General features: G+C 40.9%; 4 protein-coding genes and 1 long non-coding RNA gene across 20 annotated transcripts; 1 reads left to right on the top strand and 4 right to left on the bottom strand.

Annotated features, from left to right (window-relative positions):
* Positions 1–510: 510 nt before the first annotated feature.
* LOC118671236 lies at positions 511–9,262 on the bottom strand. Of its 2 annotated transcripts, none has more exons than XR_004972678.1 (4): positions 9,068–9,262; positions 6,113–6,220; positions 4,134–4,341; positions 511–2,497 (listed from the first exon to the last, which is right to left on the bottom strand). It is a non-coding gene; the product is annotated as an uncharacterized LOC118671236 (long non-coding RNA). The 2 variants fall into 2 exon arrangements; XR_004972679.1 differs by having other exon boundaries at positions 6,113–6,214.
* An 8,406-nt stretch (positions 9,263–17,668) lies between these two features.
* Positions 17,669–70,158, bottom strand: ABCA9 (ATP binding cassette subfamily A member 9). 3 transcript variants are annotated; one of them, XM_036339158.1, is made up of 40 exons: positions 69,873–70,158; positions 65,700–65,751; positions 64,166–64,267; positions 62,004–62,211; positions 59,675–59,839; positions 57,963–58,066; positions 56,793–57,019; positions 53,460–53,601; positions 52,984–53,169; positions 51,583–51,730; positions 50,747–50,915; positions 50,157–50,218; positions 49,524–49,634; positions 48,930–49,105; positions 48,612–48,731; positions 48,266–48,404; positions 47,376–47,466; positions 44,426–44,565; positions 43,810–43,929; positions 42,202–42,400; positions 40,554–40,720; positions 39,422–39,555; positions 38,900–39,037; positions 36,573–36,680; positions 34,362–34,535; positions 34,063–34,176; positions 31,358–31,477; positions 30,382–30,450; positions 29,858–29,949; positions 28,557–28,677; positions 27,790–27,910; positions 27,021–27,112; positions 26,049–26,209; positions 24,553–24,628; positions 24,379–24,473; positions 23,584–23,703; positions 23,240–23,380; positions 21,721–21,820; positions 19,154–19,209; positions 17,669–19,024 (listed from the first exon to the last, which is right to left on the bottom strand). In XM_036339158.1, exons 3-40 carry the CDS (start codon positions 64,259–64,261, stop codon positions 18,958–18,960), a joined length of 4,869 nt encoding a protein of 1,622 aa, XP_036195051.1. In that variant the 5' UTR covers positions 64,262–64,267; positions 65,700–65,751; positions 69,873–70,158; the 3' UTR covers positions 17,669–18,957. The 3 variants fall into 3 exon arrangements, with proteins under 3 accessions (XP_036195051.1, XP_036195049.1, XP_036195050.1); XM_036339156.1 differs by having other exon boundaries at positions 19,154–19,257; positions 21,741–21,820; XM_036339157.1 differs by having other exon boundaries at positions 21,741–21,820; positions 69,873–70,154.
* An 11,063-nt stretch (positions 70,159–81,221) lies between these two features.
* On the bottom strand, positions 81,222–141,211 carry LOC118671252 (ATP-binding cassette sub-family A member 6-like). 3 transcript variants are annotated; one of them, XM_036339214.1, is made up of 42 exons: positions 138,358–141,211; positions 136,476–136,620; positions 134,872–135,108; positions 130,559–130,796; positions 129,295–129,395; positions 127,752–127,956; positions 126,639–126,800; positions 124,853–124,956; positions 124,235–124,461; positions 117,542–117,683; positions 116,112–116,297; positions 115,074–115,221; positions 112,835–113,000; positions 111,803–111,861; positions 110,698–110,808; positions 110,123–110,298; positions 109,794–109,913; positions 109,393–109,531; positions 108,488–108,578; positions 107,516–107,655; positions 106,731–106,847; positions 105,255–105,405; positions 104,697–104,863; positions 103,376–103,509; positions 102,170–102,307; positions 99,885–99,992; positions 98,922–99,095; positions 98,579–98,692; positions 94,326–94,445; positions 93,624–93,701; positions 92,045–92,136; positions 91,183–91,306; positions 90,213–90,330; positions 88,741–88,832; positions 88,255–88,424; positions 87,487–87,562; positions 87,315–87,409; positions 85,520–85,639; positions 85,197–85,337; positions 83,539–83,618; positions 81,690–81,745; positions 81,222–81,561 (listed from the first exon to the last, which is right to left on the bottom strand). In XM_036339214.1, the coding sequence occupies exons 5-42, from the start codon at positions 129,388–129,390 to the stop codon at positions 81,460–81,462; spliced, it is 4,839 nt and encodes a 1,612-aa protein (XP_036195107.1). In that variant the 5' UTR covers positions 129,391–129,395; positions 130,559–130,796; positions 134,872–135,108; positions 136,476–136,620; positions 138,358–141,211; the 3' UTR covers positions 81,222–81,459. The 3 variants fall into 3 exon arrangements, with proteins under 3 accessions (XP_036195107.1, XP_036195108.1, XP_036195109.1); XM_036339215.1 differs by lacking the exons at positions 134,872–135,108; positions 136,476–136,620; positions 138,358–141,211 and having other exon boundaries at positions 130,559–130,843; XM_036339216.1 differs by lacking the exons at positions 127,752–127,956; positions 129,295–129,395; positions 130,559–130,796; ... (1 more) ...; positions 136,476–136,620; positions 138,358–141,211 and having other exon boundaries at positions 126,677–126,698.
* On the bottom strand, positions 137,719–198,203 carry ABCA5 (ATP binding cassette subfamily A member 5). 7 transcript variants are annotated; one of them, XM_036339209.1, is made up of 40 exons: positions 198,106–198,203; positions 192,391–192,507; positions 191,243–191,447; positions 188,853–189,014; positions 187,867–187,955; positions 186,187–186,416; positions 184,442–184,583; positions 183,333–183,521; positions 181,775–181,922; positions 179,147–179,315; positions 176,687–176,745; positions 174,277–174,387; positions 172,983–173,158; positions 172,378–172,497; positions 171,212–171,350; positions 169,875–169,965; positions 169,540–169,679; positions 168,538–168,657; positions 167,075–167,276; positions 165,835–166,004; positions 163,234–163,361; positions 162,672–162,809; positions 160,620–160,733; positions 157,408–157,578; positions 155,508–155,621; positions 154,967–155,101; positions 153,445–153,519; positions 152,492–152,583; positions 150,220–150,346; positions 148,481–148,595; positions 148,295–148,386; positions 147,339–147,514; positions 146,915–146,990; positions 146,710–146,804; positions 145,706–145,825; positions 144,440–144,589; positions 143,977–144,056; positions 142,870–142,925; positions 142,051–142,146; positions 137,719–138,424 (listed from the first exon to the last, which is right to left on the bottom strand). In XM_036339209.1, exons 2-40 carry the CDS (start codon positions 192,490–192,492, stop codon positions 138,416–138,418), a joined length of 4,923 nt encoding a protein of 1,640 aa, XP_036195102.1. In that variant the 5' UTR covers positions 192,493–192,507; positions 198,106–198,203; the 3' UTR covers positions 137,719–138,415. The 7 variants fall into 7 exon arrangements, with proteins under 7 accessions (XP_036195102.1, XP_036195099.1, XP_036195103.1 ...); XM_036339206.1 differs by lacking the exon at positions 137,719–138,424 and having other exon boundaries at positions 141,854–142,146; XM_036339210.1 differs by lacking the exon at positions 137,719–138,424 and having other exon boundaries at positions 141,854–142,146; positions 150,256–150,346.
* Positions 198,204–198,308: 105 nt separating this feature from the next.
* Positions 198,309–324,246, top strand: MAP2K6 (mitogen-activated protein kinase kinase 6). 5 transcript variants are annotated; one of them, XM_036341334.1, is made up of 17 exons: positions 198,309–198,534; positions 199,950–200,100; positions 201,686–201,826; positions 208,479–208,576; positions 225,059–225,159; positions 268,882–268,935; positions 295,809–295,875; positions 302,383–302,431; positions 303,221–303,334; positions 304,652–304,771; positions 305,760–305,876; positions 306,540–306,591; positions 308,893–309,020; positions 310,253–310,330; positions 311,440–311,579; positions 316,803–316,848; positions 323,912–324,246. In XM_036341334.1, the coding sequence occupies exons 6-17, from the start codon at positions 268,920–268,922 to the stop codon at positions 323,987–323,989; spliced, it is 1,005 nt and encodes a 334-aa protein (XP_036197227.1). In that variant the 5' UTR covers positions 198,309–198,534; positions 199,950–200,100; positions 201,686–201,826; positions 208,479–208,576; positions 225,059–225,159; positions 268,882–268,919; the 3' UTR covers positions 323,990–324,246. The 5 variants fall into 5 exon arrangements, with proteins under 5 accessions (XP_036197227.1, XP_036197229.1, XP_036197226.1 ...); XM_036341336.1 differs by lacking the exon at positions 268,882–268,935; XM_036341333.1 differs by lacking the exons at positions 198,309–198,534; positions 199,950–200,100; positions 201,686–201,826; ... (1 more) ...; positions 225,059–225,159; positions 268,882–268,935 and adding an exon at positions 231,295–231,601.
* Positions 324,247–518,049: the final 193,803 nt, after the last annotated feature.

Here is a 518,049-nt window from a genome sequence, read left to right as displayed (position 1 = left end):
CTCTTGCACCCAGGACCCAGACTTCTCTCTGGCTGGCTGCAGGCACCGGGGACATGGGCTTCCCTTGGAGCCCCGAATTCGTCCAGAAGGTCATCCGGAAGGATGTCCGGTCTAATTAGCATATTATTCTTTTATTATTATAGATAATTTCTTAGGAGACTAACATCAGGTTTCACATTCAATTGCTTTTATTAAAGTTCTTTATGGAAATAAAATTAAATCAAATATTGATTTGGAGTAAGTCAGGCACAAAGTTGGGTACAGGCATTTCTACTTAAAAATATTTTTTTTATTGATTTCAGAGAGGAATGAAGAGGGAGAAAGAAAAAAAATCAAAGATGAGAGAGAATCATTGATCAGCTGCCTCCTTCATGTCTCACACTGGGGTTTGAACCCACAACCCGGGCATGTGCCCTGACCTGGGAGGCGAACTGTGACCTCCTGCTTCATAGGCTGATGCTCAACCACTGAGCAATGCTGGCTCGTGGGACAGACATTTCCATAATTTTATCCAGAGAGTGTATAATCAGAAGACATACATAAAAATTATTTTCATATGTTGGAATTATTGAACCAGTATTAATTATGTATAATATACCATGCCAATTAAACCGCTCACAGAAGAATTAGCATTACAATAAATCTAAAATTTTATATATGTATATGACAATTAGGTACTGGTTTATATCAGGTGGAAATAACTATGCAACTTCATTTTTCTTGAGCAATCCTCATAGTATGGTTAATATGCTGGAAAAAAAAAGAGTTAAAACAAAAACTATGTGAGTGCTTATGTTGATATAACTAAAATAATCCGTCTTTTTTGCTAATATTGTGTTCGATGCCATACAGATGCTTTAGTAAGACTGAAAAATGAGAAGAAATGGAAGAAAAGTTCTGGATTGGGGTGGGAATGTTAAAGATCAAAGTGGAGGTAGCATGTATTTTGATAGAATTAACATTATTCCCCCTTGGATAATATTTTTCATTAAATATGTTATAATCATGAGTAAGTTTCTTAACCTTTTTTACTCAATTTCTGTATTTGTAAAATAAACTTAATATCAATTATTATTAGTACAGAATAGTAAGCATAGTACAGATAAATATAATACAGAAAAATACTATTAATATTATAGAGTAATATCCTACTTATAGAATAAAGTCTACAACTCTAGCACATAGTAGCATTTCATGAATATTTATTATCATTATTTCAAATGACCTTACTGTAAAATAAAGATAACACATTCATTGTGAAGACAAACTCCATGTAAAGATCTAGCACACAATAGTCATTTAATGAATATTTATTATTGCAATTGCCTGTGACTTTTAATAAAGGTGTTGTTGAGAAGCACATGTTCATGTCATCAGGACCCCTAGGAAGACACTGTGAAACAGGGTAGGAACAAACCCATCTCAGGGTAGACAGGAAGAATAGGCCTCAGTTTGTCAGGCAGAGCAAGTTAAGATCTTGAATCAAAAGCAGATTCAGTGTTTGCAGGCAAGATGCACAATGTAGATATTCAGATTCAAGTGAAACTAATGGTGTGATGTTCCATGCGGCACCATGGGAAAGCTATGGAGGTCTACACCCACCCTCCTGGCCTGTGTGCAGGGAAGCAAGGACAGGAAAGAAAAGTACACATAATCTGGGATGTGCAGTCATGAATACAGACTGCAGAGCGGGTGGACTTCTGGATACTGAGTTCAGATATGGAGTCAGAATCCAAACACAAAATGCATGGTTACTGAGGCCAGAGAGGAATTATGCACAGAGGTTGACAAAAAGAAGAGACATTAATTCTATAACTTCCAGTGACTGGGTGGAGCAAGTCAGGTTGCATCCTATCTAATAAAAGACAAACAGGGTAATTGACCATACCTTCGCTACGTTTCCCATTGGCTAATCAGGGTGATATGCAAATTAAATGCCAAGAAAGATGGCGGTTAATTTGCATTTCTAGGCACAATGATGGGAGGTGAAAGGGGAAGGTCTGAAGAACGATGATCGGAAACACAGGTGGCAGGCAAGAGCCACCAGGGCCGCCTTTGCCCTGCCCCCTGGCCTTGGATCAGAGAACCAGGGTGCCTTTGCCCGTCCCCAGCCAGTGACCATGATCGGAAAGCTGGGCAGCAGGCAAGGCGGCACCCCCGGGACCCAGAAGCCACCTTGCCTGTGACCCGTGATCCTGATCGCGAAGGCTTGGAGGTGGCTCTGGCTGAAACAGGCATGGACAGGGACAGGGGGCTGGCCTGCAGCCACCGCAGCTGAGCACAGGCCCAGAGAGGAGATGGCAGGCCTGCCTCCCGCAGAAGCAGCACAGGTCCCTTCTGCCTCCCACGGAATCTGCACGAGTCCCTCCATGCTCCAGCAGAAGTGGCTTGACTCCCTCCCACCTCCCACGGAATCAGCACGGCTCCCTCCTGCCTCCGGTGGAAGCAGCGCAGCTCCTGGCAGCTCCTGGTGGTGCACTGCGGTTCCTGCCAGCTCCTGTGGAAGCAGTGAGCAGCCTACTGAGCAATATTGCGCAATGGGCAACTAGTTTATAATAATAAACTCTTGGTAGAGAATTATGGTGCCTGAAATAAATACCGAGTCCATCCCAAGTCATGTTTTTCTATTCTTTTTTTAAAAAAATTCGACATTTAGTTCCATAAAAGTCACCCTTTTAAACTGTGCAATTTCATAATTTTCAGTATAGTCACAAAGTTGTGCAAGCAGTAAGCCACTGTCAAATTATAACTCAATTCACATTTATGGGGCAATCTCCATAGACTCCTCTTTGAAGTGTGCGTTTATATTTGTAAAAAAACCCCAAAACAGTTGCTTTAATTACCTGACATCCAGTCCTCATTCTAATAAACACCTTAACATTTATCTATGATACTGCCCTTCTTCCATTCACATATCCTGTGGTTTGGATGTGGTTCACAGGGGGACCTGGAAACCCAACCAATGGACAATGACAATACTTTTCTCTCCCTATCCAACAAGATTAGTTCCTGACGGACCAAGATCCAGACTTATCTAAAGAAGACCATTTGTTTCATGGGTATATTTTCCAAAATTAGAACTGTTGGGAAAGATCTGTTTATGTGTTGGGGCTAACACGGGAGATTCTGAAGACTAACTCTGCGTCTTTTGGGGGGAGCCTACCTGTGAATGAAGGCAGCACACATTGCTTTAGACCTGAGAAGTAGACACATATTTCTTCCTCTGCTATTGACACTCACCTATCCAGCTGTGCTTTGATACTCTTTTTCCTGAAGCTGCACAAAAGATGCCCCTTTTCCTTACCACAAGATGAATTGGAACTCCCTCATTCTCAACTGGAATATTCATGAAAAATATAATACTGTTAACTTTATTTTAAATATGGTGGTGAGACTCAGAGAAGTTGATGACTTGTAAAATATTCTATAGACATAACACAGAACTACTTTCGTCAAATGCTCTCTGACTCTATGTCCAGTTATCTTGCCTCTGCTCTAGGCTGCTTCTCCTCAAATTTCAGGAAATTGTTGCAGACACGATCTTGACAGTAAGAATGCTCATCTTATTTTTCATTGATAAGTACCTCACCACTAAAGGGTGAACTACTAAAACTCAGAATACTCTTCAACAGAATCTTCAAATATAGTTAGATAATCATTTTGGTATTGAAAAGTGAGAATAAAATTCCTATAATCAAATTTAAGAGGAGAAAAGACTGGTTGTTTTTTGGATATAATAATAAGCAAATACTAGAGCAACCGTCTCATTCCAGTAACAAAGCTTCCACAGCTACAAGTCAACAAATCGCTAAACACTCCTCCTTTTCAACATCTACCCATTTGTGTATCCCATGCTTCCCCAAAACCTACACAACATCAGCCGATTTCTTTGTTGAAAGACTGCACACTGCAAGTGGTAATCCCTTGCTTGGCAAGAAATACATTCATAGTTTTGACTTAGATATGGCCTCTTATGCTCTGGAAAGGGAAAATACATTCACATCTCTCATTACCTAGAAATGGTGACAACTGATATAGTTATGAACAAAAATACAAATTAAATGCACACACCTGCAGTCAAATGAACCAACTATTGACATTAGAAATTCCTCTTAGATTACTAGAAAACTCACCATTTATACTGGAGGCCAAGGCAACTTTTTTCATTATCTGTTGGGTTATATTGGTGAGAGGTGTGTATGCAATCATAAGTGTAGTAGATGGTTTAAATGAATCTACCCGTCCCAGGTCCATGGTAGGCAGTGAAGAATAATCAGTGACTTGATGACTAATAGGATATAGGTACAAAAAAAGCAGTAGGAGCAATGAGCTCAACCATTCCTACACAATGCAAGAGAAAAAAATATAAAGAAAATGATGATTTCAAATAAGTCACCCACAATCATTTGGTCATACAGTTTGTCTCGTTCACTTTTCTCATTTCAATATAGCCCACATTCTGAACCATTTACAATATGGACAGTACAAATTTCAGCAGTTTGGGTAATATCAATGAACTATTACTAGGAGTTTATTTGTTTTGTTTGTGTATTTTTTTTTGTTAATCCTCAGCCAAGGACATTTTCCCATTGATTTTTAGGGAGAGTGGAAGAGAGAGGGCAAGACGGAGAGGAACACTGATGTGAGAGAAACACATCATTTGGTTGCCTCCTGCCTGAGCCCTACCAGGGCCCAGGCCGGGGAGGAACCTGCAGCCAAGCTCTGTGCCCTTGACAGGATTGAACCCGGGACACTTTTGTCCTCAGGTGAGCACTCTACCCACTGAGCCAAACCAGCTAGGGCTTACTAGGAATTTAAGTGTTTTGAACCACAGCGCCAATGTAATGCATGCACTGATCATGCAATATGAGAGGCAAAAGTGGCAAGCTATTATAAATTATCAGTTGATAGTACTGTGGTGACCTACTCATGCTGTGCGGGCAGATCTCGTTTTATTGTGCTCTGCTTTACTGCACTTCACAGATGGTGCATTTTTACAAGTTGAAGGCAAGACTCTCCACCAGCAGAAAGATTACCAAGAGCTTTATTGTGATCCTCACTTTATTACGGAGGCCTGCAACTGATCCCGCATACCTCCGAAGAATGCCTGTATTTGATTCTGCTGAAAGCGCATGTTGTAAGAGACAGTTTCAAGGCATTGCACAATTAATGGCTATGTATTGGTTTCATTCCAAGATTCTAGTATTGGAAACTCAACAGTATGTTGGAGACCTGAGAAACACTATCTTGTTAGTTATCAATACTAGTCACTTAAACACTACCAATAAGAAATCACTCTATTCCCTAAAGGCATGATTGTAGAAAAAATTTCACAATAGATACACAGTAAAATCCCTCCTTAGTGAAAAGTGCTACTTAGCTAAGACTATCTGATTTTCTTTTTTTAAATATCAAAGTTTATCCAGAATCTTTGTTATATGGTAAAATTATAAGTTCTAATACTAATTTTCTTCTTGGCACTGATCACATTTCCAAATTATCCACTAATTTTGAAGATAATATTTTTTTTAATAGAAAAGTGCCAATTACTATTTCTGTGGGTTGATTTGTTTACCACATCTTCATAATACCAGTATCCTAACCCAAGGATCTATGAGTGGGAACACTGGTAAAAAGTGTGACCATTGCCCAGCTATTTTGGCTCAGTGGTTCAGCATCGGGCTATGAACCAGGAGTTCACAGGTTTGATTCCTGGTCAGCACATATGCCTGGTTTGCAGGCTTGATCCTCAGTGGGGGGTGCAAAGGAGGCAGCCAATCAATGATTTGCTCTCATCATTGATGTTTCTATCTTTCTCTCTCTTTCCCTTCTACTCTGAAATTAAAAAAATATACATTTTTTTAAAAAAGTGTGACCATTGACTTTTAAAAATTGATTGGGTTCTCTGCTGCTGACCAACTTCAGTGCCTTCAGACCTCAAATGATGAGTTTGTTATCAAAATACCTTGTGAAAGATTTCTTCTATTGTATAAAGGTGTTGTTTTGTTTTGCTTTTTTTTGGGGGGGGGGAAATAAACAGAGTTACCTCCCAATGAATGGATATTTTTCAATCATAAATAGAGAAAGAAGAGAAACAGATATTGAATCATACCAGTAAGGACTCCCTTTTCATTCTCCATTTTTTAAGCAAATTCTTGCATAATAAGGCCCCAGTTTGTTGACACACACTTCTCTCTCTCTTATTCATGTTGTGCTGTTTCTTAAGAAAAGAAAAGGGGAGAAGGTAAAGCATATATGAAGGTCTTAATGGGAAAAAAAAATCCTGCAAACACACAAATGAGCAGCCTGAGAACTCCAGTGTTCTGAATCTGAGTGCCTAGTACCTGAGTGTTCCAAAGTTAGCATTTTATTACTGGACCTGCTCCCCCCTGCCCCCATCTTTCTCACGAATAAGTTCTCGTTTTGGAGGATTTTTCTTTCATTGTGTTTTATACTCATGTTAAACCTGGTTTTTCTTTGCCTCTAGTTTTTCCCACATTCTTACCTTCTGCTAAATTTTATCAACCTTTCATTCTCCTCTCCATGTTTTCCCTCTTATCCTAAAGATATCATGGCTACTCTTTAAAAAAAATGAAAACTTTTAAAACTTAAAAGAATTATTTATTTGCTTTCGTTGTTGTTTATTCAGGATGGTTATTTTGTATTTTAGTTGTAATTCCAGATTTGCCTATAGATTGTATAGGTTCCTATGGGGAGGCTGTCATGCATTTGAGCTTGGGCTCCAGATGAGGTAGAAATTCCACCTGACTGCGCTCAGACAGGCGTTAGCTGGGTGAAAAAGCCAGAACCCTCTGACTTGTGTGAAGGCCAGCTTATTGTGAAAACAGTCCAGGGACTCTGCCCAAAATTGTCTGCAGAGAGCAGCGTTATGCTTCTGTAGATATTGCACCAGGAATACACAGTAGACCACAGCCCTCCTCCAGGTAAAAGTAGCAAGTCACAGTTTTTGCAAATGCAACCTTGAGCACAGGAGAGAGAGGAGAGAGTGTTGGAGTTGTGGTGGTGAGGATTAGGTAGGGGAATTTATACATAGTTTTTGTTGTGTTTTTTTCAGCAAGGACCTGGAATACCTCCCAGAAGGAGGTGCCTCAATGCCTAAAACTGTGCCACATCTTCCCATTGCCTCATAACCAGTATCACACAACATGACCTGCTGAGCCTGCCCTGAACGCCGTGGGATGGGAATGCTCACAAAGCTCACTGCAGGAGAAAACTGTGCACCTGAGCTGATTTCTAGGAAGTAAGGGGATTCTGGGACGATCTCTATTTTTCTGGGAAGCATGCCAGGTGACTCAGAAGACTAGGTCAGGACTTTTGAGCACAGAGCAGCATCTCCCCCCTGAATTTGGCTTTTAAGTCCTGAACCTGGAGCAAGTAGTCTACTCCCTCTATGTGTACACAACATTGGCCAGGGATAGCAAGCAGGCCGTTGTCATGGACTCCTCCATCGTGATAACAAGTGGGTGAGTGTGCCCCTGCCTGAAGCTCTCATTCCATTCGTGGGAGAAGATGCTGCCAGGGCTGTGCTATTTCCTAGATATAAAGCTCGAGAAATGGGTCTGGAAGCTGGTTCCAACATCAGGCTTATTAGCCAAGACAGGCTCAGAGGGCATTGCCAGAGGAAGAACCTACACGTGGATGCTTCATGAGGCTGAGAGGCAAGACTAGGGAGGAGAGGACTGAGTGAAGAGGTTGGAGAGCCCATGGAGAGGCAGGCGGAGGGAAGAAGAGATTCTTGGAAAAAAGCATTTGGTGAGGGTGTCCAGTGAGAGGGGCTCAGGATCCCCATAGATGGTCTAGTGCAGAGAAATCAGAGTAACCACTTAAAAAAACCCTCACTCCCTCTGATGTGAGAGAGCCACATCAACTGGTTGCCTCCCATACTCTCCCCTACCCCAACCCACCCCCCAACTGGGGCTGAGGATTAAATTTGCAACCCAGGTATGAGCTCTTGACTAGGAATTGAACCTGTGACCCTTTGGTCTGCAGGTCAATGCTCTAATCACTGAGCAAAACCATCCAGGGCCAGAATAACCACTTTTAAAGCAACTGTGCAGGGCTGTGCAGGTGGGTAAACTGGCCCAGAGGGTGATCTCCTCTCTGTGAAAATGTCAGTGTGGCTCCAGCCCCTTAGCCTTTCCATTGTAAGTTAGCATCGCCTACTGCATTTTTCCTGAACTTACGTATATGTTCTGGAGTTTATCCAAAGACTAACAACCTTTTTATACAAGCAGTAGGCAGTTTCAAAGGTACCAACTCTGATCCTCCCCCTGTCCTATGGCTGCTGCATTCAGAACAAAATGTTTACACCGCAGGCGTGCGAAAGCTCTGTGTCCTGCAAAGCCTATGAGCGCTGGGATGAGGAAAAGCTGCACATTTCACATTTGGAGCCAGTACGTGGTGTGCACAGAGCAGAAAACCCAGGAAGGCAGCTTTCATTTCTAAAGTCCTTAGAACCCAAGCGTGAGAGGCAGGAACAATAGACATACAGGGTGCGAAAGGCAGGTTCACAGCCTATCGTATGGAAAATGAGACAATAATTAGCAAATAATTATGACACAAGAACAAATGGTGTGCTTTGTGTTCGCACAACTGTCAACCTGCTTTTGCCCACCCCTGTGTTTCTGTAAATGTTTTTCATAAACAGACTCCAAGTCAGAAAAAGAAGTTTATCACAATGCCCCCGCGTTACTGTGCAATGAAAGTAAAGACCTTCAAAGACAATCTAGGTTTACAAATGAATTCTCAGTATTCTTAGTTCTCTGCAATCTCTGAACAGATTTACGATTATTCCTACATTCAGTTTCTGGCTTAAAACCACATAACAGTTGCAAAACGTTTAAAAAAACGTATGTTATAACTCAATGCTTTCATCTTTACAATTTTAACTACCAGATGTCCAAACACATCCAAATAGTCCATTCATTTTCAAAATAGTTTCTCTACAGATAGTTGGCTTTCAATTCCTAAAGACTCATTCATAATTTTGTGATAGAAAAAAAACACACACACCTTCAAACAAAACAGAAAAAGACAATGAACCTACCTTTGAGAAACGTGAAGCACATAATCTAGAAACACATCATACCCAGTGGTCTCCTTTTAAAGAAGGAAGCAAGTCATATTCTTTCCTGAACTCGGCCACATCTATAGATTTTGCTTTAACTGTTTGGCTTCAGTAGAAAGTTCCTGGGGAGACTATTTTCAGAAGCTATGATCTCAGTTCTGTTGGCCTGCCAATAAGCACACTCATGTGACTGCCCTTGGACTATTTCTCTCTCTCTCTCTCTCTGTGTTTTTGTAAAATTGAGTAATTATATTTTATCTTCATTCTCAGTGTTTCAGTTGAGTTAACAGAAGCATGAGAGTTTCAGAATACTCTTATTTTTTACCAAGTAGCAGACCCAAGAAAAAGTTAAAAACTTAAAAAAAAAGTTTTAAAAGTCTATTTCCCAACTGATTATCCTACTTAAAAATCAATACTATCTCAAGGGTAATATTCTTTTCACAAGCTCAAAAAGCAACAATTTTCTGTAACTACGTTAGAACCTGCCTCAGTCTTTGATAGCAATCTCCTTAGATAATTCTAATTGCACAATAACATGCCTTTGTTCCTCTCTCCATTAGCCACAGACTTATCGAAGACATGGGAAACGTCTCATATTTGATCTCTAATCAGGGTCTACTGAAGGCATCTGAATAAAGACAAAAAAGCAGCAAATTACTTAGCTAAATCTGCAGTCACTTTGAGATGGAGTTGGCACCATGGAAACAATTAACTAAAAACCAGATAAACTATTTCAGACTCCCACAGAGATTGACGGGAGTCATCTTTTCTGTAGATAAGACTTTATATTTGATCTTGGCCAGAATGGTTCAGTTGGTTGAGCATCATCTTGTGCACCAAAATGTTACTGGTTCCATTCCTGGTCAGGCACATACCTAGATTTCAGGATCAATCCCTGCTAGGGGCCTATATGGGAGGAAACTGATCAATGTCTCTCTCTCTCTCTCTCTCTCTCTCTCTCTCTCTCTCTCTCTCTCTCTCTCTCTCTCTCTCCCCCTCCCTCCCTCCCTCCCTCCCTCCCTCCCTCTCTCATCAATACATGTATCCTTGGGTGAGGATTAAAAAAAAAAGGCAGCTGGGTCTTATAGTTGAATCAGAGGACCAAAAGTCAATAGTCTCCTTTTTTCTTTTTCTTTTCGGTGTATTCAGGCACTACTCTTTGTAGTCCCCAGGTGATTGTTTAACTCCAAAGCATTTCCTTGTGTTTTATTATTTTAAAAAATATATATTTTTTTGATTTCAGAGAGGAAGGCAGTAAGAGAGAGGGTTAGAAACATCAATGATGAGAGAGAATCAATGATCGGCTGCCTCTTGTATGTCCCATACTGGGGATCGAGCCCGCAACCCACGAATGGGCCCTGTCTGGGAATGGAATCATGACCTCCTCGTTCATAGGTTGACACTCAACCACTGAGCCACAACAGCCTGGCCATTTCCTTATGTTTTAAAGGGAGCTTGTTAGGTGGTATTGCACAGCAACTGTCCAACAACTGTAAGGCGAAAGACTAGCAGTTTGGGAAAGAAAATAAGAGTGCACCATATTCAATGGGAAGTTGAGCCCATGCCTAACTTGCCAAATAGAAAATTCATTGAGCTCAGTGAAGATGAACTTAATCTTGCACAGTGAGGGTTGGCTCTTGGAGTTGGTGCTTTGAGTGAGGGTGTGGGTGGATGAAGCCCTTTGGTTTAGTTGCAGAGGATTTCTTCCAACCTAAGCAGATTGTGGAAATAGGAAGGTCTCCACCCATGCTGCAAATTATCTGTCTATCCAGTCATTTTCTCCAGAACATTTTGTTTTAAATGTGAGTTATTTGGTCACTGACTTACAGGGTAAGATTTATCTAGATGCCCAGCTGGTGTGGTTAAGTGTCGACTCATCAAAAAGGATAGGACACACGCCTAGACTATGGGCTCAATGCCCAGTAGGGGGCATGAAGGTGGCAGCCAATCAATTATTCTCATTGATGTTTCTAGCCCTCCTTCCCTCCTCCTTCTTCTCTCTGAAATCAATATTCTCGGTGTAATATTATACTGGCATATATACTCTGTATCACATTATAAAGAGCAACCTGATAGAGGAAATCCAATATGCATAAGCTTTCCTCTATTTTGGCCAAGATGATGGTGGCTCACATCAAAATTTTTAAGCACTGTCTTCAAACCATGAGAAAAGAAACAGTTTCATCAGAGGGAAGCTCCTCTTTACACAAAACTCTCGACTGCCCAATTGATAATCTCACCTGGGAAATCAGGATTTTCACTCCTCTATTTCACATTTTCATTCAGTTCCAAGTATCTTCTAATCTCCCTTGAGACTTACTCTTTGGGCCATGAATTATTTAGCAATGTGTTGTTTCCTTTCCAAGTCTCTGTAGATTTTCCTGTTATCTTTGGGTTATTGATTTCTAGTTCAAATCTATTATAGTCAGGAAATTTATTTTTTATGTCAAATTGATTAGGACTTGCCTTACAATCCAAGATGTCATCTGGCTGGGTGAATATTCCAAATGCAAGGAGGTATATTCTGCTATTGAGTGCAGTCTTATATAAATGTCATAAAATCTAGTTAGTTGCTAAGTTTTTCTGTTTGTTTTTTTGTTGTTGTTGGTTTTTCTGTCTACTGGTTCTATTGATTACTGGAAGAAGAGTAGTGAAGATTTTACCAATAATTAGAGACTTTGTTTTTCTTTTCAGATCTAACAGATTCTGCCTCATGTAATTGGAAATTGTGGTATTGGGTGCATACACGTTTAGGATGGTTGTGTCTTCTTGGCCTTTTTATCATTATGTAATGCCCATCTTTATCCCTGGTAACTTTCTATGCTCCAAAGGCTACTTCGTCTGATATGAATGTCATTCCCACTATCTTTGACCAGCTGACCAGATGACTTCTCTATCATTTCAATATTCTTTACTCTAATGAAATTTTTTGGGGGCACATTAACCAGAACATGCTATGATTCATGTGCATTGAGTCTTTGTTTTCTCTTGCATAAATGATCCTATATAATAAAAAGCTAATATGCAAATTGACCAAACGGGGGAACGACGGTCGCTATGACGCACACTGACCACCAGGGGGGCAGATGCTCAATGCAGGAGCTGCTCCTTGGTGGTCAGTGTGCTCCCACAAGGTGAGGCTCACTTGGCCAGAAAATGGGCTCACGGCTGGTGAGGGCAGTGGTGGTTACGGGAGCCCCTCCCACCTCTGCATTAGTTCTAAGGATGTCCGACTGATGACTTAGGCCTGCTCCTTGGGAAGCAGGCCTAAGCCATCCATCAGATATCCCCCAAGGGCTCCCTGACTGCAAGAGGGTGCAGGTTGGGCTGAGTGACTCCCCTCCCCCAGATTGCATGAATTTCATGCACTGGGCCTCTAGTTTACACATAATTGAGCCACTGAGTTCATAGTACTGTGACCTTTTGCAAATATTCAAAGACCTATGAACTTCAAACAGAAGCTGGCTGGGTGCTTCTGATTTGGGGTAGATGTAGCAGACTATGTCAGATCAACGTTTCTACCACAACAATTGTAAGAAAGCCAGGTATATTCCTAGTCAAGGCACATGCCTAGGTCGCGGGATCGATGTAGGGGTCATGTAGGAGGAAGCCAATTGGTGCTTCTTTCTCTCCTCATCAAGAAAGTCTCTTTCCCTTCCTCTCTCTATAAAATCAATAAAAAATATATATATTTTAAAATATATTGTAACATGTGTCTGTCTGAGGAGAATAATTTGTGAAAAACTGCTTTGCCATCTGTTCACTCCGGCCCAATTTCCCATACGTAAATTGCCCTGTAATATGTCCTGTTATAGTGTATGGAGTTGCCTACCTACCTTCAGTCTGAACTTACCTTCTCATTATGGTGGCCATTACCCCTTTACCCCACCCTCACACATGTCTGCATTATGGTTGAACTGTTTCCCTGCTTTGAAAAGTCTCATTCAGACTGCTTTCTGGAGGGAGGTTGTGGCTGCAATTCTCTTGGCTGGAGAACACCGAATCCAAAATTAGCTTCAAACTCTGATTAGATTGCCTGAGTCAAGAAGTCAATCCAAAGGTCCAGAAAACCCGAGTGGAGAAAATGCTTTTCACTGACTAAGCTCTTTACTTTCTTCCTATTTAAATAGTGAGATTCCACCCCCCTTCCCCCCCCCCGCCCCCCCCCCCCCGCCACAACCCACTTTCTTCTTTTTTTTTGTAAAGGTAGTGTTTTATATTTTGAAATCAGCCCCTTTTGTCTGAGGCACAAGAACATTTACAAATATCAGATTCCCTCTATAAGACACTTCTTTATGTTACGATACAGCCAGCCAACCAAGTACAGCTAGAGGTCAATAAAAAAGCATTTGTCCAAGAGCGACCTACACTGACCTGCTGACTCAGGCGATCTAATCAGGAGTTGGACTTTTTAAAAAGCAAATTCTGGATTCTTCTCTGCTTCCCATATCACATTCTTGCTATTTTTTTTTAATCCCAGGAAACAATACCAAGTTCTACTTGCTCAAGATAAAATACAAACAGTCCTCGGGTTATGTTGGACTCGACATACATTGTTTTGTGGTTACATCGTCATCTCCCATTTATCCTATCTAATAATAGACAAACATGGTAATTGACCATACCTCCGCTACGCTTCCCATTGGCTAATCAGCAGAATATGCAAATTAACTGCCAAAAAAGATGGCGGCCGGCAGCCACGCAGCTGAAGCAAACATGAGGCTTGCTTGCTCCAGTGATGGAGGAAGCCAAGGTTCCCTGCCTGCTGTGGCCCAGCTTTGAGCTCCAGAAGCAACAATGTTTCAATTATAGAAGCTAAACAAATCCCAGATACCTGTTTTCAGCCGGCCACGGCCTCAGAGCTGAGAGCGCCAGTGATGGCAGCGGAGTTTCAATTATAGAAGCTAAACAAACCCAGATACCTGCTTTCAGCCAGCCGCAGCCTCAGAGCTGGAGCGAGCAGGACAGCAACAATGTTTCAATTATAGAAGCCAAACAAACCCCAGATACCTGCTTTCAGCCAGCTGCGGCCTTAGAGCTGGAGCCGGCCCTCAGAGCTGGATCCGGCTCTCAGCTTCAGTGACAGCTATAGAAGTTAAATAAATCCCAGAATTTAAAAAAAGAAAAGAAAAAAAGGAGAGGCTGGGAGCTTCAGTCGCCCACCGGCCTGAAAACGGCCCTCAGCCCCTCATCCAGACGGCCAGGCAACCCAGTGGGGACCCCCACCCTGAAGGGGGTATGATCAGCTGCAAACAGCCATCAGCCTGTCATCCAGGCTGGCCAGGCACCCAAGCGGGACCCCCACCCTTATCCGGATCACCCTGCATGGCAAACCAGCCAGCCCCCACCAGTGCACCAGGCCTCTATCCTATATAGTAAAAGGGTAATATGCAAACTGACCCTAACAGTAGAAAGACTGGGAATGACTGGTCACTATGACACACACTGACCACCAGGGTGCAGACGGTAATGCAGGAGCTGCCCTCTGGTAGTCAGTGCGTTGTCACAGAGGGGGAGCTCTGCTCAGCCACAAGCCAGGCTGATGGCTGCCAGCACAGCAGTGGTGGTGGGACCTCTCCTGCCTCCTCAGCAGCACTAAGGATGTCTGACTACAGCTGAGGTCTGCTCCCCACTGGCAAGTGGACATCCCCCGAGGGCTGCCGGGCTGCCAGAAGGATGTCTGATTGCCATCTTAGGCCCAATCCCCTTGGGAGCAGGCCTAAGCCAGCAAGTGGTCACCCCCGAGGGGTCCCAGAATGAGAGAGGGCACAGGCCGGGCTGAGGGGCCCCTCCTCCCGAGTGCACAAATTTTTGTGCACTGGGCCTCTAGTTTATATATTAAAAAAAATTCCATCATTTTGATGTATGTACATATGTGCTTTATGTTTTTTATTATTTATTTACCACAAGTAAAGGTCAGGCATTGTTATCTTTCTTTTAAATTTGTTTTACTGTTTCACTTCATCACTGCTGTGTATGTGCTCCAAGTGAGTATGTAGGTGCTTACCTAGGTGGATTCCGACTTACGGCAAAAATCGCATTATGCTGTACCATAGGAACTGATCTTCGATATAACCCGAGGACCTACTGTATAGGAAATCTCCTTGACCAGCCTCTCCTCCCTCCCCCAACATTCTTCTGACACATCATTCTAGTGCAAGGGGGATGATTTGAACAATGTCGGAGACATTTTTGGTTGTCACACTCAAGGGCAGGTTGCAACTGGCATCTAAAGCAGGAATGCCACTTAAAATTCTACAGTACATAGGACGGCTTCTCTTTCTTCCTCCCGCCCCCAACAAGAAATTATCCAGGGCAATGTCAATAGTGCCACTGTTGAGAAATTCACATCTAGTATAAGAATAAAGAAGCCCACTGTTATTGAAATTAATTATTCATAATCGCTGTAATGTTTTCATTCATCTGGCCCTTTGAATAAATGACTCTTACCTTCTAATTCAAACACTACAAGCATTCACTCAATATATATTTTGCATATCCAAATTAAGCTATCCTTTCCTGTTTTTTTGTTTTGTTTTGTTTTTTTACACTATGAGACAGGGACAGTGGTTCTCAACCTTCTGGCCCTTTAAATACAGTTCCTCATGTTGTGACCCAACCATAAAATTATTTTCGTTGCTACTTCATAACTGTAATGTTGCTACTGTTATGAATTGTAATGTAAATATCTGATATGCAGGATGGTCTTAGGCAACCCCTGTGAAACAGTTGTTCGACTGCCAAAGTGGTCGCGACCCACAGGTGGAGAACCATTGGGGTAGACTCATCCAAAAGCATCCTGGGTGTCTTGGCTTGGATCGTGCCTAAAGAGCAATTTTGAAGAGACATTAAAATATTTCCAAAACTTATAATGAAAGTTCCATTTCAAGAGGGCAGTTTTGAAGCAGTTTTAAAAGAGCATAGACTCATAGATGCATTGAACTGACTGATGGCTGCCAGAGGGGAGGAGAGGTAGGGGACTGGGTGAGAAAGGTGCAGGGAGTAAGTAGTACAAACTGGTAGTTACAGAATAGTCACGGGGATGTAAAGTACAGCACAGGGAATACAGTCAGTAATATTATAATAATGATATATTGTGCTAGGTGGGTACTGGAAATATCAGGGGGAACACTTTGTAAAGTATACGATGGCCTAACCACTATGCGGTACACCTGAAACTAATACAAAATAATATTGAATGTCAACAGTAATTGAAAAACTAAAATTTAAAAAAAGATAGCAGTTTTAACCCAAGATTTTAACTCTCTTGCTTTGAAATTGCCATGGATATAACTCAACAAGGACCAAAACAAGGACAACATTGATATGAACAGTGACAGCAGGAGGCTACTACTGTCTATCTAAACATCTTGAGGGCAGTCTGGTGGAGATAAACTGAGATGGACGGGAATATCCATTGGTTACAGTCAGCACAGATAAGCAAGTGGGAAGGGGCACCCTTGCAGAGTCCTGATCTAGGCAAGGGTCAGGGACAGGCAGCTTGGGATAGTTCAAATGTCCTTGGCAATTGCATCAGTGCCCTGTTCAGGTTTTAATCCCACCCCTTTCTTGGCATGATCTACTCTATTAGTCATTGCAATGTTAGCTGCCTGTTGTAACAACCCCACAGTCTCAATAATGTCAGTAGTTCAACGAGTGCCTTGCAGTGGTTCAGTTGTTGGTTTTGTTTTAGAGAGAGAGAGAGAGAGAGAGAGAGAGAGAGAGAGAGAGAGAGAGAGAGTGTGTGTGTGTGTGTGTGTGTGTGTGTGTGTGTGTGTATTTCATGTCTCTGTCCTATGCAGGCCAGCTGGCTCTCCTAGGCTGCTCACCTCCACATGGTGACTCAGGGAACTGAGTACTTTCCATTGTGGTCTCTGCATCTCAGAGTCCCTTATTTCCTGACCCATATATGAGAAAGAGAAACTTTATAAACTATCTAGCAGGAAAGTTAGGTAATGGCCCCAGAGTGGCATACATCATTTCTGCCCATATTCTGTATTCCGGGGCTAGACAAGATGGTCCCAGAGTAGCTGTAAGGGAGCCTGGACAATGAAGTCTTCCCATCTGTTTAGAGGGAGAATGGGATTGGTGAGCATCGGCTGGTCTCTTTCTAAACGACATAGAAAATTAAGTGGGGCTGTCTTTACCCCCAGATTTTCAGTAAAGAAGCTGCACCAGAGGAGAAACAGTGCCCCAGCTGATTTCAATATGATTCAACAAACGAGGCAACTGTATTTTATCTCCAAGTGATCTCGGTACCATTCAAACAACATAATCCATTTCTGTGACTCTCTTGAAAATGAACTGCAATTACCTTTCTTCATGGGCACAAAAAATCCTTCAGCATCAAGGTTTTACATTTCTGTTGTTCACAACTGGGTCATCTGAATTTACCATCGTAATTGGCTATGTTTAAGCTGAAAAGTAGTGTTTATCTTCAAATCCTTGTATCATTCTAGTTCAGTGATGGAAAACCTTTTGAGCTCAGCGTATCAGCATTTTGAAAACCCCTAACTTAACTCTGGTGCCGTGTCACATAAAGAAATTTTTTGATATTCTCAACCATAGTAAAACAAAGACTTATATTTTTGATATTTATTATACATATTCAAATGCCATTTAACAAAGAAAAATCAACCAAAAAAATGAGTTCGCGTGTCACCTTTGACACGTGTGTCATAGGCTCGCCATCACTGTTCTAGTTGATACCATAACAATTAGAAGCTGATTATACAGTGTCTATTGTGTTCTTCAGATTCTCTTCCTGAAAGGTAACCAAAACTTCAAGTTGAAGGAATGTTCTTTATACCTTCATTGCAACCTCAATCATATGTTTAACAACTGCTTGGTGATATCTTAAAGTAGGTGTCATCAGAAGACTCCTGGGTTTGAATTCTGGGTCCTGAGACCTATGACTTTGGGAAGGTCAACTTCTCTAAATATGACTTTATTTTATATATCTAAATCAGACTTTAATTGCTGCATAACAAATTACCATAAATTCAGTGACTTATGCAACAATGAAAGTAGCAAGAACAACAACAATAAAAACTCATCTAAGTATGAGTGTACAAGTATATTGTGTTGATTTTAAGGTGTTTATAGAATTACCAGTTGAATAAATCACAACATGTACAGACATGGGAAATTAAGATCTTTCAAGTTCTAGTGCTTTGCATCAGGGTGGATGGACCCTAGCATCATAAGCCAACATAAAATCAGGAATATGTTTCAAAATTTTATGTAAATGTATGTATTTTTTCATCAACCTGATTACTCAGTGTCTTACTGCAATTATTTATCTTAATGGGTTTCAAATTTCCTTAATAGTTACAATAGGCAAAACACAGACTCTAAAATCTAAAATTCTAAAAATTCCAGGAAAGGAAAATCAGTGAATTAAGTAAAAAAAGAGAATAAAAGTGAATTACAAAAAGCAAAGACTGTACTGCCATGTAGTCAACTGACTCCCTTTCCCCTATAATCAGCATCATCTTAATTCGTGTTGTAATAAAAAAGATTTAAAAAATCCCATATTTTAAAGTTTAGAGAAAAAAATTAAGCAATCCCTGCACCATTCTCATAAACATAAACAATAATGTAATAAATGTATTCTTTGCGTTTGCTATTGCATGAAATAAGGAATTTGGCTGCTAGTCCAGAGGCTGCATGGCCTGGCTTCTTTCGTCCCACCGTAAGTGATATTACTGAGAAAAAAATCATAACATTCATTTCCAAAGGACCTTGTCTGTGTCTGAGAAAAGGTATCATTATGCTATAAAATGTTAACTTAAGAAGAGTCACAGGCCTAAAGGGCAATACAGAGTATTTGGGGCTTTAGGGCTCTTCCTGCTGGAGGAGCTTCCACCTCACAGAGAGATCAACTTCCTCATCAAAGTCCTCCAGCTCCTGCTCCTTGGAGAGCTCCAGGAAGACCTGCCATGGAGGAAAAGACAGAGAGAGGGTGTCACACTGCCTCCTGGAGCTCTGAGTGCATGCAAAGGGTATGCACACATTGCACCTTATATTCCATGGGGGATACAGAAATCTCTAAGGCGGACCCACCTGCTCCAGGGTGGACTGTGACAGGCTATACTCCTCCAGGTCGAAGCTCTGTTTAACTGCACAAGATGGATGGATGGGCATTAGGAAGTCATGTATTTTGGATCCTGAAAATTGTACCAAAGTCATGCAAAAAAGTACCAAGAGGCCAAGAGGAGGAGGCATCACTCACCCCCAGAATGCTGTGGTCAGAGGCTAAAGATTGGAGGGGAGAGGGTCTCATCAAAGAACCCACAAAAGCACCCCACAAGAGAAAGGGAGTCAGGCCCTGCTGTCATAGGACAGCACTAATGATCAAATCAAGCTTTGCTACCGTGTTATCTCTTCTCCCCTCCCCTTATACTTGACCTAGAGAGACCTAAACCATTAGCCTATGAGTAGAGGTGAAGAGGGTAAGAAGAGAGACAAAACTGACCATCCTACCTCCCTACCTTCAAGCCTTCCAATCTGAAGGAAGAAGGGGGCATGGGAGGCTCTAGTTTCACTGGAATTTGCATTAGCCCAAAGCGATCTGATTGTATGCAAGAATGACTCTATGTAGCAAGGCAAAGAAATAATAATGGGGCATGCCTTTTGCTTCCAAGCTACTTGGAATTTCAATACATGCATTGCTGCTGAGAATGTAACTATGGCTAACTTAACATTTGGAGAGAAAAACACTAGCTTAGGACATTTCGATTATCTTGTACTTTGTCTAATCTTCACATAACAGGATAGGAAACATAAAAAGTTGTTTTTACCCCCTAAATCAGGACTTCCATTTCAGCAAACTAAGCTCATCAGAAGGCATTTGAGGAGGGAGGGGGCATTTTTGAAAGCAGAAACACAGGAAGGCCCTTAAGAAAAAGCTCCATTGTATTCCAGGGAGGCAGCTTTCTTGGAACATCTCTCTCCCTGCTTCTAATTAATTACAAAATCCTTCCTGTTGATCAGACCCCATTGTGGGAATCCTTCCTACCGGAATGCTGCAAAATTGGTCAAAAGGCCAAAATGGTCAGTGCGGTAAATGGACCCATAGACCACAGAGTGAAGGGAAGGGCAGAATCAGAAGGTGGAAAGAAGCCCTGTCTGGGGCCATCCTAAGCTTAACTCCAGGGGAAGGATCTTTTCAAGAACTAGGATGCCTGAGGGAGGGTTCCAATGACTGATGACAGGCAAAAATAAAAAATAAAAAAAAATAGACATGCCTTGTTACAGTTAAGTCCCTCTTGTACTGGGGAAATGGAGCCAACTGTGGTCGAGGGTAGTTGGGGCAACGGGGCAAGTTGATTAATGAATACCTTGGTAATGGGGCAGTGTTGATTAATGTACCCCAGGTAACTTTGTGTGTGTTTAGGCAACTGTTGTATGGTTTTTGTGAATAAAAGGCTGGCCCAGAACCAGGGTCAGCGTTGTCGTGGGAGAACACGCCTACGTAGATCCTCACTTGCTGCTTAAGACCTAATTGGAGTTGGTGGTCGTACTCTCGTGAACATTGGCCCATAACAGCCTGAAGGGAGGTGTTCATCTTTGAATGTGTCTGTTTCCCAGAGTCTTTTTAAAAATATATATTTTTATCCATGAATGAGTGAGATCATGTGGTATTTTTCCTTCATTGACTGGCTTATTTCACTTAGCATAATGCTCTCCAGTTCCATCCATGACGTTGCAAATGGTAAGAGTTCCTTCCTTTTTAGAGCAGCATAGTATTCCATCGTGTAGATGTACCACAGTTTTCTAATCCATTCATCTACTGATGGGCACTTAGGCTGTTTCCAGATCTTAGCTATGGTGAATTGTGCTGCTATGAACATAGGGGTGCATATATCTTTTCTGATTGGTGTTTCTGGTTTCTTGGGATATATTCCTAGAAGTGGGATCACAGGGTCAAATGGGAGACCATTATAAACTTTTGAACAATAATAGATACAGAGGCAGAGCTGCCTCAAACAGATTGTCAAACTGCAGCAGGAAGGCCGGGGAGGGTTGCGGGGCAGGAGGTAGGGGGGTAAGAGATCAACTAAAGGAATTGTATGCATGCATAGAAGCATAACCAGTGGACATATGAAATTGCCAATGTTGACCAATTTGAACACAAAAGTATATGTTTATGTTTCAAGTTACTATAATATTATCAGTATTCCTGTAGCTACGAAGTGTACATTTCTGTTGATAGTACTCCATCTAAAACAATCCCTCCCTAGTTTTCTAAAATGCAGTTGTTGTTGCATCATTTTTTCACCCAACTTTACATCTGTGAGATTTATCCTTGTGGTTGCATGCAGTAGGGTTATTTGATTTACATAGCTATACATTTTTCCATTGTATAAAAATCTATGTTTTATCCATTAAAAAAAAAATATATATATATATATATATATTTTTATTGATTTCAGATAGAAAGGGAGCGGGGAGAGAGAGGCAGAAACATCAATGAGAGAGAATCATCGCTTGCCTCTTGCAAGCCCCCTACTCGGGATCAAGCCCACAACCTGGGTATGTGCTCCTGACTGGAATCAAACCTGGGACCCTTCAGTCCTACGCTCTATCCACTGAGCCAAACTGGTTAGGGCTGTTTCCCAGAGTCTTACCTCTAAATGGTTGCTCTTACCGATCTCTAATTTGAAGAAAGCCTGCGATAAAGGTCTCACATCCTCAACAGGCAACTTATAGACCATCAGGGAGGAGTACCTGGAAGGAAAAGAGTGAGGCTGAACTCTGGGCTGTAAGAGTACAACCCCTGATTTGTGAATATCCAAAAAGGAGCAACAGTCTGACAGGTGTGAAGTGGTATCTCACTGTGGCTTTAATGTGCATTTAACTAACGAACCAACCAACCAAAGAAAACTGAAATAGACTCATAGATACAGAGAACATCTTGCCAGTTGCCAGGTTTGGGGGGGTGGGAGGCTGGGTGGAAAAGATGAAAGGATTAAGAACTACAAATGGGCAGTTACAAATAGTTCCGGGGATGTAAAGTACAGCATAGGAAAGATAATCAAGGATATTGTAATAACTATGTACAGTGCCAGGTGGATACTGGAAATATCAGGGGGATCACTTAATAAAGTATATGACTGTCTAACCACTATGCTGTAGACCTGAAACCCATGCAAAATAATACTGAATGTAAACGGTAATTGAAAAAAATAAAATCATGACATAGGTAAAAAGTAAATGAAAAGGAGCAACAATGGCACCAATAGTTTGTTTGCATGGACATGTCTGTATAGCGCTGGAAACAGCCACAGTGTGAATGCTCTCCGAACAACAAGAAGTCAATGTATTAAGGCAAAACCATTTCAAGGCTCTTAAGAAGAGGCCCCTTTTACTCTAGGCAGGAATGGGAGACAAAGGGCAGGAAATGGACCATGGCTACCCCTCTGGAAGGGAAGAAGCAGATTACTTATCATTCTTCTTCTCTCCAAGTGAGAATCCTATTTAACTAAAAAGGACTAGGCTCACCTCCTGGCCCCACCACAAGTTATTTGGCATTCTCTAACCTATCAGTGCCTCCAGGGCCACTCAATACTTGATAATGTTACTGATAATAAAAACACTAAGAGACACCATTCAGGGAGGTGGACTGCTGCCTGGCACTGGGTGTTATACAGCTGATCTCCTTGAATGGGTGTGGCTTCACCCTCTAGAACAGTGTTTCTCAACCTGTGGGTCGCGACCCCTTTGGCGGTCAAACGACCCTTTCACAGGGGTCGCCTAAGACCATCCTGCATATCAGATATTTACATGACGATTCATAACAGTAGCAAAATTACAGTTAGGAAGTAGCAACGAAAATAATTTTATGGTTGGGTCACAACATGAGGAACTCTATTTAAAGGTCCAGAAGGTTGAGAATCACTGCTCTAAAAGGAAAACTGTAATGAACTAGGTATGTGTACCTATTAGTACCTGGCACCTTCCCTTACAGAATCAGTTTCCAAATGAGCACTTTGTTCTCTTGTGTGGTAGGTAGCCCTTGGGTTCGGGACTGTCTCTAGTAATTTTTCACAATGACCATAAAGTTAAAAAAAAAAAAAAGAAAAAAAGAATGAGAAGATAGAAAATAAAACCGAGACCAAGGTGAAACAGACCACCGCCTGGATTTACCTTTCCTGCCGAGCAGCCTGGGGGAAAAGCCTCAGGATTTCGCTGTGCAGGGGCTCCGTGTGGGCGAGGGTCTTCACCTTCATCTCCAGCAGGTAATCCTTGCCAAATCTGCTCTTCAGGTGCTGGATGGAACCGATACATCTGGAGGGAAGAGGAGGAAGAGGAGGAAGTCAATCAAGAAAAGAGAGAGAGAAATCTACTGCTGGTGATTTTTGGCTTCTGGCGGCCAGGGCAGGGCCAGGGAGAGCCGGAGCAGCCAGTTCTCCTGCTCCTCACAGTGATGCCCTGTGCAGGGAAATGTCCTTTGTGCAGGGCGTGACTAGGGACCTCGTGTGGGCACTCACCTCAGCCTCCCGGACACCATGATGGCCACACGGTCACACACGGCCTCCGCCTCCGCCATGTAATGAGTGGTCAGGAGGGCACCCTTCTCTGTGTTTCCAAAGGTGGCCCGGATTGCCTGCCTAAAGTTAGTGCAAGGGAAATGTTCACTAGGGGGAATGCCAAGGTAATATGAAAAGAAAAAATTAAAGAAGTTTCCATGGGCACAACGAAATAATCAGGGAATTCAGATCAGACAAATACAGGATTTTTTTTTTCAGGGGTAACAGACATGGAAATAACCAAACTACTGGTAGAGTGAATAATTAGTGCATGGCTTGGGCTGAATAATGTAGAGAATGACATTGGGTAAAAGGTTTATAAAAATGCTAAATTTCAAGTATTTTTATGCAAGGGCAGTAGGAAAAAAGATAGAGAAAGAGGGAACTTATTTAACAACATGATAATAATGACATATACCCCAAAGGGCAAAATGACAGATTTCAAAATATATCCTAAAATAATTAAATAGTTATTTTGTTCCAATAGATGTCACAGATGTATTCGGAGATATCGCAGAAAAACTTAATGTAGACTGATCTCAATATAAAATTAGGCCATGCACACCCACATGATCTAAGATAAGAATGAAATTCTTGAGTACTAATTTGTTAGAATATCTTTTTTTCCTCCATAAAAATTGGCTGCAGTGGGCTTTCAGATTTCCCTCCATACTATTGGTTTTCCTGATAATATTGATGTCTTTCATTTGCTAAGTAAAACACTTTCACTTTGGGTTGCTCATAACATCCTCTCACCACATCTGCTGCTGCCCCGCGGGGTCCATGCCCGTGGACGGCTCGTCCAACAGCACCACCGATGGGTTTCCCAGGATGCTCAGCGCGAAGCACAGCTGGAAGGAGAGGAACGGCACATCGGGCTCGGATCTGGGATCAGTGCGCCTGGAGGAGTAACCCCAGCCCCAACCCTACCTTTCTCTTGATTCCCTCTGACAAGGCCTTCACGGGGCGCTTCTGCTCCTCCTGCAGCTTGAGCGCCTCCACCAACCTGAAGGAAACAGTGAGTCAACCCACATTACCAGCGCACAACCAGAAGGCACATGGGGGACAGGGCAAATCAGAAGTCTACAGTGCAGAATGTTTAAAGGCACTATTCAGAGTGGTCATAACATTGAAACTATATTTGATTGTCTAACCATTAAACTGTATACTGAAACTAATCCTATATAATAAAAGGCTAATACGCAAATCAACCGAATGGCAGAAAGACCGGTCGCTATGATGCACACTGATGACCAGGGGTCAGATGCTCAATGCAGGAGCTGCCCTTGGTGGTCAGTGCATTCCCACAAGGGGAACACCACTCAGCCAGAAGCTGGGCTCATGGCTGGCGAGTATGGCGGTGGTGGTGGGAGCCTCTCCTGCCTCCACAGCAGCACTAAGGATGTCCAACTGCTATCAGTCTGACATCCCCAAAGAGATCCCTTTTAAAATATATATATATATTTTATTGATTTTTTACAGAGAAGAAGGGAGAGGGATCGAGATTTAGAAACATCGATGAGAGAGAAACATCGATCAGCTGCCTCCTGCACACCTCCTACTGGGGATGTGCCCGTAACCAAGGTACATGCCCTTGACCGGAATCGAACCTGGGATCTTTCAGTCCGCAGGCCTATGCTCTTATTTCCTGAGCCAAACTGGTTAGGGCCCAAGGGCTCCCTTTTATTATATAGGGCTCTCAAGGCCTGGCTGAGTGACCCCCCTGAATGCACAAATTTCATGCACCGGATCTCTAGTCTATAATAATAAAAGCATATTATGCTAATTAGACTGGACGACGTTCCTGATGAAGCCGGGGCTGCAAGGAAAGCTGATGCAGATAGCCGGGGGAAGGCAGGCCTACTCTTGCACAAATTTTGTGCATTAGGCCTCGAGTATAAAGTAATATTGAAGGTCAACTGTAATGGAAAAATAAAATTTTAAAAAATTCAAATTATCTTGGATACTTTATGAACCTTCCATTGTTTTTATTTTAATTTATTGATTTTACAGAAAAAGGACGGGAGAGGGAGGGAGGGAGGGAGAGAGATAGGAACATATACAGGTTGCCTCCTGCATGCAGGGGATTGAACCCCCAACCTGGATATGTGCCCTGATGGGACTGGACCCATAACCCTTCAGTGAATGAGACTATGCTCCAACCAATTTAGCCACACCAGCCAGGGCCCTTTCATGGTTTTTAAATTCACATTTTCAATGACTTATTTTTGTATTAAGAATAATTAATAGACTTTTCCTCTCCAGGCTTAAAATGAGAGAACAAAACTCTGAATTGGGGTCTAGGTGAACAAGTCTTCTTCCATACCAGTAAGTATGGAGTCATCAGTTAGAATGGTACTTCCTCAGTTTTTTGTGAATCTATGACATCGCTCTAGTAGAGGACAGGTGTGTCTTCCCCCAGGTACCGTGTGATGGCGACTGCGGCATCCACTTTCCTCAGCCCTTTCACAGCTGCAAACACGTCCAGGTGCTCCCTCACTGTCAGGTTGGGCCACAGCGCATTCTCCTGAGGGCAGTACCCCAGGAACTTGAGGGCGTCTCCTCCGCTGTTCCTTTTCAAAATCACCTACACAAAAAGTTCATTCTTACCTTCTGGCCAAAATTGTGGTGTATGTGTGTGTGTGTGTGTGTGTGTGTGTGTGTGTGTGTGAGCGTACTGCACTGATGTCCCCCTCTTACACACACGGCTGCCAAGAGTACACAAGTCCGTAAGTAACCTCTTAGCTCTGGGGAAAAGATGACAGAAACTCTATACATCAAAAGGCAGATATTCCACATTGTTCTATCCCTCCTAGAATGGTTTAGGCTTTATTACTAAGCCCATCACCATGGTTGAATTCAAGTTTGCTTATTCGTTTGTCCATTGTTTGACTTTGGAACTCTGTCCGTCATTTCACCCAACTTAGGCTGGACGTAAAGCCAAGTGCCATTAATACACTATTCTAGTATTTGCTATGGAATTTAGACAGTTACTCAATTTCCCTCTAACATATGATCTCTGTTTTCTGAGTAAATACTGGATCTTGGCAATTCAATTTAACAAGTTCTCAGGATACATCAATCCACAAAACAAAGATCTCTGACCTCCAGTAAAGCGAATGTTTAGCTTTCCTTTCCAAAATCTCTCCTTTTAATGTCTCTACTTTTTCATTCAATAAAAGGCATACTGTAGATAACATGCAGCTCTTTTCAACACCTAACTACTTTTTGGAATCAAGGAGAGAAATTTGTATTAATTTATCCTCTTTATTCAATGCATGAGTCACATTGATTAATAGGAAAAGATGGCCTGTGCTTTTAAAGATTGTCATCAATACGTATCTTAACTGTCTCATTGAGGCAGCGTTCATGAGCACACCTCTGTGTGTGTCACTGACCTCTCCTGCGGTTGGTGTTGAGTCTCCAGTTATCATCTTAATAGTTGTACTTTTACCAGCTCCATTGTGTCCTAACAGACCTATAACTTCACCTGAAAAAAAAAGTGTGCTCAGAATTATAACCGCAAACAATTATAAAAATAAAAGCACATACGATTTGAGGGCTCTCGCTGTGTGTCAAGCTTTATGTCAAATGTGCTATGTACATTATTTCACTTATTCCTCAGCCACACACAAACTCGAGTGTCCTTATGTCCCTTTATTTTATGGGCAAGGAAACTAAGGTATAAAGAGGATCAATATCTTTCCCAAGGTCATGCAGCCAATAAGAGGCTGAGATGGAAGTGAAACAAATTTTGATTCCAGTGCCTGCTGCATTTCACCGACACTTTCCTGAAACGTGCCATTTGTTAGGTATGAAGAATGAACTACCGCAGCCCAGTGATTTCCCTTCTGTGCTGTATTCCCTGCTGCGTAATTAATGTTATTAAGAAAGCTATCCCATCCTTCTTAACATAAACACTGCCTCCTTTTTGGTGGCTGTTCTCTTTTGTTTGTTTTAGCAGAGCAGACATTAATGTCTTCTATGCAAAGAACAAATGGCTGTAACAGGCCGTGAAGCAGACTGGGTCAGAGTTCTACTGCTGATGAGCTGGCTGCCTTTCATGTTTATCAGTGATCATCCCAGATTTGGAAGGCATTATTCCCTTCAAAAGACGTCATCTTCAGAGGTCAAGATCACCCTGCTAGCAGAACTACTGCTGCCAACCTTTTTTAACACAGAAAGAGACATTTCTTGTAGCAACTTTCTTCTTTTTCTTCTTGTCAAAGCAGTTTTTCTTTTTGCCTACATATTCCTTCCGGAGACAACTGGCAATGATGACTGGTTTCTGCAAAGACGAGGGAATAACAACATTATCACCTTGAGATGAGTGAGTGCCCCATACTCCCTCCTTCTGGCCAAATCTTTCCCAATGTAAAATAGTGAATCCAAACAGTTCTCCTCAAAACTGCCATTTTAAAGTAAATTCTCCCAATCTGCAAAAGGACATTTGCACTGTATCATCTGACTCATGCTTGCCCTTCCTCAAAAAATAGGAACAGAGGCTTTCATCAAACCAATAACACTATTAAAAGACATACACTCATAGGCACACACACACACACACACACACACAAATGCACACATACACACATACACCTCAGGTGAACGCTCTCCTCTGAATTGCTTTGCTCACAAATCTTTTTTAGGTTTTGTAATAGTCAGCCTTACCCACCAAAACTATGACTGAAAGAGTAACTTGTGTGTGTTCTTGGATCTCTGCTGGCTTTGAATATTTACTGAAATCAAGTAATGAACTCTGGGCAAGGATGAAAGAACCTCAGTGTGTGTGTGTGTGTGTGTGTGTGTGTGTGTGTGTGTGTGTGTGTGTGTGTGTGTGTGTGTGTCCCCAACCCCCAAATTCAGATTAGCTAGTTGCCCACTTTATCTGACAGACAGTGGTATATGATGAAGACTATTGCTAGTAGTTCCACCTCATCAGAGTCCGGGATCTTCACAGCATTCGCTGTTCTCATTCTTTCCATCTGAACGTCTTCATCCTCCCCTTCCGGTTCCTCTGGGTTTGGAAAAAACTTACTGCTTCTTGGTGAAATTCTAAAATCAGAGCAGGTTTCCAGTTGAACAACTTGTAACAGAAATAATGAACTTTGTGCAAACTGCTATAAATTATTTGCATAGACTGAGTAACTGAGCACCCCACAATCTCCATGCTTCTGCTCTGTGCCCTCTGCCTTGCAGACAGCCTACTTTCCAGCAGTGATTCAAATGACACTGCTTTTACATCATCCTTGCTTTCGGTCTAAGTTTCAGTCTCCTTGTTGGCTGTGACTTCTTTTATAAATAATAGAACAGTACTCACACTCTGACAGGGTTGATAAAGGAATCTAGGGACTGTAATTTTGACACAGATATTTTGGAATTCTGAAGGCTTAGTGAGAAGAATGGATCAAAACATTTGCAATCAGAGATGTGTCCCTGAGATCCCACGATATGCAATCACCAGTTTCTGAGCACTTTCATGTCTTGGGTACATGTGACAGGATCACTCTTTCCTGGCTACTACCAATCTAACCCTTTCCTTCCTCATCCCCACTGATTCCTGCTGATTCCTGTCTCTTTCCATCATGCCATCCCAAATTGCTGCTGTCAGTAGTTTTCCTAAACCATGATTGTCATCTTGTCACTCTCCTGCTCTACCGCCTACTTTAGACTTGAGCTTGATTCATACTTTCTGAGTTAGGCAAGGTTTTCAAAACACACCGGTCTGTTTCTGATTGCATAATTTGTAAAAACCTTCCCTATGGTTCCCTATTCCAAGACACTCCAATATGTATCTAGCTTAATTTTAATTTCCTATTAACCTCCTGCACAAGGTTTCACGTTCATTCCAGCAGCCTTCGTGAACCTATAGGGTGGTAGCATTTATTCCAATTTTTGTCCTTTTGTTCAGACTCCTCTTCCTTCCTAGATTAGCTACATTTACCCAATTGCTTGTCTATATTTAACCATTATTTTTAAGTGCTACCACTTGTATATGACTTTCTTCTAGAATGTTAGTAAAATTATGGTCTGCCTTATTTTTTTCAGTGTCTTATGTGTGCTAGTGTAGCATCTCCTGCTAGATTATAAGCTCATTAACATACCAAGAATTATAATGGTGTATACTACACAGTCCCTTAAAAACAACCCTGTACAGTACTTTTTACTCAATTAAGTTAAGCCTATTAAAATGTCTTTAACAAGGAATATTAAAATAAAACACGAATCTCTCAACCTGAATATAGGATCCTTTCTCATCAATTTCTTCCTAAAGTTCATTTCCAGACACCGTAGAATGAAAAGGAAAATGAAAGATTGAAGGTAAGGCTATGAGGGGGGAAAAGACAATCAAAATTAGCATCACCATGAAAACAACAATTTCAATATTAGAAGTGACTTAAGTAGTTTGATAATATATAAAGGTAGATTTGATAACATTTTCACTGTATTTGATATTCTACGAAACTCTCAGGGTTGGCTTCATTGCTCTCCAGAGAGAGCAGGACATAAATAGAAGGAGTACACTGATACTGACTCTGTTCATGCCAGTGAGAGTTTGGGCTTCATACTCAGTCTCATACAATCATTATAACATTAGTCATCCAGAATTTGAAGCCTCTGGTGGGGTGTATGTGTGTGTGTGTTCAAATGTGTAAAGTGCCAAATTTTTAAGCACCAAAATTAAATTTTTAATTTAGTGCAAAGCATACAAATGCATCCCCCTCATGCAAGAACAGTTAAATGGAAATGTCTTCTTACTATCAGCAATGCCAGATATAGCAGATACTCCTCTGAAGTTCCTAAATATTCCACCAAGTCAGGAGAACCCTGTAAAGTGAGAAAAGGGTGTATTTAGATGAACCTCATCTGTGCATGAATCTCATCTCACTTAAGACAATTCAATGCCCATTACACGACCTTGCCAGCCTTCTACGTAATTCTTGCTCATGTATCGGGTAAAAGTCAATTTCTGACTGTGCAGTGTGTCCTCCCCGCTTCTCATGTTACTCAGTGACCTATTACCCTGTGCTTGTGCTGTAGGCTCCAATGCTTTTATATTGAACACTGTGAGTTGGCAGGATTCGCCCTGCTAGGAGAAACTGATGTACATCCTTATATATGGTTCCTCTATGTCATTAAGTAGAGTTTCTGAGAATAGATCCTGGCAAACAACAGTCCCTTCTCAATCTTTAAATTTTGGAGTTCAAGGTCAAGTCCATGAGCTGTATTTTCCTTATACTTACTCTGTAGGTTATATCATCTAGTTCCATGGCCTTAAATATCACTTACATGCTGAGGAATCTCAAGTGGTTAGCTTTAAGTCCCCCAAATCCTCAAAACCCTGATACTGAATATCAGACTCATATATCTAACTGGCTACTTGGTATTTCCCATTGCATGTCTATGAGGAGCCTTAAACCTACTATGTCCAAAATAACAGAAGAAAGGCATCTCATTGGCCTCTCAGTTGGGATATTTGTTCCTAGGAGTGAGGGTTATCATGAGAACTATGAAGTTCTACTACAGTGGAGTTGCCTTTGACCTTCATAAACCAAGGCAGGCTTTCCTACTGAATGAGAACATGATTCTCGCCTATGGTAAGTAAATTGGCTTTCAGAAGACAGAGACCTCAAACCTTGTACAACTGAAAAATCTACCTACATTTTTACAATATTCAAGGCTGCCTTCAATGGCCACACATTTCATGACCAAGGGACAAGAGTGAGATTCTTACCTCCGAGAAAATTAATAGAGAGCCAATCAGTGTGAAAGGCGGGATCAATATGGTGCAGATTAACAGCCCTAGAAATCCATAATTAGTCATTTCAATAGAAACTATCGAGAAGATGGTGACCTGAAATAGAAACACAGCATAGTTTCACTGAAGTGCAACAATCTGAACGTTTTGATGTTTTGCAAGAGAGTGGAGCTTCATCTTGTAAATGTTCTTATTTTCAATTTCCATCTCACTTCCCAAGCCAGTACTGCCACCTTACTTCTTTTCTTCTGCAACACAGAGAATTTTGTATTGGATTGTCACAATTCTGTACTGGATGGAGTATGAGGTTTTTAAGACACAGCAGGGCCTCTCAAATTCAATGTGCATACAAACCAGGAGGAGGTCTTATTAAATTTAGATTCTGACAAAGGATCCATTTATTACACATTACTCCACATCCTGCATTTTTCCATTGCCCAGTAGGTCAGAGATACCCCTTTTAGTTTTTGGCATACCAGCTATCATTATATATAGCTGCTTAGTATTTCTTTGAGTGGATGTGCAAGAATGCGATAATTTTGCTTTTAGAAATGATGTTCCAATTTCTCTGTTCCTATAAATGCTGGTCAACATAAATTTTTGTATATTTACATTTTTAATCTTTAAGGAGAGATTCTGAGAAGTATGCGCACTTAAATTTTCAGTAGTTACTAACAGGTTATTTTTTGAAAAGATGGTGACAGTCTATTCTCCTATACACCATGAGTTAGTGTACACATCACACCATCTCACCGAGACAGGACATTATATGAATGGTTGTAGGTGTCTTCATTTTACTGCTGATATTAGGTGAATAACTATATAATTTACCATGTAATATGATACTGGATTTTGGTAATTTGTGTTTCTTATATTTATCTTTTTATTTTGCTCAGTTTTTTAAAAAAAAAAATGAATTGTATGGGCCCTAGCTGGTTTGGCTCAGTGGATAGAGCATTGGGCTGCAGACTGAAGGGTCCCTGGTTCAATCCAGTCAGGGGTACATGCCCGGGTTTCAGGCTCAATCCCCAGTAGGAGGCATGCAGGAGGCAGCCAATCAATGGTTTTCTCTCATCATTTATGTTTCTCTGTTTCTTTCTCCCTTCCTCTCTGAAATCAATACAAAATATATATTTTTAAAAAGGAGTTGTACAGTATTTTCTTAACTCAGGCAGTTTTCCTCTTTTAGTTTGACAGCTGTTAATACTGAGCCATCAGCTTATTCTGAATTAAATCACACCTATTTATTATTACTATTTTTTAAATTTATTTCTGGGGTTGCTTGGCCATCTTTTTATTTAGAGAGTTATCCTTGATTTTTCTGATTAAATTTCTCAGGGATTTTCTTTCTTACTATATCTTTCACAGGATTGTTATTAAAGTTATGCTCACTTTACAAAAGGAACTATTGAATTTGAGGATTTTTCTATATAAATAAGCCCTAACCATGATTCTCAAAGGTATGTAATATTCACATATGTTTTACAGAGTTCAGTGATCCCTACCCGTGCTTTTATAGTAATTTTTATTTTGTTGAATTCTTTATTTTGGCTCATTTCTTGGTTGAATGAATTTCATCTTTAAATGGCTCATCTTTATTCCTAGCATTATGGAGATATAATTGACAAATAACATTTTGTAAGTTTAAGATGTACAATGTGATCATTTGATAGATTTATATATTGTGAACAGATTACCAAAATCATGTTCGTTAACACATCCTTCACCACACATAATTACCATTTTGTCATTGTTGTTGTTACAGTGGGAATATTTAAAGTCTACTTTCTTAGCCCCTTTCAAATATATAATATTGTGAACTATAATCATTATACTGTACATCAGATCCCCAGAACTTATTCATCTTATAACTGGAAGTTTGTATTCTTTGACAAACATTTCCCCCGCCCTCAGCCCCTGGTAACCAGCATTTTACTCTGTTTCTATGAGTTTCTACATGATTCCACTTTTATTAAGTTCAGAAAGCGGATAAAGGAATCTATGGTGTACTTCTCCACATGTAGGTTACACTGTTCAATACATTTTATTTTAAAAGGATCACATTGGCTATTATATGGAGAATAATTTACAGGAGGCAAGAGTAGAAAGCGGGAGACCATTTACAGGTCTGTTGCAGTACTCCAGTAGAGAGATGCTGAAAGCTTAGACAATGGCAGTGGCAGTGACACTGAGACACACCAAACAGACTTCAGAAATGTTGAGTTTTAAGGTCATATAAATGGATTGAATATGAGGAGATACAGAGAGGAATCAAAGATAAGTCTAGATTTCTGGTATGAGCAATTATCTGGGTACTGTAGTAAAGTCAGATATTAAAAGACAAAGAAGAACAGGGTTGAGGAAAGGATTATATTTTAGAAATGTGATTCTTGAGGTGTTTTTAAATATTCAAGTGAAATTGTAAGTGAGTTATTGAAGGTAGAAGTGTCTAGCTCCAGGGACAGGCTACACCTAGAGACATGTTTGAGGTCCTAGTTTATAACTGGTGCACACCCTCACATACAGTATATTTTATATGTGTCTATGATTATCTTATTTAGAATTTTCTAAAGAGCAACATTAATTTACCAATCTGTTTAGTATAAAGATTAAAATATACATTCTTAAAATTATATAAACTGGTTTAAAAACAAAACAATGTGCACTGTATGCTTACTTACAATTAAGGAGAAAAATGACCAAAGGCCACTATTTTTCCTCCCATTGCGAAAAATGAATGAAATCACATATGTCAAGAAAATAAGAGATGTGACATATCCAATACTACACAAGATCTGAAAAGAGAAGATTAAGGTTGAATAAGGTAAACGCTATCTAGGAAAGTATTCCTACTTAAACCCCAACTTTCCAAACTATGCACTAGCAGAAGTAAGGTGAAGTTCTTTGGTTTAAGATAAATAATGTTACTACATCCATTAAAAATAATCTAATGAACCATTTCCTAATTTTTGCCACTTACCTGAATTAACAAATTCTGGATTATAATTATCATTTCATCTGGGTTAAAAATGTAATCCATTATTTGCATCACAAGAAGGATCAAGAAGTACAGTGGGACGTCCACCAACGCCTGCCCAAACCAGTAAGCGGAAGGGTGGAGGCCTGAGATCCGGAGCTGGGAGTGAGCTTTTTTCTGATTAAAAAAACAAAGTCATCAAAGGTACTGATAGTTCAGGCTGAGAAATTACAACTATGTAGTCACAAACATTCTATGTTCCTTCTATATGTTATGCTGACTTAGTGAATGGGTTTTACGTGCCACACCCCTGCTTCTGGGGTATTAATAATGCTGTAAAGTACACGATGACTTCATTATTTAAAGGGAAAATGCACCCACATATCTAGCTTACATTCCGTCACAGAATGACTAGGGGTTGCTTCAACGAGAAGATACCTGTTCCTTTCTTTCCAAAGCTACTCCTCCCTTTGACATCATGAAGACTTGCTGATTGTACAAATAATCAAAAGATGTAGGTTTACAATTTCCTATAAGATAGATAAATTGTATGCTGGATGCCAATAGTGCATTTATAATTGGCATTTTATTTGGGGTCTAAGAAATGATCATCTCCCTAGTCGACTTCATTAAAAATGGCTTCTTTAGGTTGGCCTAAGAAGTCTTCCGTTAAAATGTTACACTCCCTGTCTTGAAGCAAACCATACTTTTCATTAATGTAAGTGAAAACCAGTAGTGGATTTTGATATCGTGGACCACATTATAAGCTGTATTTTGTTGCAATGATGGTTTTAACATAAGGTCCTAAAATATAATGTGGCCTGTTCTAACAGTAAAGCACAAAAGCATTTAAAATTTTAAATCTGAAATTGAGTCTATAAAAAAAGATGAACTAAGGGGAAAGTTTGAAAGCAGATAAGTATTCTGGAAAGGAGAGTATGGCTGGAAGGAAGCAGGAAAGAGAATGACAGCGAGGACACATTAGAGGGCTGACATGCCCTATTTATTCATTTGTTCATGTGCCTGCCTTTGCGTTGGTCAAAGAGCTCTTGTAGAGTTTAAGTTGTGTGTGTGTGTGTGGTGGGGGGAGGGGGGGGATAAAAAGGCAATAAGCAAATAAGTACAATAGCTACATAATTAAAAATGTTATTAAAATTAAAAATGGAAAACAAGTAAAATTAAAAGTGTTAAGGAGGTTCAGGGTCATAGGAGAGGCTTTACAAAGGAGATGAATTGTAATACGGCATTAGGATAGGGAGGGAAGGGTCCTTTGTGAAGGGTTAGGGTCTAAGCCAGTGATGGTGAACCTTTTGAGCTCGGGGTGTCAGCATTTTGAAAAACCCTAACTTAACTCTGGTGCCATGTCAAATATAGAAATTTTTTGATATTTGCAACCATAGTAAAACAAAGACTTATAGTTTTGATATTTATTTTATATATTTAAATGCCATTATCAAAGAAAAATCAACCAAAAAATGAGTTCGCGTGTCACCTCTGACACGCGTGTCATAGGTTCACCATCACTGGTCTAAGCAATGAGTAGGAGTATCCATGTGCCATATCTGGAGCATTGCAAGCTAGGAGATTAGGAGGAGAGAAGGCAGGGCAGTGAGTAGAGCTAAGGTTTTGGGGACCCTGGAAAGAAGCCAGTAGAGCTGGACATGACTATCAAGATGAGAGTGGCATCAGATCAAAGTGGAGACACCCGGGACCACCCAGGCTTTTGAGGCTACTCAAGTATTTCATTCTTTTTCCTTGGTTTGATAAGGAACCACTGAGAAGATTTAGGCAGGTAATTAACAAGGTCAGGGTTGTGTTTTTAAGATAGTGCTCTGTTACACTGTGTGGAAAATGGAATAGGAGACAATAAATGAGGCCCCATCGAGAGCAGCTAGGGGGGCTGTTGTGCTCATCCAGGAAGAGGGGATGTCTGTGGGTAAGCGCCTACGAATAAAACTAAGTGGTAGAGCAGATAAAACTCCCACTTCCTGTTAGAAGATGATATCGCCTAAGCTGCCCTTCCTGAGATCTCTTATTGGTTTAAGAAAAATAGCATTTTCTTTATAGTTGCCAACCTTTAATGAAAATGTGGGCTGTTCATTGTTTCAGGTACATAAATTAGGTGTAACCACCTACATATAAACTTATGGTCAGAGATGGGAAAGGGTTCCCTGGGCATTAAGAACATGTAAACACTTTGTCAACCCTTCTTACTTTATAGTCACCGATGCTGCTCATGGCAATGAACGGAGTAAAACAGGCCGCCCCAGGTATCCAGAGGAAGGGATTGCTCATGGACACATACTCCTCAGACATGGACTCCTGAAATCATGCAGAACACAAGAGTTGATGGCAATTGGGTATAAGGTTCATTTTTACTTTCTTAACTAAGTCACTCAAATAAATCAACCAATCTGACTACCAAAGATACCTCCCAAGGTTCTCTTTGCAACTTCTTTCCACATTAACTTTCAATCACAAGTTGCAACAACATGGGGGCTTTGAACATGCCTCCTGCTTTACTTAGGAGGAAGCAAATGCCACCAGGTCGCAAGAATTGGCCAAGGTCCCACAGTTAATAACATGCAAGGTAAGCATAAAACGTCTGCTCTCTAACTTTATGAGGGTAACATTTAAGCTGATGTCTTTATGGGCAATAGAACTGTGGACTGCCAACACTACTCTCAGAAAGTGGTGCCAAATCAGTTCAGTCTAACACTTATGAAGAATCATTCCTCTGGCTCAACTTAATGCATAAGTAGCAAATTCAAACGCCTTTGGGGACCTGGTAGATATAAATGCATGAGTAGGGGATGTTAGGAAATAAAAGTGATGGGGCTTGGAGAAAAATGATCAGCACACATTCCACGTAAGGACATTAAGTCTTAAAAACGTCAAAATCCTGTACAGGTCAAAGAGGGCCTTGGGTTTTGCTAGAAGCTTTGATCTGATCTATGATCGGTTGCCTTGCTACATTGCAAGCCATGTGTATCATGAGGTCTGATATCATGAGTTTTGAGATCATCTTACTTCTCTCTTCTCTTAGCCCAGCGGTTCTCAACCTGTGGGTCGCGACCCCTTTGGCAGTCGAATGACCCTTTCACAGGGGTCGCCTAAGACCATCCTGCAGATCAGATATTTACATTATGATTCATAACAGTAGCAACATTACAGTTATGAAGTAGCAATGAAAATAATTTTATGGTTGGGTCACAACATGAGGAACTGTATTTAAAAGGCCAGAAGGTTGAGAACCACTGTCTTAGCCCCTCCTAAAACTTCGTGGCAAATTATATTGTAGCCCTATCCAGTTTGGCTCAGTGGATAGAGCGTCGGCCTGCAGACTGAAGGGTCCCAGGTTCGATTCCAGTTAAGGGCACATGCCTGGGTTGCGGGCTTGATCCCTAGTGGGGGGCATGCAGGAGACAGCCATTCAATGATTCTCTCTCATCATTGATGTTTCTATCTCTATCTCTCTCCCTCTTCCTTCCTCTCTGAAATCAATAAAAATATATTTAAAAAATTATATTTTAAACAAGAACGGCTTCTAGTTCTAACTAAGCCTGTTCTCCAATCTACTCAAAACTGAACACTCTTTAATGGAAACAATGCATTCCCAAGGAAAGTAATATTAACAGCAGTAACGATAACAAATGTATTTTATTGAGCACCTATGGCTTCCTGCATCATGTTTTATAACTCATGTTTATACTAACTTGGCCAACTGAACTGGGTGTTCACATTGCCTCATTTACTTCTAAAGAAACCCCAGTGATGAATTTCTTACCTGTATTTTTTGTGTGTGTGGATTGGCAAACCAAGGCTTGCAGAAGCCAAGTTGTTAAGGAGGCCCCAGTGTCTGGCCTTGATGACTCTGGCTGTTTCAACCAGGTCCCACTACTTAGGACCAGAGATGGTGACAGATCGAAGACCAAAAGTCATTCCTTTTTCTGAATTAATTGTATTTTCTGCTGTTCCACTGACCCTAAGTCATCCAATTAAGTTTACAATGTTATACGATTATTTTAAATATCATGTGTGTGTGTGTGTGTATATCTATCTATCTATATATATATATATATATGTATATATATATGTGTGTGTATATATATATATATATATATATATATATCTATATATATATATATATATATATATATATATATATATATATATGAATGTAAGTAAGTTGTAAGTATATAAAACATGACCCTGGCCAGTATGGCTCAGTGGTTGAGTGTAAACCTATGAACCAGGAGGTTACGGTTCAATTCCCGATCAGAGCATATACCTGGGCTTGATCCCCAGTGGGGGGTGTGCAGGAGGCAGCCGGTCAGTGATTCTCTCTCATCATTGATGTTTCTATCTCTCTCTCCCTCTCCCTTCCTCTCTGAGATCAATAAAAATATATTTTAAAACAAACAAACATGAACTTATTCAATAATAAGTTCATAAAAATCAACACGATGCTATTTCAGCATTTCAGGTATTTTTTTTAAAAAACTTCTTATAGTTCAGGATAAGGGATGTAATATACTTACTTCAAGATACGTGCTTCTGTCTGTTTGGATGTGTTCTGAAGAATTAAAAACTCCAAGTAGCCCATTGCTAATGATGTCCATGAGGACAGGGAAGCAATTCAGCCTTTTGGTATTGCATGCTATTGAAAATCTCTGGTGCTGAAATAAAACAAATGTGCATTCTGAGTCCTCAGAGAGCCCATGCGAAATGTAATGCAAGAATCTGATAGAAATTCAAAGTATTGACAACACAATAAGGCTAAAGCACTGAATACGATGAATACCACCATCACTAATATTTGATTAAGTCCCAAAATACTGCAAGAAATACAGTATTGTGGTCTTTACTGGCCACTGCATCAGCCACAATATGTTATATGCAGGCTGTGGGCAACTAATTGTAGCCCACCTTCTCCTCTACAAATGAGAACTACCCCATCTGCTCATGTCAAATTGGTCTTTTATGTCGGTCAATATGTATTTCTCAGATTGTACGTTCATACTCCATCTTTGGTGAGATGCAGCAATCAGAGCCCAACATACTTTGTCATCACCTAACACCGTGATAGCACCGTTGTATGATGGCTCGTTGGCACCATGTCGAATTCCAAACGCATCCACTTCCAAAGCTATGTTCTGCTGCCTCAGTGAATGTATAAAGTTTTCAATGCTCGACCCTACCAAGAAGGTAAAATTCAAAAGAAGCGAAAATGTAGTAAAACAAGTCAAATAGTGTATTTTTTTAAAAACCTTATTAATGTCACTCAAAGCATACCATAATGATGATTTCCTTAAAAAGGCAGAATTGATGGTGTGATACTAAAACCCATTCTGATACCAGGGATATGACAAGGTAACTTTACCTAGAGGCTAGGTATTTTACTTGTAATGTTGTTAATGTACAAATATGCATAACTCACAGACAACAGTGAAGAAAGAGGGGCTTGGGGTGGGGCGGAGGTGGGCAAAGGAGGGGGAGATGGAGACATCTGTAATAGTGCCAACAATAAAAATCAATTGAAAAAATACTGTTTAAAATTATCATTATCATCCTTGAAGATATTAATCTTCTATTTTCTTAGAAATTTGGGATATATTTTCTTTCCAGAGCCTTAGAATGCATAGTACTTCAAAAATGTTATGGAAAGATCTAGAAGATCAGTCAATGGTCAAGTAAGCTTGCAAAATGTGTTTCTAAAACCAACTCTTCCACCCTCTATTTGCCATTTTTAAATTAATTTTCTGTTTGGCATCATGTCCAAATAGTCCATTTCTAAATAGTCCAGCTGGTGTTTCTCAGTGTTTAGAGCATCAGCCCATGCACCAAAGGGCCTCGGGTTCGATTCCCACTCAAGGGCATGTACCTCGGTTTCAGATTTGATGCCTAGCCCCGGTCAGGGCATGTGCAGGAGGCAACCGACGGATGAGTCTCTCTCACATTGACATTTCTCTCTCTCACACATCGATATTTCTCTTTCTCTCTCTTTCCCCCACCACCCCTCCCTTCCACTCTTTCTAAAAAAGTTATGGAAAAATATCCTTGGGTGAGGATTAAAAAATAATAATAAAATAAAATAAAACATACAGAGTGTGATTTTTCTTCATGGTTTATGCTGTCTGGGGAATCTCTGAACAAGCACAACATTGAAAGGTTGAATTTGAGCTCCATGTTCACCTGTTTTATTGATGACCAGTAAGTGTGTCAGAGGAGCTTGAGGCGGTTGTCCCGGTGAGAGGAAGTACATATTGGGAGACAGTCCCCAAGAATAACTCTTCCGATATATCTCATAAAATAGATATTCCAAAAGCTGAGGGAAAAGGCTAATGCACAAAAGCAGTAATCTGCATAAAGGAAAAGGTAAGAGAAAATCATGTAGAGCAACTTTGGTAGGTTTTTACATGTGGGCAGAGAATGGATGTTTTAATAGAAATTGCAAACACTAACCACATATATGAATCATGCTTTTCTTCCCCGTTTCTTTTTTCCTAAAATAAGATGGTTCCTATGAACCTCTCCTTGGTATTTCTATCTCTCCAAGTGCTGCCCTCTACCCCCTTCAGACATGTCATTCAAGCCTAGGAAATATGCTGATTACCACTCTTAAATATCCCTCGCTAATCCCCACTTTTTTGCTCTGATTCAGTCTCGCACTTCTTCTTTTTTGGGGGAACCACTGCAAGCTGGCATATCGCCAACACCCTGACTTGCTACACTCTGAAACTTTCCCTTTCCTCTCCCCAATTTCTGCAAGTTCCAACATTTTCTCATCCACTCGGGTTCCGAAGTTCAATTATGATATACTCATTTCTCTCCCATACTTTCCTTTTCCAAATGTTTGAAAATTTCTCTTATCATCATTAGTACTTGCCTTGCACCTTTTTCTCTCTTCTACTTTTCAAGTTTGGACCTTAATTATCTCTCTTCTGACCTCTTTCAACATTGTCCTAAATGGCTCTTTTCCTTGTGCCCACTGTCTACTGTTTCCAAACCATTTGCACTGTTTCCCGGCTAAGTTTCTTGGCATTCTGTTCTAATGATATCAATTGCCTGTTCAAACTAAAAACTAAAACTTCAAAAATTCTTTATTAGTCACAAAGTCCAAACTCTCTAGCTCTATGTAATATATTATCAACATTGTTTTTACTTTTTGCACACTCTGTGTCGCAAAGAACTCAAATTAATAACAGTTCTGCAGGCTTCCCATGCATCTCCGCGCTCAGAACTGCTCTCTGTCTGAATTTCCGTCCTGCTTTCCCTCCTTAGCTAAATGTTCCATTTTCCTACATCAAATTCAAATTCTCCCTCATGTAAAATTCTTTTTCCAGTGCCCTATTTGGACGCTATGGTTGACAATATTGTCTGATTTTGGACTATGCTTTCTTACTGTGCTTCTAATCACCCTCGAGAGCCAATGGAATGAATGAGTGCCCTGGGTGGAGAGCAGGGCTCATGCCAGGAGGTCTCACTCAGTGAGAAACCGGAAGCTGGAGAGGACTGTAGAGGCTCCAGACAGTGACGTGAAGCCTTGGCTAAGATGCGGCCCCGCACAGAGGCGAGTGCTAACATTCATGCTTCTGGTAAACTACGTCAACCTTTTGATAAGAGCAGATTCTGTGTGAAACTAAGAGAAAAGCCCCACACTTTATCTGTTTTAATTACACACCCACCTAAGCAACTAAAAATTGGCTTCGACTTCTATGTTTAAAAGACCATATACAATTGCTGAAATTCATTTTATCCATGATGGGTTGTTGTTTTTTTCCTCTCTTGAATTTATTTTGAATGTGCCGACCATGCACACCTGAAACCCTCGGGTACTCACATGGTCATCAGAGTTTTTTTTTCATTCTTTAACTTCAGGAAGCGAACTTTCGCTATTGCACAGGTCTGCTGCCTCCAGAGAGCCATGCCGCTGGCTGTTTCCTCTGTCTCATTAAAGGAAGACAAAACTTGTTCCAGCTCAACAAGGCCTCCTGTGTCTTTTGTCCTATCACTTTGTAACTGTGTCCAAATTCCAATATCTAGAAAATATAAAATCAGTAATTTATAAAGTGCCATTTCAGATGTGCCTAAATTTCGATTTCCCTAAGATTATCTACTCACTACATGGTGTCAGAGTAGAGAGCCTTGGACAAAGATACAATTAATCTAACTCATGGTTTTACTTGAGCACCTATTACAGAATGGGAATGAAGAAGAAAGAAGAAAAGAAAGAAAGAAAGAAAGAAAGAAAGAAAGAAAGAAAGAAAGAAGAAAGAAAGAAAGGAAGAAGGAAAGAAAGGAAGGAAGAGGAGGAGGAAACGGAAGGAAGGACGACGGAAGCGGGAAGTATACGGATAGAGATAGCTCGTGGCTCTCGCGCACGTCGGCGCGTCACGCGCAATACACGGCCTACCCTCTACCTCACCTCCCACCTCCACCCTCCCAGTTCTATCCGACAATGTTTTTTATCCCCGCACACTTTCTCTTCTTCCCCCACTTCTGTGTCTATAGCTTTAAAGGACTTAATTTATTCTAGAGAAATCAATGAAAAGAAACTTATATTTAGCCAAGAAGAAGAATCTATTCATTGCAACAGATAAACTATCTTAGTATTTCTGACACAGCTAGAAAATTTAATATAGATAGAACCCTTTCCTTTCCCCTCTGGGAATATTAAATTGGTGGAGGCAAGATTTTTTAATATAGCCATGGTTGAAAATAAAAGTTATGTCTTTTAGAAGAAGAGCCTAGAGAAATTGATCAGCTCTAGACTTTCAGAAAGCTAGATGAACATTAAAAGGTAAGTGTAATCAACCACGACGAAAATATATCAAGTGTATAACTTAAAAAAGGATAAAACATAAAACCCCACTTGATCAATAAGGAAAAAAACAGAAAATGAAAGTGAAAAAGTGCAATAAAGAGTTGACACAGATAGTAAACCAGAAACAAAGAACTACCTTAGAATCATTAGAGAAAAAAGGCAGAACACTTTCCAAGGATGACAATTAGACTGACAGAAAAAATTTCAACAGTAACAATGGAACCTTGAAGACACTGGAATGATGTCATCAAAATACTATAAGAAAAGCAACTGTCAATCTACAACTCTAATTTCTTATCTTGGTAGCTCTTATACAATATTATGTTATGTATATAATAATAAATATAATAATAATAAATATTGTCTGCTCCATGAGGATTTAGTCTTATGCACTGCTGTATTCCACATGCTTTAAAAAATGCATGGTACAAAAATAGGATATTCAAAGTGGGAGGCCAGCATTGAGAGAAGGGGGTAGGAAACAGAAATACATTTCTATCTGTTCTACATTTTCCCAAGACAAGACTAAATCATTAGACTCCAAAAGCATATCATTTCAACATTCAAAGTATATTTTCAAGATAAAATACTGCACAGAAATATAAAATTTAATTTTTTTTTTACCTGACTCATCAATAGCTGATTTTCCTTCTAGCTTCAAGAACACCTCATTCAAAGTTGTCATGGAAACACCGTAATTCTCAATGCCTTGATGAGACCATCTATCAAGATCCCTATAAAGGTCTAAAGGTAGACACAAAAATTCATCAAAAGAATATGATTTGTAATGAATGAGATTGATAATAACATTTTAAAAAATAGAAAATTCATGTGATAGAATGCATTAATCAGAAGCAGTTATGATATAGAATTTCCCTTATTTATAAAATAGTCTAGACAGCATACACATTTCCATGTCTTCTTGAGTATAAAATGTTAAAGTTATTTTTTTTATTCTTAGAAAACTACGTATGTGAGGGATTTTGAAATAAGTTATATTTTATTTAATGTTTTAAAATATTTAATTGTTAGATTATGAAGAGTGTTATAGATAGATTGACTGTGTCAACCCAAAATTTATATGTGGAAATCCCCATTATTTAAGAAATATTTTCTAGAAAATCGAGATTTATGCTTTCATGTTAGGCTTAATTGTTAGGCAATACAATAACAAATGCAAAAGAGCTAAGGTTATTGTAACATCAATATAAACCACTCTGTGGTCTCTGCATTCTGTTACCTGGGAATTTGTTTGTCCTTTCCAAAGGCAAAATATATACAAGCTTTTCTTCACTTTGTGCTGTTAATTTGGCATCAGGGATGTGCTGTTTAACAAGCGATGTTATATTGTCTGGATCACACATTTCATTCAAATGCAAACTAACATTTAAAAAGAGTAAATTTAAATTATTTTTCTCGAACACTATCTCTACAAACAATTGTAGTATGTGCTCGTCCTTTCATTAATGAGACAAAACATGTATAACCTAATGAACGAAGTGAGACATAAAAACACCAATATAGTCCAAACTGTATAATCTGTACCACATGGCAGGGGGACCAGTGTAAGGGATGTTAGAGAAAGAGAACGTGACTCAAGGATTAGTATTTGGAGAAAAGAGATATTCTGCTAGACCGTGGCTGGGGTGAGGTGTAAGGGAACGCCTAATTTTGTTTCCACCTGCTCAATAACTCAACTTTGAATTCTCCCTTTGCAGTAAAGTATGAGTCCTTCAAAAACTAGCACTTGAACATGGGAAAAACAAACATAGGGGTACTGTGTATAGTCATTAAGAACATGGTTTGATTGTTCTACTGATCCTTGTTCCAGAATGCAGGTTTAATGTCTCTGAGCATCAGTTTTCTCATCTGTGAGACTGAACAATACTAAGCTTTCCAAGGATCTCAAAATACAGAACAAAATAAAATATGTATGAGATAGCACAGGGCTTTGCACTAAGGAAACCCTCAATATGTTAGCTGATGTGATCTTTTTTTCTTTTTTGATCCAAAATGTATTCAAGTTGAAGCTGGTCTGTCTTGTTATGAGAACAGACAAAGTTCTTCATGAAATCATTGGATTTGAGCAACCCCATTATTAGTCACATGCACTGAATTACACTGAGGCTATAGAATGACAAGGGTATCACAATTGACTTTGATGACATGAACCTAAAAAAATCCATTTTAGAAAAAGCTATTTTGTGCTTACAAGGCCCTGTGCTAAGCACTAAGATACCAAATAAGAATACAGCCCTTGCTGGTTTGGCTCAGTGGATAGAGCATTGGCCTGAAGACTAAAGGGTCCCGGGTTTGATTTTGGTCAAGGGCACATGCCCGGGTTACGGGCTCAATCCCCAGTAGAGGGTGTGAAGGAAGCAGCCGATCAATGCTTCTCTCTCATTGATGTTTCTATCTCTCTCTCCCTCTCCCTTCTTTTCTGAAATCAATAAAAATATATATTTTTTAGAAAGAATACAAAACCTTCTCTAAAGGATCCCGTAACAAAATATAATCCTATATAATAAAAGGGTAATATGCAAATTGGCCCTAACAGCAGAACGACTGGGAATGACTGGTCACTATGACACACACTGACCACCAGGGGGCAGATGCTCAATGCAGGAGCTGTCCCCTGGTGGTCAGTGCACTCCCACAGCCACAGACCAGGCTGATGGCTGCCAGGACAGCAGTGGTGGCAGGAGCCTCTCCCGCCTCCTCAGCAGCACTAAGGATGTCCGACTGCAGCTTAGGTCTGCTCCCTGCTGGTAAGTGGACATCCCCAGAGGTCTGCCAGGCTGACAGAGGGATGTCTGACTGCCAGCTTGGGCCCAATCCCTCAGGGAATGGGCCTAAGCCAGCAGATGGACATCCTCTGAGGGGTCCCAGACTGCAAGAGGGCATAGGCCGGGCTGAGGGACCCCCCCCTGAGTGCACAAATTTTTGTGCACCGGGCCTCTAGTATAAATATAAATATATAATGATATAATATAAATATAATGTAAAGCATATTATAAAATAAGTGAGGGAGAAGGAAGTTGAGTCAATTCAATTAAGTGCTTTGCACATTGTCAATTACTCATTTGTTCAATATCTTTAGTCTTAAATGCAAAGCAGGTATTATTGCTGCTGCTCCATAAATAAAGTTACTGAGAATCAAGTAAATTAATGAAGTTGCCTAAGACAACAATTCAAAGTAATGCTTTCAGGGTTCCTGAGGAGTGGGTGCTTTTCAAGGAGAAAACACTCAGAAAAGACTTTCAAGAATGGATACGATTGGAACGTGGTTTGAAGGGGTTGGAGGATGACATGTTAAACAGATGTCCTATCTCAAGCAGAGACAAAAACAATGCTATGGAACACCCCAGAGAACCGTGGGCAGTTCCTTTTAGTTGGAAGGTACGGATTCAATCAGGTAGTACCAAGCAATCATGATGGAATGGTAGGCTAGATCAGGTCAAGCACCTGAGTAAATATGGGGGGATTCATTTAACCACTGGAGATAAAGTGACTTGAATTATTTTTAAGAAATATTAATATTTTAGTGGGAGTAGAGGGGTGATTCATATTACACCTGTAATCTTGGTCCAAGATTATAAATGAGTTGGGCAGATCATTAAAACTCTCTGACATGTCAAAGGAGAATAATAATACCATCTTAAAGTTATCTGGAGGTTTAAATATGATTATATGAGCATTCCAAATGTCAATATCTTAGCAAGTACCGAAGACATAGCCAATACTTATTAAGTGACAGACATTACTTAATAATGATAATAACTATGATCTGGAAGAGAAGGAAACAGGAGAGAATGAAGGAGAAAATGAATTCATGGGGAACCGAGAGGAGGCTATTGAAACTGTCACAATAAACCCAAATAAGCAATGAAATATGATAAGAGAAGGGACTGGAATATCAATACGTTTCTTCTAGCAAACAAAGTGTTGTGAAAATATTTTCCAAAAATTTTATTTAAACGTCGCCTAATCATTCTTATAGTCTTCATGTCTGCAACCCCTCATATCCTTCACTCTAGCTAAGAAAAAGAGCCCCGGGGTGTAGTTCTAACACATATCTCTTGAAATAAACACACCAGTTGTGTAGTCTACTTGCACATGCTCAATGTTGATATCCCCTGCCCTCAGCTTTTCCAACATGTTCTAACCTGTCTCCAACGGTGAGGTCGTACCTTAAATGGTAGCCGATGCCCCATTTCTTCTTCAGGAATAGAGACGAGCCTGCACACTTCAGCTTCCCATTAGATATAAACACCTTTCGGTCTAAGTATTAAAAGAAAAAAAATAAAATAAAATAACTTGCATTAAGGTATTGTATTTTCACTATTAATATAAAAGAACAAATTCATTAATAAGCAACGTATTTTAGAAGCATGACCCACTAAAACAGATGCATTCGAATCCTGATCATATGCAAACCACTTTCTTTATCATACAGTAACTAAAATGACATGTTAGTTTATTCTCTAGTACTAGTATATTTAGAAAAAATTATGCATTGAAAGGATCTGTTTCAAGCCAACTGACATTCATATTGAATAACGTCAATATGAACGTCAGTTGTTATTAATCTTTTTTGTTGTTAATCTTCACCTGAGAATATTTTTTTCCATTGCTTTTCAGGGAGAGGAAGGAAGGGAGGGAGAGGGTATGGAGAGAGAGAGAGAATCATCGTTGTGAGAGAGACACATTGGCTGGTTGTCTCCTGCATGCACCCCAACCAAGGGGATGAGGAGAGAACCCATAGCCCTGTTATGTTCCCTTAACCAGGAATCAAACCTGCAACTCTTTGGTGCACAGGCCGGCACTCTAACCACTGAGCCCACTGGCCAGGGCAAAGCATAATATATCTTTGAGAATAGCTATATATTTTACAACCAATGCAATAGGTTCAGAGTACTTCCATGGCACAATGTACTCAGGGATGTAGGTGCTCAAATGGGTGAAAGATTCTCATGGCGGTCACACCCATGGCAACTAACTGTGCTGGAATGAATCTATACATATTCCACACGTGTCTCTGATTTCTCACTAAGGTACATGCAAGAAACCTAAGAGTCACCAGCCAGGATGTCAGCCTCATCCATGAACTGGGTGCTGAAGAGGATGACTCTGTTTGATTTCCTCTCTTTAAGAAGGTTCCACACACGGTGCCTTGAGAGAGGATCTGATCCAGCAGTTGGTTCGTCCAGAAGCAAAATCTGCACAGCACAAAGGCACATAAAATCATTTCCCCTCCCAGGCAAAATTTCATTAAAAAAGCAACTTGTATTTGGAGACATAGCTCAGTACTTAATTTTCCATTGTAACTGCTCTCTTGCTTTTAGTGTTTACAAATTAAGTCTGACCGAATACAATTGTTTCTCAACCCTCAGTCTGATTTTATCGGTAATTTTAGTTTGATTTACCTGAGGATCTCCTAAAATGGCAATTCCAAAAGTTAGTTTCCTTTTTTGTCCTCCGCTTAAATTTTGAGCAAGAATGTCTTGAATATTTTCCATTTCCAAGTCCTGTAACACTTGTTGTACCTAAACCAAAGAAAGGTTATTTGGTCCAAAACCCAGACTGGTTATTTAAAAAAAAACAGTATCATTTGTCTGTTCATTATAAGGGGCCTTTTTGCCCTTTAGAGGGTGAACTGGGTAGAAGTAACACAAGTGCGGTTAGAATTTCCTAGGTAAACAATTTCATCCTCATGGCTGCATGGCATTTAACATGGAATCTACCTCTTGTTCCACTTCCTGTGGCTGGATCCCTTTTATTTTGGCAAAGAGCCTGAGGTTTTCCCTCACTGTCAGGAAGCCGAATTGCACATTGGATTGCGGGCAGACTCCAGTGAGCATGCTGACAGTCTCCAAGTCAGCCGTTTCTGAAAGTGAGTGGTTGTAGATGGTGACCGAACCTAAAAGTTAAAGGTAGACAGTTAACATCAGGGTAATGTTGCATGCTTGCTTTATGTAAGATATTTTTAAATGAAAAAACAATGCGTGTCAATCACTAGAGTCCTTTAAAGATATTGGGCCTACCTATAGGGAATACACTATTGACTAATTAAAAATGTAATGTTCATAAGACATCTGACCCAGCTGGGTGCCAATTCATAAGCATAAAGCTACTTACCAGGAAATATTTAAACCAAAAAGATTTTCCTCAATAAAGAGAACATGAATCTATACAAGAATAACTTGAAGAAACTTCTAAAACTTTTAAATACCTGCATGTGACTAGTAGTTAATGAAACTACTATTGAAATTAACTAATAAAAATGCACAGTTAATTCATTTGCCCATGTTCTTGTCATTAGATAATTGTCTTCTCACCTGATGTTGGGTCCGACAATCCACTGAGTATGTTTAACAGGGTCGTTTTCCCAGCTCCACTGTGACCAAGGATCGCAGTGATCTGGCCTTCATATATGTCAAATACCAGACCTGGCAGTATATATAAAAAAAAATTATACTCAGAGCCTACATAGTAACTTTACATTCTCTGAAATTTTTGTAAGTTCTTATAATATGGGTATATTTGGCTAGCAATAGTCAGAATCATCCCAAAATTCCTTTCTTTAAAATGGTATCTGCTATGATATACATTTTATAGGTGTAATATTACCATAATATATTATTCTATGATTAACAATTTTGGGGATCAAAGCAGTTTTGTCTTTAAAGATGGGCTGATTACAATGAAGATAGCTTTCAGATTAGAGAATGCGGTGAGCTGAAAATACACTAGCATGATCCTATCATGCATCTCTCAAACCTATAGGATATCAGGGTTGCATCTGACTTTCTGAAATTGTTCCGTGGTTTTTCCTTCGGAAGGAAACATACTGGGTTCGAACAAAGGAGCATCATGATAGCTGGACTATCTGTTCTTCGTCTGCCAAAACAGTATCACAGTTGAGACACAGTCTTGAAACCACCCCACCTGTTACATATGATATTTATTACCTTTCAAAGCTTCTATTTTTTCATGCTTCCCTTTTTTATATTCCTTTTTAAGATTTTTTATTCTGGAAAAAAAAGATGAAAATGTTTTGAAGAAATGGTGGAGGTGGACAGATGATTGAGACATCCACTCACTGGAGGGTCTCTTTCCTCTTTCTGCCTCACCTGCCTCTTCCTTCTCATCGTATTAACCAGGAAGCAAAGAGGAAAGAGGCAGAATGAATCGCAGAGAAAAGGGGGTGAAAACAACCAGGGAGATGGTGACCGTGTCTGTCACAAAGACAGCAGGCAGAGAAAGAGAGCCAAGCATGAACAATGGAAAAGAGATCATGAAGAAAGTGGAAATATGAATACTGTTTATTCATGGATGGCTGTTGCTAAACCACAGATATTAGTAAATGTAAATTCTGACAATATAAGAAAACAAAATGTTATCTAGAAAGAGGGTAGCCCTTCCTGAGGGCAGCAGCCTGGACATCAGTGGGTACAAGAAGGACACCGAAGAAAACCTTTGTCATATCTGGGTTTTGCCTGATAGATCTCTGGTCTCTGACGGGTGTTTCATTTGCATCTCCAGGTAGTTCTTTCATTACCTGATGGCTTCTTTCCCATGGAATTCTGGAGACACTGGTTCAAAAGAGTCATTAGATGAAGAATCTGAATCTATTTCATTCTCAAGGGCCACGTGGTCAGCTCTTTGGTGTTGAAACCAAAAAGAGGGTTTCAGGAAAAACCAGGGGGAATGTCGACGTCCATGTTCAGCTACATGAATGGGAGGCAATTAAATATTGGGTCAGGCACCACTTTAAGGATTGCAGTCACCATAGCAGTAGCATTCTTCATCTAGTTCCGACATGTGCACTAATAATATAATTATCCTTCATCGCTTACCAGTGTCTGTGTCTTAAAAAAATGTTTTTTTATTGATTTCAGGGAGGAAGGGAGAGGGAGAGATGGAAACATCAATGATGAGAGAGAATCATTGATCAGCTGTCTCCTGTACACCGTCTACTGGGGATTGAGCCTGAAACCCTGGCATGTGCCCTGACCGGGAACCAAACCTATGGCCTCCACATTCATAGGTTGACACTCAACCACTGAGCCACACTGGCCGGGCGCAAGTATCTCTTTTTTTAAAGAAACAATCTAAAGTGTCATGGCAGAACAAGATCTTAGGAAGTTATTCTATAAACACAGTGCAGAATACCATTAGGCTTATTTTTAAAGTTTTGAAAAAAAATGCTTACCAATTTATAGTCAACACACCATAGATATTATTTAACCCACTATATCCTAAATATTATCATTTCAGTCTGTAATCAATATTAATATTATTAATGATATACTTTTTATTCTTGTACAAAGTGTAGACCATTAAAGAAATGCAATGAATAAAATTGTGTTGAGTCACAATCATGAATCTACTTACTGGGCAAAACTTTGTCAAAATATAATGTTAATGCCAAATAGAGAAAAGTATCAAAAACCAACATGAAACAAGTAGCTATTATTAGGTTTGGGTTGCTTGAAGAGTCCAAATGGGTGTTAGCATTCACATCATAGTCCAAATGTATAAGCTAAAAAACAAAAACAAAAAACATAGACTATTGAAAGGATAAACGGAGCATCAAGAATTATTATTGTCTTACTAGAGGCCCAGTGCATGGATTCGTGCACCAGTGGGGTCCCTCGGTCTGTCCTGTGCCCTCTTGCAATCCAGGACCTCTTGGACGATGTCAGAGAGCTGGTTTTGGCCCGATCCCCGCAGGCCAGGCCAAGGGACCCCACTGGTGCATGAATCCATGCACCAGGCCTCTAGTATGCATATAAGATCTTTGGTTAATCTCCTCCCGCCCTCCCCTTTGCCCTTTTCCCTCTGAGATTCATCAGTCTGTTCCATGTTTCCATGCCTGTGGTTTCTGCTCTTGTGTTGAACATCTGCCCTCTGGTGGTCAGTGCGCATCATAGTACCGGCAAGTTGGCCAGTCACTTGGGCTTTTATGTATATAGATAGATTATAGACATTGGGATTGAACATAATTCCTGTCTTCGTAGAGCTCTAAACTAAGGGAAGAGATAACAATGAACCATCTAACTACAAAGCAATTTGGGAAGTTAATGGAAATAGGTATAAAAAGCTCAGAGACCCACCGGCAGAGCAGGCAAGTCCTCCAGGCAGAAGTAAAAACTCAAGGAAGGTGATATTTGAGCTGGGTTGCCTATAGGATTGCATCCAGTTTAGGACGGGGAAAAGGAGAGAGCCTTCTGGACAGGGGGCAGGATTTGAAAGTGAAACCATGCAGGAGTGCAAATACTTCAGTGGTAGGACAGAAAAAAACAGAATAATTACTTAGTATATAGCAAGATAGAATGAGTTTATATGTAACATCACCCTTCATTTGGCATTTATAGTTATGCTGTCATAACTAGAATTAATTTTCTGAGAGGAGGCTCAGTTTCGTTTAAATTGGCCCATCAAAAGGTAAAAATGTATTTCCATGGAATTCCTGGTTTTCAAATACTGGCCATGATATTAAGGGTCATGTTTCTTGAGCATTAAATTAGATACCTCTTCAGTGGGACAGCCCATTAAAAGTAAAAGCAGAACCGCATCAGTAATGGAGTATTAGCCGGCACTTAGGGACTTAAGAGAAAACGAACTGTGCTGAGAGAGAAAAATAAAAGCATACACCTCCTTTCTATACCTTCTGTGTGTATCTTTCCCAAGGTAGATGGGAATTTTAATGTTTAGCACCTGAAGCATGAATTATTCAGAGGAAATCTTTTTTAAATATTTTGTAGAAAATGAAGTAGTTACATCAGCTCTTACCTGGGACATCCCGACAGTGAAGGCAAAAGGGCTAAGAAGACACAAGGCCCATTCCAAAAAGGCAGGGAGATGCCTATACAACGCAGTGAAACCCAGGCTCCCCCAAACGACCGTGAGCAGAAAGACGACAAAGCTGGTAAGGAATGGTTTCTTTATCAGGACGCTCATCATGAAAGCTAAAGTTATCTGAGAGAAGAGAAACACTGTAGGTAGTATCTACTTCTCTGAGAATCATCAGTGGCATGCTAAAGGGCAGGATTTCATAGTATGATATTTTGTCCATTCCCTCCCCACCCCTAGATATTGTCTCATGTAAATACTCAAATACTGCAAACAGAAAAGAACAGGTGTGATCAGAATTAGTGATAAATAATGGGTAGGTTTCCCTGAGAAAAAGAAGAGAAAGAAGAGAGAGGGAGGGAGGGAGGGATGGAGGGAGGGAGGGAGAGAGAATTTGATTAAATTCATCAACTCACCAAAGACAAGCCATAGAGGAGAATGAGCATGAAGACCACCACAAAGCTAGTGAGGACGACAACACGGGTAGATTTTACAACAAGAGCCATCAGAATTGCCATAATAAAGATGAAGCCAGCGTACATCACACTCCAGGAGAGCCTTGCAGAGAAACGAAACGTCAGTTCAGAGTGCTGCTACTCCATCACTGGACTCATTCATGAGTTCAGCAAATGATTTGTGAAGCTCATCATATAGCAAGAGTAAAGGGAATACAACAGCTAATACATCAGAAAATTTCTCTGCCCCTAAAGTTCATATTCTACAGGAGACGGTAGGCAATAAACAAGTAAACAAATAATAGAGGCAGCCAATTGCAAAATAAAGAAACTGAGTGATAAAAGGTGAGAGTAATTGGGAAAGGTTTCAGGGAAAACATTTATGAGGATTTGTCAGTTCGAGACTTCTTCTTTCAGTAAAGTAATTGTATAAATATCATGGGCCAAAAGTAGATGAAGCAGCAGCAAACTTTGTCTCTGAAGAGCCAGATAGTAAATATTTTAGACTTTTTAGACCCTGTGGTCTCTCTTGCAACTACTCAACCCTGCCTTCAGAGCACAAGAGCAGTCGTTGAAAAATGTGCAGCCCTAACCAGTTTGGTTTAGTGGATAGAGCGTCGGCCTGCCGGACCAAAAGGTCCCAAGTTCGATTCCGGTCAAGGGCACATGCCTGGGTTGCGGGCTCAGTCCAATGTGCAGGAGGCAGCCAATCAATGATTCCCTCTCATCACTGATGTTTGTATCTCTCTCTTTCTCTCCTTTCTTCTCTGAAATCAATAAAAATATATTTTTAAAAATGTGCAAACAGTGAGTGTGGCTGGGTTCCAATAACAATTCATTTGTTAACACTGAAATTTGAATTTTATATGAGTCTTTGTGTGCCATAACATATTGTCTTTTAATTTTTCCAAACATTTAAAAATGTAAAAGTATTCCTAGTTTGCAGATTGTAAAATAAAAGGGGGGGTGTCATATTTTGCCAACCCCTGATATAGATGATTAGGTAAAGATTAGATATAGACACAGATATGAACACAGGTATACAAATAGACATGGGAATACAGATGGATATGAAGATATGTCATTTCTTGCTATCAATACCAAAGAAGCAGGAAGTAATTTCTTTATGGGGAAAGAGAGTCAACTTTCTAATCATGCCAATCTAGGTTCCAGCTTTCTCTGTTCCACTGTAAATCTATGATCCTGAAAGGTACTCAATCTCTTTAAATTTCCTTATTCTCTGCTGAAAAATAATAAGGAAAGATGAAATATTGTATGTTATGGGTTTAATATGACAATGGGTCCATAACTGGTCCACAATGAACACTTAGTTTTCTTTTGTTCAAAGTAGAAAAGTCATTGTGTTTTGGGAAGTCTTGCCTAACTGTGATGATTCCTTTGCACAACATACTTCTATTCATCTTAAATTGTTCATCTCTCTGCATTCTATAAACCTCTCCTTAATTTCATTCATATGCCAAACACACAGAATGGCACAGCCTTTTCTTATGGGAGGAACGTTCCTATTTTTGTTAACCCTTCAACATCAGATATATTTGCTCTCTCTCTCATCATCATCATCATCATCATCATCATCATCACCATCATTGGTTGCTTTTCTCTAATGCTCTGTAGGTTTCCATGACTTCTTAAAAAATATATTGACCAAAATTCCCTCCAGGATTGAGTTACACAATTTTAATACAAATAGAGACACCAGAAGAAACTCCCATTGTAGACCAAACCAAGCCAGCAATGCATTTTCTCCACTTTTTGCATTGTTTATTAAATATTTCTGGAGGAAAAATAAATTTGGTATAAATTGGCAGCATTAAAAATATGTGGTCTTCCTATTCAACAGTATCTAACGTTTATTTAAACACTACATGGTATATATCTACAACTATTCTATATATTCTACAATTCTTGTTTAACATTGAGAATAATATCACAGTACATAAAAGGTACATTCAAACCACTGCTTTCTGATTCAGGAACTTATGCTTTTACTACTCTTTGTCTCAAAAGCATTGTTTGGCTAAACTCATTTAAAAATTGTGGCTAATTGGTTCCTTAACTTACATCTCTCAGTATGTACTACTTCCCAATACTGAGTTCTATCTAATATTCTGTGTTTAATTTTTCTTAATTCCACTGTAAATACATTTCCTGTTTAATCTTTATGGCCAATAAGAAATAGATACCATCATCAATGTTTAACAGAAGAGAAAACCAAGATTTGAAGAGATTAAGTAACTTGGTCAAGGTAGCAATGCTCAGATGGAGATGACCCATGGCTTCCCACCTCCCAAGCCTGTGTTCTCACCACTGTGTATACCTCCACCAAAGAAGCTTTGTGCTTAAAGAACATAACTCGTGTGTGTGTGTGTGTGTGTGTCTGTATGTTATTTCCTTCAGTGTCATAAAAGTAAGAATTCATTCAATGTGGAATCAAAAGCAATCATCCAAACATATATTTCATCAAATATTAGAAACCTCACATGTGTGTGCGTGTGTACATATACATATGTATACATACAAACATACTAGTGGCCCTGCGCATGAATCTGTGTGCGAGTAGCTTGCTGCCGCTTGCCTCAGCTGGCCGCCCCTCCCACTGCTGCTTGTAGCTCTCTGCCGCACAGAGCTCGCTGCCCCACCCTCCTGTAGCTCGCTGCCCCACCCTCCTGTCCATAGGTCGTTACATGATGGCATCCTGACCAATTTGCATAGTACCATATTATAAGTATATACACACATACCAGTATGTGTGTATACCAGGGGTGGGCAAACTTTTTGACTCGAGGGCCACAATGGGTTCTTAAACTGGACCGGAGGGCCGGAAAAAAAGCATGGATGGAGTGTTTGTGTGAACTAATATAAATTCGAAGTAAACATCATTACATAAAAGGGTACGGTCTTTTTTTTTTTTTTTAGTTTTATTCATTTCAAACGGGCCAGATCCGGCCCACGGGCCATAGTTTGCCCACGGCTGGTGTATACACACACACACACACACACACACTCATCCATCCCATATATGGTAACTAGTGATCAAGAGTCATCGTTTGTATTGGTTAGTGATTTGGGTTTCAGCAAGCTATAGAATTAGACTTTCTTTAATTCAGTGAAGTATCATTTACCAAGCCTATAAGTCCATCTACTTCACTTATTTATCGTACACTACCTTATGGAAGCCATCAAGTTTAAATATGATACTTTATAGGCCTAGGGAGTCCAAATAACTCACTCTGCTTATGTATGCTATGTGACAGACTGTAGCCATGTAATTACCAGAATGCTAACTCTCGAAGTCCCATCATGGTCATCAATGACTTAATGTATTGTCTTTCTTTGGCAACATTGACTGATACATAGTAGATGAATGTAGAAAAAGAAATAATGCAGAAGAAAATGAAAATATCAGTCCCAACCCCTGCTTGGGCAAGAAAGGGTAATATCTTCATATTTAAACCAGTGACTGACATGAGCTCTTCCATCACCGAGTGATTTGTTGTGATCTAAAGAAAGATACCAATGAACACATTGTTATATGAAGCTGATTATAACCTCATGCATTTCCTCTCAATGATAAAGAAATTATGTGCATTCCACTTTTAAATGCATATGCTTATCACGATCTGTCCCCCGGTAGGTCTTGCCACCCTCCAGTTTTTGTCTCGATTCCTTAGAACATCTTTCTACCATCTTCACTAGACAAAATTCAACTCAATCTCAAAGTCTCAACTGAAATGTCATTTCAATTAGTAGGTCCTCTCTGATATTTTAGAATATCTTATTTCATTGTTTGCCTACTTCACCATTTATAATCTCATGACAGAATCTAAACTCTTATTATGAACCATATATCCATTTCTCTCCCCCTACTATTCAGTATCCCTGGAGAAAAGTAACTGTGTCCTACTTATTTCCTGATCCTCAGTGCTTAGTGTAATGGTTTATATACAGTCTTGCACCACAAAAATACCTGTTGGTTAATGAAAGACTGTATATACAACAGTGGTCCCATTGTCTAGTGCAGTGATGGCGAACCTATGACACACGTGTCAAAGGTGACACGCGAACTCATTTTTTTGGTTGATTTTTCTTTGTTAAATTGCACTTAAAGATATAAAATAAATATCAAAAATATAAATTTTTGTTTTACTATGGTTGCAAATATCAAAAAATTTCTATATGTGACACAGGACCAGAGTTAAGTTAGGGTTTTTCAAAATGCTGACACGCTGAGCTCAAAAGGTTCGCCATCACTGGTCTAGTGACACAGCTATCCTAACATCATAGTGCACAGTGGCCCATGACTGCACAGTACTTGTCCAGTATACTGTGCCCAATAAGTGAAGTCAATAAATCAATTAAATGATAAGATAGGATAATCCATAAGATAACCATCCAACAAGATTTAACGTACAATGCCATTTATTTCTTTAACTTAATACTTACTTCTATGATAGCGGCATTAATGGCAGCTTGAAAAGCTATAAAGCCTTTTTTCCAGAACAGTGAACCTTCACAGGTGACTTTTTCATTTGTTGTTTGACAATGAGCTTTAGGAAAAGAAGAACACAACATAAACAGTTATGATGGGATGGGGCAATCTTGGTGATAGAAAAATGAAGACTTTAAATATTCCAAAATGCACTCCAAGTTCACAATAATATAGCATATGGTAGGGCTTTTTGCAAGTAAGGTTTGCAGGGTACACCCAGAGAATATGCTTTGTTCATGTGAACATCAGTTCTCAACAATTTTTCACTCAATCTTATAATTCTCTCCATTACCTAAGAATATTTTGTTGAGCTTTGTTGAGCCAAGGCTATTCTGTGGCTTGTGCCAAAGAAGCACTAAATTTTTTAAAAGTTTGGTAATCATTGAGCAATAGCCTTTTCTTGCAATTATATTTAGGACTAACACAGGAATGCAGTCATGTGCCATATTACTATATTGGGTAAACAATGGAACACATATAATGAAGTTGAAAAATTCTTATAATCTAGGACCTGACTACTTAGTCAGGGCACTGACCTCTTTTCCCTTAGATCAGTGGTTCTCAACCTGTGGGTCGCGACCCCTTTGGGGGTCGAACAACCCTTTCACAGGGGTCACCTAAGACCATTGGAAAACACATATATAATTACATATTGTTTTTGTGATTAATCACTATGCTTTAGTTATGTTCAATTTGTAACAATGAAATTGGAGATCACCACAACATGAGGAACTGTATTAAAGGGTCACGGCATTAGGAAGGTTGAGAACCACTGCCTTAGATTGTCAAATGAAGAAAATGATAATGCCAACACAACAACAGCTGCCCGTGTGAGTGAATCCAAATTATACCTATTTTTTGTCAGTTCAGCAAAAAAAAACAACGTATTTTTTGGCGTGCTTCAGAATTTTAGTAGTTTATGTCTACCATAAGATGAAAAGGCTTAAAATCGCTGGCCTAGAGACATCGTAGCCATTATGACATTATGCTTTTCTCAAGTGTTTGTGGTGATGCTGTTGTCAATCGACCTACTGCAACTATGTACAGCCCATAATACTTGATAATGACAATAAAGTACTATGTTACTACTTTATGTTTTTACTAACTATATGTTTTATTATTCTCTTAGAGTGTACTCTTTCTACTTAGATTAAAAAAAAGTTGGCTGTAAAGCAGTATGCCAGGCTATGCCAACAGCAGCTCATAGAATAGCTCATGTTTACCGCATCTCTGGATTGCATCATTTTCTCTTGTGCTTAGTTTAATCTCATGTTGTTTTGCACAGTAACATGCTGTACAGGTTAGAAGTCATAGTCTATACCATATACAAACAGCCTAGGCATGTAATAGGCTATACCAGTTAGGTGTGTGTGAGTGCCCTCTGTGATGTTTACATGACAATGAAATCATCTCATGATGCAATTCTCAGAAAGTATCCCTCTCGTTAAGCAGCGCATAATTGAAACAGCAAATATAATTTCTTAATAAGACAATATACTTAAGAACACATGATTTTTTAAAAAAACAGGAATGAATCTCATTATGTTCAGAAATTAAAAGTCTGGATATGTTGTAATACTTCTGCTCTCACATATGCTTCCTTTTGACTAATGACAACAGCAAAAAAAAAAAAAAAAAAAAAGTATTTTTCTAATGGGAAAGTTACCTGAATGGTCTCTGTATTCCTTTATCTTGGGGATTCTACCTCCCCAGATAAACTTTAAATGATATGAGAAGTTATCCTTAAAGATGACTTTCACTGCATCTATAAAATAGTTTAAATTCAATGCATTCATGCTTTCCTCATTAGGCCACCCCGTGATTGTCCTTCCTGCAGGTGAAAGAGGGGAAAAGGTAAGGAAGATCTCTACGTGGTCCAAAGACAGAACACCACACACAATCATGGTGAAGGTCTTACTTACATTCTCGTCATCTCCTCACTAACTGAGAGAGTCACACGCGGTGTGTGTAGTGGGGGGCGGGGGGCGGGGTTCCAATGCTCTAGATAAACTCAGAAGTGCTATGTGGCAATCGCTTCTATCACAGACTGTGCCTTTACAAATGAAATACAGCGTGTCCCCCAAAAGGTATACACAATTTATAGCTGATAGCTCCATTGATGGTTTTTCTTTTCAGATTTAACTGATTGGAATTATAATCATTCCAATACATTTGGGGGGACACCCTGTATTTGACCAATACTTTAAAGCATGATGAATTTGGAATAGCAATACCAATGTATACATTTAAACTGATGTGCATATAGACCTGTCTAAAGTTGAAATATATATTACAATTATAAATATATTCTATAATTATACTATACGGGGCCAGGCAAAAGTAGGTTTACAGTTGTGAGTACACGAAACACAGTTTATTCTTGTATTATTGATTATTAATGATTGTATTATTTTCCATACAAACAACTGTAAACCTATTTCCATCCCACCCTGTATACCTCCATTTGACAATGGTGTCAATATGGCTACACTTCAAAGACAGCATAAAATTGTTCAATTTGGGGAGTGTTTTCCCAAGAGACTTTGTTTATTCTAAAATATGTAATGTAAATGAGTGCCTTTTATGGACCAAACCCAGGCCATTTAACCCACTGTCTGGAATCTGTTGAATGCAAACGCCTGTTATAATTCAACATGATCCACTGTCCTCTGTGCTTCCTGCCATCTGGCAGCTGGACCAGATATTTAATTAGACCCAGGTCCAATCCTTTGGGCCAGGCTACAGGTGGTAGTGTATTCTTTCATTAGTGTCATAATTGCTGAGTGTCTTGCTTTTTGTGATATGAGCAGCCATTGACACTCAGTGTCCAGATCCACTAGAAATTTCAAAATGATGATGTTCTATTTCCATCATTTGTTTTTCATTTACTAGAACATGTTTATAAAACAGTACTTTCCAGCATCTGTTTGATTAGCCAATAGTACAGTTCAATAGGATAAATGCTGGCATTTCCCCTTTATTTACAAATGTTCCTAACAACTGATTTCCTATCATCTTCCAAGGGCAAACATTTTTTTTCTTTTTACATCACGATGAAAGCATGCATTTAAATATACATTGGATGAGTTTCAAATTATTGCGCTATTCTTGTTGAAGCTTAACATATGCCAGCTTTGACCCAGAAGGGGGTCTCTTGAAGTTGACTGCTGAGTTTTTCTGACATAATCTATTTGCTCTCAAAGGTTTCCTAACTTTCTGGAAGGTCAAGAGTCCTCCCCCTATAACTTTCTTGTCCCAGATCTCTGCATCTCCTTTCTTCCCGTACCAAGACTCCTATGTTTCAAGGACTCAGGGGTGAGAGAATTAGACTATTCCATAATTACTTATTTGGTATATCCCACATGACTGACATATATAACAGCCTCAGAATAACATTCTAAAACTACAGCACCAACCTAATTACTAAAAATGGTTTTAATCATTCTCAAATTGGCCCTCTCTTTGCAGTGGTTACTGGCTCTTTCTTAAGGGGTTCTTATTCTCTTCTCGGGGCCCATTAGATACCCTACAGCAAGCCTTGTGGCTATTAGGGCTTCTTCCCCCTTCACTTATATCTGGAGGTCCAAGGAAACACCTTTTCACCTATTTTGTTGTGAACACTGTCCATGCTTTCTGAGTTTTTCTGTCTAATTTCTCTCTCAATTTTTATGCATTTCAAGAGATTAAAAAACCATGCTGTCACCATTGATCAACCTTTATGGAATCTTCTCACAAACATACATTTGAATAACCCTGGACTACCTCATTTTAATATGGACTATACAAAGGAAAACCCACTTAACATAACATTTCCTAATATAGGAGAGTAGTAAATACAGTAAGAAAATCTCCTTGATATCAGAAAGGAATATGCATTAATGTCGTGAATTAAATCTAGAAACTTAAACATTTAACACAGTTTATCAAAAGAATTTTAAAATGAATTTGTGTATTTTGCCAACAAGAAATTTACCGTGAATTTCTGGAGCACGTACCTTTCATAAATGGGGCTGATGCTACTTTGCTCATGATCTCCTGGGTAGTTTTGGATTCGGGTGCAAATGCAATAACGTAATTCGAATCATTAAAATGATCTACACGCCCCAGATATATTGCAGGCACTTGAGGAAAGTTATCAGTGTAATGTATAGTGGAAGAAAACAGGTATGCAAATAACACCAGGAGAAATGAGAAAAACCATTCCTGCACAGCAACAAGAGAAGATGGAGCAAATCAATAGCTGTTCAACCACAGATAGATCATTCCCGAACAAATTTAAACACTTAAATTTTTATGTAGCTCAGATTCCATTTTTCCTCTCTCCCAGTCTTGAACTCTCCCAAATTTCTTATCCTCTAATCTGCCCGTTTTGAAATGTGCACTTCATCTTTCAAGATGGAGTTGTAGCATCCATCCTATAAAATAAAAGCCTAATGTGCTAAGTGTCCGGTCGTCCCTTCAACCAATCAAAGCGTAATATGCTAATGATATGCTAAGGCCGCTCAACCGCTCCCTTTGATGTGCACTGACCACCAGGGGACTAGTTGCTATGACGTGCACTGACCACTAGGGGGTAGACCCTCCAACTGGTAGGTTAGCTTGCTGCTAGGATCTGGCTGATCAGGACTGAGCTAGATGGGCTGGACATGCTCTGGAGCCCTCCTGCAGCCCCTCCCCGGCTGGCCAACCTCCGCGTCCCTCCCTGGCCCCAATCATGCACTGGTGGGGTCCCTTGGCCTGGCCTGCATCCTTTCAGAATCCGGGACCCCCCCAGGAAATGTTGAAGAGCCAGTTTCAGCCTGACCCCAAAGGCCAGGCCGAGGGACCCCACCGGTGCATGAATTTGTACACCGGGCCTCTGGTTCCAATTATAATTGAGAATCTAAGTTTATCATACTTCAATGCAAGTTTTAAAGGCTAGATTGCTTCATGAATGGCCTAATGATTTATAGTCATGTGGAAACCTGAGTGACAATGATAAAGAAATATTAGGTGGCATGAAAAAGAGAACCAGTGATCAACAAGAGCAAGGTCATACTTTTATCTTCTGCTACCTGTATGTGCAAAAAATAGTTCCAACATATTGCTCATAAAGACAGATCTTAAAAGTCTTTGTCATTCTGTTGCATCTGGAATTGGAGATGCAACAGAATGCATGTGAAGTCCTGTGTTAAGAACACACTTTAATATTTAGTTTTAATTCTAAACACATGTCCCTTAAAAGATAATATTCACCATATGTTCTTATTTCAGCTATGTGTGTTGGCCTATATCTACCCTAATCTATCTAGTCAGGTAGATAAATTACCAGATACAGTGCTTATATGAATAATTAAAATGATGATAGCAAAACATCTATCTAGAGTAGCATCTAACTTTTATATTCATATGATCCTTTACTCCATGCAGGAATTTTATAGACCTTATTCTTGCTAACTGAAGTATTCAATACATATTGGTTGAAAGAACACACACAATGTCCATAAGATCAAATATTAATATATCATCCTTTGATCAATGGATATTTTATGATTTTTAATGTATTTAATATATTTTTCTAAATTTACTGAATTTTCTACACAAAGTATATCTAATCATTCTTATGATTAGAAAAAAATAAATACTATCCTAATAGAAGCAAAAGTTCAAAATGCACTTTCTTTCCCTCTTAGTTGTATATATACCCATTATTTGTTTCCAATTGACATCATCCGTATCCATAATACAACTGTTTGGAAGTGCTACACTTCGTCTTTTGGATGCTTTTTTAAAACTTCATCCTGATTTCTGGATTAATTCTGGATTAAATGTTGCCTGTTTCTTTGACTTTAACCCTGAACTTGTGTACCTATGCCTTCATGAGTTTCAAATGAGTTTAGATGCTAAGAATTGTTATCTCTGCAGTGTAAAGATGTGGTGTTATTTTTCATGGAGTTTCTAAATATGAATTACTTTTCAAATGCCTTAAGACATATAATATTTTTTAAAGGAATCTTATTTGAAATAATAGCAAAGTCCAGAATTTAAAAAAAAAAGTCTGTTAGAAATAGAATCTATCTGAAACATTAAATAATGAAGACACAGTATTTGTGCTGCCTGATCAAATACTTTTTCCTTTTCTCCATATGAAGACAAACACATAGACCCTGAACCATACCAAGAAGGTTTCTCTCTTCATCCTCCATTTTTTAAGAAAATTCTTGCAGAGAAGGGCCCATGTTTGCTGACCCACGCTGATGTGCCTCTTGCTCATTCTGACCTGTTTATTTAAAAATTAGGACGTAAATGTAAAGGTGTGAAATAGGGAACATTGTGCAATAAAGCTGAAGAGAAATATCATAACATCTGTTTCCAAGTGCTTGCATAGCAAAGAAGGGAGCTGAAAAGCTCTAAGACAGACAAAGGGATGTTCATGTGCAGTGTTGAAAGAAATCACAATTTTCAAAATGATTAGACATAATTTGTATTGACTCCTCATGGACTGACAAAAATTAGAGAGTTTCATAGAGTCAAGTTTTCTCCCCACAACCTTGCACTGTTCAGCTTTCTAATGGGGACACAGGAACTTTAAGTACTGCTGGTGGGAGTATAGACTCACACAGCCTTTTGAGTGATTCATTCCCAATTTGTTACTACTGCCATCAGACAATTCAGCTGCGGGGTACAAGTGCCCAGGAAATTTTCACAGGAGCCCTCAAGGGGACCTCTACGAAGATGCTCTTCATAATGGGCACTATGGTGGCATGGTGTTGTGAAACAAATTTTAATCAATATAGTCCATAAAGCATGTAGGGTTCAGAAGCAATGGGTTGGTATCTGCATAGTAACATAAAGAGATCTTTAAAAAAACATAGTGCCATTTTTTTAAAAGTAAGACAATGTTGAGAGTTATATCACAACCTCATTTATATTAATTAGCACTTCATGCCATATATATTTTCTAGGAATATCCAGGAACTAAAGGATGGTTATCAAGTACAATGAAAAGGTTACCTCTGGCAGTGGGAAGTGGAAATGGAGTTTGGGTATAAAGTGGGAGCTGTAAATTTAAGGAAATAAATAACCAAAACAAGATAAGGGTTTTGTTTGAACCAATCGTGCTGTGTGCCATGAAATCAAAAGTATAATTAATTAGTTCTTTATCCACCTTTTATAAGTAAAGTTCAAAAAAGTTCCATGCCAACCATTAAATGAGAAAACAACAGCAACAAAATCCAAAAGCAAGTAGATAAAAAATTCTCGTGAAATTTCAGAGAATTTCAGATTGTTCATTAAGGCTGGAAAAAAGAGAGATTGGAAGTAGTTTGAACATAGGATACTGGAAAGAAAATAATATCTAACTTCTAATGATGGTTTATATGTTCCAGGCAGTTCTAAGCATTTATAAGAATTAATTAGTGTAATCCTCACAGTAAACCTTTGGGATAGACCTTATTATTCTCCCCATTTTACAGATGAAGAAGATAAGGCACAGAGAGGCAAAGTGACTCTCCCCACTCAGCTTAAAGGTGACACAACCAGGGCTTGTGCCCAGAGGGTCAAGTTCTGGAGCCCTCACGCTGAACCAACTGCCATGCTGTGGTAGAAATTCATCTGGGGAGTGTGTGGATCAGGGGCCACTTCCATGCAAGATCAGAGATTCTACCAGCATCCCAACTGGCGGTGAGGAGCTCTAGGAGGGATCCACTCACGCGTTTATCCACAGACTTCAGTTTGCACAGTTGTTATCGGAAGCCCCAAATGCTGGAACATAAAGAAAGGCCGATTACCCCCAAAGGCAAAGAAAATATATACTATTTACAAAGAAAACTGTATTATAATAAACAGAAGAAAAATTTAAAATCTTCCATTTAATGACCATAATGAAATTCAAGAAGAAAGTTAAAAAGGAGCTAAAGCAAATATCATACTAAATATTTCCCCTAAAGTAATTAAGACCATAACATCTTTCATGATACAAAGAATTTGCAATCCTTCCAATTTTTCAAAAAAAATTCAAACATATTTGAAAATAATGAGATTAAAAATATCTAAAATGAGGGAAAAAACAATAAAAAGTAAAGTATTAGGTGAAGTGATATCCAAAAGAAAAAAAAAAGAAAATACAATTGCAAAAAGTATGTATTATAAAAAATACATTGTAAAAAATAAAATGGAAATAATTTTTCAAGGTAGTGGGAAGACATGCATATTTTCCTAAAGGCTCTTTTAAGTACCAAATATAATGACAAGGAAATATAAAAAAAATAAATGTTTGAAATTAAAGGATAAAAGAAAGAGTCTATAAAGAATCAAGTTGACAGAATAGGAATGGGGTAGTTCAGGAGGAAGTAAACAGTTTGTAATGAAATAAAAATCAGCCTAATATCTGTGAGGTGGAATTGAAAAAGCAATTTGCTCTATTTCCCTAAGAGATACCTACCAAAATAGACAAAACTAAAGAAGAATGCTGAAGAAAATCTATTTGCAATAAAACTAGATTATGATTTAACGCCATACCATGCTTTGATTCTTACAAAGTAGACGGTCTAGTAGAAAAGAGCACCCCAAATAACCATCAGGTCTGTGATGCATATAAATCTCAGCCTTGCATATTCAGCCACGCATATGAATGGAGAGGTGGGAGGCAGCAATAAGGATGGGGGTGAACTGACAGGGGATACACGGATCAGATGAATTTGCGCTAGGAGGTTCTTGAACTGGAAATGCATCCTAGGCAATATAGGCATAATTATTTGCAGGCATCTATGTTATTCTGCTGTTGTCAGTAGAAAACAATTACCCAATCCCTTCTTTTTATGGGTTCAACCTTGGCCTTGGGGCTAATCCACATAAGTGCCTAGACTTGCAGGAAGAGATAACTAGCCTTCAGGCTTACCACAGATCCACCATTGGGCCTGATTGTCCATTTCCAATACGGGGGCCAAGTCCACAGCAACTCTTTATAGAGCTGTTTGCAGAGAGCATTCTAATTCTAGTCTAGAACCTATATAACCACAAAAATTCAGGACCTATCTGTCTAATGGCCATTCACTGATCACTTCAAACCTAATGAAGGCAGCAGAATTCAGATATGACACTCTACCTGGTCAGCAGCGGTGGAATGTCATTATTTATATGGTCATCTTAGTGCAGCCTAAGAACCAGTAGTATATTTCCCAGAATGAGCTACATAGATGCCTTGCAGAGAGCATATCTCATTATTTTCCCATAAAGCAGAATAACAAAAAGACTCTGAGATGTGTAGAGTGTGAACAGCCATGAATTATCTTAGTTGATAAAGAAAACATAAGACCTAATCTTAATTAACAAACCCAACATGTTAAGAGGGGGAATTGGCCCAGGAAATGTTACAAGGACTGTGCTTGGAGCACAAGGCTATTTAGCCAATGAAACATGCGTTTTCAAGGTAGTGGCAGCCTCCTTTGGTGCCGTATTTAACGAGGATGGCAATCCCAGGGTCGCTATTTTCTCTTCCCCTCATTTTACAAATGAGCTTGCTCTTGGCTATTAGGTTCAAGGACTAAAATCCTGATCTTGCCCATGCTGCCCCCTGCTGGTATTCAGGAGGCAATTCAAATGGGGGCAGGTGAATGCCAGAGATAGAGCCTAATTATGCTATATTGCTGGGAAGAATGTTCTATTGCTGTCTAAGTCTGAAAGGCAAGGACTGATGGAAGAGAACTTTAAAGGCTAGACTGCTTCACGCTGATTTGCCTCTTGCTCATTCTGACCTGTTTGTTTAAAAATTAGGAAGTAAATGTAAAGGTGTGAAATAGGGAACACTGTGCAATCAATCTAAAAAGAACTATAACCGCTGTTTCCAAGTGCTTGCGTAGCAAAGAAGGGAACTGAAAAGCTCAAAGACAGACAAAAGGGATGTTCATGTGCAGTGTTGAAAGAAATCACAATTTTCAAAATGATTAGACATAATTTGTATTGACTCCTCATGGACTGACAAAAACTAGAGTTTCACAAAGTCAAGTTTTGTCCCCACAAGCTTGCATGGAATAATGGTCCTGTTCTAGTCCTGGAATTTGTGCCATGGCAAAGGAGAATTAAGGTGTGGAGTAAGATGGGAGTAGGTCTGCTAAGCCACTGACTTGAAATCAGGGAACTAATCATGGATTATCGGGGCGGGCCCAATGTCATCACAAGGGTCCTTAACCGCAGACGAAGGATGCAATCCACTGCTGGCTTTGAAGACGGAGGAAAAAGGGCATGAGCCAGGCAATGGGGCAGCCGCTAAGTTTTAAGCAAGAAAACAGATCCTTCCCTATGTCTTCCAGCAAGGAACGCAGCCCTGCCAACACCTCACTGTAGTCCAGTGTGACTCACTGCACGCATCTTACCTCCCCAACTCTGAGATGATACATCTGTCTTGTTTGACTCCGTTAGGTATGTGGTCATTTGAAAAAGAAAACGGATACAGGAGCATGAAAGGAGGATGGGGCACAAGACGGGAAGAAATCCTGACAGTCTAAGGCCAGCGCCGTGGGACCTTGAGAGCATTATGCTGAGTGAAATAAGTCAGACAGAAAACGCTAAGAACCGTATGATTTCACTCATATGTGGGATATAAAACTGAAACTTATGCACACAAACAGCAGTGTGGTGGTTGCCAGGGGGAGAGGGGTGGGCGGAGAAAGGGGTCCTAATATGAGGTGAAAGAAGATTTGCCTTTCGGTGGTGGGCACAGGGTGCTCTATACAGATTTTGTAACTTAGAAATCCACACATGGAACCTATATGTTCATGTTGACCAACATCACTCCAATAAAATTTAATAATAATAATTTAAAAAAAGAGCATGGGGACAGAAGTAGTTGCTGGAGGTTCCTTCTACGAAGTGTTGTTTGTGGAACACAGGAGGGCATGCGTTTATGTTTAACAACTGTCTGGGAATGAACAGGATTCGGAAGCCACGGGGATGAGCTCCTGATATTACTGCACCGGAGCAGCAGCGACAGCCGAGAGGACCCACCTGACACCAACAGCAGCAGTTCAGATCGGGACATCACTGTCGTGGTAAACCACGGTATCAAAGGGTTAAATATATTGCCGATTCTTTCTTCCTGTGATTAGTGCATGTGCTGACAATTATTTATGAATAGACGAATAATGGACATGATCTAAGTGTCATCATTTGGCTCTTTGTCTCTCACTGTTAACACTATTTCCCCCCCACACACACACGCCCCCCATCCCACCCCCCGCCAGCACCTCCTGATGTAAATGCCAGGAAAAAAAAATACAACTCTCCATATAGTAGCACAAAACATCTAACTAGCTTAAATTGCTCCAAAAATCATGTGATCTAGAAAGAATAACTTGGCTATAAAAACCCAGTCACTTCCTGCCAGAATTCCTCGTATTTAGAACATCAATGCATTGCACAATACATCAGATCAAAATTCTTATGTATTTAGCATGATCCACAAAGGTCCATAAAAACATTGCCCTGAGTTTTCTTGATGAAAATATTCTCAAGCCAGTTAACACAATTCAAAACTCTGAAAATCATGTAGTCCCCCCTGCCCTGCCTCCACCTTCACCCCCACTCCACCCCCCCATGCTTACAAATCCTCTGGCAGTAACACTGAAAACAAACAAAAAAGGAATTAAGTCTAATAACGTAGGAAGTAACTCCTACTTGCAAAGAGGGAGCAGAAAGTTACATTTCTTTCCATTTCTCCAATAGCCTATTAGCTAATATATGTCATTTGGTCCAAATATGCTTTAGTTACGGGGTAAAAATGAGAAAAGGGGGGAAAAAAAGTCTTAGTTCTTCAACAGATTATTTAGCCTTACAATAGAAACTACTCAGATGATTTGACAAATCAAAAGGAGTCATTAATAACTTACTGCACTTAATAGTTTCCATCCAAATGTTTGGCATTTCCCGTTGGAAGTCGTAGGTGATATTTCCATAGGCAACACCACAGGGTTAGAGGTTCACTTACTCGGAGGAAATCTGGAATGATCATCCAGACACGGTTCGTCCACGGGGACTTGGCAGTTCCTGGAGAAGCGCTCACATTCCTTCTGAGTCACTGGTACATCATGCTTTTAATTTCATGTTTATTGTGAAGAGTTCGTTTTAGACTGATTTCCGAAAAGGATTGTGGTCTTAATTCAGCGGGGCTACTGCCAAAAGCTCTCTGCTCACATCACGGGGGCGACTCCTTCACCGTTTTCCATTGCTTTGTCTCCCGGCCAGTTCCTCAGCAGGGAGTGTGGAGTTGCAGATGGCTGGCTGGACAGAACAAAACATTAGGTACTGTCAAACCCAAAAGGTTTTAGTCTTTCTCCATTAGCTTTTTCATACAAGGCCTTAATGGGATTTCCACTCCCTTTCCCCGCAGAGCCTCCAATCTTTTAAAGAAACATTAGAGGCAGTGCAGAGCAGAGCAGAAAGAAGTAGGGGCAGGGGGTGGGGGAGATTTTAAAAAATAGCTAGAAATATACCAATCAAGTCAGAAAGTAGCTCCAAACCTTCCACTGAAATTGGGTTCTTCAAACCTGGACCGAGAAATATGGCAATGAAGCAAAGTGATTTTTTTTTTTTCAGGGTAACAAAATGAACTCATTCATGCATGAGACTGTCAAGCATTAAAACACATTTCTGATTGTTTCTGTATGTCCGCTGTCTTCTGTAGAAAATACAAAATGATCACGTTTAATAACATCGCCCGCATTTTGTACACGGAGAATATAGTTTTGTTGCACTGCATGCCCGCTAACGGCAGCATCTTTCTCCAAGTGCAAAATAGGATGGACTTAGAGCCATGTCATAAAACTAAGATAAGAACTGCACTCCATATGCTGGCTACTTCTGCAACAAGTCCCAGAAAACAAACTACTTCCTCTATCAGCAACTATAGATTTTTAGTATGTCCTAGTTTCCATATTGTTTACCAAACATTTTTAACAGGTAGGAGCTGCCATTCTGCCTTTTTTCTTTCTTTCTTTTTTAGCATCTCATGTAACTTGAAGACAACGCTGTTCCAAAGCTTCTTGGAATTCATAAAGTTTGTCTTTAGCTGAAGACAAAAAGCAAGGACCGCTACCTTTCTGCTTGCAGGCAGTAAGTCTGAGTTCTGGGCTGCAATTACTTCCTAAGCACACAGTTGAAGGCGAAGCAAAGTGCTAGGCATGCAATTCTCAGGGCAACAGACTCCTCTGTGCCCCCTCGTCCACGCAAACCACAGGGAAGTCTTCCTTACCTATTGCCCTTCGATATGTAGCCAATTATGTTTACCCTTCGGTTAACTCCACGAGTTCAGAAATTGCTCAGTAAGCCGAGGAGAAGCAGGTTGAACTCATTCATTCATGAGACAGTGAGACATTAAAAAAAAACAACACTCGCCATTTCTGATGGTTTCTGTATGTCTGCCGTCTTCTGTAGAAAATACAAAATGATCACGTTTAATAACATCGCCCACATTTTGTGCTCGGAGAACATACTTCAGGAAACTGTTTTCAGTAACTTTTTTCCCCCTCGAACTTTGAATGTAGGATGTGTGTTCTGGACCTGGCTGGCTTCTAGACTCTATTCTTCTCCTTCAGTGTGGTGTCCTCATTCTTCACATGCAACCTCTGCAGAACGGAGGCATAACAAGCCCACCCTCATTAACCTTCTTTGTCAATGTTGTCTTGATCAAGTCATATGTCTTCACTCTTCTAAATAATCTTCAGTATTAGCTTGCCAACTTAAAAAGAGAGTTTTGTTCGGTCGGTGTGGCTCAGTGGTTGAGCGTTGACCTATGAACCAGGAGGTCACAGTTCAATTCCCGGTCAGGGCACCTGCGGGGTTGCAGGCTCGATCCCCAGTGGTGGGGGGCGTGTAGGAGGCAGCCCACCAATAATTCTCTCTCATCATTGATGTTTCTGTCTCTCTCTCCCTATACCTTCTTCTCCAAAATCAATAAAATTTAAAAAGTAAAAAGGAAAGAAGAATCTTACTGGGATTTCAAAAGTGGAATGGCAATTTATACCCTAATGCCGTGGTCGGCAAACTGCGGCTCACGAGCCACATGCGGCTCTTTGGCCCCTTGAGTGTGGCTCTTCCTAAGCCTCAGGAGTACCCTAGTGAAGTTAATAACAATGTACCTACCTATATAGTTTAAGTTTAAAACATTTGGCTCTCAAAAGAAATTTCAATCATTGTACTGTAGATATTTGGCTCTGTTGACTAATGAGTTTGCCGACCACTGCTGTATTACTTAGCAATCACACATGGCATTTTCTATGTGCAAAACACACTTAAATATTAACACATGTAATCAAGATAATAATCTCACGTGGCAGGCACTATTATAATCACCCCCACTTTACAGGTAAGAAAAGTGAGGCCTACAGAGTTGAAATTACTTGCCTGAATTCACAAAACCGGTGAGTAACTGGTTAGAACCGTCTGTGAGATCAAGTAAATGCTATGCTGCCTCACTTTTTACAATTCCCCTTGCCTTTTGCTTATGTTTTGTAGCAATATTCTCCAGTGCTGGAAGCCATATAGATTTCATGTGATGGGCTTTGCATTGGGCTAAAATATTTGGCTGGGATTGAGAGTAACTGTTAGTGTGGGACCTGGTGCAGCCCTCAACACTGTGTGTGCAAATGAAGAAATACCTGATCTGCAACGAGAGAAGAATGAATTGGCCCAGCAGCCTATTTAACCAGATAGAGAGACCGGTGAGATTTATTCCTAGGTGGCTTTTAAAATGTGTTTATTATTATTATTATTATTATTATTATTATTATTATTATTATTTTAGAGAGGAGAGGGAGGGAGGGAAGGAGAGAGAGAGAGAGGGAGAGAGAGAGAAACATCAATGATGAGAGAGAATCATTGATCAACTGCCTCCTGCACACCCACACTGGGGATCAAGCCTGCAACCTGGGCATGTGCCCTGAATAGGAATCAAATCGTGACTTTCTGGTTCAGAGGCTGAAGCTCAACCACTGAGCCACAACGGCTGGGCCCTAGGTTTTTTGTTTGTTTGTTTTTTAAGCAATTGCAAATGGGATTGTTTTCTTAGTTTCCCTTTATACTAGTTCATTGATATATAAAAATGCAACTGATTTCTGGATATTTATTTTGTATCCTGATACTTTACTGAATTCATTGATCAGTTCTAGTAGTTTTTTGGTGGATTCTTTAGGGTTCTCTATATACAGTATCATATCATCTTGCAAATAATGGCAGTTTTACTTCTTCCTTTCCAGTTTGGATGTCTTTTATTTCTTCTTCTGGTCTGATTGCTGTAGCTAAATTTCCAGAACTATGTCGAATAAGAGTGGTGCAAGCAGACATCCCTGTCTTGCTCCCCATCTTAAGGGGAAAGCTTGTAGTTTTTGTCCACTGAGTATGATGTTGGCTGTGGGTTTGTCATATATGGCCTTATTATGTTGAAGTATGCTCCTTCTATTGGAAGCAGCCTGTTTATACAATGGAATACGACTGGGCCGTAAAAAAGAAAGAAATTGTACCCTTTGCAACAGCATGAATAGACCTGGAGAACATTGTGCTAAGTGAAATAAGCTAGTCAGAGAAAAACAAGTAACATATGATTTCACTAATATGTGGAATCTAATGAGCAAAATGAACTAACAAATAAAAGAGAAAAAGACTTATAGATACAGAGAACAGACTGACAGCTGTCAGAGGGGAAGTGGGTTGGGGGACTGGGTACAAAAGGTGAAGGGATTAAGCAACCGTCACCCCAAACTCATAGATACAGAAAACAGTGTGGTGATTACCAGAGGGAAGGGGCAAGGGGAAGGGAGAAGAGGGTAAGGGAAGATAAATGGTGATGGAAGGAGACTTGACTTGGGATGGTGAACACATGATACAATATACAGATGATGTATTATAGAATTGTACACTTGAAACTATAAAAATTCATTAACCAATGCCACCCCAGTAAGTTCAATTAAAAAAATAAAAAGAGTTCAGTGCCCCTGACTAAATAGTCAGACATTGCATGCTTTAAAAATCACTGCTTTAAAGGACACCTCCATGAAGAGGAAACCCAAAACAAACCAAAACAAAACAACCCAAGTCATCTGAAGGAATATTTGCTGGTATGTATTTTCTATTTATATGCTTACATGAGCTGCTGGCTGCAATTAATTTTTCTTAATATAAGGATACTCCCAAGCAGTCATTATCATTGTTAGTTAACACTTGAAAGTTTAATATGGCTAACTTATTTTGCATAATACCTATGACAATATACACAAAACATAGAAAATAAAATAAAATAAATGTCTCCAAATGTAGCCTCGGTTTTTCTATAAGTAAAATGTGGCCCCTCCACCCCTTCCAATAAGGCATGATCACTGTAAATAGTACCCCACAGAAGACAAGAAAAATAGGTTTCTTAAACAACAATATAAATTATTTTTTTTCCCTCTTAAAAAATACCCGGTAAAATTATATTCTCAGTTTTGCAGTAAACTAAGCAATGGATCACATCTGTTACTTAAGTTAAAATAAACAGGCAATATGAGAGAGAGAGAGAGAGAGAGAGAGAGAGAGAGAGAGAGAGAGAGAGAGAAAGTCTCTGCTCATTTCCCAGGGCCTTTTCTGTTCTTGCCTTTCATCCTTCCTCAGATCCATCTGCACCTCCTGGGTTTTGGCAGATACTTTCCAAAAATTTCTCTTTGTTTCTTTTTTTTTTTTTAATATATTTTATTGATTTTTTACAGAGAGAAAGGGAGAGAGATAGAGAGTTAGAAACATCGATGAGAGAGAAACATCGATCACCGGGGATGTGCCCGCAACCCAGGTACATGCCCTTGACCGGAATCGAACCTGGGACCCTTCAGTCCCCAGGCCGACGCTCTATCCACTGAACCAAACCGGCTTCGGCTCTTTGTTTCTTAAAAACATAGTAAACAGATTCTACTTGGTCCTATTTGTGCTTCTTTTGGAGGGGGGAGCCTGGACAGATCCTTTGTATGATACTCATTTTTATTTGCACGTCTCAGATATATTTTTGGCCTGCTTCCATTATCTGTTAGTAGGAAACAGTATACTTTTCTTTTTCTTTTCACCTAGCCTGCAAATCTTTAACTTCCCATGAGGGAAGAGGGTAGGTCCCTAGGATAACCCATCCATTTCATCCAGTCATCTGATTTCATAATTTCTAAGTTAAGCTTTCCTGTGGTTTTCCAGTTCTCCATTTCTACTTGGACCATGTTTTTTCTGTTCCTTCTTTTAAGGTTCCCCTAGCCCTGTTCTTCTCCTCTCATCTGGAGAGTCAGAGTGAGGGCTTTCTGTTATTTCATTCTACCAGTGATCATCCTTGAATGTTGATAAACACACTTGGACATACATTACCTGGACAATGTAAAAAACAATCAGCCTATTTTTCAACCTATCTTCCCCCAAGACCTGCTATACGTATATGTGCCCTCATCATACCCCTTCCAGGTTAAGCCCGTTAGCATATTTGACCTTGAAACCTTAGGTCTGCTTTCTGCTGGCTCTGCAATGTCAGGCAAGTAACCTATGTCAAAAGCCTCAGTTTCCTCAGTTTCTCCAACAGGGTCATTTAGGATTTTAAATGTAGGATTTGGGGATAGGGTAGGGACTAAAGAAAAAAAAAAAACACATGCTAAGTATTTATCACAGTACCTAATGTTGAGTGAGCACTCAGTAAATCCTAGTGATCAGACCTCCAGAGCCTTGCCGAGCCTGGAAATTATAGGTGTTTTAATTACTAATCTGATTGATAAAAAAAATCCTACCTCCTTGATCACCTAACATGCATTTTTTAAATTACTTGTGATGTCAAGCATATTTTAATATAACTTTTGGCCATTTGTAAATTATTTGAGAAACAGATAATTCCAGAACCTTAAAAAAGGAACAGAAAAAACATGGTCCAAGTAGAAATAAAGAACTGGGATTATCTGTCCAATTTTTCCAGTTCTGTTACTTTGTCATTCTGGATTTTTGGTTTCCGTTTTTGATTTTGACCCTGACTGAAATGTCTCAAATCATTCACCTTAAAAATAATATGTTACCACCCGGCCAGTGTTGCTCAGTGGTAGAGCATTAACCTATAAATCAGGAGGTCAGGGTTCGATTCTTGGTCAGGGCACATGCCCGGGTTGCAGGCTCGATCCCCATTAGGGGATGTACAGAAGGCAGCCCGTCAAAGATTCTCTCTCATCATTGATGTTTCTATCTTTCTCTCTCTCTCCCTTCCTTTCTGAAATCAATACAAATATATTAAAAATAATAATGTTACCATATGATTTCACTTATATGTGGAATCTGATGAACGAAATAGGCTGATGAACAAGATAGGTCCAGAGCCATAGATACATGGAACAGATTGATAGATCTCAGAGGGGTGGGGGATGTGAGGGACTGGAAGAGATTAGTCAAAGAACATATATGCATATATGTATAGCCCATGGTTACAGACAATAATGTGGTGAAAGCTGGGGGAGTAGGTGGCTGGTGGAGGGGGTAACAGGGATGATGGGAGACATCTGTAACTGTCAACAATAAAAGAAATAATTACATGTTACTGTCGCCTCACATCTAGTTTTGCTGAGAATGCTTACATATCATTGAACCCCATTAATTTCAACTACTGTCTTTCTCCCATTAGGCTATTTCAGGATGTTCTCTTTAACCACAAATGTATGAAATATAGTGACAATATGCTCAGGTGTAGCTTGTTTTTGTCTTTTCCCCTTTGTCCTGCATGGCACTTTGTGGTCACTTGTAAACCAAGAACTTGTGTCTTAATTTATTTTCTAAGTTCTGGGAAATTTTCAGCTAATACTTTGGTCAAATGTTACCTTCACTTTTTTTCTTGTTTTTAGTCTTTCTATTCTTTTTCCCTGGAAGTTAATTAGGTATTTACCATCTATAGTCCTTGTGTTATCTTTTGCCTATGTACCATCTTAAAACTGGAAAGCCGTCCATGTTCACACCATATGGAAACAATCTTTCTAACATGTAATGTTGATGATGTCTCTCTCATAGCTACCGCCACAGTTTTCTGGTTTCTCTGCAGAAAAATACAAGACTTTTGACCATCTGATCCCTGCTTCTCTCTCCAGACGTCCCTTGCCTGAGCCTTTCCTCCAACTCCAGCTGCACTTAGACATATATATATTTTTATTATTAAATATATTTTTATTGATTTCAGAGGGGAAGGGAGAAATAGAAACATCAATGATGAGAGAGACTCATTGATTGGCTGCCTCCTGCACACCCCACACTAGGGATTGTGCCCTGACTGGGAATTGAACCGTGACTTCCTGGTTCATAGGTCACCAGCTCAATCCCTGAGCCACGCCAGCCGGGCATGATCACTCATTTTAAATGAATGCACCTCTCATTTACCTCTATTTGCTCTCCTGGAATGAACCCCTCCTCTCCACTGGCCTTCTCATGACTCTATCTGCCTAACTTGTACTTGTCCTGCAGGTCTTGGCTATGACCTCGTCTCCCCAATGAGCCTTCCAGGCCTGCCTTCCTCGTGGGTTGTATGCCTTCCAGGGTCTCCTGTAGCACAACCAAGGTCACTGCCGTTGTAGTATGTACCTCACCCCATTTTAACTAATGATCATCTCTCCTCCACTATTGACTGGAAACTGCTGAGGGGCCGCTACAGAATCTTCATTGTTATAGCGTCACAGAGTCTGGGACATAAAAGTTGCGCAATTCCTATATTTTGATTTTTAAATGTTGAATGTGAGACAGGGAAGCAAAATAAACCAAAAACAAAACAACAGAAAAAAACATAAACAAAACAAAACAAAAAAACAAAAGAAAACCCCCACCATCATTTACTGTTTTTGGAAGCCTGGTTTTGAAAGAAAGGTCTTGGTTGGGTAGTAGCCAAAAGAGTTGTTCTGATCAATGGTAGATTTTTTTTTAAAAAATGTATTTTTTAGAAGAAAAAGGAAAAGGGAAATAGCAACAACAACAACAGAAGAAAAAAAAAACCCAAGAGAAATTAAGTAACAGATGGAACATTACTTTTTCTTTGGCAGGGGCGGGGGGGGGGGGGGATTGGTGGTAAGAAGGGAGTGGATCAGAACCAATACATATGAGAGGTCAGCCTGAAAAAGGAGAAGGAGAGGTTCTTCGTCAGAAGAAAAAAGGGAGGTGAAAGGGAGAACTGAGAGAATTTTTAAATATGACAAAGTGAAGATTTCACCCCTGAGTATTATGCTCAGTGAAATGTCAGAGGAAGACAAATACCATATGATTTCACTTTTATGTGGAATCTAAAGAACAAAATAAGCGAACAAAACTTAAACACTTATAGACACAGAGAGCAGACTGATGGCTGCCAGAGAGGAGGGGGCTTGGGGGACTGGGTGAACGAGGTGAAGGGATTGAGAAGTACAGATTGGTATGCGAGAGTCCACGGCCAGCGTGGCTTTCACGGGTTCAAAGACTTGTAGGGAGGGCTAACGCGCAAATGATACACACAAGATGGAATATTAATTTTTATAATTACCGGGGGAATCAGAGGACAGCCTAACCATGACGGTCAAGCTCTCTCCGTTGCTCCGTTCCCAGCTGTTTTTATTAGCTAGAATACACAACTGCCTTTAGGAATGCAAACAGACATTCAATGGTAATGTTTAGCAAACAGTAAGATTGTCAGGTCTTGGGGGAGTTTGCTTTAGGCCATTGAGTCAGCAGCAGGTAATAAAATGTAGATATTCACCTTGTGAATATCAAAAGGAGTCCTGGTCAGCCTTCTGCCAGACTTCTCACATTTATATCAATTACTGTTGATCTTGGTCTGCAGCATTGGTAGTTACAAAAAACACAGGGCTGTCAAGTACAGCACAGGCAATACAGTCAATAATATTATAATAACTGTGTGTGGTGTCAGGTGGATACTGGAAATATCAAGGGGAACACTTTGTAAAGTATAGGATTGTCTAACCACCGCGTTGCACACTTGAAACCAATACAAAATGATATTGGATGTAATTGGAAAAAAGAATAGCAGAGCTTTCCATAAATATAAAGATTTATGGGAAGTTAACATCTATGCTACACCAAGAGTGGCTTTCCCACTATCATAAAATAAACCAATTAATAATTATACTTTTAAAAAATGCATTTCACCCCTGAGAGTTGAGACATTTTTCTGTGAAGTAGGAAGCCAGTTCCAAGAACAGACCAACAGATGTGCCTGGCAACTGAGGACAGTGTTCGGAGTCCTGAGATAGCCCGTCAGGGGAAAGTCTGCCTTGGACACATGAGGACTCTCAACTCCTGCTGACAGCCCTACCTAGGAAGGCAGTTCTGCTTAAAACAAAAGGAAAATTTGTGACATTCTCCTCTGAACGAATGGCTCACAGTAACATCAACTTTATAACAAAAATGACATTGAAGAAAACGGTGTTAATGGAGGACCATGAAAAGCAGGGGACTGGTGATGCAGCCCACAGTGGTCAGCCTTGTCTAGATGGCGATAAAGAAAAGAGAGAACAGAACCAGCACAGGATCTGTCTATGGCAGAGTTAAAGGTGTATCACTCTCTTTTTTCTTTTTCTTCTTTTGTTTTACTCTGACCTCCTCTTTTTGTATCTATTCATCTGCTCTTAGGATATAATCCTAATAAAAACCCAAGTTAATTAATAGCTTCAAAAACCACCATATTATGATAGTTTTAGCAAACTATGCCCAGTTAAATAGTTTAAAACAGTCATAATATGTCTGGCATTGGTTATTTAGTACCTTGTAAACATATTTCTATAACAGTTAATAAAGTTATAACTTATAAAGCATACTAGCAAAGATTTCATTATATTGTTATGTAAAATGGTTGTTATGTGTTGTGATGTTATATATTTGAGCAAGACAGGAGAATTTATTGCTTGAATTTTAAAAATAATTTACTTAAATTCAATTCTCACTATAATTTACTTTCATTTAAGGCTCCTAAATAAACTATAGATCATTTATAATATATTTGGAAATATAAGGCTCCAATATAATTATGATATATGTAAAATATACAGATAAAGTATTTCTCTTAATAGCTTATAAAATGTATAAGAAAAACATTAAAGCACAAAAAAATGAACAAAGAATACAAATAATTAACACAAAATAAAATGCAAACATGTGAAGCTTCAACCTCACTATAAGTTAAAAAGTAAATTAAAACAGTTTCCATGTTATGTCAGCAAATATGCATATATTCCTAATTAGGAAACTATATGTACTATAATGATTTCAAGTATATATAGATGAAAGAAGAAAAGAGCTGAGTGTTTTGTTTTGTTTTGGTATGGAGAAATTGTAGTGATTTTCTTATTCAATTTCTATACTTTACCCCATTATACAAATTTTCTTCAGTGGACATAATTTTTTGAAAGTTATATAACATACTAGAGGCCTGATGCACAAAATTCGTGCAAGAGTAGGCCTTCCTTCCCCTGACTGTCAGCACCACTTCCCTCTGGCACCCAGAACCTAGGCTTCCCTCCGGCTGCCACAGGCACCTGGGACCCGGGCTGCCCTCATAGCCCTGGCTTTGTCTGAAAGGTCGTCCAGAAAGATGTCCGGTCTAATTAGCATATTATGCTTTTATTATTATAGATTACCAAAAAAAGCAGCAAGAATACTGCTTGGTGTTCAAAAATTTATCTGGTAATATTCAAAATAAAATTGTTGTTGCTTAAGGGTGAAAATAGAATATGTAAAGCCGACACAAATTTTTTTTTAATTGGGAGTACAACAAATGTGTGTGTGTGTGTGTGTGTGTGTGTGTGATGTACATACACTTATATAGGATAAAAATCATTTAAAAATAACAGTAAATACAGAAAAAACTGCTGATGAGGTGAAGAGGGAAATCAGCACTCACAGAATCATAACACACTCAACAATTTCAAAATCTGAACAAATGCTGCGGTGCTTCCCATTGTTTTCAAAAGGTTTGTTTGAACTGCTTCCAATGCAGGTGCTTGTTCCTTTGTGAGCTAAGGGGCTCCTAACCCTGTGGATTTCAAACAATTTCTGAAAAGGTTTCAGAGGAAGGTTCTTGGGTCGTCCGTGGGTATTAAAGCAAACTCAGAACCCGGATGTATCATCACCTGGTGTGCAGCAATCACGGCGCCTCTAGCTGTGGATTACATTCCTCACATAGTTCAGCAAGATAATTTTTTAGTGAATGTCATATTTCAAAAAAGTCACGCTTCAAAAAATTCAAGTTTATAGTTTTATTTATTCAAAACCCAGTGCCTGGTTCTTCAGATAACTTCATTAACACCTTCTATTGTCCCTAAATTTGAGGGGGAGAATAATTTTACAATGTATTCATTTATTAACTAAATATACAAAATGTACCTAATATCGATGTTGACAATTTTTAAAAATTATATAAAACGCAAATTATTACATATAACATAAGCTTATAGGACATCGGCAAGGAATGACTGGGTTTCATGGGTCGTCTGAATGAGAGAGGAGTTTCCATCTCATGGTTGTATCAACCTCTTCGTCAAAATTTCCCACCGTCTGCTCCTTAGAAAGCTCTACCAATACCTAAATAAGAAACAAACAAGGAGAAAAAAGAATTATTGAGTCATTGACTGTCTTACAGACAGGAACAATGTGTGTTACTGTCACGTGCAATTTACAAAGACCACGCAAAATGGTCAAAGTTGGCTCACCTTTTCCAACGTGCACTGCGAGAGGCTGTATTCCTCCAGGTTAAAATTATGTTTCACTGGGGGGGGAAAAGACTAGTAGTAGATGCTTATAATTTATTACCAATAATTTTTTTTAAATCATATGAAATAAAAATGCAAACCATTCATATAAATGGACTACAGAGCTGAACAAACAAATGCTTGGTGAGATAAAGAAATAATGAAAAGTCAGAATATAAATACACATGGAATAAATCTTGATATTAGAATTTTCTCATATTACACATTGGTCGCACACTGGTGTTTTATTACTTAGTTGATGTGTCCTGGGAGATACCTAGGCTCCTGGAGGGACTTCATAACTGACTGACAGACTCTTACACGAGGGGAAGATTTCAATTCCATTCCATTCCCTTTAAGAGAACCCACTGCTTCGGTGGAACTGCGTGCTTCAGCCAGTTCATATGCTGCACCAGCTCTCCGCTGGGCATCCCCACCAGGAAATCTGCCTGAGAGTGGTCACCAATTTATATATTCATGTGTTCACAGTTCGCCATTTATACATTGAGAACCTTCCATGAGTGGGAGCCACCCTTAGGTGGCAGGGAAAGAGCTGTAAAGGAAATAGGTAAAACAAAAACCCCTGCCTTTGTGTAGTATGCATTCTAGCGGGAGGAATATGGGCATTAGGTAAATAAGCAATATATAATAAACATATTAATTTACATTAGTATAATAAAGTAAATGGTAGCTACTATCGAGAAAAAATAAATCAAGTGCAAGAATAGGAAGTGGAGGGCACTCTTCTTATAGATAGCTAGGAAGGGCCACAATAACAAGATCATAACTGAGCAGGAACCTGAAAGAAGTGAGGAAGCAGCTTGGAAACTTAGGAAGTAGAATTCCAGAAAGAAGGATTAGCAAGTGCACAACCCCAAGGCAGGAAGTCAGGGTGTCTAGAGTGGGAGGAGCAAACCAGAGGTTTATATTATGTCAAGCACTGTTCTAGGCACTGTTCTAGGCTCTTCGTAAATGAGCTCATTTAATCCTCCCAACAACCCTGCCATGTGGCACTGATGCTATCCCCCATTTTAGAGATGAGCCATCCAGATGCACGGGGATTAAGCACCTTTGTCCAGTGTCTCCTAGCTCGTAAGCAGCAGTGCTGGGATGGGAACCCGGAGAGCCTGGTGCTAGAGATGGAGCTCTTTGCTACAATGCTGTGCTCGGAAATTCCACCATGATGGTTTGTTTTGGAGAACAACCCAGTGAAAAGTGGAAAAATGATGACAAAGACAGAAAAGGGGCGATTTCAAGTGGCGAGAGGAGTCATGCACAATGCAGGGCACAGCCTTAGCTGGAGACACAGGCTGTTCATGCATCTTTAAGGCAGAACACACAGCACAGACACAGGGAAGTTTCCTGCTGCCTTCATTTTATGAGTGAAATATAAAGCAAGGAATCAACTGTGGGAGAAGAGCAGGAAGGAGACAGATATGCAAGGGGAGGGGGAATGAAGTAAGAATTCAGGACACTTGGTATGAATGGATTGTGTACATGTAAGCAAAGCAGACTGGACTAAAGGGCTTTCTGAGTTTAATGTTATGAATTCACATTAAAACCAACCAAGCACAATTGTGTGTTTTCTGCAGTTTCCATCTGCACTGGAAATTAACCTCTTTCCAGAGGCTTGGGTGAACCAAAACTGGGGTTAAATCCTGACCATTATGTACCATTAGGATTCTTAAGATCATACGTATCCTACAGGATCTATTTTTTAAAATGTATTACACAATTCTCTCCTATTAAATTACTATCCAAGCCTGAATTAATTCTTCAAAAGTTTTCTTGTAAAAACGGTCACTCTTACCTGCCTCTAATTTGTAAAAGGCCTGAGATAGAGGGTGAACATCTGCCACGGGCAGTTTATAGGCCAAGAAGGTGGAATACCTGGAAGTAGGAAAATGTCATATTTCACCTTGAGTTTCAAGGAGAAAAAAGACCATCAAAATAAATATTATCAGCAATTTCCTTTTTGAAATAAAAACAATGCAAATCAGATCTGGCTAGCTGGCTCAGTAAGTTAGAGTGTCATCCTGTGCACCAAAAGGTTTCGGGTTCAATTCCCAGTCAGTTCACATTATCTAGGCTGGGGGTTCAATCCCTGGTTGTGGCACTTCCAGAAGGTAACCAATGGATGTTTCTCTCTCTCCCCCTCTCCCTTTTTCTCTCTAAAAATCAATAAACATATCCTTAGGTAAAGATTAAAAAAGTAATAATGCAAATTAATGTAGTTCACATATGAAGTAAATAATCTAATTTACCAATGGACATTTCTTAAAATGACTTTGGTAGTTGGCTGTAGGAGATAATTCTCCTAGAAAGAATCCAGCATAATTATACTTACTCTCAGTTCACACAAACCTTTTTCTTTTTGAACATAGCTATTCTGAATCCCTTTGGTAAATTCAAATTAGGCTGGAATTAATCTCACTCAATAGTCCATCCTCGTCACCAGAAAGCTGAGATAGATAGGAGTTTGGGAAAGAGGGACATAATAGTGGGTGGGGTTCAAAAGGTTTTAACTAAAAAACATCCCTGACCTCTGAGGAAAGAAGAGCCAGGACTGATGTTTGGCATCTTGCTTCCACATGCTACTTCTGGCTGTGTGACCTCATGCCCCATTCTCAGCTCCTTCCTGAACAGAAGTCTGGTGCTCCCAGGTAGCTCCAAAGCTGCCCAGACTTCTAGGACTGACCTCCTTCATCCCAGACGCTGCCCTTCCAGCCTTACCCTTCGTGATCTTTCCATCTACATCAGAACTTCTTCTCAGGTTTGTGACACCAAAGGTCTAGGAATAGGACTATGACATGCCCTGCCATAGACCTCAGATAGTGCCATTTATACTGTGCTAAAATGGAAATAGCAGTTATGTTCTGCTTCTCTGGGGTGATTATCTCTCCAAAAAATTTCAAATTCAGTTCCTGCTCCATCTCCTTGCCCCCCTCCCCACCAATAACACACATACACACACACACACACACACACACACACCTATTCTCCATTTTGTGTCATGAAAACTTCATCAATGGACAACTCTTTGATTATCTCAGTTGCTATTTGTTCCCTATGAAGGGAAGTTACCCTAAACAGTTACATCTTTTAAATTATAAATATTAACATCTTTTGAATATTTACAGGGAGGCCCAAGGAGGATGCCATGGGCCTGACTGTGGCCCTGTGTGGGTTTTAATAATCAGAAATCCCCCCAATTTTTCCAAGTCTTTTGCCAGAGCTGGGATCAGCCATGGATGGCAGCAGAGACCCATGAAGGCTGTCCCCAAGCTTCCCTGGGGGATACAGCTACCTGGGCAGCTCCCAAATCTCATAATCGGTAAGACTCAACAAGTCCATTTTTGAGGCCCCAACGTTCATTATGAAGTCACCCTGACGTTCTCTCAGAGCAGAAGAGGAACCATCGAATGGGTAAAGACAACATGTTTCTCCATAATCAGAAGCTCCATTCACCTTTCCTGCAGGGCAGCCTGTGGGAAAAGCTTCAGAATCTCAGTGTGGACCAAAGTCACTTGAGAAGCTTCCTGTACTTTTAGTTCTAGAATGTAATCCTTGCCAAGTTTGCTTTTCAGGTGTTGGATGGAGCCAATGCATCTATGGACAAGAAGGAAAACATGTTGGAATGAATATTGGCTCTGAAATTTTTTACATTATTTCAAATATAAGGGAAAGGGCATCACGGAGCTGAAAAGAAGAATTCCATCTGGTGATTGTCTCCTTTTCATAGGGAATCTCATTTTGGGGGGGTCAAGTGAAGGCTATGGAAAGACACCCACCTTAGCCTTCCAGACACCATGATGGCGATGCGGTCACAAAGAGTCTCGGCCTCCACCAGGTTTTGGGTGGTCAGGAGGGCCGCCTTCTCTGTGTTTTTAATGGTTGACTGAATCATGTGCCTGAAGTAAACCATTAAAATCAACACCATTAAAAAAAGAGCATGAGATGGGGGGGGGGGGGGGAGGGGTTGGGGGCGGAATGAGATAAAGGGGAAATTTTATAGGCAAAATACAGTTTATGAATCATATTTAGATCCTAATTTAGAGAAATGTGACTACTCATTAGGTTTTTATAGCATAAAGAAGGTTTTAAAATATTTTTATTAAATTATTTATTACCATTTAGGAGTGATTCTGGTTAAGTTAAAGAAAAATTCCAGCCTAGCTGGCATGGCTCAGTGGTTGAGCGTTGACTTATGAACCAGGAGGTCACAGTTCAATTCCCAGTCAGGGAACATGTCTGAGTTGTGGGCTCGATCCCCAGTAGGGGGAATGCAGAAGGCAACTGATCAATGATTCTCTCTCATCATTGATGTCTCTCTCTCTCCCTCTCTCCCTTCCTCTCTATAATCAATAAAACTATATTAAGAAGAAAACTTCTGTATCTTCTGTAGAAGCTAACTGAAATATTTATCAATAAAGGACCTGCTGCCTAATATTTGCTTCAAAATAACTGGGGAGTGGGGAAATGAAGTGGGTGGAGGTATAGATGGAGAAATATTGACCTTGTGTGGATAACTGTTGAAACTGGGTGGTGGGGAAAATGTGTTCACAAATGATTCTCTTTACGTTTGTATAACATGTCCGTAATAAAGTTCTTTTTAGAGATTGGACATTCACAAATATGAAACTGAATTGGAAAATTTTTTTAAATATATATTTTATTGATTTTTTACAGAGAGGAAGGGAGATGGATAGAGAGTTAGAAACATCAATGAGAAAGAAACATCGATCAGCTGCCTCCTGCACACTCACCACTGGGGATGTGCCTGCAGCCAAGGTACATGCCTTTGACCGGAATCGAACCTGGGACCCTTGAGTCCACAGGCCGACACTCTATCCAGTGAGCCAAACCGGTTAGGGATGAATTGGAAAATTTTATTAGTCCAAATCGAAAGTCTCAGATAGGAAACTAAAAAGAATTTAAAAACTAAGAAAAGTTATATAAACAAACTTGACAGATTAGGTAACAGGGTGGGGGGAGGAAATGGGGAAATTATGTCACTAACTTAATAGTTTCTAAGGAAATCGTTATAGACATCTCAATAAGTAAAAGACAAAATCAAAATACACTCCAAATTGCAATACCTAAAACTCCAACCAAGTCCTTAAGGGTGCTTTTGTTTTTGCTGTTCTTAAAAAATGTGAATACCACATGAATACGCTACATTAGCGAATCTAGAAGGGTTGGGCAGAGGGGTAAGAGATCAACCAAATGACTTATATGCATGCATATAAGCATAACCAATGGACACAGACACTAGGCGGGTGAGGGCATATGCTGGGAGAGGCGGTGGGGAAGGCGGGGGGGGGGGAGTTAATAGGGGAAAAAGGACACATATGCTCTACTATGTGTAATACTTTAAACAAAAATAAAAAATAAAAAATAAAAAAATGTGAATACCACATGAATATGCTGCATTAGCAAATCTATTTGTTCAATATTTGTTTTCCTAATAATATGGAGTATCTTCACTGAACTGGGAACCCGTGGATTTGCTTTTCTACGACCAGTTTAAGAATGCAACGTATACATGAGGTTTCTACTGCTGGCTCTGAGGGGGACAGTTCTCACCACATCTGCTGCTGTCCTGTAGGATCCACGCCTGTAGATGGTTCATCCAGGATCAGGATGGGCGAATTTCCCAAGATGCTCAGCATGAAACACAACTGAAATGCAGAGAAACACCTCTATCTGCTGCCAGCACCACATCCGCCCTCAGGATAACAGCACACACCACACATACCTTTCTGGTGGCCCCTGGCGTTAATTTCTGCACCGGGACATTCAGCTCTTGGTGCAGTTTGAAGGCATCAACCAATCTGATGGGAAACAGGAAGAGAATGGGGAAAAGGTCATCACACGGAAGAGGAACAGCCTTCGGGGGAAGCTGGGTGCTATTATTCTCAACACTCTAACTCTAGTGACCAAGGGAAAGGAGAGTTTATTTCAGAATGGGAAAATTTTTTCATTTCGTAAACAGGTTTTAAGAGTAGCTAGAATTCTGTTAGGAACGGAAATGGATGATCATTCATTCACTTGTCAAAAACAGCCTTTGTTGCCTGGCTGGTATGGCTCAGTGGTTGAGTGTCGGCCTATGAACCAGGAGGTCATGGTTCCATTCCTGGTCAGGGCACATGCTGGGGGTTGTGGGCTCGATCCCTAGCGTGGGGCGTGCAGGAGGCAGCTGATGGATGATTCTCTCTCATCATTGATGTTTCTATCTCCCTCTCCCTCTCCCTTCCTCTCTCTCTAAATAAATAAAAAAGTATCTTGAAAAAAAAAGAAAGTACTGGTGCTGCCAATTCAGCATCAGAGTACAGAGGAAAAGAGAACTTTAAAAAAACAAAAACAGAAAAAATAAAAACACAGCCCTTGTCTGACATCCCTGCTCTACCACCGACACCCTCTGAGAAGGGGAGATGTCTTTTCTACTCTCCACTCTTCATTAGTGGATTCATCATCAATGGACAGCCTCCCTGCCTCCTGACACAAGGGGATCGCATGACTGTACCGTGTGATGGCGACTGCGGCGTCCGCTTTCCTCAGCCCTTTCACTGCAGCGAACAGGTCCAGGTGCACCCTCACCGTCAGGTTGGGCCACAGCGCGTTCTCCTGAGGGCAGTACCCCAGGAACTTGACCGAGCCATCTCCCCAAATTGAATTCCATCCTTTCAGTTCCACCTATGAAAGTAAACTGGTTTTAGAAATACATGCAGCCTTTTCTCCAATCACATAATCACTCAAGAAACTGACATGTAGCTAATAAATGTCTACATTTTTTTGAGCATCAAAGAAATATTTCTAGAAATAACTTTCTAGATTTATGATTAAAAACATTTTTTTGAGCATCAAAGAAATATTTCTAGAAATCACTTTCTGGATTTATGATTAAAAACTTTTTTAATGACTCAAAGCATAGTCATATAAAGCTACGGTCTATATTTATTGTGAGATTTTTATTCTTGGAATGGATACTGTTTCTTCATTTTTTTACTACCTCTCCAGCCGTTGGCTTTGTGACCCCAGATATCATTCTCAGAGATGAACTTTTACCAGCACCACTGGGCCCCAGCAATCCCAGTACTTCACCTGAAAGAGAATCATTGATTATTGGAAGTGAAATAATCAGAACATAAATCAGAAATAATCAGAAAATAAACATAAAACTGTTTCTCCAATAACCTTCTTTAATAACCCCTCAGTGGCATTTTGAAATTTATAACATATATGTAATTCATGTCACCAAAACACGCTCTTCAACTCCTATGATTATGTAATGTATTCATGAAAAGCTTATGAATTTGATGTCAATACCACTGTTCTTTTTTTAAAAACCTTTTTAGCGAAAAATGTGCCCAGATTGTTTCCTAGAACAGGTGGCTGATGTGCTGAGTAGATGGGTTAGTGGTTCCTAAACTTGGGAATTCAGGGACATTTTCTTCACCCCTGTGAAATTCCACCGCCTGTGTTCAAGCCATCTTTCATTGGAACTGATACAAAAGGCTCTTAATCTGTCCACAACAAATTTATGAGCAAACAATTGTGTGTAGGGTTTTTTGTTTGTTTTTGTTTTTCAAAACACAAATAATTGTGACAAACGCTGGCTGCAAACCCTCCCGTAGTATTCCAATAACTTGATGTAAGACCCGAATTCTGTGCCAGATCTCACAAAGCTTCACCTCATCTGGCCCCACCCGCCTCTTTGATTTCACCCCTTCCATCCGCAGATGCAGCCACTGGCCTCTTTGTGTGTGTCTCCACCACGCCATGGCATCCCCACGCCTGAGCCCCTGCCCTCGCTGTTTCCTCTGCCCGGGGTGCCCTTCTCTCCTCGTCCTTACACAGCTGCCACCTTCTCATCACCCAGGTTGTGGCTTAAATGTGGCTGTTCAAGGAAGGTCCTTCCAAACCCTAAGTGAAGGCCACACATATCATTCCACATATTTGCATGTTCCACACAGAACTTGTCTATGTGACCTTTGACATTTTTCTTAATAGGTTATTTTTTCGAAATATGTTCAAAACATGTTTTGAAAAACAAAGAAAGTACCGGTGCTGCCAATTCAGCAACAGAGTACAGAGAAAAAGAGGGCTTTTAAAAAACAAAATGGGGAAGAAAAAAAAAACCCAGCCCTTAGGATATATAATGCATGAGGACAGGATCTTGCCAATTTCCTTCATAATTATATTTTCAGAGCCTGAAACAGTCCCTGGAACACTGAAAAAATAGATCATGTCCCCCAAAATGTATACACACACTTTGAATAATTATGAAGGCAGTGCTTATTAAAATAAATTCCATTTAAAAATTGAGCCATCCGCTGTTACAGTGTTTATACATTTTTGGGGGATGCCTTATATATGTTAAATGAAAGAATGCTTCAGCAGGTAAAGTGGTGTCTACAACACAGATGTTCACAGGGTATTTCTAAAAATGATGGTGAATAAAAAAAAGGGGTTCTTCCAAACCTTTTTTAACACAGAAGGAGATATTTCTTGTGACTACCTTCTTCTTCTTCTTTGAAAAGCAATTTTTCTTCGGGCCGGCATATTCTTTGTGTAGACAGCTAGCAGTGATGACGGGTTGCTGGAATAGATGACCATGTGATTTTCCTCTGAACCTTCAGAGACTCTATGCTCCCATGTTCTCTCTAATGGAGCCCTTCGCGCCTTATGCCATTAACCAAATCAGATGCTGAGTTGAGGGTGGTCCTACTGCTTGTTTCAAATGCAACATGCAGCCCGACTGGCGTGGCTCAGTGGTTAAGCATCGACCTATGAACCAGGAGGTCACGGCTTGATTCCAGTCAGGGCACATGCCCAGGTTGTGGGCTCCATCCCCACTGGGGCAGATGCAGGAGGCAGCCAGTCAATGATTCTCTCTCATCACTGATGTTTCTATCTCTCCCTCCCTCTCCCTTCCTCTCTGACTGACATCAATACAAACATTAAAAAAAACAAAACACAAAACCCAAACAAATGCAACATGCACTCATTAACGTTTCGTGCTTCTGAATGGGCTGAGAAAAGCAGCATCATTTCATGGAAGCTGGCTCATTGCCTTCCCAGAACAGAAGTGTCTAACCTCATGGGAATATCATGGCATCTAGGTCAAAGAAATGAATGACGCTTAAAATTTCAATCTCTCTGTAGGATTCTAAAACAAATGTCACTCAGGTAAATTCCTCAACTCGTGAAGTTTTTGGTTCTGAAACTGATCAGAGTCCATTTTTATCAAAAGAAGAATAGAGCCACTTGCTTTGTACGTTTCTTGGAGCGTCCAGGACACCCCCAAGAAGTGGGAGTGCTGAGAACGGTTAAGAATCATGAAAATGCACCCAACGCTCAACTTTCAAAGTGAAAACCGGCACATCAACCTCTACTGTGGATAGGTTTTGGATCGTGCCATTAGCATGCCCTCCGTCCCGGGGCTTTCTACCTCCTCTATGCTGGAAGTGAGTGTCAGGGCCGTTGCTGTTCTCGTTCTTTCTGCCTGAACATCTTCGTCTTCATCGACAGGTTCCTCTGGATTTGGCCGGGCCTCTCTTGTTTGGGGGGAAATTCTGTGGACAAAGGGAAATGTATATGCCCTGTGATTTTTCCATTTGTCCAAGATGGATCGTGAATCAGCCCCCGGTGATATGACCACTGCCCCTTTCTTTCAATAAACTGGTGATGACCATGGCCCTGTGCATCCTGCCTCTGCTTTTGCCAAAAATCCCCATCCTGGTAACCAGAAACCCTTTGTCCGTGTGGCTCCCATTCTTTCAGTTAGCATCGTTGACCCTTTCTAATTTGTTGACAAGGACCCGTGCCTCTTTAAAAATCATATCATCTACATTTTCTCTGTTTACTCTGAGCCCATCTAATCAGCCCAACATATGCCTTAGCATCTCTTATTGTTCACCCTTTCTGGAGTTCCCTCCCTACCCTCAAACCACTCCTCCGCCCCCGCCGCCACACACACACATTTGTAAAGCACGTGGAACTATGTTGCTCAATCAGTTCCATCCCATCTCCTCTGTTCAAGGATGTGTACCCATCTTGGACAGCAGAATGGCATATTTGAGGACTCATTAAATTTTGGAGGGACTGGAAGCGCCCTCAGCTGGTTAGTGCCAGAACTCTGCCTGGGAGCCCGGTTTCCTGGCAGTAAGCCAGCAATCTGCTGATCCTGGTGAAAATCAGCATGCTGTCTACATTGCAAAGATAAACCTGTAGCAACAGGACAACAAACAGTGCAGCCACTATTTAGGAATATTAAAATACGACATCAAGCATGAAAGGAAGCTTTCCTCCACCTGAAAACAGGATCCTTTTGCATTACTGTCTGCCCATACTTCATTTCCATGCATCTTAGAGCAAAAGCGAACAGCAAAGCCTGAACGTAAGGCTAGGAGCAAAAACAAACAAACAAAAACAGTTATATTTAGGTATTTTGTTCACAAATATGGTTTAAACATTTGAATTAAGTGAGTGACCTTTGGTCTTCAGGTAAAAGAGATGTGAATCATCTTACACGCTGGGAAGAAATCCAGCTACACAATGACAAACCAGCGTAGTGGAACCTGACTCTTCTTCTCACAACCCACACCCAGTCTGACAGCAAATGCTACCTGTTTTACCTTCAAAATTATCCAGAACCCAACTAACTACTTCTCACCCATGTCTGTGCTACCCCCACCCAGGGCCAGGTCCTTATCATTTCTCCTTCTCCTTTCTCCTTCCCCTTCCCCTTCTTCTTATTTTTTAAAAGGAACCCTGGAGGTGTGGCTCAGTTGGATGTAGTGTCAGTCATCCCATACACCAGAAGGTGGCGGGTTTGATTCCAGGTCAGGGCATATACCCAGGTTTTGGCTTCCATCCTTGGTCAGGGCATGTGCCAGAGGCATCGACTGCTGTGTCTCTCTCACATGGATGTTTCTCTCTCTCTCTCAAATCAATTAAAAAAAATATTACAATACCTTTCTACCTGGTCTCCCTCCTCTCCCCTTGCTCCAAACATCTATTCTCAACACAGCCACTAGAGCTACTCTTTTGAAACATGTCCTTTGCTTAAAACCTTCCAGTGACTCCTCAGTTACTCAAACAAAGTCAAAGTCCTTATGGTGACCGAGAACACTGTGTAACCTCTTCAATCCACCTGCACGTGTCGCTATGGCTTCTGTGACCTTCTCTCATACCACTCTCCTCTCAGGACACTCTGCCCCAACCACATTGGCCTCCTGCCTGAACCTCAAACAAGCCAGGTGACCCTTGCCCCTCTACTGGAATGCTCTTCCCCGAGTTATCTCTACAGCTTGCTCCCTGCTTTCCTCAGATGATTATCTGTCAGCCAGGCCTTTCCTGACCACCTATCTGACATGGTATATATTATCTATTTTGTTTATTACCTGTCTCCTTTCACCAACAAATAAACTCCATCAGGGCAGGGACTTACGTCTACATTTGCTTCTATGCCTAGAAAACTACTGGTGCATTATATTCAAAGACAGTGCCTTTCTTCGGTCTAAATACATCAACATAATCATTATTTCCCTTTCTTTTTTATTAAACTTTTGCTTTTTTATCTCTAATTCAAAGGACTTCAGTTATATTCCATCTGTATTTTTAACAAGCTCTCTCAAATTTGGAGGGGGCAGTATACAGGATAAATAAACATGAAAAATTAATTTTGTATTAAATTCGGGATGTATACTATCCATTCATGCATATAAAAATAACTCTAGGGCTTAGAATCATGTTGGAATGTAATTACTTATTCTGAGACTATAATTGAAAACATCTTTGAAGTTGGCACACTTTAGGCAAGATTAAGTAGTTGTTATAGTAAACAATAACTATAAAAAAATAAGTGTTGAGTTGGAAAAACCTTCTTACTATTAGGCATATTAGAAAATCAGTTCCACTCAGGTCATAAAATAGGTCTTCATTTTGTCTTTGGTGCTCGTAGATTCTCTGTAAAACAAAAACAAACACACCCACACAAAATGCTAAATGAAAATTCATCAGCTTTACAGTTTCCATTTAAGTAATAAGGAATTTCACATATTGAATGTTTTTCTTAAGCTTGAGTTCCCTATATGCATGGACTGTGTTATCTTGTCCATCAGATGTCCCCAATGACTAGCACAGTGCCTGACACAGAATAGTGTTTAATATACATTTTGAATGAATGAGTGATATCACCCATGAGTGTATTCCTCACAATGGATAATGAATACCCATTGAATGAGGCAACGTTTTTCAATCTGGAGTTTGTTTTGAATAAGTGTATGTTTTGCAAAGTGCGTATGGCAAAGCTTTTTTAACAGCTTTATTGAGGTTACATTTTCATGCCCTAAAATCCGTCCACTTTAAGTGTGCAATTTAAGGATTTTTAGTAAATGTACTTAGTTGTGAGAGCAATGCCACAATTTAAGAACATTTCCATCATATACATTTGCTGTCACTCCCCATTGCCACAACCTACCCTCTAGCCTCAGAAAACTGGTAGTCTACTTTCATCTTTATAGATTTGGGCAAAGCATTTTAATAGGTGGCATATTCAAAATTAGTGACACAGTCGATAATATAACTTACATCTATCATAAAAAGAAGAAATCCATTCAAGGCGAATGAGGGAACAAACACCATGCTCCAAAGCGAGGCAGATAACAGGGAGTCACTTATTATAACCAAGTCTAACAAGCTGGATGAGGTCTACAAGGCAAGTTGAAATATATTACATGTCAGACATACTCAGTCCACTGATATTTGAGAAAACATTTAAGATGTAGATATTCTTATCCTACATATCAGAATTTTCCTATATGCAGACACAACCCTTTCAGAAGGAAGAGGGAAAGGATATGCTTTTATTAATGAGAATATATATATGACCTTATGAAAAATCCATATTGCCTCTCACTTAGACTGAAATTTTCAAATTGTCATATACCTTCTCCATTAATTCACCATTCCAAGTAAATGATGATTTGGAGATTGTGCATTCTGATTGCAAAATACTCATTTTTCTTTTAGATTACTGGTAAATGTTGGGGTGGAGATTAAAAATAATATTTTGTTTTTGTTTTAAGGATCAGTTTATCAGCCAATAAGTATGTTTTAAACACTTTATTAAACCTTTGCTGGGTCTTATTAATGTATTCATTATAATAAAACTGGTGAGAATCATAACTGCTCAATTCATTGTATATTACACAAATGACCAGGCCTTAAGAACTAAGCATATACTATTTGCTTTAATCCTCACAATGACTCTACCATGTATTCTTCTTATCCTTCCCCTTTTATATATGGGAAATCTAGGGTCCAGAGACATTAGATAACATCCTTAAGATGACACATTTAGTGAGGGATGAAGCTGGAATTCAAAACTCTGGGTGGGTGTAATGATTGCTAAGTCTTTATGTCAGAAAATTTTACTGACATAGGTTGCATATTCAAAATTATAACAAGACATTGTTATATAAAAGGGAATGTTATCTTTGCTACTAAGTAAATTTAAAGTTTTGGGGAAATGTGTAATCTACCTTATCAAAAACAATTGGGGAAAAAACCCAAAAACTTAAAATCAAGTATTCAGTAAGAAGGGCACAATAAGCATTTTGGATAGCCAACCCAAAAGACTTCTCTCATTTTATAACAGCCGTGATCTCCTTGCAAAGGTATTGCACAACTGTCCATGTTTACAGATTTCTTTTAGTTTCCATGACATCACACTTCTCTATTTTTTCTCCTAGCTCCTTATTTTTGATAACTATGAGTTCTTTAGTCCACTTAGCTGACTCTGCTTATTCTATGAGGACTCGAAGTTTCTGCTTTTGTGACCTGTTCTTTCCTTCCTTTCTCACCCACTGGAACAAGAGAAGATGCCAAAATGCATCAAAGGAAATGGCCCAGTGTGCTAAGATGTGCGACTCCACCTCCACCATTGGGCTGAAATATGGGTGACAGGGTGCTTCCTCCTCCTTCGACAAGGGCCTAAGGCACCCATGCAGTGCCACACCCTTGGGGGTACAGGAGTGCATTGGATTCTAGAAACTAACTGTTGACTGTGGCTTCACTCAGTGATGGGGAGACATTGCCTATACCGTCCTTCCAAGTAAATCCAAGGTCACTAAAGGACAACTGTACTGCCCATCAGCATTCCTGTAATAAAAAATTATCTCAGTCCTAAGACTGGCATGGTTTAAACTTATATTCACTGTGTGATGAAAGATCAATTATCACAGTAATTAGCCTCAATACCGATTTTGAATGATATTCTAAGTTCTTTGTAGCAGCCATAAAGTTACTGTAAACTGCATGAGGTTTCTGTGAAGATGTGTTTTAGCTTACTAAAATCAAGATGTTGATCAACACAAACTTGACATCAGTATTGTCCACCATGTTACTAGCTCATATTTTTTTGACTTGAAGAATGACGTAAGGTCTGAGATCTCAGGTTTCTTCATGAGTCTATCACTATTTTTTGTGTGACCTTAAACAAGTTGCTTAATTATTTTCATTCTAAAAATATAAGGGGAATTAAATTAGATAGTCTTGAATTTTTTCAAACCTGACATCTCAATATTCCATGTAGCTTTTAACATGTAGCTTCTTTTAAACGGTATAAAAATAAAATAGATAAGTGCACTAAAATAGATAAATATGAAAAAGAAGAAAAAATCAGAAATGATGTAATTTTTTTACATTTTGAACAAAAATCCTTGTTTTAAAAAGTTGACTTTGTCTCTGCAATACTGCCTTATTTTAATACATAATAATTCAAAATTAGCAAAGGAAAAAATGGTATTCAATCATATATAGATATAATTCTATTTGAAAAATAGTGTTTCAGAGTCTCGTGTTCAACTCTTTGCTGTGGTCCTTTATTTGCTATAGTCTGTCCCCATCACAGTGAGAACATCTTAATCCACAAACATTTGTCTACAAACCTAACGGAAAAGGTGTTCTGCATTATCATGACTTTCCCTAGAAACAACGTCAGATTTCTTCATTTGCACATTTAGGCACTTGCAGCTGGGGAATTATGCAAGAGGAACTCATTACATGAGAATGCAGAACCTATTTTGCCTTCTACCAGGTATTGAAAGTACTTTGCCTCGTTAGACTTTGCCCCCGATTATATATATCAAATATTAGGCAAAATGGTCTCTACTCTATACGCCAAGAAATGAAAGCTATTGTTCTGGAAGATGACGGTGTTTCAAGTTCTGAAAGAATGCCTTTTCTAAGAAAATTCCATCCACATTTTTGTCCAACCCAAAACGTCACTATGGGGCCTGCATCTGTGAGAAGAGGTCCCATTGAAGGCTGAAGGATAAGGGGTGGAGGTATGGTTCGCCTGTTGATGCAAGTGCTCCTCTACCTGAGATATTGTCAAATCTATACAAACCAGGATGAATTGTGAGTATAAGGTAAACCAGGGGCTGATTTTTCACTTGACACAAAGCAAAAAATACATTCATATAGACTTGTATTAGTCCCAGTCTGGAATGGCTTCTATTTAAGGAGAACCAACACAAGAATGGGGAAGACAAAGAAAAAGGAACAATGACTGGAGGTTGCCAATTGCTTAGGACTGAAGGACAATAAGTGTAGAGTGTCTATGCGGGAACTCACTAGGAGATTTTGAGCCTCAGTTAGGCTGGCAGTAACAAACATGTCAACAGTCATATTGGCCAATAACCCTGACATTGCTGGGACATCAGCTCTGAAAAAGACTTTCATTCAGAGTTGAAATGACTAGAAAACACAAAGTATGGACACAGATTCTTCATTAACCTTTGCTGGACATATACAAGAGTGCTGACGGAAAAGAAATCAACTATTAGACTCTCTTCTGCTAACATCTGTGCTGCCTACACAACACCTGGGTTTACATTGGACAAAGGCAGTGAATCTGTTGACTGAACAAAACGCCCCCATGCAAAGTATGAAAGCAAAGACGTTTGGTGCATCAGATCCTCATGACTGCCTCAAAGCCAGTCTTCTGAGTGAGGTATCTCTATACATCTTTCTGTAACTTCTGAGCTTGTATTGATTTGTCCTGATGGTGGTAAGAGGGGTAGTAACAGATATTATCTACTGCATACAGAGAAATACAATTAGAGAAGCCAAATCAGAAAACGGTCCTCTGAGAAGGGATAAGTCAACAGCTACCTACTGACCAGATAGCCCAAGGCTAATTTCGCACAGAAGCCAGTGGGCAATGTGAGATGTATTTTCTTAGCAGATCGCCTCTGGTTGGGTTCAGGACTTCAACTTCAAGATTTGGGGGTGAGTATATCAGCTAAACCTAAACCTAAAGAGCTGGGATTAGACACACTGGGTGTTCAGCATCTTGGTAAACATTTCCATCCAAGTTTTCCATCCAAGTTTGGAATCATTCATTCCTATTTACTAATAAATGCTCTGCTGTAGGTATAAAAACATCTTTGATCTCTGAAATTTCTAGCATCTGAGGTTAAAAGACAACTTCTTAAACACTGTAGAAATGAATTGGACTGTCAAATTTTATCAAGCCAATTTTTGTTCTAGTATTGCCAGGAAGCCCTGTATTTTGAAGGATTTATAAACTCAATAGTGGCATCTGCGCTTCAGGTTTTCTGTAAGTTACTCTGTAAACTCTAGTCAAAGAGCTGTAGATGAATTCTTCAGAAATACTGTTGAATCAGCAACATGTTACATTCTCTCTCCTTTCTGTGGTATAATTTTAAGGTGTTCATTTCCCATTGCTCAGGGCAAAAGTGACTATGTTCCCTGTTACATTCAAAGTTGAAAAAGGAACTTTATCTCTCTATTGATATGTTTGTACGTATACTTACAATAAAGAAACAAAATGACCAAACGCCACTATTTTTTCTTCTCTTGCGAAAAATGAATGATATCACATATGTGAAAAAGATGACAGAAGCTGCATAACCAAATATAATCACAACCTAAAAGGTAATATAAATAATATCAAAGTCAAAAAATAAAATATGAATTGAGGGAACATTTAAATTATAAGTATTTTAAAATATTTTATTGAACATACACTTCAAATGCTTTTTGTTTCCATTAGGGGCAAAATAAAAATGGAAATGTCTTGATTACATAAAATAGCAAATGTTAAAATGTATCATGAATTTACCTTATAAGACAATCTCTATGTAATGCATCACTCACCGAAGCAAACACAAGTCGAGTTGTGAAAAAACGGTCTGCTACGTTTGTCAAGCAGAAAATTAAAAACGATGAAGAAAGAAAGCAAGCAAAGAGGCTAATATCCACCAGGGCCTGCCCACACCAGTAGGCCGAAGGGCAGAGGCCTGAAGTCCATAGCTGGGACTTAATTCTCTTCTGATGGAAAAACACAGGACATACATAGATACAATTAAAGTCCAAATCCAGAACAAATGCATTGGAAGATATGTCAAATACAATCTAACCAAATACTGTCAAATCTTCTGATAATTTTAATTATGCAATACTGTTCAATGGAATTTAGTGAATTCCATTAAAGTGACCATTTTTGACAGTGAATACTAGTATTATTTCATTATGTAGGTTTGATTCACAACACCCCCTTAACTTATGCATAATAAATAGAAAAGCAGACTTCATCATGATCCAGGAATGAATTTCCTTCAAAAGAAATATCATTTTTGTGACCTGCAGGCCAATAAATTCTCCATTATTCAAATAGACTGGCTCAGAAGGGTGAAGAATGACTCACCTAAATTTCATTGAACTATTGGACTTAAATAATGGACATAACCAAATACAAATATAACAAAAAAAATTGTATTCCCCACAGTAGAAAAGGGGCTCAAGTCTTAAATCTGATCTTTAATGTCAATATCAATGACTTCTATAGTCAAAAGTTTTATAATATACCCCTTTGTAGGATTAGATTAACTTGAATCCCTGTAAAATGACTGTACTTTTCCTTTAATTTTAAAATAAAAAGTATTTTGTGCTTTTAGAAGTAAATTTCTGACTTGATAGAAATAATGCTTAACTACATTATCTAAAATTAAACATATGCTTAAATGTTTTCTTCACAGGACTACATTGTGAACACACAGCATTTAAAAAAAAATTATTAAAGTTCCTGAAGTCTCTTTTCTTTTCCCCCCTTTTTCTTACTTTGTAATCGCTGACACTGCTCATGGCGATGTAAGGAGAAATGCTGCAAACAACGGAAAATAGGAAAAAGGAGCCTTCTGGCAGACCAGTCCAGATAAAGAACACATTCTGCAAACATAAAAGGCACTTTAAGCTAGTAAATATTTAAAAACATGAAACAAATACTAATAACCATAAAGAATACGCTGTTCAAAATATTTTGAAAAAACAAATTAAAAGTGTACATCTAGATCAGTGATGGCGAACCTCTGACACGTGAACTCATTTTTTTGGTTGATTTTTCTTTGTTAAATTGCATTTAAATATATAAAATAAATATCAAAAATATAAGTCTTTGTTTTACTATGGTTGCAAATATCAAAAAATTTCTATATGTGACACGGCACCAGAGTTAAGTTAGGGTTTTTCAAAATGCTGACACGCCGAGCTCAAAAGGTTCGCCATCACTGATCTAGATCATCAACATCTATGCATGGTGGCAGGGAGATGATTTTTGATAATTTAACATGAGGTTTTAATTCCTAAAAAAAAAAAGGCGGGGGGAATAAAAAATAACTCAGGGCCCACCCACATCAGAGTATATATGAAAATGAATCAAAAGCAGGATCTCAGAGATATATCTGCTCACACATTCCATAGGAGCACTATGCAGAATACCCAAGAAGCAGCCCAAATGTCCATGGACAGACAAACGGGTAAACCAAATGTAGTACATACACACAATGGAATCTTATTCAGTTTTAAAAAGGAAAAAAATCCTGGCACATGCTAGGATGAACTTTGGAAGTTATCCTGGCACATGGATGAACTTTGAGGAAATTATCCTGGACGAAAGCCAGTTACAAAAAGACAAACACTATACAACTGTCCTTATATTATGTCTCAAAAGTAGTCAAATTTTGTAAAAACAGAAAGTAAAAAGGTCATTGCCAGGGTCCGGGGAAGGGAGGAATGAAGAGTTCTTATTAAATGGGCATAGCACTTTAGTTCTACAAGATGACAAAGTTCTGGAGACCTGTTTCCCACAATGTGAATATACTTAACACTATTGAACTATACACTTAAAAATAGTTAAGGTGGTAAATTTCATGTTACGTTTGGTGTTTTTGTTTTTTTTAACAAAATAATAAAAAAAAAAGATTCAAGAATTAGGGTCCTAGAGAAACAGGTGGTTCAGGCCTGAGCAGCAGCAGGTCTTCCTCAGTAAACCCAGCGATGGATCCGTGCAAACTACTGCAGCTGGCGATATGTTGTAAAGCACAGCCCCGAAAGGACAACTCGATACCACCGAGCCCATCTTCAAGGAGATACACTTTAAATCCCCATGGCCCAGCCGGCGTGGCTCAGTGGTTGAGCGTCAACCTATGAACCAGGAGGTCGCGGCGGTTCGATTCCCGGTCAGGGCACATGCCCAGATTGCAGGCTCGATCCCCAGTGTGGGGTGACCAGGAGATAATCGATGCATGATTCTCTCTCATCATTGATGTTTCTCTCTCTCTCTCCCTCTCCCTTCCTCTCTGAAATCAATAAAAATATATATTTAAAGAAAAACAGAGCAAAATTAATCATGCCATGATTACACGGGTGGAACGAGCAGAAAAGCCAAGGATGATGACGTGAGAAGCCACTGTCACACCTGGGGGGAGGGATAAAGGGAGGGAGGGATGTGACTGAAGGCCAAGGGTAAGGACCCTTCTGCTGACCCGGCCTAAAGCACTGCTGCCAGCTGGCAGGCCACAGTATAGGCAGCGGACTAAGAGTCATGAGAACACAGTCTGTGTGTACCAGACCCCCTCACTCCCATGCAGAACCACTGTGGGTGGGTGACGGAATTCATGAGAATGCATCTAGCCCAAGAACTGGCAAATTTTCCTTCAAAGCAGTCAACGACTACCCATTTAGTCAATGAAGAGTTCACCAACAAATTATATTAGAAATATAAGATTCTAAAACAAGTGCTCCTGATTTCTAAGTCAGTGTGTGTGCGCACACACACACGTCTCATTCTTCTCCAATATACTCATGCAATCAACTACAAATCTTTTTAGAAGACTTTCTGGGAGACTGTGACATACTATTGAACAGTATTCCACCATGAGAATTCTTCGAGCATAATGAAAGGGGAAAATCATATTCTGTTAGATACAATCTGTTTAAAATATAAGGCCAAAGTTAACTTTTTAGGGTTAAGAATCAATTATAAATATGTAAAAGCTATAGAAGGAACTCACACAAGGGACTTGTCAAACTGCTAATTGTTCGGAATGAGTAAACCCAATACTTACTAGAGGAAATGCGCCTCTTAGAGTTTGAATCTGTTGTGTATGGTTAAACATTCCAAGCAGCGCATTGCTGATGATATTCATAAGAACAGGAAAACATTGCAACCTCTTGGTATTGCATACAACTGAGAATCTATAATCCTTCAAATAAAATAAAACAAGGTTAATGCTGAATAATTAATGAACAATAAAAAAGGTTTTGTATAGAAAATCCTAACAGTGCCATTTTCTAGCTGTGTGACTATCTTCACATTAACTGACTTCTCTGAGCGACAGCATCCTCATCTGTGAAAGGGTAAATACAATAAATGGGCTGTCATACGGTTTAAATGGGACAATGTATATTATATTAGGCCCTCGCACAGTCAGCAATATGAATTTGTAGCAGTGTTACTAATTTTAGAACATTTTGTCCTCATTTTGTGGATAAGGACATTTCAGCTGATGGGATTTAAATGTGGCCCCGATGAGGAAACACAGCCCGTTGGCAGTGAGCAAACGAAGGAACTCTATTTTTGTGGACAGGAAATAAGCATGAAGTTCAAGTACTCATGGCTACACAGCCAGTGGAGCATTTTCACACTTCCTAGGACAATGTTTATGTTCTCCAGGTTGATGAAAATGTTCGCACATTCATCAATGTTCTTTAAATATTACCAAGGATTCATGTAATAAATATGTTGGATGAGTAACAAATAAAGCAACTACCAGGCAATGCAGCGTCCCACACTGAGACGACATTTTGCATGGTGGACTTAGGTAGAACTGAATTCAATGCTATCTCTTCAAAGGTCTTTGTTTTCTCTCCTTGTGGCAAGAAATAAAGAGGGAGCTTCACATAATTTGGCTCCGTTTTTCATTGGAATGCAAGGAAGACTGAGTTTCCTTATGATTAGAATGCATGTTCAGTAGGATCATGGAAGGATCTCTATGGTAGAATTTAATGTATTTTCTAGCCAGAACTTTTAAGTTTGAATAGTGCAATTATATTCAGCTACTTTGAAGTGTTAAAAAAATCATCTAATGCAAAAGTTAAGATAGAAAATGTTTTATGAACACTCCTTTAAACTTCACAGATTATTTAATAATGACCCAAACGTTTTTGAGTCCAGTTGCTGGGTTGACGTCCCACAGTGTTAAGACAGTTAAAAATGTAGCACTTTATTGTTTTTCATGAAAGCATAACCAAGAAGCAAGAGGCAAACACACCTTTTGTTTCCCAGCAACTATGATAGCTCCGTTGTAGGACAGATCATCAGGGCTATTTCTATTTACAAAGTCATCGATTTCCAACAGTATATTTTGATGCTTCAGTGACTGTATAAAATCTTCAATGTTGGATTCTAGTATTACATCAACAACAGAAGGCCATATAAAGCAAGAACATATATGTCAATTTAAAAAAATAAGCCACATACACAATTTATATTATGCATAAAGGCATGTCTCTTTGGGCATCACAATAATAATACTGGCCTATAAAAGAGGGCCCATTCTACCATCTTATATTCATCAAATCTTACTTTGTGATGAGTTAGCTTTATGATCTTATTTCATGCAAGTTAACGTGTGACCATTAAGACAATGTAATTCTATTTTATGACTCTTGGTTAAAAAAATACAATTTAACTCAACAATCTGTGGAACTGCAATAATTGTATGAGGAGTACTTCAAATTGGCTAGCCTAAAATTCCTAACAATAGCACTCCCCTTGCTCCCTTATTCTCCAAATAACAGAAAAGTAAATGCATTTAGCTGAATGTATGAATGTATTTTAAAACATAAATGTATTTTGCGTATTTACATATGTATTACATGCATATATATTACATAGATATATTTTTTGTTAGGAAGTGGGAAATGAAAAGAGTGCCACTATCAGGATACAGTTGTCAATAGGCTACTAACGAAGAAAACAGATAAGAGCTGAGAAAAACCCACAGCCTAGCGCACACAGGAGCCAACAACTGTAAAGGCTGCTGTAACAAAGAGGTCTCAAAAATGAGTGGCTCAATCAATACAGAAGTTTCTCCTTCACATAATAGCTCAGGGTCATCAGACAGATACGCCGGTCTTCTCTACCAGGTTATGTAGTGACCCAGGATGCTTCTTCCTTGTCCCCCCTTTCCGCAGCACCTCGAAACTCAGAACAAATGTACACAGTTCCTCAAATTTTCTTTCTTTATTTTAATATGTTTTTATTGATTTCAGAGAGGATGGGAGAGGGAAAGAGAGAGAGAGAGAGAGAGAGAAACATCAATGATGAGAGAGAATCATTGATCGGCTGCCTCCTGCACACCCCCTACTGGGGATTGAGCCCGAAACTGAGGCATGTACCCTGATTGGGAATCGAATCAGCTACTTCCTGGTTCATTGGCTGACACTCAACCACTGAGGCACTCAGCTGGGCTAGAAATTGTTTTCTATTCATAAAGTCTATATACACAAATTCTTCTCTTACGATTTGCTTTTCCTCCCTCTACATAAAAATAAATTATTTCTAGATTTAAATTGTGTTTTTCTGTTCACCTGTGTTATTGATGATCAATAAGCTGGTCAGAGGGTCTTGAGGAAGTTGCCCAGGAGAGAGGAAATACAATCCAGGTTTAAATTCCCAATCACTCTTTTGACTTAATACAGCATGAAATATCAGTTCCACAACCAATGGGATCAGTGCAATTCCAAATACCAACAGCCTACCAATAAAGAAAAGTCACCATATAAATCTGTAGCAATTTCATTTATTCCATCAGACATTTCACAAATATTTGTAGAATATCAACTTTTATGCTAGCCATAAGGATGAGTGCTAAAATTCTGTAAGTCATACCTTACATTGCCCCCCAGTACAAAAGGCGTTTCTATATAAACACCGGGTGTTCAAACTATGAAGACTAAACAGATCTGTGTATAAGGCTAATCAAATGCTCACATACGGCTATTCCCACCGGCAGTAAACTCAAAGGCTGCATTTATCTATCCTCTGGCAGGACTGGTGGGCATTTCATTCTAGCTTTAAATTTTATTCTGATTTAACCCTTTCTTGAAACTCACTATCCAAGAAAACCACAACACGCTGATACTCACAGGGTCCAAAGCGTTCTCTTTCCACATTTTAACTTTAAGAAACGGAGCCGTGCCACTGCACAGATCTGCATTCTCCAGAGTTCCAAGTCACTCACAGGGAAAGGAGGGCGAGCCGGCTGCATCTGAGGCAGGCTTTCTGTGTCTCTCATCTCTGCTTGTTCAAAACAAACACACAGGCATGCATGCTCGTACACACACACACGCACACACACACACACACACACATGCACACACACGTACTAATTATTAATGACATGCTTGGGTCATCACAGTTTTCTCTCTCTTTTTTTTTTAATATATATTTTATTGATTTTTTACAGAGAGGAAGGGAGAGAGATAGAGAGCTAGAAACATCGATGAGAGAGAAACATCGATCAGCTGCCTCCTGCACATCTCCCACTGGGGATGTGCCCGCAACCCAGGTACATGCCCTTGACCGGAATCGAACCTGGGACCCCTCAGACCGCAGGCCGATGCTCCATCCACTGAGCCAAACCGGTTTCGACAAGTTTTCTCTTTTTAGAGAGAAAATTTTCTAGGATATTTGTGGTTATAAAACAAACAATATAAGCACCAGGTTATGTTTATCCTGGCGACATTTAATAAACCCACTGATAAAATACTCTGAATGCATATCAAAAGAAGACTTCAGTCAGGGGTGATCTCATCATACAGTCTTTAAAAAGGCACAGAAAATCCTATATGTAACACTATTGTAAGACATTTCAAGAAATCTTCTCCAGAGAAGTAGCCAAGGTACATTGATGCCTAAATGTCTACTATTATGCTATCAATCATTTAGAAGTCCAAGTGAAAAACCACTAACCCTGAAACCACAAGACTGGCACCTGATTTCCAAATATATTAATTTCAAGTGGTATAATTTGGGGCAAATCACTGACCTGCTCTTAGGTCTGATTTTCTCAGGTGTAAAATGGTGCCAACGCCACTTGTTTGAATGGTTCTTGTAAGGAAAGCAATGCCATTCAGCCACACATTGATCAAAGTGTCTGGCATAAACCCTCCATAAATGACAGCCCTTACTATGATCACCCATTAAAGGACACAAGAGCTGATCCTAGGCCTTTCTTCCATTGAGACCTTAGTGGAATTTTGTCTATGAACAACTAAGAGCAATTTTTATAGGATATATCTGCTTAGAGTTCATGACCTCGACTGAGGGCCTTTCACATCCTCAAACTATCCAAGAAGTGAGTAACAGAGGATAAAGAAAACTGCCCCAAAAAGAGACAAATACTAGTAGTTTCTAAAGAAAAATTTGGTGTATTCCAAGAGGAGTCTGTGTTCAGTCCTAGTAAGATGTTAGGAAACAAGGCCTGCTCTTCCCAAGCAGCAGAGTCAGATTTGGAACTAGTCCCTTTCTTTAGCGTTAATCAGGTATAAGCATTATAAATACTAAATTGCTATATAATCATTAGGAAATTGATTTTATATGAATTATACAAATGAATGTACCTTGATCGACAGTTGATATTTCTTCCACTTTCTTGAAGACTTCATTCAGGGTTGACACAGCAATGTCATAACTCATCACACCCTGGACAGAACCCTTATCAAGATCACTGAAAAGGTCTAAGGCAACAGATAGGAGTAGATACATTTGAAATAGCATGTGGATAACTAAATCTAGTGAATTAACATATTTAAAAGATGATGCAGAATACTGCTCATAAAGTTTACATCTTTGCAATATCCCAATAAGGAAAACCAAAATTTCACTGGAATGCTCTTCCCGTCTGAAATGAATATGTCAGACTTCTCCTTTTATCCTCACACTGTCTGCACTCTATCTTCTGTTCTCAGCCCATGAACTTCCTGCAGATATTTTTTAGGAAATATCTCCTCTACACCACAAATCAACGTGTAATTCTACCCATATTCTGGGTCTTTCTTCTGTACAGGTAGAAGACTTGTAGCTGCTCCCACCAAATGCTACCTTTCGACTTGTGCTCTTTGGACATCTCAAGGACTTCTCAAAATAAATCTGCTTTCTCTCTCTCTCTTTCTCTCCCTCCTTCTCTCCTTCCCTTCCTCCCTCCTCCTTTCTTTCTCCTCTCTTCCCTACTGGTTCTTCTAAGCATCCGTTACCAAATAAATTGCACTAAAATCCTCATCTCAAATGATGCCTCTTAGGAAACCCAACCTAAAATGAAATCCAAGTCCATTAAACAATAAAGTTGTAATAATAATGTAAGTCCTTATTCCCAAATTTCATTCTATTGAAATCATATTTAAGTTACCTGGAAATTTATCTGTCCTTTCCACAGGCAAAGTATACACAAGCTTGTCTTTGCTTTCTGTCTTTAATTTAGCATCCGGGACATGATGATTAATGAAAGTTGTTATTCTTTCTGGGTCACATATTTCATTTCTGTACAAACTAGTGTTTGAAAGAAAAGACAATTCATTTGTGTTTCCTCCAGTGCTATCACAAAACAAGAGCTTCCTACTGAATAGCTAACCTTTGAGTACTTTACTTGGCTTTTAGGGAACAAACAAAATGAGTAAATAATAATAATAATAATAATAATAATAATAATAATGCCATTGATTAGAAAAATCTTCTGATCTGTACAGAGGTGTCTAATCTCAGAGCTAAATTTTACAAACAAATGCATGATGGATTTGAAAGCTGATGTATATCAAGTAGGAAGACAAACAGAGGGAGGTGAGGGCATTAGACAGAAGAGACTTCTTAGGAAAAATCATTATTAGACCAAACCGTGTAGCTACCAGAAATTAGTGCCTAACAGAAAAACCTGGCCAACAAGCCACAGTTTGTGTTTTCAATGCTTTCTGCCTGGAAACACTTTCTCGGTAGACATAGTCCTCTTTACTCACTGCCACCAGACTGACTCTCATTTTTGATACCAGCTTCTGATATTATTTGATTTTGTGTCCTATGAAAGAAGGAAACGATGTCACAGGATTGTATGGATCAGCTGGGGAAACTGGAAGGTGGAAAGTGGTCCATGAAGCAGCCCTGCTATGATCTATCAGCCTGGGCAGATAATTTTGCAATTTTGATTATCATAATGGATGCAGGGGAAATATTTGGGAAACAATGATCAATACAGGTTGGCAGAGCTAAACTAAGCACAAGGCCAAATCTCTCTCATAATTGTCTACCTTTCTGATATACCAATATTAAAATATCTGTGTGTGTGTGTGTGTGTGTGTGTGTACACGTAATTTATCTGCAAATTCTTTACCTTAAGTGATATCCAAGACCCCATTTTCTCTTCAGAAAGCCAGAAGAGCCTGCACACTTCAATCTCCCATTGGACATGATCACTTTTCTATCTGAGTAAAAAGAAGCAAGAGAAAAAGGATGATAGGAGTCATTTCTTCTCTCCCCAGAAAACACAGATGAGGAGCCAATGCCCAGATTTCCAAAAGAGAAGTGTCCTATGGGGCATTGCTATATCAACTATCCATTTAAAATGTTGAAATACCCCTTAAAATGGATGCATTTTAAATGAGCTTATGAGTTCCAGTTCATTTTAGTATTCTCCAAAATGTAAAAAAGAAAAAACGGAAATTACATGCGTGCGTTTTCTTTTCTTTTTAATCCTCCCTGGAGGATATTTTTCCCCTGATTTTTAGAGAGAGTGGAAGAGAGAGGGAAAGTCAGAGAGAAATATCGATGTGAGAGAAACACATTGATTGGATGCCTCCTGCAGGAGCCCCAATCAGGGCCCGGACTGGGGAGGAGTCTGCAACTAAGGTACATGCCCTTGACCAGAATCGAACTGGGACCGTTTGGTCTGCAGGCCGACACTCTATCCACTGAGCCAAACAGGCTAGGGCTACATGGGTAATTTTCTATGGGATGCTAAAGAAATCAGTGGATATTTTCAGCCAAATATATATATTACAGAATATTTAGATTTTCAAATTAATTGAAAGCTGATCTGGGAAAAAAATCACAATTTTTTATTAGAGGTCAAAATCTAGCAATCATATAGTCAGCGAGGAATTCTACAGTGGGAGTAGGCTCCTATCATCCCCCAGATTGGTAAGTAACATAGGCATACCAAGGCAATGAGAGCAGGGCTCTGGGAATAAGTATTGCCCAAATTGTTTATTGTGATACTGAGATCAAATCGACACTCACCAGCCAGGATGTCAGCCTCATCCATGAAACTGGTGCTCAAGAGGATCACGTGGTCTGCTTTGCGCTCCTTGAGGAAGCTCCACACTTGCTGCCTTGAAAAGGGATCCAATCCAGCAGTTGGTTCATCCAACAGCAAAACCTACCGAAGAAGATGACATATAAAATATGTCTCTCTCTCATGTTACCGATTTCCTGATGATAGCATGAGTAACCAAAACAAACAGACAAACAAAAACCTATCCAGCCGTTTATGTCCAATAGACTCATATTCACAGTTAAACACAGCACATTCTCTCCTGGTACATTACAATGAAAGCACTGCTACTTTCAGAGGTAAAAGAAGAGCTTGGCTTTTCATTGATATTCCATCTGCATTCCTCCCCATGCATAGTGGCTCTTACTTTTGGATCTCCTAAAATGGCAATTCCAAAGGTCAGCTTTCTTTTCTGTGCTTCACTTAAATGTTGAGCAGGGTTATCCTGAATGTTTTGTATGTCCAACTCCAATAGAATTCTTTGTACCTATAGAAAAAAATATACGAAGCTTAAAAGGCAAGATGACTCATATTGTGCATTTTAACTGTTCACTATAGCAGATTTTTTAAAAATAGAACCTCAATGCCTAAATGCTATTCCCAACAGGACAGGTAAATCACTGAGGGGAATTCTGTGGTCATGATTTAACTTTATAAATGGTACGCAGTTTAATTAGTCCAAGCATGCCCATCTACCTCTTGATCCACTGCCTGTGGCTGAATCCCTTTAATTTTAGCAAACAGCCTGAGGTTTTCCTTCACAGTAAGTATGTCAAAGTGAACATTGAATTGAGGACAAACACCAGTTATCTTTCTGATTTCCTCCAAGTCTTGCATTTCAGAAAGATTTTTATTGTAGATGGTAACTGATCCTAAAAATAGAAGTGAGAAATAATTTAACATTGGCAAGATAATACATTTTATTGCTGCTTTGGGGATCTTATTCATGAAAATCTTTGCATATATACACAAACATGTAAAACAACGACTTCAAAATTTATTAACAACTACTAATTATTCTTAACCTAAATGTGTGCTCAGAGTAGTGTCTATTTCCCCTGGGATATAATGTATCAATGGAATAAAGATAATAATTTTTATAAAAATTGGGGAAATATATTTAAAATCATGAATTTCTGGTTAATAACTTTAGATAAACAAACATTATTTTCTCTTAAGGAGTCAAACATAAACCCTGAAATGAGAAAGGCTACCTATGACCCCACTCTATTATCAGACATCTTGCCTTTGAGGAACTTCTTTGTGCTCACCTTCTGTTGGAACAGAAAGCCCATTAAGGATGTTTAGCAATGAAGATTTGCCAGCTCCACTGTTACCCAGAATTGCTGTGATTTGACCTTCATATATGTCAAAGAGCAAACCTGTTTTTGAAATAAAATATTAACAGCTAAGAGAGCATTAGACAAGCCTGGTTCTAAAGACAGAATAAGAGACATATGCATTTACATATTCATATATACACATGCATGTACAGTGGAAGTAAGTATAGTGTTAATAGTTGGAATTAGAGTTAATTTTCTCTTCAAACAAGAGGAAATCCTTGCAGAAGTTGAAGATGTTTAGACTTAAAAAGCTCACAGTTGTTGATGAGTGCAAAAGTATTACATAATGTGCTCTGGGAACTGAAATAATAAATTTAAAAATACCTCAGTATATCCTTGGCCAAAATTAAGAGAAATCACAAATCTATGGTGTTTGATGAGAAAAACCTGGAGTAAGAATACACTTGCTGATACAAGTACATTAAATTCTCAAATAAAGCTCTAATCTCAAAGAAATAAGTAAGACTGAGTTAAGGGGTGCTGCATTTGCTAGAAAATAAACACAAAGGACAGAGAACTCTCCATTTTCGGTAAGATCTATGGTTTACTTAAATATTTGTTACAGAAAACTATATTTGTTAGGATATTTAGTATAAGATACGTTGGCTCATTCAAAACTATAAACTATGTCATAGGATATTGGCTTTTGAAATTTCATTCATGGTCAATGGTTTTACTCATCTTGATTTAATCTCACTAGCACATGCAAACTGTGTGATTTTCTGCTAGTATAAAAAATTGATCAATTTTAAGTCTAAATATTCCTTCCTCATAGTGCAAATAAAAGAAAATATTCCTATTGCAAATTCATCTTAAAAAAAAAAGTGAACTTGTATTTTTCATTATATGATCCCATTTTTGTAGATCAACAGATCCATGAACCATCCAGAAGGATTTTACATCCAGTTCTTAATTATAGCTAATTTCCACATGGTGGAGTTACACTGTACACTTTTTTTTCTTTCTCTTTCTGTTTTATCAATCTTTTCTAATTTTTCACATTGACTTTACCCAATTAAGTGCTTTTCTTTACCTTTCAATGCTTCTACTTTTCCAGACTTTTCTTTATATTCTTTCTTAATATTTCTGATTCTGAAATGACAAAAGAGGTGCTTATTTAGATAACACAAAAATAAAAATGATACATACCATGAGCAACCCTAGATGGATGCAGTCAACCATCTAGGTATGAAAAAAAGGATGGTATTCCCAGTCTACTTGGGAAGACAAAGACTTGTTTTTGATCATTTCCCCATGAAATAGAACAAGTTTCTTTAGAAAGCTGTGATTAAATTATTAGTGTTATGCTTAGAAAAGTAGAACACTCTGTAATCATCCTCACTTTCTTCCTTTAGTCTTAGAACATTGGGTGTTTCCTCCCCCCTCCACCCCTCCTCGTTTAGATTAGTGCATGTATCTGCATTCTGTAACCATCCTTTCCCAAACCCTGTCACCTGAATTTTCCTGAGAGCTCCTATTTGGCCATGAAATCTGCTTTAGATATGATTGAATTTCTCTCTCCCCTAATCATAAAACAATTCTCAAAATAAAAGTGTAACTTGACATGTCCACTTCCTCACTTTTCACTTCCTCCTCAATCAATTGTACTCTGGATTCTGAACCCACTACTCTAGTGAACCACTTCACATGGAAATTATCAGTGGCCTCCTAATCACCAAATGCAACAAGTACTTTTCCATTCTTACTTGCTGGGTATGGGTCACCATTCATGACTTCCTCTTTGTTAAAAGTGCCTACTTTCAAGGTCACATTCCATTTTATTGGTTTTCTCTATGTATATTATTGTTCATCTCACTCTAGACTCTGTTGATGTGTTATCTCATTGGTTTTCATGGTTTGAACACCAACCTTATGTTGACTCAGTCCTTGGCCCTGAGATTTAGGCTCACATAGTCAAGGTTTGCTGGGTTTCTTCATGCAGATATCACACACACACACACACACACACACCTCTAAATCAGTGGTTGTCAAACTTAATTGCACCATGGAATTCCAAAGGGAACAGCCTTGTACCCATACATTAGTATACTAGTAAGTTAACTACCTGATGGCCTCCTTTCCTTGAAATTCTGGAGCCATTGGTTCAAAATCATCATCAGAGGTATGCTCCAGATCTGTTTCCTTCTCAATGATATTATCAGTCCTTTGGTGTTGGAAACAAGATGACGAGTTCAGGAAAAATAATGGAGAATAACGGCGCTCATTTCCATCTAATTAATTAAGAAGCAATAAAAATATCGGATCAGTAACATTAAAACTGAGAGAAGAATCCTTGTTCAGAATAGTGCAAAATACCTTAGACTTTTAAGCATCATAGAGAAATTCTGTTCTAGCTTCCTGTTACTGAGCATATTATCAAGAAAACTTGATAATTAAGAAATGAAAATTCAAAGGAAGTAACATTATCACAAAAGTTAAAAGAGAACATTCAACAAAGCATAAATCATATTTGAATAAAATATGGTCTAAAACGTATTCAGAACAATGAATAAAACCAAATATTTGGAGGGAAAGCCTTAATATGGCATAAAATTAATTGCAAACATATATGTGAACTTAATGAAGCATTTGATCACAGCAATATGATTGAACATAATACTGAAATCTGCATGGTACATAAATTAAAGTACATAGAGTAATTATATTTGTTCGGGATGAATATATGGTCATTTTCTAGATTAAAAGAAAAAAACCCAAAGTAGTATTTGTTACTAAGGGCCTTCAAGATATAAACCAGAAGTGATAAAAAGATAGGTATACATTGAAACAACCTTAACTACAAAGTGGAAGGAGTATAAAAAATAAGAAGATATTGCCCTAACCGGTTTGGCTCAGTGGATAGAGTGTCAGCCTGCGGGTACCAGGGTCCCAGGTTTGATTCCAGTCAAGGGCATGTACCTTGGTTGCGGGCACATCCTCAATGGAGGGTGTGCAGGAGACAGCTGATCGATGTTTCTCTCTCATCGATGTTTCTAACTCTCTATCCCTCTCCCTTCTTCTCTGTAAAAAATCAATAAAATATATTTAAAAAAAATAAGAAGATAAATAAATAAGAAGACTATGCAAGGAGAAAAGCATTCTGATTCTAGTGTATGTGAAGGAATTCTAGGCATATGTGAACAACTTTTGGTTGTTGCAAGATAAAGAAAACCTAACTGGGCAATATGCTTCTGTAAGCATGAACAATACAGGAAGACTTTTCAGAAAGACTCTGAAAATGTCCTAATGTTCATTTTGTGATTTCCTTAAGGGGCAGATATCTCCCTTCTGAAATGCTCTCCCACATGTGGAGTGAGTGAGAAAGACACTGATTAGTTCACAACCAAGGTCTAGTTTTATTGAGTTTACAATCTGTCCCACATTCTTGTAAGAAAAACAATTTTTATCAGAAAGTACTTCCACTGTATTATGGCCCTATACTGTGTAAGTCCAAACCATCTGAAGAACTAAGTTATTTCAGCTAGTTCTAAACAGATCCTAAATATCATTATTTGAAAACACTTTCAGGGATCCTTGAAAAAAATAATATTATTTAATACAATATAGTTATAATATGTATTAAAATGATCATCATTGTCTATTAATAATGTGTACTAGTGGCCCGGTGCATGAAATTTGTGCACGGGGGGTGGGTGTTGTCCCTCAGCCCGGCCTGCACCCTCTCCAATCTGGGACCCCTGGGGGGATGTCCAACTGCCAGTAAACCGGTAGTCGGACATCCCTTGCAATCCGGAACTGCTGGCTCCTAACCACTCACCTGCCTGCCTGCCTGATTGCCCCTAACCACTCTGCATGCTGGCCTTCTCGCCCCCAACTGCCCCCCCTTGATAGCCTGATTGCCCCCAACTCCCCCCCGCCACCAGATCACCCCCTCAACTGACCCCCCCCCCCCGCCGGCCTGCTTGCCCCCAACTGCCCCCTCCTGCCAGCCTATTTGCCCCTAACTGCCCTCCCGTCTTGGCCTGATCGCCCCTAACCGCCTCTGCCTCAGCCCCACCACCATGGCTTTGTCGGGAAAGATGTCTGGAAGGTCTCCCGGTCTAATTAGCATATTACCCTTTTATTAGTATAGATTATATTAAAGTCAGAAGAATGATTGTTTTTACATAAATATTTTTTCAGATCATTAAAACCATAAAGTAGACATAAAGAACTCATTCAGCCTGTGATGGGAAATAATTGTTATTCATCATTTCTTAAAACATATTTATATGCCCTTAACAAAAAAATCTTTAATGTGATCAACATTTGTAGAGATAAGAGAAAAATCCACTATTACTTACAGGGTAAGACTTTGTCAAAGTATAATGCCAATACCAAGTACCAAAAAGCATCAAAAGCCAACATGAAAAAAGTTGCTATCATTATATATGAGTCTCCCGATGGGTCAGGAAAAGTTACACCATTCATGTTATAATCCATGTGGATAATCTAAGAATCAAACAAAAATAATAAATACTTAAATTAAATAAATAAAAATAATGCAGTGCAGTAGCAAGAATTATCACTTTATTGGGTAGCTCTTTGAAGAAGCCCATTAATGAAGTTATTAGGAAACTACTCCTATTTTATAGCAAAGGAACATTAGAAAATACTAATTTTAAAAAATACAGTGGATATTCATGCAGAAACATTAATATTACCTCTACCTAGAGATACAGAAAAGTTATTTTGAAAAATATTTTACATCTAAATATAAAAGCAGAATCATTCAAGCTTCCAGAATAAAAAGTTAAAAGAATATCTTTATAATCTTGGGGTAGGCAATGATTTTTTTAAACAGGTATATACTCTATATAAAAGAAAAACTTGACAAACTGATTTTATCAGAATTAAGACCTGCTGTTCATCAAACAAAGGCACCACTATGAGAGTAAAAATGTCAGCAACAAATAATTGCAAAATTTCACATATTCAGCATATCTAAGGAATTCCTACAGAACATCAGGAATAGAAAATGTAGCAGAAAAATGGTGAAAAGGTTTGAATCATCGATTTATAAAAATTGAGGAAAGCCCAGGTCCAGGGTGCCAGAGGGAAGCTCGTGCTGGCAGCCGGGGAAAGGGAGGCCTATTCTTGCACGAATTTTGTGCATCGGGCCTCTAGTGTAGAAATAAGACAAGAAAAGACTTCAAAATGAAAATACATCTGAGATGTGAGCTGACCATTTTTTCCTACAATGTAATAACATTTTCAAATTTAGCTTTAGAGAGAACTGTTTAGAACAAAAGCTCTTCATCTGAAAGTGTTGACTATAAAGAGTCATGAAGTATCAAATTCTTCTGAAACTTTAATAATAAACCAATTAACTATCCTCTCACCTGGGCCATTCCAGCAGTGAAGGCAAAAGGGCTAAAAATACTCAAAATCCACTCCAAAGATGAAGGAAGTTGTCTATGCAATGCAGAGAGTCCCACACTGCCCCAGAAGAGAGTGAGGAGAAGCACAACAAAATTGGTGAGGGAAGTTTTCTTGAGCAGCACACTCATCAGGAATGTTAAAGCTATCTGAAAGAGAGAAAAGACAGGTAGCTATTATATAGAATCAGCTCATTGAGAAACATTGATAGCACAATTTACTAAGGGTCATAACATCTTTATGAGTGAGTCAATGATGAAAATATTAAAGTATAATTATGCTCAGTCCTTCTTTCTTAATCCTTTTATAAAAAGGATCCCTTTTTGTCCTATTCAAATGTTGGGCTTTTGTTGCTGAGGATAGGGTGGGGAGAATTGGGAAGAACTGCTTAGGGAAAGGGTGGAAATGCAGACTTGGAAAGGTGGGAAGAAACTAAAAGTATCAGAGTGTCAACATACCTTCTGCAGGAAACACTCTGAAAGGTGGGAGAAAATGGAGGCTGTTGTTCAAAGAAGGGAGAGGAGATTGACATGAGATATCATGGCAAGGTGGGGTATTAGAGCAGCGGTTCTCAACCTGTGGGTTGCGACCCCTTTGGCGGTCGAACGACCCTTTCACAGGGGTCGCCTAAGACCATTCTGCATATCAGATATTTACATGACGATTCATAACAGTAGCAACATTACAGTTATGAAGTAGCAACGAAAATAATTTTATGGTTGGGTCACAACATGAGGTACTGTATTTAAAGGGCCAGAAGGTTCAGAACCACTGCATTAGAGGGAGAAGAGTTGCATAAAGCTACCACGTGATTAGGAAGTTTGGAGAAAAAAGATGGGTTCACTCCTCAAGTGCATCCTTGTTAATCGTCTACAAAAATCTTAGATAATTTAGTCAAAATTTTTTCTTTCTTTTCTTTTCTTGTTATTCCTCACCTGTGGATATTTTTTTCCTGTTGATCTATTTTTAGAGAGAGTGGAGGGAGGGGGAATGACACAGAGAAAGAAACATCAATGTGAGGGAGACACATCGATTGGTTGCCTCCCACATGCAGCCTGACCAGAGCCAGGGATTGAGCCTGCAACCAAGGCATGTGCCCTTGATCAGAATCCAATCGAGACCCTTCAGTCTGTGGGCCTATGCTCTAACCGCTGCACCAAACCACCTAGGACTATTTTTTTCTTTTTGATGCATTTCATTAATTCAGATCTTTATGTAAAAGTGAGGTCCAACTTTATTTAGGTTACATCATTTTCTCACAGTCAGAGGGACTTTCTCAAACACATGTACACACAAAATGCACATGAAAGAAATGACTGCTGAGACAATTCTTGCTACATATAGACAGCTAAGACCTAAAGCAGAGAAAGTGGTCATCATGGCATGAACTTACCAAGGATAAGCCATATAAGAAAAACAGTATAAATATGACCATGAAGCCCGTCATGACTATAATTTTCCTGGATGTTATGATCATTGCAATGAATATGGAAATAATGAAGATGAAGCCAGCATAGATTAAACCCCAGGAGAACCTAAAGACAAAAAGTTATTGCAATTATTTTAATTTTAGTATGAAATACTGGAAACATAAAGTATCTAGAGAATAATGGCATGATTGCCCCTGTGCCTGCCACCTAGATTATTAACTAAAATATCACTAATAATACACTGGCATGGCTGTATCTACTGGGTAGGTGTTAGCTCTATATTCACGTACTGTATAAATAGTATGAACATTGCATAAATAGTATCATCTTGTATGGATTCCTCCACAACTTGCCTTTACCAATCAACATATACAATAGTATACACTGCTGTATAATCTTTCATTAATGACTATATCCCAAAGTTCTCCTGCCCATAATTATTTTGGGTGTTTCTTTTCTTTTTTTCTAATGCAATGTTTCTGGGAGCATTCTTCTACTTGATTTTTTTGGAGGGGAAATGCAAAAACATTTCTCTTAGGTAAAATTGCTGAATTAAAGGGGATAAGCATTTTGTATCTTCAGCTTAATTATATATTACCAACATGTTATAACTGCAGAATTGGAAGGAAACTTGACATTTGTCAATCAATTCAGTAACCATGGAAGGAAGCACTGGGGGCAGATGATAATTTGACCATTCTTGAGATCTTGGCCAGTAGCAAATTCCATAACCCCACTAAGCCCATTCCACTCTTGCCATGCCTATTCATAATTTATTTATATAAACTAATATAAATTACGGTATGCCTACAGCGGTTCTCAACCTGCGGATCACGACCCCTTTGGCAGTTGAACGACCCTTTCACAGGGGTCGCCTAAGACCATCCTGCATATCAGATATTTACATTACAATTCATAACAGTAGCAACATTACAGTTATGAAGTAGCAACGAAAATAATTTTATGGTTGGGTCACAACATGAGGAACTGTATTTAAAGGGCCAGAAGGTTGAGAACCACTGCCTTAAGAGTTCACACTGTTTGCTTTAGATATGCTAGTGATCACATTATTATGAGGTGGTTATTAAGAAATAGTATTCAGCCTTTGACCTAACAAGCATATAGGGTGTTTTAGTCCAAACTTCTCTTTTTACAGCTGAGTAAACACAGTCCCTATTATTAGTTAATAGGCCTATTCAAGGTCAACAGAGTAAAACAGTTTAACAAAGCTAAGATGAAGCCAAGAGACTTTGCTCAGTCCAGAGCTCTTTCCTCTACATAAAATTGCCTAAGTAAGAAAGAATCCAAAGAGCTGCAAATAACAGCAAAAATATTAAAATTGGAAACTTGCATCAATATGTTCCAGTAGACTATGTTTACTGCTTCTCTGACTTTTTTTGAGAAGTTCAAGATTTATTTACTTTTTAATTGAAATTATTGGAGTAACATCTATAATAATAAAAGCATAATATGCAAATTGACCAAATGACTAAACAGCAGAACAACCATCCAGACGACCTTCCAGATGACCACGCTATGGCACCCATTGGTGCCAGGCCAGCCAAGGCAGGTGCAATGCCATTGGTTGGGGGCCCGGCTATCGCCCCATGATCGCCCTGCAGAGGGCAGCCCAGGCCACCGGCCACTAGGGTGATCGATCAATCTGGGGGGCTCCATGATCGCCCCACAGAGGGAGGCCCAGGCCACGGACTGGCAGTGCTGCGGCTGATGGGCGGGGTCTCCCTCTGTGGGGACGATCCATTGCAGAGCCCTGACTGGATGGGCAGGGCTTACCTCTTTGGGGCAATCAACGGCAGAGCCCCGCGATCGATTGTCCCAAAGAGGGAGACCCAGGCTAACTGGCTGGGTGGGGCCTCCCTCTGCGGGGGCAATCCATCCCAAAGCCCCAACTGGTTGGGGCCCACCTCTTTTGAATGATAGATCGCGGGGCTCCAGGACTGTGAGAGGGTACAGGCCAGGCTGAGGGACCCCTTTCCCCTGCCGAGTGCATGAATTTCGTGCACCACGCCTCTAGTTGATTAATAAAATTATATAGGTTTCAAGGTATATAATTCTATAACACATCATCTGTATATTGTACTGTGTTTTTTCACCTCTCCCACCCTCTCCCTCTGGTAATAACCATACTGTTATCTGTGTCTGAGTTACTTGTTGTTTTTTTATCTTTATCCCTTCACCTTTTTCATCGAGCCCCCTCAACCTTCCCTTCTGACAGCTGTCAGTCTGTCCTCTATGAGTCTATTTCTATTTTGTTTGTTAGTTTATTTGGTTCATTAGATTCCACATAGCAGAGCAATCATATGGTACTTGTCTTTCTTTGACTGGCTTATTTCACTTAGCATAATACTCTCCAGGTCCATCCATGCTAGCACAAAGGGTAAGAGTTCCTTCTTTTTCAGTCGAGTAGTATTCCATTGTGTAGATGTACCACAACTTTTTATCCACTCATCTACTGATGGGAACATGGGCTGCTTCCAAATCTTGGCTATTATAAATAGTGAACAGAGGGGTACATATATTCTTTTGAATCTTTGTTTCGCGTTTCTTCAGATATATTCCCAGATGTAGAACTGCTAGATGATAAGGCAGTTCCAGTTTTAATTTTTGAGGGAACTCCATACTGCTTTTCACAGTGGCTGTACCAATCTATACTCTAATCAACAGTGCATGAGGGAAGAAAACTAACGAGAAAATAAACAAATGGGACTATCAAAATAAAAAGCTTCTGCACAACAAAAGAAACCACCAACAAAATAACAAGAAAGCCCACTGCATGGGAGAACACATTTGCCAATGATATTTCTGATAAGTGTTTAATCTCCAAAATTTACAGGGAACTCATACAACTTAACAAAAGGAAGATAATCCAATCAAAAAATGGGCAAAGGATCTAAATAGACACGTTTCAAAAGAGGACATACAGAAGGCCAAGAGACATATGAAAACATTCTCAAAGTCACTAATCATCCAAGAGATGCAAATCAAAACGACAATGAGGTACCATCTCACACCTGTCAGAATGGCTATCATCAACAAATCAACAAACAACAACTGCTGGTGAGGATGCGGAGAAAAAGGAACCCTCTTGCACTGCTGGTGGGAATGCAGACTGGTGCAACCACTGCAGAAAACAGAATGGAGTTTCCTCGAAAAATTAAAAATGGAAGTCCCATTTGACCCAGTAATCCCACTTCTAGGAATGTATCCCAAGAAATCAGAAACACCAATAAGAAAGAAATATGCACCCCTATATTCATTGCAGCACAATTTACAATAGCTTAAGATTTGGAAACAGCCTAAGTGCCCATCAGCAGATGAGTGAATTAAAAACGGTGGTATATCTACACATGGAATACTACGCTGCTGTAAAAAAGGCACTCTTACCATTTGCAACAGCATGGATGGACCTGGAGAGCATTATACTAAGCGAAATAAGCCAGTCGGAGAAAGAGATAAATATCACATGACCTCACTTATTTGTGGAATATAATGAACAACATAAACTGATGAACAAAAATAGAGCCAGAAAAAAAAATATATTCTAGAATAGAGGTAATCCTATGATTTGCAGATTTTTAATATTTCCTACAACTTTTGTGGTATTATACTATTTTAGTACAGTTTTGGTAATATTGTAATATTTAAAATCTTTTTTTCTTGAAATATTAATGTTAATTGGATGTAACATTATATTTAGTTTTTCTTGAAATATTAATGTTTATTGCATGTGAATGGCTAATTATTTTGTATCTACAATCTGGTAATAGATTTGTATGTTGTATAAAATTAAATAAAAATAAAAAATAATAAAATCTCTAAAAAAAAGAGACAACAGTGCATGAGGGTTCCCATTTCTCTACATCCTCACCAACACTTGTTGTTTGTTGATTTATTGATGACAGCCATTCTGACAGGTATGAGAAGATATCTCATTGTGGTTTTAATCTGCATTTTTCTGATGATCAGTGATGTTGAGCATATTTTCATATGTCTATTGGCCATCTGTATATCCTATTTGGATCCTTTGCCCATTTATTAATTGGACTGTTTGTCTTATTTTTTTTGTTTGTTTTTTGGTGTTGAGTTGTATAAGTTCTTTATTTCTTTATAAATTTTGGACTTTAACCCTTTACCAGATGTATCTTTGGTGAATATGTTCTCCCATTCAGTGGGCTGTCCTTTCATTTAGTTGTTGGTTTCTTTTGATGTGAAAAAGCTTTTAAGTTCCATGTAGTTGCATTTGTTTATTTTTTCTTTTGTTTCCCTTGGCCAATGAGGTATGTCAGAAAAAATGTTGCTATGAGACTTTTTAAATGTCATGCCTTTACAATGATTCAGCCCGACTGGAAACATCAGCATTTTTTAAAAAGCATAATATGTTCTGCAGAATCCACTTCCTGAGAACATAAGGAACTACAATAGGTAGGAATTGAAAAACCACAGGGTAGGGGAATTACAAGTACAGGAAACTCAAACATTATCTAGAACAAGGAACTCATTGCAGAGTTGGGGGTAGGGGGTGAGAGAGATGTTATTAAAGTCAATAAAAACTTCACCATGAAAACAAAACAACTCAGACATCACATTTAACTCATATGTGGAATCTAAAGAACAAAACAAACTGATGGACAAAATAGATCCAGAGACATAGAAACATGGAACAGATTACCCATCTCAGAGGAAAGGCAGGGGTGGGTGAGTGAGTGGAAAGAGATTAACCAAAAAATTTGTATACATATATGCATAACCCTGGACACAGACAATAGTATGGTGAAGGCCTGGGGCGGGGGGTAGGTGTGGGATAGAAGGGGTCAATGAGGAGAATAAGGAAGCATCTGTAATACTTTCAACAATAAAGATAATTTTTTAAAAAAAAGAATAAATACTGATTGCATTTCACATTCATTACATAAGTTTTTTAAAGCTGTCATAAAATTTATTTGCAACAGACATCCTATACTTAATGAAAAGTTTCAGAATCTATTGCCTCCTTAGTTTTAAGTTACATGCATACTGGGAATCCTTTTAAGAAACATTTATCCTGAGAATGAATCCACATCTAAATATCCAATGCCTTTCTGATGCTCATCTAGAGTTGACTTGGTCCTACCTATTTCAGGTGACTGCAGAGGTGCTGTTCCACAAGACATGCCCTGGACTGAAAGAGTGTCTTTTCATACAGAGCTCCTGTCTTTTCCCTCCTCACAGACTCCATCTATTCCTTTGTATTTCCCAAAGTTCCACTACAAAATATTCTTCTCCTCTTTCCTTTTTATTGAAAGACCCAGTTTTCTCTTTTTCTATTTCACATGTCATATTACATATCAGAGTCAAAACTCTGTTAATAAAACACAATGCATAGGAAATGTAAAATTTCCTAGACCATACTTTTATTTCAGAGGACATGTGGCTTGCAAAAGATTGTTCAATAAATAGTTCCTTATCTACCCCATATAGTTTCACATTCCTAAGCAGTATCTTCTGGACACGAGGATTATACAGAGACATGTCTCCCAGGTTTCAATACTGAAAAACATCAGGGGTCTTTGGGGGTAAAATTAATTGACCCTTTTTCTTTTCCTAGAGACTATGGACTTTATAACTGATTGCACTGCAGAATTCTCTGCTTGGACTCTCAGCAGTTAGAGCTTGTATGATTTGAATTTTCATCTATCAAATCTTACCTATTATTTTGATAGGTCTTTGCTTCTATTCCTCAATTATTTGTTTTTATTTTATTATTTATTATTATTATTATTATTTTTAATCCTTACCCAAGGAAATGTTTATTGATTTCAGAGAGAGAGGAAGGGGGAGAGAAAGGGAGAAACATCAATCAGTTGCCTCCCATATGCGCCCCGACAGGGTATCGAACTGCAACCCAGGTGTGTGTCCTGACCAGGAAATGAACCTGCCACCTACCTTTTGGTGTACAGGACAATGCTCCAACCAACCAAAGCCACCCAGCCAGGGCTGTTCTTATTTTAATACAAACACGAACACAGAGATACATACACACTTGTATTTCAAAATTTCATAATCACTTTAAACTATTCATGGCATAGGGCAAGATATAAATATATCAATATATGAAGAAAATGCTCTTATTAAGCCCTGCTATGTGCCAGCCTATGGGCTGTGTGTGTTGGGAACATTCTATAGGCTATCTCCTTTAATCCCAACATATGATATTTAGTTGCTCAAAAAAATATTCCTGATGGCCCAACCTCTGAACACAAGCTAGCCTTTATTAGGTCATACTTTCTTCAACACAAGGAACTGTAAAGAAATCAAATGACAATGGTGGGCAGACCTAGCCAGAGAGTTGCAATAAGGGAACCTGGGTTGTAGTCCCAGCTCTGGCAATCATTGGCCAGTGGGCACTGGGCTACTCTTACTCTCTTTGATGAGTATAACAGTGTTAGCTTAACATACTCTGGCACAGAAGAAGTGCTCAGCCAATTAGAATAACTGTTTTGCATGGCAAAATTTAACAAAGACTAAATAAAAAAGTCAGAACAGAAGGAAAATGGCCAAAGTATCCAGTTTAGATCGTGATGTCTTGAAATAGTAACCCTTTCTCACTGCTTCTTCATGTCTCTTAATCAACTGTGCTGTTTGAATCTGTCACTCACCAGAATGCTGAATCTTGTAGACCCATCATTTTCATCAAATCCTTACTCTTTTTTCTCTCTTTGGTAACACCGAATGATGCAAAATATATAAACGAGGAGAAGTAAAGCAAGCACTGGAAAAGAAACATCTCATTCTGAAGGAGGTCTTTAGCGATAAAAGGTAATGTCTTCATATTTATAGCAGTGACTGACATCAGCTCTCCCATCACAGAGTGATCTGTCAGGATCTTAAAAAAAAAAAAACAGTTTAAAGAAACAAAATCACTTTTTAAAGTCAAGAATCGAGAAATCAATAAGCTATGGGGATTGTACCAATGTCAATTTCCTGGTTTTAATACTGTCCCACGGTAACGTAAGACATTACCAGTTGGAGAAACTGAGCAAAGGGCACGCAGGCCTCCCTGGACACTGTTTTTGCAACGTCCACTCGTTCCATAACTACTGGAGATTTTAAAGTAAAAAAACAAAAGCAATGTGGTTCTTGGCCTAAATCCCATTTCACCCTACATATCCCTGCTTCCTTATACAACCGTGCGGAAACCTGAGTGTATATCACCTTTCATCAACATTTTGATGCTTCTGGCATTAATTTGCATTATTTATTAGAACTTTTCTTACTTCTATAATAGCAGCATTAATCGCAGCTTGTAAAGTCACAAATCCTGAATGCAAGTATTTGGTCAGTAAACATGATGGCTCATTTCCTGAATTCCAGCAATGAGCTGTAAAGCACAAAGAAGGGCAGAATCATTATTACGGGATGAAGGCACTTTGAGAACAAGAAACAAGAATCTAAGAGAAAACAATCTAGAAGGGGCTCCACCAGTCAGAACCTTCTATCACATAGAAAAATAAAAATAAAAGAAGCAAATTAAAGTTCTCAATGAGGCAAGTTTATTCATGGAGACCATAGCTTGCATAAGGAGCTGAGAAAAAAAAGATGAAAGCTTCAACCATACTGGACCCCTTGCTGTGCCTGGAAACACCGAATGCACTCCAGGGCTAGAACTTCTTTTGTGCTCAAACACTCTCACTCTAGAAATTCATGATGCACTCCTTCCCTCCATCCTGCCCTCTTCTCAAAAGTAAACTCATTATAGACATCTTTCCTGGCCACCATAAATAAGAATATCTAAAATAGCTCTTTCAGGCTCTATCTTCTATGCCTGCTTTATCTTACTCTATTGCTTTATCGCCGCCTGACTGTAATGATCCGTGCTAGCAGACTTATCTAAGTATGTTTTCTTCACTTCAATCTTCAAGGCCAAGAAAAATGCGAAACACACAGTAGACCATCAGTGAAGGGTTGGAAAAAACCTAATTCTATTAGTCACTTCAATTCTGCTTCTTTTTTTAAATTTTATTTTAAAATATTTTTATTAATTTTTTTTACAGAGAGGAAGGGAGAGCGATAGAGAGTTAGACACATCGATGAGAAAGAAACATCGATCAGCTGCCTCCTGCACATCCCCTATTGGAGATGTGCCCGCAACCAAGGTACATGCTCTTGACCGGAATCGAACCTGGGACCCTTCAGTCCGCAGGCCGACGCTCTATCCATGGAGCCAAACCAGTCAGGGCCAATTCTGCTTAAGGGGTCCTCAAATATCTTCCTCTTTCTAAGCTGCCTCCACTCTGTCTAAGCCACCATCAGCTCACTGGTACGTTTTATTGCATTCTCCCTGACTCCTCTGCAATCATCCTCAAGGCTATATCCACACTGTTACCTTAGACTCGGAAGTCTAATCATGCTTCTGCCCCGATTACTGTACCTGGATGGCTCTCCATTGCCCTGGGATTAAAGGACCCTACAGGATCTAGACTTTGAGTAATTTCAGCCTCATTCTCCCATCACATTCCTTCTTGTCTTCTCTATTCAGTTATACTGCTCTTCTTCTGTATATATTAGCTGATGTCCTTTACCTCTGGGCCTTCACACTTGCCCTTTTTCTATCTAAAAAAAACAATGCCCTAGCACTGTATATGTGCTATTCCTTCTGATGTTTGTTAAAAGATCATTTCCCCACGTATGACTTCTCTAATCGCAAGCATATTAGAAACCCTTGGTCCAAGTCCCTTCAAGGACTTTCCCTTGCACTTACTATTAATGTATCTCAGTATGTCTGTTCTGCTAGATTGGGACCAATCACTCTTGGTCACCCTCTGCATCCTTGCAGTATCCACCTGAGAGCTCACTATATACAGATGTTGGGTGACTCTATAATCTTTCGTGCATCATCCTACAGTGGGATAATATGATCGACCTTGGGAGAAGGTTAGCAATAACGTGTGCTTTTGAATGTTCTCATACGCCATTGAAAGCATCTGTGTGGACCATGCCAACCTGTTCCTTATGCAAAAAAACATGAAAAACATCATAATGATATTTTATAGGGAAAATCACCTGAGATATGTTCTTCCTTCAAAAATGGAATGCCATACCTATGAAAAAATTTTAACTTATAAGAGAAAGTATCACTAAAGATGATTCCCACTGCACTTGGGAAATGGTGCTCAAGTAGCTCGTCCATAGATTTTTGATCTGGTGCCCCAATGACTGCTGTTTCTGTGAATTACAAAGCAAAAGCAGGTAAGACTGTTAGAATTTTACTAAAACAGACTGTGATATCCAATTGTATCATCCTATATTTTCCATTAGAATTAAAATAAAATCTTTTTCCATTTACATAAAACTTATGCCAAGAGGCAAGAGGGGATTTTTTTATTTTACTGTTTTAGATTCTAGAATCAGGAGACATGCATGAGAAATAATGGTAAGTCTTAGGGCAAGTTTTAGGTACATAAAAGATTATACCAGGATAAGTATGCATAAGGAAGGATAATTGGTATGCATAAGAAATCAGAGTTACTTAAGCAAATACATCTCTCCTATGATCTTTGCTTTACTTAGGAACCAAGAGCACAAAGCGACTATATATCAAACAGCTAGGAGTTTTACCTGTTAAAAATTAAGGGTTAAAAATCAGGTATCCAGCTCACCCATGAGTGAAATACACATTGTGCTTATCTCAGTTATATAGCAACCTCATTTAGAATGAAGGCCTTAAAAGATGCTTACCAAAAAAACACCTGATACAGATTATCTTTAGACCATCCATCCTTACTTATCATAGTTTTAAAATTATTGTTTAATAACTATGGCCTAACTTATTTTAGATGATTATTTTTCCTAAGTTACATAAATCTTAATCATTGTATTCCTGCTTAACACCCACATACTCTTCCTAGACACTATTCTGTAAATCTGGAATGACAAATGTATTGCTTTAGTTAAATTTCATTAGAAATGAGGCCTCCCTAAACTGGACCCCCATCAAGCTGAAAAAGGGTTTAATAGGCTAATTGTTGTTAAAGAAGAAACTAACCAAATTTATATACTATTTTAATACCTAAATAATTAGCTTAATGGGTCACTGTAACTTCAAATTTAACATATACACATCTTTCCCAAAATTTAAAACAATATCAGTAATTCCTTTGTCTTGAGTATACTTACCTTTCAAAAAGGGAGCAGATACTGTTTTATTCATTATCTGCTTGGTTATACTGGAGACCGGTGTATACACAGCAAACATGAAAGAGTTATTATATTTGTCTACCCTTCCCAGGTTCTGAGAAGGCTTCCCAGGAAACTGGATATTTTCTTTTGTAAGCGACAATAAGCCCATATATAGTCCTAAAAGTACTGGAAATCCCCATTCCTGTAACACAGAGGGGGAAAAAAACAAATTTATGTTATATGCCCTTAAAGAGCTCAATTGACACCAAACAACTAAAGACAAATTCCAATGTTGCCGCAGCACTGGCTTCTTTTGCTCTCCGTCAGAACAAAAGGAACCCAATGAAAGACATACTGATCAATGTGCAGATGATGTTTTGTTGAGTTGTACACTTGAAACCTGTATGGTGTTGTGAATCAATGTCACCCCAATAAATTCAATTAAAAAAAAAGAAAGACACATACTGAGAAAGTTGCCACAGATATCATTCTCCACGAATACAACTACACCTTTTCTCTAAATCATGAACCAATGGGGAGCATAAGATAAAAGGATGATGATCTCTGTATGTGTGGGCATCTGATTCTAAACTCTACGGGACACAGATTATCCCAGGTAAGTTTTATGGTGGCAAAGAGCAATATCCTTGTCAGTTGTCAAGGAAATCAAAGAAAATGAAAAGGAACTGAGTGGTAGAGACTGCCTAGTGTTTCACATTATCAGTAATCTCTTCCCGCTTGGCACAATGCTAGACTATATTTCTAGCCTCTCAAAATCAGGTGGGACCAAGTGAGTCAGTTACAGCCCATGGAATGTGGGCAGCAGTGATACAGGCCACTTCCAGGCCTGGGTCATGGAACACAATCTAGGTCCTTCTATTCCTGATCTTCTGACTGGATGTGCCCAATCCAGGGAAGGTCTCCAAGGCCCAAGGAGAGGTCAGAGTCCCTAGATGAAGAAGCCTGGGTTCCTAAATGACTGTATAGAGAAGATCCCTTCACCCACCCAACCCACTTCACTTTCCTGCCAACCTTATTTAGGCTGTAAAAAGAGTGAAGCCGCTGCGGTTTGGGGCTGCTACCTGTAGACAGCCCACCTACCTAATTCAAACTGACAATCAATGATGTTCCTTGGTCATAATTCTTAGAAATAGTCTCTATGTAGATGATTCATGGCCTTGAAAATAAATCCCTAAAATTAAAATTCTTTCATTTCTGCCAGGCACTACTTTTATTCTTTCTTGACTCTAAATGTATTACATGCAAATTATAGTAGCTTTAATAGTTGCTGCAATTTATCATATAATTAAATTTTCACTTGACCTCATTTTTTAAAAAAAAAAAAATGAGTAAATACTTTGTCTTTACAATTTTACATTATTTTTCTGGAGTGCTGTGAGTCTCGCAATTCAACAAATACAACGAGAGGCAACTTCAAAATCAATACATCCAGTCTGTTACTTAAAATATAAAATGAGAATCGTTAAGCAACGAAATACAATAATGTTGACTGTAGAAAAAAGAAAACTTTCATACGTACCAGTAAGCTCTCTCTTTTCATCCTCCACTTCGTAAGAAAATTTTTGCACAGAAGTGCTTGAGTTTGTTGATACACATTTTTCTTTTTCCTGTTCATTTAGCCTATTCATTTAAATGAACAAGAAGAAAGTAAACATTGTGGAGCATAAACTAGAAAAAAGGTGTAATAAGAAAAACCTTGATCATATGGGGGTGAGGAATATTTCCTACCTTTAAGAACTGAAAAAAAATGGATTTAAAATATTTGAATAACTCATGATTATAAAATTATACATCAAATATACGCACTGTACGTTATTTGGTGGGGAAGTAAAATGATTATCGTCACAACTTTACAATAATGAAGTATTACAATGGAAAAGACATCATCAGATACCAGAACCTGTCAGATACTTCACATTTTTGACCTTTCATAATGGAAATTCAACTATATGAATAGCATATCTGAATTGTATCTTATATGACTAATAATTGTTTATTCTTTGCATTTAAATAGAAACTCCAGTATTTACATCAAATTAACATCAAACTTCTGATTAAATTCATCTGAATAATTATGTCCATGAGATGCAACCCCAATGAAATATTTTCTTGTGGCTTTTACCTTCCAGACTGACTTGAACAACTTTTTATCAAAAGAGGCCATAGGATAATAATCTAGACTCAAACTACTTGACACTTGATTTTAATACACAGGAAGAATGAAACAATTTATCTCAATTTTCTGAATTCTGACGTCGCTGAATAACTGAGGAAACAAACTACAAAGTATGTTTTAGAAAAAAGAAAGAAAAAAATCACATGGGAAAGTAATTTTGCCCAAATGTTTGCAAGTAAACCAAGAGATAATTTTTTTCAGTTTTTGAAATCTCAAAATTTTAGATTTGCATATTAAAATATTCAGACAATTCTCTCTCCACTAGCATAGAAGCAAATTTTTACTATTTTCCTTTATTCTGCTCTTGTGTCTATATAATAAACTTGGTTGGTAAAAAATAGAAAAATTTTATCACAAATCACATAAGTATTTAGAAAAACATCTGAAAAATAGATTTTATTTTTTTATTTTTTCTTTATTGATTAAATTACATATGTGTCCTTATCCCCCCATTGTATCCCAACCCCCCCACTCATGCCCTCACCCCTCTGGTGTCTGTGTCCATTGGTTAGGCTTATATGCAAGTATACAAGTCCTTTGGTTGATCTCTCCCCCCCGTGTCCACCTACATATTTGACATAACACCACAAAACAGAGCTCTACTTACTGAAAAATCAGAAGTACTCTTGAAAACACTCTCAAAGCACTGTTCTCTTTTTGTCTGAGGCAATGATTAAAAATTTTTGATGGTCACTTCTTCATTTATTCCTTAAATGGGTACCCACTCCCAACGGTTCTTAACTCGGGCTGGTTTCTGGAAAGGGGTGTAGTCAGACTAAGTTGCACATGATGAACTTGTTTTCTTTTCTTCCTTACGCCAATTATTCTGCACGGAAATGACCGTTCTGTGGTTGGTTGAGAATAAAAAAACCCTGTTTTTGTGCACTTGGCCTTTCAACTCCAGGGCTCTGGGGTACAATGGTAAACAAATGCAGCGAGTCCTTCAGACTTGATGAATAAAGATGGGGGGTGGGGGAGAACCATGACTGAGTAAAATCAGTAACTAAGCAAAGTAAATTTGTATAAGGACTCTTTAGCTATTTTTTTTTTCACTCCTAATGCCTAAACACAACTGCCAATGATATATTTGACTATTTTAGATGAAATATGCACAATGTGCTGGAGTCGAATTTCTTTTTTTGCCTAAGAAAGCTAAGCAATCCATAGTTTGCCATGGAGAAACACCTAAGTTAGACAAATGAGTAATAAACGAAGTCCTTTTCCCGCCTCAGTTCATACTGAATGCCGAATTTCATAAGGCAATAGAACATAATAAAAAAGTGGATTTCTAGGGACTAAAAAACATAGAAGAATTAAAAAAAAAAAAGATTTGGGTCAATTTTTATGCATGACAACCAGGCAAAAAACTTGAAATTTGTTCAACTGTTACTGCATAGTTTATCTCTCCCTGTAAAGAGTTGCAAACTTTTCTTGACCCAGCAAAGTAAATGACAAAACAGGAAACCAAAGTCCATGAATTGGGAAATCTCAAATATTGGACATGGCTCCTGATCCACAGATGTTAATAATCATAAAACTGAGAGATGTTCTGGAGAACAGGTGGATCATTTTAGTTCTACTTTTACAAATAATCAACAGTGAAATATTACATGTCATTTATATTTAAACTTGGAAAAAAACAAAGGTAATAAAAATGTTCTAAAGTCTCATAGATGGGGGCAGAGGAGCAGGTCATAGATACTATTAAAACTTTATATCAGTAATAGGTCAAGGGTCCAAACAAAAATTCTAAGTTTGTTTTAAATCACCTGAAATATATTTCAAGTTTTTATTCATTTTGTTATTGTTTTAGACCCTATGTACTCTATTTTAAAAATCATTTTCCCACCCTGCCTTTCTCATAAATGTATTAAAATTCACAACTACAATGTCAATAATTATTCAGATTACTAGTAAGTATTTTGCTAGTTTCAATTTTTATCATTGATTTTTTTGTGTATTCTTTGTGTTCCTCTTTCTTGACTTAGTTACTGTAATTTATTTTTATTTGGGGGCCCTTTTCCATGACTTCCCCATAAATTTGACCTAATTTGTTAAAGAAGTGTCCAACCTCCAGCTAGAAGCACATGGAAATGGTGGGTAAAATATACCCAAAATAGATGTTCAGATATATAACCAAAACCTAAAAGAAGAAAAAGATAAAGAGAAGAAAATAAGAATCAACAAAAGAAACGAGAAATAAAAAAACACACACACACATTCTCGGGTGTAAAAGGGGGGAAGGGAAATTAAAGCTGGAACTGTGAGCATGTTAGAAAGCCAGCAGTCCGAAGAGGTGTTTTCACACCCTTGGGACCTGAACGTGGTGCCTGGCAGGTTCTGAAGCTGGCCTCCTGTCTCCACATGAATCCAGAAGCTTCACAAGACTGTTCAGCGTTAGAAATAGAGACTAGAAAGACTTCACCTCCTACTCCAATGGAAAGTAAGGATGTATTATTTGCCAATCTCTAGATTAAAGAGAGAGTATCCTCCATAGCAAATGAAAACCCAAGCATATGTAGCACATGTCAGATACAGGACACAGAAGCAGGAGCTGAATTTATTCTCCCTGCATAGCAGCATGCTTAAGAACATATCATAGCAGTTAGTGCAGGGTTCAAATTCTGGCTATGCCATAGCTGTGTGTCCCTGTATCGTCTATTTAACTTTTCTTCCTCAGTTTTTCATCCAAACAGCCCAGCCAACATGCCTCAGTGGTTGAACTAGACCTATGAACTAGGTACAGGGGTGGGCAAACTTTTTGACTTGAGGGCCTTAAGCTGGACAGAAGGAGCTGCAGCCGTGTTTCCCTACGTTGCCATGTTAACACCGCTGCTGGTGAAGGAGCGGAGGGGAGAGCAAGAGAATCCTCCGCTCTTTCGGCTCCGCGGGCCGGAGGATAGAACAGCCGAACGGGCCGGATCCGGCCCGCGGGCCGTAGTTTGCCCACGGCTGATACTAGGAGGTCACGGTTCAATTCTTAATCAGGGCATATGTCTGGATTGCGGGCTCGATCCCCGTGTGGAGTGTGCAGGAGGCAGCCGATCAATGATTCTCTCTCATCATTGATGTTTTTTTCTCTCTCTTCTTCTCCCGTCCTCTCTCTGAAGTCAATAAAAATGTATTTTAGCTAGGGGACTGTCTAGGGCGGGGGGATAAAATGGACACATATGTAATACCCTTTGTAATACTTTAAGCAATAAATTAAAAAAAAAAAAGAATAAAAAATAAATAAATAAGTAAGTAAAAAAAAATGTATTTTAAAAAACTGAGATAATTGTATATATGTATGGTTATTTGGAGGATTAAGTTCATTAATATAAGTTAATAGAACATTGCCTGGAAAATTGTAAAAGCTCAAAAAATAAAACACATCACAGCCACATTACTTGTTGCCAAAATGCCTCTCTCTCCTCCTTTTCCTCTTATTACCACTATTATCCCGAAACTCCACAGAGAAGACAAAAATCTATAAAGATACGTCAAGAATACAAGGCACACAGATATAGCAGCTAAGCTCATAATCAAAAGTTAACATGAAAGATAATCAGCAGACAAAAACAATGGGACTATTAGCAACCTCAAAAATTAAATAATAATAAATATTATGCCAAAGACTATAAAATATATAAAGTATTAAAGAAGAAAAACAGGAGACAATGAAAAGAAAAACTAATAGGAAAATAACCCATTAGAATTTATACGAATTTAACAAAGGATTAAAAAATTAAGCTTAAAAACTTAGTAGATAAGTTTTATAGAAGATTAGACACAACTGAAAAGAATATTAATAAACCATAAATATATCTGAAGAAATCATAAAATTTAGTGCAAAGCAAGAATAAAATGGAAAAATATTTGAGATGTTAAAGGATATGAAAGATAGAATGAGGTTGTCTAGAATATGTCTAGTAGGTATTTTTAAATGAGGAAAATAAAGAATAAGTAAAAAGAATGCTCAAGGATAAAATGTATGAAAATTTTCCAGAACTGAATTTTAATTCTAACGGGTCTGGGTATCACTGACCTTATCTATCTTTTTTACCTTTTTCACCCATTTGCCATTTTAACAATTTTAAGTGTACAAGTCAGTGACATTAATGACATTCACAATATTACACAACCATCATCACTATCTAGTTCCAAAACTTCATTACAGGAAACTTTGTAAGCATTAAGCAATCACTTCCCCATTTACCCCTTCTTCTTCTTCTTCTTCCTCCTGGCAACCACTCAACCACTTTCCATCTCCATGAATTTGCCAATTCTAGATATTTCATATGAGTGCTCATATTAATACAATATGCATGCCTAGTTTATTTCAAGAAAACTTTAGGTTATATTTCACCAGTTTAAAAAAAATCAAATGGATTGAGACATTGAAAATTCTGGGCAATGAGAATGGCCACTCATTTTACTTGCAACCATTAGTATGTTTTACCTAATTTGTTAGCTCTTTCATGGCACGTGCTTCTGTATTCATCCCAACAGGGTTTTGCACTGTTCTGCCTCAAACACTGCATGTTGCAAAGATTTATCAGTAAGCAACTGCTTGTGCCCTCTGCCTCCACCAACCTACCATCTCACTGCTGCTTCTGACTTGGCTTTCAGGTTGGCTTCTCTGCCAGTTGCTCTATCTTCTTTATCCATTCATTTCCCGAAGGATGCTTAAGCTGTTTTCACTCCTTGGCTATCATGAGTAATGCTGCAATGAACATGGGCATGCAGGTATCTTTTCACTATCCTGCTTTCATTTTCTTTGGCGATATACCCTGTAATGGAACTGCTGGAACATATGGTAGTTCTGTTTTTAATTTTCTGAGGACTCTCCTTACTCTTTTCCACTATGTACCAATTTGCATCATCCCCTCCAACAGTACACAGGAGTTCTCTTGTCTCCACAGCCTCAACAACACTTACCATCTTTTATCCACTTGACAATATAGGCTGACTTTTTCCATCTGGATTCCCGAACCCCATGAAATTAGTATAATTTCTATTCCCAGCCACTCGAGTATGGCTCTGACTTTTCTTTCTCAAGTCCCGTGTCCGGGATAGCTACTCCAGGTAGCGGGTACTGTGCATCACATCCCCAACTTCAGACAGCTTCTCTGATCCCCGTCTCAGTCTTTGGGATTTATATCCAGGTTCGATATCCTGCGGGGCCACAACACAAGCCGGAGCTTATTGCTCCGGTGGTGTTAAAGTGGTTTTGTTCTATTTTATCCAGAATTTCATGTGTTTGCAATGGGAGGAGGATCTGTGTTCAAAGGCATGAACTATGTGGGTGGAACTCTACGTATGGGTTTTATGGGATAAGACAAGCTGGGGCTAACCAGCTTCACACCTGCTTCATGGGAAAACAGCCCTCCTGAGGGATGAGAGCCCAGGCTGTTCCTAATGGAAGGCTGACCATAATTTGTACTATGGAAACAAGACCATAGCACATTTCATCCTATGTGTTGCTGACTGTACAAAGCTCAGCTCAGTCCAGCCAGCATGGCCGGGAGGTCACGGTTCGATTACCCATCAGGGCACTTGCCTGGGTTGCAGGCTCAATCCCCAGTGTGGGGCAAGCAGGAGGTAGCTAATCCAATGATTCTCTCTCATCACTGATGTTTCTCTCTCTCCCCCTCACCCTGCCTGTCTGAAATCAATTTTTTAAAAAAGCTCAGTTCATGCCCTGACCAGTTTGGCTCAGTGGCTAGAGCGTCGGCCTGTGGACTGAAGAGTCCCAGGTTCGACTCAGGCCAAGGGCATGTACCTTGATTGCGGGCACATGCCCAGTGGGGGGTGTGCAGGAGGCAGCTGATCCATGTTTCTCTCTCATGAATGTCTCTAACTCTCTATCCCTCTCCCTTCCTCTCTGTAAAAAATCAATAAAATATATATATATATATATATATATATATATATATATAATTTTTTTTTTTTTTTTTTTTTTAAATCTCAGTTCAAACAGAGACAAAACCAATCAAAAGCTTTGGCTCTCTGGAAACTGAACTGGGAAATACAGTGGATTCCACAATGTGCACCAGGAGGCAATGAAGCAGGAGGGACAATGTAGGCCATGGGGGAAGTTCAAGCCAGAAGTGAACAAAAGCTCTGAGTAAGGAAAAGCAGCAGGTTGAGAAAAGCCGTACTAAGCAGTGGATGCTAGAGCCAGTTGATTGGAGGGAGAAGTGAGTACTGATAAGCACAGCAGAAAAAGAACAGGTAATTTCAGGAAACTTAAATGTCTCATTCTTTGAATTAAGATCAAGAACAACACAATATATTATGCAATATATTTTGTTTGTTAATATCATGGTTTTATGAGAACTACTCATTCCATCATGCATACTTTAGGGACTTATCAGATACAGCAAAGACAGCTGCTTTAGAAAAACAAGGACTAAATGAATATAAATTTATACATCAACTATGCCTACATTGTACTTAATGTTCCATGGGGAACCAGGGGATATTCTATGAGTTGGGATAAGACTTTTTCTCTGATAATAAAGTCGGCTGAAGTTACTTACAAGACTGCTCTTGGGCAACTGCAAACAGATCTCTATACCCGCCAGCATCTTTATACAGAGGTCTCCACTGCGTGGTCAGGACACCATCCAGATGGTCTCACAACACATGGCTCTCTCAAGGCTGTGTCCTTGAAAATGGCTCTCACTGTGGGAACAATGGGCAGAATGTGCATTCCAAGGATAGGGACCAAGACAGGAGCCTCCAATTGTTTGTCCAGCACGGAGTCAACCAGCAGTCACATCTTCTTGATGACCTCCTCCAACCATATCCCATTTTTGCATTTATATCTTAAGAGAATTTGCTTTTGTATCATGTTACATTTCCCCTCCCCTAATATGACAAAACTGTTTATTTGGGTCACTTTTATGACATAATCACCTGTCAGCAGATGAAAATGCTCGGAAAATTGCCAGACTGCAGCTGCCAGCTTACTCTTTAAAGGAAGATCTGGGTTTTACGCTATATTAGTACTTAGTTACGTCACAGATAGCCCTTAATCCAGTGGTTCTCAACCTTGGCTGCACATTAGAATCACCTGGGAAATCTTTTTAAAATCCTGATTTCTGGGCCTCATCCTCCGGAAATTCTGTTTCTTTGTTATGGGGTGGGGCCACAACATTAGTAACAAAGAAACAGAATTTCCAGAGGATGAGGCCCAGAAATCAGGATTTTAAACAGATTCCCAGGTGATTCTAATGTGCAGTCAAGGTTGAGAACCACTGCCTTAATCAATTCCAATCATTAACTGAACAACCTAACCAGCACTCATTTCTTATCTCAAGTTATCAAAGCGTAAACTTTTGTGACCCAAGATGGCTCTTTTACTGGTAAATGTGTAACCTTAGGAAAGGCGTATATGTAAAAATAAAAAAAATAAAAATCACTTCCAATTACTGTATTGATACTTTTTGGACATTCTGTATTAATGCAAGTGTGGTAGTAGGCCTTCTTCTAACATGTAATTTTCTGTATGTTGTCTATTTTGAAGATGCTTGAAATTATTAAAGAATTGATTTGTTTAATTTAAAAGGTTTGGCTGGTTTGGCTCAGTGGATAGAGTGTTGGCCTGTGGACTGAAGGGTCCTGAGTCTGATTCCAGGCAAGGGCACGTACCTCGGTTGCAGGCCCCTCTCTCCTCCCCGGACCGGGCCCAGGTCGAGGCTTGTACAGGAGGCAACCAATCAATGTGTTTCTCTCACTTCGATATTTCCGTCTTTTCCCCTCTCTTCCACTCTCTCTAAAAATCAATGGAAAGAATCCTCGGGTGAGGATTTGAAAAAATAAATAAAATCAGAGGTGATTAATTAGATTTGCAGGAGGTGCTTAGATGCTTGGGAAGAAGCGGTTCATTAGATTTATAATCTTTTTTAAAATTTTATTTTTCAATTGCAGTTGACATACATTATATTAGTTTCAGGTGTACAACACAGTGATTAGACATCTACACACCTCACAAAGTAATCAGCCCGGTAAGTCTAGTACCCACCTGATACCAATACTATACATAGTTATGGCCTAAGTGTTTGAGAGAATCAAATTTATTCCAAAATTCTAAGAAAGTTGATAAGTATGTAAGTAGTATTAAATATTTGGAAATAATTTAATATGTTAAATATAATAAACACATTGACTCTGTACTTGAAAACAAAATTACTAACAATTATAGGTCCAGGTTTTTTCTTCATTTTTAATATGTGCCACTCATTTTCATTTCTCAATACTAAATAACAAAGAATTCATTTCATACAAAATAAAGGTTGTCTTAAATTTTCAGTTTTTAAAGCTTACTACTAATAATATAATCAATTTTTTTCATAAAGGGCATCATTGATAATTACTTACATACAACATGTTACGAATAAAAAATAAGTAAACTTTTACCTTATAAGAATAGCTGATATAAAAATTGTCCACCCAAGAATAAATTCTTTCATTTATGTTATATGTTCTTTCAGAAAAGAAAATAAAAAATCAATGTTAGCAATATTAAAAATACATTAAGGATAAGCATCTCTATTTTTTAAATAATTAATGCCTATTTACGCATTACATAAAAATACAGTATGGTATTTCATCAAATTCAGAGTACAATCAAAATGAAATATTGTGTGACCAACAGAACAATAAAAACAATGACCAATTACCCTAGGTAGAATTAATTGTGCTCCCATAAAAGTGTCAGTACCACTAGCAAAGTAGTTGTCATGTTATATCAAAGTTAGTTATATAAGGATCTATCTTCCACCTATTAGATTATAAAATCTTACAGGGCCAAAACTGATAGTTGTTCCTACCCAAAGAACCCATCGCTTGAAACACAGTTACTAATAAATTGTTGCATTAAATAATTCTGAAAATATTTTAATGATAAAAATCAAACTATTGGCTTAAGATAGCTTGCGTCAATGTAAAGGAAAAAATGCTGTTAAAGAAAACCTACAGCCTTTTACTAAGAACAAACTAGGGAAAAAAATTAAGATTTTTTAAAATGTGAAGTGTAAAGTACACTTACTCATGTTTTTAATTGTTACCAACGGCTTGATTCCTAAGTGCTAAAGACAGAGGGTTGCCTTATTAGTCAGTAACCAGTCACTGAGTGAAGTCCAGCCTTACTCTACTTTTAAAATTAACCATGGACAGAAAATATAAACTAGGTGATGAGTTTTTTCCCAACTTTGCCCATATGCATTTATATGTACTTATATTGTTATAAAAAACATTTTGAGATCCGTAATTTAAGGTATTTTTAAAGAAAGTAACATCTATAATAATAAAAGCATAATATGCTAATTAGACTGGACAAAGCTACTGCGGCGGGGGCCAAGCCCCTTGCATGTATTTCGTGCATCACGCTACTAGCATTCAATAAGATGAACAGTAAGCTGTAAATAAACATACATTCATATTTTAGTTTCTGTCTTCTTTTCTTCCCACCCTACTTACCCTTGTTTTCCTAAGGATTAGTTAAATTATACTTCTGAATAGGAAAAATTGTATTACTGTGAAAAAGGGAATAGAACATTCCTACAAATAATTTAATTCATGACCAAAATATTTGCTCTATGTAAAAACTAAAAAAATTAATTCAAGTACCTTTTAAAAAAATGCCTATAGGCACAAAATAATAGTAAAGAAACCGAACATAGTAGAAAAGAACATAATTGGCATAATCTCAACTTTCACTTTGCAGGGAAAAATTTTCCTTTCCATTGATCACACTTCACAGATGTTAAAGTGAAGGTGACCAAGTCAATATACAAAAGCAGGTGGTGTTCTGTATTAGTCATGCTCTGCTTTAAAATAACACATCTCTCTGGGTATGAAAACTACCTTTTCAGTCACTGTCCTAGTAAACCATAAATAGTTTTCTTCTTTACACTGTGAGTGTAACTGTTCAAGATAATGCATAGCTACAAATACCCATCCCAGAGACAAGTCCCTGGGTATTTATATGGATATTGGACGCTAAAAGATAGCTCTTTAAATTTATGACACCACTTAGCAATGGCTTGTTTAGTAAATGCAATGTACTATTTATTAATTTATCTACAAAGGTAACGATTTTCTTTCAAATGTGTCTGGAATTGTATTCATCATGCAGTACTTAAGTTTGGTACTAAAGTCCTAAAAGTAAGATTCTCAGATGAAGAATCCAAAAGCCTGGTGTCATGAAGCAAATGACTGTCACTTAATAATAAAAGATTAAAAACAAGTGCCAAATAAACCTTACAAGGAGAAATAAGTTAGCTGTGGGTCGTAAAACCCAGGCATAAACCGTGAGACGGCTCGGATTAGTTAGAAGACCTCTGAGATAGCTGGTAGAGTGGGCACCGTTAAGAATGTAGGCAGCAGTTACCAAAGCAGTGAAGGGAAGTATCAGTCTTGTACCTAGAGTCTAAAATCACAGATGTCTCATTACACAGTAGAGCTAAAAGTTCATTAAATTTTGTCTATTTTAAGTAGTTAATAATTTCATTAAAGGGTTTGGCTATTTAAAGTAATTCCAATTCTTCTGTTTTTGTCATTATCACACTTCCAATATATTAGCTTTGGCAAAGTTAATACTTTCATTCATCTGGCTGAAATATAACATCAACTCGTATTACTTGTACTATATTTTACCAATAGTCCATATATGGGTTCTACAAGGACGTATAGTTGACCCTTGAACAACACGGGTTTGAACTGCGCGGGTCCACTTATACGCAGATTTTTTTTTTTTTTCAATAAATACGCATGGTACTGTGAATGCATTTTCTCTTCCTTATGATGACTTTCTTAACATTTTCTTCTCTCTAGCTTAATTTATGGTAAGAATACAATATATGATATACAAAATATGTATTAAATGGCTGTTAACATTAACGAGAAGACTTTCAGTTAACAGCAGGCTCTTAGTTAAGTTTCTGAGGAATTAAAAGTTATACATAAATTTTCAACTGCGTGGGGGTGGGGGATGGGAGGATGTCGGCACTGCTAACCCCCACGTTGTTCAAGAGTCAACTATTTTCTGAGATTACATTAACCATGACCTTACTCCAACTCTGACAGACTGCAATTCTGGCTTCTTTGTATGTATGAATTTTACTATAAGCAAAAGAAATGTAACTTCAAATACCTAAGTTAGCTATGTCTACAATCACCTAACACAGTGGTTCTCAACCTTCCTAATGCTGCGACCCTTTAATACAGTTTCTCATGTTGTGGTGACCCCCAACCATAAAATTATCTTCATTGCTACTTCATAACTGTAATTTTGCTACTGTTAGGAATCGTAATGTAAATATCTGATATGCAGGATGTATTTTCATTGTTAAAAATTGAACATAATTAAAGCATAGTGATTAATCACAAAAACAATACGTAATTATATATGTGTTTTCCGATGGTCTTAGGCGACCCTTATGAAAGGGTCGTTCAACTCCCAAAGGGGTCGCGACCAACAGGTTGAGAACCGCTGACCTAACAGAACAAGGTCTCATTTAACTTACTATGATTGATGAGTGCCACCTAGTGGGTGTCACTTCTCACAAACTTCTATCTGCAATGAGATTGTTTAACTTTTCAGGATGCCAAATTTCACTCAATGTTTCTTTTAGAAATTAAAAAGGAGAAGCAAGAAACTTTTGATTTATGTTTCTTTTCTATGTATTTTTATGTATTAGTTTCTGATTTCGTTTGGGACATTACATATTTATGTAACAGGATTAAATAAACTGAAAAATAAAGATACTTGTTCAAAATAAAATTATCCTACCACTACTTTAAATCATACATTTAGAAGCACTCTTTTTGAAAGGTAAAAAAAAAAGTCAATATTCAATTTTACATACAGACTATAGTTCAATATACTTCAGATATAAACATGCAGTTTCAATAAATTACACATAAGTTTTATTTGAAGAAAAGAAAAACATACAACCACAACATTTCAATTAAGAAACTTAGGAAAATTCCAAGTGCTTTCATGGTTCTTCAGTTACCATTCAAATAACATACTTTCTTTTTAAACCAAAGTTAAAATAAAGCATAAATTCAGTAAGCAGATTGAGCAATACAAATTCAAAATACTACTCTGTCTTCCTGGGTTCTTTCCCACCACAGTGTGCTGTTTAAAGTTCCACAACTATTATCTTCTTCCTCTTGTTCCTTAGTGAGTTCAACAAAAACCTAGACGAAAGTAAATAAATAAATACAGTATGCTGTATCTCTATTACCTCAAAGACTTCTTAACTAAATCAGAAACAGTATAAGGCTATATATAGTTGCATTAACAACTCAAGTATCAAAAGATTTATTACTATTAATATGTTTAAACAGAATAATCTCCATTTATCACATACAAAGATAAATATTTTGGAGGATTAATGAATTAGTTATTTTTTAATTTATTTATGTAGCACTGTCATACAAATAATTTATCAATATTTAAGCCAGTGGTTCTCAACCTTCTGGCCCTTTAAATACAATTCCTCATGTTGTGACCCAACCATAAAATTATTTTCGTTGCTACTTCATAACTGTCATGTTGCTACTGTTATGAATCGTCATGTAAATATCTGATATGCAGGATGGTCTTAGGCGACTCCTGTGAAAGGGTCGTTCGACCGCCAAAGGGGTCGCGACACACAGGTTGAGAACCGCTGATTTAAGCAATGTAATTTGATATGCTAATGTAAAATAACCATCATCATGACCCACTTACTTTACAAAAAACTCAGCTATTCAAAATAAGCAGATGGAGCACTTAGTTATTTAAAATCATACAAAGTTCAGGAATATTGTATAAAATTTGTCTCTGGTTCATAAACTCCCTCCAATGTAACTCTAAATAATTAGATATTAGACACTTTCTTCTATAAAATAATTTTTTTAAGTTTAACTTTAAAGTACCTGTTCCAATGTTGCTTGAGAAAAGCTATATTCTTCAATGGCAAAAGTGTGTTTAGCTATTAAAATATGAAAACAATATTTTACTTATTAGTATTTTAAAGAATAAAAATGGCAGTAAGTACTAAGTGGCTATCTTTTTTAAAAAAACATAATCTCTGTAATTAATTCATTTAAATTTGAAGCTACCAGAACATGTTATTTTCTTTATCTTGCTTCATTTCTCTTCTCCAGCCAAAAAATTCCTCATGGGCTAAGCACAATATGTTTAATATTACTTGCCTCTTTTTGCCTTTTCCAAGCATCTCCTTTGTACTTTATCTTCTTCCTCTTTATTCCTCTTTTCATTTATTTTTATCTCTATGCTCTATTTCCAATTCTCATTGCCTTCTTGAACTAGATTCATACATCCATATACTTTTTAAAAATACTTATTTCAGCTCTTTTTGCATCTAACACCACATTTTCAGGTTTTCTATTCATTCTTTTAATTATTCCTAAGTAGTTCAGGTGATCTCTTTAATCATAAAGAAATCACCAGGAAATACAGGCTGTTTCATAGTTATAAATACCATAAAATAACCTGCATCTGAATACTTGCCCCATCCAGGAGCTTACTACTGCCCTCTACTGCCACCAGCGTATCTCTGTCCATTTATTTTAAAAAGGTTAAGATTCAATTAAGCTTCTGTAAAGCTTTTAGGAATGCCCACCCTCCTGCACCATGAATTTTCCTCTCCTCTCTCCTGATGCAACTGAAGTCTTGCTACCATTTATACTTCTATGGCCCAATATGAAGAAGGGATTCAAGAAACTCAAAGCTCCCACTTCTAGATTGACTTGTGAGGGCTAATTAAGCTGAACTTTATCATAGACGCAATGTGAAAAACTGTAGTTATATCTATCAAAATAGGAAAAGGTTCATCCTGCAATATTGGTGATCTACCAAATCCCAACAGTATTAGTACTTACCAATATCTTATATTAAATTAATAAAAAGCTACCTGCCTATTTACCATGGTTTTTATAATAAACTGAGTCCCAACTTCTAAATTTTTAAAATAAAATTCTTTTATAATTTGAAAGCTATGTTCTTCAGATATTACTTACCTTCTTCCAGCTTAGAAAAAGACTGTGAAAGGGACTGAACATCTTCCTTAGGAATTTTAAAAGCCAAAATTGAAGAAAAACTGAAAACATAGATAAGATAAAATATAGGAAAATTTTAAAATTATTATTACTGTGTTCTGAAGCTAAAGTTCAAAATATTTGAAGTTCAAAAGTAAATGCCAATAACTTATTCTGACATTTATTTAGATAAAAATTGTTTGAAATCTTGAAATTTTCCATGCAAATGAAATAACTCTCATTACTACTAAATAACAACTTTAAAAGTTTAAGTAGTATCATATATTGAAAGATCTAACACTAAATTAGATATCAAACTCCAATCATTCGACTACATTAAACCCAATATTATTCCAATACAGATTTTTTTCCCTAATCCTTAACACAGCAACACATTTTTATGATTACTCCACAAAAAATATAATTCAATGTTTAAAATCTTTACCTTTCCTGACGGCTTGCATTTGGGAAAATATACTGGATTTCTCTTTGAAGTCGGTCTATTTCTAAGTTTTCTATCCAATCCTTTAATTTAATTTCCAAAAAGTAACCTTTTCCAAATTTACTCTTTAGATGCTGGACTGTTCCAATACATCTGCAGTAATGAAAGGTCAGATATAAAATAGCTTGACAGTTTAAAAAAAAATGGTTTCTCAGCCAAAAAATGATTTAAATAAAATTTTTATGAGGGAATACTTTTAAATTTATAGAAAAGTAGCAAATATTCAGAGCCTTCAAGCACCCCTCCCCCAGTTTCAGTGTCCCTAATATTATCGTCTTACATCACCATGGCGCATACGCCAAAGTCAGGAAACCAGAATTGGCGTACTACTATTAACGTTACTTGACTTTATATTGCACTCGTTTTTCCACTAACGTCCTTTTTGGTTCCAGGATCTATCCAGGATACCACATTGCACACGGCTGTCAGGGCTCCTTAGTCTCCACTGGTCTGTGACAGTGTCTTACTCCTCCCTTCTTTTTCGTGACTTCTGGGAGTTTTGAGAAGAACTGGTCAGGTGTTTTAGTGGAACGTCCCTCAATTTGGAGTAGTCTGATATTTTTCTCACACTTAGACTGGGGCTACAGGTGTTTGGAGAAAATATCACAGAGCTTAAGTACTTTGCTTATCCCCTCATATCAGGCAGTCCATGACATCCACGTGACACTGTCTGGTTAAAGCAGCGGTACTTCCCAGGTTTCTCCGCTGTGACGTTACCACCTTCCCCTTCCGTACATTGGAAGAAACTGCCTAAATCTCCCACACTTGGGAGACGGGGGATTAAGCTCCCCCTCCTAGAGGGGGTAGTATCTACAGATTTATGTGAAATCTTTCTGTAAGGAAGATTTGCCTCTTCTCCCACATTTATTTATTTATTCAATCATTTATTTACATGAGTATAAATTCATGTACATTTATTTTATACTTTAGGTTATAATCCAATACACTGCCTAATAATTTTTGAAATAACAGACATTACACCTGAAAATAACATTCCAGATTGTTGAATAATTAAGCCAATTCCAAATGCAAAGCAGCTAGCCTTATTTTGGGGAAAAATTACATATTTCCCAGTAATTCTATACAAAGCCAACTGATTCAAAAAATCAAACAAGAAAAATTTTTTTGACATTTTTACATGATGACATTTTTACATGATGACATTTAAAATCCACCCCATATCCTCCAAATGGCTGTTCGGATATGTACCTTAACTGCCCAGCTATCATGATAGCCACTCGGTCACAGACAGCCTCTGCCTCTTCCATGTAATGAGTGGTCAGAATAGCAGCCCGCTTCTTGTTTTTAAATGCAGTTCGAATTGCTCGCCTACAAAACAGAAAATAAAAAAGGAGGAAAGTATCTGAATGTTAATGAAAAATTCCCCGTGTTTTAAAAAAATCCAATTATTTGATTAGAGTAATTAAAACATCAAATTTCACTTTCTGGAGTTATTATATTTTGCCCAACTATGATTTTTCTATTCCAATTTATTTTTCCCTTATTTTTAAAAGCCTGTAGAAAAGAAATTTCATGATTTCAAATGTTTCTATGCTTTAAAAAATGAATTATGATCTCATTCATATGTGTACTCTAATGGACAAAATGAATGAATGAACAAAATAGAGACAGACTCATAGAGTAGGCTGACAGCTGTGGCGGGGGTGCTGGTAAGGGCTGGGATTGAGGGATTGAGCAAAAAAGAAAAAGAGAGAGAGATGCCGAAACCGGTTTGGCTCAGTGGATAGAGCGTCGGCCTGCAGACTGAAAGGTCCCAGGTTCGATTCCGGTCAAGGGCATGTACCTTGGTTGCGGGCACATCCCCAGTGGGGAGTGTGCAGGAGGCAGCTGGTCGATGTTTCTCTCTCATAGATGTTTCTAACTCTCTATCTCTCTCCTTTCCTCTGTGTAAAAACTCAATAAAATATATATTAAAAAAAAAAAAAAGAAAAAGAGAGAAAGAACTCATGGACACAGACAGCACTGTGATGACTGCTGGGAGGAGGGGAGTGGGAGTAGGAGGAAGCCAATCAATGATGTTTTTCTCTCACTGATGTATCTATCTTTCTATCCCTCTCCCTTACTCTCTCTCTAAAAATCAATAAAAACATTAAAAAAAATAAAACCATTAGTTATAATAAAATAAACTAATCTTTTATTCTAACGTAGGATACAGTACAATGTGTCTCGAGTGCCTTTACAGTTATACTCACCACATATGCTGTTTGGCCTTAGGATCCATACCTGTGGATGGTTCATCTAGCAAAGTAATTTGAGGGTTCCCCAGCATACTTAGAGCAAAACACAACTGGATGGAAAGAAAATGGGGGGGACTTCAAAGCAAGAAATTTATCATCACAGTATCAGGCACTAAACTATCAATAAAACATACACATATTTGTTGTTTGAAAAAAGTACCTTTCGCTTGATTCCTGCAGGTAGTTTCTTTATAGTTTTCTGAAGATGTTCTTTCAAATCAAGGGCATTTGTTATTCTGCAAAACAGATAATGTACTGTTTGTGATCACTGACATTCTTTTTTCTAGAAAACTCAACTTCCTAAAATTACACCTCCAATTTACATCATTTTAAACAAATTAACATTTTGATTGAAAGATTCACTTTAAATTAAGCTTCATGATAATTATAGGTAATTCATTCTGTAATTAGAAGTAGAAAAATTGCCTTTTCATTTCCATAGCTATATAATTTGGTAAAGAATACATGAAAAAGTCATGACCATTTTCTATGAAAATTATGATATATGGAAATGCCTGTTATAAAATTTTTAAAATGTGAAATGTAAACTTTTTTCCAGGTAACAAAAAGATTCTAAATTTTACCGATTTGTGACTTCCTTTATGTCACTCGGACTCATTCCTTTCACAGCTCCATAAATTTCAAAATGTTCTTGCAGTGTAATATCTGGCCACAATGGGTTTATCTGAGGACAGTATCCCATACACTTAACGGAATCATCCTCTTCGGCTGGATCTAAAGAGTGATCTCCTAAAAATACCTACAGATATACAAACCAATTTAAATCACTATTTTTGCCTAATTTACATTATGAAAGAAGTGGCAAATGAATTAATTCAAATTCCTTCCTAGAGGTGGGGTAAGATTTTTTACTCCATTCGATGAAGAAAGGGCATAGATAGCTAAATCAGAGTTCAGTGACATGGCCAGCCCCGATTTTAACTAGAATGATTGGGGGTCTCAAAGGAAGGAGATATTTGAGCTAGGGAGGTAAAGCAATTTTGGTCACTGGGATTTCTATGGGGTAAGGAATGACTAACATAAAAATAACTAAGGCAAAAAAACACAAAGAAAAGAGTGTGTCTGGCATTTTCCAGGAAAGCAATGAGCCAGTGTGGCTGGTATGAAGTAAGCAAGGGGGAGAGAAGATAGGATCAGAGCAGTTTTGCGAAGTTTCCACAAAGTGGTGAATGATGTGCTTATAATCAAAGACTAATTGATGGCAGCATCAGAACTAGCTCCCGTATCTCCTTAAGGGAATACTATTGTTTTCCATTAAGTTGGTGGGCTAATCACCCATGCATGTAATAATTATAAAAGCAGAAATAATATAAATGTACATGTGCCTGCATGTATGTCACGAAAATTTTACTATGTATATTATTTTCATAGGTAACCAAAAAGATCACAATTTTATACTAAAATTTTAAGATTAAAAATGTAATATTTAAGCATTAATATACTAACTTGTCATTAAAAAAATTTATTTTAATGCAATACAAATCATAGTCAACATATACCACACCCTTGTATATCATACCTGGCCTGAAGTTGGTTCAATATCACCAACCAGAATATTGATAACTGTGCTTTTGCCTGCACCATTTGGGCCCAACAGTCCCAAGATCTCTCCTAAAGGAATTGAAAGAAAAATCATCAAATCAAATTTAAAACGGAAACTACTCTTTTGAAAATGTTACTGAGGGAAAAAATAATAAATACTAGCCTTTTTTCACACAGAATGAGATGTGTTTAGTTGCCACTTTCTTGACTCTTCTTGTAAGAAAATCTTTCTTGTTATCATATTCTTTATGCAAATTGCTAACCATAATGGCTGGTTTCTAACAAAGGAAACAAGATTTTTAAAAGAGAGTTATAACTCAGAAACCTATCCTGACATAACACAGGCTGCACACACCTCATGTCCATATCATAAGAACTATATTTGAAAATAAAGAGTATTGTATAAATAAATATCCATTTGTTACTGAAATTATGACATTCAAAACTAAGTGCATGATGGCACAGTGGCAGCCAGAGCAGACGGGGGATGGCCGCGCGTCCCCAGCAGCGAGCGAGGAAGCCCAAGAGCCTGGAAAGTTTTTTGAGCCATGAGGGATACAGTACTTAGGTCAATATTGTTTCACCATGCTTCAATACATCAGATGTGCTCAGTGCAACTGAGTCTTGGTGAACAGACACGGGGACCCGCAGAAAGCAGTATAAAGAAGGCCCAACACACGGTTATTCATAAAGCTTTGACTGAATCTATGCTTCCCAATCCAATTCAGAAACCATCCAAAAGTAATAATAATGGCCCAGGTAATAGAAATCCAACTGCAGAATTTAATTGGCCTCCTATGGAAAGGGGAGAGCTTGTCAACTATAGGCCATTAGATCCCAAGCCTTTCTCAAATTACAGAACTAGTTGCAACTTTGGGGCATGCACAATCAGAGGACTTCTCAAACTCGTATGTTTATACACATTATAAATCTTCTAAAAATGTGTGTAAGGTATAGCATTGCCCATACTTTTTTGGTCATAGAGCCTATGCTAATGAATCACGTGTGGACACAGAACAAAAGTTAGGAAATGCTGTCTTACATGATTTGCTCAAGATCTTAACAACTAGTTAAAAGATGGTTACTTTCATTCAGGTTGGCCAGGAATATCAGAGACACCCAGTGAAGAGTCTTTGAGACAAATAAGCCATGGGATGATGACTGCACTTAAGAATATTTTGGAAAATAGAAAGTCAGGATTTTTAGGAGATGCATCTTTGAACTGCCAGTGGAACTGCAATTACATCTGAAGTTACTCTGATTGACTACATCAATTTAAAAAGTAGTATTTCAAATGACACAGTAGTATTCTTATTGTTTTTAGTTGGCTCAATTAATCAAATAGTGATTTAAAAAAACACGTGTCTGCAATGCTACTCTCTTAGAAGAGAATAGCTTTCATTGGAAAAAAAGAGGGGAATCTATTTTCTGTAGTCGTATAGGCTTAGAAAATGCTGAATCAAGGGAAGATTGAAAGTTTTCTTACTGTAGAATTTCTCAGAGCTTTCACTTTTTGACTTTTGTGAATATTTTACCATTTGATTTTTTGTACTACTCTTATATATTTCAAAATGTTTTAAATTGTAAACATCATGCCATCTTCGTATTTCAGCACCCAATCTGCCCTCACCAGTTTCATGTATATTTTTTCAGTATATTCTCGGCGATATATGTGTTCATTTACTTTAAGAAAGAATCATTCTGTAACAATAATCTGAATCTTTTTTTTTTAATATACCTTAAGACCATTCAAAAAAAGTAAGTGGATAAAAATATTTTTTTCATAGACTTCTTTTTCAGATTGATTCATATAGAAAGAAAATATTTTCCAGATTATTTTCCTATGCATGGGGAACTGATCATTGCATATTTAAGATGACTTAACAATAAAGACTAAATTACCTCTTCACAACACTGGCAACTCATCAACTCTCTGACCTTTAGTCTTTCAGCTTTGACATCTTCATCTTCACCCTCATTGTTTGGTGGTTCTGGAAACTTCCTATTTTTGGGCTTTGTTGAAAGGGTCCTAAATATATCAAGGTAGTAGATTTTCAAATAATTAAAATAGTAAGAAATTCATGTACTACATAGAGAAAAGAATGAAAAAATATACCAATATGAGATCTGTGGTTATCTCTGAAAGATGGAATTAAAGAGCTGTTTTTTCATTCACTGGTACTTAGGTGATGTTTTCTAAATTCATTCACTTATCAATATTATTTATGACCAGTATGCGTTGGGCACTACTTCACACAAAGATAAAAACGACCACAAAGAAAACTTCACTCAAACGATTTACAGTCTGGGTGTAAATAAGCTTGCCCTGACATCCAAACCCACAGAAATGCCACAAAGGTAGGCAGAGGAAAGAGTGCTTCCAAAGAAAATCTGACTTTTAGTTGTTAGTACTAAGGTAAAAAGGAAAATAGGATTCAACATGTTGAAAACGATGGAAAAACAGAAAAGAATGAGAAAGAAGTCAATCACATTAAAGGCTGCAGATTAAATAACCTGAGCCTACTTGCCAAGATGAAGAGGGAGTCATTAGTTATCTTATAGAAAATAGTACCGATAGAGGGAAGAAACACATGAATCACCAGGGAAATGCAAATGAAAACCATAAGGAAACACCACTTCAGACCCACTAGAATGGCTAAAATAAAAAAAGATAAACAGTAAAAAATACTGGCCAGGATGTGAAGGCAACAGAGCTCTCAGGCATCCCTGAGGGCAATGTACAGTGGTCTCCCCTTTCAGGCAGTTTTGCTTTCTGCAGTTTCGTGCACCTATGGTCAACTACATTCCAAAATCATCAAATGGAAAATTCCAGATATAAATATGCATAAGTTTTAAATTTCATGCTGTTCTGAGTAGCGTGATGAAATCTCACACCATCCCAATCTGTCTCACTGGAGATGTGAGTCATCCCTTTGCTATCAAATCGACTATTTCAGTATCACGGTGCTTATGTTCAAGTAAATCTTATTTTACTTAATAATGTGCCCCAAAGCACAAGAGTAGCAATGCTGGCAATTCAGATAGGCCAAAGAGAAGTCCAAAAGTGCTTCCTTTAAGTGAAAAGGGCGGGCGCCCGGATAGCTCAGTCGGTAGAGCATGATACTCTTAAGTGAAAAGGTATGTATGTATAGGAAAAAAAGCACAGGACACACATTGGGCTTGGCACTATCCATGATTTCAGGCCTCCACTGGGGGGTCTTGGGAGTGGATTCCCCACAGATAAGGGGAGACTAATGTAAGATGGTGCAACCACTTTAGAAAACAACAGTTGTAAGTTCTTCAAAAGGTTAAACATACATTAACCATGTGACTCATCAATTCCTTTCCTAGGTATCCACTCAAGAGAAATGAAGATATGTCCATACAAATACCTGAGCACAAATGTTCATAGTGGCATTATCCATGATAGCCAAAAAGTGGAAACAACTCAAATGCCCATCAACTGATAAACAGAGAAAGTGTGGTCTAATCATAAAATGTATTATTACTTAGCCTAACAAAAGGAATGAAGTACTGCTACATGCTATAACATGGATGCACCTTCAAAACAGTATGCTAAGAAAAGGGAACCAGACAAAAAAAGACTATGTATTGTATAATTGCATTTATACGAATGTTCAAAGTTGGCAAGTCTATTATTTGGAGACAGAAAGTAGATTAGGCCCTGGCCGGTATGGCTAAGTTGGTTGGACATCGTCCCATTGCACCAGGAGGTTGCTCGTTAGATTCCCAGTCAAGGGCACATGCCTGGGAAAAATAAAAAGGAAACAAAAGGAAAACAGGGCCTCCATTCAAAACAATTTACAGTCTGGGTGTAAATGAGATTTCCCTGAGTATATGTAGAGGGCTAATGTTCGAACCCACAGAAACACCACAAAAGTAGCAGGAGGCAGCTGATGGGTGTTACACTCTCACATCAATGTTTCTCTCTCTCTTTCTCTTTCTCTCTCTCTCTCTCTCTCTCTCTCTCTCTCTCTCTCTCTCTCTCTCCCTTTTCCTCCCCTCCCCCTCTCTAAAAATCAGTAAGTAACTACTAATGGGTACAGGGCTTCTTTTGGAGTAATAAAAATGACCTAAAATAAGATTATGGTGTAGTTGCACAACTCTGTAAATATGCTGAAAAACATTAAAACTTTAAAAAAATTTAACTGACCTGAAAAAGGGATCCTTTCTTATTGATCTGCCTCCATATTTTTTCTCATAGTACCGTAAGAGGAAAATCCATAGTACACACTGCAGGTAAGGCTATAAGAAGAACACAGAACAACAGCTCATGACTGAATCTCTTTTTTTTCTATCAACAGAATAAAGACCACATACATAAGTTTCCTTACCAACACCAAAAAAGTTAACCACAATTTTTTTGCACGTCTTATCAGCTAAAAATAGATTTGATTATAAGCCAAGGAAGATTTTTAGTAAGAAAATCCTTCACATATTTTTCTATCTCTATACATTTTATTTCTATCTCAGTAAAGTTTATTGGTTGTCAGCTTCATAAAATACAAAGAAAAAAGGAAGCTTTGTTTGTGACTGTAAGGAAGCCAGAATCATAATTAAACAGAATTAACATGAAAAGCCAAGGATGTTAAAATAGATACAGTCAGTGAATAAAAGGTAGGACCTTCAAATTCACATTAGCTAGTATTAACACGCTTGACTTTTTATGCAAGAGGATATAAACTAAGAGTTAAAATCATACAACCAAACTATTCATTCTTTTTTTTTTTAATCCTTAACCAAGGATATGTTTTTATTGATTTTTAGAAAGAGGAAGAGAGGAAGAGAGCAAAAGACAGGGATCAGTTTTGTTCCACTCACACCCAACCGGAGATCAAACACACAACCTAGGTATGTGCCCTGACTGGTAATAGAACCCGAAAGCTTTTGGTGTATGGGACCATGCACCACCCAACTGAGCTACCTGGCCTTGGCCCAACCCAATGATTATTTTCTTTTTTTATTCACAACTTAAAAAAAAATCTTTATTGTTGAAAATATTACAGATGTTCCCGTCCCCCCCAACTGACCCTTTCTAGCCCACACCTGCCCCCTCGCATTCTCAAGGTAGCATGCTAACAAAGAAACATTTTTGTCATTTCTTACCGATATAACCGCCACCAAAAGCCTATCCCATGGGTCATAGGTTTCCTCATTTTTTCGAATATTCTTCCAAGAAATCTAAGACAGAAATTATTGAAAACGTATATGCTGCTGTGATGTTGGGACATGACATTTGATCTTTGACCCTGGTACCTAGCACACAGCTTCTAAAACCCTTAGAATTTCCTGAGTGTTAGAGGTGACAAGAGTATCTTTTGTTATTTAAAAAAAGCCCATTTCCATCTAGGCCAGGTGACTGTTGGAGGATGACCAATCAAGTGATTAGAAGGCTGGAACTTTCTGTCCCATCCATCCACTAACCCCTCGGGATGGGAAAGGAGTCTGGAGATTAAGTCATACGCCATCAGTAATGGAACTTCCATAAAAAACGTAAACAGGGGTTCGAAGAGCTTTCGGGTTGATGGGTGCATCCAAGTGCTAAGAAGTGGCACACTCCAAACTCCACAGGGACAAAAGTTCCTGCACCTTGGCATCCTTCTGGACCTCACCCTGTGTATCTCTTGACCTGGCTGTTCATTTGTATATCTGTTATGCTGAACTGGTACTAGGAAATCGTGTTTCCCTGAGTTCTGTAAGCCATAATAGCAAATTATTGAGCCTGAGAAAGGGTCATAGAACCATGGGGTTTGTAGCCAATTCAGACAGAAGGATTAGTAACAGGGGACCCACAACTTGTAATTGGCATCTGAAGTAGGGGAAGGGGGACAGTCTTAAGTGTTGAACCCTTAAACTGTGTAGTCTGTGCTAACTGCAGGTAGTTAAGTATTGCTTTATGTGAGGAAAATTCCCACACATTTGGTTTCACAAGTGTTGTCATAGTTTTATTTTAGCTGCAATGTGTAGAAATATTTGGATTAAAGTGTGTGTGGGGGGGAGTATTTTGCTCAGCAAACATGTATTCTGTATAAATAAGTTGGCTACTATTAATAGCTATGATTTGTACTTAGATTAAATTTTCCCCATCCCAAAATGTGGGGAGATATAAAGGGGTGGGGGGGGGGTAAAGAGATTAGTGAGTAGAATGAATCAGCAGTCATCCTACATCAATAATTCATCAAATTCTTTTTAATCACATGGAATTTTTTCCCCCAACTATCTGGGCTTAATAAAACTAACCTGTGGTGTTCTTTTTCTTTGAAAAAAATCTCCACTTTATGTTCTCTTATCCCTTTATAGGACAATACATTATTAAATCCTTGAAAAACTCCCCAAATACTAACTGAAGTCAGATCATACTTATAATTTATGTACATATGCCATTTGGAGCATCACAGAACATGTATTGGACATAGCCATTCTCCTTTGAAACTTTAAGTTTAAAAACATGCTTAAAAGATTCCATAGTGATTTTTAAACTGCTTCATTAATAACATTTAAATCAAGTAGTAGCAGCTAACATGATGTGTTTTTGTTTTTGTTTTACTATTTTCAATACAAGAACTAAGACCTTAAAGATTAGGTACGAGTTATGCTTTTTAAACATTAAAACACCTAACAGACCTACCTTTATGAAACAAATCAGACAACCTAGAAGCGGATAGACTGGAATGACTATGCAAAAGGTGTAATGGAGAACAGCTGTAACTGTGTGTCCAATAAAGAAACTGATTTCGGTGATGGCAATGCAAGCCAACGCTGTCTAAAAGAAAAAAAAAAAAGAAAAGAAAGCAAATGAAAAGTATTTAGAAATTTTATACCCAACATTAACTATATTTTCAATCTTCTAGTAAAACATGGAGCCACAGATGATACTTAGCCAGGAAGCGCAGGTACACTGGTACCAGCTGCTTTTAGCTGGCTTCCTTGCCATGCAGTTGTTAAATGCTTTCAGTATCACCCATCCCTTCAAGGGGTAGATGATGCAGAAGACAAGCATATAGTCAGTAAGATGCTGCCAGCTATCTATCTAACCCTGTACTTACAATAGATACAGTAACATTTTAATGCTGAAAGAGCTCATGACTCTCTTTTCTCTGGTATAAAACATGAGTTTCAAATAAGCTGCTATGAAAAGTTGAAATGAAATAATATAAAGTGTAACTTACCACAGAATAGATAAAGGACCAAACTTCTTTTGTATTTAAAATTTTCTTAAAAGTGAAAGAAGTAATATAGGTAAACAGAATAACTGATGGAACATAACCAATAAGACAAAAAACCTGTAAAACAAAAATACAAAATTTTATATAAAAATGTGAATAACTAGAAATACATAAATATAAATTACCAGTAATACTAAAATATTATGGAATAATTATTCTTCAAATTTTCTTGCTCTACAAATCATTCCACAAACTAAGTGTGGTTACTTGAGGAGTTACCATGCACATTGCTCCTACATCAAGAAACTCAGGCTTTTAACTAATTAACACAATCCTGAATAATTAATTTAAACTGAAAGTTTTCTTTGCCAAGAAAAATACTCTTATTTAAAAAAAACCCCACAGGTTAGCTGGTTAAAATTTTTCCTCAATGAGCTATTTTAATATATAGCTATCATTTTAATATATAGCACTTAGTGCATTTTATACATTTTTAAGGAAAATATAAGGCATAAATTGAATTACAACTTTTTCTCAACTATTAGCTACCATTTTAAGATACAGAACTTAATGCATTTTGTAATTTTTAAGGAAAACATTTATTAATTTATAAGGCAGAAATTAACATGTAAGATCAGTATGATCTCTGGCAAAACAGGGTTTACTTTCAGCAACTCCGACCTCACCTGGCGTTTTCCTAGTATAAATCATTCATATAAAGAGGTTTAGTAAGTCATGTACATGTGAACATGAATACGAACCATACTTTTCCTTAGGATTTTAAACCACATTTTAAATTATGAAATAAAAGAGCTTCCTTGTGAAATTATTTTCAGTCATAGAGACAAGGAAGACATTTTAAGGAAGGACTGTTTGAGTATTTCTAATTACACATAAGTAGGTAGTCTACATAAAAGACTACTTCAACGTCAAGGAATTATTTTATAATGGTAGTAAGTCATTGCTTTTAAAACTTATTTATAGCAATAGAAATCGCATTGATTACAGGTATCATCCTATATAATAAAAGCCTAATATGCAAACTGTCCCCTCAACTGGGAGTTCACCGGCTCACTATGATGTGCACTGACCACCAGGAGGCAGCACAAAACATGGCAGGCATCGACAATGCAGCACTGGCAACAGGTGGCACTGGAGGTGCTGCCAGCCCTGTGGGGCCCTCATGAGTGGGACTGTGGCAGGATGGTGGAGGTCAGCAGGTGGCGCCAGGCCAAGGCGGGTGCGAGCAGGGGCCTGAATGCCCCAGTGATTGCCCCGCAGATGGTGACCAGTGGTGGTGGTGGGGGGTGTGGCTGCTGCCCAGCTCCCAGGTGCTGAGGAAGCTGGGAGGGGCCCAACGACTCAGGTGGGGGGGGGGTGCAGGGGCCCAGGGGCTACCCAGGGCCCAGAGGTCAGCTGGAACCTGCCCTTCCACGCCAGACACTTGCGCTTCGATTGCCAGCCAGGCCGAGGGACCGCACCCGTGCAATAATTTCATGCACTGTGCCTCTCTCTCTATATATAAAAGCTAATATGCAAAGTGTCCCCTTAGGAGTTCGGCCAGGAGACCGGGAGTTCAATTGCTCACTATGACGTGCGCTGACCACCAGGAGGCGGTGCGGAATGAAGGAAGGACCCGGCCAGTAGCCGGCAGCCAGAGAAGGAAGGTCTCAGCTGGCAGCTAGATGGCCCCAATCAGCCCTGATTGTCAGCCAGGCCTAGGGATCCTACCCATGCACGAATTTCATGCACTGGGCCTCTAGTATACAATGATTAAATAGGAACTGGTTCTACTGTCTATAAAAATATTAATATCCAGCTGATTATCATGTTTGGAAAGACTTCATTTTTTAAAGTAGTGTTTTATTTACAAATAGAATGAGTACAAATAATGTTAACTTACCACAGAAAGAAACTTTACAGGATAAAAATATAATCCATAATGAAATGCAAATAAACTTCCAAGCATCAAAATAAGAAGAATAAAAAAAAAGGGGATATCAACAATAGCTTGCCCAACCCAATATGCAGATGGCAAAAGACCTGAAAGTTTAAGTTGAGTATAAGCTTTGATCTAAAAAAAAGAAAGGAAGAAATTGATTATAATTTTAAACATTTTGCAAACAAACAAAAATTTCTAGCAAATTATTGCAGAACTCTTAATTTTACATCAACAAAACAATAAAAGTTTATATTATAGGTTTGTAGGTAATAAAAGCCCTCCTTACAAATAATATAAATTCCCTTAGGATATTAATTTAGATCATTATTTCTGAGATATAACAATACTTCAATAAAATCTTCAGAATCGGGTTACAGCAGTGCTTCTAGGAAACACAAAACTAAAATAAAACAAAGGTTGTTGGGGTTATAGCTGTATAATAGTGATTCTATATCACAGTAGTCAAAACATGGTTGCTTGTGAAAATACATGGAAAGGTGTGTTTTAAACAAGAAAAGGGACTCTCACTTTAAAAAACTGACCTTTTATGAAAACATTAATAAACTGCCAAGTACCCTGTGGGTTTACATAGGGCTTTCAGCTTAATTGTGAAATTGCACAGATAATGCATTAAAAGCTTTTTATATACTCTTCTGTAGCACCTACAACTAAAAAGCATTTTCATGAGCACTAAGAGTAACTTAAATGATGATAGTTTTTCTAACTCTCTAATGCTCTCATTACTTAATTTGAATTTTAAAAATCTTTTACAAATCCAAATTCCCAACAATTTTATTCAGTTGATTCTGTCATCTACATAAACATCACTCCTAATAAAAGTATTATATGAAAGAAGTAGCCAGAGAGTAAAGTGAGGGAAGCATGTAATATAGAGTTAGGACGAAGAGGAGCCCGGCCAGCGTGGCTCGGTGGTTGAGCGTAGACCAAGAGATCATGGTTCAATTCCCAGTCAGAGAACATGCTCAGTCCCCACTAGGGGGCGTGCAGGAGGCAGCCAATCAATGATTCTATCTCATCATTGATGTTTCTATCTCTCTCTTCCAGTCTGAAATCAATTAAAAACAAAAAAAAAGAGGAGAAATGATCTTTCTAAAAAGGACTTTTGTGTTCAATAAATTATAACAACTATACATTCCAATATAAGTGTAAAAACATAAACCAAGTCAAATATAATTATTTTAGATAATCCAACTGGATACTGTTGTTATTCATACATTGCTGGTGGGAATGTCAAACAGTATATCCACTCTGGAAAACAGTTTGACAATTTTTAATAAAACTAAACTTTCAATCACTATACAACAGAGCACTGTACTGTTGGGCTTTTTTACTCTTGGACATTTATCACAGATATACGAAAACATATGTTCACACAAAAACCTGTACACAAATATTCACAGCAGTTTAATTCATAATAGTAAAAAACTGGAACAATCCAGATCCACATCATAAAATACTGCCAAGCAATAAAAAGAATGAAATATTAATGTGTGCAATTTGAATGAACCTCCAGGGAATTATGTTGAGTGAGAAAAACCAATGCCTAAAGAAAATATGCTGTGATTCCATTTAATCATTCTGGAAACATCAAAATTATAGAAATGGAGAACAAATTAGTGGTTGCCAGAGGTCAGAGAGGGGGTAGGGTTGGCATGTGGGCTTGAAAAAGCCACAGAAGGGATCTTTGTGATGACAGAACTGTTCTGTCTCTTGATGTCAATATCCTGGCTTTCTATTGTACTATAGTTTTGCAAGATGTTTTTATTGGGGTTAAGTGGATAAGGGAACGTAGATCTCACTGTATTATATTTTACAACCAATATAAATCCATAATTACCTCAAAATAAAAATCTGAATTAAAAACCATTTAAGTGGAAACAAAAAAGAAAAATGCAATTGTCTAGTAAGTTTTATCTTTGAGTAGTAGAGATTATGGATAGTTTTTATTTCCTTTATACTTTCCTATATTTTCTAAATTAGTATAATGAATATGTGTAACAGAAAAATTGAGTATATTTTTTAAATGTCTCCTGAGACACGTGTATTAGTTTTAGATGAGGCTTAACCTCATTATTAGTCACACTGTGTAAATTACTTTAGATAACGAACTGAACTGAACTAAGAACTGAACTAAGAACCCAGAGAATGAGAATTTTGATTAGAGGAGTAAGAAAAAGACAGTCTCAGCAGAGTGGACAAGTAGAAGGCTCTGACTGTAAAAGCTCAAAAACTGTATAAGATCACCTGCATCTATCTGCTGGATAGAGGAGGTTAAAAAGAGAAAGGAACAGAAAATGTGAAAGAAAACTAAAAATCCTCTGTACACAGCAATTTTTTCTAGGCCCTGGTAATGACAATAATTTTCAAGCTTTTTCTTTTTTTCACTTACCATCAAATTAAATGCCTTATACAACCAACACATTCCATTAAAGGTTAAAGGGGAGTGCACCAATTAAGAACATAAGGATCACAGTCAGCTCCCACATCCACTACTGAACCCAGATGAGTCAACCTGCACACATTCTATGAACGAGGTACCTCCTTCCTCCGTTTCCTGACCTATAAAGTGGGTCACATAAAACCTCACAAGGTTGTAAGAATTAAAGGATGCAACTTTTAAAGAAGATGGCAAGGATTTGAGTAATATAGCTATTACTACAAGATAGGGTAAATGTAGGTTTACAGTTGATTGTATAGAAAATACAAAATTAAGAATACAAGAATAAACTGTGTTTCATGTACTCACAACTGTAAACCTCCTTTGCCCCACCCTGTATTACTGTAATTATAATAAATGTATTTATACTCCATCTTCTTACTCCTGAAATAAGTATACATAAGTCTTGTACTCATGCAAAATGTGTCTGGTTTTTTTTAAAATATATTTTTTATTGATTTTAGAGAGGAAGGGAGAGGGAGAGAGAGAGAAACATCAATGATGATAGAGAATCATTGATTGGCTGCCTCCTGCACACTGGGGATCAAGCCTGCAACCTAGGCATGTGCCCTGACTGGGAATCAAACCATGACCTCCTGGTTCACAGGTCGACACTCAACCACTGAACCACGCTGGCTGGGCCAAAAGAGGTTATTTTTTAATGTGATTTCTTATTAGCAAACTATACTTGTAATTTTTTTCACTGAGTCATTACCTTATGATTCTCTGCATTTTCCATGGCAAAGTAAGGTGGCATTGCAGTAACAATGATTCCAAGTAAAGTTGCTTGAAAATACAGCTCAATTTTAAAAACAATGTCTGTAATTTCCTGAAAAACAACCGTAGAATAAGAAATGGAACTGAGAATCATTTGATACATTTTAGTATTTTCTAAAAGATTATCAAAATCTCTGAAGAAACACATTAGGATAACCATCCTAGGCATAGTCTATATCCGCGGTTGCCAGCCTCTCGGACCTCACAGACCACCGGCGGTCTGCAGACCACCAGTTGGCGACCACTGGTCTATACAAAAGAACAGATGGCCAAGTTAACAGGCAGTGAGCTACCAACTTTGCCACTTATTAAAAAGCTACCAGATCCGGAGCAAATCACTGTACTTCCATTCTCTTATCTACAACACAAAATAATAATACGGCATATAAATTAAGCTTCACCATTTAATTAAAAATAAAATTGAAAAGCAGTTAGCATACCCACCAATGGCCTTACGCAATCAACATGACCATCTCAGAATGATGTTGGAAGCCTTCATTAGGCTGCCTGGACTGTAAGCCAGCTGGGATCTTCACTCCCTACATTTCTCCAATGGGAAAAAAGTTGTACCCAAGCTCAACTTCCTAGGTAACCAGGAACTTTTGTCCCAAGCAGGGGGGACTATATTCCCACATAGAGGTCCCAAAGGACCCTCATTGCTCCAAGCAATGATGGAGTACGCCACACATTTCTTTAACATCTCCTTCCCTCTGTCATTATTATTACTGCCCCTGAGTTAACTCAGATGCTCCATCACCTCTCATCTAAGCTACTTAGTAAAAGAATCTCTGATTTGATTTTTTTTTTTTTTTACTTTCTTCCCTCCACAATTCTCCAAACAGAAATCCCTCTCTACCCTGGTGCCAGTGAAATTTTTTTTTTTAATCCTCACCTGAGGATATTTTTCCATTGAATTTTTAGAGAGTGGAAGAGAAGGGCAGAGTCAGAGAGAGAGAAACATCTATGTGAGAGAGACACATAGATCAGTTGCCTCCCATACGAGTCCTGACCAAGGCTGGTATCAAGCCTGCAACTGAGGTATGTGCCCTTGACCGGAATCGAACCCAGGACCCTTCGGTTCATGGGCCAACTCTCTATCCACTGAGCCAGACCAGGTAGAGCACCAGTGAACTTTTTAAAATGCAAATTTAATGTTACTTTGTCCCCATACCTATGTATAACTATAACAAGAGGAGTACTAAATTAATCTTCCATGTGATTTCCATTTAAATATGGCAAAGAATTATAGCCAACTAAAAGAAGTTTGGGGTGTATATTATATAATCATAAAGAAAGAAAGCAGATTGGGGGCAAACTGGGGCTGGAGGTAGGGGAAAGAGGGAGTGATGAACTAATAGGCACAAGGGGTTCTTGGGGGAGTGATGAAATATAAAACTGATTTGTGGTGATAGTTACATAACCCTATGAATATAATGAAAACCATTGAGTTGTACATTTTAAATGGGTGAATTGGAAGGTATATGATGTACATCTCAATAAAGCTGTTAAAAAACAGTGAATGGAACATGCTATTACAGAAAGATATTAGTCCATTTATTTTTCCACATATAAAAAAACGAAACATAGGGACTATGAGAAAATGTTGAGTATTTTTCTGGAGACAAGTTCATTTTCATATTTCTAACCAATAGTCCCACCTACAAGAATTGCTGGGTGACTTCTCAAGGTTCTTTCAATATACCTCAGTAACCAGGTTTTAGCTGAACAATATTCATTTTAAGATTATCTTAACTTGTCTATGATTAATATAAAAAATACTTAAACTTTACAAAAATGTCCGCACCATCATAGAACACCTTGATCCTAAAGTAAACTAATACTAGGGACTCCTAACCCCAGATGTAAACCATCTCCAACTCAAGTTTTACGAGGACTAGGAGATGTCACAAGATGAACTTCTTCACATTTTATTATTGTACACACACACACACACACACACTCTCTCACTCACAGTTTTTAATTTGCTTACTTGAAAGAATGGGGTATTCCAGACCTGGATGCTTTCAGTCACATTTAACTGATAAAGGTAGTAGTTACTAATGATATTCATCAATACAGGCAAAGCATAAACCATAGTACTGTTGAAAACAACTGTAAATACATAGTCCTACAAGTAGGAAAAGAGAGACTTATTACATACCATATGTAAATATATGTAAATATAAATGGATATATTGTTGCTATATACCAAGCTTTTCTCATCCCCAAAGCTAATTCTCATTAACTGTACTAAAAGCTACTCAGCAAATCATAGAAATTATACTCAATGACAAAGACAACCTGGTTTGGAATCTACAGATATTTTGAAATTTTAAACAAAAATGTAACATAAAATTAAATTCCTTTAAGCTTTATTTATTGGTCACCCATCAGGGCACAAAATATATTCTAAATAAACACAGCTACTATTTCCAAAAGCAAATTCTAATTTCAGCCTAATGAGGCCAAATTGGTAAATGATTAATTTTAGAGGAAATATCTTAGCCTTTCATAACAGTCCAATGGGTATTCCTCCTATATGTTACCCTTACCTTTTCCGAATGCATCACATTTAAAGCTGCACTGTGGGGAGCAGCAGACACATAGTCACTGTCATTAAACATCGTCACCATGATGTTCTGGTTTGTGAAAAAGGTAATAAGATCACTGATATCTGAGTCTGATGTTAGGGGAAAAGCAAATAGTAAAGAATCAGTTCAAATGACAACAGATATAGGCTTTTAATAACCCTGGAACGAGCCCCCCTCTTCCTTAAAAAGTATTTTATCTTCATTGGCTAAGACATGACTAAGAACACTGGCTCTGGACCAGTCAGCCTGAGCACAGAACCTGAAGGTGACTGAGCAACTTTTAGCTGCTGCTACTGCTAAGACTATTACTCACACTGAAATTCTATCGTTCCTGAAATTTGGTTAGTGACAAGAAAATCCACCTGGCAATTTTATGTATCAAGATAACCTGTGGGCTTAGAAAGATAAGAAATCATGGTGTGAATTTCAGGAACATTGCTCCTTAGAGGATTCCTGTGTGCCCCAAACAGACAAGTTTTATAAATGCTGACTGCCTTAACTACCTTAAAGCAAGAAAACACATAATCAGGTCTCCAGCTACAGTCTTTAAATTGTCTGGAGCCAAGGGAAAAACTAAAACCTAAGTTTAAAATTCATACCAACATGCCTGATAATGAAAATATTCCATTATCACAATAGCCAGGACTCAAGGAGGACAAATGTGACTTGGATAACAATCGAAACCAATCAAGGAAAACACTATCAGTAACTAAGCAGTATAGCAGGGTGGATCAGGCTCAGCACCAAACCTGAGTGTCAGAGAATAGTGATCTTGCTGAGACTACATTTATTCCTATCTTGTGCTCTAATTGTTCTCTCATCCCCAGCTTGCCAGGGCGGCTCTGTACTCCTGAGGAGAGAGCTGCTAGCATATTATAACTGAAGGAACTGTATCATCTGTGATACAAAAAGCTTTGCAAGGAGGGTAAGATACCAACCAATATTTACACACAGAGAAGCCAGTGAATCCTTAAGGAAACATGGCTTTATTTAGGACCAAAAGCAAGGCCTAGGAAAGTATGGGATACATGTGTAAACAACTCCAGAAATACCGAAATATTAACAGAAGGAACAAAACTTTGGAGATACTAGAATTTCTGCCGAACAGTTGAGAGTGAACTGAAATCAGAAAGATTTTGAGATACATGTACAACTCCCAAATATACAAAAAATGTCACAACATCAGAGTATAAGGCTCCATGCAGTACTATAATTTAGCAACATGAAATGTATATTAAGGCCCAAGAATCCTAATAAAAGAAAAAATTGCAAAACATAACACTTTCTATTCAAAAGTAGTTTTCTATCACTACATGCATTTTTCTTCCGAAAGAATAAAAGTTGCATAATAAACTGAAAACCAGATTTTAATAGTGATGATTTTAAGAGTAATTTATAATCATCTCCAACTACGATTATTATTTTAAACCTGGGCAAAGTTCTTCAGTGAATAGTGAATCAACAGGAAATGTACTAGTCCTGGCCCAGGTGGCTCGGTCGGGTGTCATCCAAGACACTGAAAACTTACCATCTGATTCCTGGTCAGGACACATGCCCAGGTTTGGGGCTCAAAGGTGTGCAGGAGGCAGCTGACTGATGTTATGCTCTCGCATTAATGTTTTTCTCTCTCATCCTCTCTCTCTCTCCCCTCCTTCCTCTCTCTGTAAAAATCAATAAACGATTCTTAAAAAAAAAAAAAAGGGAAAGGTATTAGAATATAACTGAAGTGCTGGGAGATGTTAAACCTCAAAGAGTTTATAAGTATAGAAAGGGTTGTATGAAATGAAAATTTCTAACATATTTCAGCAAGATAAGCAAGTGAAGAGGCTATGGTTTGCTGTAAGTTTGCCAGTTAGTTAATCTCAACTTTCTCTTCAAGACCCTGGGGACCACAAACTATCTTTGTACATAGATGTTGCAGAAATAACTGATCATATATGAATTAATGTTTGTTGGAAAGCAGAATCCTACATCAGTATTTTTTATTCTGCCCGTTGTTCAGGCCATATGTTTTTTAAAAAATTCTTTCATATTTGACAATTATGTGATAAGAATGTTCAATAGCAAATCCAAAAATATGCATTACAAATGTAATGTATTTGATTATAAATATTTACATCTAAGGTCCTTTTTTCTTAATTTGAATGTTTCAGATAACCCTTAAAAATTTAAACATTTCTATTTGGTAGATAACTTCATAAACATTATATGCAGTAACTCTAAAGAGGGTTTTTCAAATTCTGAAGTTTATTTTGCTCATCATAAATTATGAGATGAAACATGCTGCTCTGAGAATAATGTTTCTATTATTAAAAAGAAACTTTTGTGATTATAAGCTATATAAGTTAGAATGTTTTTAAAAACTGTCACCTATACTTTAACCAAAATTTCTTACCTGCAACATATTGCTCAGCATTAATAAGGAGTTTTAATTTGGATTTGTGCAGACAGAACATGCCTTTACCTTTCATACATTTCTAAAATCCACATCTCTGACCTATATTTACCCCTCACCCCCGTGCCCCAACCAACACACATTCACAGACCTTCACACACTCTCACCAGTAGAATTTTGAAGAAGCAGACTTGTTTTATATTTATGAGGTTTATCTCCAGGTTTTAGGAAATACAAGTCTGGAACAAGTTTGATCGGAACCACAGCACTTTTAAAAGAGCGATGCACCAAAAACATAAAAATCTGGACTGCAAAAAAGATTAAAAGCAGAAGCAACCTGAAAGGAAAAAAAATAATACAGTTCAAGGTATATTAATATGTAAAACTATTTTTTAAAATCTTCCTTCACATGTTAGTTAAAAGGTACTCATTTAAAAAAAGAAAGAAAAGGAAAAACTTGAAAGGTAATAGAATTTCTATTTCAGGACAATATGGACAGAAAGTCAGCAGTCAATGACAAAATTAAAAGCTATAAAAGTGCATTTTAGGTCACACCACTTATATAGGGTATGTAAACCTGTTGTTACAACTTTAAAGAACCAGAAGTTATGTCACATTTACACCTCTATTCTCTTGAAGGAACTAATACCTGTCCTACCTCTATTCTAACTACTTACTGTCCTTATATTTTAGAAAATGTACGATACAAAAATATTTTACATACAAGAAAGATGATGAAAATACAAGTGAAATTTTGAATGCCTCAGATCTTTGAAACGTCATCCTAACCACATTAACTCCCATCGTTCCTCTACAGGCAAAGCAAGATGGACTGGAGTCCGTGATCAGGATCATCACTTGCAGCTGATCTGCTACATAATTTTATTACCCATTCAAAATGCCCTTCTACCTGGAAGGCAGACATCCTTCTATCTTATCCTGCGAAATAGCTCTAGATTATGTGTAACAAGTATCACAAGTGAGTAGAGAGAGCTTGGATTATCATGCTTTTAACATTTTTCATTGTCAGACACCCTATTATAAAAAAAATCTATTTACTATAAATATTAGTAATAGATGCAAAAACAATTGTGAAAAATATGAATGCAGAGTAAAATTTAAATGCAATGACAGTAATTCAAAAATTACACAACTTGAATATATTATGTCACTTCCTCACTTTATAAATGAGACCAAAAAATGCTATTTTTTAAAAAAGGGTAACGCTCTAATGGTATTCGATAAAATTACTGTAAGCATATTTTTTCTGACACGAGAAATTAGTTTTAATCTTCCAAAACTACGGAGATTATTTAGATATGTCTATATTTTAAAAATTAAGATGGTAATAAATCCAATTTGTACTGTTCAAAACAACGCATCAGGCAGAAGAGTGATTATACTTACACTGATCTCACTGATTTACTTTCACGTTTCAAGGTTTGGAAATGGAACTTGGCTACTGTATACACCTGCTGCTTCCACAGGCTCATGGTGCTCACGAGGGAAGCCTTGGTTTCAGAAAGCATGAGTAAGCTCTGCTCCATTTCATCAAAAGATTTTGAATCCATTTCTTCCTCAAGTGACTGCTGAGTAAATACACTATAATCTATTTGCCAAAACGAAAGGATAGAACATGATGATCTATTCCTTAAAATAACGAAAATCTTTCTGAAGCAGGTAAATGTTAAAGCAGCACACATTTGGCAGTGATGTAGGTCAAATGGAACTCTCATATTCTTTGGCAATATTATTAAAACTGAACAGATGCATAGCTTACAGCCCCAGAAATTCTATTAGGTATAAACCCAACAGAGATATGTACATATGTTCACTGAAACACATGTAAAAGAATATTCTTAACTATCACCCTATCCAGAACTGCCATAAAGTGGGAAGAACCCAAAGGCTATCAAAAGTGATAAATAAGTTGTGAAATATTCCTGTAATAAAATAGGATAAAACAATGAAAGTAAACAAACTACTGTCCAAATACAGTAGTATGAATCTTACAATCCTAATATTAAGTAAAAGAAGCCAAACACAAGAGAGACATGCTATGAGTGATTTCATTAGAGCAATGATTTTCAACCAGTATGCCACAAGAATTTTCTAAAACGTGCAAAACCTGCCCGACTGGTGTCGCTCAGTGGTTGAGCATTGAGCCATGAACCAAGAAGTCCCAGGTCTGATTCCCAGTCAGGACGCATGCCAATGTTGCAGGCTTGATCCCCAGTAGGGGGCATGCAGGAGGCAGCCGATCAATGATTCTCTCACTGATGTTTCTATCTCGCTATCCCTTTCCCTCTCTCTCTAAAAAATCAATAAAAACATATTTTAAAAAATAAAACATGTAATACATGATGACTGTCAAATAAAAAAAAATGACAACACCAATACAACAATAGCCATCCAGAATGAATGAATCAAAATTATACCTATTATTTTGTCAGATTGGTAAAAAATATACTTTTCGGTATGCCACAGTAATTAATTTGTGTGCCATGAGATGAAAAAGGTTGAAAATCAATGTATTAGATCAAGAATAGACAAAACTAATCAATGAATACAGAAATCAAGGTGTTATTTTTATAACTGACTTAATTTCAAACAGATAAAAAATAATAAAAAGAGATGAAAAGTGGCTTCCATATGAGAGCCACAAAGATGACTTTTGGACTTATGCTACATTGTAAAAATAAGTAAACATTTAAAATTTGAAGAGTGGCATGGAGTAACGCATAAACTAGTATTTACATACAACCTGGCTGTCCGGGCATCCTACTATTTCGACAGTTTAGATGAATGACTTTGTAAGATGAACAAGTCTAATCCCTCTCCCTAAAATGTATTGTTACTTTTGTTTTTACCTGCTTGGTCTATTTCTGCTTCAACTTCTAGATTTAAGAATACATCTTCCAAAGTCGTCATGGAAACACCATAAGAAATAACACCCAAACTTGAATGAGTGTCTAGAGCAGAAAATAAACCTGAAAGATATAAAAGAATGTTGTATAGTTAAGCATACTGTCATGAATTATTCTGAAATATTGTTTTAAAATAGGATGTGTCTAAATTTACTCTGCTGGAACAGTGGTCCCCAATTTAACATTCTTATAAATTACTAAGAGCCCCAAGGAATGTTTATGGAAATATATGTGTTAGATATTTATCGTATTATAAATGAAAAGAAATATTTTACAGGACAGAATGACAGGCAGGGTACATTAAGTTGGCATAGGTAATTCAATCCAGTTAGTTAATGATTCTGTTTTATTTCTTGAAAGAACCCAATTAAACTAACAATAAATTTCTATCTGATTATGAGATAAATGCTATGAGAAATCTGCATAACACATGTACAGTAGTAATATCCTTTTGGTTCTTAAGAGGTCCCTAAACAGATATAAGAGACTGAGTTTCAGTTCCACATTACAAAGTGAAAAACTAATAAAATAACTCAATGGTTTAACATATAATAATGTATTTTATCATGAAATCAAGAAAAAGGGAAAAGAACTTGAGGACATACACAATTATATATGTGGTATGTATATATATGTAAGTGTATACACACACACACACACACACACACACACACAAATCTTATTCTGAAGCCTACAAATAGAGCAATTTCTTTATTTCTTGACAACAAAGCAAACACAATTATTTACCGAAGTTAACATACTACAGTTTCTTGCATGCTGTTTGTAAAAGAGAGAAACATGTGAGCTAGTAGCATTTCTGATTTTCTAAAACAAAATAAAGTAGAAACAGATTATTAACTCTGGGCACCTGGGAGCATGTAAATATCACACAGAAAAATTAAGAGTAAACTAACAAACCCCCAAGGAACTGCAAGTAGGTAATACCTGAAAATCTGTCCATGTCCTTGAAAGGCAAGCTATACACAAGCTGTTGGTCATTCTGCTGTAATAAAGTAGCTCCAGGTACATGTTGTTTAACCAGAGAAGAGAGAGATTCTGTGGCACAGTATCTGTCTATGTACATGCTAGAGAAAACAAACAAAAAAAAAACCGTAATTTTTTTATGATTACTTAGGCAATAACCAAAAAGTAAACTCTGAATGCTTTAAAGTGAGTGCCAAAAAAGTAAAACTGTCCAAAGCACATTAGGGCAAGCCCTAAGTATAACAATAGATCAAGAATATAATAAAGAATAGAGCCAATAAAGAACGGATAGATACCTCAGACGGTAGCCAATCCCCCATTTACTTTTGAGAAACATTGAGGAACCAACACATTTCAACATTCCTTGTGATATTACAGCTTTCCTATCTGCAAACAGAGATTTGCATTTCAATTTTTAAGTTAGTAACAGCATGAATAACTGGCATTCATATTGTATGGATTACTATGTGAGAACCAATGTATTAGTCAATTAAATTATCACAACCACCTTATGAGGAAGGCACTAGATTATCACCACCTGCTTTTTAGACGAGACCACTGAGGCAATGAGAAACTATACAATTTGCCCACATTTCACATATTAAATGACAAAGCCGGGAATTGAACCCAACCAGTCTAATTCTTGAGTCTATTTTCATAATACTGCTCCACGTATTGCAGACTCTTCCTAAGACTTACTATGCAAGCACTTTCATGATTTCCTTAATCAATAAAGAAAAATAATTTTTGTAAAAAGCAACAGAAACAAAATGTTAGTTGTTTTAGCAAAGATGCTACTGAAAAAAAGGAATGACATGCCAAATTCATTAGATTATATTATAAGCAGAAAGAGGTTGCTCTAGAATTTCAAATTCTTGGACTTGGTCAGTTATTAAAAATGTGTTGAATTTTTTCATACATGCGCTTGTGTTGAGAAGTGTGCAGAAACCATTTAATATAGCAGGCCTGGAACTATTATTCTTAGAACAGCCTGCTTACAATGTTGGGGCCCTTTAAACTGGAGTCTGGAAACACGGATTTTAGGAGTGTCCCCACCATCCCCAGAACAGATAAGGGTGCTCTCCGTACCTAAACTTCACAAACAACGTAGATTATACTGCACATCTGCTTTTGTCCTGGGAATCTGTAACTTGGGCACATGCTAGGCAGAGGGTGCCGATGTGACCAGTGCCCAATGAATACCTTGGGCACCAAGTCTCTAATGAGCTTTCCTAGAAGACAATTCACACGTGTTGCTAACAATTCACTGCTGGATAAATTGGGCACATTCTGTGTGACGCCGCCGTGCGAGGATTCTCGGAAGCTTGTGTCTGGTTTCCTCCAGACTTTGCCCCAGGTGCCTTTTCCTGTTGCTTACTTTGCTTTATATCTGTCAGTTTCATGGAATATATGCATGAGTGTTGAGTCCTACGAGTTCTCCCGGCAAATGATTAAACCTTGAGTAGTCTGAGGGCCTCTCCAATACAAAAATACGTAACTTTTAAAAGATGTTTACACCTTTCTGGAGAGCACCAGCTTCCTTATTTATTCCTTAAAATTTGACTCCTCTAAGTCCAATCTCCCAATTGGCCCCATGACCTTATCCTTTAAAAATAAAAGTAAAAAACCTCACCAGCAAGAATGTCAGCTTCATCCATGAAATGAGTACTAAACACTGTAACTCGATTAGATTTTCTATATTTTAGAAGATTCCAAACAATATGCCGAGAGCAGGGGTCCATTCCAGCTGTTGGTTCATCTAGCAAGAGTATCTGTGTGAAACGACAAGGGGAAGGCAGGGAATCCTCATGAAAACTAAATATACAAAACTTATGTGAACATAAAGGCTTCCCCATTTCAAATTATCTCCAATCGGAACTCTATTAGTTCTGAGTTTTTCGCTCACATGTGAGCATAGATTTTAAAGTTACTGGTCTGGCACATGAATATTTTCCTTGGTTTAATTATAAAATACTAATGTCTATAATGTAAGATATAAGTGTAATAAGAATCAGATAAATTTAAAACAAAACATTAAGTAGATTGTTTTTATCTGAACAATCAAATGCTGTAAATATAACAGTTGCTTGTTAGAGAAGCAATTTGTTTTAAGCATATTTTCAATTTCAAGAAACATGGTGGTGAGGGTTGGGAGAAAGATAAATGAACATAAAAGCCAGAACCCAGAGCCGTCCCTGGCTGCAGCAGCAAGGGCAAAAGTGACAGGATGGTAGGGACCCCTGGATCTCCTAGCTGCAGGCATGTACCTAGCAGTTTTCTAGCACTTTGCAAAGGATTTTATCAGCTAATTCTGTGTTTATAAGGACAGAGAACAGCACAAAAGAGACACATACAAAATTACATCAGCAGGACAGTGAAAAACGAAACAATTCTTTTCATACTATTCTAAGAATTTTATTATGAGCTATCACAGATATACAGTAAATTCTAGAGAATAATAGAACAATACTGTTATAGCCACCAGTGAAATTTAACAAATATTCCTGGCCATATTCTCCTCAGATCTTTTTTTTAAAAAATAAATAAAAACTTCATGGCTATAACTAAAGACCGCCCATTCCATTCCTCTTCCTAGTGGTGACCACTATCATAAAGATGTTATGTATCTTTCTGACTTCAATTTTAAAGCCTTACTACTGTAATTACATTTATAATAACATACAGTATTTTATGCATGTTTAAACTTCATAATGTGTGTGTATATACATCGTTCTACAACCTATATTTTTATTTAGCATAACTTAAATTTATGGCACCAGTGACACAATATTTGTTTACCTTTGGATTGCCAAGAACAGCAATTCCTAAAGACAGTTTTCTTTTTTGACCACCACTTAACTTTTTAGCTTGATTATCTTTGATAGCCTGCATATCTAAATCCAGTAAAACCTTCTGCACCTGTAAAAGCAAAACGTGAACAGTTATTTTTAAAAGTACACCATTTACATAATTTTCGCTATTAGTTTTTAAGTGTTCCAATTTTAATATCAACCTTTAAAATGTTATTTTAGTGCAGAATTTAATTTTGCCATATATTCATATGTACTTTTGAAATAACAGATAAAAAGGTTCCTGAAGGAAAGGTCTGTTTGACTTTCGTGTGATTTCCTGAGTAGTGGGGAAGGGGATCAGGGCAAAGGCTGTGTGTGTAGGGGGAGATGATGTGAAAGGAAAGGAAGAAAAGAAATACCTATATTGGAGACTAGCATCCTCCAGATGAAACAAGGACAGTTTTACACATGCTCAAAATTCGAATTCTCTGTAATGATCTTGTTTACTGAATCAAAATAGGTTTTTTACTGAGATTTTCAAGCATATTTTTATTACAAAAGGCTGCTAATTTACAGGGAATAAAAGTAATGAATTCAATATGAATAACATACTTCTTGTATTATATTATTAGCTGGTATTCCTTTGACCGAAGCCAAAATGGATAAGTTTTCTTCTACTGTCAAAACATCAAAGTGTATATCTAACTGTGGGCAGATGCCAATCATTTTTCTTGCTTCAAACATTTCATCTATTTCTGAGACACTGTGTCCATATATAGATGCAAACCCTAAAACCAAAATATATACATTCATATTAAATATATTAAGTATTAAAAGTACATATGCTTTACTATATACACTAATAATTCAGTTAATTGTATATTAGACATATAAGGTAAGAATTAACATGAATTTGGAAAATACAATGCACCCTCATTTCCATTCTGTCAGTGATTTACTTCAACTTATCGTTCAATCTCCTTTTCCCTCATTTCCAGGACATATTACATAGTGTAAAGCACAAGGAACCAGAAGCTTCATTGGTGTATTATTCACACTGATATTTCAGTAACAATCTTCCTTCATTTCCAGGCATTACACAACAGTGGAAAGAAGAAAGAGATAAAAACATTCCCCTAACTAGCAGAAATCAATCTGAATTCCAGTTTCTTCTTACATAAACTGAATACAAATATTTCCCACTTACGAATTATTAAATCAATGTGATAATGTAGATTCATAACAAAAATTACACACTTATATAAATTTAAGATATTAATACAAAGTGACACAATTATAAATAAGCTTAAACATTAAACTATGATTTAAAAGATTCAGATTCAATATATGGAAATTTGGCCCTTTCTTAAAGTAAAATATTATACCACCACTCTTTGCTTACTGTGGAAATATGGAACTGCCATATTGAATTCTGATCTACAGGGCAATCACATATAACAATTATATGTTTGAGGTATTGTTCTTAAAATTCTATTGTAGGAAATGGTATTGACATTTATTATTCTTTCCTTTTGAACTATTGTCACATACTTAGAAATCTGTATCTATTTTCTCAACCTGAAATATGTAATATTTACATTGTATGTCTCATTTAATAGCCACGTAATTAGTTATTTATCCTTCCTTGAAAATGAAAAATACACTATCTGATAAAATAGGTACAAAATTAGAACCTTTTTACTTTATGAATCGCTTTTAATTTCCTATCAAAAACAAACGTGTATAATAAAAAAAAGATAAAACACCTTTATAGACACAAAAGTTGGTTCCAAATCATTGATAAAAATCGATCGTACATATTTCAAGGATAATTATGTTGTGACATCTTAGTTAACAATACTAATAAAACAAGTAAGATTTTTTTTTTATGTCAGAAAATTCTCACCATCAGAAGGTGGACATAGGCCACAAAGGATATTCATCAATGTACTCTTTCCTGTTCCACTGTGTCCAAGTAATGCAGTAATCTGACCCTCATATATGTCAAATGACAAATCTAGTTCAGGGGAAAGTGGAGAAGATTCAAATATAATTTTTATTTCTATTGAGCTACACAAGATAATTCATACTAGTTAAACAAGTCAATAAATTTAAGACAGATTTAAAGTTACTAGCATATATATGTGCATCGTGTTTAATATTATACCATAATAATAATTGTTATAGTCAATGATATGAACAATAAGCAATAAAAATAAACTTTTATTTTTTGTTCCCCTGATTTAGAGGGTGCATAAAATATTGGGAGAGATCTGTATACTCACTTTGGGGAATTTCCAAAGGAATTAAAATAGATTAAAAGAAAAAAAGGTTTCTTCCCTAGAGTATTCATAGGTATGTCAAATATATTGGCAAAAAAAAAACATCCTAGAAATTGGTTAATAGCATGGGAATAGTAAACACTTGACAGGTTTAATTTAAATAAGAGAAAAATGGAACAAAGAAATGTCACTGGATGGATGTGTCAATCATTTAAGGAGGACAGGAAGCAGGGACCTGAAAACCCAGCTTCAAATAGAGGGGTGGGCAAAAGTGGGTATACAGTTGTGAGTACATGAATCCCAGAGTTTATTCTTGTATTTTTATTTATTAAGCATTGCATTATTTATTCATATTAAACTGTAATCCTACTTTTGCCCACCACTGTAAGTATAGCCCTTCATTTAATGAAGGTGATCTGGGATTTAGTATCCCGAGAGCTGTAGGCCAGAAGTAAAAAATGAATCATCTCTCGAGGATTACATTATCCAGACTCCAAATTATCCCTGCAATTATTCATATACAGTATACAGCACTCAACCAGTAATAATCAGGCAAGAGAAAGCAAGGTAAGACCAAAAACCAACATAAAAGATAAACAATAAAAATAGACCTAGAGGAGTATATACTGGCACCATATGAGAAGATTTAAAATCATTATGCTATCATATTCACAAAAGAATGTTGGCAAAGAACTAAAAACTACATAAAAGAACCAAGTGGAAAGATAAAAACTGTAAAAGGTAAGTGAAAAAGATTTCAATAGCTTTCAAACTATAGGGAAAATCAGTGAACGACAAAAGTCAGAAGAAAATACCTAGACTAGAGCACAGAGATAAAAGTGTAAAAAACTTGGAAAAGAGAATAAAAGACAAACAGAATAAAGTGGAAAAGTCATAGCAAGTAATAGGAGAGAAAAATAGGACAAAAGATTGAAAAAGAAATGGCTGAGAATTCTCTAAAACAGAAGACATCAAGCCACAGATTCAAGATGCACTGTACGACCGACGCAGAATAATGGTAAAAACAAAAACATCGCCGACATTGAGTATAGTAAAATTGCTGAAAACCAAAAATAAACAGAAAGATCTTAAATCAATAACACTAGTTAGTAGGTAAGTGCAAATTAAACCTTGTTAACATATCAGTGTACTCTACCACAATAGCTAAACCACTGACAATACCAAAGGTTGGTGAGGAACTGTCATACATTCTGGTCATAGCAAACAAGGGTACCAACTTTAGAAAAATGCTCCAGTTCTTACTAAAGTTAAACATATGATCTAGCAATTCTACTCATGACCTAGATATTCTACTCAAGTATCGTCGTGCACCACTTTAGGACGGCCATATGTGCTGAAAAATGCATTATTAGGCGATTTCATCCTTGTGTGAACATCATAGAGCGTACTTACACAAAGAGCTATACGCTTACACCACTGGCAGCGCAGTAGATTGTTTACACCAGCATCACCACAACACAAGTACGGCTTTGCGCCACAATGTCACAACAGCTACCATGTCACTAGGTGACAGGAATTTTTCATCTCCATTTATAATCTGATGGGACCACCTTCATATATGTGATCCCTCCTGCCCACTCCAAGCAGCTCAATCGGTCTCTGTTAGTATGTGTATCAAGTATATATATTCTGTTGGTTCTGAAGAACCTCGACTGACCCACTGCTATACAACTACAATTCTCAGGATAGCCCCTCACAAAAAAAAGAATTATATGCACAAAATATCAGTAGTGGCGAGGCTGAGAAACCTGGTGTTAACCCAAAAGAAAAAAAGAAAAAAGCAACTAATCTGTATACTCATGCACAAAAATAAAAGGATAGTTTAATATTTTTCATCTTAACAGTTATTACTTTTTTCTTTTACTACTTTGATGATAGTTGTATTATGAATATTAATCACATAAATAAATGTAAGTATCCCTAAAGGAAAAAGAGAAAATTGTGATAAAGAAGCTTAAATTTCCCACAAATTGTTTTTCCACTTGTAGTTTAATACTAAGGAAAGCTACTTACTTCTCAAAGCCTCCACACTGTCACCTTTCTTTCTGTAGGTCTTCTGAATACCATTGATTCTGAAAAAACACCATTTTATATTTTAAGTATTTAAAGCAATTTATAAATGTGCATTTCGTTTTCTAACCAAATCTGTCATATTTTGTAGAGATAATAAAGTACATCCCTACTAAAATAATCAAAGAGAGCTAATAATAATTATAAAAGCATTTGTAAAAAAAACTACAAGACAAAAATATAGTATCCCTCTCCATTTTAGATTTCATTCATTTTTCATAAGCCAACTTCTAAAACAAAGTGAAGCATTTAACTCAAGCAATTTAGAAATTTCTTTTCATCTTTGATACTTTTCTGTTTGCAACTAATCAAATACTTGATTTTAGGCAGATTAAAAAACAAATGCTATTTATTTCACATCAGTACACATTTCAAACTGTCAATAAATGTGAAGTGATTCTCTCATTCCACTTTAAATGTTTTACATATTTTACAGAATTAATGGTTTTATTAACCAGTTTGCATTTTACCCTTGAAAAGGCAGACCACTGGCCCATCAATTATATCCTAAGTATTTCCCTCTCCCCAGATTGTATACATTTTTCTTAAACTTAAAGAACAAATTACACTTCACTTTTTCTTTCATTTTTATTTCTGCTCTTTTTCTCATTATTTTTTAATTTGGTTTTGACTGACCTAGCAAGAGGTAGTGATTAATTTCTTTGGTTCTTAGAAATTAAACAGATATTCTAATTATATCACAATACCTAAGGGTCTATGAAATTAACAGAGGACAATTTTATATGTTGTACTAGAGGCCCAGTGCACAAAAATTTGTGCACTCGGGGGTTTCCTCAGCCCAGCCTGTGCCCTCTCGCAGTCTGGGACCTCTCGGGGGATGTCCACCTGCTGTCTTAGGCCTGCTCCCTGGGGGAATGGGCCTAAGCTGGCAGTCAGACATCCCTATGGCAGTCCAGAAGCCCTCAGGGGATGTCCACTTGCCAGCGGGGAGCAGGCCTAAGCTGCAGTCGGACATCCTTAGCACTGCTGAGGAGGCGGGAGGGGCTCCCGCCACTACTGCTGTGCTGGCAGCCATCAGCCTGGCTTGTGGCTGAGCAGAGCTCCCCCGTCAGAGTGTACTGACCACCAGGAAACAGGTCATGCATTGAGCATCTGAACCCTGGTGCTCAGTGTGTGTCATAGTGACCATGACCAGTCATTCCCAGTCGTTCTGCTGTTAGGGTCAATTTGCATATTACCCTTTTATTATATAGGATAGAAACCTGGTGCATGGGTGGGGGCTGGCTGGTTTGCCCTGAAGGGTGTCCTGGATCAGGGTGGAGGTCCCACTGGGGTGCCTGGCCAGCCTGGGTGAGGGGTTGAGGGCCGTTTTCAGGCTGGCCAAGCCCCCCAGTGGGGACCCTCACCCCATGGGGGTGTGGCCAGCCTAGTTGAGGGGCTGAGGGCTGTTTGCAGGCTGGCCACACCTCTTTTCGGGTGGGGTCCCTCCTGGGGTGCCTGGCCAGCCTGGGTGAGGGGTTGAGGGCTGTTTTCAGGCTGGCCACACCCCCTTCAGGGTGAGGGTCCCCACTGGGGTGCCTGGCAAGCCTCGGTGAGGGGCTGACGGCTGTTTGCAGGCTGGCCAAGCCCCCCAGCAGGGACCCTCACCCCATGGAGGTGTGTCCAGCCTGGATTCGGGGCTAAGGGATGTTTTCAGGTTGCCCACAGCACCTTCAGGGTGGGAAAGTCCCGCTGGGGTGCCTGGCCAGCCTGAGGGGCTGATGGCCGTTTTCAGGCTGGCCACGCCCCCCAGCGACCCAAGCTCCCTGCCTCTCCTTTTTTTTTCTTTTTCTTTTTTTCTGGATTTATTTATCTTCTATAATTGAAACTTTGTAGCCTTGAGCGGAGTCCAGGGCAGGCTGGAAGCTTGGCTTCCTCCATCGCCAGGGGCAACCCAAGCCTCCTGCACACTCCAGCTTTGTGGCCGCCACCATCCTAGTTTGGTTAATTTGCATACTCACTCCTGATTGGCTGGTGGGCATGGCTTGTGGGCATGGCTTGGGCATAGCAGAGGGATGGTTAATTTGTATTTTTCTCTTTTATTATATAGGATAACTTAGATAACATATCCTGAATCAAATTATAAAGTTAATATTTATTGTTTTAATCCAATACCAAGAAAGTTTAAAATAGCTTAACTGTGTAAACACCCAGTTTTATTACTTTAAAATCTCTTCCTTAAAACAAAAATTTCAAACCTAGCAGCAACCTTATTCTAAATGGTTGCAAAGAAGGTAAGAACTTAAAAGACAAGTAGCTCTTAACACTGTTTTAAAAATCATGAAATGTGTACCAAATCTCCTAAGATCAATTACTTACACACCTTATTTAAAATATAGGATTTAAATGTGGCATGTTCCATCAGCAATTCTTGTACCTAAATTGCCAAAAATTAAATCATACCTTATGGCTTCTTTTCCTATAAATTCTGAAGAGACGGGCTCAACAATTTCACTAAAACTAATATTCCCATTAACATTGCCCTCTGATAATTCTTTATAATTTCTTTTGTTCTTTGACCAATACGATGGCTTCAGAAAATATAAAGATGATCTCCGTAAGCCAAATTCCCCTAAAAAATAAAAAAACTAAATTATCATAACAAGTTCTTTATGAAAACCAGTTTTATAATCATAAAGGTAATATGTGAAATATATAACAACCTAGATCTTGTTTAGATATAAAGTACTAAGTCAATACTGAGATATAAAATATTATCTCAGTCAATAAATAGTTCAGAGTTGCTGAGAGTGCATGGGAATGTAAAGGTGAGTAAAGCACATTTTTTGCCCTAAATTTATGAGTACACATATACCAAGTGGCTAAAACACAATGCAGAATGTGAGGCATGTCATCCATAATGCTATTAAGAGTCTAGAAGAGGAAACATTTATATCTGGCTAGGGGAAATATTCTGAAAGCTTGAAGTATCATCTTAGAGAGTCTATGAAAATAGGAAGTTTTTAGAAAAGTTAATATAGTTCATAGAGAAGACTTTTTAGAATTAGGAGACTAATACATCAACAGGACAAACACAGGAGACTTATATATGGTAGACAGTGATAGTTGCCCACATAGCATGTACCCATTTTCCCCACCAAAACTGACACTTGAAAAAGAATATCGATGGGGGTGGGGGGTAGGGGTAATGTGGGGATAAGGACACATATGTAATAACTTAATCAATAAAGAAATTTAAAAAAAAAGAATATTCACTCCTAGACGGCCACATGTTTCAAAGAAATCTGACCCTAATTACACAGAAGATTCTAATCGATCTAATCAGTTCTTCACATGCTCTAGTGATTGGTACTGCCCCAGCCATAAGCATGTAACCAATCAGACAGAAGCAAAGGGCTTAGATGGGAGAAAGTTTCGCCCTCCCTCATCCATTGGCCATGAAACAAAAAAGCATAAAACCCCGAGCTCATAAGGAGAGCAATCTGCCAGACTAGAGACAAAGCTGGCAAAAGCATGAAGACAATGGGTCCCTGATGACATGGTTGAGCAAGTCACACAACTTGAAAGCCATCCTATCTCTGGACTTCCTTTGAAGTAAAACAACTGATTTCCTTCTTGTTTAAGCCAATAAGAAATGATTTTGTAGCTAAAAACAATCCAATACACTGGATATATGTTCAAATAGGACTGTACTAATGAATATTAAGTATAATACGGACAGGGATGGTGATAAGGAGAGATTAAATATATAAAAGTATTGTGGAGGACATTAACATATGAGTTTCTATTTAACTAGATATGCCTATTTAATCAGGATATGCCCACTAAGGATTTTGAGTGGATGATTAACCTGATTAAAGGAAATAGTGAAGTTCTTTGACTTAAGGTAAGGAATTATATGAGAGTCTAGACTAGTGCTACCCAATACAACTTTCAGCAATGATGGAAATGTCTTATATCTATGCTAGACGATATTGTCATTAACAGCCATATGTGGCTACTAAGCACTTGTAATGTGCCTTGTGCTATGAGGAAATGAATTGTTAATTTATTTAATTCTACTTAATTTAAAATTTAAAAGCCACGTGTTTAGCGGTTACCATATAAAACAGTGCAGGTCTAGAACACAGACAAAAGTAATGAAGAACTCAAGGGGAAAAGCATAAGGGATACTGGGTATTTCAATAAATATTTTGAATCTATAGGAATTTGCTGTAGATCAGTGATTTGCGCCTCATGGCACACATAAACTAACTACTAGAATTCTGTGGCACACCAAAAAATGTTATATCTTTAAGCTGGTCAGACAAAAAAAACACAAGGTATAGTTTTGATTCATTCACACCAGACAGCTATTTTGTTTTGTTGTTGTTGTACTGGCTGTTGTTTTATTTGACAATCTAAGGGAAAAGAAGTCGGTGCCCTGACTAAATAGGGAACACACCCGTTCTTGAAAATCGCTCCTACAGATGCAAGATAAAAGATGAGAGGAAAGGTAGGAGATACAAGATTGCTTCACAGTTTTAGACCTTAGAGGGTAAAATAATGAAACACTTTAGCCAAAGAAGACTGAGATAGGGAAGTACCAAGTTAAGAAGTTCAGTTAGGGACTTAAGGCTTTTAAAACAAACTGCTCTTGCCCTAGCCAGTTTGGCTCAGTGGATAGAGCACTGGCCTGTGGACTCAAGGGTCCCAGGTTTGGTTCTGGTCTACAGCACATGCCCAGGTTGTGGGCTTGGTCCCCAGTGGGGGACGTGCAGGAAGAAACCAATTAATGATTCTCTCTCATCATTGATGTTTCTCTCTCTCTCTCCCTCTTCCTTCCTTCTTTCTCTGAAATAAAAATATATAGTATATTTTAAAAAAACAACTGCTCTCTTTTTACACAATCTTCTTATGTTCACTAGTGGTTAAGACACAGGTATAAGGTATACTTATTTAAATTAAATTAAAAGCTTTAACAATGAATATAAGTTGCGTGCTTTGGCTAAAAAAGAAAGAAAATTAAGTTGATCCTATGTGGACAAAACTAAAAATCTTTAAAGTTAAATCCAAAAACTATGTGCATACCTGGAATGACTTGATCAAGATAAACAGCCAAGAGGATATAGAATATACTATTAAGTATTAGCATGATAATAGTAATAATTAGAGGATATGGACCTTCAATCAAATTATAAAATAAAGCACCTTCATTAATATCTTCCAAATGCATGACCTGAAGAACAGAAACACCAACTTTATTATACAAAAATGATAAAAATAAGCAAAAGCTACCACTACTTAGAGTTACTCCTTATATCCCGAGTGACAGTAATCAAACTGGGCTGTTTAACAGATTAAAATCTACCAAATTAGTAACATAAATTTATAAGGAAAACAGTAAGAACTTTATCTTAAGTTTATCACAGCAATCCCTTTCAATCATGTTTTAAATGTGGTGCTTCTTAAACTAGTATAAATCCACTCCTGGGGTATTGAATTCTAATACTATTATTATCAAATTAAATAAAAATAAAGTATGATGTTAATACTAACTAATGCAAACAAAAGACTTACGGTCCACATAGAAGGCAAACAAATTAAAATTATTTCATTAGAGAATAAAATTAATGTCAACATCTTTTCAATACTGAAAAGGGACAAGGTGTTAGAATTAATTAACCTAATTATTAACAGAATTGTTAAGTTATTGATGGTAGCAATATGTGACAGAGCAGAGAGGACTGTATTAGAGGTTGAGGCCTCATTTAGCTTGTAGACCTGTCAGTAAGTGAATAAACTGTAACTATACCAACTTTCTGAATTTCAGCCTTATCTGTGAAAAGAAGATGAATTAAATGACACTAAAGGTCCCTTCCACTCACCTTCCTAAGTGAAGGGGACTCGATGGATTTCCAAAATGTGTTAACAACAGCTCTTAGGTCTTAAGTTGTTAAAATTTCTTTAACTCAATATTTTGAAACAATCTATTTTAAGTCTCTATCCAGCAAACATGAATAATGTCTTATACTAAGTAATTCATTTTTCCTCTGACATTAACCAAATGTATGTTGTTACATAAAAGTTTCTTTTAAGAATTTTTCCCTTAGGACCTACTAGCCCCTGTAAAGACTAATAAAAAATCAAATTTATAAATCTAAATATTATTTAGGTGAATGATAATCCCATGAATCCTGGACCAATAATATCCACCAGGTCTACTTATTTTATTGCTACAGTCATGACATATTTGTTCTGCTCCACACACAATTTCCTCCAGACACACATCTGAGATTATTTTACAACAGGCAGCAAGGTAACCAGGCCATAAGCAATCTAAATTACCTGACACCTAAACTAATCTCTTCTAACAAACTGAGTTATTGCAATGAACTAGACTGCTGAGATATACTAACACAGAAAGTGGAGAATTTACAAACAGATAATATAAATGAGCAAATTAAAAAAGGAGAAAATATAAATGAAACCAAAATAAAATGTACTTCAGTATTCAAATATTCCTTTCTCAGGTTTAAATTTATTTTTTTTTCATACCACAGGTAGTATTCATGGTAATATAACAAGCTGCATGAAGCTGAAGAGAAAAGACAACATTTAGTGAAAGCAACATAAATATGTCACGTACCTGTGCAATACCAATCAAAAAAGTACACTGACAGAAGGGACTTAAAAGCCACACCAATGATTTGGGAAAACTTTCCATGAGGACTATCAAAAGGCCAACAAATCCAAAAGCCACAGTGACTAAAAATTCAACTATTCCCACATGTTTTGACTTTTTAAACAGAGGTGTCAGCATTAAAGCAAAAAATACCTATAAAATATAAATATTAAGTTTAATGCACACTGTTCACATACATTGGTATTAAAACAAATACAATTAATTTCTAAATGCTACAGTAAGATATTTTATTTTCATACAAATAGTGATATACATTTAAAAATTTAAACTGAAAAATTTAAAAACTGCATAGTATCTATCTAGTAGGCAAACATGATCACCTCTAGTCTACAGGAGCCATAAACAGCTATGTTTCTGGAGTTAGATGTATACATATATGAACAAATCAATAAATCAATAAGCTTTTAAGTACAGATCCCATCATTAAAGTTTTATGTATCGATATGAAACAAAACTAGTTAAAAACTGGGCAATTATATAGAAAAGTATACGAGTTATATGTAAATTATTATGTTAAAGAGAAGAGGTGATAGTGAAATATTTAATAACTGGCACAGCATGGGTATATAAACCAACCAAGATGGAAACTGGAACCACTTAAAACAAAGGCTGGTCATTAACAGCCAGCATTCAGCCAATATACTTAATGGGTACCAACACTTCCAAAGAGCTGTATTTACAAAGACATTATCTTAAGACAACATCATCCTGTAACATAAGCTAACTTTCAAGATTTCATGAAAACAAAGGAATAAAAAGTCCAGTACTATACAATCTTAAATGCACATGTTATATGAAGAGTAGAAGATAGGTTCAGAGGGTTTGTATGTGAAATACATCATATAAAAACAAGTTAAATTGAAAATTTGAGACTATTTTGTACCTTTCCTAGAATGAGGTATAATGATGCCATATGTGTCATTTATCAATAACCTCATAACAATATGTCTTTCTTGGGAAATTGACTATAAATAAGCCAAAGAATAAGACTTTACTACATTAAACAAATATTTTGGCAGTTCCTTATACCTATTTCAAGTTGAAATACTTACAGATGACAACCCATACAGGAAAAAGAGTAGAAATATCACAACGCAGCTACTTTGAGGGAATAATGCAGAAGTTGTTGCAATAACTGCCATTAGAATGGACATAAGAAAAATCAAACTTGCATACAGAAGAACCCAGGAGAGCCTAAAATGAGAATACAAATACATTATGGTTAAATGCATGGGGTTTTAAAAATTCAAAACAAATCACTTTAAACAAAATTTCATCTTTATTTCAGCCATTATATTCTTAAAATTAAATCAATCTATTAATTTCTGTATATATTCATATATTGAAAATGAATACTCTTGTATGTAATTAAAAATACAGTACTGGTTAAGTTATACTCTGATATAGATATTAAATGATGATTATCTTTGCAAGAGTAAAAAAATGAGTTATTATCAATCATGATTAATTTAAATTTAATATTTCAAAACTTCAATCATACACATTACTTCTGATTTTCTTAAAATACAAGAGTTTAATGACTAACAATTTTCTTTATTGCATGTGCTACAAATAAAACCCCTGATAACTTATGGTATTTTAAACAATAAAGACTACATCACTCATCAACAACATACGTAATAAGTACATATTTACACATCAGATCAAGAAAATCAGTAACAGATTCACTATAATTGTTCGAAATTTCTCCTCAAATCAGAGCTCAATGGAATTTCTATAGCAGTTTCATTTTATCTTTACTTTTCAAGTTAATAGATGATGATTTAATATATGCTATCATAAAATCACTGAAATAGAGCTAAAGGATACCTAAATTTCCAAAATGCAACTCATCATTTTACAGAGGTAAAACTGAAGCACTGAAAGACCATTTTGCCTAAATTCTTCCAGCTACTGCTTCCTCACAAAATACTTGAATAACCCAATGCATCTTAAAAACCAATCACTACGAAAATGACAGGAGGTTAAAAAAAAAAAAAAAAAAAAAAAAAAAGAGCAAAGAAAACAGGTTATACACAATGATCCCATCAGGTAAAGTGTTATAATTAATTGTTGCATTGAGTTAAATGGAATAAAATTTTGTAAATTGGCCTATAATACCAACTCACATGCTTACTAACTTTTTCCAAAATGTATTAACTTTTCTCCTAATATGGGGTCAAAATAAATTTTCTCACAACTCAATAGGAAAATTAAAGAAAATAGACCTAGAATTACTAATAAAAATGCATGATTCTATAAAATTATCAGTTTTAAAATGCTCACTTGTAAAAACTTTTTCATTTGTTTCTCTATCAATTATTTAAATTTCATCTTAATTCACACAAATAACCTTTTTTCAGGAAAAAAGGTTATAAACTGCATGCACAAAGTTTAATCATTTTAACTAAATTTTTAATAGCATGTACATCTATGATATTGGGAGAGGACCATACAAAGCAATTAATTTCTAACTCTCCAAGAGCTCATATATGCTATACACAGAAAAAATACACTAAAATACATGGAGCACACTTTATCAATTCAAACAAAATGTGAAATAAGATTTAAACACGTAATATTAACATGCTTTCCAAATCCCACTTTTCTTACGTTAAAACAAGCCAATCAATTGCTGAAGCTTGTTGAATAGTCTCACATTTCAAGAAAAGGACAATCACTGTGAGAAAACAGGAGCAGTACCTCTCCTACCAAGTTAGGTGAATAACAAAATTGAAATTCTGAAGATTTGTATAATTAATTATTAATCACACTGAATAAACTCTTAATAACATACCAAAAGGCAGTGTCATGAAGTCCCATTATCTTTAAAAACTCTTTTAGCTTTTTCTCTTTTTCTGCCACGATATGAATTGCCAAAAAGTATCCAAAGGGTGAAAATGCTATTACTAAGTATATTAAAATTACTCCTCGGGGAAAGGTATCTATTTCTACAACAGCAGTTTCTCCCATAATAACAGCTTTAGTTGATTCCAGCTCCTTCCATACAGAAACATTGGTCTTCAACTATAATTGGAAAATGTAAATACATTCGGTTAATTTTCTTCTGAAAGTAACCCCTAAAAAACTGTGATAAGTATACCAAAAAAAAATTAGTCAATACCTAGTAAATACAGTCCTCAAGAAGCTACACACCTGAAATAAAATGACTGACCCCAAAACCATGATAGAGTAGAATACTGCTTTTATATATCTTGGAAGCAGACCATAAAGTTTAAAGTCTGAAGTTGGGAAGTATACATATCTTGATAAAATAATTTGTCAAAGAAAATAAAATTTCACAGCTACCATCTTAAGCAATTATGTACATATATTAACAAACATATTCATTTATAAAATTGAAGAATTAAGGAATGATTACTAGTATCATGAATGAATATCATTAAAAGGGTCCTTTTAAATAGTATTTTTTAAAAATAGAATGTCCTATTGTTTTATAATATGTGTGTACAGCATGTATAGGTAGAATAATGTAACTATGCCCTATGATACCTCTACCAACATTCAATGGAATGTATAAAATGTGATCTGCTTGGCCTATTCTTCCAGTGTGGTCTGGACTGTCTGTACCTTAAACTTCTCTATGATTGGTTTGTGTAATATTACGTATCTATAATACATATACCATGTGTGAGAGTTTATAAGACAAGCCGACATATATTATCTCATTTGGTTCTTTTAACAACCCTGTCAGGTAAAGCATTATTATAGTCATTTTACTATATAGCAGTCTAACAACAGAGATAGGTCTTCTGTTAAAGGCCTCTTGTTCATTTTTATAAAAATGTGAAACATGGATCAGGTCTAAGCGTGTCTTTGAAATATAATTGTAACACTGTATATGCAATCCTAGTGGCAGTATAGTACTAAAACTATACTGCCAAAAAGCAATAGGCTGAACTAGCTTTCCCTCTAAATTAACCGAGTTTTGGAAAATCACTTAATCTCCCTGTGCTTTAGTTTCATATATAAAATGGACATAATAACAGCAGCACCAATCACAAAGGGTGGGTAAAGATTAAAACGGTTAATATTAGCACATAACTTAGAATCATGTTTGGCAAATACATTATAAATGTTTGTTAAATTAAAAAATAAAATCTACTACTATGATTAAGATAAAGATACTTTCTTTAAAATAAGTTATTTTTATTCAAGGAGAAAAGTCTGCAAATACAGATCTTTCACAAATATTACCTATGGTCAACATAGATACAATAATACAGATATATAGAACGCTGAATCATATATTTAGAAATTATCCATTAAATGTAGGTTTCAAAAATATTAAAACAGAAAATAAGACTTTTTCCTTATCTTTTTCCCTTAAAGAAGTTATAATAAGTTATGTATTTTATTCATTTGACAGCAGTCAAAACAAATACTGCTGTAAATACCTAGGGTGTAATTGTTAAAATGAGGTTTGGCTTTCTTTTTCTTTCTTTATCATATTTACCTGAATAATAGCAGCATCTATGGATGCTTGTAAAACTGTGAACCCTGAGGACCAGTACTGAGCAGCCTCACATGACTTTGAACAGCCAGCTATGAGGGAAAAAATGTGAGACATAAGATTTTGCATGACTTGCAAATGCCTTCTTTTAAAGATAACATATGGAGGTTTACCAAAGTAATATGATTACTCATTTTCTACAGGACCAAAGAAAATAAGCAATTACCCTTCGAAGACTAAAAATATCACATTCCTGATTTATTTGAAATTTTTGAATAAGTTAACGTGTTATGATACTGAATGGTAAATGAAAATAAATAGAAATTGTAAACCTAATTATTTAAAATAAGTCACTTTTCTGTTTTTAGGTAAGTTACTCTAAAATGACTTATCAGCTTCAAAGAACTTCCAGGTACAAGGACAAGCCCAGGTTAAGCCAATAGAAAAAAATATTCTCTATGGGCTTTTTGGAATTAGTCACAAATTCAATACTTAGCATAGTGACTTCAATATTGATCAACAAATGTCTCTGGTTAATAATATTTCTTCAGACGTTTAAACATTAAAGGCTGTTTTCCATGTTTCAAACATAAACTAATGAAGTTCACTGGTGGAAAACCTTGAGTTTTAAAGATATGTAATATACTATTTGTGAAAACAATTACATGGAGAAAAAAATACAGATTTAGAAAGTCATATAATTCAAGATACATTTTTGTGTTACTGTAATCGATGTTATATAAATGTATTAGAATGAAAATGGGTGTTAGATTAATTGTATTTATATTATATATGCAGATGTAGATAGGTGGTTATTTACGTATACTTACATATATTCATGCTACACTTGACAGTTTTCTCATCTGAACAAATTAAGTATTGTTGAAAATGCCAATGTTGGACCCCACAAAAATTTTGCATATGAACGACGAGCAGCAAAACACATACATTTAACTAGTTTTCAATTTTTTTAGGGGGAAACTACTTACCTCTTGAATTCATATAAACAGAAGTTACTGGAATCATATCAGGAAAAAAACGGAGTTCGTAGGACATGAAGTCTTTGAAAAACACGCCTACAAAGCTGTCGGTCTTAAAAAGACTGGATGCTAGCAATTCCTTTTCATTTGCATATTCTTCAGTAATTATGACTATAAAATACAATATAGTTAAGTCACAATTTAAAATAGTTTACCTAATACAATAGACCAAATTTACCATTATATTTGATGAATGTACTATTTTATAAGCACTTGTTTTATGTTCTAGCTTCTTAGAAAATGAATAGAGCTCTTCTAAAAAAAATACTAAAAAATAACAAAATAGTACAATTTTAAGCACACGATTTAGCTGTCATTTAATTATATAAATTATGTACAATACATGTTATTGGTATGATAAGAGTATACACTTTACATGTGATACTTGCAGGTCACTTATCTATCTCCAAGTAAAACTATACAAATAAGTCCTTGATAAATGAGTGGGTATTTTCTTTTCAAATATCTTCTTATGGAAGAAAATTCCATAATCCTTCCCAGACACTAAAGTATATATTTTAGTAACTATGATGCAACTCTTCTTTGAATAAAAATTGGCACTTAAAACCAATATAGCCTGTTCCTCTCTTAGAAGCTATGTGGAGGAAATACTGTAGTCATCATTCAGATCCTTTCACATCAGATAATCCTAATTTTAAAATATTTTCTTGAGGCTGTATTTACAAGCAACTAGTTTTTAGTACAGAAGCTCCAGAACATGTGGTGAAGTGGAAAGAACACAGGATTAGTCTTTAACTTTATTACTTATTAGCTGAGTGAGCACAGGCAAACAACTCCCCAAACTTTAATATCTTCATCCACAATACCTACCTGATCACACCGGGTTCTTAAGATCAAATGCAGTCACAAATATGAAAATGCCTTGTAAATTTAAAGTATTACCTTCAATGTTAATTATTGGTGATTTTCCAGACCTTTTAAGGCAGACCTGCCACTCCAGGACTGATACGAATAAAAAGGGTGTTAGGTTAACGTCCTCTTAGTCATATTACCATGTATGCAGGTATATCCCATTTTCAGATAGCTGTTGTTAAAAAGACAGAACTTGCCCTAACCGGTTTGGCTCAGTGGATAGAGTGTCGGCCTGCGGACTGAAGGGTCCCAGGTTCAAATCCAGTCAAGGGCATGTACCTTGGTCGTGGGCACATCTCCAGTAAGGGGTGTGCAGGAGGCAATTGATCGATGTTTCTCTCTCATCAATGTTTCTAACTCTCTAACCCTCTCCCTTCCTCTCTGTAAAAAAAATCAATAAAATATATATATTTTTTAGAAAAAGACAGAACTTTAAAAAAAATCTATATGTTTCCACTATTTTGGCATCTAAACTAATATACATTGACTTGAATTCCTTTGGTGTATATGTTTGCTCCTGCTTAGACTTATCAATAAATTTTGTTCTTAACATTTCTGATCAGTTTTTTGAGCTGGCATGCTAAATTATTATGATTATTCATGTTACTTGTGCTTAATATAAGCCAACAAACATGCTATATACCAATAAGATAGGTGTTCGATAAAAATATTAAATAGCAATAAGCCAGAAAGAAGTCAATGGGGGAAGTTACTTGACTTTGATTGTATAAACAAATATCTTCTATTCAATGATGCACTAGCCAATAATGTCATAACATATACTAAAAGTTAATTACAACTACCCTATTATAAAACATGTTAATGTTATTATAAGACATGCCAATCTGTTATTTTCTATAATTCAGTATTTCATTAAATCAGTCACCACAGTATGGACATTTCTGTCACTTTCTCCAAGTCCTGCTTTAGGTTCTCTCTCAGCCACTTTACTCTTAGTGCCTCATTGATTTCTATTCCATTTCTTTGTGAGAAGTACAAACTGAGGAAAACAGATTTAGGCACTTAGCCACAGTCACAGTCTCCAAAACTAAGTACTTCTCCAGTTTACACCACACACCTCCATAAATAACTATGGCAATCGGGAAAGATTACTGCTTTATCATCTTTATCACATATTCCCAACCTCTTAATTATGACATGAGACAGACTCGAAATGTTCCTTCAAATCTTTTATCCCATAGAAACATACTTATTTTGTAAGGGCCTAAGAATTAAATATAAACTCTTAAAACATATAATATATGCCTCCTGTTACCAAAAATATAAAGTTCCACAAGAAAAATAAGACAGAAGAGTTAAATGATTTTAATATTTTTCTAAAACTATACTTTGGTGAAAGGGTATGTCTCTAAGTGTTAAGAATGCTATTTACTCAATAAAGCAAGCAGAAAAATACTGACGAGGCTTTCTGTAACAGATAGAATACAGATAAAAGCTCACAATACCATCAGAAAGGTGATCAGTAGAAACCTTTTGCATGATGTTTCTTGTAATATTAGTCGCTGGAGTATATCCAAGAATTAGGTTAAAGAGAATAGATTTGTCCATAGAATTAAGTTCCATATCAGGCACTTCTTCATATTTCTTATTTGGATGCATCATGCTAATTAATATTAACCAAAATAAAAAAAACAGTGGAAAAAGAATTTCCTATAATAAAGGAAAAAAAAATGATTATGAAGTATATCATAAATGGCAACAAAATTCATCAAAGTTTCTATGCAAATAATATAATTAATACCAAGAAAAAACATGAGAAATTTGGCTCTCAAGTACAAAAAGTAAAAGTTCTATCCTAACCCAACAGTAGTATTAATTTTCCTTTACATTTTTGCCATATTTTAAAAAACAAGTCATGTAATAAATTAAGACATAAAAATTAATATGTATTTCAACAAATGTACTCATATATAATTTTATTTAAAATAACTTACCAAACAGTCTATTTAATTCTACATTAAAACTCATGCTTTAATTATACCTCAATTTCTAAAATTACACTCAGTTAAATTCAACAGTCTGCTATAATAGAGATAAACTATCTATTATTTCATCTTGCTATTTAATTGTTCTGCTGATTTCAGGAGAAGATGAACAATATATTTCATCCTTTAAAATTATTATTAACTGGTTAGCCAGAGTTCTTATTTTCTTTTAGCCTTTAAAGCAGTGTATGCTTTAAAACATTACTGTAAACAAATATATGACATAATTTTGATAATGTTAGGCAATTCAACCCAGAGTCAAAAGATGGGAGGTTATGGGGAATAAACTATGAAATAATGTTCAACAAAGTTGTCTGTGGAATTTATTTTTCATTTCATGAAACTTGGGAAATGCATTCCTAAAAATTCAAAATTAAGCACTGATATCAGACATTAACTAAATTTAGGAATTATTAGAATTTTTAACATTTAGAAAATAAGTAATTTAGATACTTTCCTATGGCTTTTTTACTTCACAAGCAAATTATTAAAGGAACCTAAAAATATAAAATTATAATAAAAATGTATTCAGCAAAATAAACATCTCTTAAAGATGCAATGCAGAATAAACTGCAAGAAGGCATAAGAAAGAAAAACATTTAACTTACCTGAACACTACTTTTTTTAGTCCTGCATTTAATTAGGTAATTCTTCAGTAGCAGTGTCCTGGTCTGTCTCCAAACCCCCACCTCTCTAATTGCAGTAGCCATGTTTTCTGAATCAGTCTATTAAAGGGGGGAGATTTAAAAACAAACAAAAAAATTTTAAAAACTGGAACCACACAGTTAAGAACACGCCATTTTTAATGGCAAAACAAACGAATGTCTCAGTCTCATGTTGCATGGAGTTAAGCATACTCCAAGCTCTCTCTCCTGCCTGGACAGAATGCATGGAATAGCAACTTGAAGACCCTAGACAGCCGTGGGCAAACTACGGCCCTCGGGCCAGATCCGGCCCATTTGAAATGAATAAAACTATTGAAAAAAAAGACCGTAACCTTTTATGTAATGATGTTTACTTTGAATTTATATTAGTTCACACAAACACTCCATCCATGCTTTTGTTCCGGCCCTCCGGTCCAATTTAAGAACCCACTGTGGCCCTCGAGTCAAAAAGTCTGCCCACCCCTACCCTAGGAAGTAATTAGTGGCGTGTGAAACAAGAGGGAGCCAGAATTATAACTACCACCCAACCCACAGTGAGCTTGCCACTTTTTCCCTGGAATGCACTGGAAGCAGGCACCAGGGCACCCATCTTATTTTGTTTTCTACTTTTTCTTATGTCCCCGTCCCCCAGTAATCCCAAGATAGTGGTGGCAGGCTGCAATAACGAGAGTTTATGCAGCCAAAACTCTGAAGCAGGGGAACCTTTCTCCCCTTGGGGTGGAGTTATGGTTCCAAAGGAGTGGGGCCAAATCCTACTGCTTTCTTCTCCATTTGCCACACGGGACCCTGGATGTCGTGAATGTGGTTGCAAAAGTGTGTAGCCCTGTGATACAGATAAACCATAGCTGTCCGGCTGGAGGATGAAAAAGAGGAAAGTCAGCAGGGAGAGCAAATCAAAAGGAGCTCAGGAAAGAAACACAGTAAAGGTGTTTATTAACTCCCGGACTAACCCTTACCAAACTGGGCATACAGGGATCTTACCCTATTCTGTGTACCAAAGACTTGAGGAACTGAACAGATAGATGTCAGACCACGGCCCAGACCCAGTGGTACACACAGGACATATCCAAACTGCATTGCAAAGGCTTTTAAAAACCAAACTGAAACTAGAACCACAGCTCAAACAGTGTGGGGAGAAACCTGCAGCCTGAACCTAACCAGGCTGACAGCAGGCTAAACGAAAATAACACTCTCCATAGGATTAAGACACAACTCAAAGTCTCATACAACCCAAAATTGCTTGGCAAGTGAAGCATGTGGAAAACTCTTTTAAGAAAAGAAAATCGGCAGAAGCCAGTGCCAAGATTTCGAAATTATCTGGCAAAAAATGGAAAGCCGCTATTAAATAAAGTGCTTCAGCAAGTGGTGGTGTTGAAAAGAATAAAAGGGAAAGGCAGTGAGGAATGCCTGGCCTGCCCCACATTTAACATTGGCTGTGAGAGCAGAATCATGCAGACAATATCCAGGAGTTCGCTCTCTAGTAATACAGTTCACACAAGCACATGGCAGAACTGGAAATGATGGAGAGGACTATACAACATTCAAGAGCAGCTTTCTGAGTAAACAACATATATCAGGCTTTCTCTTCTGCAACATGTATTACAGGATGATCCTTGAAAGCACAAGTTAACAACTAAAACACAATAAAACTTTTCATGGCATATTTTTAACATATCATACTTTCTCCAAAACTTATAAAGCTTGATATAGTTCTGACTCAAAGTCTTACCAATGCAGTATTTTTAAAACTTTTAACAAACCCACTTCTTAACTGCTAAAAAACAATGACAAAGATACAGAAATAAAGGTACAAAACTTTTTAAAAAATTAAGTTACTTTCTATTGACTCACAGCATACCTGGGGAATGCTGTGTTACATTTGTTGTTACAATGCTGGGTTACATTTGTTGTAGTACAGCTTTAAATAATAGATAGGTTTTAAACACCTAATATTGATCAACTATTTAACTTTCCTAGATGAATACTTTCCTAGGTTAAATAATTCATACTAAATCTAATAAATTGCAAGAAAACTGAAAGCCACTAACGCCCTTTCTCCTTTTCTAATATATTAATAATTGACTTAAAAGATTAGAAGTTTATATAATCTGAAACTCAATCTCAAAAATCCATTTATTTACTAAAGAAATATTGATTACTGCATTAGCATGCCATGAAACATATTTCACCTTTCTCAAAACAATACAAAATGTACATGACCTTTAGAAATAACTATTAGGGGAAAATCATGTGGAATGCATTAGTTTTATTTCTGAGAGAAATGAATTCAGATTATATCCTATAAAATAAAGAAACTGAATCATCCTGATGTTCGTAACCTTCTGGTAACAGATGAGGTCAATCACCTTAGCAAGCTTGAAAGATTCTCAGAAAGGCTCTCAACTGAAAATGTTCCTATCTCCCACAGCTGACTGTCAGAGGTTACTTCTGGTCCACCCCAGCAAAGCTGATTATCACTCCTTTGTTCCAAGTCTGTAACCAATAAATAAACTGTAACTGCAGTTACCATACTGGGTCATCATTATTTATTTTTTTTTACACGTTTTAGTCTTAATCTTGAACTTGACCATGAGATCCTTGACAAAAAAAAAAAAAAAAAAAAAAAGACCGCCTAATCTATCTTTGTTTCTCTACCATCAATGGTAATATTATAACCAATATCACCTTCCTGCAAATTACTTTAGGAGGCTGAGAGTCTGTAGAGATCAATGGTCTGCAAATTACAATGGAGGAGGTGGTGGCTAAATCCAGCCTGTTTTGTATAGCCCGAGTTCAGAGGGTTTTTCCCCCATTTTTAATGATTGGGGGGTTGGGGGGTCAAAGAATAATACCTTGTGACATGTAAAAATTACATGACATTCAAATAAAGTGTTAGTGGAACACAGCCACGCTCACTCGATTCGGTATTGTCTATGACTGCTTTGTGCTACAACAGCAGGGTTAGGTAATGGAAACACAGGCCAGATGGTCTGCAAAGCCTAAAAACCTGGCTCTTTACAGAAAAAGTCTACTGACCCCTGATATGGATGAAAGGAATAAGAAAAAGTGGCACATTCATTTCACACTAAACATAATGACGAAAAATAAGTTAGACACTATCACTGACTTTACAGATAGATAAAATGTAATATAATGTGACAAGTGCAACTGGGGGAAAGAGCTTGGAAAAGACTGGAATGGAAATTCCAGGCAGAGAAAAAAAAAAAAAGAATGGAAAAGCTAGACTCCCAAAAAAGCTTAACTTGCATAAAGAGCAAGGACGCCTGCAATATGGCAGAGGCACGGACAAAGTGAATTAGGGCAAAGGACTGCAGGTGCATGCTCCATACCACACTGTGCAGACGGGCGATGGAAGTACGTTGTGGAATTCCTAGCGTGCAAAATCCAATTAAGACGCTCTATTTTGTGTACCCACACAGAGCATCCCATATTTCCTCTACCGGGCTTTTCATACCTCAGCCTGACTGGTTAATTGCCTGGCAATCATCTATTTCACTAATCCATTCACTCTCCCAAAGCCCCAAACCTTCAAAAAGCTTGCACCCCCACCTCCCTCCCCATCACCCTTGGATGACGAGCTGATTTCTCCTTCACTGAGAATACCGAAGCTACTGGAAATTTCCAAAATGCCCCACCATCCCTCCTACCCACCCATCAACAGCTAATGTGCCTAATGTAATGTTATACATTTCAACAAAGTGCTACTAGTATTTCAGCCTAAACTGAAGACTGTGTTCATTAGAACTCTGAGCCACAAAAGCGTAAGTGCACGGAACCTGGCATTAACTATACAGGGTGGGGCAGAAGTCGGTTTACAGCTGTGAGCACACAAAACAGAGTTTATTCCTGCAGCATTATTTATGATTACTGCATTATTTTTCCATACGGACAACTGTAAGCCTACTTTTGCCCACTCTGTACTTTTACCATTTATGTTTTTGGAAGAAGAGGTTAAGCACATACTTGGCAGATAACTGGAAAGAAATCCTGCCCACACCGGCTTTTCAACTAATGAAATAAAAGCACTACAGAAAAAAAAAAAAAATCAAGCCTTTTAACTTAACAGGAGATAAATTATAAATGCTCTCTTCTCTACTATTTGAACATTTGCTGAAGGCAGTGTAATAACACAGCAAGATACTGTTGAAATGATTTAACCTAAAGTTTATGACAGCATTTCTTGCTGAATGGGAAAAATAACGACGCAATCAATGGTACAGTGATAATAAGCTATCCAACACCTTTCCTTAATGGCTCCTAAAAGCTTGTGCTTAAAACTACTTGAACCCAATTAATTCACACACGAATGCAGATTGCCACGTTTAGAAGAGTGTTACAGAATTCTTTTATAAGATCATCTTCCCAATTAAACTCAAGGGCAGAGAGGCTACATTTTACGCATCTTGGTGCTCTTGGCACATCGTAGAGTATCTGGAAAATAAGGCATTCAAACAAACATGGAACGGACCGATAAATTTGCTTTTATCCTGAGTGTAGGGTTTCCCTATACTCAACCCCTTTTAAAAAGGCAAATACACTTAAAAACAGCACGTATTCAAGGATTCATGCCTTGTTAGTTCGATTTTACCCAAATACCCCAAGGAAGGGCCCTAATTGCCCTACTATTCTCTTGTATGGCGTCTCCCCTAAACACATGGCATATCGCTCTTTGGGTCCAGACACAAAATACAAAGCGTCAGCATTTAGTGTCTGGCATCCCTGGACTGAATCGCAGCTGTACCTCTTTTATTATTATTATTATTATTATTATTATTATTATTATTATTATTTTCTGGTTGAGACCTTCGTAAGTGACTTAACCTCTCTGAGACCCATTTTCCACACCAGCACCGCTAGAATAACGCCTCCAGCCCCACAGGGTTGCCCTCAGGATTAAATGAGACGAACACTAGACCCGACCGTCTCCATCCGAGACTTATTTACACGCACAGCTAAGCCTCGGAGCTCAGGGCGATCCCTCCCCGGGCCGCGTCCTCGCCCCCAACGGGGAGCCCCATGCCTCCAGCCGGCTTAACTCGAACCCAGGCCGGAATCCCTTCACGGCCGGAGCTCTTCTTTGCGGGTTAGGAAGCAGGGGGTCTCTTCCCCCCAAATCGTGTCACGAGCTGTGCGCATACCCCCCACCCACCTCCCTGCCCCACGCGCGGCGAGGATGAGCGAGCGCGCCCCCAGGAATAAGGAGTCAGCTTAGCTGATGCTGCGGCTGAGCGGGGGCGCGCGGGGACGGGGGTGATGGACACCATGTCCCGTCTCCCACGACGCCCCGAGGAAGGAAACGACCCCGTCCAACCCGACGCACCCTGGCGGCCGCCCCCTAGTCCGTCCGGCCGGCCTCGGGTCCGGGGTGCCGGGCGGGGCCCCCTCAGCACCCCAAGCATCCGCACACTCACGCCCCGCGAGGAGCAAACCGCGCTTCCTGCGCGCCGGGGAGCGGCCTCCCTCCAGCACCCGCCGCCTCCACCTCTGCCCCGACCCGCCCGCATCCAGCTCCGCTCCCCAGGCGGCCCCTCAACGGCCGCCTCCCGCCGCCCGGCTCGACCCTCTCCTCCCCACGCGGCGGGCGGTCTCCCCGGGTCGGGGAGCCTCCAACGCCGCCGCCCTCGGCGCCGTCCTCACTTCAGGGCCGGGACCGGGTCCGCAGCGCAGTCAGGCCGGGACGCACTCCGTGTGTGCAGACCGCGCGCCGCGAAGTGCGTGAAGGCGCGTCCCCCCACCCCCGCGCGCGTCCCCGCCGCTGCGTGGCGCGCTCCCGGGCGCAGGCGGGGTGGGCGGAGCGTCCGCGAGGGGGCGCGCGCCGGGGGGCGGGGCGAGCGCGGCGCCCGGAGACCAGGATCCCGCGCGCCCGCCCGGCGGCGGAGCCCTGGGAGCCCCGCGTCGCGAGACTGTGCGGTGGGGCCCTCCCCGCGCTGGCCCGGGAGGCGCGGGCGAAACCGGCGGCGTGAAGTCAGGAGCGCGGGTGCGCGTCCCCGCCCAGGTGACCGTCGCCGCCCAGGCGACCTTGCCCGGCGGCCCTCCCCGCGCCGGCCTCCCGCGTCACAGCTAGTTGTAAGCATCCGTCCTTTTTATCTGAATTCCCGCGGCGTCGGGCGGTCCTCTCCCTGGGCTGCAGGTCCCTTCCCTGCTCCTCCGCAGTCCCCTCTTGCCGCAGCGATGGGGTGCAGTGACCTCGTGGTCCTCAATGCTTCCCCGGGCTCCCCACTCCCCCCCCCCCCCCGTCAGACACCGCCCCCTGGGACATCTGGACGTGGGGGACGCTAGGAGTTTCTGCAGTGTCCTCCTGAGAGTCTGGGAAAGGGCAGATTCTGAATCTTTAAACAATGGCCTGAGGCAGGTGGTATTTTTTTTAAAAAATATGTTTTGTATTGATGTCAGAGAGAGAGGGAGAGAGAGAGAGAAACATCAATGATGAGAGAGAATCATTGATGGGCTGCCTCCTGCACGCCCCCTACTGGGGATCCAGTCCGCAACATGGGCATGTGCCCTCCATGTGCCCTGAATCCAATGGTGATCTCCTGGTTCATAGGTCAAGGCTCAACCGCTGAGCTGCACCAGCTGGGCACCGAGGGTATCTTTGAGAGACAGTTTCTTTTGCTGAAAATACAAACCGGTGTTTATAAAGGGGCCTACGTGGTAGTAAAAAAAAAATGACCATAAAGAAAAGCTCACAACACTAGCATCACAAATTCTTTTCTCCAACTTTCTGTTTGGTCACGTTTCTTTCTTTTTGTATAAATATAAATGTGTAGAATTTTTTTAAAATACTTTTTGATTGATTTTAGAGAGAGAAACATCGACGAGAGAGAGACGTTGATGGGCTTCCTCATGCATGTCCCCCACTGGAGATCCAGCCACAACTGGGCATGTGCCCTGACAGGGTTGAACTCTTAGTTTATGGGTCGACCCATGCTTAACCACTGAGCAACACCAGCTGAGCTGTATGGTCACGTTTCTTTGCACAGTTCTTTGGGGAGTTTAACTTAATTTAAAGAAAAAAAATTTAATTCTGTCAATCCTATGCATTTTTAAAAAACATGTCTTCGTTTTTCTGCTCAACTTTAAGCCAGATCTCCCCAACAGTCGCAATGCTAAGCTCTAACACAAAATTAAAAAAACACACACAAAGGAATTGAAAGGTTCGGAATGGGCCGGGGTCGCGCACCTATGACATGAGGTCATAATGTATCAAAAGAGATTTTATTCCTGGCACCTGGATGCAGGTGGGCTGAGACCGAGAAAGGCATCAGCCAAGAGAGCAGGGAGAGATAGATTTTTATTAGTTTTTGCTGGCTGTAAGCCGCTCTGCTGACATAAGGGTCCGGTCCGTCCTTGGTTCCTCCCAGCGTCAGGTGGTTAGTGGTTATCCGGGCTATGCAGTGCTCAAGGCTGCAAGCATTCTGCAAGATATTTGCTAAGCACAATAAGTTTTTCTCTGCCCTGTCTTATTCTCCTTAACCCTTCAGGAATCAAGTTTTATTTATTCTACTGAATATGGATTAAATAGGAAATTCAAAAAGGTTTAGCAGAATCCATAACGACTAAAAATCAGGCACTGGGAGTTGGGGAAGGAAGTGGACTATCCTAGAAACTGCATCCAAATACAGAAGGAGGCAGGTAACAGAAATTATTTATGATATATTTTTCTCTTGAAATAGTTAAAACAATTTGGTTACAAATTCAGAAGAATGCTTTTTTTTTTTTTACACTTTCTTTATTTATATTTTTCAACCACCATTTACATTCAATACCATTCCGCACCAGTTTCAGATGCCCAGCAAAGTGGCGGGAAAGCAATGCACTCTACAGGGTGGTCCCCTCGCTGCCCCAAGCACCTACCTGGCCCCATATTCCATTACCTCCACACTATTGACTATCCAAAGAGAATGCACTCTTAATGGCCTTGAACCTGAGGGCAAATACGTATAGATCAAAGATAAACTCTCCCTTCACCTCTGAAATCAATAAAAATACATTTTTAAAAAAACAACAACCTATGCAAAAATATGCAAATACTGTTGTCATTATTATTCCCACTAAATACCCATTTGCCTAACAAAATCTACCTTAAAAAAGAAAGGGAAAATACTAAATTCTTCGTCTGGAATGAGCAACAAAATTATCATGATAATGTGGTTATGGGAATTACATAACAGAGGATACTGAGAAAGACCTTTTAATAAACAGACTGCACAGAGTAATGTATTGTCCATGACATACTTTCCTCTCTCTGCGTGGGATGTTATCAGATTGCGTGTACCCTGTAAACAATTTAGCCACATAATCTTAACCTGTATTTCCATAGTTACCATCTGCAGGGAAGATGTTACTTTCTGAGCATCCGTAGCTAGGAAATAGCAAACAAACCGCTCTGCTTGGTTGTCATGGTGGCAACCTAAATCCCCAGACCTCATTAGTAGATTCTTAGACAAATAAGTCACAGGGGAATGCATAGATCATAGAAGTCATACATTGAGATGTAACAAGTTGCCTAAATGGTGAACCAAAATTTTGGCAGTAATCATATAAAGAAAGAGAATCAGGCTTGCTAACCAAAACACCAACCTACACCATAACCTCCTGCTGGTGAACAATAGATTCTATTCTTGCTAGCAAATAAAACCTTATTTAATGGATTTCTTACGTGATTTTTTTTTTTTTTTTAGCCATAATTAAGAACAAAATTTCTAGATTGTTAGGGCAATTTTTCCTGATGTCTTATCAGTACATTATTTTGCATCAGTACATTATCAGTACATTGAAAATTCCATATACCAATTTTAAAAATCTATTATTATTAACTGCTATTATTATTTGTTTCTAAACATTTGCCCTTTCCACAGGCTAACAATAAAGTGCCAAGAGAGTGATGCGGTTTCTCAATTCAGGGTTTAAATTAGGTATAATTTCAAATTGGTACCTTTTTCTAGAACAGGGCAAGACAAAGAAACACAGCCTTGACTGAGAAAGTAGAGAAAGAATTGCACATCTTTAACCATAGAATTCCAAACTCCCATCTCAGATGTGGCTGAGAGTGTTATTAAATTTCCTAAGGAAATGTGTAATTAATAATTTGTGGAGGGTTGGAGAAGGGAATGACTTCTGAAGGCACTTTTAGTTTTAGCTTTTATTACTACTAATAATGTTTTTATTACATTTAAGAGAATTTCAAGTATTCTTTTCTTTGTGTTTCTCTAAACAGAAAAAGTATTCAAGAGATTAATATTTGAAGAATATCTTGCCAAATTTGATGTTTAAAAACTCAGTCAACCAACATGAGTATATTGAGTGCCTAGTATTCTTGCTCAGCAAGAACCCCAACTTTGCAGCGGAAAAAAAAAAGGTAAATAAATCAAGTTACTCTGAGAGACCAAAAAAGAAATGATTAAGAGTATCAAATGGAAGATAATATTTGTTTCACTGTTAAACTATGTGGTGCAAACTAGAAAGGAATGTAGAGAAATCATTGAGGGCTAGAATTACCTGGTTGGTACCTTTCAGAGGAAACGATGGGGAAATTGATTTAACCATATGGAGACTATACGAGGAGGGAAATAAGCCTGCATAGGATTTTATAAACACAAAATTACCAGTTGCTCTAAGGCAGTGGTTCTCAACCTTGGCTGCACATTAGAATCACCTGGGAATCTTTTTAAAATCCTGATTTCTGGGCCTCATCCTCCAGAAATTCTGTTTCTTTGTTATGTGGTAGGGCCACAACATTAGTAACAAAGAAACAGAATTTCCGGAGGATGAGGCCCAGAAATCAGGATTTTAAACAGATTCCCAGGTGATTCTAATGTGCAGCCAAGGTTGAGAAGCACTGGTCTCAGATATAATGAAAAAGCTAAAAAGGAAGCTAGACTATTTGTGTGTTCTTTCCCTACTCAGAAAGGAAAATGGACTTTAAAGTAGTAAAGGTGAAACAGCATAGAAAGAGAATTGAAACTCGAGATAGGCGAGGAGACAGTAAGCAAACACCTATCTGTTTCAAGGAAGTTCATGAGTTCCAGGCACAAATTACATCCCACAGGTGCTTACAGGTAACCTAAGACCCATTGCTAAGTTCAGAGAAACTGTAAAATATGAAAAAGATGAAAGATCACCTGCTTTTAAAAATTGTGTAAAAGGTAGACACTAAAAACTTTAAAACGGAAAAGTAAAATTCCAGAGTACATAATTAACTATATTTTACAAACAGTTAGTTTTAAGAAAGTTTGGTGGTCACTAAGGACCAAACTACCTAAAGATAAGTATATTATCTTCTTTTTTAAAAATTTTATCTTTGAATAAAAATGGGAATTGTGTAGTCATGATGTAAATTAATTTCAGCAAAACATGTACGCCAGCCTTTCATGATATTTGTGGATGAGAGTCTAAAATAAGAGCTCAATATAGTTTTAATTAGATAAACTCAAAGTTACGATAATCCCAGCCAAATTTTTGTTTATCATTTTTCATAAATTATATAGGTGAGGTCATAATTTGATCATTCTGGTCAAATCAGAGGTTGGAAAAAAAGCCTATATATTGCCCTAACTGGTTTGGCTCAGTGGATAAAGCGTCAGCCTGCGGACTGAAGGGTCCCAGGTTCGATTCCGGTCAAGGGCATGTACCTTGGTTGCGGGCACATCCCCATTAGGGAGTGTGCAGGAGGCAGCTGATCCATGTTTCTTTCTCATCGATGTTTCTAACTCTATCCTTCTCCCTTCATCTCTGTAAAAAAACAATAAAATTTTTTTTAAAAGCCTGTATAGCAGAGAAAATATGACAGAGAACTGAACCTGGAAACAAAATTATATGAATATTTGAAACTCTAAGCTAAAATGTAAAGCAACATTTAATAGAAACATGTGAAAATCCCTCCATTTGTTCAAATTGAAAAATAAAACTGCAGTAGTACAAAATAGGAGGGATTCTGGTTTAACCATGTAAAAAACATCCAGAGGCTTTAGTGTCTGCCAAGATCAATGTGAGTTAGTAATATATATAAGTAGCTTGTAGTGATACCTCTAACACTCGCATTTGAAAAACTGTGCCCATAAGCCCCTGCCCCTTCCTTTCATCTGGGGGATCCCTTTGCCAATATTCCCCACAGACTTCGCAATTCCTCTACAATAGGCAGAATAATGACCCTGGTCCACCCAAAGATGTCCGCAACCTGGCCCCTGGACCTGTGGCTGTTACCTTACATGGAAAAAGAGGATTACGTGCCCAGCCGCAGTGGCTCAGTGGTTGAGCGCTGACCTATGAACCAGGAGCGTTGACTTATGAACCAGTATCATTCCAGGTCAGGGCACATGCCCCATGCGGGCTCCATCCCCAGTAGGCGGTGTGCAGAAGGCAGCTGATCAGTGATTCTCTCTCATCATTGATGTTTCTATCTCCCTCTCCCTCCCTCCCTGAAATCAATAACCAGTGTAATTACAAGGGCCCTTAAAAGTAGCAGAGGGAATTAGAAAAGAGAGAGTAATGTTATGTGAGAACTCAACCCACCATTGCTGGCTATAAAGGTGGAGGACGGAATTCAGGTGGTCTCTAGATGCTGGAAAAAGCGAGGAAACATTCTTCTCATATTATTATTTATTGATTATTGTATTATTTTCATACCAGAGGAAGTCACATCTCTATTAAAATCTGAAGGTTAGTAGGAGTTAGGTAAAGAGGAAGAAGAGAGGATTCTGGTAGAACACTGTTACCTTCAGGATTTCAGCCTCTTCCTCACTTACATCTCTCAATGGTCTCTAAAAACGTCCATAAATGTTGCTTGAAGGTTCCTTCCAAAGTACAATTTGATGTTGAGTTCCTGATGTGACATTTTCAAATGTTTCATATTTAAGAAGCCCTTTGTCTATAATCCATTTTTATCTGATCCCACATTTTCTTAAGCCAATGATCAAATAATCTTGTTTTAGACTACAACATTATTTTCCAATCCAGTTACAACTCGGCCCATTTTGATTAGCTAATCATGATAAACAGCAAGTGAAAAATAAACAAGTAAGTGTTTTCTATAAAGATGTCATTCCTGTGGTGGCCCTCTTCTACCACTAGATGGCACTTGTATGCCTAGAGACAAAAATGCGGATTTTATTTACATTTCTGTAAACTAGTGAAACGGCAGATTAGAGCAGTGGTTCTCAACCTTCTGGCCCTTTAAATACAGTTCCTCATGTTGTGACTCAACCATAACATTATTTTCGTTGCTACTTCCTAACTGTCATGTTGCTACCGTTATGAATCGTAATATAAATATCTCATATGCAGGATGGTCTTAGGCGACCCCTGTGAAAGGGTCGTTTGACCGCCAAAGGGGTGGGTCGCGACCCACAGGTTGAGAACCACTGGATTAGAGGCTCAGGACATTGAGAAGAAGGAACTCCCCAAACATAGAATTTATATGATCCTGGCTCTTAAATGTAACCTTAAAAAAAAAATAACCCACCATCTTTCTTTCCTTTTGGACATACAAGACAGTAAGGAATTTAAAATTAAATTACCTTTACATACCTGCCCCGGTTGGGGGCTCGATCCCCAGTAGGGGGCATGCAGGAGGCAACCAATCAATGATTCTCTCTCACCATTGATGTTTCTGTCTCTCCCTCTCCCTCTCCCTTCCTCCCTGAAATCAATAAAAAGACATATTTTTTAAAAAAACAAAACAAAAATAACGCCTGTAGCCTGGAGGACTTCGTGTAGGATCCAGGGCAATAAAGTGGTTTTCAAAATGTAGATTCACATCACAATTCCAACACATAATGGCTTGTTTGATCTTGGGGAAGTAAGTGAACATCTCTCAGCCTCAGTTTCCTCATCTGTTAAATGGAAATAATGATGGTAACTATTTCATAGGGTTGTTATGAGAATGTAATGACATAGTGCAAGGGACACGTGTCGCATACAGCCTGGCATGGAGTAGTCCCGCAGTCTGGTATTATTTTTCTTTTAGATCAGGGCTTGATAACTCCTCATCGGCCTAAGACAGTGGTTGGCAAACTGCGGCTCTCGAGCCACATGCGGCTCTTTGGTCCCTTGAGTGCGGCTCTTTGGTCCCTTGAGTGTGGCTCTTCCACAAAATACTGACTTCTGCGCATGGGCCACGAAGTTTCAATCGCACTGTACATGCGTGCCCGCATGTGGTATTTTGCAGAAGAGCCACACTCAAGGGGCCAAAGAGCCGCATGTGGCTCCCGAGCCGCAGTTTGCCCACCACTGGTAAGACACATGTTGGTTTGAGCAGTCTTAACGCCCTGAGTTACTATTTTGTGGCATGTTTGTATAGTATTAGAGAAAGTTTCCTTTTTCTGGGGGGAATCCCAGTCCACTTAATGCGCTAGGTAGCTCCTCGCTGAGGGGTAGTGATGGGGAATTGCCGTAGCTTTCCTTGGCTGCCCTTCGGTCAGAGGGTTACCTGTCAACAGAAAGAGGAGAAATACCACCTGATTTTCTATAGGAACCAAAACGTTCTTTGAGTGAGACACAGGTCTTTTCTAAAAGTCTCCATTGAAGCGCTGTGCATATTATTTTCCAGCACGAATGCAATTGTATTAGGTCCTAATACAAGGAAACCTCATTTTTTTCTTAAGTCTATTAAAAAAACTGGCATTTTCCACACTACAATGGGCACAGAAGATAAATGAAAGAGGAACCTCATTTCATGCCAAGTAAATTATGCACACCTAATTACATATTTTTCTGTCAATTGAGAGCGCATTAGACATTTGAGGAATTAGAATGGCTACACCTGCACTGTGCAGTGGAACAAAGCAAGCGGCGCTGAAATGACCTTTTTTTTTTTTTAGAACCACCAAAGTTCTGTTTTTCTGAAACAGGACATTTTTCTATATGAAGAACTGGCATTTTTATTCCATACCCTACCCACTCACCACTCTGCTCAAATTATCATTCCAGTTTCTCAACTTAGTGGTTTGTTGGCCTTTTTTTTTTTTCTCTATTTATGGCAATCGAAAACCAACAGAGATGCTATAAAAATAACCTTACGATGCAAACTCAAACCCCATAAGAACAATTTTCTGGGGCAAAGGGCATTTCTGTCTGGATTTTCTATCAAACACACGGTCAGAGGACCTTTTGAACTACCCATGGTTTGACCTTGGAGTGTCCTCTTCTGTCCCCTGGTCAGCACAGGTGAATTCCATTCTCTCTTTTCTTTCTTTGATGATCAACTCTGCAAGCACCTCTTCCAGCCTTAAGAGGACAGAACTGCCCTTGAAATGCCAAAATGGGGAAAACAGCTCGAGAATGTTGTGAGGCAAGACAGACTGACGTGAAAGATATTTTCATTTCCACTCGCTTGGTGCCAACTCCGGGCAAAGTTAGGAAAAGAGTGCGTGGTGTGCTGTAAAGTAATACTGAATGGAACAGGGCGAGTTAAGAACAGAATAAGAATGGAAAAGTGAGTCCGACGTAAAGCCACACACTGTGAATTTGTCCTCAAGGTAATTGTCAGGGGCGACGATGGGCAACTTTCTGTTACTACTTAATAGTAAATTAATTTATGCTCTAAGCATTTGCATTCTCTACCGAGGACAGTATAATGTTCTTAGTATAAAAGTGGGATTTAGTTCTTAATTCCATTCTATCTCTTAAGTCACTGATTTCCCTTGCGAGCTGAAGGAGAGAAAATTCTTGTACATGAACACACCAATTTAGGGTGCACGTCGGGGAAGAGAGTGCTCTGCTATTAAGGCTTTATATATATATTTTTTAAATATATTTTATTGATTTTTTACAGAGAGGAAGGGAGAGAGATAGAGAGTTAGAAACATCGATGAGCGAGAAACATCGATCAGCTGCCTCCTGCACATCTCCCACCGGGGATGTGCCCGCAACCCGGGTACATGCCCTTGACCGGAACTGAACCTGGGACCCTTCAGTCTGCAAGCCGACGCTCTATCCACTGAGCCAAACCGATTTCGGCAAGGCTTTATATTTTTAATGTATAATTTATTGATTTCAGAAAGGAAAGGAGAGGGGGAGAGAGAGAGAGAAACATCAATGATGAGAGAGAATCATGGATCGGCTGCCTCCTGCACTCCCCCTGCCCACGTATGTGCCCTGACCAGGAATCAAACCATGACCTCCTGGTTCATAGGTTGACACTCAACCACTGAGCTACGCCAGTGGGGCTAGTAAGGCTTTATTCTAAAGCATGATAAAGTTATGGAGGGAGAATATACTTTCTTTCTATAGCAATTTTTCTGTATTACTGTTTTCTAACAAAATGACTTTTTATTTTTTTTTTTGCAAAATAGGTGAGGGCTTTAAGTAAAAAAAAGAACCTATATCATAGGTCTTTGAGCTTGGATCCTGTGAATAAATGGCCTTAAACCCACCTCAAGTTCTTAGTTCTTAGCTTTTCCTTTCTACAAATATAAAAATAGAGACAATAAAATGATGGAAATTTTTTAAAGTTTTTCTTATGTGTTTGTTTGTTTTGGGATTCCTGAGTAGGCATTTTTATCTCTATGACATATTACTGTCACTGGGGATTTCAAAATATAGTGGTACATCCATGAAGCAACACCCTGGAAGCTAAGTCCAATTTGATGAAATGAAACTTTAAAAGAATGAGCTTTAAAAAAACTGTAAGAGAATAGGTGATAGAAAGAGATGATAGATAGATAGATAGCCCTATCTTAAAATATAAAGGTTAAAAGTTTTTGGTTGTCATTTATCATCAAAATTGGAGCCACCTAAATCCCAAACCTCAAAGCTGTCTTTGATTCTTGTGTCTATAATTTTCCAGCTCACATTTCCCTATCCAGCCTTGGACTGATATTCAGGTGAATGAATTAATGGATAATTATTACATACTTTTGGTTTTTACTTTTATTATGGAGATGCTTTAGCTTTGGGTAGTCATTTTTTGTCCTTTTAAGAATATGTAAGAGATGCATGTCTTAGTCTGTTCAGACCGCTGTACAAACATCTGTAGACTCAGTGGTTTAAACAACAAACTTTCTTTCTCACAGTTCTGGAGGCAGGAAAGCCAAGATGAAGGCCCTGTCAGGTTCGGTGTCCAGGCTCCTAGGTGGCTGCTTTCTCGCTGTGTCCTCACATGGTTGAAAGGGTGAGTGACGTCGCTGGGGTCTCTTTTATGAGGGCACTAATCCCATTCATGAGAGCTCCACCCTCATGACCTAATCGCCTTCAGAAGGCCCCCACCTCTTGTCACCAACACTTTGGGGGGTAGGATTTCAGTGTATGAATTGGGGGAAACACAATTGTTAGTCCATAACAATATAGTTGCAGAAAGCTGTGTTATGTGTATTCATGAGTGATGCCAGGCTGCTAAAAGAACTTGTGTACAATATTGATTCCCGGTCAGGGCACATGCCTGGGTTGCAGGCTCAATTCCCAGTGTGGAGCGTGCAGGGAACAGCTGATCAATGATTCTCTCCCCTCATTGATGTTTCTCTCTCTCTCTCCCTCTCCCTTAGTCTCTGAAATCAATAAAAATATGTATTTTAAAAAGCTATAAACCAGAGGTTGAAACTATACCAAGAGTAGTAGTAATGGAGAAACACAACTGTGCTTTCATTTTTCAAGGAAAAATAGTAGTTTTGTTCTAAAGCAACACTCTTTAGGCTGTTTGGTCTCTGGGACACTTTATACTTTTAGGATTTTTATACAAATCAACAGCTCTGAGGTTTGGGATTTAGGTGGCTCCAATTTTGATGATAAATATTAACTTCTGTGCATGGGCCACGAAGTTTCAATCGCACTGTACATGCGTGCCCGCACGTGGTATTTTGTGGAAGAGCCACACTCAAGGGGCCAAAGAGCCGCATGTGGCTCGCGAGCTGCCATTTGCCGACCACTGGCTTAGACCAAGCTGATGTGAAGGTGGTGACAAAAGCTAATTTGGGGGTGAATGTTGAAGGTAGAGCCTATAGATTTATTCAGGAATTGGATATGGATTAGTAAGCAAAAAGAGTGGGCAAAGCCATCTACATGGTTGTTGGCTTAAGCAAATGGTGGAACTGAGATGCCATTGATGACATGGGGAATACCACAGAAGCAGTTGGTGAGGGAGGGACTACAAATAATTTAATATTGGATATTAATTATTAATAAAGAGGCAATGACATTAATACAAATTTAGTCTCAATAGTACCCTCTTGTGGATATTCTGAGAACAGCACCCTAGTAACGGAGGAGTAGCCCAGGGCCCTCCTGTGGACATTCTGAGAACGGAACCCTAGTAAGGGAGGCGTAGCAATAGTGTATTTTTCCCCTCCTAGTCTATCTCACCACCTTGCAGTGCAGAGAAGTGAAGGATATTTTGTTGGGGTATGTATTTCTATGTTACTCCGCTGAACAGAGAAACCTGAGCTGGCTATGGATAAAGATATCGTTTGAATAAATAGGAAGGAATTCTCCTTATGAGCTTGTTACCCACTGGAGCAGGTTTCCTAGGAACAAGACTGACCTTCATCAAGATATATTAAGTAGATTGTACAGAAGATTAAGTGAAAAGAATTGAAGAGGCAGGAGAACTGTCCTCAAAGACTTTTTCTCCCTTGATGTCATGATAAGCAAAACAAACAACAACAAATAACATAAATCCAACCAACGTTCATTAAATACTCCCCATGTGCGAGATACTGTTTTAGCCAGAAAATAATCTCTGCCCTCAGGAAGCTCCCCTTGGGAGGGAGCAGGGAGCAGAGCAGGAGGGGCAGTCCGTGAGTAAAATGAAGAAATAAACGATTGGGTAGATTCGAAAGTGATAGATGCTATGGAGAAAAATGAAAACGTCAAGAAGCCGAAGGACATTGCCCTGACCGGTTTGGCTCAGTGGATAGAGCGTCGGCCTGCAGACTGAAGGGTTCCAGGTTGGATTCCGGTCAAGGGCATGTGCCTTGGTTGCGGGCACATCCCCAATAGGGGGTGTGCAGGAGGCAGCTGATCGATGTTTGTCTCTCATCGATGTTTCTAGCTCTCTATTTCTCTCCCCTCCTCTCTGTAAAAAATCAATAAAACATATATTAAAAAAAAAAAAAGAAGAAGCTGAAGGACAGAGGGCTGCAGGTCTAATGAGCGTGGACAGAGAAGGTCGCTTTGAGGGGATATTTGAACAAAGACGTAAAGGCAGAGGAGGAGCGAGCCCTCGGGAAATGGAGTGGGGTGGGGAGGGGAGGATGTTCCAGGTAGAAGACCCTGAGGCGGGAGACACCTGGAGGCCGGACAGACCAGCTGGCCTCTGCAGCAGGAGGAGGAACAAGGCCAAGAGGTAATGGGACTGAAGATGAGGACTGATCCTCCGGGGTCCAGTGAGCCAGAGTCACGCCCGTCGTGTTGACTCTGCGAGAGATCGGGAGCCGCTGGAGAATTTTAAGTGCTATGACCTGTCTTACATGTTAAAAGGATCACTAGGAAAAACAACAACACACACACACACACACAGCAACATTAATCAACCGAAAGGGCCCACAAGAAATAGAAGAGTCTACGGAGGAAACCCAAGAAGTACTTGGTTCTAAACTGCTCCTAGGTCTTCCCCCTCCCCTCCCCACCCCACGGCCCTCCCTCCAAAAAGCCATAGTGAAAAAGTCCTCTCCAAATCCGGAAAGTAACACGCCGAGTTGGCTCATTGACTTTTTTTTTTTTCTTCCTCTCTTTGAATTGATGATTAGAAAAACAGTTTATTTTGGGGTTTTCACCCAATTCCAATGTGTGTGTGTCGGGGGGCGTTTCCCCCACTCCACTAAGCAGTACTCAAGACAACAACTGCTGCTTTAGAATTCATCTCCATTCCGACACTGTCTGCCCAGAGGCAGCCTCAGATTCCACAGGCTCAGCCCCACAGACCGCCCTCCCTTCAGGCGCCAATCCCAAGTCCAGGCTGTTTGGGATCTGTGCTTCTGATCAGCTGGCTGCAGATTGGAAGTTCCCAGGAACCCTGTTTGGACTTTACTCATATTCATTACTGGAAGAGAGCAAAGGAGAGGCCAGACATGATAAGCACGGTCGTCTGGGCAGCTTCTCCGGAAGCATTCATGCTCCCCAGGGAACCATCGGTCCATTCCCTGCAAATCCCTGGGCAGAGGGATGGAACAAAGGGGGAGGTGGGCACATGTGCAGGGAAGTCAGGGTGACATGGGAAGGTGCTTGCCTATCAGTCTAGCCTGGGAAACCATGGATTGGCTACAAGGGTGGACCCCAATGTGAGCCTGGGAAATCCTGGAAAGTTAAGATCCCCAAAGAGTTCGCTTTCCTCTTCTTCTTGCTCTTGCCTTTAAAAAATATTATACACACACACACACACACACACACACACGCACACACGTATATTCAGAGAGGAAGAGAAAAAGATAGAAACATCAATGATGAGAGAGGATCATTGATTGGCTGCCTCCTGCACACCTGGAACCTGCAACCTGGACAGTGCCCTTGACCAGAATCGAACTCAGGACCCTTCATTCCGCAAGCCGATGTTCTATCCACTGAGCCAAACCAGCTATGGCCATTGCTTTTGCCTTCTTGTTCCCCCTTTCTCTCTTGCTCCGTGACATGCACTCACCTGTCATATGGCCTTAAGCAACCGCATAGCTCAGGGCCACGAGGACCCCACACGCAATGGACTGCAACTGGGAACCCACACTAAGTCTGTTTATTGCTGGACTGGACTGGACTTTAACATGGAGCGGAAATTCTGGGCCGTGGCCTTCATTCTCGCGCTGCTGAAGACAAGATTGGACTTCTGCCATGGCAACATGAACAGAGATTGGACCTTTGAGGGGACCCCCTTCATTATACATCAACAACAAAGCTTTCCATGAAACCCCACCCTCCTGAGGGGCACATGGGACATTTTACTAGGTGGCACTCCAAGACTTCACTTCTGACTTCTGACCGGAGTTCCCACGACCCTCTCCTTGGGTTTGACTAATTTGCTAGCGCAGCTCAGGGAACTCAGGAAATCTATTTACTCACTGCATTACCAGTTTACTGCCATGGATCTTAAAGGCTGCCAGTCAACGGCCAGATGAGGCGACACAGTGGGCATGAATAAAGAAGCTCTGCCCTCCATGCTCCGTGGCATGGAGAAATGCAGAATCCCAGGCCCAACGACAAGCCTACCGACTCCGCATTTTTAACAAGTCCCCGGGAAATGTCGACGATGTTAAAGTTTGAGAACGAGCCATCCACACAGCTCTCGCTAAAAGAAAGTGTTGTCAGGAATAGCCTATTTCAGCGAGTATGTCATTTTCTTTAAAAGGACATCTTTTCAATCACGAAATGACTTAGGGAAATAGCACCCAGGAGCGCTTCTGAAGGCTCGGTCACACAATTCAGATGTTCAAAGAATTCAGGAACAGAGAATCAAGAAGTGAAAGCACGGTGTTAACTCGGAATCTGTTTGAACAGAGAGCAAAACAACCATGAGCATTATAGTTAAAGAACTGAATGTGCTCACCGCGACCTGGATGCGGCAATAATGATACAACTCAGGACAGGGAAGATGGGAGGAAGAGGATCCCTGTGCTTGCCAGCAGCGGTAGATAAATGCTTTCCAAGTCTGAAGCGTGTAATGTTTTCAGAAAGCATCATGACTCCAAAGGCTCTGTGTTTTTAACATTTACATCTGCGCTTTGTTTTTATTAACCGTAGAGACATATTTTAGGAAATGAGTTTTCCTGTGATAAAGAGACATGTGAAGTTCAACAACTCCCTCAATTTCACTTCCTTTTCTTTTTCGTACAGTAAATTCAAGAACACTTAGTATTTTAATTACAATAGCGTTGATAGATACCATTTTTCACACCATTATTTTTCTCTTTCTAGCTACCCATCCACCATCAATATTTTATCTGTCCATATACAAAAATCAAATAAAAAGTAAATAAGTCATAGAAATCATGTTTAATTAAGGGATTCAGTCACTGGTCACAAAAAATTAATTGCTTTGTATTTCCACTGAAAATTAAATCCATCGTACCCAGGGGGATTTTCTGGGTCTTGTCAGCTGCTTTTTGGAATCCTCCTTCAGGACTTGCTGATACTGTTGTTGCAACTGTTCTCTTTTCACAAAGGCACATTATGCGAGTCATCACCAAGCCTGCTGTACAACTGCCCAAGCTAATCACCAGGCCTCAAACATTATTCTCTGCCTCTTCTCTGATCTCAATGAGTTTAAGGTGTAATAATTACAAAGTGAATAAATAGCCTCTCTGACCAATCATGATTCATGACACATAGTTGACCATCAAACTCTCTAAAATTTTGATACAAATGACGACCCTTCATTCAGACACAAATGCCCCCAAATGAAATCACCCAGAGATATTTTGCAGAGGTAGATGTGCCTAGCCGTTAAGAATGAGCTTGAGCCCCAACTGGTTTGGCTCAGTGGGTAGAGTGTTGGCCTGCGGACTAAATGGCCCCAGGTTCGATTCTGGTCAAGGGCAAATGCCTGGGTTGTGAGCATGATCCCCAGTAGGGGGCGTGCAGGAGGCAGCCATCAGTGATTCTCATTGACGTTTCCATCTCTCTCTCCCTCTCCCTTCCTCTGAAATCAATAAAAATATATTTTTAAAAAAAGAAAAAAATGAGCTTGAACTTTGGAACACACTGGGTTCTGGTCTGGAGTCCTCTTCTTGCTGCCTGGGATCAGGTCAGAAAGGCTAACGAGAGGCTACTTGGACTGAGGAGGGCAGTGGTTAGGCTACTTTTAGGCCATGTGGTGACCTTGGCCTTTTCTCTGAGTGGAATGGAAACCACTGAAGGACTGTGAGCAGAGGAATGGCATGATCCAACTTGCTAACCAAACAGGATGACTTGGCTCAGCGGTGCTCAGAACAGCATGAGGAGGGGCACATGTCTTCGGAGAAAGAAAAGAGGTGGCTCAGACCAGTGTGGTATCTAGGAATGCGGAGAGAAAGGCTGGATCCTGCACATCATTTGAAGTTGGTTTTCTTCCCCTGGGTTTGCTGAAGGTTGACCAGGGGTACGAGAGAATGAGAGGAATTAAGAACGTCTCCACAGTTTTGGCAAGAGCAACTGGAAACACGGGGTTGCTACTTCTTGATATACGTTGAGTGATCATTTCATTCTCTGTCCAAACGATGCCACTTTTGTGAAAGGGAATGCCACAGGCCTGAGAACACGTGTGTAAACGGGGACTGCCTGGGAACCTGCTCATCCTGGAGCCTGGTTACCAGGGGCGGTTCACCACCGCGGGGACATGTGGCCGCGTCTGAAGACACTTGTGGTGTCACATCTAGGTGGCTGCTACCAGCACCCACTGGGCAGAGGTGACAGATGAAAAGGACAGCGTCCTATGACAGAGAATTACCTGGTCCAAAATGTCAGCAGCACCAAGATTGGGAAACCCTGCCCTAGAGATAGGGAAGAGAACAAACAAGAAGGCTACGTTTGCTGACATGAATTGAGATGAAGAGCCTCTTCAATGGTTCTCAACCTTCCTAATGCTGCGACCCTTTAATACAGTTCCTCATGTTGTGGTGACCCCCAACCATAAAATTATTTTCGTTACTACTTCATAACTGTAATTTTGCTACTGTTATGAATCGTCATGTAAATATCTGATATGCAGGATGTATTTTCAGGGGTTGCGACCCACAGAGTCTACGGCAATTGAAGAGATAAATGATGAGGATGCTTGTCTGTGATTTCTATCCAACCTACTTCTAAAAAAAGACACAAGGCCATTTACCTGGAAAAGGTAGATACCGTGAACACAGCAGACTAGTAAGAAATTATACAACTGAAAGGATCTACCGAACTAGTTAGCCTTCGTAGTATGACCAGGGTTTTATTGGGACCCTCAGCTACTCCTCAGCTGTCCTTTCCTTTACCAAAGGCTCATGGAGCTGTGGCCTCTCAGATTTCCAAAATATATATAAATATATATATATACTAGAGGCCTGGTGCACAAAAATTTGTGCACTCAGGGGGGTCCCTCAGCCCGGCACGTGCCCTCTTGTAGTCTGGGACCCCTTGGGGGATGACCACATGCTGGCTTAGGCCCGCTCCCTGGGGGATTGGGCCTGAGCTGGCAGACATCCCTCTGGCAGCCCAGGAGCCCTCAGGGGATGTCCACTTGCCAGCAGGGAGCAGGCCTAAGCTGTAGTCGGACATCCTTAGCGCTGCTGAGGCGGGAGAGGCTCCCACCACCACTGCTGTACTGGCAGCCACCAGCCTGGCTTGTGGCTGAGCAGAGCTCCCCCTGTGGGAGCACACTGACCACCAGGGGGTAGCTCCTGCATTGAAGGTCTGCCCCCTGGTGGTCAGTGTGTGTCATAGTGACCAGTCATTCCCAGTTGTTCTGCTGTTAGGGTCAATTTGCATATTACCCTTTTATTATATAGGATTATATAATAAAATATATTATATATATATTCATATAATATATATATGAATATATATATAATATATATTCATATAATATATTATATGAATATATATATAATATATATTTCATATAATATATATATGAAAAGGAAGTTGAAATACAACGTGAAGAAAGATGATCACCATGATCGCAACCCACATAAATCCAGTGAGCAGAAATGGATCCTACAAGCAAAGCTCTTCCTATTCACAACCGACAGGTAAATCTCTTGGGAAGAATAAGGTTATCAAGTGAGATGCCCGCATTTGTGCTTCTCCCTCCTGCATCTTCTCTCCTAAGCAGAACGAATGAACAAATAAATGAAACCACCATGAGAATGAGTAGCAGAACTCAAGAGGAGAGCTGCCTGATCTCCATAGCCATCCATGCTCCTCTTCATCTGTTGAGACCCCCTGGGCAGTTAGAACTAAAATCGCATACTAGCTGACCTAAAAACGGTATTTAGTCCCAGTGTAGGTTCTTGCAGTTTTGTGCTCCCCTTCTCCCTGCCCCTCCTTCCCAAGTTTAGCCACTAAATGAGGCAACTCCAATAGTTGGAGATATCCGAATGAGCCTGTTGGTTTTTGTTTTTGTTTTTTTTGGTTGTTGAAAAATTTAATATATTTTTATTCATTTCAGAGAGGAAGGGAGAAGGAGGGAGATAGAGAAACATCAATGATGACAGAGAATCATAGATCGGCTGCCTCTTGCACACCCCCGCCCTGGGGATCAAGCCTGCAACCTGGACATATGCCCTGACTGCCAATCGAACTGGGAACTTCCTGGTTCATAGGTTGACGCTGAGCCACGGAGCCATGCCGGCCAGGCAAGCCTGTTGGTTTTTGAGCAGCTGGAATCTGAGAGTAACATCCCACCTATTAAGCGAATAAAGCATATGTAAACTTTCAAACCAGCCCCAATTTTCTGCATTCAGGTCTGACAAGGGTTTATAAACTCAAACCCTTGCTTGTCTCAATTCTCCTCTGGGATCTGCTACTGGAGTCCCAAGCTTTAGCAAAATGGGCAAAAGTGCCCAACTACAGGAAGGTGCCCCCCAAGTTTTTTCTTGGGTGGGAATTACCCTGAGGCTTAGTTCTGCACGATCCCCCTCCTTCTCCTTGTTTATACGCAGGCACACACGAGTATTGACAGCTATTCCATAACATGAAACCGGGCAAGGGTAGAGTGTGTACACATTCAGAACTCTGCCCTCCGTGCGGAATGGGACGGAAACAAGTTCCAGCAGGACTGTGCCCCCAAAGATGAGGGGATTTAGGGGGAGCGTGTGGAGAGAGAAATCTCTGTGTTCTGTGCCTTCAGGTTCGGTTTTATGAAAAGGGAGGATTGCTGTAGAGTCTCCGTGCTTCTTGCCGTCCACAGGTTCCCGCATGGGTTATTTTTCAGGGCGCTGCGAACGCTTAAATACGAACACTGTTTCGTGTCTGTGGTGAGGGAAATAGTTCTCTCCCAAGGCACCACTGGTACAATTAAAGATCAGATGAAACCATGTAAACATTCAGGACCAGGCAAGCAAAGATACAGGGCTCCTTGTGAACTCCGGGGTCTTCTACGTCGCTATTGTGTGCTCAAATGCACGCCCCGGTCTTGGGCAGTCACGGGAGAGGGTCCAGATGTGAGGCGTTTCTACTCTCAGCTCTACACATCTCCCCAGAGTAAAACAAAACAAGCCAAGGGGCTATGCGGTGCCCAAAGAGTACTATAGTGTCCTTCCTCGATCCTCTCCTCACTTTTATTTAAAGACAACATGTGGCCGGGCCGGGCCGGCTCAGTGGTTGAGCATTGACCTATGAACCAGAAGGTCATGGGTCCCTTCCCCGTCAGGGCACATGCCCAGGTTGTGGGCTCAATCCCCAGTGGGGGGGTGTGAGGAGGCAGCTGATCAATGATTCTCTCTCATCATTGATGTTTCTATCTCTCTCTCCCTCTCCCTTCCTCTCTGAAATCCATAAAAATGTATTTAAAGACAACACGTGGTTCATTTCATTCACGAAGAGATTCATGTCCGCATCCTGAAGCCGAGAGCTAGGATCATTAACAGATCAATTGGATACCTGTTTTCCCACGAGTTAAAGATACTTTCCATTCAGAAGCCCAAATCCTTTCAGCCCTCCACCTGCTACAACACTCCTGGTTAGTGACTACTTGCTGAAAGTGTGTTAAGAAATGTCTACATCCACTTTCTTTCTTTCTTTTTTTAAAATATATTTTATTGATTTTTTACAGAGAGGAAGGGAGATAGAGAGTTAGAAACATCGATGAGAGAGAAACATCGATCAGCTGCCCCCTGCACATCTCCCACTGGGGATGTGCCCGCAACCCAGGTACATGCCCTTGACCGGAATCGAACCAGGGACCCTTCAGTCCGCAGGCCGACGCTCTATCCACTGAGCCAAACCGGTTTTGGCTACATCCACTTTCTGAATACACACAGTGGGCAGACTTCCTGTGACTCCTCATGGAGACTGTAAGTCAAGCTCACTTCATTCTCTAAATGTGACATGGAAATATGTATTTTTTTTATATATTTGTTAAATTCAGGAGCACTCATAACCTTGAGGGAAATTGGTCTTTGTTCTTGGAATATTACAAGCACATTGCATAAATTGTCTGTTCCAGTGAATACAGAAATAGAACAAAGCGTGTGCACATATAGCAGCTTGAAAAATGATTTCCTATTACTTGTTGTTCCGCTTCTAAAGCATTATACAGAATTGATTGAAGAGATAACTGGAGTATCATCTTCCACAGCTCAGCTCTTCATCTTCCTCGTGGCGTATTTTTAAAAGGCTGTTTTTAAGACACGAGGCTCAATTCATTTTTTTTTTTTTTTTGGAAAGCATACTGAATAGATATTTGCTCAGCTCTTATTTCAGGAACATTTTTTCAAAGGATTCTCAGTCACTGTGAACATGCAATCTTAAAAATACTTCATTTACCTCCACTTCCTATCTGTTCGAAATGAGCATTAATCATAAACTCCTAAAGTAATTCATTCAGATGAATTATAGTTACAAGTTTAATGTACAGGGTGGGCAAAAGTAGGTTTACATTTGTTCATATGGAACATAAGACAACAATTAATAAATAGCAACACAATAAGAACTCTGTGTTTTGCACACTCACAACTGTAAGCCTACTTTTGCCCTGCCCTGTATACATTTTTAGCTAACTCAAAATATAGCTGTGGAATCCATAATAACTGAAGAAAATAGGAACATCATGGACGGAAGCAATAGATTAACTATGCTACCTACGGGCTGACTTATGGAATACTTATTCAAGTTTCAATATAATGCTATCCGTTTGAAATTCAGAAGATTCTTACAGGATGGTTTTCAGGTCTGGACTTCTCTTTTATATATATATATATATTATTGATTTTTTTACAGAGAAGAAGGGAGAGGGATAGAGAGTTAGAAACATCGATGAGAGAGATCAATCAGCTGCCTCCTGCACGCCCCCTACTGGGGATGTGCCCGCAACCAAGGTACATGCCCTTGACCGGAATCGAACCTGGGACCCTTCAGTCCGCAGGCCGACGCTCTATCCACTGAGCCAAACCGGTTTGGCCTGGACTTCTCTTAACGTTGATAAAGGAAGACTACTTATTTTCTGTTTAAACTATTACATAGGTCCTCCCCCGCCCCCCCCCCCATTAACCTCTTCCAGCCCGTTCCTATACCCCGCCCCCCTCCTCCCCGAGGCGCTCACCACCCCATTGATTTTGTCCATGGGTTATGTATATATGCATACAAGTTCATTGGTTGATCTCTTCCCACCCACCCTCCCCTCTGAAGTTTAACAGTCTGTTCATGCCTCTATTTTTGATCATCAGCTTATTTGGTTCATTAGATTCCACATATGAGTGAGATCATGTGATACTTATCTTTCTCTGGCTGGCTTATTTCACCTGGCATAATACTCTCCAGGTCCATCCATGCTGCTGGAATATTTATTTTCTATGTAAGTTCTTTAACTCACTATGATGGGAAGTAAAATATTTTAGATAAAAACTATCTAGTTTTTTTTTTTTTTCTGGTTCTTGCGGGTCATTTTGCATAGAAATTAAGCAATTTTTAAAAAACATAGAATTAAGCAATAAATCTTGCTAAAAGTGTCTCTCTTTTTAAAATACTAATAAAATATCTCCAATACATGCTGAAAGCCCCTTACTGTTTAGTTATTAGATTAACTAAGCTGCTGGAAAACATATTTTGGTGATTTAAAAAATATACCTAAAATAACTTTTAAAATTGAGCTACTTAATGAGTTAAATAATAAAATGGCAGCAACAACTATAATGGTTACAAGACAAAAGTTAATACAAAGTCAATGAATGTAAGAAATATATAGATAAAATGGAGGATTTAGAATATTAAGGTACTAATGCATTCCAATGACTAGAAAGAACCAAAATAATGTCCTCAATATATTTCTTTAATAAGATCATATAACAACTGATCTTTGAAGTCTGACAACTCTTTTCACCTCTCATTAACTACCACTATACTCCCTGCTGTTTGCTGTGTTAATCTATGACATTATCCAGCCAAAGGCCTATATACTTCATGCCTGAGCTATTCAGCTGCCCTTTAAATCCATTCCACGCCATGGAATGGAACTGTTTTCTCCAGATGGCCTCCACTTCCTATAAATAAGCATTCAACAGTGTTGTGACTTGCTACAAAAAGAAAATATTTCTTCTCTCTTTCCCTCCCATTAAACTAAGCATTCCTGTTCCTGTTTCATTAAGACGATGGTAACATTCTTCTAATTTCAAAGCTTTTTTATCTCTCCCGTCTAGGTAGGTCACATGCAGTTACATCCCAGTGTTCTTCTATTTCAAATACAGTGTTTTCATTCTCAAGGAGCCAATCCCTGGACACCTAATAGAAATAATAATACCCTACGGCCTCACTAGCTAACGGCCATTGACATCGAAGGCACTCTTCTTAGAGCTTTAGGTGTATCAATTCACTTATCTTCTCAACTACCCCAGGAGGTCAGTACTATTTTCATCACCTTTACACAGATAGGAAACTGAGGCACAGGGAAGTGACCTATTTCGCCCAAGTCATAGAACTAGCAATTAGAAGTGCCGGGAGTCCAAACCGGGAATCAAAAAAAATCCGAATCAAGTTGACTCCTCCAATGATGATAAAAAACAAAGTAGGAATTTATAGATACAGGAATAAATAGAAGGATGTATTTCACATTTGAGGTGCCTTTTTACTCACATCTTGTGTTATAATGATTTTTTTTATCCTAGCTTGGTAGATGGCCAGATATCATAATCGTACGCTGCTTTCATTTTTTATTCTATCCATAAAGTCACATACTTATATTGTGGATGGACTTCAGTTTCTCTAATTTAAACTGAGATGCACTTTGGCTTGGCACCTCATTAAGCTGGAATAAGAACTAATATTGTGAAGTCCGTAAATCCTTTAAAGATTTTATTTTTACATAGCATATTTTATTTTAAAAAATCTTTATTGTTGAAAGTATTGCCAAAACCGGTTTGGCTCAGTGGATAGAGCGTCGGCCTGCGGACTGAAAGGTCCCAGGTTCGATTCCGGTCAAGGGCATGTACCTGGGTTGCGGGCACATCCCCAGTGGGAGATGTGCAGGAGGCAGCTGATCGATGTTTCTCTCTCATCGATGTTTCTAACTTTCTATCTCTCTCCCTTCCTCTCTGTGAAAAATCAATAAAATATATATATATAAAAAAAGAAAGTATTATATAGGTCCTCCTTTTCGCCCCATTAGCCTCTTCCAGCCGGCTCCTGTTCCACACCCACCCCCAGGCCCTCACCACCCCATTGTGTCCACGGTTTGACATAGCATATTTTAAATAAATACTATTAGAAGCTTCATCTACCCCAAATTAATGAGTCATTAAAAGTTAAGAGCCAAGAATTATGTTTTCTCACAAAGCACTATCTGGTTTTTTAAAAAATACATTCAAATGTCTATCAAAATTCTGTAGAATAAGCTTCCTAAATCATGGATCTCATGGAAAGAAGTTTAAGAAAATTATACACACAATTCCCTACATTTTTCTTTGAAATTTCCACAAGCATTCCAAAATGTAGTCACAGTGCCAGATGGTGTTATCATACGCCCGTTTCTTTATATACCTAGCACCCAATTTGGCAATGTACCCCCAAACTGTTTAATAAATGCATTTTGATATCTATTTGGATTTGTAAACACCAGAAACAAAAGGGTAAACAAGGCCCCGAGAAAGGAAATCTTTCCTTGTCTTTGAGGTTATCTTCATCTCCCATCTAAATGCCAGTCAGGTAAGGCTGCTGGAAAGGGGCTCTGAAATAGCCGAAGAATTCCAGAGGCAGCAGCATGCAGGCTAGCACACTCTGCTGTTATACTCCTTATAATATGGCAGACAGAACCATGAACAGGCCTGGAGCATGAAGGTCATGCTGCTGCACCATAAAAAGGTCAACCTTGCCCAACTGGTATGGCTCAGAGATTGAGCATCAACCCAGGAGCCAAGAGATCCCCAGTTCGATTCCCAGTCAGGGCACATGGCCAGGTTGCAGGCTCAATCCCCAGTAGGAGGCGTGCAGGGGGCAGCTAATCAATGATCCTCTCTCATCATTAATGTTTCTTTCTCTCTCTCCCACTCCCTCTCTCTCTCTCTCTAAAAAAAAAAAAAAAAAAGAGGTCACCTTAATCTTAATCTCTTTATGGTAGGAAGCACAATTGATAAAATACCACCAAATGTTCATTATATTCTCAAATAGCTACTTTCTAGTAGAATACAATAGCCTAATACATATAAAATACTATTTGGTTACACAATATATTAATTTAGAACATGTTAGAATCCGTTGTTTTTATGAGTTTGGCCCACAAATAAAATTACTAGTCTACCCACTTCAAAAGAGAATAAATATGGAAAATCAGTAGTATTTGCTACTTATCTGCCATATGCTGTTAATTATAAAAATTCCCTTTGGACACTCATCCTAATGTAACAATTAAGAAAAAGTTAATTTATCAGGTTATCTCTAGTTATTTCTATACCACGGTAGTTCAGTTTCCTAATTTTCTGTGGATTTTTGAACATTTCCTACAACCTGCATGTATCACTTATCTCAAATATTTCCCAGAATATTTTATAGTTGTTGTGTTTTTTTAAGTCTAGCAGGTCAGTATGACCTGAATTATTCAGGTCTGTGACTGAAGCCTAGAGCCATCTATTAATACCGATGTAAACAGATCAAGGAGCCTTGAAAGGCACAACACTTTGTCCTATATCATTGTTTCTAACTCATCCTCAGATAACACAGCATTTACTGAATTGTCACAGTGTGTTGGCTCAAGTACAGAGTGTAATGGAGACACACAGATTTATTTTGGACTTTATAAGTCCTGAATTGAGCTTTTCCTATTCATAACTAATATAAAATGAAGCAAAATGTTACCAGGTTACTCTTTGCCTGGAAAAGGCATAATTTTAGGGCATTTATTGAGAGCCGCCTAGCTTAAGACTAGCTTGGATAGCCTAAGACTAGCTTGGATAGCCTAAGACTAGGTTGGAAAGCCTAAGACTAGGTTGGAAAGCCTAAGACTAGGTTGGAAAGCCTAAGACTAGCTTGGATAGCCTAAGACTAGCTTGGATAGCCTAAGACTAGGCTGGATAGCCCAAGACTAGGTTGGGTAGCCCAAGACTAGGTTGGATAGCCTAAGACTAGGCTGGAAAGCCTAAGACTAGGTTGGGTAGCCTAAGACTAGATTGGATAGCCTAAGACTAGGTTGGAAAGCCTAAGACTAGGCTGGATAGCCTAAGACTAGGTTGGGTAGCCTAAGACTAGATTGGATAGCCCAAGACTAGGTTGGGTAGCCCAAGACTAGGTTGGATAGCCTAAGACTAGGTTGGATAGCCTAAGACTAGGCTGGAAAGCCTAAGACTAGGTTGGGTAGCCCAAGACTAGGTTGGGTAGCCTAAGACTAGGCCTAAGACTAAGTTGAATAGGTTAAAATAAGGAGCTAGGACTCAGAAGACAAGTCTTTACATCTGCAGTGAAATCAGGTTTAAATCACATGTTTTTCCATCCTGTCCAAGTAAAGTAACAACATGGGCTGATGATAATAAACTGGGATGTTGGGACAACCCATTTCACAGTGTCACTGTAAGGATACAATGATACGGTGTATGAGGAAAGAGCTTGCAAACTTTAAATATTACAGAGATGTTATTAACATTGCCTACAAGACTTTCAGCTTCTCAGGCCAGGGAGTATAATCTGTCCATTTTCTTAAAACTATACCATACCTGTCACAACTATAGGTCTTATGAAAAGCCTCTTACTTTTTATAATGGGTCATAATAAACTGGGGTGCTTCCCTCTTCTCTTTTCTTTTGGTCCTTGGAATAAAACGATTTGTGATATGTGTGTTTTATAGCAGACATTGCCTGTATGGGATATTTTGATTTTTTTCTCAATCCTTCTCTAGTTCACAGACCTAGTATTTAAACATACTAGGACTTGAATATCCTGAGAGATATGTAGGAAAAATAAAATAGATGGAAAGTTAGATATACTCAAGGAAAACTGAAAGTTAATTTTTTCTTATGTTTCGAGGTCCATGATTCTTACAATAAATGCTTAATTTAATGAATCTATGAAGAAATATTTATAACAGGCTTGCTATGCACCCCCTGATGTGCTATATAGGGTCTCCGTCATGTTCAAGAGTATTCTGAAGGATTTTATGGTATATTTGTGGAGTGAAGACTTTTGTAATAGAAACAGTTCAAGTACAGGGTATTTGGAAAATAACAATCCCTTTGGAAATGCATTAATCAGTAACTGGGATTTATAGGAACATGTAGACAAGATCCATTTGTAAATCAAGGTCCGGACACTTATCCTGTAAAGGGCAAGGCAGTAAATATTTTAGGCTTTGTGAGCTAGACAGTCTCTGACACATTATTCAATTCTGATGTAGTTCAAAAGCAGCCATAGACAGTGAATACGTGAATGGATGCAGCTGTGTTCCAATAAAACTTTATTCACAAAAAGAGCAGGCATGATGAATTTGGAGCATGAGCCATTATTTGACCACTCCCATTATGAAGAAATTCTCCCAGCTCTTTCTATAATTGAATAAATGTTCAATATGCACCTTTTATGTCTCCAGGGCATGCATCAATCACCCTTGACCTTTGTAATACGTCACCTTTGACAACGGAAATGGCGGCCACGACCAGATTCTTCATTCCTTTAAGGCTGAAAATGAAGGTACAGTACAAACGTGAGGTTCTGGAGATGTTCTCTCTGGAAGAAGTGACAAAGTGAGATAGCTGGGAATCTGGGTGCCAAGGTGCCATTCTTCTTGAATCACCCTATATAATGCAGACCAACAATTAATTCAATGTGGAGTGAGGAATGTTACAAAGGAGTTCCAAATTGTAACTTGAACCTCACATATAGAACACAACTATTTACCTGGCTTTCTGTAGAGCTGACTTCTTCAAGACTTTCAAAAGCCAAATAGGGCAGGATCAGAGAAGAAAATGATTGAGTGTTATATGAGAGAAAGGAATATGTGTACATATATACACGTGTGTATGTGTATGGGTATACATATATATGAAAAAGAGGTCGATCGATTTGGTTAGGATGGAAGGAGAAGGAACAGTATACGCATATTGATTCAAAGTGCTTCACTACCTGCCAGTGCTCTAACACACCACACAGATGATATACTAACACCCTTACAGGGTTCATTCGAGGCTGGAATAATTTCTATTCTTACCTTCCTAGAATCTACATCTTTTTTCAGTCAGCTCATGCTAATATATCTGGCCGAGACTCAATGTGGTTTTGGGGCAAGGTTGAAGCAGCCACACACTGGAGCTCTACATAGCTCCTTGACTGCTAAAAAACACCGAATTTTCATATTACACTTTTTTTTCTTTTAATTCAATGAGAATGTAACCCATTGAGGGCTCTGAATGGTTGGTTGGCATTTCCATTAGATAATCGGACACTATTAATTTGAAAGGTTGTTGGTAGTAAAAAAAATCTAGAATCTTAATAGGGGTCTTAATAAAATATTAGGCAAATATTTTTTTAGAAAGTTATATATCATAAGTAAGTAAAAATTATTCTTCCTAGCAAGTTTCTTTACGCTGCCATTTTTAAACTTTTAACAAAGAATTCTAAGATACACTAATCAAGGTGTTTTAGATTAATTTATTCAGTATGTAATAAATCCACCAGATCAAGAAGTACTGATTAAACACATATTATGTGTATGACATATGCTGGGCCTGGGGCTATGTGATAAAGACGAAACTATCTCTTCCCAAGCTTAGACTCCAGGGACAAATCCAGACAAGCAAGCAGGTCTGCCCACAGGAGTAGGTTAGAAATATGCAAGGAACAAGAGATTGAGGGGAAGAGGTTAGATTTGTACTCAAGTAACATTACTGAAAGGTAATATTAGATATATGGCTCATAATAGCTAACAAATGCCATCAGAATTTAAAGGGGAGGATGCTATTTTATAAAAGAGCTGGATGTGATCAAGGATAAGATCATGGAAGAGATAGAATTTAGAAAAATGAAGACTTAGATGACACTGGCCAGTATGACTCAGTTTGTTGAGCATTGTCCTGTGCACCCAAAGGTCACCAGTTCAATTCCAGGTCAGGGTACATACCCGGGTTGTAGCTTCAGTCTGTGGGGAAGGAGCCGATCAATGGTTCTCTCTCTCTCCCTTTCCCTTCCTCTCTCTCCAAAAAACCCAATAAAAACAATTAAATAAATAAAAAATGAATACTTTGGTGGGGACCAGAGAAAGGTGAAGACATAGCATAGCATCAGTTAACATAGAGAAGCGGTGACATGCAAATTCATGTCTCAAATGAGATAAGTAATCCTGTTTTGGCCAGATTGCTTAAACAAAGGAAACTCAAGAGTAGATGAGTGAGAGAGATATGGCTAAAGAAGGTATAGTTGCGTCATATTGGGGAGGGTACTGGAAGCTAAGCTGAATCTATTTTGGGATTTTTCAAAATTCCTGCCAACAATTGTAATTCATTGTGATATATTTTAATCAGCAAAATAAAATCTGTACTTAAAGATTACCGTACAACTGCAACTCATCGTCTGTTCCCTTAAACCAATCCCCCACATGTTTCTCCCCAGTATACTTCGTTATTATAACACACCTATTTACACCATCATTTTTCGAGAAAAGTAGATATTCAGACTTGAACTCTTAGCGTTACCGTCCGTGCTTCCTTTCCGATGGTCCTGACATCTAGAAGACACTGTTGGAAAACATAAACATCATGTGCATATGAGTACTGCTACTTGGGAGGCAATATTGCATACTGTAATATGAATATTTCTTGTTTCAGCTCTGTGATGGCCATTGGTTGTTTTGCCAGTGCCAGGGATCAGGAACCCTTCTAATTCCCAAACAGAAAGCTGTTTAGCCAATGTAAAAAACAGAATGTGTGATCACTGCTCTTTTCCTCTCTTGAAATCACTGGTGGCTTTAATCGGACAAGTGAGCGACGCTTCGAGCTGTGGAATGCTAGAACTGGAAGGGGCCTGTGTCTGACCCCCCTGTATTTTCGTGGAGCAAAAGGAGGCTCAGAAAGGGGAAGTGACCTGCCTTAGGAGACACAGATAACTTTTTCTACACCCAGGACTAGAACACACATCTCCTAGATTCTAGTGTTTTTCTTACATCAAAAGTTACATCTTACCCAATCTCATTAGCTTTAAATGATCTTAAAATGTAGAGCACCAGTGGCTCCCAATGGATCACTCTGCAGCAGGGCTTCTCAAGTGCAGCACTACTGACATTGGACCAGACCGTTCTTTGTTGTGGGGGCTTCCTGTGCGTTGTAGCGTGTTTGCCGGCATCGCTGAACTCTACCTACTAGATATCAGCATCCTCACCCCCCGGCCCCCCTTGGTTATGACAACCAAACATGTCTCTAGACCAGCCGTGGGCAAACTACGGCCCGCGGGCCGGCTCCGGCCCGTTTGAAATGAATAAAACTAAAAAAAAAAAGACCGTACCCTTTTATGTAATGATGTTTACTTTGAATTTATATTAGTTCACACAAACACTCCATCCATGCTTTTGTTCCGGCCCTCCGGTCCAGTTAAGAACCCATTGTGGCCCTCGAGTCAAAAAGTTTGCCCACCCCTGCGACAGTGCTGAATGAACCCTGGGCCAGGAGGAGGGGGACGATGTAGGAGGGGGAAATGTTATCACTGTTTTTGACACCCTAAACCCACCACTTTCCCCACCCCACATATACCTCTAGAATAATTCTTTCATAGCCAGTCTGACTGAACCTAAGGTTCTCTTTCCAAAAATCTAATCCCTGTAACCTGACAGCACAAGGTCTTCCACCGGTGTTCTAGTTTCTCTTGCAGTTGGAATCTAGTTTACTCCCATCACTGGAATCTAGTTTTTCTAGATTAGCCATGGTCATAGGTCCTGTCCTTATCTACTCCATTCATTATTTCAGCACCTACTATATGCTAGATACAGGGCACTGGGCACAGACGTCTCTCTCTGGTCTTCAGTAGCCCCGTCCAATCTTCTGGGGGAGACAAATACGTACATGAACGCCTGTCAACCTTAAGATGAGTGTTATGAGAGAGGTATGTGCAGGGTACTACACAATTAGGGACTATATTTCATTCACAGTGAAGGTGGTCACAGGAAGTGGCCGAAAGGAAAGTGCCAGCTAAGCCAGTCGTAGCTTCAAGGACAAATCAGAATGCACTAGGTAGAGAAAGGAAAAGGCTTGCGGCAGAGGGAGTAGTGTATTGAAAAGCAAGGAGGAAGAAAACCTGGCTTCTGGCTATAGCATCAACATCGGGTGAGGAATGAAGCTGGAGCAGAAAAGCAGGGGCCAGGTCTTGAGGAGCCAATTAAACCAGGCCAAGGAGTCTGCAGTTGATCTTGAAGGTAACTAGAAGCCGGGAGAGTGCATCGACCTGGCAATTTAGAAAGACCTGAGGTGCAGAAAATGACCAATATGGGGGCTTCAAAGCAGGAGCTCAGGCCCCCCTCAAGATAAACATCTGATGTACTGTCTAGTAAAAGAACAATCGCGCCAGATTTCACCCTTGTGCATCTCAACGTGGGAGGGATTCTTGTCCCAGGAGCATGGCCACAAACGGGCAAGTTCCACAGAGGGACACCCCCTTCCTCCACTGGGCAAAGGGACCCTTTAATCACCAAGGCAAGAAGAAAAACCCTTTCCTCTGGCATCTAAGACTTCACAGAGAGGCTGATTTCCCGATGGAAATTCAAAACACCATACTTTTCCCAGAAAGAAAAAAACAGACGAAGCTTCCTATTTTTAAAGATATGGTTTGGCTAATTTACGGGTCAAAGGAATTTTGCACGCCTGCGTATTTGTGCACTGGCTGTTGAACAGCTCGTCGTGTCTATGGGAATATGAATTTCAGGTTGGCTTTCAGAACACAATCCATTTGCCAGCCGTGAACTGTGCATGCCTTCGCAGGGAATGTCTGAGCAGAAATGACGGTAATAAAATGCACTGGACAAGCTGTGATGAGAGCTCTTCCATAAAGAAGGGAGTCCAGGGCCATCGAAGAGCAATGCTGCTGACTGACCCCACATAAGATGCAAATGGAAGCGAACGCTAGGCTGTCCAGGCCCTGCCGGGGCTAAGCGGGTCTGCATGCTCTCTAGGGCCTGCCACCTAGCAGGTGAACCCTCAGCGCTCGGAAAAGTGAGGTGGGTACACGGCAGTGGCTCTCCAGGCCCACATACCTGCTGGTTCGATGAGGCGCAAGAAAGCAAGGACGAGACAGGCAGCATGGACTTGCCCAGGACGGTGAAGTAAGCTAGTAAGTCCCTCTCTCTTAGGCGCAGAAGCCAGTAGGAACACAAGGTGACTTCACTTCATAATCAGGTCAGTAGAGGGGACCAACTTAAGTAAGTGAATGTGAGGCCCATGGCCTGCTGTGATTTAAGAGCTATTTGTAGCTGAAACATGGTGGCCTTCTTCCTTCTGACTCATCCATTACTCAGAAGGCCCTAGCTTCCTAGAATTCTTCACGAAATTCCAATCGTGAGGGCCTCATTTTGCGTTTTCACTACTGACCTGATCTATCTCTTGCCTCTCCCGGTGGCAGCAGGCAACTTTTCCTTCTTAAAGCTGTGCTGTGATGAAGCTACGGTCTCTTTTCCAAAACCTTCTCACCACCTCTCAGACACCTGCAGAATAAAGTCCAAACCTCTAGCCCGCCTTTACAGGATAGCTCTGCAGAGAGTCCTCACCTGTAAATTCCACCCACCCCCACCACCTTTGTAGACTAGTCAATATGGTATCCTTAGTGTTTCCTAAGTAGACGGCCTTCATTCCTCCACTGCGCTTGGCTCATACCCCAGAGGCCTGAAACTCTCAATTCTTCCCTCTCTACCTTCAAAGCACATTTCCTAGTCTGGTCCTACTAGGTGCAGTAGAAGTCTGAGCTGATTTCAACCCCCTCACCCCTCTCCACTCCTTGCATGGAATTATTCTACGCACCCCAGTCCTCCATGAGCAATAGTGACAAGTGGAGGAATGACCCAAGGCCCTAGAAAGGTGCCTGGCACATTTTAGGAGCTCAACAAATGTCTGTTAATTTCGTTGAAGAAATTCAACAGATCAAATATTTGACACTGTGAATTTAAGATTATGACCCATTCTTGCTTTGACCAGGACTCCTCCTCCACCCCCTACCCCCCAGGTGAGAAAAAGCATCTAAATATTTTAACTTTGATCAAGTTAGCTTTGATATATAAAAAGCAGAACTTCCTCTTTAACCACAGAAATATGAACTCCCACTCCACCCACCCCCTACTATTGAATTCAAGTTACTTGAAAATCACCGACCTGGATCATTTCTTACTAAAACCTTGCATCTTCCCTGCAGTTGCAAAGGTAACCTTACCTCTAGCCAGCCAAGTCACCAACAGATTCTCCATGCGAGAAAAATGTTTTTGAAAATGGAGGTGTGAGTATAAAACACCCACAGGCAGGAATAGAACTACAGGTGCTGCCTGCAGACGCAAGACACCCAAACGGACCTTCTGAGCGAGCCAAAAGCTTTTAGCCAACATAATGTTCTTCAACTGTTGTTTCAGGGGCTTTTTGATAGCAAAAGTCCCCCTCCCCCTGGTCCTAACTTTTTTTGCCCACCCCTTACTGCCCAGTGAGTGTCTGACTTATCTGAGCGCAATCTTTGTCGCACGCAGTCATCTCGCTCAGACACCGGAGCAACCACGTTTCCTTAAATCAGAGCCCGGTGGACTCTGCCCGTGAACTACATTACCCAGCGGACCCCGCGCCCTTCGCAGGAAGGACGTCTGCGCACAAGATACTCAGTTCCAAGTTTGGAGCTTTTAGCTGCCAGCCCTGGCCCATCATGTAGCTGCAGCACAGCCTTCCCTAACGTTGCAACTGGGGGAAAAATCACTTTCCAGTCTGTTTTGCAAGGTGTGCATTTCTATCTTGATTCTCTGAAAGTCCATCTGCTGCATCGGTCAAGAGAAACTCCACTTGCATGAAGATTGCACGCCTGCAGCTTGCATCTTTGTTGCAAAACTAGCTACAGAAGAGAAGCAAGGCAAAGTCTTTTGTGCTCCCCTCCCCCATCAAAGGAAAGGGGAAAATGTCTCAGTCGAAAGGTAAGAGCCTATTTGCATCAATTGCAAAAATGCAAAGGGTTGTGCATGCATTTATGAATGCACGGATGCAATTTTCGCCTAGCGATTGCATGTTTAAGTTTGAGGTTTTCCACAGCTCAGTTGCATTTCCTGTTTAGTATGTGTCTTTTTTTTTTTCTTTTTGCAGACACAGAGAGTTCCTGTAAGGCAGGGCTTGCAGTTCAGCTGTGCATTGACGTTATTTGCATTCTTCTGCTAGGATTACTGAGCTCTTTTTGCCTTTTGCACAGTCAGGAGAGATAGAGCAGGTTGGTAGCGTCTAAATGTGCAATGCTTTATATAATTACAAAATTCTTTTGGTATGCACGCATATTATAAGTAATTTTCTGTGCAACAGAAATACAAACTTTTTAAAAGTCTGTGGGTGAAGATGAAAGGTAAAACTTGAGTTAAACTAGTAGGAAATTAATGTAATCTTATATTCCTTTGGGAATGAGCCGTCGCTGTGCCAGTATTTAGCTATATTTCCAGTGATATGCTTTGAACATTAAGCAACTTTTGATTTTTAAAGGAAGTAAAGGTGAAGTGTGCATAATAGCATATTACAAAAAAAAAAAAAAAGCGACAAGGAGTCTTTCTCTCGGAGATTTTGCACTTTACACTAATTGCTTATTGACTCACAATATTTAGAAGCAGTAACGAGGACATTGATGTTTTATGTCTTCCCATTTGGGAGGTACGTTGCATCTCGGTAGGGAAAATATTGGGAGAAAACTGTACTTTGAAACATTACACCAGCGTGGAGGGACTGTCCTGTTTCATTAACAACCATAATGAAATATTTTAAGTGTAATTGCATATATTTAGGCACTTATAATAGGTCAGAAGTTCCGGGTTATGGTGTTTTGTTTTATTCAATGTTTTTTGTTTGTTTGTTTGTTTTTGTTTTACACAGTTATATTTTGGAGGCTTAATGTCATGCTGGGGAGGGGATTAAAAATATAAAATTCCTGCCATGGCATCAGAGAGCTGAGGAGGTTCTGTCAGGTGCTCTATCACCCTAAGTCACTTGTTTCAGAACAAATCCCTAACCTTAGAGAGAATGTATGCCAAAGAGAATGTATGATTGAAGAGGTGAGTTAAACAACAGGGGAGTTAGGCTACCTGAGGGCACGATGTAAGTAAGTATGCAGTGTAAGTACTAGGGTAAGAGCTGGTGAAATTAACGTGTTTCATAAGCTTTCTGCCACTTTTTTTTTTTTTTTTGGTAGTAGTTGCGCCACTTTTTAATTCTGCTGGATGGGAATCGTACATGTTAGCCCAAGAAGAAAGTGATATGTGTTCTCAAAAGTTCGAGGTAGGGCTCTGTTTTTCTTTGAGATTAGGAGAGCATGAAAATCAAAAAACCTGGGAGCTAAAGTCCCTAGGAATTGGCCTTTGAGGTGCAGAGATTCCTTAATAACAGGGGAAACCTACAATCTCCTAATTGATCAGAGAGGTAACAGCTTAGAAGGGATGTTCCATGCTTTGATGTATTAAAGAGATGGCATCTAGTTGGTTTGTATTTGGTATCGATTCACTCATTCATTCAATTCAGTTTAATAGTTTAGCATATATATAAATATATTATGACATATATGTGTATATATGTATGTATTAATAAACATAATATAATAAATATAATATAATATATATCCCCACACACTGCACAGGATTTGAGTGCATACAAAAGTATTTAAAATGTAGTCGTTTGCATGAGGAAACTTACCAAGTGGTTAGTGAAAGAAAGCATGTATTGCTGAAAGACAGCAAGTCATTATAATACAAGATAATCGCATAGCTAGTGAAGAGAAATGGCCAAAGTTGGAGTTTAAAGATCTCTCTGGGAGATAGTCAGGAAGATTTCAGGAGGAAAGTGGTGTTAGTCACAATCTTATCTTTGGACCTCAGGGTCTAAACTAAATCAGGTTTCTATTTGCATTTTTTGGGGCCCACTCCTACGGTAGAGCAAGTTTTTGAGTTGGGAAGCTAAAAGAGATACTACCCTGGTATGCTTCCATTATGGATATGCCCATAATAAATCAGGTAGCTTTCTTAATTGGGTTCCATTTGGAAGGTGCATCTGGTGTGAACTTGGGGTTCCTGTCCCAAAGGAAAGTCATTGATAAAAATAAGTAGGTGATCATTTCAGAAATGACGAAGGAGCCCTGGCCTGGATTTTAAATGTGGAATTGGCCTCATTCAGCTATGGTATTCTCAAATGGCCAAGGCATTTTTTTTCCAATACCAAACTTCTTTGTAATACTAGAACCAAATGAAATGGGAGGAAAAGTGAAAGGTGGATACAACCTCTTAGCACATGAAGAACTTAACAACATGTTGAATTCAGGGGCCTTTCCGAACGTTCTAGGATCACTATAATTCGGTTTTACAGACCTCTAATTTAAGGCACAGCACAGGCAAAAGAATTACAGGCTCCCTGGGAGCTGGAAGGACTGGGTTGCTTCTTTCCAGCCTTCCCAACAGTGAGATTCCGAGAAAGAATTTCTTAAAAAGAAATGTTGTTTTCCACTGTTGTAACTTTAGGTGGTATGCTTTGCAGCTTGTTTATATTAGCTGTCTGGGGTTGAGTTGACATTTTTCAAATATTAGAAGTGGTAGCCTGCCTTTTGAGGAAATCTGAAGTGTAAGTTAACAGGAAGGGTACCCAGAAAGCACAGGAACTCCTTCACTTTACAGGAAGACAGGCTACAGGAAAAATGTGTCATCTACATTACCCGGGAGAGCAAAACTATTGTTATCGGCCATAATGATCGGAGGGAGGGAGGGAAACAGCAGGGGAGCGAGGTCAGGCATTTCCTAGGTCACCTGAAAATATACAAAAAGTTTGCCCCCATTAAAATGCACTCTTCCTCACCTCTTCCTCCATTCACCTTTTTAAAAATATTAGCTTATCTTCGTTTAATATAGTATATATTAGAGAGTCGCCTTTTAAAATCATTTTAAAATAAAAAATCACCTTTAAAAAATATAATAATAGGTCAATCATGACATGAGAAATGCCTGCAAGGCATAATCCAGAAGCATGTGGGACAGAGATAGGCAGGGACTTAACCCCTCCATGGGCTCTTTGCTTTTGTAATTCATTCCACCCTGGGAAATGAGATGTGCTAATTTCTCATTCCCTGCAAATTCCTTTGTTGGGTTATACCAGCCGGACTCGTCATGCTTAGCCTGTAATCTGAGCCAGTATGTTTTAGACGCTCGTCTGTCTCAGGACACAGAATCAGAATAGGTACCTTGGGTTTCCGGAGCTTGTTTTGTATTGGTGTGGCCTTCAGCACTTGACAGCAAGAGGCAAGTCAGAGGTAGGGGCCTGCAGGGGGTCTCTGGTGGTAAATTTAATGCTGGAGGAAATGGTTAAGATTCTCACCCCTTTGTTTTTCTCAGATTAGTATTATTGTAACCACTTTTCAGTGTTCTAAAATCTGAAAGATCTATAAGGACTATTTTTAAAAGGTAAAAAATATGTAAATCATACTTGTTCATTATAGAAATATTCAAAAATATAGAAAAGGAAAATAAGAATCACCAGTTACCATTTTAGCATATGTCCTTCTGGATTTTTTTTCCTATATGTATATGAATGAATCCAAAATATGTATAAAATTAATTTATATTTAGTAACCTTTTGTTTTACTTCCCAATATACTCTGAAATATTTCCAAGTTAATCTGTTTCACCATTCATAATATCTAATTCTGTTGTATCTATTTAAATAGAACTTTAGTGTTTATTAACTTATTAAAAATTGAGGTATAATTAACATACAAAATTATATTAGATTGAAGGTGTACAACATGATTCAATATCTATCTGTATAAAAGCCTAAGCGACCGTTCGACCGTTCGACTGGTAGCTATAATGCTCAGTGACCACCAGGGGGCAAACGCTCAATGCACAGGCATGGAAACATGGAACAGACTGATGAATCTCAGAGGAAAGGGGTAAGGGGAGAGAGCGGGAAGAGATTAACCAAAGATCTTATATGCATACTAGCGGCCCGGTGCACAGATTCGTGCACTGGTGGGGTCCCTCGGCCTGGCCTGTGGGGATCAGGCTGAAACCAGCAGTACAACATCCCCCGAGGGGTCCCGGATTGCGAGAGGGTGCAGGCTAGGCCGAGGGACCCCACCGGTGCACGAATCTGTGCACTGGGCCTCTGGTTTGTATATATTATGAAATGATCACAAGTGTAGTTAATATCCATTACCATATATTACTTGGAGATTCTATGTGTAATGAGAACTTTTAAGATTTACTTTCTTTGCAACTTTCAGATATGCAATACAGTATTATTAACTGTAGTCACCATGCTGTACATTACATTCCCATGACTTATTTATGTTATAACTGGAAGTTTGTATCTTTTGACCACTTAACATCCATTTTGCCCACCCCCACCAATGTGTTCTGTGTATCTATGAGCTCAGCTTTTGCTTTTTGTTTTTTGGATTTCACATATAAGTGAGATCATATGGTATTTGTCTTTGTCTAATTTATTTCACTTAGCACAATACTCTCAAGTTCTATACATGTTGTTGCAAGTGGCAATATTTTATTCTCTTTTATGGTTGTCTATATATATATGAATATATATGCACATCAATATATATGTGTGTGTATATATATATCAGTCACAGTTTTTTATCCATTCATCTGTTGAAGGACACTTTAGTTGTTTCCATATCTTGGTTATTGTAAATAATGCTGCAAAGAACACGGGAGAACTATTAACTTCCAGTATTATGAGTATTACCATGATGATGATCCCTGTCTATGTTTTTGTGCATTCTATGGCTTTAGACTAAATTGCCATGGCTATCCAACTCTTCTCCACTCTCCATTTTCATCTCCATCTTTTAAATAGCTTTTTAAGTTATTGTAAAATGATATATACTCGCTGAAAATAAATTCAAACCAAAGAGAAATTCATTATAAGGAAATAAGAATCCTCATTCACACAGCCCAGAGCTAATTAATACCAGTTAACGTTTTGGTGACTATCTCCTTGCATTTGCACATGCATACATATATACTTATGCATGCTATTTTGCACACTATATATGACATTTTGCAACTTGCTTTATACTCTACCATATATCTTAGACATCTTTTCATATTTACACACACATAGTTACCACATTCTTTTTAACAGTTGCCTTTTTAATTTGTAAAAATGTAGCCATTTAATCAATCCTCAATTAGACTTTCACATAGTTTCAGTTTTTTTTAACAGCTGTAAACAAACTTGCAAGGAATACCTTGAATATACATCTTTGCACATTTGCCCTATTATGTCTTTAGAATGACTTCCTAGAAGTGGAAGTGCTAGGTCAAAGGGCTTGCATGGATATATGGCCAAATTGCCCTCCAGAGAGCTAATAACACATTCTTATTTCCACCAATAATGCTTGGAAGTGTCCATTTTGTTCTTTTAAACATCATGGTGAATATTGCCAAATACAGTAAATTATTCTCCAGAAAGGTTATGCCTACTTTCCTGCATCCTAGGTAGAATAATTTTAAGAAATCTCTACTACCCTGGCCAGGTGACTTAGTTGATTGGAGCATCATCCCATACACCAAAAGGTTGTGGGTTTGATCCCAGGTCAGGGCACATATGGAAGGCTAGCAATGGATGTTCTCTCTCACATTGAGGTTTCTCTCTCTCTCTCTCTCTCTCTCTCTCTCTCTCTCTCTCTCTTTCTCTCTCTTTCTCTCCTACTCTCTTCTTCCCTTCCCTTCCCTTCCCTTCCCTTCCCTTCCCTTCCCTTCCCTTCCCTTCTCTCTAAAATCTATAAGCATACCTTCAGGTGAGGATTGAAAATAATAATAATAAAAAAATAAAAACATATCCTCAGGTGAGGACTCTACCAAGTCAATAAGAGGTATTAATATTTTACTCTCATTTGCATTTCTTAGTAATAAAGAAGTTGAATTTCCCCCCTTTTTTTGACATTTGTGTTTCATATATTTGACATTTTTTTCCTCAGAGAATGTATCTTTAAAATTTTAAATTGGGGATCAGATCATTTTAAAAGTTAAGTCAGAACATTCCAAAATTGCAAAGTTTAAGTAATCATGGGTTGAAAAATGGGTTCTATGCATTTAAACAATTTGATTTCCTGGTGAGTTCTGATTTTCATTTTAACCAAAATGTCTTATGTAAACATCACATACTTTATAAACTCATTTTGTTATACTGTCTATAGCTATCGAGACCCATATGCAAATACTAAGAAAAATGTAATGATCTGATAAACATTCCAGTGTGGGAAATGACTTACTTCTGGACAGTCTGCATTTTTCAGTTATCTCCACAGGCAAAAGCAGTTTTTCCTTAGTTTCATAAATAATTCTTACCTAGCACATGGTCATGGTATATGCATTGTTGCAGAATAATTCCCCCCCCCCTTTTTCTTTCAGCTTCATGTGGAATGTCTAATCATAAAGGGTTTACTTTAGTTTATTCGATTTGTTAGAAGAATTAAGGCTAGGCTCAACTTCCATGATCTCACCAGTTAAGTCAGTCTCACTTACCATATGCTTAGCCTGGCCTTCCTTAGTGAAGGCGCCTACTTATGCCTCCTGATGTAAGAATCTTGAGCTATGAAAGACATTTTCTAGTCCAACCATATCTTTTAAGAAATGAGAAAACTGACGCCTTGGAGGTAAATGCTCTGCCCAAGGTAGAACTTCTGTCTCTTGATCCTCTGTCTCAGAATTCTTTTCTCTAAAACCACACACAAACACGAGTCATCCACATTTGCAAAACATTTTTTTCTTCTTCATAATCTTTAGTATATTTCACATTTTTTGGTTTTGTTTGCTTTTGTGGGGAGCAGCTTAGCAAGGGGGCTGATGGTAAAATCAGTGGGGGTTCTTTTTCTGCGCCCAAGAAATGGTGATATATGAATCATGGCGGTGGGGTTTCTTACCAGTTCTCTGCCAAAGGGTATTTTGCAAATGCTTTCGTTGTAATTCCCATGGCCTACACATGATAGCCGAAGGTTTAAACCACTGTAATTGTTGTTTGCTTTTTCCCAACAATCTCTGAAAACCCCTGCTGGGTAGCTAACATTTATTCTGGTACATTTTTGCCTCTTCACCCCTTTGAGTACTGTGCTTCTATATAATAGGTGCACGCCTCGCCGGCATGGCTCAGTGGTTGAGGGTCGACCTATGAACCAGAAGGTCATGGTGCGATTCCCGGTCAGGGTACATGTTAAGGTTGGGGCTTGATCCCCAGTGAGGGATGTGCAGGAGGCAGCCAGTCAGTAATTCTCTCTCATCATTGATGTTTCTATCGCTTCCTCTCCCTTCCTCTCTGAAATCAACAAAAATAAGTTTTTTGAAAATAGGTGCTCAATAAATGTCTGTCAATGAAAGTATTTTTTATGAGTAGGGAATCTCTCTTTTCCCCCCCACCTTTCATGAAAGGTTTGAGGCAACTAAATTATAATGTGCTTCCTTGTTTGCCTTCATATTCGCATTATATCTTTGCTTGATTATTTGGAGACGGCAAGAGTAGCAGAAACAGCAACTTACGAGGGCTGAAGAAGTGTGCGCCCTTTAAACAGACTTAAAGGTTGCAGGATCCTTGGCTAACTAACTTTCCCTTTAAAAATATACAGAACTAAAATGATTTGTCCAAAGAACCTAATGGGATAGGGTCGAAGTGAATCTCTCCATCCTGTGCTGGTCTCTGGGGCTGGTTTGCAAGTTGCCTCTGAAGGGTTGTCAGAGGTCATCTGGAAGTTTTTAATAGCTGGCTGCACCATGACAAAACAAGGGACTTCCCAGGGATAACCCCCAAGGAAGACGATCCTCCACTTCCTCCTTGACCACTGCCACTGCCGCCCCCAAAACCCTGGGTTTTGTTGCCCTCTCTGTCTCCTTAGATGGTCTCTTTTCCTGAGCTGCTCCGTACAGCTTGGTATGCAGCCCTTGAAACCCCTTCTTTCTACAGGAGGTTCAGGTTGTAACCCACACATGGGAAGTCTATCACAGATCTCGTAACTTAGTCAACTGTGCCGAGTTGAAGCATTAAATGGGCACTTGCTGAAACCCTCATCATCTGTTTTATTTTCTATTCTATGCATCCCTCCTTAAGTTGGGTTAGGATCAGCCCTTTTTTAAAAGACTATTATCTGTAGATCTAGATGCTAATCACAACCCACACCCCCACACATAATGCTATCATCATCATCATCATCATCATCATCACCATCACCATCGTCATTACTTATTTTATGAGTCACTTTCCATGTATTATGCTTTTGAACTTCACATGAATCCCATGGGGACAGATACAGTTATCATTAATTTACAAATGAAGAAACTGAGGCTCAGGTGAGGGAACTAACTTGCCTATGGCCAGGTAACCGCAGCAGAGGCAGGCTACAAAGCCAGGCAAATCTGACCACGGGGCCCACGCTCATAGCCGGGGTTTGGGGTTCTGCAAACTACCACCCGTGGGCCAAATCCAGCCCCACCTGTTTTAAAAATATCAAAAGAATAATATTTCGCCCTAACTGCTTTGGCTCAGCGGATAGAGTGTCGGCCTGCGGACTCAAGGGTCCCAGGTTCGATTCCGGTCATGGGCATGTACCTTGGTTGTGGGCACATACCCAGAAGGGAGTGTGCAGGAGGCAGCTGATCGATGTTTCTCTCTCATCGATGTTTCTGACTCTCTCTATCCCTATCCCTCTCTGTAAAAAGTCAATAAAATATATATTTTTTAAAAATTATTTAAAAAAAGAATAATATTTCATGACACATGGAAATTCTATAAAATTCAAAGTCAGTGTCTACAAATAAAGTTTTATTGGAACACAGCTATGCCCATCCATGCATTTGTATGTTGTTCGTGGCTGCCTTTCGCCCACCCTTGTGGTGTTGAGTCGTTGTGTTGGAGACTGTCCCACAAAACCAAAATATTTATGGTCTGGCCCTTTTCAAAAATAAAGTTTGATGGCCTTGTCCTTTATGACTGTACTTAGTCAGCGTCTGGAGTCTTTTCATGATGGGGCCTCCATATTACATTCCTCGTTGGCTTTAATTGGAAGTTGTTAACCTGGATTATTACTCGCTAGCTGCTCAGCCTGCGACCTTGGGGACCCACCCATAGGAAATGTCTGAGAGATGCTTCTGCTTAGGATTTGTGCAGGCCGTTGGTCATTTTCACTGAGCCGAGTGACTGGTCTCCTGTAGCCCATCCTAGGGTCCTTTCCCCTCAGCTGCATGCTTCCTGCTTGCTATATATATATATATATATATATATATATATATATATATATATATTTTTTTTTTTTCTTTTGTCCCCCTCCCATGAGAAACTGTTCATTCATTCTTTTCTTTGTCCCTTCATTCTCCCCTTCTGGAGCCCATATTTTGTTAAAAAAGCAAATAAACTAAAAGAAACTCTCCTATGACCCCCGTTGTTTGGTTTTGTTGGTGACGATCATGATCCAGATCAGAGGTTCCATCCCTTCTTTTGTGTGGCATCAAGATGGAAACCTCCCTCCATGGTAAGACGGCCTCCAACTCACCCAGACAGGTTTCTGTCTCCTGCAAAGGTTAGAGCTATTTTTCTCATATTACAGCTCCTCCCCCCTACACACACACACACACACACACACACACACACACACACACACATACACAAACACATACACAGAGCCCTGAGTGGACCATATTTTTTGGGGGGATGAGTATCCTTTTGCTTACAGAGTCCCTTCATTGTGGGTATTGTGTGCATTTCGGAAGGAAGGTCCTGGTAAAGGTTGTGGAGATGAAGGGAGGAAGGGTGTGTGTGGGAGCTACGTGAAGACAGAGGAGCTTCAGTGGGATGAGCCTGGATGTGTTCACTGTATCCAGAATGAGCTCAGTTGGAATCACATACAAGGAAGTGCTCATTGGAACCATCCCCAATGGCAACACCATTCCGGATTCTTTCTGTATTCCCGACACTGTCCTTAGAGATGCACGGGAACGACCTCCTTCTTCCCTCTCTAGGGCTTGGCAAGAGCGAGAGGTCATGTCGCATTTTGTAGATGAGCAACCTGAGGCCAGAGAGGTTAAGGAATTTGCCTTTGATGTCCAGGCTGATAGTGGCAGAGCGGAGGCTTTAATCAAGGTCTGTCTGACCCAGAACCTGAGCTCCTGCTGCTCCACCTGATAGACTGATCATTCCGCAATAAACTGATGAGCCTGTTCCCCCAAAGGCACGGTTGAAGATACAACACATGAATGGATCCCATGGGAATCTGGGCATCCCAGGGACAGGGATGCTAATTGAGAGGGGCTGACCTGTGTCCCTCTTCCCTTTGACATGTTCCTTTAAGTCTCTGTTGATCATAGAAAACTGAGTCTGCCTCCCTCTGACTGTTAAGGTTGAATTTCAAGAATAATTGCCCACTGGATGAAGGAAACTGGTTTCAATTGGTTTATAGATAGGTACTGGTCTGTACACACTGGACCACAGGACGTTCATGTTAAATATCAGCAATGAATATTGATTCCATTTGCTGTCTTACAGGCTGTAACTAAGGAGCATATAACAAACTTAGTGTTTCCCTACGCATCTAAGTTTGTTTTTTAAAAAAATCTTTATTGTTGAGATTATTACAGATGTTCCTCTTTTTCCCTCCAATTGCCCCGCTGGTTCCTGCCCCACCCCAGGTCTTTGCCACCCTATTGTCTGTGCCCATAGGTAATGCTTATATGCATATAAATCTTCGTTTAATCTCTTCCCGCCCCCCACCCCCCTTCTCTCTGAGAATTGTCAGTCTGTTCCATTTCCTTGCTTCTGATTCTATTTTATTCACCAGTTTATCCTGTTCATTATATTTCTTATTCATTTATTTTGCTTTTTAGATTCAATTGTTGAAAGGCATGTATTTGTTGCCATTTTGTTCTTCATATTTTTTATCCTTTTTCTTTTTCTTCTTCTTCCTCTTCTTAAAGAATACCTTTCAACATATCATATAATACTGGTTAGGTGGTGATGAACTCCTTTAGCTTTTTCTTATCTGTGAACCTCTTTATCAGACCTTCAATTCTAAATGATAGCTTTGCTGGGTAGAGTAATCTTGGTTGTTGGTCCTTGCTGTTCATCACTTTGAATATTTCTTGTCACTCCCTTCTGGCCTGCATAGTTTCTGTTGAGAAATCAGCTGACAGTCGTACGGGCATTCCCTGGTAGGTAATTAACTGCTTTTCTCTTGCTGCTTTTAAGATTCTCTCTTTGTCTTTAGCCCTTGGCATTTTAATTATGATGTGTCTTCATGTGGGCCTCTTTGGGTTCCTCTTGTTTGGGGCTCTCTGTGCTTCCTGGATTTGTAGGTCTATTTCTTTCACCAGGTAGGGAAGTTTTCTGTCATTATTTCTTCAAATAGGTTTTCAATATCTTGCTCTCTCTCTTCTTCTGGCACCCCCATAATGTGAATGTTGGTACTCTTGAACTTGTCCTAGGGACTCCTGACACTATCTTCATAATTTTGGATTCTTTTTTCTTTTTGCTCTTCTGGTTGGGTATTTTATGATTCCTGAAATTTCAAATCGTTGATTTGATTCTCAGAATCCTCTACTGTTGAATCCCTGTATATTATTCTTTATTTCACTCAGTGTATGCTTAGTTTCTGACTCGTCCTTTTCCATTTTTTTTGGAAGTTTCTAGAAGTTTCTTGAGTAACATTATAATTGTGATTTTGAACTCTATATCCAGTAGTTTTCTTTCTTTCATTTCTTTCACTTGTGACATGTTTATTTGTCTCCGCATTTTGGCTGCTTCCCTGTGTTGGTTTCTGTGTATTGGGTAGAGCTGCTATGTCTCCTTGAGTTGGTAGAGTGGCCTTGTGTAGTATGTGTTCCATAGGGCTCAATGGCTTAGCCTCCCCAGTCACCTGAAACTGGGAGCTCTAAGTGTACCCCTTTATGGGCTGTGAGCACAGTCTTGTTGTAGTTGAGACTTGATTTCTGTTGGTGTCACTGGGAGGAATTGACCTCCAGGCCAATTGGCTGTAAGGACCAGTTGCGACTGCAGTGGGAGAGCTACTGTGCAGGAGACACCCCTGTGGAGCAGGACTTGCTTCAGTGGGGCTTTGGTGCTCACTGAGTCTGCCCCTTGAGTGTGTTGCTTATGTATGCATAAGTGTTGTAATCTGGTATGGTCTGACATTGACCACTGGGTACCCTGGCTCTTGAGTCTCCAGGGAGGTGCAAAGTCAGCCACTGCCTGGGGCCACCCAGCAGGAGCTACAGAAAGATCTGCAGATTTCTCTCTCAGGTATGGAAGTGCCCAGGTGAGGCCTAGCTATGAAGCAAGGCAGGCTGGTGCTGGTGCTGGGTCTTGGGTCTTTTATTGATAGGTTTGGAGCTCCCTGACCCAGCTGAAATTTGTTTGAGATATTTTAGTCTGAGCAAGGACAGGCCATTCATATGCAAAAGCTGCTGCAAGCAGCTTGGGTGGAGTTGTAAATTGGATGAGGTAGGGTCTTAGGGGATCACCAGGGTGGAGCAAACAGAAATGGCTGCCAGTCAGCCCTGCAACTGGGGAGATCCCAGGATAGGAACAATGATCCCTGTGAGCACCTCTGTCTGGGAGAAATCTGCCCCAAGTTCCTGCCCTGATGCCAGACAATCCAGTTCCTCCTCATATGTGTCTGTGTTCCCCAAGGCATCGCCCTGATGCTGGAGCTCAGAGGAAGCAGGACCTTGTAAGTTCAGTTCATGGTGCCGGCCTGTTAAGAGGAACAGCTGGATCTCTAGCAGCCTCTGTGACACTGAGCCCCAATCTGCACTGGTTTTTACAGCTCATAGTTCTTATTGCCCATAGGGACTTCTTTTCCCAGCTCTGGGACTCTGGCCTGGGGGTCTGGTGTGGGGCTGGGACCCCTTGCTCCTCCGAGCGGCCTCTGCAGAGATGACCTCCATCCCCTTTTTGTGCCGGACCAGCCCATTCCGTGCCTCTGCACCTCCTACCAGTTTCATGTGCTTTCTTCTTTACTTGTCTAGTTGTAGGACCTCCATTCAGCCAGCTTTTCAGTGGTTGTGGATGATGGTTGTTCTGTATTTTAGTTATCATTTTGATGTGGTTGTGGGAGGTGGCGAGTACAGGCGTTTACTATGCCACTATCTTCAAATCTCTCTAAATTTAATTGTTTTAAAGCAATAGTAAGAACATGGTCAATGTGGCACCACACCTAACCAGAGGAATACTGACTTCAGCCCTTTTTGGCTTAGAGATTTATCTTCTTCCTGGTTATTTCTCTGTAATTGTAACAAGTGCAGTTTCCTTGAAATTGTGAATGAACCTATGTCTCCTCTGTTTTGCTCGTGTGCTGGATGGAGTAGAAGGAACAAGAATTACCTTTGTTGTGTTAGAGGAGGGTTTGGGGGTGGATTTTCTTTTAAAGGAATGGATTCTCTCGTGGCTGTCTCACCAACCAAAGCAGAACAGCCACACCTGTCCTTGAGTTGTTTCCCATGATCCAGATGGAAGCCATGGGAACGAATGGTTGGGATGCTGAGTGACTACGTACTGATTACCTTTCTCTCTTCTCCCTCCGCCAATCCCACATGGGAAGGATGGGTTAGATAGAAGGGCAAGGCTAGAATCGGAAGAACTAGCGGGAATAGAAGGGTAAGAAGTGTAGGAATCATTTTGCATTGAATGGTCAGAAACAGCCTATGTTTGAAAACTATAAGCATATTCTTCCCACTTTACTTACTCTTTCCTGCACCCTAAAATCCTTGGCCATTTGGAAAAAAAAATCCCAAAGACTCTGAATATACCTAAAGTGAGAGCTGAGATAAGGGATTTGTTCAGATCTATTCAACAGATAAATTTCCAATCTATATTTAAGACATTGTGAAAAGGGGAACTAGACAGATAAATGCATTCCACTCTCCTCTTCTGTGTAACTAGCTATGAGCCTTGAAAAATCTACATCACCCCTAACTTTATTTTATTTTTATTTTTTTAAAATATATTTTATTGATTCTTCACAGAGAGGAAGGGAGAGGGATAGAGAGTTAGAAACATTGATGAGAGAGAGATATCAATCAGCTGCCTCCTGCACACTCCCTACTGGGTATGTGCCCGCAACGAAGGTACATGCTCTTGACCGGAATCGAACCTGGGACCCTTGAGTCCGCAGACCAACACGCTATCCACTGAGCCAAACCGGCTAGGGCACCCCCAACTTTGGCTTCCTTACCTGCTAATGGAGAGACTGACCCTTATTTACTAGATTGTTATGAAACCTGAGTAGGTCACATATGTAATATGCTTTAGCCAGTGCTTGGCATTCATTTATTCAATAATTATTTATTGATTGCACCTTGTTTGAGGCATTGTGCTATAGTAAGCTCACTATAAACATAGATTTGCTTCATTCTTCTTTTTCTATAGTCCTTGAGGAGCTTATAGTTTAGTAGGAGGTAAAAAAAAAAAAAAGCATAGAAATGTGCAGAATACAAGCTAGAATTCCTGGCTATGCTTAGAGGAGGTGCTATGAGTTGGGAGGTCCTATGGATGAGGGGGAGATCAGGAAAGTTTTTACGATGAGCATGGAAAGTATCAACATGACATTTAGAATTGATGAGGAAATTGTGCCCCAGATCCAACGTATGGTGTCTAAGGGCACCGATAGAATATTAATATAGGCAGAGCAATTCTTTAGAAGATAACAGAGGGAAGATGCCCTAGCAAATTATCTGGAGCTTAAACCACCTTCCTTGTGTTTTTTAAGAACTTCCTTTTTCATACCAAGCTCTATACCGTTGTTATTGCTTCTAATCAAAATAGGTCAATGCATGGAATATATCATGTCATGTACTTTTAGGTGTTTTTGGATTGTGGAAACTCCAGGAAATCTAGTGGTTAATAGTTAAACAAGAATATCATCATATCAACTGGGTTTATAGGCACGCTGTAATTATGTAAGCAAGCTGTTGGTTCAGTAATCAATGCCCAGCTAAGTTGGGGAATATTTCCCAGAGCTTGGCCGTAGCTGTAATTTTCATGTCTCCTAACCTGCCAACCTGCCTTTTCCATTTCTTCATGCTTTTCCCCTTTTCTAGAATTATCTGAAGTCAGTTAAGAAGGAGGAGAACTGTTTAATGGACTTCTGAGTTCTCATTGTACTGTAGAGCTCCAGATGGCTCTTTGTTTTAGCAAACTTACTTTCTCAGGTGTGATATTGGATACTGGCAAAGGAGTTTATACGTGTGTGTGTGTGTGTGTGTGTATTTTTTCAGAAAAAATTCATCGAAGAGATAAATATATTTAATCCAATGGATAGACTGAACTAATTTTTCTTTCATTGTCTTAGTTTCTAATGTACAGTGATCTCAGCTCTGGAGCTTACAAAATAGGTTGTTTCTCGGGGAAGCTTTTACTTAGTCACTTTTCTGCTTGGTGACTTTGTTCGATTCAGGGTCAGCAGAGTGGGTAAGGCAGGTGGGCTGAATCACCCAGGCAGAGTCCAGCAAGTCACAGGGCAGCTTTTGCTTCACCTTGCTTTCCAGGTCAAGAGAGCACATGATCCAGCCAGGTGGAGAGGGCCTGCCAGCTATACCATTTCATTCGAGTGGCTGGCCAAGTCTTCTCGCTTGAGACTTTGTTCCTGAATGAGCTTCTATTTTTATAGGCTAAGTAGGGGAGGGGGAGGGGGAGATACAGATTTAATACTGGAATTGATTTAAAAATGAGATTGAGAAATTTTGACTCATTAGGGTTAGAAAGACTTTTTCCAGATTTCTTTTTTTTTTTTCAGGTGTGACCTATCTAAGAACAAGAGAGTCAGTGGCTGGAGTGGGTGGGTGGGTGGGTGGGTGGAGGTTGCAGAGGGCCATGCATTTCTTGGTTGAATTGAACAAACATTGTTAACAAAATTAAATACATAATCTGCACCTAACACTGTGCTAGGTGGATGCAAGGATCAATAGACTTCTGTCTCTGCCCTCAAGAAGCACACAGTCTGGTGGGAGGTGTTGGTTTGCTAGGGCTGCCATGACAAACCACCACAGAGCGGGTGGCTTACACCACAGAAGCGTATTGTCTCACAGTTCCGGAGACTAGACGTCTGAGATCCATATGGTATGGCGGTTGGTTCCTTCTGAGGGCTGTGAGGGAAAATCTGCTCCATGATTTTAGTGGTTGGCTGACAATCTTCAGCATGCCTTACCCTGAGGACGTACCGTCGATTTCTCTGCCTTCATGTTCCTGTGGCATTTTCCCTGCATGTGTTCCTGTGTCCAATTCCCCCTCTCTAGGGGACACCAGGTGTGGTGCCTTAAGGGCTGACCCTCTTCTAGTATGACCTCATCTTAGCTAATGATATATGCAGCAGCCCTATTTCCAAGTAAGGTCACATTCGAAGGTACTGGGAGCTAAGACTTCAACGTAGGATCTGGGGGCACACTTTGTAAAATATATGATTGCCTAACGACTATACTATACATTTAAGACTAATGCAAAATAATATTGAATATAAATTTTAATTGAAAAAAAAAAGACTTCAACATAGGAATTTGGGATGGGAGGAGGGCACATACTAGGGAAAGACAAACATGTCAGCAAACTAATGAAACTGATGCTGCTCTATGTGATGTGCATGTAGGTTTTGGTACAAGACACAGGTGGGATACTAAAGAAGGTGAAGGGTATAACTTAACAGGGAAGACCAGGAAAGCCTGTCGGTAGACGGGGGATATTAACTTGATATAATGGAACTTCAGTGTGGTTCTCATAATAAGAATAAGCAAGTAAACCCAGAGACTTGCCATCTGGTCCTTGAACAGACTACCTGTTCTTTCTTCTGATTTTCTATCGCAATGACAGACTGGATGCTTCTAAATGGGGGGTGTGAAATTAGCGCATGAATACACACACACACACACACAGTCACTGTATTGATTCCCAAAACTTAATAGTGTTTAGTGGTAACGACACATGCCAATCACTCAATTGGCACAAGCAGTTTCCATGTATGCAGAGGTGGCACCTGGAGTTTGGGGGAAGGAGACACCCTTCTCTTTGTAACAGATGGTGTGAGTCCTCATGGAACAAAGCTTAAAGAGGGAATGAGAGCAAGAACCAAGGATCTGTAGCCAGGGGAAGCTTATTTTTAGAAGAGGCCTGTAAGCCTTAAAGAAATACTCCCTGAGCATTACCAAGTTCTCACAATATTGATTATTAACCAAAGGTCTTTTCAACTGTGTGTATACTTAGAGTTCGAAGGCAGCCGTATTTTTTCCTCACGTGGTCTGAGAAGGTTTACTTTAAAATGATGTATAAAAATACCAGGATCAGCTTCCGTGAGAGGGGACAGGAAGGGATGAAATTGTCAGGACCTGTTGTGTGAGGTGGTTGGGGGGTAAGGCCAGTGGGAAGGAGCTTTCCCAACTTAGAACAGACGTCCATCATTTGTGAGATTGCCCTGCCAGGGTATTGCCAGTGGCATGTTGCACATGTAGGGGCCAGGTGGGCACCCCAGAACATGCTGTGGGAAGGTAAGGGATTCTTCGGGGCTCAGCAGCTGGTCCTGGCGATCCAAACAGCAAGAAGAGAACAGGTGCACAGCAGACGTGAGGCAGAAAGTCAACTCTAGATGAGTCAGCATGCAGGGGAAAGAAAGGAAGTATAATCGGGGCAGTCAGTGGGAAAGCAAGGATCAGAGAGCGATCGGGTCCCAGATCCCAGCGTGCAGAATCCAGGCGTGAATATATGTGTGTGTGTGTTTTATTCCACCTGAGCCCCGCATAGAAGAAACTAGTATCCACCTCACCTATTTCTTTCAGCTGCAGGAGCAATCTTTGTTCCTCTGGCTGTTGTGTGGTGATGCATCATAGAAAGCCTGGGGAGGTTGGGTGTAGAAGGATTCGCAGAAAAGCAGCAACAGAAACTAGTTTGGGGCTTGTTTACAACAAGCCCAGACTTATCTCCACACTGAGAACCTGCCCACAGCTCTCTGAGTGGGACCAACAGAGTTGGAGGAAAACAGGAAACAGTGATCCAGCTGGGGTGTCAGCCGCTGCGTTTAAGGCTGAAACCAGCCACTGGTTTTTCTGTCTCTCAGGTTAGTAGGTGAAGACGCAGCCCGGGCCCCTCCACATCCAATTCCAAGGCCAACCTGTGAAGAAGAAATTGTTCTGAAAGCATCTGGGGGATTTAGACTCAGTCTTTGCGAAGGCAGCATCGAGACCCTGTAACAATTTTCGTTCCCTTCTATTTATTTATTTATTTTATTTTTTAAAATATATTTTTATTGATTTCAGAGAGGAAGGGAGAGGGAAAGAGAGATAGAAACATCAATGATGAGAGAGAATCATTGATCGGCTGCCTCCTGCACACCCCACACTGGGGATGGAGCCTGCAACCCAGGCATGGGCCCTGACCTGGAATCAAAGTGCAACCTCCTGGGTCATAGGTCGACGCTCAACCACTGAGCAACATAGGCTGGGCGTCGTTCCCTCCAATTTAGCATTTCCATGTATGAGATGCTATGCTAAGCAAGTGATCTTTTTTGAGTGCCTACTATGTGTAGGGCTTTGTGATAAGCACTTTACTTATTAGCTCTAACCTTCACAAAAACCTGCAAGGTAGGTAAAATCATCCCCATTTTACAAGGGAGGAAATTGGGACTCAGGATAGTAACTTGCCCAGGATCATACAGGTGGTGGTTTGCAGAGCTGGGATTGGAATCTAGTTCATTTAAATTCCAGAGTTCATGTTTTTCACTATGTAACTGCCATGTCAAAATAGTGAAAAAATAAAAACACCCTATTGCATAATAATAAGGGAATTGCTTCAGTGACAGATACCTACCTGATGCAATGGGATATGAAGAGAGGGCCATCTCTACTATAAAAACCCCTTGGCTGTGATGCCGTCATGCCATCACGACCAAAGACTGGTCACCAGGAAGCTGCGTGTGCCCCGAGGCATGCTCGGGTGGGCGGGGCTGCGTGTGCCGGGAGGCGCGTGCAGGTGGGTGGGGACTTGACTCTGGGTCCCGTGTCCCGCCCGGCGCATGGGAGTCAGTCTGGGACCCGCCAGCGTGGCGAGTCTGGGTCTCGTGCGATATCACGCGCTGGGCCTCTAGTAATATTAATGAAAAAGATGCTTATGGCCCAGGAAGAAAGGAGGCATAGACTGTATAGCTATATAAAAAATATATGCATACGTCTTTGTGTGTATTTTGTTTTACCTCAGTTCACAGTCATTTTAAAAAATATTTTATTGATTTCAGAGAGGGAGAGAGAGATAGAAACACCAATGATGAGAGAGAATCATTGACCGCTGCCTCCACACCCCCTACTGGGGATCTAGCCCGCAACCCGGACATGTGCCCTGACTGGGAATTGATCTGTGACCTCCTGGTTCATACGTAGGTCAATGCTTAACCACTGAGCAACCCTGTCCAGGCCACAGTCTTTATTAGGGAGAATTTCATTGAATCCAATTGCAGCTGAACTTTCATTTTCTGACTCCCTCTTTTACCCCCTGTCCCTTCACATGGGCCCCTTATTCCGCTTTTCTGAATCTTTTCTGTTTCCCCCCGCAGATCGGGCTTTTGCTAGCTCATCAATATGCACATGGTTTGAAAGAGCTACTAGCCCTGCATCATCCATATGACTTTGTAGGTTTAGCACCCACCACTCTTTCTCTGGTCTGAGATCCAATTCTCTGTCTCCCAAATTCTCTGATCCTGAGTGGCTGCTGGATTGACTCGTCTGGTGTGTCCATGAGGGGTAATAAGCCCGTGGCTCACTGCCCACTTAGAGCTGCTGTAGAAACAGGCTATCCGAGTCAGGGGGCACAATTGCAACAGAGAGGTAGGTTGACATAATAAAGCAGGCGGGAAGGAACTACATGAGAAATGAAAACAAATATGGCTGCTTAGACTTAAACGTGAATGAACCTTTCCCAGTGTCGTGGTGTTTTGTATCATTTTAAATTTGCATACTGTTAATAATACAGAGCTTGGTTATTATAGAAGGCAAATCATCTCCTCAGGTTCTCTCATTTTCTCTGTGAGTGGAAGAGACCCAGACCGTATATACATTATCGTGTTCTGTTACTCATTGCCTTTATAAGGAGGCCACTTGAGCAGTAAAAGAAGCAATAAGAGAAGAACACAGAAAAGGAGCACTGGTGCTCTCTAATGGCTAAGGGATAAATACTAGAATAGTTTTTTGATGCTGGGACAGTTGCCCAAGTGTACAACGAGTCTGGGCCATAGATAGCTGGCAAGATGTAAAAAGTTTAGAACCCTGAAATGTTACAGCTAGCAGGGACCCTGAAAATCATCTAGGCTGAACACCTCATGGTATAGATGAAGCAATTACCATCAAGCGATTACGTAACAAAGCCAAGGTGATAGTGAACTAGGTCTGGAAGGCAAGTCTCTTGACACCCACATCTGGGCTGCCATTAGCATCCCAGGGGCATCTTGATGTTAAGCTAACCTTTGACTCTCTGGGGAGCTCTCATATTCCTCCTATCAAGACAGAAACTAACTCCTGAGGCATAAAGATAAAAAATAAACCAGGGCACCAGGCACAGTAGGAATCAGGACCTTTGTTTACTCCATCTGTCATCAGATGATTGAATGGGTCTTCTGCATCATGCAGGCAGCCACTCATCATTTACTCATTCCCTGTACATTGATTAGAATCTTCTCAGTGTGGTTCACAGGGAGGCACCAGGGAGTGTGCAGAGAGACCATCTCTACTTGCCAGAAGCTCACATCTCATGGGGACAGATGTGTGTATCAATATTTATGATTTAGTGACAGCTCAAAGGAAAAATGATAAATTGCTTGGATCTTGGAAAACAAATAGGAGAGTCAGAGGTTGGAGGTGGGATATCAAAAGCAGACCCAAGCGCTGGCCTGTGGAGCGCTGTGAAATGGCATGAGCGTCCAGAAAATCCCAGAAGTGCTTGGAATGTCGGGGTCATCGAATAGAGCAGTGAGAGATAAGGTAGGAAAAACAGGCCAAGGAGTGGAAGGCCTAAATAACTCTTCCAGGAGCATTTGTTGCCTGACTCAAATCCACAGTGTGAAATAGTACCGAGAGAGGGTTTCTTCCAGCAGCTATATTTAATACGATTTTGCATTTTGGACTCAACCATGCATCCATGTCCCTTAGCAACAGGTTTTGTTAATAGTCTGAGCTCGGTATGGCATGGAGAGCCAAGTTGGCATTGAAGAGCTTTCCTTTGGCAAGTCTACGACGAGCTTTCTTGATCAGGTAGGGGGAAAAAAGAGCTATCAACCATTATAGGGAAGAGAGTTTGCATGGGTCGATTAGTAGTGGACGTAGTTTTCTTTAACTTACCATTTGATGACTCAACTCATAATGACATTTCATTGGCCTTGCACCAATGTGCACTTGCCTCTGTTCTACAGGGCGCACTCTGAGGTCTGATGATACGGTTTTCACTCCTATGGGGCTGTCTCCTACCCTGCTTTTCTTGTTTTTTTTTTTGTTTGTTTGTTTTTTAAGCTAACTTGACATTCCTGCCTGCCAAGACCCAGGGAGCTTGTCTGCTCACCCCGTTTGCTTCCTTCATGAGGTCACGTTTGAGTGCCTGCCATTCTGGAGGTTCAACAGAACAGAAACCTCAGCCTGCGTGTGGGAGGGCCAGAGAGTGTCCCTGTCTGGCCCTCTGGAAGTCCATCGTGATCTGCGGAAGAGGAGACTGCTCCGTGGTTCTAGGGTCTTGCAGAAATGCAGGAGGGAGCACCTGGGTGATGATGAAGTGCAAAACCAAACCCAAGGTGTTTTCTTCCAAATGATAAAGCAGTTAATATTATTTTTCAACTTTCTTTTTTTTTAAAAAAAAAATATTTTTTATTGATTTCAGAGAAGAAGGGAAATGGAGAGAGATATAGAAACTTCAGTGATGAGAGAGAGTCATTGATCGGCTGCCTCCTGTCTACCCCGCACTCGGAATCGAGCCCACAACCCGAGCATGTGCCCTGACAGGGAATGGAGCATCGACTTCCTGGTTCATAAGTCTGTCTATGCTGAACCACTGAGCTACGCCAGCCGGGCTGTTTTAAATTTTATTTTTATGACGAATAATATCCCAAGTTTGTATATTCACAACCTTGCATTAGGCATAGTTCCTACTAGCAAACTTAGCAACAAATCGAGAAGAAAGATTAACATGTTCTCTGTCTTTTGAAATAGATTTGTGACTTCATCTACTTCATCTGACCTCCTTGGGCCTCAATTTCTTCTTCTTGTAACTGGATGATCACTGCATTCTCTGGTTTTAAAGAAATGCCTATTTTGATTGGGAAGATATGTTAAGGCTAAAACATGTGGAGAAAACAGAGGTGTCTGTGGTGCAAATAAAGAAGCATAACATTAAGAAGCTTGAATGCCTGCAGATGAAGTATTTCTAGCATTTCACCTTTCCTCAACCCCAGTTGGGCTCAAGAAAATCATCCATGCTTTCATTGTTCTTGGTAGATGTTTGGAAGACATCAACTACTTCAACTGTACTTGCATAGTATCCTGAATTTACATTTAACTGGACTCTTGTTTATTTTCCAGAATGCATTTATCCATTTTCACTCTGCTGAGAATAAAAGGTCAATAACGGAGTTTGAGGGAGAACTTTGTTCTTTGTAGAAAAGTTGTAAAATGCAAGGATATATGCAAGAAGGTCCTGAAGTCTACAAGGAAAGGACAGGAGTCAGTTTTATGCATTGGTTAGATTTGATGGTCCTAAAAGTTAAAAAAAACAACAACAACAAACCCTAAAATGCATTCTAGTCAGCCCTGGCTGATGTAGCTGAGTTGGTTGGGCATCGTCCCATGCACCAAAAGGTTGCAGGTTTGATTCCCAGTCATGGCTTGATCCCCCGTGGAGGGCATGCAGGAGGCAGCCCTTCGATGTTTCTCTCTCTCTCCCTCTCCCTTCCTCTTTTCCTAAAAATCAATACATAATCTTTTGAAAAAACAGTAAAAACATAAAATATATCCCGATTACTTGGAATTGATTTAAAAGGAGAAATGAAATGCCCTACCAGCTGTATTAGATGGTTAGACTTCAAATCATGGTTTCAGAAGTGAGCAGCTGTCACGCTTCTCCATCCTCTGGAGAGACTGAGCTTTGGAAAGATAACAGGTTTGCTGGTTAACGATCTCCTCTAAATTCCATCCTTTCCCCCTGGAGCTTTTGCCACCCTGGCTTCACAGCCCTTTGGTTCTCTCCGTCCAGACAGCATTTGCCTCCTTTTTCTCATTGTTGGATATGCTAGTTCTCAGGCGCTCTCAGCATGAGAGTTAATGAAGAAATACTGTCTTTTTTCTTTCTTTAGTTTTATAAAAATGATTCTACAGTAAATATTCTGCATGTGTTTTTATAAAAAATGACTAGATAGGGGCTTTTGCTCTGGTTAATTATACTTTTCTATCTTGTTTACTCTTGTGTCCTCAGAGCCAGGTTCAGTGCCTGGCACATAGTAGGTGCTCAACAAGTACTGTTTGAAGAAATTATTTATTAACAGTATACAAGGTAGCCTCAGGCCAAATTGTAAAGTGGACCAAGTTAGCCTTTGGTCCATTCAGCCCCCCTTTTTAAGCTTTTTCTCTCACTTCTCAAATGAGGACAGATATATATCTATCTATCTAGAGGCCCGGAGCACGAAATTTGTGCATGGGTGGGGGGGTGTCCCTTAACCCAGCCTGCACCTTCTCCAATCTGGGACCCCTCAAGGGATGTCCAGCTGCCCATTTAGGCCTGATCCCAATGGGCAATCGACATCCCTCTCACAATCCAGGACTGCTGGCTCCCAACTGCTCACCTGCCTGAATGCCCTAATCGCTTCTGCCTGCCAGCCTGATCACCCCTAACCACTCCCCTGCCAGCCTGATCGATGCCTAGCTGCTCCCCTGCCAGCCCAATTGCCCCTAACTGCCCTCCCCTGCTGGCCTGGTCACCCCCTACTATCTTCCCCTGCTGGCCTGGTCATTCCTAACTTCCCTCTCTTGCCAGCCTGGTCACCCCTAACTGCCCTTCCCTGCCAGTCTGGTCACCCCTAACTGCCCTTCCCTGCGACCTGGTTGCCCCTAACTGTCCTCCCCTTCAGGCCTGGTTGTTCCCAACTGCCCTCCCCTGCTGGCCTGGTCACCCCTAACTATCCTCCCCTTCAGGCCTGGTCGCCCCTAACTGTCCTCCCCTGCTGGCCCAGTCACCCCTAATTTCCCTCCCTTGCCAGCCTAGTCACCCCTAACTGCCCTTCCCTGCAGGCCTGGTCGCTCCCAGCTGCCCTCCCCTGCTGGCCTGGTCGTCCCCAACTGCCCTCCTCTGTCAGCCCGGTCACCCCTAACTGCCCTCCCCTACAGGCCTGATCACTCACAACTGCTCTCCCCTGCAGGCCATCTTGTGTCCACATGGGGCAGCCATCTTTGACCACATGGGGGCAGCCATCTTGTGTTGGAATGACGGTCAATTTGCATATTACCTCTTTATTATATAGGAGATAGATAGATAGATTGATTGATTGATTTCAGAGAGGAAGGGAGAGAGAGAGAGATAGAAACATCAATGATGAGAATCATTGATTGGCTACCTCTTGCACACCCCCTCTGGGGATCAAGCCTGCAACTTGGGCATGTGCCCTATTCAGGAATCGAACCAGGACCTCCTGGTTCATAGGTTGATACTCAACCACTGAGTCACGCCGGTCGGGCTCAAATGAGAACTTCTTATCACACCTGCAGAATCCTCATGCATCTCCTGTATTTTTTTATTGGGGTGAATAAAAATATAGAGTTTATGATTTAAATCATTTTCAAGCATCCACTTCTGTGGTTTTCAGTACATTCATGAGGTTGTGCAACCATCACCACTCTAGTTTCAGAGCATTTTTATCACTCCAGATGGAAAGCAGTCACTCCCCATCCCCCACCCTCCCAGCCCCTGACAACCACAAATCTGCTTTCTGTCTCTGGATTTGCCTGCCCTAGACATTTCCTCTGAGGGGAAGCCTGCAGTGTGTGGCCATTTGTGTCCGGCCCTGCTTCTTTCACTGAGCATCCGTGTTGTAGCAGGTGTCAGTACTTCCTTCCTATGTTATGGCTGAATAGCATTCCACTCTGTGGATAGATCCCACTTCCCCCCTCTTTGTAGTTTCTGTCAAAATCTAGCACCTAAACAACAGATTAAAAAGTCATTAAGAAATTACATATAAATGTAGCGATAGAACTTAAATTAAAAATTCATCCAGGGGAATTTGCGCTGTTACGTAGGAAACAGCCTAAAAGTAAAGTAACACATTTCTAATGATGAACGCTCGGGGATGGAGAAACTTTTCCAAGGGGGTAGAGGACTTTTTTTTAGTGCCACTGAATTAACATATTCATGAATATCTGACTTCTTGTAAAGCCAAGTCTACCAATGGCTGTGGGACTGGGAAAGGCACCGAATGAGTATATGGGCACAAGGGCTAGTCTTCAGTTCACCGTGCTGCCTGCATTTGCCTGGGCCTAGTGTTTTGTTTAGTGTTTTGTTTGTTGTTTTGGTTTGATTTTGGAACCACACCCTCCGCTACACTCACTTACATGTTATTCCTAATAGATAGCCTGGCACCAGATAGACACAACGGAATTGTAGCTCTTGGTTTTCTAACTATTATTACAAAACAGTATTTTTCTATCCTGTTGCTCAGTCCCAAGCTCCAGAATTACACTGCTTGGTTTTCTAGGGTGTTTTGTTCTCTTTCCACCCAACCCGTCCAATTTCTACTCAGCATATTTTTACCCCTAACATGCATTCTCTTCTCTAGTCACCCTCTCATCTTTCTCCCTTTCACAAGTCTTACCCCTCCCATACTTGGTGCCTATTCTTAGATTGACCATTCATCCCTTCTTCCTTTCCAGTCCTGCCTGTGTGTCAGGGACCAGCTCAAGGGGTAGCATCTCCTGGGACCGATCCCTCCTGTCCTGATCTCTTCCTTTATGAACTTCCTTTGAACTTGGGAGTCACAGAGCCCTAGACTGGCAAAGAAAGGCACCGTGTCCTTCTTCCCCCTTGGCTAGGCTAAGTGTCTTTAGTAAGGTTATTCATCTTGTTTGTCCAACACTGCCTTCTCTATATCATGCAAACATTCTCCAAATCCTATACGCTTTTCTTGTGCTATTCACCATTCAGTGGACAAGGGTCTGAGTGCTTCGTATTCTATGATAGGCTCTGAATTAAGAAACAGAGATAGTAAGTACCGGCTTTATGCACTTGCACTTGAGAGTGAGTGCTGCTTTAACCTAATCCCCGCCCTGGTCAGGACCTTCACTTGTCCTGTGTGCTCACGACTGGGGAGGGGGGAGGGAGGGATGACTAACACTCTAAAAAGAGGGTGCTCTAATGGCTACAGTCGAGGTTCCAATGACGCAGAGGCAGTAGTGATTCATTTAGGGGGCATTAGGAAGGCTTCACAATGGAAATGACATTGGAGCTGGGTTTTGAAGGATGAATAAAAGTTTACCATCCAAGGGAACACATTTCAGTCCGAGTGAAGAATATAGGAAAAGCAAAGGAGGCGTGGACATGCATGTCCTGTGTGGTATGTAAGCTTTTGGTACAACTGGGATGTATATGGGATGCATTGTTCATAGGGCATTGGAGGAGAGGAGGGGATGGTGTAACCCAAATTCAAATGTTCTTTTTGACTAAAACGTCCTTGCTCCACTCTTAGTACCTATTCTATTTCTATGAAAAGTCTGAATAGACTTGGCCCGAAAACATTGTTCAGTAATCTAACCTTAAACTAGATCACTAAAGTCTAATTTGTCTCTCTGTGCCATGGAAGTACAATTTGGTTACTTTCTGGTGTGTTTTCCTTTTCTGTCCCGTCCGCGCTTGCTGTGCGATGTGCATTGTGAATGGAAAGGTTGAATAGGGTCATGAGGTTTAGTGGCTCCTCATTTGGAAGTTTCTGGATGGAGCAGGGCGCCACGCTGATCTTGGTTGTCTTCCTAGCCTTGAGAATGATTTCTAAATCAACGAGAATTTGTTGTCCAAAGGTATAGAGATTGATTCATGCTCATCTTGGGATTGAAGGAATCCATGGAAAGGATTTGGGGTCGCTCCTAAGAGCTGCCAGAGGGACGGAGAACTAGAATCAGAGAAAACAGAGCTGGAACAAAGCCTCAAAATACACGCAAAAAGGGGGCGCGTGCAGAGGCCACTGCTACCACCAGTGGGCACAGGTAGGCAGCCTGCAGCTTGTACCACCATTGCGAGGCATGAGGTGTGGTCGCCATGGGAACTGCTGCCAGTAAAGCTCCCCCTAATTGGATGGAGCTGCCCCTACCATTGTCAGGTGCCGAAATGGCTCCTGCACTGTCCCTGCCTGTGTACATCCCGGGGGACTGATCTCGGGTCTGCAGTGCTTGCCCTGGGCCTGTTCCTCCAGTGCAAAGGGTGCTGGGAACGTGAGTCTTCAGGACTTTGCTTCTATAATGGGTGGCTGACGCTGCCTCACGAGGTGAGGGACTCTCCAAACATAGGGAAGGGACAGAGGCCAAATGCGTGACAGATGTCCGCTGCCACCTGTAAGCTGGCCATCAGGTGCATGCCACCAGCTTTCTTTAGCTGGAGACTTATGGGAAATCCGAGGTGCATTTGCCCTGAGAAAAGATTTTCCCAACTCTCCGAGATAGAGGAAGGAAACTCGACTCGGGGAAGTTAAGCAGCAGAGAGAAAACTCTCGAGTCTTAGATTACTTACTGACCTCAAAAGCAAAAGGGCTGGCTCAGCCTTAGCTAGGTCTGTCAGGAGCGAATTCTAGTCCACGTAACAAATCTGAAATTTTAAGTGGGGATGAAGTGCCTGGATCTGTGAACACTTTTCAGTAACCGTAGATCAAATCATAGGTCAAAGTTTGTTTTATCCTCACCAGGGACTCAAGGCAGTAGAACAATTATTCTTATTTTGCAGAAGGGAAGATTATTGCACATGTAAATGAAGTAGCTTGTTGGGGGGCGGGGGGGGGGGGCGCGGTTCTAGAACTACTGAGGCCAGGACTTGGGTCTCCCATTTCCCTTTCAGTATTTTCACTTATTCCACGGGCATTTCCCTATAAGAATTCCCTTTTCTTTGGGTAGCAAATGAATTGTCTGTAAATGCCCGAGTACCATAAGGAGTATTAAAACAACGCTCGATTTGACGCATAACGATTGGGTTGGTAGGACATACACAGTTGCTTTATTATTCATGGGTGGTCATTTGGATGAGGGATATGTTGCATTTCTATACTCTGGCTTAAAAAAAGTCAACCCCGTGAAGGTATCTCTTCCTTATTTTGAGATATTTATACTACTATGAAGTTCAGTTTCAGATGGATCAGTCTCCACTTTAGTTCAAGTGTATTTCAAGTCATTAAAATACATATGTCACATTGCACAAGAAAGCAAATAGGTGGACACACACCTAAAGAGTTAAGAGTTTAAGCAAGAAAAAGAAATGTTTATTTTTTACCCTGCAACAAAGGTATTTTGGGTATACAGCATGTTGTCTTACCAGCTGCTGCCTCCTTTAGTGCTATGTTAGCTTTCATTGCTTTAGTCACTGAAGTTTAGTGTCTTGTGATGATTAATGGAAACTGGGCTGTTTCCATTAATATCAAGTTTATATAATCGAGCCAGTAATTGACAGTTGACTGTTAAGCTACAGGACTCTGCATTTTCCGGGGGAGTAAGAACAGAATAAAGGGTGCAATCTAGATTTACATTAGCCAACAAGTGTTTTGAGTGCCGCACGGGAAGCCTAAACTATACTAAGTGCTTGGAGATTGAATTGCTGGATGCAGGATCGTGTTCCATGGGCTAAACCAGTAGTCGCAGGACAGGCTGAGCCAAACGACTCTCTGTGCCTCAGTTTCTCCACCAGTGTTTAATCTGCTAGGTGCCAGCTCTCCCGTGTGTGTGAGCTCATTGCTTCACCACTCACCTACCAGGTAGGTGTTGTTTTCTGCCTTCTGCAGGTGAGGAAACCCAAGCTCAGGGAGGTTGAGTCATTTTATTTGAGGTCATGGAACTTGTTAATAGCAGGGTGGGGAATGCAAACTCAGATCAGGGGCTCTCCAGAGCCACTCACCCTGATTGCCTCCCACCCTCTGCCTTCAGGGCACTTTCACTTCTCCCCTCCAACACCAGCCAGCCTCCACCTCCTCCAGCACCATTTGTACAAGGGCTGTGTTTTGAGTTTATTGGGGAATGGGTGCTTGAAAGCACAATGGCTAGACTTTGCAATGATTTTGTAAAAGGATGCTGAATTATGTAATTCTGTGAAGAAGTTCATTGAATTGGATACTTTCAGCAGGTTTGAGGACATGCGCAATTTATATAACTATATATTTTATTGTAATCTTTGTTTCCTACCTACAAAGTAGCCGTAGGTAAAGGTGGGTTTGGGAAATGGAATTTGATTGCTGGGAGGCAGTTTAGCAAACTGGGATAAGAAGAGGTAAGAGATGAGGAGAGGAGGAATTAGAGCAGTGATTTCATGTGGGGTCATGGGGGCATTCGGAAGGGTGAGCATTGATGGACCAGAGAGGATTCAGGTAAGAAAGTCATCAGGGGGGTGAGCAGCAGGCAAGGGGCAGGGATCCCTAGCGGGGAGTCGGGCTGGGGAGACTTGCTGAGGAAGAGATGGGGCTGTGTGGAGGGAAGTGCAGACCTGCCAGACTATTGAGGGCAGTTGGCAGACAGGGTCCTTTCAATCTGAAATTGAGAGATTGCATCTGGAAGGCTGCAGAAAGAGGATAATGCCATGCTTGGGGTGAGGATGAAGGGAGATCGGTCAGTTGGCCTAGGATTGAAACAGGGAGACAAAGCCACCTAAATATCATTGCAGCAGGTCTCTCATTTGTCTTGCTCCTTCTAAGGTATCTGCCCGGGATTGAAATCAAGCAATGGCTCAGTTATTTAGCTCTGCAGGGAAATATTCTCAGGCCATTTTTTTTTTTTTAAACTAAGTTAGCTTAATCCTCTAAGCACTGAGGCCTAATTGAACCCTGTCTTTCTCAAGATTCTCAAAGGTGCTTTCTCGTCACTTCATGGGAATCTTAACTTTTTATTTAAGAAACACGACCATGTTGGTCTGCATGCACGGAGAGCTCACCAGAGGTTGCTAAGGTGCTGGGCCTCACTGTCCCAGCTGTGCTGGGCACCTCTCGGGCCTCCCAGGGCTGTCCCTCTACTTCATAGGCTCAATGTCACCGTTCTGGCCACACTCCCAGTTGCAGCCACCACCAGCCAAGGCCCTTTCCGTTCTCCATTGCGTTTTCCTTTGGCTTGTCCCCCCGGGCACATCTCCCCTCTTGACCCCAGTGGCTTCCTTCTTCAGCCATCCCCGGGTAACCAGAGGCTCCTGCATTCTGGTCAGCGAGCGGACTGTCTGCAAGGCCCGGATGTCCTGTTGGTTCCCTGCCTCACCTTGGCTCTTTGCAGCATTGCTCAGAGCATTTGTTTGCATGGCTGGCTGCAGAGGTGCTTTCTCTCCTTTCTTCCGTCCTGGGGTTCAGGGCTTTTCCACATGGCGACTTTGCTAGAAGAAAGGCTCCCCTGACAGCTGAGGTGCTGGTAGCTGTCGCAGGTGATCAGTCATGCGTGCTGTGCTAAGGCCCAGGGCAAAGGTCGCCACTCCCAGCTCGCAGGCTTTGAAAGGGACATCGCCAGTCTTTTGATGACAGTGGCGAAAGTTACAAAGGAGCCGGTTTTTCTCCTCCTCTTGGTTTGATTAAGAGCATGGATTGTGGAGCCAGGCTGCCTGGGTTCAAATCCTGGCTCTTCCCCTAATTAGCCTTGGGCGAGTTACTTAACATCTTGGTTTCTTAATCTGTAAAAGAGGGATAATACTAGTACCCAGGTCATAGGCGCTGATGTGAAGATTCTGTTATATAATATAGTTTATTTATATATATAAAACATTATGTCAAATATAAAAGGACGTTACATGATATATTGCATTTATATCATATTGCATTATATTTATATTTTATTATTATAATACATGACATATATGCTATTATATATAATAACATTACATATAAGATATAGTCTATAAAGTATAGATATATAGTTAATATATGTAAGCCCTTTAGCAGAGAGTGGTATAAAGCAAGCAGGTGGTATATAAGAGTTTAGTATTATTTTTGGTTTGTGGAGATTTTTTTTTTGAGGGCGGAGTACATTTTTATTTTTGACTTATAATCAAGGCTGATTATTATTATTCCTCAGACTCTCCTGGGTGGTTGGTTGTCATTTCTGTCCTTATTTTAAAGATACAGCAGCTTGCAGGGAGTAGGCACTGAGTGAGTATGTGTGGCTTGATTTAAATCTGAAGCACAGTAAGCACTTGGTTCACTGAGAGTCTGAGGCAGTGGAAACATCTGGAAGGTTGATCTCCAGGTTGCTGGCCAGGAGATAAAGCAGTCGGTCCACCTGCCCATCTCCTTGGGACCGCAGAGGGCGCTCTTGTTTCCAGTGCTCCTCTGCTTTGGCTCTGTTTCAAGGCTTGGGTTTGGGAGAAAGATTCAGAGGCCAGGCCCTGGCCCAGCCTTTGCCCATGCCTTGCCTCTCTGCAACATTCTGCAGTTGGGAAGCAGGGGATCAAACTGCTATCATATTTGAGGTAATAAGAGTATTTTTCCTTGAAGTATTTTTCTTTTTAAGAGCTGTATTTCATGATAAAGTTGAGCTGTGTAGTGAGGCCAGTTTGTTTGTTTTTTTAATTCAAAAAACACATTTTGTGAGCATATTCCATGCCAGAAAAATCTAAATAGGATCCTACCCTCAATGTAGTTCTAGTCTAGAAGCACAGTTTTGTAGACACACACACACACACACACACACACACACACACACACACACACACTAAAATGTAATAGCAGCACTATGCTAGGAAAGTATTTTGGGTACTTGTAGACACAAAAGCAAGAGGGTTCCATTGAACCTGTGTGTGAAATGGGATGGGCAGGGGTGCATCTTGAAAATGTTGAGGGAAGAGATTTTATTGGAGCTGAATCCAAAGTGTTGAATAGGTTTGCATGAGTCAGACAGGGAAAGGAAGCGTATTCGAGACAGAAAACAACATGAATAAGAGCGCAGAACCTCCAGGCATCCTGGTGGTCGGAGAATTACAAGAATCTGCCACGGCCGAGAAGTATGCATGAGGGAGAACAATGAGCATTAACAGTAGCGGGTGGCCAGGGGTTATCAGCGGTCTGCTGGAGCTGGCTCGTGTCTGGCTCGTGAGAGAGAGCCATTTATTAACTAGCCAGTAGTTTTGCAAGCGGGTTGTTTAACTGTTGGTGGCTTGAAATTGACAGTGGTGGAAATATTTACACCATGGGATCAGCAAATGCTACATATCAGGCTCCCCTCCCCTCCCAGAGTTGCTTTTCCAGCACTCAACTGATTGTCATGCCGTTGTATGCCACTCGGTCATTACTCTTTAGGGTCCTTCTGTGTAGGCCGGATGGAACCAGTGCAGGCTGGCTGGCAGGGGAACAGTATGATGAGATTTGTAACTTAGGAAGGCAACTCTGTGTCTTTGCTCTTGTCCCTGAGGAAACAGGCCAAGCAAGGCAGATATTGGGGAGTGTTTTGAGGGATAGCATTTGAGGGAAAGCAAAGGAAACAGGATTAGACAGAAGGAAGAGTTGAATGACAAAGGCTGGTCCCATAGGGATGCTTTGGAGCTGGAACGGTTCCGCCCAGAGGCACAGGGGCCAGCCAGGCCCTGATACACCTGCAGTCACTGGATGAAGGTGGCCCCTGTGGTGGGTACATAACCACAGTGAAGTGGCTCTCTTCCACTGGAGAAGGCTCAGCAAATAGGGGAGGGAGTGCCTCAGGACTGAGGCCATTCTGGGTGCTGCACCCCATCATCCACATCACTCTGCTGCAGTTCAGAGGACATATGAGCTCCGAGGGCGGTGGGAGGTGGGAGGCTGGGAGAATGGCTGGGAGAGGATTCTAGAAGTCCACGTTAAAGATGATGAAGGCCTACAGTAAAGCAGCAGCCATGGGGATGGAGGAGGTAGGGATGGGGAAGTGGAAGGTAGGGTCCATGGCACGGGTTCTTCTAAGGCAGCGGTTCTTAACTCGGGGCAGGGGCTGCTTCCAGTGTCAGGAAACATTTTTGGTTGTCATAACTGGGGCATGTGGGGGTGTCTGTGTATGTGCTCCTGGCCTCTCATTGGTAGATGTCAGAGGTGCTGCCAAGCATCCTATAATGCACAGGACACGCCCCCCCCAATAAAATAATATCAAGCCCCAAATGTCAGTAGTGCCAGAGTTGATATGATATTAGGAGTAAAGGAAGTGTAAGAAGCCTTCTTTCTCTGTCCCTGCCCTGGGAATCTTGGAATTGAGTCCATGATCGATCGAGTACCAGCTGGTTAAAGTGGAGACAGTACTTTACTGATGGACAGAGAAGAGAAGAACTTTTATAAGCAAATAAATATCACAGTTATTGATTGGTTTATAATAATTGATTTCCTGTTATTTTTAGAAGTGTTAAATACGTAGTGGGAGGAACCTTTCTTAGTCCTTTCTCTTAGATCTCTGTAAATCCAAATTGGTGGCTTTCCTCTTGGGTGTAGCTCTTTAATTACATTTTCTTCTATTTGCCATTGACCTTGGGCCAGTGGTTCTCAGCCTGAATGTAAATTAGAATTACCTGGGGGAACTTTTAGACATCCCGATGCGCCTGCTGCATTTGGAGCTATTAATGAGGACTCTAGGGATAGGACCACACATCATTATATTTTAAAGGTCCCTGGGGACTCCAGGGTGTAGCCAAGGTTAGGAACCACTACCTTGGATTTAAAGGACCAAAAAAAAAAAAAAAATGTCCTCAACACTAGCTTTGGATGCTAAAATAAAGAGGGAAATTTACTAACCTGTGCAGGTAACTATTTAGGGCCCGAAGGTTATAACTATTGTATTTGTATTATTATATTATAATAACATAATATAAAATGCTTCAGATTTTAAGGGCTGTATTCAGACAAGTTTATTTCCCAGCAACACTATAGAAATTGTTTGCTGTGGTTTGGTAGAAGCAATAAAAGAAATATCAGGAAGCTATTGTGACTGGGCTGATGTCTGTATTTCTGGCCAGAAGGGCTTTTTTCATCAATGAGTCCAGTGACAGCCTTTGAGCATGATGACAGCTTCCATGTTCCAGTGATTAAATCATTACCCACAGAAGCCAGCCTTAACAGAGTAAATGATCAGGACAGATGTTCTGCCTCATCCTAGAACAGCGGTTCTCAACCTGTGGGTCACGACCCCTTTGGGGGTCGAACGACCCTTTCACAGGGGTCGCCTAAGACCATTGGAAAACACATATATAATTACATATTGTTTTTGTGATTAACCGCTATGCTTTAATTATGTTCAATTTGTAACAATGAAAATACATCCTGCAGATCAGATGTTTACATTACAATTCATAACAGTAGCAACATTACAGTTAGGAAGTAGCAACGGAAATAATTTTATGGTTGGGGGTCACCACAACATGAGGAACTGTATTAAAGGGTCGCGGCATTAGGAAGGTTGAGAACCACTGGACTAGAGGGAGTAACCTTCGAACATTGTCAGGGGCATCTACATATTTGATGACATTACTTGAAGAGAACCTAATTAGCAAAACTAAAGGTGATATTTTTTTGTTTGTTTCATGTAGGGAGATAGAGGGCCATGCAAAAGATAAATTCAAGGAACTTTTTAAAAAATATATTTTTATTTATTACAGAGAGGAAGGGAAGGGGAGAGAGATAGAAACATCAATGATGAGAGAGAATCATTGATCATCTGCCTCCTGCTGCCCCACACTGGGGATCGAGCCTGCTACCTGGGCATATGCCCTGACCAGGAACTGAACAGTGACTTCCTGGTTCATAGGTCGATGCCCAACCACTGAGCAACCCTAGCTAGGCTCAAGGCACTTTTATAAAGATACGTTGAACTATTTTGAAACTGTAGATATAGGGATACTAGTGTTTTGTGGGTAGGGACATTTTTTAAGGGATCCAATAGCATTTGGTTCACCAACAGTGTTTTTGTCATCTTACAAATGAAAGATTCTAACCTTGTGGTGCTGGGGTTGCTCAAGCATTTCATGTCCAAGGCTGAATTTGGAAGATTTAGTGCTTTCTTTCCGAAGCAAGAGTTAAGAGAATCATGACTTCCTAGGGCCATGTGGGAGGTGGCCTACAATGTTGTGAAGAGTTTCCAGCCAGGAGCAAAGGCACAGCTTCTCAGCTTCCATCGTGCTAGACATGCGAGAGTTGCTTTGTTTATTGCACGGTGATGGAAAGTCAATAGGATTTTGTCCACTCTAAGTAACTGAAGACCCAACAAAAGTAGTTGCAACAACAGGGGTATTTTTACCCTCTCTGCGGAGATACCTGGAGATGCATCACTGTTCCAGGGCTGGTTAATTCAATAATTCAGCCATGCCCTGGCTTCACCTGGTATCTGATTTGCTTTCTGGTTCCCTTGACTGTTTCTTCCTGGTCACATGACAACAGCAAGAGGAAGACAAAGAAGGGGGCATTTCTTCCCCTGGGTCTTATATTTTAATCAGGAAGGAAAAGCTTCCAGGAGCTCCCCCGCCTCAGGTTTCAAGCCTGGAGCCCAAAGCTACATAACTTGTTCACCCTTAAACTCTTAAAGGGGTTACTGTGGTTGGCATACACTATGGGTTAGCAAACTTCTTTAAAAATCTGATGGTGAATGTAGGGCGCGGCTATAGGGTTAAGCCTCGGACTGACCTGTTGGCAAAGCCACTTGCCTCTGGATCTCTCTCTGTGGCCTCAGCCAGGCACAGGAAGATGCACCTAGACCCAGCTTATTCTCTTTGTCATTTCTTCATCCATTCCCCGCCCTCACTCAGGCTTGTGAACCCTTGGCTGAGCTGGCTCGGCACAGGTGAATATTTTGGGCTTTGTGGGCCACATGTGTTCTCTGGGCCATGTCCTTCTTTTTCTTTCCTGAACCCTGTGAAAATGTAGAAACCACTATTACATCTAGGGGGGTGTGCCAGGCATTAGCTGATCAACAACGTTTCATTTCCTAAGGTTGGTGTAGGGGTCCACCATTGCCACCCATTTTCTGAACATCACTGCGATTTTGTTAGCATATTGAGTGGGCAGCCAACTGTGTTTGCCTTAATATCTAATTTGTAACATTGTTGTAATGATTATTAAATGTGATAACTAAATTAAGCATTAGACTTCTGATTAGATTGCAATAAAACACTAATTTTCATGAGATTTTAGTTGGTTCAGCATTCCTCTGTTGTGGGGAAGTGTGGCCTCAAAGTTCCTTCTCTTGTCCATTTATACAAATTTAAAGTAATTTTGGCAATGGATAATTTGATGAAGAAAAATTGGGTTATAAATTCCGAGGACTTTAGTTGTTCTTTCATTGAAGTGGGGTTACTATTCTCACTGTTAGGTTAGACTGGGTTAACACCCCTAACCCCCAAATCTCATTTGATGTCCCAAATGAATCAGCAGGGAAACCTACCCCACTCAGTGACTCAGTGACCCAACCTGATAGAGCAGCGGTTCTCAACCTGTGGGTCGCGACCCTTTTGGGGGATCGAACGACCCTTTCACAGGGGTCGCCTAAGACCATTGGAAAACACATATATAATTACATATTGTTTTTGTGATTAATCACTATGCTTTAATTATGTTCAATTTGTAACAATGAAATTGGGGGTCACCACAACATGAGGCGCTGTATTGAAGGGTCGCGGCGTTAGGAAGGTTGAGAACCACTGTGATAGAGGCTCTGCCATTGTGTGGTTGCACCATTAGGCGCACATGGCCTGCTCAGTCTGTGTGACAAAGACAGATTGGGGAACAGCACTGAACTTCTCACTGCCTCAGGCTGTAGGTGACATATTTCACTGGCCAGAGGGATCACATGGGTTACTCTAAGAGCAAGGAGGGCTGGGAAATATGGGAGAACAAATGGAACATTTAGTATTACTATCCCTTCCACAATCCCAGTGCTCTATTCATATTCTTCAGAAGGAGAGAATTGATGACATTACACCCATTATAACACCAGTAGCTCCCAGTCCTTTGCCTTCTATCTTAGCTTAACTCTTGTGGGTATTTTTTTTACATTATTAGATTACATTCTTCTCCTTTCCCCTGCCTTTTCCTTTTCTTATACAGAATTGTGTCAATAGAAGTCAGAATGAATGAAGTAGAAAATGATAGAAGTGAAAGGTATGTCATCATTGGATTTCTAAAGTATGAAAATTCAATAGGATTGATCATTGCAAAGTCAAAAGCACCTTCTTTTGCCCTTGGGATACTCCTCTAACTCAGTGAGTTTCAACGGGGAGAGCTGCTACTCCCTAGAGTATATCAGGCAATGTCTAAGGACATATTTTGGTTGACACAAGGGGGTGGGGTTGCTACCAGCATCTAGTGGGGAGAGGTCAATATATTACTAAATATCAGATATGTTACTAAATATTGTGCAATGCACATGACAGCCACCAACCACAGGAAATTACCAAGCCCCAGAGGAATCGTATGCACATTATAAAGTTTGAGAATTACTGCTCTTGGCTGGTCTCATATTGTGGTCCCGTTACTACCTATAACACTTTTACACTGGAATACCAGGGCTCCTTCTAAAAAAGTTATAATTAACTGCCTTCCTTCCTTTTCCCCTCCCTCTCTTCCTCCCTACTTTTTCCCCGCTTCTTTTTCAACATAGGACCTGCTCTAGACCTATTACTGAATCAGAATCCCAGGTGGTAGGACCACAGTCTATTAAACAAATACCCCAGGACATTTATATGACCCTGAAGTTTGAGAACCACATCCCAGGACAAATCTTAACTCTACAGTTATCTCTATTTTCCTCCAAAACTTTGGACTTAGGTGGCCCAACCTCACAAGTAGTGTCAACTCTGTTGAGTTTTTGTGTTAATAGCGCTGTCATTCTGCTGCTGCCCCCAGATTCCCACCTGGCTTTCACCCCATTATTGGAATACTTGCATTTAAAAAATGCGCAGTATCACCCAGATTCAGAAAAAAAAAAGAGGTTTTGTTTACATCTGTTGCCTTTCTAGAATGTTCCCACTTCTGTGCGTGTGTTGCTCCCTTCAATTCCAAGTGTGTTGCCGCTGAGTCTGTCCTGTGTTTTCCCGGTGCCCACTCATCTCTGGTGTCTGCAGTCTGGCTTCTCTCCCCACTTTGCTACCCGATCTCTTCTTGCTAAAGTCACCAGGGCCTTTTGTATTTTTGTTTTCAGTGACCTTTTTGAGTATGTTAAAGCAAACCTCTTAGAGGTTGGCAACCTTATAAAAAATCATGGATCACGGATCTGACTTTTTTGCTGGTGCGCGCAGTTGAGCATGACTCTCAGCCTCCAAGCCAGGGAGAAATTGGATCTTACCCTCCCTTTGCTTGCCAACCCCCAGGGTAGGAAAGTAGTCAGTCACTGAAGACTTTTATGCTTAAAAACATGTTTTACAAATTCAGGTTTACTGCAATTTTTTTAAAAGCATGAAGCTAGTTTTAGTTTCTAATTCACTTAATTACCAAATTTCTTCAGATAAATAATTGCCCCTATGATTCTTGTGATGTGTATTGCGCTGTGGTTGATTCTGACTAGGCTCTTGCCTTGTTTCATAGAATGCACCCCTATTCAGTGTAGCTAAGCCAGGCATTATCTTCCCTTTGGACCCACAAACGAAATCTTTAAAATCCAGTGGAAGGGAAAGTACTCTAATGGAAAGGAAATAGAGTAGGAGTAAGAGTGCACCAAATGCAGGGCATTCTTCCCCCCAAAGCCTCCCTCTCTCCCTCCCTTCCTTCCTTCCTTCCTTCCTTCCTTCCTTCCTCCCTTCCTTCCATCTCCCATTCCTTCTACCTTTCTTTCCCTTCCTTCTTTCTTTCTCTTTTTCACACGCTCAGCAAACACATTCCAGACGGTACAGTAGGCTCTGGGGAGAGAACAATGAAACAGACTCAGCCCCTTGCCTTTGAGACGCTAAGGGTTTAGCACAGGACAGTGTTGTCATCAACTAAAACAATTTGCTAAACATGCAGGGAAGGTGAGGGTCCAGTGGGCCGGGAGGGAGCGATGAAGACGGGGTGAGTGGAAAGCAGGTCGAGACTCAACCTTGAAGGGTGAGCAGGTATCCCGCTGCAGCAGTGTTTCAGCCATGGCTGTCCCCTGGGTCCAGGGAGGGAAGTGTGAGATTTCCTGGGGCATCTGTGGGGTCCTGAGGGGGTGGGGACAGAGGAGGCTGGGGAAGGAGGGGGCACAAGTCTGGATGTTAATGTAGAAAGGAGCAGGGCTGTGCATCAGTGACAGCTCAGAGGCCCGTGGCTTGGAGAAATATGGGGCCCTGAAAGATGGGGGGGTCAGTAGGAAGACCAGTGCAAAGTCTAGCTGAGACTTGACAGATGGGGGTTTGGTGTTGAAAAGTTGTCTGGGGTCATAGAAACCTTGATAGTCACACAGGTGAGAGGCGCAGGGAGAGAAGAGGCCAAAGACAGATTCTTAGGTCTGGGCAACTTTTTTTTTTTTTAATTAACATATTTTTATTGATTTCAGAGGCAAAAGAAGAGGGAGAGAGAGAGAGAGAAAAACATCAACGATGAGAGGGAATCATTGATCGGCAGCCTCCTACATGCCCTACACTGGGGATTGAACCCACAATACCGACATGCACCCCGGCCGGGAATTGAACTGTGACCTCCTGGTTCACAGGTTGATGCTCAACCACTGAACCATGCCAGCCGGGGCAAGGTCTGGGCGACTTTTGATGGGGGAGGGTAAAGGAAGAGTTGCCTTGAAAACCTGTGTGGTGCAGATTTAAAATGCTCACTGCTCTTTCCAGTTGGCTGTGAGAAAGTGCTTTTTATGGTGAAAAACTCATGTCCCCTTATTCCTTCACCTCCAGGAGTAACTCAGAGCAAATTGCTTCCCTTTCCATGCGACAGCTCTGGAAATGGTTGGGAGACAGCTCTCCGATTTCCCTTGATCATTTCCTCTCTGGGTCACACTCTCCCTGCAGTCACGTGTGTCCCTTCCCCCCTCCCAGGGACTGTATGGGACATGGCTTCTAACCCTCTTACCTGTACTGCTGGCCCGGCCAGCAGCAGGTGTTTGCCATGAAATGGGAAGCATAAGGGGAATGCCTTCCTCCTTCCGCAGACATTTCTTTCTTCCGATTTTTATAGCCGCCTCTGCGTGAGCTGTTGGGCCAGTGCGCCTGAGGGGTGGAAGAGGCAGCTTGGGGACCCGCCGAATAGCCTGGCTTTGTCTAGAGGCATGTTTTTCTGACTGTTGACGGTACCCGACAGGGTGGTTTTTGTTCTGGGGAGAGCTGGTTGGAGAGAGCAGGCCGCTGAGAAAGCTGTGGGGCTCCACTTCCCTCTGGGGCTGCCTCCCAGGCCCGCCCAGGGAGCTGCCATTTAGCATCCCCCGGGCACCCTTTGCCCAGCGGAGGTCATCTGAGGCCTCTGCCTCCTCTGCCCAAGTCTCACACTGATAGCGAGGGGAAGAGAAACTGTCACCGGCTTCTCCAGCTTCGTAGTAGCCAGGAAGGAGCCCCGCTGAGCGTGATTTCGTTTTCATCATCAGTGCCATTACAAAAACAGAAAACCCAACAACAGCTGTGTACCACTTTTCATAACTTTCCCTCCACGGTTGGCAGTCAGGTTGCTTTCTTTTGCAGAAAACACGATGTCAGTTCTCGTCAGAATTTATGTGTAAAAACTTGAAAGGAGACAGTTTGGAAAGGAAGGCGAAATTAGTGAGGTTTTCAGTTTGCATTTGGAATGAATCACACATTTGGGATTGTAATGTGCAAACAGAACGCTGGATTTTCCTCCTCGGGCCTTCCTGCTCTCTGTCCCACCCCTGGGCACGTAGGAGCCTTTCCCTGCAGGCTCTGACTGGAGCAAGGGGAACCCAGGCAAGAGAGAAGTGGAGAGCCTCCTGCCCGTCATCAGCAGGGAGCAGGTTAGCATCTCCTGTAACCCGGGTCTGGACTCTGGTCAGCTGATTGGTGTGGCAAGTACATTCCAGCAGGGGGAAAAATGCTTGGCTGGTCTCTGTGGCTTCCAGAACATGCCGTCCTTCCATAAAATGACCCGAGAACACAGAGTGCTATTGAGGGCAGCTGGGTTTCTATGGAGCCCTCTACTTCTCTCCCCCGAGGTCAAGACCAAGGTGGCCCCTGACAGTGAATTCTAGACCAGTGGTCTAAAAAGAAGTTTAGGTTCCAGGCCCAGTCCTGCCCATTATTACTCTGATGGCCTTGGGTAAAGTTCTTGCCTGTGTAAAGTTTGTAACCACCCTGAGCTACAGCTTCGCCTTCCTTCCGTCTGTATGCCATGGGTGTCCCCCCGCCCCACGCCTTTGCTCATAGAAACAGGTTATACTTGGTGCGTGGATTTAAAGGTTTATTCACAGGACTCGTGGGGCCCGCAGCAGTCTCGGTTTCTTCCTCTGTAAAGGGTAACATGACTTCCACAAACTGAAGGCCTTATTCCCGCTTCGAAGATGTATGATTCGCTTACGTTATCAATTAAATGGGCGTTTGGTGGGCAGGTATAGGAAACTCCCTGTTGCAATATTGTGTATTTATAAAAATATATTCAGAATTTTAAATAATTAGAATAACAAGGGAACTTTTGATACAGAATTTGTCTGTTGAGGTCTATTCTGCCATAGAATCTGTTAATGGTAATACTAACAAAGCAGAAAAGTGCATCCCAATATTTACACGGATCACGGTTAGAGTCAGTGATGACTCATGCCCTGGCCAGCTGGCTGGATCCCATTCTGTCCTTCTGGTCAGTGTTATACTTGAAGCTGGGTATTCCTCAGCCGGTTATATCTTTCTGAATACTAGGCAGGGATAAGGAGGTCTCCATAAAGCAAAGAAGATGGGAGTAAGGAAAGGAAGAGTTACCATATATGATGATTTCTCGGAGAAATCCTGAGCTGGTCTTGTGTCTAATGCTTAAGAATATCTGATTGCTCTGCTCTGCAGGCACCATAGCCATTTGGTGCTCAGAGGCTGACGTGGGTTAGGAAGTAGGCCATCTGCAGTCAGGAAGGTTTGAGGTGATCAAGGGGGAAGAGGTGGGAGGAAATGCCATTGTGGTGAGTTTCCTTTCATTGTGTATTGATCAATTCTTCTAGAGGAAGGCTCTGGACCGAGTCCCTTTCCATTTTCGCCGCTGCTAGGTTGACTATTAAACAGTGGTTTTAGACTTGGGTGGTTTTTGATGCGACAACTGGGAACATGCTGGAAATACTCTACTATAAAAATGCTAATATGGGCAAATCTGTAAATCATGATTGCCTGTCTAACCCTATTTCTTTCTACCTGGACAGTCCCTTGACTCCACTCCACCCAACACAAATGCACCCCTTCCTGTCCCCCTATCTGCTTCTCTCTTGTTCTAGTTCTCCGTTGGAACCTGCCATTCCTCCTAGGGTATAGCTCAGTTTTCCTCTCCTCCATCTTTCCTATTACTGATCAAGCCCAGGCTCCTCGCTTCTTTCATTTGGAACTCTGCAGCCATCTCTCAGTCCGTGTTCCTGCCTCCAGTCTTGTTCCCCCATCTCGATCCACTCTTTCTGCCATCAGAACGATTAAAGAAGTAAGTAATTCAGCAACCATTTCTGAGTCAGGCACGCTCTTCTCAGGGCTGAGTGTAAGACAGCAAAGTAATCACTGTTTCTGCCCTCACTTATGTTCTAGTGCTGAAGACCAACAAAGCCAGGCACACAGGCAAGTATCTAAGGTGTTTATAAATGGTATCAAGAAGAAAGAAATAAAGATTCAGGATGGAGGATAAAAGGGTGAGAAGGAACTAGAATGGAAAGAGGTGGAGACACAAATGTTCCAGGCAGAAAAGACAGTCTGTGCAGACTCTGAGATGTGTAAAAGCTGGGTGGGCTCCAAGAACTGAAAACTAGGAATGACGAGTGCACAGAGCCATCAAAGAGAGAGATTCATGGTGGGATCAAAGAAGTGGGCAGGATCCCATCACACAGGGCCTTGTAGGCTACAGCAAGGAGTGCATTTTACTCCAGGCTCCGTGGGAAGCCCCTAAGGAATTTTAAACACAAGAGCAGTTTTCTCGAATTTACATTTCACCATGACTCTTACTTTGTGGTGTGTGGGTCAGAGGAAGATGAAAGGGAAGGTGTGGAGAGCAAGTAGGAGGTTGTTGTGGAAGTCCAGGAAAGAGATGGTGATGGTGTAGAGGCTGCGCTGTAGACTAAGGCGTCAGCAAGAGAGAAGGAGAAAGTTGGGCCGATTTAAAATAATCTGGGAGATAAAATCAATGTGAACTATTGGGTCAGACATGGGGAAAAAAACGACAGGAGGAAGTTAAGAATGGCTGTTTTGAACAACTGGATGGAGGGGTTCATCTCTTGAGATTTTGACCCTCAATCCTCCTCTTCCACTTGTAAGGACTCATATGATTAGATTGGGCTCACCCAAACAATCCAAGCAACCTCCTCATCTCAGCAGGCTCCAGCATCCCACGCGTCAGTGCTGCATCTGTGTCACCCTGTCGGCTGTGACGTCCTTCAGAGAAAAGATTATGGCTTAGTCATCTTTGTGCCACCCGTACTTAACACAGTGCAAAGCCCGTAGAAAGCATAAAAATGTTTAAATTGTCCCGTATGAGTTTTCAGTTGTTTCTCTAGATGCTGTAGTACCTAGCAAATCTCCCCCATTCCCCTCCAGGGCATGTCCTTCTGTTCTCTGATCAGCCATTAGTCTGAGACAACCCTGCTTTGATCTCTTGATGCATTTCAGAGGTCTCGGGCTGTTCTACGTGGATTGATTCCAGGTTCTGTAAAGCTGAGTGACTTAGCATATTGTCCTTCGACTTGTCCTTTTTAAGGAGGCAGACATATTTCACACATGCCACTAAAAAGCATGCTAGCTGTGCAAGTGGTCACTTAACAATTATGAATAAATATACATTTTCATAACCAGTACTTGTAGTGCTTTGAATGGAATATTTTATACCTGAAAAAGAAGTTGACAAAAATATGGTTGATGCCTGCAGAATATATTCACCATAAAGTGCTAAGGGTTGAAAGCATTTTAAAAATTGTACACACAGGCCCTGACCAGTGTGGCTCAGTTGATTGGGTGTCATCCAGGTTGCTAGTTCAATTCCCGGTCAGGGCATATGCCCGGGGTTGCTGGTTCGATCACCAGTAGGGGGTGTATAGGAGGCAGTGATTGATGTTGCACTCTCACGTAGGTCTTTCTCTCTATTCCTCTCCCTTCCTCTCTCTTTAAAAATCAATAGAAGTACTTTTTAAAATTCTAAAAAAATGTACATTTAGTGTGGTCTTAATTTTATGAGACTTTTCTGTATCTATGTAAATGTGTACAAAAATGATGGCAAAGTAGTGCACCAAAATATTAACAAATGGATTTGCCTGGTGGTGGGAATTTGGCTAACTTCAGTTTTCTTTTTTATACTTTTTCTGTTTTCTAAATTTTATAATAACATTTATAATAAACATTTTCTACTTTTGAATTCAGGAAATCTGTAATATTTGTTTTTGAAAGTAATTTATTATTACTGGCAAAAATTATTATTAATATTGGAAAAAATGTGAGAGCCACACCCAAAGGCACATGCTTTTTCATGCCCCTTCTCCTCCCCACCCAGCATAATGGCTGCAGTAGAAGCCTTTGCATTCCTAAAGCATCAGGAGTAAAAAAGTTTTTAAATTTAATTTTAATTTTGGCCAGTGATGAAGACAGTAAGAAACCAGAAGTTCTTTCTTTTTTTCCCCTTCTTTTTTAAATATGTTTTTTAGGTTTCAGAGAAAAAGGAGGGAGAGGGAGAGAGATAGAAACATCAATGATGAGAGAGAGTCTTTGGTTGCCTCCTGCATGCCCCACACTGGGGATCAAGCCCAAAACCCAGGCATTGTGCCCTGACCAGGAATCAAACTGTGACCTCCTGGCTTATGGGTCAACGCTCAACCATTGAACGACACTGGCCAGGCTGAATTGGGGTCCTTGATTTGAAATGCTTTTTTTTAGCCAAGAGAATGGAGGTTAATGCACATAAATGATTATTGACCTGGGAGAGGATTTGGAGGTGACTTAAAATGAGAAAATGTCATCAGAGTTCAAGAGATTTTTTTTAAGGGGTGCCCGATCCAATCGGTTGACGCCCCAAACTCAGGCAGATGTTCCAGAGGTTTCCAAGGAAGGCTTCTGTCTACCCTGGAACGTGAGATGGCAGCAGGACTTTCTGAATGCAGCTTAATTCCCAAGACCAAAATAGTCCAGTGAGTCACTTGGATATATTCTGAATCAAAGACTTAAAAACCCAGCCATGCAGAACCTCCTAATGCCTTAGCTCAGAGTAAACGTCAGCTCATTTGGATTTCAAGGCTGCCGAGAGAGCTGCTGCTCAAGGCAGCCGGGGTACTGTTAGAGCAAAGAGAGATGATTCTACAGGCAAGGACTACATGCTATGGTGTGCGATGGTACGCTACAGCCTTTTAATGATTTTTTCATACTCCTGTGCTGCTTAGCCCAGTGTAAGGCACATACAACGTGTGGGGTGAATGACAGACCAGAGCAGAGTCTTATGAAGCACTGGCCGAGGAGGGTGCCAGCCATCTGGTTTGCTGGGACTGCCCCTCTTCACAGCTCTCGTCTTGGTTTAATTATGAAGTGTCCTCTTTCAAAAGCGGCCCATTTGGGATGATCGCTTTATAGAGTCACCCTGTGACCGAGGTGGCTAAGAGCAATGTAGATTCCCGTGATGTCATCTCTGTCTGCACAGCAGTTGTCTGCCTGGCAAAAATGTAAGAGCCACACTCAAGGGCACATGCTTTTAAATGCCCCCCTCCCCCTTCCTACCTGGCATAATGCCTGCAGTACAGCGCCTTTGTACTCAGCCTTTGCAGGTAGATAAATGGCACTGCGGAAGGAGCCCTAGCAGATTAAAGCCCTGGACGCGTTTGTTGATCTCTTTCTGTGGCCACAGCTGTCCCACATGGTGGCAAGATTTCTGGGACTCTGCACTCTGCATTTGGGGCCAATGGGATACGATCCTGAGAACACACTGAAACTGACAAGCTGCCTTGACATTTGCTCTCTGGCTCCTAAGCCATGGATTTTCTTCTTCTTTATGACAGTTTGCACGTCTGTTCCCTTTATTGCTCCGGGGACGCCCGCGCCGTCCCCTTGCCCTTCAGAAGAATGAGTTGAAAGGCAGCATGTCTAATTCGCAGAGGATTTAGTGCCCTTAATTGCCCCAGAAGCCCCAACGGTCAGTCTCTAGGAACAGGCTGAAGAGGGACTCAAATTGAGACAAACGTTTGTGTCTCGACAAAGGCCAGGCGGTGTGGTTTTCTGACTCCTGCCCTGGGAGCACAAGTGTAATAAATGAGATTGGAGAGATGCTCACATTTTCTGAAATGGGGTTTAAGTTCCTAGAAACCTCCCATGCTCTATAAATTAAGATCAGGGACTGAGCTAGTTCAGAATGAAGAGACTGGCTCTGAACTTTTCCTGGGTCCCTGAGCCCTCTGAGAAATGATGAGGACTGTGGATCCTGTTCCCAGGAGAGTGTGCATGTGCACACACAAAGAAACCTTTGCATGTAATATCAGAGGAGTTGTGTTGCCCAGTCGACTCTGTGGATTGTAGATTCATGTAGCAGACATAGCTGGTTGACTCCATGATGTGCATGCTCCATGCTCCCCTACCTTCTCTCTATTATAAACCATATTCTCTGCCCTGGGCAGGTACTGCAGTTGGTTAGAGTGTTGTCCTGATACACCAAGGCTATGGGTTCGATCCCTGGTCAGAGCACATATAAGAATCAACCAATGAATGCATAAATAAGTGGAGGAAATCGATGTTTCTCTCTCTCTCTCTCTCTCTCTCTCTCTCTCTCTCTCTCTCTCTCTCTCTCTTTCTCTCCCTGTTCCTCTTTCTATCTCAAATCAATAAATAAAAATTTTAAAAATAGACATTATTTAAGGAAAAAAAGAGAAGCCCTATTCTCCTTGTGTATCTCACCCTTCTCCATGTTATTGTGCACTTGAGCGGAGGCCCTGACCCCAGCCCTGGGGATGGAGGTGGTGGCAGAGTGACTGGGCGAAGCCAATGGCGATGGTCCTGTGCCAGAGGTAGGTTCTGGCATAAGTATGTGATCCTTTGTTGGCCAATAAGACAGGAGGGTCATTCTGCATGGGGAGCTTTGGGTAAAATTTAATCCCTCTTAAAATGAGAGACAGACAGTAGTATGGAGTAAACAATCTTGTATGATAGGACCTAGCAAACGAGAGAAGGCAAAAAGAACCCTGTGGGATGGCTTGGTATTGGCCATATGTGGATGTGTATATGTACGTTCATGTGCGGATGCATACATATGTGTATTTTTATGTATGAGTGCTTACATATTTATATGTATGTATATATCTGTGCACATTCATGTATTTCCTACCTCTCATTGGCGAAAGGGCCAAGAAAAAGTGATACCCCAGTACCAACGAACACACCTTGTACCCAGATCTTGACACCTTTGACCACTGAGAGGAAACACGTTTCCTGCAGAAATGTCAGGGTTGGGGCATGAATCAGGGTGATACTGGAAGAGAAGGAACGCTAGTGCCCTAACTGATCCTTTCTTTCACGGTCGAACTGGTGGTTTTTTAACAATTAAGTTTGTGATCAAATTAGTGGCTTCCTTGGTCGTAACCACTCACCTCCTTTGAATTAACCAGCCCCTTGGTTTGCAGCCGTGTTCTGTGAGATACCATGCGGGTAGGTTAGGCATTCTCCTCTCCTTGCATAGTATGCTTGCAAAAGCCTCCCAGGCAGAGAAGGCAAACCCATACTTGGAGTAGGGAAGCGTGAATTGCAGGCTCCTCCTCCCCTCTGGTGGATGTGGTGTGCTATAATCACCTTCCACCACAGGGCTGGCAGACACCCTTGCAGGTGCTATAGGACTTAGCATCTATCCTGCTACTGATGGGTTGGGCATTCAGCAGTGGCAATGGCTAGGTCGTTGGTAAGAGTGGTACGAGGGAGCCCATCCTGCTGGACCCAGGCACAGCCTCCATTCCTGCCACCTGAGCTATTCCGTACACTGGAGTGGCTGAGAAGAGGAGGCTGACTGCCATCCACGGGTGGGTGATGCATTCCTCTAAGGATGCCTCAAGCACCGTTGCATCTGCTGCTTCACTGGCTTGGGGGCAGAGCACATTGTACCACAGCCTGCACTGTCCTCATCTGTTTGGCCCACATTTCTGCTGCCTACTGAATGAAAATAGAGGATTCTGTGCCAAAGTCTTGTTTGTCACTGTGATCTCAGTAAGGAGGGGGACAAGGTGGATGATATGGGCAAGGTAGAACAGCCTTATCCTCTTAAGCCCCGAGGATGAAGACTCTGAGGGTTTTGCACTGAGACACATGTTGAATATGTGGGTCTCCCTTTTTCTCCCTAGGTTAGTGCTTCCGCTTGCGCTTGCACACATGTTCAGTTCACTGAAACATAACGTGATCGGGCAAATAAATACTCAGAAGGAAGGATGGTGTCGCCAGGGATCACAGTCTCTGCCAGGAAATCTAGAACAGGTTGCATTCTGCAAAAGGAAGAGGCGCTACAATAGCCACAGCCATTGATTTGATATAAAAAAAGGGCTTAGCCCTAGTCCATGGCCTACTTACTCAAGGCCGTGTTAAATATGACAGAATTTCACTACCACCATTGAATTTAGACTATTTCTTGGAGGCTTATGTAACATATCTTTTGACTTATTGTGAGACTATTTGGGGAGCTGAGCCTGGGAGATGTGCTTTTATTTCCTATAATGTTTCTTTACTGCATGATTAGTTTGGCTATTTGCTTTTCTCCAGTACAGAAAGATTTGGAGAGTTAGCCTGATATTCCTGGGTGGAAAGTCTTCTTATTTGTATATACAACTTAAGGAAAAGTATAGCTTTTTAAAAATAGTTAAAAAAAAAATACTTTGCAGCCTGGTCAGTGTTGCTCAGTGGTTGAGCGTCAGCCCATGAACCAGGAGATCACGGTTTGATTTCAGGTCTGGGCGTCCCCTGTAGGGGGCGTGCAGGAGGCAGCCGATTAATGATTCTCTCATCATTGATGTTTCTCTCTCTCTCTCTCTCTCTCCCTCTCCTTCCTCTCTGAAATCAATAAAAAAATCTATTTAAAAAAATAGTTTGCAGCCATGTACGGGGCCTATATTCTTGAGAGGAAAGCGTTCTGCAGAACTTAGCCTCGTTTCCTAGAACTTTGCATCTCTCCCCTCAGCCCCATCGTGTTCTTTCACCCTCTCTCCATAGCACGTGCCACACCATGGCAGCTCCTCTGGTTGCTTGTGGCTACTCTGGGCCCCTCCTCTTTGCCAGAGGACATTCTGTTCTTCCCAACAGCCCCAACCTGTTTGCAGCTTGGCACACAGGTCTCTGCACAGTCTTACCCCCGGGGACAGTACTAGTTTCAGACTTTCAAAGACCGAAGCTTCTGGCCCAACAGCTTTCAAACACTGAGACAATTGGGAGAGGGAGTAATGCACTGAAGTTAAGAGAACATAGTCTTGGCATAAAAGGAGGAGGATATCTTGGCATCTATCACTTATAAGCCCTGCATATTTTAGAGAAATTCCATTTCATTTTTTCTTTCTTTGGGGGGGGGGGGGTGGGCGGGGGAGAGGGAGGGATGGACCTGAAATAAGAGGCCATAGTGCAAGTCAGGAATATGGAGATCGGGAGCGAGATTAGGTAAGGGAACAACTTTTCTGAAGAAAATATACCTTTCCAAAGCAGCTCAACAGACGAAATGCTTGCTGGGAAAGTAAAATCATCTGAAAATAGCTCGAGTTATGTAGTAATAGAAAAAAAAAATAAAAACTAGCGTGTCTTCTTGATTTAAAAGAAAAATAAATGTAGTGTTAGGATGGAAAGTTGTATATCTAGCGTGGGCTTTGGGATGCAGACCTGGATGGAAAATACAGACTGTTGGAACTTGAGAAAACATGTTAGTTTCTGCATTCATATAGTGAGAATAATATTTCATTTTTCACTTAATCGCTTTTCTTTTTAATTGTGGTAAAATATATATAACACAGACTTTACCACCTTAACCATTTTTATGTGTACCATTCAGTGGCATTAACCACATTCACATCATTGTGCTACCATCACCACCATCCATCTTCAGGACATCTTACAAAACTGAATCTCTGGGCCCATTAGATGACGACTCCCATTTCTCTCCCTTTCTCTCCGCCCCCAGTTACTGTTCTCCTTCCTGTCTCTATGAATTCAACTACTCTAGGGACCTCATGTAAGTGGAAAACAGTATTTGTTTTTTTTTGTGACTGGATTATTTCACTTAGCATAACGTCTTCAAGGTTCATTCATATTGTAGCATGTGTCAGCATTTCCTTCCCTTTTAAGGCTAAATAATATTCCATTGTGTGTATATGTCACATTTTATTTATCCATTTATCTGTCAATGGACATTTGGTTTGCTTCTACCTTTTGGCCATTGTGAATAAAGCTACTGTGAACATGGATGTGCAAATATCTCTTTGAGATCCGGGTATTAGTTCGTTAGGGCTGCCATAACAAAGTACTCTAGGCTAAGTGGTTGAAACAACAGCACATTATTTTCTCACAATTCTGGATACTAGAAGTCTGAAATTAAGGTCTTGGTTTCTTCTGAAGACACTCTCCTTGGTGTGTAGATGACTGTCTTCTTATATCTCCATGTGGTCTTTCCTTGAATAGGTAATGTACTGACATGGCTCAAATTGAAGATTTCCAAATTTTCTCTTCTTATAAGGACAATGGTCATGTTGGATTTGAACTGACCATAATGACTATATTTTAATTTAATTACCTTTTTCAAGACCTATCTCCAAAAACATTTTGGGGTACTAGGGGCTTAGGACTTCATCATATGAAACCTGTGGGGATACCATTCAGCCCAAAATACCCTGCTTTCAATTGTTTTGGGTACATACCCAGAGGTAGAATGGCTGGATCACATGGTAATTGTATTTCTAAATCTTTGAGGAAATAGTTTATTTTTATAGAGTGGTTATGAGATTCAAATGCATGTGAAGAACTTAGCGAATGGTTGGTTAGCCCCAGAAAATGTTGACTCTAATTATTTGCATAGACTATAAACTGTCTGATCCCCAAATTTTCAGGCAAAGAAATTAAGTCCAGAAAAGTTAAGCAACTTATGCCTTCAAGTTTCTAGTGAGCAGCAGACTTGGAAAAAGAAGCTCGGTTCTGACAACACCAGGGCTCTTTTATTACCACGAACCACTTCTTCATATGAACTGTTCTGTTATTTGCTATTAACTATTCGCTGGCTTTTGTGGCATTTGATTCTGTTCTTCTGTTTTTAAACTTAGTTTTCTGAATAGGTAACATATTTGTGTGTCTGTACAATGAAATATTGTTTGGCGTTAGAAAGGAAGACGTACTGATGCATGCTACAACATGGGCAGACCTTGAAACCATTGTGCTAAGTGAAAGGAGCCAGCCATGAAAGCCCACATATTATCTGATTCCATTTATATGAAATGTCAAAAAATAGGCAGATCTCTACAGACAGAATGTAGGACCAGAGAGAAGGATAGTATTGGTGGAAAATGGAGACTAAATGCTAAGGGGTATGATTTTTTGTGTGTGGGTAGTAAAAATGTTATAAAATTGCTTGTGGTGATGGTTGCACAACTCTGCGAATGCACGAGAAACCATCGGATTGTATGGTTCAAATTGGATGAATTGTATGTTATGTGAATTATATCTCAATAAAGCTGTTACAATAAAAATTAGAGGGCAAAGGTAATGTCATGGATCTATTGTAGACCTTGGGGTTTACAGCCCTGGAGATTAAGAATTCAAACTCTTCAGTGGCCAACTTTCTACTATTTCTCAAAGAGTGGAACGTATCACATACTCCGTGTGATCTTTGGGACTCATGGGTAGTTTCTGAGCTGGTCACCACTTCTGACTCATTTGTTTCCACGTTTGACGATGAGCAGCTTTGGAATGGAGGAGGTTCTTAAAAGGAATAAGGACGTTTTAGATCCCACCTACCTTCCAGCCTTCCATAGTAGGGTGTCTATTAGAATTTCTCTCTCACGTTCTTTATAGACCATCAGCCAGTTCCTCAGGAGCTTAGGCACGGCAGGAGTACTGAGTAGAATTGCATTTGACGCTGCAGGCGCTCCTTTGCTGACCTATTCTGCCTGTTTCTAATGTGTCTTGGCTTCATGTTTCCTCGGGTCCCAGGGGAAATCTTGGCAGAACACCCTGTTATATGTCAATACGAGTGCCTCTCTCAGCTTTTCTTCACATTGAGTTTTCTCCGTGTTGTCACCCTTGAAGCTCTTCTTCTTTCTTCTTGTCTTAAAGAGAGACCCTTCTCTCCTTTCTGTGAGTCTCACTTCTCTCCACTGAGCAGTAAATCTCACGAGGCCCACTGGGACCTTGCCCTGTCACTTCTGTTCACGCCTTTCATCTCTTTGCCCCTATCTCCCACTTGCTTCTTTTCTCTTCTAGACTGTTGCTCAAATTCCCCATTGTTTTTTAGAAAGCAGTAACAAACGTGCAAAAAACAAACAAACAAACACAAAAAACAACCAAACACCAAAAATTTCCATGGATCTTTATTGCCTCTTCAATATACTATGTGCTCTATGTTTTTTTCACAGTTACCTTTTGGGAAAAGTCTGTGCATTTTCCTAATTTCATCAATGTGTATTTTTTGAGGAAGAGGCCCAGGTAAGGAAGTTAAGAGCCCTGCGCTAAAATTAAGTCTAGAACATATCCTATCTAGATAAATTCTGGATGTGAAAGTGAGATGAAGTTGCAACAAGAAGCGAGCAAAGTATGGAAAAACGTTTTCCCAGGCATCATGATAGAGGCCCACGATGTGGTCACAAGCGGACTCGCGTGCCGGTGGGTGACGCGGCTAGATGCAGTGAGAGTGCTATTTGGTGTAAAGCCTCGTTTTATTTATTGTTTAGGCGTTGGAGGATGGAGCCGTTTCCTGGAGAGAAAATAGTGTCCTTAGTAAGAGATATGGGTTCTTTCTTCACAGAAGAAGCCCCCAAGATGGTTGTTGAGATGCATTTGGTTTTGTGCATTTATTTTACTTGGAGTGTTACGGTTTCTGGTGGCTAGCCAGCTTTAAGAGTCTGGGGGACCTTGAGTGTTTAGTCTAGTCTGGGGCTGGTTAATCCTCTGGTCGGAAGGGAGAGGCATCAGGTAAAGATTACCATCAGCATGAGGTGAGCAAGGAATCCATTAGTGGCCTGAGAGCCCCTTTCTTTGATATGGAGGGGGCGGCCCTCACCACACATAAGCACAAGTGTCACTGAGACACAGTGTTTTGCAAACAGGAGCCACAGTCACAACTTTCAGTCGCTTGACCATTAACCTCCTGCTAAAGTAATTTCTGTCAGGTAGGGCCTAGGCTTATCAATTTCATCAGAACCCGCACCCCCCGTAGAGCAGGGGTATTAGTTTATAAACACACCCCAGCCCCAGAGCCCTCTCCTCTCACAGTAGAAAGCTTTGTGATGTTGTCAGTAAAGCTGGGGCCAGAGCACCATTTAATGAGGAAAGTAGCTGGTTTACTGACGGAATGTTTCCATCTTAGCATCCGGGGGACTGAAGTCCAGAAATGTTAAAATATCTTGGGCAATGTTCGTGGCAGTATAGCTTTACGATGGAGTCTGGCTCTCCCGCAAGACCCAGCTCATGTCACCATAGTAGTTCCCGGGAAACCGCTTTCTAACCTGCATCTGTTATCTACGGAAGCCTGGACATCGGCGTAGAAAGCCTGTTTAGGGGATTTAATCCAGGACTTTTTTTCTTGGCTCCCAGCTATACTATTGCCGACACAGTTCAGCAATCATCTTTCTACAAGCCAGTGCAAATAGCCTTGTGATGAAGAGTAATTGCAACTGTAGGGCTAAATATAATTATCCTATATGGGAAGGCTGCCTGCTCACCTCTGGACCAGCTCTGGACAAGGTCCTTGACGTGGAGGAAGAAATAAATATTCACCCCATGCAGTTGTAGTGACCATTACATTCAGGATTTATGTCACAAGCTGAGCACTGCGCCTTGCATATAATAAATTCTCAATAAACATTGGTTGCTTTTATTATTCTCATGAGCAGCTACTTGTTAATAACAAAGCAGCTGCCAAAAATAGCAGTGTAGCTGACTTGGCAACTTTCCTTTACCTAGCACACATTTACCCAGTGGCGCTGCATATGCTGCTGGGTTCCTTTAATTCTGCTAGGCCCTTAGCAGTATTCCCACTTTAAGGATGAGGCTTAGATTAATAGCTTCCCAAGGTTTTACAGTGAACGAGTGCTATGGTTTGGTTCCCTTCCCACTAGGCCTCTTTTTTGTTCTCCAGCTTAACCGTATGTGATGCTGATGGAGACTTTTAAGTCACCCAGTTGAATATACAGATGCGTGAGCACCTCCCTCAGCTCTTTGTGCTACGTTCCAATGAGAAAGACTTGTGAGAATTGCCATCAATAATATGCAATTAAAATCCATTTAATAAAAATCTGCAACTTAAAATCTTATAACATCAATATATCCAGGGGTCATTGTATATATGAACTCCCTGTATTTCTGGTTAGCCCTTAAAACCAGTTTGGGGAAATTATAAGTCACTGTGTATGAGACATCATGGAACATATTGAAATTCATTCCTTTCCCTCACATTTCTGATCACAGAGGTAGGTGGGACCTTCTCCTGGTGCAGTGGGGAATTTATGTACTTTTTGTGTCCTCAGTCTTGGAGAGTAACCAATTGACATGTTTCAAGGTGACTGCCTGGAACAAATTCTAGACTCATTACCTAAGACCGGAGAATTCCACTTCCTTCGAGGCCCTGCGTTACGGCGCCACCTGAAGCAATGCTTTGTAATCAAGGGGACGGTGGTTGATTTAGGAGTAAAAATGAAGGGCCTACATCTCTCAATTCCCCCTTCAGGGTTCCATGAGGACCTGAAATCATTTTGAAATATGAGTCAACTTACATAAAGAAAGCTGGAACATCAGTTGTTTGCTTTTGTAAATGAGGGTTTTTTTCTCTTCGGAAAATCTAACACTTAAATGGAGTGGTTTTCTCAAAGTGATTCCTGCGTCTCGGTTTCCTAATGGCCCATCATGAACCTCAAACTGGCAGTGCCACGCTTGGGAATTGCACTAAGCCAGGGGGGTGTATGTGGCAGAACAAAAGACAGAGGCCCCTCCATCTTTTGCCAGGCTGCGGTTTGCAAAACACACTCTCATACATGCCCAGCCTCCGTGGAGAGGAAGGGGATGCGATATCGCAGAAACAACCGTGATGCAGAGGATTAGCCTCCGTTTCTTTGGCCGAGGGTGTGGGCTTCAAGGGGAAGAATCCTGCCGATTTAGTTGTTGTTGTTAATCCTCACCCAAGGATATTTTTCCATTGACTTTTAGAGAGTGGAAGAGAGAGGGAGAGACAGAGAGAAACATTGATGTGAGAGAAACACATCGATTGTTTGCCTTCTGCACAACCCCTGACCAGGGGCCAGGCCTGGGCGGAGCCTGCAACCAAGGTACATGCTTGGTTGAACCCAGGACCCTTTGGTCCCTAAGGCTGATGCTCTATCCACTGAGCCAAACCAGCTAGGGCCCAACTTTTTTAATATTGCTTTGGCCCTGGTTCCTTTACCTTCTTGACATAAAGAATATTAGAATGTGCTGCAGGCCTGGAGAAAGAACTACATTTCTTCCTTATGATTTTTCCTCTGAGGTGGCATCAAGTTAGAAAGAATTGGAAGGAGCTCGGCCGGTGTGGTTCAGTGGTTGAATGTCAACCTATGAACCAGGAAGTCATGATTCGATTCCCAGTCAGGACACATGCCCGGGTTGTGGGCTCAATCCCCAGTAGGGGGCGTGCAGGAGGCAGCTGATCAATGATTCTCTCTCATCATTGATGTTTCTATCTCTCTCTCCCTCTTTCTCTCTGAAATCAATATCATATATATATTTTTTTTTTTAAAGAAAGAAAGAATAGGAAGGAGGCCAGCACCTTCCCCTCCTTTGTTCCAGCGAAGGGCATCCACTGAGGACCATCTGCCAATATGCAATATGCATTCCTCTTAGTTTGCAGTTAATTTCTCAACTATCCCTCTTTTGTAACTTTTAAAAGAAAGTTTTCTGTGATTCAGTCTCTATTTAAGAAAATATTTATATTTTAGAAAATTTCAAACATGCTCAACAGTAGATAATTTAATGAACTGCCACGAGTCCATTGACTAGCGCTGTCAATGAGCACCTCATGGTCAGTCTGATTTTATCATATCTCCCTATGCCCACCATATTATTTTGAAACAAATTCTAGAATTATGTTATTTCACTTGGAGGCACTTCAGTATTTATCTCTAAAATACGAATGCTGTTTTTTTTTTAAACCTAACCAAAACTCCGTGTGCATTTGCAACGACCAAACGCATCACTACATTTTGTGTGTGTGTAGCCCGTTGCCATATTTTGTTTTTTTTAAAGTGGAACTTTTTAACACTCTCATGACTCCATTTCCTTTTGATAAAAACTCATGAATGAAGCAGCATATAAATGAGGAAGGAGATGCGCACAGACAGCGGGGATTTCCCATCTAACCGCTGCCTGCCTCCTACCTTCGCTCTGGGCTCAGACCACAACTCAAGGCCATTGGCTGTGATTTGCTTTTAGGTTCTTCAAGAGCACATAGCCCCAAATTGTTAACATGACAGGACAAACTTTAGCTCTACCGGGTCTGAAAAAAGAGCTTCAATCACAGGGAGCTTTGGAAACCCCTGGAGTGCTTTCAGTCTTTGCAAGGTCCCGGAGGAGGGAGCTGTGAGTGCTGCTCTCCACAGGCTGGCTCATGCTTCTTTGACACACCCAGAGCTTCTTCCTGTCCCTCACGATTCTTCTTCCTTCGCATCTCATTGTCCCCAAATGTCCTGACCTTGGCTGCCCTTGCTCCCATGCTCTTCTTGCTTCCCTGCCTGTCTCATGAATTTTCTACTTCTCTGTTTGTTACTCCCACGTCTACACATTCCACTCCCCCATCTCTCTGAGGCTGCTTGAAATCCGCCATGCCCCTCTAGCATCTTACACTCAACACACTTGAATTGCAGGCGTTTATCTGCCTTCTCCCACCACCACCCTAAATGGTCTGACTTTCCTTTTTCATTTAATTTTCTCTAGGTGGGGAAAAGCCAGGTTATTACTACTATTAATTACTACTAACTACTGCTTCACCACCACCTACTAGTATTACTACTACTAACTACTATGACTATTATTAACTACTACTACTGCCACTAGGTGTCTGATCTTCTAGACCTTATCCAGTAAATTACCAGAGCCCATAGATTTTGCCTCTGAAAAGTTTAAGCAGCTTTTTTATGAGCCTGATTGCTGTGGTCGCTGCTTCTTAATTCTTGAGTCTAATGCTAACTGTGTGTATGGGCCAAGCATGGCGTAGGGCTTTGAAGAGCCTGTATTCTGGTGGAAGAGATGGGGGAACAGATAGGTGCAGACCTTGTAGGGAGAAGACACTCAAGATATGCCAAGTGAAATGTGGCCACACAGACGAGGGGTGTTTAGTGTGTGTGTGTGTATGTGTGTGTGTGAGTGTGTGTGTGTATGTGTGTGAGTGTGTATGTGTGTGTGTGAGTGTGTGTGTGAGTGTGTGTATGTGTGTGAGTGTGTGTGTGTGTGTGTGTGTGTGTGTGTGTGTGTGTGTGTGTGTAAGACTTCCTGAGGAGAACAGGCTTGAGCTGAGTGTTGAAGTTGACCAGTGGAGACAGGTGATAAGAATATTCCAGGGATATGTCTTAAGAATCCCGAAACACTAATCAAGAAGAATGTATGCACCCCTAAGTTCGTAGCAGCATTATTTACAATAGCTAAGATCTGGAAACAACCCAAGTGCCCATCAGTAGATGAGTGGATAAAAAAGCTGTGGTACATTTATACCATGGAATACTATGCAGCAGTAAAAACGAAGGAAATCTTACCCTTTGAGACAGCATGGAGGGACCTGGAGAGGATCATGCTAAGCGGAATAAGCCGGTCAAGGGAAGACAAATATTACATGATCTCACTTACATGTGGAATCTAATGGACAAAATCAACTGAGGGAAAGAATAGGTCCAGAGACATGGATGCATAGGAGAGACTGACAGATCTCAGAGAGGGGGGCTGGGAAGAAATTAACCAAAGAACATATATGCATATATACATAACCCATGGACACAGACAATAGTGTGAGGAAGCCTGGGGTGGGGCAGGGGCTGGGTGGAGGGAGGCGACAGAAGGGAATATGGGGGATATATACTGTCAACAATAAAAAAAGAACATTCCAGGGAAGATATGAACAAAGACCTGGAAACTTAAAACACCAAGGTGTGTGTGTGTGGGACTGTGTGTGTGTGTGTGTGTGTGTGTGTGTGTGTAAAACATAGTTTCAAAACATCCTGCAGATACAAGATAAATCTCATTACCATATTTTTTGGAAACATGGAGGACATGGCATGACACTCCTCTACTGAAAAACATAGCTGACGTCTCTTCTTCAGTCTGAAACTGAAAAATTATTAGTTACAACCTTTCAGTTCCTGGGCAAAATGGCTGTCACAATGGAATTTATATGGGGAAGTTAGACAGTAAACCAATAAGTAATAAATAAATGCAAAAATAAATACATGCAAAAATAAGTTGAGACTGCGAGAAAAGGTTATGAGGCATGTAAATGGAAGATGGTCTTGGAGATCTCTTATAGACACAGTGGACATTTTATTTTATTTCTTAAATATATTTTTATCGATTCCAGAGAGGAAGGGAGAGGGAGAGAGAGATAGAACCATCAATGATGAGAGAATCATTGATCGGCTGCCTCCTGTACGTCCCCTACTGGGGACGTTCCCTGACCAGGAATCGAACCATGACCTCCTGGTTCATAGGTCCACGCTCAACCAGTGAGCCATGTCGGCTGGGCAACACAGTGGACATTTTAAACTAAAATGCTGGAGATCTGGGAAAGTGACACCCAGTTCACACTGTGCTAGATGTCGGTCAGCGAGGACAGTGATTTTCGGAAGGTCTGGGAAGGTCCCGTGGGGTGTACGGTGGGTGAGGTGAGTTCGGCAGGTTGAGTTCCTGTCTACCAGGGGATTGCAGCCCTGTAGGCGCTGGGAACACCAAGCTAAAGTCCAGACTCAGCTGCCCCCTTGAAATCAAAATGACTGCACATTGTAGCTTTGCACTTCCCTTCTCGAACTTTTATGTAATCCCCAGGACACCTGGCAGACTGGTTGGAGTCTCTCCGGGGTGGACGAGATCCAGCATTTGGGGGACGGGAGCGAGGGTGCCCACTTTCATGTCACCTTCGCAGAGCCAGTGTTCCCCCTGCACCCCCTCCATCTGCCCTGCTTCCTCCGTTGCTTTGCATCCGATCATGGCAATTTAACAACACAGAATGACACTTCTCTGCCGGTTTCCCTGCCAGCTCCCCTTGGGACGTAAGCCTAGATGCAAGGATTAAGGAGAGGGCAGCCAAGGCCTCCAGGTTGCCAGTTACTTGGCCGGCAACCCCATTCACATGGGGAAACAGGTTTTTTTAAAAAAATGACTTTGGCCCTGGGAGCAATGCTATCCTTTTGTAAAGCTGTGTCAGTAATCATAAACCCTCATCATTATGCCCACCTTCCCCCACCCCCCCACCGTCAGCCAAGATGACAAATATTTGGGTGTCAGCATTTCCTCACGATGCCACCTTTTGTTGACCCTGTGGGATTCTGTCCCTGTTTGGGTTGGCACGGGAGCTCGATCCCCTGTTTTATGTAATAAGGCACATGAGAGAAGCCCTTTATGCTCTGCCTCTCCGAGTGGGCACTGACAAGAGGTCTTGTGTACCCCATCATTTTCGGGACGGGCAACGCGAGCTAACATTTCTGTGGCCTGGTAAATGTTTTCTAACCATGGGCAAGGTTTGGTGTATTTTTTTTCCTCCCAGTGCCATTTTGTTCCAGGCCAAGATCACAGTGACCCAGCTTTGGTCTAAGATGAATTTTGCAAATATATGGGTGTGTGTGTGTGTGTGTGTGTGTGTGTGTGTAGTGTAGGGGGGGGTGGGGAGGGAGCGGCACGACTACAATGTTTTTAGAGAAAACAGGCCTGGGTGTGACACGGGCTGATGTCACGCCGTCCTGCCTATGCTAGGTCAGGCCCGGGAGGCTCGCCCTTTGCAGATTGCACCAATAAAAGGGCAAAGCTTGTTGAGACCTCCAGAAATTCACGGAATTCTCTCTTTCTGAGAAGGCTTGCTGCTAGCATGTAACATAAATAGGGCCAATGTTCATCTGCCTATGTTTGGATGTACTTTTTTTGTCATTTTTGCTTTAGCATATCAAGGGAAAAGGCTGTTTAATATCCTCGGCCACTTTGCTTTATTATTCATATTACTCCCTTGTTAACTTTTTGTCCCACTGTATCCAACGTGAGCGTCTGGGGTTGGCAGCCTGGCCAGCGGGAATAGACTGCTTTGAAATCAACACAACTCGACATGGACCACATACTGTTTTTCTCCCTTTTAAGAAAGGAGAGGGGCATTTATATAGAAAGGCCACAGAAGGCTGCCCTGTGCAGAATTACTTTTATAGTTTGGTTCCTCCGGGTCTGGGTCATGATTAACGTCACGCCTTGCTGTCCAGATGGGCCCACTTCCCTTCCCTCTTTCTGAAGTTGCAGTTTCCCGGGAACAATAAACTCCCGGTGGTTTGCTGCGATCAGATCTGCACTCGAGGAGGGTGGAGCCTGCTCACTGCTGCTTCCTTCTGCTGCCCTGTGGTCTTGGGAGCTACGCAAAGCATGGCTTCTGTGGGGTCTCCGCCGCCAGCCCTCCGTGCAGCCTTCAAAACCTCACCAGAGTCACTCGCGCTGGCTTCTCACGGGGCTGTGTTTACAGTGGCAAGCACGTAAGTGAAGTATGGAATGTGGGGTGTGTGTGTGTGTGTGTGTGTGTGTGTGTGAGAATTTTGTGCCATTTGGTCCACTTTTTAAAAGGAAGGCAGAGTATTTTCCAGCCTTGTAATCCAGCTAGGTTTTGTGTCTCCTGGAACTACTTTCTATTTTTTGGCGTCAGAAGAGAACCAGGGCCCTTTCTCACACCCCCAAGACTTTGTTGTTATCTCGGTCCTTTATTCTATTAGTCTCCGAGCCACAAGGTATCTCTCTCTTTCTCTCGTTGACTATTTTGTTGTAGAGATGTGTTGAGTGTGTGGAGTTAGAGTGTAACGATCGATTGCTACTAACGAATGGCTAATAATTCATTGCTATGGTGCAGTAATTCATTTGCTCTGTTAAAGTTTGGCAAAGAGGTTTTCTCCGTAAAGAGCTATTTCTTGTGTTGTGTATCTTGTAAGAGCTGAGTTAGAAGAAGGAGAGAGAAATGTAGGAATTGAGGAATAACATCTGCTTTGGGTTTGCTGAAATGATACCTGGAGGGTTTTTATCACAGTTCGAATAGTTTTTATGCTTGTTTAGGTTTATCTTCAGAATGTCAAGGGAAGTATGAGTGTAGCTATTGGGATTGCCTGTATCACCTGTCACCTATACTGGCATATGTACCTAGCTATCTGAATTTGTTATTCATTGGGTACTGGACTATCTCATTTAACATAGTGTTCCCCTCCTGTTTGATGGAGGCCCATAGATGGGAATTAGGCCATTTATCTAGTATTTGAATTCTCACAATCAGGCCCCACCCTTAGTATTCTTGGTGGGTACAGCGGTGGGGTATTGTCAGCAACTGGCTAACTTAATAACGTGCTAAATGGCCCTGAGCTCCAGGTGTAAGAAAGTCAGTGGTGAGTGTTGAATCTGATAAAGCATGGATAAGCCGACATGAGGAGGGAACCTGTTATAATGAAGGTGGTCCTAAAAGGCTTTTCCCCCTGGCTTTGTACAACCTGGCAGAATTGAACTAGATTTTGGATTTTGAATGCACGGGAAGTAAAAAAAAAAAAAAAAAAAAAAAAAGGCTCAATTACAAAGTGCATTGGGCTTTGATAATATGGTCAGTTTTGTTCATCACTGTCTTACATGACTTACTCGTTAATATGACTGTACAGATTCTTTCTCTGAATGATTACAATTAATAGCTACTTAAGGTATCTCAGTGCCCTTTCATAGGTATCCCATTTGATTCTCATATTAGTCTAATAAGTAGGTCTTGATGCTACTTCCTCATTTTACAATTGAGAAGATGGAAAGGCAGAGGAAAAGTGACTCTGAGGTCACCGACTGAGTAGAAAGGTGTTTGTTTTTTTAACTCAAAATTTCATACTTCAGCCCAGCCAGTGTGTCGCAGTGGTTGAGCGTCGACCTACAAACCAGGAGGTCATTGGTTCAATTCCTGGTCAGGGCACATGCTCGGGTTGCAGCTTAGTTCCCAGTGTGGGGTGTGCAGGAGGCAGCCAATCAATGATTCTCTCTCATCATTGATGTTTCTGTCTCTCTCTCCCTCTTCCTTTCTCTCTGAAATCAATAAAAATATATATATTTTTAAAAATCCCATACTTTCACCACCCCCTCTCTCTGGTCATCTCTAAACTTCCTCCATTGTGAAACAGTGGAAAGAGCTCTGACCTGGGGGCCCAGAAACCTGGATTCCGATTCTGACTGGGTCATAGCTGGCTCTGTGATGGTGAGCAGTCCCTGGAGTCTTTGGAAGTCATTGTCCAGCCAGCAGGTACAAGGCTTGATTTCTAAGGTTCTGCATCTGCAGAATCCCTCCCAGGACCTTGTCCAGGGCCCGAGTCAGCTCCGCATGCTCACTGGCAGCCTGCAGGAGATGGTGAGAAGGAGAGTGGCAGCCTGGGCGTTCTATCCAGCTCTGCTTTGGCACCAGGAGACTCCTAGGATCTCTGTGATGAGGAAAATCCCTGGCCCTTCCACAGCGATTTTCTCTGATCTGTTTCCTGAGCTGGCGCTTCTCAGTCTGTTCTTTTTACTCATCTACAAAATAATTTCAGCTCGGCCTTCTTATGGTTTCAGCCCAGCGATGAACACATCGGTTACGCACCCATCTGGCTCCCGGAGAAGTGATAACCTCCTTGCATGAGCCCATCTGTTATCTTAATCCTTTTTGGAACAGGGCAAATGTAAATAAATATTATTCTATTTCTCTCTCAGGTGTTTCAGCTTCTGGCAGGCGGTTGAGAATGGGCAGGGCAGACGGTGGGAAAGTATTTTTTTATTTTACCTCCATGGTTTTCTATCCTTTCTTCACAGGGGATTTAGAAAATTGTGGGACACTGTGATAAGGGTGACTACGTTTCACTGACATAACACACACACACACACACACACACACACACACACCCCTATAACCAACACTGTCTACCATTACCATTATTCTGTATAAGAGAGAAGTTGGAATGACAAATTCCCATCAGGGAGAAAGGCGAGGTTGTCCTACCTAAACAGAGTTGGCGTTCCTTCCTTTTTTAAAAAAAAAATATATATATATATATATATATATATATATATATATATATATATATATATATATATTGATTTCAGAGAAGAGGGGAGAGGGAAAGATAGAAACATCAATGATGAGAGAGAAGAATAGATCAGCTGCCTCCTGCACACCCCACACTGTGGACTGAGCCCAGAACCCAGGCATATCCCCTGACCAGGATTCAAACTGTGACCTCCTGGCTCATAGGTCAACACTCAACCACTGAGCATGCCGGCCAGGCCAAGAGTTGGCATTCTTCAAATGACATCTTCACCCGGGACTGGGGAAAACCTCGTCCATGACTGCAACTCTGCTCAGCCAGTGTGTGGGCACTTGTCACTCACAGACTTCTGGGCAGGGAGTGGAGCCCTGAATGGGGAGATGAGAGATACAGTCCCAGGTCAGCCCTCTCCTGCTGCTGCCGTCCCTGTCCCTGTGCTAGTGCTGTGATACGGACCCTAACGTTCTCCTCATGTCTTTCCCTGCAGGCAAGAAGCGAAACCCTGGCCTCAAAATTCCCAAAGAAGCATTTGAACAGCCCCAGACCAGTTCCACGTAAGTTGGCAAGATCATCGTCTTATCCAAACACTCACACTTCAGATTTCTAGGCTAGGGGGGGTTCACGTTTGCACTGGCAGACAATAACTTGACCTTAGGAATAGCGGTGAAAAGGAAGAGTCCTTCAGAGGGAAAGCTGGGTGCTCGCCGTTCTGAGACTTGAACTAATCACACTAGGCCGGTCAGTCTGTGGTGAACGGGTAGCTTTGAACTCAGTGTTTCACATGACTGGTTGGCTGGACATTGAATGCCACGGATGCACTTGGCAGACGGGGTCCTATGTTAGTCCAGCAAGGACTCTGGGTGTGGACTGTTTGGCCTTTTCCATATAGATTTGAGCAAACAAGTAAATCCTTGTGAGAGCCACGACTATAAAACTCGGGGTGAGACGGAAAATGGTCTTTGACGAGAACTCAGATTCCCGACACCTAGATCCTATCCCACATAAACAGAAGGCAAAATGAGGTAAAGGAACACTTTTTAAAAAATTTTTTTATTAGTTGAGGCTTTGGCCCAAGTCCTCAAGTGAGCTCAAGTCCTGGGGAAGCAGGACACCTGCTCCCTGAGGTTTAGGTTGAGCTTTATTATTTTTTTGGCCATTGCATTTTCAAACGCTCTAGCACCATTTGTTGAAAAGGCTACCCTCCTCCATTTATTTGCTTTTGCTTCTTTGTCAAATACTACTTGAGCATACCTAATGGATCTATTTCTGGATTCCTTATTCTGTTGCATTGATCTGTGTGTCTGTCCCTCTGGGAATATCATACTGACTTGGTGACTGCGGCTATATAGTACGATTTAGCGTTAGGGAGAGCGGTTCCTTCCATGTGGTTCTTTTTCAAAATTATTTTGGCTATTCAAGGCCTTTCTTGTTTCATATAAGTTTTAGAATAAGCTTATTGATGTCTTCAAATAAACTTGCTGAGGTTTTGATTGGAATTGTGTTTAACCTATAGATTACAATTTAGGGAGAATTGTCATCTTTTACTAACATTGAGTCTTCCGATCCATGAACACGGTAGATTTCTCCAAGTAGTTAGATTAACTTTGATTTTCTTCATCAGTATTTTATAGTTTTCATCATAACATTAGGTTTTAGCCTAAGTATTTTTTTTGCGGGGGGGGGGGGGGGATTATAAATGGCTTTCTATTTTTTATTTTCGTTTCTACTTCATTATCAGTGTCTGAAAGTGCAATTGATTTTTGTGTTGATCTTGTCCTGTGACCTTACTAAACTCACTTATTAGTTTTAAGAGATTTTGGTAGATTTCTTTCGTTTTATGTGTAGCTAGCATGCCTTCGGCAAAAAAAAAAAAAAAAGATACTTTTATTTCTTCCATTGTAAATTGTATTTTTAAACCTTTCTTTTCTTACCTTATTTCAGTGGCTAGAATGTCCTGTACTATGCTAAGTAAGATTAGTGAGAGCAGGCCATCTTGCTTTGTTCCTCATCTTAGAGGAAAAGCATTTCATCTTTTACCATTAAGCATATTAGGTGTTTATAGATGCTTTTCATGAGGTTGAAGTGTTCTGGGAGTTGTTGTTTTTTATCATGAGTATATGTTGAGTTTTGTTGAAATTTTTTTTGCTCAAATCAGTTGCTACAACCACAGATTCTTCTTTGTCCTGTTGATACGGATTAAATTGATAGATTTTAAAAATTTTGCACTAGCCTTGCATACCCAAAATAATTCCCACTTGTGGTATATTATTTTTCTGTTTTGTTTTGTTTTGTTAATTCTCACCTGGGATATTTTTCCACTGATTTTTAGAGAGAGTGGAAGGGAGAGGGAGAGACAGAGAGAAATATCGATGGGAGAGAGACACATCAATTGGTTGCTTCCTGTATGCACCCCAACCAGGGCCAGGGAACCTGCAACCAAGGTACATGTCCTTGACCGAAATTGAACCCTTCAGTTCAAGGGCTGACGCTCTATCCACTGAGCCAAACCGATTAGGGTCTTACTTTTTTATATATTGTTGAATTTGATGTGCTAAAATTTTGTTGAGGATTTTTGTCTAAGTTCATGAGAGATGTTGGTCTGTAGTGGAGTTGTTGTTTTGAATGTGTGCTATTATTTTCTGGTCTTGATATTAAAGTAATACTGGCCTCATAAAATGAGTTGGTGAGAGTTCCTTTTTTTGGTAGGCACTATATGAAATAGGTGTTAAATTCCTTTAAAATATTTTGTAGATAAAGTTGACATATAATACTATCTTAGTTCCAGGTATACAACATAATATTTCAATATATGCAATTCTTTTTTAAAAAATGTTTTCTAAAATTCTTCAGTGAGTCAAAATGGGCTTGTGTATTTTTTTCTCTAGAGCTTTTTAACTACAAATTCACTTTCTTTAGTAGTTACAGGACTAGTCAGTTGATGATTTTCAGCACGGATAAGTTTTGGTTATTTGTGGTTTTCAAGGAATTGGTCCATTTCTTCTAAGTTGTTGAATTTATGAGAGTAAAGTTATTCATAGTATTTCCTGAATATCTTTTAATGTTTTTTCCCCTGATAGTAGTAATTTGTGTCTGTCTTGTCTCTTTTCTGTGTCAGTCTTGCTGGAGTTTTATTAATTTTATTGATTTTTTTTTAAAAAACAACTTTATTTATTTTCCTGTTTTCATTTTTATTGATTTCTGCTCTTTATTTTTCCTTTGGGGTATATTCTTTCATCAGTCTCTCAACTGTCTTATATTACTTCCCTTTAAAATTTTTAAACTTCACCTTCTAATTTGCATTAATTTTCTATAGTTCATAAAAATTTGAAAACCACCATAAATCCTTCCTTCATACAAACAAATGAATAAAAACCCATGCAAAGATAAAAATAGTTTCTGTGTTGTGTTTCCCCCAAGGGGTAGAATAAACCTTGAAAATACTTTCCTATTTCACTGTGTAAAGCATTATTGTAGAATATACCACTTTTGCTCATGGAAAGCCTTATTATTATAATTGTTATTTTAATACTGAGGCTTAAAGTTTTACTCCTAAAGAAGTGGCTTCCACACTTTGAATTTTCCTTGGCAATTATCTGAGGTTGGCTTGGTGACTCTTAGCATTTATACCCTGCCTCTTTCTGCTGTGCTACACAGAAATAAATAGCGCGGGACAGAGCTCCATTCTCTTCAGTTCCATGTGTGTGGTCCCTCTGCTTGAGCCTTTTCTTTCAGTAACTGATGCCAATGTGTCTTTGACTTAGGTTTCCAAGCTGTCCCCTCACTTGATTGGCAGCAACTAATTCTACGTCGGTTCGGTGCCAGTCAGCGCCCTTTCACTTAGCCCTCACAAGAAACTCTCCCGTTATAAGTCAGAAAACAGACCTGTAAAAGGGTCAGGTGTCTTGCTCAAAAGCAGTTGAGCATAGCTTTGTGGGTAAGACTTCAGGCTCTGGGGCTAGAATGCCAAGGTTTGTAGTTGGGATCTAAACTGCACAAGTTGAATACCTTAGACAAGTTACTTAACCCTTCTAAGACTTAGTTTCCCCTTCTGGAAAAAACAGGAATAAACAACGATGTGGTTGCTGTGAAGATGAGATATCATAATCCATATTATGTATCCTAGAGCCTGTCCCCATTGTCATTTCTCAGTGAAGGTAGCACCACAAGTTGCTGTGATTATTATCACAGCACTATTATCACATGGGAGAACTGGATGCAAATTCAGGGCTCTCTGGCTCTCAGGTATGTCCTGTTAGCCACAGATTAGACGGGTAGAGACTGTGGCCAGACAGTCTCCAGCTATGAATGAGGGAAGTTGAGAAGATTTCATGGTACAGCTCTGGGTTCTAATCTCGCCATCTCTTAGAAAGGCCTTAAATTACTTCCTCTGTTTCAATGTCAGTTCTCTAATGTTGGATAGAAGAAGAAGACTTGTAACAATAACCAGTGAGCTGATTGCTCATGCAGTTTTTATAAATAAATAATCCTCATACACCAAAGCTGGTTATTCATATAAAATACTAACACTGGGTGCCCTTTGGAATACCTTCCAGGGAAGGAATGGTGTCACAGGCTTGGTTCTTTCCCCAGCGGACGAAAATATTGAAAAAGTGACAGAAAACATCCACCCACAGTATAAACCTCCTACCCAGAGACTCCGCGCCCCAGGCAAACTTACGTGCCCAGCCTTGGACAGGATACAGTGTCAGCTAACCCAATCCCATCTGTCAGTCTTGGCCCCGTCCTTTGATGCTTTTGGCAAACCTGCTGAGCCCTGCGGCCTGGGGCATGGGCGGATTGATCATTTTCATTAGGGGAAGCCAGAGTGTTGAGAGCAGGCTCCGTGGGCTCAGTCAGACTTGGATTAGAATTCTGGGTTCACCACATGGGAGCAGGTTAGCTAAACTCATTTGGAACTGGGAATAATGGTACTCATAGGAAAGGGTGTATGTGTGAGAGTGTGTGGGGGGGAGGGAGGGGAGAGGGGAGAGAGAGGGGGGGTTAAGTAATTCATGAGTTGCAGGTAAAGCACCTAACCCAGTATTCAGCATATATCCTTTCCTCCTCAGGTCGAGACCTAGAGTCAGGTGATGCTAGTTTTATTTGCAGCTCTGTTGAGGACTGTGGCTTCAGCAGTTTCTCTGCACTTCATTTTCCTCAGCCTGAAAAATGGCACAAAAGCCTCCTCATCAGGAGAGCTATGATGCAGTTAGTATAAAGCTGCAGTCAGCAACATTTTTTGCAAAAGGCCAGAGAGCAAATATTTTAGGCTCTCTGGGCCACAGTGACCTCTGTCGGTTATTCTTCGTTGTTTGTATTTTTATAACCTTTAACTTGTAAAAGTCGCTCTTAGCTGGGCCACAGGCTGTGCTTTGCAGAGCCCTGGTGTGAATCCCGGACAAGCAGACCTGGAAGAGGGCTCACCCAGTACCCTCACTGGATAACAAGAAAGCGGAGGCAGCCCTTTCTGTTGCTTTTAAAAGGAAGAATACTGAACAATTGCAAAGGTTTTCTTTATTATTTATACTAGTCACACGTTTCAAGTAATATTTGTCTTTATATCAAAGTTCCACTTCTTTTAGGATGCACAAATAGTGACAGCTGAAGAAAAATAGCTTTGGAAAGCTTAAGAATGAGAACTCAGATTTTTACTAATTTAATTCCCCTGGACACGTGTTTCTCAAGAAACATTCCCTGTTCAGACACACAACATATATAAAAACATCACTGGGAGTGTCTGCATGTGCATGTGTGTGTGTGTGCATGTGTGTTTTCCGTGCTCTCCCTCCCTCCCTCCCAGGCCCTGGTTTTCAGTTTGTCTAGGAAAACTTATTTTAGGTATTCTGTGCATTTCAAAGGGATTTTGAGGTGAGAGAAGGCTTACCAAGAAAGCCCAAGACTCATGTTTATATCTGTGTTTATATTCCTATGTTTCCCTCATTGTTTCCTTTCTTTAGTTGCAGCAGAAGGGGTAGAATTATAATCCATTAGGGTTGGGAAAAGTTATCATTGGCAAAGTTCTCTCTTCCTTTCCTCTGTCCTGCCTTCCATCCCGCCTGGTGTTTTTCTAGAGACAGCACTGGCATGGACGCCCCTCAGTTGCTCTATTATTTGGCCATATTAACAGTATGTTTCCTGGCACATACGATTTGTGTCGTGATGTTTTCGGTGCATTTATTTCAGGGAAATGCTTTTCTGAGCTCCTCGTTAGGAGCAGAGCCAAAGCCAAACATCTTTCTCTTAAGTGGCTTGATATCAGTCCAGGCAGCAGTGAAGTAGTAGAAATAAACACACGGCCGTGCTCTGTCTTACGGAGACATGAATTCAGCAGGCCTCAGGCTGCTGGGCTGAGCCTTGGATGGTATGTGCACTCTGTAGAGAAGAACTGTCACGACTGAATTAGGCAGCCTGATAGAAGAGAAGGTCTCCTGACCTGGAAATCAGGGGGCCTGGGTTTGTTGTGACCTTGGACAAGTCATTTCACCTCTCCAAACCTTTTCTCCCCCATTTATAAAGGCAGGGACCAGATAGATTTTGAATTCTTATGGTCTGTGAATTTTGTGAGTTAACCATTTTTGCCATTATTGTTGTTGGTTTGTTTTTTTTTAAACAGTTGTGGAAAAAGTAGGGGGGGGTCACTGGGCACAGTAAATATAGGATGAAAACAAAGTTTGAGGCGACCTGGAATAATGTAATTATATAACTATACTCATGTGGCTCCTATTTGTTGGATATTTACTGTATGTTAGGCATTCTGCTAAGCACTTTACTGGGTACTCTTACTCTCTTTGAGGTAAGTATTTGATACTCCTACTCTATGAGGTAGGTATACCAATATCCTCACCTTAAAGAAGAAATGGAAGCTCCAAGAGATTAAATGATTTAAACCCAGATGTATTTTATTCCAAATCCCACACTGTGAACATGTGTATGCTGCTTTATGTTACTCATAGACTTCCTCCTGATTTCTAAGGAAAAATCTTTCCAATCGCATTTGATTTGGAAAGGATATTTTTGACTAAACGCTCATGTTTTCCCCCTCCCCACCTTGTTTTCCTTAGGCCGCCTCGAGATTTAGACTCCAAAGCTTGCATTTCTATCGGAAACCAGGTGAGAAAAGTCGTGTCTCATTGAAAAATATTTTCTGTAATATTTTGTCATGGGATAGATCAGAAAGTTTGAATTTAAAAAGAAGTAGTATGTGGAACTCTTGATAAAAAACTTCAAGATAAGGTAAATATATAGTTATTTAAACAAATGTATATTTAAATATATTTTTATTGATTTCAGAGAGGAAGGGAGGAGAGAGAGCGATAGAAACATCAATGACGAGAGAGAATCATTGATGCCTTCTGCACACCCCACACTGGGGATTGAGCCCACAACCCAGGCATGTGCCCTAACTGGAATCGTACCGCGACCTCCTGGTTCATAGGTCGCCGCTCAACCACTGAGCCATGCTGGCTGGGCTTGATATTTTTGAATGTCGAGTTGAAATCAGGCTGTTGTGGTCTTGATGGAAGGCAGTTGAAGAGAGTAGATGATTCTCTGTGGGGAGGGAGTATTTCTCAAAGTCCAAGCACAGACCTAGTTGCCATCAGTCAGCACATACACATGTATTTAAGGAGGCATGGCTGACAAACCCTAGTGTAGACAGCTTAAACGGAGCAATTTGGAAGCTAAATTAGAGTTGGATCTCTATATCACCTGTGACAGGCAAGTGACATGCTTTGGGAGTCTAAACATCTTCCAGTGCTTCTTACTTTCAGTGGCTGCTTGAAAAAGCTTCTGGACCAGCAATAACCCTTAGAATGTTGGGAGAAACCAGAGAGAGGACAGGGTAGTCTACTGTTAAGTTTATTTTTCTCTGTCTTATTGCATTCTTTTTCTCTCCTGCAGAACTTTGAGGTGAAGGCAGATGACCTGGAGCCTATCATGGAGCTGGGCCGAGGTGCGTACGGAGTGGTGGAGAAGATGAGACATGTGCCCAGCGGGCAGATCATGGCAGTGAAGGTAGAGTTGACGTTCCCCAAACATTTTCTGTCTGCGGTGTGTACATTTGTCCATCCCCAGTGCAAATCAGCTTTCTTCATAGAAGCAAAACAATCTTTAAAGGGTGGAGCAGAAAATAGTACTTGCAGGGAACAGATTGCCCTCCAAATGTGTAGAAAATACTTCCTTAATATCACCTATTACCAGCTCTAAATTAAGATTACCTTGATTGTCTTGTAGGTGTCTTTTTGTTTTGTTTTTTTTTGTCCCACTGTTGGTTCTTCTAAATAGAATCCAAACAAATGTTCACATATTGCATTTGGTTGTTATGTCTCAAAAGTCTCTTTTACTCTACATGCTATTTCTTTTAAAGAAGTGTCCCTAAAAAACCAGGAAACCAGAACTGAGGGAGGAAAATTGTCTCCACTTGTGGAAGAAAGGGAGGGTAAAATACATCTTGAGTGAATTTGCATAGTTTCTGCCCTATAAAAAGAAATGTATAATCATTGCATATTTCTTGAGTGGATGCTGGGAGGACCTTGGCAAATCACCATCTCTAGATGAACTAATAGATTTGGGCCATCGTGAGGAGTGTGGGTGGTCAGATGACTTGGATCCCTTTGTTTTTGGAGAATGGAGATACCTTTTCCTTACCTTGTAGATTTTTCAGTTTGTTCTCCTGCAGACTCTTTGCTAAGTAGGCAGAAAATGTGAATGCCTCGTGAAGTATTGTTCCTGCGATTTAGTGAAGTAATCGTATTTCTGTAAGGCCCTGTTTGCTGATGTGCGAGGTTTCTCTTCTCCCACAAGCACCGGGATGTGAACGAAGGATTTCTCCGTTTCTGTTTGGTCCCTTCTATTTCCCACAGCTGTATCAGTTCTCTTACAGCTGCTGCTGAGTCCAACGATTCTTACTTGTTTCCAAAGTGGGGCTTTTGGCCTTTATTGAAGGACTCCGATTCAGCCAGAGTAATTCCTACTGTGGCCTCTTTGCACTGAACAGACATAATACGATAAACCAGACTGTTTTTGTAATTTGGAAATACATTTCCAAACATCTGAACATTTTCCAAAATATATTATCAGTTGTTTGGGGGTGGTTTTTTTTTTTTGGTGTTTTTTTTTGAACCAGGGGTTATTTGGGAAATCAAATGAATAACAATCTTCCTTATTTTTCTTTTGTTACAAATAACCAATCACTTAGGGTGGCTGTTCAAAGGGTTGTTGCTAGAAGTTGTGCCGTGGCTTTGTGTACTATTTTCAGGAAGGGACTCTTTTAAGGTCCCTGCTTCACCCTCAGAGCAGTAACCCTGCATTTTACCATGCATTCCCACTCAGCGGATCCGGGCCACCGTGAACAGCCAGGAGCAGAAAAGGCTACTGATGGACCTGGATGTCTCCATGAGGACAGTGGACTGTCCCTTTACGGTCACCTTTTACGGCGCGCTCTTCCGGGAGGTAAGTGACCCTTCAGTTCAAAGTTGAGGGGGACAGTCACTCACGAAGAAGTGCCTCTGACCACATAAATGCCGTGCACCATCGTGGTCCTCTTTCTGGGTGGACAGGTCTCCTAGAGTCTTGGGCTTTGCATCCATAGCACAATGCCCCGGTGCAAAGATGGCGGAGATGATGGTATTTTCAGATGTGTGGAGCCCTGTTCAAGGCGCTGTGGCTCTTTCTCCTCTCTGTTTTGCTTTGTCTTTTGGCAGAACTGTCTATTTCAATTGTCGATCGATTTGGATAGAGCCCTTAAAATATGAAATATTCTGCCCTGGCCGGGTGGCTCAGTTGATTAGAGTGTCATCCGATATGTCAAGGTTGCGGGTTTGATCCCTGGTCAGGAAACATATAAGAATCAACCAATGAATACATAAATAAATGGAACAACAAATCTCTCTCTCTCTCTCTCAAATAAATCAATAAATTAAATAAATGTTAAAAAATGTCTGAAATGTTCTGGTCCTTTGGCTCCTTGCTACGTTTTATGTAGCCTGCTTTTGTACCATATAGACTTATATTTCTCTCTTTGCTCTACCTCTGTGTTTACAATGCTTCAACCTCACTGTTCAAACCAGCCCTTTGATTGGCTATGGCCAATGCTCCACACGGGAGGTCAGCCATGGAACAGGCTTCTAGACCTAACTCCTAGGGGCAGTCCCAGTAAAGGCTTGGCTTTGGGGCATTCTGCTGCTTGTCTCTCTGAGTATTTTGATGCTAGTTTTCACTAAGGCGTAGGTGATCACATGCCAGTTCTGCTTGGGTGTCTGCTAGCTTGCTCTTTGGAGATCATCTTGCTTGTTTAATGAATTCCTGAGATTTTGAAGAGAAACTGTCCATTTCCTTTGAAAACTCAGGCAAGAAGTAGTTCTTCCTGACAGGTGTGCACTGTTCTCTCTTTTTCCCATTTCCATCCTCTCTAACCATCTCTGAACCCATTGTTCTCTAGGGTGATGTTTGGATCTGCATGGAGCTCATGGATACGTCGCTAGATAAATTCTACAAACAAGTGATTGATAAAGGCCAAACCATTCCAGAGGACATCTTAGGGAAAATAGCAGTTTCTGTGAGTACACAATGGATCCTACAAAGAGAGCGTGAGACGTCTAGGTCTCCTGTGTCTGTGTGTCCCCAGTATGAGGACATGCTACCGTAGAGCCATCCAGTACATGTTGAATGCAAGAGTGTACCTGAGGATGGAGAGATGAATGCTTTTCTCTCTGAGCACTGCAGCAAATCTGACCTCTGGCTCAGTGTGGTAAACTCTCAGTTCAAGTGCCTCTCAGTTGTGCCTTCATCTGCTATGACTGCATTCCTGGTGTCTATATTCTGACATCATTTAATTTTTATTTGTAGATTATTACACATTTTCATAGGACTCATAAGCATAGAAGGAAGCAGAAAAAAAATGAAATGGAAGGAAGGTGTTTGCCCTTAAAAGCTATTGAGGTTAAGGAGGGTGGCGAGAAAAAAAAAATGCTGGAGACCAAATGAAAACCAAGATACAGGAGTGAGACATACACTCTGCTATAGGATAGAGTCCTCTCTCGTTGGTAGAGTCTAGTAGTTCGTGTAACTTCCTGTGCATTTTTCTGAAAAGGGCCACCACTCTCTGAGAAAATACTTCACCTCGTGACCTTAAGGCAGGGATAATCAACCTGGATATGCTTATCATTCGATTTCTTTCCAGGGATGGGGGACATCAATCTATCCTGTGTTTCTCTTGCAGATTGTTAAAGCATTAGAGCATTTGCACAGTAAGCTCTCTGTCATCCATCGAGGTAAGCATCCTGGGGCTGCCCTGGCTGTTCCTCTCCTAGAGTTTGGGTCTTTGACTTGAGTTCTCCGCCACAATGGATGGGAGTGGGATTGAGTCAGGCAAGAGCATTGCAGGGTTTTCCCTTGGGACTGGATCGCAAACCCTACAAGTGGCTGTTCTTTATCTTATCCAAGGGCATCAGAAGGCATGGGCTGTACATTACACCTTAGTCAAATATAAAATACCTGTTACCAAGCAGAGCTGTGGGATCACCCGATGGACAGTTCCAGAGAATAGGGTAAAAATTTATTCAGCCTGGCCGTCACCTGGGAGCTTGTTAGAAAGTAGAACCGTGGGTCACAAGACCAACTGACTACGTTTTAACCAGATGTAATTTCTGTGCACATTCAGGAGTGAAAAGGTGTGGTCTAAAGCATAGCCTTTTCAGACTCCAGGAGGCAGGATAAAATGAGAACAGTGGTAGATGTGTCTCTTCTTTCTTTCCCTCCTTCCCCTTTTCCTTCCTGTTATCTCTTTATCCATCCACCCACCCATATATCCATTCTTCCATCTTTCCTCAATCCACATATCTACCCACTTCTCTCTAATACTCATTTCACCAGCAGTATGCAGCACTATATTTTTACAGCCCTGTAATAGACCCCCTGAGAGGTATCTGAGAAGAAAATCTATTCTTATTAATGTTCTACATAGGAATTCTTGATAGGGAAATAAGCAGATATACAACAAACCCATGAAAGCACATGAGAAATATGCAAGTACCAAGTAGGGAATTAGTATAGGTAGAATATAAAACAAGGACATGATTTGTTCAACCAGGTTTTTGGAAAAATTAATGGAAAGTATTGATAGCTAATAAGGTATTGAATTTGGTAATTTTTATGTTCTCTGAGACAGAAAATAATGTGAAATGCCTCCAAAGGATGCCTATTGCCATTGTTATTCTTAAAAACTGGAAAAATCAGAAGGAGGAAGAGGAGGAGAAGAAGTGGGACAGAGTCCAGATAGGAAGAAAAATGTGGCTTACCAACAAATGTGAACCCAATTGATAACGGTTTATTTTAAAATGATGAAATATTTCATCATATGAGAGAATGTATATACAATTAAACAATAAGGAAATGAAATGCATGCCTGCCATTCCATTCAAGGGGGAATTATAAAGCACAATTGTAAAAGTTTTTAGAATAACTTTTTTTTTCTGATTACATGGACTTTGTGAATAGTGTCCCAGGGGAACAATGCACTATAATTTTTAATTCCATTATCCAGAGATAACAGCGGTTCATCTACTTGGGCAGGTGCCATATCTTTCCCAACTTAAGGATTTAGCAATACTCCTCCATTCACATGTATATTCTGTGACCTGCCTCGTGGACTCAGGAATATCTGAGTTCATGATGAGTTCCACTCCATGACCTCTGACACACTTCTTAAAGGTGCTTCAACCAACACTGGTTGGGTTTATTGTATTTGGTATATTGTTACGTCACAGTGTGCCCTTCATTCCATGGGCTATTATTCCTGCGCTAATTGTGCAGTAGATCATTCGAAACTGGGCTTTTAAAAATTTTGTCATTGTCATAAGAACACTTCACGTGAGATCTCCCGTCATAAGAGAGTTTTAAGTGTACTGTATAGTGTTGCTCATTACAACGGTGTCCAGCTGGTCTCTAGGATTTATTCAGATCGAATAATTCAGACTATGCCCATGGAATTGGGCGCTTGATTCAGTAATAATTTGTCAAATTCTTACTATATGATGGGTGTTGGGGAGAATAAAGAGGATAAAATAGAAGAAACAATTCCTTTTAAAAATACATATATTTTTATTAATTTCAGAGAGGAAGGGAGAGAAAGAGAGATAGAAACATCAGTGATGAGAATCATTGATTGGCTGCCTCCTGCATGTGCCCTGACTGGGAATCGAACTGTGACCTCCTGGTTTATAGGTCAATGCTCAACCATTGAGCCATGCTGTCTAGGCTTTCCTTCCCTCCCCTTCCCTCCCCTCCCCTTCCCTTCCCTTCCCTTCCTTCCTTTCCTTCTTTTTTTTTTGATGAAACAGTTCTTATCCATTGGTGGCTTCACACAGTCCTACAAGAAAGACAACCCATGAAATAGAAATCAAGTTGAAAGTAATAAGAAGTATGCCCGTGAGTCGGGTGGCATTTACTCTTGTGTTGGCCATGGGGAAAGGAAGCTGAGGAGAAATGGAGATTTCAGGCCCTCTGGTGGTAGATAGGGGCGATGCATCCTCAGAGCAGGCTGGGATGACGCCTCTCCTTGTTCTTGCTTTCAGACGTCAAGCCTTCCAACGTGCTCATCAATGCTCTGGGCCAAGTGAAGATGTGCGACTTTGGCATCAGTGGCTACCTTGTGGACTCGGTGGCTAAAACTATCGATGCTGGATGCAAACCGTACATGGCTGTAAGTCCAGGGCTGGGGGTGGCGTCAGAATGCGAACCGCGCCAGGAAATAGGAATTGGATGGCTATAGGAGGGGAAATGGAAATGTAACTAAGACCCAAGAAATATTCTGCATCTTCTTTTTTTTCTTAAACATTTCCTGTCTGAAATCCTCAGTCACTTGCTTCATCTATATATATATATATATATATATATATATATATATATATATATATATATAAATCAAGCAAAAGGTATATTGTTTGAAACAAAAACAAACAAATAAAAAGATATATTGTTTGAAAAACGTAAATAATGCATGCAGCCCACACATTTTCCCACCCTGAGTCACAAGGGCGTGTCTCCTTGTTTGTTAAAAACAAAACAGTAAAAAGAATTTAAATGACCTAAGTGAATCATTCAGGTTAGTCTGGGAGAAACTCAAAGCTGTGAGGATTCACTGCCCTCAGCAGAGACCTGGGGGTCCCCTTTAACTTATAGGACTCCTACTGTGTTCAATGTTGAAATGGACTTTGTGTTTGGAATTTAAAAACCTCTTGTCCCTGTTTAACTACAAGTGGGTCAGTTTAACACCAGACAGTAGCCCAGGGACTCTTACTAATTTTTTTTTCACTGAGTTCTGGACTGTTAGACTGTTGGTGTTTTCTGTGAGGTTTTTTTTTTTTTTTTTTTTAGGTTTTTCCTTTCTTTTTTTAAAACAATATATATTTTATTTATTTCAGAGAGGAAGGGAGAGGGAGAGAGAGAGAGAGAAACATCAGTGATGAGAGAGAATCAGTGATGGGCTGCTTCCTGCACGCCCCCCACTGGGGATCGAGCCCGCAACCCAGGCAAGTGCCCTGATCGGGAATCGAACTATGACCTTCTGGTTCATCGCTCCAAGCTCAGTCACTGTGCCACACCGGCTGGGCTGGACTGTTGGTGTTTTTAACAAGGAACAGTCTAGACTGGCAAAGCAGCTTGATATCCCGTTTCTTCTGAAGGAAAATGAAAACCAGTTTTGAATTGTGAGGGGGACTGTAATTTATTCTTGTCTCCAAGAAGAAGACTAATGTAGAATGAGGGCAGGAGCTGTGGCGGCATTGATATTTATTGTCGCTGGTGAGCCTGCTTGGCCTGGGAGGCAGCGTTGACAGCTTCAGACAACTCACTTGGCAACGGGTGCTGCCCTCACCCCCAGAGACTTGACTGAGCTAAGAATGCCACCTCTGTCTTTTTCTGTCTCCTCTCCAGCCGGAAAGGATAAACCCGGAGCTCAACCAGAAGGGCTACAGTGTGAAGTCTGACATTTGGAGCCTGGGCATCACCATGGTAACGCATGATAACCGTCGTGGGCGATGAGGTTCTGGGCAGACGTCCTCTGTGCCGGTCTCGGGCATCCTTTGTGCCTGAGATGGCAGGGGGTTCTGAGCGGCAGTGGCTTGCAGTAGGTGCAGGAGAAATGCAGAGCTGGGATTGGGCCGACCCTGTTGTGCTCTCTATTCCACCTCTCAGGAGCCGTCTGCCCTTGCGTAGGTGATGGACTGTCGAACTGTTCTCATCGGTAAAACGAGAGGGTCCGACGACAGCTCCCGGTAGTTTTCTTAAAATTAAATTATTCTCACCAAGGGTCAGGGAAGCTTAAGCCACTCAAAAAAGTGACAGTGCGTGTGGACCCTGTAAGAACCGTGTCATCCAGGACGTGTGCATCTCCGAATCTGGCTACGATAGACGTCTTGGCTGCCGAGGTCAGGTGCAGGGAAAAGACATGATAAAATAGTGTGGTTTCGGAGGCTCAGCCCTGAAGTTCTCCGATCAGTGCCTGGTGACTGACTTTAGTGATGCTCACTGTACGGCCAGGGCCTGAGTTCTCCACGGCGCTCCTGGCTCCTTCCCAGGCGCAGCAGCTGTTTAATCCGAGAGTTACTTCACGTCCCTGCCCAGCAAACATGTGATCTATGACAGCAAAGCGGCCTTTATTCAAGTCCAAAAAAAGATCAGTCCTTGGGTCCTCCGTTGTTTTTGTTTCGTTCCCGGGAGGGACCTGCAGGTGGCAGCAGATGTACACAGCTCTAAAAGTCTTAGGGCCCAGAATCACTTTTTGGACTGAAAGGTGGAAAACTCGGTTGCTTTAAATCGCGAAGTGTAAGACTGCGGCCTGTCACTTTAAAGGGCCACCGTGGGTTAGGGGGAGGACCCGGTTTTAAACAGGCTTAGGAAGATTATATTTGACCATCCTTAGCACTAGGAAATCTGCGGGGGCGGGGGGAGGGGGCGGGGGGGGGAATTTGCTAGAGAACTTATGATTAGTTTCTTTTCTCCTAAAATTGTACTGGAACTTCCCCATGGTTTCTCCCCCCTGGTTCTCCTGGGGGAAGACACAGCGGATTCCGTAGGGGACCCCGATTTCAGCGTCATCTCCTTTTCTCCTCTCCCCCCAGATTGAGTTGGCCATCCTTCGGTTTCCCTACGATTCATGGGGAACTCCTTTCCAGCAGCTCAAACAGGTGGTGGAGGAGCCGTCACCACAGCTGCCCGCAGACAAGTTCTCCGAAGAGTTTGTCGACTTTACCTCGCAGTGGTAAGAAAACCCGTCTCCCAGGTGCCCGGGCGCAGGAAGAGCAGGCGTTCTGAGAAGTTCCTCCATCGGGTCTAGTCCATCACGCATGCATTCATTCCAGCGCATTTGTGGAGTGAGCCCTCGGAGCTGGAGCAACAGAGATGCCTCCATCCAGCCCCTGTCCTCACTGAGCTCAGGCTGTGGCAGGCCCAGGGGTGGAGATATTTCTAGAGTATTTGGGGAGCTCAGAGAAAAGGCGTTGGGGTGGCGTTTCTGGAGGAGGTAAATCCTGAGCTGACACCACATGACGGGATGTCCAAGTGAAAGGCAAGGAGGGGAGGGAAGGGTATTCCAAGCAGGAGAAACCTCGTGCCTCATGGCATAAAAGGGAAAAACTCTGTTATGAGAGGGCTAAGCAATTGGATGTTGATTAGGACATAAAGAGAAAGATGGTGGGACCCATTGGAGATTCAGGGGTGGGCAGGAGGTCAGATGCAAAGGATTACCTTGGATGAGAAGGCAGTGGCTAGTTTCAGAGTGTTACTCAGGTACCTGGAAGTCTTGAAAACACTTTCAGTGTTTGGTAGGCTGTCTCCTACAGAATACTTGCTAACTGGCTCTACATGCCTCGGTGGTATGACAGACAGCATTAGGGGTCTGAGAAGGGAATGCAAAGATGGTTGGAGTGGAACGATGAAAGGAGCCATACGGATGCTGTAAACTTTGCATCAACATTGCCAGCGGAATGGAGGAAAGTAGGAGAGGGAGCGGTTTTCTCCAGAAAAATCTCATGGTTTCTGTTTGCATAGGGACCATGGTGCCTAATGTACTTGGATGCTAATGACCTTTGTGAGGGATGCTGGGAAGGGATGCAAAAGGAAAGCACAGAATGGAGCCAAGTGAGCTTATCTGGGCATCCTGCAGAAGCAGGGAAGAATTGGGGGGCGGGGGACATCAGAGAAGGGGCCTTGGAGAGGATCAGTGCTGGCCACTTGCTGCTGAGGAAGGGGCTGGGAAAGGTACAGCGTCTTCATGCCCCTTGGCCTCCATGTTCTTTGGAGGAAGCGTTCTGAATACAGCTTTTATTGGGAAACATCCTGAGACAAACCAACTGCCTGTCGCTGGTGAAATTGAGGCCTCTTGGACTTTTGGTTAGCTCTAGCCCCATGCCACCCTTGAGGTCTGAGGGTAGCCTGCCGTTGTCTGTCTGTGTTTTGGCAGAATGATTTTACGAATGACTCAGATCTTTGCGGAAGCATTTTAATTTTTTTGTATGTATTAGCACACAAATGCCTACCTCCCCTCATGGCAGTCTAATTGTTTCACTTGTGTTAGCACTGAGAGTTCTAAGTTTGATCTGGAGCCGGGTGGAAAGAGTGAGAAAATTATCATAACCTAAGGGCACCTCTTCTTTTCCACGATGGAGAGAAGGACACAACCTCTGAGGGCAGCTCCCTTTTATGGTGGGTTCTCCATTTTCCTACATAGAAAACTGTGTTTTTGAGACACACCTTCATGAAAGGACCCTTTTTGGAGTGATCGCCATGGATTTTTTAATATTTTTTATGACCTAGGCCTTGATTCTTCAACACATCTCAAAAAGCCCCAACTCTTTATTGTAAGTGAGGACGGGGACTCCAGATTTGGAAAGTGAAGGATTTAATATCCAATTTCGAGATGGATATATCTATGCTTTTGGCGCCAACATCTGGACTAACCGTTGACCTAGAAGAAAAGGGGTATATTGCTCACAGCCTAGTTCTCCATCAGAGGATTCATGAGCTCTCGTGAGAGGCGTCCTCCCTAAGCATTCGATGACATCATAGTGGTGCTCCGTTCCATACAGCTTCATCCAGGGGATCCACTTGGAAGCCACTGTCCTCGGATTGAATATGTGGGTGTCAGTTCGTGTGGTGTGTGGGGCAGAGTAGGAAGCACTCGCAGGCGAGTTAGCTCTAGAGCCCAGAGATCCAGCTGCTTGATTTCTTTTGCAATAACATCAGAGAAACATAATCTTGAGGGAAGGTGTGGAGGAAAGAAAACGTTATAGCATTTATTCCTCGTGAACTTGAAGGAAAAAACCACAATAAACGTCCAACCCTTCCTTGGTGTACTTACTTTGAAATAGGGACTACTGAATGGGGTTGTCTTCTCCTTCCCCGCACCTGCCCCCCCCATGGGGCTTTCCTATCACAGGGGTTTTAAAGGGTTCCTGGTGTGAGTCATGCCGACCATGGATGCCTCGTTGGGGGTTTCATCCCAGAGAAGTCTGATTGAGAAGCCATGCGGTCTAGCCCAGCAGAAGGCTAAACAAATGGGTCTCTCCAGGCAACGGGATCCTCACAGGCTCACATTGTTCACCACAGCCCCTTCCTATAGTCTCCAGGCTTGGGGACTGATGGAGGTCACTGGAGAGACCCCCCCCCCCCCCCCCCAGAACGCCAGAGCAGCGTGCCTTCGGTTCTGCTCTCCCTTCAGGCCAGTGGAAGAGGCTCTGCCCAGCTGACCCGCCTGGGGGCACGTTGTCGTGTGTTGGAGGCCCACCCGGACATTGACACTGTCTGACTCAGAGGAACTAGTATAAAACAGAGACAAGCAAATATAGTTCCCAACTTGTTCAGGAAGGACAGTAAAAGAGGCACTGGCTATGTATTTAGCTGATGACATATGTATGGCTTGGAAGGCAGTGTGTGTGTTTATTTTGTGGATGTACTGCTTAGCCTTCTTGGAAACGATGGAGGGGGTGGGGGTGCGGGGGGGGGAGGAGTGCGGGCGGGGGGGGGGGGCAGGGCAGATTCAAGCAGACAGAAATCCTCCGGTCAGCACAAACTCGAGCCTAGCGATCCTCAAGAGAGCATGAAGCTGCCTTTCAGTGTTGGCCACGGTCAGGAGTGTGTGCTGTGGCATTTGGACGAGGAATTAGGGCTGTGAGCTAATTGCACGCTTGAAAATGACAAGCCACTTGAAAATTCAAATGTCTTGACTCAGATCCAAAAGAAATCAGTGTCGCTTTGAGCTCCGCCGTTGTTATTTTATACCGAATTCCAAGCACTTCCTATTGAACACGGAAGCGCCTTTCCCCCTAACCTGACGCTGAGGATTGTGCGATTCCGAGGACATGTTTTGACGTGTTCTCAATTTGGAAGGTAGAGTGGGTTCTGTCGGCTACATTAATGCAATAAACAGCCCTGGTTTGCTGTGTACATACTTTCTGTCAACGCTGCCGTGGTGCTCACGGTAAATTTTGAGCTTCCTGATTAGTGGCTGTAAGTTGAGACCTAGCCTGCTGACGGGCAATCTCTGAGATTTCAGGAGTCCTTAACCCATTACGACGGATCCACTTGGGAGAGTTGCCCACATTTTCTTTATACAGATTAAAAGAAAAATACTGGAGAAATTTTCTTACACTCTTCCTGACTTAAAATTACCTCTCCCTAAAAAACGGAAATTTTAAGTTCTTCTACCCGAAAAGAAAAGAGATGGTAAGTTCATTACCAAATGGATCTCTGCCGTTGTGGAATCTCAGGAGACAGGGACACGCAGAGGCGTGAGTGGGGGTGACAAGGCCTCATTCATCCCATCCAGGCACAACTTCCCATGTCAGCCCACCTCCGCCGTTGATAATTCCTCTTTCTAATCCCCTCTTACCTGTATCCTCCGTTGAGATGAAACTTTCTCTCATAGGTGGTCTGGTCACTGGGGTCGCTAGGTCCTAGATCAGCCCTCAGTTCCAGACTGAAACTTCTCTCCTCACATCTACCTGTACCCTGTCCCAGGTTCCCTGGCTTCTACCCACAGCATGGCCCGGAATAAACTGGTAGGCTGCTTTAAGTTGTCTCGGTTCAAAAGCTTCCTCTTTTCCTTCATTTCGTTTTGTTTTAAGCCACAGTTTCTCAAAGCGTCTCAACTACTCCGCTCTCCTATGGCCCTGTACCTGCTCCCATCCCCTCCTCATTGTTGGGCTCCGTGTCTGGAGCAGCGCTCACCCTGGGTCTCATGTGCTCAGAGTGATCCATGAACACAGGTCCCAGCCGCCTCCAGCACCAGGCCACGTTCCTCTCCATCCGTGTACGATTTTGTGGCCAAATGGGCAAGGGCAGTGTGTAGGTTGCCTGGCAAATCAGTTTTTGAAATCATCCTTTTCTCCATTCTGTAACCTGGGATTCCAACTCCAAATAAACCACTTATTTTATTTTATTTTTTCCCATTGTAAGGCTGGGGATGGATTCAGGGGTAGGTCTCTTCAGATGGCAGTTTTATCCAATGTTATTAAAATGTCTGTGTCTGTATCAGCTAAGTGATAGGAGCGCATGACCACAAAGTATTGTAAGAAGAGAAATTGCTAAGTCACTAGCCGTGACTTTCTCTTTCAGGGCATGCAAAGAGGTTGGAAACAAGCACCGTTACCTTAGACCAGCGGTTCTCAACCTGTGGGTCGCGACCCCTTTGGGGGTCGAATGACCCTTTCACAGGGGTCGCCTAAGACCATCGGAAAACACATATATAATTACATATTGTTTTTGTGATGAATCACTATGTTTTAATTATGTTCAATTTGTAACAATGCAAATACATCCTGCAGATCAGATATTTACATTACGATTCATAACAGTAGCAACATTACAGTTATGAAGTAGCAACGAAAATAATTTTATGGTTGGGGGTCACCACAACATGAGGACCTGTATTAAAGGGTCACGGCATTAGGAAAGTTGAGAACCACTGCCTTAGACATTTTATTGGGAGTATTGCTTCTGTCTTGGGCAGGGTTGGCTAAGAATGTATAAAAGCAAATTATATGTTCAGGGGTTTGGGAGCAAGGAGAACAAGGTATTGAAGACAGGGAAGAGATAACAGATGTAATATAAGGAACACCTGCCAAGTTCTTTGCCAGTGGGGGTGGAGTACAAATTGTTTTGAAAGAAAGTAGATGTGTATGTTGAAATAGAATGGCTTTAGATCAGAAAAGCTAGTTTATACATCATTGGTAAAGTACCAAAGGAAAGTAAACACACAGATGCACACGCACTCACACACCTGTTCTTTCCCGTAAGGTACACACGGAGTGATTTAAGATATAACTTGTAAATATAATAGAAGAGGAAAGTCAAGATAGGAGATCTTTGGTTTCAGTATGTTTTTAAAGTGGGTTGTGTTTAGTGTTCTACAAGTTCTGAAATCCTAGGCTAGTGAAAATGCAGATGATATCTAGATTTTAATGTGATTAATTTTTTTTCCTTTAAGCTTGAAGAAGAATTCCAAAGAACGGCCAACATATCCAGAGCTTATGGTGAGTACTGTTAGCGTCATAAACATGTCCAAACTAACAGTGAGTAGCAATAAAGTACCTGATACCTAAATCACAATCGAACAACCATAGAGGAAGAGCTGACTGACTCATTGAGATATTGATAACTGGAATAAAACTGAAGGGAAAAAAAAACCATTGAGCCCTTCATTTGTCCTAAATCCTCCTGTAGTATAACATGGGCCATGTTAACAGCTTTAGCAAACTTTCCATGCTGATAAACAATAGCATCTAGGCCAAATATGTCTATAAAATTTATATTTTCAAATATTAAAGACAGGAAGAGTCATATATCCTATATAATAAAAGGGTAATATTGACCCTAATGGTGGAATGACCGGTCACTATGACGTGCACTCACCACCAGGAGGTAGACGCTTAATGCAGGAGCTGTCCCCTGGTGGTCAGTGTGCTCCCACCGGGGGAGCACCACTCAGCCAGAAGCCGAGCTCATGGGTGGTGAGCACAGTGGCAGTGGTGGGAGCCTCTCCTGCCTCCTCTGCAGTACTAAGGATGTCTGACTATGGCTTAGGGCAGTGGGCCTAAGCCACAATTGGATATCCCCCAAGGGGTCCAGGGCTGCTAGAGGGATGTCTGACTGCCAGCTTAGGCCCAATCCCCCAGGGAGTGGGCCTAAGCCAGCAGGTGGACATCCCCCAAGGGGTCCCAGACTGTGAGAGGGAACAGGCCAGGCTGAGGGACTCCTCTCCAAGATTGCACAAATTTTCATGCACCAGGCCTCTAGTTACTATATAAAATGAAGGAAAGCATGATTTAAAGGATTTTAATATTGAAAGACATGTCAATGCTATGTGACTGATTGATTTTTGATAAAATATTTAGGACTATTTGGAGGAATTTCTTTTTGATGGGTGTTTAGGGAGGAAAGAATCCCTTCATTTTTTTTCCTTCTGCTTTTTACTGTGTGGAGAAAAGACAGAGACATAATCATCTGAATTATACGACTTCAGCATTCACAGTTTACCATCTGCATGACCTGTGGAAATAAGACTTCCAAGTTGTTGTTTTAAAATAGCTTCTCTTAAGTTGTGGTACCTTCTTTTATAAGCTAATTACAAAGGATTCTTTAACATAGATGGCAGGCAACTAGACAGACTTGGCAGTCCGTATCTAAGTGTATGTTGAGTGTGGGAGGAACACTTTTTTTTTTGAAAAATTATAAAATTTAGACTATTTACTAATGTCTCTTAAACACTCCCCACCCCAGATTTGTTACAATTATCAAGGTTTTAATTGTAGCAGGGGATGGAAGAGTTCTGTTCATGCAATCTGCAGAAGAGAGGAGAGAAAACATTGACACCTTTCTTACTAGACCACAGGTACCCAGCAGGCATACAATGCTTGCTTGCTCCGATCCCATCCCACTCTCAAGCAGTGCTCAGCATCAAGACCGATCAGGGCAGGTGTAGAGGGGCAGGTTACTGATTCCTCTGAGCAAGAGGTATGGTGAGGTGACTCCAACTTGGAAAAAGGAGCTTGTTGGACATTTGTATATCTTCTTTGGAAAAATGTCTATTCAGGTCCTTTGCCTGTTTTTAAGTCAAACTTTTTTTTTTTTCTATTTAGTTTTACATGTTCTTTATCTATTGTGGATAGGATAATAATCCCTTATCAGACACATGGTTTGCAAATATTTTCTCCTGTTCTATAGATTGCCCTTTCATTTTGTTGATGGTTTCTTTGGCTACGCAGAAGCATTTTAGTTTGATGTGATCCCACTTGTGGATTTTTGCCAACAAGTACATGAAAAGGTTCTCACTATTACTAGTCATGAGAGAACTACAAAAAAACCCCAACATGAGATATCATCTCACACTGTTAGAATGGCTTTTATAAAAAAGACAAGAGATAAGTGTTAGCGGGGATGTGGAGAAAAGAGAACCCTTGTGCACTGTTGGTGAGAATGTAAATTGGTACAGCCACTATGGGAAGCAGTATGGAGGTTCCTCAAAAAAATTAAAATTAGAACTATCATATCATTTAGCAATTCTACTTCTGGGTGTATATTTGAAGGGAATAGAATCACTGTCACAATGAGGTATCTGCACCCCCATATTTATTGCAGCATTATTTATAACAAGAGGCCTGGTGCACAGATTTGTGCACCAGTGGGGTCCCTTGGCCTGGCCTGTGGGGATAGGGCCAAAACCGGCAGTCTAACATCCCTCAAGGGGTCCCAGAGTGCGAAAGGGTATTCTACAAAGTTGCTGTCACTCAGCAGCTCCTGCATTGAGCGTCTGTCCCCGGTAGTCAATGTGCGTCATAGCTACCAGTTGGATGGTCGAACTGTTGGCCGGTTGACCAGTTGCTTAGGCTTTTGTATATAGACTAGAGGCCCAGTGCACAGATTTTTGCACCAGGGGGGTCCCTTGGCCAGGCCTGCACCCTCTCGCAATCTGGGACCCATCAGGGGATATCGGAGAGCCAGTTTCAGTCCGATTCCCACAGGCCAGGCCGAGGGACCCCCTGGTGCATAAATCCATACACTGGGCCTCTAGTATGCATATAAGATCTTTGAATAATCTCTTCCTACCCTCTCCTCTCCCCACTTCCCTCTGAGATTCATCAGTCTGTTCCATGTTTCCATGCCTGTGCATTGAGCGTCTGCCCCCTGGTGGTCATTGTGCATACTGGCCAGTCGGCCGGTCAGACGGTCGTTTAGGCTTTTATATATATATATATATATAGATAGTCGAGGCATGGAAATAGTCTAAGTGTCTGTTGATGGATAAATAAAGAAATTGTGATACTCCGCACACACACACACACACACACACACACACACACACACACTAGAATATTAATTCAGTCAAAAAAAAAGTAAATTGTGGCACAGCGGTATGGCTCAGTGGTTGAGTATCAACCTGTGACTCAGGAGGTCACAGTACGATTCCTGGCCAGGGCACATGCCTGGGTTCCAGGTTCAATCCCCATTTGGGAGCAGGTAGCTGATCAATGATTCTCATCATTGATGCCTCTATCGCTCTCTCCCTCTCCCTTTCTGAAATTGGTAAAAACATATTTTTTTAAAAGAAGGAAATTCTGCTCTTTGCAACACCATGGATGAAGCTTGAGGATATTATGCTAAGTGAAATAAGTCAGACAGAAAAATAAATACTGTATGACCTCACTTATTTGAGGATCCTGAGGAAGAAAGAAAGAGAGAGAGAGAGAGAGAGAGAGAGAGAGAGAGAGAGAGAGAGAGAGAGAGGAGAGAAAAAGAAAGAAAGAAAGAAAGAAAGAAAGAAAGAAAGAAAGAAGGAAATCCTAACTCCTGAGTAGATGGCCCTTGTAGAAAAGGCAGCCCCTGCGACTCAGCATTCTCCCAGCTTTATTCAACTAAGACCCCCAATTGAGAGGGAAAAGATGAGTAATCCTTGAGAAAATCTTAGCATACTACATGTTCAGGTTGACTATTTGCCCTGATCAGGTTTTTAATAGCCAGCTGGCAGCCATTTCTGCCCTGGGTTCCCCTTTTTGGTTTGCTTATGCAACCCCCAGAGCAATAGAAATGAATTTCACATAAAGTGCAGCAGACATGAGTGGTCCCTGTGGGGTCCTATGGAGCCAGGACTCCTATTGGAAGCTTGCCTTGTTTGTCAGTATTTTCATGTAAAAGAAGAACATTTCCTATATGTTTCTGGCTATTTAAAATGCAAAACTTTTTTCTTCTTCTTCTAAGAGACCTCTTATCAGAGGTTTCAGTGGAAAATACTAAAGAAAAAACTGCTGATTTCTAACTTAACATCCATCGGCCGCCCGGTGTTGAATCCTACCTTCCCTGTGTATTCTAACGCTGTAGTCTTCTGTGGTCTGCATATTAATGTTGTCAGGTTGTGTGGGCAGCCCTTTGCTTGTATGGCGCTAGCCTCTGTGGACTGGAACTGGACTTGCCTTTTAAGGCCATAAGGGCTCTTTGCTTTTCTGTGGAATTGAGGTTTTTAAGTGGAAAATCTGAGTCCAAGCTCTTTGACTTCAGTGGTGGGAAAGCACTTGCCGAGGGGCCATTGTTTAGGTGGTAGGAGTTGGTGAAGAGGTAGAAAAAAACAGAAATCCCTTTTTCAGGTGAAGGACACTATAATTAAGGCCCCAACCCAGACATGTACCTCTTATAGAAATCTCAAGTGTTTTTCTTTCTAACTTGGATTGAGTGGGTGTATTTGCTTTCCTATCATCTTGTTTGCTTGTTCTCTCAGACTCCCATTGGGGGACATGACTCAGTAGGATTTGTTCTTCTACACCAGGGGCCAGCCAGCTTTTTCTGTAAAGGGTTAGATAGTAAGTGTTTTTGGCTTTGTGGGACTGCTCACTTCTGTTGTTTGAGTGTGAGAGTAGCCATATTCAGTATGTAAACAAATGGCCGTGGCCGTGTGCCAATAAAACTTTATTTGGAAAACAGGCAGTGGGCTAGATTTGGACCCTGGACCACCGGTGGTCGACCCCTGTCCCAGATGATAACCACCAGAAATGATAACCAGGCAACGTAAGTGATTGCCTAGTGAGGTGATTATGTTCTCTACATCCCCTGGGATGTTCTAGATTGAATGGCAGCGTTAAGGATGACTGACCCCATAGAAAACCATCATCCCGAGGGGTGAGGTGTTGTTCGTAGGCTATGGAGACCATTGGTGGCTGTATTGCCCCAATGCTCCTGGCATCATGTTCCTGGAACTCCATGTTTTCTCCAGGTGCAGCCACTGGTGAATTCTTTCCTTCCTGTACCTGGCTCCTTTTTTGGGAAACCCAGCCTGGCAATGATTTCATGGGGCCTAATTTGCTCATCCCCTGGTCACTGTCCTTGCTATTTTTAGTGCACTGCTTATAGAAGGACCCGGGTTCCCCCCATAACCTTTTATAGCCTCCAAACCCACACACACAGGCGAGTCACACTTTCCATCCTGCCAAGCCTGCCTGCCTCCCCTCACTCTGCCCTCTGGCTGTCACTGCATTTCCCCAGCCCGAGAATAAACTGGAAGATGTCTGAGAATTTTTTTTTTTTATAAAGCGATGTCAGGTCAGATTATTGAATTCATTCACAGACTTGGGCTCCATCCACTGAACTAAAAGCCACCAACAGAACCAGAGGCAAGATGGGCTGGCTGGCCTGGGAAGCAGTCACTGAGATGATCTGAGGTTTCGCATGTCCTGTTTTGATAGTAAAAGACTTTGAAGTATATGAAAAGATCGCCAAATGTCAAGGGGATGTGGGGAAGCTAATGAGCATGGTGGTGAAGCGTGTGGTAAGTGCTGTGTGAGTGGTTAGGAATCAGAAGTAACACTGTATTTACTTACCCAGAGAGCTCAGCACCAAGGATCCGACATCAAGAGCTTCAGTTCATCTCGTGGGTTTGAGGCTCCGAGCCAACGCCCAACCTCTCTCTTGAGATGGGCCAAAGCAGAACGCCTTTCCCATTTTCTGGGTCCTGATACTGAGCAGTGACCACCTACCTTCTTCGGGGCTTTATATATATATACTTTCATATATATATATTTATATATATATTTTTTGTTCCTCTCCCATTTGCATTGTTTCCTCAAACTTCCATGGGTGGGCATTCAGTTCCCCACAGGGCTGACTCATCCAGCCCCCTCCTGTCCGGTTTACAACAAATATAATTAGAAACCCTACAGCTGGGCAACATGAAGGTTGTAAACTAAAATCCCAAGTCAGGGGAAACAGAGTGAGTCACATATATACTCGTCTGCATGCAAAAGCGCTCATAGTTAGCCGCTCCTCCAGTCGCTGGAAAGAATACCAGCAGACAACCAGGAAGGTGGCCGTGTTGTGTGGCGGGGGCAGTGGGGAGCAGGACCCGGCTCAGGTCCTACCTGAAGGGACTGCCCTTTTTGATTTGGTTGGTTGGCTGTATTTCCCCTGTGAGAACTGTGGATGGATCATGAGCTGATGTATCTCCTAATTAGAGGTGGAAGCTACCAGTGTACAGCCAGGCAGTTGCTGTCACAACATGGAGTTATTTAGGGAAGATGGTTCTGGTGCAGAGAAAATGGCTTTGTTTCCTCCAAACTTGTTTTGAAATGCATGGCCTCTCGTGTCAGACCATGTCTATTTCCCGAGCAAAGTGCTGGGCTTGATGTTCTTATAAAGTTGATTTCATGTGACCTGCGTGAATAGAGACCATTTCTTTGGCTTTTCCACCTTGGATCTGCGAGTTGCGTTTTCCCCTCCCATAGCTAGAGTTTGGCAGTCCACACTGTTTTCCAGAAGGATCAACTCTTCCTCAAGAAAGACAGACGTAAGTCTAACTCAAGGCTGTAGATGTGGCTTAGAAAGTGCCTTCCAGTCCAAACCAGCTCTCCAGGGTCAAGGACAGGCAGTGTCTTGCCCGTTTACTGTCCTGCAAAATTGGTTTTTCATTCTACCACCTATTTCCTGAGAAGTGACTGTGCATAAACCTGTGAAACTTGTAATTATTTTACTGCTATATCCGTATAACAGTTCTTTGTATAAATCAGAGTTTGAACTGTCTTTGCTGATCCTTGTATTTTACCATAAATAGGATCTATGTAGCCTAATTATATAATATGTTTAAGCAATAGGTCCTCTGTAGTGGGAGCATATCAAAATGGGAGAGTGGCAGCTAAGAGGAAATATCTTTAAAAATGTTTACATCGCCCTAACCGGTTTGGCTCAGTGGATAGAGCGTTGGCCTGCGGACTGAAGGGTCCCAGGTTCGATTCCGGTCAAGGGCATATACCTTGGTTGCGGGCACATCCCCAGCAGGGAGTGTGGAGGAGGCAGCTGATTGACGTTTCTCTCCCATCAATGTTTCTAACTCTCTATCCCTCTCCCTTCCTCTCTGTAAAAAATCAATAAAATATATTTAAAAAAATAAAAATGTTTGCATCACTAGATGTGAACTTGATTTGTGATGAAGTAGGAAGAGTACAGTTTAGCCCTGATAGGGGTATTAATTTGTTTACCAAACAGATCTGTTAATTAACTCATCGCGTACCTTGTCAGTGACAAATTTTAATATCATGTATTTTTTCTTTTCTTTCCCAGCAACATCCGTTTTTCACTCTACATGAATCCAAAGCAACAGATGTGGCATCTTTTGTAAAATTGATTATTGGAGACTAAAACGATGGACTCAATCGGTTGACCCTCCCGTGGATTGGTGGGTTTACGGGGTGAAGCAAGGTCACTAAAGCGCCAACAGAAACTCATCCTTGAGATAATTTAACCCTGCCTCTCAGAAGGCTTTTTTCTCCCAATTTTCTTTTCCTCCCCCCTCCAAAAGGGGCCTTGGAATCTATAGTATAGATTGAACTGTCTAGATGGATGAAATATGATAAAAGCTTAGGACTTAAAAAGGTGATTAAATATTTAATGATGTGTCATATGAGTCCTTAAGCTTCGCAGACTTTTCTTGTTCTTTACAAAATGAGTGCATTGGCCCTGGTCAAAAAGGTGCTACAGTAGTGATGAAATTGTAAGTAGACCTGTAGTCTGTCCCACTTATTATTTTAATATTTATGTTTAAGCGCTTGGTTGGAAAGATTCCATTTTATGCAAGGAGGAAGACACGGAAGACAAGGCTGGGTCGTCAATATTTATAGGGCTTTTATGTTTTAAGTTCAACTGTGTCTGTGGTCCAGAAGAAATTATTTAATATGCATCTTTAAGAGTATTATAAAAGTATCAACAAGCAGCTCTTCTTGTGAAATATCTGTGTTTTCAGCTGTTGTGGCTCCCGCATGTTCTCAGATTTCTGCTCAGTCCTGGGTCCTAACCACATCTTCCAGGTGGAGTGGCAAGGTATGCTGGTCAGACTCTTTTCCCGACTTTGGAAAACATCAAGTCACTTTTCTCACAGCTCAAAGAGTCACAAACTGGGTTCTTTTGACATTTGTGGTGTAGTCTTAATGGATTGTGATTCGTGATGTGATTTTTCTACCACCCCTGTGTGTGTGTGTGTGTGTGTGTGTGTGTGTGTGTGTGTGTGTATTTGATAAGTCCCACTACAGCCAAGTGGCTTCTGTGAATATCTGTACCTAGTAAGGAGGACATTCGTCAGTCACGAGGGCAAATACACTTCAAACCACACAGAGAATTGGTTCCTTCTGCGTTGCTCCTCCTACAACGGACAGACCCCCCAGGATTGCCTTGTAGCTCACGTATTCACCTTTTTTGATTTTGTTTTATTCAGTGAAGAAGCCTTACTATCCATGGAAGGGCTGCAGTAGAAGAAAATGAAAGGCAGTTAGGTGTCCTTTGATCAGATGCAGAGATAATGGGGAGGGGCGGAGTAATTCCTAGGAATGGACTGGCAGGTTTCCACGACTTGAGGCGTATCTTTCTTCAGGAGCATGCAGGCGCTTGCTCCACGGGACGAGGCTAGCTCCGCCGTGCACTCCTAGCTAGCCAAGTAAGCAGCGGACAAGAACTCTTCCTCGCAGCCAAGCACACCAGTGCGTTCTCTGATTTGGGGCTTAGGTTCCTCGAAGATCAAGGAGTGAAGTGATCCCCAGGGAAAAGGCAACCGGGAGACATTGCTTTGGGACTTTGGGCTCAGACAAGTCTGCTCTTGCAATACGAGGCAGAAGGTTTTGATGAAAAGAGGAAGAGGAGGACACACTCTTGTTTCTTTCTTTGCCTCAAGCTCACAAATATGGAGAGAAGACTGCTCCCTCAAATCCTCCCCTTCTTCCCTTTTCAGACTTTGAAGTGCAATCGTGTATTTTTCTCTGTTTGCGTTTTCTCTTTGCTCTTGACCTCTGGCTCCTAGCAGTTGCCCAGAGTGGGTATGGCTTGCAATCACACATGTCTTTGCTTTCAGTTTCAAGAGATACCTGTTTGAGTCGGCATCTGTTTCATCTGCTCTGAAGCTACCCTTGTCTGCATCTTTTTCTACCGGAAAAGGCGTATGATCCTAGTGATCATGGCTGTTCCATTCCGGACCCACTGTCCTCAATCTGCAGGTTCCTCTCTGAGTCAGAGAGAAAGAAACAATCACAACTGTATTTTTTGCTTTGATTTATCCATCTTATACAAAAAGAAAGTAGTAGATACAAATCTGAGGTCCTTCCGTCCAGCTTTGTGAAATATGTAAAGAAAACATCTCTCTGGTCTGGTCAGGTCACTCCTACCTGTTGTTCAGTGTAGTTTCTACTTGGAAATATTCTTAACTGAGAGTGTTTCTCATGTGCACACCTCTCTAGCCAGTGAGCCCTGGGCCTGGACTTGCACAACAGTCATACTGGCGTAGAGAAGGAGTTAGTTACCATACTGGGGTACAGAAGGAGTTCGTCGATGATCCTCAACCCCAGTGCACATTGGAATTGCTGGGGGCTTGGAAATACCGTCATTGTCAGGGTCCCAGGGATTTGGGTTTCATCTGTCCAGGGTGGGGCCTGGGAGTTGGTGTTTTTTTCAAGCCACTCATGTGATTCTGGTGTGCGCCAGGGTTGAGAACACTGGTCTAGTACCTTCTAAAGAGTTAACATTTCTCTTGGACATTTGCAAAGAGTAAAGAGAGACTGTGGAGAGGAACGGGAGCCCCCACTTCTTTCCCTGTCCTCATCAGTGGGGACACCTTTGCCACTGTCAGAGAAGGCGTGTTCCTGGAAGACTGATGGAAAAATTGGGAAGTCTTTTCCCCAGAGAAATGATGTACTACGTGGTGATTAAGTATCTTATGTACCAAAGTAGAATGGCTTCCTAGCCTTACAAGTCCAAATTGTAGAATGTGCTTTTTTTTTTTTAGAACTGTCTTATAAGTTATAAACAACTAATTTTAAAATATAAAGATGCATAAACTATATTTAAGCTGATATAAGTTGGGAGCCTCTGGATATATATATATATATATATATATATATATATATACACATACAGGTATATGTATATCATGCCTAAAATTACATACACACTTTAACAGCTTATAGCTCAATTGACGTTTCTTTCTTTTCAGATTTAACCCATTGGGATTAATAATTATTCAAAAGTGTGTATACTGTATGTGTGTCCCAGACACTATATATATATATATATATATATATATATAGAGAGAGAGAGAGAGAGAGAGAGAGAGAGAGAGAGATGCACCATCTGAATATTAGCTTTGTCTATATCAGTGTAGTAGAAAGTCAGTGTATCTCTATAAAAGAATCATGCTGTTTTTTTCTGGGTATCCTATAATTGTCCATATTATAAATTGGCTTTATGTTTATAAAAATATACTGTTGATTTCCATGTTTGCCAAAAAAGTGATGGGCATGACTTTAAGACAGTGCCTTCTGTGTGTATGCATCAATGGGTACTGCCCTTCGGAGTAGCCACTATGAAAGACTGTATATTTATATAAATACTGCTGCCAGAATACATTTGCCATTTCTCTTTCAGAAAAGTCTTCAGAATTCATTTCCTCTCCCATCCGTGTAACATGCGGAATCATATTATAATTGCTCCTTAGTAGTTTGTTTGACAAAAATCCTTATGAGGTATTTTCTTGTTTGCTTTATCTGCCTTTCAGTATCAGACTTAGCTCCCAGCTTTGTGCTTTGCAATTTCTAGAATTCAAATCTTCCCTCAGAGCTGAAGTTTTACTATGACTTGAGTTTTTTTAAATGACCATGCATGGGCTCTGAAGATAATTTCAAATGTCTATTTCCCCCCAAAAAGTGTGCATTTGTTTTTAAGTAATTTCAGCCTTCCTGGAATAAGTGTAGAGTCTTCCAAATTGATGACTTTGAAGGAAAAAGAACTCACCTAATGCATATGTTTGATGATAAAGTATGAGTTGGATTGTCCCTGATTTCAGACATGGCCCTCATCTCTCGGCCATGATTGACAGCCCTGATATGGAGGAACAGTCCATTGTTCTAATGACCATTGGGTCCCACTGATAAAGTCAGAAAGAGTTGATTAAATAGCAGCTTCTAACTTCCTGAAATGGAAAATGGGCATGTGGATATAGCTCAAAATTGTGTGTATCTGACTGTGCTTATCTATCCTCCAGGCCTCACACACATACACAAAAAGTGTATGCTGGGGATTCCCAGACTTTCTCTTCACGGTGCCATTGGTTGTCTCAGTAAATGTTTTCATGGTGCCCTAGGCCAAAAGAAATACTTAATAATCCCACTTCTTAGGTCACTAGGTCCAAACAATGTAATAGTGGTGGTTTGTACCATGTCCTGCAGATGTTGCTCTGTTTCTTTCATACATTTACAGTACCTGATGGTGCCCTCGTGAGTTCGCTGCCCTGCCTCATTGTGTCTCAGCACACAGTGTGGGATCATCAGTATACGTTATCCTAAGGTTTGCATTGTCCAAGGTGGTGGCCCTCAAAATGGAATTCTTGGCCACTCGATCTTCTGTGTCACTTCATTCTGTGTATTTTGCCATCATTCTTATTGTTTTTGCTTGCATCTGGCTGACTAGCTTTTTAATTGAGGTCCTCCCCTCCTTTGCTGTTCATCGCTCCTGCCACACCGTAGGTCATAGTATAGAAAATGAAATAGTTATTACCCAGCATTTGAGGAGCTGGCACTGAGACTGGGGGGGGGGGGGGGCTGGCTTCCCCAAATGCAGTGGACTTCGTATCTTTGGAACATAATCACAAAGGAGGCAAGGAGGGGCTGACCTTTTCATAGTTGAACACCAAAAATGCTTTTGGTGACCAAGGAGCTTCATCAGCTCTGCTCAGAAACGACTCTGCTTCTTCCAGACGTGTCTCACAAAACACGTTCTCTTTCGCATGACAGTGCCATGGATGCCCGTTTCCTCTCTCCTACCCAAATGCATTGTGGGTGATATAGCTCCCTCTGACCTTGAAGGTGGAGTTCATATATTCATAAAATTTCTTCGAATTGGTGGTCAGATCTAGTAACATGAATTAAACCTCTGTTGTGCTGGGGATTTTGCCCTCTTAGTGTCTAGCTATGTAATTAAAGGGAGATTGCTGGCTTCAAGGAGTCTTCCATTTTTGTTGAATTAGAATGCACAGTTTTTAGTTGGACCCCTGAACATTTATAGACTAAGATGAAAAAATGCCAGAGTTAATCTAGAAAGAGGAAACCTGATAGAAGAAAAGATACTTTATTCTGGCAGATCCGCATTCCTCTCATTTAGGTGTGTGTGTGTGTGTGTGTGTGTGTGTGTGTGTGTGTGTGTGTGTGTTAGAACTGGTAAACGTGCTGGTAGCTAGAGGCACTTTTAAATTGGGGTACTCTGGATTCCTCTGGGAATCTGGTAATTGCTAGTACCTTTTCCCCAGGAAAATGCACATTGTACATGGAACACGTAGTTTTGTGAACATTTTTTTGTTGAGGGGAGGGAGGGGGGTACAGTGTAAAGACCCCATAAGGTCAATAACCTCTGCTCTGCAGAACATGGACTTGACATTCTAGACCAGGAATTAGCAAATGTTTTCTGGAAAGGGCAGTCAATAAATATTTTTAGCTTTGTATTTCATACAGTCTCTGTTGCAGCTGGTAGGAAGGACATATTCACAGTATGTCCGTGAATGACCTCAGGGTTGTGTTCCAATAAAACTTTGTTTAGAGAGTCAGATGATGGGTTAGGTTTGGCCCCTAGGTCAGGTACACCTGTCCTAGGCCATCAAATGCAAAACTCTAATTAATTAACTCTGTGTATAGAGTTCTTCCATTTAGTGAGGATTTAGCTCAGTTGCTGTTGAGGCAGTTTAGGAAGACAGATTAGATGTATGACGATGAATTCAGAAAGATGGACTGTTCAGTCCCTTGAAAATTGCCGCTTGATTTCCTTGGGTAAGTATTCCTTGCTGTGGAAGCCAAGGGAACAATTTCCTTCAGACTGAATTGAGTCCTACTGTTGTTGTTTTTTCCCCTTCTTTTTCGTTTCTTTCTTTTTTTTCAATAACCAACATAACCTACTTCAACTTGGAAATGAAAGGCACACTTCTTGTAGACATTAACTGCACTCTTTCTCTTAGCTTCTCTTTTTGCTTCTGTTGTGATTGATGTGCAAGGAGAATCATGAACCTGGACGCTAATCCTTTGGTTTTCCTTTTTACTGAGTGGTATTACGATTTGAGACTTTGAGAGGCCACACTTACCTCAGAAGCAGAAGGCAGATAAAATTCTTTAAATCTGCCAAGTCATCCACCTCATCTATTTGGCCCTCTTTTAAGGAAGTCAGAAAGAATGGTTTGCGGTCAAAATACTTGTTGTCAGTGGACTTGGAGCTCCAAGCTCTCACTGTGACAGGGGACCTTGGCCTACCCCTTGAGTACCATCACTGGACTTGACATGATGGGGCTATTTTGCCTTAATCCTCTTTTAAATAATCAGTAACTTTCTATTTTAAGGGGTCTAAGCAAAATGCCCTTTCCCGGTATGATTATGTTGGGTTGCCAGGCCTGGCTGAATTTCTGAGCCCTACAGCCTCTAGTGAAAGCTCTGTCTTCCCTATGGGACAACTGTCTAATTGGCTCTGATTTCTGTCTGTACAATTCTGTCAGGGCACCTTCCTGTCTGTACAGAATGCCTTACAGATAACTCCACCTGCCAGTCATCCACGCTGTCTCTGTTTTCTTCCAGACCAGTACAACACTTCTTACTTAGAGCTTTCATCTCTTTATTCTTCAGAAACATTTGTTTTCCCCTGCCGCATCTTCAGGCAAACATACATCACGCTTAGCATGACACTCAGAAACTCCTTCAGAAGGCACATGTAAGTATTCAATCCAGCAGTTTACCTAAAAGAAAGAATGTTCTCTCTTCACCTGGGGAAACAAAACTGAATTCCAGAGCCTTCAAAATGAAATTCTTCTCTGGGGAAGCACCTTGCCACCAGGTACATCACTCCCCCCCTGCTCCTGGTGTCTACAGAGAGGGTGGGTCAGTTTTCTGGGGTTTAGAGAGTCACTGTGTACAGCTCTGCAAATATCATTGACCTTTGCAGGTTTTCTGATGGAGTCATTTGGAATCAAGACTTAAATTGGGGTTTAGTTTTTCAGTTCCTGACCCAAACTCCTTTTACAAGCAAAATTTCTCTAAAGCCTCTTTTCTATCTGCAGTGAACAAGGGCCTGCGTAGAGACACGAAGCAAGGTGAGGGACTTTGAGGTAGGGATGTGTTTTTGAAAAGAAACCAATATCTCCTTGTAACACAAGCATATGTTAATGTATTTTAAAAACATCCAGACTACTTCCTTGGGGCTGTCAGATCGATATTACTTGTCTTGTCACTTGAACTAGGACATCAAAACTCTTTATTCTTGGGCAGTGGCAGTTAGATTTTGGGAGATTTGCATTGTATTGCTTTATTATAGTTGTCAGTGTGGACAGGTATGAACAGTAGGCAGTTAATCTTGCCATGGCTGGGTTTTCCCCAGGCTATGCTTTTGCATTTCTGGGATTCAGGGCCTTTTTTCAAGGAATGAGGCTGATGCTCTTACGACTTGGAGACTGAGTTCAGGGAAAGCAGGGGAAAGTTCAGGCACTTCCTTGTGTCCTGCTGTATGAAACAGAACTTCCTGAGTAGCCCCTCGTGTCTGTGGCTTCTGCCAGGCCATCAACTGTCTCCTCTGTTTTCCTGGATTGCATGTACTTGTTATTCCTCTGCCCATCACATATGACCTGGGCTGACTTAACACATGGGGAAAGGAACTATGTTCATCTATCAAAACTCAGAACCAACACTTCTGAATGGACTGCCCACATGGATTCTGCTGTCCCCAAATCTTGAAAGTTGTAAAAAATATCTAAGGAAACTTTTAGCCAAATCCACATTCAAAATATTAGACCTTATAATAAAACTTGCCTTGGGCCTTTGAAGGAAGAGCAGCTGGGTTGGGTAATTTTCCTCTTAAGTCATATTCTACTGTGGCCAGAAATGAGTGGTTAACATCATTTTGGGCACTACAAGTGTTTGTATTGGAGTCTGCAAGCAATTTCAACAAACAAGTGAGGCCACTGCCTTTGGGATTGTCATTGGACTTTGGGGTTTGAAGCTGAACTGTGAAGTGAAATCATGGTTTGGGGCTGGAAGAGAAGATAAATGCAGAGAATAGTGCTAAGCTAGGGAACCCATGAACGAGCAAGCTGATGAAAGAAGTTGGAAGACAGGTCTATGTCCCTTACCTTAGTTTCCATATTACTATAGAGATTTTCTCCTTTGGGAAGAACCCATCAGGAAGCCAAACCTTTATTATTTCCTCTAAAAATAACGAACTTTAAGGAGATTCAGAGAGTGGCATTGATTTGGATATCAGAAAACATTCTCATTGTTTCCCTGATGTTGTTGATTCTACAGAGTCACCATTTTAAAATACGGCACTCAGAGAAAAGGTAACGGATTAGAAGGGTGAGGCCACACTTGGAGAGTATACAACCCATCCATCAGCTACCTTCTGGCTAAAGAAAAACAACTGAGCCGCTCACTCTTTACTTCTGGTGACTTTAAGAAGAATGGTGGACACCAAAGGTGATCTGATGAGCATGCTTTTCCCACAGTGCAGAGAGATGTGACTGTGCATAGAGGCACACTACCCGTCTTCGCTAGAAGAGCTAGAAGGCCAAATCTAAAGCAACACTCAGAGCTAGTTTGAATTTTCAAAGCAGTGAGTTGTGTGGAAAAGCCATCGTTTTATTTTCTTTTGATCTCAAACTTGTGTGTCCGCATGCATGTTCAATACTCGGGGAGTTAAGACTCAAGAGCACAGAACTGGTTTCCAGGCTTTATCAGTGGCACCCTGAGGAGAAGGGTGTCTTGTCGTGAAGGAAAGGGGAAGAGAGTGTGATGAAGGTCACCTTTGCCCATCTGAGCTCTCCATCAACCTCCATTCAGATTATTTATTCGGCTACCAATATTTTCCCCTTTAACTGGAAGTCTCTGTGGCTATTCAAGGCTTGGGAACTTTGGATGAAGTGACAACTTGAAGACCCTAAAGAGCCGAAGAATCTGGGAAATGTTGTAGCTAACGATGCCTATGAGTCCTTGGGTTTTGCTAAGAGAGTTTGGAGGCAGGAGGAAGGGCGAGAAGAGAGGGTCATTTATTTTAAGTTTTAAGCCTGCATCATTTGAAAGAAAATGCAAAGATCAATATGTGATGGCCATGCATATTGATCCTTAAATTGGTTTTTTTTCTAAAGTGATTGAGAACAACCTGATTTCAGGGACAAGGTTGCATGACGGCTGGGCTCTCCATGGATGGTGGAATTTCTAAATGTCTGTGTTTTCAGAGCAGGAGTTGTGATTTTTGTTCATTGATGTGTAGGAAAATGTAAAAGCTCATTGGACAATTTTGGCACACAGAAGTGGAAGATCTGAGACTCAAGCTAACAGATTACTGTTGCTGGGTTGTACAAAGGTTACAGGCAATGGGAATCCAGTACAGCCTTTGGAAGCTGAAAACCATGATCATGTTTATCTGTCGTGAACTGAACATGAGGGAATGCTTAGATGTCAATGGAATCATATAGGGTGCCTTCTACACACACACAAAGAGTCTATGGTGAATTCTGATCCTGGTACGTTTGTTACTAAACCAACTTTAACAGCTAGAATTAACAGCAGCCATCTCAGGACACTGTTTATGTCAAAAAGACATTTGGCGTCCTAGCCAGATTGGCTCACTAGATAGAGCATTGGCCTGCAGACCAGAGGGTCCCAGGTTCGATTCCAGTCAAGGGCACGTACCTTGGTTGCAAGCTCCTCCCTGGCCTGGGCCTGGGCCCTGGACAGGGCATGTGCAGGAGGCAACCAATCGATGTTTCTCTCACATCGATATTTCTCTCTGTCTTTCCCTCTCTCTTCCACTCTTTCTAAAATCCATGAAAAAATATCCTCAGGTGCGGATTTAAAAAAAGACATTTGGCAAAAATTTGTAGAATTCTCAGCCAATCTCTGTGTAAAAGTCACCCAAGGAGGTTTGATTAAAAAATTTCAGACAATTTACCTGTCATATTACTCCTGTGTTTGTCTTCAATTTATTTTTTGAGTGATTTTCTATATGAACTGAAATGATGAAATGACACTTTACAAAAATAACAGGTATTTTTAGAAGAGAAATGTTTTCTTTATGTAATTAACTTCCAAATTGGAACATATTCCCCAATCATCTCATTGGGTCATTTAAAAGCTGAAAGGGGTATTAGGGATGTAGTTCAAAATTTTGATTTAAATACAGGGACGTTTTTCTACATATTTTGTGAAAATCTCAATGAGATAGATCTAATTTCTATATGAAATTGAACTTTACAAGAATTTTAGGAAAATAGGTGGGTTTCCCTAGCTTCCTTTGTGTTTTGATTTTTATCTCTGATAATGTTGCTTCCACTTATTAATCTGATCTTTGTAAGGGAAAAAAGCCACTTTTTCCCTTACATTGTGTGGATTTTGTGATGGACCTTTCTTGTATTTGTATACATGACTGATTGTTTTCTTCTGTTGCACTGCAAATCTGTTTTGACGTCATGTTCATTGTAAAGACAGCTGTTGGACAAGGGAAAACATGCCTGGTGTTTAAATCCCCTGATGCTAGAATGAAGTAATTCCATATGCTAGTTAGGAGGCTCTGCTATCTTTTCCTGGTACCTGAAATATTCTGGAAGGAGACTGGAGGGCTGTGCACCCCTGCCCTTTGAAACCCAGTTCTGACACTGTGTCTCAGGAGAGTTTGAAATAGAAGAATGGCTACCATGTTGTGGATTCCGTCTTCAACGGGCATCCCTTGTCTTTCCTGCCATGTATAGCATGCTGCTAGCTGTCCCTGGTGGAAACCATCTCTTGTTCATGGATTGTGATGTCTTTCTTTTATGAATGAGGTGGGCTGAACTGTAGAGGATGGAATTCATTCAAAGTTCATCAAATAAAGATGTCTGAAGGATGTGGGTGGGATGTGTCCATGCCTTTGAGGTGAACATTCAATTTCTGTTGTAGCCCCAGGAACTTTTACTCGTGAGCTGTAGAAGCAAAGAAGGAATCAGGGGAATATACTTAATCCTGTTTTTCCCATGTGGAAATGTGTGTGTGGGGGATGGGGTGGGTGGGGGGGCTCTCTTAAGGTGAAAATGTTCCTTGTCATTGTATGGGAAAAGGAAAATTATGATTATCAGTTGATAACTTCAGTCAAGCTGCAGGGTTATATTTAAATATATATATATATTTTTGTGGGCGAGCATGCCTTTGTGGTCTCTGCTTTATTGGTTCTGGCAGCTCCCATGCATTTTCCTTTAAGCCTAGCTTTCCCATTGTCCAGGTTGTGTGCATTTTTGTCATTTTTTCCTTTTGAACTACTGCTTATTATCATTGTTGATGTTATCTCAAAATCCCCAAACCAACGAAATCGCTGATGCATAAGACTTAGGGTAGATGCAAGTATTTGTAGTGATGTAGGTTAAGTTTTTATGGGGTTACCTGAAATGTATTGCATTGAGAGATAATGTGGCTTTAAAGAAATCATGTTTGTTTTTAACATTTCGAGCGGCCACCTGTCCTGGGTCCTTATTCATGAAAAAGTCATCTGTTCATAAGCAAGGAATTAACAGTAAATAAATGAGGAATGGTAATCACTGCCAAAGGTGGGGATCATTTTGCCTTTTACAGGTCATTCCAGAGTAAAATGTCCAATCAGAGTATCTCGTAAAAATCATCACTTTATAATCTCCCTCCTCTTTCCTGATCTAAGAGCGTAGTAAAGGAAGAGAAGGGTTCCGAAGTGCCACAAAATAGTTCTTCGAATCCGTATTTTTGACCAAGGAAATGGCTGGGGTGTGGAACTAAGTGGTCGTTCCACGGTTCCTGTGGTGACCACTCTGACTCCCTCTTACCGCCTCAGACAGAAAATGAAATTGAGCGGTTAAGTCAAACCTAAACTCCTCTGTTCCCGAGGAGCTTGCACTTAGATTTCCCGTCTCAGGATATTCTTCCATTTCATGCCGCTGCTGAGGAGGAAGGGACAAGCTTCAGATACGGTAACTGGCCTCCGGCTGTGTGCACGTGTGTCTGTACAGCTTCATACCACATGTGTCGTGTTTAGTGTTGTGTCAACCTATGAACTAACTCAAACAACAATTTGAAGATTGAGAAGACAGTGACAATGGCAAAAGACACCCAACCACCTCTCTCTGTCAAAATGCTGGCTCTCCCTCTCAGCAGGATAAATAACAGGTGTTCAGGAAAAAGGTGTCATTGACAGAAATGGTGTGTTGATCTCATGATAAAATGTACAACCAATAAAAGACATCTTTAAAAAAGCGCAATGAGTCTGTATATTGATTGAATTGTTCATGGGAATCTTTTGTTCCAGAAATACTGCTCTTAGATATAAAAGTCCCATAGGTCAAAGCTTGGCTTGAACTGTTCTTTTTCTTTCCCCATCTCTATTACTGCCCTTCCAAAACATAATGGAACAAAACAACGGAATTGCAGTCATGAAGACTCATGAGAAAGCCATTTCATTGGCAGTGAACTAAAGAGTAATAGTCTTATAGTCAGTATTCCTAGTTTAGAAGTGAAGGCCAATATTTCTTTATCAAAATCAGATGGCTTGTGGTGGGGACAGTCCACATGGCTTAACAAAAAGATTAAGACCAAGACCTTTTGGCCTTCATGTGTTCCTGAGCCTGAACTATTAGGCCAACTGGTCATTCAGTGTTTTTCTTGATCCTATGCATAATATGTGCAATATTAGGAAATTTGCTTTATGTAATCAAGCAGTGGTATGAAGCGGATGTTCTGGGAAAGAAACTCTTAGTACAAGAAAATATGGTTGGGTCTTCCAAGTTCTTTGATTTCTCCTATAAATGGAGTGACTAGACCTATTTGACTTGTGTCTACATTGATCAGAAGAATTGCTAGACTTATTGCTGATGGTTTCAGTGGATCACTAGTTATACCCAGAGGCACACGTTCAACTCTCTCTTGCTTATTGCTTAAACCAGTTGATGTTGCTAAATCAGAAATTGATCCCTATAGAAGCCCCTAGTATTTCACTCCAGATAGATGTCATTTCAGGGGTTGGAATGTAGAGTGGAAGGCACCCCCTGCTTCTGCATACATTACTCAAGTGACTTTCCAACGACAATGGTCTCTGTAGTATTGATTTTGAAGTCCACTCCTGCATTGTATTAAGATGCTGCAACCCTTCATTTTTCTTAAGTGTGAGGCCTCTCTTGCCATTAGGCAATTTGTTTTGTCTCTATTAGGGGAATGAAGTATGTAAACAAGATTCTCAGACCTCATATGTGAAGGTTATTTTATCCACTTTTCCACAGCCATTTCTTATTTTCCACAGGAAGGGAATCCAAAGCCATTCCTTACTTTCATATTTAATGCATCAAATATTTTAAATGCTTTGTTTTGCTGGGTATAATGCCTTCTTTCTTTGTACACCCTCCAAATGATTCCCGCTTACTCAAGATTATTGTAGGAAGCTAAAGAGAGACCATTGGACTAATAAAAGCTTTCTGTGGTTGTTTCTTGGTGTTCTGGTCATTTCCCATAGCATAGCAACCCCCCAATCCTAATAGCTTAAAACACCAAGTTTATGACTGTCTCCCAGTGCTGGGAGTTGACTGGGCTCGGCTGGGGGATCCGTGCTTGTCGTCGGTCATGCCGTCGTGGTCAGCTCATCGGAACAAGACTCACCGAGAGCTTCTTCACTCCCATGTCTGGGGTCTGGGCTGCGGTGGCTGGACTGGGGTGAATGTGGAGACTAATAAGGCATTTCTCTCTTCATGTGGCCTCTCCCTGTGGTCAGCTTGGGCTCCTCACAGCCTGACCGGCTCAGAGTAGTCGGAATTCTTCCATGGCTGTAGGATTTTCCCAGAATTAGTGATACAAATGTCCCAGGCAGAAGCTGTAAGGAAATGACACAGTGTAATTTCCACTGTGAATGCTGGGGCATGTGTTTCATGGTGGGGAGGGGGCATCTTTGAAGACTAGCTACCATGCTTGGTCAGTGCTGTGTGGTTAAAAACACTTGTCATTTTAAAAATGGACCTTGTTCCTTCTTCCCTAAATCAGTAGACAAGAGACACTAGACAAAATGTATTAAGATGAATGATGAAATTAGTTTCCATTTATTTCTCATGCACAGTGTTGTCAAGGAAAGCGCTTTGGTCAAAATGATGTAGAGGGTGCCTTGGCCATCTCTGCTGAAAGTCTTAAGCCGGAGCTGGAATTAAAATGACATGGGAGAGAATTAAGAATTGGCTCTAATGACACAGAATTCCTGTTATAACTTCTCCACAACCCCAGATGGCCATGGTTCAGAAGTGCTTGCCTACTAGGCCTTTTCTCCTTAAGTGGAAATAGCATTATTATTATTACTAGAGGCCTATTGCATGAATCTTCATGCAACAGGCCTTCCTTCCCTTGGCAGCCGGCACCAATTTTCCTCCAGCACCCAGGATCCAGGCCTTTGGTCCGGCCACAGCAGTGAGGCTTGGTTTCTCGGCTCCAGCTGCAGTGGAGAAGCCAAGCTTCTTCAGTCTTCAGTCCTCTTCAGTCTTCAGTCATCTTCAGTCTTCGCTCAGCGCCTGCATATGCAAATTAACCACCATTTTTTTGTTGGGTTGATTTGCATACCCATCCTGATTGGCTGGTGGGCGTAACAGAGTGACATCAATTTGCATGTTTCTCTTTTATTAGTGTAGATTATTATTATTTAAATACTACATTTTGAGAAAACACAGAATACATTCAGGCAAATAGACATTATCCACAATTCTGAGTTAATTTTTCATGTGTTCTTTAAAATATATTCTTCTTTACTTTTTACACACCACACACACACACACACACACACACACACCACAACCTTAATGGGATTATGTTGTTGTTACCTGCCTTGCTTTCCAAATTATATCATGGACTTCTTACATCAATTAATGTAGATGATGTCATTTTTAATGGCTGCCTAATATTCCAATGTGTGCATTTATGTATATTGAACTGCTCCCATCAGTGGAAAATTTGATTATTTGCTTTTGATTGCTCTGATAAGCAGCCTTATGCCTACATTTTTATGCATTAATCTTATTGTCTCAGAGAAGTTTTAAAGAGCTGACCATCCTCACACATTTTCCCCAGGCCTGAACATCAACAACAGTTTCAACAGTTGACCCCAGCTCTCTCCTTTCATTGTTGTGGTGCCCACCACTCTCCAGGCCAGAGAGATCTCTTAACCTAAGAGATCAGGCTTGTCTGGCAATAAACCCAAATTAGGAATTTGCAGTGCTAGGACCTGCCCACACAATGGTGTCCCGATGATCATAAATATATATTTCTTGCGTAAATAAGAGATGTCTTTCAGGAATAGCCACAGAGGAAGATATTGTTGGGAGCAAGCACATGAAGGAAAAGTACAGGGCATAGGAACAGGGAAACAGAATCTGCCCCTGAGAAGCAAAAGGTCACTTTTAGTCCTTTTAACTTCTTGCAGTTAGTGTGATGATTATGTGATGCCAATCGTAGGCAAGACCAGAATTTCCAGTTGGTCTGGGACCAGCAGATCATCCACAAAAATCTGCTCTACCCTCCCCATAAGTCAAATACTCATATTGGGTAGAAGGACAAAGATTACATGGAAAAGTAAGAATTACAGGCCTGGGAAAGCAGGCAAGGTATAATGGTTACAGGTTATAGGCAATGTGGGCTGGGGGTTGGTCATAGAGGGTGGGTGCCTCCTGGTACCTCTGGACGCCTCTGGAATCAGATTGTTTTGGCAACAAGGTTGTTAACACCAGATTGCCCAAGGAAGTCATTTTGACTGCTTTTTAATTTCAATTAGAAAAACAATTATGTATATAAGGACACAATGTCTTAGAATTTTGTGACTTTTTGTACAACATATAAATGCGTTTATTAATAATTGTAGTTACCTCCCCCTCCTTCATTTCCGGTATATATATATGTGTTATACCTATATTGCCCAAAAGCAGTCATTTTGACTGCTTGGGGGGGGGGAATTATGACTCTTATTATTGAATTGAGTAAATTTCTTATATGACCAGTTCGGCTCTGTATTGAAATAATAATTTTCATTTTTTTTCAATTACCATCACATGATAACATACAAGTACATGATAAATTGTCGATACTTGATAAGTTGCAGTTGCTCAATAAGCTAAACTAGTACTTGTTATTCGAATCTTTATGCAGTGATACTTGTTCTAATAAGTTGTTTATTTTATTTCTTTTGCGCCCTAAATTCATGAAAGAAATGTCGAATAGAAGTGAGTTATTGGAAAAGCTAAGGAACATAAGTGAAGAGTGCTCCGATATTCTTTCACAATGCAGTCATTTTGACTGCTTTTGGGCAATATAGGTATATACTAAACTTCAGTCTTTCTAGTGTTAATCTAGGCAGTTCTCAGAAAAGGAGGATGGACTGCATTCGATGTTAGCTCCCATGTCCCAAGGTGTACAACTCTCAGCCAGGTTAGAATGTGCTTTCTCTAAAAAGAACAGAACAATCATGGCTAATAGAGCATGATTCATATTTCTTATAATTATAGCTAGTCCCCAATATTCTATTTATGCTCCTACCAGAATTAGCAAAAAGAAAAGGAAAGAGGAAAGCAAAGATAAAGAAAACATTTTTTGAGGACTTACTATGTTTTAGACATTCCAACAGGTGCTTTCATATATCACCTGATCTAATCTTTAAAATAATTTCCTAGATAAATATTATTACCTCATTTATATAGATGAAGAAACCAAGACCTGTGAAAAATTAACTAAAGGAAACTGAAACCAGAATAAATTCAAGTTCCTTTTGACTGTTAAGCTCATTCATTTTCCACGCTCTCGTAATTCATCCTTTGGAAGTCATAAAGATTAATCTTCTTGCATTTAAATGAGCAATCATTGCTCAGTGAAGTGAATTTAAGCCCTAGAGATGTGCATTTTCCATTCAAAGCCTGAGTCTCCAAAGGGAACTCAGTGTTTTGCCTCCAGACCATGTGCATGGTGTTTTAAGTGTGGAACCTGCGGTGCGGGAATCAGAGGAGACAATCTAAGAAGTCTTTGATGTCCATCAAACAGAATCTACTGATTGAGATATCACTTGGGATAATTGCTCTATCCTGAGTCAGGCATATCCTTTAAGATACAGAATAGTGTAGCTTCTGAGAGAGAAGATTGTCAATGTAGAGAAGTACACTCCTTTCTAATTAACCTCTGGATTCCTGGACCAGATATAACTAGCTTTGCACCCCAGGATTTCAGTCATCCCCTATCTTACTCTCTTTGATTTGGTTCCCTATGTCCGGTTGTACTTCTCCCAAGCTCCACTCCTAGCTTCTAACCAGACTTTCTGTTTCGTTTTCATTTATCTAAGGTCATTACTCTGTCTTTTACACCCTCCCATCATCCATTACTTCTAGGCTTCTTATCTGGATTTAACTCTTGCTCCATTTTTACCTTATGCCCTGTTGTGTTTTCTGGCCTGGGCCATGCTGCCCCCGCCCCAAATACTTTCAAACCAAGGTTAAGGAGCCTATGTGATTCCTTTTTTTCTGCATTCATTCTGAAACTCTGGGGACTTTTAAAGATGGAACAGTGTGGGCAACATGACTGGGCTGGAAGATAGTGAATTAACTATTATCTTGCAAGCTCTTATCCCTTTCCTTCCACTATTCTGAGGTAATTCTCAAATGGGCCCTCAATGTTGCCAGTATCTCCACATGTTTCCTTAATACATACATTTACTTTTCCACTATCATAGATGGCTATTTTATACCTTCATTTGTCTCCTCCAACCACAAGTACCTCCTTCTTCCTTTCGGATCTCAATGGCTGGCCCTTCTTTCTTCATAGAAAATAGAAGAAACAAGATGAGAAAATTCCACATGCTCCCAGCATTATCCCTGGATACCCACTCGTAAATATGCCTTTCTCCAATCACTCCCAATGACATATCAACTATCTTATCTAAAGTCAATCGCTTCATTTAGAACACCGGATCCCACCTTTCTTGCCAGTTTAGATACGTTAATTCAACTACTGTCTTCTCTTTATGGTATCATCATTTCCCACCTTTTACCCGATCTTTCCCAACATCATATCGATATAATATCTCTAACCTGTGCCTCTCTTGCTGCTGTCCCATTTCCCAACCCCCTTTGCAGCAAGACATTTTTTTAAAAAATGTCTTTGTTTGCTATCTCTATGCCTCTCTTCTAATCTTTCCCTGAACCTGTGCCAATCAGGTTTTTAATTCACTGAAACAGCTTTTGTCAAGGTCTCCAGTGACCAGTTCATTGCCAAGTATAATGGAATGGTCAATTCTCTGTTCTCATCAAATATTGAAAAGAGTTGAACATTTCCTCATTCTTACTTTCTTTACTTGGCTTCTTTCTCTCTCTCCACACCCTCTCAGTACTCTCCTTCCTTATTAGCTATTTTCTCACAATCTCCTTTGCTGGCTCCTTTTTCTCTTTTCTAACTCTAAATTGGAAGGCTCCATGACGCAGTACTCAGACATCTCTCATCACTCCCTAGGTGATCTCAGCCAGACTCCTGGCTTTCAACGTGTTGTAAGTTTCAAACGTATACCTCTAACCCAGTTGTCTCTGCTGAACTCCAGACTCATTTACTGAACTGTCTACTTGACAAGTCCACTTGAATGCCTAATAGACATCTCAAGTGTAATAGGTCCAATCCAAATAGTAATTTCCTATATTCCTGCCCCAACCTGCTCCTCTTGCAGGCCACCCCATCTCAGTAAATGACAATTTAATTATTCCATTGCTCAGGGGAAAAAAAATACCATTCCCTTTCTCTTCTACTAGGTTCAATGTATTAACTAATCCCATTTGATCTATGTCCAAAGTATATCTGGAATCCCCCTACTTCTCATCAACTCTACCATGATCACTACTATCCAAGCCATTATAACCTTGTTCGCACGAAACTATTAGCTAGCCTTTCTACTTCTGTGCTTGTTTCAGTAGTCAGTCTGTTTACTACACAGCAGCTAGACTGACCTTTGGAAAATATGTAAGCTCAGGTCCTATTGCGCTTCTGACCAATACCATCCAATGAGTTCCCAACACACTCAGTTAACAACCAATGTCCTTGTTGTGGCTACAAAGCCTCCTTCCTCTTCCCAGCCTTTTAAGCTTGTCTCTTTTAACTTTCCCCTCATTGTTTATTCTGCTTCAAGCGCATCATGTTTGTTGCTGTTCAGAGAAAGAGCAGCTTCGGGAGTTTTGCAATTAGAGTTCCTCTCAAATGGAATGCTCTTCCCCTGAGAGTCTGATGGGTCCCTTTGTCACTTTTTTCAGGTTGCTACACTCATGTGTCTTCCATCAGAAAAGCCTCACTGACCCTGTTTTAAGAAGCATCACACCTCACAAGTATCCCTATCACTCCCCTATTCATTATGTCATTCTATTTTTGCATTTTTTTTGTTTGTTTTATTATTAGCTACCTCCTCTCCCTAGACTCTAAACTCCATGAGGGCAAGAAGCTTGCCCTGTTCTTTAATATGTCTCTGGTGTCTAGAAGCCTGTCCGGATGAACATGGGAGAACTCGTCCATGTCATATGCAGCCTGACATTCAGTGAATGAATGTCTCTTGTGGTCAGAGGAAGTTATGGAAAATGCAAAGTTAATATCTTTTGCACGTGAACAGAGAGCTCATTCGGAGCTAAATGATACCACACGTTGACTAGGTGTGTGTTGGGTGGCAGGCAGGGAGAGGTTGGGAAACACTCCATTGAAACTCTCCATTTCCCCTCCTGCTCATCTGTGAGAGACTTTTTGGCATTGTCTAATGGAAACTTCAGAGCAGATGGAAATATTTTGAGATGTATCATACACATGGGCCTGTAACATGAATTTCCATTTTCCACACAGGGGTGAACACAGGGAAGTTCTGCATTAGCCTTTGGATCGTAGCAACATTTCATAAAAATGATATTTTATGCTGCGGCTTCAAGGTGGCTTAGAAACGAGTCTGACTTGCAAACAATGAACAGCACAGAAGCAGGGTCTCAGTTCTCCCCACTTTATTATGAAGGTCAACGGTCAGCTTTCTGTCAGGCAGTGACAGTCCTAATCTATGATAACAGTTCAGCACATTTAAAAAGTTTATTTTTTTCCTCCCAAGAATTAGGTCTTCTGATTGCATAGTGCATTCTTTAGAAAAATGGGTTTGTATTGGTATGCCAGCAGCATTGCCAACAATCATCTCTATGTAGTAAAATCTAGACACAGTACTTTCATGGACCTATGCATAGGGAAATAAGACCTAATGGAATTTAAATATACTGACGAATCGCATTTCCCAGCTTTGTAGGTACACGGCTCAAACTCCCCAACAGTAACTGAAACTTGTTCTTCCTCAGCCTGGGTGGGCTTGCGTGTTTCCCATCAGTGTGAGGGGTCTCGTTGGTGCTGAACGGACAGCTCTGGATATGGTCAGATCAAGCTGTCATGGGGCCCACGGGTGGTTTCAAAGGGGCTGTAAACTTCGCAAAATTGCATGTGTATGAATATGTGCACGTTTCTGAGAGGAGCCATAGCAGTGAAACTTTGCAACCAAAAAAAAAAAAGAGAAAGACACAATGTGTTCCTTAATTCCTATCAAAAGAAATGCTATTTTCATAGAGAGTACAATATTTATCATAAATTTTACTAATGTGACCAGTCTCATATCCAGACCATGTAACTAAATGACTTCTACAAATTAACACCCAAATATACACATCAACTTTTCCACAGAGGAAAACAAGGTCTCCTTGTGCACTATATAGATGGTTTATATTAAATATTAAAGGTCTGGTGCATGGGATTCATACACTGGTGGGGGGTGTGGCCTGTGGGGATTAGCCCACTGTGGTAGCACACTGAACACCAGGGGACAGCTCCTGCATTGAGCATCTGCCCCCTGATGATCAGTATGCATCGTAGCAACTGGTCGACCAGTTGTTCTGGTTGTTCCCCAGTTGGTCGCTGGGCTTTTATTATATAGGATACCTTATCATATTTTTGCAGGTCCAAAGGCAATTTATCCCAAAACTTTAATGTAATTGGAATTAGAAGAGAGTGAACTCTGACAAAAGAGAGATCAACCAAACAGCAAAAATAAATTTTTTTTCAGTGTTTGATTATTGACATTTCACAGGGCAGCACGTCCTTGGATAACTTACTTTCATTACCATGTTGATGAGATGCTATCAGAACTTAACTTCTGTTTATATCAATTAGCCTGTGGTAACATTGGTTTCATTACACATGGTTTCCATGGAAGTTGCAGGACCTAATTGTCAACATTAAGTGGGTGTTTGATGTGCACAACTTTAGCTCTTAAAATGTTTGCTTTTATTATGTTTGGTGTTTCTGAAAAAAACAAACACCTATTAATGTTATGGTATGTTTTGGTCATGGTATGACTATGAATAAGCATTAAGAAGTTGTGAAGAGATTGGTAAATGTTTAAATTATTTTAAATTAGTAAAGACAGAATTTCTCTTACAATTTCCAGGAATATTTTGATCAGTTCACAGACTTAGTAGTATTTTATAGTTCCATTTTTTTCTTTCTCTATCAATCTCTCAGCAATGGTTTAAAAAATTATATTTTTATTGATTTCAGAGAGGAAAGGAGAAGAAGAGAGAGAGAGAGAATCATTGATTGGCTGCCTCCTGCACGTCCCCACACTGGGAATGGACCCCACAGCCTGGGCATGTGCCCTGACTGAGAATCGAGCTGTGACCTCCTGGCTCATAGGTTGATGCTCAACTACTAGCCATGCTGGCCAGGTTCTGCAAAGCTTGAGCATTCTAGAGTTCCACAGCACTGATGGACAAGCTATTTTAAAATCACTCATAGTTTCTTTCTGGTGCTGCCTTCCATCTGTCGACTTAAAATATTGAAATTGTTTAACATTTTTGTAAAAAAGCAGATAACACTGCATGATGTGCATGATAAATCTGCATTTCTCCTCCTGTCTCTTTAAATATGAGTTCCTATTTCTGTCCATAATATGGTGAATGATCATGCCCCAATACTAAATTCTGGACAAAAAGAAATAACTTTATGAAAGTCTCAATCTAAACATCCCCTTTAAATGCAGTTGAGAATTTGATCATCACTGTATCAGTCATAGTTCAATTCAAATTCAGTGTGATAGTGTATATACATTTTTTTTTTTTTTTTTTACATAGAACATAATGGTACAAAGAATACATACTTAGTCCTCTGAAGGGAGGAGTTTTATTTGGACAATCTTAATCCAGGTCATGTATCACTCAAAAGCTAGAAATTTAAGATGGCCACGAGGGGGCAGCAAAATACACTGAATTTCCTTAATCGGTGAAGCTGGGGCTCCAGTGCTACGGTGAAGGCAAATTGAAGTACCTGGAATTTGAGCCATCCAAAAACCTGCTCCCCTCAGGCCTAGGCATTTCTGGTAAGGTAAGTGACACAATACTTCCTCGGCTCACTGAACAGATGAGACACCAGCTTTCTAAGTATTTCTTATGAAGGGCGCACAGAGGGCTGACCCCTGGCAGGTCTCTTACTTCCCGGGGGAGCAGGGTGGGAATTCCTTTCCCCTCTTTCCCTCTTAAGATTCCCCTGGACTTACGGGAAGACTAACAATGGGGGAAAGAGTCAATAAGGCTCCATTTTTAAAAACAGGGAAACAGGCTCTCGTATGAATCACTAATCACCAGGCACCTTTCAGCAGGGAGCCGTACAAAATGCAGGCGAGTTCAGGGTACCAGGAAAGCCTGGATTCTGCTGTCAGAATTCCCGAGCGTTGTTAACCCTGGGCAGATTTCTTAACCTCTAGGTGTCTTGGTTTGTTCGCTTGTAAAATGAGGATAATGCCAGAACGTGTTTCAAAGATCCAGTTAAAAAAGCAAAAAAAAAAAAAAAAAAAAAAAAAAAAAAAAAAAAAAAAAGCATGCCGTCCCCTTAGGCATATGGTAAGAATTCAATTAAGTTTGCAGTTATAAAATTATTATAATAGATGCGTGGCATGTGGGAGTGCTCGGCCATTATTTCTTGATAGCTAACAAGAATATACATGATCTCATTTAATTCTCACACTAGTGTGAGAGCTAGGTTTTATCTCCCTTCGTTTTTATAGATGAGAAAGTTCAGGCTCAAGCATACAGGAAATGGAAGAGCGGGAACTTGAACCCGCGACTCTCTGATCCCAAGGCCCTGTACTTTCCGCCACACTTGGGTAGGTAGACTACCCTCATTTCCCGCCTGCACTTGGTAACTCCTACAGTCACCTGGGGTCACTTGACAGTTCTTGAAAATGACTCCGCAGTTCGGCTAGGCCAGCACAGGACAATCCTAGGGCGTCGTCCAGGCACCGATTGGCCCCCGAGAGAGGGTGTGGGGAGGGGGCGAGGGGAGGGCTTTCTTGCAATCATGGAGGAAGGAATTGCTGTGCAGGTGCCTGAAACCCAGAGCAGCCTCATCGAGGAAGTCAGTGGAAGGCAACAGTCCTTAAACTGTGATCACGTGCGTTCGTGCATCCACCTCCCACCGTATCCAGGGAAACCCCTGTCCGTGGGAACAAGCTGAAATGGGTTGACTCACCTACGGTGGAAAGATACATAGCAGTGGATGCCCGGGATCAGAATATGTTCCTGAGGGCTTTGGGATCAGAACATGTTCCTGGGGGCTTTAGGTCTTTGTACGCGAAGTAACAGGGGCAGTCATAGAATCTGCTCCACCCGCTCCCTCTCTCTTCTCGGGAAAGGAGGCAAGACGCCTCTACCAAGGTTTTCACTGGAGATGCCACACGGAGGGTGCATTTTAAATTTAAAACACATACACACACACACACACACACACACACACACACACGCATCCTCAGGTTCAAGCAGCTCCATAACCCACCAGTTCTTCATTGTTGACCGGAAGTTGCTTCCCGTAAGAGAGGCGTACAGCACAAAGCTACGAACAAAAAGGCCCCTAACCTATAAACATTGTAATCTTTTAGAGAAAAGTATGGACACGATACGACGTATTTCCTTTAGTAACTATTTATGTTGGAAAACAAAAATGATGTGACGAAAACCCGGGGATTTCCCAAAGGACTACAAGCGGCCCTGAGAGCCGGACTTCACGGGATTACGTACACGTGCACCTGCTGGAGGAAGTCTCGCGAGGCCTGAGCGCTGGGCGTGATCTCGCGCTAAATCCGGGCAACTGGAGGCTCCTCCCCCCTTGTGCTCCTGGAAGTATATCTTCCGGCCGCATAACCCGCCTCCCGTCCCTCCCATCCCCGCACTGTCCCCTCCCTGCCCCCCCTGTTATCCCCCCAAGCGGGAGCTGTGCAGCCTTGAGGGCGCAGGGTGGTGTGGAGGCCCGTGGTTTCGACAGACTTTTCAGAGTCGGGCGGGCAGGTGCGGATGTCTACTCGGCTGTGGTGCCCAAGAGAAGCCTCGTAAGTTCCCTCGCTGCTGCTGCTGCTGCTGCTGCTGCTTTTTGGCGGGGGTGGGGGAGGGGGGTGTTAATCTTCACCAGTGGATGTTTTTTACTTGGCTTTTAGAGTGGGAGGGAGGGAGGGAGGGAGGAGAGAGACAGACATGGATGGGAGAGACGCATGCTTGGTGCCTCCTGCAGGGCCTGGAGCGAACCCAGGTGCGTGCCCTTGACCCGCATGGCAGCCGGGGCCTTGCGGTGGACCAGCCGGTGCTCTGAACGCTGAGAAACACCAGCCAGGGCCGTTCCCTCGCGTCCGAGAACCCGCCACCCACCAGTTGCGGGCCCTCATTTCCCCGGGGAGCCCCCCCCCCCCCCCCCCCCCCCCGAATTGGAACCGACCGCGTCACCAATGTAAGAGCGCCCAGGGTGCACTTGGCCACCGTGGCCTGATATCGGGCAGAACAGTTTAGGGCCAAATGGAGAACGCCTTTCACCTAGTTTCCCCTTGTGATCGTTCCGTCTTGGTGCATAAAAGTGCAGCTGATTTTTGGGCATTCATTTTGTCTCCTGCTACTTGACCGAGTTCATTGACCAGTTCTAGAAGTTCTTTGGTGGAATCTTTTAGGGTTCTCTATATCAGGGGTGGGCAACCTTTTTGTGAGTGCGTGCCAAAACCAGCAAAATCTCTGACTGGTAATTCTTCTGCGTGCCAACCCTAATTTTTTGAGAACATGTTACACCTACTTGATATCTCTTAAGGTGTACGTATGTGAAGAACCTTGAAGAAATAAAATTCATTCGAGCAACAAAAACAGTATATGATGATGAAAAGTACATTTAGTTTTTAATGTCTACATGTACACTGATAGTCCGACAGAAAACTTTATGACTCCGTTTGATATTATCAGTGGGACTTTTGCTGCTGCATCACTGATGACAGAGATTTTACATCAGGTTTATATTTTGTGACCTTCAGAGATATGCACGAGCTACTGCTTTCATCCGTCAGGCTACTCCTATTACGAGACTTAACAAAATTCATCACTGAGAACAAAGATTCGCAAGCGTATGTGGATGAAACCAAAACACTGGTCAGATCTAGGAAGGCAGGGAGAGTTAAGGCAGAGGCATAGAAATTGCTCTTCCCCTCTCTCGTCAACCCATGTCTATGGTCTTTAAGATAACTTGTTATGTAAAATTATTTATTTATCTAAGATGCACCTACACTGAATTTATCTGAAAAATAAAAAAGTCGATATTAAGAAAAAAAATTGTAAATGGAAGATTTTAAGAGAGGGTTTCGCGTGCCAGCAAAAGTTACTGGCGTGCTATGTTTGGCACGCGTGCCAGGGGTTGCCCACCCCTGCTCTATACAGTCTCACGCCATCTGCAAATGATGACACTTACTCTTTGCCATCAATTTTAGGCACCCTGTAGAATGCCACGTCCCTTCTCACGTTGGGCCTTGACTTTTAAGCAGGCAGGGATACACTTTCTAAATTTGTATGAAGGAGATTTTTAGGTCCGTCTTCGACATGGGAACATGTTCTTGCTGAAGGAGTAAGTCAGAATGGACAGCGTGAATGTACTGAAGCCCGCGTGTGTCCGTGCAGCTCTTTCCCCAAACTTCCAGAGTTGCTTCCCGTGGTCTGTCCCCACCACGGACGGGCCTTCACAGGTGGAACTTCTGTAGAAAGGGAACCAAAAAGGTCATTCCTGAGATTCTTTGTCTTTTTCTTTCCTTTCCTTTCTGCCTCCTCCTCCTCCTTCTTTAAGAAATGACATAATTTAAGATGCTGCCACAGGTGATTTGAAACATATATTTACCTTCCTATTTTGGAAAATGACCTAAAAGGAAAAAATGATGTAAAGGAAGAAAAGGACAGGTTAGAATAGTTCATTCTTGTCTTTGTGAGAATGACTTTTTTTGAGTAGAAAGATTGGTCTCTGGTAGTGTAATATGGTGGTTGCTGGGGGCCCCCTGATTGTGGTCAGGGTGGCGTTTGGAAAATGGAATGATGATTTAATTGTGCCTGTGTGATAGGGTGTGTGGTGTGAACAGAATTCCCCCCATGGTCCCAGGGGAGCAGCAGGGTGAGGATCCCCTCCTAATGGTATGAGGAAGTACAAGGATGGAACCCGAGAGATGTGGGGTGACCCCCAGTTGGCCTGGAGCGTCAGTTGTGTTCACAGTGGCCCATTCCACACCCTGCATCTTTGCCCAAGCTGTAGATCTCAGCTGTGTTATTCTGATCCTCCAACCTGACATTTTCCTCTCCAGATGCAGGTGAGAACTGCCTCATCAGGTCAGCAAGGAAACAGGCCACATAGAATAATCTGGAAATCTGTATGGAAGAAATCCCTTTTGACTATGACATTACACGTATCTTAATAGCCTGGCCTGTAAATTAGCCAGCAAACAAAAAATAAACAAGAACCAGAAACAAAGGAAAAAATTAGTAGTATCAATAACCAAACCAGACCAAAACTGTTCTCTGCTTCTCTGGGTTGCTAACTTTTAACATAATTTTTTAAATGTCTTATAAAAATGAGACATTTCCCTGTAGAAAATGCAGATAAGCCAGAAGAAGAAAATGAAAATCACATACAATCCCAGCATTCAGGGACAACATATATTGTTAACATTTTGGGGTACAGACTTTCAACTTGCATGTGTGTGTGAGTCTTTTCTCCTATACCGGGGGTGGGCAAACTTTTTGACTCAAGGGCCACAATGGGTTCTTAAACTGGACGGGAGGGCCAGAACAAAAGCATGAATGGAGTGTTTGTGTGAACTAATATAAATTCAAAGTAAACATCATTACATAAAAGGGTACGGTCTTTTTTTTCAATAGTTTTATTCATTTCAAATGGGCCTGATCCGGCCCGCGGGCCGTAGTTTGCCCACAGCTGTCCTATACTCATTCAGTACACCCAACATATACATTTTCATAGCATATAAAATTTATAAAATATATAAATTTATAAAATTCAAAGCATTTTTGCTTTTCTTCTTCTTAATAAGCATACCCATCCTTTAATAACTGCAAATTTTAAGATTGTATGAATATTCTGTAGTTAATGTAACTGGCCATTATTGGGTCTGTAAGATGTTTTCCAATTTTTCCTTCTTATTTTATAAAAGTTGTCCTTGTAGCCAGTTCTTTGTGACATTGTAAGAGCTTTCTTGGGATAAATTCCTGGAAGTAGGATTTCTATGTTAAAGGGTGAGAACATGTTAAATAGCATTTAAGTATTTAGCATTTGTTAATGAACGAACGCCAAGCGATGTTTTAAAAAGGTTTTACCAACATATTTCCTCCTCAGCAGTGTATGAGACTGCCCAGGTTCTCACAATTCCTGAGTGTAATCATTAAAAAATATTTAAAAGTGAAAATTTTAAAGGAGAATAACTGGACAGTTTAATGTCATTGCTTTGAATATTCAGCCTTTATTGTAGAACCCAGGGCTTTTTCTGGGATCCGCAGGTGACCAAAGGACTCAGAGTCATAGTCAAGGCAAAAGCCTCCAGGGGTCCTACCGATGGTATTGTATGTTCATTTGTAAGAAAGGTCACGTCTTTCTTGCTTTATTCAAAGGAGCGGAAGCTGGCTGGCTTCCAGGTGGGATATCCTGATTGGAAGTCACCTCTGACACTGCGCTTTGCTCCTTCCTTGCCATGTTTTTGGTGCAGGTTCCTTAAAGAAGAGCGTGATGTCTACACATGCCGCTTTGCACACACACATGGTGTGACGGACACATGACCCACTTAGTCATCCTGTTTCGCTTTGAGGCCCAAGGGGCAGGGCGGGGAGGGGGAGAGGAAACAGGCTGAGAAAATCGAAGGCTCTTCCTGGGGAGTCCAAACAGTAGTGTTTGGCCCACGAACAGCTGTTACACAAATTATTTGTATGAATAACAATGAGTAATAATTTAAAAAATTTTGTGCATGCTTGCCAACACTCCATTAGTGCTATACAGTATGCTTAGGTCAAAGTCCTTGTTAGACCTTCCGTAATAGCCTTGAAAATAATGCCTTACGTTTGATAAGCTCCTATATGGCGAGTTGTCAGATCTGACAGTAATTCATGCTATTGGCTGTCTTTGAATAGTACGTCTTCGATTTCAGACCTTCTGTAGAATCCTTTCTATAGATTCCTTTTATAATTTAAATGCTTACTTATAAAACAACAACAATGATGAGCTCAACTCTTTTAGCTTATTTCTTCACTGCGTGCAGTCAAATAGGAAATGTGGTCAATGGTCATGACACATTTAAACAAATGAAAAGATGTAAAAGTCAAACTGTGGCAAGGAAGGCTTTCACTCGGTGCCTGGTCCTCTGGGAATCACCATGAAAACGTCCTGTGGGTCTCGGGTTAGAAAAATCCCCAACCATTGCTCATGCCTGGCTGGCAGTGTAAAGCTTGGTGTCCTGGCTCGGCTCCAGTGCAAAGGGGAATTTCAAGAGCTGGTTCACATATTTGTAATTTTCCAGTTGGAGACACACACTTCCTCTCCTGGCCGCTTGTGCTCTCTGGGAGCAGCCAGCAAATTGGTTGTGAGGAAGGCAAAGGCTCCTTGCTTGCCTTGAAACCGTAAAGTGCTGTGGGATGTTTTTGGATGAAGCGTTCAGGGAGATCATTAATTTTGTAACCCTGCTGTGGTCATTAATGCACTTCTAGACTTACAGTGTTTTATTAGTGTGGTTTACATTATTAGTTTATTTGGAGAATCATTATGAATTATTGATGGTGCCTTTCCACTAGGGGGAAGCCCGGTAAACTGGAGGAAATGAAAAGCCGTCGATGTTGTTCTTTTTAATCCTGGTTTATGAGCAGCTCTGCTCCAAGTGCTTGGGCGATCTACAGAAATAGTTGTCAATCCCAGAAGAGAGGAGCTGGTGCAGAGGGCTAGCAGAGCACGTTTCAGGGAGCAGAAAGGGCAGGAGGGTCTTTGAGCAGCAAAATAGGAGCATGAACAACAGAATGACTAGAATGGAGGATTTTCAGAAACGTTGGGAGACATAGTGGGTTAAAAAGATGAAAGCAAGAGCCATTTGACTTTGCAGGTTACTAGTAGCTTTTATTTTTTAAATGTATCTTTATTGTTGAAAGCATTACAGATGTCCCCATTTTTCCCCCCATTAACCTCTCCACCAGGCTCCTGCCCCCTCCCTAGGCCTTCACACTATTATCTGTCCGTGGGTTATGCATATATGCATATAAATTCTTTGGTTAATCCCTCCCCTCCCCTCCCCTCTCTCCTGAAATTTGTCAGTCTGTTGCAGGGGTGGGCAAACTTTTTGACTGGAGGGCCACAATGGGTTCTTAAACTGGACCGGAGGGCCGGAACAAAAGCATGGATGGAGTGTTTGTGTGAACTAATGTAAATTCAGAGTAAACATCATTACATGAAAGGGCACGGTCTTTTTTTTCAATAGTTTTATTCATTTCAGACGGGCCGTAGTTTGCCCACGGCTGCTCTGTTGCATGCTTCAATGTCTCTGGTAGTAGCTATTAAAAAGCCAGAGCTAAGTGCAAGGAGAAATATCCCAAGAAGATGGACACACATGCTATGGCCCATCACAGGTGCTTGGCTGGTGTCATCCTGAGGGGTTACTCTGTTCACAATGAAGGGTGGCTGTTGGGGTAAGGGGAAGGGAGCACAAGGCATTTCCATAAACATCAGGACTTTCTCATCCCAAATAAACCAAAGCCCTTGCTCATGGGCTGCCCTCAATCCCAGCGTTCTTGCCTGGTCAGCTCATCTTCCCACAGGGGCTTCGTGCTCTTGTGATCTTGGCCCTCTGTCAATGTGACCTACTGCACAGATGAACTAAGACTTGCTTGCACCTTGTCAAGTGTCTTTTGAAGCTCTTTCCATGTCAGTGTATATAGAACCACTTTCTGTTTTAAACTGCCCACTTGCATTTCTTGATATATTCACTCCACACAGCAGGTCCTTGAATAACGTCATTTCTTTTAAAGTCGTTTCGTTATCATGTTGATGAGAAAAAAGCATCGATTCTTAGTCACTGCCTGGAGTTTTCTCCAGGGACTCGGTTTCCTCCCACGCCCCAAAGACATGCACGTTAGGGGAACTGGCCTGTCTGCACCGTCCCAGGCTGAGTGGGTGTGGGTGTGAGTGGGCCCTTTGATGGGAGTGACGGGGCTCGGGTGGCCCCAGTCGCCTGCCACCCTGAACTGGAATGAGTGGGTTGGAAAATAATGATATTATTTGTTTTTATTAATCTTTCTTAAATGTACATATATCTCCCATTTTATTTCAGTGTTTGCCATTAGAAGCGTTTGGGGTCTTTAAGTTGGGTGATGTTTTTGTGGCCAGAAATATGCCATAGAAAGTAAACCCTTGTTTCTATCAATTAGCCTATGGAAAATTGGTTTTGTCTACGTCATTTCGCTTAAATTCACAATTTCCAACAACCTCCTGATGATGTGAAGTGAGGACTAATTGTCTATACAAGCCTCCTACAAACAGGTACTGCTTTCTGAGGCTGCCTGTCTGATCAGGACAGGGTTGTAGATTTCAGGTGTCTTACCAGTGATTTTTTTGCCCAGGAGAGGAGAGGAGATATTCCAGGGATGTCTGAGATTGGTTGGCTGGCCAGCAGAGTTAAGACTGTCAGACACATGTGCATTTGGATGTGCATTGCGCAAATAGACGCCCCGTATTCCTTTGTCGTGAGAGGCCAGCGTCTCCATTAGAGCACTGAAGGACACGTGACCAGTCGGGCGGTATATTTATACCAATAGGACAGTTAGATGACATGACCATTTTTCCTGTTTTATCTATGCGAGTGGGTTAAATAAAATTTTAACCTATACTTTAGAACTTAGTGAGAACCTCTTAAACCAGCCGTGGGCAAACTACGGCCCGCGGGCCGGATCCGGCCCGTTCGGCTGTTCTATCCGGCCCGTGGAGCCGAAAGAGCGGAGGGTTCTCTTGCTCTCCCCTCCGCTCCTTCACCAGCAGCAGTGTTAACATGGCAACGTCGGGGAAACACGGCCGCAGCTCCTTCTTCTGAGTCCAGTTTAAGAACCCATTGTGGCCCTCGAGTCAAAAAGTTTGCCCACCCCTGTCTTAAACCCACCCTTTCATTATTTTAAGTTGTTAATAAATTAATAGAAACAGCTATGCAAACTTAATATTTCAGCATTAATATATGGCAAAGCTTAGAACACATTCTTTTTTTAAAAAAATATTTTTTTTATTGATTTCAGAGAGGAAAAGAGAGGGAGAGAGAGATAGAAACATCAATGATGAGAGAGAATCACTGATTGGCTGCCTCCTGCATGCCCCCACACTGGGGATCAAGCCCACAATCCAGGCATGTGCCCTGACTAGAAATCAAACCATGACCTCCTGGTTCATAGGTCAACACTCAACCGCTGAGCCATGACAGCTGGGCAGAACACATTCTTTATGGCCAAAGGTATTTGTATTAATTTCTGATTTTAATCACTATGTTGCTTTCTTATCCTGTGGCTGAGACTTGGCTAACAATCTAGTTATAATCCATGTGTATCGTTCAAGTGGCCATAAAAGGGGTTTATTTTACTCCTAAAAATCATTAAAAGAACAAATCCTGTTATGGAGAATAACAATTTGACCACAACATCTGTGACAAATAGAGAACTGACTAAAATTGACCTAGTTGAAAAATATGTATTTTGTTCATGAGTTTTTACTGTGCATATTTTGTTTACCAGAAAGGGAATATTATCTAACACTGACCAGAAAATATTACAGGTAGTGTTACTATAGAGCAGTGGTTCTCAACCTTCTGGCCCTTTCAATACAGTTCCTCATGTGGTGACCCAACCATAAAATTATTTCCGTTGCTACTTCATAACTGTCATGTTGCCACTGTTATGAATCGTCATGTAAATATCTGATATGCAGGATGGTCTTAGGCGACCCCTGTGAAAAGGTTGTTCGACCGCCAAAGGGGTCGCGACCCACAGGTTGAGAACCGCTACTATAGCGTGACCCAGGCAGGGGGTATATTGCATTTAAGGTTCTAGCCTTTTATATTATAAAAGAAATATTAGGTGTTTTAAAAAATAATGAAAACTAAGCTTTGCCCTGATGACTCTGGTTGCTGGCTGCCATTTGAAACGTATGTGAGTTCAGTGTGGGGCAGCCAAGAGCACAGGTACAGAGAAGGCCCGCCCCTCGGAGACCTCTGAAGGCACAGTGTGTCGTGTCTGACCTGCTGCGCTTGGGGATTTCAGCTTCGGTCTGGAAGGGTCCTGACTGCAGTGAATAGTTGGCTTTGAATTTTGACATAACAGGGATAACTTGGAGTTTTTGGGGGGTTTTGATGATGATACATGATGACTTTTTCTTATCTGGCAAAGAAGGTGTGGTTTTTTTTTTAATATATTGTATTGATTTTTCAGAGAGGAAGGGAGAGGGATAGAGAGCTAGAAACATTGATCAGTCGCCTCCTGCAACGCCCCCCGCTGGGGATGTGTCCGCAACTAAGGTACATGCCCCTGACCAGAATTGAACCTGGGACCCTTCAGTCAGCAGGCTGACGCTCTATCCACTAAGCCAAACCGGCCAGGGCAGAAGGTGTGTTTTTAAAGTGCTGTTATGTAGTGGGGTGAATCTTTCTGGAAGTATCCCATTTTGATCGTACTCCTGTTTTGACTGTTGCTTGAAATCAGAACGTCTTAGGGAATTCTTGTGCTGCTCCGAAAATAGGCAGGACCTTGGCTTCTCCCTGGCAAAGAGGTATGGCATTTCCAGTTACCCAGCTTAGGAAGCAGCGTGCTCTTCCTCCCCTGGGAGCCGCTCTGCCCTGGGGAAAGGAATCGGCCCCTTCCAAGGACTTCGTGATTCCTTGTGCCAGTTTGAGCCCGGGGCACCTGAACAGGCTCAATTTATTTCTGTTCAACAGGAGAAAAAACAAACAACTCTCTCTCATCTGTCAAGTAGTCTAAACAAATGTGTGTGGAGTATTTACCGTGCACTCTCAATCGTGCCACGTGCTTTTCGGGAATAGGAAAATAGATTAACGGAACTTTCTGAATCACCTCCCCTCTCAGCATCCTCCGCTCCAGGCAGGATCTCCCTCTTATCTCCACCTAAAAGTCCCAAGCCAGACAACACTGGGAATCGCATCCTGCTTCGCTGAAACATCTGACACATCAAGAAGCAGAACAAAGGCTGGCACAGCTGGAGCAGCTGGGGCTCTGGCCTTGGGGCTGCTTGGACTAGCTTCCTTGCCCTCCTTCTTGCCTGTGCCCTGGACCTCTTGCTGGCCAGCATTGTGTTTTGTTCCTGAGTTTACTACTGGTTTCTCCAGACTGTGCGCTGTCTGTGCATCTGCTTCTGCATATTCCAGAACCGACCCCCAGCTCCACTGTCTGTTAGATTCAACTCCCGAGTCTGCCCTGTGTTGACCTGACTTTTCTGAGCAGGGTACATATAAATAGTCATTTCAGCAGCAGAAGCATGAGGGTGGATTGAAGGTGGGAGGCAAGGGTGATGGAGCAATTGGAAACTCATTCGTCTCTGGGAGTCTGGGAAAATGGTGATATTGCTAACAGAGCGGGAAGGAAGGAGGAGAAGTGGGTATGGGGGAAGTGGGTATGATCAGTGCCATTTTGTAGGTGGAGGCATGCTTTGTGGTTTCATTGGGCCATCCTGGAGGTATCAGCTCACAGCTGGAACAGTCTGGTGAAATAGTGATGCTCAGGCCCCTCCCTGTGGAATCCGGTTGGTCACGAAATCCATGGAGGCTAGATTTTTTTCTCCTATTTGTATTCAGTATTACCTTTTGCATTATGCTCCTAACACTTCCCACCAGCTTTCCCATTTGGAGGGCTGTCAATGAATGGTGCGGCTAGAGAAGTCATGATCCTGGCCTGTGTGTGTGATTATTACAACTCAGTCTACCAGGACACATACAATCCTTTAACTTCTCTGACCTCCTAACTTGTAAAATATGGTTAATAATATCCAGCATATCCATCTCCCAGGATGGGTGTGTGCCCAAATGAGAATGTTGCTAAAATCAAGAGTGCTACATGAATAAAGCAAATCCATCCTCATCCTTATCAGTCCCAAACGGATGTCTTCAGTGTGATTTTTAAACCGGTTCCCCCACTGCTTCCTATAAAATAGGAAGTCACCAAATGGGAGCTCCTTTCTTTGCTATTAGTCCGTGGGCCCTAGATTAGTCTCTTCTGAAGTGACAATTAGAACACAAAGAGAAAGAAAGCCCAACTGCATAAACACATCTATTTCTGTTTTAAGCTCAGAGTGCATCACCCAAACCGCAAAACCCCAAATCAAATTTAGCTCCTTCCGATCCTGGGCCCAACCCTTGGGCTCTCCCAGAGGTGAACGCTGGGAAAGTGTCTGCTCCCAGCCCAGGCCTGTGCAAACGGCTTTTTCCTCTTCCCTCCCGCCGCCCCTCCAGCGCACCTGTTTGCCAAGCCCCTTCCTTTCTGGTCCAGGCATTTCGATTCTGTCAGGACCACCTGTTAAGGATGACGCAGATTTGGCCCTACGCACATCCTCGCCTTGTTGCTGTCTTTAGGGTCCCAAAGTGTGTTGATTCACCCCACAGGACGTTATTTTTAGTCTTTATCTCTTGGTGGGTTTGTTTTCTTTCCGCCACCTTCTGACCTGAGAGCTGGAAATAAAGTCTGTCTTCCTTAAGGACGAGAAAGTTGTCAGCCATTTCCTTCCTGCTCACATGAAAGGCCTGCCCACAGAGCCCTCCCCCCACAGGACACGGAAAATGTCAATGCCCTGGGGCCTGAAAACACCCCCACTTGGGGAGCGCATCACATCTCCTCCTTGTACACTGGCAGAGCGGGTGTGTGCTCTAGGCAGCTGGCCTTTGAAAGGGCCCTGAAGATGCTCAAGGGGAATAAAAGCAAACTGTATTTTCCTCTCCTTTTGATCCTGGTTACTGAACTCGGACCGCTGGGTGAATTTGAGTAGCCTGTCTACTTCTGTTTTATGAAGTAACGAGAAGAAAGTCACAGGGCAAAGAGAGAAATGACTGCTTTTGGAATGAAACCAGGCGCAACGTTGCTTCCTTGGACTGGAGACTAGGTTTATGGAATAAATACAGGAAGGTGCCTTATAAATTGTAAAGTACGAGGTGTATTAAAGGGCTTGAAAATTACAGCTTTTTATCCTGATTTTAAAGTGAATGTATGTGTATAGATAATTCAAATAGAATAGAAAGATACAAATGAAAGCAGAAATGTCGGAGCGTCCAGCATTGTTTTTGATACTAGGATCCATTATAGCACTACTATGATCTGAACAATTGCCTTTTTCTGTTTTTTTAAAAATATATTTTATTGATGTCAGAGAGGAAGGGGGAGGGAGAGAGAGAGATAGAAACATCAATGATGAGAGGGAATCACAACCAAGGTACATGCCCTTGACCGGAATTGAACCTGGGACCCTTCAGTCCGCAGGCCAAGCTCTATCCACTGATCCAAACCGGTTAAGGCTGAACAATTGCTTTTTGATGAACTTTATTTGGGGGGACTGTGATTAATATTACTGCAATTAATTTCCTTGTACCTTTATTTTAGTGAACTTTTCTATTATCCTGTAGATTACATTCTAAATGTGAAATTATAGACTCACAGGTACACACATTTAAAGTTTTGATACACATTTTCAGGCCATCTCCCCAGAAGACTGTACCCACTTACAGTTTCTCAGAAACTATACAAAAATTCCCATTTCCTCAACTCACATGAACAGAGTTTTATTTGTCTTTTTAATCTTTGTTACTCCGACCATCTTTGTTATTGGGTAGCTTGAATATCTTTACATGTATTTATTAGTTACTGATATGTTGTCTTTAAGGAATTGATTTTTAAATCTTGTATCTTTTCCCCCACGAGGTTATCTTTTACTAATTGATTCATAAGACTTATTTTTATCGGGTATTAATTTTTCTCTTACATATGCGAATATCCTAGTTTGTTATTTGCATTTCAACCTTATGATTTTTTTTTGTCACCATACACATTTTTTCTTCTTTTTCAAATTAGTTTTAGCTATCAGTCTTTTATGATTTCAGCTTGTTTGTTTTCCATCGGATGGCTTTTTCTAGCACTGAATGGAAAGCTTGCTTCCAGGCAGGTTTTGGAGCTGCACTGAAGAAGTTTAATCCTCCTGTCTGTCTCCTATTAGCTGAGGCACAGAGAGGTTAAGTCACTTGCCCAAATTTGTGAATGGGAATGGTAATACCTATTTCAGGGTGTCGTTCAGTGAGACAATATGGGCTTAGGAGCCCAAGGCTCAGCAGTGGGCCTGCCAAGAAGGAGGGAAAGGCTGTTTCCTTTCTCGCTTTCATCTCCGAAATGAGCTGGACACTGAGTTGGTTTGGTTCCTCTAAAGAGTAGAATGACTGGGCAAAGGTCTCTTCCACAGGTCTTGCTTCCAACGAATAAATGCCCCACGTGAGATGTGGCTATCAGGATGTCATATGGGTGCCAAGGAATTGCCAGTTTGTTTTCTGCTTTATCATCATTTTTTTTCCTAAAAAATAAATAGGTCATTCCATCCTGTGTCTTCATCCTATATTATAAAAGGCTGTTTCAAATCAACTGAATGGCTGAATGACCGGTCACTATGAGCTGTCTCCTGGTGGTCAGTGCGCTCCCACAGGGGGAGCACTGCTCAGCCAGAAGCCGGGCTCATGGCTGGCCTAAGCTGGCAGTCGGACATCCCCTGAGGGCTCCTGGACTACGAGAGGGCGCAGGCCGGGCTGAGGGAACACCCCCCCCCTCCCCCAGTGCACGAATTTCGTGCACCGGGCCTCTAGTGAAATTATAAACTTTGAAATAATAATCTTATGACAAAATAAAACTCTCCTCATCAATTTAAAACTAAAATAATTGAGTATATTATGTGAAAGTTTCAGGCTAAACAGAGGGAAAGGAAGAATTGCTAGAATCTAAGAAGATTCTAGGGAAAAGGGGTTTCCTTGGAATTCCCTGTAGAAGAAACCTCTGAGAATTTTCTATTGGGTTACCACTTCCAGGGTTACGTTATGCTAATGACAACTAGGCTCAGTCATCCTTACAACAAATAGACAAGCCGATGCCTCTGCCACAGCAGCCATATTCATTAGCAGCCCAGAGGTTTGGTTGCATATTATACAGATGGAATAAAACATCAAAAGTTAGCCCAGTAACAGGTTTATTTCATTTCACCACCTAGTATCTGTCTACCTTTATGTTTTCAGTCTCCCTGAAAATAATAAAGTTAGAACTTTTCATTTCTTTACAAAGAGAGTGAGTTTCTAAAGAGGTTCATTTTCTCTGCCAAGTATACATTTTGAACACTCTTCAGTTATGTCTGCGAGCACAACTTGAAGGAAGGGATGAAGCTGATTAACAAGGTGGCCCAAGATCTAGGGGCCCACCTTTGCTTTGCTTATCTGAATATCTAAATTGACATGGTAACTTCTGCTTGAATTATACAGGGTTACGGAGTCATTTCTAAGTCATTGTGTGCGTGTAGGGATAGTCTATTTTAGGGCTCTATTCATATCCACAATTAAACAAGCTAAGGTATAAAATACTAATTTTTGCAATATAACTTTGGTTCCCAATTTTTAAATAACCTCTCTTCTCCTCATATAATAGAATTTAAATTTCACAAGCTATTTTGAAACTATCATGTAGGTAGGATTAAAGATAAATTCAGGCCCTAGCCTGTTCGGCTCAGTGGATAGAGCATTGGCCTGTGGACTGAACGGTACTGAGTTCAGTTCTGGTCAAGGGCACATGCCTAGGTTTTAGGCTTGATCCCCAGTACAGGGTGTGTAGGAGGCAGCCAGTCAATGATTCTCTCTTATCATTGATATTTCTATCTCCCTTCCTCTCTGAAATCAATAAAAAAATATATTAAAAAAAGATAAATTCAGTATCTACTGTTAATAGGTAATCCAGAGACAGTATGGACATGGTTTTAAAAGACTAGAGAACAAGTGGTCATCATAATAAAACAAATTAATTATTAATAAAATAATCAGATATTACTTGAGTGCCTAGCATTGGTTGGTTGATTCATTCAACCATTGCTCAATATTTATTTAGTACCTACTATGTATTAGACATGATTCTGGATACTGAGAACAGAGAGCTAAGCAGACAAGGTCCCTGCATACATGGAGCCCAGAGCTGAGAGGGAAGACAGCTAACACACAGGAGACTGCAGAGACAAAGTGATTTTAGATAGTGACAGGTGTATAAATAAAACAAAAGGGGTGAGGTCAGAGATTGTGACTGGGGTAAGGAAAGTAGTGGAGGAACTGCACTACAGGTTGGACCAGGAAGATCTCTGAAGACGTGACACTTGTGGTGGGATCTTCGTGATGGAGGATGTGAAGAGGGGGGAAGAGTTTTCTAAGCAGAGGGAATAACTAGTGCAAATGCCCTAAGACAGGAATAAGCCTTGGTGGTTCTACGTGTAATTGTTAATTTTATGTGTCAATTTGGCTAGGTCAGGGTACCCAGATATTTGGTCTACCGTCATCTCCCCCAGAGATGTAATTTTTATACCACAGTGCATTTGAATTTCAAGGCAAAGCTTGTTGCATTTCTTTGGCTTCAGAGTGACATTAACCCTAGTAAGGGTTTTCCTTTCAGTTAATCTGTTTTTTGGGGGGGTTTGATTTTTGAGTAATGCTTTTCAGTAATTTTTGCATCTTTGAGTAAGCAGTCTCAGGATTTTCCTCTTACGGTTTCCATTATCTGTTGTGGGCAATGTTTGTTTGGAAATCACTCTATAATTCTAGTGTTTACCTGCATTCAACAGTCACCACAGCACCATGGAGTGGTACCGAGCAAGGGCTTTCAAACAAAGGGCAGAAAATGGTCACGTCTTCGTGTCCTCGGTGGTGGCTTTCTGATGCCGTGTCCCCTTTAAAATAGACTTTTCATTTCATTTATTTTTGAGTTCTGATACTTTTCTGGGTGACCTCGGCGTGTCTGAACAGCATGGGCCAAGAAACTGTTTTTTTCCGGCTTGCAGACGTCAGATTGCTTCCTTTCACACCTTGGAATGTCAGAAATTTACGGACTTCTTTCTCTCGGAGATGTTTTTCTCTTGCAGTGTTATTATGGTGACAGTGGTATTCTGTTTACTTGTTGCTGAGTAGTTTTCCAAACTCAGTTACAATAGAAATAAAAAGCCACCCCCATTCCTTCCACCACCCATCGCATCAACAAGACCAACAAAATCAACTCTTGCAATTATTTCTGTCACAAAGAAATTTTACATGGGCCTTCTCAAAGCTAGAGATTTAACACCAAAGTGTGTTGTGACATTTGTAAGGTTTGCCTTAGGATAAGAACAAGGAAGTAAATTCTCTAAAAATTTGGTATAGTCAGTGTATCATGGAGTAAACTTGCTGTGTTCCATGATTTATTATCTATTTCATTCCACTTTCCATTAAATTCCATTATCTATTAAATAGCAATCTGTTTTTAAAAAATATGTTGTCGATTTCAGAGAGAGGAAGGGAGAGGAAGAAAGAGATAGAAACATCGGTGATGAGGATCAATGATTGGCTGCCTCCTGCACTCCCCCTACTGGGGATCAACCCCACAAAATGGGCATGTGTCCAGACCGGGAATAGAACCGTGACCTCCTGGTTTATGGGTCAATGCTCAACCACTGAGCCGGGCTAAATAGCAATCTTGATAGAAGGTTCTGGGTTTTTACTAAACAAAAGCCGCAGAGTTTTGGTGGCAGAGGTATCGAGTGCTCTGGGTATACCAGTGTTCCCTGCCTCCGTTTCCCAGCCTCACTTGTATTTAGGATGGAGCAAATGGGATGTGTGCTGTGAGCAGAAGTGAGCTATGCTACTTCCATGCCTGGCCATAAATGCTCTTTCACGACTGTTCAATTCTCTCCTCCTGTGCTATAGAAGCCCTGGGAGCTGAGACAGTGGCGCCATCCGATGGAAGTTATGTAGCGAGGGATTTCCTGGAGAGAGTTCTGCATTGCACTTCTGAGCAAGAATGAACCTTGGCCGTGCTTTGGCTTTCCTCGCCACCTCACCCTGGCGTAAGTTAACCTATTAGACATTTTTCAGATGTGTTCAATATCAGAATGATTATTCAGATTTTTATCCTGGTTCCAAACATCGTCTTGGAAACTATCCTATATGTAAAGATTTTATTTCCACAATCTTGTAATTCTTATCCCAGTAATTTAGACATATATGTATCTGGAAAAGCTTTGACTGCAGTGTTTGGTTGCTCTTTGCCAAGAATTCCCATGAGTTTGAAATGATCAGACAACCCCAACAATGACAGGAGAAGGAGAAAATGTAGAAGCAATTTCCCATCAGAGTTACGCATTTGTGCACCATACAGGGTAGGAGGAATGTTTATGAATATTATGCTGGGGAAGCTCTAAAAGTGTGGTCTGTGAGAGAGTGATAATGACTTTAGTTCCACTGGTCTTTGGAAGTGAGTCCTGAAGGAAGTGTTGTCCCAGGTGTTATTCTGTGTCTCACTCCTTACCTCCAGCCACATGCCTTCCCTCCGTAGGTACATGGCATTCACAATCCATTTCTTTTCTCAACTTCTGAAAAATTCCTCCAGTGAACACTCCATCAATCAACTAGTGAATTACTCATTCATTTGCTTATCAGACATTAACTGAACACCTTTGGTGTGCCTGGTCGTAGTGCCAGTGGCGGGTTACATTGCAAGCAATTATTCTGTTCCACGGATAAACTGTTTAGTTGGAAATTATTTCAAACTTAGAGAAAATTTGCTAAAATAGTGCCAAGCATTCCCATATATCCTTCTTGACGTTCCCCAAATATTAAAAATTTACCACATTTATCACTCTTCTTTTTCTGAAATTTTTTTGAATAAGTTGCAAGCAAACATGTCTGTCTTCTGAAATGCTTCAATATATGTTTCCTAAAAGTAAGGATTTTTTTTCATACTTCAGTGAAATCATCAAAATTTGGGGTTTATTACCATTATGTAGTCCTGTAGTTGGCAAGTGTGGCACACCATTTATGCTTGTAAATAAAGTTTTATTGGAACACAGCCACACTCATTTGTTTATGGATTGTCTAAGGTTGCTGTCTCCCTAAGATGATAGAATTAAACAATTGTGTCAGAGACCATATGGCCTGTAGAGCCAGAGATACTATCTGACCTTCTTGGGCAGAGGAGGAAGTATTTTGTGGGGAGATACTTTGAGTCATTTAAGGCCTGGGATATCATTTGGTCTGGCCCTGTCAAGGCATTAGGAGTGAGTTAATTTAATGTTTGACCAAATATAGCAGGCTAATTTTTAAGTTGATAATTTTGTATGGCCCACGAATAAAGAATCCCTGTTCTAGGGAAAAACATTTTGACCCTTGACCTAAGTGAGAGATTTTACCAAATTTATCCACAATGTCTTTTATTGTAAAGCAACAATAAAACCCAGTTTTTCTAGTGTAGTAGCCCATCCATGGCCACATGATATATTAAGTTGTTATGTGTCTATTCTCCTTCATTATGAAATAGCTATTCAGTCTTCCTTTATTGTTCCTGACTTTCACATTTTTGATGAATACAGGTCATTTATTTTATAGACCATACCTTAGGTTTGCCTAAAGTTTCCTGATTAGATTCATGGTGTGTCTTCTTGGCACAAATTCTCCTGATGTGATGTCAAGTCTTAGTGCAATGTAACAGGGGACCCTTGTTGTCCATTTTTCCCATTACTAGTGATATTAATTTTGATCCTTTGGTTAAGGTGGTATCTTTCAGATCTTCTCCATTATAAAATTACTGTTCCCTTTGTTTAATAAGTATTTTGTGAGAAGCTACTTTGCGTCATTTAAGTATCCTTTTTTTTTCTTAGCAAACTTTTACCCAGTGGTTTTAGCATCAACTGATAATTCATCTCTGTAACAATTATTATTATGGTGGTTGCCAAGGTGAATTTTAAAATTCTATTATTCCTCTACATTAGTTTGTTTGAATTTTATTAAATCTATATGTATTTATCTATCTGTCTATTCATCCATCCATCCACTCGTCTGTCTGTGAGTATGGACTCTTGAATTTTAAATTTTATTTTGTGGCCTATAATCTGTTACTAGCATTATTTATTTTGATGCTCAAAATGTTTCAGGACTTTTATTTTAAACAACTAGAGGCCCGGTGCACAAAAATTTGTACACTCGCGGGGGGGGGGGGGGGGACGGGGGGGGCGGGGTCCCTCAGCCCGGCCTGTGCCCTCTCGCAGTCTGGGACCCCTCGGGAGATAACGACCTGCTGGCTTAGGCCTGCTGCCGGGTGGCAGAGGGCAGGCCCAGTCCCTAGGTGCAGCCTCTGGTTGGGCTCAGAGCAGGGCCGATTGGGGAGTTGGGGCGCCGCCCTGTCATGCACAGAGCAGGGCAGATTGGGAGGTTGTGATACCACCCTCAGTCACGCTCAGGGTAGGGCCAATTGGGGGGTTGGGGCACCGCTCCCTGTCACACTCAAGGCAGGGTCGATGGGGAGGTTGCGGCGCCACCCCCTGTCATGGACAGAGCAGGGCCAATCAGGGGGTTGGGGCGCTGCCCCCATCACACACAGAGCAGGGCCCATCAGGGGGTTGGGGCACCGCCCTCTATCACCCACAGAGCAGGGCCGATCAGGGGGTTGGGGCGCCGCCACTCTCACACTCAGGGCAGGGCCGATGGGGAGGTTATGGCTCTACCCCATCACACACAGAGCAGGGCCAGTGGGGGGTGGGGAGGTTGGTCAGCTCCCCCCTATCAGGCACAGAGCAGGGCTGCTCAGGGTGTTGGGGCCCCGCCCCCTGTCACACACAGAGCGGCAGGGTGATCAGGGGGTTTGGGCGCTGCCCCCTGTCACGCTGATCCCGGTGCCGGGAGGCATATTACCTTTTTACTATATAGGGTAGAGGCCTGGTGCATGGGTGGGGCCGGCTGGTTTGCCCTGAAGGGTGTCCTGGATCAGGGTGGGGGTCCCCACTGGGGTGCCTGGCCAGTCTGGGTGAGGGGCTGAGGGCTGTTTTCAGGCTGGGAGTGACTGAAGTTCCCAACTGCTCCTTTTTTTCTTTTTTTCTTTTTTATTCTGGGCCAGCTTTACCTTGAGGCTTGGCTCCAGCTCTTAGGCCTCTGTGGCTGAAAGTAGGTTTCTGGCCTTTGCTTACAATGTTGCGAATCTGCTGGCTGAAGTCCGGCGGTATTTGTTACAATGTTTCTTAAACTGCCCGCTCAGAGGCCTGCAGCTGCAGGCGGGGAACGTTGGTTTCCTCCAACGATCCTCCGTCACTGAGGCAAGCAAGCCTCATGTTAGTTTCAAGGTGCCTGGCTGCCGGCCGCCATCTTGGCTGACAGTTAATTTGCATATCTTGCTGATTAGCCAATGAAAAGGGTAGCGGTCGTACGCCAATTACCATGTTTCTCTTTTATTAGGGTAGATGAGTCATTAGGGAATAACTTGAAATACAAGTGGGCAAGCATAGAGCCTGGAAATATTTGGTACTCAGTGAATATTTGTTGAATGCAGTTCCTAATTCACAGGAATAAATCCCTAAGTGTGCAGTGTTTGACATTGCATTAGGCTTGGGGAAGACTTAGTTTGGAGTAGTACTTCAGTACCCTTCAAATATTACAGTCAACTTGAATAGAAAGCATGATAATTATTTTCTTTTTTAAGAATAGTGAAGCTCAGTTATTTTTTTAAATTTAATTTTATCACTTTTGAGATTCTAAAAAATCCTTATAGGAAACATGTTTTTCCCTAGACACATTCTAGTTTTAACTCAGTGGGAAAAGTTCTGAATTCTCTCATGGTCTGGAAACTACTTAGTTTATCTTAGTCCTGGAAAGTGATCATCCCCAGGGATTCCGGAAAGGTCTTTACGTGAATCTTGAAAAACACATTACAAGTAAAAACAGTTCTGTGTATTTTCAGATCTCTATTTTCTGAAATCTATAAAAACTAACCACAAGAATCATTCTAGGAAGCCATATCCCCGGATACACTACCACGCCTCTTCTGCCTCATTTTCTTACCTAATTTGCCAACAAGGGAAAAATTACTGAACACATTCTGAATTTTGCTATTATGGTTACCATTGGTGATTTGCCCTTAAAGTTAGTGAGTGGGTTGGGGTGCCATGGGCCTGGGTGGAAATGATAGGACTGTCGCTGAGGCTGTCTGTGCCTGGAAGGAAGCCATGAGTAGTGAGGAGGAAATGGCTGAGACCAGCTTGGAGGAAGTGTAATGGGTGATATTTTCCCTCTTCCCAAGTCAGGTCTTTGCTTTTACCGTCATTAACTGGATAACTCAGAGGATGCATCCTGACTAATTCCTTTCCTTAAACAAGTGGCTTATACCGGCGTGATGCTTATTTCTTGGCAGTCCTTGAAGTGTCTGACTGGGCTTTGGTGGGACTCCCAGATGGTCAGTTTGTGCACCTCTGTGAGCCTCTGTCTAGCTGCTACCCTCCCCTGTCTGGGAGGTAGTGCGGGCAGAGGTTGATCTTCCCTCTGGTTCTAAGGCACCGAAGAGCAGAACCAGTAAGCTTAGGTGCCTAATTAAATGACCTTGCTTTCCGATGCACTCATGTATTGCCATTGGGAGTAAAAGTGGTCCATTGTGTCTCAGTTTTGGAGATTAACGATCTGAGGAGGTAACAGTACTTCTTTCCTGGAAGGAGGGCCCTGCAAGTGACTTACTCTGTTTGGATAGCTAAATCCAAGTTATTATTGGGAGTGACATGACAGTTAAATGGGCAGAGCAACCTAGAAGACATTATATGGACTGTCAGGCACCCATTGTGTTTCCCAGGAGGGTTAGGCATTGTACTTTACCTGGTGTCTGTCTCAACTGCCCACCCCCTGCCATCCTTTTGTTTTAGTTTTTCTCCTTCTGAACTCTCCTTCAGCAAGCACTCCATCTCCGGCATGTGTCTGGTGGCACATCATCTAAATGGCCAGTCCACATTGTGAGGAGCCTTGGAGACCGCAGCCCCGGAGGGAGATAACCTTTGACAGGCTCTCTGCTATTCTTCAGCTGCCGGAGTCACGCAGGGGCGGCAGGAAGCTGCTGCAGCAGCCGGGCTCTGCAGAGAAGACGATAACAGCAGGAGAAGCACCTGGTCGCAGCAGCACTTCGTCCAGGAAGAAAACAGGATCTCAAATATAAACAACATCCTCACCACACAAGTGAGCGCACAGCTCACACCCGACTTGGACTCCATTCTTTCAAGGATCTCCTGAGAACCTTAATTGAAACAGGAAGGTGGTCATGAGATGAAGCAAAGTTTCACGATTTCCGGTGGACATCATAAAGAGGTTTATTGTTGCTCTTTGACTTCTGCGCACAGGAGTGTGAGCCGCTATGCCATAGCTGCAATGTTGAGCTTGTTTTTAGCTGAATAAAAGTTTCAGTACCTCAAGACTGACACTGTTTTAAGGAAATGATACTAATTGGAACAAAACTAAAAGAAGAAAGAGTCTTGATTGTCTTATCTTTCCTGACGTAGCAGCTGTTATCTCTCCTAAACACTATATTGGCAGCACACGAGGGCATTTGTGAAGTGTTCACCATTTAAGCAGGTGCAGGGGCCTTCAAATGTATCATCTCCCTGAGTCCCCAGAGAAGCTTACGCACAGAGGGGTGAGGTAGCTCTCCCCACGTCTCACAGCTAGTGAGTGGTGGACCAGGACCGGAACCCAGGCCAGCTGGCTCAGAGTTAGCTCACCTGTGCTTCCACTCTTCCCCTATCTGTACTGTCCTTATTTTTCAATAGGCATTGTATTACGTTCATACTCTTTTGTAAAGACCCTGCAATTGGTCTATGAAAATCCATGATCACTATGTTAATTTTGTTTATTAACGCCATCAATCTCTCTTTAGTTGTACATTCAAAATGCCCATGAAATTTCATCCCCAAAGCTATTTTCTTATGGCAGAGCCACAGTCCTGATGGCATTCAGCCAGCACTCTTACATGTTGTGTCTCGCCCGAGATCTTTTTTATGTAAATGGTCAGGAAAAATAATGCCTCTACCTTTGAACTTCTCTATACACTCCTTGTTTACTGCAAGGGCAAGAAACCAGGAAAAAGAGGAGTTGAGAAGGTAAATGTCAACATAAAATGCACCTGTCCTGGCTCTGAATAGGCATGACTATCATTGTTTTATAAGAACCTCCACAGTGGACATTCCTCTTGGCTCCTCTTCTTCAGAGCAGAGCCCTCCTGACAGCTTCAGAGGTTGCCTCACCTGCATTGCTACCAGCGTGTCTGAGAAGATGTGAAGTAGCAAGAGGTTAGGGCTTTCAGAAGTAGGTCTATCCTGGGAATGCATCCACCTGCCTGGGCTAATTAGGAAAGCTTCAGTTTCAGCAAATAGCTCATTTCACTAAAAATAAATTGGAGTAAATAGCTCAAGGTTGTTCGGACCCACGGTAAGCCCCATGTTGTCATAGTTATCTTTACATTATTAATTTATTCATTCAGGCAGCAAATATTTATTGAGCACAGAGCATGTACTAGAATTGTTCCATGGCTGGATGCAATAGTGAGCAAACACTGTGATTAATAGGTCTCTGTGTTATAAATACTCAGTGGTAGATTGAAATAGCAAATGATGCAAAATGACAATAATAAAAATATAATTGCTTTGTTAAATTTCAACAGGCATTAGCAGTGGGCCAGGTACTTTCCATCTATTAACTTCTTCATCCTTCTCAGAAAACCTTGTGTAGGCTTTAATGTACAAAAATGATTAATTCTGTGATTCAACCAATTGCAATTATTATTCCCATTTTAAAGATGAAGAAAAAATCGAAGCATAAGGAAATCAACAGGTTTCCTGGACATTACCCAGATAAAAATGGAGCTGGGATTCAAACCCAGGGCCCCTGACTCCAAGGACACACTGTCAATTACAGTGTTGTACTGAAAAGCAGAACTTAAAACCAGACGTGACCAGGAGATTGTTTTAAAAGACGATTGTCAGCTGTTGGTGTAATCACTGTGGATGTTAATACAATATGGTTAGCTCCCATTGGCTTAATTTTATTTTCATCTTTAGATGACAGTAGCATTTGGTCCTTATAATTATTTCCAGGTGCCAAGATCAGGCCTGGAAGAAGAGCTTCCTTTCATGGGGTTAACCCCAGTGAATCATGTATCCTTCTTCCCATGATCAGGAGTTATTTTAAGAACCCACCTTCCAGGGAATGCCATGGGAATTGACACAGACAGCCAGTCATATTTTGCAAGGTTTCATCAACTCACCAACTCTGACCTTCCCTAGGGCACATCACTAAATCAAGTCCATTTACCCAAGGGTCCTTGTGATGTTTTTACGTGGGTGGGATGTGACCGATTCTCGCAAAGAGTTAAGAAGCCTCAGCTTCCTGCAGGAAATCTGTGACTGAATCCAGGACCTAGAGCGGAAACATTAAGTGTATCGTGGGAGAAAAGGAAAGCAAAGTGCTAAAGTTGTTACTCTGAACAGAGGATATAGGCGCATCCTGCAGAAAACTTCCTGTTTAGCCAGGAGTCTAGAAAACAAGATGAAAAACACTCAATTCAATGACCGTTGTGTGCATAGTATATTTCTAAACTTTCATTACCTTGGGCATGACTTACTCACAAGAGCCTGTATTTCCCAAGGTGGAAAGTTAGTAATTGAACCACATCCATCCCCCGCATCTTCCTTGTTTTGGTGGCCACACCAAACCCGTGTGTCATTTGTGTAGGCTACTCAGGAGCCTACAGTACATCCTTGGCTGGTCTTTCCCCTGAAATGAACTTCCGTTAGCTTGTATTAAACACTCTGCAGATGGATTCAGAGAATGCATTTAATGTATTTTTGTTTCCAACTATCCCGCCTCCTCCAGGGGCAGGCTATGGGGTCCGCTGGTTGAGCAAAGAGCAAGAGACACTGATGGTCAAATGAAGTGGAATGGCTCTTTATGCTCTTCATTTCCAAACACTTTCAGATGGAAGAATAAGACCAAATTCAAGAAGAAAAATTGGGGCTTCTAAATTCCTCTAAAGTTTAAGCGCTTAAAAAAATGTTAGAGATTTGGCCAAACACATCCCAAATGGTGTTATGTTATGTATTGTATTATATTATGTGTTATATGTTATGTCATATAGGAAGTTATTATGAATAAAGACCTTAGTTGCTTTTCTAATTTATCTGATTAGATTCTCTGTGTGAAATGAACTAGAAATGGTTCAAGTGGGAAAGAATGGAGAGCTAATGTCTTTGAACTTATGTTAGCTATCTAGCTTTGCAAATGCTTCTATGTGATTAATGACTGTGTATGGGCTATTTAGTTATTCTCCCTCTAAGATGTTCTTCATCTTCCCTTCTATTTCCTCTCCACCCTCCAAATTAGGATGGCCTCATAATCATCCTCATTCTCTTTCTTTCTCATTGTATTTCTTTTCTGAAATTTTCCGATTATAAAACACTAGCAACAAATAAGTATTTAAGGATAGGGAAGCATTTGCCATATAAATTGGTAAAGATGAAAAATGCATTCAATTAGTGGTATGTCTAACATCCTGCTTTCTATTCTTTCAAACAGCATAGATTAGAACATAACATCAGTTTTTGGAGACAGCACTCTGATTGTACCATTTTTGTAAGTTAATATTTAGCTGCTTCCTGAGATCCTTTTCTATATAGTTTTATATATTTTGTTAGCTCTTAAGAATGCTGTGGTGATCCTATATAATAAAGTGCAGTATGCAAATTGTCCCCTCATCTGGGAGTTTGATGAGGGCACAGGGCCAGCCGGGGGAAGGAAGGGAGGCCCCAGCCGGCAGCGGACAGCCGCTAGGGACCCTACCAGGGCATGAATTTCTTGCACTGGGCCTCTAGTTTATAATAATAGTAGTAATAATAATAATATCCCCCATTGTTGAGTTCTTACATATACCATGCACAGGGTTAAGTATTTGAAATAAGTGTGCTGTTATCCTGGTCAAGTTCAGTGTCACTTTCATGTAGCTAACCACTCCATTGCTGGTTGTTAATTTTGATGACCTCATCACCATGACCTCTGTGCCACTTCCTGTAGCTATACTTTGGGCCATGTTATTGAATGTTGTTTCATCTTAGAAAATCAGAGTCCCCTCTCTCTGACGCTAATCACTTAACCTCTGGTGCTGACCCCTACATGAATGCTTGCAATGCTTGTTTTTTGGTTTCATTGTGACCTCTAGTCCTCTGAAGGTCTCTAATTTCTCTCTGTGAGCTCTCTCTGCTCTTTATTTTCCTTCCTATCTAGCATAGATTCCACACTCCATTCCTCAGTACCCTAGATATGTTTGCTCTGGTTGTTTAGGACCCAACCATATACTTTTTTCCCCAATGTGTTTTTTATTTATTTCAGCAAGAGGAAGGAGAGAGAGAGAGAGAGGTATCAATGATGAGGGAGAATCATTGATTGGCTGCCTGCTGCATGCCCCACACTAGGGATCCAGCCCACAACCCCGGGCATGTGCCCTGACCAGGATTCCAATCTGTGACCTCCTGGTTCATAGGTCAACGCTCAACCACTGGACCACGCTGGCTGGGCTGGAGTTTCTTTATTAGTGGTCTTTTATAAAAGATACCTTGGGCATTCTTGCTGACTGCTATTTGAACTATTTATCTGAATAGTTGTGCTAGGAAAAAGAAATTTGAAAATATAATTCAAAACCTAAAAATGTTTATAGCATTATGGATTAGATGGTTATTTTTCTTCCTCCTACTTTTCTATATTACCTAAAATGTTCTCAGTCATTACTAGTCAGACATAAAAATCATTTTAAAAAGTTACAAATTTCATAAATCCTGCAAAGCTACAGGATATACCCCCGAAGCTTAACTGTGAGGTTTCCTATACATGAGTACACTTACCCGTTCAACAACCAAGATATTTCTTTTGAGGGTTTTAGTTATTTCAACTATAGTGCCTAATAGTAATAAGGTTAACCTTATTGAATTGACTGAAGTTGATAAAAGTTGTCATAATCATGCTTTGCCTTTCTTTTTTCCATCTGAAAGTCTCCCTCTGCATTTCCTCCTTTTCGCCGCTAGTGACTTCCTGTTTTCTCATGTATAACCTCTATATCAGAAGAGGAAAACTGTTTATCATTTGTTACAAGGTGACTATGTGCAAAGAACCACACTAAGTATATGACAGTATCCCCTTTGTTCTTTTTAACAGTCTTATCAAGTAGACATTATTATCCGAGTTTTATGGAAAAGGATGCTGAATCATAGAGGTTATGTTCTGTGGCCAAGGTCCTAATACCAGTGGAGAGAGCAGGGTTAGAGTTCAGGTGGAGTAAGTCTCCAAGTACAGCCACGAACAGTTCCTCCCATCTGTGTCTCTGCTTGTATTCCTTAGATCAAGAGGTGGGATCTGTTTCTCTACACCTTCAATGGGGGATGGACCTTGATTGTTGCTAGACCCCAGTTGTATTTTCTTTGTAATTCAGGTTTCTATTCTTGTTCAAAGACTGTGGGAGGGAGTACTCACAAGACTTAGAATGATAGATTACCTGCCAAGGTAGCATACAAGAATTTGGACAGGTTTTAGTTGCTTTCTCATTGGAAGGGAAAGAGCTTTTGGGCTTGCAGGAACTCTTTTGTCTTCTTGAGTTGTGACACCTGGGAACTGTAGTACATTCAGGTGTTTCCTTAAAAGAATCTAAGTCTACAGGAGGCAGCAGGGAGTCTGTTCCATTAAAGTCTTTCTGTGAGTATTAAACTTTCCAGTTTCTTCATCATCATTGTCATTATTATCACCTTCATCTTCATCATAATCAACATCAATACCATCTGGAAAATCCCTAATTGAACGAATGATTGACAATCATTATCCTGGCCTCCAAAACAAAACAAAAAGAAATACCTTCCAATAAAGAATTATATTTAAAAAAAAGAAAGAAATGTCTTCCACAAAATCCAAGTGGGCTATTTGCCTGCTAGTTCTGTTTCTCTCTATGTTGATTTCATTAATATTTTCAAAACACCAACGGACTCTGAAGTGTTTCAAATCATGAACCCAAACAGTTGGTCTCAACAGTGCAGACCCAGACTAGTCCTGAATTGTGACCCTCTGTTTCTCACGTAATAGTTCGCTACTACTCAGGCGGAAGAGTAGAATGCCTCGGATGAGATCTTTATTAACTTTTAAGAAGGTAAGAATCAAGCTCCATGCAAAGTTGACATCAGAGAGAGTTCACTCGGAGATGGGGCAGATTACCTCATGCTGTTTTCTCTAGACTTTCTAACTTTCCTCATGTTTAATGACCAATTGTTCACTGATTCTAAGGAAGCCAGTCCCTAGATGTGAGCGGAGCAAAGACTCTCTCCTTAGAAATGCTCCCTAGTTCAGAACACAGAAGCTGAAATTCAGAAGCCAGGCTCTGTGCACATTACCTTAGTACTGGGCACACAAAGATTGGTCAAGGAAAGCAGACAGTGCATAGAGACTGACCAAGCAATGCACTGAGAAGCTGCGTAAGTCCTACTTACAGTTCCACAGACTCAGAGAACGTTTTCCCACCTGACAATATTCAGAGCAGTTGGGCTGCTCCGACTGCCTTCTCCGCCTCCATCATTCAGAACCTGTGAGATGGATACCAAGTCCTCCTCTAGCTCATTCTCAGAGACTCTCATTTAACAACCTGGGACGCTGTTGATGAGGAACTGTAGAGCTAGGTGGCGCTGGCCGCCACAGGCTGCACAGGATCACTTGTACATGTCAGAGCATGCCCTGTGTCTGGGATCCTTTCTTCAGGAGTCTGCTACCAGAGGCCCTGAGCCGACTGGAAACAGAGAAATGTAGGAACTTTCTTGCTCTGCACTCAGACTGTGTCATATGACTCACTCCCGCACAGTACTTAACAAGGAAAACACAGAATGCACCATTTGTGTTTATTTTCTAAGTGGACTCCTCCTGGTCATTTGCGCTTCTAATATTCTGTTTGGTCTTTTTGGTTTTGCAATCACCACTGACTGGGAGGGAGTTCCACAGGAAAACCAGAGCTTCCAAAATAGCAACCGGAAGAGGACTTGGTTCATTCCCTTTTCCATTAATGCCTATTTTCCACCAACCACATAACCTGTGAATTTGGAATATTTTCCCAATAGCACTGGCTTTTATCAGTTACAGTGCCTGTCAGGAAATAAAATTGCTGTGGTGGAGAGACCGAAATTATAGCTGAGAACACAGGAATGTCGAAGCGGCCTTCGGAGTCCAGCAGTGGGGTGGGTTAGGGAGGCAGGCCCAACAATACTAGAACTGTGTGAATTTCTAGTCACACCTTCCGGCCAAATCATCTTCTATAGTGACTCAGCCTAAGCACATTAATCCTATAGAGATTTAATACAGAGATATTCAGCCTACAGCTCTGATAAAATTTTCTGCCTTGTGAATGCGTATGGAAAGTGTTTTATAGATAGAAGTATCAAATCCTGTTTAGATATACATTTAATAATTTCTATTTATTGAAAATAATCCAACTTTTATTTATTGAAAATAAAGGAAAAAGTCCTCAAGAATATGCTTTTACCCTGGCCGGTTTGCTCAGTGATTAGAGTGTTTGCCTCCAGACCAAAGAGTTGTGTGTTTGATTCCCAGTCAAAGGCCTGTACCTGGGTTGCAGGTTTGATCCCTGACCCAGTTGGGGCTTGTGCAGGAGGCAACCACATCGATGCTTCTCTCTCTCTCTCTCTCTCTCTCTCCCCCCCCCCTCCTTCTCTCTCCCTCTCCCTCTCTTCCTCTCTCCCTCTCTTCCTCCCTTTCACTCTCTCTAGATATCAATGGGAAAAAATATCCCCGGGTGAGGATTAACAAAAGAAAAAAAAAAGAATATGCTTTTTGTCAGTATTCCCAACTATTCTGAAAGATACAGCACATAGTGTATATACCAGCTGTGGGCAAACTATGGCCCGTGGGCCAGATCTGGCCCGTTTGAAATGAATAAAACTATTGAAAAAAAAGACCGTACCCTTTTATGTAATGATGTTTACTTTGAATTTATATTAGTTCACACAAACACTCCATCCATGCTTTTGTTCCGGCCTCCGGTCCAGTTTAAGAACCCATTGTGGCCCTCGAGTCAAAAAGTTTGCCCACCCCTGGCATATACATTCATAATCACAAGATAAAGCAGAGCATGCTGTTGGTTTTTTTTGCATGTTGGTAAATGTGTTTATGTTACATGGCTGGGAGATGTTGCTCCTAAGTAACCGGTGGAAACAGGCTTCCAGGCTGGCAGAGGGGGTCACAGACCTCTTTCCATTGGTCTCAGAGCTGCTGGAGTCTTGGTTGCAGCGCAAGTAGCTCTGGCCCAGATTAATATTTCTACTCCCAGCAAAGAGCCTGTTGAAGATAATTTCTTTCCCCTTTCCCCCTCTTCCGCCTTTCCCCTCCCCACCTCGCCCAAATGGCGCTCCAGCCTCGTAGGCATGGTAGTGATGGGGACTTCATGGAAGAAAAAGGGGTTGAGAATTCCAACTTTACTCTTGCCACAGAAATACATTTCAGCCTCATCTCAATAGAAATGGCCACGTTACACTCACAGAGGAGAAAGCGGGTTAAAAAATGGTGGACGACCCATTCGTCTTGTTCATCCATGTGTTTCCGGCACCTGGCGCAGTACTTGGCATAGTACATGCTCCTCAGCGACAGTTACTTTTCTGTGTCTGTTTCCACATTCCAAAGACAGGAGGATCTCCGTCACCTGGGACTGAGTATGAGATAGTTCTGAGCACCAAGTATATGCAGAATTGTGTTAGAAACTACGGGGGTTGCAAAGACCCGTGTTCCCTCAGAGGTTACCTATAAGTACATAACTACATAGTTGGGGGGAGATGTTATAACACATTGCCGGCCAACCATCTGCCTCTGAATCTAGCCGTGCTTCCATTTCTAATCTGGGTAAGCTAGCCAAATGGCCACAAGAGAAACCGCAAAGCCAATCTGGATTCTTGGCTAACTGTACACCAACACCCATTAGCTTTCTATGGGCAGGATTTGGCCGATCGAAGTCATCTGTTGCCAGTGCTCAAAGGAAGTTAGGGATCGAATAAACCTAGCTCTGTGTTCCTAGGATAGTGTCCATGAACCCTTGAAGTCTGTCACAACGGCACACTTGGCAAGTTTGGGGCACTGTTATGCTGTCTATAGAATTACTTTTAGTGATTTGGTTAAAATGCGTCAGATATTTAAGCAAGTTCTTGTATTGTGTTTCAAGGGCATTTTTCCCTCCCCATTCCAATGTTATAAATTTTGCTCTATGACAGAGCTCATGTCTACGTTAGCTTCCTTTTAGATCTTCCTTGTTTCCTGCTGGGCATAAATGCATTCATAATTAAATTATGGAGTGACAAGAATTTGTCAGCCTCAGTAGTATGGACATTTTGGGCAAGTTTGTTCTTTATTTGTGGAGGCTATCCTATATCTTGTGGGATGTTTAGTGGCATCCCTGGCCTTTGCCACTAGGTGCCACTAGAACACCCCCTCCCTGCAAAAAATTTCTCCTGATCTTGCCAAATATCTTATACTAACATTATTTTTCTGCCTAAAACCATAATACCATTATTTCAGAGCCACAACTTGGCAAATGGATTTTTCTGCCACATTTAACCAAAAACCCATGTGAGAAAAATGCTCATGGGGAGGGAAAAAACCAAACCAAACCAATGCTGATCCTCGCAAAGTATTCCTTGACCAAGAAAATGCCTTGGGCGACCTACCACCGCCCCTGCTCACTCTGTCCCCCTCTCATGCACAGTTATTTTTAACAATTTGAGGTGTGCAACAGAGACCAGCTGCAGAACTTCTGGAGAGTTCTCTGGGCGGAGGGTTACCTGAGTGAGCATGCCACAGGTGGATGTGGGTGACCAAACGTGCAGGGGCATCTTCCTGATGGGAATTCCATTCTGTTGAATCTACTTGGTCCTGAGGTTGCTTGTTATTGGATTGCTAGGTGGAGAGAAACTACTGTAAATGATTTTTAAATCTGTTGTTTATTGCTGTGAGTAGGGAGTGGTGTAGACAGGAAGAAAGCAGCATTATAGAGTGAAAAGAGGAAGGCGAAGGCAATGTTTATAGTTAGATAGGGAAGTGCAGTTGGCAAAGCAGGAGTAAAGCCATGTCAACTGTTCTCTGAGTAGTTTAAAACTTTCAGGAATAAACATTTAGGAATTTTATAGGTGGTTTCCCAGGATTCTTTTCTGCCTTCCCAAAAGGAGATCCTGGGACTGTTTTTTAGAGTACCATAGTATGTCCTTCTCTCTCTTTAAAATAAAACTTCAGTTAAGAAAGTAGAGAGGAGCCCTGACCAGTTTGGCTCAGTGGATAGAGTGTCAGCCTGCGGACTCAAGGGTCCTAGGTTCGATTCAGGTCAAGGGCATGTACCTTGGTTGCGGGCACGTCCCCAGTGGGGAGTGTGCAGGAGGCAGCTGATCGATGTTTCTCTCTCATCGATATTTCTGACTCTCTATCCCTCTCCCTTCCTCTCTGTAAAAAATCAATAAAATATATTTTAAAAAAAAAGAAAGTAGAGAGGAGCCCGGCTGACATGGCTCATTGGTTGAGCGTTGACCTATAAACCAGGAGGTCATGGTTCGATTCCTGGTCAGGGCACATGCCTGGGTTGTGGGCTCAATCCCTAGTGTGGGGTGTGAAGGAGGCAGCCGATCTGTGATTCTCTCTCATCATTGATGTTTCCTTCTCTCTCTCCCTCTCCCTTCCTCTCTGAAATCCATAAAAATATATTAAAAAAATAGATCAGTTTTTGTTGTTGATGTTATTATTTTGTTTTTGTTTTGTACTGGCTTTTCTGACCAAAGTGAATGGAAATGACTTTGAAAGATTAGGGGTTGGTATGTGTCTTTTAGTCTGTGCTGGTCTATTTCCTCATAGTCATCATTGTGAGCCTGGGACACTGAGGGACTCAGAGATGGATAAGGGAAGGAAACTCAAGGAAGAAAGATGAGGGTTGGAGCAGAGTCTTTGTTGACCAGTTGTCAGTTGGTATGATCTCATCTGTCACACATAAGCAACCTGTGTTTATTTCCTACTTATAGATGTGTAAACCAAGGTGAGAGGAGTTAAATGTGTTGAGGGGGAGAAAACTAGGAAGTGGCAGAGTGGACATTCAGATCTATTGTGGGATTCTAAAGCCCACTGTTTTCCTGTGACATCCTGAGGGCCCTGGACAGGGTGAAGTGTCTGTCATACCCGCCTCTTGTGATGAGAGTGGGGAGGTGGGCATCCTCTTTGCTGTGATAGGAGATGTCAAGTCCATGCATTATGATTACACGTTGGGGAGCAGCAGAGAAGTTTGTGTGTATTGATTACAGTCTGGCGGCAGAGCAAAATATTTGACTGCCAAAGACTCATTAAAGTATGTGTCTGTTTTTGCTACTTAAACACATAATGACTAGCAAAGAAAAGGCTGATTAAAGTATATAGTTCCATAAAATCTTTCCAGATATGTTATTTTCTATTTAAAGAGACCATTTAAAAGTTTATTTGTGGTTTTCCAGAATTTTCTTCCAGAAACATATCTGAACCTCACAGTGGCTCTAGAATATGCTATGGAGACTTTACTGAAGTGAATTGAAGTGAGGAATTCCGTAGCCGAAACCGGTTTGGCTCAGTGGATAGAGCATCGGCCTGTGGACTGAAAGGTCCCGGGTTCGATTCCGGTCAAGGGCATGTACCTGGGTTGCGGGCACATCCCCAGTGGGAGATGTGCAGGAGGCAGCTGATCGATGTTTCTCTCTCATCGATGTTTCTAACTCTCTATCTCTCTCCCTTCCTCTCTGTAAAAAATCAATAAAATATATATTTTAAAAAAAAAAAAAAAAAAAAAAAAAAAAAAAAAAAAAAAGAAGAACGGAGGTAGCAGAAATCTTAACACATTGCGTACCGCATAGAAATCTCTAAGACATACGCCAGGGACCGCACGTTTTTGGGCAAACTGCACGTTATTTAAATCATCATAATGCACTTTAGGTGTTGTTTTTCAATAATTATAACATTTTTATTTACAAAAACAATTAAACAATTAAAAATTAAAGTTCCTAGTACTTTTTTAACGTATGGTACTGCGTAAAACATTTTCCACTATGAAGAGGGACCAAACAAAATTTACATAAGTATCTAGATTCGCTCCTTTTTCCATGGGCGTGAAAAACGAGAACCCTCGTGAGCGGTCCTTAACAGATGGCGCGCGAAACCCGAGAAACTCCTGAGCCGTACGGAATGTGTTCACATGAAGAGTGTTTGGATGAAAGGACTCAGATACAGACAGGCAGGCCTGGCGGGGTTAAAACCTTCATTCGTCACCTTGCACTTGAATCCTTGTCTCATGATATGCTTCTGGGGAATCCCAGCGAAGACAGAGCACAGGCTATGCAGAGCACAAACAAGTTGGTAGTATGTGCTTGGGTAGAGTAGGGAAGTTTTAGAGCCTTCCTTCAGTTACTGTCACTCGCTAAGAGAAGATCCTGAGCTATGGGCGGATGTGGGCTCCTAACATAACTCATTTTCTTGATGGGTAGAATGGGTGGGGGACACATTAACAGTGACTTACTTCAGAGGACCACTAGACAATTAAGTAGCAGCTTCAACTCACCATGACATATTAAAACCTTTTGCTTTTATTTTCTATGGACAAAACAGCTTTGGGCACATCCATTTTAATTTCTGTATACTTTTCCCTTGGTTAGTTAGATCAGAGAGAGGCTTAAAGGCAAAGGGTGGGCATGGTCCTAAAATCAGATACTCTTGCAAAATTTTGAGCAGTAAATAAATATGACCTCTAAGAATTTCACAGGCAATTTGTCACTTACTCATTGTTACTATTATGATTTCCATCTTACAGTTGCAAAAGCTGAGACTTAGAATAATATCTAAAACATAGTAAGCACACAATAAATCTTAGCCATTATTTTTACTAAAAATGTTGATTCTGTGATTTAAATATCATTTCAATCAAATAATGGGACAGAGACAAAAGGCTTGCATTTGCAGCAGAAGTGGAAGGAATAACTAATATGCTAGTTAAAAGACTCAGGTTTCAAATATCTCAACATTTTTAATTTAGGCAAAAAATTACAGCACAAGTATAGGATGTGGGAGCCCTGGCTAGACAGTAGTTGACCACAAATTTTATATGAGCCAGCAGTGTGATGTGGTTACTCTAATGCAATGTTCAGCATCATTCTAAGAAGGCATCTGATCAGAAGATGGGTGTAATCCTCCTCGGTCAGATCAAATGTGTTCACTGGAAGGACCCACATTTAATAAGTGCTCTTGCTGAAGTGGGAAGCGACCCGAGGACTTTCAGAATGGTCAAGTGTTCTGGAAGCCCTGCTGTGTGAGGAACACTTGAGGGCACTAGTGTTTACACATACCGGTCTGGGAGGTAGAGTGTAATCATGAACTTTGGAATCAGACCTGAAATGAAACAGCTCCTCTATTCTGTACTTTGTGACCTTGGGCATGATACTCTCTGCATCCAATTCCCCCCCCCCTTTTTTTTTAAAATTGGGACACTTACATTTCTGTTTACATATTCAAACAGAGTATTTGGCATATACCAGATGTGCAGTAAATAGTGGTTTTCATTCTTTCAGATATTTGGAGGGTTGTCATATAAGTAATGAGCACCCCCCGCACCCCCCAAGATAGAACTAGGGCCAATCAGTAGTAGTTACAGGGGAGTAAATTTCAGTTTGATATTGGGAGTAGCTTAGTAATAATTCAGTTGTCTTATAAAATTCAGATGCCTCAAAAACCTGGCCTCTGTCTAGAACGCCATACTTGTTTAGCCAGCTCTCTGTATGGTGGACATCTCAAACATTATGTGCTTAAAGCAAAATTCTTGGTTTACCTACATTGCCTGCAAGCCTGCTCTACCCTTAGTTTTGCACGTATCAGTAAATTGTTCCACCACCTGCTCGGTTCCAATCAGATATCTTGGATTTCTTCTTTCTCTTACCCCCCTATCCCTATCTCAAATCACAGTCAATCTAACTAGCTTTGTTAACTGTATTCCCTAATCCATTTACCTCTTTCTATCTCCAGGATTATGACCACAAACCAAGCTATCTAATCAAAATCTCTTCTCTGGTTTACCACAATAGTCTCATATTTTATTCCCTTCTTCTACTTCTCCTGTTTTGAATTCTATTCTTTACATATGAGCAGTATTTTAAACTCTACTGTTCAGTAGCTTCCCTCTGCACTTAGAATAGAACCCACAATCCTTATCACAGTTGGCAAAGCCCAACATAGGATGGTCTTTGCCTATCCTTCCAGCTTTGTCTACCAGCACCCTGAACCTAGCCCACCAATTTCCTGTCACATTACTTATTTTTCCTCTTACCTTTGCTAGGACAACTGATTTCTACCTTAGGCCCTTCATCTCAGCTATTTCTTCTGCTATGAACACTTTTCCCCCTCAACTCCAGTATTATCTCCTACCAGAGGCCATCCTTGGCCACCCTCCCTGTAGTAGTTTTCCAGTTACTCTCACATGATTCTATTTTAGCATGTTGAATTGCACTTGTCACTGTCTGATGATCTTCCTGTTCATTACTTTATTCTCCGTACATATAGGTGTGTTAAATATGTATTTAATATACAGATGCTTTTTTTGGTGATTGTATAGGAACAGATATTACAGAAAAGAGTCTTGCCCTGAGTCAACAATCCAACTAGATGACTATTGAAATCTCTGCTAGTTCCACAGATTCTATGCTCTTATCGGCAATTTTCATCTTCAGGAACTCAAAAGTTGTTTTAATGGTCAAGAAATCCTGCTTTGTTTGCATATTTAAAGAGAGAATAAAAAAAGAGAAAGAATGGAAGGAGAGAAGAAAAATGCCTCTAGGACAAGTGTAAATTTGGAAATGAGTGCACCAACACAAGATCAGTTAAATATAAAATGTGTTTAGTTGATAGACCTGAAATAAATATCACATAGGCTCCTCAGCACTAATAGCTATGGATATCCGTCCACACATAACCTTCTACCATGTGCAGTTTTATCACTGTGTCTGTCGCAGATGTTGGAATTTGTACTTTTCTATGAAAATCAAAATGCAGATTCATTCTCTTCCGTGGACTTCATCTATTCCTTGTTTCAACTATATAAATATTATTTGCATGTCATGGGTTTCTGACCTTTACTGGTGGAGACCAAATCGATTACCCATGAGCTGCTCAATTTGCAATCATTTAAAATTCCAGACTTTCTCTGGCTCAGAAAAAGAACAATGGAAACTTGTCACAGAGCTTTCTCTTGTTCTGTTTTTATCCCTTCATTTTTTTCCACTTTCCCTTTTTATCCCCAGCAGTTTTCTCCTTTTCCTTTCTGCATGTCCCATGAGCCTCTTAGGGAAACTCAAATTCTTCCATGAACCCATTAAATCCACTGGGTTGGTAGACCTTGACTCTGCTGATACAGGTGTTCTGGATTTGAAGGTGGGACCCAGGCGACCCAGGGACACTTCTGCCATGTGAGCTGCATGTGGTTTATCTACCAAGTAGCAGCATCTCTCACTCTCACTATCCCAGCACCGCTCTGAGGACAACCTGATCTGTCTTTAATCTACGCCGACCACAGAGCAAATGTTTTAAATAAAATCTCTGCATGAGTGAGTCACTATGCTTCTGGCTTCTATATGACATACCGAAGAGTGATGGTTTACTTTGCCTGAATAACAAAATTAATATAAGAGAAACATTTTTGTTATGTGGTATCTTAAAAAAATACAAGAAGAAGAAAGAAGAGACATATGGGCCTGAGCAGTAAAAGTTGGATGAAAAAGTTCCACTTGACACAAGGAAAATAAGGGAAAAAAATGTAGTAAATTTTCTTGGCAGAGAAGGGTAAAAAAAAAAAAATCAACAGGAAGATGTAGAAAAAATACTTTCACTAAACAGCTGCAGTGACGCCAATACTGCCACTTATGTAAGGTCACAGTCTCTAAGAAGATCCATTTATATTAGCATTTTAAAACGATGTTTTATATTTAATTCGTTTCAGTTCATAGGGTGCTTGTAAGTTGGTGGAGTCTTCATGACAGTAGAGGACCATGTTGATGTTTTTGTCTCTCCTTGGAGAGCTGGTTTATAGATAAATGCAGGAAAAGTGGTTTCCTCCCCTGGCGTGGATGGAGGAGATGTGTATGGCGCTTGGAAGTTTCTGTGCTGTTGCATCTGACCCAAAATGTCAGATTCCTGTAATATCAACTCAGTTTTCATGGTTCTAAAGCCCCAACTCAGTGTTTTACAGCCAATGAAAGAGATATGTCCTGAAGACAGGCAAGATGCTCTGGGTGCCTCTAAGACCACTTAAGAGTGTGGATTAGCTTGTATAACAGATTTTTCCATGAATTGATTCTGATTCCAGAATGAAAGGGACTTTCTTTTGGTCCAAATCATTCTTTTACCAATAAAGACAACCGATAAAAATGGAAATACTCCTGCCTAGCTCAGCAAATGTTGTGAGGAAAGAGAATTCCATGATGAAATGGCAGACCGATGGAAGGTCAAAGAAAGCTATAAAGCTTCATATTTGAGAGAGGACAGGCTTAGTGTGGGCCCGTCTCTGTAGCCATAAATTGGGTTATTCTTCCAGTTATTATTTTTGTTGCAGACAAGTTATTTTTCCTCTTTGAGACTCATTTTCCATCTCAACGTGAGGCTACTCACACCTACCCTATTCTGTACAGTGGGAATTATTGACATCATGTATGCAGCGTGCTACCATGTTTCTGGTATGTGCAATTAATGATTCAATAAATCTCAACCTATATAATAAAGAGCTAATATGCAAATGTTCATTATGCCATCATGCTGTAAGGGCTCAGACACTCAACACTGGGGAGAGAGGAATGGGGGCCAGCCAGGCACAAATGAGCTCACAAGAGAGGAATGGGGACCAGCCAGGCTGCAGCCCGGGAAAGGGACATGCCAACTGCTCTGCCGTCCTGGGCACCAGCAGCTGCACCTGGGCCTGCAGCCTAGGAGAGGGACAAGCCGCATATCCCACGGTGCTGGGTGCCAGTGGCTGCACCTGTGCCTGCGGTCCAGGAGAGGGACAAGCCACCGACTCCGCGGTCCTGGGTGCCAGCACCTGTGCCTGTGACACAGGAGAGGGACAAGCCGCCTGCCCCGTGATCCTTGGTGCCAGTGCCTGCCGCTGTGGCCCAGGCGAAGCTGCCCACCCATGGACCCCTGCAGCTGCAGCCAGCCCAGATGAAGCCAGCCCAGGTCCCAGGTGCCTGTGACCAGTTGGAGGAGGGAATCCTGGGTCCTGGGTGAAGGGCGGGGCAGAGCCAGTTAGGGGTGATCAGGCCAGCAGGGGAGCAGTTAGGGGCAATCAAGCAGGCAGGCAGAGGGGTTAGGGGCGATCAGGCAGACAGGCAGGTAAGCGGTTAGGAACCAGAGGTCCCGGATTGAGAGAGGGTGCAGGGTGGGCTGAGGGGACCGCCCCCCTGCCCAGCATGAATTTCGTGCACTGGGCCTCTAGTATTTATTATAGAATACTTGCTGAGAACATCTTTTAAAGGCCCCTTCTCTTCTGCCTGGCATGATTTCCACAGGCAGCTTTTCCTTCTTCAACTCAGAAGCCAAGAGTGGATGCTCCATAAGTAGCAGCTGTATGCTTTGTTCCTGAAGTAGATGCAATTATTCTACAAACACAGTGGAAAAATTAAATTATTTTTACAAAATTTGATGAAATTTTACTCTGTTTCTAACTCACTGGCTTAGCAGAAAATTGAATGTCAATAAAAATTGGGGCTCCTGTGGTTTGAATGATCTTCACTGGCATTAGGTAGTATAGGTCATTCAGGGGCTAACCCTGGCATGGGCTTGTGGTTGAGGGTAGGGGGTGGGAGGTCTGAAGCTTTTTGTCCCCTTGGGCATTGGTATCATTGCTAAGATCAGGACCTGTTTTTTGTGTGTGGGATTTTTGGAGTCCAGCCTCCCTAGGTTGATCCATTTTGCCCACTGAAGTCTGGCCACTTTTCAGGAAACTGAACAGAAACAGGTTTAGGGTCTCTGTTATTCATAGGACTCTTAAGTTCTCTGTGTCAGACCTGAATTTGGGGAACCACACTTCTCCCTTTTTCTCTTCTATATCTCACCTTCTCTAGTGCTTCCTTATTTCTCTCACTCCACATGAGGATCACCTACTATAATCTACTCAAAGAATTCAGGATTTTGAAAACGTAAGCCAGAAAGCAAAGCCATCTCAGGCAACTTCAGATTTTGCCCTGTGATACAAACTCCATCACACAAGGGAACACTTCAATTTCATTATTTTCTCATAGGGAGAAATCATGTTTTCATCACCATAGATTAGCTTCCATGTGCCCATTTTGAGCATGATCAAAAGGGGTGTTTGACAGCATTGTTTTCAATTGGCATTTTACAAATTTAAAGTGGTTAGAAACATTCCTTACTTAGGAGGAGGAGTGGGTGGTTGGAAAAGAGAACTCAGCCTTGAATTATTTTTTGAAAGACACTACTTGTTTTAGAATAGGTTTGGATTTAGAGAAGAATTGTCAAGGTGGTCCAGAGGATTCCCACATACCCCACGCCCAGCTTCCCCTATTATTAACATGGCGCATTTGCTCCATTCGATCCCTAATTTTTGAATTAAACAATTGACGTGCGATTACTAACTGAAGTCCACATATTATTTAGATATTTTGACCTGTTGTCGTTTTCAGGATCCCATGCAGGACACCACCTTACATTTAGTTGTCCTGTCTCCTTGGGCTCCTCTTGGCTCTGATAGTTTTTTAGCATTTTCTTGTTTTTGATGATGATATTGGCAGTTTTGAGTACTGGGCAGATACATTGTATCATCTGCTATATTGCATTTTTTTTCTGATACTTTTTCAATGTTAGATTGAGATTATAGACATGGCGAGGAAGACCATAGAAGTAGAGGGCCATTCTCATCGCATCACATTGAAGGCACACGCTGTCAGCATGACTAACCTTGATTACCCGGCCGAGATGGTACTTGTCACGTTTCTACACCATTTCTTTACCCTCACTTTCCAATCTGTACTCAATGGAAGGAAGTCACTGTGTGCGGTTCAATCTTACGGGGTAGAGAGATTTGCTCCATCTCCTTGATGAGGAAATACGTACATAAAATATTTAGAATTCTTCTCTATGGGAGATCTGTTATCCCATATTTAAGTAATATATATTTAAGTAATATATATTCATTCAATATTTATTTAATAACTTCTTTATAACAGTACTAGAGGCCTGGTGCATGAAATTCATGCACTCGGGAGGGGTCCCGCAGCCCAGATTGTGAGAGGGTGCAGGCCAGGCTGAGGGACCCTACTGGTGCACAATCAGGGCTGCAGAGGTACGTGGGAGGTTAGTCAGCCAGGGAGGGACCGTGGGAGGGCTCCAGGGCATGTCTGGCCCATCTTGCTCAGTCCCGATTAGCCAGACCCCAGCAGCAAGCTAACCTACCTGTTGGAGTGTCTGCCCCCTGGTGGTTAGTGCACGTCATAGCGACTGGCTGGCCAATTGACTGCCCCCTAGTGGTCAGTACACATCATAGCGAGCGGTTGAGTAGCCTTAGCATATCATTAGCATATTATACTTTGATTGGTTCAATGGATGACTAGATGACCAGACACTTAGCATATTAGGCTTTTATTATATAGGATGGACTCCTGGTTATTTTACATGTTGGGTTATAACCCAATACTATGTTATTTATTTTGCCCAAATATTCTAGCTTTTACATTTAGCAAATTTCCTGTGCTTTTTACTCAGTGCCACCCCATCCCTTTCTCTTATGAAAACTGATATGAAAAATTAAGATTGAATAATTCTCCTTTCTGTAAACACACATAATGTCAGGTGATTTTTAGGACTGGAGAAAGCAAGTAAACAAGTGTAACCAAGTTTAGAATGCACCCATGAACTTCTGAATCTGGAGTTGTGAACTCAACACTACCCTCCCAAGTTTCTCAAGTTAGTTTACATTTGGCAGAGGGCCACTTCCTGCTTTTACAGGAGAGAAAACTCTACCAAGATCTGAAATATCAAATGGCTCTAAAAAGCAAAAGTTGGTTCATAGAAGTTAAAAGATTAGATATAGATGAATTTGATTTCCTTCAAAATACATGCAAATTGTGAAATCTATAATAATAAAAAAAGCATAATAAGCTAATTAGACTGGACATCATTCTGGACGTCCTTCCAGACGACCTTTCGAATGAAGCCTGGGCTGTGAGGGAAGTCTGGGTCCCGGGTGCCAGAGGGAAGCCGGTGCCAGCAGCCTGGGGAAGGAAGGCCTACGTTTGCACAAATTTCGTGCATCGGGCCTCCAGTTAAGGTATAAGAAGACTCAAGGCATAGCCTCAGTTTAGGTTGTTCCCCCTTTTCCTGTCTTAAAACTTTTGAAAAATAGTTCGAGATATTTAAGCATTACCAAAATCATTCTGGGAGTATCTTCTAGTAAGTTCAATATTGTCCTCTGAAACTTAAATTTGATACCCATAATGTTCAGAATATTTAATAAAATTATGGAGTAGGGTCATCATATTTTAGCTCTAGAGATAGGTTGATTAAGTCAAATAATTACCTTATATACTTTATGTGTGACCCTGTATATCAAGTTCTGTATACAGGTTCTTCTGGCTTTTGGTTCTGTTCAAGATGGAACAATGCATCCTTTTCTCTTATGGCCCTGATTTGCACAACAGGGGAATGGAAGGTAAAAACTCCAGTAGTGACCCCACTTATTTACCCACAGAAACTAAAAAAAGGTACCCCAGTGGTCTTATTAGTGGGGGACCCTGGCGTTGTTCTTTCTTCCTTTTCTATCTTGTCTGGCCTGAGGGTGGGCTCTGTCACAGAGGAGCAGGGTTCTCTCAGTGCTGGCAGCTAGCATGCAGGCAGAAGCCCCTGTTTCCATGAGTGTGTGAGAGTGTGGGGCCCAGAGAGAAGATGGCTGTAGAAGAGGAACCCCAATTTTGTGTCTGAACTTACACTCATTCCAGCTTTACCTCTTAAAGGCACATTTGTGAGACCCAAAGAAACATAGCACAGGCTTTGAGACCTGGGCTAGGATTTAAATGATACTCAGAAATCAATGACACACACTATGTCAGTGGTCGGCAAACTCATTAGTCAACAGAGCCAAATAACAGTACGACGATTGAAATTTCTTTTGAGAGCCAAATTTTTTAAACTTAAACTATATAGGTAGGTACGTTGTTATTAACTTAATTAGGGTACTCCTAAGGCTTAGGAAGAGCCACACTCAAGGGGCCAAAGAGCCACATGTGGCTTGCGAGCCGCAGTTTGCTGACCACTGCATTATGTCAACAGAACGAAGAAGAAGAAAAATGTGTGATCTTTTTTATAACATTCAAAACCTGTTCATGATAAAAACCCTCATGAATTAGGGATAGAATGATGCTTCCTTAACCTGATAGGGAGCATCTACAAAAGGCCTATAGCTTCCATTATGCTTAACGGTGATAGATTGCTTTCCCCGCAAGATTAAGAACTAGGCAAGGATGTCCACCCTCAGAACTTCTATTCCACAGCACACTGGGCGTCCTAGCCATGCAAATATACAGGCACAAGGAATGACAGGCATGGAGATGGAAAGGAAGAAATGCATGTGTAAATAACCTAACGACCTATGTAGAAAACTCCAAAAAGATACTGAAAGTGATAAATGATTTTAGGAAGTTTACAGAATATGAAGCAAATATACAAAAATCCATTGTATTTCAGTATGGTAGCATTGAAAAATTATACATTTCAAAACAGTATCATTTACAGTGGTACAAAACATGAAATAGGTATTTCAGTTGCACATGATAATTTCTCACTTTAATTTGTTAATTTATTTTTTCAGAGACTATCAGCATGTAACCACCAAGCTTATTAATGCATGGTTGAATGGGGCTGACGGAAATGTTTGGACAGGAATTTTAGCCAAACCTGTAGATTAAGTTAGAGCTGAAAATGTGAACATGGGAGTGAATTTCGTTATTTTTTATAGAGGCAATCCTGTCCTTTCGAAGGTGGAACTGAAAGTATCCCGCTGCTATTGCCCCAACATTGAATCCATGACCTTAGGTGGAGATTTTCAGACTGTCTTCCATGGAGCCACAGGTTTTGTAGAACTGCCTCAGGGTCAGGGTCAAGAGTAGGTCTGTTTTTGTGTGTACCTATATGCGTGCAAATGTGAGTGAATGGAGGTGTGTGCACGTGAGTGAAGTGTATTAACGGGGGTATTAATTTGAATGTATACAAATGTGAGTGAATGGAGGTGTGTGCATGTGAGTGAAGTGTATTAATGGGGGTATTAATTTGAATGTATACAAATGTGAGTGCATGGAGGTGTGTGCATGAGTGTGTTATGTAAATGTGAGTGAGCATGATTGTGTTGTATAAAGGTGAGTGAATGGTTTCTGAGCATTCAAATGAGTGTGTGTGTGAGTGTGTGGTGAGGAATGGGAAGGCTGTCGAGGGAGGTTCTGTCTGCATTTCTGTTTTCCCCACCATCTCAGTCATAGCAGCTTTGTTTTATTTGTGTATTATTAGAATTCTATATAAATTTTTTTCTTTAAAACACAGAGTTTCATGGTTAAAATAATTGTGAAATCCACTGATCAATTGGAGAAAAGACTAACGAAATATGCAGGGATCCTGGGGACAGGCAGCAGGTAGACAGCGCAGCTCTGCTCCCGGAGTTGGCATTGGCTCAGGCAAGAAGAATTTTTCCATTACCTAGCGAGGGTAATTTGGGCTTTGAGGACAGGAACCTTAAGTACTGAGGAATTAAAGGACTGGTAGGGAGTTCAGTTGTTGATAGGAAAATTACAGGGAACTAGTTGGTAACGTCATTGAGGCAAGAACACATTTTGTGTTAAATTGGGCTGTAAAGGTCTGAACCATAACCATCAGAAATATGATCTGGTAAACCATGGCTTGGGAAGAGCTTTGGGCCCAAGGTCTGGGCTGGGGCCAAATCTGGCAGTGGCCTAATGTCCCCACGCAATGCCCTTCAGGGAGTGGGTCTTGCATCGTTTTATTAGCATCACCTGGGAAGTCTGTTTAGCAAGCAGGTCCTGTGCTCCTCCACCAATTCACTGAATCAAGACCTTGGGCTGGGATTCAGAACCTGCTGTTTCTAACAAAAGCTCATCCTGGGGAATCTGATACCCTCTGAAGTGTCAGAACAACTCAACAAGTTCCCCAAGTTAACTGTTGCTAAGAATCCCACTGGTGCTGGTTAAGCTTTCAGCTCTTCAGGCTCAGCCCCTGAAGATAGCTGCTGGAGAGGAAGCTGGGCTGTTTCTTCACTGGGCTCTTCTTATCATAGATAATAGCCCTGGGGACAGTGAAGGAAGAATCATGTTTGCAGAATTCCTAGTTTTTATTGAAGAACCATTGTAACGTTACAGATAACTTGAAAAGAATATTTTAAAAACTATTTTCAGATAATTTCTCCCTCACTAGGAACAGTCTCATGAGATTGAGAGAGAAATACTGTATGACACAAAGTGTTGGTTTTGGTGTAAAAATCAAGGGGCCTGTTTGTCATTATTTTCATAAATATGACATGTGATTTGCAAAGTAAATCAGTTGACATCAAATGCCATTACTTTTCATGCCTCTTCAGAGAACCATTTATTAACCTCAAGGGATGCTTCATTTAGATGAAACTCCTCGGGGTTAACATTTTTGTGTGCATTTCTCTTGGAAACTTACTGTATAAAAGTACAAATAAATTATTTCTCAAAGGAGAGGGTCTGTGCTCCTCCATCTCACAGGTGAGTCAGTGGGACAAAAAAAAAAAAAAAAAGCTTCACCTGCTGAAGCACCTCCACCAGGACTTAGCCACGTGGAGACTCTAACCACATGGAGACTCTGCTTTGGTCAACCTGGACTTGAGAATAAGATTCTGCATAGTGGCTGGGGCAGGATGCTGGTGGCATTGCCCCGGCAACAGGAGCCCAGTGTCCCTGCCCTGGCTGTGCGGTGGGAGGGGTGGGGCCTCAGGCCAGAGGCCGGGGCGAGGGACACTGGCGTCGTTGCAGGGTGGGCTGAGGGAACCCCCCCCCCCGCGTGCATGAATTTCGTGCACCGGACCTCTAATATATATATCGTAATAATTACCACAGTAATGTTAGTGAGTACATCCATCACTTCATACTATTACCATTTTTTAAAAGCAGTGAGAACTTTTAATACCTACACTCTTAGCAACTTTCAAGTATGCAATAAAGTGTTGTTAACTGTAGTCACCATGCTGTAAATTACATCCAAGAGCTTATTCATCTTATACCTGGAAGTTTGTGCCCTTTGACTAATGCCACACATTTCCCTTACCCCCCATCCCTGGCAACCAGTAATCTACTCTCTGGTTCTATGAGTTTAGATTTTTAGATTCCACATATAAGTGAGAGAAAACAGTATTTGACTTTCTCTGTTTGACTTATTTTACTTAGCATAATACCCTTGAACTTCATCCATGTTACTGCAAATAGCAGGATTTTCTTATTTTTCATGGCTGAATAATATTGCATTCTGGGGTGTGTGTGCATGTGTGTGTGTGTGTGTGTGTGATTTTCTTTATTCATCCATTGATGGCAACGGAGGTTGTTTCCAGATAATGCTGCAAGGAACATGTTTTGATTACTGTAGCTGTGTAATCCAATTTGAAATCAGGGATGAAGAGGACCATACTTTTCTAATACAATCAACAAAATTCAATAAGTCCCTTAAAACGCCTAGGATTTCTTTCAAAATAATAAGGAGAGGCAAATCAGTTGGTGGATTTGACTTGAGCTTGTTTCCTCATGATCCCTACTCTATCATACTGCAGTTGTCCATAAGCTTTCTAAAGAAGGTGTCATCATGCAACTGGTGTTTCACCGTGTTTCTTCCAGTGACAGTGGGAAAAGTTTTATTTCTCTTCTGCAGAACGTAAGTGCTCACCTTTGTGTCCGTGGCTGCAAAAATTAGATGAGTTTTTAATCTCAGCAGAACATTAGTTTTCCCATAGAAATTATAAATTTAAGTTATGCACCGTGAAAGGGAGTACAGAAGCTGAGAAAAGTTTATGAGAACAAAGCCTATAGTCAAGTTTCCTATTATTTAGTATTTTAAAGTGCACATTAATTGAAGACTCTTGGTCTTTTCTAATGAAATTTGGAATAAAGGGATTGGAGAGTAGAAGCAGACTGAAATGGGATGTCCCACTGCAGTTTCTTTAGTAAATAGAAAAACTTTTATAACTTCATTCACAATTTTCATTTGAGTATTGTTCAGAGAAAAAGCTCTCCCATACCCTCCTTCCCATTCTGTTACTTCATCTTCTTAGTCCTTTGGCAGAAAGGAAAACTGAGAAGTCTGGACATAGAAATTCCAGGTTAGTAATGGGGAGCCATGCCTTTGACTATGACTGGAGGCTTTCATAGGTTTACATGGAGTTCCTGCAAAGTGTTTCTGTGGCCATTACCAATCTCACTGCCTCAAGGTTCAAATGGGCCTGTTTTCAAATACTGAAAGTGGGGAAATTTCCATGGAAGTAACTCTGAGAGGTCTACAATTACTGACAGTGCCAGTGGCCTAGCAGTGCCCGGCAGGAAGAGGTGTTCCTGATGAGTAAGGCATCGGGCTGCTCAAGGCATCCAGGTTGGCCTGGATAGATAGTAACAGATAAGATATGGTCAGAAGTGCTGATACTACTGCCTTGGAAGTTTTGGAAACAAATTTTGCATCCAGAGGAAAAACAAACAGGCCAATAAACAAAGAGTAAAACAAAAAAACAAGAAGCAAGCAGCTCCTTCATACACAAAATTAAAGGAAAATGAGTCACAGATGAACATTTGCATCGCTTATTTTACTCTCACTTTGCAGACATGGCCCTGATCACAGGCTAGGCCTAGGGACCCAACTCGTGCGTGATTTTGGCCGCTGGGTCTCTAGTTCTGTAATAAATGAGCTCACAAAGATGGCATAGCAGCGAAGCAAATGCTGGCAATTTGGGTAGAATTTGAGGTTTCGAGTAAAATTTCAAATTAGTAAATAAAAAATAGAATAAAGTTAAAAGTTGTTGCCTAGAACACATGACCTGGGTCCCAGTTCTCACACTTGTGATTTCAAGGTGACCTTCTGTGACTGAGGGGCAAGGTTCCGAAGGCACGGTTTTTTTATAAAACATTATCAAAGTCCAAGCAGAGGCTCATCCTAAGAGATGGGTTCTTTTAGAAGAGCGAGCTTTTTTCTTTGTTTTGTAGTTTCCGAGTCTATGAAACCAAGGTGGGGAATCTGGGCCCCTGTCCGCCCACCGCCTTCACCCCATCTCAATTCACTGTTTCTCTAGGACTGTTTCCACAGGGAGGTAAACGCTAGGGCAGAGGGGCTGCTTCAAAGCAAATGAGGCCCTTAATTTATCATAAAAAAGAAGACTGGTTGTTAAGGTTTTATTGGATTACAATAAAGGCCCCTAGTGCTGGGAGTCTGTGGTTTAATTCCCGGCATCGCTGGGGGAGCTTGAAATCATAACCACAGATTATAGCAATGAGCTTCCAAATTTCCATCTCCCAAGCAAAGATGCTGCTTTCCTGCAGCTAATGTGGAATTACATGCTCTGCGATTTCAGGATGTGTATTGGAAAAATCTTCTGTTTGGATATCACTTCAGGAGGGCCGCCATTCTCTCATCACCTCTGCGGTTACAGCTTCAATGTTCTTTAAAAAGGGAAGAAAAAAGGACAAAGCAAAACAAAAGATGATTGTTGTGACTCCCTCTGTCCAGTGCTCTTATGCACTTTGAAGGTTTTCATTAATTTTTTGCTTCCCCTGAGTTCAGTGAAAGTTCTTATAAGGTCACCCCAGGTTGTAGCAGAGGCTTATGCTATTCTCCTAGGTCCCCCTGTCCTGCAGGCCTCCTCTTATGAAGTTGTATTGTATCAGCTAAACAGACTCTAAAATCCACTATCTTGGATGCAAATTGGACATACATATATGTATATATACATTTAGTATTATTTGCATATTGTTTACGTTTTTAATTTGGGGGGGCACCAACAGACCATGTTGGACCATGTTGGAATGAAAGAATAAGTCGAAGATATAAGCAGGTACATTTTATCTTTCTTCTTGTGTATGGGACTGGTAAAGAAAAAGGATGCCCACTTGAGTTCCTTTCTTTCTCAGATTTTTGGTGCACATGCATGTGTTTAATGAAATGGAAACAAAATCTGTAACATGTATGTATCATTAATCACACTGCTTGAAACCCCGGATCATACTTGTCTCCCATGTCAAGGCTCAGAGCTATCCCCAAATTATAGGAAGCTGTGGTCTACTTTCTTCCTTTTTAAAAATCATTTTTATTCTTCAGTTACAGTGGACATCCTATAATATGTCCGTTTCAGGTGTACACAGCTGGGTAGACAAGCTGCGATCTGCAGAGTCGGTGTCTGGAGGGAGGGGGTTGCCTTTCATCTGGTCTATCAACAGTGAGGTCTTCTTCCTCCACCTCCTGATAGGAGCAGATCATCAGGGCTTTTCTCTGTACTGGCTGGGACGCTCTTCCCTAGAATGTGTAATTCGTAGAGGACTAGACTTAAGCCATGAAGAAGCATGTTACCTCATAGAAGTGGGAATCCAGACATGGGATCCTGGGAGTCCTTTTAGGGGTGGCTCAATAACGTTATCCAGGACTTCGGCTGATTTAGTTTTTTGTTCCCAAATATACATTCTTTCTCTGTAAATGGGATTAAGCATCCCTGCTCATGTTCACATGACGTTCCAGTCCCCTATGGGAAGAGTAGGCTCCACTCCCTCCACCTCTTCCTTGCCCCTCCCCCCCCTACTGATTTTGGGCTTGGCCCACAAAAAGCTCTGGCCAGTGGCGAGAGAGCAACAGGACACGTCTCCAGTCTCCACAGAAACTTGAATGGAGTGGGTTGGCTCCTCTTTCTCTGCCTTCAGCTGGGAGAACAGCAGGTTTCAACAGCAGCCGCTCCTTAGCTGGGTCTGGAACCAGAAGACATTTGGGGTTGACCAGGGTCCAGGATCCCACAGCCCTCATATGACAAAGGGAAATAAATTTGTGTGGCCGGAAGGCACTAACACATTAGAGTTGTTTTTTGGCACAGGAAAAAATTACTAGAAGGGGACATCTGTAATACTTTCAACAATAAATATTTTTTAAAAAAGAAGCCTACCCATTCTTAGACAGGATAGCTGAGTTTAGAGGGATAAGAGATTGAAGTAATTTGGATGAAAGCATCTTCAAGAAAGGCACTAAGCTTTAGACTGGAAACCCTTCGAAGGAACGAATCACAGAGCTACGCTATAACAGTATGAAGACATTCTTATCATTGACAGGTGAGCTGTGTGACTTCTTTTAGGTACAAGTTTCCCGGAAATAACAGCATAGTCTGCCCTCTGTTCCTGCAGAGCAGGGCGTTAATCTTCACATGGCTCCTTACTCGAGCGTGCGTGCGCAATGAATGGCACCACCAGTGACATCTACTGGTGTGCTTTCTGCTAGTTGCAGTTTCCTTTGACCACAGCCTCTCTTTGCTCTCATTGACTGTTAGTGATGTCAAAGCAAAAAGCCTGTGCTAAGGGACAATTGGACAATAACTCAGAGAGTGTGCTGGTTCTTTTTACTTGCAGCGAACTCAGTCATTGTAACGGGAGTATCAGGATTCCCCAAGGAAAAAAACTCAAATCACTTTATGAGCACTCATGTTTTCATGGAGTACTTGGGAAGTAATACTGAAGACAGCAGCGTGATTCCACAAGGACAAGCCCTGACTGCAGTTTTTTATAAAATGAAGGTCAAGCCTTTTTTCCCCTCAAAAATTTTAAGTACTAGCTCCCAATGGCACTGTTACTTGCCATAGCCTTGGACTTTGAATTTTATGATAATTTTTATGGGAGGAAGGACTGCATTTAATAAAACTTGACTAAAACAACATTTTTCTTCAGCATCCAAATAACAATGAATCTCAGGACATTTGCAGAAAAGATATGTGCTGGGTTTCTGGTTAACATGGCATAAGGAAAGTGAGAAAGACCCAGGAATTTTTTTTAAAGAGAGAGAGAGTGGAAGGGAGAGAGAGTGAGAGAGAAACATCTATGTGAGAGAGACACATTGGTTGCCTCCTGTAGGAGCCCCAGGGGGAATGAACCTGCAATGCAGGTCCATGCCCTTGACTGGGGGGGTGGGGTTGGGAATCAAACCCAAGACCCTTCAGGGAGAGGCCCATGCTATACCACTGAGCCACACGGGCCAGGGTGCAGGGCCCTTGTATCTTTTCTCCCTTAATTTGGACTTTGCCTTGCTCTTTGAGAATGGGAACTGGATGCCAACTGATTTGGGTCTGGTTTTCCAAGTGACACTGGAGGATGAGATTGCTGTGGTTATTTATTTTTCACAGTTGGAAAGAGAGCTCCCTAAGTTTCCCATTGCACGTGGAGTCATGGACTTCTCATAAATGGAGTCTTGAATTCCTGACTGTCTTGTGTGAGGAGGATGGGGGAAACCATGGGTGGAGACCTTTCTCTTCTAGTACAATTACCCTAAAAAGATCAAGTCTGTTAGTCATTGAGTATTTACAGTTAATTAATTGGATCATCAAATTGCTTTTATCTTTACAAATGGCAGGGATCAGGACACTTATTAATTCTTAATTCAACAAAGATTGTGTTGAATTATGTGGCCTGAAGCATTTTACTAGGATTTAGGCATTTGCTGGGGGTGGGGAAGGGACATGAATAAGTTAGGAAAAATCTGGGAGAATGGAGGACTTAGGGTGGGTACTTTGGACAGCTACAAGACAGCAGAAAGACTGGGATATTTAGAGTTTGGCATGGTGTGGTCTGAGGGTGTGTGTGCGTGCAGAGGTGCTGGAAGGAGGGCACTTCCCTGTCATTTGGTATCTAGAGAACAGATGCTAACCATCCTACAGTTACAGGGCACAGGCCCCTACAAAGAACTGCTGTGCCCTAAACACAAACGTGCTTTTGTGGAGAAACTGGTTGAAGAAACGCTGAACCAGGAAACCCAGACTCCCCATTCTTGGCAGTTTTGCTCTGAGTCCTGGTGGCAGCAGCAGAGAGTCATGGTCTAATTTATGTACTGCTCCGGACTGTGGTATTTTCCTAGCTCGTTGTTGTTGCCTGCACTTGAGTCCAGAAATCAGTGAGTCAATGGAGAGGTGAGTCAAAGCAAAAGTCTACAGCAAGAGCAGGCGGGTAATTTGTCTAAAGCATCATAAATTACACCCAGCGCAGCAGATCTTCATATTGTAAAACTAAAAAATAAAAATCCCTTGTGTGTTTGCAAGCAAGACATCAAGAACCTAGTAATCTTCTATCCTATTTTCTTTTCTCTGCTGACTAGTTGCATACTGATTCCTTTTAGGCATCATTGGAAAAGGGTGCTTTAACTTTTGTCAGAATGGTAGCAATGCTTTAAGTATCTAAGTAGACTGATAAGTCATTGGTACGCTACGGATTAGGAACTTTCCCAGTGGAATCAAGACAGTAAAATGTACCTAAGTGATAATGTGCCTATGAAAAGCATCTCTAGTGCCTATAGTTAATGAGGTGGTTTGAATTACTCATTTCAAAAACAGGAACAGGTTGGGACCAGAGCAGCCAACATGTGTTTTCAATTCTGGGCAGACACACCTCTGCTGAGCCCCGCTGTTGCATGGCTGGCCTTTGCTCGGCTTTGTTAGCCTCAACACTCCTGAATGATTTGTGTTGGGCTATTAAGCATGAAAGGAAAGCACTGTGATCTTTTTTTCAGGGAAAGAATAGATAGACTGTCCCTGTGTAAATACTAGAAGGGCATTATGACTTTTAAAAGTTGGCTCAGGCTACTTCCATGTAACAACGCCTGGGAGGCCCCTTTGAGTGGTATCAATCATGGGTAATGATGTACTAATTTCTTGAAAATACAGTGTGGAAAACCAGTGTCTGTTTGCAGATGTCAGGTCTGATATACAGGAAACCAGCATTGCTACTCTTTGAGAAGGATCTGTGTATGCAAGCGGAAAAGAATTTCTTATAGCCCTCCATGAAGACAAACAGATAATCTGACAGCCCGGGAAACAAGCAAGACCAGGGCATAAGACAGTCTTGGCAAGTGATATTAAGAATCAGTCCTTGGTAGAAGAAGCTGATGCCCAAAATACTCCATGCAGTCTCTTCATTTTTGGTTCAGATTGCTGAAGAAATAGATTACAATGGGGTTGGTAAAGGAATAAAAACAACATAGCTCCCTCCAGTACACCCCCAAAGATCGATCAAACAAATATGCATTGCTAAACAGGAGGGACCCTTTTGATGGCTTGAACCTATGTTTAGTTCTTATCCTTAATCTGCTAGGAAGGTCAAAGGCAAATGAAGAACTGTCTTTCGATGACACAGAAGGTAATGGTTTTCCATCAACCTGCACTGCATATCTATGTATTGGCCTCGATTCCTCTTTCTAACAGCAGAGTCTCAACTGGCAAGTATTATCTTTTTCACATAAACACCGCCTTTTATGCATTGTAAATGAATAAATAGGTGGTGTTTCTTGTGTGAAAAAGACAAAGCTGTGGTACATGTGTCCAATAGACTATTACTCGGCCATAAAAAGAAGGAAGTCTTACCATTTGCACAGCATGTGTGGACCTAGAGAGGGTATTATGCTAAGTGAAATCAATCAGACAGAGGAAGATAAATACCACATGATTTCATTGATATGTGGTATTTAAAGAACAAAATAAATAAATAAAATTGAAACAGACTCACAAACACACAGAATTGGTTGGTGGTTGTTAGGTGGGATGGGGTGAGGGGACTGGGTGAAAGATGGAGGGAGACTGGGGAGGGTGAAACAAGTGAAGGGATTAACAAGTACAAATTGGTATCTACAGAATAGTGATGGGGATGTAAAGTATGGCGCAGGGAATATAGTCAATAATATTGTATTACTATGTAAGGCATCTGATGGGTACTCAACTTACCGGGATGATCACTTAGTTATATATTGTCCAATCACTGAGTTATCCACCTGAAACTAATAAAATATTGTATGTCAACTATAATTGAAGAATTAAAAAAAAACACATATTTATACCAACACCCATTCTTTCACAACATTCAAGTTACCAAATAGGTGGGTATTATTTGAAGGTGAATTCCTCTATCTCTTAGAGCAGGGAAGTGAATGTAGGGTCTGTGTCTACACTGACTTAGAGTCTTCCCAGCCACAAGTCAACGGAATAGGCTATAAAGGTGTGAAAGGCCCCTCCCAGGGTTGCCTTGGGCCTGAAGAGCTCCTACAGCCGCCAGCAGCTCAGGCCTTTCCAAGACCATGAGGAAGCTGATCCACCTGAGCTTTCTGTTTCTGGGGAATTAATGAAATGGCTAGGTTATAATGCTCTTTCAAGAGAATTACAGTACGAACGCCTTTGATAGATGTCCAATGATTCTGGACTGCACGAAGTTTATGAGTTTCTCAGGAAATTAAGTGTGACCCTTATTTTGCCAAGGTTAATTGCCCTTGCAATTCTGGCACTGCAAAGCCTACGTCCCGCAGGAATTTGATTGAACTTTGTAGATGCAGAGCTCTTGCACAAATTGTGAGTTTGTGTTAAGTGATTAGAGTGACAGAAAGATTAGGGAGAAAAAGAATTGGAAACGTGATATGTGACTTAACAGATTTAAGTTTAGATTTGGAAGAGAGATGCCAACCACAGGCTCTGGCTCATATTCAATTTAAAGGGGATTATATCCCATTCCTTCTAACCACTAAGGGTTTACTTTCTATGGCAATAATGGTGAAGATGAAAGTAAAAGACAGCGGCAGAAGGAAGGTCAAGTTGGTGTGACTGGCCTGGGTTGATGAGTGGAGTGGCCAGGGTGGGTTTGCACAGACCAAACCTTGCCTTCTCAATACCTCTCTTAGTTCATCAGCCTCACTGTTTGTGATGACAAGAATTCCCAAGAGGAGGCTCTGTGCTCCACAGAAGTTTGTATCTGGGGGCTGGAGTTAAGGCCCACAAAAATAGTTGGAGGTGGAGGAGATGATACCATTAACTGGCAAATACTTTTTTCTGGAGCTCAAATTGAGAAGATCAACGGACTCCCCTTGATTCCAGCAGCTATCCTGGAAGATCACAGTATTTTACACTGGTGTCCCTCTCTTAAGGAAACACAGCACAGTAGATCAACTAAGTAAATATTATTAGGTCATTGTTCACTTTTGTTGACTCTTAGCACTGAGGTGCCGTGACCTTTGCCGCAGAGTTCAGGATCTGAAGAAGGGGCTGATGCACATATGAAAATGCTACACAAGAAGTATGAATTTAGAAGGCATTGGGGGCCAGGTGGAGCCTCTTTCTTGAAGAGACACATGGACTTCTGGCCTGGTCTGCTATTTTATTTACTTGAATACACATTTTCCCTTTAGCAATGTATACAGGCAGATAAAAGGTAAAGTTTGGTAAACAGTAAAAGGATGATCAGGAATTGCCTTGAGCCACCACTCTCTCAACAATTGGGTGCTTAGCGTCAGCCCTGCTAACGCCCAAGGTCCATCAGCCTTCTGAGTTCCTTGGTGTACTGACAGTATTGGCAAGCGGTGGCTTCCCGCACTGAGGTGAATCAGGTGATTCAGCTCCAGGTTGGGTGAAAAAGGGCAACTAATGAAAAATCATCAGAAGGCCATTACCATGAAGGTATTCACTGATTCCTGCTGTAACTCTGTCAGTTTCATTAGTTCTCTGTGAAAGGCAGTCGCAGCTTGGAACGGGTTTGGTAAGAGAGCTCTTGTTGATGCTGTGTCTTAAGTGCAATCATTCAAAGATGTATTTTCAGGATCGGAATCAAAGGAACATTCCTCTGCAATCTGCACAAACCTGCTTGGCACGTGCTCTTGTTTATGGAAAATCCGAATGTATATTTGTGTTCTTTTGAAAGGGGTAGGAGTTGGAAGGGAGGTCACTCAGGAGATTAAGACTAGCTTTCCACTCGGCAAGCTGAATTCTTGAAGCCTGATCTGATTTCATAAAGTAAGCAGAAGTTTGTTCTTGGTCTGGACTCTGACTGCCATGTAGACAAAAGAAGGGAATCCACTCCATTCAGGGCCGTAGCAGATTCTACCTGGAGGATGCCCTGGGATGGAGGAAGTAATGAGGCCACAATGAAGAAAATCTTTCCTGCTTTAGATGCATTATCTCATTTATTTCTCACAAACAGCTCCAAGAGGTAGCAATCACTGTGAAAACTACAAAGGTGAAATAAGCTCAGAGAGCAATTTGCCTAACGCCACACAGCTAAGAAATGGTAGAGTCAAAATAAATATATGCTATGCAAAATACATTTTGGAAAATGTCATACATATATTACAATTTACTTTCCTGAACCCATCACCCAAGTTGCACAAATTATCATAGCCAACCTGTTCACCCTTACTCTGGCCCCACCCCCCAATTGGGTTATTTTGGAACAAATCCCAGATACCGTATTTCAGTATGTATTTCCAAAAGCTAAACATGTACTAAAGATACAATCACAACACTTTATACCTAAGTTAAAATAATTCCTTAGCACCATCAAATGTCTAGTAAGTATCTGGATTTTTCTGATTGTGGGGCTAGGACTTTAACACACAAAGTGTGAGGTGTAGGTGTGTGATAAGGTTCATGGAGATAGTTGGTCCACTTTGAAAAACTTGAGCTGCAACATCCTTGTGTCATAATTTCTTCAGATGGAAATCTTTTCAAGACCAGCTATGGCTCCCTAGGATCTTTCACAAGCAAGCAGTCATTCTGCATTTAACTTAATTTATATATAGATATAAAAAGTAAGGAGAGCCTGGCCGGCATAGCTCAGGGGTTAAGTGTCGACCTGTGAACCAGGTGGTCATGGTTTGATTCCCAGTCAGGGCACTCCTGAGTTGTGGGTTTGATCCCCAGTGTGGGGCCACAGAAGACAGCTGATCAATGATTCTCTCTCATCATTGATGTTTCTATCTCTCTCCCTCTCCCTTCCTCTCTGAAATCAATAAAAAATATTTTTTAAAGTAAGGGGAATGAGGGGGAGGTCTAGTTCAATCCCTCACCTCAGTCCCCCCAGCATATCTTGGTATTTTGGGAAGGGGAGGATAGTAATATAGATAGGAAAACAGAGAAGGGCTGGCCCATCTTTTCCCCTCAGAAATAAAGCAGCTATTTTTTATTCTGAGCCAGGAAGTAATATTTTTCATGATCACTTTGTTCTCATCAACATGAAGCTAAGTAATAATTATATAAAGGAATAAAATGAGGTTTTGTTGTCATTTCTAGAAAAGGATTTTAGCTGAAGCATTAGGTCAGTAGCCTCTGATTTCTGAACTTAGGTAGAAATCCTGTTTTGCTCTTTGATCCTCCTTTCGTGCATTCCTGGAATTCGTGCACTGTGCCCTGGTGTTTCTGGGAGCAAGGGCTGAGGTCGGGACACGACTTTTCAATTAATGCAGATCATGGTCTCCAGTTCTCTGGGATGTTAGTATGTGACCTGGCTGGAGGCCTTCAAATTACTGAGGGCAGTGGTCAAGGAAATGCATGTGTGCTCTCGAATATTTGAAACATGTGACAAGCACGTGCAACTGGAGCTGCGGCTGGCCATGCTTAGCTTTCTCACCTACATGCTTTCTCCACTGACAACGTGTGTGTTGCTCCGTTAGACTGAGTTTGCCCGGTCGGGTCAGGAATGCAGCTGTGCTTTTAGCTTTCAGGCGGGGGAGGAAAAGTCACGGAGTGGGCCAGCTATACAATCTACAGGGCCCGGAGCAAAATAAAAATGCACGGTTCCATGATTAACATTATTAAAGCTTTCAGGGCAGTAATAGCAGAGCCCCTTTAAGCAAGGGAGCTGAGCATCCTCTGGAGCAAGGAGAGTGAAGTTGGAAATAAGCAGGTTAATCTTTCTGGTGCTTTTAAGAAGGAGAAAAGTGAGCTGAGATCTGACTGGGTGAGGCAACAGTAGTGAGAAAATGCCTCAAGTCTCCTGACACAATTTCAGCAAAATTGGTCTGCATGCTCCCTAACCTATGGAAGTGAGAGAGAGAAAGATCAGGGGTTACCTTGCAGCAAATTAAAGCCTAGGTAAAGGGTGAGTTCAAATGCAGAAGCAAAGTGGAAAGCCTTGCGGGAGAGGACCTGTCCCACGGGAATGAAAAGTCCTTTCTTTTCGCCCACTTCTCTCTCCTGCTGCGATCCCCTTTACAAGGTCCTCTTAGAGAGAAAAATGTTCACAGTCCAACAACAAAAGACCCAAAGCAGGTTCTCACAGTCTGCGAGCTGATCTTGGCCTTTGCAGGGACTTGTATTTCATAGAAAAAACATGTAGGCCCTTCCTCCCGATTTTGCATCTGGAAAGGGAGGCCCCCCCTGTCCAAGTGTTGAGTGACATCTTCGAGCTCATTTCGTTCCAGTGAAAGTGGAAAATATCAACTAAGGTTTCAAAGGAAAGGAAATGTATTTTCTCATCAAATTTGGCATTATCTATTTAGCAGGCGGGTCTTTAATCTTTGGTGCGGTATTTTTCCATTGTATAATTCTGAGTTTGCCTTAAATCTGTCTCGCTCTTTTAACTTCGGCCTTCGAAAACACGAATGTGGTTTGCACAACTTATCTCCCTTTCTCATTTGTTTCCTTGATACTTTTGATTATCACTCACCAGGGTTTTTTAGAGAAGCTTACGATTTTGCCTCTGCAAATGTTGAAGGTAACACAGATAAAGAGCCTTTTTAGTGTGAATTCATTAATGACTTAGATAAAAAGAACTTTCCACTCCAGCATCCCCAGAGGACTAAATGATTCGGGGCCTGTTGATATGAACACATAAATGAGGAAGTGCAATAATAGACTTTTAAAAAATCCCATTAAATTTTTAAATGAGAAGGAAAGCCAGTCACTTCTGTTGCAGTATTTGAGGACTTGAGTGAATTTTCTGGAAACCCTCCTTCCCCTGAGAACAGGAAAATAGAAATATGAGGTTGATCTCTAGGAGCTGAGCTTTAAATTACGTACATTATTATGCAGGTCACTGCAGAGCCTTGTAAAGACCAGTTAAGGGGAAGGAAAGACTCCTTGGCTTAGAAGTCTGAACTGTAACCTGGTGAAATGTATTAAAAGCACATGTCAGTGGGATATGCGAGCAATGCAAACAGAAAACTCACCAGAGGTGCATGTTGGCAGTGTCCCTTTAAATGCTACCCAGTGGGGGTAGGGTGGGGGATGAAGCCTTAGTAGATGGACTTCAAGCACCCTTGACACACTGGTAAGTCTAATCCTGTGATTGAGGTGGCTTTGTTGTATTTTCTGAGACTGATTTCACAAACCAATGGGACTACTTATTAACTGTCCTGGTCAGTATTCTCTGCTCAGCCTGATGAATGTGCTTGGCTAACTTTGTTGGTCAGCTTTGATTCACAAGTAGATCATTCCGTTTCTGAGATGATTTCTGTTTTCAGTGTAAATTCAACTGAAATTTTGGTCTTATACATAAGATGGGTGGTTAGGTGTAGTGAGTCAGCCCTCAGAGGACCATGCCGGGGTGCTGGCATCAGGCATTCATGGGTGACCTGCATCTCTCTGAGTGTCCTTGACCTGTCTTGGGGCCCTGAGCATTCTGGGAACAGTTTGGTGTTTAGCAATGCCCTCTTCTCCCTCTTAGTCCTTGTTTCTATATATTTTGTTTACTCCTGAGCCCCAATTTAGATCTCATCATACAGCAGGGCTCCAAGGCTGCAATCAAGAATGACACAATCAGGCCCCAGGCTTTTCCTGTTGGATGCAATTTAATCACGGTTCATGGAAATTTGTCTAGAAAAGGCCATCCACCCATCATGACTTTGACCTCATTCTCTTAATAAATGTTACCTTTCTCTATACCTCCTCGATGCTGCCTTTGCTTATCTTGGGTGGGTACCTCCTGGTCGGTCACATTCTCAGATATGCTTTAGCTTCACAAATCGGGTTTTCATGCATGTCTCTTGCTCATATCTTCTGACAGCTTATCTCAATTCCATATCTATATTTTCAGCTTTCTTGCACCTCTCAACAGTGACTCCTTCTGATGGTCATGTACACTCCTTCCTTGGTTCCTCTTCCTTGGTCCACCTCCCCCCACCACTCGTCCAGTCTCTCCAAGGTTTAAAAATCGCCTTTCAGAGCTGGATGAAGCTTCCTCAGTCATATCATCCCTTATTCTGTGGAGTCTAACCAAAGAACAGCAAGGAGAATTTGGAGAAACCAATGAAACATGATAAAACAACCTATTAAAGCCGGACAAGGGAATATTCAGTGTCGAATGGCTGTTGGGCAGATCTGGGCAAGGCCATGAGGGCTTGCAGATGGCAGAGACTTTTGGAAGGAATGGAAGGAGCATGAAGGTGTCATGGCTCCAGGGAGGGAAAGTGTTCAGTGGGAATCCCCCTGTGGCAAATTCCTGGGCACCGAGGTGGGCTGACCTGCATCTGGAGCAGGTGGAGATGAGCCACCAGGGGATTGAGCGTGAGCCGCTCTAGGCAGGAAGCCTCACCCACACACCTGTTTTCCATCCTCAGCAGGTGGTGACTCTGTGGTCACATTACCTCTGCTTTGGAAAATATAGGTTGATTTGCAGCATATTTTCTTGGCATTAGGTAGGGGGCCTGGGAGTTCATTTTAATTCATAGGAATTCTCTGGGGTTACAAGGATAACAGTGAGTATTTCTAGTCTTATGAAATTTCATATTTTCTAAAAACTTGAAAACAGAATGTCAGACTTTGATTTAAAATAAAAATCTTTAAAAAATTCATCCACATTCTATACTCTACTACCCCCACCTCTGCTGCCATTTACACATTTTCCCATGGCTGTAGTTGAATTAAATCTTGCCGTGATTAGCTTTCTGTCAATCAGAATCCCATGGCAATAATATCTATGCATTTTGTTAAAACAGCAAACATTTTTATAAATGACACACATTTAAAGGAAAAAGTCACCTTTAAGGTAAAGCACATTGACAAATGTTTCTTTAAGTGAAGCTAATTGCATGGAATATTTTATGACCTTTCCATGGAAAATGTTACAGAACATCTCTAGAGGATTTCAGGGGAACTTTTATGGCGGTTTCCTGCTCCATCAGCATTTTACAGAATCCTGTGGAAAGCAGGGGTGCTTGCTGCTGCATCTGGTAATTCCTGGGCATCATTTCCTGTTGGGTAACGGAGGAGCCTGGAGCGCACACACATTTGTGCAGAGGGTCTTAACATGGTGTTGAGAGCTACTGTGACCACAAGTAATCAGGGGTTCTAGGATCGGCTTGAATGAGGTGCTGTTGGGTTAGGTGCTTCTAGAAGGGATAACCTCTCCAAGTGTCCACTGAATGTAGCCCACTGAAGTGCTGTTCACTTTGTCCCCGCAGCCCTCAAATGAAAGACCTTTAAAAAAAAAATCTCACATCTAGTAGAAACTAGATATTTTAACCCTGGTATTTTATTGAGAGACTAGAGGCCCGGTGCACAACATTTGTGCACTGGAGGTGGGGGGTGCCTCAGCCCAGCCTGCACCCTCTCACAGTCCGGGACCCCTTGGGGATGTCTGACTGCTGGCTTAGGCCTGCTCCCCACAGAGTGGGCCTAAGCCAGCAGTCGGACATCCCCCAAGGGATCCTTAGCGCTGCTGTGGAGACAGGAGAGGCTCCCGCCACCACCACTGTGCTCACCAGCTGTGAGCCCGGTTTCTGGCTGAGTGGCACTCCCCCTATGGGAGTGCACTGACCACCAGGGGGCAGCTCCTGCATTGAGTGTCTGCCTCCTGGTGGTCAGTGCACATCATAGTGACCGGTCTTCTGCTGTTTGGTCAATTTGCATATTAGCCTTTTATTTTATAGGATTTTAAATGTCACTATGTGACCAAAAAATTGGTACCTATTATATTGAAGACCTACTACATGTAAGGAATGCAAACCAAGTATATGTGCAAAATGTACTGCCCATAAACTAATAATCTGTAGTCAGTCATGGCTTTGTTCACATTTGCTCACTGTGGTCACCACTCAGTGTTACAGGCACACTGTGAAGCCACTGTGCTTCACATCACTCCCATTTCTCTGCGAAACAAATGTTAAGACAGTTATCAAGGCTCCCGCATTATCATCTCAGGATGATTGAAAACAACCCTTTGAAGTATTAAATTGATTGCACATGATTATATCTTAACTAGACAGTGATTCTATGTTACCCTATTCACACATGATGTAAACTCTTTAATCTGACTTTGTAATAGAGAGTAATTGGCAGCATCAAGGGAGGACACCTGACATGAAATCAATACTAGGGTATCTGTGTTGTTGGCAGAGAATCTGTGCAGTGGAGTTAGGAGATTTGAGTTGGAGGTCCTCTTGGCTGTTGGGTGTTGGATGAAGCTCTGACATTAATTGCACCGTGACATCACTAAAGCTCAGGTTTTTCTGATTCTTGACCTACTGTCTGCACACTTTACCACTCTGTCTTCTCTTGGAGGGGTCTTATAATTGGAGACCTTGATAATACCACTTGTCACTAAATCAGAAAATGTGATTTTCTCAACACTTCCCTACCTACAATGATACTGAACATGAGTGGAATGGAGATTATTATCTCAATTTTTACAGAAGAGAAAGAACGTTTGAATGACCTGCTGTAGTGCACAGGTCTCCTTGTTGAAAAAGGGTGGGTAACAGAACCCAGGGATGCAAAGTCCTAAGTTTCAGATATTGTCCAGTGACTGGAACATGTTGACTCTCTGGAGGAAATTTTAAACCTTGTTAATTTCTTAGGTGCCGGGAGCCGGTCCATCTTTGCTGTTTCAAGGGACCTGGCATATATGGCATACTGTTCTTAAAATGTTTGCTACCCTTCTTGGCACTATGTGTTTTAACCAAGGTCTCCTCTCTGAGAAAGGCTGTTTCCCCAGGTAGGGATTTTTCCCTGAAGTCAGGGAGGGGATAAAACTCCTTAACTAAGTGCCAGGCGGGTAGTTAATCACTTTAACTATAAACAATCACGCTTAAGCTACCTAATCTTTACTCCCTGGAATGGAGATAAGAAACGCCTTAACCTTTGTAATAGAGATTGATAGGATTGAATCAACTGGTATAAATCCAGATGTAATAAGACAGCAAGACACAGAACTAAGAAGACAGAACCTACACAGACAGAAGAACTTCGCTGGAGAGAACATGGCAAAAGATCCTGGACTGAACCTGACTACAGAAATTGGCAAGAGAACCTGACTAGAACCTGGTGACAGAACCTGGCTGGAGAACCTGGAGAACCTAGCAAGAGAACATGGACACAGAACCTGGCAAGAGGTCCTAACCAGAACCTCTATGGAGATCCTGACCAGAACCTGGCTAGAGATCCTGGCTAGGCTGCTGATCAACTGAACGCTGTCCCCATGTCATTCCTTCTTCGCCGACTCCGTCCACACCTTTGGGGACCCCTGGACCTGCTGGGGTCGGACCCCGGCACTTAGGATAAGGAAACACCAATGAGCTCAGATCTTAGTCTCCTTAAGTTTTTTACATCATTCCACATGGCCCCTGCCTTCCCCAGTTGCTCCTATGTTGTTTTCCTTGTTCACATGGTGGTGTGTCTCCATGATGCCAAAATAACTAATCAGTTCAAGATATTATTTGAAAAAGTAAAACCAGTAGTGTTTAGTGTCATGGAGACAAAACAACCAGTTGATTTGACTTTTATCCATTTTCAATCAGCGGTTTTAGAACCATGAAGAAATAGCCTGTCTTTTCTCATTTTATGAGGTGTTTTTCCTCCTCCCCTCCTTCCCTCATATTCTCCCTCCCTCCCTCCCTCTCTCCCTCCCTCCACTTTTTAAAAAAACACAATTTACTTATTTTCCATCCCAGGTAACAAATGGTTATTATGGAAATTTGAAATATAAAACGTAGAGAGAATACAAAAGTTAATATAACTATAGTCATATGGAATACTCAAGCATTTTTCCAACATGTTTAAAACAAGTACTATGGCTTTCTCTTTCCTATGATTAGCTTGCTGAATTTCCTCTACATGTTGGGAGTTTCCTCTTTGTTTCTAGTTTATTTATTATATACCGCCCGATATCTGACCTCAGAGACGTCTGATGAATTTTCTGCAAGGTCTTTAAAAAATTCTCTTTGATCTAGCACTAGTTAGCCTTGAATAGTGGTGTTATCCTATTTTTACTCAGACATTTTACTAATTTTTATTAATTTTACTATTTTTACTCACTAAATATAATCTGAATTGGGAAAACTGAGTCTTAGATTTTGAGACCCAGCCGTGTGTGGGAGTAAATTGAGTAATTTTGCTATGTGATGTCATATCATGTCATTGATTCATCCAGAAAGTATTTGTTAACTACCTCCTGTGTTCCAGACACTGTTCTAGGTAATGGGGGTGTGGTTATTGATAGGGAGCCCACCAGTCACTGAGGAAGATATGCATCAAGCACCTCATTACCTGGGAGGACAGGTAGGAGGGGGAAAGGAGGAGAAGTGTGCATACTGGGCTGAAAGCCAGATGTAAAGGCTGACACTCTTAGGCAGGGATTTGTGCCTGAATCCCATGGATCTGAACATCTTACATCCTCAACTACACACACTTCTCCAGCTGTCTGGGTGTCCTTACACTGTGAATTCAGAGATCCTCCTCCTGCTGGTGTGGTTAGGAAAGAAGCAGAGAGAAGATTAACTTTAAGAGTTCCCTGACACAGAAAGAGGAAGTATTCAGTTTGATGTATACACATGTATAAACACATATATACACTCCCTACCTCCATCGCTTCCTCCCTGTCTCTCTCCCTTACTCATCTTTTTCCTTGGGGTTTGACAGATACAGGTACAGGTATTGCTCTGCAGGCTTCCAGTGTCATTGACCTCAGTTCACATAAAGTGAGCATGGAATTTCTCTCCAGCTAAAGGTTTATATGACTAATTTCTTGATAGTTTTGGAGGCCAAGCATTGGTGGGGAGCAGCTGTGTGGCAAGATCCTTGACAGGAGGAACAGAATTTGTAGCAGTTCTAGGTCGTTCCAGCTGGAATGGACACCTGGAGGTAGAATCACACAGCTTCACACTAAGGAATTCAGGAGCGGATGTTGTAGGAGGTCCTCAGCTGGTTTCATGCTGGGCCTAGGCCTAGGGGAACAACCTGGGGTAGGAGTTAACATGGATACATACTCACTTTTGACATATTTAAGAAATTACTGATAATTTTTTGGAAAACACTGTCACAACAGAAAAATACTGAAGTCCATGTTGGAAGAGCTGGGTTCTAGTCCTGGCTCTGTCAGTAACCACGTGACTGTAGGCACAGCATTTAGGCTGTCTCGGCCTCTGCTTCTCCATGAAACATGAGGTTATGAATAGATGACCCATGGCATGCCTTCACACTCTGATTCTGTGACTCGAGAAGAATCCAAAACAAATTCACAAAGGAGAGGATTTCATCAAGATGACTCCCCTGAACTCTCCTTTAGGACTTGATGGTGGTCACGAGGCAGAACCCTTGAGACATGTAAGGGACAATGCCATGTCATAAAAAGAGCTCTGGAATTGGAGTCAGTGGACTCCGCTTAGCAAGCCTGGGCCCCTGTGAGGATTATTCTTAAATTCTTTGAGTCTCAGTCTACTCATCTGTAAAATAGGGCAGAAACACTTACCCTCACAGGTCCCTCGTGAAGATCACATGTGATGATACATGTGCAAATCCACGGCACAGCACCCGACACACAGCACAGGATCAGTCGGCCAGTCTCCTCCCCTCGCATCCTCCTGAACATAACTGGCTTTGCTTACTAGTATGATGAAATCAGAGGTGCCCCTTATAGTCCAGTAGTCCATAGCCCTCTACAGATGGTGGGCTGCCCCCAATCATTATCTGCTCTGGAATGCTGCTTTTGATGGAAACTGGACATTTTGTTAGATTGAATTTTTGTCCTGGGCAGCTCTGCTGTTGGGAAATTCTGCTGGGACCACTGGTAGTATCATCCTCTGGGTTAGCAATTACGATAACTTCCCAACTTTCTACTAAATTCAGCCATTGGAATATGCCACAGCAGCATCCCCATCCATCCCAGGGCCTCGTAGTAGCTTCCCGGGCTGTGAGTCTCTGTGCTCCTGAAAATGCACTCTCTTATGGGAAGGATGCCAATAGCAGTCAGCTGACTTTTTGCCTGGCTAACCATATATATGTATATTATTTTTTAAAAAATAATTTTTAAAAAAGTATGAGAAAAGGAGCAGAAGAAAGGAGAGGGAATGTAAAGTAAAAGAAATGCAAGCAGGGAGGAAGGAGAGATGTCAACATCCTTTTCCAGGGGACTATAGAATCCCTTTCTCTGACTTAGTAGAATCAGGATATAATTAACAGGGGCCTCTCCCAAGCCACAGACTTTCGGAAGCACAGAATATTATATTTCTGTACTAGCCCAATAGTTTGGGAGTGGTTCTAAGTGCTGATTCTCTAACACAAGTCCATAGATTCTGTACTGGGATCACCTGCGAGCATTCTGTTACATACCGATTTCTGGACTTCAGACCCAGATGGACTGACTCAGAAGCCTGAGATGGGGCCGGGGAGTCTGCATGTTAAAAGGAGCACCCCAAATGATTCTGACTTGATGCTAAAGTCACTATTTCAGGAATCTAACAAGATGGTATATCATCTTTTCTCAGTTAGAGCCAAAGGCTAATAAAAACATCCTTTTTATGTTATTTCAGTTCTTCGGCAGGGGGTGCGGAGATGGGTAGGTGACCCGGTCACCTGGACGAACATTGTAGATATATGGATATACATCTATGAGACGCTCAAGATCATGGGAATGGCTATATCATATCACTGTGCTGTATGTGACTTAGCAATAGTGGGATCATAGGTGGCAACCTTCAGATTTGAGATTCCCTCTCTTCTCAGACTCCTCATTGTGGGAAGGAAAAAGCAAACACAGCTGTCTTTCTTCCCCTCCCTGCCATCCCTTGTATGAGAACTTCCCTGGCAGCACCTCCTGCAGACCAAGCGAGGATGCTGGTGTAGCCAGGGAAGTTAGGGTGCCAAGCCCCTGGAACACCGGAGGTGGGGACGGTGGGGACTACCACACACTTTCTGGTATGGATGTTCTTTTCCTGAATCTCATACACCAACTGACTTCACCCTTGCCATCTCTCTAGGCCTGCCTTGATGTACCACAGTCTCTCAAAAAGTTCAAATCCAACACAGTGTGTTTATAGAGAAGTTTTCAACTGTAGCTTCACAAAGCTGTTCACCTGTTTTCCTGCATCTGTGAGCCCGAGTGACCTCTAGCAACTCCCTTTGCATATATTTGACACCCAATGCAAATGCCCTTTGGATTAATGGCACACTCCACCGTGACTGTTATTTTCCATTGGCTGCATCGCACTCTATGTGCACAAAAGACAGAACCACAGCCAACCCACAGCTGCTTATAGGGCGTGTACTGTCATTTTGGTCAAATTCCTGGACTGTCATCCACCATCTATCACAAGTGTCTTTCTTCAAAGGGAGAATAGGAAAATAAACTTTGACTTTTGCAGGCAAAAAGAGCAAAGAATTGGTTCAGTGATATGAATTTTATTAATTATGCAACTTTTTTGGAGAAGAGGTAGAAGTCTGCTCTGTGTTTGGAAACACCAAAGAATTTAACAATTTACCTCCTGATTTAAGCAAAACACTGCCATAGGCTAATATATACCCCTTAGTCCGCCTCCTGTACACCCCCTACTGGGGATTGAGCTGGCAACCCAGGCCAGGGCTCTCTCACAAATATAGCCTTGTTTCAAACAAGTATTTTGGGCAGCTAGATAAAGTACATACAAAAAAAAAAATAGTGATAAAGGGGGCATTAGTGACTGCTTTTTTAGGGTTTACGCCTAGGAAAATAAGGTTTTGGGTAAACATTACAAACAATTATTCTAATTGAAGTTGAACTCACCATACTGGGAACATTTTACCACTTGGCATTTTTTTTTTAAATAAAAAACATTCTTTGAGTGCTAATTTAATTTTTGGTACCTGGGAAGAATAAATGTCAGAAATGTTGGGTTTATATGTATAGTGTATTTACTATTTTTATTTTAGTTGCAAAGCTTAGATAATATGAATATTATTATTTATACTATTTCTCCCATCCATATAGAAGAATTCTGATCTTTAATAGTAATTCAGCTTCAACTTTATTTCAAAAGAAAAGAAAGAGAAACAGGGAGAAGGCAGGTATGATGTGTTCAAGATACTGGTCATAGGTTCCTGGCTACACCCCCTTAAAAAAGAAAAAGTCTACCTTTTGCTACAATCCTGATGACTGCTGGGAATGCAGACCTGTTAGCAGCAGGTGCTCATCTGCCACAGGGATTGTTTGATTCCAGCTGGGCTAGTCTGATGCCCCTGAGAACTAGGAATTGACACCCAAATATCAGTTAGGTTGCCTATGAGGAACAATATTGGAGCTAGAGTCAGTGCCACGGCCAGGTGCCAATCACACTACAGGAGTATGTGAAAACTAAAATCGTTGCAGAGGAGGCTGTCTGTAGCAGGGAACCAAGCATGCACTTGTTATATATTGCCTCATAACAGACTAGCATAAACATAGAGCCTTAAAATAATGCACATTTAGTAGCTCACATTTTCTATGGGTCAGGAATCTGGGCATGGCTTACCTGGGTCCTTTGACTCAGGGCCCCTTACAAGGCTGCATTCGAAGTATCAGTTGGCAGTGAGGTCTCATCGAAGACGCTTCTGGGAAGGATCCACTCCCAAGCTTACTTACATAGTTATTGGCAAGATTCATTTGCTAGCTTGCTATTGCCTCTGGGCCTCAGTTTCTTGCCAAGTGAGTTTATTTCTTTTTAATTTTTATTCATTGATTTTTGGAGAGAGAGAGAGAGAAAGAGAAGAGAAGAGAAGAGAGAGAGAGAGAGAGAGAGAGAGAGAGAGAGAGAGAGAGAGGGAGAGAGAGAGAGAGAGAGAAAGAGAGAGAGAGATTGATTTGTTGTTCCACTTATTTATGCATACATTGATTGATTCTTGTATGTGCCCTGACCGGGGATTGAACCCACAACCTTGGAGTATCGGGATGAAGCTCTGGCCAGCTGAGCTACGTGGCCAGGGCCGAGAGTCTTTTCTCTTTTCACAGACATGATTAACAGTAACTGCTAAATTAGGTTGCATCTACAACGTATGTATAATTTAAAATTATGGAGCAGACAAAACCTTTATTCTTAAATCACTGAGGCTCAATGTTGACGGACCCATGAAGCAGGTTGCTTGCTGGAATAGCCAATATATATAGCAGGTGAATTTCAAATCCATGTGCAGAAAAATTTCCTTAAAAGCTAGTGGGTATATCGGGAGGCAGAGGTATTATTTTAACTCTGCCTCCTCTCACACCCCCATGCTCCTTCCCAGGCAGTACAAAGCCCCTGATTGAGTGATTGGATCTGTACTTTGAAAAGAAAGAGACTCAGATGGCCTTTCTTTTTTCCTTCTCCTTCTCCCCCTTTTCCTCACCATTCTAATGAAACTTGCAGACATGGCCAGGAAACCGAGTTATTTATAGGAGGGGGAGGAATGTGCGCGCTAATTGTGCTTAGTCTATTCCTAAGTGCGTAATCTGTTTGCTATTAAATTTTACAATCTTTCAGCAATATACAGATTTTTTTTTAAAGGGGAGAACTTCATAAATCTGACAAAGAAAAACCAAAGTAAATTATTCTAAAGGTTCAAACCTTCTAATCAAAGTCAGGTTTAAAATAAAAATTTATTTGTAGGATTAACCTCTCTCATGGCCCTGATCTCTCCCTCCCCCCAAGTTTATTTTTTTTCTTCTAGATTTGGAAGGTTTGATATGACTGCTCATGGCTGATACAGGTTTTCGGTGGTGAGTTATCAGGCATGCGTGTGCCCGTCTGCACAAGGAAAACTGGGTCAAATGGGAAATTACTACATTCAGTGTCTGAAGAAGGCACTAGGCCCTTAAACTGTAAACCCAGTCTTTTGACAATTTAATAATGAGGGTAACTGAAATTTTTTGGTCCATCATAAAGTCATTTGGGTAGAAAATTGTCATGGGAAATATTCCCAGGCTTCCCTCCCCCCCTTTATAGCCTCCACTGAATCCCCGGGAACCTGCTTATTGGAAATTAAATACTTATTAAAGGAACTAGAAAAATCATAATCATTCTTAGGTGAATTTTCCATAATGGGAATTATTTCCTGTTTGAAATTTGTTTGAGTATGACTGTCAAGACCTCAGGGAGTAGAAAATTACTCAAATCACTTTAAGAAAAAATCAGTTTATTAAAAGACTGTAGCCTCTTAAACCCATAACTGGCAAACCACCAGGAAACCTGGAGGCTGGAGGGGGCCATGTGGAGTCTCCAACACACAGCACTTTCCCTCTTTCTGTTTCTGCCTCCTCTGCCCCCTCCTGCTTCTGGATGTGATTGACCGGAACTCTTCATTATTTTCTTCTGCCTTATAGCTTCTGCTTGCTCATGCTATTTTACTTCAGGCTTGTGTAGCGTTAGTGTATTGTGATCTGCCTCACCCCTCTTACCGTGCTGTCATGTGACAAGTTCCTTCTCCTTAGTTTCGTCTGCTCAGTTGGCTTAGTCATCCAGTATTTTTAGTTAAAATTCTTGAGAGGGAATCTGATGAGTTTACTTTGATTTTTTAAAAATGTCATTCCATTCCATGCTGTAGGTTGCAGGTCAGGTGGTGATGTGGCTGTTTTTGAGTCGGTTGCCAACTGCTTTCAACCATCTATGGCTTTGGGTTGGAGGGAGCAGCCAGGTGGTCCACACAGGCCCCCGCTGCAGTTGGAGCTGTAGACATGTTTTGAAGGTTCACTTGCTCTTCTCCAAGGAAGGTAGTAAGTACAAGTCAGAATTACAACCATGATGTGAGTCTGATCATTTGCTATTTCTGAGTCTCAGGGTGGTTTTTTTTGCAAATGAGATAATATTTACTTGTCAGGGCATTTTTGGTTATCTGTTGCTGAGTAACAAACAACCCCAAAATTTGGTGGATTAAAACAATAACAAATTCAGTAAATTATTTTTTTTCCCTCATGATTTATGGATTGACTGGAAAATTCTGTCTCATGGGGTGTCACTGTGGGATGTCTGGAAGTTCAAAATGTCTTCACTTACATTCTTGGCAATTTGTGCTGGCTGCTCCCTGGTAGCTCGGCTGGGACCAGGGTCCTAGATTTTCCTTCACATGGGCCTCTCTGTCTGACTGCTCCAATGTGCAAATCTGTGTCAAGTCTCCACTGCATTATTCCTGCTAATGTCCTATTGGTCAAAGCTGGGCACATGGCCAAGCTCAGCCTCAGTGTGGGTGGAGGCTCACAAAGATGTGAATACTGAGTGGCATGGTTCACTGGGATCCCTGAAATCATATTCTGTAATGCAGGTTTTGTAAACCAAATGAGGCAACAGATGGATAATGGTTTTTAATGCACATAATTGACACTCAGTAACCACCTTAATATTTTCATTGAAGTGTTGACAGTTTTCGACATATAGCATAACTATATTGTATTGTATGTTTCTGTGTTTAAAACATGAATGTGTTCAAAATAAGCATCAATATTATATCACACATTTGGTAAATTTGGAATTTTGGTAACAGCAGGAATTTCTTCCTTCTTACAAGACATTTCAAGTTTCTCAAAAATTTCATCTAGACTTCTCTCATTCTTAAGAGACATTGCTTCTTATCTCCAGAGACCTCACAGTAACTAAGAAAACTACTGCAAAATACTGTTTGAGCACAGGTATTCAGCGCTCCCAGAATGAGGTAAGCTAGTTAGGGGAAGCATCTCAAAGAGGGAGCCTTGAGCACTTCTTAGGTGAACAGGAATAATCATTATATCAGCCCTGGACTCTGAACTCTTCCGATTTCACAAAAGAGGAAACGGAAGCTTAGAAAGGAGAAGCAATCTGCCCCAGATCACTGTCAGTGAACAAACCAGAATTTGAGTCATTATCTTCTGATACATTTACCCATCGACAAACATTTATTATATATTAGGTTCTGTATATATGAGAAAGAACAAAAGAAACATGTTCCTGACTTTGTGGAGATTACAGTTTAACCTGGGATAAAGGCAGCAAATAAGGAAATGAGTTAACTAACAAGTAATCCAAAATTGTGATAAACTCTATAAACAATCCCCAACAGAGTAGAGTGATTGAGAATATTATTGGAAAGAGAGAGGTTGGTCAAGAAAAGCTTCTCTGATGGGGTAAAATTTAAGTTGCATCCCAATGGGGGAATGAGAATGAGGTAGCTGTGTGAAGAACAAGAGAGAACATTCCAGACAGAGGGATTGTACTTGTCAAGGTCCTGAGCCTGGACATCAAAGAGGAAATCAAAACTAAAACCCTTGAGGCTGAGCATTACAAATGAAGAGATGATTGACACATGATGAACTTGGAGAGGTTGGAAGGCCCAGATTCTGCAGGGCCTTTTAGGTCATGAAAAGGAATTTGGATTTTATTTTAGGGACAGTGAAAACCAACTGAAGTATTTAAGCAAGGGAGTGATACAATCCAATTTATATTTTAAAAGGCTTACTCAACAAACATTGATTGAAAGTCTATTTTCCAGGGACTCTGCCAAGTGATAATTGGCAGAAAATTAACACATGGACCTGGAGGGACACAGATAGCATAATGGATGGGAGTGTGTCTGGGGAGACAGACACATCCATTATTGGTCACAAGAGGGTGGTGAATTACATAACAGACTATTTTGTTGTGTTGCTCACAAAATCTTCCATGAACCTATCCATGGCTGTACTGAAGTGATAGACCTAGGGAGCTAACACTATAGAACCCATTTCCTAGCCACAGCTGAATCATCCAGGTAGGACACCTGACCCGAGGAGAGCTGGCCCACCCGAGACCAGGAATACACTAGTTCCCCACTTAAGTATATAAGCCGCACAGAGAGGGTAATCACTGATAGTGAGCACTGGCCTTGAAGGTGATGCAACCACAAGGCTACCATTTATGTTGGACACTGCAATCAGAAGAACCAGAAAGGCAGAGAGGAGCAGAGGGTGAGGGATAGTTAACTAACGATGCTTGAAAGACACACTGAAGAGTATAAGTTCCTAGGGGCTTCCCAGTTCCAGCCTTAGTAACTCCAGGATCATTTGTTCTTTTGTCTGTGAAGTTGTCTACTGGATTCTTATGGATATTTGTGCCTCTCCTTGCCTTCCATACTTGGGTTGGATCTTCAAAGATTTGTATGCTTTTCATAATCTGGAAGCAGAAGAAAGAGGTTATAGGCAGAAATAATAGTTTCTTCAAAGGCATTAAATCATAATCATTCTGACTGAGCTATTGTAGAAGGTGCTCTTGGTAAACACTGTATGCAACCTGGGTATAACCTCCAGTCTTGATGATGGAAGCAAAAGAGAACTTGAGAGGATGTTTGGAACTAAATTTCCATTTACAGGTCGAATAGTTGGTGGTGATGGAAAAAGTGTATTTTACCCTACTTCTGTGAATTCCCCTAACCATATAAAAATCCCATGCACAGTTGTCATTATCTACCATACCACCTGGAATTTATTCCTGTACCACCAGTCCACAGCCACTAGTAAACATGGGCTTATTGCAAATTGAGGTCCAAGTTGTGTACTTAAAAGGTAAGAACCTAAGCATGCAGTGGCATTTACAATAAGAAGCGTAAGTTCTATTACACCATGAACAATAAACCGACTTCTAGTTGGCCAGTTGCCATGCCTTTCCAGTAGCCAACTGGCAACCAGCTCACCCCCATCCCTCTTGGAATTTACAGATGTGTGCTGGACAGTGTGGGAAAGGGTGTTTTACAGCAGCAATTAGTTTATTCCTGGGGTAAACAGTAGAACTCAAGGATAATTGCAGCAAGAAATTTGTTTCCTACTGCAGTGTGAATAACCTGTGGGCAGCCAATTGGCTGGTTGCCCTACAAATCCCAAAAAGGACGATTGGCAACTGTTTTGCATTTGTGCCTTGTAGGGATTTACAGATGCACAGTGGGGAGGGCAGAAAGATGGGGGGCTGCCTTTTTCCATATGTTTGCAAAGCCAAGGATGGTTTTCTAGGAGGGGTTAAACCAGAAGGAGCAATTCTGGTCAGTGGAAGGGGAGAGCTTGTTTCTCTTTAAGATTCAGCTTGTGTGCCAGTTGGCACCTCCTAGATTCTGCTATAGGGCCAACCCAACACGCAGGCAGGAGAGTCACTTAATCCTACTGACTTTGTTGTTTGCTGCCTGTGACTGTACTGAGCTTGCTGGAGCCTGAAGCAACATGCGACTCAGACTGCGAGCAGCCAGGGGCCCATCTGCCCTGGCCTTGGGTGAACTGACTGTACCACCCTCTCTGCTTTGCTTGCCAGCCAAGTTGGCTATTGCCCCACATTTCTTTTTCAGGTGTGGCATCGCAGAAGCTATCATTATTGTTGTTCTGTTTGCATTTTATGAGAACACAGACGCAAGAGTTTCCAGCCCTGTATTACTCCCTCCAGTGCAGGCTATCATTTGATTGTCAACTCAGGCAGCAACAGTATCACATATTTGGATGGCCTTTCCTTTTATCATTATTGTGTCACTAGAGGCCTGTTGCAGGAAGATTCCTGCAAGAATAGGGCTTCCTGCTGCCGGAGTGAAGCAGAGAAGGGAGCGAAACCCACCTCTGCCTCCATGCTTCCCTCCCGCCTCCGCAGCCCCGCTTGCTTCTCTGCAGCTTTGCTCCCTTCTGCAGTGCTTGACTTCCTTCTACGTTGTCTTCAGTCTTCGTCCGCGTCCATGTATGCAAATTAACCACCATCTCTGTTGGGTTAATTTGCATACTCATCTGATTAGCTGGTGGGCGTAGTGGAGTGACGCCAATTTGCATGTTTCTCTTTTATTAGTGTAGATTATGTTTTCATATTTACATATGATTCTGAAGGAAGGAGTTCTTTCTGCTGTCGAGATGGGCAAAATTACTAGGAAAATCCACAAGAGAGCTAAAGTTAGAGATCTTGGTCCTTGTTGGTAGGGATCATTTAATCTTTCCATGTGATGGGGAGATGTGCAAACTCTTCCTTGAATAATTGGGAATAATTTCTCCCACTAACTCTGAGCCCCACAAAAGTAGCCATTGTGCCTTTTGCATCTCTTGCCTCCTAACTGATTTCCGTGTCTCTTCTTCTAGCCCACAATCTGTTCTGCATACATGGCAACTCTAACATCAAGATTAAAGTAATTTAATAATAGCCTACTCTTTTGGAGATAAAGCTCAACATTCTTGCATGGTCTTGATTTGGCTTCAGTCTCATCTCTTAGGCCCCTCAAATCAGTTCTTTGTGATCCAGTCATGCTGGGCTTTTCCTGTGATCCTCAAATGCATCCTGATTCCTCTTCTCACAGGACCATTGCACACTCTACATACACTTCCCAGAATGCTCTTCCCACTGGACTCTGTAGTAGTTAACTGCTTCTCATCTTTCAAATCCCAGCTCACACATCCTCTCTTCCCTGAATCTCCAGACACTGGCACGCTACCCCGTTATTCCCTCACAGAGCATCTGTAAATCTCCATCACCCTCATCACAATCTGTATTTCCACATGAATTTGTGATTGCTTGGCTGATGTCTACCTTGCCCCCTCAATGAGAACCAGGACTGCTAGTGTCAGGCACCTTTTTGCCCCTGGTGGATGATTGAATGGAAGTGGTGAACTCTATGGGTAGAGATAGCATGAATACTGTCAAGAGGGAGGTGCCAAATTTAAAGTTAAGAAGTAAGAGGAAAGGGAACTGAGCCATACAGTCCAGAAGGGCCTTTGAAGGACACCAGCCAAGGTCAGCAACAATTTTAGTGTGCAGGAACTAATGGACAAGAGGTGAATTTCAGGCCAGCAAACCTCTGGACTTCATTTTCAAGTCACGCATTGATTGTTGGTTTTGAAGAGGCAGCATTATAGAGGTAGGATCACTGATCTCCAAACAAAGGCATTTTCTCTTTGTCAGGGCTTGCCCTGTCCTAAGTGTGGGTAGACCAGGATTGGTAGCTCAGGTGGCCAACGCCGGTGCCAGAGCTGTGGATGGTTGGGCATAGAAATTCCTCTGGGGCAGCCCTAAGGGTCTTGCAGCAGAATTCGATTGTGTATGTGCACAGAAAAAAACAAGAGAAGAAGATTAACTCATAGGGCAACAACCACAGCACAAAAATGTCAGAGAAAAAGGAAGGAGTGAAGAGGAAATTGTTGGCAGAGATGTGGCAAATTCAAGAGAACAGAGCTCACAATTTGCCAGGGAAGATGGAGAGATGTAAGAGCAAGGGTGTGGTGAAGGAGGCCAAGAACATAGAAATTGCCTGGAGATTTATTCAGGATGAGGTTGTTGATCATATTGGAAAGAGCAGTGCTATTCGAGTGTTGGGGGATGGAAACCAGAGATCAGGCTATTGAGGAGGGGGTTCCGAGAAAGTAGGAAGTCATGGAGGTACACTCGGGTTGAAAAATATTTAAATCTTTCAACTAAGAAAGTTGCCGAAGGCAAAGACCCTTGCCTGCCATGGAGCTGTTGGACAAATTGTTCCATTCTTCTCATCGCTGTTCTCAGAAAGCCCAGGGCAATCGCATTCCCGCCAGATGTGTGGAGGGTCAGGCCTGAGATGGACATCTTGGGAGGTGATGTTGAGGGATTAGGGTGTTGTGTGCTAACACTCTTGGCAGCGCCAGTGGGCAGGAGTCCATCCTCAGGGATGGTCCTCCTTGGCCTGACACGCTCTTCTTCTTGTTAGGTCCTTATTTCCAGGAGGACTAAATCTACCACAGAGTATTAAAACTGGTGTTTGGAATATGATCTAATTAATTCATGTTGCTTTATCTGAATTCAATAGCAGCAGAAGTCTTGGCTTTTAACTTTTGTTATCGCAGGCTGTGCAGCAGTACCGGGGCAGCATACTGAGATTTAGGAGGGATGAGTTTGCTTCTGGACACAGCCAAAGGCCTGGTGGGGATGGTAGGAATCAGCATGAGTTAGGTTGACTAGCAGAAGCTGGGCCATTGATGCATTCAGTCCGGGTATGGTTACAGGTGGAACAGGTACATACAGCACATCTGAAAAGCAGGTTCACTTTGTGGAGGAGAGAAAACTCTGCTTAAGATGCAGATAGGATTGAAACCTGGCTATTGGTAAAGTTGTAGGGCTAGAGGGAATTTCAAGTGTGATATGATTTTATGCCATCGGAGTAAGGACTTGCATATCATCCTGCAGATGGTCTACTGTCTCCAGCAACTGGTAAAGGGCGGCATTTTTGTTCCAGGCTGCAAATGGCCTGGGCACAATCTTCAGATTCCCAGGCAACCTATCCCTGATGATTCCCAACCTTTACATGCAATTTCAGAAAATTTCAAGCTTCTTAAAGTAACACAGCACAAGAATTCAAGGCACAACTTCTTGGCAGTAGGATAAGAATGCTGGGCTACATGTTAAGTAAAGACCTTTCCCAACCTCATGTCCTATGAGTCTGCAAATCTGAGCAAGTGTCAGACTCTGAGGAGGAGTCTGCAGTTAAGATCAGAACAGCAGGAGTCTACATGATGTCTCCCCAGAGTGTAAGGATTTCTGATTTAAATATTTCATCTGCTCTTTTACAAAGTCCTTCCACTGAGTGGCCCAAACAATGAGACAATGTTGATCCAAGGATGTGTGGCTGAAACTTTTATGAAAAGTATCTGGGTCTGCATATGGACCACAAGCACCTAATTAACCTCTATTCCTCTCCTGTCCAAGACAAGTAGCTATTTAAATGTAAATTAATTAAAATTAAACTAAAACTCTGATTTAGTTGCCCCAGTCACATTTCAAGTGCTCAGTAACCACATGTGGTTAGTGGCTGTCATTAGATAGGGCAGATATAGAACATTTTCATCATCACAGAAAATTCAACTGGACAACACTGCTCTGGTCTTTTCAGATGTTCATGTTTTAGAGGTGGACTTGTAATTCAACCCGGACCTGTTAGAAAAAGCTTCACAGAGGAAATGACAACTGAGATGACTCTTGATGGATCCTTCACAACGAGCCAGTAGATGACATGGGTGAACTGGGCAGAAGGAAGAAGCTGGGAAAGTCATTCCAGACTGAGGAAACAAAATAGCTTCATGAAATCTTAGTAAAGGTTTTTTAGCTTGGAGGGGTAAGTTGTGCGAGGGAGCCTGATGGAGGTCGTGATTGAGTAGGTGAACTGGTGAGATATAAAGGGCTCTTGCTTATTATTACAGGGACTTTGGATTTCTATCCTGGGCATGAAGGGGAACTATGGACAGATTCTCTGTAGGGATCCATTGGGAATGACTTTGTCAAATTTGGATTTTACAAAGATTCCTCTTGCTAATGTGTGAGGATGAGGATGAAAGAAGATATTTTGGGAGAGAATAGAGGAGGTAGACTATAAAAGCGATTGCATTTTAAGGGAAACATTGAGCTCCTGAACCTAAAGCATTGGCACTGAACCTAAACAGGAGGGGAGTGATAATAACAGTGTTTAGGAATTGCTGGCTGTTAGTTAAGGAGGATGAGGAGGAATGAGAAATCTATGCTGACTCCTAAAATTCTGTTTTATATGACTATGTGGAAGATGAATCTGCTGCTGGATCAATAGCCAAGATCCTAAAATAGAAAGATGGGTTTGGGAAAGAATGATGAATGATGCATTCTTTCTTAGACAAGTTGAACTTAGATATGTTGGGGCTACTAGTTGGAGATGTCCAGTAGACAGAAACACAGGACCTAGAGTTTGAGTGAGAGGACCAGTTCAGTGTTGTAAATTTAGAGTCATACATGTTGATGTTGGTTGAAAGATGCTCTCCCTGAGAGAGTATGTGGATTGAGAAGATTGTCAGGTATGGAACCTTGAGGCACACCAACATGGGGAATAAGCAGAGAATGGTGACCCAGCTATTGGGAAGAGACCTCCAGCAAAGTGGTAGTGAAACATGTATGAATGGTGTTACATAATTCATAGAAATAGAGAATTTATGGAGGAAGGAAGTGGTCAGCAGTGATAGATGCCAAGGGTAAATTTAGTAAGGAGGATTTCATTTGATATACTTAAAAGTTCATTGTTTCAGAGACTGAGGTCAAATGCAGGTGGAGGGACTTTGGCTCAGGTCTTTAAGTAGATCCTTTAACCAGGAATATTGAAAGTGTCCCTAAACCCACTGTAAATAGAACACCAATTTTCTTATTCCGTTTTTCCTCAAGCATCAATATACCATGTCCATACTATAAATCTTTAGGCTTTAGTCTTTTAATATACAGTATATATTCCTAAGTATTTTCCACTTCTATGGATTCTATCTTCTTAAATAGATTTGATATTTCTCAAGGGTTGTAGCCATGCATTTTAGCTTTAAAAAATATTTAGTAAAAGGATTTCACATAGTAGGAGCTCTAGTAAGAAGATTTGAGACTTTGTTGTTTTAAAAATATCTAAGAAATTCCTGAAAAGATCTCCATTGACAATTTTTGGGTCATACCATGGGTAATCAATGTAGGAACATTTGTTCCAAACATCTACATCCTCAGTGACATAGAAAGAGGGATTGTAGAGAGTTTGAAAGCATATATTTCTCAAGCCACGCATCTGACAAATATGAAGGTTTGGACCTTTGGCCATTTCAGATTGGAATGATGATAAGATGAGTAATCTGAGTTTGTCATCCAGATGATAACCAAATACTGTCAGAACATGCTTGTATAATATTATAGTCATTAGAGATAACAAAAACATTGCAATTTACTGAGTAGCTGTTATATTAACTATTGTTTGTTTAAGATGTATGGGAGGCCAGGCACTGTGCTAAACTCTACAATGCTTTGTAGCATTAAATTTTTAGGTGCTATTAGCTCCATCATATAGGAAGGAAGCAAGGACATAAAGGGTAAAAGCATCCTGGCTGTATTCACATGTTCAGTTGAGGGAAAACCCAAGCTGCCTGACCCTAAAGCACCTGTGTGTGTGACCCCCTAACCTCTAAATGATGTCATTTATTCTTCAAGACCTCCTGGAAGTTGAGCATCATCAACACCACTTTGCAGATGGTGAGCCAAGACTCTGTTGAGTTAAATAAATTGTCCAGGATTACAGAGCCCATAAATTGTTGAGTTGGCTTTTCAATTTAGGTTGTTGATTCAAAGCCCTTTCTCTTTCCACTGTGTTTTCCTTGTTTCTGGTGTTTCATCTTCACCAACTGTCATGGACATTACTGATAGCGAGGAAAATGAGAGAATCCAAGGCTGGCCAGGCCCCAGGGGATGAGCTCATCCCTCTCCCTAGTGCCTGGCAAGACTGGAGCACTCCCTGCTTGGTATCAGCTGAAGAATATTTTTTTTAAAGAAAAAACATTGATGTCACTGCAACAGTATTCCATGTTCATTGAAGAAAAGCTGGGAAATAGAGAAAAGATGAAAAATAGCCAAAATTTTCATTGCTAATACTCTTTGTAAAACGGAAATATATACTTATTTATTTGTAGCTTTTCTTATGTAAAATTACATTTCCCATTTCTTTAAATATTTTTTGATGATATGATTTTGTCTATATTTTAAATAGTACTCTAATAACATTGAGTACCAGTAGATGACAATACCATAGTTTACTGAAATAAATTTGTTTGTCATTGAGGTTAACATTTTTGGTTAATGTCTGTGGTGATTTTTTTATGACCAACTCCAATAAACTGAATTTCTAGTCATAAGGAATAATATTTTAAGTCCTTTGCTATCTAGTGATATATATTGACATATAGTGATATATGCATATATATTGCCTTTCAGAAAATTGGTGCCAGTTGGTACTCCTACCAATATAATATGGGTGTATCTATTTTCTGTACTCTTGCCAATTTAATGGATGAAAAATTGTATCTCTTCATTACTGTAAATGAAATTTTTGCTTACAATTATGGCAGCTGAGCCATGCTCTCCTCCCCTAAATTTTCCATGTCCTAATACCTGTGTTCTAATCACCCCTCAACCTGTGACTATGGTGCCTTATACGGTAAAAGAGACTTTGCAGATGTGATTCCATTAAGGGTTTGGGACTCACATTGATGTCCCTCCCTCCTTCCCTCCCTCCTCCTTCCTCTCTCAAAGCATGTCCTCGGGTAAGGATATTACAACAGGATTATTGTAATGATTAAATGAGATAAAGCATGTGAAGAATTATCATTATATCTCATACCCAGTAAGTAAGCAATACATATTAGATATTTATCTTATCATCATCATCTTCCCTTTTATGGTTTCTTTTGCTAAATACTTGAGGGTAGGAAATTGTGCATTTTATGTTTGATTCATTCAGTGTCTTCCAGTTTTATTAGTTAATACTTGCTGTTTTTCAGTCTCTTCCATTTATTCCCACCACTCATTAGAGCCATTTTCCCCTGGCTCAGGCATTGAAGGAGAGCAGCAGGTTACTGTCATCTTTACTGTGATCTGTGGTGAATGTGACAGCTTGTCATGATGGCCATCTGGGAAGACTGGCTACTGATGGATGCCTTGCTCTTTTCTTGGTGAAGTGCATGATGGAGGATGAAGGAGTTAGAACTTGGACTTTCCCCATCACCCTCTCAGCTGAGTCTGCAGAAGATCAGCTGCATTTTGATCTGAGTAATGGCAGGTGATGAAACCACCAATACATTCCAGGCTTATCTAACAGCTGGCTCAAAGGTGATATGTAGATAAAAATGAGCTGTAAGCCAAGCCTTTTGCAAAATAAAACTTTCTAGAAGTTGAACATCTGTTAAAAGAAAGCAGAATTCTAGGCAGTATGTATTTAGGAGCAATTTGTATAACCTGCCAGTGCTTTTTGTTATCATGATTTTTCAGATAAAATTTGCTTTTGGAGATGGTGGGGGTAGGTAGACATCAGCAGTAATGTCTTTTAAAAACACTCCAAGTACATTGGGTTTTCTTCTTCACTTTGATTTTGGATCAACATCTTTGGCAGGATTTGGAACCTGCATTTTTTTTTTTGAAGGAAAGAACTTTAGTGCAAAGTGTTTTTACTCTCTTTATCAGCAGAATTCTGAGGTCATCATTTCAGAAAATGGTGACTTGGTTGATAATGTGGCAGAGCATTTTGTTCAGAAATCTAACTATGTCTCATTTGCCCTGTGATCTTAAGGATGCTGCTTATCTTCTGTCAGTATTTTTTAAAAATATATTTTTATTGATTTCAGAGAGGAAGACAGAGAAATATCAATGATGAGAGAGAATCATTGATCTGCTGTCTCCTGCACGCCCCCCATTGGGGATCGAGCTGAAGACTGGGCATGTGCCTTGACTGGGAATCAAACCATGACCTCCTGGTTCATAGGTTGATGCTCAGCCACTTGAGCCACGGCTGTCAGTGTTTTCATAAACAAACCAACCAACCAACCAACCAACCAACCAACCAACCAACCAGAGTATGATAAGTGGGTTCTGTATACCTGCTGTGCCTTTAATTTGAAGCGACAACAGCTATTGTGACAATACTTTCACTTCACCTCAAGTTGTCTGTTTAGGAATATCTGTTGAATATCCCAAGTTGTGAATAAAGGAGAGAAAATAAGGCAGGATGACTGTTCATCATGACAACAGTAGGCATGCTCTTTGTGTAACACATGAGAGCAGCTCTGGGCATTTATATGCTCTGATTCATCTGCACCATCTTCTCTCTTCACATGCTTTAGGATGCACTTGCTAATCCATCTGCTGGAATCCTGTATCATTCCATCTGAATGACTTCCATTGGCTCAGAACCCCAGTTGCCACCTTTCTCCTTCCCCCTGTCCTCTGATAGACATACCAAGCCTCCAGCACCTCCCAAGGCATCTCCCTTTCTCCCAGAAGTGCTGCCCTCTCAGCAGAGCCATGTCTGTCCCCACATGCTTTCAATTCCTCTTCCTTTTAGAGCTCCAGTTCAGAACGCTGGTTCCTCACCTGTCATAGCTGTTCTCTGTACTTTCCTGCTCAGAGTGGGTCCCGCCCTGTCTGTGGGTAATGCTACCTGGTTGCTTCTCCCACTTTCCTGCTTGTCGCAGATTCTTTAGCTGATCTTGGCTCTGCTGCAGGCTTTGGATTTTCTACGTCTGGTTGCAATGGATGTTTACCTTCTCACGTGAAAATCGGAGTCCATCATATTTCTGTCTTCTAGTTTTGCAATAGGCACGGACTGTGGCATATTGTATTTCTTCTGCTTGTTGATCTGCATGGTGTTGGGTGGATGTATGGATAGATTTAGATCAGCGTATCCGCTGTTACTCTGGGGCATGGTTTTCCTGATGAAAAGAAAAGAAAAGAAAACAGAATCTTTCTATTGTTATCATTAAAGGAGAATTCCTCGCCATGCCCTTTTTGCAAGGCTTACAAAAAATCTTACAGATATCCTTATCTGGACTATATTCAAATGTTTAGCCCCACAGTCTGGCTGATAGATCTGATATGCCTTGTTCATACAGTTACTTAGAAATAGAAAAACAAGTAAGTTCTCAAGATATGGGGATTTTCATTTCCCCCAACCCCTAAACATCTTTTGTTAAATCACTTCTGGTTCTTTAAAAAATGTTCTGAAAGTTGTGGTTCCAAGATCCTATAATTAATAACACTCTTAGACCCAGGCAAAAGGGCTCTTCTGGGCTCTATACCTTAGAGGCCATGCATCCGTCTCTCTGTCTCTCTCTCTGTCTCTCTCTCTCTCTCTCTCTCTCTCTCTCTCTCTCTCTCTCTCTGTCTCTCTCTCTCTCTCTCTGATCTAACACTTGATGCTAGCACACTGTTAGCAATAGCCCTAAACATTTACTCTTATGACCAATATTGTTTAAGCCCCAGAGAAAAACTCCTCCATATTTCTTACCAAATGTCCTCAAAATAAAAGAAACTGCATCCAGATGCTATGAAGGTTTGTGGCTTGACCCTTGCTGACCACAGAGAAAGCCACTGCTTTGGAGTGTAGGGAATATGGGGGCCACAGCAGGGCTTAATTCAGAGGAAAGACAAATTAACGTGTGATGAAGTAGATATACTGTTTTGTCAGAACACAGTAGATTCTTGCATAAACAAAGGGCCCGGTGCTCATTTTCTTGCTTCATGTTCTCATTTGCAATTCCAGAGGGACTTATAAATTCTGGCCGAATCCACAGGCTGAGAAGTGTTTCCCAATATTAAGTAATCCGTGTTACTCTTAAATATGTATACATGTCAATAGCATGCATGATGTGTGATGCTGATTCTTTACAATGCCAACTGGTTAGATACTAAATACTAGAATTGCAAATGATTTTATTTTTACTAAAAATTTAATAAATTTTAATCTTTTTTATATTTTAATAGATAATCTTGAATCCTTAGAGGAAAAATAACTCTTTTGAGAACAATTCATTTTTTGTTTTACTTATAATTTTTTTAAATGAAGATGCATCTGAATTTGTATATTTTGAATGCAATTAAAAGTTGTGTTTTAATCCTTTAGAGACTACTCTCAGTATATCATAAATTATGTGAAAATCAGTATTGTTACAATATAATAAATTTGCTGAAATAAAAAGCTAGAAAAATAATAGGATAACTTTATATAATGTTATTAATTATATATTTTTTCTATTTGGTACTCTTCCAAATATTGCCAAACTTACCCAGGAATAATGAGAATTAAACTCAGTCCTCCCTCTTACATACTTGGTCAGTTTTTGGTTTTATGGTAACTGTTACTTTGTATATTTCTTATTTTGTCATTATGAAGGTTTATTTTTCAAAGTTGGGGTTAGGATATTAAAATCAAGCTTTTATTCATAGTATTGCTCCAGGCCCTGCAAATATTTGGGGACAGGTCTGCCTATAACCTTTCATGGTAACTTATTGTAAAGATTTTTCATTTTGTTATCCAAAAAAATTTTCTTGTGTCAAACAGAAGTCTTTCCTATCTTAACTTAAGCCATTTCTTATATTTAAGGACACACACACACACACACACACACACACACTCTCTCTCTCTCTCTTATATACATGTGGTGAAAATTACATTTTATAAAATGTATCTTACTAACAATGTACCCTGAAAAGGCAAATTTGAGAATTATGTTGGTGTTCTTACATTTTTGTGATTAATTTCTCAGGTCTTAGCTCCCTACCACATACATAGGTGTTTCTCTGTTTTTGAGAGGTCAATGTAGACTCCTTCCTGTTATGAGAATATCACTGAAAACTGTATAGTATGTGGGGAGGGCACTTTAAAGAAATACATTGGAAATACATTTTACAGGGTAAGAGCTCATTTCTTTGTAGCTTATCTAAATTCAAATTTTATTTGGCTCATGTACTGCTAAGCGACTGTTCGGGGTGCGTGTCAGCTTAGCTGGCTTGCAGGTTACTGGCTCTGTCCCCTGAGGACTCCATCCTGCTGGCTGGAGACTTAGCTGCCCATCCATAAAATATAGAGCTACTGATTCCAATCCACTACCTGTCTCACAGACATGCTGAATGTTTTAATGAAAAGTACTTTCTCTTGGGGAAGAAAAATTAAAGGATTCTCTCTATAAACAGATAATTGTTACCAAAATGTTCTTTTCATTAGTTCCTTGGATGCCCTTATGAAGGTCCCAGTCCATCTAAGGATGGGGATTTATAGATAGCATTTGTAAGAGCACATCAAGCACACTCAAACATTAAACAAACACAGATGCGCAAATGAGATTATGAAGTTGCCCAACAGTGGTACAGCCTGTACCTGGGAATTGATGGGAGGGACTGATTTTTCATTCCTCGATAATTATTCTCACTCCCTACCATACGTTTGAGACCTAAACTGCATGAGCTGGCCAGCACTGAAATGGCAATCCTTTTATAAAACCCTTGACAGTCCTCCAAGGTCAGAGCAAAATTCGGAACAGATTGTCTAAAATGGGGTGTACACTGTCCCTTAGAGTTTTTAGAGATTATTAATTTTTGACATTCAATACTATTTTATATTAGTTTCAGGTTTGCGGCACAGTGGTCAGTTATACAATTTATGAAGTGATGTTTCTAGTACTCATCTAGCACCATGCATAGTTATTACATTATTGACTATGCTGTACTCTACATTCCTGTGACTATTTTGTACCTACCAATTTGTCCTTCTTAATCCCTTCACCTCAGCCCCTCTTGGAACTGACAATCCTCAATTGGTTCTCTGTATCTGTGAGTCTGTTTTGTTTGTTTGTTTTGTTCTTTAGATGCCACATATAGGTGAAATATTATGGTATTTGTCTTTCTCTGTCTGACTTATTTCATTTCACTTAACATGATACCTTCTAGGTCCATCCTAATGGCAAAATTTCATTATTTTCGTGGCAGAGTGATATTCCATTGTATATGTGTACCACAACTTTTCTAGTTACTTGTCCATTGACGGGAACTTGGGTTGCTTCCATATTTTGGTTACTGTAAATGACACTTCAGTGAACAGAGGGGTGTATATATCTTTTCAGATTAGTGTGAATATATATCTAGAAGTGGAATTGCTGTGTCATAAGGCAGTTCTATTTTTAATTTTTTGAAGAAAGCCCATACTGTTTTCCACAATGGCTGCATTAATTTGCAATCCACCAATAGTGCACGAGGGTTCCCTTTTATCTCCATCCTCCAACACTTGTTGCTTGTTGCTTTGTTGGTGGCAGCCATTCTGACAGCTGTGAGGTGATTCCCATTGCTCTGGTGATTAGGGATGCTGAGCATCTTTGTGTATCTATTGGCCATTTGTATGTCCTCTTTGGAGAAATGTCTATTGAAGTCCTCTGTCCATTTTTAAATTGGATTGTATGTGGGGATTTTTGGTGTTGAGTTGTATGAATTTTTTATAAAAGTTTGGATATTTGAACAACAACAACAAAAAGCAACCCAAGGTAAGAAAGGAAATAATAAAGAGCAGAAGTAAATGAAATAGTCTAAAAATATATAAAAGATCAATAAAGCCAAGAACTGCTTCTTTGAAAAGATAAATAAGATTGACCAATCTTTTACCAGTCTCATCAAGCAAAAAAAAGAGAGAGGACCCAAATAAATAAAATCAGAAATGAAAGGAAATATAACTGACATTAAAGAAATACAAAGGATTATAAGAAAGTATTATGAACAATTACCTGCTAACAAATTGAACAATCTGGAAGAAGTGGATAAATTCCTAGAAATATATAGTCTTTCAAAACTGAATCAGAAAGAATCAGAAAAATTGAATACACAGATTATAACTAATGAAATTGAAGCAGAAAAAAAAAACCAAACAAAACCCAGCAAACAAAAGTCCTGAAGCAGATGGTTTCACAGGTGAATTTTACCAAACATTCAAAGAACTAACATATTTTTCTCAAACTATTCCAAAAAATTCTATGTTTCTATGTATAAGGTAGCTCTGCTGTGTCTCCCATTTTTGTTATGGCTTATATAGTAAGTGTCCAGTGGGGACCAGTGGCGCAGTCTCCTTGATCACCTGAGCCAGATGCTCCAGGAGTGCCCTTTGGGTAGGTTGTGCTTTCCTGTTGTAGTTGAACCTTGATTGCTAGTGGCCTATCAGCTGGGGTGGGTGGTGGGGTGGACCCTCAGGCTGACTGCTGTGAGGATTGGCCAGGACCACAAGCTGCTATCTGGATGCTGACCCCATGGAGTGGGATTTGCCCCAACGGGGTCTGGTGCCCCTTTTTAGGTGTGCTGCTTGTGGAGCTAATCGGATGGTGCTCTGTCCTCTGAAGCCAGCCACCAGGTGTGTTGGGTCTAGTGCCTCTTGGGTGGGGCTCTGCTGTAGGCCACTGTCAGATACTGCCTGTAAGCAGCCTGGGGCTACCTGTTAGGAGCCACAAAGCGACACATAGTTGGCAGCTCCCTTTACTGGTCCTGTATGCATGTGGGAGAGGCCACACTGCCAACTGAGGCTGGCTGCCACCAGTACTGGGCCTGCTGCCACCTGCTAGCTGCTTGGCTGCCCGTAAGGCTCAGCCACTGAAAGAGCCTCAGACAGTAGGCGAGGTTGGTGAGGCAGGGTCTCAGGGAGGCACCAGGGTGGGGCAAGTGGTGTTTACCAGGTTAATGCAGATTCACATTTGGTGCCAGTGATGAGCCTGAGGCCACTCAGCAAAGGTTTCAGGGTGCACCGAGGCCAGCTGCCACCAGCTGGGGCCTGCAGACATTGCCCTGGGTGGGTCTCAGGGAGTTCTCCTGGTGGAGCTAGTTGGCTGTGTGAGGGTAGAGCTCAACACAGGCACAATGGGGGCAGTTTCTGTAGCCCTCACCCTGAAGCCACACAACTCAGTTTCTCCCTATATGTCTCTGGCACCCACTGAACGTGACTGCCGGGGTCCAACCCCAGCGGGTCCAGGGGTCCCCAAAGGTGTGGACGGAGTCGGCGAAGAAGGAAGGACTCGGAGACAGCGTTCAGTTGATCAGCAGCCTAGCCAGGATCTCTAGCCAGGATCTCCAGCCAAGTTCTGGTCTGGATCTCCAGCGAAGTTCTGCTTCAGGATCTCCAGCCAGGTTCTGTGGCCATGTTCCCTCACTAGGTTCTCCAGCCAGGTTCTGTCCAGGTTCTCCAGCCAGGTTCAGTCACCAGGTTCTAGTCAGGTTCTCTTGCCAATTTCTGTAGTCAGGTTCAGTCCAGGATCTTTTGCCATGTTCTCTCCAGCGAAGTTCTTCTGTCTGTAGGTTCTGTGTAGGTTCTGTCTTCTTAGTTCTGTGTTCTAAGCTCTGTATTCTAAGTTCTGACTCTAAGTTCTACGTTCTAAGTTCTGCGTTCTAAGTTCTGCGTCTTGCTGTCTTGTTGCATCTGTATTTATACCAGTTGATTCAATCCCTTCAATCTCTATTACAAAGGTTAGGGCGTTTCTTATCTTCATTCCAGGGAGTAAAGATTATGTAGCTTAAACATGATTGTTTGTAGTTAAAGTGATTAACTACCCGCCTGGCACTTAGTTAAGGAGTTTCATCCCCTCCCTGACTTCAGGGAAAAATTCCTACCCGGGGAAACAACCTTTCTAGGGGAGGCATCCCCTCCCTGACTTCAGGGAAAAATTCCTACCTGGGGAAACAACCTTTCTTGGAGAGGTGACCTTGGTTAAAACACACAGCGCTAAGGGGAGCAAACATATTAAGAACAGTATGCTATATACGCCAGGTCCCTTGAAACATATGCTGTGCAGATGTTTCTTTCCTGCAGCGACTGTGTCAAGCAGCAAGGATGGACCGGCTTCCGGCACGTGACCAAATCTGGAGAGTGTTTTTTTTTTTTTTAATATATTTTATTGATTTTTTACAGAGAGGAAGGGAGAAGGATAGAGAGTTAGAAACATCAATGAGAGAGAAACATCGATCAGCTGCCTCCTGCACACACCCTACTGGAGATGTACCCGCAACCAAGGTACATGCCCTTGATGGAATCGAACTTGGGATCCTTCAGTCCACAGGCTGACACTCTGTCCACTGAGCCAAACCGGTTAGGGCAAATCTGGAGAGTTTTTAAAGAAAGACGTCAATGCAAGCCCAGGCTGGCTGCTGGAAGAGCCTTGGGTGAGGCATGAGTTGGGTGGGGCTTGGTGTCAGGACGTTGTCAGGGAGGAGCAAGTGAAGTTCACTGGACTAAGGCAGATTCAGATTTGGCTGCATTGGCGGAGGGGGTGAGGGGGGAAGGGGAAGGGCTCAACATGGGGAAGGTGGCACCCATCACTATTCAGGAGGTGGGCTCAACACAGGGACAATAGCAGCTGTTCCTACAGTTCCCGCCCTAAAGCCACCCAACTCAGTGTCTCCCTGCATGTCTCTGGTACCCCTTGACCCACTCACTGTCCTCCGCTGGAGCCCAGGATGAGAGCCTGTGAACAAGAGTTTGTGTGTGGGCTCTTTTAAAATATATATTTTCAATTTATTTCAGAGAGGAAGGGAAAGGGAGAGAGAAATAGAAACATCAATGATGAGAGAGAATTGTGGACCAGGTCAGCTGCCTCCTGCATGCCTGTATGTGGGCTCTTTAAGGGGATGCCTAGGTTTCCAGGAGCCTTCTGTCTCACCAGGATGGACAGAATCCCTGCTGATTTTCACAGCCAGATGTCATGTGGGCTTTTCTTCCTGTCACTGGTGTTCTGGGCTAAGGAGCTCAGCTTGGGACAGAGACCCCTGTCTCCTCGAGGGAGACATCCATAGCTAAGATATCTCTCCAACTCTCAACCACCACACATGGGCGTGGGCCAGCCTGGTGCCTGTTTCGAGCCTTTGCCTCTCTTACCAGTCTCACCGTGGCTTCTTTATATTGTTAGATATAGGACTTCTGGTCACCTAGTCTGCAGGTGGCTATCAGGTTGATCTGTAATTAGTAGTAATTTTGTTATGCTCATGGAAGGAGGTGAGTACAGCATTCACTTACTCTTCTGGCTTGTCTGAAACTGAGTTTTGAGAGATTGAAGAGCTCATTTAGATTGGTGCAGATGCCAAGCATTAATCCTGAAGGATACAGAACTAGTTACCTGTGAGCCAAATGTGTAGGCTTTGCAATTCCTGTAGATTTCAGGCATTGCTATCGCAACAGTTGAGCTTTTGGAGCACCTGAGAGCTGCCTAGGCTTTTGTTTAGGCACTCCCTGTACTGCAGCCCTGCAATGCAGACCCGAGGGCATGGACCAGAGGTCTTGACTTTGGGGATTTTATTACTTCCTCCCTCACTGAGACCATGAATGACACAAATGAGAGGAGATTCTGATGAAGATAATAAAACATTGATTTGGATATCCACACCAGTGGCCTCCTCTACCCCAATTTACTAAACTGTTGCTCAATCCTCTACTTGACTCTCACTCACACTGGCCATCTTCTGTTACCATTTGGCAGGTTTCTGCCCTAAATGTTCCTGTCTTGCACAATGAAAATGGTACCCATAAGGTCTCAATCAAATTGTCATGTGAATTAGTTTACATTTCATGAGGAAGATAAAAATAAACTTGATTGGGATTGGAAAAACCATTTCATATCATCAACCTCAAGCAGTCTTCATCTGCAGTTATTCCAGTGTGGTTTCATCTACTTTCTAACCTATCGCCGAATGCTGTCCCTGACGGTGACTCAGGCCATGCTTGTATTGCCCAATTCTTGTTACGACTTGGGAGGTTGTTGTGGTCGGTTTGTTTTTAATATGTTGCCCAATCTTTCCATTTTTAGTTCCAGACTATTGCTTTTAACCACTTTCAACTATTTCATTCTTCACAGAATGACACAGTACTGTATACAATCTAGCTCCAGTACTTTTTCAGTCTAATTCCAGGGTGGTGGCCACATACCATGGACTCTACAAGAATGGCAAGTGGGAGATTATTATACCATTTCTTTTCATCCTCTTAAGGGTCCAAATGGAGGGAGCCCACAATTATCATTGCACTGATTTCCCATAATAATCCTATGATGTAGGTGACATTAAACTCCCATTTAATGTAGTTGTGGAAGCAGAGGGCAGGCAGGTTTAGTCAACTACCCAAGGTCACCCAACTAGTAATTGATAATGTTAGTGACCTGAATACAAGTCTAAGTGACTCCAAAACCCATCTTTGTCGGCTGTTTGTTCACCTGCCTCCCCATTCATCTTTTCATTTTTATTTTTGGGCCTAGAGAAGAGCTTCACTGTATTATACCAACTGCAGCACAAAGCATAATATTTACATTTGGAAGGAGTACCCCACCTAGGACCTGGCCCAGATGCCCTTCAGTAGGAATGTGAGGAATGAGGGATCCCTATGAGGAGGCAGGGACTAACCTTTAAAGCAGTGGTTCTCAACCTTCTGGCCCTTTAAATACAGTCCTCATGTTGTGACCCAACCATAAAATTACTTTCGTTGCTACTTCATAACTGTAATGTTGCTACTGTTATGAAGCGTAATGTAAATATCTGATATGCAGGATGGTCTTAGGCGACCCCTGTGAAAGGGTCGTTCGACCACCAAAGGGGTCGGGACCCACAGGTTGAGAACCTCTGCTTTAAAGTGAGGCACCTGAAAACACCCATCCACTGTTCCTGAAGGATGTGCCTAAAAGAAAAAACAAATATCCTTCAGGAGTCAAAAAGACCTGACTCCTAATTGAACTTCTGGGCTGATCAAACACAAAAACATGTGGAGTTCCTAAGCAAAGTCGTATTGCCAAAATCCATTCCTATTTTACATTCAAAACACAGTTTTATTCTGTTTTCATCGGAGTTCTTCCTACTGTCATGATCCATTTGGCTTAAGAGAAGGAAGCCCCACACACCACATCTGCCCCCATCCTGCTCCTGCATTGGAGCACCTGTCCTTAGAAGCCACACAACTAAACTATCACTGAAAAAATGCAACGACCATAGAAATCTTAGGAAAGGCATTAAAATAACAAACGTGCTGGATTCTGAGTTCCAAGAAAACGGTTTGATCTTTTAGTTCAATTAAAGAATGTTAATGGAGTCAGAGCATTTCCCGTGGAGTTCTATTGTACCTAGCTTGGCGGTTCTTTATCAAATATGCATTTTAGCATTGGACTTGGTAGTGAGCCATTGCTCATTGGTGGGAACTACTCTGTTGCAGCTATGTTTGTTCTTCAAATGCAACTGCAGTTGTTTGATAACCTGCTGTCTCTGTATGTAATAATAGAAACAAATACAGCAGTGATGCTAATTTTTTTCCCATTGAAATTTCACTGTCAGTTTCATTCCTGCACAGTGACTGAGTGTGAGGTTACTTTCTTACAACTATTTGTATTCTGCAATGTGTTTTACTTTAATAAAAATCAGGACATCGTTTTGCATATTTCATTGGTCTACATGAGCCTGGTTTTCATCCGGTAGCTTCACATGTTACCCCCTTACTTAACTTTGAGTAAGCTGGTACTGTAATTAATCCAAATGCAACAACAAAAAGTTGAAAAATTGAACAGGATCTCAAAAATAATGCTCCTATCATCGCCTCCAGATTTCTTTTTTCCTTAATTCATAACATTTACTCTCGTAAATGTATTTGTCTTATTCAGTGAGCAGCTGCATAAATCATTAGGAAATGGCTAGGAATGCAGAAATGCCCAAAATACCTTTCTCTGTCTTGTTAATATTTTTTTTTAATGTAGCAGAAGTAGCACAGGTGCGGCCAGTGTTTTTACAAAAAATTCGAACGAATTTTCTTTCAATTCATCAAGCATCCTCTAAACCGAGGACATGGAGCTGTAGGTCCTCAACCTCTGTATTTTGATGGACAAATCTTTTTCTACTGCAATAGGTGACTTTTCTGATATTCCTGATTTTATATTGTTTTGTGGAAGATACCTAAACTTCAGTTAAGTCTTGGAGGAGAGAGAGAGGGAATAGTGAGTGAGCAAATCATTATTAACAATTAAATTCTATAGATCAAATAGATTATATTAGAGCAGAGGTAAGTGATACTCAAAACTTATCACTTACTAATAATTTTACTATAATCTGTGCTCTTTTTAAAAAATATACTTTTATTAATTTCAGAGAAGAAGGGAGAAGGAGAGAGAGCCAGAAACATAAATGATGAGAGAGAAATCTTTGATTGGCTGCCTCCTGGGCATCGAGCCTGCAACCCGGGCATATGCCCTTGACTGGAACTGAACCCAGGACCCTCCGGTCTGCAGACTGATGCTCTATCCACTAAGCCAAACTGGCCAGGGCTTATCTGTGCTCTTGAGGTGACTTTTTTTGATCGTGTCTGTGTGGTGGAAATACTATATAGTGGTGTGCTACTGTGCCTCCTTCCAGCTCTGCGTTCAGAGATGTCACATTGGTAGCTAGACATTGGTTGTGATGGGAGTATTTACACCATGGAAATTGGAACACCCTTTAAAATGTGTTTTTTAATGAAATAGTGGAAGATTATTTCACCTTAAAAAAGAAGGAAATCCTGCCATATGTGACAACATGGATGAACATGGAGGAGATTAGTCACAGAAAGATAAATACTGCATGATTCCACTTATGTGATGTATTTAATATAATCAAATTCATAGACACAGAGAATGAAATGGTAGTGCTAGAAATTGGAGGGGGAGAGAAGTGGGGAGTAGCCTTCAATAAGCATGCAGTTTCAGTTAACACAGATGAATGAATTCTAGATCTGCTGTACAACAATGTGCCTAGAGTTAACCAAATGGCATGGGGCACTTACAGTTTTGCAGTGAGGGTAGATCTCATGTTAAGTACTCTTACAACACAACAAGAGCAATCACAGTGACAATAACAGTGAGCTCTCCAGGGGATTCTCATGCCCAGAGAAGGTTGAGAACCACTGGAACCCACCTACGGAGTTGTCATGAGGAGAGACTTCCTGGAAGGGGCAGCGGCTGCATGGAGACTTGGAAAGGACACATGAATGATCCAGGGGAGGAAGGAGGTCCGTTCTGGGCATTCCACTTTGCTTCTTCCATAATGCCCACACAGCATATTGTAGTTACTCCACAAACTCTGGTTAAGAAATAACAATAAAATTGTCATCCTACTTGTGAGTGTTCACCAGCACACCCCAGGGCAGGACCACATATGTCAAAGAATAGATAAGAGAAAGAACAACACCTAGGTGTTAGTGTAATAGGAACGTCTGGAACTTCTTGGAAGTGTCTTTGGGGACATAATTTTTGAAGGTGGAGAGTGTGTGGGGAAGAGGGTAGGTAGGTAGGACCGCTCTCTCCCTAATTTATCCCTAATTTAAAAGAACAACTCCACTGTTTTAATATTAGATTTCTGAGTAGCATTACTTGAAAAAAGTTTCTGTTAAAATAATGCAGTTTTTCAAAGGACTGGACTGGAAACAGGATTATCTTGGAAATCAGGCAGTCCTGCAGCCAACCGAGCAGTGTGACCTTGGACATGCTCATTCACCTCTGTGCCTTGAAAAATATAACAATACTAGATACCAGGCCATTTGTGAGGATTGAAAGTAGAGGCGAGGCTCTTAGCACTGTGCCTGGCACGTGAGAAACATTAGTATTAGGGTGACTATGGCTCTTCCCTGAACGTCACAGAAGTTAAACTTAATCTCCAAATATTAGCTTTATAAGCCAGTGCGTCAATTTGATCATCCTTTCAGTTTTAAAAGACAATATTTAGTAGTGTGATAACTTCTAGACTGAGCTAATGGAAACTTTCAATCTCAAGGAATGTAATAGCAACAATAATGATTTATCTTGTGGCTTTTGGTGGCTCTTCACATCCTTCTCATTTGAGCTTCCACACCATCCAACTGGGCCAAAGGGCAAACACAGACAGCGTTCTCATTGTTACGGAGTAAAATACAGAAGCACAAGGAGTAAAACAACCCACTCATCAAAGTTACTGTGGGTCTTACTTTTATATATGTACTAGTATACGGCAAAAGTAGGTGTACAATTGTAATACGAATAAATAACATAATAATGGATAAATAATAATACAAGAATGAACTGTTTCATGTGTTTGAAACTACTTTTGTAAATCTACTTTTGCCCATCTATGCATATATGTTTTTACATAGAGAGCCAGTCTCACTCTATTTCCCTGCTTCATTCTGACCCAAGAAATATTGAAATAAAGGTCACTTCCAATTCCACCCACTGCCACATAATCTACGAGGCTTCCTTATTCCATTTTCTGTTTTGGACAGAAATTTCCGAATTCCAAATGTGACCTGGAATTTCCCCCAAACACTTCCTCCTCCTGCCGCTCCTGTGCTTGAGCCCCGGCACTGCACCAGGAATTCCTAGTTGTGAGAACAGCCTCCTTCCTCTGCTTGGAATTCAGGTACAGCTCTGGCCAAAAGTGAAATTGAATGTTGTGATCATCATGGAGTTAGTCATTTTCCCGCAAGTGGCTTTCTTCCTATCCTCCTGCTTCTCTGTCCCCTCCCTCCTCTCCTCTTCTATCTGTCCAATGTGGTCTCCTCTCCTGTCCTCCTCAGGGTCCTGCACAGCTGTGCCTCACCTGCATAGAGCAGGTGTTCACCATGCATTGAACTCAGCATCAGGACCAAACCAGACACACACAGCTCTCGCCATCCTGACCCTGCACAGGGATGATTGTTAATACGATTGTCAGCAACAAGGACCCACAGGATTTATTTCTACAGTAAATCTAGAATCATGGGAAGACTATATGTAACAGGAAGCATATTATGCACTAGGCAAATCATGATAAACAGCGTGCAAAAATATAATAATTGTTATGGTGTCTGGTGAGTACAAGGTGTATTGGGGGAGTCACTTGGTAAGTGATATAACTGTCTAATCACCCTTGTGTACACCTGAAACTAATATAATAGTGTACAGTAACTGTAAGTGAAGACTAAAATTTTCAAAAAAGGTAATAGTTGAGGGCAAAGGCATTCCTTTAAGACTGATTCTAGGTGAAATTCAGAGTAATAATTTATAGACCTACAGAGAAAAAATACTGCGGGGGAGGGGAATGAGGTATTAGAAACATTATTTTCCCCGGGAAGGAGCACAAAAAGGACCTGCAGAGAAAGTTAACTGAGGCAGTGATATGCAGAGAATTACAGAGGACGTGATGTGAGGAGAGAACAAGGCAGGGCTAGGGAGCACTTTGAAAGGGTGGAAACTTGGACTTCCCAACATGGGGAGGGATTGGTGGAGAGATGTGGTTAGAAGCGAAGCTTGGCATTAACACTGGCAAAGAATCGACTCAGGCATGTTGGGAAGATGGATGAAAGAACGCGTGAGATGAAAGGAAGGGAGATTGAGTAATAGTCCTTCATTCCAAATAGTCACTGCTGAGGGGAACTGAGCAAACAGCACAGCTTAAAAGGACTCATGACTGGATATGCTCAGGGAGAGCTGACACCCCTTCCTTCCATTCCTGTTTGAAAATATAAACAACATGCAAATTCAAATTAAAAAGAAAATTCTTCCTGCGTCACATTGAGAAACTCATTTTTCTTTGTTGTTGTGACTCACTCTGGGACTATTCTTACAAGAATGCAATTTGTAGGAATGAGCAGACCTGTCTGGGGGGAAAACTGGAACCTCTGTGGAATGTTTACCCATTCCTGGGACCAGAGATTTTTTTCCCCCCCTACAGAGGTCTCTGCTCCTTTTAAAAGACTCTCTATTGGTTCAGGCTTGAGGAAGAAAGTTTCAGATATCACGTCATGACTGGGGACATCTTGAAATAGCCCTAAAAAAAAGCAATGGATGATGCTCAATGACTTATGTCAGTTTCCTTAACTTAAACTTTGCCCAGAAGGGTGTAGAGAGACGGCCAGACTTGGAGAAGGGGTGGGATGGTCGATGGTCTCTAGTGGGGCATGCTAGCACAGGAATGAAGAATGATGGGACAGAAAGTTCAGGGCTTGTTTCATCAGGATGGTGGACAAGAAGGATATGGGGAGAGCAAGTGGTAATTATTGCTCAAATCAAATCATCAAATCAAATCTTGTGTTTCAAGTAAAATCTTTTCATGGTACAAAGCATTTGCTTCAGGGGCTTAAATGTGTAAGTTTAGGCTATTGCCTCAGAAATTGAGCTTTGTTTTGATACTCTTCCAAATACCAAATGCCTTGCCTCCACCCCCTTGGTTTAGAGGCCCCCACACAGCCAGCCCCCAATGCCCGATGTTCCAGTGTACTTCCTAGAATTACCTAGAACCTCCTAAAACTCTGTTGACTCCTGTCACACCTCTTAGTCTTTCCTGAATGCTTCCTATCTCTTAACAACTAAAATTAAGATGTAAAATTGTGTTCGCCATTGCTTTATGTGAGGAGGGATGTGAAGTGTTTTTACTATATTTGCCAAGTATAGTTGTGAAAGTCTAACTCCAAGTACTATTATGGGGCATATAAATAATTTACTTTGAAGACTCCATGGGAAACATGTCAGAGAGATATTGAGTCATCCTTTGTAAGAGATGTGACCAGATAGAGAGAGGTCCTACTGGCTGTTCAGAGCAGACATGAAATCTAAACTGAGGACCATGGACAGAGAACACAGCGGGCCCACACATGAGCCCCAAATTCAGTCTCAAGAATCAAGTCTGAAGTGCTAGAGTTTCCGTGGTGGCTGTTTCTCACATCAGCAGCTAACTCCATGATGCAGGGTAACAGCAGAGAGGCACATATTTAATCACACTGAAGCATAAGCCTCAGCCTTGCAGGGAAGGCCAGGTAGTATCCAGGTAGAACCCTGGAGAAATTCCTGGGACATTCATTGGCTTAGAAGATTGAAATCTGCATGTCTGATTCTCTTCTTCCACTTATAGGTGAGTTATATTCCTGGGAGAAAGCAGATCTCTCTTATATTATCATTGAATGAGCCTGTGTTCATAAGTTTTATTTTTCCCACTAGACTTCAAGCTCATGCTCAATGTCATGTAATACTTTTATATACCGAGCACCTCAGGAAGGAGTAGGCACAGAGGAGTTGTTAATTAAATTTTTTGGTTAAATGATTTAAATGGAAAAGTGAGGTAATTGAATCAGACTCAACACACTTCTAGAAGGTTAAATTTGTAAATTTGAAAAAAAATTTCAAATTGTTTTGATCATGCAATGAAAGAGCATTGCATATTTTTTTCAGCAGGGTTTGTTTTGCAATCTGAATTTTTTGGACTTTGCTTTGAAAAAGGTTGAAACGAAAGGCATGGCAGTGAATCAGCAAGTTAAGAAGGTTAACGATTAGTCATAACTTTAATAGATGAGACAATTACACCATCTCTACCTTTTAAAAATAACCATATTTTAATTATATTTTAATCATAAAGGTCAGAGGTAGTGTCAGTTTAGAGAATCAGAAACACAGACTGTGTTGGCAAAACTGCTGTATCTCATATGTGTTAAGTTGGTCAAATTAACTGAAGCAGATGATGAGACGCTTTTGTTTCATAAATGTCACTTGCTGATTGGGTGATTTTAATGATCTTTAATGTTTCACACTGAATTGGCTCCGGGGAAACCTTTGAGTCAGTCAAACTTGGTCTTTGACCATTTAGATACATGGCCACTCACTAGATCAATGATCATTGATAAAGATTGGTTTAAATTGGTTTCATCCTGGGAATTCTGGGAATATTGTTCTTTCCCTTACAAGTAATATAAAACTCAACTCAAATTAGTTTAAACCAAGAGGAAGCATTTGTACAGGGCTATGACTAGCCTATTGCATCAGTTGAATTAGGCTTAAAGGAAGTCAGTAGGACCCATTTCTGGCCTCTAGTTTCTCTAAATACCTCCATTGTCAAACCCTTGTGGTAGCCACTTTCTTAATGTGATATTCAGAGAAATATTGAAAGGAAAGACTTTTCACCAAGTAGCTCAGATGGAACCCTCCAAATCCACAGCTCAGGTTGGTCTAATTTGGGGTAGATGCTCACAGCTGGACTTGTGGCCTGGGACATGGAAAATCACTGTTGTTTGGGCCTGTTTCACTTTCGGAGCTGAGGGCTGGAACTTGCTCCACCAGAAACACAAGGGCTGAAAGTAGCTGCATGTATTCCCCTCAAAACAAACACAGAGGGGGGTAGATGGTGGGCAGCAGCACCAACACTTCTCACAAAATAAACATGTCTTTTCTTCCTTGGTTTTAACTTGCCTCTCAACAACACCAACCCTATTCCTTCTGCATCCCCTCAGCACCTAGGTTTGCCTGAGTTGTCAAGAAAAAGTAAAGTTATACAGCAGTGGTTGGTCTCTCCTCCAAATTGCCATCTCTCACATTTTCACATGGGTCTAATGGAACGTATTATGTGCCTCCAGCTCAAAAAATACTCTTTCTAAAAATAGCCCCCTTTTCTTCTGTGCCATCTGCACTTCTCCTTCTTAGTGTAGCCAAAGGGCAAAAAAGCTCTCAGACACGTCCATTTACACAAATAGACCCTGAGAGTATTCAAATTATTATATACTAGTTTCTATTTATACTCCTTGGCCTGAAAAGTAGGATTATGGGAAGGGAAGAGGGGGAGGAAGGAAATAGACAAAATGATGTATATTGTAGAGAATGGAAAGGCATCACTTCTGTGGGTGATGGTTACATATCCCCATTCATGGGAATCATACTTGGTCATGCCTACTCTATAGGCTCAAAGTCCAAAAAAAATCAGATATTTGGATCAACGTCCTACTTCAATATGTTTATAATGCTATATAATAAAAGCCTAATATGCTAAGTGTGCAGTCATCCGGTTGTCTGTTTAAGCAATCAAAGTGTAATATGCTAATGATATGCTAAGGCCGCTCAACCACTCACTATGACGTGCACTGACCACCAGGGGGCAGATGCTACTACTGGTAGGTTACCTCGCTGCTGGGGTCTGGCCAATCGGGACTGAGCGAGACTGGCCCAATATGCCCTGGAGCCCCCTGCGGCCCCTCCGTGGTTGGCCAACCTCCCGCATCCCTCCCTGGCCTCGATGGTGCACCAGTGGGGTCCCTCGGCCTGGACTGCGCCCTCTCGCAATCCAGGAGGACCTCTCGGGATGTCAGAGAGCCGGTTTCGACCCGATCCTGTAGGCCAGGCCGAGGGACCCCACTGGTGCATGAATTTGTGCACCAGGCCTCTAGTGACAAATAAACTTTGGAAGGGACCAAGCTAAACACATTTTTGGAAAAAGAGTATGAGGTGATGTGCTGCCTTAATTAGTTTCTTTAAAGTAATTTGATGTCATATTAGCTCTAATTTCTGAGGTTTGTACTTTTAATTGGAAAGAAGACTCATAGTGAGGGTTGGTATATAATATTCCATCTTTTTAATGTGAAATATATCTATCTTGATACCTAATATAGACAACCCTTATGTACACAGAAGTATAATGTAATCATAATTGTTGATTTTCTGGGGGCTGTGGGGGGGCAGTAATCACATTTTTTTTCTTGTTTGAATCAACATCTGGAAAATCAGTATTTCCTGGGAAATATATTCCCAGACAAATTAGTAATCGTAATTTTCTTGTATTCTTAATTTGGTATAGTAGCAACTTTGCTTTATGGCATGCATTGCTTTCTGAACATTTGGTATAAACGTTGGGAATATGAGAGGTATAGGGTATGGTAAAGAAAGGAGTAAAACAGAAGGGTATTTTCATTTATTGAACGTCTAGAATGTTCTAGGTACTGTGTTCTAAGTACTGATTCTTTGCCTAGTTTGTGACCAATTTCCTACTTGCTCTCTCCACTGTCCACACTGGCCTTCTTTCTCTTCCTTAAGTTCATGAGGCTCATTTGTACCCTGTGGCCTTTTATATTTGCTGTTTCTTCCATCTGGGAGACTTTTTCCAATGTCATCTTCTCAAAAAAGTGATATCTGGCCATCCCGAATAAAGCTGTTTCCTCCAGCCCCCAGTAGCTACTCTCTTCCCTCTTCTCCTGTTGTATTTATTTCTGCTTAAACTTTTTATTTTTAACTAGTTTTAGGCTTAAGAGAGAAGTGCAAAAACAGTACAAAGAGTTCCCTTATATCCCTTACCTCACTTCCCCTAATGTTATCATCTTGCATAGCCATACTCAAAGATCGTGAACAGGCAAATTAACATGGTTACAATATTATTAACTAAACTGCAGGTCTTAATTCAAATTTCACCGATTTTTCATTAATGTCTGATTGTTGTTCCAGGATCCTGTTTTATTTTTATTGTAGCCCTTACATCATCAGAAATGATACTATTTGGTCATTTTAATTTTTTTCTTTTTCCACCAGTATGTTAAGTTTTGCAAAGGTAATGAATTTGCTCCTTATTTATCACCAGGTCCTCAATGTTTAGGAAATTGCCTGGCATGTAGAAGGTACTAAATATTTGTGGAACAAAAGAATGGATAAATGCTCCTGGAAGGTAGAGCTAGCATGGCCTGAATGTAGTTTTATTACTTCGTGCATCTTGATAAGAAACAAATGCCCATGGAATAGTTGGAAAGGGAGTGATGCTAGTAAGGCTAATTCTCTGCCTTTGTTGGACGCTCCTTACTTCTCCACTATTTTTTAAATATATTTTTATTGATTTCAGAAAGAGAGAGAGAGATAGAAACATCAAAGATGAGAGAGAATCATCGGTTGGCTGCCTCCTGTACAACCCCTACTGGGGATCGAACCCACAACCCATTCATATGCCCTGACCGGGAATTGATCTGTGACTTCCTGGTTCATAGGTTGACTCTCAACCACTGAGCCACACAGGACAGGCTCTCCACTATTTTTTAATGCTTTTGTGTCCATGAAATAATGAGCAAGTGGTGATGAAGGTGAGACTGTTCTAGTAAAGTTTGGATTCCAATCAGTGGTAGGATCAAATGCTAACTGTGACACCAATCACAACTTATTGAATTTGCTAAGACATCCTGAAGAGATTACCACCATGGCGGAGGAAAAACTGCTTCTGGGGAATGAAGTGTTGGAGACCTATGTCTTTAGCTGCTCCTAGATCAGTGTAAACTTGGATGTCTGCATATAGCAGTGCAAAACTGTGATTCCCTTATAATCCAATAGCACTGAGCATCTTCAGAAGATTCTTGCACCTCAGTTTGGCATTTGCTTCATCTGAAATCTGATCATCGCTTCTGGCCAATGGAGTGGTTTGTTGTTTTTTTAGTTAAGGAAAACGGAAAACATTCCATGTATAAGATACCATGACCTGTGACTTACATACAAAAAGTCAGTCTTACCTACAGAAAGTCAGCACTTGATGGTAACAAAAAGCATGCATTAGCTTTTGTACAGAAAGACATACAAGAACAAAACAAGAAACGCCTCTCTGTGAAGACATACCGATGTTATAGTGCAGAAGTTTACTTGTCTTCACTAGAAAAACAGGAATCATTTCACAAAAATCTGTTTCGATCATATCAGATTTAAGGATTTTTTTCTTTTGGGTTACAAGAAGAATTTAAGACATTTCCTATGAAAAAAAAGAATCATTTGTTTAACCACTCTGTTAGTGTGTGCAGCGAGACTTCTGTTACATAAAGGAGGTTACCCAAAGGTAAACTGTGAAGCAGCATGTACTAATTATTGTTTAAATATGAACTGATGATTCACAAAAGAACCTGGTAAAAAAGTTAATGAACATCTCTTAATTTGATAAGTTTTGCTGTGCCTAAAGATTGTGTGTTAGTTATATATTATTGAGTTTGTGATTTTCATCCCCTTCTACAAGCTCCTCCCCGCTCTGGCAGTGGGGAAGAAAAAAGCTCTGGAAACTGTGAATCCCCCACTCCCCCCAGATTCATGGCCAGCTTCCTCTTGTGTTTCACTAACAGAGAATGCAGAAGGACTACCCAGGAAGTTGGAATGCTACCTTGTTAGTCCACAACAGCAAAGGGCTCCTGACCTAAAAGCAGCCTATTTTTAGGATTTTGTCCTTGGACGCCAACCTGTTATTGAACAGTTGGAGCAGGAGAAGCTATTGCAGTTTCAAGGAATTCATTATAATCTGTCTTCGCCCCGTTAAGGTATTAATGAAAGGTGGTGTTTTGTTCTCTTTCATAAAAAATGTATGCATTTTAGCCTCTTGTTGAATCTGACACAGGCAGTGGAATAGAAGTGGCTATCCTATTTGGTAGTGTATCGGCTTAAAAAGAAATAAAGAAAAGAAAATCCCTGAATGGAATTTAGGCATATCTTCTCTTTGGAGCTGCCTTTTCAATAGTACTGTCATTGTTATGATAATCATTATTATTCAGAGATTTAGTCATTTAAATAAATAATTCTCAATGCAGAGTTTAAATGTTTCCATAGGAAAATCATCTTGATATTTTGTGCTCAATGAAAAAAAAAATGAAATGGGAAAGAGATCTAGGGCAAATTTTTAATAATATGGATTTTTCCCCCTTTCACATAGTGCGAAAGTCGCAGTGATTGCCAGCAGCTCTAAAGCAGTTAGACCACTTTCAGAAATTCAGTCACCTCTTAAACACTTAGAGGCCGAATTGAGTGAAAACCCGTTTTCAGAAAAGTTTCCAAGGAAGTAGAAAGTTTCCACACCCTACATCTTGTATGGAAAGAAATGGAAACTGGGCCCCATCTGCCAAAAAGTCTGCATTGTTGTGTCACAGGCTGTTGAACATTATAATCAGTAATAAAAACATGAACATGCGTGATGCTGTGTTAAAATGCACTTTGAAGAGCTTTGCCTAATCACAGTTTTTGGATTTATTTTATTTCATTTATTTACAATGCTAACAGTGTTTTCCACATTCCCAATAACAGTAAGACAAGCAAGAGAGGGGAAAATAAATGAAATTGAAATAGAGAGCTTCAGAATCGAAATACTAAAAACTTTTTTTTCTTTCCCTAAAATCACTCGAAAAAATCCTAGGATCATCTATCTAATGAGCCAAAGACAGGAGTAGAAATTTTAGTCTATTTTTTAAAATTAGGAACATAGTATATACTCATATAAAAATTTAAATGGTTCAAAAAAGTAAAAATGACTCTCAGATTTTTCAGATAACTACTGTTAATATTTCTAGATATAATTCTAGACATCTGACCACACACATGTATAAATACATAGTTTATATGTAATATTTGTATATGTATTATTTTACATAAATGACTACACGCTTCAGGTGTTTTGTTTGTTTGTTTAGTTTACCCAACTTTTTCTTCCTTCAACAGTATCTAATTGACATTTTTCCAATCAGTAAATGTGGATATACTACTTGATTCTTGCTTTTATTCTTTTACTTATTATTCTGTTATATGGATATTACATAACTTACTAGTAGTCAGTCAGTTGGTCATTTAGATTGTTTTTAGTTTTTTGCAATTTGAATAGTATTAGGATGGATATCCTTGTAGTTTGATTGTCTTATTACATACATTTCTAGAAGCCGAATTCTTTCATTTGTTTGTCCATCTTTCAACGAGGATCTTATAGAGTGCCTATGTTATGGTGGGTGGTGAGGTTACTGATAATGACAAAACCCAGGGTGGGTCTCTGGGAATGCTTAAGTGGGTTGAGGGAAGGATCATTGGAAGAGAGGAGAGAAGACTGAGAGGACAGGGTATTTGGTGAGAGATTCATGTGGATGTTGAAATCATTCACTAGTGTGATAGGAATAGGAAGGAAAGAGTGAATCAATAAAATATCCAACATATGAGAGAGAAATAGAGCAATCAGAATAGCATAGAGGACAATAATGACAAACATAGGGGACAGGTATGGTCTGGTGGCATTTAATTCAAAGGGGACATTCAAAAGAAGCAGGTAAGTTTGGAAATGACAATGCAGAGGAAAGAAAGCATAATCACTTCACCTCTAGAATCTGAAGACCTTGGGTTTGAGCAAAAATCAGCCTTCAGTGAGGAGATTACCAAGGAGGCAGTGTCTTCAGGGAACCTCAGCTTTACTTTGGAGCAGATGTGAGGGAACAGATCAGAATTGGAGTTGAGGATATGGAAGAGGTTGCTTATTCTGGGCCATGAGTTCCATGGGGAAGACAGAGTGCTATTAAAATGGATTAGGAGAGAGACTAATGTAGGAGCTATGTCTTTGGTTTGAATGCAGCAGAGAGGAAAATCACGTTGGGTTGACACAGTACCCACAGCCCCCTGTGGAGCAGTCAAAGGTGGCTCTATGTGATCCAGACACTGGAGGCTATTCCCAAGGGACAGCCAGCGTGATGGACTGGATGAAAGCCACTGTAAGGTCTGTTTACCCAGGGAACGGGAGCTGTCTGTCTCCCCCTAAAGATGCCAAGTGGAAAACCTCAGGTGAAGCGGCTAATGTGCTTTGAAGGCAAGCTGACCACCCTGTCTGAGGACCACGGAACATACTTTATAGCCCATGATGCCAACCATGGGGAAAGAGAAACTCTGAGTAATAGTTTCCTGGAGAATTGGAGTGGACAGTTGTAACATTGGTTTGTCTAAAATGGGAGTGATAAAGGCAAGAAGGGCTGGTTTCCAAGCCTTCTGCAGTCTGTGCTCATGCTCAACACAATAACCTGAACTTGCAGTGGTGTCTGAAGTATGTGTGTGTGGGGAGGCAGGGGCAGTCTTGTAGGACTGAGCCCTTAAACTGCATATTCTGACACTATCTCTAGGTGGAGAGCGTCAAAATTGAGTTAAACTGTAGGGACACCCTGTTGATGTTGGAGAGTTACTTGTTGGATAACCAACCCCCCGCCCCCGCCCCCGCCCCCGCCCCTGCACACACACTTGCACACATTGGAATTGGTAACCAGAACCTTCTAGGCAGGAATGAATTGGGGAGAAAGAAGTCTGATCAGAAAGGGAGATAATGGATGGAATGAAGCACGAAATGTTAAAGATCTAGGGGTCTCAACACATCTGAAGGCCATGTGTGCTCCAGGAATAAGGAAGTAAAAAGGCTGGAGAATCTGAAGAGGCAGGAGGTTATAGTCAGAGAGGGCATGAAACACTGGAAATTAAAATTCAGAAGTAAAGAAATGGGGTAATGCCATGTAGACCATGGTCTTAGAGAGCAGGGATCAACATCATATAAGGGGAAGCGATCAAACCAATTTGCAAGTAGAGTGTTGCAGCTTGGGCTATTGGTCACTTGTTGCTGTGGTAGCAAATAACCTCAGCGCCTGACAGGTTTATACAAACGAGAAACCCTTTGCTCATGTCAGGATGAGGTTGGTTGTGACCAGGCTCTGCTGGGCTTGGCTGCATGTCCAAGCTGACCACTCAGCTCCTGTTCGGTATGTGCTGTTCTGACGGTGGAGGACAAAAGAGAAGAGATAGAACCAAATTATAGAAGCACACTTAAAGGTTCAGCGTATTGCGGTGTAGCTCCTGTTCACTTAATTCCATGGGCCAAAGCAAGGGGTATAGTCCATCCCCAAATCAATGGTATAGACATTTATTTTGCCTACAGGGAAATATGGTGAACAAATAATACCATTTACCCTGGTTGATAACATGGACACTAAGGTAGTTCCAAATGTTTCAGGTTCTTACTAGGAAGAGGAAGATTGTAAGCCAGTTGCCAATCATTGCAATAGCTAGAAATGTTAATATAATCATAAAACTGTCTTAAACATTATGTTAGTATTGAGATAGTAGCCAAACTGAAATTTGTATACGTATATCCTCTTATAAAACTATATTCTTCAACTAAAAGCCAACTAAGTGCTTCAGCAAAGCAAAATAAATGTAGTGAAGTAGACACAGATCTGTAAAAGCTCCTTACATTCGCTGTTTTCTTCTCTCAGCAATTTCTTATTTAAAAAATCCTCACAGTCCTTTTCCTGTTGATAAAAGTGGATGAGTGAAATGGCAGTCCATTGTGTGAGTTGGAAACTCTTCATGTCTACAATCAAAAGCTTGGCTAACTTCTTGCATTTCTTTTTGTACTTAATTAGACACTAAAGATATAGAGCCATTCTTTTCTTGGAAAGTCCAACTAGTTGCATGACTAAGCTTTAATTAAAACAAGAATCTGGTTCTGCTCCTGCTGTGTCCTGGGGGGGAAGTACCCATGGGGATCCCTTGATGAGACTCTCGTCGGGACTTTATAATTCAACTTGTTGCAAAGGAGTGAGAAGTGACTTGTACCCATTCCTACCTACCATCTTCCGTAGGAATATCTGATACTTTCCAGATCTTTTGAAGTCATAGAAAGGGAATACTATATGATGTATCATGCTATAATAATAATGAAAATAGCTAACATTTATGGAGCTATGTACCAGACACTTGGTTTGTGCATGGACTACCTTACTATCTTAATTGAACCCTCAGAATGACAATTCTATAAAATGTTATTATCAGATCAATTTTGTAATTGAGGAAAGTAACACATAAAAAGTTTAAGTTACACAAATTACACACACACACACACACACACACACACACACACACACAATATATGTAATAAGTAGTGGAATTGGGTTTCAAATCTAGGTAATGTGGCTCAAAAGCCTAAATTAACCAATACAAAATAGGAGTGGTTCCCAAATGATGTGCTGAAACATTCAGGGATACTAACTCATGAGTTTGACAATCTCTTTGCTTGTCACCTATCAATCATGGATTCCCTGTTCCTCAGCCACATGGCTTGACTTTTCTAAAGCCATTAAACGTGAATCTTTACCTTGTTCCCCACTGAGTAGTAGTAGCTGGAACCTTCCTGCCCAGTAACCTGCCTGGAATCGGGTGACCTTGTTGATAAACAGAAATTTTATGGGCTGAACGTTTGTGTCTCCTCAAAATTGGTATGTTGAAGCTTTAATCTCCAATGTGATTGACGTTTGGAGATGAAGCCTTTGGGAGATAGTTAGGGTTACATCAGGTCATAAAGGTGGGGCCTCATGATGGAGTTGGGACCCGCCATAGCTACATGAGGACAGAGAAAGAAGGTGGCCATGTGCAAGCCAGGAAGAGAACTCTCCCCAGAGCCTGACCGCGCTGGCACCCTGACTTCAGGCTTCCAGCGTCCAGAACTGTGAGAAAATAAAGTTTAGGCTGAACAGTCTGTGGTGTTTTATTATGGCACCCCTAACCAAATAATAAAATCAGGTACTGAAAATTTTTATTGTCATTTGATTGATGCTTAGCATACTAATGTTTTGCTAACTGATTTCTTTTAACTCAGCCTAATAACCTATGGGCACTATGAACTGGATAAAGTAAGGTCATAAAAAACTTGAGCAAAGCATCAACCTCTTTTTTGCCTGAAATATACAGACAGATCTTCCCATCTTCTTTCCAGTGGGCTGCAGCAACCTAGTCACCAGTTGATGTCTTCAGAGTGAATTCACAAAGGAAGCGTAGACGAGCCCCGTAGACACTACTGCTCAGCAAATGGACCACATTTGCTGCCATAACACATAGCTCAGCCCCGAGTGAGACTGCAGCTTGTCTGTGGCTACCTAGGAGAGATTCCGACTTTGCTTCAAATGTTAGAACACGCCGGAATGGTGCTAATGGTTGTAATAACAAGAAAGCAAACAAGCACAATCACATTAAGCCTAAAAAGCAGAATGTGCTGGCGTGACAGATGACTCATTGCATTTTGTGCTGCAACGAATATAATTTTAGTAATTTGGGGGAATGACTCTCTATAAGAGTGAGTTTCCTTTTTTGTTATTTTTTTTGTTGAAAACTTTTCTGGAAGATGAGCTTGTTCATAGTTGCTTTAGTGACTATTAATTGAGAATTGAAGGCAAACCTTAGCATGCTAAGAATCCTGCATTTCTGTGCAAAGGGGAAAACTAAGCTCTGTGGGTTATTTCATGCTCCATTGCGCTTGTGAGTTCAGATAAATTTAGTGTTTAAATATTCATATAAATTTCTGTATGCTTTAGTATTGTATCCTATTGCAGATGTACTGGAGAGTTCTCTTACTGCATTTATATAAACAAGATCTTAATTAAAATATAAAAGTAAGACAAAATACAAAAGCTTATTTTTAGCCTTGTAAAAGATGTTGATTTATTAATTTCATCGTTTTCCTTCATGGTAACTATTTTGGTAGGTCTTTCTGATTTTGACCCTCATCCATATTGTATTTTTCATATTTCATACTTCATATTTTTTACCTTATTTTTATTGTTGACACTATTACATATGTCCCCATTTCCCCTCCTTTGCCCACCTCCATCCTCCCACCCCCCTTCCTTCTGGTCATCACCACACTGATGCCTGTGTCCATGGGCTCTGCAGGATGAAAGGGCTAAATAAGATAAACCACCAATCTATAATAATAATCTATGATAATAAAAGTGTAATATGCTAATTAGACCGGACATCCTTTCGGACAAAGCCGGGCCGGAGGGAAGCCCGGGTCCCGGGTGCCAGAGGTGAGCCAGTGCCAGCAGCTGGGGGAAGGAAGGCCAACTCTTGCACAAATTTCGTGCACTGGGCCTGTAGTGTTACATAAGATCTTAAATGTCAGCTCATCATAAATGTTCATGAATATCCTATATAATAAAGAGCTAATATGCTAATTAGACCAAACAGCTGAACGACCGTCTGGACAACGTTTTGGACGAAGCTGAGGCTGCGAGGGGCTGCGAGGGCTGAGCCCCTTACACGAACTTCGTGCATCAGGCCTCTAGTCATATGTAACATTAAATGTCACTTTAATAAGACATGTACTCTCAGAAACACGCGTCACTCAAACATAGCATTCTCTCTGCTCTTTTCCCCTGAGGCTTGCTTACCTCTCCCCATTCTTTAATTCCATCAGATCCTTTGGAGATCATATATCACATGAGACATTTGTAAGCAAGAAGGCGATTCCTAATACAAACCAACTGACATGACAACGCAGGACCATTCACAATGATGTGGAGGGGCCAAAAAATTTTAAAATCCCAATGGTCTTGCTTGATTGCTCTGGAAAATTAGAACCAAACTCTAGATATTTGGAAATGGTTTGACTAGAGACAGGTGGAAGCACTTGGTTGTTCTAGAATACTCTGTGGCTTTAAGGTTGAGTCTCTGGTAGCCCGTGCATGTTCAGACAGAGCCTATTTCAAGATGTGCAAGGGCCAAGTCTGTGCCTCCTCTAGGCAGAAACATGGCTTCAACTTTGGGAATGAAGAAGTCTAAGGTCTTACAATGTGCTCTCCAAGTGCAAAGATGCTCTTTGATTATGAATTCCTAAAAATTCATGGATTTACTTCATTTAGCTCAGTACAAGACAGAGATAGTTAAAAATGACCAGTCTTTGATTATGTTTGGGTCATCTGTCTCTTCCTTTTCGTGTCTTTAAAGGGAGTGATCTTCATTAGATACTCAGCTGACTTTCATTCTATACCATTTTCCTAAGATTGTATAAGTTTCAAACACTAGGCAGCACATTTTAAAGTTGTGTTTGGTTGCATGGATTTTTGGATACAAGCTACCTACTGTGCAATATCTCATTTTTATCAAAATAAAATGACGTTTGAAGTCCGTAGAAAGCAAATGAATTTTGTTGCTACGGATATGGTCTGGAGGAAGCTGGGGGTCTTCAATGTAAGACAGGCAGAGTGGGGAATGGAGTTTGCAGGTGTGTGCACCAGTGTCTCAGAACTTCCTTGAAGTTTCCTGCAAAGGGTTGGGTCATTCCTCTTCTTGGATGGTCCTGATTCTTTCATAATCATCCACATGTTTCTTTCGTTAGCTGCATGAAAATAACAATATGTGATTCCTTCCACTTAAGCAAAATCATCCTCTTGATACTCAAGGAACTCGAAGGTCCCCAACTTATTTCAGTTCTAACAACCAGTTTTCTTTGGAATGAAATAATTTAGTCACTGGTGGAGCGATGATACTCATTTTAACACTTTGCAGAAGAAATCAGTTAAGACGTTTTCAGAAAGGAAAATTGTGGAAAGGTAGTGTTGACATACGGGTTTTCTGTCACCGAATTGATCAGTCTGTAACCTGAGATTGTTTTGGGGATTTCGGCCATCTCCAGGCTTTTACCTTTGATGCTCTGATGATCCACTGATTTTCAAGTCAGTTGACATTCAGAGAGTACATGAACCCACTGAAGGAAACATTCCACAGCCTTGTTTTTCATTCCTTACTCGCTCTCCTTGATTTGTTTACACTCTTGCGATTACTGTCATTTGATTGTCCAACTACTTCCCACTGATAACTGTTCATGTTGCAACGATTTGAAGACAACAGGAAAGTGAACACAGTGTACTCAGTTCTGTCTACAGTCAGACTATAATCTTGCGGCTGCCTTTGGAGACTATCACAGAATAAGATGCACTTTCTTCTAAGTTTGGCAGAGGGCTAATGTTTGGATAGGAAAATATGTTCGAATTTAACTGAGATCCACATTTCACATGTTTTTGCTAATATAAAGTAAGGTGGAGATTGGGTAATTGATGAATTCAGAAAAAAAATAACTTCACATTCAAGGCAATTTACCTTGTTAATCAAACCCAAACACTATAATACTTTTTAAGCATATGTAGGAATCATCCATTGCTGTGTTGGAAGTATATATACATTTTTAATCTTTACCTAAGGATATTTTTCCATTGATTTTTAGAGAGTGGAAGAGAGAAAGACTGAGAGAAACACATTGATGGTTGCCTCCTGCACACGCCCTGACTAGGGCCCGGGCAGGGGAGAAGCCAGCCACCAAGGTACATGCCCTTGACCAGAATCGAACCCAGGACCCTTTGGTCCACAGGCCGACACTCTATCTACTGAGCCAAACTGGCGAAGGCTTAGAAATATTCTTGATGAATCAGTAGAGGGAACTAAGGTATTTTGAGTGTTTAATCAAAATGTTCATACTGGCCCCGCCAGTGGCTCAGTGGTTAGAGCGTCAGCCCACAGTCTGAAGAATTAAGGTCCCATCTGGTCAAGGGCATATACCTCAGTTTGCAGGCTTGATTCTTGGCCCCACAGGGCGCTTGCAGGAGGCAACCAATTAATGTGTCTCTCTCACACCGATGTTTCTATCTCTCTTTCTCTCCCCTCCCTTCCACTCTCTAAAAAAATTAATGGAAAAATGTCCTTGGGTGAGGATTAACAAAAATATTCATAATGCCCTCTGAGTTGGATGACTAAATGAAATAAGATGAAGGAGGATGCTCACTTTCAGTTTAGGTAAGATTGGTTTCATAGCTAAGAGAGATGTCTCTGGTTGTGATGTGATATTTCTAGGACACAGCCAATAATATCAGATGTGGATATCCTTTCTCACTTTCCCTTCTGAATCTCAGTTAATTTACTGTTTTTAAGGAGCTAGGTTGACAGGGAGCAATAACGGATGGAGGCCATATGACCGGGTGGGAAAATTGACGTTGGCTATATTCTGTTCTCTTTCCATGCCTTGAACTGACATAAAAGTCTTTATTTCAGGGACCTTTTACAATGTTTAAAACATGTCTATTGCTCATGATAACATGTGCTCATTCATAGAAACATCTGAAGTGTTGGAGAGTCTTGATTCAATTAATGTTGATTGACATGAGGCTTCTGAAGTGAAAAATTGGTTGTCCTGCTTATGACTTTTCCTCCACACACTCTTTATGAAGTCAGTATTTTCAGGAAATAGCTCCTCAGTTTGCCTTCTCATCTGGTTCCCATAGATGAATATTACATAATATACATGGACAGTGACGATCTTATTTACTCACAGTGTCCAACTCATCTCTTAAGCATTTGTTCGAAGGAGTTTAGACATCTGGGTCAGAAACAAGTTCATGGTATGTTTTCAATGATTTCCAAATGTACCCATTCAGAGTGGGGTAAATGAGCAGAGAGAGACCTGCGTGAGAGTTTCTTCCCTCTTTGGAAGAATAGTGCTTAATGGGCATTCCTCTGGGGATTTGTGGAGTAAGTTGCACTTTCTGCACTTTTCTTTTTTTAACATTTTTATTGATTTCAGGGAGGAAGGGAGAGGGAGATAGAAACATCAATGATGAGAGAGAATCATTGATTGGCTGCCTCCTGTAAGCCCCCCATTGGGGATCGAGCCTGCAACCCGGGCATGTGTCCTGACCGAGAATCGAACCCTGACCTCCTGGTTCATAGGTCGACACTTAACCACTGAGTTACCGTGGCTGGACTTTCTGTACTTTTCTTCAAGTGAGAAGAGAGAACAGTAGTCCGCCTGCAGACACCATGGAACTGAGCTCAATCAACCAGAACCGGAGGATCCTGTAAGGCCTGCAGGTGGGGGCATGGGGTGGACCTCCTCAAGGCTCTTCTGCAACTCTATCAAAAGACCTTCATAAGAAGGTATCTTAGTGCACTCAGCACTTTCCCTTTCTAGTACATTTGAAAAAAAAATTTCATTCTTTCCCTCATGTACACAAAATGGTTTCAATCTAGCATTTTGATAGTAGCTATCTTCTTAAAGGAAGCCTATCCAGGTTTTGTCACGTGAATGTGAATCCTGGATAAATCCACTTGTTTAACTGCTTAGAGATTGCAAGAGTTAGGCAGCAAGATCATTTGAATGTCTTCCAATGTGTACTGTATCAGCACTCTTCAAATCTCCGTAAACTCAATTTAATTTCATATTTCCCGGGGCGGGGGGAGAGGGGCGGAGACAAGTCAATTTCTTCTTAATATGGCGATTTTCTTGAATTTAGTGAAAGGATAGCCTTTGTAAGTCTTTGGATCTCACAGGCAATCATGGTTCTTGGATACTTTATTTATTTATTTATTTTTAATATATTTTATTGATTTTTTACAGAGAGGAAAGGAGAGAGATAGTTAGAAACATCGATGGGAGAGAAACATCGATCAGCCGCCTCCTGCACATCTCCCGCTGGGGATGTGCCCGCAACCCAGGTACATGCCCTTGACCGGAATCGAACCTGGGACCCCTCAGTCCGCTGGCCGACGCTCTATTCACTGAGCCAAACTGGTTCCGGCAAGTTCTTGGATACTTTAACAAAAAATAAATCATACTGTTAAAAGCACCATATTAAGCTATTACAAGACTTTTTCTGTTTTGTTTTGTTTTGTTTTTACACGGGAACACCTAAGGCATTCTGAAACCGTGTCAATAGCTCGGGATGAATTGGTACAGGCACTTTCTGTTATTTAGTTTATTTTCAAATGGTTCAAGAACTGGACTGCTTTCTGGTCCCGAAGTGTCCCGGAGCTGCAGGCAGTGAAACGGCCACACAGGTCCCTTTTCCCTGATGCTACTTAAAACCAAGCGCTGAATCGTTTGTGGGAGTCTGAACTTTTTCTGGGGGTCCACCAACATCTAATTTCTGTATGTGGATACATTTACAAGGATAATTAGATTTAGTTAGTCTCATTTCCTTATTTTCCTAAACTATTTCCTAAATTTCAACAATCAAAATACCATACTTCTGAATGTGTTTGTTTTGTTTTCCATCTTCTTTAGTGGTCGGGTATGTATTTTCCCTTTACAAGGCTTTCACAACACTTTTCCATGCCCAAGAATTGATGACTTAAAAAAAAATCCTCACCCAAGGATGTGAACAGATCGCTCTAAAAGATAAGAAGTGTTAGAAATAGCGTATGGAGTGGTGGAGGAGGAGGAGAGATCTTTCAGAAAAAGGGAACAAGATGTACAAAGATGTAAAAATGAACAAGGATTAAAATGGTACATGGCAGGTGGAAGAGATGACGCTGGACAGGTGGAAAGAGGGCCGAGGTGACCTACAGAACATCTCTCCCAAGTGCAATAACCTCTGCTAGAGATGAACAGGGCAGGGTTTCTGCCATCACAATGTATTCAATCTATATGAAGAGACATGTAATTTTTTAACCATTGTGCAAATAAATTGGTGTGGGAGCCTGGGGAAGCAAGTATTTGTTTGGTTTGGGGAATCATATAAAGACTCCTGGGGGAAGTTGCCCTCAGTTGGGCATTGCACGTGACAGTCCTAGAACCTCTAGTTTCTCTTGTGGCTCCACCAACCCTATGGTGTTATTATGATCCATGGAAAACAAAATGCTTGCATTTATCATATTTGGTTTGAGGGGATCTGGCTTTTTGCCCTTGTTGTGAGTTGTTCAAAGCTGGACGTGGTATGTTTCCTAAACTATTTTAAAAGTGGTTGGTGTTATGTAAGTTGAGATTTTTGAATCATTTCATGCAACTTGAAAATTCTGCATGCTTGTAAAAAAATGAGCCCGTTCCTAGACATCATGTTTATTTCTCAAGTGGTGGCACTGTTTTTAAAAATAAAGGACTTCAAAACCTTCAGCTACATTTTTCAGCCCTGACCCAGTGTTCCTGAAGCACATGCAAAACAATGACACAGGGAAATCATTGAGCGTAGGGAGGGTACTGAGGTGTGGGTGTCGGGGGAGGTGGGGAGGCGGGGAAGCAGTTCAATTTAAAAGTTTGTTCACAAATATTGTGATTTGTTACTTAACAGTTGGCTGCACTTGTCATTTGGAGCTTTTCTCACTTGCAGGAGCATGTAATGTATTAAGGTTTATTTGTGTATTAAGCAAACATCTTTGGTTGAAATGTGGCCGGCATATTTAACTGAATCAAAATTGAGGAGACAACAAATCCTGGAGATTGATAATATTTTGAGCAATATTTAAAAACATACAAAACATTTAGTTAATGCTCCAGGATTTTCTGGGCCTACTCCTGTCTATAATTTTTTTTTAAATGAGGAACATTCAAAATAATTATCTGGGTATCTTGTTTTTCTTATGATTCGGCATGGACCATACTTGTAATATTTCAGTACACTGTCTAATCCTGTTGAGGCTGAAGCCCCCCTGGGCTAGTGTTGACCTCTCTCTCTTCTCACCATATTTTGACTAGTTAATTTGCCTGTGAGCTTATTTTTTTCACAGGCATCCTTTGTTCCCTTCTCCTGTGAGGTGTAGAGATGTCCAGATGTTTGTCTCTTAGAAGGATGAGTTGCTGAATGCATGGTTCATAATGGAATGAATGAAGGATGGGTTTGTGAGATGAACTCGACACCTTCTGTTGCAAGATACAGTGTTAAGTATCTGCATAATTTAAGATTAGTTGCGCTTTTGAAAATAATGAAGCCACTCAGACACACTGAGGCCTGTTGGATTTTCGTCACCTTATAATCATTTACATATATTGCATTTGCATACCCTTGTTAGAGATTTCTCCAGTTCTCTAATATTATTCAAGAACAGAAAAGAGAACTTGAAAAAGGACTGGAGGAGTGGGTCCCCCAAAGCCCTTTAGGAAAGCAACTAGTTTTTAATGGTAGAACTACTGGTTGAGTGAGTAGGGGGCTATTTCTGTAGACTCCTCCTCATTCTTACTCACTTAGGTAGCTTGATTAGCTTCATTAGATTTCCTGAGGAGACTTCTTTACTAACAAGAGAATGTGTTGAACAGCCAACTTGAATATCAGTCTGCTTGGCATTCAGAGCCTCATAAATTATTCTGTTGGTTCTTTGACACAAATCAGTCTCATGTGCGTTTGAGTTGCCTGATTACCACTGGCAATGCTGATCATTAACTATCAAATCTGTGTATCTGTAACCACAAAGACAAAACTCTGGAGTAAAGGAGGATAATTGAAAACATTTTTAAGTACCCCGCATCCATGTCACCCCAATTATTAAACATGGGCTCATTGTGTAAACAATTGTAGCTCATTATATAAATCATTGTAGACAATCCCTATAGCCATTGCAGAATATTATGGACAGGCGTAGATGCCTTTTTTTCTAAGCATAAGTTGCTCAGCTAATATTAGACAAATATAGCATACACTTATTGAACACTTATGATAGACTAGGCACTGTTTAAGTGTTTTACTAATTTAAATCCCTAAAACAACATCATAAAGTGCGTATCGTTTTCCCATTTTCTAGGTGAGAATACTGAGGCCTTGAGATTTTTAATAACCTGTTCAATATCACAGAGCCAGTGGAGCTGTGATTTAAATTGAGATAGTGTGACTTTCTTACAAATTCTTAATCATCATTAGGCTTCCATATTTATTTATAATCTGTGCCCTGGTATTTCCAATTCACATAAGTTAATGCGCTCTCTAAATAATTGGCAAGCTTCGAAAGCCTTCTTGACCATCAACCAATTGCTCATGACTACATAATCCTTAATCTGGTTTTGCCCTGAGAAGATTCAAAGTTAACTTTGCTCCTCTAAGTAATGAAATACTTTCTTCCAAATAAGAGTAGCTCATGAAAGCATTTTCAGTGATTTCTCTGTTGCCATCCCAATGATGTCATCTTTCTTCTCAGGTGGCTCAGGACAGTATTGGACACATATACAATGGTGCAGAATAATAAAAATTACTTCCATAGGGTCATTGTTTGTAAATGTAATGAATTATTCAGGATATGGGAAAAATACTCTGAAGTAACAAATATATATATATTTGGGCTTATCTTCCACTTCTACCAAATTAAAGTTGTTTCTATATAAAACCCAAAGCTTTCAGGGACACTGACATGGTTTTAGGTAGTCCAGTTCAGGCTGAAGATGGTTCTTTTTCTTTACTTTTGAGAGAATGATTTCTCATAGGAGAGAGTTTTCATGTTTGTTTTTGAAGATAAACTTTGGGTAAAGCATAAGCTTATACTGTGTTTCTATTGCATACACTTTACATTATGGAATGTGGTGTGTACATCAAATCAGCCCACGTCTCCGAGCTTCCTATGTCTAGTCTGAAAATGAGAGGGTTGGCGATGTGATTGCTGAAAATTATTTCAACTGCAGTGTCTATATGAAATCTGCAAGTTAGCTTGGTGGGAATCCTCTAAGAACAAAGGCCAATTTTTTGGTAAGTTCAACAATTTTCTAGATAAGTTAAGTGAACCACTTTTCTCGTTTTCCTGAGTCTCCCCCTTCTTTTCATATACCACCAATGCAGCCGAACTAAAGGACAGTTTATGTCGAAGGTAAGTAATGAGTATTTATAATGTTCACAGCCCTGCATTTAAGAATCTTGGTCCTAATTGATCATATAGATCTGGCCTCTGAAGCCCTTGTCACCAGATTGAAAAGAGATAGGTGAGATGAGAAGATTAGATCAGCTCTACTCTAGCCCTTGAAGGAAAACTTCTGTCCCCATCTTTTTCATGATCTGAAATTTCGAGTTTAGTTTTCTGCATCATTAGAGTGAATAAAATTAGTTTGTGGGAAAAATAGCAGAGAAAGTCATTTGACCAGTTTTGAAAAAGACTGCTTTTGTCAGACCAATAGAACTTTTCATCCCATGTTCTCAAGAGTCTCCTGAACCTAGGGGACAGGGATGTGTGTAAAATATAAGGCTGACAAAGTAGCAGGTGAAGATTAGAGACTACAGGAGCTTGGAGAATGTAGAACCAAGTGTACTATCTGCCAAAATAGATACAGAGACAAAGAAGCATCAAACAGTCTGTCAAACTTCAGCAGGAAGGTAGTGCGGTGGGGAGGGGGGGGGGGCGGTTAAGAGATCAACCAAATGACTTGTATGCATACATATAAGCATAGCCAATGGAGACAGACATGGGGGGAGGGGAGAGGACATGTGCGAGGAGGGGGAAGGCCGGTGGGGAGGTCAGTAGGGGAAAAAAGGAGACATATGTTCTACTATTTGTAATACTTCAAACAATAAAAACAAAGTAAAAAAGAGAAAAGTAAAAAGTTTACCACTGTTGATCATGCCCACCTGTCAGGACACTTTTCTAACTCTTAATGAATATTGTAAGATAAACCAGTAATAGAAATGAATTCATAATAAACACATTAATGTACTCTTCAGTAGCATGCAGTGTACGTGAAAGCCAGGTATTTAGCATCGCAGGACCTGAGTGTGCTGCCTGATTTGCCATTATTCTGTTTCTGTAGTGTTCCCATCTGTATAGTGATTCTGATTTTTTCTGCCTCCCTAAAACCCACCTCTGATGTGGTATCTGTAAAAGCTGTTCATCTCACTGGGATCAGGACTGCACACCAGTTACATAAAACAGAGGAAAAGTTTCTCCTCCCCTTCTGATAAATGTGGGTTAGATTTGGCACCAATTCTGGGTTCTGGAATGTAATGAGCAACTCAGTTATTTCTTTTGAGTTTTGATAAATAGAAGATTATGCTCCTTACCTTTGAAATATGGCTATAGAATCATGCTACATTCCAGAACATTCATATGCCTCCACATTTTTCTGGGACTCTCTCTGCCTAGTGCCTGTTCTTTACTTTCATGGACCATTTCTGTGACTTGGATCCTTTTGTATTGGTTTGTCCTTCTCGGGGAGAGCACTGGTGCTAATGTGAGTGTGAAAGTAGGATTGGCATCATACAGGTGGAGCTGGAATAGGATGATACATTACAAGAGAGAGGAAGCCAGTTTAGGAAGACAAACTTTCCGAGCTTATAACTCACTCCAGCCTTATGAGATAATCAATGTGGGGGTGTTCTTCAGCCTGCCTGTTCATTTGTGTAAGCTGATGATAATCTGCAGTTTGGCCATTTCAAAGGAAAAGGACCACAGAGCATCTTTGGCCACCAAAGAGCTCATCTCTTAGAAAATATTTTGATGAGCTAAGTGTAATGAATCAGATGACATATGGATTGAATTTCCATCATGATACTCATGGGATGCCTTTTTATTTTATTTTTTAAAATGAGAAGAATGCAGTTGACAAACAAGGTTGAGCTTTTTCTGAATTGAATATTTAGAAACCAGTTCAAGAGATTTTCCTGACTCTGAATGAACAGCAATTTGTTTGCCCATTCCTCATTGTATCATTTATTTGGACTCTTTTGGCTTTATTTGTCCATGAGGCCAAAAGAGAAAATAGCTGAACTTGAGAAAGCTGATTGTAAAGGTAAGCATCCACTTAAGAAAATTCCTTAATAAGATTTAGCTGTTTCAGAGTTTGCTGTGTATTTATCTCAGGAGGAAATTTTTTTAGGATGTCAGGGAGACTTCCATCTTAACGATGTTGGATAGTCAGATAAATTGCATTTAGGATTGTCTTTGGCCCAAATTTAGATGTAGTGGGCTTTATTGCCTATTCAGTTCTCATGTTTGGCATTTTTTCATCCTCCTTTGATGTCCTAGCCCTGTGGTTGGCAAACCCCGGCTCTTTGGCCCGTTGAGTGTGGCCACGAAGTTTCAGTCGCATTGTACGTGCGCTCCCGCACGTGGCATTTTATGGAAGAGCCACACTCAAGGGGCTGCAGTTTGCCGACCGCTGTCCTAGCCTACCTGATGACCAGTCCCCTAGGCTTTTACACTGGGGTGTCCCCACTGGCATGACAAGAATCCCATTATCAATGCTTTATACTTCTCCAGTATCAATTCCACAGTGTCCAAGCAGTATGTTAACTTAATTATGTAAATTGCTCTGAATTATGTCCAGATTGTGCATTTTTTAGCTGGCTACCCTTTGCTAACTTGAAGTATCATCAATATGTGTAAGCTAATAAGGTATCTAAGTGGTTACTGTAGAGGTGAGGGTTTCCAGAGGTCTGGCCAGTCACCGTGCTCTCTCACTGTGATAAACTGCATGAATGACCTCAGTTCTTCTCTTTTCTTGGAATCCCTGCCCTTGGCCATGTGACTCTGAAGCTTCTCCCACTTGAGGTGGAGTGTATTTTTTTACAACTTGACTTTGAGTTTATCCATGTGACTGCTTTGACCAGTAATATATTAGTAGACATAAAATGACCAAAGGTTCCAGAAACTCTTAAACAACTGGATCTGGATCACTTATGTGTCTGTCTTCTGTCATCACGAGAAGAACATGCTCAGGCTAGTCCAGTAGAAATATGAGGCATACATGGAGCACTGTAGTTTCAACTAAACTGTCCCAGACAAGCCCAGCTGAGGACATCTGACCCCAGAAGCATGAGTGACCCCATTCAAGATCAGTAGAGTCAACTGACTGAGCCAATTGAGATCAGTCAACCTCTAGGTCATCACAGATGCATGAGCTAAATAAATGCTTATTGTTGGATGCGACTAAGTTTGTTTGTTAGGTGGCATTACTCTGAAGGCATTTAACTGATACAACCCACCATATCCTCTTCCTAAAAATCTCCTGAGGTTAAATTACCATATAACTCGTAAAAGTCATAATAATTTTCCAATTAACCATTAACCAAAGCACTGTTTAATTAAGGAAGCAAAATATTTTACTAGTTATTTGCATGGCTTTTACCTATATTATTTTTAAACTAGGGGCACAGTGCACGAATTTGTGCACCTTGAAAGGAACTGTGAGCTGTGAGGCTGTGGTGGGCACAGGGGCAGCCATTGGACTCCAGACTATGATGTTTGGAGAAATTAGGAAAAACGAATTACCCTTGTTAATGAAAGAATGAACACATGGAACTGGATATGTCTGAAGTAGAATCTGGATGATAGTCAATATGGAATATCATGACTGACTCTTTTATTTTAATAGATTTTTTTTTGAGACAGAGAGAGACATTTGTTATTCCACTTATTTATGCATTGCTTGGTTGATTCTTATATGTGCCCTAACTGGGGATCGAACCCAGGACCTTGCATACTGGATGATGCTCTAACCAACTGAGCTACCAGGCCATGGCCAGAGCTGACTCTTAATTAAGGAGCCTGACCTTTAGTCTTTATTTTATTTTATTGTTATTATGTTTTTAAACATATTTCTATTGATTTCAGAGAGGAAGGAAGAGGAAGAGAGAGATAGAAACATCAGTGAGGAGAGAGAATCATTGATTGGCTGCCTCCTGCACGCCCCACACTGGGGATCGAGCCCGCAACCCGGTCATATGCCCTGACTGGGAATTGAACTGTGACCTCGTGGTCAGTGCTCAACCACTGAGCCACGCCAGCTGGGCTAGCCTTGATTTTAGAAATGAGATAGAAGAAGTGCAGAGACCCTCAAGCTTAATCTTTGCAAGTTATTTTCTAAGGCAAACCCAATTAAGAGGAAGGCATTTCTCAGAGAAATAAGGAGTCTAGGATGTGTGTACAGAGTGAGTTGCCCAGGGGGATGGAATCAAGATTGGACCTAATAGTGGGTTAAAGTAGCAGAGGAGCAAAGATTCATGAATTGGGCCAAGTCTTGAATCCTTTTTCTGTTTCCCATTGCTTTTGTGACCTGGACAAATTATTACTTTTTGAGCTTCAGTTTCATGACCTAAAAGGTACAATAATACCTACCTCTGAGTTAAGACGGTCATGGGAACCCAATGAAATATTGTATATAAAATGGCCAGCAGTGAGTATGATTCCATATTAACTTCATTTCCTTTTCACTTTTTCTTGCTATTGGAGACTGTGTCTTAATTAAATTTATATTCCCTTTTTGTATCCAGCTCTGTTCCTGGTCCTTAATAAAGGGTTCAGTAAATGCTTGCTCTCAAATGAATGAGTCAGTGGAGCGCCATAAAATGACTTTGACGGTGCTCTCTGAAGTGTGACACAGCTATTGGTGAAACTGGCTGGGTAAACAGGTGCCACTTAGAAAGCCTGCTTCCCTTTTTAAAACGTATTTTATTTTTAATTGCGGTAAACTATACATAACATAACATTTACCATTTTAACCATTTTTAAGGGTACACTTCAGTGGCCTTAAGTACATTCACAGCGTTGAGCAATCATTACCACCGCTATCTCCAGAACTTTTTCATCTTTCGAAAGTGAAACTCTGCACTCATGAAACACTGCCTCCTTCTCCCCAGCCCACGCCCTGGAAACCTCCATTCTATGTTCTGTCTCTGGGAATCTGATCAGTCTAAGGACCTTATATGCATGGAATCTTACAGTAATACTCAGTCTTGTGACTGGCTTATTTCATTAGCATAATAGCACCTAGGTTCATCCATGTCATGGCATATGTCAAAATTTCTTTCCATTTCAAGGCTGGATAATATTCCATTGTGTGTGTGTGTGTGTGTGTGTGTGTGTGTGTGTACTACATTTTTTTTTTAAATATATTTTATTGATTTTTTACAAAGAGGAAGGGAGAGAGATAGAGAGTTAGAAACATCGATGAGAGAGAAACATCGATCAGCTGCCTCATGCACATCTCCCACTGGGGATATGCCCGCAACCCAGGTACATGCCCTTGACCGGAATCGAACCTGGGACCTTTCAGTCCGCAGGCCGACGCTCTATCCACTGAGCCAAACCGGTTTCGGCTATACTACATTTTTATTATCCTTTCATCCTCCATCCATCCACCGATGGACACTTGGGTGATGTCCACTTTTTGGCTGTTGTGAATAATGCTTCTGTGAACATGGTCCACAGATATCAATTCAAGACCCTGCTTTCATTTTTTTATATGTACCCAGGAGTGGAATTGCTGGATCAAATGATAGTTCTATTTTTAGTGTTTGGCGGAACTGCCATACTATTCTCCATAGTGGCTGCATCACTTTACATTCCCACCAGCAGTGCACAAGGGTTCTAAGTTCTCCTTATTATCACTGACCCTTATTTATTTTTAATGATAGCCATGCTAATGGATATGAAGTAGTATCTCATTGAAATTTTTTTAAAAGCCTCATCCAAGGATATGTTTTTATTGATTTTAGAGAGAGAGAGGAAGGTGAAGAGGGAGAGAGAAACATTGATGTGAGAGAAACATTGATCTGTTGCCTCCCTTTCGTGCCCCAACCAAGGATTGAACCCCCGACGTAGATATGTGCACTGACCATGAATAGAACCTGCAGCCTTTTTGGCTTACCAGACAACGTTGCAACCAACTGAGCCTCCTAGCTAGGGCTCATTGTAATTTTTATTTGCATTTTATTAATGACTAATGATGTTGAGCATCTTTTCATGTGTTTGTTGGCCATTTGTATTTTTTCCGGTTCATTTACCAGAGTTCAGCAATTCACATAGTACTGCTTTATCTCTTTCCCCATCGATCCCATTTTCTCCAGAGAAAGCAGAAACCACCTGTCTTCAAAGTTCTGAGTCTGTGGCACGCAGCAGCCAGAACTACCAGACAGCCTCTGTTTTTGTTACATTGTGCCAACATACGGAAGGTCTCACAGTTGGTGGCCAGATGTTGGTACAGATACTCAGTCAACTACCTCTCCACATCTGCCTGGCTCCACCGATGCGCAGCTTCTTCAGAGAATCCTGATCCACGATCCCCCCAAATATGAACTTCTGCCCATCCCTAAACCTTCATGCTCCTTTCTGCCTGTAATGAAAACTGAGTATTTTGGCCTAAGAGCTCTTTTCCATGAAGTCCAAAAAAACCATCTCAGTGGAGGAGGATGCCTCCTTGGGTATGTGAATTGCTTTATTGATAGACAATTTTAAAAAGTCTACACTGAAGAAAATGGGTTCAAAATGTAGCAGAAGAAATGTGAGCTTGATTTGAGAAAGGTCTTTCCTCCAGCAAATGCTAACTACTGAAACGGGCGTTGGAGAAAAGCTAGTGTTTTCCTTGGAGAAAAATATATCTCTTTAAAGTCTGTCAAAATGTAGAGTTTCTATCGCCCTCTAAACAGTTGTCTCTATGATTTTTGTTGCACACCCATGTTTGAGTAACATGCCTCGATGGTAGGAAGCATAACGCTAGCCATTGGCCATCTCAGGAAAAAAAGAATTTTCTGATGAAAAAAATACTTTCCGTGTATCATCTTTGCTGTTCTTATGCTGTTAGGAAAAATGCTTGCATTCCCATAGACTATGATGTGTTATCATTTGCCATCAAGTGGAAAGCCCCATATTCAGCCTGTGAACATTTATCATCAAGCTTAGGGAGATTTTGTAGAATTTGGATTTTGCATAGCAAGACTTTAGAAACACTGAGGAAATTGCAGGTTCACCTTCTTATCCCAATTGCTGAATTGATCTCCCCCCTACACCCCCCCCCCCCCGCATATCTATATAGTCTGTGTAATTCTTATTATTACCAACTAGTCTTGATCATTTTGGCTTCTCAAATCTCATTAGATCATCAGTGCTTTTTGCCCTTGTGAGAAGGATAATAGTAAAAGCTATTTGTTTAAAGCTCTAAGTATGCATTTCAGGCTTTTCTCATTTAATTTGCCTGACAAGCCACTGCTGTAGGGATGAGAGTTTCACGTTGCATCCTATGTGACAGGGAGAGACCGATGCACCAGGAGATTAAGTAACTTCCCCAAAGTCACTGATTTAGGATGTGTTCCTGTCGGGAATCTGAGCCCAGGGAGTCTGGCTTTGGAAAGACACCCTTAGCCCAGGCTCTTCTGTTTCAGCCCTGCCACTCAGTCCTTGTTCTTGTCTTGTGTTTGCACTAGCAACAGGGTTTCAAACCCTGGCTTCTTTGTGTGGGTCCTGGAAGCCACTTGTCCGCTCTGTGAAAGTTAGTTGAGTTTGAATTAGGTAATAGAATCCATAATTCCAGTGAGCTGGATTTGAGTAAACTGATAAGTTGCAAGGGGATGAGAGAACAACATGAGGGTACTGGTGCCATGCCCTCCTGTGCTGTAAGGCGACACCCCCTCCTGTGATGTAGGATACCTCCCCTTTTTCTGGGAGGCCTCATGTGTCCTAGCTAAGTACCACACTTAAAAAAAAATCTTTTTATTGATTTCAGGGAGAGGGAGAGAGAGAGAGAGAAATGTCAGTGATGAGAGAGAATCACTGGTCCGCTGCCTTCTGCACGCCCCTCACTGGAGATCAAGCCCACAACCTGGGCATTGTGCACTGACTGGAATCGAACCGTGACCTCCTGGTTCATAGTTCAACGACCGCTGAGCCACGCCGTTCGGGAAACACCACTCTTTTTGATACAAGGCAGCACAGAGAGAACCCATATCCACTCTGTACTCTGAGTAATACTAAAACTTAGTTCCCTTCCTATTTTCAGATTAAAGGTCAGTATAATAGCAGTTCTAATAGTTTCTTTCCATACCCACAATAAATTGTCCTGGGCACCTTCTGGAGGAGAAGTAGCCTGCTTGGGAGACCACTGCACTATTGCAAGCTGAAAATTTAATTGAGATTGGAGAACACATAAGCATTTAACTCTGGACTTAATTTTTAGGGAAGAGTCAAAATTAAACAAAAAGAAAAGAATGGAAGAGGTCAGTTAAGATGAATAGCTTTAAAATCTCCCCTGATCTCCATAGAAACAGCACATTCAGGCAAGCAGCTCAGCTCTCCAAGAGTTTTGAAGGATAAAATGTCTCCAAATGTCAAAAACGATTATCAGGCTTCACTGGAATTGGTTTGGAGCCTCAGCCTGTGGTTATACAACACTCATCCTTCACATACCCTTTCCGCCAGTGGTGGCCGACACTCAACCTGTGAGAAGTGCAGCCGGTGTCGCGGCTGCCAGCAGGCTGTGCTGCCAGTGCAGGATCGTGGCCTCGGAGGGGTCAGGGTTTGCCGGCAGTGGAAGGCTTGTGCATGCAAGGACACGAGGCCAAATGGTTTATTAAAAAAAGTTCATGGTTAACCTCTACGTTTTTCCACTGGTGAACCTTTTCTGCTTCTTGGATATGAAAATAGCCGATAATTTTATTGACCTGAACATTTACTCTCATCTTATGTTAAACAGCTGAGAGATTTAAGGGGTGTTCAGAGAATTACTGCGTCTCAGCGTAATGAATGTCTTATGTTACTGGGTCTGAGCCAATATACCCACTGTCTTATAATTTCCCCCCTGATTACTTTGCTTCAGGACTTTTGTGTGTTGCTAACAAAAAAACTGGATTTCACTGCTCACTCCAGTGTGATGTTTTGAAAATTCCTGGAGGCAATTCTGGCTTACTCTTTCAAGTAACTCTCTCCCTTCCTCATTTATCACTGTCTGAACAACTTCTGGTCTTACTGATGACCCCCTGCTCTGCCCTTACCAGGGAAGTGGGGCTCACGACCATCTAGAGATGAACTGGAAAGAAGTTCGATGATGTCTGGACCCCCTTCTTAGGGTATCCCTTGGCAAGTCCAGTTGACTTTTCCATTCCTTTCATTGCAACCCTCATTGCTAATGAACTCCTTAATCTCCCTCCCATTCTTGGTCATTCACAGCATAATCAGCCAGTAGAACTGAACTTCACCAGGTGTTTGTTTTATATTTTTAAATTATTATTTTTATAGATAACTGTTAATGTCACTAGATTATTAGTGCAATGAGTCACGGGAAAGTAATAGTGACAAGAGATACCATTTTGAGCTCATCTAAAGCCACAAGTAAGGAGATTAATTTTCCATGATTTACACAAAACATCAGCTTTGATCCTAAGAATCCTCCATGAAACACAGGGAAAATGAATGACATGATACATTTTAAAGAGAGTTTTGTTTACTAGTATATACACACATTTTACGGGTCATATCTGATATTTAAGTAGATAAATGTGCCTCAAGTTCATACATTTCTAGTGTCATCAATGAAGAACCTCAAAGATTTCCCAATGCATATTTTAACTGGAAGAAGGCTCAAGTGTCTGGGGTAAGCCCAACAACATGCTAAGAGAAACAAATTCTCTGCTATGAAGATTAAACAATAATAATGTGCATTTGAATTGTTAAAATGCATTTTACCAGGTGATTCAAAGCATTTCTATGTTGGCACCCATATAAAAATAATAACAGTACTGTGCCTGATACTTACTGAGTACTTAAAGTTTTAAATAAAGGCCACTAATTCCCAAACCCCAGCTCTTTACTATCTGCTCTACCACCTCTTCTCCTATCAGGTGCTTAACCAGAAATTGGCAAACCAGGGTTGCCTTCTATCAATGGGAAAACAAGGGATTTTTTCTAAATTACTGCAATTTATAGAAAGCCCAGGCTAAAATGCAGTTAACAAAAACAATGTCATTTATAGGCAAGACTTTCCTGTATACTTCTTATAGATGAAAAATAGTAACTAATATCTTTATGGCAGTAATTATATACCAGACACTATAGATTAAGCACCTTACCCTTTAACTCTAATCCTCTCAACAACTTAATGAAGTAGATACTATTATTAAACCCATTTTATAGACAGGAAAATTGAGGGCCAAGGAGAGGAAGTACTTTGCCCAAGATGACACTGCTAGGAAGTGAGGGGCCTTTACCTCCAGGTCATCTTGTTCCACAGTCTTACCTTTCCCCTGACTCCTTAGTAACTGAGTACCAAGCCTCCCGGTGAAACTCCAAGGCTTTCATTGAAGTCCATTATCTTGGGAGTTGATACAGACCAAACAAATAATGCGTGAGATCAGCTAATAAGAGATCATGGAAATACTGAGTAGCAGACAACATTGAAGACAAAATTAGTAATTTTATCATGAGAATATGACCTAATCTGGAGCCCCATATGGTTCAGATTGAATCCAAACTCACGGAATTTCAACAAATTTCTCCCCTTTTTATTTTGCTTTCACTGTGAAGTCTATGTTGGCGAGACAGATATTACTCACTTTGTGTGTATCTGTTTGATGCCATTCCCTCCCCTTTGTTCTTTCCCGCCAGATTCATAACAGAATCATGCAGGTACTCAGGCAATTCCTTGGCTAATTCTGAGTAGAATTCTGTGGCTGATTTGCTTCTATGTGGTCAAATTTGGAATTCGAGATTAAGAGTAAGGAAAAGACCACAATATGTTCATCTCGATATTAAAAAGAAAGAAAAAAAGACTTTTAACAACCTTGAATCATCTAAGCTAGAGACACCGAGTGGCTGAGACGATGCAATAAACTTGGCTGGTGTAGGCAAGGCAGGTCACAGCAGCCCGAGCTTTCCAGCTCCTGGGGTGACTCATTTTGTCCATGTGGCTCTCCAGCTGACCGAGCCCCATTTAGTAAGAGGGTTGCCTCCACACTGCAGGGTGGCCTTTGTTGTGTGTCAGGAAGCACATAGTCTGTGCTGTGTAGTCATTTTGTCTATTTTTGTGCCAATATTACCTTGTATTAAATACTATCTATAATAATATAAGCATAATATGCTAATTAGACTGGACGTCCTTCCAGACAACCTTCCAGACGAAGCCAGGGCTGCAAGGGAAGCCCGGATCCCGGGTGCCAGAGGGAAGCCAGTGCCGGCAGCCGGGGGAAGGAAGGCCTACTCTTGCATGGATTGTGTACATCGGGCCTCTAGCAGTTTTATAAAAGGTCCTGAAAACCTTTATTGTTTTTTCTTTTATAGTTCTATTGAAATGACCGAGGGTGCCATTTCACTCTTGCTATCAATAGTGTAGCTATTGATTCTTTTTGCTGTTGGGGAAAATAACATTAAATATGAGGTTTTGGGGTTGTTGTTTTGTTGTTGTTGTTGTTTTGGTAGTTACTTTTATCAGTGTAAAAAGCTTTCTGCTATTCCTAGTTTTCTAAGAGTTAAATTTGTGTTGAATTTTGTCAAATGTCTTCTTCTGCACCTGTTGACATGGTTACATCATATTTTACTCTTTGTGTGTGTTGAATTACATTGAGTTTTGAATATTAACACACACTTGCCTATCAAGAATAAACCTCACTTGAACTTGGTATATTATTTATTTTCTCTGTTACTGGATTCAGTTTGCTAGTAGTCTTCATTGTTTCCACAATTTTCTGATGCCTCTAAATATATAATTTTGTAATTTATTCTTTTTTCCTCAGTTGCCACTACATACAACATCCTCTCTGAAGGCAACTTTTATTATTATTAATAATTATTATTGATTATTTAGAAAAATTGTCTGATTATTGGTAATGCACATATATTTTCAGACTTGTTCTGTTGAGAAAAACTAAGTTATATGGTGCGGAAGGAATTTCTACAGCCTGTCTTCTGGCTTGATTCCCCTTAAACGTCTGCCTTAAATCTTTGTGTGATAACATTGTGTAGTCAGCAGAGTGAGCTGCAGGAATTTTTCTGGAACCCATTCCTATACTGAGACGCCTAGCAATAATTTAACTGTACACGAACAGCCTGTGAATCATCTACATATATCCCACTAGCTCACATGAACTGTACGTATTTTGCTTCAACTTGTCACTTGGATTACCAAAACGCCTACAACCACTCCAGTGGCAACTGACAGCAGTCAGAGTGGAAGGGCAGCCATGGTGGTCTCAGCTGTTTACAGTGAAAGCATCTTACTTTTACAGATTTTATAAAAATATATGACCATGTGACCATAGTTCGAGGGATTTTCCCAGGCTATAGAATAGGCCCAAATAAGCAAGGGGCCCTGAAATGTAAACTCTCTTAGCTTCACAAAATCCATCTTTATCAGTAACATATGTACATACAGTTACCAGCACCACAATAAATACATAAACACAACCAAACCGAAACCAGTGACAGAAACAAGGTTAGCTGATATCCCAGTGGGTTTCTGCTAGTCCGATTTGCCTCTATGTTTGATAAAACATCTGAGGAGCATACAACTTAAGAGGTTTTATATTTGCTTAAATATTCCAGGAAAATGGACACTACTAGAGGAAAAAGGTATCATGTCATAGCGGCTATAAAGCCGGGGATTAAATCCCAGCACTGCCGTGTACTAGCCGTTGGATTGGGCATGTTTGTTAGTCTTTTTTTATTTAATGCCTTAGTATCTTCATCTATAAAATGTAGCTACCTGTATATAAAGATACATACTGGTAATACATATTTATGTGTGTATCCATTTATATATTGATATGCATTATGTCTTTTTATTATATTTCAATCTCTATATATCAATATCTATATAGATCTGTCTATATGTATCAAAAGAGCACTTAGCATATCATAAGTGTTACATAATGTTTACAATTATTGTTATTTGGATTTATTCTTAAGTGAAATGAAAAGGTAATTCTCTTTCAACTAGATTAATATTGCTTACCATATTTAATAGGGATTTCATACAATTAAAACTGTGAAGCTGAAAGGCATTTTACAGTATTTTGCATACGACTCATGGAAGTGTGTGCAGGTTGGGAGGTGTTGAGTCAGAGAGCCTGCCTTGGTAGACCCTGAACTGCACAGCTTGGCAGAGCGCCTGTTATAGCTGTCCCCTTCCAGGCCGCCTTTGGCTGGGCCTTCCCTTCAGGCAGTCACAGCGTGTGCGACCCTGAGAGTTAACCTCTGATTTTCACTTTGCTAAGAGTGAGTAAAATTAGGAATCCCTTTAAGGAAAAAATTATCTCCAAGGATAAAAAATGGCAGAACCAGAAAATCCACCCTTGAGGTCTTGCTTAGAGCTATGATAACACTGGAGAGGTATTTCATCAGCAGCATGAAATACTAGTGCTTAAGTTTTTAAATATTTCCTCCATTTCATTCACTTGGCTTCTCCAGCAAAATTTTTTTTGACAAATTATTTTGTCAGGATTATAATTGCGAAAAACTCAATGCTCTTCTCAGCTCACACTGCATGACTCAGCTACAATTGGACACATAGTATGTCAGAATTCTGGTAGGTTCGCACATCTAGAAAACAGAGTAATTAATTCGTTTGATAGTCAGCTAGCTTCCAAATCTGTCTCAATATCTGGTTCTGATTGCAAAGTAGAAAGACAAAATATTGACAAAAATTCTAAGTTTTGAAAAGTGTGCTGTTTAATTTAGGGGCATATATGGGGACCTTTTAGGCATATGTGAAATACATTTGTTTTGGTAATGCAATAGGCTATAAGTAGAACATTTTAGAGATAGGACTAACTTCTTATTTGGAATTGTTGTGTGAGAAACTGTATGTAAACCTGTCTTGTAAATTGAGTGATTAAAATGTGCAATAAGATTGGTTTACCTGCATAATTACCCCTTAATTTAGGTAGATAAGAAGCTATCCTGTTACCATACTGGATGTACTGCAGCTGAATGTGTCTGTTTTGTCTCTTCCACTACACTATGAATGTTTTGAGGACAGTGACCTTGTTTTCTTCATCTTTGTATCCGGATTGCTTCACATAGTGCCTGCCACTTAGAAAATGTTGGTTGTAATGAGCTGTGTATAAAGTGACAGGGGTATTTTTGAACTATCAAGGTGGCCCGAGGTTGTTGGCAGGATGCAAGGAGATGGGTCCTTAATAAAATGGTGTGCTGAGGAACCATCATCAAGAAGATAGGCGGGGTTAGTGAGGGGCATCTGCAGAGGACACTGAATATGTGGCACCCAATGACCTCTGTGGTTATTGGCTACTGGACTGTGGGCCTTGGGAGTTGTGATCCCCAGATAGCATGTGACCTGGGAGTTGGACGCCAACATTTCAACCCCATCTCTGGCTGTGACTCAGGTTCATGGCTGCCTGGCTCAGACTCCCAGTGGTTCAGAGCATTGCTTCCTGCTGGAATATTCTAGGATCCTAAGGTTGTATTTTGCTCCCATGCCTGTGCTGTTCCCACTGTCATTGCTTCTTATGGCTTCCTGATTCCAAACATGTGTTGCTTGTCCCATGTGTGGAGGCTGGTGTGGAGGCTCTGCTCTTAGGCTAGGCTCGGTTCTTCAGGGCAAGGCTCGGCCCTTGGGGCTTGGCTCCGCCCTTTGCGCCTTACTTCTACCTGGGAGTCCAAGTCTAAGAAGCAGTGACCTGGCACTGAAGGAGCAGCATGACCCATAGGGCATCTGGGTCCCAATACTGCAGTAAGAGTGTGGACACTGTATTGCGATATGTGGTAGCTGCCCACACAAGTGGGCCTGAGGAGCCCGAGGGAGGGGGTAAGTGGGCAAGATCGCTTCCTGCAGCAGTGAGAGGGCCTGACTCATGGATTTCTGATCTCCTCTGACTAATGTTGGGCTACCGACCTCTGCTCAGAGCCTGGGCTCCAGCTTGCTCTCTAGCAGGTCATTCAGGGCAGGAATTATAATTTCCTAGGACACATTACTAAGGTGAAAGGGTTCATTGTACCAACAAGAATGACACAGTAATTTAAGCCTGGAATTCCATTTATTCAGCCTCCTCATTTCCTAAATGAATTCAAATTATAACAGCTCTTTAAAGGACAGAGCCATAGAAATGTTGGTTCTTTCTTTCATTTTAGGGAGCGGGTAGGTGGGGCACGGGGGCATGATAGTGGTCGCCATGGGAAGGAAGGGGAGGAGGAGTCTCCCCATAGCTAGGACTTGAAATGACTAAATCAGGCATTAGGTCCAAGAAACATCAAGTTCTGACAGTAGCAAAGGGTTCTGTGCTGCTCAGACAAGTCCAGGCCTGTTGAATCTTTGGGCTGTCCCCTCCCCTCCTCTCCCCTTCCCTCCTCTCTTCCCACCCTCCCCTCCCCTCCCTTTCCTTTCCCATCCCACTCCTTCCCTTTCCTTCCCTTCCCTTCTCTTCTTACTCCTCTCTACCTCTGCCCTCTACTCCCTTCCCCTCTTCTCCCCTTCCCTTCTCTTCCTTCTCCCTAGGAGGCACTGTTTGTGAAATCCAGCACAGTTACCAGGCTCACTTTGGGGTTTATTAACCATCTTGAACTGTTTTCCAAATGTTTTAGGTTTGAAAAAACCTAAACCACACTGGGCCAGCCACTTTTTTCTTCTTCCCTGTTAAACCTATGTGTATTTTAAGGGAAATGTAATCCATATGTTTCCGATTTCTTTACACTTAACTCATCAAGCGGGATTTGTTAAAGCCATTTGATGTTTTGGATGCTTTTTTGAGCCATTTCCTTGTGACTTTCAAAGCCTTTTATGCTCCAGAAATGGGAAGTTGCATTTTATGTAATGTAAATGAGCTCGAACCCTCAAAGGTCTGATTTGGGTCAGAAATCTAAATGATTGGAATTAGTTAATAACACGGTCTGCTCTATTCCACTCTTTCAAAGGAATTCAGGCTCAGGGAATAGCTCCACATTTTTCATACGATTGCATAAAATTGGCTAACCCTTAATTAGAACATTCTTGGAAGAAAGAAAGGGAAAAAAATATATTTCATAGCAAGAACATATATTACTAATGAAAATGGGTAAATATTTCTGATAAAATAAGAACTACCCAGCTAAATTAACCTTAAAATGAAGTAAAATAAAACTCAACCAAATGAATCTCCAACAACCATTAAGTTTGATCCTATTGGTAAATTGCTGTTTTTATTTTCCGGCCCCAAAGAGAATCTCAAGTAAATACATTTTCCCCCCCGTACCTCCCACCAGGACAGTGCAGAGAATTCTCCAGAAGCAAAGCTATTTTCATATCTTGGAGAAACACCCTGTTCTCCTTGCGCGTCTTTTCCAGCAGCAGAAAATCAAAATTAAAATAATTAAATGTGTAATCTAAGTGTCATCTCCTCTCCTCTGTTGCGGGGAAGAAGACTCCAGTTGAGTGTGATGGACTCACACAGGGTCACTTCTGAGTCTTTGCCTTTGTCTCTTCTGCCTAGAGCAGTCTTGCCCAGAATGACCAGGAGTCTGGCTCCTCTGCCCTCTCTTCACAGGGCTGGCTCCGACTCCCCCTTCTGTGGCTCCCTAATCCACTTCTCTGTTTTATGTTTTCCACAAAAATTAGCACTATCCTCAAATTACTTATGTCAATGTTACACTTAATGTTTCCTCTCAGCACTGGGAATCTAAATCTAGAATGTGGGCTGGCCAATGGCCAATCTAAATCAATCAGTGTGCACTGATTTTAATTGCAGTCATTTGTTCATTCAGCATCTAGTGACAAACAACACCTATTGACATGTATTTTATCCCAGAAGGGACCAATTTATTTCTAGTGGCTTTGATGAATGTGGTCTCAAGCAAACAATTTTACCATACACGTCTCATATGAATTTTAGGATTTCCTTGTAAATTTCTGCAAAAATGGCAGCTGAGGTTTTCATAGGAATTGTGTTTTATCTGTAGATCAATTTTATAATTATTTCCTTCTTAAAAATATTAAGTCTTCCAGTCTGTGAGCACATGGTATCTTTTCATTTATTTAGGTTTGATTTAATTTCTTTCAAAGTGTGTTGTAATTTCTACATGAAATGGAAGGGATCCAGTATAGCCAAAGAATCTTGAAAAATAAGGACAAAAGTTTTAGGACTTGAACTTCCCAATTTTACAACATTACAAACTACAATCAAGCCTGTATAATACTACCACGAGGACAGGCATATAGACCAATAGAATAGAATTACTCAGAATTCGGAAATAACCTTATATTTATGGTCAACTGATTTTTGACAGGAGTGCCAAGACAATTCAATGAAGGGGGGTGGTGGTGTTATATAAATGGTGCTGGAATAACTGGCTATGTGCATGAGAAAGAATGACGTTGGACTCCTGCCCCATGCCATATGCAAAAGGTAACTCAGGATGAATCAAAGGCCTAACTGTAAGAACAAAAACTGTAAGAAAAGACAAATCATTTTGACTTGGATTAGGCAATTGGTTCTTAGCACCAAAAGCATAGGCAACTAAAGGAAAATAGATAAATTAAATTGCATTAAATGAAGATTGTTATATTTCAGAGGATACCATTAAAAAAAGTAAAAGGGCAACTCACAGAGCAAGAGAAAATATTTGCAAATCATACTAGTATATCTAATAAGGGATAAGTCTCCAGAATACACAAAGAATTCTTACAACTCAACAATGCAAAGATAATAAGACTAAATTTAAAAATGAAGAAAGGATTTTAATAGAAATGTCTGCAAGAATTCGTATGAATCCCTCATAAGTACATGAAAAAATGCTCAACACTTAATTATTAGGGAAGTGCAAATCAAAATCACAATGAGCCGAAGCCGGTTTGGCTCAGTGGATAGAGCGTCGGCCTGCGGACTGAGGGGTCCCAGGTTCGATTCCAGTCAAGGGCATGTACCTGGGTTGCGGGCACGCCCCTAGTGGGAGATGTGCAGGAGACAGCTGATCGATGTTTCTCTCTCATCGATGTTTCTAACTCTCTATCTCTCTCCCTTCCTCTCTGTAAAAAATCAATAAAATATATTTAAAAAAAAATCACAATGAGATGCAACTTCAAATGCACTAGGATGAGTACAATAATTGTTAAAAAAAAACACACAGAAAAAGAACCATTATTGGTAAGGATGTGGAAAAATTGGAACACACATGTAAATTGCTGTTTGGAATGTAAAATGATACAGTTGATGTGAAAGCACTTTGGTGTTTCCTCAGAAGTTAAACATGGAGTTACCACATGACCTAGCAATGTCACTCCTAGATAGATATCCATAAGACTTGAGAACATGTCTATACAAAAACTTGTACATAAATGTTTACAGCAACATGATTCATAGTGATCAAAAAGTGGAAACCACCCAAATGTCCATCAGTGGATAATGAAAAAACAAAATGAAGTGTGCCCATACAATGGAATATTATTCAGTCATGAAAAGAATGAAGTTCTGATAAATACTATGACACGGATAGATCTTGGAAATAATATTGTAAGTGAAAGAAGCCAGATATAAAAGGCTTCATAGTGTATGATCCTACTATATAGATATAGAATGAAATGTCCAGAATAGGCAGATCCATTTAGACAGAAAGTAGAGTAGTACTTGAAAAGTACTGGGGCTCAGGGGAATGAGGAGTTACTGCTCATGGGTACATACAGTGTTTCTTTTGGGAAGGGTGACAATGTTCTGGAATTAGATATGGGTGATGGTTGAAAAATTTTTGCAAATATGAATTGTATACTATAAAAGGTGATTTTTATGGTTTGGGAATTATGTCTAAAAATATAACTTGTTTCACAATTACTCAATTCTTTTGTTACTGTGTCAGTTCCCATGGGAGAAATCTAAAGGGAAAAGGAAAAATGATGTGTTTGATTTGAGAACTAATCTTGCTCATTGTTCATTGTCTTCTTTCTGGGCTTTATCGGTTGAATATGAAAGATGGAACGATAGTAGAGAAATGTGCTACAATGATCTGTGTGTTGCGTTCTTCCCAGACCTACCCTGGAAGAACCACAAAAGGGCTGGCAGATGTCTTGGGAAGAAAATGTATAGATAGCTTCTTTGTTTTGTTTTTATAACCTTCCCAGAAGACTTAATTTTTAGAATCAGAAATTTATAGGTTGGCATGTAACACTCTCTTAGTTCAGGATCATGACAAATGGTTAGCTACTGGGAATAGAAGGGTTTGATATTAGCTCATTGGCAGAGTAGGGAGATCTCAGCCAGTAACAGTGGAGTTAAAACAAAAATAATAGGCTAAGTATGATCTAATTCAAGCCAGAACAGAGACTACTGCCTATTTAAAAAAAAAAAAATCTGTTTTCAAAGGACACCTAAGTGAAAATTGTCCGTAATAATAGAACATTGGTGGGTGGGGCATTGCCCATGGCACATACAGTGTAATCTGGAATAGCAATTCTAATACTACTATGCCATTTTAAAATGCTATTTAACTTTTAATGAAAAAATAAAAATAAAAATTTTTATTTAGCCTTAAAATGCATTGGTCTGTCTACCAAACAGCAGATTTGATTAATTGTGTTTTCTCATGGTTATATGGAATGAGGCCCATGCCTGCTGATGTGGGCAGACTGCTTGGTGGGATATCTGGGGTGGATGTTAGTTACACTGAGATAACTAAAAGGTGATGGCATTTAACTTCTATCTACTGGTGACATCATACTCATGATGATGTATACAAAGGGGAAATTAAATAATGGCAGCCTTCGTTTTCACTTCAGGATGGGGCTTGATTGCACGTGCGTGTTTTTCCTGTGGTTCGCGTCTGCTCTCCACCACCTGCAACCCCACTTTGACACAGAGGAATCTGATTGTGGGCGCTGTTGTTCCTTTCTTCACTGTCAGTTCATATTTGCACATAAGTATGAGTTTTCCTCTGAATACAGTTTTTGAGTAACTGCTACATGCTGTGTATTGGGATGTACTGTGTACCTCACGTTGATGAGCAGCTGGACAACCCCCTCCATTTAAAGTTTAAACTCTATGGGGTAAGCAACCCCCACATTACAGTGCAGTGATGTGAGATGGACCACAGGGGGAATACAAGATCCTAGAAAGGAAGGCATCTGGAAGACGTACCCCGGACAGAGCTGGCAAGAAGGCAGACCCAGATTATTCAGGGTTTTTAAAACCAGGTCAAGTTGTTGCGACTTTATTCCAAGGACTGGCGGAAATGATTAAAGGGTTTTAGTCAGGAAATGGCATAATTAGATTTGCAGTTTGGAAAGGAAATTTGCTTATATGTGTAGTAATCCTATAATTTATTATCCAAACCAGGAAACTTTATAGAATAAAAAGAGGTACAACAACCAATTGTGCTGGCACTATGGATATAAATCCTGACTGTCTTGGACAATGGGATGCACGGTTAATCTGTTTATAGGGGCTGCAGTGGAAGAAGATGGGTATGGGAAGATAAGTTAGGAGAGAAGGTAGTAGTTCAGACTACGATGAGACAGTCAATAGAGCAAGTTTGGTAAGTATCAGAATTATTTTGGAAAAGGAACATGAGAAGTCTGCGATTGAATGAGAAAAGGGAGAGAGAGAGAGAGAAGTTGAGTCTACCAGGCATCTGGTTTGAATGGACAGTGGAGACATTTACTGAGATGAGGAACGTTGGGGAAGTTTTAGAGGGAAGGTGATAGTTTTAGATATGTACACGCTGAGTCAAAGGTAGCCTTTAGGCACCCAGAAGGAGCTGGTATCAAGATTTATGAGAGCCAGTCCTGGCCAGGTATCTCAGTTGGTTAGAGCATCATCCTGATATACCAAGGCTGTGGGTTTGATCCCTGGTTAGAGCACATATAAGAATCAACCAATGAATGCACATATAAGTAGGGCAACACATTGATGTCTCTCTCCCTTTCTCTTTCACCCTTCCTCTCTCTCTATAAAATCAATATCTTTAAAAAATTTTTAAAAGATTTATGTGAGCCAGCACTTTGCATGCAGAGCTGTCATCTTAGGCGGTTAGCTGGCCTGGAGCAACATTGTGGACTGCTGAGCACTGGCCTTGGCCCAAGTCTCTCTAGCATACGGATGGTTCTAGAAATATCAGATACTCAACCTATTCCTACTTTGTTAACAATTTATCCTGATTGATTGGCTCACAGGTGAAAAATAGACTCTAATTCTGTATTTTCATATGATTGATGTGGAGAAGCGCCTTAGGAGGATGTTTGAAGATGTCTGATATGATGGTAGTTCAAAAAAACCTTTATATGCTATGCTTCTGGGATCTGACAGTCTTGATAGATTAGGGAGCAGGGTGCTTGGTGATACAAAATGATGGGTTTAATGTCCACGGAAGGTACATTTGCCTTGATTAGACTCAGGTCTGCAGTAAAACCAGTAAAGATTTCTGTTTTTTAGAAAAGTGATTAAAGGCTCACGGTAGGAGACAACATAAAATTTGAATGTATGGGCTAAAAATGGATGCCTTTGTGTGTGTACCTGTGGTGGTGGCAGTGGGAATTCACTTTTTGTTAACAGAAGTTGGCCCCTGTAGAAGCCACATGACTCTTATTTTTCTCACTTATTCCAGGTAAACTTGGCTCTTGAATCTTTAAAAGTCCATCTTGCATTTTTAAATCAAAGATGGATGCAACTCAGTAGGTTAGAGACTTGGATGATTGTGTGAAAGACATCAGGAATAGCATACGTGCTTTCCTGTGCCAGCTTCTCTATTTGTTTTGTGTTTCATTCCACTGTTTTAGTTTGGTTGTCCTGCTGCCTTCGCCCTGACCAGTGCACTGACGGATCATCAGGACCTTGAAGGAAACTATACAAGTATTATGAGAGCTCATGCCCATTATGAGCCTTTGAATTACAGACACTTGGCATGTAGAGCAAATGTGATTTGTCTTCTTGTTTAAATAAATGAATAAGTGAGGTGTGGAAGACTGCACATTGAGGGTCCAAAATTAACTGGGCAAAGGACACTCAGAAGGGGCCGTTGTCCGAGACCTTAGGTCTGAGACATGGCTTTAATGTTAGAGTGTTTCCAAAGCCCAAGTGTGGATCTTGTTAACATGTGGCTAACCCACCCGAATGGCTGAGCTTGGAGCTGCCAGAGCTTGTCCCGGGCACTGGGAAGCACCGAATATGGTGCCACCAACCTCGTAATTGATACTGGGATGGAGCCGATCCATTGGAGAAAAATTCCCCAGCATTCCAAATTAGGTTTGTCTCCTCTTCCTTTGCTTGAAGTGGGCAGCTGGTGGGGGACTTTGCTTCCTTTCATATTAATAGCAGAAGGACAAAATTTTATTATATTTAATTACAATGTCACCCTGCTCTTAGAGTACATACTAGGGATCTTTGCCATCCCTTTTTCATGAAAAAAAAAAAAAATCGTATAGGATGATTTACTTTCTGGGCTTCTCAAGCAAAAATTTTTCTTGATTTGTTTAACTGTGGATTCAGTTTGATCTGAAAAATCTTTAAGGGTATCTGACTCAGTGCAGTTGTAAAACATCCATCTCTTCAATAACGTATAAAGTTGGGCATCCGTTGTATAATCTCTAACGTGAAGATAAGTTCCCAGGTTTCTCAGCTCCAGAAAAATTCTAATTCCTTTGGTAAACCTTATCTAAGGTTTCACCTTAGATTACCTGTAGCTTCTTAAGAAGTAAACTTGCCTTTCTCTTTTTTAAAAATTATTTTATTGCTAATATAGTATGCTATGAATAAAATATTTTTGTTCCATTCGTCTTGCAAAGTGGAAAGTTTTAAAATAATGATGTTGATGCCGCAAAAAGAGGGACTCTAAATGCTCTAGTCTTGGAAATTATCATTGGTAGTTTAAAATCGGAAGGTGCTGCAGTTGGTCACTTGTCCTTGTACAGTCACAGCCTGCAAAGCAAACAATAAAAAAACAACAACCAAAAAACCCAACTTGCTGGCTTCATACTAATGGCATTTCATTCATAAAAAGAAATTGTGCCCTGAGATTTAATTGAGTGGTTCCAGGGCCATGCCAGCAGAAAAGCAGCTGGTTGGGCTCCTATATAAACATGATGACATGTCGAGGGCGGTGTTTACTTTCTTATAATTAAAGCAAATTAGAAATTCCATAATATTTCTGCAGTGCATCCTGGCAGTGACATGCCCTGGGAATTGCTCATGCTGCTTCTGGAGTGAGGCTTCCCTTCATTCAGCATTCATTTTCCTTCATTTAAATTCACTCCTGGCGCCATCTGCTCATGCCGGCTCTGAGGCCTGGGCTTCTCAGGGGCCTTTGGAAATGAGACTGGAGGACATGGCGGAATTCACACCAACCACTTGTGATGACATAGGGTGTTTCCAGCCTGGAGGCTGATTCTTTGTGGGCCTAGTCTGTTCTTCCCCCCTTCCCTCCTATCAGTTTTCATAACACTGAGGCAAATCTCCAATCGACTACCTTGTTCGGCCCCAGAAGATCATTTGTAGGGACCCACACTATTTTTGTTATTGTTGTCGTTAATCCGCATCTGAGGATATTTTTCCATTGAGCTTTTAGAGAGAGTGGAAGAGAGAAGGAAAGACAGAGAGAAACATCCATATGAGAGAAACATATGAATTGGTTGCCTCCTGCATGCGCCCTAACCAGGGCCTGGGCTGAGGAGGAGCCTGCAACCAAGGTACCTGCCTTTGACAGGAATCAAACCCCGCACCCTTTGGTCCACAGGCTGATGCTCTATCCACTGTGCCAAATGGGCTAGGGTGGGGCCCACAGGATTAGCAGAAACAACTGTGACGCCACTGAAAATGTATCAGCGGCACAGCAAACATGGGCACTTTCTTACCTAGCGAAAGGCTCTCTTGAGCTCTAATTGTACACAGGGCTGTATAACCTAAGCAGACATTGTTTTTCATTCATGATACCCTCATCTTAGATTTTTAAACCAGAAACCAGGTACGCCTGAGTTTTGACGTTTTAAAAAACGTAATGACCATTCTACAGTTATATAACACTGGTAAGACACTTTCAGAATTCAGTGCCACTTCATTAAAATCCTGATTAAGAGCAGCACATTTAATTAAAAATGAAATGCATGGAGCTCATTAAAACACGGTTCACTTCTAAAATCATAGTCACATTTTATTGTCTCGATTTGTGTTAACTTACAGTTTCAGGGCTAAATTGTAAGTGCCAGAAACCTTGCAAGGAGGGTTGTTCTCCGGGATCTTCACCCCAGTGTTGCTGACAAAAGAGGTTCGGCTGATGTCACGCAAGGTGTGGAAAAGCAGTGGAATTTTTCCATATTCCACTAGTTCAGGATTGAACTCTGGAGCTTGCTGAGCTCATTTATAAAAGGGAATGAAGGACTTTCACAGGCTGAACGTGAAGAAAACCACGATCCATTCTGAGGCTTTCTACACTGAGAGAAGGGAGCAGGTGGGCGACTGTAGCGAGAACTGCTTGCTGTGGTAACTGGTATGTCATTATGGAAGCAGAAGTCAGATGTTTCGCTAATATTTACGATTGTCAGTATTACCTAGAAAATTTACAGCCAAATATATCGGAAACAAAACTCGGATATCAACTCTAGATTAATATGAGTAGGAGTGTTTCTAAAACACTTTTTTTCTCTCGGACTGTTCTGATGTATCTCAACTTGTGTATCGGAGAGGGGAACAGGAATAACGAAAGGAGAAGAAATTTCACTCTTACGCATGTTACGCATGTAAATGTTGTGACCTTTGAGTAGTTCTTGTGAGGCTAATGGCAGGGAGGCAGACTGGATAGAATTTTGGGGACTTTAGTACTTTCGTTGTGTTCAGTTTTGTCTTGCATGCCAAAAATAATCAAGAATTGGCTGTATGGTAAATCCAGTCTCAGGGAAAGATAGCTCCCCCTCCCTTAGGTCCCCAGCCCACCTGTTCATGCAGTCATGGAATTTCTCCTTCGCCTAAAATGAGCTATATATAATCAAATATCTCATAAAATGGGGGAGGGGGCATTGTGAAATAACAAGAGAGAGTATTTAAAGGATCTGACTTCAAGAAATGTGCCCAGATGAGTTTGGCCAGTTGGGGTCAGTTAAGCCTCCCCTGACACCAACCATTAGTAATATTTTCCATGCACTAAGTAAAACAATGGAAACTCCATCACATCTGGTTGCGCCTCCACTACCTATGCAGCTCGTAACGGTTTTGAAATCTTGATGTGAAACAGCACCGTGGCACTCGGCGATGGCTTGTTGGCAAGCAAGGACGGCGCACTTGTTTGAAAACAGTGGAGAGTGGCTTATTACCGCTCCCTCAGACGCTTCCCTCTGGCTCCTATTGTTAGGTCATTTCAGCTTGATGCAAAGGGAGTTTGGTTATTTTCCTCCCCTTTTTCTTTTGCTGTCGTTAGAACGATCGGCAGCAAGCCTCTAAAAAACCATCTTATGTCCCTTCAGGGAGTCACCTTTTCCCATCGAAATGTTGTGGTTGGCTGGATGAGCCCCTTTGAAGGTGGAGAAAAGAGTTTTGGAAGATTGATAACTACAAAAAAACATTTGCTACTTTAAAGGTCTTGGATAGGACCAGCTAATAAACATCCTATAGGCTCTAGGAGCGATGGACCACTGAGGGCAGGATCCACGCCCCACTTGCTCACTTTTCCATCCCCAACATTCAGCGAGACATGGTAAAAACTCAATGCATGTTTCTTGAATGTCTGGCTGGTACCCAAGTTTTCTTATTCTGAAAACAACTCCATTTGCAGGTTGTAGTGTTAATTGAGATAATGGATATCATATTGCAAATAAGAAATCACAAGTCCCAGTGTGAGTCCCACATTAGTGATAATAATGGCAATAAGAATAAGAATAATAACAACAAACATTTACTATGGAGTTACTCTGTGTCTGGCTCTCTGCTGATCATTTTACATACTTTAACTCGTTCTGTACTCATAACAGTGTTGTAAAGTGCTCACACTGCCATGTCCAGTTTTCAGAAGAGGAGCCGGAGGCCTGGACAAGTTAACCATCTTGCCCTAGGTCACATAGGCAATAAGTGGTGAAGCCAAGGTTTGAACCCAGAACCCTTTGTCTTAAATATTGTTTTTCTTTTTAATTACTTATTGATTTGAGAGAGAGAGAGAGGGAGAGAAGGAAAGACACACACACACTCACACACACACACACACACACACACACACACACACACACACACATCAGTTTATCATTCCACTTGTTAATGCATTCATTGGTTGATTCTTTGTGTGCCCTGACTGGGGATCTTTGATCAACTGAGCCACTTGGCTGGGGCCTTAAATATCATGTTTTTCAACTAAAATAGTTGTGTGTTTTTTGGGATGAATCTCCTTGTAGACTTGCTGCCACCCTTATAAGATTAGTGTAATGATACCTACCTCAGAGGAGTTCAGATGGGAACATTCAGATGGATATTTATGGGGAAGCTTTTCGATGTGAATATTCATGAGGCACTTGACTGTTCTTAAGACACTAACATTGTCATCAAATGCCACAGGATTTAGCAGTCAAGACAGAAGTGATTGAAATCTCCCTTTTTACCACAGTTCAAACTCACACCAAGCCGGGGACAAATAGTGTTCTTCAGGAAACTTTGTGGCAAACACTCATGAGAGGTGATCTCCCTCCGAACTCGCTCCTGTGGTTGTTGGCACACCCAGGTCCTCACTAGCAATTAACCAGAGACATCGGTTCCTTTCCATGCACGCAGGCCTCTGCAAGGACATCTGTGAACATGGCTTCTAGCTTCCAGACCAGCGGTTGGTCCAACTGAAAGAGAAAGAGAGAGAGAGAGACAGCTAGACCAAAGCTTCATTTGTTTTGTTACCGGACCTCCGAGGAGACATGCCACCCCTTTTGCCATATTTGCATTGTTAGAAGTGAGTTAGTAGGTCCAGCCCACTGTCAAGGGGAGGGATTAATAAGGGCCTGAGTACCTGGAGCAGGGACCGCGGGGAGCCCTTTTAGAGACTGCCAAGCACAGATGGGATGGAGTTGCCAAGGCAGAAATCCTCTGCACTCTTGCTGCCTCCATGGTGGTTCATGGACTGGCGACATCCCATCACTGGAGCACTTGATGGAAATGGAGAATCTCAGGCCCCTCCCAGCCAGCCCCACTAGGTCAGATCTGCATTAACAAGGTCCAGCGGCCCTTCACGTGCACGTCAAAGTCGGAGGAGCTCTTGTGTACAGGACCTTCACACGTCGACTCTTAAAGGAAACTGACTTTACATTGGTAATCACGTATCAGCGTCCCTATCTCGGAGAAGAAGCTGATGAATTAACGAGATTCTGCTTTCTATGCTCTTCAGAGAAAGGCTCGGCCGGCTAATCCATGGTCTTGAAATGCACACACAGTCGCCGTTTAATGGCTTAAAGATGAAGTCTGAACTTTTGTTGGCTCTCAGACATAACAATGACCACATGGACGTCTCCTATTCCTGTGCAGCATTTACAGGGAAAACCAGATCCTTTGAACTCACGAAAAACCCCAAACCCATCATCCAAGCATCTTTCATTCCTGGAGATTATCAGCGTTTTCATTACAGGTTAAATTCTTCGTAACTTTTTCATGTGGAAACTATCCTGTTACCTCCTGTTCGCTCTCCTCCGGCTGAGGCACACGGACTGGATATTCTGCTTCCTACAGCTGCTTTGGATTTGGTTACATTTTCCAGGTTTTGAAAAGAAAAAAAGTGCTGACAGAAAGTGGCTTCATCTACAACTCTCAACTGATTTCTAGAGTATAAACAGAAATATGTTTCCTGATTGTATGCACCAGCGAAATAAAAATATTATCTTTATATCCAAAAACCCACCAGCCACTTTATTTTTAGAAACTGGGCACTAAAAACAAACGGAAAAATATGTTGGGGAAAGGTCACAATGAGATAAAGAGCAACTATGACTGGAAAGAAAGGAAGAAAAGAAAGAAAGAAAGAAAGAAAGAAAGAAAGAAAGAAAGAAAGAAAGAAAGAAAGAAAGAGAAAGGGCACACTTTTTGGTCTGCGTTATTTTCAACAAAAGATATTTGCTTTATAAATGGAAAAAGTAATTTTCCATTTGCATCTGGGCAGAAAGTCAGAATCAAATAGATCTAATTGGAAAAGCTTACTAAGTGATGGACTTAGCTTATATCTCCCCCCCCCCCCCCAATCGATCTTCTTTGTTTTATTTCACATAATGGAGCAAAATCCTCTTAAATATATTTGAAAGCAAAATGTTCAAAAGTCACATTCTCTTGTAACAAGAGGAAACAAGTAAAGCTTAAATGGGAGCCACCAGGAGGTGAGCATTGTGCTTGGCCCACACGATGCCCCTCAGTAAGGAGAACATCTCTCCCCTCTGGGTTTTCAGCTGTGAGGTTGTGAGTAATAAAATCAAGAACACTTTTGGGCTCTCCCAATTGGTAAAAATCATCAGGGTCTATTTTTTCAGTGCCAGGAGACCGAGTGAGTACCTAGGGGACCAGGATATACGTTGGGATTTCAGAGGCAAGGCTCTGGTGCAGAGGGCAGGAAGCGAGGACCAGGTAAGGATCTGTTGACTAAGAGAGGGCAGGTGAGCCAGGACTGAAGGGTTGTTGGATAGATTGAACTTGGCAATGGCATCTCTAAAACCCAAGGTCCAGGCTTCATAAGACAAAGTAACTGAATTATGATCCAGCAAGTCTCACACCTCTAAGATAGATGACAGAGCCCAAGCCGTGGGCTGTTTAGGTATGTGGCAGGTGGTACTGTGGGGAATCTGACCTTGAAAGGGGATTGACAAATCCAGGTCTTAAACTAGGGCCCCAGCTATAAGATTCAGGGGTCGGAATGGGACCTTCAGTTCCAAAGGGCCCATGGGAGTGCTGATTTGCTTAATACAGACCCATGACCTGACATAGGAACGGGGTAGGAATTCTGCGAGAGGGAAGAACTTCCAGAGAGACCCATTTCATCCCTTTGGCACCAGGACACACATGAGGTTGATAAAGATGACTCAGGGTGGGCACTGGGGAGCTGGAACAAAACATAAGAGTGTCGCTGAGCCGCCAGATTTGGTCTGAGAATGTTGATTTGTTTGGAATGCCCTCACCCACCTCCCTAGAGAAGAGTGGTGTTTTGGGCTGATCTGTGAGCCCAGCCTCTCTCTCCAGACCTGGGAGATACAACATAAACGCAAATGAAGGTGGCACTGACATCATCTCAGGTTCCTCTGGTTGCTGTCCTTCCTTCAGAAACTTGCTTCCAGCCATGTGTATGTCGCTGGGCCAGGGCGATTAGCTGGGGACCTACTTCCAGGTTTCTGTTTGTTTCCTTTTATGTGGTTTCTTGGGAGCAAGAGAGAAAACGCTGATCCCCAGAGCTCTCTAATCAAGAAGATGCCCTTATTAGCTCCCATTCCCGTAAGTAGGAGCAGTATCTAGTTTCCCTTGGAAGCGAGGCGGTAGAGGGGAAAGGGTATACCACCATGAAAGGCAATCTCGCCTGGAACCAATGTGCTGGAGCATTGAACTTTGGGTCACACCGAGTGTTTCCCAGCAGTGATATTCGAATACGTAATTACGCTGCTCTTCATGTGGTCTTGGTAGTGCAAAGAGCAAGTGTGTGCTCTGTATTTGTTTTCCAGGTCTCCCATTTCTCGTTCCCCGAGCCACATGACAGGCAAGGCTTACTCTACCGCATTGAAAGATAGCTGCTCTTGGCTTCAGGAAGCTCTTTCATTCCTTTCCTTTTAGTCCGTCCTCATCCTTTCTGCCTTTGATTGGTGCCTAGGTGCCCCCTTGTATGCTTTTTTTTTTTTTCTCCAATAGCACACTTGCCACCAGGGGGTCATATCCCAACCCCATAATTGAATGGCTTGTATAGGTCAGGTACCTACCAACTGGAATGGGCTCTGGCCATAGTTCTTGAGCAGAAAACTAGCCTGCTCCCCCTCCTCTGCCAGAGTTAATAGCTGACTGTGGGGTCATGGTGAGATAAAGAGGCCCGGATTGGAGAACAGCAGGGGGCATTCAGAGCAGCAGCTAACTTACCAACTGGTGTACATGCATTTGCATATTTCAATGCACAGTGCACTCAAATCAGTGCATAATGGCTGACTCCTAGGACTGATATGTATTACGGGGACACTCTTACACCAACGTCACATTTTTAGCCACGAAGAAACTCTGATGACTGCTCCTTGGTGGGGATTCCGCTCACGCAGGCCATGGTAAGAGTTGGGATTTTAGCGTGAACATGCTAGGAAGCCACAGGACGTGATTTGAATTATGTTTTCAGAATATCACGCTGGCTGATGTGTTGGGAGGTATTCTGGTAGGTGTTAGTAGAAATCTAGGTGGGTTTTTTGTTTGTTTTTCTTTTTGAGATCAGGCAAGAGGTAGTTGGGCAAGGATACTGGGGCCCAGAAAGTTTGCCTGGCTGGTTCCAAGTCACCCTGTAAAGTTTGGTCCATCTCCAGGGAATCTCAATACCATGGCCAGCGTTGGCTGTGTGTACGTTTTCGGAATATGGCACACTCAGAAGACCTGTTACTTGCCCAAACCTCACCACTTCTGTCCCTCACAGATGTCCCTTCCAACTGGGACAATTCTGACATTGGTTGATTGATAGCCTATTGACAGGGCATATAAATAGCAGGGCACTTAAAGTGATAAGCTCGGTTCTCTTGTCACTTAGGCTCCCAGACAACACCACTATTTTTAAGAAAACCGAGAATCATTGCTGAGAAGATGATAAAGCAAAGTGTGGCTGGAGACACCCAGAAGAAACAAAGAATAGAAATGAGGCAGTTTTTCTTCCAAAAGACACGCAGAGCAAATGTTACAATGGCAGCTCCTGACCTCACAAGGGTTGCAATTAGGTTCTGCTGTCTGCTTCTCTAGGAGGTCCCATCCTTCTGCGGCCCGGGGTCCCGCAGTGACCGCTGTGACAGTCATCTCTTTCCAGGCACCGTGCCTTTTATCTCTGAATGCCTGGTACCTAAGGTGGCACCATCATATATCACACATTGGCTGCCCATGGCCCACTCACGGCTGTTTGGCCTGCAGCGTGTTTTTGAAACAGAATAAGCCATTTTCTACTGCTGGCTCATAAATCACCATATACTTAAGACCCTCAGAACGATGCACATGTATGATATCTCCTTTTCCACGGGTCAGGAGGTCAGGCGTGGCAGAGCAGAGCTCTCTGCTCAGGATCTCATCAGGCTGCAACCAAGGAGTCTGCCTGGCTGCGTTCACATCTGGAGGCTTCACTGGTGAAGAGGCCACTTGCAAACTCATTCAGGTTTCTGTCAGAATCCATTTTCCGTAGCCGTGGCATTTTGCTAGCTAGAGGCTGAAGGCTGCTCTCAGGTGCTGGAGGCACCATTCCTTGCTCCAGGGGCTTCTGCAACATGGCTGCTTTCTCTATCAAGCCCAGGAGAGTCTTTCCCTTCAGGGAGGGAAGGGTTCCTCTCACAAGGGCTTCCACCTCATTAAGCCAGGCCGACCCATCATCCTCTGCTCTTTGATTAATCCAAAATCAACTGATTTAGGACCTGAGGCATATCTTCATCTGTATCATATTCTAGTGGCTAGAAGCAAGTCACCACTTCTGCCCACAACTAGGGGTAGAGGACCACATAAGACCAAGGGAACGAAACAGCAGAGGTCATGGAGCTGCCCCAGGGTCTGCCCACTTGTCCACTTATGCAAATTAGCAGAGTGCACCTAAGAATGTCGTTTTTCCCTTTCTTTGGGAAAAATAATGGTGGCACTGGGCCCACATTCCTATCTGGCAAGAGCCCGCACAAGTGGACTGTTCACAGTCCCCTCTGGTGAGCACCTGCCTACCTGCGTGTCTGTTATTCTGCATCCCCTGCCTCTGTCTGTTCTCTTTACCTGTAGGACCTGCTTCACTCATATGGCCGTTTATAGTTACAAGTCCCGCAGTAGACTTTTACTTCAGTATAACTCTTCAATATTTTTGTTGCCTCTGCCCATGTTTTTCAGAAGGTATAGTTGTATTCCAGATGGAAGAAATAGTGGAGATCACTTAAAGTTCCTCTTTTACAGAAAAAAACAGGCTTTGAAAAATGATGTGACCAGGTTCACACAAGTGGTTAGAATCCCAAACTCATGAGTCTTTCTATTCAAGTCCCTCTACATTTTTGAGAATACGAGAGGAAGTGAGCAGTTCCTGTTCCAGAAGAGAATACCTTCTCTAGGAAAACCTACCATTTTCCAGCTAGGAGGAACCACCACAACAGTTGTGCATCAGCCCATGGGAGGTTTGGCTTCTCCTGCAGAGGGTCTGGTCCAGTTGAAGGTTGCTGGCCCATGTGCATGAGCTGTCACATTGTTTCATTAACAGGGCCTTATTATCAGCTGTCATATTCTCATAAACAGGGCCCCCCTGTCTACCAACAGTGACCTCTAAAAACACGCACCACTCGAGCGTAGTGTCCATCAGGTGTGTGGGCTCCCTGATTGAACCTGCACCTCTGGGTCTGGGTTCAGGAGCCACAAGGACCATATTCACATCCCAGCCCTGCCATCTACTAACTGTGTGACTGGCCTTGAGCAAGTGATTGAAATTCTGTCCCTCAGTTTCCTGTAACATGAGAATGGAATGGACTACTTTTGGATATTTCAGGAGTTAATACATGCAGAGCACTCAGACGCTTCCTGGCTCAAGGGCCACTGCTTCTGTTACTGTCACTACCTTTGCCCATGCTACTGGGTGGTTGTTTGGAGTTGAGGTGTGGTTTTCTAGATCAGGAACTGATATTTCCAATGGGGTCAATACCACCCGTGGGGCAAAAATTTGTTTTTTGGAGGGCAAAAAGCCATCAGCTTTTAACATGCAAAGCACAGACATACATAATCAACGTACACAGAAATACAGTTGACCTTGAACCACACGGGTTTGAGATGAGCACTTACACATGGCTTTTTTTTCATCTTGTAAAGAGATGGTGTTAATTTATAGTATCCATAAATACCTATAGTACTGTTGTAAACATATTTTCTCTTCTTTACAATTCTCTCAGTAATACTTTATTTTCTCTAGCTCACTTCATTGTAAGGATATAGCACACAATACATATAACATAAAATGTGTGTGTGTTCTTGCTTCTGGTCCACAATAGGCAGTTAGCAGTTACGTTGCGGGGGTTGGGGGCGGGGGAGGGGAGAGTAACAAATTATACACAGATTTTTGACTGCATGGGCTTGGTACTCATAACCCCCTTGTTGCTCAAGGGTCAATTGTGTCGTATATCTGTATTATAATTTTATGGGGGCTTTGTTGTCTTTGGGACAGTAAGTATGGGGACAAAAGGTTGAGAAACACCGTTTTAGAGAAAGAGCAGAGTGGCTACTTCATTTGTGGGGCCCAGTGTGAAATGAAAATGTGAGGGCCCGGTGCAAAAAGTATTCCGAATTTCAAGACAGTGAAAGCAGTGCATTAAACCAAGCGTGGGGCCCTGGGAGAATGGGCACCTGCCCAGCTCTCGCAGCAGCAAGCCACCTGCAGATAGATCATTCTGGGGTCACCCCCATGACTATTCTGAGAAACGTCCTCATGTGTCTCCTGCTTATAAATCTCCCTTGCCCAGTGCCACATAACCAGGATGCCAGTGGTTTGCTGAGTTCAGCCTATTCTCTATGATTAGAAGCAAACTCTGCTAATATCTGATTCATAAACAAATAAATAGATTAGTAATGGGGTAGTGATGCTCAGTGGATATTGCCGTAGTTTTAATTCCCTCATTTGCATCTTTTTGTCCATTCATTTGGTCTCCATTTTATCTTCCCCCAAAATATGCAAGTTCTTTTGAAACTCATCTGAGATGAATTTCAGCTCATCTGAGATGCAAGTGAGAGAAGAGAAAACAAAAACCATTGCTCATAAAGGACGCTATCAGCCTGGCCCGCATCTGCCCCCTCCCAGGTCCCTGGTGCTCTTGGCTCTGAGGTTTGTAAGAGGAAGTGACCTCATGTGCTGTAGCTGACGCCCAGGCCCTGCCCCACTGCCTGTGCTTCCGGCTGCGAACGCGCCATCTCCCCCTTTCCTGCCAGCTCCCAAAAATAACTCAGTGGGAACAGCCCGGCAGCCTCTCCCTCAAGGCCTGCAAATCAAAGCCCTGATTAGGTCGAAGGGTGGGAAACGTGGCCGCAGGGCTGCTCAGGGGTGTGCCAATGCCAAGGGTGTAGGAGCCTTCCGGTGCCCAGCGGTTGGGATGGGGGCATGAGTCAGGCTCCATTCAGGGGAACTCAACCCATCTCTCTGGGTCCTTGAAACCGCTGGGGAGAGGCAGCTACCTCCTGGACTTCCAGAAGCCGGGCGATGACCATCGTCCAATCCCCACCTGCCAGGCATCTGGGGAAGGAAAAGCTGACCTTGCTGGGGGTGCCTCATTTCCCGGGAAAACCATTCGCACCAGCCCTGCCTCGTCTATCTTAAATGAGGCCACCAAAGGTTGTACTTCCTTTCTGATGGGGACAATGACAGCTGCAGCCAGGATCACCAGGATGTCACCTTACAGCTCAGATTAAAAGAATATGAAATAGTCTTCGCCCCATAACTAAAGACATTTTGGTAGACATTGAGGGGGAGTGATAGAGCAGAATGAGGGGGCGGTGTTGGGAATAACAGTAAGTGCTCTATAGCAGAGGTCAGCAAATTGCCAAGCTGAAGCTCAGGGGCCATACCTCGCTTCTCACCTGCGTTTGCGAATGCAGCTTTACTTACCATGCTTATTCATTCACGCATTCTCCGGGGCTGCTTCATGCCCCCACCGTGGAGCCGAGTCGTCAGGACAGAGAGTGTATGGCCGGCAAAGCCTAAACTATGAAACGATCTGGCCCTTTCCATAGCAAATGTGCCAGTCCCGCCCTAGAATAATGACTACTTGTTTAGTGCTTGCTACCCCTTACTAGGCAGGACAATAAGGAAAGAGGGGGAGGGAGGGAAGCATGCCATTTGATCCCATGGTTAGGAAAGGCCTCCCTGAGAAGGTGCAGTAAGACCTGAGGAAGTCATCCTGTGGATACGAAGGCAGAGTATTCCAGGCAGAAGCAACAGGTGCAAAGGTCCTGAGGCAGGAAATCCTCTAATGTGCTGGAGGAAGAGGCAGGAGGCCACTGTGGCTGAAGGAGAGACAGCATGTCAGAGTTCAGAGGTGAAGGCTCAACAGTATGGAACAAGGGGGTGGGGTACTGGCACCTTGAAAGTTGTTGTCATAACTTTGGCTTTTCCTCTACGAGGAGAAACCACAGAGAGTTTCACGGTCTGACTGAAGTATTAACAGGGTCCCTCTAGTTGCTGGGTTGAGAATAGACTCCAAAGCCTTGGGGAGACAAGTGAGGACGGGGCAGGGATCTCGGCGTCACAGCTCGCTGGACGTGATCAGTTCCTGGATGCATACTGACTGTGGAGCCAGCAGGTCGTGCTGATGGATTGGCCAGGGGGTATAAGAAAGAGGGGTGTCAGGGTCCACACAACGTGCCTGTCCTGAGCAGGTGGGGATACGGAGTGAGCAGTCAGTGTAAGGGAGTGTGTCCTACTTGTGTTTTCTTATCCAGGTCTCAGCAGTAGTTCAAGGTGGATATTGTTCTCCCCACTTTACAGGTGGGGACAGAGAGGTGAGCTGGCCCAGCTCGCACAGGTGATCAGTGATGGGCTGGGGTATGAATGGGTATCCGTCGGAATCCATGTACTTTGTCCTAGCACCCTGCATCGTAGTCAAATTCCCACCCACATGTTGGTTTGAATCACTGGTTGAAAATCAAATCTCTTCCAGGCCAGGCAGGTAAGATCTGAGGGGCGCTGCTCTGAGTAAGAGGGGGTGATGTGTGTGGCTGTACTGGAAAGGATGAGCCCAGCCTGAAGGTGGTCAAACGTGAATTGCTTTTACAGAGCTGTGCCAGCCAAACAAAACAGGGCTGCGAGCCTTATTAGGCCAGCAGGTCCTGGTCCGTGACCCTTGCACAGAGCCTGCGTCAGGTTGGGCAAGAGGACGCATGATACGCTCAGAATGGAAATCAGCCCGTTTGTCCCTCCCGCCAGGGCCCACTTCTTTGGGAATATCACAGATGGCTGTAGAGGGAAAGCATGGGCCTTCGGGCCAGACAAGCCTGGCTTTTAGTACCAGCCCTGCCACCAGTCACAGTGTGACTTCGAGTAGGTAATTACCTTCTATGAGTTGGGTGGTCCCTGATGCCCTCTTTCTTATACCCCATGGCTAGTCCGTCAGCACAACCTGCTAGCTCTACAGTCGATATACATCCAGGAACTGGTCACTTCTCACTATTGCGACACTGGGTCCACCCCCATCACCGCTCACCCGATTACTACAATAGCCACCTCACCCGTCTCTCTGTGGCCTTCAAGTCTGTTCTCAACCCAGCACTAGAGGGACCCTGCTAACACTCAGTCAGACCAGGCCATTCCCTGTGGTTTCTCTTTGTCGAGGAAAAGCCAAAGTTCTGACCACAACTTTCAAGGTGCCAGTGGTCTCCCCACCCCCTGTTCTATACCCTTGTGCCTTCACCCCTGAACTCTGACCTTGTGTCTCTCCTTCAGCCCCCGTGGCCTCCCGCCTCTTCCTCCAGCACGTTAGGGGAGTTCCTGCCTCAGGACCTTTGCACCTGTTGCTTCTGCCTGGAATACTCTTCACCAGTTTCCACAGGATGACTTCCTCATCCCTTCAGGTCTCACTTCGTGTCCCTAGGGAGGCCTTCCCTAACCATGTAATCGAACTGCATGCCTCCCTCCCAGATCCTCTTGCTTTCTCCATCTTCCTGCTTAGCACTTATCATCACCACATAGTATATGATTTATTTTTTATACTATTAACTGTGTCTTTTCCATAACAAAGTCCAAAGAAAGGTTTTGTTTACAGCAATGTCTACAGCATCTTGTGAAGTTGCCAACCCACAGTACATATGTTAGCTCCTGTTCTTCCTTCATCTCTTTCTCATCAGAAATAAACTTCTGCCACTCCCACAATTTCATTCTGTTGGATCTAACTGAAGGAGAATTATTCAAATTTCAAAATCTGTGACCACTGATAGGAACTTAGCTCCTAAGTTGACACCCATCATTGAGGCAGTTGGGTCCCCAGACTGGCATCACAGGATCATGGGGTACCTCTCAGAAATGCAAATCCTTGGACCCCAACCCCCACATCAGTGGAACCAGGAATGCTTGGGAAGGACCCAGCAATGTCCAGACAAGCCTACCAGCTAATTCTGGTGCAGGTGCAAGTTTGAGAACCACGCCTTGCTTGGGTGGGTTTATAAAACAAAGTCCCAGAAGCAAGTGGACAGAATGAAGTAATGAAAACAACCCTGGGTGGGATTCTGGGCCCCTCTGTCCGCAGTGCTCCTCTGCCATTGGGTGATCCTGGAGGCATCATTTCTCTAACTGGAAGTTGGATTCTGTAGCTTCAGGAGCACAGGACTGGGGGATCTCCGGTTTGGGCATCCAGTGTGTCTATTTTGTCCTGGCTTCTTTCCTAGGGTTCTAGAAGCATCTCCCAATACTTGTCTCTCCATCACACTGTCTTCTGCTTTATGTTCTTAGCTACCTGTGGCTACTCCTGGGATGTTGCTAAGCATTTTGCTCCAATCAGAAAAAGCAGTGCACCCAATATTTGGTGGCTTTTCTTCTTTAAATGTTACACACATGGGGTGCTAAGCAAACATATTTAATAGCGATTATAAAACCTACAGATAATGGAAACCCACGCTGTGTTAAATAATAAAGCAGAGCCCCTGACCTCCCCCGACCAGTACTCTTTCTCCCATCAACTCTCCCGCCGCACAGGCGGAGTTGCCACCTGCAAACTACTGGTCCCGAGAACCCCAGGCGTCCCTCTCCCCAGCTCTCCCCTGACCGCTTCCCTGCCAAACACTCATTTCCTTTGTGGGTTGAGTTACTAACAACTGCCTCAGACCATCCTCGGCCCTTCCTCTGCGGCAGCCGCGGCGCCCAATGCGTTTCACATCCCTCGGTCTTGTGTACTGTTCCCAGGAGCCCTGCGAAGTGGGCACAGTGATTGGTGCTCCCGTGGAGGAGACCGAGGCACCGGCAGGTTCAGGAACCTGCTCCAGTTTCCTCGGCAGGAAAGTCGTGGCACTGAGGCTGGCTGATAAGAAATTGCTGCGACTTTATCCTGAAGGCACTCTTAAGGCTGTGTGGCCTTACAGAGTAGTTATTTAGTAAAACTGGAACTGTACTCATTTCTGATTACGGATTTCCACTGAGATTTTGGTGAGGCGCTCTTTCGGGGTGCCTTTCAGTGTGGAAACCTGAACTGTTTCTGTTCTACAGGGAAATAGGGCTGACACGGAGGTCAGGGGTGTGATTTCCTTTTCTTTTTTAAAAAAATATATTGTAATTGATTTCAGAGAGGAAGGGAGAGAGAGAGAGATAGAAACCAATGGTGAGAGAGAATCATTGATCGGCTGCCTCCTGCACACCCCTCACTGGAGAACAAGCCGGCAACCTGGGCATGTGCCCTGACCTCCTGGTTCATTCGTTGGCACTCAACCCCTGAGCAACGCCGGTCTGGCAGGGGTCCGATTTTCTTGGTGGCTCTGGCCGGGCCCGCTGCCTGCCCTGGTTCCTTGGGTTCTGGGATGGAAAAAGCAGAGGATTTTCAATGCAGAGCCGGGCACTGTGATTCAGGCTCTACAAAGTTCATTAGAAGCACGATGGTAGCTGGAAAGAGAGAGACATCTGGAAACAGCCTCCCCTTGCTGACGTCGCCTTTGAGACGGTCATCACAGTCCCCTGTGGACGAGCTCTCGGGGCGGGCACCACGCTTGCCTTTTTTCATGACTGGTTTTCTCCACAGCGAACGTGCCCCCAGCTTGCCTGCGCTGTGCCAGACGCACACTCGGTTGACACAGGGTATGGAAACTCTCCTTCGCGTTTGTTTATTTGATGCACCAACTGACAGAATGTGGTTCCTTTTGGAGTCTCCGAGGAGCTGAAAACAATCTCAGAAATCCGACTTTATGAAGTTAGGGTTTCCGCCACTGAGAAATAGCTTCGTGTTGAAGGTTTGTTTACAAGGAACTGCTGTTTCCACTTGCCGGAGCGGCTCTTAAGCATATTTTTTTTAAAGTTGTTTTTTCCAACCGCTAAGGGGATCTAAACATGAAGTGTTTCTGAAGTAGGTTTTCTAGCTCCTGGGCTATTAACTTGCTGCCGGGATGAAACAGAAGGACGTCCCTCCACTCAGCCACCCGTACGGCAAGCGCGGAGAAGTTTGAAGAATTTTTTCAAGTGGCTCATTATGCAATATTTGCATTTCGCTCATGTCAGCACTGACGCTGTCATTTCACTCACATCAGCACTGACACTGTCGACACAGAGGTCGGCTGCGGTTGCCAGTGGGTCCCTCCCTGCTTCCATCCCACCAAGCCCCGCTCCCAGCGGTGATTCTGCACCAAGGAGGAGGCTGACCAGCCTGATAAACCATCTGGGACAGAGCTGAGCTCACAGACCTCCCCTTCTTCTTAGGAGAGATTGGGGGATGCTCCTACAGGGCTGTTTGAAAAGAGGAGAGAGCGAAAACGCCCTCACAGCCCTAGAATCAGGGCCCCTAGAGAGGGAGATAGATCGCTCCCACTCCCCTGAAGGAAGGAAACGTGAAGTGTGCGGTGGTTTGGTATAAAAATCGGTATTTCACACTTCCTCACGCCGGCCCTAATTCGATAGTCTCAGTGTCTCACACTGTTTCCGCAAACCAGCTGCAGCGTGTGGCTCTGTGCTGCCTCTGCCTCAGGAGCATGAGCCTGTGGATAAAGGGATGTTGGCAGACTGGCTCCTTCTCCAGCAGGCCCTCCCCCAACACCCCCCCAACCCCCTCCCCCCCAGCTAAATGTCTTCTGTTCTACTCTGGGATTTAAAGGAGGCTAGATCCCCAGTGCCCAAGAAAAATTTTATGTCACTTTCTCCCTGTCCCCTCCCCACACCCTCCCCACCCACACACTCACCCACAGGCATAAACACTTCTCTGCTGTCAGCCTCTCAGCCACACTCTTTCCCAAGTTCACAGCCAGCTCCTGTTGGCAAAGGTTGCCGCGTTGTTCACAGCATGAGAACTATTCCCATATCATTATCAACGAAAACGAATTTTCCACAAAACACGATTGCCGCTTTATCTGGAGTTTTAAATGCTGCTGAGCTGGGGGGGGGGGGGGCGGGGGGGGGAGACAGAAAGACAGACAGTGAGGAAGAGGATAAATGAATGTATGATTTTATGAATACTTATTGTAGGTCACCGAAACCAAGGTTAAGCCTTCAAGTAGCAAGGACAGAATAAGGGGGGGGGGGGGGAGCCATGTGTACTAGCTGCCCTGAGACTAACCTGGATTTCCATGGCTTCTTTTTCCAGCTGGCCTTTTTTTTCCAGCTGGCAATAATGCAACAGAAATAGCCCACATGTAGGGCTGACAGCAGGTGTTTTGATCGTAGGAATGTAACCTTGCCAGCAAGGTCCCAACCCCCCTCCACGTAGGCGTGCTGTTGTTTTTGGCTCAGCGGAGTGGTCCCAGTTTAGAGACGAAGAAACGGAGGTCCGAGGATTTCTGCGTCACTGGCTAACCCACCTTCCTCCCGCCGCTCCTGCTGCAGCCGGCCTTTTCCTTGTTCAGCCTCTGTCCCACGAGGGGTATAAATTCAGGAGAGAAACCTGCAGGTAATTAACAGTCCAGCGTGTCTGTCATTCCGTTGATAAAATGTGTTGGGTGTGGTTTCTGGACGTGCAGTTGATAAAATGCATTGGTGGTGTTCCATTTCATTTGACTTTCCATTAGCTTTCTTTCTTTCTTTCTTTCTTTCTTTTTTTTTTTTTTCCAATGAGAATGTCTTAATGGCCCGCTTCTGTTTTCAATCATAGGGGACATTTCTATGGATTTATTTATTTTTTTACATTTTCCAATAAGAAACATATTCTGATCCTTTAAAGATTACAAGGAAAGTATGGAAGGGTGGGTGATACTCAGAAGAAAAGCTTGCCTGCTGGCTTAAATTAGCAAGTATGTGTGCATGTGCATGAATGAGTGTGTGTAAGTGTGTGTGTACATGTGTGCATGAATGTGCATACTAGCGCATGCATGTGCATGAGTGTGGGCGTATGTGCATGTGAATGTGCCTCTGTGTGAGTGTGGATGTACATGTATGTGTGCATGTACTTGTGCATGTATTTATGTGAGTGGCTCTTGAAGTCTTCATTGAGTGCCTGACTTGGGGACAGAGATCCCACCATATTACTCAGTTTTTGAAGTTACTCTCTGGCTTTAATAACCTATGACTGAAGAAAGGCACCTCGCTTCATTCAGCTGTTTAGCTCTAAGTCCATATTAGTTAAAGGTGAAGAAAATTCCTTGGGAGCTTTGAACATCGAATTGGGACTTGCCTAACAGAATACACTAGTGTGAGTAGATCTATATAAGACTGGGCCGGCAAAGGTGCAGATGACAAGAGTGATTTCCAGCTCACAGCATCGAAAAAGCTGAGTCGTCTGAATAAGTCACCCAGCTTTTTAACCCGGGGGAGCCTTGGCAAGTAGACGTGTACAAAGGCCGGTGCGTATGAACCACGAAGCGTCACCAGAGAGGAGCCCCTCCTCAGAGCCTGACTTGCTCTGCAGAGGGGCCCTCTATGGCCAGCCCATTCTGGTTATTAGCGCTGGCTTCCTGTTCTTGAACTTGAGGTGCTGCCTCTGCTCTGAATTCTCTTCCCCTTCTATCCTCCTGTGCGATAAGGATCGGCAGTCTTGATCTGTGCTTTCTACATTCAAATGCCCACCCAGTTTGGATTTCTGAACCTGAGACATGTCTCTCCCTCTTCCTGTGAACCAAGTTTGGGCTTGTGACGAACATCCTTGCGCTGTCTGCATAGATACTGATTCTCAGCTATGTCTCAGCCTCGTGTCCCCCTGTGGATGCGGGTTTAGTGCCCCAGTTACGGTACTTGTACCATGTGTGACTGCAGCCTCTCTGGGTTCTGGGCTGAGTCACCTCTTGGCCTGCCCTTTCCCAGGCTGCCCACACACAGCGACAGCCCCGTTCCCTCGCTCAGGGACGTCTGCATGCAGAGAGTGGAACATTTTGGTGTTTACAAAATAAATAAAAAAAGAGCTAAGCAGCACGTCCTTTTGGTACTAAAGGTCCTGCAAACTTTGTTCCTCTGTCCGTGGCCAAGTTGGAAAACCTGATGTGTGCCAGATATTTGAGTTAATAAAGATTCTGTGAGAATCTCCTCCCTCCCCCACCTGCAGCCCCACACGTTAGTGGGATATTTATGCCTTCTGCCAAGTATCTTCCCAAATCATTCTGTATGGCTGATAGTTTGTCAGATTAATAGATCCCGAGTGATGTTCATATGTTGGTTTTATGGCAGACCTCCAGAGAAGGCTTTTACAGATAACAGTGGATATGATGAATTATGTTGCTTGAGATCCTGATGTTTCCATTTAAGGGCATCTGTAGGTACTCAGCCCTTTATGAAAGGCACCTGAAGATTACTCTTTATGAACCTTGTCCCCTATCATTTTTTCCATCGGCCAAGGTTATCCTGGGGCTAGGCCCTTTCATCCCTGTCTGGTGGCTGGTGAATTCCTTGGCCCACCTGCGAATGTAAAGCCTTCTCTTCTAATCCAGGTTCATCTGTCAGTCCAGGAAAATGCTTTTCCCTTTTGGAGGATCTGGACTGATTGGTTGGAAATATCATTTGGTTCCCGTGTTTGTCCTGGATCAGACATCAGACAGCAGTAGCAGACTGCACTGGCTGGCGGACTTGGTTTTCGTGGTGAGGTTCAGAGTGCAGCAAGAGACAGGAAAATCAGAGCTGTTTATACAGTCTCTCTCTTTCTTTCCTTGAGTGTCTTAAAGAGGAAGAACCGTCTTCCAAACCTGTAAGGCCGGCAGCCATGCTGTTGTGTGCTATTCACTCTTGTTTCCTCCCCGAGTCTTCTGTCAGCTAGTGAGAGTGAGATGAGTGGGGCGGATACTGCCTGGGATGTCCCTTCCGCAGAAGACACAGTTCTATATCTTGGACATTTATTATCTCACTCAGTCCTCTCATTTTTCAGGGGAAAAAATTGATGCTGTGAGACATGTGTCCGGAGTGGGTTCAAATGATTAGTGTGCTTTCTTTAAACCAGGGGTGTTTGTACAGTGCCATGTATCAGAAGGAACCTGTGGCTTAGGTATGGGAGCCAGGTAAGTCACTTGGTGTCTCCAACCCCATCATCTTCTCTGTAGATCAAGGGTGACAATGATGATAATTAGGAAGACGGATGCATGATCACAAGGCCTGATGGAAGTGAATTCTAGTGAATACACATGATTTCTAGGGTGCTCCCCATAGTGCTTCTCCCCATTGGCTATAGTTGCCCTAGGAAGGAACAGCATTTTAGCTTCTCTGGAAAAATACCCAAACGTTCGAATTGACATGCAGAGATGTTCTTCTTGTCTCATACCAATGCATGTTATGATCTGTGTATCCCAGAATGCAAAGCACAAATAAAATTGTAAGTCTGCATCTTCATTCATAAACTCCTCCTTGAACCTGGTGACTATTGAAACACGTTGTTATATCTGTGCCATGGAGCCTATGATTTGTTTCTTATCTAAAACTTTGAGATCCTTCTGAGTCTCTCTTAGAGAATAGGTTCAGGGTAGGGAGAGTGATGGGCAGGAGGTAGGTTTGGACAGGGAGGGAGGAGGTACAACTGACCAAGGACTCACTCCTGAGTTACTTCTCCACGTGCTTTACTGCACATGGAGACTGGAGTGGGCAGTAGGTGTGCAAGGAAAGGATGGAGAGAAGTCAGCTCTCACTTAGTGCATGTTGCCATGTGCCAGGCATGGTACATGCTTCCATTTGATTTATTTCATTTATTTTTTTTACCATCACCTGTGAGTTAGATATTTTCTCTGTAGATTCAGACAAAAATGATTTGCCTCAATTGCAATTGTATCAAAGGCAGAGCCCAGATTAGAATCTTTGTCTCTCAGTGCAAAGCTCAGGTTAAAATAAGTGACAACAAACAGAGTCAGTCCTAAAAGGTAGCTCGTTCAAGGGCTCCGGACACAGTGATCCCAAAGGCACGCACAAGAGGCAACTTCAGACACAGCCAGGCAAGCAGGTGAATTCCTAGAACTCTTGCCAATTGAACATAATAGGGGGAATAGCTTGTGGGCTGTTTAATTTTTGTAAGTTCTTTCAACTATAGAGGGTAACTTGAACTAATATTTGAGTGCTACCAAGTTTTGGGGGCTGTCTTTGATCACTTCATAGGAGCTATTTGGAAACGAATAATTTATATGCAAGTTGTAACTGCTAGGTTCTTGAGAATTGCTATATTTTCTTAGGTAGATTAAACTTCAGGAAATAATTTTAATAGTATTTACCTCCTTCAAAAAAATCTTTCTTCACAGAGAACAGAACAGTTTGTGCAAGCCCATATCCAGTGTCAGCCACATTGTCACAGATTCCAAAGGACTCGGGGTCTGAATTAATAAGATTCTGGTGCAATACAGAGTGGGTGGATTTACACAGAGTGGAGACAGAAGGAAGGAACAATCAAAATCAGATGCATGTAAGGCGGGAAATACCCTAAGTTAAAAAGTCCTTTGATTTGTCATGGATAAAGTGGAAATTCTATCTTGTGACAGTTGATACTTTGCCCTAATATAAACAGGCTGTTAGTCTCTGCAAAGAGTAAGGGTATACCAAGGTGATTTGAATTTCTGCATTGAATTTGTTTCAGCATGGGTTTTAGAAACAGGCAGACTGAGGGGCCAGTCTGAGCCTTGCTATGTGCCGGGTTGCACCAGTTGCTTAAATTCTCTAAGATTCTGTTTAATCCTCTTTCAACTGGGGGGAGTACTGACTCAGTTTCTGGAATAAAGTAGGAAGCAAAAAAGTTGTTATTTTTATATTGTTATTTTAGTGTTATCCAAGTAGTGTTTTCTTCCAAAGTTTGTTTCATTGTGGTAAGAACTCAGCATAAAATCTACATACTTGACAAAATTTTCAGTGTACAATCTAATATTATCCTATATAATAAAAGGGTAATATGCAAATTGACCGAACTGCAGAACGACCGAACATCCTTGCATGTCATTTCGAATGATGTTAGTGCCTGGGCCTCTAGTTAACTATAGAAACAGTGTTGTACAGAATTTATTTGCTTTGCAACAGTGAAACTTTATGCCTGTTGACTAGCACCTCCCCACTTTCCCCTCTTCCCTACATGTTTATCAAGTAATTTTAAATGCAGTGTAATAGATAGTTCAATGGAAGAATTTTGAATAACTGATAAATTCTCATTCATTATATGTTTTTTAAAATAGTCCATTGATTTTTAGAGAGAGAGGAAGGGAGAGGGAGAGATAGAAACATTGATGCGAGAGTGAAACATTGATTGGCTGCCTCCTCCACACCCACTACTGGGAACTGAGCCTACAACTGGGGCATGTGCCTTGATGGGGAATCAAACTGGAAACCTTTGGGTCCACAGATGACACCAAATTCCATTATTTCCTTCTTAAAAAAAACAAACCCTGGTAGAGGAAGGTGTGAGAAGATGGGGGGAGATGGTTTGTTGGTCAGTGGAGGGGCAGGCACATGCTGAGGCTGTAAGGGAAAGCTAACTTAGCGCTCTGGTTCTCAGTGAAGCCACCATCAGATTTGACCAAGAGAAATCCTTGAAAGAGCTTCATGGCTAGTTAAATCTGCTCAAGTACTAGAAAGAAAGGCCTGCTAACATAAAAAGACACATCTGCAGTACATTTTGGTTGCAGTAACAAAATCTGGACAAGTCCCTGGCCCATTCAATCACTAAAATTTGCTTTCCCCTTGTGAAAGTTGGCCATCGTCCATTGGTTCTTGTTTGGTGCCTGAATGGGACAGTAAGTAACTGAAGCCTCCTGGCTGCAACTTTCTCAGCAGCGTAGGGTGCAATTTCCATTTCCCCACAAGCACTTTAGACATTTCTCCTGATGATCATTTAACTTAGTAATGCTACGTTCATAGAATATCAGTTTCTTTCATCTCCTCCTGCCCTGTTTGGAGAGAAGTAATTTTGTGTAGAAACAAAACAGAAAAACCACCCAACCCCATGTAACTTTCCAGGTTCAACCCCAAATCAGAGTACAGTAAGTGGATATACAAAACACATTTCCCATTGGTCCAGTCAGAAATACCGTAAAACTTTTTTTTTTCTGTTGGGCTGTGCCCTTCTGTAACTTTCAGAGGAAACTGGGCAGAATAGCAAGGAAAAGCCATACCCAAAACACATAAAGGGCACAAGCTACCTGTAGTTTATAGTATTCCTTCCCAGCTGAATTGCATGCCTCGGGCGGCTCCCTCTATCACAGAGTGTTCCATTTCTGAAAGCAGAAAGCAATGGAGGAAATATCTAAGCTATAAAATGTCAAATTGCTTTCCAAACTTGTTCCAATTTCCAACCACATCAAGAAGGGTGTCTGAGAGGACAATCAGCTTTTGCACTAACCCAATACATATACAATTATTTATTTTTAAAACATTTTCCTCGGGAAGGCATCATCACCAAAGGAACATTTGGGGTTATTCTGAGGCTATTTGCCTCCAGTCCTTTAAAATCCAGTTTTGTAGCTACAGTCTATTTGCCTTTCCGTTAAAATTTTTGTAAATCAAATAAGCCACAATTCAATTTATTTAGGAAAAAAGACTGAGCACTGGATATATTTTATCCATTTTCTGGGAATAAGATGCTGGTGCCTTCCCCCAGAGCAACTTAGGGAAAAACAATCAAAACTTTACTTTCCCCCCGAATGCTAATGGGTAAAGGTGAAACCTCCTGGAAGAGACTAGACGTGTTTGGGGGGGCACAGTCACTTCCATTTCCCAAGACCTGGGGTAGAAAGTCAGAGCTCCCCCTGCACCTTTCAGAACTTGGATTTCGTGAACAGATATTGACATGTGACCTTTCATGCTATTTCCAGTGCCCAGTTTTCTGCAGGTATCATCTCCCTTGGGCCCAAAGAAACTTATTTTGTGTTTTTTGTTTGTTTTGTTTTTTGTTTTTTACTGGTTAACTGGTGACAAGTCTGCTCAGGTTTTGTTGATGTGAAATGTCCTAATCTTGTCTTTCTTTATGAAGGTTTCTTTGCTTGATATAGAAGTCTAGGATGACACAGTTTTTGTTGGTCTGTTTTGCCCACAGCACTTTACACTTGCTCTTTCATTGCCTAGCCGGCTTTGTTTCTGATGAGAAGCAATGACATCATTTTGTCACTATTCCCCTGTATGTTTTACATAGATTTTTTAAAAAACAATCTGTGCCTTGTCTTTCTTTTTAAAAAAATAATGTATTTTAAAAAGACTACCTCTTAAAATTTGTATGAAGTCCAACCCTTTGTGCATCATGCCCATGGTGTTATATCTAAGAAATCTTTGCATATTTGTGTTATAAAACTCTTCTTTCCTCCCGTGTGTCTCCTCTACTGCTCATGCAGAATGCATCACTTCAGACACCAGGATGTGGGGGACTTTTCCTCCACCAACTGGCTGTCTCCAATTTAACTCAATTCCAACACTGTCTGTCTGAAGATAGTAAGGGCTCAGTCCCATGGCATTACCCCTACTTCACATGCCAAGCACAACTAGTAGGTCCCAAGTTTACCTGACAATTCTGTCCAACTTGGCTACAAATCAAGAGTCCCCAAGGCCTTTTCCTCTTGAATGTCATTATTTGCTAGTGTGGCTCACAGAACTCAGGAGAAAACTACTTATATGTATCAGCTTATTAAAGGGGTGATAAAGGACAGAGATGAACAGGCAGTTGAGGAGGGTGGGTAGGATAAAGCATTCTAAACCACAGGAAGAGAGTGAACAAAGTATATAGGGAGGGGCATCCAAAGAGTGTATGGGAAACATTGAATTATACAAATTGAGTTTTATTTAAGATTAAGGAGAAAGAAGATGACAAAAACAACAACAACTCTGAAAATGTCCATATATTTTATTTATACGTTCGGACGGCCTAATGGAATAGGTAAATACCTGTTCTAAATACCTAGAAATATTTTTTGATGGTTTGAATGGCTTCATAAATATGTGCCCTGACCTGGGATTGAGCCCACAATGTTGGCATATCGGGGCGATGCTCTAACCCAGTGGTCGGCAAACTCATTAGTCAACAGAGCCAAATATCAACAGTACAACGATTGAAAATTCTTTTGAGAGCTAAATTTTTAAACTTAAACTATATAGGTAGGTACATCGTTATTAACTTAATTAGGGTACTCCTAAGGCTTAGGAAGAGCCACACTCTAGGGGGCAAAGAGCCGCATGTAGCTCGCGAGCCGCAGTTTGCCGACCACGGCTCTAACCAATTGAGCTCCCAGGGAAGGGCGGTGAGGATGGTTTTGGATGAGATTAAGCTTTCATCGGGTGGGTTGAGTGAAGAAGATTGCCCTAGCTGTGTGCAGGAGGGCCTCATCCCACCAGCTCAAAGCCTGAATAGAGCAAAAGGCTTACCTTCTTCTGAGGAAGAGCGAATTCTCTGGCCTGAAGGCCTCCACACATTGGCCCTTTCTGCCTGATGGCCTTAAGAGGGGCACCAGCACCTCCTGGTTCTGTGGTGGCTGAACTGTTCCATGGCCTCTGCAGGTCTTTGTGTGAGCCAATTCCTCATAATTTCTCCTAATGAAGAAACGTATGCACATAGGACACATATGTCCTGTCATATATTGTTAATTGGGCTCAGAGCCCTAGAGCATGTGTATAGGATGTGTATTGATGTCTTATAAAGCACACATATACATATAGGACATATATAGAGGACTGTTTCTCTGAAGGATTCCTGGTTAACATACAAGCAAAAATAGAGTGAAAGTGTGAAAAATAGTGTGTAAGGCTCCCTGCCACCTGTGCAGTCCAGGTGAGAGTGGAGCGCCCTCCTTCCTGCCAGCAAAGGACCATTTCTTAGAATCTGACACGACGACCTGGCAAAAGGGCAGTGATGGCTTTTGCAGGGCTGGGGAGAGAGCCTCGTCCCACTTGTTCACCCTGACCCTTTCCGTCCTGAACCCATCTGGTTGGCTGTTAAAATGCTCACTGCACTTGCCTTGGCAAACATTTTGTTTCCCTGAGTCGGACCTAGAGTCATAAATACCTGTATGTAGCTCAGCTCTTAAAAATAGCCAAGTAGCATCCCGCAAACAGTACACACTTCCTGTTGAACCAGACAGAGAAGTAGGCAACTCACCAAGCCAACGTGGAGAGAGCAGCGGCAGACCATGGAACCTGGCCACTTGTGCCAGAGGAGCTGGCTGAGAGCGGAGCATAAAATGCAGTCTAGACCTGGCCCAGCCTTGAGCTCCTCCAGTGAGGAATTTGGGCTCTTATTTTCCCTGGTGGGAAAATACTTAGAGATCATTCATGTGATACTGGATGATTATGTGTAAAAATCATGGTTTTCTTTCTCTTCTTTGAACTCCTAGCGTTGCTTTTCTCTTTGGAGTCCCCAGCCCAGCTCTGTTTTTCTAAGCGTATTCATTCAACAGCATGAGCATCCTTTGGTGCCTCTGCCATAGAGTCTTCTTCCCGAATCTCCGAGTTCGTATTGATCTATATCTCTGCCATTTTCTCCATTGGATCCTCCAAAATATATCTTTCTGGTCACTCGACTCTATCTTACTCATCTCCTTTGCTTTTCTCTGGCTTGATGATTTGTCCCTTTTCCCCTCTCTGGTCCCAAGGAGCTTGACCTAATGTGGCAACTATTTCCTTTACATAATGATGGGTTGGGAAGGAAGAGGTGGGTTAACTTTCCTAATAGTCAGCAACTGGAAGGAGTTACCTCCACCCATGTCAGTTGGCTCTTCCCCTCAATCTTGATATTTTTTTAAATATATGGCAACAGGGAAGGCCTGTGCCTTTCCTTTTTTTTCAAGTCAATAAGGGAAGGGGGATTCTTAATGGATTCCTCCGATTTTTCTCCGTTTTCCTTGCAAATCTGATGGGGAATGCCTCCTTTTCTGGGTCATATATTACAGAAAATTCTGGTGCTTTTGCCTTTGAATTTGTGGCTAACCAGAAGGTAGAAAAAGGAGATAATGCAGTTTATTGAAGTACTTAGCTGACAAGCATGTCTTAAGACATAATGAACGACTTGTTTTTCATGAATAAAATACGTTTTTCACACACTCATTGAATCCTAGAAACTGAGCAATTCCGATTATGTCAGCTATAGAAAAATATTTCTGTATTAATTAGTGACTCACATTTTTGCCAAAATCTAGCAGTAGAATCATTTCAGGACAGGGGTTAGAAAACTTTTTCTGTGAAGGGCCAGGTAGGAAATATTTTCTGCCTCCATCTCTGTTGTAAATACGCAACGCTGCAATGGTGAAAGTAGGCCCACAGGATACATCAACACATCAGGTGGCTGAATTTTAAGAAAATTTATTTACAAAATCAGGTGGCCACCTGTTTTGGCCCAAGGACTCCTTGTTTTAGGACAATAAGTTTCAAGTAATAAAGTCAGAGCCATATACTAGTATATTGTTCAGAAACAGTTCTTACAGGAAACACAATAGAAACAGCGAGTGTGGGAGAAACCTGGAATGAAAGCTAAACACGCAGATTGAGAGCCCCCCTCTCAGACTCACAGGTGCTGAATCACTGGCAGATAGCACTGGGACTCTACATATCACCCCGCATCCCAGAGTGCTTTGCACAAACTTGACATTTGCTGCCACTCTAGAGCTAAAGATGTGTGGGTTAGCTCACCCACAACATAGCAAATGTAGGAGGCAAGAGGTTGTCTTGGGCACCTTCATCTCTCTGTGTTATGAGTTCCAGGAAGTTGAATTGGTTAAGGGAATGGGGTTTCGAGTCACATAAGTATGATTTCAGATGCAGGGAATGCCATTTTACTCATTGGGAGACCCTTGACACACCATTTAATTTCAATTTCCAATTTGGTGAAGTCAAGATCATACCTATGATAGGCAGCCACCATGAAGAATAAGGAAATAACAGTTGTAAAGTGCTCAGCATCCTTCCTAGATGCTAGTCAGCCGTCACTTGGAATGAGAGGTTTTGATCCAGTTGCTACACACTTCTGGTTCTGTGGTCCATGGAAGCCTGTTCTGTTCAGGATCCCAGCGGAAGTCAGCACATGTGATGGGGAGGGAAGGCTCAAGGTGCAGCCTGTGGCTCAGGAAGCACATGGAGCGGTCCTAGCCAGCACCTCCTCCTCTGTGCTTCAGCGGCAGGTCACTAGGTCTCAACTATGGTGAGGGCAGGGCAGGTGCCCCGACGGCTCACCCAGTTAGAGAAAGGAAAAAAAGAGATGAGTAGGTTCATGGGTTTGGCCTCGGAAGACTGGTCCATTCACCATTTCAGAACTCAAAGCCTTTACTTTTAAAAGACTATTAATAGAATGCTTCCATCTTAAAGTAATGATGATAGTGACCCCATGAAAGTGACAGATGCCTCCCATACCTTGCCTTAGTCCTCACGACACCATGGAGGGGAGGTACCTGTCCTGCTGGCTCATTGGTGAGAGACACGAAGATGGGAACCCTGGTGGGTTTTGTCAGTCTGCGCAGCTGGTAACCTCAGAACTGAGGCTTGCAGGGCTACTTGTCTCAGATCCTCTCCTCTGCCATCACTTTCAGCACTTGCTGGCCATTGTAATCACCCCTGAGGTTTGAAAACAGTAAAACTCCCATTACGCCCTGGGGATTCCGACTCAGTTGGCCTTATGGGGGGGGGGGGGCACACAGACATTTGCATTTTATAAAGCACCCTTCCCCCTTACTGTCTGAGAGGTTTCCACCGTGTGTAAGAGTTGAGGACTACTGTTCTCCATACTAGTTTGTTATTTAAAATCGCACGTTTTCCTTCTGTAAGTGACCTCCGTTTGCTTGTATGTGTCAATATTATTAACTACAATGTCTATAAACATCTCAAATGCTAAATTGAGAGCTAGCCAAATACTAGGATATTTAAAAACCTTGTCTTGACGTCAAGCATGGAAGATCAAATACACTAACTTTGTGGTTGCTAGTAAGCGTTCCCAGTGTTTGTCTAGCTCCAAAAAAATCACTGTATTTGTTTTTTTGGCATCGGAAGCAAGTCAGTTCCACAAACCGCGTTCGCTTCTGATCAAAGGCAATTCTAGGTCACTGGCTGGGTAGAATTGGTCCAGCCAGTTGTGCCCAATCCGATGGTGTCATGCACTCTGAAGAAGGTGGACAACACTAAACTAAGCCGTGTCAGGTGAGTTAATATGACTTACCTTAATTAGGGACTTGACCCTGGTAAGCCTTTATTTTTCTATTCTACTTTAGCCTGCAGACTCCTAGCAGGCCTGGTGTATGTCAGAGCAACCTGAAGAATTGGAAAAGTGAGCAGACTGGAATGCTTCTGGAAAATACTGATGGCAGCAGATGAGACTGCCCGCAGGTGAAGTTTCTGGAGGAAGGGCAATGGAAGGAGTGGGGAGTAGAAGTAGGT

Source organism: Myotis myotis, unplaced genomic scaffold, assembly GCF_014108235.1.
Source record: "Myotis myotis isolate mMyoMyo1 unplaced genomic scaffold, mMyoMyo1.p scaffold_m19_p_17, whole genome shotgun sequence".
NCBI classification, from domain to species: Eukaryota; Metazoa; Chordata; class Mammalia; order Chiroptera; family Vespertilionidae; genus Myotis; species Myotis myotis.
Note: the sequence above shows the minus strand (reverse complement) of the source record. Positions and strands in the feature narration are given on the sequence as shown.

Coding starts and splice junctions, on each gene's coding strand:
- MAP2K6 (XM_036341334.1), top strand. Junction 295,876..302,382: donor CAGCCCCAGACCAGTTCCAC/GTAAGTTGGCAA, acceptor TGTTTTCCTTAG/GCCGCCTCGAGATTTAGACT. Junction 310,331..311,439: donor GGAGCCTGGGCATCACCATG/GTAACGCATGAT, acceptor CTCTCCCCCCAG/ATTGAGTTGGCCATCCTTCG.
- ABCA9 (XM_036339156.1), bottom strand. CDS start 64,261: ATGAGCAAGAGGCACATCAGCGTGGGTCAGCAAACATGGGCCCTTCTC. Junction 48,732..48,929: donor CACAGGAAGTGGAACAAGAG/GTAGATTCCATG, acceptor TCTTTGGTTTAG/GTACAACAAGTGTTACAGGA. Junction 19,258..21,740: donor TTTCTTCAAATTAGAGATCG/GTAAGAGCAACC, acceptor TACAATTTTCAG/GATCCAAAATACATGACTTC.
- ABCA5 (XM_036339206.1), bottom strand. CDS start 192,492: ATGGCTACTGCAATTAGAGAGGTGGGGGTTTGGAGACAGACCAGGACA. Junction 169,966..171,211: donor TGAAGCTGACATTCTTGCTG/GTGAGGTTTTTT, acceptor CTCTGTTTGCAG/ATAGGAAAGCTGTAATATCA. Junction 150,347..152,491: donor AGAAAGGATCCCTTTTTCAG/GTCAGTTAAATT, acceptor TGATATATTTAG/GACCCTTTCAACAAAGCCCA.
- LOC118671252 (XM_036339214.1), bottom strand. CDS start 129,390: ATGAACAGGAAAAAGAAAAATGTGTATCAACAAACTCAAGCACTTCTG. Junction 126,801..127,751: donor ATCTGCTCCCTTTTTGAAAG/GTAAGTATACTC, acceptor TGTAATTCACAG/AAACAGCAGTCATTGGGGCA. Junction 104,864..105,254: donor AAGAGAACGCTTTGGACCCT/GTGAGTATCAGC, acceptor CTTTATTGGTAG/GCTGTTGGTATTTGGAATTG.